This window comes from Colius striatus, chromosome 4 (genome assembly GCF_028858725.1).
Source record: "Colius striatus isolate bColStr4 chromosome 4, bColStr4.1.hap1, whole genome shotgun sequence".
Taxonomy (NCBI): Eukaryota; Metazoa; Chordata; class Aves; order Coliiformes; family Coliidae; genus Colius; species Colius striatus.
Genome location: NC_084762.1, coordinates 5,965,274 through 6,541,989, shown reverse-complemented (window position 1 = coordinate 6,541,989; position 576,716 = coordinate 5,965,274). Strand labels below are relative to the sequence as shown.

The following is a 576,716-nucleotide window of genomic DNA, read 5'->3' as shown; positions in this document are numbered from 1 at the left end:
GCACTCTCTGTCTGCTGCAAGGGAAAGAGAAGAGGCACTCTGAGCTCAGAAAAACAAACTTGGACATGAGTTAAGCCTGGGAAGGCATTTCTACTCCATCCCAAGTGATACCACAAAGAAGAAAGAGGACTCTTGGTAACATGGCCAGCCTAAAAAGCACTATTATTTCTAAAACAATCATTTTGCCTGGTTGCTGAAAATCTAAATGGGAGCCAGTCAGCAATGTCTCAATCCAACCCTTTCTATTGTTTTAAACATTGCTGTTTATTTCACCCTTTCCCATTCATTATGCAAAGAAACACTGCGAGGTTGCCCAGGGAGGGTGTGGAGGCTCCTTCTCTGGATGTTTCCAAACCCACCTGGACGCATTCCTATGTGACCTAAGTGGGACCTGCTTGAGCAGGGTGGTGGGACTAGATGATCTTTAGAGGTCCCTTCCAAGCCCTAGCATTCTGTGATTCCGTGATAAACAAGAAGCATGAATAAGTTGTGTGGAGCCTGCCAGAATTCCCAAAATATTTAATATGTCGGCCCCTGGGAGGAATTCAGCCTCCAGACCACCTAACTAGAGAACGAGATGGATGTTGTAAATGCGTTCAGCCAAGATTACAAAAACTTTTGAGTTAAATCCTGTTGCACTGCTCTGCTAAGAACATTTCCTCAGTATCCTCCTGGTTTTTTTAGATCACCCCTTGCCAGGGTGGTCTTGTGCTTGCCCATGGAAATACTGCTTCAGTGATGGCGTTTGCAGCATCTGACAGACACAGAGCCTTTAGAGACACTCTCAAGATAATAGATCCTCACCCTGGCAAAGGTTTTGGAGATAGCCAGGCTCAGCAAGGAGTTTAACTAACACTGCTTACAAGACTTGCTGCAATCAAACTGCCTTTCTTCAAGCTCCATCATTTAGAACATGCAATTGTTAATAGAGATGTGGCACAGAGACCTGATGCATGCAACGGAGACCAGGCAAATCAGCTGTTCACCGGGACATGTAGTTTAGCCACGTAAAGTATGGGATTCTTTCCCTGAGCACCACATCCATAATCCACCAGCTTTACCAGTGTGGCATCAGATGCACTGGCCTGCTTTTTTTTCCTCCTTTTTTTTTTCTCCTTGTCCTTTTTTGTATCCTTGTCTCCTCCACCTTTAACACCACTGCCTCCTCAGTGCTCTGTGCAGGTGTAGTTTGACAGGCTACTGCATCCCTTCCCTGGTGTCAAATTAATTCTTGCTTTCTGCCCCTGATTTTTCTCTCCTTTCTATGTGTTTTCCAGTTCCAGTTTCCCCAGCTACTCTCTACCAGGATTACTTTACAAGTTTCTTCTGTTTTTTTCTGTGTTCACTGGATCTCTTGCACTGGTAAGAGATACTCTGCATATTCTGATATATAATGTTGCCTTACATTCTCTCCAGATTGCATATTTTTTGTATACCAAAGCTATAGGTTCATCTTTCTTCCATTCAACTGTCTGCCTGGACATGAAACTGCCCAATTCTTCTAAACAATTTAAAGTGATGAGTCGATCAAATGTTGATGGCACATCATCGTGGCAATTGTTTCTACTGTGATTGAAACTGTTGTACATAGTGCCCATGTTTCAGTCAACATTCACAAATGCTCTATTTCTGACACTGTATTGATGTGTGGTTGCTCATCCTTGCTGGCTGAAAAGTGAGAGGAGAAGCTCTGGTTGTGTTCTCATGCTAAGCTGCACAAACACAGTCTTTCCAGAGAACTGAGAGGGAGTTTGTGGCTTCATCCTGGAGACAGAGAGAGTGGAGATGCACGCCTCTCAAACTCACTGTTCTCAGTTCTGATTTTGCAGCAGCTGGCAAAGCAAGGTGAGTCCTGGTAGAAAGGTTCAATGACAGGACAAGGGGCAACGGGTACAAGCTGGAACAGAAGAGGTTCCAAAGAAATACAAGGGAAAACTTGTTCCCTGTTGAGGTGAGGGAGCACTGGAAGGGGCTGCCCAGATGGGCTGTGGAGTCTCCTTCTCTGGAGACATTCAAACCCACTTGGATGAGTTCCTGTGTGACCTACTCTAGGTGCTCTTGCTCTGGCAGGGGAGTTGGACTGGATGAGCTTTTGAGGTCCCTTCCAACCCTTAACACTCTGTGATTCTGTATGATTCTATGAAGTTAAGACATTCCCTTTCAACTGTGAACATACTGAAAGACACCAGTTCCTACTCCTGCAGCAGGCAATGCCTGCTCCTACATTGCAGCAAAGCAGCACCACACTAGGGTGTTCCTCTAAACATTAATTATTGCCTGACATCTCAGTTTTTACAGATAACCAAGAAAAGTTGCATTACAGGAGTTTAATGCCATCACCATCACTATATATACTAGAACTAGAGAGCCCAGGAGGCTTCCACAGAGAAACATCTTCCACGGGTCTACACCAAAGTACTTCTGTGCCAAACCCACCCCTCCACCTTCAGTCTCCCTCCCCTCACATAGTCATACATGAATGCACATGCACAGTTGAGAGTCCTGCCCTGAAAGCTGAAAAGAAAGCAAGTTTCACTTCAGTTTTGCAATGCAATTTGTCTCTAGATTGTTAGATAGCAGCATGCAAAATTATGGCTCTGATTCAGCAGAAGCATTTCACAGTCAGAACATGAAGTGAGCCTTGGAAGGAAAGAAGGAGGGCTTTCAGCTGTGGTGTTTTATGATAGGGCAAGTCTGGCTCCTTACAAAGTTTATATGGAGTCGCCAGGGGAGCAGGAGAGAAGAACGAGGATTGCTAATAACACACTCTCTCTCTGAGGTTCTTTCTCAGCACGTCCTTGTCCCAGACACACATTTATTTATTTATCTGACTTTAAAAATTCATACTTTTTCACAAGCAATTTAGCAGCAGACAAGAACCCTGCTTAATGTTCGCTGAAGTCAGGCAGCTTTACCTTTCTTTCCAGATGACAGGACTGGTCTGTCTAGAGGCCCATGCAAAAGTAATCCAATGTCGTTCTTGTTCCTGGGTTGTCCTAAAGAAAGTTGGAGGAGGTTTATCTTTTACAGCACTCCTTTCTAATGAATTGGCAACACATCTGACTTGGGTCCTTGTATAGGGCCTCCCTTGAGCCCTCTCACTCCTACTTGTTACTGGTTTCCTGCTGATTTACAACAAAACTTTGACATTTGGTCTGCTCCTTAATAAGGGCCCGTGACATTGCACAGGTAGGGAAAAAAAGGGGGATAAAATTATGTGGGTTAAAAATGATATAGCTCTTTGAAGGTGGAGACAGCAGAACGGGGCTTCAAAGTCCAGAGAGGAAAAACGATACCCACAGAAGGCTCTTTGTTCAGACGGCTCGGCTGGCATAAATCTCCCGGCTGTGGCCCTTTATACCGCCTCTAATTATTTGAAACTCATTTATCATTCGAGCACCAAATAATTAGAGCTGGTGTAAAGAACCAGGGAAGAAGAAGAAGAAGGAAGGCAGGAAGAAAGGAACGGAAGGAACTGACATCGTAGGCCATTCACTCGGGTGATTTTTGCACAGGAAGATCTTATTGAATTATCCTGATAAGGTCACTTGAATAATTCCTGAAGTTCAAGGAGAAGCAAACCAGGTTCCTTTCCTGTCTGTATTACAGGAGTTATCAGAAGCCCTTGGGCAGCAAAGGAGAGGTGAGATGCTTGCTGGAGAACACAAACTTAACAAAGAAGATTCAAATGAAACACTGGAGCTTCGTAACTCCCCAAAGGTTTAGGAGCACTGCCTGCAAATCAACACAGCTCTCCCACGTCAGCGAGGCCTCAAAAAGAGTGGACATGTTCTTGCACACGGTAATTGCCAACCTCATTGAGTTCCTGCACTGAAGCACGAGCAATGCAATGATCAAGCACTTTGTTCAAAATTTCCTGAAGGGTTTCAAATCCTGCTCCAACCTACCCTTTGCAAAACCAACAACTTCAAAAGGATTGCATGGGTTAGCAGCTAAAACAGAGTATTTCTCGCTGGGTGGTACTTTATTGGTCTGGCCAGGAGCCAGTGCAAAAGAAACCTGGTGTTGTTATTGTTATTCATATGTTCTGAAGTTCTCCTACAGGATTACACGGAGACATTTGCTCCCCTTAGTCATATTTTCTTTTATGGTTTCTCTGCTTTCTGTGAAATTTTAACACAAAATCAAGTTGGGCATAACTTTTATAAAGAAAATCTGTGCCTCTCTAACATGACCTCCGTATCTAGACAGGTGGCAACAAACTGTGGGTAAAGGCAAGGTTCTCACTCTGTTTTCACTTATGAAAGCTCCCCTAAAAATAAAGAAAAGGGTAAGGATAAAAAGATCAAGATGGAGGAGCAATAAAGAAGAGTGGAGCTGGCTAGAAACAGAAAATACACACGAGGAAAGAATTTCCAGAGTTACGCAACAGGATCTGGCTTATCAGGTACACGGGTCAACACGCAGTAGTTACAGGTGCCAAAGATATCAAGCAAAGATTTCCAACGGCCCCCAGGAGGATGGAGAAGGAGGAGCAGCCATGCATCTGCAAGAGGCAGTTCTCCCTGCTCCCACCCAGATGAGGAGCCAGGAGCCAAGTGTGCATCTCGTCTGGCCTCCTGTCCTTATCTCGCACCCGTTAGTCAACGGGTGGCATTTTGCCTTGTTGAGCAACACAGTTTGGCTCAGTTTCCTGGAAAGCAAGTGCTGCCTGCTATGCCACCACAGACCTGCTGTGCTGATGATATGCTGATGCTCTGGAGCCTGAGTCCCAGAGATGAAGTTCAGAAGTGCTGAGCTCAGTGACCAGTCCCTCCTCTCCCCGTAGCTCTGCCCCCAGCTTGCTTTGCAACCCCCTCCTCCTTACCCTCTTTCTCCACGCAATGACCCCCTTGTGCTAAAAATACCCCTCTGCAGCACTCATACAATAGATAAGCCTGGCAAAGCTCTTGTGGGAGAGCTGTGGCTTCACATCTGCTTGTTAAAAATATCACTCTTTTTTTTTTTTAAAGGAAAAAAAAAAAAGTTTCTTGTGACTAATTTCAACAGCAAACCATATGGTCTTTTTACTTCTCCTGCACTCATAATAATTAAATGGCTAATTTCCCCTCTTAAACTACCTTCGGCCCACAGAAAGAAACAAAGGAAATCACAGCTATTCAGCTACAAAACATCTTGTTAAAGCACAGCAAAGAGTTACGCAATTAACCCCACAAAAGCCGGAATTTCACAGTTATATCTAACACTCCGAGTTAACAAGGACAGGCTTTAAATTGAGCGCTTTTTGGGGGTTGTTTGTTTGCTGGCAAGGCAGTCACAGTGAAGGTCAGGTGTCAGACCAGATTTTAACCATAAATGTCTGTTTCCTTGGGTTTTTTTGTCAGCCAGAGTCAGAGCCTCATTGTGATTTAAATCAGTCGCTGGGTGCTTTGGAGGAGGCTTCCATTAAACTGGGGAAAAACAAAGAATACGATTGCTTTCAGGGCACAAATGCCTTCGTATCTCCCCATGTGTTTGTGTGCTGTGCATGTTACTGATGGGTTTTATAGCTTCATTTTGTGGCTGTTTGGGGGCATCTTGAGCCTAGCCAAGGGCAACCGCCTACCCAGCCTGGCAGTGCTCAGCCATGCTCTTCTGCCATCCACTTCTGCTGTAAACACCCCATTTTGCAATCCCATTTGGAGTCCATCAGGCCAGTAATGCCCAAGAGCAGTGGGATGCTTGGGATTTTTCCCTTTTCTCTTTTGTGAAGCAGCTGGGATGGTCCTAGAGAGATTCTTAACTGGGCTGAGAAGGTGCTTGAAGCAGAGGAGCGATCCTTCATGCTACATACTGAGAGCAAGTCAAAGTCCAGGGAAGGAAACCACACTGTCAACAACTACTTTGAGCTTTGTCTCTTCTTATGGAGTGTGAGACTCAGCAGCTGCCCCCAAAGGTGGCCACTTTGCTGCAAAGGCGAAAGCATTCACATTATCTTTCAGTTATCATCCAGTTTCCTCCAATTCCTGGTTAAACAGCCCCAAAGTGTGCAGTGTAGGATGTGCTGGTGGAGCCTGAGGACTCACGTGAAGGACAATGGGACATGGGGACATGTCCCCAATACTCAGCCAAGTGATGAGCAGGTTGATGGAGGAAGATGCTGGTGGAACAATGAACAGCAACATCTTTGCATCTGATGAGACAGAGCAAGGCTGTGGCACCAAGGGAGATGGTTTAGTGGTGGCTGTGGCAGTGCTGGGTTGGCAGTTGCACTCGGTGAGCTTAAAGGTCTTTTCCAACTGACAGGAGTTTATGACTCTATGATTCTGCACGTGATGGCTCAGTGAAGGTGCCCACTCACCTGCTGCATTGCTCAGATTGGCACTTAGGAGATTAAAAGGGGTATTGGGTGCCTAAATGTCTGCCTGGAAATTGAAATTTAGAACTGGGGGCCTTCATTTAGACAATCAGGTTTGAAAATTAGAGTGAGAGATTGCATGCCTGAGTATCATTCAGAGCACAGACTCATTATGGATATTTTTACTGTTTAAGAAAATCCTTCCTGACTGGAAACGAAGCAGTGACCAGGACTGTGAAGACTGAAGAAAACTGTGATGGTGCTGGGCAATTTTCTTGATAAGATGAGCCACTAGATGACACTTTGCATAATAATATGATGGACTGAACATTTCTATGCTACATTTTAATTTTCTAGCTTGCCAGGCAGCCCACAGACCATAAAGCTGACTATTAGGGCCTTCCTAAAGTACCTGCCTTCCTCACAAGGTAGGTGGCCTTCAGCTGCATCTCACAGTGGCAGAAGGAAAGTAAAGAGCAGAGGGAAGAAATAAGCAGAGAAAAAATGCCCATAGAGCCACAGACAGAGAGGGAGGCAACTGGGAACTGGCCAGGGAAAGATGTGGGGAAGAGAAAGCATGGGAAAAGGACTACAAGGTGGGATACTATGAGATAAGGAAGGGTGAACAAAGTGGCAGTGGGGACTAAAGAGATAAAAACTGGTGACAAAAATAGAAGTGGGAATGGAGAGGAAAAGGGTAACAGAGTTGGGGAAGGCGGAGCAGAGTAGAAAGCAGAAGAACAGGAGAATGCCACTTGGGAGGAATTAGAAGCTAATTATCCACTCATAAATTCATAGCAGTATAAAATACCATTATTTCAGTCAGAAAGAATGCTCCACGTGTTTTCCTAAGCAGCAGCCTTCAAAGTCAAGAGAGAAGAAAGAGCAGAGAAGAGCAGACAACACGGCTGTGTTTCAAGTTAGTTTCTTCTATTTCAGACAGTTTATTTATGTATCTAGCATTCAATATAAGAACATGGAAGAACATCTTTTGATTGTGCTGTGAGGTACAATTGCCACTGGTTAAAGAATTGAAGGAGATAGAAGGAGATGTAGCTCTCTGTGCAAACAGAAAATAGCTGATTTAGATTTCTTACACTACACTAGCTATCCCCATTTAAGAAAACAAATGCACACATCCAGTAGCATTTTCTTGACCATTTATCAGCATTTTTCTCAGTGATCTGGACCTAAATACTGCATTTTTTCCCCCTCTGTGCTTCCTTTCTTTATGCTCCAGCTGGGAAATGACCAAAAATATAAGGTTTATCACAAAGTACTGCAAAGTACTTGCACCAGCATGTTTTGGTTTGGAGGGTTTTTTTTGGATTTGAGGCTTTTGGTGTTTGTTTTTCTTTTTAAAATTCATTTTGTGGATGACTTGTAAGTTTTTAGTGAAAACAAATAATTCCAGTTAAGCTGAACATTTTGCATGAGAGTGCATGCCAGCCATGCCCAGTGGAACTGGGTGCATCAATGGAAGCTTCAGTTCATCCTGCCAGCTAGCAGCCTATCTGCAAGCACTGGTATTTCAGCAGAGCAGACTGGCTGATGTTACATCTCTGTTGTAGCAGTCATGCAGCACAAGACACTAAAAACACCTCCAGATCTCTTTGGTGTTCTCACTCCCCGTATATTTGGTCCTAAACATAACCTGGAAAAATGCATATCTGCATAGATAGTATTAGCCCTTCTTTTGTGACAGCAAATAAATGGGGCAGATACACTGGGAAATAAAGAAAACCTTCCTCCTGCTCTTCACCCCCTACAGATTTGGCAATCTCCAAGCCATTAGCATCATCAACCAATAGTTGCAAGAGAGTTCAACAGATTTTCAGGAGCAGGCCTATGTGAGACATTTGAAATAGGAAAGGAGCAGATCAAATACTTAAGAACCTCTTTCTTCCTTTGCTTTCTGCCTTTTGTTGCTACCTTTTGCCAGTTTAATATTACAACACAAGGCACTGGGTACAGAAGGGCTGTGTAAGGTGATGCTTACAGATGACTTCTGACCAGCAAAGAAAGTCAGTCACTCTGCTGCTGAGGTGTCCCACGTTTCTGCTGTGGCTCTTGGGAATATCCTGCTTAGAAACTGTAATGATGTCACAAACAACTGACTTGAGCAGTGTGGAGACTCAAGGAATTAGTAAAGGTGGGAATCCACGGGATGGTGGGAATGCAGCACCTTGCTGTCATTTATAGATGAGTACAGAAGAGTGCTGGGTGCAAATGGATCTCTAATTATAGCCCACTCCTCCTCTGTGGCTAACATATTGCCAGCATTACCTTCACACAACATTTCCACTTCCCCTTAGGGATACCTAAGAAATCATACTTGCTTGGAATCTAGAACACAGCAAAGACATAGAACAAATCTCATCTAATTTAACAATGACCTTGGTCATTCTTTAAAAGGTGAAAATCAACTTACAATTTCCATCTGTCCCCATGGAAGTGAAAATAGGTTTTGACTTCCACATCTGTGCCTGACAATCATAATCCATAATACAAATGGTAATAAAATTTCCCTGCTCTATGACAGAAAGGTACCCAGAAACACAGGCAAGCATTTATCAGCCCCTTCTCGCACCTCCTCAAATGTGAATGTCTAAAGTCAAATACTCTGGCCTAAACCTGCCACAGACAAGCCCTGCAGCACCTAAATGCATTTGCTCTTTAAAATGTGATTTTAGTCTCTGAGCTGTAGGTTCTCAACTTGGACAACTGGGAATACATTATTGTCATCAGCCATGGCTGATTCTTCAAGGGTCAGCATCTGATTTTTGTGTAGGAAGAAGGGCGAGTAGCTTCTCAGCCTTTCCCTGCAGCCACTCTCTAAAGTGCTACTTGTTTTAGAGCAATGTCAAGTCTTTGCTGAAAACGTGTTGGCAACTGGAAGTCTTTGATGAAAAGGTATGTAAAGCCATTCCTAGGGAATGGGGAGTCAAGACAGTGCTACTTTACTGGAAAAAAGCAGGTCCAGAGCATCTTCCTAACAAGCACTACTAATCCTTTTGCTTGTGTCAGCACTTAGATGCACGCACAAACAGCAAGACCCGAGTGGCAAGGTGAAAGGTGTAACTCAGCCATACTCCACTCAACTCCAGGGTGTAAAGTGCCAGCAGAAAACCTTAACATTCCTAAGTTGAATTTCTCTTACTGAATCAAGGCTAACAATTTTATTTTTCTATTGATTGCCTCTCCCATTCTGAGGTCCTTGAATAAAGGGCATATTATAAATGTAAATTTGATGGACTGGTCCATTTATATTCATGAGAATGTCGCTGGAACTAAGCAGGTTACTGTTAGTTTACACTCCAAATTCGTCAATAATAATCAGGAAAAGGAGGGATTAATGGCTCACCCTTATAATCTAATCATATCAATGCTACCCACTAAGCTGAGCAAGGCAAGAACATATCTGTTATGTCAGGTTTGCATGAGTGATGATTTTCCAGATCCACAGGCAACATTTAGAGGGTGTTACACACAGAAATGTTGCTGCAGCAAATGGGAGATGGAAATGGGAGCCAAAACCTGTTCATGTATGGCAACATGCGAACAATTTGGGGTTTGTATCACAGAGGGGATAGACTATGAATGCAAACAAAAGGTGGATACGTTTACACAACTGAACCACAGGTGGACAGCAAGTATTCATGCCATAGGCAAATGTAACATGAGAAAAGGAGCTGTAAATGCAGCTGGGTTCTAGACCATTTCCCTAGGCAAGGCTCACAGCAAAGTGCCACTTGGTAAGCACAGTAACAGCCCCCACTAGCAAAATCCATGCTAAAAGCCTTCCATGTTGCATAGCTCCACTGACAACACTTGCTGTAGGAACACTGACATACACCACATGTTGCTGTTTTATCACCCTGGCTGGAGGAGAAGCACAACCAGTGATAACATGAGCAGCTGCTAGCATCCTGTATGCATTACTGGCCAACACTGGCACAATGGCCCTACCTCTGATGGCCCCAGTGTTGCTGGCAGCAGGACAATATGATGAGGTTTCTGGCACAGTATTATCCCACTGCTCAACTTCCAGACTGTCCATTTTCCTCATTGCAAGTCTTTACAATGTTGGGAGGGGGGGTTAAAATTGAACTAGCATCTAACCCAGCTTCTGCTGAAGTTGTTGGGTAAGGTTGGCAAGTTGTTGATAGATCTTTTGGCTCTAGATTGAGACTTGAGCCCCTTGTTACAAGAAAGACAACTGAATTTCTGGAGCATGTCCAGAGATGGGAAATGGACCTGGGAAAGGGTCTAGGCTACAAGTCTGATGAGGAGTGGATGAGGGAACTGGAGGTGTTTAGTCTGGAGTAGACTGAAGGAAGACATGATCACTCTCTGCAACTCCCTGAAAGGAGGCTGTAGCGAGGTAACAAGTGACAGGACAAGGGGAAATGGGCTCAAGTTGCACCAGGGGAGGTTTACACTGTAGATTAGGAAGAACTTTTTTCCCTGAGAGGGTTGTCAGACACTGTCCCAGGCTGCCCAGAGAGGGATGTGGAGTCCCCATCCCTGGAGATATTGCAAAGCTGTGGAGCTGAGCTGCTGAGGGACGTGGTTCAGCGGTGGGCTTGGCAGGGTGAGGGGAGGGGTTGGACTCCATGAGCTTAAAGGTCTTTTCCAACCGAAATGATTCTATGATTCTATGAATCTATGCCCACTGTGGAGAGGAAGTGTGTGTCAAGCCTAACATCTGTCAGAGCCTGTTGCCCTCCGGTTGTCTGCCAGGAAATGCAGTCCCATTTCTATGCTCCTGTGGTCTAACTGACAAGCTGATTTCTCAAGCCCCTTCTTAACTCCCGATGCTAACAGCCTTCTTTCTCAGGGACCTCTCTTACAAATCAGCTCTGAGGCTGGTGCTGCAAAGGTGACAGTGGTTCTTGTTGGCTGTGTTTGGCCCTGTTTTTCACAGAGGCAGCAGGGACACGGGCCACAGCACCCATTGCTGCTGCTGCTCCTTTCACCAGCAGGTAGACCAGAAAGTGGCTGGAGTTAGATGATGCTGCAGTAAAAATGTGAGCACCATGACAGCCTCAGGCCTCCGAGAGCCACTGCCATCCCCACAGCTAGCCAAGAGTTAATGAAATAGTGGGAAATGAGTGTCTGCATGTACCTCATCTTGTACTCTATCACATTAGTGCAAAAATGGTCTGAGTGACCTCGTGAAGCGCTTGTGGGATGAGAACACCCTTGTGAAGCTACAGCTGTTTTGAACTATTAAACGTTCATAAGCCAGACATGATTTCCCTGCATCGCTTCTGCTAAATAAGCGGCTATGTACCACATTAGCACTCCCAGATGCCCTCCCTCAGCTCAAGCAGCCTGGGGGTAAAAAGGCAGGAAGGCTCAGGGATGCACTTCTGCTCCTGAGAACTGCAGCGCAAATCACCCTAATTGTTTGTTAGATGAACAGTGATCACTAATTAACATCGTTAAAAGTGTCATCAATGATCACTAATTAACATTGTTTAAAAAAAATTGTTAACAAAGGAAATTTAACAATATCTTAATTAGGAAGGATTTCTAATTTGTGATATAGGGCACGTTAGACAAACAAGGCACAACTCTCCCTTTGTTTTTCAACTCTGCAGCAGGAGAGATTACACGATATGACACAACACATTCTGCCTTTGCCGTTTATCATTCTACGTCCTCGGCACGTTTCTGCTGTATAATTACAGCCAGGGCTAATTTTACCTGTGTTCTTGTTTGCCCTGTAATTTAGAGAGAATAGGGCCATGTTGATGCTACGTGATTTGAGTCTGGGGCAGTCAGCTGGCTTCCTGCCACAGGCCTCCTGCTCACACATTACTGGGATGACGTGCAGGCGCTGAAGAACAAAAAAGAACCTTTTCAGTGTTTTAATTTACTTAATGATACGGTGTGAGGATAGCAGCTTTCTTCAGGTTTTCTTTTTCTCAATAGGATTTATCCACAGCCACCAAGCTTTCAGGGCTCTGCTCTACTTCAAAGCTGCTGCACTTGTTGGGGAAAGTCCCCTCCTATTATCTATTAGTTAATTATTAAAAAGAGTCTACTCTGTTTTCATAAATTATCTATGTATCAGGGATGTCAGATTATGACGAGAGACACACATGGATATGGGCAGGCAGGCTTGGGGAGGTTATGGAGTTAATTATTCCTGATGGAAAATCAGTAATAAATAAAACCCCCTGAAGAGATTTCATCCAGTCCTGGAGCGAGACACTGAAAAGGTTTCAAGAACTTCTGAGGCAGGTTATGTTTAAAAGTAACACAGATAAACTGGCACACTTGCCTCAGTTACACTCTGCCTGGCAGAATACTCCAAATACCTCTCACTGTTCCCAAAGGAAGCATATTTCTCACATAATGCCAAAGTCTGCCTCCAGTGAGCTCCTGTTACTAGAGCAGGGTGAACTTGATGTGCCTATTTGTTTTGGTGGAACTGTGGTACAGACCCTGACATGAGGAAATGCAGATGAATGGTCAATGCTCTGCTCGGTTTTATACATCAGATTTCCTGCTTCAATGCAGTCCTGCCCTTCTGGTCTAGGCTCTAATTCCATATGTTGTGTGGTAACCATATACATGGGGTGATGGTTCACACTTTCTCTCCTCCCTTTACGAGGTGCTTCTGCGTGTTTTCATCCTCTCCAGTCCTCCTTCCAAAGAATTGGGAAAACTGGGATTCACTTTTGCATGGAAATACAATAGTCTTCAGGGCTCCTGTCTTCTCCCCAAACATGCTCACCACCACCTCAACAGCAACCTGCTGAGGCATGAGAGATGTTGATCCTCCTTATAAAACACTGCTTGCATTCAGATTGCCCAGGAAGACTGGAAACAAACTGATTCCTTAGAGACCTCCTCCCAGCATCACTCAGGGGTGTTCAGCCCCAGTGATCAACCTCTGGTCCTAGGGAAGGCAAACTTCTGATGTTCCCCTTTGCTTTCATGACAACTGACCATCAAAAGCTGTGCCTGGGGTTTCACTGAAAGTTTCCAGTCCCATGTTTTGTTTTCTGCTTTTAGTTTAGCAAAAAGGAAAAAAAAAAACCCAAAACCTTAAATTCTTGTTCAATGTTATTTTTCTGTTTAATTCCCTACTTGCTTGGGGAATAAAACCATCAAATGTAATTATTCTCAAGGTCTTGTCTTGCTTTCTTAAAGCCTGATTGGAAATTCAATAACACCTGTTTACTTAGGACTTACAGTATTGGCTCCAGTTACATAGGGACACTTAGTTTGTCCCTTCTCTCCCTGCTTCTCACACCCTCATGAAATGCATTGCCTTAATCCATAAAGCCATTCTGGTATTTGTTCTCAGGTTTTCTCAATAAGACCCTGCCTTTGTCAGGCCACTGTGAAAGTGACAATCTGATGTACTTTTCTGGAAGGTTTCTCTTTCTTCAGGCTTAGTTGACCACACACTGAAAACAACACATATTGTTGCTTTAAGTTGTCCTCTGAGGAAGCTTTTTCCTCCTTTCTTTTTGTGTTTAAAAATACTATCCATTTAAACTGTTCTTAACTTGTTTCTGGCTGATCCTTTTCTGCTTTAGATGCTACAATGTCATTCTGAGATCACTATGAAAATATATTCCAAAGGTTTAAGCTTGCTGTAATGAAAAGGGTCCTTTACATATGACATGATGTGCACATCAGGTTTATTCCTATCAGGATTGCCACCCCCTCACATGTATCTCAAAATGCCCTACACAATTTCCAAAGCTCTCCTCTGACTCTCTGTCTGTTGTTATGTGACCTCTTGTTTACTTGTGCCTCTTTTACATGCCCCTCATTGTCTTCTGCACCACGTGAGACTGTCACCTCTTTGGCAGTACATGTGATGGAGATACCCACCTTTCCAGCTAGATGAGCTGCCTCTATTTAAACAGCCTCTAAGATCCCCTTTTTATCCCCCTCCTTTTGCTTTTTTTTACTACAGTCTAGTATTTTTCCCAAATGGTAGGTGTGATGGGTCTTAAGCATTCAAGAGAACATCCTTCCTTATTCTCCAGCCATAACCCAGTTTCACTGCTCTGTTCATACCTATCCTACCCTGGCTATAGATGCAAAAGCCCACAGTGAAAAGCTGTTTTGGGAAAATCTTCCCATTCCTCCTCCCCGCCCTGATCTGTGCCTTGGGCTTGATGCAGAAATTAAGGGAAATTTTAGGACAAAAGGGTAAAAAATGATGTGAAATACATTCTCACAGTATAGTCATTGAAGGGATATCTAGAAAATGGTTTGAAACCAAATGTTTCCTGCTGTATATTGAATTATTATTGTTATAAAGTTAGCACATCAAATTGAGTTAATTTTTTTGTGTGGAGCATTTTATATTGCCATTCCAACTCCTGTTATGTCACAGATGAAATTTAGTGCTGATCCTTCATATGATGCTACGTTAACTACATTATCAACAACACCACAAAGTACACAGAGGCATCGATGAACGTCATGCTGACCTTCCACAGATCCTCTGTAGTAACCTCAGGGTTTACAGCAGCTGCATGCTTAGCTCTCTGTAACACAGACATGCTTTTTGTTTATATATAAACCCTATGATGCTTTCTGTTTGCAGGATTTTGCTTTCCCTCGTATTTTAGTGACCAAAAATACTCCTGGAGTACATATTAGTGCATGAAACAATGGTTTCTGAGAGTAGGTATTTTAGCAAACTGTGCAGGTGTGAAAGAAGCAACATGTAGACTTTTGGAAGGGCTTTCACCAGAGCTGTGAGTGAGGTGTTGGGTTTGCTGAGCACACTGAGTTAAGGTGTGCTGCTGAATGTGCAAGATGATTGAATGGACAAAGAACAAAGGGCACAAGAGGGACAGATATTGTCTCATTTCCCAGGACCACTGGAAAAGCTCAGGTTGAGAGCTGTTAGCAAGCTGTCTGGCTGCCCTTCCAGGATGGTATTGCTGGCCTGGTGCTGCACAGCAGGATGAGCTTCCACTGAGGTCATAGTCCTGTGAAATTAAATCCCAAAGGGAGCCAGCTCCTAAGTCTTCTCCCAAAACCAAGCAGCAAACCCAATAGCAAGCCTGTGTGAAGGTGTCACCTCCTAAACTTCATTTACGTCCTTTCAAATAAACTAAACTTTATTTCCAGGTGAAAGATAGAAGTGAACCTTGGAAGATGAATGTTGCTGTTACTAGAAGAAATACTTGAATTCTTAGAAACCTCCCCAAACTCTTCCAAAATAACCATTTTCTGATGATGCAGCAGCCTATCCCCTGGGAATAATTTATAGGTGTTGTTCTGAGACAAAAAAAGCCATGTAAAGGCAGAGAAGAAATATTACTTAGGAAAATAACAAATGTCTCCTGTATTTTACATGTTGAAAAGGTAAATTCTACTTCTGTCATTAATCCCAAAGCCACTTTAAAGGCAACCCACAGACCCAACAGGGAGATGGTAAACACTAAATCATAATTACCTCATAAAAGTGGAGCCTGTTTCACTGAATGCCTGAGACCTGCTTTGGCTTTGCAATAAAATATCATAAATCTATTGTGTTCTACCCAGGTTTATTTGAGGCCAATTAGTGCTTGTATTAAATAGAATAAGAAAGCAAACGAGATACAACACTCCCCAAACTTTGCTGTCACTCATAGGGATGTGAAACCCTGCTTCTCTGCTCTCATTAAGGAGCTGTTCATTAGATGACAGCGCGTTCCACAGGAGCCGAGGTCTTACATTAAGAGCAAACTATGGAAAATCTCTCCCATTTGGCAGTCCACATTAACATTTCTTCTGCAAAGGGATTTCTTTTTAATGCCATCTACTGTTGGATGTGTCACTGTACAGAAACAAAAAAAACCCCAGCATTTTTCAACACAGTCTTAACTTGGCTTTAATATACCACAGGGTGACATCTGACACTGTACTGAGAGAGTAACACCTCTCTGGGTAATCTTTCCAACAGAGCCTGAAAATGAGCAGTCTGTGCCATTAATATGGCCAATGTAATTAGCACATCAGCAGATTGATTTTTTTTTTCTCAACACTTTTTTAATCAACATTTCCTAAAGCTGTTCCTCCAACCAAAGTTACCCTAGTCAGCAAAGCCAAGGAAAGCTAAACGTGAGCATGTCCAAGTAGGTTGCAGTTCTGAAGTACAGGCAGGCAGATCAAAGGTAACATAGCTGCCTGCTTTGGACATGATTTCTGAATATAGCTAACTGTCCAGAATGTTTCTAGGTGAAATTAGGTGACATTTCAAGGCAAGGGAGCCTTTTTTTTTTTTCATAAGAAAAAATGAAAGGTGTTTGAGTTGTGGTTCTTTGTCAGCAAACAAGACAAAACTCTGGGAGAAGGGTGCCCAGGCTGTATGTTCAGATACATTGGGTCTCTTGACTAGTTTGGATATAATCACATGATTATTGCACCTCTATTTATTCATGTGGGAAGGGCTTTTCTCTTTGCAAGTGAGCATGCAGTCAGAGAGATAAGAGCAACAGATATACCATGTCACACCATAGAAGTCATCAGAGATGCCTTTGGGAAGAGCTGAGATCTACCAGTGGTGTTTGCCTGGACAGAGCTGGCCTTCCCAGACAGGGCTGTGCTGGGAAAAGGAATTGGTGAGGATGATGATGGTGGCTGTTGCCTGCTCTCACCTTCTGGGAGGATAAAGGATTGGCAGCGGCACATTCACACTAGTTCTTTGCTAACCAAACAGTCCCATTTCATAGAATCACAGAATGGTAGGGGTTGGAAGGGACCTTTAGAGATCATCCAGTCCAACCCCCCTGCAGAAGCAGAGTCACCTAGATCAGGTCACATAGGAACGTGTCCAGGTGGGTCTTGAAGACCTCCAAGGAAGGAGCCTCCACAACCCCTCTGGGCAGCCTGTGCCAGGGCTCCCTCACCTCACAGTAAAATAGTTTTTTCTTATATTTAAGTGGAGTTTTTTGTGTTCCAGACTGATTACTGGGGCGAGGGGGTCCTGCCTATTCAAAAAATATCCAAGCCTCTGGGGATTATGTGCAGTGTAGTTGATTCAAGACTCTCAGATCTGTATTCAGAAGCATGAAGCCACAGATGTCAGTTTGAAACACAGCTAGTGAAAGATAATGAACCCACCTAGATGAATGCAAAAGTCTTGACTCAAAAGTACATTATCACAGCAAAAGACAGAGGTGTTGAGAAAAGTCTGGTAAACAGCCCATACATTACTGATAATTACTATCTCTTTTTGCTGGGAGAAGTGATCATAAATACATCCTACCATGCAAATATCTAGTGCATAGAGGCTAAAAGATCAGCATCATTAGGACAGTACTGATCATTACATGTTAGCATTGTTCTGCAGGAACAGTTCAAGAGACCTGTATTGAACAGCCTTATGAAAAGGAAAAAAGCTAAGAAAAGGAAAACATTAGTGGCTGAAAATGGTTGCATACAAGATTGATTTGAAAAGGTAGGCTGGACTCAGCACTGGCACAATATTAGGGAATGTCCAGCGTGCCATCAAGAGCAAACAGCAGTGAACAACCAAGTCCTTGGGCCTTTGGAGTTAAGGGCTGCAGTGTCCTTAAGAAGAGCAGCAGCAAAGTCTGGTGGATCAGCAGGAATGAGGTCCTGAAGTCTGACAGGCTAATCCCAGATGCAAAGTCTAGGGAGATGTTTCCACTGAATTCACACCAATGGGTTGATTTGGCTCTACTTTTGACATGGGAGGAGAATCCGTTGAACCGCTCTGCGTGAAAAATTAGTGTCTTTCCTGTCACGTGAAACCTTTAGACAAGCTTTGATGGGCATCCTCATCTGTGAGCAAAGTTTTAGTCTCATGAAGACAGGCTGCACAGCCTTTAATCTCTGATCTGCTGTTATGCAAGCTGTGGTTTCTGGTGAGTTCTGGATGAGGAGTACAGAAGGAAAACTGTCTGTCTCCTTTGATCCTTGATTCTGGCAATTCTTGGTCCTGAATACTTTCCCAGAAATTAAAAGTACTACAATGAGGCTGAAATTAACTTCTGCCTCTCTCAAAAATGATTTAAAGTTTGTGCAAAGTTTCATTATCTTAATTCAGCAACGGCACAAATAAAGCAAGTTACATTTAAGCCACACTAAATGCTGTATTCCTATTTTTTTTTCTCTTTATCACTTCTTAAAAGGGTGCACCCAAGAGGGAACTCTTATCATTTTCCTCAGGAACAATATAAATCTTTATCTGTTAATGTTTTAATGTTTATCAGTTAATTATAGATCTTTATCTGCATAATATTAATCAATTAAGTATTCCAAGTGCAAAAAGCATTAGCACATATTCAAATTATCACTCCATTAATATGTAACATCTCCCTAAAAAGATTTCTTGTTTAATTTGGGCTTTTTTTAAAAGAAAAAGCATATTAGCCAATACCATCAATATGGTATTTGCTCACATGATGGCATCATGCTGTGATTAAAAGTCCTTGATTTGCAACAGCCAACAAACTGCCAGCAGCCTTAGAACTGTCATCCTGGCACTGGCGGCTTGTAGAGGGGAGGGAAGGTGAGGAGGAGGAAGGGTGAAGAGTGGAGGAAGTATCCATCTAAGAAAGAAAATAGTATCATCACATTAAACAAGGAAAGCTTGGCAAATAGGTACTTGGCTGCTTTGCTGTATTCAGTCACTGTTGGAAGTGTGACTGAACGGTGAGTAATGACTTTATGAGCTTAAGGGAAAAGTGCCAAACCACAAAGAAATAACATTCCTGAGAAATATTCACAATTAATGTTGACCTGCCCTGGTCACTAAGATAGAGATGGGAAGAAACCAAGATTGCCTGTATCCATATGCATATCATTTCCTTCAGTATGCCCTGCACAGGGGAAAACGCCATGAACATGTTAGCTCCTAGGCTGATAGAGCACAGTGTTTTTAACATAAAACACAACCCTAGATAAAGGCCACAGGATCATCACTCAGGGTGATGGAGCCCAGGGGGTCCTTAGTCTAATCACTTGCTCATGCACGGCCAGCAATGAGATCAGACCAGGTTGCTCATGGCTTTGTCCAGTCTGGTCTTGAAAAACCTCCGAAGATGCAGCCTGCACAGCCTTTGGGAGTAAACTCTTCCAATGATTGGCTGACCTTGGGGAAATAGATGCTCCATAATGGGATGCTCCTAAGGATGTAAGGTCTTCAGGCTGCTGGTGTTAATTTTAAGTGACTAGCATAAGAGTGTCCATGTGTACACCCAGGATTTACTGCAACCATCGTAAACCAAGGCAAAATATCAGTGATGGTGGCAGAAATGTACACTGATAACATTACTATGCTGTGGAGCTGAGCTCTCATCCTCTCAGCAGGAGTAGGAAAAAAGTGGCCTAGTCTTTTTTAGCTGGAAGTTTTCAGGGTGAGGATGGGGGCTTGGAGTCCCAAGCATCTCTCCTGCTGTTCCTCTTTTGCCACATGCAGCAAGTTCTCTGCACACACCCTGTCCTTGCTTACTCATCCACTGCATCTGTGTCCCTCACACTGCATCTGTGTCCCTCACACTGTATCTGTGTCCTTCACACTGCATCCTTGTCCCTCACACTGCATCCTTGTTCTTCTACCTGCTTTTCGAGGACAATCTGGAGGGAAATATGCATCTACCATCTGCCATGCATCCTGATACAGGCTTAAGGAGCTGGAAGTAGCAGCTCAGTTGGAGGTCTCATGTTGTGTGGATACTGACGCTTAATAATAACAGCAACTAATTATTTCGCTGCTGATCACAGCGTAAGCCTCCTGTAAGCATTATCCATTGAAACAGAGCACCAAGGAGTAGAGGAAGATGCTAGCCCCAGTGGGATATCATAGAATCACAGAATGGTGGGGTTGGAAGGAACCTCTAGAGCTCATCCAGCCCAACCCCCTGCTAAAGCAGGTTCCCCTAGATCAGGGGGCACAGGAATGTATCCAGGTGGGTTTGGAAACCTCTAAAGAAGGAGCCTCCACACCCTCCCTGGACAGCCTGGGACAGGGCTCCCTCACCTCAACACCAAAGAAGCTTCTCCTCAAGGTTAAGTGAAACTTCTTTGTGTTCAGTTTATGTCCATTACCCTTTGTCCTGTAACTGGACACTACAGAAAAAGTGTTGCCCCATCCTCCTCACAACCCCCTGTAGGCATTTGCAAGTGTTGATGAGGTATGCCTGCTATCCCTGATACATTTTCCAGACTTGTGCTTACTTCAAGTTCAAATTACTTCAAGCAAATAAGTTCCATGAATTGTCTTTACTGGTAAGTTCTTTCAGAATGAAATTGATTTTTCTATCACATCAGTTCCTGGGGGTCATAATGAGGACAGATAACTGTTCCCTTAGGCAGCACACAACTGCCACGAGTTACCCTCTCTGGAGATCTGCACGATTCACACCTTTATTTAGTTTAACTAACACAAGTAGCCATGCTAGAGGCCATGCAAAAAGGGCCAGGTACTGAGCAGGTTTGTCTTGCTCACTTGCAAAGCCAGCACCACACTTTCCTGGATCCAGCAGCATGACTAACACAGGGAATGTCTTCATTTACCATGGGAGCACCCATCTGTACTAATGGGGTTGAAGAATTACAATGCACCAATGTAATTAGTTCACTTGTAGTTGGCCCTTGATTCAGCTAATCACTGCTGGTTATAACCATTGGCCCCAAGCAGTTCCTCCAGAAGGAAGCAGCCACCCAGGCAGGTCCCCTCCTGCCCCTGCACATCCCACTCCTCTGCAGAGCCAGCAGAGCAAGAGTCCTGGTCCCTCAGCCCCCACATCCTCTCCCAGACGAGCTGGTCCCACAGGCATCTTTCCCCCACTCCTTCCCCATCCCCTGCCAGAACAGGCGCTCTGCCAGCATCTGAGACGCAATTACGGTCACACATGCTGGAAGCTGAGAGAAAACGTGTGGGATTTGTTTTACTGGGGGAGGAGAAGAGAGATGGGAGAAGGATTGGAAGGCTTTTAAGCAGTCAAGGCCTCTGACAAAACAAGCTTGAAAGCTATGCACCGTATTTCACACAATTCAAGGCTGGACCGCATGCATGTGTTATTAGCTCTCAAAACCATTGTGTACAGCAATTTCTCCATCCCCAGTGAGCTTTTCTGGCTGGGAGGCCAAAGGAATAGTTGGTACTAAGCCAAAGCAGTTTAGGAATTTTTCCTGAAGGAGAGAGGGAGAAATGTGAAGCAGAAAGAGACAAAGGCTCTCCTTTGAGGGCACAACAGCCCCTGATGATGTTTCCTAAAGTTTCTGGTGTCTTCTCCTCCAAACTCTTTCTTTTTATAAGGAATTTCTCCTTTCCCCTCTCAGCAGATCAGGGACAAATTAACCTTAAGATCAAGTGGTCTGTCTGCTGGCAATGCTTGACTCTGTCCCAGGGCAGCTATCGCCCGGCGATGAGACCGCGGCAGCCGGGGATGCTCTGACAGATTCCTCACAAATCAGGAGAAATCCGTTACCACAGCTTTGACAGATGTCTTACACTCATCTCTGGAGCTTAGGAAGGAGGTGAGGGAGGAGGAGAAAGAAGGAGGAGGAGAGCTGAAAGCTTTTCAAAGACTATTCAAACACAGGCTTTTTTTTTTACCAAAAAAAAAAACCCCAAAACCCCAAAAACAAGGTGAGAAATTAAGGTGGGGAAAATACATTAAACCAAAATGTTTCTAAATGTAAAGCTTTGCTTTAACCACAGCTTTATTTCTCTGTCTGTCTCACACCATGTTCCCATTATTGTCAGGAGAATGAACCGCATGCATATGCCAAATCAGGTCATTCACAAATATAGAACAAACGTCTGTCATTACAGATTTACCACTCCAACTACGGCACATCCCTTCTGCCTGCAGAAATCCTCATCCATTAGCACAGCAAGCTCTCTGCCTGCCAGTCCTTTAACACTCCGGGCACCTCATCAAACTGGAGGTCTGGTCTTCCCTCAGCAGGCCAGCCCATGCCTTTCCAAATGATGGCATGATACGTGGGTGACGTCCACCAACTCTACAACAGAGACAAATGTCTTCATGGGAAAGTTGACAGCATGCAGGATCCTGGGTGAGCTCTACACATTTAGGGTAAAGCCCAAACCCACAGCCACCATCACCTTCTCGCTTTCTTTGGATGTAAAGATGCTGACACACAGAAGGAAATAATATGAGACTGACCCAGAGTCATCTCGGTTCCACTGCAGAGTGAAGGTCTCCAGACTGTCAAGTCTCTGCTTTAGCCTTGCCTGCCTTGAGTGATATGAGTCAGCCTAATGTTTAGGTGCTTCCCCATACCTATTCAGCTTCAAGATGGACCTGTGCTGTCTAAATATGCTCTCAGAAGCTGCTCCAGAATGACCCTAAGCCGACAACATTTGGGGAGTGCAAAGCCTGATTTTCACCATGAGATGCTGACAGTCAGGAATTGAGTTCATGCTGGACAAAGCAAGATTTTCCTATGGGGAACTCAGGCAAGGAGAGACTGATCTCCAGATTTCCTAGGAGCTAAACCTAAGTCTTTCCGAAATGCCCAGAGACACTAGATGAATAAGGCATTTTAATCTATGCATCCAGGTAGTCTGAAGTGAAGCACATCTTCCAAGATAAAGATTAATGTCCTGATCAATAAACTGGCCTCTCCTCTCTGGTCACACCAGCTTCTCATAGCCATGCCCCAACTCTTCACAGTGTAAAATGTCTGCTTTCCATTTTGGAACACATAAGTTCTCCAATTAGAGAAAGCAAATAAATAACTATTAACAAAAAAGACTGCTTGTCTGGCAAATGGATGTGCCTACAAATCTGTGTTGTGGAGACAGTGCTGTGCATCGTACAACACAACCAGTATGAAATCCAAGCCTCCACTTGAAAATCTCCATGGATTTATCTGCCATCATGGAGAGCAATTAGGCTTTCTGCAGTGGACAAAGCATTGCTGTTAGATTGTCACAAACGCTGGCAGCCACAGTTCAAACAGCACAGTGGATAAAGCACCTGTTTAAGGCACCACAGTCAAACCATTGTGGATTTGTAGTTTTATTGTAGAGCTTCAAGGGATTTCTCATTTTTAAAAGGAAAAGAAGAAAGCGAGAGGCCTGGGTTTTACTGTCATTTACTGATGACAATGAAGCTGACTATGTACAAGACTCCAGCTAAAGCTAAGCCTCTCTACAAATCACTTATAATCTAAAAGGTAGACATGTAGAATACAGAAGGGGAAGAGAGTGGGCAGAGGACTCCAGAATTTACTCAAGTTTGTTCCATTTCCTGAGGAAATCACAGTAGAAGTGACTCTTTAATGGGGATTAAAAGGGAAGGAACAGTAGCATGGCAACCAAGGAGGGAGGCAAACATTGCCCATGGAGCGAGCATTACGGAGAAAGGCAGGGGGAAGGCAAATAGCCGTGGTGTTGCCTGGGTAGCGAGACCATGTACGGCCATGTGTGACACAGCCTGAAGAAAGCCTTTGGGTTTTTCCTCCCCTTTCCTCTCTGCGTGCCAGGAATTGATAAATGTGGTTGCTCACGTGGTTGTCCAGCGGCTTCTCTCCCAGCAGCTGACTCATACTGGGTGACAGGTTCCGTGACAGACTGTATTCCGTAGGTGCCCACACATGGATGTGGCAACCTCCACGGATGCAGGCCAAGAAACAAGCTTGGCTCTAGACTTAATGCTCGGTGCCAGGGAGAGAAAGGGAGGGCAGTGGGCCCAGTGGGATGCACTGGCTTTAATACCCTGACGCTTGTAAGAGGAGAAGGGAACCTGAAACACTAATGTTTTGTAGAAATCAAATGAATAAACCTCCTTAGATTGAAACAGGTCATATAATAAAGCCACCAGAGCAGAAAACCTCAAAGGCTGGAGGGGAAAAGTACAAAGATGAAGGGAAGACTGAAGGACAGAGCCCTCAGCTGCATCTTAGCAAATCTGAATTCTGTACTTCTGTGTCAATGCCACTCTTACATGAAAGGCTTTGAGAAGCCACTAGTTTTGAGACTGCTTATCAATATTTCTAATTAAAGAACAAAGTACAGTAACCAATCCTATTAAGCTGTTTAAGGCAGCTGTGGTGTTGTTGGATTTATGAACATAAACAGGCCACTAAACCAACCATAGGAGCTCTTCCACCAAGATAAATGGGTGCTGCCTAGAGCTGATAACAGATGGGTTTAGAGCAGGTCAGGTATGTGGTATCTATGTAGTATCTTGTATCATATGGAAAGCAAGTTCTCTTTCACACAGTTTGCTTAAGCTGAAGAAAAAAATCCTTTTTGATTTTAACACCACATCACCTTCTGAGCCCTAAAGGTGACAACAAATTATCATCATTTCCTTCTAAATCACAGTGATAACCTGCCTCAGAAACACAAGGATGGACAGTTAAAGTCTAAAGTCTCTTGCTTTACCAGGCAGAGCTTGGTTAACTTGCAAATACTTCTGCTTACAAACAACCCTCTCAGTCTAGCATCCTCTCACATCCTCAGTAATGTCATGATGAGGCTTTCCCCATGGCCTCACACGACCTGGGCAATCTGCCCTGGCACCACCTCTGAAAGGACAGTTTCTATCTGCAAGTGTCTCTGCAGCACCTTCAGAGGGTGTCTGATAAAGGAAAATTCTGTGTTGGGGAGCATAGGGTATGTGTTTGTTAGATCCCTAACTCATTTCAGATGCTAATTATTAGTCCAGGTCAGCGATGAACTCCTGACCTGGAGGGGAAAGACTCTTGCAGTTCTCAATCCCCTGAGTTGCTCAATCCCGCAATAATGTCATTTCTGAAACGGTGCCAATGGAGCATAAAAGCAGTAGGCAGGGCAGAAGGCATCAAACGCTAATAGCCACTCCTTAACAGAAGAAAGAGTCTAATCCAGGGGCTTTGAAAAGCACTCAGCCCCTGCATGCTTAAAAGAGGTACGCAGGAGAGCTCTACCCCGTGTGTGCCACGGGGCAGCAGATACACGAGTACCTGTGAATATACTTTTGTTTCTTTCTCCCAGAGCATGAGGAAACCTTATGTTCCCACAATTAAACCAGGCCTTTATTTCAAGGGCACTGCCAAATAAGTGGCTTGTTTGAACTCCACTCGATGGAGAATTGAAAACACGGAAAGGAGAAAATAGGAGCAAGCGACCGGATGAGGCTGCGCGAGAGAATTCAAGTCTGACAGATTTATGGGAACCTTGTTTCCATATGGATCGGGTCCTGCTGCCTCCAGAGCTGCAGCAGCAATCAATGGAAACAATGCTAGCTCCGGCGGATGTCTGCCTGCTGAAAAATAACACCCCAACCCACATATATATGTGTGCTTTTGCATAGAGAGGCTGAGGCAACAGAAGTGCCAAAGTGGAGTGGCTTCCTTGTTCGTTTGGCACAGCAGGCATCCCACCCCGGGGAAACACGGGACGCTGCTCGGATGTACAGCTGCGCTGGTGGGAGGGATCAAAAGAGAGAGCTGATTTACTGAGTTATGAAACCCTGACATACTCTGCATGAAAATGAAAGGAAATGGATCCGGGCAGGCAGTGAGAACAAGGCGATGGGGGGGTGTTGGTGTGGGAAAAGGCAACGTCACGAGGCCGACGGTCAAAGAGTTACAAAGTCAAACGGATTTGCACGGCAGGCGAGAACAACTCTTGTCTCACTGCTGTATAAACATCACACTGGCTGTAACCCTGTTACACTTGAGCACCTGGTAGTGACTGGAGTAATGAAACACACTTCTAATCCCTCTCGCTCTCTGTGTGTGTGTGTGTGCACAAACATGTGCATCTGCAAATTATTGATCTCCACCATGAGGCTAAATTTGAGCGTGGAACAAATTCTGATGATGTCAGTGGTGTAATACTGGGAATAAAGTTGCAAAGGGGTCATGGTGCTCCTCTCCATCATCCACGCCTCGGGGGATAAATTGCAGCCAAAAACGGGCACAGCCTGCACTCTTTCTTCATTTGCCCCTTTGTGAATCTAGCATCTGCAAGCTTCAAACAGGAAGGAAATTTCATTTCTACTGGCTGGACTGCTGAGTAAGAGGGAAAATCTGCAACTGAAGCAGAAGATAAAGCAAAAAAAAGAAGGGTAGAACAGCTCAATTTCCAAGCAGCATAAGAAACCAAGTTTTAGGAAAATGCTTCATCTTTGCAGGGAAAAGCGCTTCCTCCTTTATCCAGGTCTTTAATCGTGCCCCCATTCCCCACTCTTGGCACCTGGCCACGTCTTATCCTACATGAAAGGAAGTGCTGCCTCTTCCAAGAACACTTCCTCCTCCTGATTAATTCAGCAGTGCATCCCCAGCTTTCCCTGGAGTTTTTTTCCACAGGGGCAGCTGAGCTAGGCTCAGAGATCACTGGTACATCTCTTGCTCTATACGAATTGGCAGCCGGACATCACAGCTAACTTAGACAAGCAGGCAATTCTGACAGCAAACAAAGCACGGGGAGTGATGCACATAAGAAGCACAGGGAATGATGCACATAAGAAGGCACCCAAGCATACATTTGTTTTGCATAATGCATTCAAGCTGTTACAAAATGCAAACCCAACCAAACGAACCCGAAATCTTTATATCGATAGCTCTGTCCATTGATGGAGATGTTCAGACCTGTGATCCACTCGTTGCTCAGCACTGGCAAGCAAATTTCAGTGGAGACTGAAGGGGAGGTAAAAGATGAGTGGGACACACTGAATGTAGCATCCTCCTTTAAGAAAAGAGCTGGGGTCTAAGGACAAGGTTGATGCTTAGAGATGGAGTTGTGGCAGCCAAGCTGGAATCTGCTGGTTTCTGTTGGTGAAGTGTTTGACAGGAGATTCTACACACCCTAGCACAGAGGGCAACAGAGGTCCAACAGATGACAGAGTTACTTTGGAACTTCAGAGAGCCAGGATGAACTTCTTGAGACATGGGACAATTAGTTCAAGTTCCCCAGAGCCCTCTCTGCCCTGAGAAAACTGGGAACAGTTGTATTTCTCTTCCTGCAAAGTATGTTGTAATGATGATACGGTATAGATTGGGCTACAATTATGGTTTTATGGGGGCCATATGACAGGCAGGCATAAGCGACTGGCAGGCACCCAATATATCTCTCTAGCTTATATAAATGGATCCCTGAGGGCAATGAGCATGAATAACTTATGAACTGTCAATGCATCTGCTCCATGAAGAGAAAATGCTATGAATTTGCCTCACCCTCTCTCCAAAGCTGATATTCATATATACATGGATGGTCCAGTTCATAATGGAAACAAGCTTGTAGGTGCATGTAAGACAGTGAAAAAAGTTAAAGGGGAGAGAAAATAGGAATCCCCACTTGTACTTTGAGAGAAAGAAGCAGCTTTGATTCCTTGTTTTGAACTGCCTTATATAATGCTGCAAGATGCAGCTTTAGGAGTGTTTGTCCTCAAACTAAATCCAGGTACATTTGTGACAGCAACACATGCACATAAACATGGATGCAGACACAGAACTGACAGGAAAGGAGGAAGATAATCCATAGTTTTAAAATGTCCCCCTTCCTCTCCTCCACAGTTATATTTTCATATGGCAGTTTTGCATCCATCTAAGTCAAACATGTGCAAATGGGGTAGGCCCTAAGGCTCTGAGATAACCCAAGTGGAACAAAAACATCCCAATGCACATGCAAATGCTATGGTAAGTAGCATATGTTTCAGATACTGCTGAGATCATATGTTGATTTAAACTAACACAAACCTCTGCTTTTCATCATAGACTGTAGGCCATACACACAGGTAATCTATAGAAAAACATGGCATGGTTGAGATCTATATGAAATGCATGTCATTTGCACATGCCAAATATTCAGAGAGGGGAGAGATTAAAGACAGAACATGCATGGAATCACTACTACAACATAGGTTTCTCCCTTTGCAGCAGCTTTGCTTGCTTTCCCCTTCTCTGGCTACTCCTGTAATCCTCCAGTTGCTTTTTCAAACAGTGTATTTACCTATTAATGACTGGCTATAGAGAGGCCACATTGTACCCTGAAGGCTGGGAATGGAAAAGATTTGGGCAAATCCCAAAGAAAGGAGTTGCAACCCAGTGCTAACTAAGGGAGGGAGGAAATACAGCTTTGTGAAAGCAGCATTTCCTTTCACAAGGCTGAACACTGCCTGCATGCACTGCATGCATGTAGTTTGGTGCTGCCACAGGAACTTAGTCAAGCCTAGTGAGCAGGACTTGGCTGAAAAACTTTTCACAGCATCACAGAATGGTTGGAAAGTACCTCCAGAGGTCATCCAGTCCAACCCCCCCCACCAAAGCAGATCCACCTAGATCAGGAATGCCTTTAGGCAGGTTTTGAAAACCTCCAGGAGACTCCTGGAGCAGGCAATAAAGACTCTTTTTCCTCTCTAAGTGCTGGAGAATATCAGCAGAATAACCTGAGTTTGATAGCAAACAGGTTTCAGATTTCAGATCCAAACAGCTCCAGGCTCTGTTGGGTATCTGAATCTAGCTCCAAACCTTTCACAGTCGTCTCTGCTACAGACAGAGTACTACAATGAAACAGAATTGTTCAAAGATGTCTGTATACTGGCACATGCAGTTCTGTGAAACAAAAACGCTTTGCAAACTCAGTATTTAGAAGTTACAGTTAGGAGGAAACATGAGAAAACACGTGGCAGCTTCCAAGGAAGCTGCTCAGACATCTTTGAGGAAACCATCACCTTCAGCACTCCTCAGTTTTCTTTCTGAAGGCTTTCTTGCTTCTCAGAACAACACTAAATCTCAAAACCCTTCCTGAAACAGCACACGCATCCCCTAGCCACTTCTAAGAGAAGAAGAAATAAAACACTGCAAAGAACATGTTTGTGCTTACTCATAGAACATGCAAAAACTCTGAGAGCTCAGGAAAAGATAAATTACCGTGACACCACTGGAAATGGATGGAAGATCTTCTGCTGCTTTGAAGTTAGTTCCATTTTTTTTAGCTGAGCTTATGTTACACAAAACCATATTAAAACACGACTTCAAATGCTCAGTTTTAGTTTAGGAGAGATGGGCATACCTACTGAAGTACTATTTGGAACAACAGTATTCCCAAATACCATGCTCAAATGATTCCTCCTGCATTTTGCTATCCCCTACTAAACAACCAGGACAGCTTAAAACAGATACATAGTGTATGTGATCACGTTTTGGACCGCTTTCAAAATCCTTTATAAAACACACACACAGCTCTGAGCCTAAGCTGGAATATTTGCTCACCATACCCTGATCACCTCTTCAAAACTAATTTCTTTACTCAATGAACAGGCAGGAACAGATCCTTAACCAGTGTAAAACAGTACTCTTCTTGTGATTTTCAGTCATTTCCATTTTCTTTGGCAGCCCAAAATGGTTCTAGTGAAGTGCCCATGTATTGGCAATTCAAGCCTACTGACAGTAGGGTTTCCTCTTCTTAGTTATTTTTTGCAGACTCTTTCGAAGGCAGCCCACAGAGCCTCGTTCCAGGAGAGCTGCACCAATGTACAGCAGCTTAAACCCCTCAGGTTTTAAGGCTGGCCAATGGCAACCAAATGAAACAGCTCAACAGGAAGCGTTGCAGAAGGATTGCACAGCTGGGGCACAGTGGGCTTTGCCCAGCTCAGGTTTATGTTGGAAGGGTGGAACATGGTTCCACCTCTCTTCTTGCCTGGAGCAATAAAAAGTTCTTGCAAAACTGAAGCTTTAATTTAAAACAAATTGGAGGTGTAGTCATTTCTGGCTCACACTAAAGCCTACCAGCTCCAGTGGAGTTGCAATGAGTGGCCTGATACTAGTCATGGGTTTGAGTTTATTGCACTTTGTGCTGTGAAGACAGGCTTTGAAGGCACCAGCCAAGCATGCCATAGTGCTGAGGCTGCACGAGAGCAACTGAGACGACTCTGACATTCAGAGCAAAGCGGGAAGCCTTCTCACTGCCCCAGAAAAAGCAGTGACTGCAGCGTTTGCTGATGAGTTAACAGTCAGTATGAGATCCTCTCTCCTCTCTTTTTCCATGCTCAGTCTCCCCTGGCTGAGGTCTAGTGCACCACATCACTCTCAGCTTTTTCTCATTACCAGTTTCAGCAGTTCTCCTCTGGTCCTGCCTAAACCTCGTGGCCAGGTCTAGTTTCACAGCATCACTCTCAGTTTCTGCCCTGCCTTTCATAGTGCCAGTAGGGATGGTGAGGCTTACTTCCTAATTCTTTGTCCTAATCCTCTTGCTTCTTCCCTTTTGCCTGGCTCTGGCTCCAGACTGGCATTTGTCCCACCATGGTTTGGGGCTGGAAAACTCACATTTGCTCACACTTGCCTGCTTTTGGAATGTACATGACCAACTTCAAGGAGGACCTGAAGTGTCAGAGAGGAAATATGAATCAAAAAGAAGCTAGTGCAGCAAAAAATGACCAGAAAAGGGGAATGCAAATGAGACAGGTAAAGCATCTCTAGCAGAAGGATATCTGGCTGCAAGAAAGGTATAGAAAAGGGTGTTGCTAGAGGGAATAGAGCAATAGCTGCCACAGTAGCCTCCTGCCCAGAGGAAAGAGGTCTGGTGGGACAGGGAAGGAGACACCCAGATAAAGAGGAAGCAGACAGGCAGGAGGGGTGTCCTGACAAGTGAGAGAGGGATCTATGCATGGAGAGCAGCAATACTAAATAATAGGAAATGATGGTCAGGGAGGAGTGGCACAGGGGTTGGGTTGTGTTCATGCCAGAGTAAATGGCATGTGAGAGGGGGAAAAGGAGAAGGCAGCATCTGCTGAAGCAGGGAACAGAGGCTGAGCTGCCCCAGCGCAGTCGTGCTCCTGGAGGAGACGTGGTCCAGCCTTTTCAGCCCTGTGCACTGAGGAAGGATTTTCTAGTAATAGCACAAATTCAGGAGACAAATACCTCCCCATTATCCCAGCATTTTTCACACCCAAGAGGATCTTTAGCTGTGGATCGGCGGTGGCACCGACTCTCGCTTTTTGATTAATCTTTTATACCATCTGCTCTCCCTCCACCTATCCATCATCTTGCTGCCTGAGTGATGATTACTTCAGAGTGCAAATCACCCAACATCATTCTGGCTGATAAATTATATATGAAGGACAGGACATGGTGAGTAAGACTGAACCCAGCTAGACATTGGTTTAAGTTTGGGGATAAGCACGGCTGTAGAGATACCCTAATGCCCAGCACACTTGAAAAATAGGCAGATTAGATTAGATTAGATGGACAGGCTCCAGTGGAGTTAGTCCAGGTTTACACAGGTGTAAGTGAGATCAGAATTGGCCTACAGTCTGTGGAAAAACTCCACTGGTTTCTGCAAGGAAATATTATGCACCTAGAAAAGAGTCTTTACTTAATTAATCACATGGAAAATACTAAAAATAGGGGCAAACCAGCAACATTGGCAGCTTCTCTCTACACTAGTATCATCTCTGATATGTACAGCTGCCTGGCAATTACTGGTGTTGGTTCATCATCTTTCTATCTGGGGAAAAAATAATCTACTTCATTTTTGGGGGGAGTTTTCCCCTTACCTGCAGAAATGGAACCCAAAGAACTGTAAAAGAACAGCATGAGCTGAACTGCAGGCTGAGTGAAGGGAATTGCTGACAAGAAGCACAGAAGATGGGCTCCTTGCACAGCAATGATGAATGCCAGCCTTCCCCTGCAGAAAGAGCTGGTGAGTGAAGCTGTGGGCTGCAGACACCGGCTGGAAGTGAGTACCTACACCGTGGACTCCAAGGGCATTGTTGGCTTTCATCTAGAAGGTGAAGATGATTAAGAGGAAAGAGTTTTTTCTCTGCTTTGCCATCACCACAATTGCCAAATGCAGAGGTAAAGGATGGAACTGGAGAAAAGATGTTCCTCCACTGGAGGGGGAATCAGAAACAAGGACTGAACAAGTTTGCAACCATTGATAGTGTCTCTGGTTCTGCATGAAGCTGCTGGCAATCTTGACACAACCTGCCAAGATGCTTCTCCCCTTGCTTTGTGAATTCTCCAAAGCTAACTTTTATTTTGTTTTAAATACTTTCTGACCTTTTTTTCTCCTTTGGAAATAACCTGCAGGGAGTAAAACCAATTATGGAGGCTGGAAATTATTATTATCACGTTCCCCAGAGAGGTGGAGTAAAACATGCTCCCCACTGTCACCATCTGCACCTGAGCCCTGAGGATGATGGAAGGGCTCACCAAGACCAGACAACCCATTACACACTTTAAGGAGATGATGGTGCAAGGCCACAACAAGCTTCCACCCTGCTGGGTTCAGCTGTCTGGGCTGCTCCTTCCATCACTGTCTGTGCTAAGCCAGTTGGTAATTTGGAAGGGTTTTGGAGCCTGGGTTGTCTCTGTTGTGTCGAGGCAGCAAGTAGAGAGAAAAACACACTTTTGCCAGGTAACTACAGACTGTGTTGCAGGTGATCACAGACCTCTCAATCTGCTGGAAACCACAGCTTGTGCCTCACGTTACAGCACATTTTCGTACCAACACTGGCTAGAGGAGTGACCAAACCTGCTGGTTGGTCTGGAAAGTCACATGCCATAAAATACCTCATCAAACCTGACATCCCTTTCAGTCCTTTGGCCCAGTGTGAGTGTAACACGCCTTGAGCAGATGAAGAACTACATGTCTCAGTGCTGCCCTGTCTACCCCCCGGAGAGACTGCAGGCAACAGACTTTTAGGAGAGGCCATCTAAGACTGGGGAATAAACTTCATCAGGGACTAAGGAGCAGCATTAGACTTATTCCTTTTCAGTTCCTGGCCTTCTCAAAACTGACTCATTACAAATAAATATTAAAGAAGGGCAAAGAAAGACCTAAAGATAAAACCTTCTTAATCCCTCTTTCCTCTCTAACCCAAAAGCAAACCCCACTTCCACCCATGCAGCTCTCCCACTGGGGAAAGCATAGCACATTATGGCTATGCCCACATCATATAATGCATTAGAGGAAGAAGCTGAGATGAACCAGAACTCTGAGAAGCACCTAGAAATGCAGTCTGGAAGGGAGCAACAGCCACACAGTCACAGTGCATAATTACAAGCCATTTTAGGGGTCGGTAGTGGTGGGAAAGGAAGCTAGAAATTAAGTCAATTATTCAAAACACTATATCCTTCAGCATTTGAGGGAGATATAGAATGAGGGGGAGGAAGGACACACCAGGGCAACAGGGCTTATTTCTGCTTCTTCTGCAACCAAAGATACATCCCTGAATGTCTGCACTCTGGCATTACACTGCCCTGAGAAGGAAAAGTACACGTTCAGGGTTGCTCTCACGACAGTGGGAGTCCATTTTGCACCACTCCAAGAGAACAAGGGAGGCTTTCTATGGCTAATCACATGGGAGAGATCTGTTCCTACATCCTGAAATGCTTCAAATAGTAGTTGCTTCTAATGGGATGCACACTGGGTACAATTAATGTCTCTTTATTGCAACACTTCCTTGAAAACTCCCCTCAAAGCTTGATTTGTGCCATTTAGAAGAGAGCCGTGAATAAGGAATAAAAACAAGTAGATGCTTTCTTCTCACTCTCTTCTTGCTTCCCTCAGTGAAACGTTGAAACTAAAAATATGTGGACAATATCACTATCTGAACATCAGGCTCATGTTTTCTTCAGTAATTGGAACCAGCATATCTGAAAATACTCAGAATAAGCGAAACACATTTCACATTTTGCAGTAGATGAAGCTCAGTCTGCTTTTGGTTTAAATACAGCTCAGATGGTTTTCTTTTTCCCATTAAAGAAAAAAAACCCAAAAATACAGACTTCATCATTTCAGCTTCTGGTATCCAAAACTACCATAAAGAGTCAGCTGCTAAGGACTTGTATTGCCAGTGGTTTGGGACCTTAGCCAAAAGCACAGATTACCAAAAGAAATGCAGCTCTGCACGGGACAGAATTGAATGGTTCAGCTTGAGAAAACATGTTAGTGTTTCGTTGTGTAGAATGTTAATAAAACCCCCATCTCTGAATCACAAACACCCCACGATTACAGTGTGTCCCAAACAGACATTTTGTTTCGTTTGAGGAACTTCAAGCCAGAAAGGCTTGAACACTCTGTTTAGAGGGAAGGGGTGTTAGCAGATTTTGTCACATCAAACGTGGATTGCCAGACCCATTAGGTTCAGCATTCTTTCCTGTACTTCTTTGTAGCTTTACATAGGGCACAGTTTCTCAAAGCCTACACTTTAAAAGGAAAAAGGCCTGTATCATATCAAGTTATGGGGACACATCAGAGAGAGAGGCTAACCATAAGGTTTTCCAGCTTGCTCTTATTTACTGAGAATAACTGATGGTGTGCTAGTGCCTTCCTCAAGAAATGAATGTAAACACATCCATCTTTTTCCAGCCCTCTGGGAAGGATGGAGCTTGCCTGTGGGACACTTTCTTTCTGCATACAGTGCTGCTGTTAGAGTATCTGCTGAAGGAGAGAGTCAGGGATGTGTAGTACATTAAGCACTTGATCTGGCACGGATGGAGTTTCACTTGGCCTGATTTTGCGTCCAGTGGCCACAGCCTGGATCATGGGAGATACTCCTCTTCTCCTTCTTGCTGACAACTTTATTCTTCCAGCAAAGTGAAGCTGTCACAGGAGGCCATCACCAGGGAAGAAGCACTGACCTCTCAGGTGGTTGGGATTACCACCAGGCAAAGTAAGACAGACAAGAGCTGTCTGCTTCCCCCTCACATGGGAGCCAGTCTCCAGAGTACCAGGCACTGAATTAGCAGAGACCTCATCTTTCAGTTCATGTTGTCTAATGCAAGATCAGTGGGGCATAAAGTTTCTATTATCTATGTTTTAATAATGGATGAATCTCCCTTCCTCCTGCTCCAAAAAGCCCTACATACAACCCTGCTCTGGGCAGAGAACGCAGCTGCTCCTTTGTTTCCTCAGCTCCTTCCAGATGGGTATCCGGTGCCACCTGAGCTGAGCGGGAACATTGAGTTACTTGCAGTTGATTTCAGACACTGGAGGCTTCCCCTTCTGAGCTCAGCTTTATTCAAGGGTGTTCATTTTGCATTTGTGGCAGCCCTGAGGATGACCAACTATCACGGATGCCAGGGAGTGTTATTATCATGGGTGACAAAAGTCCATTCTGACAACAGCTCCTCAGATTTTGATCTCTAAGTCTGGCTCGATTCAAACCACCTCCTGCCAGGCTGAAGAAGGATGAGCACTGAAGCTGCTACTGTGAAGGGCTGATCACCCTTTGTGACTGCTTTTATCAGGGCCAGGGCACTCTCTCCTGTGGCACAGCTAATTTGGAGGTTTAGGTTGTCAGCATAGTGCTAACAAAATGCTAGAAATAGGTGAGCGATTCACCGCTATTTCACACAAGTATTGCACTACCAGAGAAAATGATCTGCCCTTTTTTAACTGAAGAAGAAGGAAATCCAACACAAAACGGGCACAGAAGCACAGAGGACTGGAATGGAAGTGTTAAGTCCTGTGCAGAATGAGTGGGAACGGTGAGCTGGGAAAGCACCAGAAGGAGCGACAGAAGGTTTTGCTGGCACCCAGCTCTGCAGGTCACCAAAATCACAGCACATCCATGTGCAGCTTCTGAGGAGACCCAGGTAGGGAAAACAACGGACTGCTTAAAAAGAGGGATGGCAGTTAAGAGATGGTGATGAGGAAGATGAAGAACAAGGCTGGAACTTTAAGACATCCAGACACAGAGATGAAAGACTTTGAGTAAACACTAATAACTCCCAGAGGCAGGAAAGGATGGAGATATGAAAGTTCCTATTCATTCTCAGCTCTTGAAGAGTTCAAAAGGCTTGTGAATATGCAAGTAGGGGAATGTGAGCAAGAAAATCTGCTTGTTTTAAAATAAAACCATCTTCCTCTTCAGTCAAACTTCAAGCTTTTGCACAATTGCAATGCTGTTTGCTACAGAGCAACAGCTAAAACACTTCCTGCTAAGGCAAAACACTAGATAATCTGGTGCACTGGGCACATTTACAAAACCATTTGTGGTTTTGTTTGAGTATCTTTGCAGTGTAACTCTAACCTCCATCACTTACAATGTCTAGGAAAAATTCCTCACCATACATGCACAGAGCATACTTGAATATTGCAGTCCTCCACTGACACAGAAACCTGACTGGGAATACAAGAGGGGTCTCTGTTCCTCGTGTCAACCATTGCTGGTATTGTACCACCCTCCTGGTTAGCATCTGATGGACAGTTTCAAGCAGTGCCAAGAATACCTTCTGCACTCAGATCAAGACGAGGACTTCATCATTTGTTTTTGATTACATTTGATGAGACTGAGCCATAAACTTCAACATTTTGAGGTTCCAAATTTCCTTCTTTATCTTAGGCCATGCATCACTTCAACAAAAACACTTTTGATTGCTGTCCTAACAGCTGTGGATTCCTAGTTCTTTTCCTTGGGGAAAACATCAGAACATTTTCTACTTAACAGTTCATCCCAAAACCACAAATAAAACTCATTTATTTGGTTCAGAAATGTCAGTCAAAAAATGAATTCTAGACCTGTCTTGTTTTCAAATACAATCTGTTTGACAGAGGATTAATCGATAGCTGACCATTCCCAAAGCACGTTGCAGAAATCGTGTCCAATTTTGTGACTCTCAGACAAAAAAAGTAATCGTACACGGTCAATTTTAATAGTGAAATGGCTATACTTATCTCTTCCAAACAAGATTATATTATCAGGAGAACTCAGAAAGACAGAAACTGAACTCCTCTCAAGCAAAGCAGGACGGAAGGGAAATGGCATGTGGCAAGCAGGAGATGTCACAGCCTTATTCCATCTGCACTCAAGAAAGTGACCTCCTTCCCTGGGATGTTGGACGTGTCCCACAGAGACTGTCATCAATAAGGTCTAGACAGAAATTCTCCCTCTTTAATTCCCAGGGCTTCAATTTGCAATGAAGCAAATGTGACAACTATTGGATAACTGGTAAGATGGCTCTAGTATAAAGTGAAAACTCACGTTGTTTCCCCCCCCCACCTTCTGCCAGAAAACCCCACACATCTGCTCAGAGGGAATGAAACATTTCAGCTGCTCGTTACAGCTGAAGGCACAGGGTCTTCTATTTCTGGCATAAGCTAGTACCTACAATCTGCTGGTCAGGCACAGTTTGCATCTCTAGCAGCGGTGCTGCAACTAGAAAGGTGACAGTATGGAGTCATTTTAATGGAACAATAAGAACCTTCTCTCAAAGAGGCCCAACGGTGCATAGGTATAAAGAAACATCCACGGTGGTTCTCAAAGCAAATCAACTGCACATAGATTTAGAACATTTAAAAATCAAGTAGACATTTTATGTTCTCTTACTTAGTAGTGCAATTCACTGGGAATCATATGAACATTTCAGTTGGTTTTCAATTGTGTGCTTCCATGAGATGGGCCCATGCTCTGCAGCTGCATATCGGTGGCGGGGCAAGCTCTTCACCCATTTCCCTATCCACCCACACCGGACAGCTGACCAGGTTTTCACTTGCACCAGTCAAATGACACCAGCCAAAATGTTTTCCAGTGACAAGCCAGAGCAGGGAATCTTTTTTGTTTCATTCATTACTTTTCCTTCAGTAGCAAACGACATGTTATGAAAAGGCTGGGCTTGGATTTCGTTGCCTTTACACTGTAACAGAAGTTGAAGGGGAGGATGTAGTTAAGAGGCTTAGGGAGGAAAATACTTAAGGTTTGTCTCCTGAGTTAGAAGTTTAATGGAGACATTCTCACAAATGAGACAGAAGTTAGTGGTATAGTCAATCATAAACCCAAATTTACCAGTTTTCATGTAAATGAATGAGCAAGTAAGTTTGACCATCTTTTTATTTACTACTACATGATCAAATCAGTTGAATTCGCCTGTCTCTCACAGGAGAGACGTCTTCCTCTAATGTTGCAGAACTAAGTACCTACAAATTTGACTTAGAAAAACCAAATACTTGGAATCCATAAATTCTGAGCCTTTATACAAGTCATTAAGTGCCAAAGACAAGTCACTAGAGTTGGAAATTTTTTTCCCCGGGTGATCACCCAAGCCCCAACTCTTCAGGCTTTACCTACGTGTTCTGGCACACCAATGGGTTCAGATAAAAATAAGTGTAATGACCAGGCTTTGTGTGGTTAAACTTCACTCTGAGGACCTCAATATCACATTACATTTGCTATAGGCTTTGCCTTGGTACTCCAGATGTCTTTCCAGATGCAGGGATGTCGGACAACTACCTAGAATTACTAAAGAGGTGCCTGCCTTGTAAGTTAATGGAAATCCTCTGAATCGGGAACTTTTGTCAGTTCTTTTTCTTTAACACTCCAGGGAAAGGACAACTTCTCAATACTTCCAGCCTCACTCAATACAGTACAACTCTCTAGAAAGTCTATGGGAGTTATGAGTGTCCAATAATTACACAGTTGGGACTTTATAAAGAGAGCAATAACATTAGCAAAACAGCAAGGCTAATTTACTATTCAATGACTATTTTTTTCTGCCTAAGTCATATTTAATTACCATCCTTGCTCCCTTGCCCACCACCCTTCCCCCCTGACCCTTCCTCTTTGAAGAGCTATGGGATTTTGATGCTAAAGGAGAAGCTGATTATGCTGCATGCTGGCATCAAGCTGTCCCGGCTACACACAAAAGATCATGAATAGGCAGGCGTGTACTTGCTCTAAATATAGTTCAGACGCTACTTGGGCATTTAGAATCAATGATCTGCTACTAGCAACAAGTCCTCCAAAAGCGTGCGATTTGGCATGTCTGGAACTGTTAAGTGGATGCAGGGGAAGAAGGAAAAAAAAACCCCAACCTGCTGAAGTTATAGGGAAAGAAAATGAAGGGTGCTAATTGCCATCTGCCAATGCCTCCGAAAAAAAGAGTCTTTGCGATAGACTTTCAGCACGGGAAAATGTAATAGCAGCAACAAAGTGTTTACAGGAGAACATCTCTAACAAAGCAAGAAGCACTCTGACTTCAGAGACACCTGGCAGCAGAGGGAAATGCTTCTGTGCTGAAAATCAAACAGTGATGCTTCTGCTCCCATGTGCATCTGTTACTTTTTGTTCTTGAGTACCCATAGTTATGAGGTCCCATCTCTGAAATAATAATTAGTGAAGTAACAACAAAAGGGTTGCTTCCTACAGCATCTTGTGCTGGCATTTCTTCCTCCACCATTGCATTTTTAGTGGACAATTGGATCTGAACAAGGTGACAAACAGCAAGGTGCTCTATGCCCATCACACACCTTCAGCTCTGACCCATCATATACCTTCATCTCTGACAGCCCTGCAGAGAACTGGGCCGTCTGTCAACTTCTCCCTGCCTCCACCCAGTGAAATCAGAATATTTTAAGCTGTCTGAAGCATACTCCTCATAACAACAACTGGTCTTTAAGTGATATTACCCTTGCCATGCGGGAACTGCTGGGTGCCTCACTTTCCCAGTCACAGATGTGTGTTGTGGGCTGTAGTAAAGAGATTAACTGGGGAATTTTGCCAGACATATCCCCTCTTCAAAGATGAATGTAGTGGCTTATTACATGACAAATTCACCTCAAAAAATAGACTGTCATCTCAACTTTTGCCCTTGACTCCCAGTAACGCTTGTATGACCTTTTTTTCATATCTTACAAGTAATGTAGACCTTCAGCTCCAGAAGCACAAAAGATTTCCCAAGTGGAAACATGCTCAGGCTCTTCATAGCACTCATGCAGTGATTCCCATGACTCTGGGGCTGTCAGATTGGCACATTCATAAGTGTGATCCTTTTCGAGTAACACACTTAGTAGGCATTTGTCAGCAAAGCCATCTCAGAGATGGCCTTCTTTTAGCCAGGCCCTTTTCCAAGTGGAAACTCAGAAGCCTTAATCTTTGTAGGACTGGTCAGTTGAGAAGTCATACCTACAGTGCATTAAAGCATTGCATAGTCATAACCACATGCATACAAAATGCTGAAGTCCTCATGAGCTCCAGTGACATCCAGCAAGAAAGTCAACAGCTACCTGCTACTGACATAGGTCATCCCAGATCCAGCTGAAGCCTTGGAACATCTGGGCCAACCTTCACCCCTGAGGCAAGCAAAACGACCCCAGAATAAGCCCAGATGTGGCCAACCACGAGAGGGAGACAAGCCCACATGTTTGTCCAACACTAGCCCTTGCTGCCAGGGAGCTGTTTCAGGAGGTCCAGTTGGGAACTTAGTTGATGTCAAATTTATGAGGGGGTGGAGAAGAGCATGCCACGGCAGCAGGTCTCACAGCCTGCTGCTGCCTCAGCCAGGGGTCACCAAGTCATGTGAAAACCTTTTCAAAGGAGATGGAGGACACAAAGACTTTGCCTTGTTTTTTTCCCTGGACACGGCTTGGAAAGTATTCTCCTCCATCAAGGTGCAGGACAGGCTGTTTACATTGGAATTATCAGGCAAAGATGGATTTGCTGGTCTTATCTGAAGGCTGGCCCAGGGTTTTCTTTATTAAAGTAGTGAGACTTATGGGGCAAGAAAGGCAACAAAGGCAAGCTGTTGGGATATTCGAGCACCGTGGGGATGAGTGTGGTGCAAAGGCTGAGATACATCAGACATGATAAACAGGCTGGATCACAGAGTGCTGGAGGAAAGAGATCCCAGGATGTGAGGCAGGACTGGCAAAAAAGTCTAGGAAAAAAAGAAGTTCCATCCCAGCTACACTCTATCTGTAGAGAAATGTATTTCACAGAGAAGGGAATTGCCTTGTAAATGTCTTAAATGCATGAAGAATGGACAGGTCACAGCTAAGCCTTTAGACAATGCTTTAGAAGATGAACAAATGCAGACAAACCTGAAGTCTGCCACCCAAACACTTCTCCCTTTCTCGTGACCAAGCCTTTAATGAATCAGGGAACAGATTCAAATACTATGGCTGCTACATGAAACCTATGTTTATGACACCTTAAACTCCAGTTTCCCTACAAGGATACAACCAGCTCCCATTATCAATCACTTGGACCTTGAATTTGAGTAGTATTTTAGACAGGTTCAAATTTTGTGACCTACATCCATGTCTCAGTGTAAGGAAACGTCCATGTTTTCACCACTTGAAACCAGACCAGTCCAACAACTGAATCAACGTGACAAATTCTGCTATTAAATAGAGAAAATTAAGTTTCTTTTTGATAAGAAGGAAGCAAAGAACTGGCACTTCATTTAACTTTACAGTTGCTTTTCTCCTTCCTTTTTTAGAGGCACTGAGGTTTTAGGGACAAAGAAAATCAAGCCTTATTTCCTTCAGCTGAAGTGCCATTGAGTACCATCCGGTGTCTTCTTAAGGAGCAAAGTAAGCTGCATCTGGTTACACCATATCTTCCATGAAGATACACAGACATGAAGATGAAGGTGGTGTGAAGTGGCACCTGCCTACTCTATCATTAAAAGAACTCATGGTTCTTGACGTGCCTCTAGCTCAGTGAGGCTGAGAAGGAAGACTGGTGGGAGGACAGGAATAGCTACACCTTGCATATGAAAATGTGACCTGTACTTGGAGAAAGCAGCTTCTAGGAGACATTGCAGCAATCATGTGTATTTCCTTAAGTGAAGGTCTCATGTGGTTTTTTGAGATTGTGACACAGGGATTTTCCTAAAGCTCATTCAAACACTGAAGCCTCAGCTCTGGGTGAGGTTGTGTTTTTACACCCGGCTTGGCAAGCAGATGTGACCTTGTGTTTTTTATTGGTCTCATAACACTTAATCAATGCCTTTGTCACCTGCAGATTGAGCTAGTGCAAGGCATCGTAAAAGGCTGTTAAAGTCAGTCATCTTTTAGCACCTGATAGTGACAACAGGCCTTGTTTCACACAAGGAGCACGTTGTGTAGTCATCATCTAAGGACTCTCTCGGTTTCTGGTTCCTAGGGTAAAATGGCAGCCCAGCACATTGACATATGAGGTCCTCGGTGATTTGGCACGTGGCTAATGAAGAACCTTTTTTCTCTAAACTTCATTTCTTGTTATAGTTGCTGTCACCTCTGCTGGGACATATGAGCAGGCCAGGGACTTGTGTGGCATGGACTGGCCCCATGGGGCTTCTCTCAAATCTTAAACTCAAGACAGACCATTTACCAAATTAAAAGAACTAATCAAGGCAAGGCTTGTGGTCAGCCTAGATTGTCACACAAAACCCCATCTGTCTTTATAACCTAGGGATAGGAAGACTTGAGTGGTTGTTGTAAAGCAAATCAGCTGTAGCTGGCTACATTACTTCACTGCAGGTACCCCAGGTCAGACTTCTGACTGTGTACGTGCCCAGGGCTCAACTTTCTGCTTTAAAGAGATGCAAAGGAGTATTGATGTGCACTGCAAAGGTGTAATGGCACAAAACTGCATTCACTGTTGCTATGGTATGAGAAAGTACCAAACGAAACACAGGCCCTAATGAGTCAGAAATGGCACAGATTCCTCCACCACCACAGCCTCACACTTACACCGCTGCTGTTGCAAGCTGAGGGACAACCCACTCTCCTGCCTAGCAAGAAAAGGCCTCCTGTCAGCACAGGTTTGTCATTCCTCCCCTCTCTGATGCTATCACTTCCTTGTAACATCCTTCAGGTCAGCAACACTGCCCTCACATAGGGAACTGCAAAGCACAAACAGGCACTACTCCTCCACTGCACCTCAGTGCTCCCAGAGCTCTTTCCACCAGGCTCCTTAGGCTGACCTTATTCATGCTGCATTGCTTTGAATCACACAAACATATTTGATCCCTCTCTCCCTCCCACAGTGCATGCTGCACACAAACTCCTTAAAGACGTTTGGTAAGGCAAGTGGCATTTTTAGAACTGCAATGCATGGGTGGCATGTGCTCCTCCAGCACACGAGCTGCTTATCAATCATTTAATTGGGATGTCTTGGTCTTCACCCAGATGGTCCCTTTCAGCAGATAGCATTGTGTTTTAAAACTTTGGATAATTATAGCCCTGTAAATGGAGAGTGCAAGATTTGTTGGCTGCAGCCAGCTCATCTTTCTTCTGTAACAGCCTCATTGTCTAGTCATTGCCTTATTCACAATGGGGAGAGATCCATGCAAATGGAGACACCCATTTAAAGACCCTCCTCAGCTGGGTAAACAGTAGCAGGAGCCTAGCTGATAGTCCAGGAAGGATGAAAATCCATCAGTAAGTTTGACTCTGCTGTTTTTCTTTCCCTGGGCACACAAAGTAGAAGGCAATGAACCTAGTGTACTTTGCTACCCTGTTAGCTGATTTAAACCATGTTTAAATCCTGTCTACAGTAGCCAACAATACCCTGTCAGCACTTTGCTTTTCCATTTTTTCGTTTTAAACAAAAGCAATTAACCAGAGTCCTGAGGGAAATGGGCCCAACGCATCTCTGTCGTTTCCCTCCACAATGCAGTGGTGAAAACGCAGCTTCAAGCAGGACTCGGGCATTTTTACCCCTTGCTCAAGGGAGCTGTGGTGGCTCTGCTGTGCCTGGGCAATGCCACTCTCCTCCCCTGGACCTTGGGCATCAGTTTCTTGAAGGTACCACTGCTTGGTGTCAGCCCACGTCCCCTGCATTACTTCACAGCGCACAGGGGCTGCCTGGCTCTGAAGCTTAAAAATGATCTTTGTCAAAAGGGAAGAGTAATCTCTAAACAAATTGATGGCAGGCAACAGCAGAGTGCTGACTCGGTATCTGTCTTTCAAAGACAGACTTAATGCATACAAGTCAAACCAGTTGCTCTTCAGATCCTGTGCCCTCCAGCCAGGGAGGTCTGGCAGCCTGGGCATAGCCTGGACACAGGGTGCCTGGTTTAAGGACGCTTCTGTGAAAGGGAAACTTGTAACTCGAATAAAACATTAACATCTCAAAAACAAAACACCATGCTTGCTGCATTAAGGAAAATCTGAATTCAGAGGTTTCACAGGCAGGGGGAGGAAAAAAAAAAGAAAGAAAAAGGATGTGCTGCTTTTTTATTGCTTTGCAAACCAGATTTTCTGATTTCCCCTAAGATTCAATGCACGGCTGGAGAACAGGCTGTACCGTAAGAGTCAGAGGGAAAGCAATTTTTTCATCAGCCTCCATCTTTTTATGATTTCTCTTGCTTAGGAAAACACCTATCTGCAAAAATTCCCACAGAAAAAAGATTTGACAGTCCACTTGATTCTGAGACAAGAAAGCCTGCAGGCTCACCTCTGAAACCTTAGTGCAAAACCACAGGCTGTCAGAATGGACACGGGTATTCTTAAAGTTGAAATAAAACACAGCAACACTTTGATAAAAGCCCCTTTCTCCATGGGTTTGTCTTGGAGCACATGCAAAGTTTAATGCTTACCACTCATGCAGAAGGTTTCAAAAGCACCCTTTGTTTCCCTTCCATTCAAGACACTGTGAGAAGAGGTTACTTAATTTAGAAATCAACTTATTGAAGAACTTGCCGATAAAGCTAGGAGTGAACTTCGGTGTTCAAGTGGCAAAGAATACTCAGAAATGATGTATTAGGGCTGGGTATGAGAATGTTAACAGCACTTTCTATTAACATTTCTTTCAGCAAAACCTTCTCAGAAAAGCTACAGGCACAAATTAACAATAGGTGGCTTTTAAGGCAAGAGTTTGGAAGTTCACCAGAAAGGTACCAACTTCACAGGGACTGAAGCGTTATGAGTAACTCCAGTGAGTCAGTGTCTTGTCACACAATGCACCATGCTAAATTTAGGCAGGAACTGGGTTACAGGCTTCAGATTTTCAACAGTTTCAGAGAGATCTGTTTCTACTCCTACTGTGACAAGTGACTGCACTGACTACACCTCTCAAGCCTCATACAAAACACTGAGTGCACAACTTAAGAGGTTGCTCAAATCCTTAGGTTCCTGCATGGCATTTATCTGAGCGGCATCTTGTTGCCTCCCACCAACATGACTAATATCAGTCACGTATCTACCCCCATCATCTGTTCCCTGAGGTAGAAACGCTGGCAGGAGAGTGTTTTGGGTTGGACACACTCACACCTTTGCCTTACGTTAGAGACACTCTGACGTTAGAGACAGAAACCCAACCAACTTGAGGGGGTGTGTGTGGGGGGGAGCAGACTGTAGTGACCGTTGTGATTTCTCAACTCTGCCAAGGACTTCACAGAAGGTTTTGCACAGAGGAAGCCTGCCTTAAGTCTTTGTGATACTGCAACCTGGCTTCTGAACTTTGTGGCTCGTGCCACGTTTCTCAGAGTGAAAATAAACCCCGTGTTATCGTTTGCAAGGTATTGTTTCGCAGCTGCGGTATCTTTATTGCATATGGTTTTTATTTCCACTGATAGAGGAAAAAGGAAAGTTAAGATTCCCCTACTATTGTTCCTGATTAAACTTTTTGTTTACATAGTGTTGGAAAACTGTAACAAAATAACTTGAAAAAACAAGCTGCTCCCAATGAAAATACAGCCGCTTTCTCCTTAATCTCAGGAATTACATCTGATTTACCTGGTTTATACAGACATGGTTTACTAGGAGTAACACACTCAGTTTTGTTCATGGCACATGGGAAAGAAAATGAGCTCCCTTTAGGAGAGAAAAAACCACGTTCATGTAAAACCAAAGGGTTTCATTATTGTTGCTCAGGCAGTTCGAACAGCAACGAGTTTCAATGAATGTAGTACTGACGTCGTTTGCTACTTCTAAAACCTTGAAGTTTGTCCTAATAGCCAATTAATAAAACAAAATCATTCTCTCTGCCTAATCACTCAGTGCATTCCCAAACATTTTCTCAGTGCTTGGGTTACTCCAAAGCTGATAGAAATAGTTTACTACATTTTGAAGAGAAACATGCTTGAATAACAACGTCAGTAATCGAGAGCAGCAACCGAGGATATTGGATGGCAGCATGCAAGTAAACATTGCAATGTATCAGAATTTTATCAATAGGAGCATATATTCCATTGACTCATACCCTGATTGGTTTGTATTTCACCTTCAACATGCAGAACAAGGGGTTTGGTTACTATTGCTTTACAGCACTTTTGCAGACTGCATATGCACAGCCATTCCCTAAATCGCACAGCTCACTTCTCACCCCTATTCTGGCTGGGGTTTTATTCATTCTAAACTGATATAGCTCTCATGCTCTGTATCTGACAGCAAGCAGAGAGATTTCGAGACACCAGCACTGGAAACACACTGGAATAAGAAGGAAACTGAAAGAATTTAGCAAACACTTGCCATTCTCCAGCACTAATGAAGCAGAATCTCCTCAAGATTAATAAGTAACGAGTGACTGTTGGGAAGAGGCTAGAGAAAGGTGGGGGCAGAGGCTGCTTTTTGTAGCCAGGCTGAGTGGAAGAGGCCAACCACTACTTTACAGAGGTGTGAAAAACTAGCAGCTTTCACCTTCACCCCTTTGAGGCTGCAGGAGAACGCTGCTCTGAAATTCCAGCTCTGCTCATCCGCTCATTTGATCAGGCACTTCCCCCTGCCCCCCCTCCATCAGCTTGACCTTCAAGTTTCATAAATCAAAAATACCTGATGAACTTAATAAGCTTATTAAAGCCTTTTGCAACTGAGACATCTGCTAGATACAGTCAGGCTGACCATTAACTTGGGCAGAAAGAACTTGGGTACCGCTCTCACGTGCAAAGCTCATCAGAGCTTCCCTGCTCTGCTCTCTCCTCGCACCTCTGGCCTCAGCTGCCCTCCCCTGGCTCACCCTCGCAGGAGGCCCTTGTAAACAGAGATAAGCAAACTTCAAAAAAATCCACATTCTGTTTGGGTAAGTGCCTGAGAGTTCAGAAATTGGCTTGGAAACACGGGGAGAATAGGCTGTCTTGGGAAGTGGCCAAACATTCTCCAGCGAGGCTGGGCTATAAACACTTCAAGAATAGCCTCTCTCTCATAGTATTTTGGTGGTATTTGTTTCTCATCCTGTCTGGCTGGGAAAATAAAGTATCACAAAAACAAAAGGACTGGGGAAGAAATCTGCAGGCCTGTGTCTTGTGCCTGAGCCCTGGGTAATGGGGGAGCAGCACTTTCAGGCAGCCTTGCCTATGTTGCATACAGCATGCAGAGGGCAGACAGCGGCAAATGAGATGTGAGTTCAGTGCTTAGGGAGAGGATGTTAGGGCTAGGCCAATCAAAGGCTGCCAACCACCCAGGACAAGCCTCCTTCCCTTTCATCTCACTCCTGATACTGGAGCTAAACTGACAGAAAACTGCTTCTGATTAAAATGAAGAGGAAGGGGGTAAATTTTTGCCTAGTCAAACTCCCCGTCAGACATGGAGCAGGGGAAGGGCAGGACTTTCCATGGCTTGGGACGGGAGAGAGGGAGGAGGACCAACCTCACTCAGCAGCAGCCAACTATAAACGTGAAACCACAGCCAGAGACCTTGAACAACAAGTTAAAGCCTCTTCTTGTTGTATGGAAACAAATGCTTCTCTGCTTTTAGGAACTGAGCCACCGTTTTCAATCAGCCTGCAGTCAAAACCAGTTTTCTCTGAAGTTCACTCCTAGTTTGATCTAGGGCATCATCAGCTCAGAGCATTTACTCCAGCGTGGGCAGTGTATGTAACGGCATGTGAATGCAGTGCAGTGAATGTAACTGCATCACTCCACTTTGCAAGTCACACATTTACCATCAGCAGTGGCACGCTGGGCAGGACACAGCTATCGCTGTGAACGAGGCCAAAGCAGGATGGCAGAGCAAACAGAGCAGATGGAGAAAACAGCTCTGGTCAACAAAGCAAACACTTCACTTGAACATGAGGAAAAATTTCTTTGGTGCTGAGGTGAGGGAGCCCTGACCCAGGCTGCCCAGGGAGGGTGTGGAGGCTCCTTCTTGGGAGGTTTCCAAACCCACCTGGACACATTCCTGTGCCCTCTGATTGAAGGGAATCTGATTTAGCAGGGGCTTGGGCTGGATGATCTCTAGAGATCCCTTCCAACCCCAACCACTCTGGGATTCTGTGAATGTATGAAACCTGTCTGGTGTGTCTCACGCTTGGTTGGCAGCAGAGGTTGAGCAAGCTGCCTGTAAAGCACGTGCCTGAGACGGCTGTGTGGCTTCTCAGTGAGCTAGGGGCTCTGCAATCATCTAGTGAGATGGAGCACACACAGGGAAGGTGTCACTCTTGTACTGTTCCACCCCAAAACAGAGGCCTGCCTCCCTCCTTCCCACTTCTCCCTGTGCACCAGACCTAAGGCTCATCTGAGCCCATCCAACTTGGCAGTGTGGAAGAAAACAGAGCCAAAAAAGCCCAAGAAGTGGGGCATTGCTGCTGCCTGCCCTCATTCTCTGCTCTCAGCTCCAGCATCACCCCCAAGCGATGTGCAAGCGGTTTTGGGTGGCCAGCCCTGCACCCTCTGCCAGGAAGCCAGGCGGAGGCTCAGGCCCACAAACCACAAGCATCCCAGGGCCAGCAGCCACCCCTCACCTCTGCCAGGAGACTCTCCCCTTCAAAACAAGATCCTAATCTCGTCTGCCTCTTCCGAAGCAAGCTCCAGAGCTCACAGACGAGAGGAGCTTGTGGTGAGGTTATTTATAGCTGCTGCAGCTTCTGCGACAGCAAATAGTAACAGTGCAACGTGAAACCGAGCCAAGCAAAAGTATTTTTCATTGAAAAATACGATGACAGCTTGTTTATACTATTGCAGGGGAAAAGGCTCCGAAATGGAGCGGCGGCGGCAGGTTTTCAAAGGGCAGTGTCTGGGGTCAGGCCATTGGCCTTTGTTTGGGGCGGCTGCCGGTGCTCCACCATGGCGGGACTCCAAACTGCTGCCAGTCTGCAAGCAACGAGCCCTGTGGTACGTGTGGCATGGCGATTTGGGTCTCTGAGCGTGACCCTGCTGCCCCAAAGAGCACCCTGATGAGGCTGCAGTGTGCCCAGAGGGGCTCAGCCCTGCCTCGCTGCCCTTTCCTGCAGCCCCTAAGGCTATCCGTGCAAAGAAACATCCCTCTTTCCCCTCAGACATGTTCCCCAGCTGCATTAGCAGGCAGGAGGTTGCTGCCAGACTTTGGCCAGCTGTGCCTGCACCTCTGCTATCTCCAGGTAACATCCACTGTTGCCTGCACAAGCACATCTGCCCCTCTGTTAAGCGAGGCTAATTGCATCAGTCCCTCTGCAGCGTTGCACGGGGAAGCAGCAAGAGTTATTTCATTACTTATTCATTCCTTGATGTGGCAACTTTCTCTCCATTTGAATTTGCAGTCCTCCAAGACAGCTAACAGAGGCCATCTGATGAGGAATGTATCAGTCAGCAAGACGTTCTCATCTCAGCACTGCTCCCCCCTCCTTCCCTCCCTCCCTCACACGCGTGGAGGCCCCGTGAGAGGAAGCGGGGTTGCTCATGCAGGTGTTGGGCTGAATCAAGCAGGGACTGCCCCCACACTAGAGAAGAGGCTTTTGCATCTAGAGAGAGGGAGGCTGAGCACTTCTCCATAAGAGGAAAAACTGTATGCAGATGTAACAAATCTCCTGTGACTGTCATCTGATGACAAGGGAGGGGTGTCTATTTTTCTGGTTCCTGGTAGGAGGACCGACCCACCTTTCTGCAACGTAGGAGGACCCAGAGGTCCACCAAGAGATTATCTATTTAACCCATGTCCCCTCCCAGCAAGGGGAATGCAGATCCCCTCTCTGCCTTGGAGAAGCAGCCCCCACTGAGGCAATGCTGGCCCTGGGGAGAGGTGAAGGCTGGGGCCAGGGTCAGGGCTCAGGCTACAAGGGAAACACACCTACATCACTGGAGAGGACGGGGTTCCTCACCCTCCTATTTGAGAGCTCCATGAGAAGCTATGGCTCCTTTTTAGTAGCTGTTAAGGGAGTTTAGAGAAAGGGATACTATGAACTGATAGAGGAAGCCTTTTTTTTCCCCTCTCCGTCCTGTGATAGTCATCCTTGTTGCATGAAGCACGTGATGACGTGTTTCATGTCATACTGCTCTGTAAAGTGAGAAACCATTTATTATCCTCACTTAACAGTCAGGACCAGAAAGAAGCAAAAGATCAGGTTGTGCTCTCTCGTTTGCTTTTTAAGTGACTACTTATTTTGGGCATCTCCATTTCTGAAGGCATGGCTTCAGCCAGCTATCCTATTATGGTTTTCCCCCGAGGAAAGTAGAAAGGGAAAAAGAAAGGATCACATCCTGAGCAGCCAGGAGCATTGACACATCTACCTGAGGCCCCTCATGGTCACCCACTGTCTGGTCTGGACGAGGGTACTGGACATAGTCAACAACTCTCCATCACCCCTGAGAGCCCTGGGGCTCAGGTGAGACTGAGATGTAAGAATCTGCTCGGGGAGATTTGATTTCAGCTGGTATAAGGGAAGGGCAGCATGGCTGTGGGTCTCACAAGGCACCACAGCAGATACCAAAGTCAGTGGGGAAGATACACAGCACAGTCTAAGGATGCTGTAGGACAAGGTCCCAAACTGCAGCTTATGGCCTGATAGAGGTCTTCCTCAGGGACCTTGCTGGATGCTTTAGAGGGCCTGAAGGATTGCACAAATAAGGATATTCCCCCATAATCCCACATCCAAACTCTCATGAGAGTGGCTGGGAATGCTGTTCTCAAAATCTCTTCTCATGTTCCCATAGCAAGTAACAGCTGTGACAGTGAGTAGGGAGCTGTGTTAAAGATCAAGAGTCCTCCTAAGCCAGCAAGCCTCTCAGACCAGCAGGATTTATGACATGCTCAGACCACGTCCCTGACAGTCTCCATTACTCCCTGTCCAAACAACCAGACACCTACAAGCAGCCACGTCATCTCCAGGGCTTCAGCTGAAGTCCAAGGCATGACTTGAACCTCCAGCTTAGACCCTCTGGGTCTTACTTGAAATGCTCTGCCACTGCACTTCATTTATGGGAGAGGTGGGAAGGTGATACATGCTGCCTGCAACAAAAAGGGTGAAGGACTATGAGTCATTCAAAGCCAGTGCACGCTGCAAAAGATGTTTAAAAACCTCCTGACCCCCAGCATTTATTATCCATTACAGTCTCTCATTCATTCCCACTGGGAAAAGCTCCTCTGACATAAAACACTCCTGTATTTTGGGTAGAAGCAAACAAAACAACAGCTTACCTTGCCCTGAAATTGCTCTCTTCTCTTTTTTTTATCCCTGCAATCTTACAAGCCTTTATTTCTGAAGCCAGATTTGCCCTCAAAGTGATTGTATTTTCAGAGCAGGTGAGATGCTGGTTTGAATTATCGACTCACACCTTTATGAAGCACAGAGGATCAGGAGAGCTGCTGGAAATTCGTGAACTGAGCTCTCTTTGCAGCTCTGCCAGAAAAATGCAGCTCAAGTTTTGTTATATGTGTTCACAGCCTGATGAGTCATTACGGGCCAGGGATAACATAAAATAAAGCCACAGAGTGATAAACAGTGGAGTAATGTAAGTCTGAAGCAGAAGAAATGCTATATATCAAGAGTAAAGCCAGCCTAATGAAAGGTCCTCAATAAGGGAAATTACCTGTGGGCTGGCCTATGGGCTCTGCACATCTGTGCTCTTCAGAAGTGCAGGAGGGGCCCAGGATCAGCTCCAGTTTCTCAATTCCCAGCTTAATCCACATCATCTGCATGGACAAAGCATAGAGGGAAACGTGCCAGGAAACTCTGCAGCGATCCTTCTGGCTGATAGATGAGCTGCAGGAGTAGCCATTGAGCAGAGCTGAGTGACAATCAGTTGTTGGTCCCATTGGAACTGCTGTCATATGTAATATTTAGCTCACCTTATAGAAAGATGATAAAACCAATCCAACAGGAGAAAATTTGAGGATGGGGAAAAGCAAAAAGTCAGAGCTGCTCCATCAAAATGCTTGGGAGATTTCCAAGTGTTTCCCTACAAGTTTTACAACTGGACACATTTGTTTTACTCTAAATTAATTTGGAATGTGAAGTGAAAAGGCATTTCCAAATTGGAGAAGTAATTTTCTACTTAGTTTTAAAATGAGGCATGCAAGGATTAAAAAAACTCCAAACCCACAATATTTTCTTTCTCTGGTGTTTTTTTCCTACGATAAGGGGAACTCAGGTGTGTGTTGGGGATAAACTTGGCCTCTTCCAATGATTTGGATAAGTCAGGCCATTTTCCCAATGAATTTCCCAAGGTCAAATCTCTTTCAAGAGGTCTCAAAGCCATTGAGGTCTCTTCATTTGCAGCACCTTGTCCTTTTCTCTCTGGCAACATAGGCCATTCTATAAACGTGCAAGCAGAGCCCTTGGCATTGCAGATTGATATCCAGTCCCCACAGGCTGGTCAGTGTGTAGCTGCTGCTCCAACCTGAGAAGTGGCTGATTTTGAAGAGGCTGCTGTAGGAAGCAGCTTTGTGCACCCAGACAAGGGAAAAGCTGCCCTTTGCAGAAAAGGAGATGGACTGTCCTGAGCCCAGGGTAGGTCCCAATGACTGCTAACAACTGAAAAAGTCTTAGGCACAGTTTAGAAGTGCCAGTCTTGTTCAACATCTTCATTTACAACCTGGATGAGGAAAGGCTGTGAGACCTAGGGCTGTTTAGCATGGAGAAGGAAAGAGTAAAAGGGGACCTTATCAATACTTATAAATACCTAAAGGGTGGGTGTCAAGAGGATGGGAACAGTCTTTTTTTTCTGTAGTCCTCAGTGACAGAACAAGGGGTAATGGGCACAAGATGAAACACAAAAGGCTCCACAAGGAGTTGGTGTTGAGGTGAGGGAGCCCTGGCCCAGGCTGCCCAGGGAGGGTGTGGAGGCTCCTTCTCTGGGGGCTTCCAAACCTGCCTGGACACGTTCCTGTGCCCCCCGATTGAAGGGAACCTGCTTTAGCAGGGACTTGGGCTAGATGATCTCTAGAAGTCCCTTCCAACCCCATCATTTTGTGATTATAAAACCCGAGTGAAATATGCACAACAGTGTTCATGTCAAGGTAAAATAAATCAAAACCAGCCTCATTTTCCCCCTGCCTGGCTCACGCTAGCAGCAACAAACTACCAAGTACTAACCTCAGAGCTGCAAACATTTTGTTAGCACCACTGGTGATTTACAAGGAATTAAGCAAAAGGTTGCTTGTGCTGGGCAGCCTCCATGCAGAACCAGGAGATAAAACACACCAGTGTTTATCCACTGCTGCAGGAAGGGGTTCGGTGGGAGAGGAGATATTTTTGCACTGCGGTCATGTGAAAGGCAAATTTCACATGGATTTTTCATGCAGACCCATAAATCAGCCCATGTTCCCTCTAAAAGTTCATGGTCCTTAGCAAACCTCTCAGTGAACCAAGGCTGAGCTTAGAGATCGTAAAGGAGCCAGAAACCAAGCAAGTTGCAACTAAGTTCATATTTTGCTGTGAACATTGTGCTCAGGTCTGACGAGTTTGTTTAGGAGCTGAGGCAAGTACTACCGTGTCCTTTGGGAGAAAACAATAAATGCTCTGAGAAACCAAACACACCACACAAAAAGTAATTACAGAAAATCTGTACCTAAATCTAAATTGTTCCCTGCTCTGTGTTCATTGTGTTTCTTGCAGAGGTTTCAGTTAAGGTAAGGATTCAGCTTTCATTTTGACACCTGATTTTTATTTGCTCGTGCTTTCTCCCCCTGAGGAAACTCAAGGTGCTGGCCTCAGTTGCAGCACTGCTTGCTTGCTTTTGTTCAAGGGGGCAGAATGGTTTCAGACACACGTTGGCCAAGCAGAGGAAAACCTTCACTCTCCTCATTGCAAATAAAAAGAAGCTTTAAAAAATCACCTAGTAAGAACAATTAAAACGTGTTTGTTGTTGGAAACGTATCCCTGTGATTTCCCTGTTGTGCCCACCTCACCTTTCTTGTCTTGTAATTACAGTGGGAGCACTTTGAAGTTGTTTTAAAGGTTTCACTGCGTGGTGTTAAGACACAAAACCACAGTGTGTGCCCATGGCCATGCACACATCTGAGGTGCCAGGGTGGACTGGCGTCAGGCTGCAGTCCCGGGGCTGGCACACAATGCCGCTGCTGATAGCCAGGGCGCACGGGAGATGTGCACAGGCATGCTGCTGTCTGTCTCCCCAGACAGCTGCAGTTGCCCTTGGGGAGGTCTGAGATAAACCTCAAGGCCAAAAATGAATGAAGGGCAGGGAGCCACAGCGTGTTCACCGCTCTGGTGTGCCCCATGCTGCGGTCAGTGCAGCAGGATATGCAGCTCCAGCTGTCTGCCTCATCCCTGGCCACCTCCTAAGCCCCAGCACCGAGGAAGCTTGTAATAAAAAGCTGCAAAACATTTTCCTCCTTTAGCAAAGCACACACCTTCCCACCAACAGTCCAAACACTCAGGCCTGGCCCCCTCCAAGATGCATGTCAACTTCCAGCTCTGCAGGATGCTAAGCAGAGAGGATTGGGATGCAGATACAAGGGCAATGGGTGATGCATATGCACACCCTGTGCTCCCTCATCAGCTGGAACTCACCATCCCAGGCTCAGGGAGGCTTTCCTCCCACCCATCCTCCCTCTACCACATCGTTTTTGGTCTCCAAGTGAGAATGGGGACAGTGCTTTTGCAGAGTTACAAAAGTTGTTTTTGCAAAGGCTGCTTTTCTTAGCCTGGCATTTAAAAGCAGAAGTTATCAGGGCATAAATCATCCCGTGACTTGGTGCAAAGCCTGTGAGAAGAGATAAAGGCAAGACAGTTTGACAAACCGTTGGGAGGAGGAGGGAGAGAGCAAGGGGGGAGCACAGATAGAGACACCAACCTCCTTGGATTATGTCATAGGTCAGCCAAAAGGATGCAAATAAGGTTGAGAAGCTGTTTCCAAACTTTCTGAGGCTGGCTACGACTACACGTACCCACTACAGAGCTGAGTGTAATAAATATTGCACTCAAAGAGAGCATTACATCATGTAAAGGGAAAAGCCAGCAGATGAACTCACACCATAAAACCCTGACTTGGTATCTAGCCAAGCCCGAGCAAACAACCCTGTTATTACTGAGTTGACAGAGCTCTGCACGATGCTGCAGCTTCACTCTTCCACTTCCCTGGCATCTCCTCCAGTACAGACAGCCCTTCCCCGTGGGCTCCCCTCCATGCTCCTGCAGCCCTGCCAGCAGCTGTCCCAGGCACCCAGAGCCAGCCCTGTGGTGCAAAACAGCAAACCAGACATCTGGCAATTTTTAAAAGCATGCTCCTTTCTTTCCAGCATACTTTCCTCACAGCAGCTCCAGTTTGCTTTTCTAATTTTCCTAGTGAATTTATTGACCATTATTGGCTCTGACCAAAATTTATAGGCACAGTGGGTCTGATTCTCATTTACATTAAGGTTCTCTTAAATCTGTTGGGAAGTGCTGAAGAGTCCTAACGTGGATCTAAGTTTCACTTAGCACACAAAATGCTTTGTACAGCAATAAGAGAGTTAAGTTCACATCCAGTGTCTCTCCAGTTTCCTCACAGTCAGTACAGGAGATGCTGGAGGATACTGTGAGAGGGAAAACTGGAGCACTACTCAGATCTCAGCACCTTTTCCTTTGTAAGGATGAGAGGTACAACAGCCCTTCCTGCTACCCAACCCACCCTACCAGGAAGGTTACAGGCAGCGAGCCTCAACCCCACTGCCCAGCTGCAGGCACTGAAGCCCTCAGCCTGACTCAGCCTCCACATCTTACAGTGCTGTGACATGGCTTTCTCCAGGATTCTTCTAAAAGAGGATGAAATATTGGGATCAAGACGAGCCAAACTGGCCCACCAGGGCCTTTTCTCTCCAATATCTTCATTCCGTCAACATTATACTTGATCGTGTTTCGTTATTGTTGTTTCTGACTTTCACCTCTGCCTCTGCAATTCCATCTGGTAGGTCATATTCCTCTCTCTGATTGCTTTTTGAATAAAAACATGTTCACTGGAGCCTGCTTGGATTAGTTTTTCTTTTTATTGCCACAAGATGCTCATCTCAACCCCATAGTTTCCCTGACTTAACCCAGACGGGGTAGCCCCACCTTTGCCTTCGTGGCACACACATTCAAGTGCTGATTCCCACATGCTACAATAACCTCATTACATTCCCAACAGTCTCCAAGGGGGGGGTCATTTAGAGGGACTTTAGCTGAATTGTGCAAGTTTTGTATCATCCTCTTGCATGGGCACTTGTGCAGATATTAGATCAACAACAATAGGAGGGAAAAAAAGAACTCTCTTGGCTATGTCCCCAGGATGTTCTTTGAAGACTGATGGTGTTCACCTGCCTTAACTGTCTGGGTCTGAAATAATTAAAGACAACTCTTTTTTCCCTCATTAATTTCATTAAGTAGCTGGAAACTACTGTTTCACTTGTGGCTGAAATGCTACTGGCTACTGCAGATGCCATTCACAGCCATTGGCAGCCTGTTACGTCACCACACGGTGGAACAAAATGATTTTCCATCTTTAAAAGATTCCAAAACAGCCCCTTTGCAGGGTTACATTGTTGGTTTGCTCTGTGTATGGTCACAATACTCAAAGGTCTTTCCAGAGTGTGTACAGGCAGGGCTGCAATGCAAACCAAAGATGACAGATTCTCTTGAGGAAAGGACAACTTGGGTCACCGACCAGTTAACCAACCCAGCAACCTGAACTACAGCTGTTAGTCCCAGCAGACTTCTTAGAGCTCTTAAGAAGACTAATGAAGAAGAAAAAAACAAAGCAGGAAGTGTTAAGGATGCTTTTAGCTCTCTAGCTGGTGCATGGCAATCACATATCATGGCAGCAGACCCCAGGGAGCCAAAGTTGTCACCCATATAGAAGAGGGACCAACAGGTAGTGGAACCTGGGAAGCTCTGCACCTCTCTGTCTGCAAGCTGAGGCCAAGCAATGTGTTGCTGAAGTGTCTGAGCAGTAGGCTCAGGCTCCAGATGAGGAGAAAACCTATTCTTGTGGAGACCTTCAAAAGACCCTGGTGGGAAGCTTGACAAAAGAGCAGACTCTCTCTGATCTCTTCTGCTTCTCATCTTGATTTTCCTTCCCCCTTCCTTAGTTTTCTCCTCCATGGATATTTCTATAGACATCACAGGGGAAAAGCACTATTTCTGACCAGAGTTCCAAAGGCTGGGAAGGAAGGCAGGCTGACCCTCAAATAAAGACACTGGCTTGAAGAAACAGCAATACATCCCTTCAAATATTTAAAGCCTTTTATTCTAACTGAAAAATATTACCTTTTCCCCAGACAGGATGACAGGTAAATGCAGATTTTTTTTTTCCAAGCAATAAACTGAAAAATAGCAATCCCCAACCCATTTTTTATTTTGCCCAACTTCTGGTTCCTTGCTTGTACATGTCAATATTTACAAGCCCTACCACTTCTTGGATTATTTATTCTCCCTGGTCTATTTCACTCAGTGAAAAAATCTCTCCAGCTCAGGATTTGACAGTTTGTTGCTGATATCCATCTTTATTAACTTCACTGCTGCAAAAAAACAAACCAACAAAACACCCAAAGAAACTCAGGGTGATGCTAAAATCTGGAGAGAGGGGGGAATCTCCAAAAATAGCCAGCAGTTTTCAGTGGCATACCTTTTTGTATGGATGTCACTGAAAAGCACTTCTCCCTTCGCTTCATTAGCAGTCAGTAAGTTCACTGACAATCAGCAAGAGAGCTGCTGTCACCACAGGGGATGGATGGTGAGGAGAGTTGCTCTTCTCACCTTCCTATGCTGCCCTTCTTTCTGCTTAGGGGCAGGAGCCAAAGGGCTCAGAGCTGCCAGGCTCCGTCTCCTCATCCCCAGTGAGCTCTAAAACAACAGAGCCTGACAAACAGCAATAATCTTCCCAGATCATTTTTCAATTTGGCCTTTGAAGGACAACAAACCATGCACTCTTAAAATGTTCAACAGAAGATGAGAAAGGTTTCTCCATCTTTGTTAGACAGAGCAGGGCTCAGGCACACCTCCCTTTCGTAGCTCACCACCAACCACCACCAACAAAGGGCTCTTCAAGATAATCTGAACTTCTCCTGAGGAGTTTTTAGTACTTCTCAGATAGAAATCATTGTCCTCTCAGCTGCCAGAACAACAGGCTGTGCTCGTGGGTCTCATGCTCTTCAGTGCAACTGCCTTGCAGCCTCTGCACCAAAATTAATCAGAGCCCACCCCCATATTACATCTGCAGCTCGAAATGTGAGGGCAGACACTTCTTTAATCAATCTGACTAGACTGAACCCATCCCTTCACATTTTTGCTGTCCCATGTATTCAGTCACAGCAGCAGCAAGACAGTCTGGCATGCACAGACCCCTTTAGGTTGGCTCTTTTTATCACTCTGTCCAGACTCTGCAGAGTAATCTAAAAATAAACAAAGCCTGTAGCCCTGATAGTGGCAAAGATAACCTTCCTGCTGTGAACCACCTCCCAGCCACGCAACAGAGAGAGGATAGAGGAGGTAGCAGGGAGCAAGTTTCAGTCTATGGATGTCCTCTCTCACAACTTGCTCAAGACCTGGTGGGTCACAACACACTGGCAAACCCACAGTGTCATCAAACACTGCAAACTGTGAAAGAGCAGCGCCCAACCCTTCAGCAGCCCTGTCGTAAACACGGCGCAAAGACTTGTCTAATCCCACTACGAGAGACCACCGGATCAACAGCACATCAGGATGCTGTCAAACACTCGCAGTAAGGTCATGGTAATTCCCTCCTGAGATTTCCTAGCACAGGTCAGCCTTAGTATTGCCAATGAAAGTGTGGGTACACCTGAGAAAGGGTTTGATTGAACCAGCTGGCATCACAATAAGTCTCAGTCTGTTCTTTCATATTTTCCCTCTTGCCCCCTTACACCTATGCTTATTTAAAAGCAGCCACGTGCCTGACAAAAACCCAACTGTGGGCTCCTGTGTTATCCCTTCTTAGCAGCACTGTCTGCACTGTGAGGGACAGAAAGCCAAAGGGCCTGGCTTGCGCCCCAGCAGCGTGGACTTACACAGGCTGACAGGTCATAACACAGTGTGTATGTTTCCAGTTTGGCACACACTCACTCCACAGGGGTTTCCAAATTTCCTCTCTAGCCTCCTGTAGCAGCCTTGGATTAATTTTGTCTGGAATAGAAGATGTATTGCCTTTGAGTCACTGTGGTTCACTTATCTCCTCTACGTCTTGAATTCAAAGTTCAGGTGGCATTTAGCTATCGCCCTTCTTACCAATTCACTGTGGGAATACCCTGGTGAGACTACATTTCTTCCTGCTGACTGCCCACTGCTGCTTATCTTCCTGACTTTCTCTTTCAGCTGCAGCAATCCTACCCAGGGAGCCCTCTCAAAAGGATGACTGTGGCTGCCTTGGCTGTAGGAGGTTAACAGCATGGGTGGTGAGGTTCACAGCATTCCTAATGCTTCCTCTGAGCATTTCAGGCCTGCTAAAGCCAAAATATCCCAGCAAGAACTTCCAAGTTTTCGAATGAGATCAGCTCAACACCCAAGGGCCTGACTGACCCAGTGGCTTTAGCTCTGGTTTAAAACCAAAGGTTAGGGAAATCTCTTTTGCAGTTCCTCTTGGGATGCAGCTGAAATCCCACGGACACAGTCCATCCTGGGAGAGGGCTGTGTCTCTGCCCTGGGAGCTGGCACTGCCCCAGATGCCAGTAGTGCTGTGAGAAAGGCTGCTCTGGGCAGAAGTGAGCTCACAGGATTTGGCATCTTCAGACCCAAGCCTGGGCAATTCAGCTCAGACTGAAATCTGTTGCCTAAACCCAGTTTGGATCTAATTGTAAATGGCTTCGGACAGCCCTGGAGAGCGTGGGAGTGTTTAACCCTTCTGCCTGAGAAAAGCTACTTATCAGGTAGCCCGTATGCTTGCTTATTTGCCTGCTCACCTCCTCAGTCCCTTTTTCTGCCAAATTCCTCAATGGATAGTTAGGTCTGACTCCAGTGATAGGTGCTTCCCATGGTTTTGGGAACACCTGCAAGCTGCTCAGCTGGGATACGTGCTTGCAGGAGGGGGAGGACAGCAACAACCTGAAGCTCTTCCTTTGAGTCTGTCAAAGACACGGTGGAGCTGCTGAGGACTTTTTCTGCTGAGCTGGAAAGTGGTCCCCATGCTCAGGTGCCGAGTCATCTGAGCTGCATGCAGCAGGCAGGGGAAGGAGTGGCCGTGAGTCAGAGCAGCCGCTGCGGGAGCCCTGCCTGAGGTCCGGCACACGGCTGGTGAAGGTGTGGCCAGCACCGTGGCCCAGGAGGCAACGGGTTGTGGTAATTCATCACTTTCAATGAAAGGGTTTACTTTCAGGAGCTCAATGTTTTATTTCCCATCTTTTATGACTCATTAAGTCAGGTGAGCCACCTCTACTATTTATTTATACTTTCCTATTTCAAGGGCAGGTCTTAAATTGATGTTTGTATCAGCTGAGCACCGTTTGAGGCCACGCTCCCTCATTTATCTGCCTGCTTAGCCAGGGATTTATCTCACATGCATACCCGTGCTATTCCAGTGCCTCTTCAACAGGCAGTCAGAACAGCAGCTTTTTGACTATTTGCTTCACAACCAACACCTAAAGCTCCTGTGTTCTGCGCTTGTCAGTAATTATTGGTGTATTAACAGAAAAGAGAATAACTGCCACACATCTCGGTTGGCATTTAGGTTTGAGAGACAACTGGAGGAGAGCAAAAAATCACGAAGAAACTTGTGAAATATTGCCACATGGCACAGGGAGACATTGCCTGTGCACAGAGGAGCTGAGAGAACAGAGAAAACTCAACAGAGAAAACTAGTGAGAAACATTCTTTTGTAAATTATAGGACTGTGACAGAATGATGACCCAAAAAAGATCCCATTTCAACTTTCACATTTCCTTTCCATAAATTAATTTGAGAGGAAAAAAATGGAGGTTTCAGAGATGATATCCCCACCCCCCAGCACTTAATCAGAGATTTACAAACCAGTAAATCAAAGGAGACTGTGAAATTCCAGCCAGCCAAGCGAAAACAGCCAGATTAAGTGGATTAGTCTACTGTATAGGAATCCAAGGAATGCAGCCCGCATGTGCGTTTGTTGTGGATTACTCAGCAGCAACATTATGCTTTTACATCTCCCAGAAACATATGGGCATGTGCACTTGTGCAAACCGACAAGAAACTGCAGTCCCTAACACGCTGCCTGGCTGAACCCGCTGTGCTGATTTCAGCAGATCCAGCGCTTTCCAGGGAGAGGAGAGCAGCACCGGAACATTTTGCCGTATCAGTTGAAAATGAAGCTGCAAACAAGTTATTCACACCAGAAACAGGCAGATGCATCTCTCCAGTTCGGCCAAAGGTGTTTCCCTTTAAGCATTAACCACCCACCTGTTCATGACGCTATGAAATCCCTCCGTTCAGACACTGCAAAACTTTTAAGTCGGGTCCTGATGGAAACTTTGGTTTTGGGGTTGTTTGGATCAGGTGCAAAATTAGACATGGATTCATGACTGGCAAAAGGAGGTGGGTGGAAACACGGGAAGGAAGCAGTAAGCGATGGCTAAATGAGCAAGCTGTTACTAGCCAGAGTTAACAGTTTGTGTTAGCAGTCAGTAATAAATAATTAATATAGCCCTAAGAGATATAAAGCCACTGACACGGTATCTTGTGTTTGGCTCTAAATGGAACTCGAGATAACCTACTTTGAACAGTAATGTGTTCACAGTATGTGGGAATTAACTGCTCAGTGTAATAAGTACTATTGAATTTCTCATCTCTGTACAGATAAAGGGCAACTGCCACCAAAAAATACAGTAATAACAGTAACCGAATGATAAAAAAAAGCAAACAAACCTGCTTTTCATTACATCCTTAAAATGTTATAGGTTAAAATAATCTTAAAAGGGCTTAAAAAACAGCAATTAAATCTTTCCATTTCTGTTTTCCAAGTCTGCAGCTGAGAAAACGAAAGAGGCCTAAGTGCCATACCGTGCAAGCCTTGCTAATAACTCTCTGTGAAAAATCTCATTAATTCAGTCTGGCTCTTCAGATCAGCCGCTAAGACCTTGTATTGTCAGTCATCCTCTGGCCTTTTCAGGATTTCCACAGCCTAACTAGCAGAGTCTCCATGGAAACCATGCAGTCATGCTTTGCACATCCCCAGAACTTTTTGTTCCTGACAAAGCTTGAAAAATCACATGCAGCATGGAGAGTTTAACACAGTGAACTAAACCCTGACCCACACTTATAAATGATAAACCCCAGCATACCAGCTTTATTAGAAATGATTTCCTTACAAGATACTTAGCCAAGCTGGCAAAATGCTGAAACAGATAACATAGGAGGAACACCGCTCCAGAGAGAGGTAACAAACAAACTGAAGCGAGACGGAGTTTCAGACGAGTTCTGCCTCTTCTGAGAGCACTGGAAGAAGCGTTAAGTATGGAAACAAGTGGAGCTCAGGAGGAGCGCTTTGAAGCTGCCTTTCCCTAAAAATGGCATCCCCGCAGCCTTCCGAAGAGGAGTCAGCTCTCCCGTGACTGTGCGTCACGACGGTGCTGATTCACTTGTCTGGCTGTGCAGCCCGGCCAGCCAAGGCTGCGTGGAGCCCCTGAGACCCTGCCTGCCCGCCCCTGGGACAGCCCTGGCCAAACATCTTCCCCTAGCCTGAAAGCAGGTGCTCAGAGCAAAGCTGGGACCAAAGGCAGCGGCAGCACTGCCCTCAAAAGGGAGTTCTCTGGGAACTGGCAGGTTCCACGTGCACGTGTCCAATGGAGAGGAAGAGGTCAGTGACCCGCTCAGTAGCCTGGCTGTCTTCACCCCAACCTGGATGCTCCCCACCAGGGTGGCCAGGGGCAGTGGTCACTGAGGAGTAATGAGAAGAAGCTGGAACACAGAAAGTTCCATTTAAACGTAAGAAAAAACTACTTCACTGTTGAGGTGAGGGAGCCCTGGCCCAGGCTGCCCAGAGAGGGTGTGGAGGCTCCTTCTCTGGAGGTTTCCAAAGCTGCCTGAACACGTTCCTGTGCGACCTGATCTAGGTGACCCTGCTTCTGCAAGGGTTTTGGACTGGATAATCTCTAAAGGTCCCTTCCAAATCCCACCATTCTATGACTTTATGATTATGCTCACCCTCCCTCATCCTTGCTAATGTGTGGGAAGATTACTCAGAGCTGCATCACTGCCCAAGATAAAGTATTGATTACAACCAGTAGCCAGGTACTACCCCCAGAAATGAGTCCATGGAAAGCCCCACCGCACATCCAGCACCTGGCTCTCACTTGTTCCTTGGCACTACCCCATGGCATTTTTCCTTCTCTCCTCCAAAGCAGTGCTGCCAGTCCATGCTCAGGGAAGTAGTTGCACAGAGATGTTCTGTGTGGGAGGAGCAGTGAAAGTCAGAAAGGTCACATGTGGAGAAGGAGTCAGCACACACCAAACTCTCTTTGCCACAGTAAATTCTCAGCGCTGGTGCAGATGAGCAATGACCCTCTCAGCGCAGCGTCTGGGCTTGTGAGAAAAGAAGTGACTCATAGCTGAGGGTCATGCTGTAATCTGGGAGGACTGCCAGGCGAGGGAGAGCCACGCTCAGCCTGAGCCGTGATGAGCTCACTCCTTACGTGGGGTGGAGGATGCAATGCACCACGAGAGGATCAGAGAGGTCCGAGTGGGCTGAACCCGTCATTGGGGAGCTGGCAACCACGCACTTCCACCCCAGGGCTGTGAATAATGAGGTTCGGATTAGGAAGTCAGCCTCACGTGGGACAGCTCAGGAGGTGTTTCACACACGCAGTCCCTCCCTGGTGGGCTGCAGGAGGTCACAGCAGGCTTTTGTTTCCATGAGGTTACCCTGGTGCATCACCAAAACGGATGGAAAACATTCCCCCACCTTCTCCTCTCTCAGTGAGGAGTGAGGCGTGACCAGCAGCAAGCCTTGTATCTCTGGGGCCTTTCAGAGGATAGCTGCAGGCATTGGAGCTGGCATGCTGTGGGACATGCAGCTCTGAGAGATGTTGCCCAAGACCCCTGTACAAGCCAGCAGAGTTACCTCGCCACTGCTGTTCTGCAGCCAGTGGCATATGCCAATGGTCTCTCTTGAAGCCATTGACCACACCACCAATGCCAGCCACCTGCTTCGCTCACCACTCAAGTAGCTGCCGCTTGGCTGCAGAGCACGCGAGTGGCTTGGCTACCTGAACAGTGAAAACTCTAAGTTCTCACCCTGAGGTGGACATTCAGGTCCCCTTTCCCTGGTAAAGTCTTTGCTGTGCCCTGCAGGCTGTTTGCAAAGCCAAAGGAAGCAGATGGTGTTGGGCTGGAGCAGGAGCCTGAGTGGAATCACAGCCACTGCTTGTGACAGCTTCAGTTTAGTCATTTACCCATGAGGACTGAGAGGACCAGACCTCAAGAGACATCCCTGGGAGAGGATGTTATGCAAAAGCTTTGATTCCTGCTTGCTGTGCTGTGAAATCGTACATGTGTTGGAATTAAAAGCAATAAAACATCTTTGCATCTTTTGCTCTGATCTCTTTTCTTCAGCTTTGCCTCTCTCACAGCTGGGGCCAAGAGCCTCTGGCAGCCCAGTGCCTGAAGCACTCCCTTGAAGGCCCCAGAGATTATAATGGCTGCTTACCTGCTGAATACAGTGTGAAATGTAGTCACCCTCAAAAGGACAGAACTATTAAAATACAAGAAGATGACCATGTGCCACTTCAAAGCTCAGGAAGCTGTGGAGATGGGTGCAGAGCAGGATTTGTTACCATAATCATCAAGGGGAAGCAGTTCCTGCTGAAGGAGAGTTGGTCTCTTCCCAGTCAAGCTTGGCCCCTGTCCCTCCTCCTACTGCACCAAGGTGTTGGTGCATGTCCAGAGATGAGCAATGAAGATAGTGAAGGGTCTAGAAAACGAGTATGATGAGAAGCAGCTGAGGGAACTGAAGTGTCCAGTCTGGAGGAGGACGAAGAGAGACGTTATCACTCTGTACAACCACTTGACAAGGGTTTGTAGGTGGGGGGTTGGTCTCTTCTCCCAAGTAATGAATGACAGGATGTTTCCTAAAACTGCAGCCATATGGTTCTGGCTAAAATGTAGTTCTCAGCCTGAGACATGGCTACAGAGCAGTATCCCTTTGCCTTTGTGAGAGCAAACAAAGCTGAGCACTGCAAGGAGACTTGGTCCCCAAGTAGGGCTAAGGTGGGATGCTTGATGGTCAGCAATGCTAGATTTGTTTTTTGACAAAGTAGTCAGAGCTTGACAGCATACCACAAAAAAGATTAAAAACCCTAGGAAGGAGGTAGAAAAAACACAGAATGTATCCAAGAGTTTGTTGCTCGTCTAGTCTCAGCTTGCCCCTGCTTTCATCCCTTCAGGGGACACCTCCCACATAAAGCCCTCGCCGTTATCCCCAGACCACTCATCTGTGCTGGAAGTGGCAAAACATGTTCAAGCAAAAGGGATATTTGGGTGCAGGATCTCCTTCCAGAAGGCACCTGCCTGCTGTCCTGGAGCTGTTCAGAGAGAAGAGCAGTCCCAGACTCATCACCACTGCCCTCTGCTTCCTTGACAGACCCCACTCAAGCTTTGAACAGATACAGATCCCACTGGTGTCTGGGTCGAGGCATTTGCGCAGAAATGATGTGATCAATCACTTCAGGCACTGGCAATCCAAACCTGCTGCATGAAAACCTTTTTCTATAAAGCCTTTCATTTTCACAGGGTCCCAGCTTGGATTGTGATAGACAAGGCAAGAGGAAATCAGTCAGTTCTAACATGAGGTCAGAGCTTCCTCAACTCTACCACCACCAGGTTGTTAAAATTCCTAGTTATACAAGGCAAAATCCAGCCAATACAGCCTGACACTCCCTGTAGATATGGGCAGGCTATTTGCCATTTCTCTGACTTCACTTTCTCCATCTTGACAACCTTAATAGCAGATACTTTATCAAGCCTTTCATAAAAACTATTTATCAGTGAAGCACTTGAAGAGCAGCACACAATGGCCAACTCTCCTCTGCTTCCCCCTGGAAGCAACAGGAGTTACGATTTTCAAGCTAAAATTTCCTCAGTGGTTACGTTGTATGAGAGTTAAATATTATCCTAAATGGAACTGGCAGCTAAGCAAACAGATGATAAGCTTTCAGTATAGGCATAGTATAGCAAAAACCCGACCCATATACTTTGTCTACAGGTGTGCAATGTTTATTCTCTTCCATAAAGCTGTAACTGAACTTGGCAGTTGGCTCCACAGTGCTTCAGTTTTCATAAGATTCTGTCAGGGGTGCAATTTGGCTCCTTTCTGGCTGGGCAAAAGGCAAATAGGTCTACTGAAAACCCATCTTAAGCTGTCCTACTTTTGTGCTAGTTCTGTTAGCGGTCAAAATCCAAATCAGGCTTAAATTTGCAAAGTCCAGTGACAGTCATGCCTGGCCCACCTTTATTAAGAACAAAGCCTGAATAACTTTCACCAAAAAAATCCTTTTCCTTGTATGCCTTAGCTACTTCACACACATTTTCATGAGAGAGGAATGAAGAGAGAAGCTCTTCACACCAGCTTCAAGGAGAGCCTCTGGCTCTTGCATAATGCTTTGAGGCTGAAGCTCATTTCCCAACACCTGAATGAGTTGAAAAATCCATCACAAACTGATAGCACTACAATGGATCTCTATCCATCCATCTCAGATGCTGCCCTCCACTTGCACTCAGCCTCACTAATGTGCATGTATGAAGGAGGTCTCACCTGCTATTCACACCCCAGAGACACAGACAGCGGTGGGATGCTGCTTAGGTTACCTCCAATTCATATTTCCACACTGAAAAGGGAGTTGTGTGTTTCTAAATAGAAGGAAAAGCATAACAGCTCAAGCACTATGGTGTCATAATTCAGAAGCCGAGAATCAGCTTAAAACCCTCTAAAAATGCCATTAAAAGTCATCTCTTCTGAGTCCAGGAAATCTCTTTGTCTTTTCTCTGAGGAAAGGCTGTAGGCTAGACATAAAGACCTTTCTGGCAAGTTCCTCTGTAACCATAAAATCTACATAACTCCTTGCAATTGCGTGTTACCTTCTCAGCATCAAGCTGGATATTCATTTGGAAGACACTGGTAGGCTGGTAAGCCAAGGAGAAGCACGGATCCAAGCTGGAGTGTAACACTGAGCATGCTCTGAGGAGGTTGCACAGTTTACATTCTGTAGCTGTCATGTTGGGCTGCTGGCTGAAAATGGGGCCTCACCGTTCAGGCTTTCACTCCTAAGCAAATGTAACACTAAGAAACTTTGAAGACAGGTCTGGTCTTCAGCCAGAAAAGTTGGTCATCATAAAAAGATGGGAGAAGCAGGGAAAAACAGACAGAAGAAAAGAGAAGGAATGTTGAAGAGTCACATATTCTTTTTGCATTTCACACAGAGCAGGTTTCTTGCGGGTTTCAACACCCAGCTGCTTCCAGGAACAGAACAGACATGCACGTGCCTGCAAAGCAAAACACAGCTGGAGAGCTAATTTTAGGCCTATCAGTCTTGGCAATGTCCCTTTAACAAATGAAGCATGTAGGATTTTCATGCATAGGTACAAACATCAAATTCTTCTAGTTAATTTAGATGGTTGTTCCATGCAGTTTGGCCCAAGTACCACCAGGAGCGCCTGTCACCCTAAAGTATGTTACTTTGACTTGGATGTTAAGATTACCTCCTTCTCTTCACAATGTAGTTCTTGTGTCTGCAAAATCCAGTAAAGAATCTTCCAAACAACAGCTACCCCTCAGCAGAATGGAAAAGCTGGGTTTCAAAAGTATTTTGAAATGCTGGAACTACACTAGCATTCATCCTTCATAAGGCTGCTAAGTGATTCCATTTTTAATTAAAGGGAAAACAATCCTTCTCTTTCCTTAAGAAGCAAATGCTAACATTTAAGAAAAGAAAGAACTGTCAATATGCTTGTTTTGAAGCATGGACTTCAGGAAGAATAAGAGCATGTTGCAGATAACATTTATAAGGGAAGGTTTTATCTTTGTTATAGCAAGAATTTCCCATTCGGGTTCTGTTTGTACTACAGATGGAAAGACCTGTTTGGTCTTGGGTTCAAACTTAAGAGTGGATCTGGATTTTAAACCTCTTACCCAAACCAGCCACCACTGGAGTTGCTCCAGAAGATTTACCTTTTGCTTATCGTCAGCAAATTAACTTCCACTTGGGTTTGGCCAAACATTCCAGTACCTGGAAGCATTAGTACCACAAACTTAGAAAATGACACCTTCAACTTGTTGGTACTTCCTGTCAATGCTTCCTTTTATGTCCCAAGAGAGGCATTCATTTTGATTTTCATGGTAATCTACTGGTGGAGAACTGGTGGCAAAGGGATGTGGCCTCTGATACTGAAGGGCTGGTTCAGAACACTTCAGCTACAACTTCCCTACACTAGTCTCTACTGCACAATGACATTAAAGCATTTTGTAAGTCTTGCATGTGCAAAGCATCCTTCTCACATCACTGACATCCTCTCAAAGAGAGATATTCCCAGTCCCCCACCTGAGTATGCCACCAAAACAGAAGCACAGGCTTTATTTCCTCTATCATTGCTTGTCATCTAACATGGGAAACATTCCCTGCTCACAATGGTATGAACAAAGGCAGTAGATTCATCAACCTGTAGATGAAACAGAACAAAACCAATGACACACCACCAACCTGTGATCGAGGACACTAAAAGGAAAGATAATACAGCGCCTTTTGTCTGCTCAAAACAAACTGAACTAAAAAAAGGTGACTGGGAAATGATGAATTTCAATCCTAAGCAATACATCTGCATTTTGAGGAAAGGGGTAAAATCAAAAGCTAAACGTGCAGCTCCGCTGTCTGCCTCGCTAGTTCCAGTTCAGGCTTGTTCCAAACATATTTATCAGACATGTCTACAAACTCTTCTCAGACTGCTAGGTAATAACTTGCATGACACTAAAGGTAATCTCAAATATATCTTTCCTTTCCTTTTTATCTTCCTTAACACCAGAGGCATCCATTCTATCATTTGTGTCTGAAACAGACCGGATAATTTATGGAAACAAAAATAGTCTACTGAATTGAAGTAAAATGCTTCAATGTGTGGCAATAATAATGAATGACAAAAATTCTGTCATCACACAGACACTGAGTTTTACCCAAAAAAAGGGCCCACACCCAGAGCAAATGAAACTATTAATTCTATGTAAAACCACCTCCCCAACAAATGAGATAAGAAAAGCAGAGGCTTTTGACAGTCCATGTGTTACCAGATTTCAGGATTAAGCAATGCCTTCATCCTTGTAAAATGCTATTACTTAATTCATTTCTAATAGACAGGAACATTTCACACAACAGCATGTCTTCATCAGGTAAAGCAATGCTTGACATAATCTGAAGCATGCCTTCTAATTAAAGGTGCATTTCAGTTCTGTTTGAAGCAGAACTAAAACCAAAACAAGAGTGAAATTCTTTAATGCTGCTTTTTTTTGCAGTTATAGTCATTAATCACAGAATCTTAAGGGTTGGAAGGGACCTGGAGAGATCATCTAGTGCAACCCCCCTGTCAGAGCAGGCCACCTAGAGTAGCAATTTGCCAGATACAGCAAGTATTGAAAAGTTTCTCTTCTTATTACCAACTCCCCTGAGGTGCAATCATCCAAACTTGATCCGGCTTGCAATAGACACATTTCTTTTGAAAGGGAGTGCTAACACAGGTATGTATGCAAAACTTTGCTGCTAAACCCAGCTGTGTCTGTTGTACCAGCTAGTCCCAGACTGTTTGTCAAATCGAGCAGATCTTAAAATTCCACTCAAAAATCTGACCAGCAAACAGAGGGGTTTTTATATCCAACTTGAAGCCATCTCAAGGTGCTGTGGCATCCCTGAGTCGGTGTGAACCATCTACAGCAGAATGAAAACACTGTGCCAAAATTACCTGCACCAGTTTGAAAGAGAAGCCTGGTCCAAAATTCAGATCAAAAATTTAAATATGCCAGCTGCCTGGGTGGTTCTTCTTAATACTTTGATCTAGATTATTGGAAGATCATTTCTAAAACTAGCTGTGGTACGTATTAGGATCTGGTATTTATTTTGCCCAGTGGGATGCAGAGAAAGGTACTGACAAAGAACAGACTTTTAAACTCGGTGAGGATGCTGAAAAGACAATGAAGACATAGCTAAGCCTGAACTTTTTTTTATCAACACAAAGTTCTGTTGGTTTGACTGCAATCATTTTGCTCAAGCCTAAACAAAATCTGTTACATTTTTTCGTCTTGCCTTTTTTTTTCAGTGCTTATTTTACAACACAAATGCTGACTTCAAAACCAAAAAGCAAACCCTCGTGTTTCTCTATGCATCAGTAGGAATTATTTCATTTTGTTAGTGTTGAAATGAAAATTTCTGAGTTGTTGTTAGGTATCAAAGGACTTTCCTTCCCTTCCCTAGCAGCGATGCAGCTTGTCAGTTCCTTCTGACAGACAGACCTGCAGTCAGATGGAGACAGACAACAGCACTGCTCTTATTTCAAACAGATTTCCTCCAAATAATCACTGTTAGAGGCATCTCAGGGTACAACTTGGGGCCAAATGACACAATCCTCATTAACTGTGTCCTTACTCAAAATCAATAACTTAAGCCAAGTCATTTTTCACAAGTCTGAACGAAACATGCACAGCAGGATTCTGAGCAAATAACTTCCAGATTTTGCTAATGCTAACGTTCTGATGCCCAGGCTTCATAATTTCAACCCATGCCCTGATGATAACTGATAAAGGACTGGCATGAGATGACTGAAAAACACAAAAAGGCAGCAAGTGTCTGGTTTAGGCTCTGCAAGAGCAAGGGATTGGTGGAACTGAGCTCTCCCAAAGCTGGACCCAAGCGCTTCTTAAGGGATAGGTATTCTCCTCAGGCTCTCATGTATGTCCTACCAAGTTTTTAGCAGAGAATTTGCTTTGGAACCCAACCAAGGAGCTGAACCACACTTTCTCTCCTCAGGTTTTATTAGATGAAATTAAAAGACTCCATATATTCAAGGGAGGCCTCCAAATGTAAACCTGCACCATGACTGGAATCATAGTGCCAGAGGTAAGCATCACCCATGTATTGGCACAGATGGGTTATTAACTTGAAGAATCTAATTATGTCAATTTAAATGTCAACATTGTTAATGATGTCATTGTCTGTTATTTTAGCAGAAGCATCCAGCTTCTGGGACTTGGGAATTTGAGGTTGCATGTCTCTCATTTTGTCTTTGGTCCTAGAAGACAGACGAGACATCTTCAGCTGCCAAAATTTCTAACTTCCACTTCTGACTCTGGCATCTTTCCACGACGCATTTTAATTTATATCTATTTACCAGCCTGTTGGAAATCATCAGTTTAGAGGCAGCATAAAATTAATGTCAAATCAGACACAGCAGAGAAGTTTATACCATTTGGTTTGCTCCCTTCTCTGATCGTTCAAGAAAAGGAGCCACGCGGCTTATTATCCACCGTAGCTGAGGAGATCCAATCCCTGGACCTCGCTGCAGAAGGCACTTGGTCACCAGAGAAAAAGAACATATCTGGTTTTTAGCTTCCAGAAATTCCTCCTGAATTCTGGTCATGTCAGTAGGGATTTCTTTCCCAAATCTCTATTTTTTTAACGTGCATAATTTTCCCTTTTCCTGTGTTATGGCTCTACCCTTCTGTTTTTATAACCTGCAGGGAGCATATTTCAAAAATATTTATTAGCTTATTAAATCAAATTACCCTTGCTCCTGCTGGACCAAGTTTTATAGAGTGCCCACAAAAAAAAAAATCAAAGAGTCTGTGCTGCAGTGACAATTTGTAGCAAAGGCAGAGAAACCTACTCCCTAATCTTTTTAATTGGCAGCTGCAAATGTTCTAATTTACTAAATCAGAGGCTATTGGCAAGAATTGATCTGCCTGTTCAAGTGCTGTGGCTCGAGGTTGGAAAGGTAAACAGACTCAGGGCAAGAGTGGCCAAAATGAATAAGTGTAACTGTTGGAAGGTCCTAGTAAAACGACCAGCAATGAAACAGTTAACAACACTGACCTGTAAATACCTGGAAGTATGTTCTAAATTTAAAAAGCCATTCAGGTAAGTGAGAGAATTTCCCATTTTTCTCTCACTGCTGTTTTTTGTCTGCCTGTGGACTCAGTGGGTTTGTATAAGGAGAAACGTACCTCTTGAGATGCCTACCACAACACATAACAACCACAGAGGGCAGCTTGTTGTAGGGTCAGCTGCCTCCAACCCCAACTATCCTCACAAGGTAGCTAAGCTATCAAACTGAGCTTTTATTTCCCCCCTACTGAATTGCTTTTTTCATATCAGCTAACTCAAAATTTAAGCATCTTTTTTTTTTGTAGTTCAGATGAATTCAAAATCCAATTGAGTATACACTGGCACTGCATTTCATTTTGAAGTTAACGTTTCTATGCTGGAGAAGGCAGAAAAATACATGGTAAGTCTGGGAAGGGCCTCAAATCCTCAAGGTGCTGTTTGATTTTTTGATAGATACTGTTTGTGTCTATATATGTATATACATATGCACATATGAGCACGAAATCAAAGGAATTCCAGGAGTCCAACACACCAGTAACAAGCATGGTAAATTTACTAACACTGTAAATTTTGCACTCAAATTCAGAATTCCCAGAGTGTCTGGGAGAACAGTCCCTGACTGCTGGATTTCTGTTGAGCTGATCACAAGAAGGCTCACCAGTTGCAGAATTAGAATTGATTTTGTAAATGCTCGTTGCATTTGGAATTTGGAAGGAATGAAATGCAGAGATATGAGTTGCATTTATCTCCAGCATTCAACCAAGGAAGATTTGGAGGGTTCCTTCTGCTTTTTTGCATTCTCCCACTATTATGAATTGAGGTGCTGTGTGGTTTTTTTCCTGCAGGCATTCCTTGATGCTCAGTAAACAAAGTTAGTTAAATGGACGAAAACTGTAAATTGGAGGCTTCAAAGAAAGATTTCCTTCCTTCTTTTCATTTTCCTTGCCCTTTCTGTAAATGCTTTCAGTATTTAGATGCTTCCTAACCCACTCGAAGATCACATCCCTGACTTGAAAATCCAGCAGCTTAATAAAGAGCAGAAACAAAGCCTCTCTTCAGTCCTTACATAAGAAATAAGGAAAGTAAGGCATTTCATCCCCACCTTTACTCGACGTTGTAGCTGTGGAGGAAGTCAACATAGTCCTTGTTACATCCGAGTTACCGTAATCTAACATAAAACTTGTGAGTGTGTGAGGGAAGAATTAGACCCCGAAGGCAGCACAGCCAAAAAGCCCCTCTTTGTGCTGAGAGCATCCTGCCCTGCTCTGCTCTCCCACCTGCTGGCTGCAAATCTGGTTAAAGCTGAAACCTGCTTGTCCCACCAAAACCAAAAAGCTGTAATTACTGCTATAAAATCTTATTCTGATTAAAACATCAGAAGAGTGAGGGCTAAATCCTCAGGCAGCTGATGCCCAGGCAACACAGTGTACAGGTGCCTGGGGAAGCCTTAGCATGCTGGAGCAACAGGGGGCAAGATGGCAAAAACATCTATTGACACCCTTGAGGTAAAGGCCAGAGGTGGGGAAACAGGCACGGAGAGCAGGGGGAGGTCTCCCCTGACTCCAAGGGCTGGAAGTTGGGCACGGTCTTCTTTGAAGGAAGCAAAATTAGAGCTGACACCAGGCAGTCTGGTGTTACAGCCATCTGCATTCCTATTGATCTGAAGGCTTAGTCTGCATTCTGGCTTTATCAGCCAGTGGCATCACAACTGCCATCTCTTCTCTCTCATCCTCCTAACCTGGAAAACACTTCTGAGGGTGCTGAGAGACAGTTATCAAAGATCCACTGCCTAAGAAAAGAACAACATGCCTCAGAAGAAACAGCTGCCTGGCACCTTTGAAGAAAGTTTCCTGACACTTTTTCTATTTAATTAAAAAAAAAAGCAGCCAACCTCAATATATACATGATGTTTCCTCTTGCAGATCATTTCAGAACTGCTTCTGACAGTGGTGGATTATAATGAACCTCTTATCAAGACATTGCCAGCTCGAGACAGACAATGTGTGTACGTATACGTGCAGATCCCAGCCTTGTTAACATCAGAGAGTGAAAGGGACAGTGTACAGGAAGATTTATTGCAGGGAATTATCCACATACACAAAACCAAAGCAAAACAAGGCTGAATCTTTGGCACAGAGTTTTTCGCTCCTAATCGGCTCGTAAGGTGAGAGCGCTGACCCGAGGAGCAGGGGTGATGAAAGGGTGATCTGCCTGGGGTTTGCTCCATTTGATTGAATTATGATTCTATGATTCTATTCCTCTCATATAGCTGGCGCACACAAAATGAGCTACTTCGGGGAAGGAAACAGAAATCATCCCATCAGTGCAAGAACAATGGAATAAAAACCAGATGACAATGTCGAAGTGGGCCAAGAAAGCGCTTTCACTTTCCCACGGTGCTACTGTAGTTTTAAGGCAGTATGAACACATCTTCGTATGGGGAGCGGGGGTTTAAACAGCAAGATCAGACTGTAAACTGTCCCTTACACCTTGATATGGTTCATTGAACCTGTTGAGGCTACCAAAACGAAGGTAAAATAGAGGTAACACAGCAGCAGGATCTTCAAGTTTGTGCTCTCATCCACAGCTTCTTAACCCAGGCTCAAAAAAAGAGCTGTATTTAAGCCCAAAATACTACAGCTGCTCTGAACTTCAATACTTAGCATTTAAATTCTGGGCCTCAGAGCTAGACTGGGTTGCTACAGAGGCTGGCATTTTTGGGTAGAAGACATGTCTTGTTGTTATTACTCCTGATGTTTATTCTTATTAAGGAGAATTGCTTATTAAAAAAAAGGTGAAACACAAATTTTCTGTGACTCTCACAGCTGGCAGGTGGGTTCAGGTAACACAGAAAAAACAAACTCTATGGAGCAGTGAGGTTTTACCTAGCCACATGTAAGCTCCTTAGCTCAATTCTGATATTTATGATAGGCTTAATTTAGTAAACAGATAAATTGGTATAAGGGCAAAAAGACCACACAACTGCATGTAGGCAATGAAGACCACACATGCTTAGGGCATTAAGAAAATAAAGATGTGTCCAAAAAAATTCAGGCTGTTGGTCTGAACAAATAAATAGTGGTCATTAGAGTTGAATAATGGACCACGAATCCAAACAAATAGTCAAACTTACCAGGAAAGACCTTCCACAGTTTATTTTAGCATTGCTTTAACACCACTTTCGTACTAATACAATGGGTGAAATCGTAATTCCTGTCTAATCTAGGCTAGGTTTTGTCATTGGTTTCTTTGAGGCAAGAATTTGACCCTGTGATTTATAGCCTACGAGATCTACAGCAGTTCTTCACATACTTATGTGCATTTACTCCAAAAGTCGAATAAATACAACCCAAGCAGCAAAACACAAGAAGCAAAAGACAAGCCCATATTAAACATATAAACTCCAAGGGAAAAGAAAAGTCTGCCTTTAGTGTAATTTGAATCATTGTGGGAGACTCCTGGAAGCATTGGGAAACCTGCATTCCTCTTTCTAAACCTTTCTGTTAGAAATATAGGGATAAATCATGCTAATATGAAAGGTGCTCCCTGGCTTTAACAGTAGAAGTTTAAGCTTTGGAAATCAAGGCAAAGTGTTCTTCTGAATTCCGTGTTGGAGTAAAATGTGGTGCGTGAACTCTGTGGGGGGTGAGAGATAATTAAGAAAAGCAAATCAATTACCAGAGAGGTTAAAATCTCCCGTTCAGACGTCTGTGCCTATACAGGGACCTTCTCCAAAGACGAGTAAATGAGATGGAAAAAATAAGCTGCGAAGCAGAAGTAGCTTCAACAGGAACAAACACTGATGCTCTTATGGCTGATTACTCAGGCAGCCATGTTAGATAATTCCACTAGTGATTTCTGGCCTCATCATTTACATGTAGCACAGGCAGTGATATACTAGGACATCAAATCCTACTGTTATTGCACTATTCTGTGTCTCTAATTAAATCTTATCTGCCTAAAGTGCTCCCACATTACTGAATATACGGAAGCGAGCAACTTGATATTTGCATAGAGCTTTGTACATTCAAAAAGCTTTGCAAACAATAACGAAGTAAGCCTCACAGATACCATGTCCAGGAGGCAGAGATTTCAGCAATCCCACTTTTACAGGTAAGTGAAGCACTCAGATGCTCGTGGCCATGCAGATATTCATAAGAAAAGATCAAAGCTGCAAATCCGTAACGCAGCACAACTTGCACCCACTGCCCGTCTCCCTTAGGAGAAAGCTGTCACACCATAGCACAACACTATGTATTTCAGATGTGCAAAGGGGAAGAGGTATGCTAAACTCCTATGTGATTTAGGTGACCACATACAACAGCAGTAATCACTTTCCAAGTGTAGCATCAGCCCCACTTGTATGATACCAAATTAAGGTCTGTATTTTTTAATTAACTAGCCACTTCTGATACTTTCCCTTTAGGTTCAGCTAAGCCAGCACTGGTACCAACATATTTTCAGGGCTGGAGATTAGCTCTGTCTCACCATGAACTCACATCCCTTAAATTCTTAGGGAGGTTATCCAAAACCAGATGCACAGGAACCTTAGTAGGCTTAAAACATAACCTCCCCATTTAAAAAAAAGCCAAAGCCCCTGTGAAAACTATCCTTAAGTTAGCTGTTAATAATCTGAGAAACTGGGAAATGAAAAGGAGAAAATATACTTTCTTAATGAAATAATATTAGTTCTCCCTAGCCAAGTATAAATAATTTGCTGATGGATAAAACCTTCCACAGCATTGTCAGCTCTCATTATGTACTGCAAGATAATTGGGTGTTTGCTTGGCTTCTTTATGGATTCTTCTTTTTTTCCCCCCTTTCCTCCTATTGCATTCAATTGCCATTCTCATTCTCCAGAATGGTTGCCACCATCTGAAAGAGCCAGAAGCCATGATCTGGCCTCTCTGTACAGGCTGCTTTGCCCTCCCAAATGTTGTGACAGCAAGCCACACTGTCCTTTGGAAAGAGAATTTGTTATTCATGCTGCAGTAGTGCCTGGAGGGGCCCTTGGCAGATATGGCTCAGGTTGTAGCTGGTGGTCTACATCCCTGTAAAGAAGACTTAGATCTCTGCTTAGCACACAAGCATATGGCTAAATGGAACAGAGGAGTAAAACAGGTGGTAACAACACAATCTTTTGGTTCCTCAGGATGCTCACTGGTACCAGCGTATCAGGCACCTAAGCCCAGTTATTTTGTGGGGTGTCTGGTGTGCTGGGAAGGAGAGAAGAGGGCTTCAGGGTGAAAGACTGATATAAGGAAGGTCTGTCAGACTCTGCAGGCTCTTATCTGGAGTGAGGTATTTGCTAAAAGGCCTTCATTAAAGAGGAAAGTTAATAATATAAGTGATATGAACAGGCATCCTAGGCCAAGTGGATTACTCTCAGGCTGTAATTGGAACAGGAAAATAACCCTAGAAGCATGCAGGGAGGTTTGGCCTCTCTCATTGAAAGACAGATGAGGTCAAAGAGCAGAGAAACAGCAGCTCCTCAAGCGCTGCAGAATAGGAGAGGCAATGCAGGCTTGCTGAGAAAATGCAGGTTGCTCTGTGTGTGCCCATGCACATCTGAGAGCACTTATCATGAATTATTGGCACCCTACACAGAAAAACAGATCCCAAAAGTAACATTGAACACCATGGGTTCAGTCCACTGATACCTCAAAGTAACTGCCTCACATAAGTAACCACCTTTGGTTAAGCAACTCGGTACCAGAATAAGATGAAAGAGGCCATTTATCCTATCTGCCCACTACAGAACAACCACTCTGGAGCCTCTCCCCAGGACAGCTGGGAAATCTTTGCTGAATTTCATATGTCTACAGTTAACATCCATTTATCCTCAAAACCAGCACTGCCCTTCAGCTCTTCTTCCTCTTGCTGAGCCCTGTATCTCTATAGACAAAAAGTAGCCTTAAATTTAATGTTTCTAGATTGAACAAGCCCAGCTCTTCTAATGTCCTCCTGGGAGATAAACTCCCTATTTTGCCATTTGCCCAAGCAGTCTGTCTCTGCTCCAGTCTGAGTTCACCTTTTGCCAGTGGAGGTGACCAGAATTGGACAAAGCCTCCTAAACAGTGGACTAATAATCCTCCCCTTCTCCTCTTCTTTGCTGAAAATCATCCATCAGACCTATCTTTGCACTCTTTTTTTTCTTTTTCCCCTGGCCATATCACTTCAGAGGTTCACTGACATTCTGTGATTGACTAATAGGCCAGTCTTGTCTTTCTCCTTCTCTGTCATTTACAATTGATGGATTCCCATTTTAACATAAATTCTTATTAGCCCCTAAGTGATTGCCCATGCCATTACATTCTATCACTGTGCTCTTCAAGATCTCATCTCATGTTGATGAAGGATATTCCATTAATCCCTGGCATTATGGATGCATCCCAAATTTATCATCAATAAAGGAAGAGTACTTTTTAAAGTTATGAGGTGGTTAAACACACAGGCAGGTGCCTTGAAAAAAAACCACACAAAAGCAAAGGGCACGTCACAAGGAAGGTGAAACAGGTCATTTGACTATTCATTTTAAGCCTTGGAGTGTAAGGCTACCCGTGCCTGCTCTTATTTGTTAGAGAGTTTAGTGAGAGTATTTCTCTCTCAAGAATCTAAATCCCTTTGCCACACTCAGCAAATGGTTCTCACGTCAGTTCTGCAAGATCATCTTTCCCATCTCCCTCCGAAGTGGAGGAAAGAGAGGCAGAAACGTGTTAAACGTTATGGCTGAGGTTTCCTGAATAGATCGAGGCAAAGGCTGCAAAGGCTAAAGATTCTCCTTTCTCTGGAGAGACCCTTATTCCAAATCTGGCCCACTGAGAGCTGACCCACTCCCCCCTGTCTCTTGACCCAACCTCTATTCAGTTTTGTCTCTCAATTAATCATGAGAGATACCTGGGCTTGAAAGAGCGGCAAGAAACAAATCGCCAAGTGTCCTTCAGTGTTGTGGGGGAGGAGGATGTGAATATTGTGGCTGATTCAAAGGAACAGCTTGAAAGCAGCTGGAGAGCTTTGCAAAAGGAAAAAAAAAGCCCCAACCCAACAAACCCCACACACCACACACACACAGAGCAGCTGCATAGAGGGTGCCATGCGCAATATTCATGATAGGCACATTATGGAAGCCAATATTCAACATTTCCAGTGCAAAGCACTGAGGATAGGAGCAGCCAGTGACACTCTTTCACCCTCCCCTATGCACCTCTGCCAGGCCTTGATTTAACATTATAAAGTTCCAAGTCTGTCAAGCTGTGACAATTTATATGAGTGAGATTTTTGGATGTCTCGCTGAAATACGTGTTGCAAAAGAATAACCCCGAACCCCTTACTCGTAAGCCATGGAGATTTCAAAAGCTGCCTTGAAAGATGAATAACAAAAGTAAGGGAGTGTCCCTAAAACAAATCAAACTTGGCAGGGCTAAGTTTCCTTGTGAAATTAATTTTTAGCATCTTCTCTCCAGTGGCCTGCCTCAGCTGTCTCCCTCTGTGCACAGTTAATGATCTTGTTGAGCAGATAACCAATCTCTGCTTGATTTACAAGGTCTTTTATTGTCTGAACTGTCTATACTTTTTTTTTAATAGAGCTTCAGCTGATATTGCAGTAAAACAAGGTTCATTTTACATATTTAATGAAAAAGTGAAAACAAGCCAATAAAGACACCAAAGGACCAAATTGCTAAACTGTTCCACGCAGGCTGAAATCTCTCACTGCCAAGTATCTGCAAAGCAAACACGCAGACTCTCGGGCAAAAAAGAAAGCCTAATAGCACATTTAACATCTCTTCCCTGTCACGAATTGTGGGTGTGTTTTCCCTCTCACTATCCCAAACTGCATGAGAAGGATTTGTTCCATCTCTGCTTCTAAGCAAACAGCAATAAACGCGTCTCTTGGCACGGCGCCGTGAAGATTTTAATTGTGCTCTGCTCCGGGAGCCCTACCTGATGGGAACACAAAGTGTTGCTGTTTGAACTAATCCTCCTGAACTGATGTAACTCAACACAACGTACACCACACCAGGGAAGCGAGCACTGGGAGTTAGATGTTTTCAAGTGATTGATTATGCACTGTGCAAGGACAAATGAAGCCAGTGCATAGGGAGCGAACGTATTCTCAGTCACGGGCTAAGTCAGCTTTACTGCTAGTAGAACATAAAACCACACAGGAGTCTGGGACAATCCTCAGTTATTTGTTACAAACCCCACCACAATGCATCTGAAAAAAGAGAAGAAAATCAAAGGTATGCTGGCTCCTGGTCCTCCATCTCCCTCCCCCTGAACGGCAGCAGCCTCACTGGCCCCCAGCCCGCACGCCTGGAGCTGGCTCTTGGCTCACACTGCCCTGATCCCACCCAGGCTCTCCAGCACATCTTTAATATGGGGAACACACTAAATACCAAACACATCCCTAATCCTGCACAAGCATCTAGGACAAGTTTCTGATCGTAAGAGCAGAGTAAGGGTTGAAAGATGGTAAGGCTTTCTAGACAGGGTACTTGCAGCCAGCTTTTTCTCCCTCTCCCCCCTGTATTTTTTAAGTCACTGCACACTGCTGTTGCCTTATGGTGATTATTTTCACTGCCACTGGAGTCTTTTGCATGTTAGCAGGCATTAATCCCATTGCATCAGCCAGCTTAATTGGAGTAGGCTGTTCTGCTGCCCAACCTCTGTCCTCCGCTCCTTCCCCCCTCTCCCACCCCATGATGTTTAAGGGACATACCAAATCTATAGTGTTTCTACATCTGAATGGAGCATATAAAAGCTACTTGGTCAGATCTGGTTAATTGGGGGACTTGTGGTTTAGTGGTTAGGAACAAGCCTAATCAGGGATAGAGGAGGTAGGAGGGGAGGCAGGGAGGGGGAGAGGGATCTTTTTTTATGAAAATGTGGACCTCCCTACAGTAATTCCCCTTCAGCTGCTGCCTCACAGATGGACCTTTTAATTGAATTTTCTTACAGGCCTGAGGGAGGGAGTTCATTTCAGGTCAGGTGAGGCAATTGAAGTGAATCTAATAGCTCTAGTTTCTTTTCATTGGGAGCAGGGGGGAAGTGTGGTGTTTTGTTTTTTCCTCTCCCCCCACCACCTTTCAGCTCGGCTAAAAAGTTTCAATTAAAAATTGAAACACACACACGGTGATTTCCAAGGATTTGTTGTCTTCATTTTGCCACAAGTGGCAGCAAGGTCAGCAAGAGAAGAAACCTGAAGCAGTTTGCATCCTGTTCTGGTTTTGTTCCCCACACAAGGAAGAATGCAGCGTGTGCAACAATCATAAAAACAGTGAGAAAGAATCCTCTTATCTTGTGCTGGCAAACAAATGTCTTCCAGGTCTAGAAAACTGTTGTAAATGAGTTACCAAATTACTCATCTCTGTGGCTTTTGTTTTTTAGTACTATCAGACTTTTCAGGCACAGGAGTCCCTGCCTCAATGGGTTGGTATTTAAAGTAGTGAGAAACCTGAGGGAGTCATCTCAAATGAAGCACTCTCAAGCACAACTTGCTACATCCACATCAGATAAGAAAGGCTGGGCTTACAACTCAAATGGTGTGAACGCAGCTTGTACTAACCAAGAAGTCCTTCCTGTGTTGATTTCCCATCTTGCAAAGATGTCCAGATCCAAATAAGCCATGTCAGCAAAAGGACATTTATTTCTGGCATAATGTTTCCATTAGGGTTTTTCCATGGAGCAATGCTGCAGAATTCTCTGCTGTGGGTCATACCTTTAGCACATATATCACACCATCAAGGGTATGGTCTCTTCTAACCCAGGGTAGGTATAACTCTGAGTGGAGACAAAGGAGGCCCATCAGGTACATGGTACAAGGTGACCTCATCCTCTGGGAACAGCAGGGTAGCCAGCATGGTTCCCCAGGAGCTTTGCCCTCTCAAGAGGCCATTTGGTCTCAGAGATAAGGATGCCACTGCAGGTCATGCACAGGGAAGGAGTGGGGACCTGCAGGGAGAAGGGAACTGAGATCTCTTGCAGCTCTCAGGACAGAGCCTGAGAGGTCCTGACTAGTTTGCAGAGAGGGGAAAATGGGCATATTGTGGTCAGAGAGATACAGTCAAGGAGCAATGCTTTCACTTGGCTGAAGGCCTTTTTTGGCACATCACTAGTCTCAGCATCATATATGTTTCTTTAGTAAAGGTACAAGGCTTTCAGATCTTTCTCCCTTCTTAGTTCCAGTGGCTGGGACTAGAAGGGCTGCTGGCCTTTCAAGGTAAAAAGCAGCTTCCCACTGCTGCTCAGACAAATGCAACTTGAGCCAAGTGCATGGGACTAAATGGCTGTCCTGGACCTGGCACCAGCCCAAAAAATAAGCACAGTTGCTCCTAAGAGGAGACCACACTGCCTGCATCTGTGTTGCTGTTAAGACCATTTCTCCCCCTCCTTCAGTTCAACTTCCAACCTCTAGGAAGTGACAAGCCACCTGCAAAGCTTTAGGGATCCACACGGAGCCTCTGAACAATCCCCTTGCCCCCAGCCTTACAACAGTTTGCACCTTCACTGAAAAACTGGGGAGTGCAGCACACTTGGAAAGTTTGAGAACCACCTCCCTAAGGATTGTCCTGATGAAAAGAAAACATCCCTGTCCTGTTTTATTGCTTTCAACCTAGTATAAACAAGGAAATCCAGAAATGCTGATGGTTTGTCACGTGTGAGAGTGAACACAGGCAAGCGTCAGCAAACCAGATGATGCCATGCAGGAGGGGACCCATTACCTTACACACAGGAGGTGGCTAACACAGCTTCTGCAAAACACCTCATCTAAAGGCTTAGGAAATGACAGCACACTTGGGAGAGCCATGAGGAAAGAGAGACGCTGCACAGTGGATAGCTAAAAGCTAGTGCAAATGGCTGGAAGTTCCTGCAAATGCAGACTGTGTTGCTGATACAGGCTTTTCAGGTCATCAGCTTCTGGGAAAAAGCAGATTGCTCCCAAAAGAACATGTGCCAAGGGCTTATTCAGCCAATTTCAGGCAAGGCCACAACCAAATAAACTGAAAGACTGACTGGGTCACTTTGTGGCTTTGTCTCATTTCTGGGGTACTGCTTTGAAGAAGTAGAAATAAATCACATCTCGTGTCAACATATTAATGTTTCAATAGTTCATATTGTAATGATAACGGCTTTTCTAAATGCAGCTTCTTTAACTTTACATTTTCAAATGCCAAAGCTGGAATAAACTGATTTTGAAATGCTTTTCAGGAGGAAGAGGAAAGGGAAGACCTTACTTGGCATAGCTCTGTTTGCAAGATTAAATAGTATCTGTGTAAACCTAAGGTAAACCACAGGCTAAAGACACTCCCTTTGCAGTTTAGGTCCTTTGTCCTAAACCATTCTGGGTGTTGTGAGACAAGTGCACCTAGTGTTTGGCTTCCCTGATGGCATTCCCAGCATCATCTCATTAACACTCTTCTTTCTATTGATATTTTTTCAAGACACAGCAATGTACATAACAGCGGGGCCTGGGCACAGATTAAATTTGGGGAGAGGGTCCAACAGAAGTCTTGGGACTTTCTTATTACTATTCCCTTTACACAAGCCCATTTAGAGGCCCTGAGTGGAAACAAAGGTAGCAAGCATTCGCATCCCTGCTGCCAGGAAAAAGGAGGGGTGGTTTAATCAACCATCCGTGTAGCACTGTAACAGAAGGGGCAAAAAAAAGCACACATTTAGGACCAGATGCTTCTCCTTTAGATGAAAGGATGATTAAAGCACTTGTGCTGAAAACTGCAGCATTCTCTGTGTTACAAATAGAGCAGTGCCTGTCTGACCCTGCCCTTTCAAAAGCACAGAGCAGGTTCTGTGGTTGTGGCAAGGGTATATGGAGGTGAGAAGGGAAACAAAAAAGCAGTGGGCAACATTCAACTAGAAAGCTCGACCCACGTTGGAAAATGTAAACACTGCATTTGCTTCACACCAAGGAAACTTGCTTTAGTTTCAGAGCATACCACAGGTGCCCTAAAACTTCTCTAACCAGAAAGAAAAGGGCACTGACTAAATCTCTGCGTGGGATTGACTATGGGCAACGTATTTGTATTCATCTTGAGACGCCCACGTTTCCATGTGTAACCAGAAAGGTTGCTTTCAGACACAAGGAAGGATTCAGAATAAAACCACTGCCTGTCACAACCAGCTGAATGTTACAGGACAGCTGCCTCTGCAGTGTCAAACATGGGCAAGACAGTGTTGGGGAGCTACAGCTCTTGTACAAGAGCTGGGTGTTTCTGTAGCACTCCTTCAGCACCTACAGCAGCCTGCAGAAGGCTGTAACGTCCTACATTAGAAATGCCTGCTGGACAAACATCACATGTATCTGTTCTCTAATAAAACATTACTTTGAGATATTATGGTTCTTACTTTATATAGAAGAAAAAGGTTCTTACTGCCCGGGCAGCTTTGAAAAGAAGGAAAAAAAGAGGACAGTTTGACAACTAAGATGACACTTTAGTCTTAAAAGGAAACCAAATACAAAGTCAATTTCCCTTATTGTTGTGCTTCTTGTGAAGCATCCATGCCCATAAAACTGCCTGGTACTGATAAAAAGGGTTTCATCTTTACCAATGAGATGTTTCACATCTTGCCAGGTCCTGAAACAACCAAGAGATAGAAATTGTTTAAAGCACAGGACTCTTGCAGCGGTTTCTCAAAACCAGAAAGAGTTTGTAGAAGCAAAGCAGAAGGCAAAACTGTTTCTGGGCACAGTGATCCAGTCATAAACGAAAGCAGACGATGTGACACGCGCTATTCAGAGACTGATATAGCGGTCTGCTCAGGTCAGATACTCTAAATGCTCCTGTCAAGTGAATATCCCATATAATCATCTTCTAGAGATGCAAAGAACTAAATCTAGGAAGCATCTAATAACGGAAAATATAAGCTTTAAAACTGTTGATAAAATGCAAGGAGCTAGGAGATGGAACCTTTTGTATTGAGCACTTCTTTCCTTTTGAAATGTCAGCGTGCAGGGATGAGAAAAATGGATACAGTTTCCCTTTACATGACAGGAACAATAATTGAGTAGGATTATACGTCATCCATGAAAACACTATATTTATGCCGCGTTGTAATCCATTCATTGGCTTATAGATCCAAAGTCCCACGGGCAGTGTCACAAATCCACATCATGTCCCCGAGTAGTGGCTCTCACATTTGGCTCTGTGACGGAGCTGGCGGCCAGGACCAAGGGCATACAGGCAGCCAGCTCCCAGGAGGGCACCACGGCCAGCACTGCCAAGCACAACCTTTGCCTCCCCACTCTGACAGCTTGCGAGACCTGCTCTGACCTACACACCGTTTGCTCCCTGCTCACCAGAGATTTTACACATCTACCACTTCCAGGTGTCAATGGAGGCTATGTTATATCTCACAGAAGCACAGAACCATTTTGGTTGGAAAAGACCTTGAAGCTCATCGGGTTCAATTGCTCAGCTCACACTGCCAAACCCACCACTGCCAAACCCACCACTGAGCCATGTCCCTCGGCACCTCATCTGCATGTCTTTTAAATATCTCCAGGGATGAGGACTCCCCCCACCTCTCTGGGCAGCCTGGGACAGTGTCTGACCACCCTCTTGGTGAAAAAGTTCTCCCTAATCTCCAGTCTAAACCTCCCCTGGTGCAACTTGAGGCTGTTTCCTCTTGTCCGGTCATTCATTACTGGAGAAAAGAGACTGACCCTCACCTCACCACAACTCCCTTTCAGGTAGTTGCAGAGAGTCATCATGTCTCAGCCTCCTCTTCTGCAGGCTGAACACCCCCAGCTCCCTCAGCTGCTCCCCATCAGACTTGTGCCTCAGCCCTTCCTCAGCTCTGATGCCCATCTCTGAACACGCTCCCGCCCCTCAGTGTGTTTCTTGTAGTGAGGGGTCCGAAATCAAATATAGTATATGAGGTGCAGCCTCACCACTGCCTCGTACAGGGTACTCATATATTGTATGGAAGCGTTTCTTCTTTTGCCTAAAGATGGCAGAAGCCCAAGACTAGTTTTATTTTTTGGACTACCTAGAGATATGAACTGCAACCAAAATCTTAGAAGTCCGAGACCCATCATTTTTTTTTCCTTCATAAATTAGGAGCAATCTTGAAGTAGCATAGTAACTTGTGATAACCCTCCTGGTAGATTTCCTGTATGGTTTTGTACAAGATCTATACTTCAACTTCCCCCTGGAAATTGAGGGGGTTTGTTTTTTCCTGGCAATGCTTTCCTGACATAGCCTTTTAGGTTGTACGTTTCCTGAGGCACAGACTATTTTTTATTTCATGCCTTCACCAGAGTCAGCTAGGCTTCGGTCTCAAAGCAGCTGACAAGACTTTATAGCCACTGCTTATATAGATTGCACGTGTCTGCTAGGAGAGGGAGGTGCACTTTGGTAAAAAGCTTTCCTCATAAATCATTAATTAGGTATTTACACGGATCTCAGCCGCCAAACCCTTGAAGCTTCTCAGTCGTTAATGAAGACAAGAGGAGCAGTTAAAGAAGTTGTCATGTTTCCTTAGCCAGGCATCTCAAACAACGAGATCTGGTGTGGGACCATTATTGAAAGTTACAGTGAAGTAATAAAATTCTCCATCCAGTGTGCCAGCTTGATTGTCAATATCAACACACTCCTGTGGTGCACTTCCAGCTATGAGTAGCCAGCAACTATAACATGAAATCCAGCAAAAACTGTTGTGTCACAACTAAACTGACTCACACACAAAGCAACAGACTGGTATCACTACGAAGTGTTTATACCCAAAGAATATCTTCACATTGAAAATCTCTCCCAGTAACAGTTATATGGCAGTACTCTTACCATAGACAGGAGTATTTCTGCAAACCACCAGTACTGAGGCAGGATCTACCAAGGACCAGCACCAAGCACCCACCAGCATCAAGGATTTACCTACAGTTATCACTACAGTCAAACTAGCAAGATGCAGCTGCATGATTTGCAAGATGAAGCACTTTAAGGTTTGACTTTAAGCTTAAAAACCAAACAGGTCATTTCATACCAGAAGTCCAGAATGTAATGTGACCTCAAAGCACATCAAAACTTGAGCAACAATTATTCCAGCTACTTGGATACCACTAACTAGAAGGCCACAGAAACCAATCCAAAGTGTGGACTCAACCAGTTTCAGTGGTAAAGCAGGTAACCCTCTCCAGATTGCCTTAATCCTTTCATATATAATCATTGCACACCATATTTGATACCTGAGGTCTTCAATTTTTGTTACTGGCAGGAGAACCTGCAGCAGAAAGCAGACAGAGCGCTCTCCTGAAAGAAGAGTCCACACTGGAAACGAGCCTCAACTAATGAGTGGAAAGACTGATAAGCAACAAAAAACAAACCAGAAGTTGAATGGTGTCTCATCCTTCAAATTCCCAGCTTATTTCTTTACCTTTTCTTAAAACAGGATATTTTAAAAGATTTCACTAGACAAGTGGATTAACAATCCTGGCACTTCTATTCATAGTATACATATGGCTCTTATGACACCCTTTCATTTCACTTGCTCCATCCAATGATTAACAGATTATCTAATTCAACCACTACAAAACTTGAAGAATAGAACCTTTTGAAGGAGTTTTTTAACCTCAGCAAGAGCTGGCATTTATGCAACAATATATTTGAAGCAAGGATGCAGTACTTACAAAGATGATCTCCTCACTGCAAGGTGTCCACCTGTGTCTGCTGTGCCTTGCACACAAAGCATCTTCTTAGAGGACCATAAATGATGCACAGCAAGCCCATCAGAGGAGGGAGACCTTTTGGGAAGAAACAAAAATTCATGATTAGAGTTGCATTGGGTGGGGGTGTTTTTCCTAGTTATATCAGTGCTATACCTTTTAAGAAGGTTAATAAAGGACAGCAATCTCTCAGGTACTAACCCACCTTTCATTATGATTAAATTTACCTAGGAAAGCAAGTGGAAGAGATGATGGAAATCTTACTCAAGCAAAATATGTATCAACTGGAATGGGAAATTTTCTGTGTTGTCTTGACCTTGCTGTCTTTAAAAAAAAGTCAATGACATTTCATAAAGTTTGTATTACAAGCTGTAAGCATGAGCACTGTGCACCACACAGACTGGAAAAAAAAGTTGCTCATTCTGGTCTTTCAGGATCTTGAGAAGGTGTTTAGTCTTATGTATGATAATATTTGTCTTAACTGATTTCTACAGAGCTATCCTGACGACTAGGAAGAAAGGTGTGTATGGCTCAAGTGTGGGTCTAAGAAAGACACATCCTCATCCTGAGTTTTCTCCCAGGTCCCATCACACCTTCACCATCTCCATCCCAGGGACCAAACCTTGCATATCCCTCCCCACCACAGCCTGGGGGCTTCATCTCATGCTTGAGTAGGTGCACTTGGTAAGGAGACGGCACTGTAAGGGTTAAAAAGTGGACCTGAAAGGCTGAACTGACTCCTTTGAAGCCCTCAGTCTATTGTGTAAATCCCTCCTAGTTTTGAGGATTACAGAATAAACACATTGTACCAGCTCTGTAGGAACCTGGCCCATGGGGTCACCCTGACTTTAGCTCGTGCATTATGTCCCAAGTGACAAAAATCGAAGGACATTAAACGCTTCATGAATGTGAAACGTCCACAGTTTTAATCTCAGGAGCTTTGCAGTTCCACAGTTTGTCTCGAATGCACCAAAATGCACACTGCAGGCTGATTAGAGAGGAGCTGGCTTCAGCTGACACAGTTGTACTGGGCAAATTCACCTAAGTTTCAGATTTAGAGTACTATTTGCTCAGTGTGTGTTGGCATGGGGTTTATCCATCTTTATGCCTTGTAGTAGAGCACAACCAATAAAGACATATGTAATATAGGCAGAAATCATTCTCTTCTGTTAGAAGAAAATAGTTTGGTCTAATAAGACACTTACAGACCCTCTGTAGATGAATGACACCAAATAACTACACAATTTCACTGCATTGGCCTCCAGGTGAGAAAGATATTAATGGGATTCATGAGCAAGGAGAATAAATGAAAAACTTAGAGTCCCTTCAAGAGTCACCTGACAAATCATCTTAAAGCAACTCTGCCCTCTTGTTTACATCACTCTCCACCCATTAATTTAGGTAGTAAAGGTGGGATTCCTGCAGCCTCCTCCCTCACCCTCAGATCTGCCTCACTCTTTCTTTTTTTGTGAGCTAGCAGAGCTTTTGACTTGAAACTGTCTGACTTTGATAAGGTAAATTCTAGCTGATTTTATCAACCACACAGCATATTCTGAATTAGTTGCACTTTCCACTCCACGTTTTGGTCTAGTTTTGGGATTGTTTATTAATTTAATCGAGATAATTTCCCTTCCTGGCAGAGACAGGGACATCAGTAGCACTTACTGAAGGATGAAGGAGAAAAGGAACATAACACGATTGAAATGCTGCCATTTAATATCTGAAAGAGTTAAGAGCAGCTGGAAAATACTGACACTTTCCCAGACACACAAACATATGCTACAATATTTGTTTGGCTGTTTGCTTTGGGAGCTCTGTTGCATTTGTTAGTCATTTCAATAGAAGCATTCATAAAACGATGGGGGTTTTTTAAAATCATTTTCTTTTTGTTTTGTTACTTCTCCTCTAGGGAATAATATGCTGCACTCTCTTTCATAAATACAAACCTCTGACATTTCAGATGCAATGAGCATATATTCTGTTAAGTTACATTTGAAGAAATGCACTTGACAAAGTTAAATTTCACTTTTTGATGTGATATCAGAGCTCTTCTTTCCTCCTGCTGAACACACTTTTACCTTAGTTTATAATCTTAAAGGAACTTCCTGAATTCATTCTTTATGGATTTACTGAAGAAAAACAAGTACTGCTTCCAAAGCTTTGCAAAATTGCACAGCAGTGGATGTTTTCATCCAGTCTGGCATCTTGCTACAATAACATCCTAACATAACCTTATCCCAGTGGGGATGGGAATGCACTGACGTCTTTCTCATCACCAGGATTCCCCCCTCCTGCCCTGATAATGAGTTTCGGTCCATCTAATCCCTCTCTCTCTCAAAGAGTCTATGGAATAGCAACCTTGCTTAGGAAAAAAAGAGGAAATGATGTCTTTATATCTCCATTTCTTGCTCGCCCAGTGGCACCGGCACGATGCCCGTGGCGCTGGGGCTGCACAGACAGGGAACAGCTTTTTGGGTTGTAGCTGGGTCTCAGGGCATATCTCCCCTGTGACATGATGGAGAAAAGCTCAGGCAAGTAGCCAGAAGGAGATGCAGTGCAGTCACAATGGTGAATAGACTACCTGAGCGCTTAGGCCTGACTTTGTGGCTTTCCAGACCTCTGCTACCATCTTCACGTGGCATCGCTCTGTGCTGGGAGGATTTTCAGACTATCCAAGCCCTGTAGACTGTTTGCTATGGCTGCTGCACAACACAGCTATGTTTCACATTACCTTGAGCAGCTGGCTATTTCTAAAACAAGGGTAAGGACCTTGCTGGGTTCCAAAGGTGCTGTGAGCACAGATAAATGCTGAGGACTGTTCTCTGTGCTGAACAACGTGTACCCACCACACAGCTCACTGACCTCCTTCAGCTGTAGGACTAAGGAGTCAAGCAAGGAGCGAGATCACACGCCTCATGCTGCAGTGATTTCATCTCAATCCACTGTTCCATTTCTCCTCTCTCTGCTACACACAAGTCCATGTTTATTAAGAGACTCCATTAGTCTTCCCCCCCGCCTTCCACCTCACTGCAAAGTGTTTTTTCCTCCAGGGCTGCAGCAGCAGCTGGCACACTATTTCCTTCTGAGGTGTAGCCAAATAATGGCCTTTTGGAGGGAGATCTGTTTCATCTCTTTCCTCCATATGTTCCTTTCAATTGAGGGGTTTAAGACACTCATTTTCACAGCAGCTATCTAAGTGTTCTTCCTTTTCTGTGTCTATTACTGAAATGAATAAATGTACACGAGGCAATGAGGCACAGGTCAATTTACCAGAGTTTTCTTTCGGGAGTGTTTTTCCAGAGAACCTAGAGACAGGAGGGTTAGCCTTGGCCACAAGTTTATCCCAATGTCTGGGGCATGGGGAGGTTAGTCATGGTTAGGCAAGACAAGAGAACAGTCTTCCTCCAGTAATATATTAATGCTTTTTTTTTCAACTGGAGGCATCATCCCTGGCCCAGAGCATAGCATTTGCTGTAGTAAAACTGCTTCATTTGGGGCTATGATTTTTGCCCAAGATAGTCATACAGCAAAGCAAATGTTGGCAAACTTAGCAAGCACTTTACATGCAAATAGATAGCTTAGATAATGCTGGAAATACTGGGGCAGGAGCAAGCAAGAAAGAGTAAGTGAAGCCCATGAAAGTGCACAGCTGTGCTGTCAAAGCCCTCCTGCTGTGGCCTGGCCTAGGAGACTTATTAGAACTGAAAGTGTTTCAGTATAACGAGATCCACACTAAGGGACTTCATCTGTTAAAACTATACATCAAATTGCTATGTGCCTGTATGTAGTGCAGAAACACAGAGGAGCGAGCCAGGGAAGGGAGAAACCCTAAAGAAGGAGTGGAGAAGCTGGTAGGTGAAAGCCAAATGTACACTGCATCCTCCCCTCACCTGTCACAAAGGTCTTGTTTGAACGGTAACAGTGAACAGTTTGAAGGAACATAGAACAAATCAACTTAGGAAGGCCATCTTCTGCTGGGAAATGTGATGGAAGGGCTCAGCAATTAATTTGGGAAGGCAAGATGCAGGTGGCAAGGCAGTGTCAGACCTCTGAAAGAGAACTCCTCTAGTGTCCAACTGATTCTCCTTCCTTGCGTAACATCAGTACACCACAGACTCTCCTTCCCTTAGCTGCCTAGTTACACACCACCTGTAGAAGCACCAGGTCTTGGAGATGCCCAGTGTTCTGTCAAGTTTGGCTGAAATCATTAAGTGAGTTCAAAGTTCAGATTGATGTATAGTGGCAACATTATTTCCTAAGAAATACAGACAGATCCGTGCAAGGAATTGGGCAAGGGCAGTGAAAGGAAGAACAAGTAGCAAGGACACTTGAATTTGATGTGATGAAGAACCTAAACTGGAGAGATTTCAGGAGGAGGTTGACATGGGAAGAGCAGCAGATTTCAGGAGATAAATCTTTGCAGTGGTGTTTTGCACAGAGAGAATGTGGAAGCTGAGGAGGCCAAAGACAAGAATAAAGGCATCTATAGGGAAAGGCTGCAAGACCCACACTGTCACTATCCACAAGGATGTGATGAAAATTAACAGTTAGGTCTTACTTCAGGGTAGAAGGAAGGAAGTGTTAATTAATCTGCCCAAAACTGCTGCAGCCTCTTCTGGCGAGATACTCACTGCCAAATGCCAGGTGCCCTGATTTTCCTCTGCAGAGCTAGGAATCACAGATCTTTATTTATGGGCAGCACAAACAGCTCATTCAAAATAGCCCAGACAGGGGAAAAAAGCCCCAGTTTGTGCCCCAGAGAATACGTAGCCTCAAGAAGGTACACATGAATGCACTTTAAAATATCTGAGGCACGCCAAGATGCATTTCTTACACCATTCAGAACTGACCTCACTGCTCAATTTGCACTCCCTGCAGCATGGCTGGTGAAGAGAAAACAAATGGCATACCAGACCACACAGAGAAGCAATATGGTTACCAGCAAAACAGTTATTAGCTTAGGAAAAGAAACACAAAGGTTTCTTTTCAGAATTTCACTCTCTCCTTGCTATCCTCTCCTCACATACATCATTCTCCTTGTCTGGGTTGGTATTTTACAGCTATTTGCTGCACAAAGTTGCAGTTTATTTAAAGCAGTGATTTTATAGTGAAATCCCACTCTCGTTATTTAAAAGTAACTATTCCAATTCTGCCAAGCAAGAGAAGAAATGCACCTCCAAGAACAGGCTCTAACAATACCATGGATCTTGAATTTATCCTCATTGGCTGAGGTCACCTCATCACTCAGCAGAACTGTGTCCAAGTGAAGACAAGGGGATGGGAAATGCAGCCACCCACGCTGGGTGACAACGAATTCCATTTCCTCTGCAGTGCTATTACGTATTTCCCTCTCATAGCTCATACTTTTCATTCACATTCCCTTAGCTCCCAATGGCTGAGCTTTTAATGTTTCTCACCCCACAGGTTCTCCAGGCTCAATTTTTGCTTTCTGCCCAAGCCTACCCATTCCCCCTGTACTTGATGTGCTCTCATTTCAGCCTGTCTCCCTCCCCATCCCTCTCTGCAGCTGCAGCAGTTGTTCCTGCTCCCCTAGCACAGCATCCCAGGGCAGAAGCCGAATAATAAACACACTAAACCACTACTCAATCAGCACACACGCTGCCGGTACCCTACACTGACTACCCATCTATTTCCAGAGGTCCCAAAAGAGCTGAGGAGGTTTATGCTGTTAATATACTGTGGAACAACTGAAAACTCCCAGCAGAGGAGGGCCTTAAACAACTCGGGAGTGCTGCAACCGCCACCAGCCCCTTCCAGCCTCCGCAGCACTCGGAGGGTTTGCGCAATTTTCGGGCTTGCCTGGGTTTTACAGCCAAGCAAAAGGGCTCCGCTCCTGCTCTCTTTGCATGAATCAAGCAGCCTGGAAGGAGCTTTCACAAACAGTAAGTGTAATGCCAAGGAGAGAGAAGAATAACCAAGGAGACAACTCACTGTATTGGCTCCTCTGTCTGTCTGGCAGGACTCCCTGGCTTCGCTCAGAATATGACTGACTTTGTTGCTTTCAACATTTTCTTCCATTTCGAAATATTTTACTCATTAGCAATCCTCCTTATGCTCAAAACAGGAGACAGCAATCAAGTTCTCCTCTTCCTGACTGCTAAATGCTGTGATGCCGACGCTTGCGATGCTGCCCTTTCCGCAATGCTTATCTTTCCAGGATTTCTGCTGTTCGCTCCCCCCTTCCTGGTGAATCTCACCTGCCCTCAGATTGGGTGCTGTTTTCTAGGCTGATGAATCATCCACACAGCCTTTTGCCACTAAGATAGTCCCCCATCCTCAGCCTTGCCTCCACATCACACGTCTTCCCATTAGCTTTCACTTAACAGTTTCTTTGAGCCTTTCCTGCTCCAGACTCACTCTCTTTTCCTCCACAAAGTCTGCCCATATGCTTCTCCAGTCTCAGCATCACCCAAAAGCCATCCTTAGGGTTTCATCCTCACCAATATGTCTCTTGTTTAGGCCTTCATTTATTCTACATTGCTTCTGCAACATCTTTGCAGCTCTTGCACGTGTACCATCACGTTTCAGTCTCCACTAGAAACAACTGTCAGAACTGTTCACTTTCATCTCCCAGCCTTCACCAAACCTCACTGCTCACTCCACAGCTGTAGTTTCTGCAAACAAACACCCAATTGCTAAGTTCAAAGCTTTCTAGTTCAGTTTCTCTTCCTTCTCCCCACCTAGTCATGCCTCTTGGCATCTTTTCTCCACCAGCTACTGGACAGGCAACTAGTGCAGTGCACTGTGGTTTGTAAGGTCTCAAAGTGAGAGGTCTCCATGCTTAAGTTTTTCCTGAGGGCTTCAATATGTCAGTTGATGTGGTCCATGTAAGCTGTCCTTACTAGGCCTCTCCTTAGCTCCCTGCTGATGTCTCCATTGTCTTAGTTCTAGTTGGTGCATCCAGTCACTTAAACATCTGACCCCATAAACACATGACTATCACAGACACTTCAGGGAAGACACTGCAGTGCTAACGCACTGCCCACCAAACAAAGCCTACAGAAGGCAAGGACTCCTTCCCAAGCCTACCACAAGCCAGACAAAAAAGCAATCGCTTACCACAGTTAAAACTGAGCCTCCAAGAAAAACTACTGCTCTATGGACATCACTAAAGACAGAGGAATCATTTTGGATGAGGACTAGTTGCCAGCCCAAGGGAGACGGTCACCATGCAGCAAGAACATCACACTATGTCAGTAGTAATGCTAAAGAGCCAACCTTCTTTTCCTTCTTCCAAGCAGCTTGCTAGAAGATACAGGAAAGCTGTGGAAGAGGTCAACGTTGAGGGATGTGTGATGATGGCTGGGTGTAACTGTGGCAACCAAACCGCATGGCAGTCCAAGGGCAAGCGGCAAAAAGTGAGTCAAGATCTGCCAATCATTTATTGACTTTTCAGGCCAAAAAAGGCAAAGAAGGCCCCCCACACCCCTATCTCATGTGAGTGCTCTTGCAAAACAAACCACACAGACAAACAGGATTTGTAGGATCAGGCTGGATTGTTTCCAAAACACATAGTCAGTGCAAAAAACTGCAAGAAAAAGAATAGGTAGGGAGAGGAACGGGATACTGCGCTGACAAATCAACAAAGGCACTATTTGAGAGGGGAAAAAACCCCTCATTGACCTACTTAGGATTATTTCTTAATATCATTTTTACATGGATAATAAATAGATAAACCTATCCTATTGAAACTTCAATAAAACCAGAAGCTATCTGTGAAAAAACAATGCATCACAGTGTAACTCACATACTGACACCTCATTTTAAATACCAGGAAAAGTCTGCATTGTTGACTAATCACTTCTGAAATGCAGTTTCAAAACAGCATTTTCTGCTCTAGTAGAATACAAAATAAATCTGCTTAAACTGGTATTTTTTTAGGTAGTTTTATAAATAGGTAACAAAAGGGGCCTTCATTTTTATTAAACACTTTGCTTTTAGCCAAAGAGTTTGCTTTTTAGCAGCCAAGTTTCAATGAAGCATTAGTTTTTATAGACAATAGCAAAGCCTCTGTAAACACAATGCCTTCAAAGGAAGCAATAATAGATGTTGTGTTACAGTTATCTGAACACTATCATTTTGAGGGTGGCACTAAAGCTCCCTGAGACCCAGACAAAGACCTGAAAGGCATTTTAATCAGTGGATTGTTGTTAGATAAGCCCCCTCTTTTTTTACTGGCACAATAACCAACATGTTGCCCTTCTCCCTTCTGGGTTTGACTCTTCACATGGGAGTGGGGTGACGTCTGAGCCCTTACCACCAGCGGCACTGCCTCTCAAGGACTTACCTCCCCACTGGCTCAGTGAGCAGGGTAAATCCTCTCTTTACCCACTTCCATGGTCCATTTTTTTCCCCCATGCCCCACAGAGTCACCCTGTTCCCCATTGCTGCTCCGATGGCTCTCAGGCACTGGGGCGAGTTGATTATTTCAATACCCACCCTATCTCCGATAAGCAGGGCAATTAGATTAGTTTACTGCAGGCAAAATCAATAGCAAGCATCTGGGGGGCAGATTAGCCATTGCTAATTAGAGCTTTTAGACATTATTCAAATAAAATGTATGAGGTTAATCAACCAAGGTGGAAAAAAATCCATAACATTCTAAGTCTGCCCTTGGTTTGTCAACCCAGCTCACTTTGGAATTAGAAATGGAACAAAAGTCCTGAAGTAAAGGCAAGCTTTTCTAGACAGGGATAGGTACAGAGGAGGGCAGTGGTATTTATTTGGGGGAGACAGGTGTTTCTTTCTCAGATCAGGCATTATTAGTTTCTAGATATTTAAGCCAATTTGCAAAGTACTTGGGCATTTATCTGAATAAACCCAGCAAAAAGCACAGCCATCTATTTTGAGCTCCTCAGGAATCATTTTAGTTACAGATACTTATTTTTAAAAGACACATTTAAAAAAAGGTAGAATCCCATTTGTAACAAACCAGCTATAATTCCACAGCAACATTTCACCATATTAGCCCTTTATTTAGATTCATTTAAATATTTAACTGCTGCTGTATTTGGCATGTAAATGTCTGTTTCCACACACATACGTCACACATTAATTTTCAGGCCATATAATGGATTGCTTTAATATCCTCAGATTAGATTGCAATTAGATAAACTGTTCAAATAGGAACAATGCCTTTTCAGGGTAGCCTCCCCTTTGAGTGCTCATCTCTAGAATGTTTTGCTTAATGGGAATTTCCTCTCTTGACTGTTGGAATTCTCATTTCTGGAAAGGATTCTTTCTCCATATAGTGCAATGTCTTTTTCTCAAAATCATATTCTTAAGGAGTGATTTCAAATACAGCAGGAAGATGAGGATGTCAGCTTCGGTGTAAGAGATGTCATCTGTAGCACACGTGAAAAATGCCTTCCTGATTCTTAACAATAATCCCAAAGTTATGATGACAACACAAGTTGGTTTATTTTAGATGTCTAAAAAGAAATGTTATTATCTCTTACAAGTAGAATTCTAAAAAGTGCAGGTGTGCACATACATGATTGAAAGAGGCTTTCTACTTCAGAGGTACAGCAATGATTTATTTCTTTATTGCTCAGGGAAAATAATCAGTTAAGCAAATAAACCCTGTAGTAGGACCCAGCTATTTAGTTCTGAGATTGTGCAGTTTGGCCTAATCAGCATAAATCTAAACAACTCTAATTCATTTTTCCCTAAACTCTCTAGATTCAAGCACATCCTTACAGTACTTGAACTAAAGCATAGTTCATTTTAAGCACATTTCTGAATGCTTCAGTGAACCAGGGCTTTAGTGAGGAATGGGCAGAGGGAAAGGAGAGGATGGAGGCCCACTTGTGCCTAGTGGATTTAGATCCAAGTCTAGGAGCTTTCTGCTCTGTTTGGATTCAGGTTCAACAGCAATATATTTCCGAACATGCCTTAAACCTTGGTGTAAAACAGTGGAGACTAAACCCTGTCTGCACACCTTTGTCAATATGGGAAAAGAAAAGCATTCCAGTGATAGGAAAGAGCCTTAAATGACCCCAAGCTAACAACATTATGTACAGCTTAAGCCAAAGAAAGTATTCAGGCAGGCAACAAATTCCCTAAATCCCTCCAATTCTTTGCAGTTTGGGGCAGGCAGAAGTGGATGCTTGCCAGTGTGTGGGATGCCTGTCACTGGTAGCCTGAAAAATACACTGAAAACAGGTTTTGGTTAAAAGTGAAGATCAGCCTCTGAGATTATCCTGAAGTGTGAAGCAGCCCTCTCTCTTTCTCTCTCGCAGCTCTCCTCTGCACGGTTACAACACTGTGCTTGCCAGCACTTAGGTACTAACACCACAAGCCATGCAGGTACCTTTCCCAGTCAAGGGATGGACTTGCAGTCTCAGAGGTGGCTGGAGGGTCAGATCAGAAACACAGTGCCCCTGTCACGTGCCACTACTGATCTACTGGGCCACCCTGGGGGTCTAGGTACACTGCTTTTTTTTCACTAGGATTTAATTCTTACACTATTTTCCCAGCACCTCTACTTTTCACATAATCTTTTTAGGGTTTGGGGTTTTGTTAATTATACTACAGCACATTCTTCAGCTATTTGCAACTGCACTTCTTAAATCTTTTCTCCTTTACAAAGCAGCAATTACTTTCAAACCCACAATTGCAAATACAAATGTCAAAGAGGGTTGAGCCCCTTTTTGTCATGTCATATGGATTTAGTACAGACCGGAGGAAATCTCACGCCAGAGCAGAGTAAGGCCATTGGAATTACACCAAGAGAAATGGCATCAGAAACATAGTTTTATTTTAAAAAGCTTTTTGTGAGGAAGCAATATCTCCACTAACAGACTTTCTGCATAAGGCATTTTTGTTTCACATTAGCTCCCTGCAAGGGTATAGTAGGACAGTGTGATTATATTTATGTCCTTTTCTTTGACTGCATTATATATTGCAGCACAATTCTTGGAGAATTTTATTTCCAAAGACTGAAGTACATGACATACCCCCAGCCTCTTAGAGCTAAGCAGGAGGGGTATCTTTTTGCAGCCAGGTTCCCCAGATGGGGTGCAGAGTCTCCTTCTCTGGAGACATTCCAAACTCACCTGGACGAGGTCCTGTGTGACCTACTCTAGCAGGGGGGTTGGACTGGATGAGCTTTCCTTCCAGCCCTTGAGATCCTGTGATTAACAAAACCAGTGCCTTGTTTAAAAGCTGACCAGGGATCCTGTGTCATTGGGATCCCAACTTGGATAGAGCTCATGATCTGGGGACATGGAAAACCAGTGCTTCTGGCACAGAATTCTTTCCATCTGTTTGCAGAGATCCCCGTGGCTGCCAGTAAGGAAAAGGGTAGAGAGAACTGAATGTTAGGAGCAGAAAACATACTAAGTCTGTAATAGGCACATAGGGTTTATGCCCTACTGCAGCATATTTGGCATTTACCACTACATGAATAATAAAAATTACCTTATCAGAGGAACTTCCTTGTCTTTTGACAGCTGGACACACACAGTTAAGAGCAAAGGTTCTGGATCTGACAACTGAGAAAAATCTTCCACCTTCTAACTAAACTGATTTTCTGTCTTGGGGGAGTTTGTGAATGAGTCTCAGTGATCTCTCAAAATATTGGGACAGCAACACACAGATAAACCAACTCATCCTGTAACCACTGGGAATACATAAGATAAATCTGACATATAACTGCATACAGTTTCTCTGATTCAGTACAGGTACTGAACACCTTCATTTGACAACAGTAGGAGATACTCAATTATGGAAATGAGTGCTCTGAGAAATTCCAGATAGCTGTTTTTTTTAAAGTCATAGCAAGTGATTAAAAAGACAGTAAGTAACCCCAAACCACTCAGGGTTTCATTTTGGTAGAAAACATCAGGAAACAGTTCTCACATCCTGTGAGATTTTTCACACTGTCGAAACATTTTCCGTTCCAAATTAGGATACTAAAAACCTTGATAGGCTATTCTGAATTCTATTTGGGTCAGGCAAAAAAGTAAGTTTATCTAATTGTGAAGAGCTGCATTGGTACTTGTTACACAGCTCGTAGCCAAGTGCAAAACCACATTCACCACAGTTTAACAATTATAACTACGCTTTTTCTGCCTTAAAAAAAACCCAATCACCTCTCTATTGCCTCTTTCACCCAAAAAGTTCCAGTGGACAAACAAGCCCTTTCTGATGGAAATCATGATGTTAGTTTGTTTCAGTCATGTTCTCCATAGATTTAATACCCATCTTTACTGAGGGTTTACACTTACGTAGAGACAGCACAATAAAAATAAGGCTACCGAAAAATCCAACCCAGATACATTTACCATCCCTTCTTGTCTTTTCCTCCTCTCTGGTGACTTTAACTTATTTTAGGTATATGCATCCCATGAAAACCTCGTGTAAGATGGGTTGGGGAAGTAGTCTAAAGGGGATTCCCTTCAAATGACCTGCATTTGGCTGCAGTGGGTGAAAGCTCCTGGGAAACACTGTGCACTAGATGAGGTGCAACACTTTAAAACAAGGACCCTGCAAAGGGACTTATGTGTCTAATAACTATTGAAAAATACAGACTCAATAGAAATACTGAGTTTTATGAGATTATGACTTTTTCTCCTCTTACTAACCTGTGTGAACTACACTTCTTCCCTCCAGTTTTCCCATAGGAGACAGCCACCTTATCACCGTGCTCTTCACTGACATCCCCTCTGGTCCACAGGCCCCAGCCTCATTCTCTCACACAGTTTAGCTGATCACTTCCAGTTAATCTCAGTGATTTTTCTCCACTTTGGTGTCTGCTGCTTCTGTGCTTTAGACTTGGTTAAGGACTTGCATGTGCCAGAGAGCTGATACATCCTCCTGAGAGGACTGAGCTGCTGCGCCTCTCTGACAACCTTGGGCCCATGTTGAATGTCCATCACCAATTCAACAAGCAGCTCAGGTGCAAAGGGTTAATATCCCCTAAAACCCACCATGTGAAACAGACTTGCAAAATCTAAAGTAGCATAGAAGCTTTACTGTAACTTAATTCCAGGCAGCACAATGGCCAGCCACACAGTGCTAAAGTGAGCTGAGAGAGCGCGCTTCTCCCCCTGACACGGACCGTGTAGTTCAGTCAGTTCCCATCAGCCCTTTGTCCCTCATATGTCTGACATGTGGATGAAACCTTCCCCTATTGTGCCTTCTCTTTTCTGGGAGAACAAAGGGGAGCTGACAATGAAGTGGCTGCCAGCCCATTGCTACAGTCCATATATCCACACAGCTGTCATTACGTAGTGAAAGCGGCCACGCTAGCAGGAGGCAAGAAGCGGCCCATGTAAGAGACAAGCGGGCTCAGCTAAAAAAGCTACACTATCATCTACGTTACACACCATGCTATTAATATGCTGATAAAGGGAGGGGAAAAAGTCCCCACATGCAACCCTGTGACCTTGGGGAACTTTAGTAGCAAAGTGCACTTAAAGAACAAGCTTGGAGGGATTCTAATGTGTTTTCTGCCTTCAGCTATCCCGAGCACCCAGCCTTTGCCCTAAAAAGAAGACAATTGTATCATTCTGCAGGTATGCCTAACACCCAGGTTTTCCATTGGGGAAAGCATCAGTTTGCAGAGGTAGTGAGGACTCCTCCTGTTAAGTGCTGACATGTCACATCAGTGGGTTTCTTGTTTACAGAAGTGGCAGATTGTTAACGTGCAGGCAATTTCCTGCATTACAACAAAATCCCATGATATATTTCAGTTGTTGAAAGCCTGGAATGAAGCAACAGCTCTGTGATATGGAAATGCCACCAAGAGCTATGTGGTAACTAGAATTAAAGTTTATGAAGTAACTAAGCAAAAAAAAGATGAGGAAAAACCCTAAGAGCTCCCCATTTGAAATAAGGTTCCCTCTTGAACTACTCCCCACCCCCATGCAGTTGGCCAAGAGTATATAAACCATGGGCTTGTAGTTCCTGGTGAAAGAAGAATGGAAATTCACAGGACAGCTGTTCATGGTTTACCAGGATAGGGTAAAAGCTCAGAGAAAGCTCTTGTTAAATTGCTCATATGACCTCTCAATGCATATAGGTTGTACATCAACATTCAAAGAGCAGGGGGCAAATGGAGATTCTAAGCGGCACTGAGTTCACCTGGGGCTTCTGATGCTGCCATACATCCACCTCCCAACCTTGGGAGTCATCTCAGCATTAAGTCTCAGTTTCCATTTATAAGATGAAAACAGTGATATTTCTTTTTAGATTGCTGTAATATTTACAGACAGGCTCAAAGACCTTGGAACCCCAGCGATCTGCCTGCAGTCTGGCCAGGGCCAAGCCCATCACTCTCCAGGGCCAAGCCCATCACTCTCCCGCCCCGCAGACTGAGGGCCACAGGATGGCAGGGAGTGTGTGTGCTGTTTACCCAGTCAATGCTGCTCTCAGACCCACATAGCCACCTGGAAGCCCTGGCTGGTTAGAGCAAGCTTGGCAGCACTGGACTCCCTTCCCTTCAGGTGCTTCTCTTGGAGATTTTGGGTTGCTTCATCTTCACTGCTTGTATCTTGAAAGTAAAGTTTACTTCACTCCCCTAACCAGGGTGAATGAATGTCCTCCTTACATCTCTCCTAAGTTTCAGGCAGCTCTTCTGCAATGCAGCTGCCTTACCTCTCTGCTTCTGCCATGGGAAAAAAAGAACCAGAAGCGTTTTCCTCCTGGCTTCTAGAGCACATCTTGCTGTGATTTTTTTTTCCCCGTTTTGGTTTTTCTCATTATTCTTTACTGACAATATTTATACTTTGACCAATAATTCTAAGCCAAAGTACATCATGGGGAAGGATACCAAACTTGTGATAATCAAGCTACTTCCTTGACAATGGAAAGTCCCCTTTTCCCTGCTTTTAAGAAAGGGTTTTTCCAAGTTCTCACAGCAGGCATAAAGTTGCCCCCACATCCCCAAAAGAAGGATTCAGATTTGTCCTGGGGGGATTAGTGACTCAGCTCATGTTTCAAGTCTACTTATCAGGTTAAGACCATCTTTGGTTGTGAGCTTCATTTTTCACACTAAACCCTTTTCTTCCCCATTCCTCACACAGGCCCCTGCCACCCCATTATTTGTCCAGGATGCTCCTCAGTTCTATGACAGCTTTATAGTTTCAGTAAACCCAAGAGAAGGCTTTCTTTTCTTATTCCAAGCTACTTAAGATACGCTGAAATAGAAATTGGTTTGTGTGAGAATGTCACGCTGCCCTCCTCCAACCTCAGCAAAACACACGAGCAATGAGGTGATTTTCTCACCAGCTCTCATCTCTTCCTACAGAGATTTACTTGCAAAGCAAAGGCTGCTTCAGCAGCCTGGAATGGGAACTTCATAGGTTTTGTTTGAAGCATGGAAAACTGAAGTGTGGGGTTGTTTTTCCTGAGAGTTGTTCAAGAATGTGAATTGAGGGTACAAGTACTCGAGGGTGAAGGAGACCAAGAGCAAGTCATCTAGCAGCTTGGATTTCCATGGGGGTTGATACCATCAAGACAAAGTCTTGAAACACAGGCCAGTTTTGCAAGAGTATTTCATAGTCTGTGTTCCCAGAGAGGTCCCACTCCTCCCTCCCTCACTCCTCACATCAGCTCTAGCTGATGTGAGGAGTGACATCAAACAGATATCACGGTGAGGAGGTTCAGCTCACCAGTCCCACTGGACCATCTCTTTCTGGTGGCCCAGCAAACTGAATCAGTTCACAGTGGTGCGAGGTCAGAGGTGGAGGCAGGACATTAGGAGATGGAAGTTGTGGGGTGCTGGGAATTACCTATCCACACCACCCTGCCTCTTCACGCAGAGCATCACATTTGAGGGCTTTGCTCTCTCTGTTGCCTTGGAGGAGAAGCAAATTTTCAGCCACACACTGTGGCAGATGGGATTTGACATTACCTGTAGTTTTTCCCCAGAGGTGAAGGGAGAAGAGGGGGGATGCATTAATGAAAAGGCAAATCTTTAATAGCCTCTTACTATCTCTGGCATCAGGCTTCGCCACTGTCTACGTTTATTGGTTTTGAATTCGGGGTCACTGCTGTCATGTTTGGTTGTTATTTGTTAGAGCAACACTTTAAAAGCCCAGAGTTGTACAGATTCAGCAGAGGTCAAACAAATTGTTTGCATTTTTGCTATAAAAGGGGTGTGAGGGAGAGGGAGACAGATGGCAAATTGGCTGCTAGGAAGCAGAGCTTGAACTTTTTCAATCGTGTCTCCTTCTTAACTCACAGCTGGCGAAACTCTCAGTTCTGCAGCAGGTCTTTCACTGGGCAGATCAAATCCAGCAGCACAGAAAACAAAACTCACCAGGAGCCACACAGGGTGAGAAATTATTTCCTAATAAAAGTACAAAGCCCAGAACAATAACTGGGCAACACTGACATGTATTGTTGGCCTTTATCACAATCTCTTTATAAGCCTGGTTAAAGAACAGAGATGCAGTTGTCCTTTGATGTCTTCCTTCAAAGGACTTTACACCCGGTTCCACCAGTGATAAGCCAGGGAAGGGGGAGAGTAGAGGCTGAAATACAACAGAAAAGGCTTGGCAAGTAAATACCTCATTATACTTCTGTATTTCTGGAGACACTATCGTAAAAGATACAGCCAAAGAAACCACAAGTCAAGTGCAGCTCCAGCAGAGCAGCTTATGCCTGCAGCAGTCGCTTCAGAATCAAGAGCTTCTTGGAAACTCCCCGGTAGTTCACTCAGGGAAGAAGTAAACTCAGCCTTACTTGTGGGCATGGGGATTAGCCCTGCTTTAGAGGCTCCCTGGCATTGACTTTTTACTTGTGCCACACCAGCACACAACTAGGGCTTCCCAAATCCCCTCTGGTGGTTCCTTGGCTCCTGAGTGAGCTGTGGGAGAGCTCGCCTGTCCACAGACACAGCACCATCACTCTCACACTGCTAAACACTCGCCAGACACGGAGCAGAAGCAGCTTAGGGACAACACCTGAGTAAGTCTGTCTCTTTTTTTTTGCCACAGTGACAACAAACTGCTAGAGGATGTGTGAACAAAAAGAACATGGCACTGTCCTCACCAGGTTCACAGGGGGACACTTCCTCACTGTGCTTTTTTCGTGCTCTGTGCCTCTCCTATGACACAGTAGTTTTTGGCAGAGGTACCAGAGGAGATAATATCTGAAACAGTTAAATCTACCAGAGATCCCCTTTCAGAGCCCTAAATCCCATATTCAGAAGCACTATAAACACTCAGCAACCAAGGACCAGATGCTCTTGAAAATTCTGGTCCACATTATGCACTCAAAAACGTAGCAATTGCAATATGACACACTAAAAATAAACCCCAGCTTGGACTTTGCTGCTGCTGCAGAAGCAAGAGAAATTCCAGCTTGGCTCCTGCTCCTGTTCACACAACGCTAGATCTATACAATAGGACATTGAGCTATGTTGACATCATTTTTAGTTAGTGATCAAATTAGCTGCCACAATCTGAAGAGTCCAACGATGAGTCTGATCCCAGGTATTACCGTGGCCATTTAATCTCAGACACAAAGTGAGCATACAACTTAGCAAGGGTCAGATGAAAAGTGTGGTGTGCCAGACCTAAAAATTGAGCCCATATGTCCCAAGTCCTAACCTTTCAGATTGAGCCCACCCCTCTCCTCAGAGAGGATGTTGACCATGAAGATGTGGTCACAGAGTGTGAAGAGGCTTCACGTTTATTATCACGTCATGCTCAAAACTTGGTTTTGAAAACTGTTTGTAAATAAGGTCAAGTTTCCCAACAACACAGGTCAACCAAACAGATGTCACGGTTGCTTAAGTGTTTTCAGCATGTCTAGACACTGGTGTGGTGATTCACACCAGTGGACTGTGCTTCTGTAAGTGCTAGGAAGAGCAAAGCCCAAGATGGGGTAGATGCACACTGGAACGATCTTAGAAGAAACACATAAGTCAGAGAGAGAATCAAGTGCTTTCTCACATCCTGTTTTAAAAGTTGTTTAACTGTCTGAGCCTCAGCAGCACCCAATTAAGAGAATAATTAAGATTGACACAGACACCAACCACAACACTTTTGTCAGAAACACTGTAAGGTGCTGCCAAACCATTAGCCTCCCTTGATTTCAAACACAGCCTGGCAAAAGGCAGAAGGACAATTCCCAAGAGTAGCTGCAGCAAGCACTACAGCTTCTGCACACTTTGGGGCAGAAGAGTTTAGAAACTGTGTTAAAACTGAGAACAAGGATTGAGAGCTGAAGGAGTAAAACATTATACTTCCTAGATCACGGGCAGGCAGGGGAAGCAGCGGATCCTGGAGGAGCTGGCAAAAGCAAACAACATGCTATTTAGTGCTTCTGCCCTGCTGGGACCCTGCCAGGAACAGCGTGGTTCCCCCTGCCCCCCAAGAGCCGGGTGCTCCGTGCCAGCGCTGACAGATACGGCATCGGCTCTGCTTATCCCACACTTTCCTGCTCAAAGCAGCATCCTGGTCTTGAAAGCCAGTCTCCCTCTTCAGTCAGCTGCGAGTCTCACATGGTCAGACACGCACTGCAGATAGCGCTGCCGTTATGATTAGAGCTGTCTGCTGCCAGACACATTTTAAAATTCATGACCTTTCTCATCAGGGTTCAAAACTGGACTGTCCTGAAGATGAAAGATGGGCTTAGACTCCTGCTGTAAGCCACTTCCCTTCCTTCCTCACCCCAGTATTTCTCCTTCAGCATTTACTTCCAATTATTTTACAGGCTGCCCTCCATTAACTGTGGTTTTAAACATTGCTAATGAATTGAGGTAAATTAAAGTTCATCGGTATCTGAACCAAGCACGTGTTTCAACTTCACAGTCGTGCCTGACTATCAAAGGTATCTTCTTTTGTCAGGTAGAAGATGCTCTAGGAAGGCTGCAGCTGGCCAAAAGAGATAGAGCTGAGTTTTGAAGGCTGAAAAACAAGAGGGAAAGCACTTACATTGGCTGTGAAAGAGGTGTTTGCAGAGGGATTGGTCATAATACCAGTAAGATGAAGGAGAGGGTGGAGGAGGGGGAGAGGGAGGAAATGCAAAAGCAGCCACAGCACACACATTGGCACATGCACAGTCCTGGAGACCTTGCCAATGGGAATTAAAGAGAAATGTGTCTGCTCCTCACCACAATCAGAGGCAACAGAATTTAAAGGAAAAAAAAATCCTTTTCTCAGTGGGATTGTTGTCATGAATGGTATTTTACCACTCTGCAACACGCTCCCACCGCTGAAAGGAAAATCCATGAGAATACAAATGCATTTTCCTAGTTTACACTCTGCAGACCAGGACACTTCTGCCAGTTCCCAGCAACAGCATGAGCCACGTTTCCTAGTCAGGCTGGCCAGAAAACAACAATTCATTTTGCGAGGCACTTTGGGACTGAAAACAAGACCTTCTGAATGCAAAAAGGGGATTCTCTCTAAATCTAAACCATGTGGGACCACTCATCGCCAAGCGCCTGGCAGGGAGGCAGTCAGCCTTGGCAGAGCTGGCCAGGGCACATGCTTGGGCAGCAAGGATGCCCGAGTTGTGAGGGAGCTGCACATGGCACTGCTCACGTGATGCTCCTCTCCTCTGCTGTAACCCCAGCCCTGGGAAAAGCCCCCAGCCGCTGCTGGGATGGTGCTTCTCAGCTATCAGCACATGCCTTTCCTCCTGTCCTTTCCCCACACGTCACATGTAGGCTGTGTTGACAACAGCCTGGACTCACCCCAGGCACTGCGTCTCCAGCAGTGACACCTTCTTAGCCAAAATGTGTGTCTGGGCCTGTCACTGTGTCCTGAGGCCACAGCCACAGCAGCAGGGCAGGGGGAACTCAGGGAAGGAGGAGGACAGTCACAGACAGAGGTGCCCTCAGGGCCCTTAAAATAATCATCACTGAGATGATGCAGTGTAGAGCCCCCGCTACCTGCAAATGAAGGATGAAGCAGTGGTAAGCACCACTTCCATGGGACCTACTCATTGCATGAAAACCATGACACATGCACCTATGATTCCCTTCACCCTGTTACGTGCTGGCGATGAAGCACATCTTCAGAGACAACCTCCATTACCCTTCTTCAAGCCAGCAATGGTCAAACACCCATGGAGATCTCTAGATGGCCTAGCAAGATGTACAGTCAACCCAAGCTCTCCAGCAGTGTTGCATGGGAGAGATCAGTGAAATGCCTCCATGCTGGCAGTGGATCCAGGAAATTAGCAAAGCCATTGTGCTGCTAAGTAACATGGAGCGAAACCACAGATAGTCACTCCCATGAGAACCCAGGCAGCCAAGAAGTGTCTGGTGGCTGACCCTTGCTACTCAGTTGTTTTGAATGCAACAAAGCCTCACATATGCATCTCTTGGCCTTGGTCACTGGTATTTGCAGATCCTGACAGCTTTGGCAGAGCAACCAATGTTTTTTTTCAGCTCTGGGACTAATTGTCACATCTTTTAAAACCCAGCCTTCCCGATTTCCACTGCCCTCCAGAGATGCTAATAGGATGTGCCTGAAGGATGAGAAGTACAGGGCTTTCACACAACAGTGAGCAGAGCAAACCTTTAAGCTTTGCTCAGTTATTTCAAGTGAACTGCCATAAAAGACTACCAACAATATCATAAACTCAGAGGAAGGACAGAAGCAACTCAGGTCTCCAGGAGCAATTAGTCTTTCATGACTGTTTTTCTTTCCCTGTCTCAAGATGCAGCCCTCAGTAGTTTCTCAGTGGGTGCACACAAGAGAATTGGAAGTGGAGTGGCCCATTCCATGGAGTGCATGAGGAGAGACTGTGCAGCTAAGCTCTTCATCTCCAGGAGTTCCTGCCTCTTCCTCCCCTGAAACAGCATACTTGTTCATATGACCACACAGGTTACATGATGACTCCAGTCTTGCTCTTCACTGAGTGCTCACTTGGCATCATCTTCACTCAGCTCCACTTCCCCCAGTGAGTGCTGGGATCCCTTCCTGCTACAGTATTGGAGAACACCTCTTTTTCAGACACAAAAGTGGTGAATTATCTACCTCAGAGGAGACAGAAATCCTTCCCCTCACAGAGAAAGCACCCACAATCCTTCCCAGTAAGGATAAGTTCTTCCAGTTGTTGCCAGGGTAGCACTAGTAACCCATAACCTCAAATAAGGTACAACTGAAAGAGGCAGAGTTTGCAAAGACTCTATCCAGTTTGTCACGACAAGCAAGGGCTGGCAGCATTGCACAACACTGTGCAAACACTGCACAAGGAGAAATTGATTCTTGTCAGACCAGGTCAAGTGAAAGCACTTCTTTACCTCAGCTGAACAAGAGTCTCCTTGCCATTACTCTGCATAATGCAGGTTGAACCTATGGACAGAGGCAGTGACTGATGCCACAACATCCAAGAAGCCTGCTCTCCTAAGAAACAGCAGGTAAGGGGTGTGCACTCACTTTGCTGAGGGGAAGTTCAAATTCATCACCCTTGATGTCTTGCCAGAGGTTCAGTGTTGAACTGATGAGCATCTCCCAGTGATGGGTAGGGGATGAAGATGGTCTCCCCCTGCATACATTTCTCCTTGCTTTTTTTTTCTATTTAATAAACAACTATTGGAGTTAATAACAGTGACCATTTGTGCCATCTTGAGCTTTCCACAGCAAATAAGAGGCAGTATGGAGAGAAAGATCCAAGCTTCCCATGACAAAGAGGGCCAGGATGAAGCACAGAGCTGCATGTCAAGAGAAGGAAAGTGGGACCTGCGATATAAGACACTGCCAACCCATTTCATCAGATTCACACATCTGAAAAAAACAGGGCAAGCTGGGGATGTGGCAAATGACAAAGAGAAAGAGGCACACAATGCCTAGTTGGCCAGAGCTCCTGAGAACTGGCAATCAAGCCTCACAACCCCTAAATGAGATGCAACTGAAATAGGCACGGATAGCTTGTATTGACATGTGACCCTGAGCCTTCAACTTGTGAAAGGTAGCAAAAAACCACCCGTGAACCAGGCTTTTTCTGTTCCCAAGGCTTCTTTTCAAGTGCCTGTTGCTTAAAAAGAGCTTGGCTCCTGGGAACAGTGGGAATTCTCCTCTGTTCCTCAGAGCTTCTAACAGTCCTTGAAGGTTAAAAAAAAATCCCTTCATCTGAGGACTGATACATCTAATTTCTGTCCTGTAAAATAGCTATTCTATAACAGCACACTATTCACATTTTGAGACATATCCAGTTTCTGGAACTGCTGAGGCCCAGAATTGTCCATTATTATTTTTGGCATTCTTATAGATCCACCACAGGGTACGTGCTTTGACTACAGACACCAGGTTGGTCAGTACTGTGTTGCCTGGAAGAGGACAACCTGCTTGATTTTCCAGCTATTGCTGCTTTCAAAGTGCTCTTCATCAAAGGCAAGAGTAAGCTCAGGACATATGCAACTGATGCTGCTGTGAATCATAGCTAGAAAACCCTGTTTTCCTGTTTTTCCCTGAGAATGGCTTTTTATTGAAACTTTATGATGTCTCTAGTTTGGCCTGGGACAATTGAGTTGTTTTGCATCGAGGAAGCCTGCATCAAAAAGGGAAGTCCCTGATAACGTGACCCAACAGGGAGGGGATTTTCCTTCAAGATGGTAACTATAGGCAGAGACCAGCCCAAACTCATGGCAGCAAGACTATGAAAGTCCAAGTCCAGCAGAAATCCAAGAGAAAGGCAAATGCTGTCACCCCACATCTACTGATGTTTACCATGGAAACATCCAACATCCATGAAACTGAGCATGAACCTCAGAAAAGGAACAAGAAAGGATCAGAGGTACAAGAGCCAACTCAAACAAGAAGCAAGTAGATGTGCCACTGGCTGATGCAGAATATGATACCAAATCTCCATCAGGACCTGCAGTGATATTCACTTACCCTCAGAACATTCTCTTAAATCTGACCTGACATCACTGAGGTATCTGTGTCACGTTGCTGAGGTGTTTCTGATCTGATCCTAGTTATCTTACCCAGGGGGTTTTATCCTAGCTGTAAATGTACATGTTACTCTACTGGTTAGGGCTCTGGCTTTTGATATTGGAAACCCAGGTTTGCAATCCTATCCTGAATTGAGCAGAGGTTGCCTGATGCCATACTTTGACTCAGTAGTGATGTGGGATATCAGAAATAAACTATTAAATAAAAATTAAAAGCTTCAATACAAAGACAGTTCAAACACAGGCAAAATGACTGACTTGTATAAGTGGGACACACAGAGATTCCACTGAACTCACAGTTTACACCCACATTTACCTGAGCTGAGCACAGCTCTAAGAATAAAGCTATTTGCAGGGCAAGTAAAACGGCTACATGATACCATACCTCCTTAACCTACTTGCTTTCATGCTGCTATACTAGTAGATAATTCTCTTTTAAAAGAAGAAAAACCCCAACACTAAACTGAGAACAAGGGTATGACTGTACAGAAGTCTGAAAATAACCTAAAGAAATTCTGAACTCTACAAAAGAACTGTATTCTCCAATAGTTTGGAAGTTCAACAAAGTTCATATTCCCTCTCTTATAGGATTTAGAGTGATTTTCTTTTCTATTTAATTACCCTCCATCCCCCACTGGTTTCTTCCTCATTATCTTCCTCAAATATTTTTCAAATGGGATATTAGCATTTCATTGCCCTTCCATAAAATGGCAAATTGATTGCAAATTACATCTGTTTCCCCCATTATGGATGTTTGCTATTTGATTATGGATATTTGATTTACTAGCACTCACACTATCACTGGAGAAACTGTTGAATTTGGTCCCAAGGCTGCCAAATGAAGCACAAAATATTGAAGTTCTCAAAAGAAAACGATTTTTACACGTCTGTGTATGCCAAGGCATACATACTGACCTGACAGCCACAGGGCAAATTCCTTCCTCTCCTGTGCAGATGGACCAGATGCTTTGTGTATGCCTTGTTCCCTATCATAGGAAACAACTACTGCAGGAGCAGCCGCAGCCAAAGCTTACCAACGGTGTTTGGCTGGAACCTCTGATCTACACTCAAAAGGCCACTCCTAAAATCCAGAGACTGTCCCACTATTCCCAGCTGCTCAGCAGGTGCTGTCTCTGCTCTGAAGTCAACTGGAATACCAATGAACACTAACTAGGGGTTGGTGTAGATACATCCATTATGAAGCAAGTTTCTCTTTCCAGAGACAATATCATTGGTGGCTTTTCCTGTCATCTAAGAGATTTCTCCCAGCTTGTGCACTGAACACCCAAACAGGCTTGGTTTTAGTTCCTCTGTAACCAGCAGCCAGGTACACTCTGTGCTGAGTAAGAAAAAAATGAGCAGCAGAGAAGAGATTATCCTGAGTATTACTGGCTTTGCTTACCATCACTGATCTTGCTAGGCTTTTATCCACTCTGCCCTTGTCTCCTCTTCCAACTTTGAGTCTATTAACGCCTCTAAGAGGAAAAGTCCAACTGTTCTCTCTTAAATTAGAACACACTTGATGAATGCCCTGTACATGCAATATTAGGTCATCTCCATGACCCTCTCAGAAACAAAACGTGTTACATTTTGCTTCTTTTAAAGATTCTGTCCTCTCCTATTGTATTAGCTGCATCTTAGCTGCCAAAGGACTTGAAGAAGACCAGGGTGTCAGGGTTCCAGACAGTGGCAAATAGCAATGTGGCACAGCAGCACTTGGCCTTAAAAAGTGTATGAGCTCTGTCCCTGTTTACAGTCTAGTGTAGAGCTTTACAGTTACAAGGAAATGAAAATGCAGAGTATGTTAGCAAAAAGGTGCTCCAGCTGCATCCAGTTTTCTGCTCAGGATAAACTACCTTAGCTAGAGGAGCTCCTCAGCCCTACAGTCTTTTCCATTTTAGACTCTTTTACAACATGAGGCAGGGAAGCTACTCTCTGCTCTGCGTTGCTACTCAGTAAGTGGCTGGGAGCATATGATGGGAATGGAGCAAGTCCAAGGCAGGTAGAGGGAACTGGGATGGAGAGGGAGGTGGGAGGGGTGTCCAGCATCATGAAGCTAGTTTGCTAAAGCCAGAGAGAGCAGAGCCTAGGTCTGTGCATCAGTTCAGAGGCATAGCTGGGAAACACGTGCTGCAGCAAAAAGAAATGACTGGAAAAAACAAGAAAGAGGAAATCTCATCCAGAAGTACAGCTGCTGCAGGGCTCTGTGCCCCTCAGTGCTGGGATAGGTGAGGTGCTTCTCACCCAGCTGAGCCCGTGAGGCTGTCTGCACACAGCAGCAGCCTGGCATAAGCGCTGCCCAGATCGGCACCCTGCACCGCCCTGCTACGAGCAACTGCTCTGCCCAAGCTGCCTGTTTCTGCTCCATTTCCTAAGTTTTAGCTTATGTCTGGCAGATAAAGCAGTATCCATCAATCAAGCTCAGCAAGGTTGTTATCTGCAAAAGCAATAAGTCTCTCTCCATACTCCTTCCTCCAGCTGCCTCCTCAGCCAAACTAAGCAAGCCAAATCATCCTGGAGCTCTCAGGACAGGCCCATATGCCCAGCATCTGGAGAAGGCACACAGAGAGCACAGCCTGTGCCTTGCCAGGGCCATGGTAACTGTTGGAGGTTTTCTTTTCCAGCACAGATCCACAGATCCTCACGCAACCCATCAAACCAGGCAGACGGCAGCCACCTCCAGGCCCTGCAGGAGCTCCCAGAAACCCCAGGACAATGTGACAAATGCTGTCTGGAGGAGCATCTCTTCTCACCCTTTCCACAGAAAAGATTCCAAAGTAACGCACATCCTGACAGATAAAAATGACTGCTGCAAACTCTCCTGAATGTTACACGCTACTGGGATCTTTCTAATATCATCCATAGTGTCTTGTATAATATACCTCACTGCATCCAAGAAAAAGAGGAACACTTAGTGGATGGTGCTACTAAATCGTGTCAGAAAAATCATTAAGAGCAGTAAATTGTGATGAGGAGAGAGAATTTTACAAAGGGCTGAAAATGTCTGCAATTTCATGTTATGTTTGAAAAAGTAACAGAAAATGGAAAACTAAATGCTCATAAACCTAAGCCATAGAAACAAAAGGCTACATGGAGATTCAGTGATCACAGCACATAGAGGAAAAGTTGTAGGAGTCACACCTCCTCTGACTCTCATAATTATCTACAAGTATCTAAATGGTGGATGTCAGGAGGTTGGGGCATCACTTTTTTCCTGTTGTAACTGGTGACAGGACAAGGGGTAATGAGGTGAAGCTGGAACACAAAAAGTCCCATTTAAACATAAGGAAAAACTATTTCACTGTAAGGGTGAGGGAGCCCTGGCACAGGCTGCCCAGGGAGGGTGTGGAGGCTCCTTCCTTGGAGGTCTTCAAGACCCGCCTGGGCACGTTCCTGTGTGACCTGATCTAGGTGACCCTGCTTCTGTAGGGGGGCTGGACTAGATGATCTCTAAAGGTCCCTTCCAACCCCTACCATTCTGTGATTCTATGACCATTCTATGAACAGGGCTAGCAAGCAGGCCACTGCCTAGGGTAATTGCAAGCCTACAAAATGACTAGTAGTGTTACCCATCTTTCTTTGTCTGTGCCAGCACACCAGAGCCAGGGAGGCAGATAATGGGCTGGGGGTGAAGGGACAACAGTCTTCCAGCTCCTGTGGCTGCTCCACAGCTGCCAATCCAACGGGCTCTATTCTGTCCCAGCCGTGCTCACCTTTCTCCTGCCTCCTCCAGGAGCTCCTGTCCCTCACCCTTTACATGGAAACATTTAATATTGCCTGTGCAGCTGAGGAGTCTGAGCAATTAAACCATCGCTGTTTCAGAAATAACATTTGTGGTGTCAGGAGGCCAAAATAAACCAGCCCTTCCAAACTGATTTACTGTCTCTCATTTTTTTCTGGAGGAAAAAGGCAAAGGTGTGCCAATACTCCATTACTCAGCACTAAAACTACTAGTCTGATCTAATCATGAGACTTGTGCTCTTCCTGTGGATTTGTTACCCTTTAGCTTCGACCTGGGCAGACTGTTAAAATCTCTACAATTTAAGGAACTCCCCTTTAAAACAGAAATTGAGCTATTCACACAAAGGCCTTTGCCTTCTGGACATAAGGCATCAATTAAGTTAGTAACTGCATAAAATCAATTTTTCTCCTCAGAATGGAGAAGGCACCAAACCACACACCCTTACACAATTGACTATGAATAAATACACATGCTTAATAGTCACTGCAAGGGACAGTCCAAGACTTGAGTCGGAGACAAAGCAATAGCAAGAATATCAGCATAAAATGGATCAGGAGAGATCTGAAATAGAGTGATTGGCGTGCACAAGGTGGGTAGACTTTCCAGATGCAGAAAGTAGCATGAGAAAGACTTCCAGCACCAAAGGAAACAAGAGAAATGACCTATCAAGCAAAGTAAAGTAAGAACAGGAGCTATGTCTCTAGCAAGATAAGATGTCCCATAAAATATGTACCAGTCTTCTGCAATATCTGTTCTCAGAATGTCACGTTTCAGCAAGAATGGGCATTGCCCACACGTGTAAGAGCCTAACGTGTCCCTATTTGTGTTTTGCACGGGCTCGTTGTGTTGGTACAACTAGAAGCTGATGTTTGAAAATTTGGCCTGGATAGCCTCAGTGGGAGCAGAATGCAGACAGACTTTCCTGAAATCTCAATGTATTTTATTTTGTATAGCACTATCTTTGCTGAATCCAGCAGAAACGCTGTTGCCATGATAAGCTCTGTTATGTACCTAACCAACTCACATAAAAAACAGGGAGACTTCATTTCACACTGGAACTGTGGAACTTAAGTGTTAAGTGTAGATCCCACAGTACCTATAGAGTTGAGTATCAATATTGCAACCAAACATAGCAGCAGGACTGCCACTGCTTCAATGTGCCATCACATCAAATGCACTTTCTAGTGAGAAGGCTGGAACAAGAAAACAGATGAGGAAAAGGATCAGGTAAACAACATGTTTGCACAAAGAACTCGTGAATGATAGATATAGAGAAGCCTGAACAGCATCAGGAAAAAAATGGATTGAACTGGGACTTTGTTGGGCAGAGTCTGAGGTCCATAATTGCCTGAATATCTACCACGCTGTCTCCACATGGTTTCTGCCTCAGCTGGTGTGGAGGCACTGAGCATGAGCTAAGACAGAGGAGCCAAGGCGACTGTTTCTTGTAATGCTCTTGCATGTTGCAAAGAGGAGGGACTGAGTCTGGAGGCTACAGTAGGAGAAAGAAGAGCAGACAAATGCTGACCTGGGGAGCTATATTTTCCTGTGGTGGTGGGTCTTTTAGACCAAGCAGCTTTTTCAGACCTCGCCAATGCAAAGCTCAGAGTGCTTCCTCAGAACTTGGCAGAGGCAAGCCAATGAGCAATGGCAGCCAAAATGGAAGTCAGTAGGTTGTATAAAATGCACACATAGAAGAAAAGTGATAAATGTAACATAGTCTGGAGAGAAAAAAAATAATAGGTGTCTAAAGCTTGCTTTCACTTTGACCTTGATCTTGCACTCTGCTGCTGCTCGCACCTACGAGGTGAAAGTGATGCTCTTCCATCTCATGGTTCTAGGATGAAAACAAACCCTTTAACATTCTCAAAGCATTCAGGATACTATCATGTTGAATGACAGCAAAAACCCTCTGAGTAAATTAATAACTCTGTCTTCAGTGCAGCATCTGAATAGGATGTTGCCATTAGGGGATCGGCTCCTCCCTCCTCCGTTAGAAAATGATGAACAAAGACTCCTGAAGAGCTGCTTAGTGAATGAAGACTGTCAATCCCATGGACTGGGTGAGGCTCTGTCCCATGAAGCTCATTTGTAACTGCATCCTTAAGACCTGTGTCATAATGTTCTCCTGCAAGGCAGCCAAGTTAAAGCCACACTTGGCAGCTCAGCTCTGGTTTCAGCAGGGGCTGGCGGGGAGGGAAGTGAAGGTCCACGGGCATAGAACTGGATGACCAACTTACAAAAACACACTCCTGGCCCCAACACAGCAGGATATCATTCTCTAGGTTGACTTCCACTAAAAAGTGTATCATCCTTACACATCTACAGTCCATGCAAGGCACAACACCCACCACACAAAACACAAGGAAGTCTGGAAGGGATGAGATAAGGTAACAGAGTTGGAAGGGGTTGAAAGGCAACAGGCAGCACACCTAGCTGGACAGGGACCCACAGGAAGCAAAGTGAGAGGAACAACCCTGAGCTACAGGCAAGGAAGCTCAGTGGGGCACAGGGAAGAGGAGCTAAAGCAAAGATGAGAGCAGGATGTGAGGACCAGTGCCAGGAGATGGCAGGAGGAGTGGCCAACAGTGGCCATAGGAAAGTGCACTCCATGGGAAACAAGGTACACAGTTAAATCATGCCTAAAAAAACTTCTCTTAAAAGCCTAAAAGTTATGCTGGGGAGAGAGATTCCTCTTGTACAGCATCTTAAAAGTATTTCTAGTAGTGGCTCAGCCATGAAAATCTACCAGATGATGTTAAAACACTGTACAGGAAGGCTACAAGCGGAACTTGTCCAGGCAAGTACAGAAACCCAGGTGAGAAGTAGCTAGGAATCTGGCAGAGGATATCACAAAGCCAAATCCTTCCCTGGCATTCCTGGGATCCTTGAGCTCCTCTCCAAGGCAATCCAGCTTTCCCTGGCCCCGTCCTGCAGGCATTAGTGCAGGGAGCCCTACCCCTCGGGCTTGGGGCAGGACGCCCTGCCGATGCTCAGAAATTAGCACCCGCTGTAAATAAACCACCACAAGCTGATCCGAAAGAAGCCGTGACCCCGAGCCCAAAAGCAGAAAGCCATTGTTGTTTCAAGGGCTGGGTTCATCCCCTATTGTGAGCATGGTAAATTTTTATATACAGATCTCCTTTTCAAAAATGCCAGCCCTTTCCTAGCCCTGCACTTTGAGGTGATTGTTGCTATTTGTGAATGACTTGGGAATTAATTAATGTAAAGCCAACTGGCTTATAAATGGTTGGCATTGTGAACAGCCCCAGAATCATGGGGAGAGCAGTTTATGTGGTCAGAGCCACATTCAGTGCTGTATGTCAAGGGAGAAGATTTATTCTCACAGTAGGTCCATTTTCCAGAAGTTTGCAAGGGCTGTTTCATAATGAAGGAGCACCGTTCATAGCTCAGTCAGCACCTAGTTTTTTACTGGGGTGCATTATAAATCCCAACTAGAAAAAAAAGTGTAGGGGGGAGTTATTTAGCACTTAGGGAATGAAATTTCAGCATAGACACAGTATAAATAAAGTATTTAGTAGGGAAAGAAAGAAGAGAGGAAAGAAAAATAGAAACAAGCGTTTTCTCTTTTTTTACTGTAAAAGAACACAAAGTAGTAAACTTATTTCTGTCCTTACAAGAGGAGTCAAACACCCACATTACAGCTAATTAAATTAAATGAGCCTACCAAGCTGGAATATAACCTATAAATATTTTGGTTGCTTGCCTCCCTCAGAAACCATCTTTGATTTCGAAATATCACAGAATAAAAACAAATATCTCATAATATGGTTTAGGCACTTAATAATTAGGAGAGGGAGGAAGGAAAGGCATGTGTACTTTCATGTAAAAATAGTCACCTGGGTATTTTTAACTAAAAAACAACCCTGAATAGATCAATGGACAGTGGCAGTGGCCACCAAAAATCTCCCCACTCATCTCCAAGCAAACACTGTGCTTCAAGGACACGTCCTTGGTGGTGGGTGAGGGACTGGGAAGAGGCCAGGTAGTCTGTGGCTGGGCACAAGGTCAAACCCTGTGTTTGCTCTGGTGGTGGGGGACATCAGAAGGGTAAGATGTGATGCTTCCTATGCCCATATCTGCCACTGATGTTTACATGGCCCTAGGCATGTTCCCCAGCCTTTGTGCCAAGGAGCAGCATCCCTCCTTCATCTTTTCTGCATCTGTCATCTTCTCCAGCTGTCATCAGCCTTACCACCTCTGTTTTCCCCTAGATGAGGCTGGTGGAGAGGGAGATGAAGTTGTTGGGCTTGGCTGAAGCCAACTGACAAGAGCTCTCCTGTATGCAAAACATCCACTGAAGCAAACTTAACTGGTACCCATGTTATCCCATTACCCAGTTAGCACAATCCCTTCTCCCACCAGTCTCATATCCTCCCTGCAACTGGGATGCTCCAAGGCTCCTGGATGTTTGTTATGGGGTTTTACCCTGAGATTGCAATCTTGTAGTGACACACAGATCAAAATGAACACACAAAGTTATTCAGAAGTAGTACCCTGTGATCTGCCTGACAAATATTAGCCCAAGAAATATATCTATATTGAATTCTCCCAGCTTAACTGCAAGTGTGCTATGATCCTCCCCAGAAAGCCTGGCTACTGTTGTGCTTTCTTGAAAAGAGAATAAGAAACTGATGATAGCAATAAAAATTATAATGCTGCATGTTCTCTTGCCTCTTGCAGCAACATTTCTAAAGCCATTTAATAACCATCTTGTCTTTCTGCATAGCAGGGAAGAAAATTAAAGGTAAAGTGAAAGAAGCCAAAAAAGTCCCATGAGGAAAACCCGAAAATTCATGCTTTTACCAAACCACAAGTGAGGAACCAGATACTGTAATGTATATAAATGAGAGCAGCAGCTCTATTTCATGCTAGTTAGACCATCAGATGCAGAGACCATCATTGCCAAGAACTCCCATGTAGTTGGTTTAAAAAGAAATCTCATATGTGATGAAGTAATTTTCTGGAAAAAAAGGAAGGGTTTTTGAATCTCTTGTCTAGTGGTTTTGCATAGAAGCCATTCTGTTCTCAGAGCAGTCTGAGTGGTGGTAAGTTCCTGTCACAATTCACAAGAGCAAGGGAAGTCAGAAATTAAAGATGCTGCTCGCTCCCCGGGTCTCACCGTGTGCTTAGACTTGCTCACATTCAAATAGAATCTCTTGCTTTACAGGAGAACTCTGACAAAGGCTTTCCACCTCTCTCTGACAATGCTAAGAAAATAAAGGGGGAAAGGAATAAACACTGCAGAACTGAACAGTGTGAAGGGCTTATCTCCTTCTTCAGACACTGACAATTTTCTGAGGTTTCCCTCACGTTTGTAAGGGGATTAAATGCAGCACTTAAAAAAATCCAAACAAGAGAGTCCTTGCCATATTGTACTTCTTTCCTTTGAGCTTTGTGACCAACGAGAAAGTCACATATACCATGTCAATTATTTTTTTACCAACAAAAACACAGCCTTCCTGCATCGAGAGCCTGAGCCACAAAGAGATTTCCTCAGCTCCTTGCTGCTCTCCTCCATCACCCCTGCAGCCAGCCACCCAGCCACTGCCAGAGCTGGGTTTCTCCTCCCTACCCCTTGTACTCTTGTGGTGGCAGGACCAGCATCTGGGAAACGTAAAGCTGCACAAACTGGCTCCTGTCAGGAACCCAAATCCTTGTCACAGCAGTGTGTGAGAGCTTCCCTGTCTCTCCTGGAGACCTGTGTTAGCATTTTGCAGCACAGCTTCAAGGGTGCAGCAGAAGCTATGGTGTCACAGGGAATTTAAAGCAGACCTTTGAAGCCCAAGTGGCATCCTAGTCCTTGGGTTACACCTCCCTATCAGGGCAGAAGAGGAGGAAAGGGGGAGTGCAGTGACAGCCTTCAAAAAATACCCACTCCTCTGCTGCAAATTCACCTTGTGCTACAGAGAAGAATAGCTTCAGTCTGCTGCTATGGGGAAAGTCCAACCAGTTGCTCTCTTTTATTTAAAAGAACAAAAAGGGAAAAAAATACAAAGAAGAAAGGCAAGAAAGATGTTTAACTGGAGTATTATCAAAGATTTGGGAGTATTAAGTGTCTGCTCAGCTGTGCCCTTGCTAACAGGTGTCCCCAGCAGTGAAATGCAATTAACACAGAGAGGATTTCTGGGAACATGGGGATGGATCAGGCAGCCAAATAATCCCACATTAAAACTAGTGGGTTGTTTATACCTAGTAACACAAGACAATCCTTATTAAAAAAAACATACAAGAAAAGTTTTGCAACAAAATTAAGCTTTTCACACAATAGTGGCACTGATGCTTCTGTAAAAGCTCGGCAAGGCATCAGCAAAGCCCAAAACACCCTGCACCACCGCATTACATGCTCAGAGCCACTCTTCTGCTTTATCCCTGTTCTCTGTTGCCTTCCTGAGTGTTCTGGTCTTTACCCTCTCTCATTTTCTTTGATCTAGTTCTCAAGAGAAGAACATCTGATCCCAGTAATCTCAAAAGAGCAACGACAGTGGGAGGCCCATTAAATCTCATTTTCAGCTTGTCCTGAGAAATTGAGAGGTGGGAGAGGACAAACAAGAGAATCCCAAGCGTGGCGGTTGCTGTAAATAAGGGAAAACAGAGAGCACATCAAAAAAAGAGGAAGAGGTTACTGAAGGATCAGTGGTCCCAAGCTAGAGATTATTAAAGGGGAAAAAGAGACACAGCCCAGCTGAGTGTCCACAAGAAGCAGGTATTTACAGTGAAGGAAGCATGAAATAAAATATTGGGAAAAGCCTGCGCTAATATGACATCAAGATTACAAGTGTAAATGCAAAGAGGCCTTGGAGGGCCATCACTACACATCCTGTGTGTTAACACTGAGGTTGGACTAAAGCAGGAATTGGAAAGCTGAATGCTCTCAATCACATTTGGCTCTGGAGGCTCAGAGACACACCTCCACACCCCAGCCTTGGGTGCCCTTAATTAGAGACATCCCACAGAAGCTGTAGAGAAAGTGTGTTTCCACTCTGTATTCAAATGTGGGCAGATCCAGTGGAGTCCTTTTGGGCAAATTACTTTTATGTTACAAAAGGTTTTCTGGGAAATAACCTTACTGGGCTAACTAGGAGTATGGGAGATAAAACACGGGATTTCCAGGGCTGGAGGAGAAGCTGAAGTAAATTAAACCCTATATAATGCAGCATTCAATTCACCTCTTCATTGGATGAATTCACTATGAATTCAGTGAACTCTGCTCTTAAAGCAATGATTCAGAGCAAGGGGTTTGTAGATTAAAATAGATCACACAGGTTACTTCTGTTTTTTCCAAGCAAGTTTGGAGCTCAGATGATCTGTGCATTTGTGGATGAGCAATCCCGGGGGGAACCTGACCGTGTGCTGTCTTGGCACCTGTCAGCAAAGCCGTGTGGGCTGGGACCCCATCAGTGCTTCCTCTCCTCCAGGGGCTGTGGGGACAACTGATGAGGCTCAACTACTTCTAGTAACTAAAGAAACAGATGGAACAACATCAGACTCCCACCTAGGAGCTTCACACACTTCTTATTCCCCTGTCTTCACATGCAGATGCTCTCCTTTTATTCCACTCCCTTTATCCTCTTCTACCCTCATCCCCAATCCTGCATCCACAATGAAAAATTAATTTCCCTTTGCTGGAGTTCACAGGCAGGAGGGGAAGTTAAAAACAAACAGCTTACACCCATTCATTTGTACTGGGGGGGGGAAAAAAAAATCCACTAATTTTAGGCCCTGGCATATCTAAAATTATGTCATTGTCTCCACTAGTGAGATGGAAACATTTAGGCTGGCAAACAAAGGTGCAGAGCAGACATACCCCTGGAAGCCTGAAATGGCAAGTGGCAGACACCTAAATAAAATAACCATAGTGAAATGTGGGAGATCAGAAGGAAAAAGGACACAAACCAGCTATGATTTGACCTTGGTTTCAGCTTACTCCAGTTGAAACAACTGAGATACTTATAGCTCTAAGCCTCATCATTTAATCAAGGATTGCCTGGGATGAAAGCAGTTAGAGGGAAACATTTTACACACATTTGTCTGCTCTAATTTTCCTCCAGCTGCTGCCTTTCCAAATTTTATCTCCAGACAAACGGCATCGAGACAGGTGATTTAATAGCCCAAGCTAAATTGAAATGACTCTGGCAGCCAGCACACAGAAATGATATCCAGCTACCTTGGGTGAGGAGACTGCTCCGTGCTGGAGAACGGGGAAGGGAGATGAGCTGTGACTCAGGAGCCACCTTGGCTGCTCTATGTCAGAGACATCACAAGGACAACACACAGTCAGGGCTGCCCAGCCTTGCCCTGCCTGCTGCTCCATGACCCTTCCACCTCCCAGATCTGCAGCCTCTGGGAAGGGCTGCATTGCTTAAAAGCACCTTGGGATGCAGTGTCACAATCTCTATGTGTCCAACTTGGATGGAGCTGCTGGAGATCAAGGCAGTCTCACCTCTCCTCCTCATCCTTTCCTGGTCTGCTTCTCTCTCCCACCACCTTCTCAAGACTCCTTAGCACCAGGGTTTGTATGACCCTACAGAGGCCATGTCAAAGAACTCAGAGCACAGAAAACCAACCCGACAAGGAGAGGAAAGAGTATCTCAGCCAACACATCCCCCTGAACAAAGAATGCAGCAGGAGGGCTGCACAACAGTGGGTCCAGCCCTCCTGAGAGCAGCCCACTGTTGGATGAAGGCATCTGCACCCTAAATTGTGACTCTGTGGCTTTCCACTGCAGACGTCCTCTGCTCACTGTGCAACCATGGCACTGCTAGTGCCAGGGAGAAACATGAATGCTGTCCTTTCATCTGCACATGGCTTCATCTTCATCTTTTTTGCATAAAGAGGCACCAAAACTGAGCAAGAAAACAGGCAAATCCCTGACCTGATAGCTCAATATTGCCCTCCCCATTCCTCCCAGCACTTCATAGCACCCCCTACTCTCCAGAAAAATCATCTCCACACAGAATCACAAGGGCTGAAAGGGACCTTGAAAGATCATCTAGTCCACCCTCTCCCTGCCACAGCAGGACCACCTAGAGTAGGTCACCTGAAAGACTTTGGTATAACCAAAGCCCTGCTTGTTGGCAAGCAAACAGTTCCTCAGGAGACACCCTCAGCCCCAGCAACAGCACATTTCTGTTTTGCTGAAAGATACAAGCCATGCTGTTTACCCCACACTCATGTGGGACCATGTTTGCATTCTTAAGAGCAGTGGTACAAGTCACTTTCCTTGGTTATTATCATAAAAAGCTAGGTTTCCCCCAATTGCTTTTCTGTGCTTCACAAGATTGCCACTTTGGGTTTTGTGCTGGGGCAGCAGGGGTGAGATTAGCTTCCCAAAGAGAATTAAATCCATAAAAGAGGTAGAGGAGGGCCCTGCTGGTGCTATTCAGGAGCAGTGGGAAGATACACTCTTCTGCAGATGGAGCTTCACAGCATAGCCCCCCTAACCTTTATTATTCTTCCTTCACTGCCAGGGAATTTAATTGATCAAAGCAACCCAATTCTTGGCACAAGTGCTTGAAGCTGCAAATCTGTTCAGACCTTGAGCCTACAGCCAGAAACCCCCTAAAGTTGCTAGCAGGTTTTGCACTCAGCTTCTACAGGGAGCATGTCACAGCACCACAGCAGAGGCAGAAAACCCTGAGAAAGAAGGAGGAAAAAAGGCTGATTAAACAAGTTCATAAGGATTTGATCTCAAGTGGGCTGCTTGGCTCAGAAGCTTTGAACAATTGGGATCATCTCAGCCCTACAAAGCAGGAAGCCACAGATGGAACACCGCTGCTTCCTCGAGGCTCTGGAAGGTCAGCAGCATCCCTGGCCCAGCAGCATCGTTTTGTCCCATTTGTACCAACCTGTGATGGGACAAGTCCCCACTGAGACTCCAAGGGCAAAGCCACAAAGGCAGCTCCTTACCTATTTTGAAGATGCTGTAAGCAACCATCCCAAAAACAGAGGAAGAGGCACAAACCAAACAAACAGAGAGGGGAAACAATGCCACTCCAGGGAAGTGGGAGCACCAAGGACATGGTCTGTATGGCAGCACTGCCAGGCAGGCAGGGTTTGAGCACTGGTCACTGGGGCAGGCAGCGGGTGGCAGCAGCAGCAGCCACCCAGGGCTTAGGACACTGGCACCAGCCCTTGTCTGTTTCTAGTGGGCACACAGCCCTGCCAGGGCATCCTGACTGGACTACTTTGATTACCACTTGATTGTTGCTGGTATCTATAACCACCACCCAAATTACAGCTCCCCTTAAAGCCCCAAGCTAGTTACCTAAAACAGCCCAAGATCAAGAGCGTGGACCTGGCACAGACCTAGAAGCAATTGGCAGGGGGAGGCTTTTAAAATTTTCTACCTAAACATGGATTTCTGAGAGAGAAACCAGAAGTCAAAAGAGTGTAAACTGTTGTCATAAATATTTGAGTGAGATACAGACTGGGACAAGAGTCTTTTGGTCTGTTGGCTGTAAAGATGCCTTTTACACTTCCAAAACACCCTCTGTCACTCTCTTTCCCTGCCTGTTCTTTGCTCCTATGGCTTTTCCCAGCCTGACTTTATATAGAGAGAGGCATCTGAAAGGAAAGCTGCCTGTGTTTTATGCCCTTCCTAATTTGCAAGAAAAACAAATGTAAATCACACATCACATTTGCAGCAAAAGAAAGTGTTAGATTTAAGGTTCTTACATGTAGAAGCAGAAGCAAAAAGTATAATCGGAGTGATTGGATACCAGACAAATGATTTGGGGTTTTTTTTAAGGTCTGCTTGAGGGGAAAGGGAAAGGAAAAACAAGGCTTGAATATGAAATACCATTTCCCCTTGACTTACTTAGTAATGTTTTGCATTAAAAAGAAAAAGCTGCATTGTACAAAGCGTGCAGCAAGCTGTGTGAGGGGAGTGGGTACGTTAAAGCCATGTACTGAGCATCATGGCTTATTTATTAGCATTCTGATATGAGGTGAAACTCAATTTAGTTGATGTCAGCAAGCTTCCTAATGAGTCCTCTGGTTTTTTTAAGGGTTTTTTTTTCATATTATAAAAGGGCAGTTTTGTGCCTCCTCTAATCAACTTAACAAAGGACATATAAAAATGCAAAGAGACATAAATATTACTGTAATTACCAATGAGAAACACCACGGGCAAATGCAGGAAGTAGCTGCAGATCTGTCTACAGATGCAATGGCTGAATAGTGCCATGTTACTTGTTCTGCTCTGGAGAGGAAAGGCATTTCAGAAATTGGAAAGCACTTTGAACAAAACCTAAAACCAGACCCCAAATTTGCAGCTTTTCCCCTAGACTCAGACATATTCAGAAAGTACCTCTGATCTGTTTGCTGGTTCTGCAAATACTGATCTGTCCCAGTTTATGAGCTTTCTGTGAGTCCCACACAGGAGCTTTCTCCTGATCTAGCAGATGGGTAAAAACACCCTTCAGTCCTAAGTCCGGAGCACTGATTGCTAAGTGTACAAAGAGCCTTAGAGGTGGCAGCAGCAACATCAAAGGTAGGTGTGAGGGAAGGTATCCTACTAGCCCAGGAGTTGCTATGCAAATTAAATGATGCAATGTAAGAGTATGTTAATGCCTGCATTAAGCCTCTGAACATGCCCAGTGTGAACCGTTTCCAGAAGCCTAAGCAGATTCATTCTCAGCTGGAGCCTTGTATAATTAATAAAGGCACCGTGCCTTCTCTCCTGACCCAAGTGGCTAGGTACCAAACCATTTATAGCTTTATAGGTTAACACCAACATCCAAAAACCTATTGGCAGCTTGTGCAGACCCTGGCATGTTAGTGTGATGTGTTCCCAGTGTGAAACGCTACTTAATAAGCGGGTCAGTGCTTTCTGCATTAGCTTCAGTTTCTGAGTGGGCTTAGCGCACAGCCCCATGGAGAGTGTATTATGGCAACGCCATCTCAAAGGGACAAAGGCATGGATAACTGAAGCAAAGTCCATTTGAAAAGGAAAAAGTAACCCTCTTCTTACTGAAGATGGAGGAATTTTTAAAAGGGCACTGCCACTGTTCAGGCATCCAGGAGCATCCTTCAATCTAACACGCTAAAGCGTGCATCAAGAGGGAAAGGTGGTTGCTTCTTCAATGTAATAGAGCCCACAAAGACCCAACCCACTCCTCCTGCAGCCTCACCAATGGTCACCATTTCACCCACATGAACAAACAGCCCAGCTCATTCTCAGTACAATCCCTAAACTCAGCTAGCTCATGGGACACTGCTTCCTCATTGGAAGAGAGGGTTTCTAAGAAGTGATTTAAGAAGCTACTGTCCTTTCTTCCAAGTGGAAGTCGCTGCTTGATAAGCAAGACATTGTCTTGCATTGGTTGAGTGCAGAGTCAGCTTTTGGTGAAGATGATGCAGTAGGAACCAGGCTGAGTTTGCACCCTGATGCATAAGAAAGCTGAAAGAATTACTCAAGTAATTCCATGCAGAAACCAGAGTGAGATGTGTGCAATGCTAAATGCTCCCATTGTGCTGCAGCACATCAGAAAAGAGAAGTGGTACCTACGAGCACAGACCAGTGTGCTCAAGTTCCCTGGGCCAGATAAAGTCATAAAGTAAAGGAATGATCTATTGTCTATGTAGTGCATTAGAGCTCTTCATTAACAGAGAGACTAATCAATTTATGGAACTCATGAATCAGTAAAGCTATTACTTATAATGATTATTGGCAAATTAACATATCGCGGTGTCCTGACCCCGATTCATCTCCAGCGTACACTTACCTAGCACTACTCCCTGCACTTCCCCTCCTCAGCTACACTGGGTCCACTTATCAGAGGTAAAAAAAACCCAACACTGCACAGTCAGCCTCCAAGGTAATCATAAACGTGTACAGACTGCAAAGAAGACAGTAGAACAAAACAAATCTCACAGCCCAAAATGTTAAATGTAAAGAAGATCACAAGCCTTGGCCTCTGGGCATGAATCCACCCAAGGGATGCATGAAAAAGAGTTCCCTTGCCAAATTCTAACACTGATCCACAGTTGGCCACTTAATGCTTGCTCCCATTTTCAAAGTAACATAATCCAGCACATTAATTTGGACCTTGCTTTAGCCTGAGAAGGATCCCATTGAAGAACAAGATCTGTTTACATGCTAAAACCCCAGGGACAGGATGGCTGCACCCCAATAGTGCAGCAGTCCAACAGGCTCCATCAGGCAGAGTGGGCCACATGCAATCACCTCTGTGCAACACTTTAGAAAAAAAAGAAAGAAAAAACCATGGTATTATTCAAACTACACTCAGCCACAGAGCACAGTAGGCCACATGTATAAAATGATTCTTTATTAGCAATCCTGTGGCTTTAAACCAGTGGAGACGTGGGCTTTGAAATCCTACAGACGATCATCCCATATTTAATTCTACTCGGCTTTTTCACAGAGCCTTTTTACAGTCTAAACTGACAGTCTTCTCTCTACTCATTACCACATTCCTGGCCTAAAAACTGTATGACAAGGGGAGGGAAGTGGAAAATTAGGTTACAACGCAAACAAACATACTGAAAACATTGCACATTTGAAAAGAAATGAAGTTTAACTTTACCTTGCAAAGGTTAACTTCATAGGTTTTATTATCAGAAAATATCAAAATGCTGTTCATTTACTGCAGAAACAAAGCCTGCTGCTTTGTTTCTGGGTCATGCAAGTGTCACAAAGGGTCAGCTGCACATTACTTACAAGCCACGCTTGCTTAGCAAAGTAATCCACAATCTTTCCAGCATTCATGTGCTGTTAAGTACTCTGGCATAGGGCATCATCCATGTTAACGAGGCACTTGTAGGTTTACCAAGGCACTCGTAGGTTCACCGACACAAGGAAGCTCCTACCAGCTGAATCCTTGGCCCTCTGAACAGGAGACTCCTTGGCAGATCAGCATTTCCCTACTGAAATCAGAGGACATATGCTGCTTTCAGATCAGCAGAAAGCTCATCCTTGACAGCGGTCACGTTGTTTGGGGAATTAAGACTTAATCAGAGGTTACCATTGGCTTTGCTCATTCTTTACAGCTTATTTTGTCCTCAGAACAACAGCCTCACCAACACAAAGTGGGGGCAAAGTGGCAGGATATTAGTGCAGAGCCATGTACACTGATCTGCAAGGCTGGAATTTGTGGATGTTGGCTATACCCAGACGTGCCCTCCTGCTCTGCACCGGTGCCACAGCACCACTCAGTCCAAACCCATCTCTCCCTTCCTCTGCTCAAGCTTTCATGTGAAGGGAATACAAGTGCCAAAGGCCCTTGCATGTTCCAGCCAGGTCCCCATTGAGGAAGGTCAGGAGATGACAACCACCACAACCCACTGCTGGCATTCCTCCACGGCTCAGTTTAGAAATCCTTGTGTCCTACATGTTAAATTTGGGTACGTGTATTTGAGTTTCTGCATGCCAAAGAACAAGATCTTAGTGCGATGAGGGGGGAAAAAAAACCCCACATTAAGTTAGCAGTCTAGGCTGAGGCAATGCATCATAACTGGGAGAAAAGCTCAGTGTTTAGAGCTACACAGGGTCTTAATGGGTTTAATCTTTGTGTGCAAGTTAATTGCCAGTCCCCTGTCCTGCTGCCATCAGTCCACAGCTCCCTCTTGTTAAAGGCTGCCCGGTCTCTTGACTAGCACTACAAACACAAGTCTTAATCATCACCATCTTAAATGGACTCTGCAGAGTAAACCACAGAAGCCTAGCTGCAATATTTACTTTTCTACAATGAAATTCCCCCAGGGAAAAAAAAAGAGGTGGCGACAGGGAAGGGACCCTTTCTTTCTTTCTTCTGAGCACTCAGTGTAATTACATTCCTAAGGGTGAATTTATGATACCTTATCTTGTGCACAATGAATAATACTCTATGTGGGTCACCAGATTTGATAGGACACTAAAAAGAAAGAGTGGCTCACAGTTAAGCAAAGCTGGAGAACTGGATGGCTAAGTTTTTGTTCTCATCAGGCACCAACATTTCATCACCTTGAGGGCATTATTAAACTTGCCAACCCTTTTGCTCCTCTTATTAGTAAGACATTTCCTGGAGAACAGGAAAGGAGGAGGGGAAGAGGCACTAAAAACATACTCTCTAAAGACTTGAAGACATTTGTCCATTTTATGACTCATTTGTTCTTGCTCTTCTCTGTTCTTCCCATTGTGCTTGTCTCCCATTTGGATCGTGTTGACATCACTCCTTTGTTATCTTCCTAAATTAGCTGTAATGAAGTCCTTTGAGCTACATGTGCATGCCTTATTTTCTCAGTTTCTGCTTCTCTGAACAGTACCCTATTCACTTTCTCTCACACTAAACCCTCCCTTCCCCCAAACGTGCTTTCTAATCTGCTTTTCATTTGCTTCCTTTCACCTTTGGTTACCCACTGGCAAACAGCTGGTGTACTTTACAAAATAAATTACATTATAACTGACTCTCATTGAGAAGTGATAGGCAGTCCACAAAGATAAAGCTGAGCAGCTAGAGCAGGAACCATCTGAAACATCAGCACCCCAAAATACAAGCACAAAGGGGGAGAAATCAAGAAGAGAGAGCATGACAAACACCTGAAAGGGCACTTGTAATTTCTGGCACGTGCAAAGGAGTCTAAGGGACGTTCATAGCCATAAAACCACTGGACTGCAGATCATGGAGCTGTGCTATGGCAGCCTGTCTGGCCATCTGACTGCCACTTGACTAGATTGGAAGCTGGGTTTATGTAGCATTTTTCACAATCGTGGTATTTCACAGCACTTCACAGAATAATGAGTTAGCATACTGCAGCTATTATGCACTTAGCAATAGCTCACAGACAACCTTGCACATCCAGAATCAATTTTATTGAGAAGCTGATGGGCAGGGCAGATGGGTTACTCTTTGCCTGTTTGTTTTGAAAAGTGTCATGGATCTTTAGCTTGCCTCTTGCAAGGCAATATAAAACCTGGGCTGCATCTTCAAAGGAAGGGGGGTGAGGGGGAAAGGTGTGTTTACTGAGTAATAGCTTAACGTGGGTAGACAAGGACTCTGTATTCCATGAACTGCCTCCTGTTCCCTGTTAGGATGATGGCAATATTTTGATGAGTAGCTACTACGTCAAAGAACATTATTTTCATCATACTGGATCTACTTGAGAGTTTGCCTCAGAATACACAGAGTGGAGTGGTTCAAACAGAAGATGGAGAGGGCACCATCTCTGAACAGAAGGTCATAGTCTATGATTTGTCCCACTCTGTTAATCACCTTGATGCATATTGATATATTATTCTCTTATGCATGCAGGTATTAACATATGTGTTACCTACAGGTAATGTTAACACTGTGTGGCATACCCTATGAGCTTATAACCCTGTGCCCATCCATCCTTCTCCACTGTATGCTTCCCATAAGAGCAAAGCACACCACTCCCCAGGGCAGAAGCGATGCTGGCAGGAAACATTCCTCTGACTGCTTTCTTCTCTGCAAAGCATCTGACACAATGGTTTTGGCTTGAGCCCAAGTTCTTCTAGAACTGGTTTCAGCCTCACAGATCTCTCCACTGAGCAATGAGATGGGCCACCAGCAACACTTTCCTGGCCAACACCAAAGCCATACAAGGCCTGGATCAGCTGAAACCTTTGTTTTGGCTGAAACTTAACTGACAACTGTTAACTCAAAACAGAGCACACAGTAGGATCCAGAACCTTATTTTTTACCTAAGTTCCTCAATGTCTTCTTTCTTGCTTAAATAAAAGGCAGTCTCAGTACTTGTAGCATGCTAATTCTGAGTTTCATTACTTAATTTTTCTGGATGCAAGCTGTATTCACATTTTTTCTTATCACTGCATTCCACAGTGGCTTTGTAATTCTCCTCAGTGTTTCCCAGGAGGGCCACAAATATCCTGCAAGACCCCAGCAACATTTTTAACAGCAATTACTGGGAGGAGACCACAACTGCTAACATTAGATATCCTTTAATTTAGAAACAATAGACACAAGAAAGGCAAACACAACCCAGAAAAACAGAGTTTGAGGGACTTGTTCCCTGTGTCTGCTCCCATTCCCTCTTGCACTTTGTCTAGCTTATCCTTTTAAATTTTAAGTTCATCAGAGCAAGAGGTGTCCTCCCTCCCCATAGAGGACCTAGCACATGGGGGCTCTACTACAGAACACCAGGAGCCTTTGGAGTGATACAGTTATGGAACCATACAATGGTGTGACAGTTTCCCAGGCACACTGATAGTTCACTTTAAAATGATACATAATTCTTCCTATTCACCCTGGATTTCATGTAAGAAAGGTAATTCCCCAACCTCTCTGGTTACAGTGGAACTCTCAAAACAAATACAATGCAGAAAGATGTTGTGACAACTTACCTGCAAGATAATAGCTCTCAGAGGTCAAACTGTTCCATTTACCAGAAAGAAGCGTTAACTCTTATATCTGATAAGAATATCAATGTCACTATTCAATATGTGACACATTCTCTTTGCAGAAATACAAAGACAATCCGTTTATCCATTAGTGCAGGGTGTCACATCAATTACTGGGATAGATGCATCAGGGAAACTCAATTGCTCTCATAGATTTTTTTTTTCTCCCCCAAACTTAAAGTTGCATTTGCTCCAACTCTAAAGGAAGAGAATCTCTTCCCCATTATTTAAAATCCCTAAGCTGCTGTACAAGTAAGAAACCCCAGACAACTTTCATGACTTGACAGGTACAAAATCCCTCTGCAACGTCCCATCAGGATCTCTGTTCCCCTGCAACTACAAGGCAAACAGTTGCCTTTAGTTCACAGAACTATGGTGCAATTGAAAAATGAAGATTAGAACATGAGCCATCAGTGATACTTGTGTCCTCCCCATGATGCATCAGACAATAGCATCATCCTTTTGGACACAGGAAAGCTGTTCCAACTATTGATGCCTTTATGCAGTAGAAGAGCAGAGCTGGTTATCTATCAGATGAGATTTGTGATCAGGGTGTGGAATATCGTATGGAAAGAGAAGACAGACATCAAAGCACACACTTATGTGACACTGTCACCTTCCCTTCAGCCCCCCAAGCCTTGATTTACATGCAGTAAAGTATGTTGTGCATTTCTTCTGATGGACAACTGGGTAGGCAGTGTTGAGTTTCAAAATCAGTAGTGCCAAGGATGTCCTTAGGGCAGCTGCAACCCTTGAAGCCTAGTTTCACAACTGCAGGTGTGAATTATTTCCTCCACCCATCCTGGACAGATATTTTCATCCAGGTGACAAAACAGCTCCCTCAGAAGCTATGCTGTCCAACAGGTCTGCAGTCATTGCAGAAGCTGATCCCTGGACAAGTGAGGTAGCTTCCCAGCTCTCTCAAAGTACTGACCCCAGTGAAATGGCTTTCAGGGGCACTGGAGTTGCATTAGATGTTTCTAATCTTGTTAGCCTAGCTTTACGGTTTGAGAGTCATACTGAAATCCTCAAGTGCTGAGGCCTTTGATCAAATCTGTAGTCCTTTACACCTCTTATGCAGTATCCTGGATCCATTTAAACCCCTTATTTAACAGCTTCTGGAATCAAACTTGACAGAATATCACAAGCAAGGCTAAAATTGGCTTCCCCTGGATTGGCAGATGTCAGAAACACTCAAAATCTGGTGTGAAACTTCCATCTCATGAGATTTCTTCAAACTGGGGAGCTCTACATACCTCACGCTGCCTCAAAGTGCAGCTTAGCTTTCAGGTCCTGACCTTAACTGGAAAAAAGGTACCACAAAGGCAAACATGAGATGCAGTGTTTGAGAAGCAGCCAAAAGTTTTTCAGACTACAGAAATACCTCGTTCACTCTGGGTTTGCAGCCCAGGCCTGTGTTTTATTCTATTTAAAGCAGTTCACTAAATAAGGGGGTTCATATTCCACAGAAATGCTTAGAAAGGGCAAGAGGCAAGCTAGATTTGTTCATCTTTTCCATCCTATAATCAGTCTCCCAGGAGGCAGGACATCCAGCTTCAGTTTCCTCTACCTCAGAGCCTGAACCCACACCCCTACCTTAGATGATCCCCATCCCAAATTACCCAATAAGATGGTGGGTATCCAAGGATACAAAATTGGCATGAACCACTCAAAAGAGTCAGAGGGCAGCTGAAGAGCGACCAACCAAAGCTTTGCAGAGCCTTGTTACTTGTATCTCACCTTGTCAAACATCTTTTCTTAACTCTAAGCTTAATTTTACCACCCATTTATTAATTATTGACTTCCTAATCAAGCAGTAGCAAACAAGGCATTAAAATTGAGCAGCAGGACCAAGGCATTTGATAAACTAGAAATAACACATCAAAGGCTACAGTCTCATGGTAATACAAGTTCTAGTTAAAGGCTTCCCTGTGCACATTTGCCTTGATCTGTTAAGGTTATTAAAATGGTAAGCACAGCTGTATTTTTAATAAAATAATTAGCTGCTTCAGTCTGTTTTGAGTGATGTTCCTCATTTTAGATTCAATTTAAGCTTCATCCCATCCAAAGCAGCGTATGATTGCAAATTATCTGTATCACAAATGAAAGTTACAGTGGTATTTAAAAGCTAATTAACAACTCAACATTGTAATGGCTTGAGCCTGTAAGGTGCAGAGGCACTGAAAGGCGTTGGAATTCACGGGCATTGAGGTGTCTTACAGCCTCCTACAGGAAAGCTGGGAGCTACAACCCTGCATCACGTTGCAGAAGTGTCCCCAGAAAGCACGTTTTTGAAAGCAGTCAGTGCTTCCTATAGCCAGCAGGCAGCCTCCACATAGCACAAATTGGTGAACTTCTCTACAGCAGGGTTAGTTCAAGTAATAATAATATTTATATTCTAAAGAACACTGTTTAAATACACTTCCCACACAATGAGACTTCCTATTTTTAGAAGGAAGATGCCTGCACATCAGAAGTGACTAGCAAAGATCAGAGCACAGAGTTTCAAGCCAAAAACTCCATTCTTATGATTTTATTTGGGCTAAAGAAGGGGATTTTTACTTTTTTTTTAGTCACCTCCAGTTGCTAAACATCTTTACACAGAAATCTGCAGAAATGTTGAAATCCCTAGTGAACTTCACGAGGCCTGCCATACACACTCAGTGCTGCTGATTATGGACTGAATACCCTAAATATGCACACTGAAAGCCCATTTGTAATATGCATATAACTTTCACAGAATTGATGGAGGTTGGAAGGGACCATCCAGTCCAAGCCCCTGCTAAAGCATGTTCCCCTCGAGCAGGGGGCACAGAAACATGTCCAGGTGGGTTTGGAAATCTCCCAAGAAGGAGCCTCCACACTCTCCCTGGGCAGCCTGGGCCAGGGCTCCCTCACCTCAGTACCAAAGGAGTTTCTCCTTGTATTTAAGTGGAACTTCTGTGTTCCAGCTTGTGCCCATTACCCTTTGTTCTGTCACTGGGCACCACAGAAAAAACACTGGCCTCATCCTCCCGACACCCACCCTTTAGGTATTTATACATGCTAATAAGGTCTTTTCCTGACAGAAAGGGATCAAGTTCAGGTTCTTCCCTGTCAGGGACCACTTGATGAGCAGTGCTGCATGCTGCTCTGTCAGTGTGTGTGTGCTGTTACCCTGGGCTCATCACCTAGGCCCAATTCAGTGCTAGCAGTTCCTGGGGCATCATCACTTGCAGGTTCCATCCCTCTGGGCTTCTCTGACCACTTTCCCACCTTCAGTGGAGGCATATCCCATTCCCTTCAGTAAGTACTGAAGCAGTAGTCTTGTGTAGTAGTGGGAGATAGTGGTGCCTAAGGGAAGAGCACAGCTGGGAGCTTTTCATGCTATACTGTCCTGCAGCAGCACTGTCCAGAGGCACATTCCCTGCTTGGGTATCCTCACCGTGCCAGCCCCCACCTTCCCTGTAATGGGAAATGCTGTTTCTCACTGGTAGCACTGTGCCTTGCTTCAGGGCTGCCTCCCAGCTTACAGGGACTGGGCTTCCTACTGGGAGGAAGAGAAAGAGCACTTCAGAAATCCCACTAAACCCACTTTCTGAAACTGGGACATGTCATTAATTATTTTACAATAATAACGCCTCAGAGTCAGAAATGACCAAGCAGGCAGCTGAAATTTGAGGGCTTTATCACAGCACTTAAATGGAGAGGTATTTTAGGATGTAATTGCAGTTTGATGTTCTTTGCTGCTGTTCCCCTTGGTGGAGTTTCTTTTTGGCTTATAGGGCACCGACCTTCCTTTACTCCTTGAAAGGATTTGTGGCCATCACTCTCATGTCTGTAATAAAACCCTGCACCTAGGGCCTTAAACAAAAATAAACTTCTCACCTTGAGCAGAGCAAGCAATTGGTGCTGTTTGAGCACTTTTCACAATTGGCAATTTTTGCACTTGTCAATTTTACCCTCTGAGTCCAGAAGCAAGTCATAGATCACCCCAGATAATCTATTGAGAAAGGTGAGGCCATCACAGAAATTGCTTAAACAGAAAAAGTGGCAAGTAATGGCATCAACATGGAGGCACAAATTCCCTGCAGCCAGGACACAACTAAAGAAAGGGAAATGGACTTTGCAATGGATGTAGGCAAGGAAAGAAATAAAAGGCACAAGAGAAGTTAATGCTCTCTGACAAAATCAGAACTAGACTTCCAAAATGTACTGAGATACTGTTTATATACACACACACTCCTCTAAATTCACCTCAGAAGTGCTCTATACTGTAAGCAGCCTGCCAAGAATTAATAAAAAGCATATATCTGTCTATTTCTCTATATTTACTCTTTTCTGCCAGTATTTCACATAAACAGACTAGAGGAGGGGGTGGGTAGAAACACACTCAGAGAAATAAAATGGTTGAACACTGTGTGATCCTTCAAGGTTTTTGGCTCCAACATTTTTTGTAGCTGCCAAAAAAAAGGCAAAATGTTTTCACTCAAGCAACCAAGCAGCACTCACATCCTATTTAAACTTCAGGGATGGACTGCCAGTAATGGTCTGTGCTAACACCAAAGGATAGAAGATACACATAGACTTAAACACCCGCTGGTTGGCATCTTTCTTTTCTCTGCTTATTTCTCACAGGATCCTATGCATCAACAGAGGTTGTATTGATAGTTGTATTAACCTTTTACAGCTTCCTGCACCCATGAAAACATGCAGCAGGGTTTAACCCCTTCCCTGATGGTTATCCCGAGGGAGCCTGCACTGGAACCGATTGATTCCAGCCCTGCTTATCCCATTTCCCTTCAGACAGGCTGCACTCAGCCATGCTGAGAGCTCCCTTTTTTCTTTGCACAACAGGTCACCAAAGTAGCTTCTCAGTTTGTCAACAGGCTCTGCACAATGGGCTGGACCTGATACCTAAGGGAAAATACTGAAAAGATTCATTTTTGTACTCTAATATGGCCCTGTCATATAAAACTACTGCATTGATTATCCCAGAGGCTTGGGATCATGACACATGGATTTCTCCCCCATGTTCTACCACTTGCATCTTCTTCTGGATATTCTTTCCACATCTCAACTAATGTAAATCCTCAGGAATGCAAAACCACTTTGGGGTGCATCTCTCCAGAGTTTGAGTGTTTCAAAAATAAGACAACCCTGGTGCACAGCCTCAAAAAAAAACCAAGCAGTCTTTCTGAAGGTTTCTGCAGAGAAGATGATAGCAGGAGTATGTTGAGGTAGGCAGGAAACATCGCTTCTGTGATGGGAGACTTCAAAAACAGAGAAATATATTCTATTTTCTCGAGTCCTGCTTCCCCCACCCCCTGCAAAGCTGCTGTAGTTCAGAGCTGTCAGCTTTGTTTCATTCATAGGTCCTGGCCCAGCTCCAGAGGACAGGGCTCTCTGATAATGCTGGATACTTTTTTAGGAGACGTTTAAGAGCTCCGTCAGGAACACAGTGGTCTGAAAGTTTGCCAAAAATCTGCCTGACTTTATAAGCTCTATTAGCGGTCAGCCTCACTAGCAGAGTTTAAGCATTGCCAAACTGCTCTGGCTGCAGCTAGACATGCTGTTCTGGCTGCAATTGATGCAGGCTGAGAGGTGTTCCCCCCTCCAGCTCTCCCTGCCAAAACTTACTACCCCCCTTGCATGTGACAGTACAGCTTCACATGCAAACACTCTCTCAGACAGCTGTGTTCATACAAGCTGGGCTGAAAAACACGGGGATTAGAAATGCTTCAGCTACCCAAGGTCATGCAGCTAGGCGTGGGGCAGGCAGGCTGGGGGACCAGGCGAGGCTGTGGGCAGCGAGGAGCTCAGTGGCCTGTCCCATTTCAGGAAAACCTGCAAGGAGGGCTCTCCTCTTGGAGGGGTCCATCCAGCAGAGCAAGTCTTCCACCTATACTGAAGGTGGAAAAAAATCTCTTGGCCATTTCTAGCACAGTGGCCAAAACCATGCAGCCAAAAAAGCTTCACACACAGAGTCAAACCCTCTTGTTATCTCCAGGCAATTTCGGTCACCAGGAAGCTTACTTGTGTTTCTATTAATAGCAGAAAGGGATTATCTAAAAGGAATGAAAGGCAGCTAATACTAAACTTGGTGCACGGGTTAGTCTGTAGACAAAACATGTTGCCTGCTTTGTTGTAACTGTTCTAGCATAAACAGGAGATATTTAACAAAGGTGCATTTGGGTGGGGTTTTCCTCCCTCTTCTCCTCCAAACACTTAAAGCATCTGCATACAATTCAATCCTGCTGTTTCCCCAATGTATTTAAGGAGGCAGGAGGAGCAGGAGAGAGAAAAGGACAGGGCTGTATACCACCCCATCAGTATAGCCCTAGGCAGCATACATGTCCTGAGGCACACAGTGCCGTCCCCAGACCTGTATTTCAACTATAGGATACCCAGAGGTCTCCAAGGATGTATATCTATCACTCACTCATCCTTTCCATTCCCCTCTTCCTGTCTCTGTCTTTATTGTGACCCTATTTTAATTGAAACACACCAAGTAGACAGATGATTCATAAGGAAACCTCCCCAACAATAACAAGTGTCTGACAGGCATTGCTTGGACTGGTCATCCTTCTCAACTACTATATCCTTTTAAAAAAAACACAAAAAGCCTCTCTAGAGAACAGAAATGTAAGCAGCCTTCAAAATAACCTTTATAATTTGTCTCCTACCACAAGACTACAGTGGGCTTGCTATACTTAAACCAATGCTTGGACTCCTCTTTTTCTACACCTCATGGAAGTTTTCCCCAGGGCACCTCCCACTGCTTTCCTCATCACTGAAAAACTGAAACAGAATAAAAACCCAGCAATCCCTTGCCACCACGGCTGCTGAGGTAACTCAGACAGACTTGGGCTCGTGAGAGGAGACTCTTGCTCTTTGGAAGAGAGAACAATGCCTGTCATCTTGGGAAAAAGCCAAGGACATGATATAGCAAATGAAGGTGACTGCTGCAAAGAAAAGCTCTTCCTTTACGACATCCCCTTGAGATCTGACCTTGCAGTGAGGTGCAACCTGTTTCCATAGGACTTCATCTGACAGTGGAGCAGCAACAGGAGGTGCCCAGTGACCCATAAGGGTACAGGACCTTACCGGCCAACTCACTCCCCTCTTCCACTTTTAGGATGAGCATTCTGGCCCAACAGCTTTCCCTCCTTCAGGACAGCTCAGCTTTTGGAGGACCACCTCTCCCCTCAGAAGGCATGTCAGCCAGGCATTAGTCTTTCCTCTTCTTCACCATAAGAACAAGGACAATATCTTCCTGGTATACAGGAGAAAGGAGAAAGACATGCAATTTAAGGAAGTGAAACCACAGCAATGCTGAGCACTGTGGGTACCAGAAGTCCCACAAACTTGTGGTTCTAGTGGTAGTGATGGTGCCCAGTGTTGGTATGGCACACCAGCACATCCAGCTGTGCTGCAGATGCAATCAGAAACCAAATCTCAGTGAGCTAGGAACTGCTGCCCTCACCAAGATGACTCACTCAGATACCAAAGCTTTAAATGTCACTGTTGTTAACTCACAACTCAGCAAAACACACCAGAAAGACTGGGAAGGGATGGATTAGGAAAGTCTGCACAATTAGGGTGAGTCACAGCTCATTTTGGCACCACCAGTGAACAAGCCATGCACCCATCACTTCTTCCATGCCTTCAAGAAGCTGAACCCCAAGGCAGGCCATCTGAGCACAGCTACAAAAGGCCTTGGCTTCAAAGTGAAGCCAAACCAGAGGAACCAAGCAGAGCACATGAGTGTATTCCAAGCCCACAGAAGGAGAGCTCAAGGGGTCTGAAAACATTTGCAGAAGATTGTTTACCATAAGAGAAACATATGATTTTCCAGCTGTAGCCATCTTCATGGAGGCTTAATAAACTCTTCACAAAGCCTACACTACTAAAGGCTGAGTTTCTGTTCCCCTCCAAGCCAGATACTTGTTACAGCCCTGTCTTTGCTGAGCAGACCTCTAACTGGAGTCTTGCCAGTGCAGTTACCAAAGTGTATGCCCAACCCCAGTCTTCCTTGATGCAGTTTTGCATCTTACACAAGGAAAGAAGGTACAGGCTCAACAGTCACAGTGATGGATGGAGGCTGAGTTTGCCAAGTTGTAAGTGTGCCAAGTGTGCACAGTTTTGTTCAGGAGCAATCAGCACAGCTCCTGTTGCTTTATGTTGAGTGAGGGTGAAAAAGCAGACTGGAATCTATCAAATACAATGGAAATAGAGATTTTGTGGTAACAAACAAGAAAGTCATCACTGCAGGCCAAGGAGCAAAAAATTATACCAGCCAGTGGATGTAGGGCAGAGCAAAGGGCATGGTTTGGAGAATGTGGACAGAGGAAAATAATTTATGCAGGATGGGCCATAGAGAGGGGAGTGCATGGGCAGGAAAATGCCTTTGTTCTTTTTCAATTCCAAGACTTCTGTGGCCACAATACAATTTCGTTTCACACCACAGCCATATCGCCAAGGGGACTGAGGACTTGGGAAGCTTAGAAACAGCACCAGTGCCATTGTTGCATTTTGAAAGTCTTGCCATGATTATAGGGAGACTGTCTGTAAATAAATTAGATATGGTATCAGTAGGCATGGCAAAGGTGTAAGAAAATGCGACAGGAAACAAACAAATGTGTTTACTTGCAAAACCACAGTACCACTCTGGTTTTTAGGTCTAGGTTATCAACGCTTCCAAGCTGAAAAGAGAGGAACCTTACAACACCTTCACCAACTCTCCATTAGGTAAATGCCAGAGCACTGTTGCTGGAAGTGCTGTGCTAACAAAGGCATTGTCTTTAAAGATCATATTTTTGCAAGTCCAGAGGCAAATCAGTCTCACATAAATCCTGATGCTTCGGTATGATTTGATTCAGTTGCCTTTTAATCCAACTCCATCTTACAGCTAGAAGCAGCTAGTGTGCTGCTTCTGCCCTGCAACTGTGTAGCTCTCCAGGAATGTCCTACAGAAGGGTGAGACTGAGCCTGCAGGTCCATGAAAACCTGAATCAGTCTAAGCTAGGCTTCTGACATGCCAGCCCTTCTCTTGCTTCTGATGTTCTCCCGTCCTCCTTCACCAGTGCTGGGGGTTATCATCCGGTTATGTGGCAAGCTGGCTTGCCATCAGCAGCAGCAAACTCTGCTCCCTGAAGCACTTTACACTGCAATCACAGGAGCAATAGTTTGGGTATGAAATCACAAGTTATCTGGCCAATACTTCAGTTGTGAAGGTTCCAGAAGGAGGCACTGAGGTGAAGTCAACAGGTCTCTGAGGTCACCCTACAGCCTCCTTTCACTGACCACTGTATAAAAAACACAAGGAGATGGCTTCTTTGCTTGATTTTTTAACCCCAAAAGCATTCCACATTCAGGAGCACATTCACAGTGTATTCCTTACACTTCACTCCTCTCTCTCACTCACAAAACACAAACACACATCCATCCTGCTAGGCTCGAGACCCCTGGACTTCTGCCCGTCTACTACTACCCTGTGCATAGGGTAGTGGCATCTGTCAGACCAAGTTGACTTAGATTAACTACTACTTACCTTTCTCTTCAGTGAGGACAGCTGACCACTCCTTCCAAGCAGATTCCACCCAGTCCCCACTGTTGGGGTATTAGAGTTACTGGGCAGACATATTCTTTTTGAAGCATTTAAACCAAACCTTCTGATCCAGTATCAAGATGCTGCTGATGCTCAATATGGCTTTATTTGGTTGGGTTTTCTGTGTATAACACTCTAAAAACATACTTCCAAATAATAAAACAACCTTATTTAATAAGTAAACAACTGCAAATATCCACTCAGACTCCCACAAAGCTTTTCCCTGTCACTGAAGCGTGATGATCAATATTGTCCTGTGCTTTCTGATGTACTGGGAAGGAAGAAAATGGACCAAGAACATTTCAGACTTGAACAAAGTCATGTAAGCATTGTTGATATCTACTGCAGATGTGCAAGTTATGTTTGGATACAAGCTCCAGTGCCTCTCAGCTTTCAGCCATGCACAGATTGACAAAGCCAGAATCAAAATAGCTCTCTTCAGTTTCCCACAGGACCAATGTCATTCACCCTAGCACAGATGATCAGCATTTCCCCCATTCCCAAGCATCAAAGAGCCTCTTACAGAGCTGAACAATCCTTGTGACAAGACAGCTTTGGGAGAGAGGATTTTCCAAAACCCAACATGAATTTTGGGGGCTGCTCAGTCTCTGCATATATCTGTCAATTTATTTTTCTCTCTAGGATAGCATAAACCAATGTGCCAGAAAGTTGCTGTTATCACTCTCTGCAAAGGACTGGCTTGTTTTCTGCTCTGCAGAGGATCAACATGAGAGCTCTTGAGCAGGTGCAGACCAACATCTCTTATAAAGAAGTTTCCACCACCACCCCCCAGCTTCTCTAAAATAAATGCACACAATAAGGAGCTGCTATGTGTTGGCAGGGGGTGGAGAAAGGCAAGAGGACATTTATTTCATGTTGTTAAGTCCTGTAAAGGTATTGGTTAGGTTTATCAGCAATGGATGGATTTGTCATTAGGATCATCAGGATAGGAGGATTTAAAGCGTCTCTTATTTCCAGGGGCCTTCCCCATTTTATGATGCCTTTTTTTTTCCACAAGTAAATGAAAATGGTTGCTGCAGTATTGCTGACCTCTTTCACACAGGGCATCAAATCTCCAAAGAGTCCCTTAAAGCCCAGTCCTTTCCCAGTGCTGTATCCTATTAGTGCACTGACCCTTTGTGCATCCAGCAGAGCTGCTAACCAAAAAATGCCTTTGGAATCTGAAAGCTGCAGCACAAAGGCAGCCCTTGGGTTTGAATAGGGCAGAGCAGAGGTTTTATTCCTCCTTGGAAGGAGCTCTTCTCTGTGGCACAGGGGTTACAGCAGAGCAAGCAAGGAGATAGTTTAGGCCTTCAGTAGATAAAATGCTATTAAAAAGGAAACAAACTGGAGTCTATAACAAGGATTTACCAAAACAGAGCTTTCACCAGCTGACTTGGATGACAAGGGCCTCAAGCCAACTGCTTTCCAGTATATCACAGTAGAAGACTGATAAGCCAGCAGCACCGAGCCACATGGTGTACTCCTGCATCCCAAATGCATTTCTCTCCCTTCACCCACCCCCACCAACAAATTCTTCATGCAAGATATTTTCTCAGAAAGAAATTTGGGGGGGGGGAAGTGAAAGACAGATGAATTTCTGAAAGTTATTCTCCTATTGCAAGCAAGAGACCGCATGAGCACAGCTGTGTTTGGCACTGCACTTGACATGAAACTTGTGTCTACAGTTTCATCCGCAGTTATGTTTCCCGTTCTATGCATGCCAACCACACTCTGTTCACATGGTATTTAAGACTTGTCATTTCTCTTCAATTCAGGCAGCTTAAGGCTACTGGAGGATATTTACACCTATTACCTTCCATGATCTGCCTTTCACATTGTCATTACCACTTTCCTAAGAGGTAATGGTCCTGCCAAGTCTCCAGAAAAGCTAACAGGAGGCTTGCAATAATACCTTTGTCACTCTACTAAGAGAGTCAAAGCAGAAAGTCTGTTTTTCTTCCTTTTTCCACCTCAACACTTATTATTTATGTATTTCACTAACCTACCTAGTTGACTGCCTGTGCCTTCCTGCAGAAAGGATTTCTGTGTCTGGTCCTTCCTGTGATGCAACCCAGAGGAACCCTGGCTCACCCAGATCCCTGAATCACCTTCAGCTGCAGGAGAGACATGCAAGAAACCCCAGAGAGCTAACACTGAAAACACAGCACTCAAAAGCACTTGAGGTACAGAGGCTTTGAATTTTCTGCAAAATACTTCTTCAACACATGATCCTGTAACACTTAGTCAACTTTGGTAACAGTACCTCATCTTCACAAGTAAAATGAACTGTGAATGTTTTGTGGATATTTACAGCCATGGCTGCACAGTAAACAAAACAAAGACACATATTGTAGCCTAAAAAATACACTTCTTATTGGGAGGTTATGTCCTTTCAGTGGTGTCAGCAAAGATACACATAAAATAAGAATAAGAGTAATACGGTGAAAATCATTTACCCTTCCTCCCCTTCTAAGTGTTTCTATTATCACTAAAGAGGGTAAACTTAGGAACAGAGGGAGAGCTAGATATGCCACTACTACCACAAGCTAAACAATTGCACAGATCAACACACAAAAGTCTTTCCATACTGATTACTCATTTTCCCTAGCAGCAGAGCTTGTCTTTACAGCAAAGGCCTGTCTTTTTCACAGCTCATGTGAACCTTCTCTTACAAAGGGCTCTCCTCCCTCAACTATTCTGAGATGCTTCAGTCCTCACAGAAGGGGTTTGGAAAGTGAGAGGATGCAGCAGATGTTTCAGATTCCCTTTCTTTGTGATAGTTACTGTCTACATTGGTCAGCTGTGCCCATGCAGCATATAATTAATAAAACAGTCTGCTAACATGCTTGGAGGCAGGAAAATAAACCCAAAGTGTTAATTTCAGGCTTCAGCTGGAACATGCACCCAACATGGACTGCACAAAACAAAAGATTACAGCCAATGCCTTCAGTAGCATCCACACACCAGTGTCTCTAGCAGAGGATTCCACCTGGTTGCATTTGTTACCACAAGACATCAGGCATTTCCACTACACTGGGTTCACAACACTACTTGAATGAAATGGTACCATTTCCACAGCTGACTTGGCTTACAGGCCACCAATGCTGGTCCACCCCCTCCCCTTCCAGCCTCCCCTACTGCAATCACAGCTTCGGCAAACACCACAAGCTCACAGCCAGAGAGAGACATAAAAAGCTGTGAACAAATCCAACTTGGAGCATAAAGTTCAGACTATAGCTAACAAAATCAAGATGTTTCACCCAGGACTGATAGGAGTAGACTATAGCTCTTTAAAGTAAATTTTTCTCCCATCTGTCTTCTTACTAGGCACTTAACTAATTGATTACCTGAGCAAAGTAGAGAGCAAACTCGCCTCCAATTCACCTACTCCTGCACCCTCTACCTAGCAATTCTCCTGTTATATTCACCCTGTGTGTAGTTAGGCATTTCCTTCATTGCTGGAAAACAGGTGTACAAATGTTTGTTATCTCAGGGTAAATAACACTCATGTGTTTCCCTGATATGAACACACAAATGCAGAAAAGTAAACCAAGGCCTTCACCAACATCCACATCATTGACTCTAGCAGAGGGCTTCCATCTGATTGCATCTGTTACCCCAGGAACACAGGACTCATGTTGCATTGTTTTGAGTGCAGCCAGTTCATGGAAGTCAGCTGCAGACAGGCAGCACTGACCCCACTGTAAAACTAGAAAGCTCTGTTGTCCCTGTGTAACAGGACAGGTCTTTTCACCTGGGAGGTTAAAAAGAATACATTCTCTGTGTTTTGGTTAAGTGTAAAGAACCTGCGTGGTTAAGAGCAAAGAGCTCGCCTCAAAGGAGCTTCTCCTTTCTAGGCTATGGCAAAAGGGAGGAAGGAGACAAGCCCAGGCAGAAATCCAAGTAAGACAGAAGAGCACCTCAGCGACCAATGCAACTAAAAAGGCTGAGGCAGCTGCCATCACTGTATTGCAGAGCTGGCTCTGCAATCACAAGCGTGCCACGCGGTCCGTCACTCTGCAAGTGGCCTCATCTCCAACCCTCTTCTTGGTAATTATCCCCTCATGCAGCTCACAACAAGTGAGACTTATCAGGAGTTCCAGCTGCACTCAGTCACCATCTTGGTGTACACATCTTACAATTCCTTCTGAGGATAAGCAGGCAGAAGCCAAAAATAACCTCCTCATCTTATTTACACAACAATCATGAAGACTGTAATAAACAATTAAGCTCTGATGAAGCTGCTTTATGAAATTACTTCAGATTTAAATATTTTATCTTCCACCAAGCAGGATAAGCAGAAGTGCTAGCACTATCTTTAAAGCAACAACCAAAAAGGAAACCATAACTGCTCAATTGTTTATTTCTAATGTGTGTGAATATCAAGGATAATCAGAAGCATGGAAAAAGAATTATTTTTCAGCTTAAGTAAGAATTGAAGGGGAAAAAAAAGTCCCAATCAAATGTTTAATTCCTTTCTCCAGTTGGCTCAAACTATGCTTAAGTTCGGTTGACTTTAACAAAACTTAGGCAAGGACTTGGTCAATCTTTTAATTCAAATGTTCCCCCAAATCGGAGTGCATAACCAGAGACAAAATTAAAGGGCAAAGAAGGAAAACTGCAACAGAATTGCGTTGCAGAGAGTGAAGGAGTCCACACTTGAGAGATTTGCTCTACTTTGTCCAGGCAGTCAGATCAATAAGTTCAAGGTCTAGAAGGGAGATAGCCTTTATGCTCCCATTGTATGCTGGAAAGCTTCCATTCAGTTTGTTTCATGTAATTTTTATTGAGCTTCCATTACAAGCGATTGGTGTGTTTTAAGGCCAGGATTTTAGAAGTGAGAGAGGGAAGCTGAGTCACCCACCTGTTGTCACAGGTACTTTGCATCCAGATAACTGAGCATGCATGGCAAAGGTGACAGGTCTTACCTTCTCTTGTGATGTTCATCTGTTTGGTACCAGGACCGCAGTGAGCAAGCAGTTGTAAAAGACAGGGACATTCCTGGAGCTGGAGAAACCCCACGCTGTACAGACCCAGTGGAAACACCACAATTCCTTTGGAAGGAGTATCAACACTTCAATGTTTCTCAAAAGGTGAGCACTCATTAAAGCCATATGACCCCTGAAAACTTGTGGGAAGATCTTCATTCTAATCTTAGGTGGCACTATGAATGTTCTGATAAACCCTGACTTTAAACAAATAAAACACTTTGTTTCACCTGCATGACAGACTTCACAAAGGAAGCAGACCAACGGGAGTTTGCTCCCTGTCATAAGGCTCAAAGCTGCCATAAATGCAGTCTCTACCATCATGGAGGACTCTTTTTGGTGCAGCTTGCATGGATATGTGCTGTAAGGATCACACTCTAAACAGAGGACTCAGAACCCCAAATCTCAGAATCATTCAATTCCACTTTGAGTACGCCCTAAAATGTGAAAGACTCAGAAACTGAGCATTGCATTTGCACATTTCTGTGCCAGCACAACACAACATATGCTTGACACATCTAGAAACATTATGGAGCCGCTTCCATTTCCTGCCAACCACTACAATTCTTTCTTTTCCTTCTTGATTTCAGGTTTTGTGGATTGTTTCAGTGCTGGAAGACGAGGAATAGAAGAACACTTCAGTACCTGGGAAAAGAAAGTGTTCTGAGGAAAGAGGCAAGGCATGTGTTCTCAGGATCAGTTGGCAGAGGAGGCAGAAAATACCACAGAACGTGACACAAACTGAGAAAAGATTTTCTACTTGCTTTTCATTTGTTCCCACAACAGATGCATGCTGGCCTGACTCAAACACTCCATGAAGTAGCAGCCATTGCATATGCTTCCAGATCTGTGTCAGCCTAGCTGAAGGCAAACCCGCTGCTAGCCAAACACAAGTGGAAGAATCAGCAGAGTGGCTACAACTGGGATGGCTACATATCCTCAAAGCCCCATCACAGCCTGAAGAGCAAAACTGCCTTCAAGGCTGAAACTGCTTTCAGTTATCTCTGTTACAAGCAACACTGAGTTCAAGGTACACAGCAGCATTTGTAAACTTGGTATTTGATTTTCAGAAGACCACAAACAGAGGAATCACCCTTCAGACAGGTTCAGATTTGGGAGAGAGTCAAGCATCTGAAAGATTTGATCCTTATCTAAATGATTAGAACCATCTGAGCACCACACAAGTCTGCACAAACGGACTCAACTCCCTAGAGAAAAGCCCTTTCTCACAAAATGTTGAGTATTTCCAACCCTGGCTTGGCAAGAAGCAACATGAGAGCAGACTCCCCTGTGGTATTTTGGTATTTCTGATTCCAAACACAGACCAAAAAAAAATGAAGAAGATGGATTTCAATACATTATCTGAATTTATTAGACATGTGAATTATTTTCACTTTTTTTCTGATGAAAAAATCCTCTAATATCTTTGGGCACAGAAGCCATGATCTCAATCTATGTGATGGCTCAAGTTCACTATATGCTTGAAAGCCTAACTCCTAGACATTGAGTTTTGCTTGTTTCAAAAACAAATGCACACAGCAAAACTATCTCTTCCTTCCAAAAAGTTAGCCCAGTCCCATGGCAGAGCACAGCTCAACAGAAAGGTAACAGGAAGACTCTGGTGACATTTCTACAACAAGAAGTCCTCTACCTGTTATGCTCTCAGCAAGTTAGCTCCAGCAAGGGTTGGTGGCCACCTGTGTACTCTCAAAAGGGAAAAGAGGGACTGGCATCTATTCAATCACAGGGCCAGTTTAAATATAATGAAGGGCACAGTCTCACCTACCAAGAAAATATGATATTTCAAAAAAAAATCCTAACAAAGGTACAACCAAAACCAGATTAACAGACACTTCTTGACCGGCTGTAATGGGAAAGCCACACTTTGGAAAAAAATGAGAGAAGGTGCATACTTATATCCAGCAGCTACAGGAACAACAAAAAAAAGGTATTTTACTCAGAGTCTGATTCCTGAAGAGGCCCACAGTGGCAAAAATAGGATAATTGTAATATAATAGCTCATGGTGTTCTCACACTTTTATTTTTTCTGTGCTGCTAAAAGCAATTCACTCCATCAGCAGTTGGCCATCACCAAAATCTCCTCCTTCATCTCTGTGTTCCACTCAGGGAGTAGCAAATATAGGGCAAACAGCTCATAACTTTGGGTTTTTTCAAGCAAGAAAATTCTTATAAAAATGAAATAAGCCTCTGGTTTAATGGCCATCAACTGAGCACAATAGCTATGCTGGGAACAAGAGATCTTGAAAAACATTCCCTCCCTAACTGTAGGGCCCATTCCCTCATATTAAGTGATCGTGGCACCATTCCAGATGCAGAAAAGCCAACTCCTTCAAGGATGGTTTGTACTTGGTTTTAGCTAACCCTCCCAGACTAGAGACTACTCTGTAATAAACCAATCGATGAGGGGGTTCCCAGGGTGCAACACCCCACTTCTCAGAACTTGGATGTGCACCCAATCATACAAACAAGCCCCGTCCAACCCAAAGGCACACGGCTGCGCACCCACCGCTCGTTTCCAACGTGCCTTTACCACAGCCACTCTGAGAAAGCCCTTGGCTTCCATCTGCAGTTTCTTTTTTCAGCTGGTCTTCATAATCAGTTGGCTTCCCTGGGCTCTTGTTGATCACAGTCAATATTTCTATAGCAGGATCTCTAAGACTGCTTTAACCTGGCATGAGCCTGGATGTTTTCTACGTGTTTTTTCCACAGCCTCTTTGACAAAAGGTCATTCATCCAGGAATACACCAGGGCCATCCAGTCTGAAAGTAATTCAGGACCCAACCACCTCATTAAAAACAAGTAAGACTAGTTAAAAATAGAAAGAAAAAAATAATTATATCTTGCATTTATTTTGCTTTAAACACATCCAGCAGACAGATCTGCTAAACTGAGGCTGAAGAGGTTCAGTTTTCGTTTAGATAGCAGAAAAACTTCCCGCAATTAAAGAGACCAGGTCCTGTATAGCAGCCATCTCTCTCTTCAGGCACCCAGTCAGTAAGGCAGTTTCTCCTTTCTGGAACATTATTCTGGCTCACTGAAATCATTATAATTCTACTATGCCCCCTTGCAGTTACTATGAAGCAGCTATTCCTCTCCTCCTGTCAAACCATTCTGTGATATCACACACAATCAGTGTGTTGTGCTCCATCTCAAAAGCAGGTGAGGTCTTTGAGGATTAAGAGAAGGTACAAAGTAAATGCTAGATATGTTGTTATTAGGTGTTATCTACCAGCAGCTCCTCACTGAAAACATGAATTTAAAACTGGGTTCTACCAACTTATTGCTCTGAGCCGCCCATCACCAGCCAGAGACATCAGGAAACTGAAGCCCGAGGAAATGAGAGATAAGGGAGATAATATTTAGACTACTCATCAAACATTAATTGCAGAGAAAAAAAAAAGCTCACTTCAGAACCAGCATCCTGATTTTGAACATCCCAAGCATTTCATCTCTCAATCCACTGCTTCATTCTTCAGATGTCCCAACATCTGAAGCGTGTCTAGAGCAATGGATGGACAGAGTCAAGCCATTCTTCCACCAACAGTTCCAAATATTGTCAGTACAATATGCCAGAACCATCAGCATTTTGCCTTTCCTTCCCCATACCCTTTGTGACAGCTCACCAAAATAAGAAGTATTTCTGGAAAGCCACTGTAAGAAACCATGTCAAAGTAGCCAAAGCCCTAAACTAAAGCATCAGCCAGCAGTCCCAGAATTACCAACCTGACCACCATGATGTGAATCTCACTTGAGCTAGCTAAATTCACCCATAATTTTCAAACATTCTCAATTCATAAATCAGTAACAATTCAGGAGTGATTATTGCTGCATTACATCATTTTCTAATCACAGCATCCCAATTCAGCTGCTTGCTACACATATGTATTCTACAGATACTATCCATGAGGCAAGGCAGAAGTATTTTCTGCCAGGATCTACCAGTTATTAACATGTTGAGAGAGTAAGAGTAAGCTGAAGTGAGGACTGGTTTACTCTTCGCCCCTTATAAGTTAGGCTTTTATTTGCTTAAAGCTCCAAGTGAAAGGAGCCTTGCACACTCTTAGAAATAGTTAATTTGAGTTTTCATCCCCAAATCCATCCTTTTCCATTTGGCAAGATCAGAAGAGTCTCTGTAGAGGTGCAATACGAGTTGCTGCAAATCAGGACTTGGGTGCTTGGCAGGTATCTGCATCCAAAGTTCAGATAACACCTGGCTGTATTGCCCTGCCTGTAGCTAGAATAATGATTCTCTATCTACAATAAGTTCAAGTGAAGCAAAAAGGCAGACGTCTAGATAACAAGCACACAGCAGATGTACAGAAGCCACTGAGTCTTGAAACATTCTAGGAAGGACTGAAGCAATTGAGCCTCACAGTGTGGTGAGGGGGTGACCAGATAACTTTGCTTGGACTATCTCCCTTCTCTCACTATAATATAATAACAGATAATCTGTTTTTCCTGCCATCTATTTTAATAGTCTTTGCTGAATAAAGCACACCAGGATTTTGCTCTAAACCATGATTGATTTGTGTGTCTTTTCAAGGTTTAGCTATGTAATCCCCCTTGGCAATTTTTCTATCAAGCTTCTAATGCTTCTGGAGACAATATCAAAATTATGCATAGATCTATGATTACGTACAAAGCTGGCATAATTCAACTGCAAATCTGTAGCCAAGAGAAGAATGGAAACTCCCTAAACTAAGGATGATTTTTTTAAAGTATTTCCTTTTGATTACACAAGGCCTGGTGCATCTTAGATTGTCCTTTTTGCACCTCGTCTTTCTGCTTTATGTCCATTCCCTTGCGGACTGACACACTGCTCATCGTTCCTCGTACCCCACTTAAGAGACTAGCTGGAAGAGATACACTCCAAGGAAAGCAGAGCCAGAACATCCCCCTTCTCCACAGCCAAGTGTGCTGTGCTGCCAGCACATCTGCTCCCCACCAAGTCAGCAAGTCTCGAGATTATTTTGGGACCTGTATCTACACTAAATGCCAGCACAAAGCACAGTAAGGACCATACAGCTGAAACCTACAATTCAGGGACCAGCTAGCACAAGGGCAACTAACCCCCTCAAAAAGAGAAGGCAGAACTGTTTTCAAAGACTTGAGCTCCTGAGAGATACTAGCTCCTGTTGCACTGAAGTAGAGCAAGCAGGCACAAAAGATCCTCATAAAGAGAGATTTGAGGGTGACACTCTGAGACCCTCCCTGAGTGGAGTGAAACACAGCTTCAGGTGGGGAGGGAAATGCAGGGGAGCATGTCAGAAAGCCATTGCTGATGAACAAAGTGTAATCACATCTCCAAACAAAAATGAGAAGTGATAGCTAAAGCTGCAGGAGGCTTTGCCCCCTCCTCCCAGAGATGAGCTTCAGCATTGTCTTAAGTTCACTGTGTCTCTCCTGTGCCTAGAGAGGTACCCACAGGCTCCAGAGCATGTCTGGTGATTTGCACAGCTACATGGTCTGCTCCAGCAAGAACATACCCCTCTCCACACAAACTGGACTCATTTATGGCCTTACATCCATCCCAGCAGCACCATCATTACTGCTGGAATTAGTTACTCAATTAACAAATCAGTAAAGACTGCACTTAGGGAAACAAAGTAATGAAGACCCTGGAACTTGAGTACCTTAAACTCTAGGAAAGTTCAAGACTTCTGCACACCTTCCTCAACACATCAAGACACAACAGCACCAAGAAAACCAAATAAATAGAGAAGACACCTATGGAATGAAACCACTTATTTCAGATCTATCAACAACAGCCTTTCTTCCACATCCCTCAAATTTCCCTGAGGGTTACATCCCGCAGCCAAGATCCTCTCTGCCAGCGTGTAATCCTCTCTGCAGCCCTCAGATGAGGCTCAAGGTATGCAGGGCTCCAGCCACAGCTGTCCCCACAGCTCTGCTCCCCCAGGGAAAGCCCTGATTGTTCAGGCAGATGCTATTTGACAGCACATGGAAACTGTATGCAGAAAAGCAAGTGTTTTACACTTATGCAGGTACTGGAAACAGAGGGTTTCCCCCACTCATAACAAATATTTCAACAACAAAATTGCTATAACACTCCTGTGAAACCAACAAGACATGAGTATTCTCCACAAAGCCATGAACTGGGTTGGAAACTGCATAAAACTTCCATTTACAGGAGTGTGCTCTTGGAACCATTCTGTACGTCAAGATCTGATCAGACCACAGTAGCTGTCTGTTGATTAGTCTGTCATTTACGTGTCATTGTTCATGGGCACATCAAAATAAATGTTAAGGCTTCACTCAAACAAGCTCTGGCTTCCAGATAAAATTTAGATGTCATCCTAAATAAAATACTAACCTAGTGTGAATTTCTATCAGTCTAATGTCTGAATGGCCTTTCTGTTCATCACCTCAACAGAAAAATGCCTTTTGTTTGTTTTGAGGTATATTCCAAAGGCATACAGGTCACAGTTCTTCCATTTCATCTTGGACCATAAAAGTAGACAAATTAAAATAGTTTCCATCTGTTTTCACCAGAGGAAGTATCCATTTTTCTTTTTTGCCAGTCTTCACACTCACACAGCCAATGGCTTATAAAAGCAATGCAGCTGCTGATTGCCTCAGAATTATGCATAGCAGCTAGTTTCCTAAACTGTCCTGTGTTTTTGACACTTCTCATTTCCACTCACTTTACTGGCACAGGCTTCCTTTTGGGAAAAGGAACACCTTTTAATAGCCATACAGAACCAAGAGAAACAGAGGTTCAAGGTGGGTGGATTCACTGACTTCTACAGCAATACAAACATCTAACAGCATCAGCTTCTACCATTTTTTGCTTATAAAAAGTAGGTATGTCAGCCAGGGTTCTCATCCAGGAAACTCCTCCCAGATTTTCACTTATCAAATACCCAGTTATTTTACCCAAGAAGCAACTGAAAGAGAAACTCTGAGGAATGGTGTTATGTAATTTTTACAGAACAAGCAGCCTGTAAGAGAAATCCAGTTAAACACAGACAGATCTCCTAGTAAGGGCTAGGAGTACAGCAAAAGCCACTGCACTTGACACAACAGGAAAACAAGCAGACAAGGTTACTAAGACATGTCCTGCATCCAGCTCAAATGAACTGTCACAGGGGAGGTCGGGTCATCCTGTAGCCAACAGTGTGTCAATGATTTCTATTAGATTCCGGTGGAAGAACTCAACATCCAGGGGAAAATAAGTTTCCTTTAGCTATTGTTTCCTCACCAAAGATCACATCTTCAGCTAAAAGGATGGGGAAGAAGAAAGAAAGGGACTGAGTGAATAATGCTCCGTGACTAATAGCCATGGTCTGACCACTCTGAGACAGCTTCAAGTACTCACGACCTTTCCAAGAGCCACAATTTAGACACTAACAAAAACGCATAACGCAAACTCTCACACCCCCTTCCTTTTATCAAATGAGTGTTGGGATGAATAAGCAGACAAAAACAACATGGAAGTTATCTGCTGAGTAATTCCTCTGATATTCCACCGTGGGTTGGCTCAGAGTTCGAGGCACACAGCTACGAAAGCACCACGCTGACTGCGTTTCAGATGACAAATTCTCATTAATCACACGCAAATGCTACCGTGGTGTTCCACAGCTTACACAAATGTTCTCTTGAAGCAGCACTCAAGTCATTAACAAGTCAGAGCCCTTGCGTGTCTCTCCAGGGGGATGTGAAAGCTCTCACCTGACTATTCCATGCAGCCCACTCCCTGTTATTATCCTATGGGACTTCACTCAGCACACACGTTTCCCACGCCATTTAAAGGCATTTGGTATCAGTTTTGCTTTCAGGGGTGGCACAGCAGTTCACTCTCTAGCAATGGACACAAATCCACCCCAGGCTGCAGCATCATTAGATCAAGAGTTATAACACCATCCAACTCTATTATAGAGTACTTTAGTATTTATCAGCAGATCTTAAAGAAGGTCAATAGTACCGTACACAGAAGGGTTTGACATTCTTCTGTGGCTCTTCCCTTCAGACCTTCACCTGCATGGAAAGTCCTTAGGATCATTCATATTGCTGGATTGGGGAGACAAATTCCACTTTAGTAGAATCAGCTTTAGTAACACACAAGTCCTGTGTAAATGGAGATGTAGTGATTCCTGGGAGTATCGTGTCTAAGTCATCAATAGATTACAATCCATCATATAATTAATTATTGTTGGAAGGGAGGGAATAACTCACAGGACACAGCTTGAGTCTTTTTCAACACAGAATATGTAACAGTCATAGTTAGTATCCCCAGATTTAGTTTAGCATTTGAAGTTTCATATGTTTTTATTCCAAAATCACTGTTCACACACTGGAGCTTGACCTATTAATACCCAGATTAAGTGTCAGAATGACATGACATGCTGTTTTATTTCTTGACTAAACATGTACACAATTCTGGTTCAAATACTGAAATTCACTGAAACATTTTTTGAAGCAAATGTCAGAAAGCAATGAGATCCATTCTGTAAAGAATACTATTCTGGTTACTTTTTGAACACATGCTGCCAAACTCTCAAATGATTGTATCATCAGGAAAAAAAAATGCACACCATTAACTGTAACTAGTTTGCAATGATAACTCTGTAAAGCTTAATGTGCAGTGCTCAAAGCTCCCAACTAAATAATCTGCTAGTTGTAAAAATCAAGTCACATTTACTTAGGAATGCTCAAGTATTATTTAGCCAGCACTCAAGTTGAGAGCATTATTCTACCTTTGGAGAAAAGCAAGTTGGGCTAAAGCAAGAACAGCTATATGCTTGCCACCAAAACCTTGCACCTGGTAGTGCATCCAAAGTCCATGCTTATGTAAGGCAAAATCCTAAAATATGGACGTAATAAAGGAAACACAAGGGAAATTCAAGTTTCAGACCATCCCTATTTAGAGTGAGCAAAACTCAGGATCCTAAAACTGTGAAAAGCAACTACATGAACTTCATGCAGCTACAGAACTGATTTTAGAGTGACAACACATAACTTTGAGGTACAGCCTAAGCAGTGGATACCAGAAATCAAGACCACTCCTGTGCTGGGGAAGATTAGGCAACAAGCATACCAAAAAAGACCTGGGCAGCAGCACAAACTGCAGGGACCCTCTCAATTGCAGACTTGTGAAGAGAAACAAGAAGCCATGGATGGGAACAAAAGATAGATGGGGAAATTAATGTCTTGCAGAGGCTCTGACAATTCTGAAGATGAGAGGTGACAGGAAAGATTTTGAAGAGAAAAGTAACCAGAGTGAAAGTCACAAACAGGATTGCTGACAGACAGAAACTGTTTGGATTTTAAATGAGCTCAGTGGACAGAGAAGGGGAAAGATCATTGAACTGTTACACATGAATGACAAGAATGGAAGCGGAGCACTGTGAGAAAGAAGACATCCAGCATATTTGGCAGCAATAGCTTTAGGAAGGTCTTCAACAGGGACACAGTGGCAACTGAACCTAACATGTACTAAAGAAGAGGAGGGTAAGTGGGAAAGCAGCCAACCTAGGAGGAGAGCTGAAGAGGCACCAGAAAATTCAGCAAAGGCAAGAGAAGATAAACCCTTGGATACGTGCAGAATTGCTGATGAAGCGTTTACTGAGGAGCAGTGAAAGAATCTCATCATGTCTGCTCAGCAAGCTGGGAAAAGCACCTCAAGACTGAAAAGAGGCAGAAATAGTCCCTAGAACAAAGGCAACAAAAATGCAAAGGGAGCTCAATACATTCTTAAGAGAGTATTTTTATTACAGTGTAGGCAAGTCAAGGAGGAACGTTTCAGCAGAGCCCACGAGGGACATGGAACCAATTCCTTTTTTCCTGATCTGCAAAAGATATGTTTCTTCTGCCACCCACCACAAAGAACAAGTTACCTTTTAAGTTTTAAATTAAGCCTTTACATATTAGAAGAGGACATCTGGGATCTAAGGGATAAGAGAATCTAGGAGAAGTTCTGAGCTGTGTCTAAAAGCTTTCCTAACTCCATAGGAGAGGTCTCAGCAAATAGCATCTAATGAGAGACCAGTGATGGCTAGCAATGGCCAGAAGCATATGTAGTGCTCCAGTTGACCCACCATGTAGCGTTTGCTGAAGTAACTCACATTTCTCTGATAACATTTGATAATAGGTTTCTTTATTCAAACCATTGTTTGACCCCTCAGAGTAATCTCAAAGCGACCCTCAGAAGATGGATCTCAAATAGGAGCACTGAGACCACCAGTCTCAGTTTTCACCACAGTTAGTGTAACATGCTTTGCAGAGGAAAAGCCAGAGCAGCTCTTCAGCTGCCATCAGGTCGTTGCCTCCAGTGGGCATGTATAAGCACAACCATACTAAAATTCCCAGGCTGATGCATCTCAACATGCCACATAAGCTGCACTGAGCTACTGCAGTTAATAAAAGCTGCTTCTCTCACAGTGAGTCTGCTGACCTCTCATGGCATCCCATGCTCACCATTGGGCAGATGCCATCTCCATCCTAATTCAGCAGACCCTGCTCCTGAGCAGCCCTGGAGGGCTTCCAAGGCAGCATAATATAAGGTGCTCTGTCCCCCTCCCCACCACAGAGGAGTCACACTAGACTGAGCTAGGGAGAGCAGACACCTTTTACCTGTATAATGGAGCCTCTCAGCCTTACACAGATTAAGCACTCTGTAAGAGGAGCACTGGAAAATGCAAGGTGGTATTGTATTATATTAATGTCACTTAATGGTAACTGTCAATAATTGTGATGGAATAAATATGGAAAAGGGAATTACTGTAATTGATTGACAGTCTGGAAGCTTCCACATACGATCTAATGAGAGAGACCTGTGAGAAGCTGCTGTGGTAGAAGCTATTAATGCAAATTACATGCACCATGCCTGCACTCTGAATTATGCAATGCCATGTGAATGTCTAATTCGTTTCACCAGCCTTGTCTCTATCCAGAAAGAATATTCCACTGACACACTGATTAGTATATTGAGGAAAGTTTTAAAAGTTCAGTGCCAGAGCAAGTGCCATCTCAGTGTTATTAATTTAGTTCAGAACAAAACAAACAGGCCTGCACAGCCATCAGAATCATCACATAAGTCTCGCAGGTAGGTTTGTCACCACTGATGGTAATTTGCAGGAATGCCTTGAAATATGTGGTAGGAGTTAAATGGATAAGGAAGGTCTCACTCTTCTAGGAAACTTTGCTAGCACTCTGGAATTTAAGACAAGGGAAAATGTTTGATATAGCCCCATGATATTTTGCATGGGTTTCCAGAAAGAACACAGTGACAACAGAAACAGATGGGAAATTTAGAGGAGGTAGTTGGCATATTTATATTGCAGCAGTGCCACAGACACACCAGGCAGCATACAAACCTGTTCAAAGATGGTGCCCAGCCCAAGCTTTCTGGGCTGATGCCATTGTAATTTTGCCTCCAAAAATACACACAGATTGAATATCATTTAGATCAAGGATGGAAATTATTTTGATGAAGTAATGATAGACTTTGAGGGCCACTTACCCTTCATGCAAAGCCCCAAACCAATCAGCCCCACAGCGTTTGTTAAAGGGAAGCACAGATATGGGCTACAGGAGACCTCACACAGTTTCAGAGTGAGCTTGGACATATGAAGAAAGCTGCCTGTGCCAGCTGCCTCTCCCTCATTTCCAAAGCAAAAAAAGAAAGAAAAAAAGTCACTCAACTTGAACAAGAAATTGAGAGAGAGCAGTGCAATATATACAGGATTCCTCACTGCTTGCTAAAATATTGTACAAGTCTCAAACCTAGATAATAAAGCTGAAAATTACCCCCTTGTCATTTACTCTAGCTAAAATGAACACTTAGAGCAACCATTTTGCCTCAGTATCACTTGCACCAAGGGATCTCAGGCTAGCCATGTGTAAAAAGAGGCAGAGAGCTCACAAGCCCAGTCATAAAAAGTGAAAAACATCTGAAGAACAGTTTATTTTCAAGGTAAATGTTGCTTTCCTCTTATTATGCCAAAAAGTCTCAGCCCTGTGAGATACTTTGAAATTGTATACCTGCCCAGCACCTGGAAGAAGCCAGGCAGGGCAACTGCATCTACACAGGGGTCTCAGGCAAAGCCAAGCTTCCCATGTGTGAACTAGTGTTGAAGGCACTTGGAAAGAAAAGCATGTTTCCCATCCCTCCTGGTCCCAAGAGGCCCTGAAGCACCTACACAGCTCTTACATGGAAAACTGGACAGACACTACACAATAGATCCTCAGGATCCTCTCCAGTGATCCATAACGTATCACCATTTTTCACCAGTTTGTCTGCAACGTGCAATAACAATAAACCTTCATTTTTGTGCAAGTGCTATGATTGCACAGAGTTATTACTTGCACAGAGATGATACAAAACAGCATCATTATAGTATAGGCTTTGTGGCACCTGGATATGCCTACAGACATCATATACAGCAGAGCCAAAGAGATCCTGAAAATAGATACAATGAAGGAGGCAGAGTTGCATATTTGGCAAGTCAGCACCAGGGAAGCAGAGATTCCCTGTATCATTGTAACATTACATACCCTTGTAAGGAAAAGAGGCTGAAAGCCCCCCTGGACTCAGGCAGGCATTGTTACTTTATTAGTCTTATTTGCAGTGCCACATCCCAGCAGAGCCTCAGCTGTGTAAACACAGCACAAGACAGCCTTTGCCCCAAGACTTGCAAATGCACCAGCAGTCACTCAGTAGAGGACCCTAGTTTTGTGAGTTGGGTGCAACAATCAGCTCTGAGGAATCACACTTGGGTGTTACTTCTGCAGGTGGATGAAAGGCTGCCTTCATCCACACAGGGAGCCCATAGACCAGGGGTCAGCTCTGAGCTGGACACTGAGCAGGGTCCTGGGTTGCAGGGATATCTGCTCAGTACCTAGGTCTCAGCAGAATGATGGGTGGCTTCACATCCAGCCCTCAATGAACCACAAAGAAAGCTTTGCAGGGAAATCTCAGACATCTTCTTTTAGGGATAAATGTGTTTTTAGAAGCCAGTAGCTTAAAACAAGTAATCATGTCAGGGGGATTTGAGAGAAGAGATTAAATGCATGTTTGAAGCCCTCAAGAAATCATTGCAACCTCCTGACAACCATGTAACTGCTGAGGAAGCTGCAGGTATCCTGGGATCCACAGACCTTCTGCTGGGGACAGGAGCACCTAGACTGACACACAATTGTTCTGGGGTTTTTTCCCCTCTCCTTTTCCACACTGTCCCACCTCAGAAGTTGCTTCAGGAAGGCAAGTGTTAGGGATATGGATGCCAAAAGGATGGGGCAACACTTTTTTCTGTAGTGCCATGACAGAAGTGGGGATAACAAACATAAGCTGACACACAAAAAGCTCTGGAACATGAAGAGAAGCTTCTTTGGTGTTCAGGTAAAAACACAGGCTGCCCAGGGAGGGCATGGAGGCTCCTTCTTGGGAGGTTTCCAAACCCACCTGGACACATTCCTGTGTCCCCCTGAGTGAGGGGAACCTGCTTTAGCAGGGGGTTGGGCTGGATGAGCTCTGCAGCTCTCTTCCAACCCTCACCATTCCAGGACGCTGTGTTATGTTAGCAAGGCAATTCTGATCAAAAAGAATAAACTCCCCATGATGTTCTGAATTCGCACCACTGAAATTTATTAATGTTTCTGGGGGGTGGGGGAGATTTTTCTCTGGTAGAGATGCACAGAGCAGGGGCAGAGATGGCAAGGAGTTTTGCAGTGAACAGAAGGCTTCTCTTATGTTGGAGGAGTTCTTTGCTACCTAGACGCCCAACAACTTCAGATTTTTGCAGAAAATGATGTTTCCAACATGTAGAAACACTAGGGGAAAAATACTTTGTGTGTGTGTGTGTGTGTGAACAGACCAATTCTCTCTGTGCTCATCAAAGAGGAAATTTGCTTTTGGGCAGGATAGGCCAGAAAGGCAAAAATCTAGGTCCAGATTTCAATCACTTCCAAGAGTGCAGGCACACAAGAACTTCAGGCTGCTGTGCAGCTGTAGCCAGCTGTGAATTAACACTCCTCTGCCACTGGGTCAGGCTAAGCTTCTACAGGAAAACTGATCCTATACCTTAAACCACACGGCATGCCACTCCACAGAACCTGGTAATGAAGGAGGATGGTATTAACATTCCAATCAAAACATCCAGGAGGAGGAAAAGGGGAACTGGTACTTCCAATGTCAACTCCAATTAGGAGGAAATAGAAGCCACAGATGAGAAATAGGAAGCATCTGTATGTGAAAGCATGTTTAGCTTTGAAGCTGGTGTGGGAATATTGGCTTAGTCCTTACTTTCCCCAAGTGTTATGTCATCTCGTGTGTAATGTTGACACTTACAAGGATTACTTATTAAATAATTCCTTTACAAACAACAGGGAATAATTCTGCCCTTTGATACAGACATATTATGATCTCAGATGCTACTATAAAGAACTTATATTCAACTTACCAGGCTAAGCACATTAAGAATCAGGGAAGAAAATACACGAATGCTAAATATGGAAAGTAAACTACAGAACAGGAAAATCAGAAAAGCCATGCTGAGCTACAGGTTTTAGTGCCTGAGAAAGGGAAATTAAGAGCTTTAATCAGTCCACAGCAGCCTTTCACTAAGTAAAAGACGTGTTCTATGCCAATGTGGGCAAAAAGCCTTTTAAAAATCTAAACAAACACCACAGTTCGCTATTTTGGGGTTGTGAATTAAAAAATAAAAAGATTTCAGCCTGCAAATGTCTCATTAACCTCACACTGCCCTCTGGCCAGGCACAGGCAGCTCCCAATTATCTGCAGGTGCTTTATCCAGCTTGGGGATGCAGCCTGGCATGATGCAGAGATCCCCAGGCCAGCTCTGTATGGGTGCAATGCTGCACGTACACTACTAACCTGCTCCTCCTAGTCCTGGAGCAGTTTAGCATGTTTCAAATAGCACAGAGCCCAAGTTAAACTTTGCCAAGCCTGAACCAGCTCTCTAAGGAGCTGACCTGGATCCTGCTGCTCTGCTGCAGAGCCAGGAGAGCACAGCACATGGGCACTCATCACCAGCTCAGGCTCCTAAAAGCTGTGAGCTGATGGAGGCACAGGAGCAGCAGCTTCACTGTTTGTCCTAGGAGGGATCCTTATTCAGGCACAGAAAGATGTGGAGCTAGTGTTGCAGCCTAGGCAGGCTCTGCCCTGTGGAGGGACACCAAGATCCCAGTAACATTTTACAGCAGGCTTTGAGATGTTTCTGCCCAAAGTCCTGAATGATTCCTCCCAAGGAAAGGGTCAAATGGTCCCCTCTGTTACAGCACATCTTGGCTTCAGGGAAATTGTACTCAGGATGCCTTTGGCATCAACCTTTTCTTTTTTAATTAATTTTTATAAGTCTGTTGTTTCTCAAGGACTTTTTTTCAGTCTGTCCTCACCTGAGCATCTGTTGGAACATGGACATGGGGGAATGACTCCTTTAGAAACAAGCTGAACCAAAAACAAAAAGAAGAAACAGGGCTAATTTAATTTCTTTTCTCAAATTGCAAATTCTCTATGGGTTAGAAGCAAATGAGGCATTAAAGCTGAGAAAATGCATTGAGGCTCTTCAGCAACACTTCCTTCGGAGGAATGAGAATGGACCCTTTTCATACTGTCCCATTGTGGCAGCCAGGAGCTAGGTGTTTGGCCCTGGAGCTCCAACTAGCAGCACAGTATGGGGTTAGCCAGGGCAATGAGTGACAATTTAAAACTTTTCCATAAATCTGAAAAACAAAGAGGCTTTTTTATCTCTGCACTGAAAAGAGTAAACCAGCACAGCTTCCATCCCCAGAGCCTGTTGCACCAGTGGGATCAGAGCAATCATGCTGATGGTCTGACAGCAAACCTGCAGCAGGCAGCCTGTTACCCTGGTCTTATAGCAAAGGGAAATGCCTCAAGAAATTCTTCCCATTTGCCTGTTACAAAAGGGGAGGCCCTTCCCCTCAAACCCCAGTATGTTTCTTGCTTGTTAAAGTAAGCTGACAATCCTCCTAGTCACACCACCAAGAGGCACAGCTCCCTCAAACCCTAAGAGTCATAGCAACATGATAAAGGCAGAATAGGGCCCTCTCTTAGCCTCTTCCTGAGTTTTAAGCAGTTCATGCTATTTCATAAATCAAGCCAGAAACTTTAAAGCAGTGAGTGCAAAAGCAAAGTGAGAAGAACTTTTTTTCCAGTCTACAGAGTTGCACAGAGGATCTGAGAATAAAGTCCAGAAAGACTGAAAGCCTGCAGAACACTTATAAAACAGTTATTTTTCCCCCTCAACAATGGTACTCTGTCCCTGACATGAATCAAAAATGTCACAAGGCAGTTTGGTGAGGCTGAATGTGAATGCTGGGTATTGAGCTGCAGCAGCTGCAAGCAGACTTTGTGGTTAACCCTGTGAGACTTTCACTACTACAACCAGCTTCCATTCTGTCGCCCCATCCGAGTGGCTGCTCCTTCCCACTGCTAAATAGAATCACAGCCTTACCACTGGCTGCATTTCAGTCCACCACAAGCATCACATGGCCAGTTCAATGGTAAAGTTGGCAAATGAAGGGACATCTCTAGATATGACACAAAACCTTAACTGAAAGAAGGCTCCTACATTTATGCTTTGTATTCTTGAAAAATCTACTCTCTTCAAGGTGACCTGAACTCAGACTTGTGCTTATTCAGGAAGTATCAGTTCACTTTACATCTTTCCCTACATCACTTTGAAGTCTCTCCAACACCAGTAGTAGGAGTTGTTGCCATTTCTTTACAATCTAAAGCATCAAGATTAGCTACTCACCTGTCTTTTGATCTCCATGGTATCCAGCTCTGCAACAGGACACTTCTCCTAAAGCTTTCACACTCTCTGCTTCCGCAATGCCAGCAGCAGAGAGTTCACCAAGGTAGTAAAGTTACAAATTGGTGCAAAGCAAATATTTTATCTCAAATGTCAAGAAGATTTCTGTGGTTCAAGCTGCTATTTGAAGTCTACATTATTTTCAGCTTGCCTCATAAATTTCTCTTCCTTGCAGCATGTCTTTCCCACAGAAGAAAGGCAAGGAAAACAGAGCTGGAGACGTACATCACAGTTCCTAAGAAATAAAAGCCTGGCTTTGCATGAAAAGTTTCAGTTTTTAAGCAATCTTTGAAAGGTACATTTTTTTATCAGTCTGTAACCAGTTTCAACCACCATGTTTTTCCCAAGACAGCATTTTTGAGCAGAGGCCTTGAGTAGTATCTTTAAATAGATTCCAAACTTCTCTAGTGACACTGAAATAAACCCCTCATGGAAAAAAAAATATGGGAACAGTTTTAAAGTCTAATCAAACCAGTTGAGCTTAGTGCAGTAAGTTGCATGCATTGCTATGCACCAGTCAGTCCTTGCATACTGATTAGTTTCATTACAGAGGTATGGACTGTTGCAAAGGTAATGTATTGGACCAGAGTGCTCCTGGACTAGATTCCTGTGCAAAAAACAATGGAAACCTGAAAATCTCAGATTTAAATCAATGGATTTGTGTACACACAGGGGTTTACTTCTTGGGTGAAGCGTTATGCATTTGCATCAGCATAAACCCACAGGCAGGTTAATTAAGTAGAAGATCTGTTCACTACTACAGAAATGATGCAAAACCAACGCCCTGTCATCTTCCACCTGTGGTATTTGCAACAGATTCTGGTGGGGTCCTACTTCCTTTTTAATTTGTATTATTTTTTTCTTTACAGGGCAGGCTCAGCCTGTAGAAGGAAGGCTACAGCCCTAATAAATACTCTGTAGCATTTTTGCCACTGCATGCAGTCACCATCCTCTCTGTGCTATTGCCCTGCAGACAGCTTCCCCACAACCAAACCCCCTAAAGTGCATCCACTTGCCTGCAATCCAGCCAATACCTTTTCAGCACAATTAGGCAATGGATATTTAAGAGTAAGAAGCAAGAAGAAACACAACTTAAAATGGAAGATCCTTTGGATGTGGCCTCTCAAAAAAAAACACCAAAGGAGGTGAAAATGCATTAGCAACAGCAGCCACTCTCATTTTGTTCCCAGAGCTTTTAACAGGAGAGGCAAATTCCAACACAACCAAATAGCTTTCGAGCACACACTGTGTGTGCAGCACGGCAGAGCAAGCAGGAAAGCTCCTGTGTTTCTCTACCATCCCAGCTCTCTGCTACGTCTGCCAGTGTTTTAGCCTGGAGCATACCTAAGGGCTACAGCACAAACTGCCCACGAGGAGAACAGCAACATGAAAAGCTTCATTGCATCATTAGGCCCCAATTTGTGCTAATCCCTCAAATTCTGTGGGAGAAAGGAAGCACCTAGGAAATAGCCTCCTTTTGAAGAGGAGAACTCAGGGCTGGATTTAGACCACCTGTCATCCCTTACCTTTAACTTAATCCTTATCCCATCTCTCAGCACCATTTTCTTTACATTAGGAAATAAAATTAAAAGTCTTCCCTCCCTAACTCTAATGCAAGTTTCCTGATAATGACCAGCATTATTTACACAAGTCTCAGAAAATCTTCTCCACTGTTAATCACACAATTAGAGAAATTAACTATATAGAGCCAGAGAGAAAGAACAAAAGAATAGAGACTCTGGGTTGCATACGGGTGATCAAAAGTGGAACACAGTGACTATGTGGGGATCTACTCACAGAAAAACCAGATTGTGGTGCCCACCACGAGGCTCCAGCCTAGGGTCTGAAAATAAAAATCAAGGCATGGATGGGAGGAAAAGAAAACATTACAGTGACAGAATGGAACTCAAGCAGGAGATCCCCAGCAGGCACCCTGCATCCTCCAAACCCTCCTCCCGAAAACCTCCCAGGGCATCAGGCTACGTAGAGCTTGCCACTTTTGTTCCAAGCACCACCAGAGGATTTGTCGTGGATGTAGGTGGTCTCCTCTTCCCATTCCTGATTTTGTGTTGGTGAACAATGCTTTGTTGTCCAGGAGTGGGGTTTTGTGCTTCAGGGGCTCCTGCCTTTCACACAGGAGGCAGAGGCGAGTGTCTGACTTTCTCTGGAAACCTCCCACAGCATGTGCTGAAGAGGAGGGGTGTTTACTCTTTTACACCAGCCAAAATCTGCTTTGATTAATTGTAGCCAACAGCCTAAGCCCTCCTGCCTGCCCTGCTCAACTGCAGGCAAGCCTCTCTTCCCTGTCTTTACCAGTAGATGCCACTCACCACTCTGCCTGGCCCAGAGGTGGTCAGCACCAGCAATCCCCCCCAGCACTTCAGGTGCCACAAAAAAACCCCACCTGTAATTGCCCAAGAGCTTTGTGGCTGCTCCTGAAATTATCAGTGCACCTGAAAGTTATCAGAGAAGCAAGTATACCAGGAATGAAAAGCAAATGAGTGACAGCTAAACAATACTCTCCAGGTATCAACATTAACCCATACTGCATCCCAGGGCAGAGCCTGTCTTAATAGTTGCTGAGGGGAAAAAAGCCATTTTGAGATCATGCCTCTTCAGAAGCCTATGTCTGTTGCAAAATCCTCAAGGGACAGGAGGCTGCTTGGCTCTACACCATAAGTCTCTGGCCTTCTCCATAATACAGTGAAGCTGAGAATCACAGAATGGTAGTGTTTGGAAGGGACTTCTAAAGATCATCTAAGTCCAACCCTCCTACTCAAGCAGGTCCAACTGGATCAGGTGAGTGTCTTTTTAGTCCTAAAAAGGGTTTATGTCACTTGAGTAGCCCAACAGCTTTGTATTAGTGATATTCTTTAAGCCTACTCACATTGCTGTTATGTCAGCACAACTTACACCTGGGCTTACACAATGCAAGTAAAACATTCAGATCAACACCCAAAAGCTGTTGAAATAAATTATCAGCATTCCCCTTGGTCTCTTCTTTCCTTAGGCTCTGGCTCAGAGACTTTTGCCTGTGTATAATTTCTCAACATTTATTTGCCCTAAGAAACCGATGAGACAACTCACACAAGTCAAGGCAAAGCAGAAACATCAGCTGTGCAGCATGAACACAGAACAACCACTATCATTGCAAAAGTGTGCTTTGGGTTCACACCCTCCACAAGGAGGGGGGATGCATTTTGCACCAGGACCAAGTCACCTTTGTAGATGCACAGACACTTTTATTTCATACAAGAGTCTAAAGTCTGTTCTCAACCACAGGTGAATATTACACACATTTTACTATTAAATAGATGCATGTTTGGACAATTAGCAGATTGCACAGACAGGCACCTGGGTCTGATTTTTAAAATCCATTTTCTGCTGTAACATAACACTTTAAAAAAAGCCCAAGCCTCATCACACAAGCTTCTTTAAAAACAAACAACCCTATCTTGGTCAACTGTGCAGTGCTCATAATGAAAGCTACATTTCTCTGTAGCTTTACCTACAGAGCAGTGAAGTGAGGCTCAGCAGGTGACAGAGCTGCAGCAAAGCTCTGAAGATCTCTGTATTTTAGGTTTTGCTCTTTCAAAATAACTTTTAAAAACCAAGATATTAGTCACCACATGATTTTCAACTGTGTTTGGCATTGTAGCTGAGGAACAATCCAGCTGAGACTTCCCATATTTTGCATGCTCTGCACAAAACCAAATTATAGGACTGGAACAGTCTAGACAAATTATGTTGCAAAGGTTTCCTGCTACAAGTTTCAGGGATAATATATTGGCTAATCACATGCAAGGGCAATACCTGAGAAGTAAGACATTCATCAACAGTCATAAAAGGGAAAGATGAAAAAGCTGTTTGAGCTCACAGTGCTGCAAAGGTTTGCTTAAGCCTCCCTATGGTTAATCACTCAAATCCAGAGACACTGGTATCAGTAAAGATGCACCCTTGCATCTATTCATCATTTTGGTTGTGGTTAACTGGTCACTGAGCAAAGCCAGGGTGAGATCTCAAATCTGCTGGTAAATTCTTCCTACCTCCTAGCCATCACTGAGGGGTTTTGTTTCTCTTTAGGATAAGCACATCCTGCTGTCTATTCTGCAACCTGCATTGCTCTTCATAGGGTCAATTTCAAAGGAGAGATGAGCAATGGCCAGGACTGAAATATGATTGCTGCTCAGCTCCAGGCTGCTCGGCCACAGCCTCTTTGCACTTTCCCCAATGACCACCGCGTTTATGGTGGGGGGCTGATCCCCAGTGTCCCCCTGCAACAGTCCAGCCACCACACATTTCTTCTCTGCTCATTGTCCCACTGCCATTGTCTCGGTTCTCCTTCTGCAGAAGGGCCACAACAGCACTTTTCATCCCTGAAATGCACCAGGCATGGGGAGCACAAGTCAAACAAAAGCTACAGCCCTTCTGTTTACTAGGGAGAAAGATCAATGGGCTTTAATGAAAGGACAGGAAGCTCATGGTCTCACTGTAACTTGTGGGTAAAGCAGTGAATAGTGCTATCAAGGCTGACAAAGGCTCTTTTTTCCCCTCCTCTTACTTTTTTTTTAAATGAAGAATCCAACGGAGAGTGTTATCCTGTAGTTATCAACAGGCCATGAAATGGGGAACATCAGCAAGTTTATTCAGCTCTTTTGTTTGCTCTTTTAGAGAGTTAAACAGAAGGCCTCAAAGTGCACACAAAAAACCCACCAGACAAGCCACCAGGAACAATCACACAAGTGAAAAAGAAACCCAGGAAAAAGAGTCAAGCAGGAGCATGCATCTGGGGGGTTTATAACCATGTTTGTTCAGCAACTTCCCTGTGTTCAGGGTGCATAGATCATCCCAATGGATTGGCAAGGAAGAGAGAGCATGGTCAACCTATGGAAACAGCTAACCTGCCCTTACCCCCCTGCAATGCCCCTGCTGTGACAAAACAGCCCTTAGGGACCTATTAGAAGCCCTAGACTTGGTGTTTATATGATTAGGCCCCTTCTTCAGGTACACCTAGAACACTCTAGGATGCTCTAGTCTAGTTATCGCATACAGCTTGGCATTTACCAGGCACCATGAAAAGGGAGCTGTGCTCTGGTGGAAATACAAGTAGGTTTGAACCTAGTGGTGAGTAAGGAGTGTGTTGTCCTTGCACAGACATGGCCCCTCTTCTCTTACCAAGGTACTTTCCACATAATGAAACAACATTTTGCAGCTCTTCATGGAAGTGTGCTCAAACCTCTGGATGTTTTATAAATACAGTGATATAACTAACATGAGAAGGGGCACTGCTGGTAGAAGGGTAAGTGTGTATAAACAGCTTATTCCCCCTCATCTTCCAACTATGCCAGTCTGCCATACAGCTTACGTGCATTGGGCTCGTGCACTCAAAACACTACACCTGAACGTTTAGGTACATCCCATACAGTGTGCATATGATACACAGCATTTGCATGCTTAGATCTGCAATGCTGGTAAAGAATTCAAATGCTACAATACAATTAACACCAAACACGAGAAACTAAAGCCTTCTTGCTCTCCCAGGACTCCTTTGCAGTGTCCTACATAGGACATTTCAGACTCCATATTCAGAGTGAAGCAAAATTGTGATTTTCCTTGAAGGCTCAAAGGAAAATTCAGGATTACATGAAAGACATGAGGTTAGTTGTTAGCAATGCTGTTCTTCAAAGGACTATAGAAACTGAGGGGACCAATGTCATGGGGAAGCAAAGTAATTGGTGAAAATGGTTTTTAAGGGTTAACTCTTTCTTTTACTCCTGAAGAGCTATAAAGAGATTTGATGAGATTACACTCCTGCTTGCTCTGTGATAGAAGTAAGATTTACTTGCAGGATTAATCACTCACAGTGAACCTGCTCTCCTACTTAGAGTTTTGCAGCCTCCTTTTACACACGGATAGAAAGCTGGTACCTGCAGCAGTCTATCCAGCAGCCTGAACACACCAACAGATCAGCAAGAGCTGCCCTTGCCACCGAGCACACAAAGGCACTGAGAGCCTTCCAGCTCACACTATGCTGCAAGGGTCCCTAATAGACAGACATGCACAGGGCTATGGTCACTCTTGTTCATGGCACGTGAGCACTATTTGCTCAAGCTACTGTCATGAAACTGAATTAAACCAGAAGCATGTGGTTTTTAGACTCTTTGGGTCTAACATGAGCACACTTGAAAAGCAGATGGGAGGTATACCAGCCTTGCAATTGCCCTCCCACCTGACTACCCTCTGACATTGCTCGCAGCCCAGTTGTCTGGCACCAGATGCACAGGCAGGTTTGAAGCAATCTCACTCACATTCAGCTTTGCCCACCTCTGCCCTGTGTCAGACTCCAATAGAGACAAAACAAAGGTACAAGTATGCTACTCCCCCAGGATCTGTGGCATATGTCCGTGCACACAGGCAGTCAGAACTTGGTCCTCTTTCTATTCCTTCTTTTAATGAGAATTGAGAGCCTCTATTAGGGTGGCTTGTATGAGGAATAGAGAACATGTAACAGTGACTCACTCCAAACAGAACACACACAATACTTTTACTCAATAAAAGTGTTGCTTCCACTAGACAATTTCAAGTTGTATCAATTCTGTGGTGTGATCCTGGTTACACATCACTTCAGGCTTTTCACTAAGTATTCATACAAATCAAAATTATCTTCCAAGTATAGTTGAAATGCATTTTACATCTATATACAGACAGTGTCCAAAATATCTACTCCTTACCCATGCTGAATGGGAGCTACTCCTTCCAGAATAGTTTACTTGACAAGACATTCAGCAACAGTTACTACACCTCCAGTCTAGATCCTGCTCTAATCCAGTAGAACTATGGGATTTCTTTTGGAGGCATAACAGTTGAATTGATCTTTTCTACAAGGGGACAAATTTCCTTTTCCAGCTCCAATTTGGAAGAGAATGCCTGTTCAAGACAACTCTTAAGCCTCACAGAGTCAGAGAAACCTAAACACATGTTTACAATTAACCATGTGCTTAAGTAGTGGTCCAAACTGGGTGAATAAATGTGAAGTCAGTAGGTCTGCTTGCATAAGAAAGAATTACAGTATTTGGCTATAAGAGACTAGAGGATTAGTAACAAATGTGTCATTCCTGTAAGTAATTTACTTAAACCAAAGCCATAGCAGAGCTGTTTAGAGTATGCACTCAAATTAATCTGAAGGGCAGACTTAGAACGTAATTATCAACCAAGGACAACTGTAAATTTGTAATAACACATCAGACTCACCAACTGAGTTTCAAATGAGATCTACAGAACCAAACAGTCTACTCAGATTTAATGAGTTCCAGCCTATTTCAGAGCTAGGTTGTGATTTCACACAGAAAACAGTGCAGGCCAGAGAAGCAATTGTGGCTCCTAAAAAAAACCCCAAACCAAAGAGCATATGCAAGAGGCTCCAAACCCTCCAAAACCATTTTTGTGGTTGCAGTTCAGGAGTAAAATATGAGAAGCCATCAACAGAGCTTAAGGGGTTTAAGCTCCCAACTCTCATTGACTGATAAGAGTCCTGTAGACTGTCAGACAGTTCTAAGATAACATAAGAGTGAGACTAAATCCCCATATTGGGCAGATTTAAAGAAACATATTACAATTTCCAGGTGAGTTTATCACACACATCACTTACCCTCCTTCTTCCCGGGCTTGCTGAGTATTACTGACGTTCACACCCGGTGGGGTTTGCACACTCCTGTGTTACACAGGAGAACAGGAACCATCTCCAGATATCACAGCAGCTCTGTAAGACCAATGAGAAGTTTAACAATTAATATGGCTTAGACCAAGAGACCCTTACTTTTTTAAACTCGGTGCTCCTACTGCACTTTCAGTGCATTAGTTGTAGCTGGCTATGGAAAGTGACTCTCTGAACTGGAATGTCACCCATTTTTTTCAGTGCCAGAAGCTGAAAACCAATAATAAGAAATTGAAGAGCATACAAGTGACTGCAGCCCTCAGAGGCAATACAGGGCTTCAGCAGCTTCAGTTCAGGTCACCTCAGGGCAGCTACCTCCCACTGCCCCATGTTAGAGCTGCTGCTGCATTTAGAGATAGCCACATGCCTCTCCCTTCCCAGGATAAACTCCAACACAGTTTCCTTCCTGGGACCCTCTCAAACTCACCCCAGAGGCAGGTTCTCTGCCTGCAGACCCTTTCACAGAAAGGGGAATGCCCAGCCCAGCTGCCCTAAGCTCCCAAAGAAAGTGCCAACCCCCCAGTTGCTTAAACAGATTTCTCCCCAGAATTTAGACCTTACATACACAGAGAATGAGTGCTGGTCTCAGAAACACAGGAAAAAATGAAGCAAATAATACCTCTAGCAGATCAAGAAACACACCTGTCTAACAGCAAGCAAATACCAATACTTACTTACCTGCTACCATTCCTTCAAGACCCCAAGGCACTTCAGAGGCTAACATCAGTCTGCTTGAGCATTAAAGAGCTTTTTTTCTTCTACCCCACAAGTCCAATCCTCCTGCTAACTTTCCCAACACAACTTCTCCAGCCACTACGCTCCTGCTTAAGGAGACTCTTTTAAAGCATCACAACTTCACTTCAGCTGACCCACCTGATCGGCATTAATTGATGATTGAAGTCCTAGGCACAACACCTGTTGCTTAATTACTGCCAGCTTAGAGTGGGACAAAAGGTTAGGAAGCCATCCCTTTGCCCAAGCATGCTGTCCTTGTGTATGATCATCCAAATTTTGTAACCATCCCTTTGAGCTCCAGGCCAGAGGCAGGACTTGGCTGTTTGCTGTGGGGTTTGGATTACCCCAGAGGCAAAAAGCAAGGCAAGAAGGCAAAGAAAGCCTATGCTTAACCCAGGAGTTGTAATCTGATATGTTCCACCCAGTTCAATCAGCCTCTCGGGAACAATCCCTCAGTTTGACACACTGCTCAGAGCAGACTAATCTGCTACAGAGGGTCTAGATCTATCCTCCCATTTTATAGTGGCACACAGAGAGCAGCGTAAACCCCTCAGCCTCAGTGCTGATCCCCACATCAGTGTGAGGGGCCGGCAGTTTGCTCCCTGGGGAGCAGTGGATGTGGGATGTGAATGGTAGAGGGGATCTCTGCAACGCCAGCCTGACCCGTGTGCCATGACCAATGCCAGGCAGCCATTGCAGCGGAGCTTCTGCCTGGCTTTGGATGCTGCAGCTGCAGCTGGTCAGCGGGCTGATTGGCACTATCCGGAGCAAAACCACAGCGCTGTGCTGGGAATGCAGGAGTTGTCAGCACCGCAGTGGGACAGTGAGAGATAGGACTGAAGGGCGGGCGCCCAGCTGGTTATGTCACTGCCTGCAAGCAGCCCTGCCACAGCACAGGCTGGCAGGACAAGGGGCCGGGCAGCTTGGCCCAGGACACACAGCAGCTGCCACAGATGGGTACCTGAAGAAGGGTTCAGGATTAACATGATGGAAGGGATCTGAGTCTCCTGTTTCAAGTCCCCTCTCCTTGCCCCTATGCAAACCAGTCCCTGTGGCTTCAGCTTGCTTTCTCTCTTGGTAGAGAGAGGCCTCTGGCTTCCAAAATGCAATCTCTCTGCTCAGCAAGTCCCAAGCCCCGGGTTGCGTGCTGCCTTGCAAAGCCCTTCGATGCCAGCACACTGCACTCAGCACATCCCGCTGCCCTCAGTGCTGTCTGTCACCCAGCACAAGGGCAAACAGACCCTTTCTTTCGTTGGGGTGTGATTGTGGTGCTGGCTGTAGTTGCTGGGAAGCAGCAAAAGGCACACCAACATCAGAGGGGCACTCATCAGGCCAGACTGGCATCTTGCAACCATTACTTTGTTATTTTTTCCTTTTTTGAGGGGGAAGCAGATTCAGAACACATTGCATTAAGTATTTTGCTCAGCTCACCCACCTTCCAGCCAACAAACTGAAGGTGTACTGCTTCACAGAATCATAGAGTGATTCGGGTGGGAGAGACCCTGAAGATCATTTCATTCCAGGGCACAAGAAGGTGTCAGGGCCCTCGGGATGGCCACGCAGGCAGAGGGTGAGCATGGCCTGTGGGCTGGCAGCAGAAGGAAGCAAGGCAGTCACCAGCTTCCCTCCAGCACCTGCTTCAGGAGCAGGGTGGTTGTAGAAGGGAGAAGGTCTGGGAAGAGTAGCCGAGTGGCTGTGCATGCTGAGGACATGTTAGACCTGCAGAAGCACAAGGAGGGTATTTTTACTGCCACTTAAAGTCAGCAGTTTACTCTGTTCTGAATACAGGTAACCAAGCCAGCCACCCAAAGGAGGTGCTGCAGACACTGTCAGAGGGCTGCCACTGCAGCAGGCCAGGCAGCAGCAAAGTCACTCCTGACACAACCTGGCACCTCCCAGAGTTCCCCTGGCTGAGCTGCCTTCACATCTTCCAAACAGAAATGCATCCCACGGAGCAACTCACTTTCTGTTATTTCACTGTTATGCACAAGAGCCTGATTTCAGTTCCATTATGGAACTCTTCTGTACCTAGAATCTACCTGTGGGTACTCCTGTAGGTGCATGGTAGTGAGTGGTTGTGTTTGGCATCAGCTGAGCAGGGCGAGCCTCAGGAGGGAGGTTGCTTTCACCTCTCTGGCATCATTTTGGAGGCCTGGGTCTTTAATCCATTAATGTCAGAGCAGGGGAACTCCTTGTCACGAGACACTGTGGGCACCAGGGTTTGATATGGGTTCAAAAGGCAACCAGGGAAATTGATAGCAAAGACATATATGGAGGGCTAAAAGCTATGATGATGTCAATCCTTGGTCAGACAGTCCTTGAGTCACAAATCCCTGGGAACTGGACGAAAGCCATGTATAAGTGACATGATCTGCTCACCAAGTCCTCCCACTGCATCCATGCTGCCTGTGCAGAAACCAGACACTGAACTTAGTAGACTAACGCTCTGGCTGAGGAAGGAGGGAGTGGGGCCAGCATTTTCCCAGCCTCTTCTTGTTCCAGACCTGGAGGCCCTGGGAAGCAGGAGAGCTTTGTAGTCCTGCCAGGGGATAGCCCTGCCATCATGAGGTGGAGAAGAGTGTGCCCCTGCAGCTGTGTTCCTGCTGTACCATGCTACTGGTTCCCCTGGGGTGGGCAGGGATGTGGCTCCCGACCCTGCTGCCTGCTGACAGCAGGATAACGTGGGTGCGTAATCGGCCAGGGCAATTTATTGGAGCTCTCTGTGGCAGTTCATGCCCTGAGAAGACAAAAGAGAGACTCAAGACATTAGATCACCAAATTTAGGGGCCTGACCCAAACTTTGAAATAAAGCTTCACTTGTGAGAGAAAAGCAAAGGAATGACAAAACTCTGTGTGTGCCTGCATGTGATCCAGGTGACCTCCCTTCACTTCAAAGCACTGAATCCAAGATTCAATAGATCCAAGACTCAAGATTCAAGCACTGAATCCAGCCAAGTCTAAGAGGCAGCGTGAGGTTGCTGGCATGGTCCCTCCCCTGCTGACATGGGGGCTGCTAGATAGGCTGAGCAGAGAGGCCAGGGATGGAAAGGACCATAGAGAATGGACCTGCTAGGTAGCTTTCTCTCGAGTCACTGCTGAGCATGTTTAACACTGCAGCATTTGGAAAGGGCTCATGTAGCACATACAGGCAGAGATGTATAGAGCAGTTTTCTGACCTGGCAGCAGGCACGGTGCCAGTGCTTTTCTTTTCATTATCTATTTATTTCTTTATTAACTTGGGCTATTTATTTACTTGTCTCTCCCACTTCTGACCAGGATCTTCCAGCTAGTCATCTGCAATAACCCTGAGAGGCAGGAAACAGCATATTCCCACACCAGAGACTGGTCATGACATCATATTGACAACAACATCGGAAACACTCCCTGCAGCTGCCCCAGCAGCTCCCTGCCACCAGCACACACAGACCAGCCCACCCAAAGCTGAGCAGACAACAGGGAGCCTTATGGTCACATGCTGACCGAAGCCCAGACCAAAAGGACCTGGCAGAGTTTCCTACAGATGTGCATTTCCGACGCTGCAGACAAAGGCGAATCGCAGGCTGGATGGCCCGGAAGCATCAGCAGTGTGAGCAGAGCAAAGGCTTCTGCTTCCCCTCCTGTCCCCGAGGGAAAAGGCACAGAGGTAGTGAACATCATTTGTCAGCCAACTTGTGCTTGAAGGCCCTATATCCTCCCCAGCAGAGGAGCAGAGGCAGCATGAGGCAAGTCTCAGAAGAGATCCAGGGGGGTGATAGAAATAGCCTGGAGAGCCTTTCAATTGTGAGGTTATTGTTCTTAATCTGCCCGAGTCGACAGACCTTATCAAGCATTATCACTACACAGCACCTATTTCATGGCCAAGAGTTCATCTTTAGGCTTTTTGGGTAGCAGCTGTTCACATCATTAAACATCCCTGGCCATCTTAGCAGAGACACTGAGGATTTCTTTGCAAAGGACACCATAAATATTCCCCTTTTGTCAGTCTAGATGATCCGCCTCAGCCAAGCCTAAGGCACACTGATGGAAAAGCTGCTGCCACCCTCCTCTGCATCTCCTCAGTTTAGTCAGCAGAGTGGTAAAAGCGCTGCATCTGTGACTGGTCTCAGGGAAATACTGGTTTAAATGGGAAAGAATCCCCCCAAAACCATTTGCTAATATCATCTGACCTGTTGGCAGCTTGATTTCTCTCATTATTTAGAAAACCTTATATTAAGGAAAAGAAATAGAACAGGTATGTGAAACTATTGGAACTGAGGAGAACAGCCAGTGCTTTTTTTATAATCATGCAGGCTATTTTCTCTGCAGCCCCTTCCCTAGCAATACTGGAAGGCTACTCCTCAAAGGAGCCTTGCTGTGGTAGCAGTAGGAATTAACATGCTTTTTCACTAGAGATGCAAGCAAAGTAAGCTTCAGGTTCACATCACCCTCTCTTCTGTGCTGTCTCCCACCCAGATTTCTGCCTCATGTTTCAGCTCTGGGGCAAATAAACCGAAAATAATGACTTAGGGAGAGAGGCTAGTTACAGAAGCAATTTCTAGGGTTTTCTTCTCCCATTCTACCTCCATCTACCAGAAAGAAACTATGACATTAATCCCCAAACGATAAATCACCTCTGAGTCCCAGGAAAGTGTCTGTAGCAAAGAAGTAGCTAGGATTTTACTTCAGAGAATGAACCTATAGAAATTTGCATACTTTGTAGCCATAAGAAATAAGCCTGGGCATAATAAGCACTCAGTGCTTGCTGCTGTTTGAGCTCAGCAGTCGGAATCTGGCCATAAATAGCACAGCTCTACCAGAAATTTTGCTCTACCAGAAGCTGTTCATCTTTACCAAAAGTTTTAGCAAAACAGTGGGTCTGTCCTACTTAGCCACCCTCTCATTACTTTTTCCCATATAAATATATTCCAATCATAGATCTGTTATACTGAAGGATGTGTAGCTAGTCTGTCTAATATCATGTATACATTTAGTATTTATATTCACATCCTAAACATAAATGTTAGTTTGTTTTGAGATGTAGCATATAAATGTACTACATGGTTCTGCTGCTTCAGTCACAACTGAGTACACTGAACTGCAGCTGTAAAAATAAGAGGAATAAAAGTCCATTCTGTGATGTGTCATCACTTATTTTTTTTCCTGTTTATCCAGTAACTCACAGTGTCAAAAAAGCTGTAAGGTATCCTCAGCTGTTAGTGTGAATTCACAAAGTCCCTGCTGTATATGTAGGCTTCGGTTAGAAATTTAGTGGTCAGGGATCTAAACAAGAGGGCTGAGAGTTTTCCCTCTACAAAAATCATAATAGCAACAAGGAAGGACACTGACTGAGGCTGGAGCATGCCTTAGGAATCAGTAAAAACTCTGCAGGGCTTAACACCACATCCTCATCTGGGATGTCCAATCTGCTGGCATGGCATCTCCAGCCACCTTGGCCTCCAGCTCTGGCCACCCACCTACTTTACCAGCATTCATTGCCCCATGACACCCTCCTGCTCTCGGCTTGTAATGGGCTGCAAAGCATCTCTCGAGGCACCAAAATGCTTCCTCTGCAAGCCCAAAACTTGGGCAAGGACCAGGCAGCCCTTGCTCCCATCATGTGGCACTGTCCAGGGTCATGCTAGGTGTAACACGCAGACCAGGGCCACGGTGGAAATCTTCCCCCTCAAGGAAGTTTGCATCTGTAGGTTAAGGCACAACCTGCATCCCACATGTTTATGGTTGCTCTGCACATCCACAGTGGAAAAGGGTGTATGTGGATATTGCTTCTGACTTAGACAAATCACTCCAGCTACAGAAGCTGGTTTAGGGCTGCATTAGCCTATGTGTGATGGAAACAAGCTGAGCCTAGGTATATGCTCTGAATGTGTTCCTCTGATATGAGGGCAAGCCCCAAAGTCACCTTTGGAGAGCATCTGTCCCTAACACTGCATTCAGGCTAGTTATTAACTCCTGGGCCTAATCTTCATGGCATGTTCTACTTCAGGACAACTAACAAGCATGACACATCCTCAGGCAAGAAAATGGCAAAGAAAAGGCTCTAGTCTTGTTGTAAACTAAGCCAGGCAAGGCCAACACTGTTCCTGTGAAGCACAGGCACACTTAGGAAAAGAAAAACTTTGTGCCAACTCCTGTTTTTCTGTGTTCTTATGCTTTCTTTCATATCTTACCTTTCTATATGAAGTCATGTCTTACCTTTCTATATGAAGAAGGACTGAGCTGAGCAGAACCCAGCAGTAATTAGCACACAGCATTGAGCTCTGCTTTCGAGAAGAGGGTGAGGAAGCACACCGGCTATTATGCAGAGACCCCAGAGATGAAGCAAGAGTCATGCTAATGAAGACAGGAAGGATGACAAACTTGGACTCAGGAAAGTGAATAAAAGCATCAGGCTGAAATAGGGCAGCAATTTTATTCCAGCAGCTATCTTCTGAAACCAAAACTCAGATTAAAACATGTTTATAATGAATGGCATCCCCCTGCAGCCCAGCAGCATTCATGTAGAGAACAGAACAGATAGCAGGGCAGGAGTAGTCACCACTGAGGTAAGAAGCTGCAGGTGGTGGTGGAGCCCCATAGACCCTCCTCAGGGCAAACCCCCTTTGGAAAGGGCAGAGACATCATGTCCCAGCTGGAGAGCTCTCCCCAAGCCTTATTGTCCACAAAACATAAAAAGAATAAAAACAAGCACAGGCTGCCCAGGGAGGTGGTGGAGTCCCCATCCCTGGAGATATCTAAAAGTTGTGTAGCTGAGGAGCTGAAATGGTTCAGTGGTGGGTTTGGCAGTGAGGGGAGTGGTTGAACTCAATAAGCTTAAAGGACTTTTCCAGCCAAAACAATTGTATGACTTGTGCATGCAGCTATTTGTTCTGGCCAGTGATATCATAGGGCAGTGACCAGTAATCCCAGGTATAAAATATGAGCTGACCCGGAAGGGAACTTTTTTCCTTTCCATTTCTTTCTTGGCAGAGCCACCTACACAGAGAAATCACCTCCTAGCTCCCTCTGCCCCAGCAAGCAACAGAGCTGGCAATCCTTCTGTAGCCATTAAGGTTCTGATCTTGCCCCCAGCAAAGTCAAAGGCAAAATTCCCATTGTATGAGGGATCACAACTAATTTCCTGCAGGCTCGGGGAAGTTGTTCAAGCCAGCTGCCCAAACCAAGCCAATGCATTTTTATAACCACAGCCGGGGGTCTACTGTATTATAATGTGACCCCTGAGAGGGTAAAAATTGCTTTGAGGTGAGTCCTCCTAGCCATTGTTTTAGGCTGCTGACTCAGGAAGACAGGGCTGCCGCGTCTCGCATCGGAAAGCAGTGTGGGGAGGTTATTTTGGGACCACAGAGGCTAGAACCGGCTTTGGGTTGTTAGTTTGCTGGTGGAAGGTGGCAGGGGGGAGGTTTCTTCCATCAATACAAATACTGAGGCAACTGAGGGCTGATGAGAAGCAGCTTTCTGGTGCCCTGTGCCAGCAGGAGACCGGCAGGAGACCAGCAGGACTCTGGCCAGGGCACCCTGCAGTCGCTGATGGTGTAAACCGTGGTGCCGGCGGGCAGGTGCAGCCCACAGAGCATCCCCGGGGCAGCGGTACAGACCTTCTCGACAAGTTGGGAACCAGATCACAGGCGCCGTGCAGGAAAATGCTGGGGACGGCCAAGCCCCAAGAGGAAGTCAGGGCTGTGGTAGGTGGCGTGTGATTCCTGTGAGCCACTCACAAATGCCAAAGAGGAAGGGAGTTGAGCCGGGTCGCTGATTAACAGTCCCCCTGCTCCATGGAGGGTGGAGGAGAGCCTCCAGTGATGCACCCTTGGTCTGCACGGGTCTAGAAAAAACAGCTCCTTGCTGAGGTCAAAGTCACAGCGTGTCACTGGCACAGACTGCTCCACGCTGCCTCCAGGTCTCCCTGACACACAGATCACCTGTCAAAGCTGGGACCAACGGGTCTATCCCTGCAAATGTTGCTAAGGGAGCTGTTGCCCGAGTCTGACTGACTGGTCCTGAATTAGTCTCCTCTTATGCAGCAATAAAACGAGACTGTCACTTCCCTATCAGCAATTTATGGAACATTAGAGTCTGAATTGGCAGAAGTCCCACTTTGCTGAGAGCAAGATCAGGCGCCTGCGCAGCTCCTGGCGTACAACTACTTTGAATTCGTCTCAGTTACGAGTGAACTGGAATACCTGTAAGAAATTCTAAATGGAGCATTTTGTCAGTTTTTTCCCCTCGCACTTGCTCTGCCTTAGACACTTGTCACCAATTCTATTTAATTAGCACCACAATTGTATTAACACCACGGTTTTTTAAATTTAATTATGCTTCTGCAGTACCCCAGTTTGTTGTGTGCAATTAGCGCTCTACTTTCATACAAATTAATCTCCCTGGAGAACTGCATCAAAAATAGAGAGAGAGAGAGAGACCTCATTTAATAGAAATAACAACATCAACTGACTGTATATGTATATGTATATAGCCCTCTCATGTTGCCAAACATGCAGTTTGAAGTTTGTGTCTCCCACATACACAAAATAATCAAGCAGCTTTCTCAGCAATCTTGTTTTGTTGTGGGCTTTCTGTCCTGGATGTAGCACAAACGGTTAACTCTGTCTTCTGCTCTATCAGGCAATTTAATCTAAAGAGGACAGGAGGAAGACTGGTTCCTGTATCTGGTAAACATTTGCTTTATCAGGGAGTGTAAGAGTGCCTCTAACAGCCCTTTCTCACTTTAACAGCAGCCATGGAGCCTCTGAGGCGGATTTAGGGTGTTTAAAGGGACTGACTGCTCAGTCCCTGTGATACTCTTGCTGAGGTTTGTTTAGTGTTTTGACTGCCCTGCGATGAACCTGAACCACTAACTTATTCTCCAGATTGCTTATACTGCAAATAGCAAAAACCAGACAATTTCTGTGACAGAGAGGAAGCTGAGTGGGCTGGCTTTACTTGTTACCCTTCTTTGTGCCATGGTCAGAAGCATGCAGCATGGCTCCAGGCAGGGTGTTCTGCCCACTTATTTGCTTTGAATTTTTTTGTACTTTTATATTAATTTGCCATTGGCTGCACTTAAGTGTGTTTCACCAAACAGAAATGTTTGTGGAAAGTCTGTGTGAGAGCAGAGGACAGGACTGAAGGGCCATGGGGGCTGTCTGCAATGCTGAGGTAATGAAAGGCCAGTGAGCACGATGAGCAGCGTGGTGACCAGCCGGTCAGTGCCCATCCAGCACAACCCAGAAGGTGCTTCAGAGTTTTAGGAAAAGATAATCTGACAAATTGGACCTAGGGTGGCCACTTGAGACCATCACCAAAATCACCAGCAAAAGCAGGACGTTGCTTTTTTTCATGTTTCCACTAGTTGGGTTTCATGGGAGCTGATGCCCTTGCTGCTGCCCTCAGAGACTATTGACCACAGCAGCAAACTTCTCCCGTCATTCCAAATCTGGCAGGGTGGCAGAGTCACGCCATCTTCAGCTATTCTTACAGATACTCGTTCCTGGGGCAACTGTAGCTGCCCCAGATTATTGTACCCTGAACTGAGAGTCTGCAGAGCAACAAGAGCAGGCTTGGCTAAAGCTGTATGCTGAAAAAGAAATACAGCAATTTGTGCCTGAAGCGTGTTGCTCGCGCTCATTTCAGCCCTAAATCCATAGTGCTTTCCTGGCAGCCTTCAGAGGCAGGGGTTTGAGGAATCCTATAGTGGGTAACTGTGAGAAGCATCTCCTGCAAAATGTTGTCTGTGTCACAGAGGAGCAGGAATCAATTGCAAAGAAGTAGAGCTTGGACGGTTCAGATATTTATCCCAAATCCCTTTTGTCCTTTGGAACAGTTCTGGAAAATTTTGCACAACAAACACTCGAGAAATACATTTACTGTTATGGCTTCTCCTGCTTGTTCAAACTGTGATGGAGAACAGATACACTGAGAAGAAAGGCACAGATGGAAAGCGGGTTAAAAAAAAAGTGGGGAAGAGTCAATCAGCCTCACAGAACTGAAAACAGATCAAAGACCGTATCAATGATTAACAGGAGTACATCGGGGGGTTTGGGTTTTTCAAAGCTCACTCCCAGCCAGCTGAAAGTAAAATGTGATGTGCACCTTCCAGTGTATTTTAGAGCAAAAGAAAGTCCTACTTAACATACATCAGTCAGCTGCAACGCTTGGTGTTTCTTTTCACAACTGAATTCTTGAAACTTTACCCTTTGGCCAGTCAAACGGGCCGTTCTGAGCATCTGACAACTTTGCTCTAGCCAAGTGGAATTAGATAGCAAAGAAATAAAAGCCTAGGACTTGCCTGGACATTTTCTGTGTTCTGGGATGGCCAAACATAAAAACAATGCCAGACTGACACTTGGTTTCATGCCATTGCCATCAACCTCTATTTTGTTGGTTTGGCATCTTTCACAAGGAAACTGGGCATCCCCTAGTTTACTTGGTGACAGAGGAGCTTCATAAGGAAGAGACATTCAGATTGTTGTGGAAAAGCAACCAGAAGTTCAGAAAATGGCTTCCCCACTATCCCTTGATAATATCTGGAGGACACAGGAGCTGTGAACAGCTTGGAGAGAGCAAGCTGCAAGTTGTACCAGCACAGTCCTTGCGTAGGAGCTGCTTTGTCCCCATGGCAGGGCCTGTTTGCCACCTTCCTTGGGCAGACACTGAGCATATTTGAGCTGCTGGAGAAGCAGGACACGTCTTCATGTTGGAAAAGCTTTAAAGCCACTTTTGCCTTTGCACTCCTCACAGATTTCGACCTCAAATCAGTCTCCAGCCCTTCTGGCACTGTGATTGACCTAACACAGGCAGCTTATCCCTGTTTTCCAGTCCTCTCCCAGCCTTCAGCAGGGTTGTCACTGGGGTGCGTGTATTAAAAACAGTTGTGCGGGATTTTTTCTGCTCCAGGCCAAGGTCTAGACAGAGGCCACATTTTCTGTAGTCATAGAATCATAGAATGGTAGGGGTTGGAAGAGACCTTTCCTGTGTTTTCTCTCCAACAGTGCTCTCTTTCTAAAGCTGGTTATCTGGTATGTTTGGGTCCAGTGAAGGGAAAAAATGCCTACGTGATACCTCAGGCAAGCCAGAGCCAGCATCCCTAGGACAACCTGGCATCTTCAGAGGTTCCCTGGGCAGTGACTCTCTCTTCTCCTATTTCCACCCTCAGGGCCAGTGCTCACAAGGATGGCTATGGCCAGCATTGCCCTCCCTCAGCGTGCCTGGCAGAGGGGAGGCAACACTTCATCACTCTTCTTCACACACCAAGCTAAGGAGGAGCATGCTCCCCATGCATTTGGGGCAGCTCTGCTTCCCAGGTATTCCCACAGGGACCAAAAGCACAAAAGGCTGTGGCTAAGTGCCTTGGCTTAGCTGTAATTATTCTTAGGACACAATCTGTAAGGGCCTTGTCTGTCCTGGGTATTTGCCTCGGTCACAGAGAGCAATGACCTCACCAGCTGGGGAGGTGGTTCTAGTACAGACAAGATACAGGATGCCAACGTAAGGGAAGACTAAGGGAGGATCTCATTAACACTTAACAGATATTTAATATGTGCATGTCAGGGAAAAACTTCTCTGGTGTTGAGGTGAGGGAGCCCTGGCCCAGGCTGCCCAGGGAGGGTGTGGAGGCTCCTTTTCAGGAGGTTTCCAAACCTGCCTGGACACGTTCCTGTGTCCCCTGATCGAGGGGAACCTGCTTTAGCAGGGGTTGGGCAGGGAGGTCTCTAAAGGTCCCTTCCAACCCCCACCATTCTGTGATTCTATGAAAACACCATGCAGCCAGGGACAAACTGTTAGGTGAAATGTGTCTTTTGCAATCCTGTACCAGGGCTCTGGTGTTACAAAGGTGAAGCTGGTAGCATTGCCAGCAACTGTGCCTATGTATCACAGCCCCTTTTTTTACCCCAGCAGGTGTTTGCTCTTCTGGTAACTCAAATACAAAGCACTGAGGAGGCTTCAGATCAAAACCTTGACAACCACAAAGGCTTCTGCCAGCCTCACAGGACTGGCATTCCAAGGCTTAGGCGTGTCTTGGTGATACCTCCAGCTAAAGGGTTTCTCCTTAGCACATTAAAGCACCACCAGCTAAAACCCCCTTGGTTAGCACTCCCTGCACAGAGCAGTTGATCATTTCAGCAGCAGACCAAGTTACTTTGGAGATTAATGACACAGTCGTTCAGCTTTGTCCTTTCTATTTGTTAACTAGTTTGTTCTGCAAATAATAAATACAGAGGGAGGGGAAAAAAATCCCAACCCTATTCTCCAGAACACCACTGTGAGGAGACAGGATTAGAATGACATCAAGTGGCTTTCAGCGTGACTTTGTGCAGTGTCAGGGTAGACATTCATACTGCAATACAATTATTCAGTCAATCCCACTCCCTGTGAAGTCAATAGATACTGTGCCAGGGACTTCAAAGGAAGAAGGATCATGCCCTCCTGTGCATTTTAGGGCTCTAACAGAGGTTGCTAAAAGCAGTTTTTAAACAACATAATCCCATTTATTTGTCAGAGAAGCATGCAGAAACACTGGACTCGCTAGCTGCTAAGGGAATTCCTTTTCTTTTCCCAGTTAATTGTGTTCTTCAGCAGAACGAGAATGAAAACTAAGATCCTTTTTTTTAATCTTCAGCAACATGAAAATACCAAAAACCACAAAGCTCAGTTTGGATCAATGAAAACCTTGTTTTCCAGTAACATCAAAACATGGGTATTTTTGGTTTGAGTATCTGCTTCATACGAGATTATGCCTGGTCATAGACCATGCAAAATAAGTATTTCAGTGATGCTTTAGGTAAATGAGACACCAGAATGGTCCAGTCTCACAAGGTCTGTCAGGAATGTCTGGACCACATTGCAAACTTTTCACTCTGGTGTTGGGGTGGGGTGTTTTGTGACTGACATCCAGAATGTGTTGATTTTTCATTCTCTGGTAAGAGAAAAAAGGAAATTTCTGAGTAGTTTGAACCGTCATCTACTAATTCACAACTTCCATTAAGGGAACACTTATAAAGAGTTAATAAGTGACCAACAGATATAAAGACATGAATATTAGGTCTTGGAAATGCTTATAAGCAGACAAACATTACAGAAACTGACTTCCTGTCTTCTGCAGTAGCTGATGAAGCATATACTAAACCATCTATTTATCCAGTGCTAACCATGGGTCCAGCTTTGTCTATTAATAAAGCCTACCTCCAACATAAAGCACAGCCATTTATGTGAGAGCTAGGAGCACCCAGGGTGACATTTCAGATGTAGAGGCCAGCCTCCACAAAAGCTTTGCTTCCATCCAGCACAAAGCCCCCCGAGTGAGACACCAAGTGCAGTACCAGGACATGTTTATACCCTTCTTCACATCTGGCTGGGCATGGCACTGGAGGAGACCACAAGATGCAAAGGAGATGGGAACAGAGGAGAGATTTATGCACCACCAGGTCACGAGGCTTGTAGTTCTCACATTGTCCAACTTAATGTACTGTGTAAAGGCTACGGCGGCGAAACCAAAATCATCGTGTTTTAATCATATATAGAGTCCTGAAAAAACTGTTCCACATCAACCCCGAGTCTCCTCCCCCCACATTGGTTCCCATTTTGGGAGAATGGGTGCTCTTCATGCACATCAGGTGGTGAAGTGGTGCTTCCAGGCATCACACAGGGCAGCTGTTGGAAATCCCACCCTACAGTGGCCACTGCTTTAGCTTCATCTGTGAGATGCAGAGCTCTGATGACAACTTGGGATGTAGTAATTTATGTACCTCTAATACAGAAAGCCAGCTCCTCTCAATCCCCCTTTCAGACATTCCTCTCATAAAAATGGAAACAAAAGATGACAGCTAAGCTTGGAAGGCCATCATTTCCTACCCAGTGAGAAAGAGAGCCAGAGAGTGACGGAGACAGAGAGAACCCACAGCACAGTTTATTGCCTCAAAGCAGCCATTGGTGATCACTGGTAAAGAAAACCACTACCTGCTAAAGTGTGAGGGGTATTCTCAGCGTGGCTCCCTTCCCAGCTCAAGGGCCCTTGGCAGTCAGGAACACCAGGCACATCAACTCAACCGTGTGCAGGCCAGAGTGTCTCACAGCAAGAGGGGAGCTTTCTCCTCCGCTACCCTCACGCTGTGCAGCCACGACATTTCCAAATGCATCCCGTTAAAACACAAGTGCAGTTATGGTAACAGCAAGGAAGAACGGTGTGCTGAAATAGTTTTAGCATCTGAGATACTCCAATTAATGTTTGTGGTTTACAGAAATCTTAAGAAGCTTATTACATTAGCTGTGTTTCCTTGGTTAAGCAAAGGCAGCTTTAAATCGCTCTTCACCGAGAGAGGAAAATGGAAAGTACAGGTGGTGTGTAATAAAGGAGCTCAGATTTTACCAAAATCAGTTCAACTTAACACTGAAAATTTCCTCACAGATTTCTTAAGTTGTTTAAAATGGGGCATTTATCAGTTTAAATTGAACTCTCATAGAGGTTTGCTTCAGCTATTACAGACTAAACTAGTTAAATAGACTGCCATCTATTCTAACAAATGCTAACATTATCATTATTTCTAAACTGAACAAGACCTGCCAGGCTCAATGTTCGATCTGCTCCTGAAGATGTGAGATGTCTAAAGTCATCTTTCACATTTAAATACCAAAGGCATAAAAAGTGGGTATCTCGAGGAGGGATTGCAACACATGCAAAGCTTAAAAAAAAAAAAAAGAGTCCAGGAAGAAAGGTCTTTGCTGTGAAGAAACACTCCTACAATTTTCAAAGGCGGTGGATAAATTCAGCATCAACGCTCTCGTGTGCAAGCCTACACATTTCAACAGAGCTGTGACAGCTCACGCAATGTCTGAATCCGGATCTACAAAACGGCCCTGGGGCCATCATGGTTGCTGTATAAAAGTCTCCTTTACATATACCCTACCTTCTGGCACCCAGCGAGAAGCTTCCTTCTGAAACGCCATGTCCCCACGTGTCTTTTTTGGGCCCTAGTGCTATCTCTGACCTACATAAGCAAACCCTGAAGTGCTGGGCGCCTCCAGCTGCAGTATCAGATCTCCAGGCAGCAAGTTCTTCTGGCCAGTTCATGTGTCTCGAAAGCACAAGATAATTCCCACAAACTGATAAAACTATATCACCTCATTAAAGGTCAAGACTGTGTGGATTTGTACTGTACAAATCCAAATACATCTACTGTTCCTGAAATAGCTCTTTTGCTTGCAAGCGTTTGAAAGCAGCATGTGGGTGGGATAATTAACGCCCATCTAGGGCTTTAATGATAAAACTAATCATCCTATATGCTTCCATAGTATAAAAGGCATCACAGTACCATGACCTGTCAGCGTTCTTATTCACATTTCTGTTGTAGTTTAAAGCTCACAGAACAGCTTACTCCCACCCCACCGCCCATGGTGGGATGAGGAAGTGGAAAGACGCCTCATGGAGATCCCTGAGGCCAGGGATCCCCCGAGTTACAGTCCCGGGCAGAACTGACAGGACTGCTCGACTTGGGGAAGAAACCAAAATTTATTTCACCTGCTGTCAACCAAAAGCATAATAAACAGAAAGCAACACCGAATGGGATGACAAAGTGCACGCCCAGCCCTATCAGACTGCCTTCCCCTCACCCTGCCCCTCATACCGTATCTCCACCTCGTGCTCCTCCGCTCAGGGCGGGGAAAATGGCGGCTCTGCCCGGTGCCCACCTGTGGCTCAGCTGCTTGTTTCCCTCAGGGCAGGAGGGCTCCTCGCCATTCCGCTGCTCCAGCGTGGGTTCCTCACACACCAGGCAGCCCTTCACGGAGCTCTGAGCCCGGGGCCCGTCCCGAGGCCACAGCTCCTCACCAGCTCCTCCCTGGCCGATGCCCAGCCTGGCTTCCACCATGGCCGCCTCTCAGGGCACAGCCACTCCTCCGCTGTGGGGCCTTCCCAGAGCTGTGGGCAGGTGTCGTCCTGCCAGTGTCCTCTGTGGGCGAAGGGCACAGCCACCATCTGTGGGCTGCGGAGGGGTCTGCAGTCCAGCACTTCTCCCTTTCTCACTGACAATGGGGCCCACACAGTCACCTCCATCTTGTCCCACTCCTTCCTCTTCCACTGCAGATTTCCCCTCTTGAACAGCAGTCACACAGGCACCAGTTTGGCCTGGAAGGGCCTGAGGTGGGTCTCACTCCAAGGCAGGGGAGGCTTCGAGAACTGCTTATGAGGGGCCACCACTGCAGCCTCCTCCCGGTTACCACCAAAAAACCCAACCAACAACAGAAAAAATCTGCTCTACACAAGCCCAACACAATAATTACCTGTCAGGGTTTCTTCATTTACACTTCACAGGCAGGTTTCACTACTTTTTGCAAAGTTAATGTGTCTCAAGTCAGTAAAAGAGTTCATAGCTTTGCAGGCTTCATTTAACAGCATCACTGGCAGTGAGGGAAAATTCACACAGAACAAAGCAGGAGATAATAGGCAAGGTGGAGCTCCATTTCTAATTCTCAGTAGCCCATACATACGTCTCTATACATCCCTCCACAGCAGGCCTGGTGTCTCTGGCCAATTCTTTCATTCTTATTTTGTTGCAAAATTATTATTATTGGAGGAGAAACTGAGATTTGGAAAGATGAAGAAAGGGAAAAATAGCTTTGCCCAACCTCCAAGATCACACTGCAAAGAATAGATGGCACATTCTAGTCCTAGCAGACACAAGGCTTACAAAAGTTACCCATATTAATGATTTCATATTTTCTAAGACACATATCTCTACACCAGATCAGAGATTCTGGTCCAGTATTTCCCATTCGGCTCATTCTCAAGATACTTCCTGCACAAGTACAGTCATGTGTCTTTCCCCCTAAAAGTACTTTTATCAATCGATTTATCACTTGCCTTTCTTCAAGCAAATATCAGGTGGTTGGGTAATTTGCAGTTACTATTAGAAACAGGTAATCATCCCATCAATAGAGCAGAGGTGGCTCGATAAAAGATTCAGCAAAAGGAATTAATTGGGTTCTGAATGAGTGAATTAATGGTTTACTAGATCTTAATAAATCATCTGCTACTTCCTCATGCATGTCATGGGAAAAGCTTCAAAGATGCCTAGAGGGCCAGATTCCCTCATCAGTAGCAAAGACCACAAAGAAAACTACTTTACAATTGAAGGAGTGGGAAACAGAGGAGGAAATGGTAAGGTTGAGTTACTGCTTATGGTCAGCTGTATTCACGACTCAGGAGTGTTTAGGTGGGCACCTGCTTTGTGGTTGCTCCAGGCTGCTGGGAGCTGAGGAGGAAGGAAGACACCTGTACATTATGACTGAGCTCCATGAAGATCCCTGCACCCTCCTGCATCATTGGGAAATGCTGGAAAGAGGCAAGGAGACAAGTACCAAAGCAAGGGCATGCTGGCTGGAGGCTAATTGCAGCCATCAGAGAGGAGTGGTTACACGGACATGCCCGTTTAAAGTTAATGAGGCAGTAGCTAGGTCCCATAGCTCTTTAGAGAAGAGGTTGTAGAAAGGGTTGAAAGCTCCTTCAAGAAAAAGAGAGATAAATGAAAACATTGTGTTGTCTTCAGACTGAGATCGGGCAGAGCTAGCAGGAATAGATACCTGCCCAGGAATGAGAGTAGACATTCCCTTGAAAAACATCCTTTGTATGATATGAGCTAACTATGACATGAGTGGCAGCAGCTGGTCATCATCGTAACCACACTGATCTCCCACGCAGCCAGAATAACTACAACTTCATGGTGCTACTTATCAAAGGAACGGGACCTCTGCTTCCTCCTCACTAGTAAAGTGACGCCGGCTAGTGCTGAGGCAATGAGTGACCTGGTGGAGGTGAGCCGGGAGGTTTGCTCCGTCTCGCTGTGCTGCACAGGAGGGTGATGCTCACGTGTTTATACAAATGAAAGAGCTGCTGCCTTGGACTGCTGCTGAAAATGAGAAAGATATTTCCATGCAACCTTTTAGACTAGCTTTCTTCTAATGTTTTTTATTCTGTTCACTGACTTAAATCCAGTCTGTGATTTCATGTTCCTGGAGGTACTGTAAAAGTATAAAATAAAAAGACAGGCCCTATCTCGAGGAGCTTACAGTCTAAACACAAGCCAAAAATAGAACAGATGAACAGGCAAAGTAGGGAGCATGGCTGAGATTAACCAGGGATAAGATACAGAGGAGGAAGAGGTGGGGATAAAAGACTCAGCCCGATGAAACCCATACAAAAGTTGGAGAGAGATAAGAAGGTCCTCCAAAGGACTTGCTGAAGGAGATTAAAGAGGTAGGAGGAGAGGCAGGAAATCATAGCACCATAGAAGCCAAAGCAGAAGAAGGTTTCCAGAAGAGCAGCACTGACTGCTTCAGTGGGAGCTGGCCAAGAGAACACTGAAAAAAGTTTGACCATATCCCTGCTGCCCCTTTTAATGTTTTCCCCTGAAAGTCCAGGTCTATCTATTGCTGCAAACCACTGAGGGGAAAGGGGTTGTTGCTTTGGGGGTTTGTTTTTTCCTCTTAACAGGGATAGGTCTTGAGAGATTCCCTAGAGTGTACTCTCTTTATAATCCTTTTGGGATTAGGTAACTCCAGACACATTTCCCCTAGGGCTGGATCCCCTTTCAGTTTGGCAGGCTGGATAGGCAGCTGCAGCCTCTCCCTGCAGAGCTGGAGGATGTTAACTGTCTCCCTGCCACAGGTTGCATGCCATGCCTGATGCCCTTTAGCCCAGGATCAACCTGACTTTTACCCTCTAGACCAGCTACTATATGCAGATCAGCAGAGGGGCGTGTTGCCATCCCTTGAGATGGACAGGGCTGCAGAGGATTTTGGCAGGGGAGTGAATAGCCAACCAGGCCTGGGTGCCAAATGCCAAGTTGGATGCTGCAGTCACGGACACAGAACAGCGTTGAGGAGGGGAGAGTAGTGCTGGCTAAAGCAGCAAGCAGAAACCTTTGTGGAGGTGAACAATTCCTTCTGTGATGCACATATTCATACAATCAGGACATCTGCTGTACCAAACCAGTGTCAAACAAGGCTTCTTTTCTTGGCAGAGTCATAAAATCATCAGATCCCAGAATGGTGGGGGTTGGAAGGGACCTCTAGAGATCATCCAGTCCAACTGCCTGCCAAAGCAGTTTCCCCTCGATTGGGGGCGGGAGGGGGGCCCACAGGAACATGTCCAGACAGGGTTGGAAACCTCCAGAGAAGAAGCTTCCCTGGGCAGCCTGTGCCAGGGCTCCTTCACTCTGACAGTAAAGAAGTTTCTCCTCATGTTTCAGTGGAACTTTTTGTGTTCCAGCTTATGTCCATTACCCCTTGTCCTCTCACTCGACACCACAGAAAAAAATTGTTGTCCCATTCTCCTTGACATCCAGCCTTTAAGTACTTAGAAAGGCATGTGTAAGAGAACAGAGGAATCTCCTCTCCTGCCCCAGTAAGACAAAGCAATCTTGAGAACATAAAGTCGTATCATCTGATCAGGTATAACACTTACCAGTTAACCTCAACATGCAGGTGTCCTGTTTGGGGTTCTGTGCTGCATGGCACCAGTGCAGTCCATTGCCAGGGATTTCACAGCTTTATGTCCCTACTACTTGCCTCAGTGAGGAGAAAGCCAAATAAAAACCTCCTCCATATCATTTTAGTCTTTCTATCAGCAGCTTTGTTTTACCCCTCCTTTTCAAGAATCTCCATGTTACAACGTGCCCACTGACTTGCCTTCAGTATTAAGTCTGTAGCTAACAGTGAACCTGTCCAGTATCTGCCAGGAGAAGGCAAATGTGACAAACCTGCAGTGGTGATACATTTCATTTTGCAAGGATGTGATGGGTAGCAGAGCAAGGAATCTGCTGAGTCAGCAAGGGACAACCGTGAAACGCTCCTTGTGCTCCCTGCAAGTGATACCATGAGAGGGGTAGCATGTGGAATAACTTGCAAGAGTCACTAAACTTCACTAGTAGAAGAAAACATTGTTAGAACCTGACCAGGGGTGCTCAGAGCACTGGGAAACACCAGAGCAGAAGGGACTTGTTTTTGATCCGAACTCGAATGTCCCCACTGCATGGGGACACACATCTTTCCTCTTGCTTAAACTGAGCTCCCATGCAGTGCGTGTGGGAATGGGCACCACAGCCCCTACAGCACTCAGAGGGGACAGATGCCCCCAATTCATGCAGTCTGGTTGGATACTTCAGGATGAGAGTGTTGGAAGATAGCGAGTGCTCGAGGCCACGGGGCTGCTGTGCTGCCTTACTGCAATGGGAGCCGCTTCAGTCCCGCTTTGCGTGGCAGCGTCTCTGCAAACAGCACGATCTTTACATAAACGGCAGGTATATGTGTTTATTCTCTATGGGCACTGAGTAAATCTAATTAAATCAGAAGCCTTCCCAAGTGTCATTAGGGCAAATTGCTGAAACGTATTAAATTACACTCCCGCCGTTTTCCTGCGGTTCCGGCCTCGCTGTCTTGAGGGACAGGAGTTTAGAGCAGATAAACTGATGGAAAGTTCCTCCATTTCCAAGGAAAGATGGGAGAACGAGTGGTCTGTTCACATTTTCTCATAAGTATCACAGTGGCAGTCTGTGAGGGAAAGGGTTATTTTAGGAAGAGCTATTTTGAAAGCTAAAGTGTCACATCCTGGCTGGCTCTTTTTATCGTGTTACTATAATCATCCAGTTATGACAAGCTTAATGCAGAAAAAGCAACTTTTTTTTCCCTGTCTTTCTTTTGTTTAGGCAAAGAAACAATGAAACTGGCATAAATTTGGACAAAGGCTGTCATTTTCTTTTTTGGTATTCTTTTTACTTTTCTCTGTCATCTAACCCTGTTTATAAAGTGTCAGACGTTAGATCTAGGAACTGCCTGTCCCTATTGACGTACAAGTCCATGCTGGCAGCCCTGCACACGTGCAGAGGTTTTCTAAGTCTAGCACAGCAAGTGCTTTTCTGGCTGGCACATGCTCTCCTGAGCTCCCCCTCCCCGCTCTCACACAGCTGTGGCTGGAGGTAGGAAGCCATGGCTAATGAGTACTCACCGTCTCCACTCATTGAGTTTAAAGCCCTTCAGTGTCAAACCAATGCATCCAGAGATCAAAATCATCCTGCAGGTACCTGTTGCCATGTTAGAATCCCTGAATCAGTTTGGTTGCAAAAGACCTTTAAGCTCCAACCACGCCCCTCAGCCTGCCAAGCCCATCACTGAGCCATGTCCCTCAGCACCTCAGCTCCATGGCTTTGCAGTATCTGCAGGGATGGGGACTCATCATCTCCCTGGGCAGCCTGGGACAGGGGCTAACCTCTCTCTCAGGGAAAAAGTTCCTCCTAAAATCTCCAATCTAAACCTCTGCTCGTGCAACTTGAGCCCATTTCCTCATTACTGGGAAGAAGAGACTGACCCCCACCCACCCCACTACAACCTCCTGTTAGGGTGTTGTAGAGAGGGAAAGAGCATGAAGAGCATGTGAAAGAGTTGTAGAGAGTATGAGAGCGTGCCTGCATTCCCCAGGGTTAAGCAACTAGGTGCGCAGGTCTCTGCTGAGTGCAAGCTGGAGGAGTCAAGTCTGAACTTAGCAGGCGTGAGAGAGAGCCGGGGGTGACCAGGCTGGCTGGTCCTGCTGGTACCAAGCACAGCAGCTGTCAGGTCTTACACCTTCCTCCTCTCCTCTGCTCTGCTCCACAGGCTGGATTCCAGCTGAAGGCCAAGGCAACTCGGAGCAGGACTAAAAGACTGGGTGCTTTCATCAAATCAAATCCCTTTTGCAGCTGGAGTTGAAGCACAGTAGCTCATTCTGACTTAAACCGCATCTTCTGTGGACCAGACAGACAAACAAGACAAACATGGGCTGCATCTTCCCTTCCACTGAAGTAGCTCCTGCTTTGAATTCAAAGTGCACGAGTAGGAAATTGATGTACTTTCTAATTTATTGGAGGGAAGATAACTCTCAGAGAAGCGAGGAGACTGCTCTCAGTTTATGGGAAGCGGATGCTTTTAAACAGTGAATGAGCGAATGTTGAAAGAGTCCTGCCTGTAGAGCTACATACATTTAATATTCAGAAGGCTCACAGGAGATGCTAAAGTGCCCTCAGCTCAGAAAATTAATAAAATATTATCTCATGAGTGAACTTCAAAAGCTTTGGCAGTTCCATTCATTCCACTTCAGATAAGCAGCCAAAATACTGCAATATCCTGCTAACCTGATGTGAAACATCCAGCTTTCCTTGGCTAGCAACATTAAGCTGGAAATGTGTGAACAATCTTTATTATTAAATATGTAGCCAATTCATCTGCTCTGGTGTGCCTCCCTATGCCTGGATCCAGTAATTCCTTCTTCTAAAGGTGGATCTAGGCCCAGAGAGTCATCAAGGGCTTTGATGCAACCGCAAGTGTCTGAAGATAGAGGATTTAAAGACTGCTTTTGGCAATACTTGCAGCTCTGTATTTAAAGGGTGACTTGTCCAGAGAGCTCCCTTTCTGGGGCAGGAAGATCCTATTTGGTTGGTGGGTAAAATGACCAAGTCTGCAAAAGACTTGGCAAGAGGACACCGTCTGAGGAGAGGACATTTTAGAGAGATCCTGGAATTTGGTGGCTTTGTGCTCCCCTCACCTCCGAGCAAATCATCCGTTCCCAGCCACCTCAGGAGCAGCTTGGACAGCCTTGAGGTTGTCTCTCAGTTATTTCTCTCTCCCTTCACGGTTCTGTTATTTTCCCTTTTGTTTTCCTTAGACATTTCCTCTTGCCATAACAAATTACCAGTGATACTAGACTGTAAGCTATTGGTACAGGCTGAAGATTTTGAGCCATCAAGTGGCTTTGCCTTGCACTTGAAGACAGGAGAAGGGAGAGATCTCAGAGGATTTGCTCTACAGCACCTAGGCCTGGCACTTGCTGAGGGTGTAGGTGGGGGGCCTAACACTGACATCTCAAGTTAACCCAGTGCCTGTGGGAATCAACATGGACTAAACTTTCCCTGTTAGTTGCTGCAACAGCAACTTACCCTGCCAGAAATGGCTTGGCACGTGTCAACAGCATGCCCGTATCAGGCATCACCAATGAACGATGGTTTAGTGCCCGAATATTTCTCTGGCAGCGTAATCTAGGACTGAGAGATCCTGCTCTCACCTCACCATTGCCTTCCCCTGTGCCACTTGCCCAGGAACCCCCAGCAAACATAAAGGATAGCTACCTCTCTTTACTTTCTACTAGGAGAGAAGATAATCTTGAGCAGTAGTGAATAAATTCCAATCCATGCCCTTGTCCGTGACCAGATGCTGCTGCGAAATAGGACACAGATCCATTTCTCAGCCACTCATCCATCCAACAAGAGGCAATAACAGCTGAGAGCCAGCATCAACTCAGGGCTATCTCGTTATCCACACAGCATCAGTTGTCTCTGTTAGCCCAGATATCCGCTTCAGCCCAGCCCAAACTGCCACTCTCATCGGTGCAGGCTACAGACAGAGCAAAAATCAAATCTCTGTGGCGTCTGATTCTCCTCTCATCCCTGCTGCTGGTCCCTCCACACGAGGAAGGGAGCCCAGGGCAAGCTAGATTAGTCTGTCAATGAACATAAAATGATAGTGCTTGAAGGACTGTCAATCCAGCACAAATAATGAGTTAAAGGTATATATATATTTATATTTAAATGCCAATTCATCAGGAATTCCCGACATATAGATCCCTTGCATTTCAGGGCAACTTGACATCACCAGCATTCAAAGGTCCAAGTGAGCATTGCCAGACTTAATGAGCTGCAGTAACAATGTCTCCACATTACTGGACTAATTACTAGCTTCTGGAAAGAAAAGAAACAAAGAAGAGGGGAGAAAGAAGAAAATCCTCTAAACAGATGAAACTTTAATTAACGGCATTTTGAGACGTTATTTATTACGGAGCAAACGCCACTTCAAAGTGAAAATAGCCTCTAGGTGGATAGTAGAGCTAATGAAAGGTACAGTAGTCAATTTAGTACTGACTTGCTTCATATGTACGGCTTTAAGCCCTCAGAATAACCAGACTTCATGGCAACAGTTATGAAGCAAAGCCTCCATTTCCATCCAAAAGGGTTTGGCATAAGGGCAGGCGAGTCCTGACTATCAAAGCAAACTACAGCACATAATCACTTGTGACACGAAGGCCTGGCAACTTGAGTGGCTTGTGTCAAATTTCCAGTGCAAGGTTTTTTCAGTTCAGATGAGGTTTTTTTGGCATTAAGTGTAGCGGCTACAATCTTGGACTTCCAGGTTGAAAGTACGTGTGTCATTGAAGCCAGCGGAAATGTTGCACATTAAACTTGTGAAACTAATAATAGGATTTAACCTCCAATAAATGAAGCAAATGCAAGGCTAATTTCTTCAAATCAACTCTCATCAGCTTCTGTTTCTCCCTCTCTCTCTCACACATACACACTCATTCATTCACTTATCTAAACAGAGAGAGGAAAAAAAAATGCTGCCTTTCAAACAAGTCAAAATATTTTTCCTATGAACTGAGGAAGAAGAAAAGGAAGAGGTTTGTTGCTACTTCTATTTTCGAATGCTGAGCATTGCTCAGATCTGTTATGATGAGAGGCCACATCAAATTGGCCAGATCAGGTGACAGCAGGCTGCAAAAACCTTTCCTGTGGAGACCTTCATGAATCTATTCATACCTTGCCCACTTTACACAGCAGAGTAACCACCTTTATAGGAGCTGTGGCCCAGAGCACACTGGCACCTCTCTGAGATGGATCTGGGTGATGGGGGAAGTGCAAATGGTGGTGGTTTGCACTGGGGGAGCTTGGCTGACGTGACAGTATCTGTGTGCATTTAGGTGTGTTCCTCAGGCAGACAGACGGGGACCTACGGAGAGAAATTCAGCGCTTGCTGACATTTCGGGCAGAATTCACCCAGACAACTCTGCCCCCCAAGCAGGAGGCAGGGGATGATCAAACTTGGCATCCTCTGGCTGTGCAGAACAGACACGTGCTGCAAATCAAGCTTGACTGTTGCTTGGAGGAAGGGGGAAGACATCAGATTTGTTTCGGCATCTGGACGTATCTCAGTTTTCTCCTTGGTTTTCTTCCTGCTCCGGCCCTGGTAGGTCCATTTTCCACTTCAGAATTATCACCTTTGCCAGGAGAACATAAAAGCAACAGCTAAGGAAATCTGCAATCTCTGTCTTTTTGGAGCATTTTCTGCTCTAATGACAGATCCTTAATTGAAGCCATTTGCTTCAGGAACAAAACAGCAAGTGCTGTGCTGCCAGGGTAGGGAAACACAGGGTGCTCCATGAATCTGTGTTTCCCAGGACACTGCCAAGGCAGAGCCTGGCAGGGTGGGGGACAGCAAGTTCCTCATCCCCAGCCCCAGCAGGACCCTGCTCAGCACAGCTCTCCTGATCACCTTCAGTGTTGCTTTAGGTAGCTCTAGCCATGCATCACAGCTTCTTACTTTGGTTTTTCCCCTTGGGTAGGTCTCTGCCCTTCCAAAGCAGCAGGTATTAACGTCCCAGCAAACCAGAGGAACAAACTTTCTGTGCTTTGGTGAAGACCCAAGACCACACCTACAACCAGGCTAGGCACAATCCAGGAATTTAACAGCTTAATATGGAGGGTTCACTTTATCATCACCTCTCCCACCTCCCCCCTCAAACTAAAACACTTGAAGAAAGAGAGGCAGCAGCTAAGAGGCTGGTGGCTATGTTTAGCTGGAACGTGATTTGAGGTTTTGAGGGAAAACCCCTGGCTGTGAAGCACCTGGCTGATGCAATTTGAGGAAGAAATAGACTTCGCCCTATCAGAAAAGGGATCCTAATGTCAGTGGGTACGTGGTTATTCCTACTGGGGATCCCAGGACCCACAAACCAAGGTGTAGGGGCAGGAGAATGTACTGTGAAGTGTGCCTTTTTGGCGGCTTCCATACTGCTGAGCTGCCTTCCATTCATAAGCACATGGTGGCCCTCAGGGTCACCTCCCTGCATGAGCCTCCAAAATAATTCTTGGACAGGTCCCAGGCCATTTAAGCTATAATTTTCCCCACAATAACAAAAAGATGACAGCCACCACTTAGCTGCATGTAACTTGGCTGCTGCTGCGTTCCCAGGCCCAGCCCACACTGCTCATCTGACACATCCCAGTACAGGTTTGACATGCGACCCCAAGGTTTCCTTACCCATCTGGCTCAGGGGCTTTGTGAGGCTTCATGCCAGTGTCCTTGGACGTATGGGAGTTGGTTCTTCTTCCAGCCATCAACTTTCCTTTTGCCTGTGACTTTTAGGACACTCTGACCACCAGAGCGGATACTTGGAAAGCAGCCTGTGGGCTCCAAGCAGCTGGTAGGTTTCCAGGCTTGTGGTTGCCATCTTTTATTACTGGAAATACCCTAATTAGTTTCTAATGCACTGTATTAACCTGACAGCAACCACCTTATCTCCAGTCTGTTGGCTTCTTCAAGGCTTTTTTTTTTCTAAACACTAATTGCAGGCTGCAAACACTTTTCCCACCACAGTACTCCTTGCTCTGCCCCATAGCTGAAGATAGTCTGTGAAGACACTTCAGAAGCAGGGGCTGGTATCCCTTCCAGCTGTCTGACCAGGCCAAGCAAGTGGCCCTCATCCACACTGGCAATTCCATTTCCCTGAACAAGAGCTGAGGGGAAGCAGGAGGCTTTGGATGGGGAGAGCTGTGAGAGGTTCCAGAGGTCCCTCAAAACACACACTCAGGACCTTCACCTTTGAGGCACTTTCTCTGCAAAGAGAGGTGGTCAAAACTTAACCTGCGAGGAGCATTTAGCCAAGCAGGCACATATGTGTTGTAGCAGGCATAAATGGAAGGACCACTGAATAAACAGGCAGAGTTTAAGCCCCAGGACAATTAATGATCCCATAGGAATATCCTAACTTGTAACTTTCTTGTACTTCATTCTCAGCTGGCTATGCACAGACACAGACTTCTCACAGCACAGAACAACTTGTGACCAGCCTCCTCTCCTTCTCACTTTTGATGCTCAAAACCAAAACAACATACAAATTAGTCTCCCTAACCAAAGGATGAGAGAGATTCCCAATGCAAAGCATTTCTCCCAGCCCTCTGGTATCCACAAGATACAGGCCAGCAACTTGAGTGTGAGTTTTAGCAGCTGTTTGCAGAATATCCCCCCTGGGCCCAGGTTTGTGTTCCAGGCATCTATCAGAGGCTGTGGGTCTGAGATGTGTTTGAGGCTTATCTAGTTATCTCTTACCCTCAATCTGCCACGAAGAAGGGTGGGGGAAAAGACGGATCAAACAGATGATTTTGACAAAGGAGGTGCCTGCACCTTGATTTACTTCAAGTCCTTGAAAGCCTGTTATTGAAGGTAAAAGAGGAATAAAACCCAAAATCAGTAATAAAAAGGAACTAATGTATACAATTTTTATGTCCAAAAATAAAGGCACTGCAAGGCAGGCTTTTTAATGGCTATCATTCCTCCTGTGTTATTTGAAGATCCCCTTGTAAACGGGAATCCTGGGTCTGTTTTGCCATCTGTTCCCTCCACTCCTGCCTAGGAATCCTGAAAGAGTATTTATTGTATATGCAGGTTCAGTGAGGCCTACTTACTATAAACAAATACTGCATGAAATATGGTGGGGCCAGCTTTTTCTACAGTGCCTGTATTTATGAGGAAACAGTATAAAAACAAATATGTAATTTGGAAATAAACCTGTTAAATGAATAAAAAGTCCTACGGAGCAAAACATAATGATTAGCAGAGCCATTCAATAAAAGACCCTGTTAAGGGAACACATCTGCTGTCATTCACTTTGCATCAGTGCTTTTCCCCCCTGAACAAAATCCATCTAAAAGCAGCCATCAGAAAAATCGTGGGGGAAGGGAGGGGGGAGAAAGAGGAGATGATACAACCTAAGAGGCCAACCATGGCACTTTTGCTGGTTCTTGAAATGCCTCTTGAGTCCTGCACCCTGCTGTCCACCAAATATAATCTCTGTTATTTACAGCAGGTACTAGGTACAGATTACAGTCACTCAGATGAAGTGGGGGGAAAAAAGGGAGTAAGAGTAATAAAATATATTAAAAACCAGAAAGAACAGCGTGGTGTGCTGAACAAAGGTTCAGACAAAGAACCTGAAGTGCAACATGTTTGTGCAGACATGCATAGAAAATCACATTTTGCTTTCAACCAATTGCCCAGAGCCTAAACGTGGGTTGTACAGAACAGCACAAGGTAAATACGCTGTGGAAATGCAACTCAGTCACCTCTGATTGCCAGCTTCACTTGTGTGCAGTATCACTATTCAGATGCAGGAGGTGCTACTCTAGCTACCTGCTCCTATTAACTCTGTATTTACAGACCTCAAGTACAAGCACAACCAGCTCCACGACCCCCACGTAGGCAGAGATGGCTGCAGACCAGGGAGTCACTGCACTTGTTGTCACCTTCTGTCTCTGTGATCTACATTTGCTCCAAGATGTTCTGGGTATTTCCTCTCTCAGTTCCACTGTGGGTTGCCTGACCTTCCCCATGGAGCCAGTTATTAATAATACTCCAGTCTCTAACAACAAGGCAAACACAGAGTAGCTGATGCAACTCTGGAAAGTGCTGTAGCAAACACCGATGCGACACCACCCACCACGCCCCGAGAGCTGTGATTACTCCCCTGGAGCATGTGGGACAAGGATGCCCTGCTTGCTTTCAGCTTGACTCCTGCTTTCACCTTTGCCCACAAGCACAAAAAAGGAATGACAAAACTCATGTCTTGCCAGCCTGCCACTTTGATAAGAAGACATTCAGGTGCTGGAGTGTGTCCAGAGGTGAGCAATGCAGCTGGGGAAGGCTCTGGAGCACAAGTCTGATGGGGAGTGGCTGAGATGAGGTTATTCAGCCTGGAGGTGACTGAGGGGAGACATGATCACTCTAAAATTCCCTGAAAGGTTGTAGTGAGGTGGGGGTTGGTCTCCCTGGTAATGACAGGACAAGAGGAAATTGCCTTAAGTTGTACCAGGGGAGGTTTAGATTGGACATTAGGAAGAACTTTTTCACTGAGAGGGTTGTCAGACACTGTCCCAGGCTGCCCAGGGAAGGTGGTGGAGTCCTCATCCCTGGAGATATTGCAAAGCTGTGGAGCTGAGGTGTTGAGGGACATGGTTCAGTGGTGGGCTTGTCAGTGTAGGGGTTGGACTCAATGGGTTTAAAGGTCTTTTCCAGCCAAAGTGATTCTATGATGTTGCCTTTTGGCCAGCTATTCCTGGGTAAAAGCATTATGCAGACAATGTGCTTTTCCTTCACCAGGTGTGTGTGACTTCACAGTCCCACCCAAGTCATTGCCTTGGTCCTGAGTTTAGCATCAGGATGGTTTCTGCTTCATAGAGATCAACCAAAGTGAAACAGTTGAACCTCCACCTTTGTAGCAAAGACGACAACGCCTGAGCGCAGGCTGGAGAACCGAGGGGCAGGTGACAGGCCTGTGACTCCTTTTGCCTACCCCAAGCATGGAGTAAGGCACCATGTACCAGAGCTCGAGTGCTAATTGGTAAAACGGGCATCATCACGTGCTGGAACGTGCCAATGTGCTGCTTGCAGATTATTAACTTGCTGCCTTCAGTGTACGAGACACACGTAAACGCTTAATGGGTTTCTATCACTACAGTTACTACCACTGCTCACTGACACACTTCACTATTTTTATTGCTTTTTCATAGCTGACATGATTCTGATGGCATGTAATTAAATATTTTACCAAGATAGGGTCTGATCTGACAACCTTTATGCACATGGATAATCTCATTATGTTCAACTCATCTACTCAAAGCAGGCAGGACTGGGTTCCTACTGCTACAGAACTCATTTTTTCCCCCACTTCTGAATTCCACTTTTGGGATTTTGATGGTATTAATAAAGAAAAAAAAAGGCCCTTAAAACTCCTTCACATTTATTTTGTGCATTGAAACCTTGATCTAGAATTTAAAGGATTTATAAGAACACTGTTGTGGCTGTTACGTTTGGCCAGGAATGGAAATAAGTAAGAGTTTGTGTTTTGTCAGAGACTTACTGCTTTGTTGCCAGTCTATATCTTAATGTGGTTTCCTGAGGCTGATTAAGGGCTTGGAGGGGGGGATTTCTTTTCAAGAATTCATGACTCACTTTAAAAAGTGATCTATTTCAAACATGAGGGGGATTGCCCAGTTTTTTTTGGGTTAATATTACCTGCACAATATGTCAGGTGCTTCCTTCAAACTGATACACATGCAAAGTGTTCCTGCTGTGCACATCCTGTTCCCCACCCACACAATGCATCTACATCTTCACAGGGATGTCTTGCTCAGCTCCAGCAAGAGGCTGAGCCTGACCCAAAGCTAGATGAGGAGCTGAAAATGTTCATTCCAAAGCAGTGGTTTGGGGTTGACCCACTGTAGAACCAGCTTTTCAAGTTTTGATTCAGACCTGAGCCTATAGGCAGGTTTGGCCCAGGTGCTGCTGCCATACTGGCACCTGGTGAAACGCATTGCTGCTCACCCAGAATATCCCAGAACAGGCAGGCAGCAGGGAAAAGGCACAAGTGCATCTTGAGATCTGCATTTCAGGTTTGGATTCACTTGAGAGGGAGATATTTGAAACATTGCAGCCATAACCAAAGCACAGGCAGAGAGGGCATCTGGGCCACTGTGAATGGAAAAACACTGTGGTGGAAAAACACCAGCCCTAAGTAGAAGCTTGTCCCTTTGCAGTGCCTCTGCAGCTGAATGAAGGCATTTGCTGGTGTTCCCTCTGCAAGGAATGCAGGAAGGTTCTGAACTCAACTAGAAAGGCTTTCTGGTCATTTTATGCATACTCCCTTAGTATATTACTACCTGCTGGACCCCTGAAAAATCCTCTCTTGCATCTTTGGGCAACAAGAGAACTAAATACAAGTTTCTAGAAACTTAAATTAAAGCCTCCTGAGTTATTATCGTGGTTTCTCTGGAGTATTAGCCTTTAGTTGCACCTAATCTGTGCCTGAGAAGCATTAAACCTGCTTACAGCACTGCCCAAACAGGATGAGGACAACCTCCTGTCCGGCTTTTGCAAAGTTCCTCTGGACTAGGAACTTGGAGTGTCCCTAAGCCCTGACAAGAGGTGAAGCTTTTTCAGCATCAGAGTGCAGAAGAGCTGTGGTGCCCAGGCAGGGGTACAAAGCCCTCTCCTAGTCCTGTTTACTCAGCAGAGAACACACGATGGGCTGAACCCATTACCTTGCAGCTGCTGCAGCCTTTGCAGCCATTTACAGTCTCGCCTCAGAGGAGTGCTTTGAAAACCAGTCCGACCTAGATCTAAACTCTGCTCATGAAAACAATCACCAGTTTGTTGACTGGTAACCCAAACTGAAAGGAAAAGAACAAAAAGTCCCTCATAAATTCTTTGATCCTGACCTGTTGGCTGTACACTGGGGGAGCACTACCCTGCAGGGAAGCCCAGAAAGGGGATGCTCCTTTTGAGCATCATCAGTGTTGCACACTAGGCCCTCTTCCTCCATTAGCAACTGTTTCTCCAGGACCTGTTCAGGAAAAGCCAAGTCTAGCAGTCACCTTTTAGCTTGCCTGTCTTTATATTTTGGTCAGGCTGGGGAAATAGGCTGTCAGGCCTGCACCTCCTCTCCTTCTCTCTCCTCTGGATGGAGTGCACACTTGGGCTTCAAGCCTGCTTTCCTTGGCCTGACACTCTGCTGCCAAGTTGCTGTCAGGGATAAATCGAGAGCAGTGGAATGGCAGGAGAAAGCTGATCCCACATGACACATCAGGGAAAGGCAACACGCACCAAGGCCTCTGGAAAACAGACTCTCTCCTGGCTTCCCAGCCACGTGCAAATTTATGAGGTTTGAGTGCAATTCAGCTAAAGTGTTCAGGCCAAGGACTGCTTATCCAAAATGAACTCAATTGCTGGACTTTTGTCCGTGTAAGTGTTACCTAATCATGCTCCACACCATCTAAGTTAAGCCCTGTCAGTGTCTGAAATACCTCACATAACATTAACCCTTCTGTTGGCACTGCAATGCAGGACTAACTTCTTCAAAAACTTGTAAGGACATGATGAAACCACACAGACCAAGACACCACAGTGACCACGGCACGTGGATGTGTTACAGCCCTTCAACAAGTCAAGGGCAGCACTTGAGAGGAATGGAAGAGGGTAGTTGAGCCACAAGGTTTCCTTGCCCATATACACGTAGGAACATACGGATTTCTTTACATCTTGACCTCAGAGAACGGGCATAAAACTTGAAAATTGCCACCTGGTTCCTGCAGTCATTTTTCCACTTAGGGATTAAACATCTAAACCCACGTGTGCGTGTTGTTTCTGTTGCAAACAGGCAGCACAGACAATTGCAAAGCAAGGAGATGGGTGTGAGAAAGAAGATTTCTAGTGACCCAGGGGAAGAAAAATACAGGGATGAGTCTGGGCCTGCCAAACAGCTGGTTAAACTTCAGAGCTCAGTTTAAGGCTGTTCTGAGGTTTGTCTGCCGACAGCAGCAAAAGCACCTTCTCCTCTGCCTGCCTTTCTTTTGGCACTGCTCCCCCAACACCAACACTCTGGAGGGTGCTCCGTGCAGCAAGATCAAGATGTATCTTCTCACCAGAGCTGACAAAGCAGCATGTTTTCAAACAGTTTTCTGAGAGAGGTACAGGGGCCTGGTCAGACAGAGCCCTCCAATGCTTTGAATGTGTTACCACTCCTTCCTTCAGCTGTGCCTGGCTACTCCCATGCCCCTGGGCCCGTCTGCTAACCCACGGCAGAGCAACCTGCGGTGAGGTTGGTGAGCCCATCTCGGCACAACGCCAACACACCACTGCCTTCACCTTGGCTGGGGTCCTGAGAAGAGAATTCAATACCTATTACTCAGAAACCCTGTTGATTAAATCCATCTAGGTTATTTCACTCAGCGACAACCAGGGGTGAAGGCTGCCCCTGCAAACAAGCTCCATCCTGCCGTCCAGCTGCCCGGCTGGGCACACAGTGCCAAGGGAAGAACTGGGTCATCATCTACGTTGAATCTGTGGCTGGTGCTGCTGCGGTTGGGCATTGCCAAGTGGCGTGAGATTTGTCAGGATTACAGGAGAAGCTGAAAACTTCCTCAGGCCCTGAAGGAGCTGGTTAAATGGAACATTTGCAGGGGTGAGTAAGGAAGGATGGAGCCTGTTCCTGTGCTGCAGACTCCCTGCTTCATGCCCTGAAAAAAGGGTAGGCTGGGATCTCCAGCACAAGTCCAGAGCTGTTCAGAAAATGAAAAACAAAGATCCCTCAAACATTTCTTTGTTTCTATTCATAACCACAATTGCATTTGCATTGATGTTTCCTGACCGGTTCTCTCCTCAAAATAATTGATGGGGAAAAGATCAAGAGATGTAATTAAAAGAGAAACAAACAGAAAACAAAGGGAAGAGGGTAAACGGGCATGCGACTTTGGGTCAGGGAAGGAAGAGGAGCAGGTGGTGGAACTGATGAGGGAGATTTAATGAACTGCGATTGACTTCGAATAACAAAGGAGGAGGAACCTAATCCTACCTTTGGATCTGTACACATATGGACTTACCATAACAAATGGTAATCAATCCATCAGCCTTAAATTAAAGATAAGGTGGGCAGGAAGGAACAAACAGAGTTTATTCCCTCCTCTGTCCCCCACCCCCAACTAAATCTGTTTGCGTGTGTCCGTGTCTCTGTTGTCACAATTAGCATCTGCCATCTCTCCCCTCTCAACCGAAGCGGTCACCTTCACGTGCCTCACTACACCGCCTCAGACAGGTCTCTTTCAAGGCTGCCCTAGGAATTTAGGGTGCTGGTGACCCTGATTCTGCAGTGTACTTCACTCGACAGCAGTCGAGGCTCAGCGGCCTCAGAAATACACCCGTAGGCCTCTGCGTGTAAATGCTCGCTGAGCTTTAATCAAATGCACATCAGCAAGAGTCCTGCGTGACAGAAAGCAGGGCCGCCGAGCCGCAGGCCTGCCAAGAATAGCCTCATCTGCCATCCAAGCCTTCTTCCTCCTTTGTATCATTGCAGCCCTCGCTTTCTCATTCTAGGCCAGGCTGCAGAAAATACCCTGAGTTTTATATGCTATCTCCTGGTTTCAAGCTGAAGGCCAGCTCGCTGGGTTTTCTAAATATAGGCCCAGGTTTTATGAGTCCTCGTTAAATTTTCTAGGATAAAGTTTCTATTTTAAGGCCCAGATCTTCCAGAGAGCTGCACAGTTGGACACCTCTTTCCCATACATTCAGTCAACAATGGCTGCCCGTGTGGCTTTCTTGGCGGGATTTGCCCTGACGTTTAGGCCTGGCGGTCTCCAAAAAAATCCCTCTAACCTGGTATCACCAGGGCCAGTAACTAATAACTTCTTTCTCCTTGACCAGCAGGCAGAAAATGCATGAGCAATTCATGACATTGACGTGCATTTAAAGGGTGAAAGCCTGTGACTTACGGGGAGCCACGAAATAGGGTTTTCTGTTTCGGCGACAACCTTCCTGTGTGATTTCCTGGCACGGTGCACATTTCAGTGTATTCCAGTTCTTCCAGAAGAATGCCAACAACCAGGCTGCGAGGCAGCAGGAAAAGGGCACGGGGAGGGCGTCCCATCCAGAGGCATTTCCACCACAGCTACTATTAGAACAAAGCATTGGTCAGTTAAAATAGTTGAACCAGATCTCCTGTGTCGTGAGGAATGGGCAGGGAAGGCACAGATGGACCAGGACATAACGTCAAGCCCTGGCACATCAAACCAGGACAGAGGAAAGAGCAGGAAAAACAAAAATTTGTGAAACAGCCATCAAAGTTTTCATTCCCTATTTATAACTAACTCTGCAAGAGGAGCATGAGGGGCACAAGCCAAGCACCAGCTGAAATGTTAAGTTTCCTGTTTCCCTGCTTGCTCAGATCCTCTTAACCTCTGCATTGATGTCTGGGTTTTCCAGCTTCACAGCAGCTGAGGAGCCCCCACCAGAAACACCATCAGGACTGGCAGAGCAGGTAGGAGTATCCCTTGCCCCAGGCATGAGGCACTCCAGCAAGGGCTCTGCTCTGTCCAGGGAACATTTCAGCCTGAGCAGGCTCCTCATGCTGAGCTATCCATAGAATCATCTAATGGTTTGGGTAGGAGGGAACCTTAAAGATCATCTTGTTCCAGCCCTCCTGCTATGGACAGGGACACCTTTCTCTAGACCACGTTACTTCAAGCTCCCCTCCAGCTAAAGAACTTCTCTTACTGATGTTTCAACAGAGGGCTGAAGCACAGCACAGCAGCAGCGAAGGAGGAAGAAGAAGAAGGTTGAAGCAGAGCTCAGTGGTGTAATAATCTCCCTCTCAGTCTTGCAGTTTTGGGACCTCTCCCATCTTCTTTTCACCTACAAAAACCTGGCTGTTTGCCACAGCATAATACAGCAACGGGGGAAAGAGAGGAAGAAGGCTTAACTTTTATTTATTTTAGTGCGATCATTAGGATTATGTCAGGGGGAAAAAGCATTAATACATAATCTTTTCCCTGTGCTATACAACACGGGCTGCTTTTAATTTAGAATTAAATTGAAACACTCACTCAGAGCAGCTTTGAACAGCAGCCAAGGCCTTCTCTCGCATTGTGTGAGCAGCTGGGCAGCCTTTCCACTCTTTTTTTTTGGACTGTGGTGCCTTTTATTGAGTCCTGTGCTGAGGGTGGATCACCAAAGGTACTCTTCACCCTTCCACAAGCGCTAAGTGTCCCCTTGGCTTGCAGCTGAGGAACGGAGAAGCCCCCAGCAGACCAAACCTCAGCAAGTAAAGCTGCACAGCTACTAGCACTAAAATTAAAGGGACTTATTAAAAAGCACATCAGAAGACACCTCTTTTTGGTTTAAATGCTAAGTAATAATGCTGTATTTTTTCCTCAGTGGCACACATCGTTTTGTACACTTTGTCACACACAGCGAGGCGAGTTCACACAAGGAGAACAGGGTTTGGAGGTACAAACAGGCCAGACAAGTCTGGGTGGGGTAAACCCAAATTTAGTCGAGTGAACTGGTCACCCTGTTTTGTTCATGGGACAAGCCTGCTCCAGAAGTTTCTCACCAAGGCGATGAGAAAGGTGCCCGGTCTCCCTGTTCATTTTAATCTATATAAACACTAGGTTTTGTCAGGCTAAAGAATCCACTTTGGACTCAAGCTTTTTTCCTTAATTATTAGTATTCACTAAAAGAAAGAGTAAGTTTAAAGGGACAAATAAAAAGAGGCTGCCACCCTTTCAGTGCTGCTGTGAAGGGAGCTCTGCTTATCACAACAGGTGCAAAGGCCACTCACAAAACCAGAAGCAGTTCGACACTGAAAGGCTAAGAAATTAGTTATTCTCTTTGTCAGCTGCTCACACAAGCAGGGTAAAGGCTACTTGGAAGGAAAGAGAGAGGGTAAAAAGAAGGGTTAAAGTTTGCCAAAGAAAGACAGACAGGCAAGCGTACACAAACCTGCAGGTTCTCTGGGAGATATATTGACCTTAGAAAAAGAAATTACCAAAAAGAAAGAGAGAAAAAAAACAAAGCAGTAACAAAACTCCATCTCCAGATAGAGCAGGAATGAGCAGCACCAGCAGGCTGGGGACTGGGGGAGATTTTAACAGGCTACCACTCCAGTTGAATGGGGAGGAGAACAATGCTGGCTGAAAGCGCAGCATTCCTGCCCCTGCTCCCCGCAGAAAGGGGCTGTGCAGGTCTTTCTGATGGCTCCCCCTAATTACTCCTTCTTGTGTATGGCAATTCATGGCCAGCTCAGAGAATGTACTCCTTCCCTGCTGGAGGGGTGATGGTTTGTATACCACGCTATGGAGTCAACATATTGGGGGGAAAAAAATGTCCTTGGAAGAAAGAAAACACTTCTGATGAGGAGCCCCCAGTTTTCAGGGCACAGTGTTCCCTTGGGTTCTCAGCTGAGTTTTATTCCCTCCACCCTTCTCCTTTCAAGATAAGGCATCAGAAGTAACCGAGACGAGAATTTCATTTTATAACACCCCTCTGTTAATCCCCAGATCTCTCTCAAGTGCTGCATAAATTTCACCCTCTCTTCACAGAGCTCAAGGTTGTTTTACATCTGGGGCATCTTATTTTCTAAGGATGATGGTTCTGTTTATTTTAACCAGGCCTGGAATGATGTGCAAACCAGCCATGCCTGTTAGATACTGATTGTTCCCAGAACCAGATGGTCCAACCTTCGTCTTTCAAGACAGCTGACTCAAAAGCATGAAAGAAAACATCAAAAATGAAAAGAATCATCAACAGCAACATCAAAAAAAACCACCCTGTGGTGTGTGGGGGGTAATATTTCAATGTTGGCACCATGAGACAGAGAAAAAACTCAAGAGAAAAGAGAGTGTTTGGTTTCCAGACCTTGGGAGTCCGACCTGCAAAGGAGGGGATTTGCTCATCGGGAAGTTTCCACCAGTGGCAAGCTAACAGGAGGAATTCCCTAGCTTAAACATGACATATGTTCATATCTCTGCTACCCAGAAGCAGTAAAGCTCCCGTGTGGTTATTCTGACTGCCCTGCTAAATGAATGGCGAGTTAAGAGCACTGATAAAACGTAGCGACGCGAGGTGCCGCCACCTGCACCTGCCTGGTCTCTGAAGTCCGTGACCGCTGGCTTCACAGTGTGCAGCTCAACCCAAAGAGCTTCAGCTTCATTTTAGCACCATGCAGAGTCTCTTGCCATCCTCGTGGTTCTCCTCCTTCCCAAGCCTTCTCTGTTCACAACTGCTCCTCGTTTAGTTGGGCCGCTTTGCTGTAAGGAAGTGGAAGGCACTCTGTAAGGAGAATTGCTGCATCTTTTACAACCAGCCTTGCTTATGGGCAGGTTTAAGGTAGCACAGAGTCTCTGTTCTTAAAGCTACTGCAGCCTAACTAAACCTGAGAAATCCTCTACTGAAGGTTAAATCAGTCCAACATCAGGTGGCAGGCAATCCTGTATAGGTACAAGTGACTGGTTTGTTCTAGGCTAATAGAGCCAGTTCCTCCCCATCTTGACAAAAAAATACCAACATACATTTTTCGCACCACTTTGACTAAAATGAGAAATAGCTTTAAAAAATCAGAGTCAGGTTTTTGGACAAAAACAATCAAGATACCACAAAGCAGCTTGTGAGTTTTCTACACCAAGGTGTAAATGCAGAGCACATCAGCTGCTCTGCAGGGGTGGCTGGAGCACAGGCTCTCACCCACGTAGATGGAAGGTAGATTTTCCTCCCGCTGTCTTTCACCTCTCCAGGGGAAACCAGACACAAAAGCTGCCTAAGGACTCTGAAAAATCAACTGTTTTCTCTTTAACCATCATAAGAAACAGCCATGCAAAGAGATGCCTGTATGCCTTTCCTCAAGTACTCTTCCACAGCTTTCCCTAATGTCCTGTAAGAAATACGTGCTCCTGACACGAAAAGACTTTGTGAACATTTCAGTCAGAATTTCAAACGTTACAAGGAGAGGAGGTGCTTCAGACTTTGCTTCAGAGTTTCTCATTCAGTTTTCTACAGTTCTTAAAAACAGCCAAGTCCCAGTTAAAGGATATGTGCTTTATGTCTTGGGCTGCTGCAAATTGAAGGGAAACATAGATTTAACAGAAAAGGTCACCTACAAGGCTGTTTAGATTTCAGCTAAAATCAGGTTTTGAACTAACTTAAACTGCAGAGATTAGATGCATAACCAAGGCCTCAGTGCAACTATTTCATGACAACCCTGTGGTTGTAAGAGTCTTTCTGTTCACATCAGTTTTGGATAAGGCTGTTGGGACTCCTGCTCACAGTTAGGGCACTACAGGTAGAAAACCCAAGTTCAGCACCTCCTTTGGCACATGAGCATTCACAGATGGTAACAGCAGACTTAGCTGCATACCCTCATGGAGCATCCCCAAGTGTGTTGTCATTTAAAAACAAGCCCTCCTAATGCATGTCAGGTAGATAATGACAAGACAAAACGTTGAACAGATCATGCTGTTGAAGATATCGTTGTTGTTGTGCGAACAACTGACGACACCGGGTAACATCTGCTCTGGACTGGGGATATTCTCTGTGTTTGTAAAGCCTCCTGGACAACAGGACTCTAAGCTTCTTGCCACCTCTAGACTCTGGCACAACGGAGATGTCAAATAACGAGGACCACATGCCCTGTGCACACAGCACTCACTCCTCAATGTCCTGCTTTCTGTGCTAATTGTCAAGGATGGCTGTTAATCCACCAGAGAATCACCCCCTTACAAACCTCGGCAAAATCCACTTTGCTTCGCTTCACGTGCACTTCAGAAAGTATTTACTCTCTTTGCATTGGGATTGAGGGAGACAGAGAGAGGAGGAGTGAGAGAAAAATACTGAAAGTGGAGTAGGGCTTTACCCAAACTCCAGAAATCCTGTAAGAACATGAAAGAAGCCACAAGCTCTACACTAAGGAGAGCAACTGGTAATTAAAACCTCGGCACAGCAAGTCATTTGAGTTTATTTAAATACCTACTTAAAGATAAACTCAAAGCATTTTCCTCAAACATTTTGAGGAATATGATCCTCAAGCAAGATTAACAAGTCTTTAATAACACTCGTGTTATGAAATGTCATTATAATCAAGCAGTAAATCAATGGCACGGTAGCTCATGCTGCAGATCACACGGGCTGTATTTTGAGAGGAACGAAAGAAAGGGCAACCTCCTCATCTTTTCTGATGTGATACATGTCATCTGTACGTACACCTTTCACACAATGACATTTTTGGTACCTCTAGTCAGCCGTGAGGCCATCTGTCTGCATCGTAAGGGGTATATGGAAAGGGAGAGGGATTTTTTTTCCTTCACTTTACACAACCTGCAAAGTAGGTTAAATGCCACAGGAAATCTGCACAAACATTTGGAGAGAGGAGATGAGGAAGGAAGGAAGAAGGAAAAATGTTCTGTGCTGGTTGTCCTGTCCCTAAAATAAGGAAAAGAAGGTGTCTTTTAAGAGATCAAGTAGGACCCTGGCAGTCTCCGTGGTCTCTTCTGCACTCTACCAAGCCAAGATGTAAACTTGTCCAGACTCAGCAGGGCCTGATGGGGAAACCCTCTGTTTATGGTGATAAGCCAAGAAATAAGGTACTCTCAGGGTAGGCAAATAGGAGTGACCAGACTAGATGAGGTGAATTCAGATCCCTTCTATGTGTGGACCTTTGTGTCCTAGGTGAACACCTGAGGAGGAACTTCTGGGTCAGAAGGCTTGATCCCTCCTTGTGAACACAGTCATCCCTGTGCTTTGTGTGCGCCTGAAGCAGGGAGATGGTGGTAGCTTCCATGGGAGATTTGGGATCCATGGCCTGAGATCATGTTGTGTCTGGCCTGATGGATGTTTAATCACTGCTGAATGGCTGCTTACACTATGTCCTGTCGTGTTTTATTTTACAGCTCCCCCAGCCTCCTCCCCTTGCAGCAGCAGTGGTCAGACCTCCACGAGGCACATGAGCCATTGCAAAAGCCACTGATGCTCCTCCAGTGCAGAACTGGAAGGACCCAGATGTGCCTGTGCCACAGCACCATAGTGGGAGATGCCCTGCAGAAGCAGAGGATGGGGGTAGAGGCAGAAATGTGGGAGCAGAGATGTAGCCTAAAGTGAAGCTGTCAGAACTAGGTCCTGGTGAGTGAGATAACACATGCATTCCCTTGCCTAGTCCGGGCTGAAGTAGCACATCTGGGGCACACATTGACCACCGCTTTGGAACACCTTTGCCATTAGCACTAAAAACACATCCTGGAGGACATCAGGACTTGAGATGAAGGAGGTGAGAGGGGAAATAAGACACCTTGCTTCCCCCCTCACCTTGTTCCTCCCTCCTCCCACATGGCTCCCACTTTGCGACTTAAATGCTGTCAGTCTCCTTACAGGAGGAATATGTTTATAGAAGCCCCATCTCTATGGCTGCAGGTTTTTATGATACCAGATGTCAGAAGACATGAAGTTGATAAAATAAAGCATAGTCCAAGGGAAAGGGTCAAAATTATCTGCTGCCAGCAGTGAGAATTACAGCTTCTCCGACTTCCATGGAGCAGTTTACCCCAGTGAGAACTGGGGCTGCCAAGAGGGCATAGATGTAAATGATTAGTCTGAGCGTGCTGTTCAGACAAGAAGACATTTGCCCTTTGCAGGAGAGGTTTTGCTAGGAAGGGTTAATGCCTTCTCCTTTGAAACACAGCACAGCAGCTGCAGATGACATCAGACTTTCTGCCATACTGTTTTGTATCAACACACAGGAATCATCCAGGGAAGACCGAGCACTGCTTGAGACTGTAACGAGAGCAGCGGTCAGACATATCACAATAAATGACATCATTTAGAGATTTCTCCATCATGTGGTTGTGCTTAACACCAGAGATATCTCCCAAATATCAGGGTGTATGCAGATGGAGCAGAAGCACCAAGGGTTCAAGGTATCTTTCTGGTAATCAACCCACCAGAAAGACAGGGATCTCAGGTCCACAGGTGAAACTCGCCTGCTTTCAAAGTAAAGCCAGCAGCCCAGGAAGATGCCAGGGTGTATAACTGAAGGATCCACATCATTATATTTTGGCACTGTGCAGCAAAGCTGAGGAGGAGCAGGGTAATTAAAATTCATATGTCATTTCCATTTCCTCTGCATGCCTACAAGACTGTTTATTCTCACCATCTGAAAGAGATTCTCACCATCTGAAAGAGATATTAATTGCTGCTTTTGGTTGGTGAGAATAAACACTACAAGAGATCAAGTTCCCTAGTGAAGCCTCCTCAGTTTTGCATTTAAAACCCAATGGAACAGCTTAAAAAGGCTGCTTTTGTCTGCACAGCAACTGGCTTAGGATGTAAGCCCAGAGTCCAAGTCCATTATTACCACTTGTCCACCAAAACTGTGCTGACAAACACTAGATCAGAGTTTGCTGCCCATTTCCATCAGCCACAGCTCAACACAGTAAGAAGATTTCAGCCACAGATTGGGTTTAGGTGCTTTGCTTCAAACATTTCCTTTTCTTCATCATCACTTGTGCAGGTAGGATCCCAAACCAGGACCTTGTACACAACCTGGAGACAGAGTGTGGAAATAAAACATGTTTGCTTATCAGTATTTTAACACTGATGTGGTATTGATGCTGAGTTGAGCTCCAATGGAGAATCTGTGACAGGCTGTGCTGCTGCACTGTTCCTGGCGCATCTTGGAGACTGCTCCTCTCCTGCAAGCATCACACCTTGTTACAGAATGCAGTTTGGTGGGGATTTCTTGCCCTGTACCAGAAGTGCCAGTGATGTCTGCAGAGAGCAGTCAGTCCCAGGCCAGAGCTGCACCCATGACTGGTTTGACTCCAGCACAACTGGAGTGCACAGAGTGCAGTTGGGATGTTGGATAACACACCCACAGATTTCACTGATTCCAGGCAGGGGGCTGCTCCTGTGACAGCCCTGTGACACACCCCAGCAGAAAAATACGTTAGGAAAAATTCATGTTCCTGGCAAATTGAGATGCTGCAGAGTGAAGTACACTTCCAGGAGGCTTTCACCAACCCAGAGATGTCATATTTTTACAAACTAGAACAGAACATAAGAGGTTCCAAAGAAACACAAGGAAGAGTTTCTTCCCTGTTGAGGTGAGGGATCACTGGAAGGGGCTGCCCAGATGGATTGTGGAGTCTCCTTCTCTGGGAACATTCCAAACCCACCTGGACTAGTTCCCTTGGAACGTACTCTAGGTGGTCCTGCTCTGGCAGGGGGGTTGGACAGGATGAACCCTCCCAATACTTAAGATTCAATGATTCTGTGACTCTGTATGTGCTACCAAACCATCCAGCAGACAAGAGGAGAGAAGGTATATACAACAGGCCAAAACAAAAGTTAGGCACCCACTGCATATACTGCTGCCATTTCCCAGCTAAAAACAGCTCATGAGAACCTTTTAAGAAGGATAAGGTTTTCATAAATCACTGAGCTTCACAGAGCTTTGAAAATGAACACTGCTGTTACCAAACATCTTCCAGCAGGTGATGGAAGGGACTGGGGAGCGCTTCAGCAACAGAAGAAAGGTTGAGACAAAGGGAACATTGTTATCCTACTCAAGCAGGAAGCTAAGGAAGCTCCAGGCAGCCTGCATCTCCAACAGCTCCTTCAGCTCCTGGGAGGGTTTTGCCAGGGTTGTAGCTCAGGCACACAGTATTTTCAGAAATGAAATACAGACTGCAGAAATGTTGGAACAAGTGCATTCAAGACAAACAAACAAACAAACAAAATCTGGTTTTAAAATTTGTCTGTCACTTGTCAATGACTATAAAAATTCACAAGTTGGTTGTGCAGAATTTGTTAGCCACTTGAGTTGCACATGGTGTGGGTGAGATGGATTTCAGCTAAGCATAAAGAGAGGGAATTAGCGTGGTGTACTTTCAGACAAGAACTCCAGAAAAGGGACAGAGATTACAAGTAATGAATTTCTAGGAAGAGATAGTCTGAGAATACTTTTCAGTTAACAGTATTTCTTCTGCCTCTCAACCAGTTATTTACCTGAACACTTTGGTTCTCAAGAGATCTGGAGTGATGCAAAAAACCTACCCTCCTTGCAGCATCTGTTTACAAAAGCTGTACCTGCTGCACAGCCATCACAACAGAACAAATTTGGCTTCAGTGCTAATTTGCTCACCATAAGTGTCACTTGAGACAGAAGCTGGAGTAATAGATAACAATCTCCATAAACATATCCAAACCAAACACTACAGCACCATGAAAGCTGTGAAAGCTGAGGAGAAAACATACAGAAGTTAAAGGAGTATCATCTTTTGAGCATTTGTGGGCAAGCCACAGTGTATGCAGGACCTTCTCATCCTTTGGGGACCTGCATTACGTTCCTTTTTAGGTACAGCCCAAATGCTAAACTCATCCTTTACAGCTCCCCTCGATTCTTTTGCACATACCACCCTTCTGCTACTGAAAAAAATATTGTGCTGACTTGATGGAATGGGGAAAGGGTATTTTGTGCCTGCTCTGACCCACAAGAAGTCAACAGGATTTTGTGCCACTGGGTTAAAGGCAGCAGGAACAGGCTCTTAATGAGAAACGAAGGGAGGCTGTATGTTGTGCTTGGACAAGTGTACCTCTGTCACACTCCCATTGTGATTTGCTGCAGTTCTCTTGGGACTATTTCTAACAGAAACACGTAAGACAACTTGATCAAATGCAAATCATGGCAACTATTAAAAAAATAACCACATCCTTAAGCTTTTGAGTAAAGGAGAGAAGCACATCAGTGACTCACTAATCAATGCATGGACCCTCTTGACAGGGCCTCTGTGGAAACACATCATAGATATTTGATTGTGGTTATGAAATAACATGTGGAGAATATGTAAGGTACTTATCCCTACACCTTCACAACAGTGCAGCTGCCATTACTGGCAGTGCAGGAATCGGTGACAACATCCTATCCATCACACTGCAAATGTGATGCAATAGTAGCCCAGCACAGCCTCCCCTAGAGATATTCTAGCTATTGGACAGTTATTTTGAGCCTCCACTTCTGAAACTTCACTTCAGTGGCAAACTTGCCCTTTTTTATAATCATCTGTCGAGCAACACACCTAACCATAATGCTTTTGTCTCCCAGAAAGGATCATGCTCAGAACTATCCCAGTCCACAGAAAAGGTGGTGATCACCTGGAGAGCAAGAGTGGCATTTCCAGAGTCCTTTCCCAATAAAGTTCCTGACTGATGAGCAGAGTTATTTACATGACTGCAAGGCATGCTGCAATAAAACATATTTTCCCCTCTGACCAGTGAAACATCTGGGGTTGCCCCCAGGTGTCTGTAGACACCAGTCCTACACCCATCAGAGCAATATTGCATGCCTGGCAAAACTCCAACAAAGAGCACCAGGAGCAAGGTTAAATATCAGTCAGGGAGGTGCAACACCACATAAAAGGTGAGATCCAAGGGGAGGAGAAAGATTACAGCAGTGCAGGATCCTGGGGTGCTCCTGTTACACACAACTCCTGAGAGCTCCTCTGTGCTTTTGGTTTTCATTAGCATTTGTTAACATATGGAGATATTTACCCAGAAGGAGGGTTGGTGGAGAGGTTACCAGAAACAGCCTCTCTCCCTTTCCCCCCTCCCCTCCCTAGTGGGACAGAGGGGCCAGCCCTCCAGCTGGTATAAATCTGCAGTGCTCCACTGATTTACACCAGCTGAGCACCTGGCTTCAAGACATTTCCGATCATACATATAAAAAGAACAGCATCAGGGTATGCTGCTTATAAACCTCCCTCTGGAGCCAAGGCTGTGCTCTTTGACTGGACCCTGTGCCACGCAATGCCATCTCCCATGGCATCAGCTGGATACAGCCAGGCCCTCTCCTGTTTACTGTCACCTGGGGAAAATAGGTGCAGGATCCTAATTCCCATCTCCTCTTACAAAATGGAGGTGGGAGAGGGGAGGGGAAATCCCTGCCCACTCCCTGGCCTGGCCATGTGGGGAGGATTAGTTAGCCAGTGTTTATAAATTACTCTGAAGGGGTCAAGTGTGGGAGTGATTGATGTCAGCTTCTCAGCATTGTGTTTAACAGCTGAAGGAGGGTGGCTTTTAATTTCTCTTAATACCAGAGCAAATGGCACTCACTGCCCAGCCTTTGGCTTGCCAGGGCAAAGCTGAGGCCCACACTGCTGGCTTCTCTGGTGCAGGAGGCACAGCCTGGCCCCTGCACAGTCCTGTGGAAGAGGCAGTGCAGCCCCAGCCACCTCCTCACAGCTCCCTGCAGACAGTACTCACTTCCCCCCATTGCCCAGGCATTTATTTTAGTGCAAGGGAAGGTCTTTCCTACTGTCAGGGCCTCACTACCTCCCATGGCTTGAATCACGTACCCACCACAGCTGTTTTGGTTCACCTCGCATCCGCAGTCCTTGTTGGCATTTCCCCATGCGCAAGTGGCAGGAAGGTGGCCTGTCCCCTTTGCTTTCCTGCAGACCACAACTGTGCCTTTGCACCAATATTTTTCACAGCCTTTTCCTCATTTTTCTACAGTCTTTGGCTCATTTTTCCAAAGAAAAAATTATTCCCTTTATAGCAGCAAAGAATCTTTCCTGTGATGAGCATAACTCAGCCCTGATAATGCAAGATCACCCACACGGCAGCACCTGCTGCCTCTGGAGGGAGGCACACAAGGAGGAATCACAGAATGTTAAGGGTTGGAAGAGACCTCAAGAGATGATCCAGTCCAACCCCCCCCCGCCAGAGCAGGACCACCTAGAGCAGGTCACATAGGAACTCATCCAGGTGGGTTTGAATGCCCCCAGAGAAGGAGATTCCACAGCCCATTTGGGCAGCCCATTCCTCACCTCCACAGGGAAGTAATTCCTCCTTGTGTTTCTTTGGAACCTCTTGTGTTCCAGCTTGTACCCGTTGCCCTTTGTCCTATCATTGGCCATCACTGAGAACAGCCTGGCTCCATCCTCCTGACACCCACTCTTTATGCATTTGTAAACATTAACAAGGCAATCATCTCAGGTGAGAGCAACAGAAGAACAACCTGCTTGGCTATGGTGGAAATGTCTGGTTTGGCTGGTGCCACAGCCAGCTTTGGGCCCAGGAGATGGCCCATGTTGCAGTGAGAAGCTGGGGAAGGACAAGTCCCTGAACTAGCTGCAACACCAGCTTCCCCAAGGCCAACACAGCCTTGTGCAGGTCTCCCGTGGCCAGAACGCCACAGTATTGCCCTTCCTCCAGATCCCACAACACAGGGGCAGCTCAGCACTGGCAAAGGCGGGTTTGCAGCACTCACCACATCCCTGGAGCCATCCTGTTTCCTCAGAAAGGTAACAGGATATTTGGCTTTAAAGCAGGCAAGGGTGCAGCCTCAGTCCCATGCCTCCTGAGGTCTCTGGTAGTTTTGCCACTGGTTTTACCAGCCAGGCCATCAGGGTCACTGCCTGGTGCTTAAGCAGCCCCTCTGGAATCACAGCCTTAGACTGCAATTAGTGCTGATTTATTCTGGGTGATTACAGTTCAACACAGACCAGTACTGGTCTGGCTGCCACAATTCATCCTTGAGATTTGCCAGTAAAGGCAGCAATTCTTTTGATCTTTCTAATAGAGAAAATTGGAGAGTGTACAATTAGCCTTTTTTTCCCCACTGCCATTTGGATATGACTGCAAGTAGTCTGAGTGGAAGCTCTGCTCGGAGCAGACTGCTGCTCCAGCCCTGCTGGCCACATAACATTGAAGCATTTAAACACTTCCAACTCCACTCCCAAACATGTCAAACGTGTAGGGGGAAAGAGCTTGAAATAAGAGTGAGGGCATTGCCTGGGGCAGAAAGGATGGAGCGATAGAGGAACTCCAGGTACCATTTGACTGCAAAGCATCTTGCTTTACATAGGTCACACAGCTGGGTCTAGCAGGGATCAAGGGGTGACCCAAAACACTGGCTATGTGAGAAAAGAACTCAAATGTGTCATTCCAATTCTTTTGACTAGGAGCTGCTTGTTTGATGCTCCTCTGGAGCGGGCTCAGAGAGGGCAATGGCCGAGCTGTACTACACCAGCTCTGGACAAGTACAGCAGCAAGTGGGCAGCAGGAGACAAGGCAAAAAAGAACATTTCTTTGTCTGCAGGAAATATCCAGGCCATGTATCCTCCTGTACAAAGGATCCACTGAGCCATTGGTCATTTATTCATGCTCTCAGCATTGTCCTTGGCCTCTGTGTGCCATTTGGTGTTTCTTCAGTCTGCAGACAAGATGTGATTACATGGTGATAGCTGCTCCCACAGTCCTCCTTGGCTGAAAGGAGGGAACAATTACAAGCCCCATCTGAAGAGGGACAGATGGAAACAGAAGTCACCAGCCCAAGCAGTGGGTTGGGCAGGGAGGCCTGAACAGAAGCTAAGCCACAGAAGCAGAGTGGGGGCTCCTGCAGCAAGTTCTCAGCAAACTAGTCCTGTCCTCCCACCCCCCAATATGGTCGTGATTATTTATAAGCAGAGGAATACCAACCATTACATCTGTACAAACACACCACAGGAAAACAAACTGTAAAGACATCAGCAATCAAGACCAGACTCTTGGTTGGTTAGTTTGTTCAGATATCATCATCCACTAAAGGCGGCCCCAATGGCGGCTGTAAGTGGCACAGCAGTAAATGTTCCCGAGGCCATGCAGGAGGTGGATGGGGCAAGGTGGGCAGAGAGCAAACCCGGTCTCTCTGGGATCCCTTACTGTTTTGAGAATAAGTTGTGGCCTGTTATGGAGCAGGGCATAACTAAATTGGTGTGGGGAAGAGAAAGGTCACACAAACACGTCCCGGTCAGCATCATTCACTCTGGCACGTCACTTGATGTTCATCCTCAAGTTGAAGCCAGGAAGCTGCCAGAGAAACCATTCAGCTACAAGCTCATCTCTCTTCTGAAAACATCAAGTAACCAGAATATTACTCACAACCAGCCGTGTGCCCACTGCTCCTCACGAGTCTTGCAAAAGTGTAAGTTATACTTTTCCCACCAACTTTGAAAGGTTAGTTGCTTGGTCTGTTTGCTCTCATGATGAAACGTTTCTCCTATAGGGGATTTAATCTTTGGAGGTTAAAGTAATGAAAGAGACCAGAATTTTTTGAACAATTCACCTAATGTGGCTCAAATATTCATCTGTGTTCTTGACTCTTGGGCGCCAGTTAAATACCACTCCATACCCACTCCAAGCCACCCAGTTATTATGCCAGTATTAGCATTTAGCACACATTTACTCAGAAGAAACAAGCCCATGCAAACTATGAATATCTCAACTTCAAAAAATCCAGGAGAGTCTCTTTTAAAAAGCTCCAGGAGGAGACTTTAATGCTCGAGTGCCTTCAAGTCATTCACAAATTAACAAGCACAAAGTATTACTAAACTGAATAGCTTAAGATGTGTGTGTTGCTTTACTCTCATGAGGGTGGGGGGCCACAACTCTGCCTTTCTGCATTAGAAGACCATACCAAAAAAACCTCCAAACCCATAAGGCTGCAGAGAATTCAATAGAATAGCATCACAGCACACTTTCCTCCAGTGGTCCTCCACTGTCCCACACATCCTAAAAATAAGGGGGAGAGTCTCTCTTGCCTTTTGTCACCTGCACAGAAGAGAACCCCTCTCTTCTGCACACTCTATGTCTCTGTAGTGCATCAAGTGTTAGCATGCAGAGGCATGAAACACGGGGAGAAGACTAATAAAAACAAGATGTATTTGTTGCTACAAATGCATTCTTTTACATCAAGACCTCAAGTAAGTTAATCACTTCAGTAAATATTTAAGAACAAGCTGAAGTCAATGGGACTTAGGTGCTTTCCCTCACTTGGGCCCTCAATATGTAAATATGAGCTTCTATTTGATCAGCTCCCAAAACTAAAAAGGTAATAAGTGAATGCAGAACTCAATGGATTTTTTCAGGTCCTGCAACACTATAAAAAGGATGCTCCTTGAAACTGTACCAGGTTTAAAGCAGATAAGGAAAACTGCTTGCTTTTTCACACATCAGGTAATGAATTTCTCTTCCTGCCTCGTATCTTTCTTGTCCCTCATGGGATGGAAGCAATGCTGTTTACTCCTTAATCTGCCCCAAAGCTCAGCTATCATCATGTCCCAAACTAGCAAAACTCACACAGCAGAGGGGACATCTGTGTTCCTTGAGAGAAATGTGAAGAGCTGAGTCACTTTAAGAACTAGAAAAGATGCTCACCAAAAAAAAGTAGAAATAATAATATTTCTCTCTTGTCCTGGAGCCAGGGGGGAGTCACCTAAAAATAACAACAACAACAATCCCTAAAACCAGTTTGCTCTAGTTATGGTAATCCAGGCATAACATTTATATGAGAACATAAAATACAGCACACAGCTGTAAGTAAAACAATATGTGTGTTCCTGAATAATGGGAAAATAGCTTGCCAATGAGGATATATTTTGAGCAAATGAAAGATGACCTGGAATTGACACCAGAGTAACAACTTGATTACTTATAAAAATAGGAGGTAGGGGAAAATAAAAAGGGAGAGGACGCAGTGGTTGGGAAGAGCTTATGTTATGTGGTATTGGATGTATTTACTTTGAAAAGAGTCCTTTTGATGAATAATAAAAACAATGCCGTAACAGCCACCTTCTTGCCAAAAAATAAGGCTGGCTAAGGATTTTACAGTCAGTGTGGCTCTGCTCACCCAGACTCTCCATGTCAGAAGGCCACGTTTCAGCTCAAATGGTGAACCCAAATTGAAAGGGATTGAATAAAGAATGACTGTGAAGGGAGAGAGGAGCATGTGGCACAGCTCCTTGAGAGAGAGCTTGACCGCCTCTCCAGCCTGCAAATTGTTTCCATGCTGGTGTGCAGAGCAACACGCTAGTGTGCCTTGGAAGAGGCCCAACATGCTTACCAGCTAATGCATTTCTTTCTTTTAATATCCAAGGTGAGCTCAGTGTTCATAAAAGTCCAAGATTGCCAGGCTTGTTGGCTGAAGCAATCCACCACCACAGGTGAGAGATTTCCCCCCTGGGCTCTAGATGCTCTATGTATAAGGCAGAGCTGGCAGGTATGAGGCAGGGGCAGAAGGGGGACACACAACCCCACAGCAGGTTATTGCTGGGAAACCTTGTTCTGTACGCTTGTCAAATATTTGGGAGGGGTGTTGTGATGCAAAGGCCTGGAAAAAGCCATGGGTGAGAGGCATATTCCCCTGCATCTACCCAAATGAATAATGTCCCAAGTACCTTTCCCCTTCTCAAGCCCCCCAGCCTTCATTCCTCAGAGATATCAGCGCTAAGGGTGTCTCTACAACTCCTTGCGTTCTCATCTTTCTGTTGGTGCTGCATGCAATGATATTCTCTTGATGAGAACTGCTACAAAGCTACAACAAGGAGAATCAACTCATTTTACACCAGTTGCAAACTTCTCTACAGTTAAAAGAACCCTGTGTGCAGGTTTATTTCAACTTGTAAGTGCATTTTGATTTCATCTCTGTGAAATAAATACCACTCCCAGCCTTGTCCCTCTCCTCCTTTTCTACGTGCATACTGGACCTTTTCCCCTTTGCTGCTTCCCTCAACTTCTGGATCTTTGTCTATTTCTCTCTCTCAGATGTTTCCTTAACTGTCAGCCTAGAAGTCTTTCTCTCTAATTGCACTACCAAGATCGATTGCAAGACATTTCTGCCCACCTCAAAAGCTGAGGGGCTTCCTTGAAACATACCCCAGACAATTGCTTTCATAGCAATGAGGAAGCAAAGTTCAGGCCTTGGCCTGATTTCCAGCTAATCTGAGCTTACATGAAAGCTCCCCATGATACACAAAGAAATATTTACTATGTGAATTTAAGCAACATGTCCTGCTTTGCAAAAACAAAGTTAGTGTTTGAGCTGAGTTCTCTGTCCAGTGGGTTTCTGATATATGGTGCTTGTTATGGCATCCTGACAGGTTTCTTCTTCACTTCACTCGGCCGGACCTGTTCACATGAAATAGGAGGACCGAGATTTATGAACTTAAAGCAACATTGTGTTGCTTTACATGACTAACTCAACAAAGGTCAAGCAGTGAGAAGTAAAGAACGGAGGAGCAGGGATAGAGGCAACACAGAGAAGCGAACCCAGTTAATTTTCTCTCTTGGCAATACCAGAGAGAGGGTTGCTTCCCTTGGAGAACATGATTTTGTAACAGAGATGTTGCCATCATAACAGGGATAACTAAAAACGTGGAGTGCAACTACTTCATCTTTTATATAGCTCTGTGTCCACAGAGGGTAAAGCCTTTCAAAAGCAATAAGCCAGCAGAACGTCACAGTTATTAATCTGAGGTATTTTATCTCTTTTCTCTGGATACATCTATTAGCCGTGCATGTGATTCTTTAAACAAAACCCTTTCCTCTGTCCTCTCCTTACATCCCCCTTCTTTGTTCTTTTATTGGTTTAAGCTGTAACTTACCGGGTCAGGAAAATCATTCCCTTTTTTATTGCAAGTCTCTATAAATAATAAGTCATACATATGTTACGAGTAAGGACTAGAAGTTGTTATTTGCCAAGGTCTGTCTTTCCTAGCAAAGAAAAAGCAGCCATCATTTATGTTGGTTTTTACCTAAGAAAGTGGGTACCATCATGTGCACCGAGAAAGGCCTCATCAGAAAGGAAGCCAATGGGAAGGAACCCGTGAAGCCATATTTCAGAGAGCTCTTCACCAGTCCTTACAGGGGTGGTGGGGAGAAAGGCTCCAAGTCACATTCATTCTCAAATCACTGGTGATCCTTTATAAATGCCCCTTTGCTGCTACCCTAAAAGAACAATGCAACCCAGATTAAAACCTGGATATTCTTTCCCTCTCCCTACACACACCAGTACGTCTCTTGGGGGAAATCTGGGTACCAACCAGCATTCAGATGACTCTCTATGCTGGTATCCCCTTTCACCTTTTTCCCCCCAACAAAGTGGAAGAACTACACAGTTTTATGTGCTGCTTTATGCTCTCAAGCAGCACTCTTCCTTTCCTGAGTCAGCACCAATTTAAACCAGATCCTTTAATGAGGTTTGCCATTTAGGCTGTCAGCCTTTCTTCTGCCTATCAGCCACCTCGTGGGGCTGAGGACCAGTGGTAACTTCAGCCTTAAGTCAAAGTAGATCTTTGTCTTGCCAAGAGTGAGTTTCTTTGCTCTCCCTCCCGCTGCCATGAATCAGGTTGCTGTGTTGCCAGGGGCTGTGCAGGTGAGCGAGTTTCTGTTCAGAAGCACCCAGTGTGTCGCTTCAGCGTTGCTCCCTTGCCTCTGCTGTTGTGATGGTTTCTTTTTTGTTAAAGACACCGTTTTATGACACATACATTGTTGCTACATTGTGACGAGCTTTTAACTAGGAAGGAAGAAGCCTTTACAACCTCGTTTCTGAAAAAGGCTCCAATTTATTTCTCATAAAGATCCTTGGGATGAAAAGCAGATTAACGTTCAGAAGTAAGTGAAATGAAAAATGGAGGCTGCTCAGAGGGAGATGTTAAAAGGCTGACTGGCACAAAAGGGGACTTTCTGGCAAACTTCTCAAAGCACTAAAAGAAAGGGGTCAAGAGTCATCTGCTTAAGTAATGATCTCCAAGGCAAAAATATTGGCTGGCCAATCCCATAACTACAATGGACTATTATATGTATGTTCTATAGGCTGAATGCATCAATTATACTCATCGTGTGGCTTCTTGAACATGCTTAACTTGCTATTTCCTTTCAGTCAATGTGATAGCACATAAATTAATGCAAAGGCATACATGAGAGTATACCATCTCTCTTTTGTTTTAAATCTTGAGGATCAGTGGTTTCACTATGAATAATTCAGAGGGAAAAACTTTCAGGGCCAAGGGAAGTGGTAGGGCACGTCTCCGTCTGCAAGAGAAGTCCTGCCCACTAACCACACTTAGGCAGGATGGGAAACAGTTTTACCAATCAATACTGCATCATAATTTGTCTCCTAACAGGAAATGAGGACTCAGTGCAATACTGCAGTTTTCATTTTCATGCCATTTAAAAGGGAAAAAAGAGTAGCCAGGACAAGATGCTCATCAGAAGACCATTAAATGTTATTACTATAGGCTATTTCCCTTAGGAACTCTCATGGTTAAAAATCAACAGTAAGAAGCAGCCTATACCCTTTTATAGTGAATCTCTTCAGCTGCAGTTCAGTTAAAAGGTCTGACAGGTCACAAGACTCATCACAAGTTTGATTATTTCTCAATAGGCAAGCTGAGATGAGGATAATTGCTATGTTTCTACAGACCTTCTCATTGCAGAGCTCCTCATGTTCCCTTTCCTTCAGCCTGATGAAACGTGGCTCAAACACAGCTTCATGTCTTCTTTGCTTTTTTCTCTATCTTTCCCTCAACACATGTGCTGTTTCATTTCTCACAAAGGACCGAGCACTGGCCCATTCACATATGTATGGCTTCCTGCAGGAAAGCAACAGCAGTCCATAGCTGGTGGGCGGATGAACCTCTGAGCAGGGCTCCTGCACCTCCTCCACTCTCCTCCTTCTCCATCTGACCACAGCAGAAGGAGCTCTCCCTTCCAGCACATACCACTCAGCTCTCTTGGCATAAAGTCAGTGCTGGAAAACTGGTTGTAGCAATGCTCTGAGATCTAATACAGCAAGGTTCTCCTAGAGTTTTATTCACTAGTAGTTCAATATCCTTCTGGGAGAAGGAACCAAGCAGATCATTCAGGCTGCAAAGCTGCTGCAAACTGAAAACAAGGAAAAACTCATCGCTGGTTTCTTGAAGGGTTAAGTCAATGGTTTACCAAAAGTAAGGAAGGGTGGCCAGGACACACAGCACTTGGAGCCTCTGAAGGTTTTTTCTGCTCTGCTGCAGCCTCCTAGGACCCATCACTCAACAGCAGCAGTCTTGGGGATTGACAGTGTTATGTGAAACAGGAACATTGGGACCTTGTCACAGGAATTGTGTGGTGTTCAAAAGACAGTGATCACAGAAAAGCCTTAGAGCAACATTAAAAATTAGGGGCTTTTTTGAGTTCCACATACTCCAAGAAGGGCAATGTGGAGCACTAACACCTCAACTCTGAATGTGAAGAGACCCTTCATTCACACACACAGATCTTCCCAGGCCTCTATAAGGCCTGGGGAACTTCAGCAGCAATCATGCTCCACCTGGTCACATTTCTTTTCCTCTGGCTTCAAATAATCATGAAAGACACAGATCCAAGAGTCAGCAGTAACTTTCCTCCCATAATCCCTGAGAAACGGAAGGGTAGCGTACTGGAGGAAAAGAGAATGTCAAAACCTCTCCAGACTCGACAAAGGAGCCAGGACACTTAACATCTCTCCTAAGCATAAAAGCACAGACAGATGGTCAAAGACTCCCTAAGAAGGAACTGGCCACAGCACAGTACATCCAGATCACGAATTAGGTAGAAAGCAGTGGTTTGTGGTGTCGATGTAGCATCCAACAGTGCTTTCTGTGAGGGGGCTGCTGTTCAAATGGTACCAGCTTCATTTTCACAGCAGTTATCTTTCAGCAGTCAAGTAAGTAACCACAATGCTGCAGTGAGAGTGCTGAGAATCTTCTAGGAAATTAAGCCAAACTGCTACAGCACCACATCACTGAGGAGTAATTGAACACTTTGATATGATAATTGATTATCCTGCATTGGTTAAAGCTGGCAAGAGAGCATACACTCTCCAGATGACTTTCAAATTACAAAGCCACCAACTTCAAAGGTTATTTGGATTCATACAACAGAATACATTTTGTTATTTACCATGTAAAAAAAAAAAGAATCTCCTTGTAAATGAGGCATGAATTTTAAAACAGGGAATAGCAAAATGGCACAACTTGAAATAAGGAACTAATCAATGCTATCAAAATGGCTTCAGTCTGTCCTGAGGACTCTAATCATTTCCAGATGATAACCTGAGACTGATTGGATGTCTCTGTCAGCAATTCTTATCAAGGCTTGATTCTAACAACTACAATAGGAAGAATAAAGAAATTGGTTGGTAGAGGGTGGTTAAGAAGGCCTGGGGAAATATGTAAATAGTTGCTCAGTTCAGTATGAATCTACCTGATTGGGTGGTTACAGGTAAAGGCAGCAACTGCTGTTGGTCATTCCCAGCCATGCTGACATGCTTCTCAAATTCAGCAAAACACACACTGGAGATTAGTTTTACTTTATGGTAAAAGCAGACTGATTTGCAACCACTTGCAGTTTTTACAAGCTAGCAATGCAGCTTGACTTGTTTCCTAGGTTTAAAAGCCTTTTCAAGATCTCCTTAATTGTACTGTTTTGATAATTGCCATGATTCTACCTCTAGAGCTGTAAGGAAACTGTGCACTTGTTACTACTTATTTGTGTCATTACTCCATACAGGAATCAGGACCATGTTTTCCTTGCCATCATGAAAAACTGTAGAGAGATACAATGCTGCTCAAAGGGCTTTATCTAAATCAGCAGGGCCAGGGGCAACAGGTGGCTACAAGAGAGCCACAACAGCAGAAAAAAAAGTGTACAGAGCTCAAAGGAAAGCAGTGGGCTGAGAACAAAGTTAGGTCTTCAGTCCTGTCACTGCTGCAGCACTGCATCTCTGGGCTGAAACCTGATAGTAGGGCGTGCAGCTCACATCATTCAAAAAGCAGAGACTACTGAGCTTTTCTGAAGCTTCTTTAAGGTTAACCAAATTCCCTTAGGCAGGCCTGGCACTGCTCAGTTGTTTCAATGTTGTGCCAGAAAAAGCATTCCCTGCAATATGGCTTTGATGGAACCAGGTAAAATGAGTTGCCTGGAGCAAGGCTGGGCACCATTTATATTGGAAAACTAAAGCTCAAGACAGACAAAGTCATTTGAAGCAAGTAAAAGTGAGAGCTTGGAGTTACACCAGTGCCAAACTGCACTTTTCATTTTTAACAAACTGTTCCTTCCAGAATGAACACAGACAAGACCAGTCACAAACCACACAGCGCTTGCTGCTCAAAGGTGTGAAATAACCAGACTAAGGCATGAGGCAGACACAAGTGAGTGGGTCTGACACAGCGAGCTGTCCTTACAGGAAAGGGAGCACTGCTCTTCCTTCAGGGAGAAAGGGCAGATAATTCACAATCTGTATATGCCAACTGTGTGAGCTTCAATTTCTTCACCATGCAGGATGCTGTTTCTAAGCTAGGGGATAGGTTAAAAGTTTGGTTTGGGACAAGAGGTGAGACAAGAAGAGGAAAAAAGTCTTTTGGAAAGGGAAGGAACATCTCATTCCACTGATAACAAGCACTATGTTGCCCATTAGGAACTTACTGCTGCTGGTCTATAGTGTCCCTAGCTGGTTATATCTTTGGTTTAGAGGTTTGCTCCATGAAGTATCACTCCTCAGAGAAGGACATGGTGACTTGCATAATGTCTGATGAGCCAGAGAAGTTTAGCTGTGCAAGAAAGCTTATTCAAGACTAAACTCCTAAACATGGAAAACAATTAAGTTTTTTACCATTTCTTACCTTGCTGCCTGAAGTTCAACTCACATGTGTGAAAAAAACACCAAAACTTTATCTTCGTTCACATTTCTGGTTTGATGGCTACATACACTGGAACTTGTATAAAATTCCCTTGTGTGAATGTCATTGCAGAGAAGGACTCAGTGTCACTACTGAATGGGGCAGTCTTGATACCTCCAAGAGCATGATATGAAACAGCCACAAGCAGCTGACCATGTCAGGTGGCATCCACCACCAGGACCCACTTACCCACTGGTGTGCACTAATGAGGGTGAACCAGTGCTGCAACAACTCACCCTTTACAGCTAGAGAACAAACAACATTCGCAAGGAGAATCTACTTCGAATTAATCCTTTCTCCCTCTATTCTTGCTTCTTGTGCAACCCAGGCTCAAATATCAAGTCAGTAAAGATCTGCTTATCAACAAAATACCTGAGGCAGTCAGTCCATTCATTCATCACTACCATTCCCCAGTCTGAGGGAAAGCATTGGTCCCTTCTCTGACACAAGCAGAAGGATTTGCTTTTCATGATTATTGGCAGGTTTTCAATCAAATACTTCAGGCTTAATAGAGCAATTCAATACAAACCCTGTATTTCCTCATGGGGAAAGGTTCCTGCTTTGACTTATTGCTCACCAAGACCATAAAAGGTACATTCCAAGGAGGAAATCTGTCCCACATTTGTTACTCAGACTGGTTACAAATACACATGAGTTCCTCTTGTAGTATCACCCAGGCTCACATCTCTATCTTTTTCTTTGTTTAAAGTAGTTGTTAAGAGTCCTACCCAAGATACTAATACCTGCTTCTCAGAAGTCTTGGCAGGAGAGTGATGAAGGCTGGTTGCCTTTCCCACCTGTGCTTTTATAAGCCCATCCCACTGTGGGAGGATCTATGGAGCAATAAATGCATGGCCTGGCTGTTCCCCAGGGTCTACAGAGTTGGTTGTGGTGTTTAGGGGAGTTGCAGGAATGCCTTCCCATTATCTTATGCTGCCAACACAAGGAAAGGTAAGTGACCAAACAAACTTGCTACCTCCTTCTATCTTTGTTCAGTTTAGTATTGTGCTTTGCATGGGGAGATGCTTTATAGGACCTTTGGGATATAGATCCCTAATGTTATCTCATCTTAATGTAAATATCTAATCTTTTCCTTAGTAAGCTTCTTTTAGGCCTCTCAGCTTACTGTATCTTGGGAAAGGGAGGTCCATGAGTCAGTTTCCTGTGCAAAACAAAATTTTCTTTAACAGATCTCAGTGCCCTCTTTTCTACTCTTTAAAAGTTTCTGGTGCTAGTTTCTGTATGAATGAGTTCTTAGAATGCCTTGTTAGCTTGGTCTCCTTTCATACAGTTCAATTGCCTCTTTCTTGCCCATTTCCTTTGTGACCAGCCCCAAGTCTTCCCCAAAATGCACGGTGTGTGGAAAGGGTGCACCTAAGAGCAGGGTGCACACTGGTATTCTCAACCTTCTCAAGAGGCCAATGATTATAGTTGTATGTAGTGGCTGTGTCAGACAAATCTCCAAATGATGACAGTGTTCTTGTCCTCACAGAAACATTTTTCACTCCCATCTCTTGGTCTGTGCTCACTGACAAAACCTCAGCCACAAGGAGGACCCAGTTACTGGACCTTCCTCCATTTTTCACATCCCAACTCGGCTAAAAAGTTCTGTAAGGTTTGCACAGTGTGTCTGCTCTACCTAACAAGGGTCTGTGGAAGATGTTGAGCCTCTGCAGAAGAGAAGCTTGTATGATGGGCATGAACTGATTCGGTAGAGAGGTGGCAAAGGTCAAAGCACCATTCCTGTAAGAATCATCTGAAGCAGACAAGGCAGGTAGTGAAAACAAATCCTTTAAAGTGATGTGTTTTAAGTAGACTACACTTCTCATGAGGTCTCAAGTGGCACATGGTTGGAAAGGGCAGCTCTGCAAAGTTGGAAATGCTGGAAATTAGTGGAAGACAAAAACCACATCAAACATCCAAAACCTTTCCTTCGAGCCGGAATTGAACCAGCGACCTAAGGATTACTTTCAGGCAGCCTACAGTCCTCCGCTCTACCAGCTGAGCTATCGAAGGAAGATGGTAAAGGAGTGCCAAGAATGAGTCAGGACTATATCAACAATAGCCTTAGGCTCTAATGAGTTTCCATATGTATTGCTTTTCACAACAGTAAAACAGCATCCAAAAAATAAACCAAGGCACAAAGCTCACTTTCCTGCAAATTTGGGTTTTGGTTACAAAACTGCGAGTTTGCTGCCAAATAGTTCACAGCTCCTGTAAGGCTGTTGGTGGTGGTGGCATTAAGGTTGGAGTTCCTGCAATGACCCATATGAAATCTGTCTGCTGCTTGACACAGAAATTTACCTCCTCTTCTGTGCCCTTGCCACTTTTCCTAAGCTGAGCTAGGAGAAGAGGAATAATTCCCCTCCAAACAATTCCCCACAACAGTTCTCCAGCCAAATCCAATAAGAAATCAGCAAACAAATCAGATAAGAGGCTGCCTAACAGCTCCCACAGTGAATGCAGAGGAACAGAGGAAAAGGATGGGAAGGAAAAACCATTGAGGTTTGAATTTTAATCTTGCTAAGTCCCACGGTGCAGGTGAGACCTCTCGTACACAGATGAGCCTGCAATGTCTGGCATTGCAACTTGAGGCCTCCCCAGCCCCTGGGCCTGGGAGACTGAGCACTTTGTGAATCATCTCTGCAAGTGCTACAGCCCACAACTGTGGCAACTGAAAGCAAACTACACTTTTTGAATTGCAGTGATTCAGGAGCATCTTGGCTGTCTGAGCAGCAGGGTGGGGTGGAAAGCTGCAAGCAGATGCCCTCTTTGCCAAAACCATGCCCTCCTACTTTGCCATAGGAGTGTGTGTAGCAATGTTACCTCAGTGCCCTAGAGCACATCCATCTTCGACCCCTGCTTACCTCCACCTCCTCTCCATGACTCAACTCGGGTGTCTTGGCAAGCATGTAGCCAGCAGGTTGAGAGAAGTGATTATTCTCCATATTGAGCACTTCTGAGTTTGCAGTGAGAATGCTGTGTCCTGCCTTGGCTCACTGGTACAAGACAGATGGGGACACACTGGAGCTGAGTCCAGTGGAGGGCCACCAGGAAGGCCAGGGGTGTTGGAGCATGTGAGGTAGGAGTGGACACAGAGAGCTGGGCTTGTTCAGTCGTAAGAAGAGATTGGAAAAAGGGGAATCGTCCCATAATCTGCAACTGCCAAATGGAAGATTAGGGGAAAGGCAGGGTCAGGCTCTGCTTGAGAGTGCACCGTGAGATAATGGAAGGCAACAGTCACAAGCTGCCACTAGAGAAATTTTTGAGATATAAGGGGAGAAAAATACCATGAGAATAAAAATGTTGACCACTGCAAAGGTTTCCCACCAGTGGAAACACCGTCTGGAGCAAGAGGTTGGGCCAAATGATCTCCAGAGGCCTTTAGCAAACATGTAAAAAAGTGACCTCCACATCAGGAAGGTGACTTTACAGAGCAGATGAACTCACATCAAAACTATCACCACATACATTTCTGTCTGAAAAAGATAGCTCTTTGTCTCACAATCAAACTCCCGTTTCATTCATTTTCATATTAACAGGCATATTAAGGCTCCTCTACTGCTACAAGCAGCACAGATCTAGATAGAGACTCAATAAGATGTCCCCCTGGTTTTGTTCATGGAAATATAGGAAGGTCAGGATTTGACTTACCTACAAGGAACTGTTGCAGCTTCTCAGAGGCCTAATCCCCAGGCCTGTGATGTGTCATGGCGTTCACTTACCCACCACTATCGTGGCAACTGATGCTGTAACAGAAAATATACAATGGTAAGAAACAACTGCTATATGCCTGTTAGAGCAATAACTACATTCTCTGGGGTCAGGCGGTCTTGGTGGGAAGAGGTCCCCAAGATATCCAGATGGGAGAGTGTGAGGTTAATCTTGCACTGGAGAAAGAACGACACAACAGATAATACAGACCCAAGCTCTTAAATCAGAACAGGCAGCATAACCCCAAGGCTCTAATCTTTGCCAGTATGCAGACACCACAGCATTTTCCAGGGGCACTTCAGGCTCCTTTCAAGCCCACTGTCATGAGTCTGCCTTATCTGAGTTACCTTTCACAGACTCCTTAAAAACAATTTGCTAGTCCCACCCATGGATTCAATGACCCCCAAACCATGCCCTGTCCAGTGTCACCTAATCCAGCAGAGAGGTACCAAACACAGACTTTGGGGGGAAGTACCACCTCTGCTGTCAAAAGTTGTTACTGCTGAAGATAACCCTAAACAACTTGTACTTTCCTGTAAGAAATCAGTAGCAGTTAAGTCAAGATAAAAATTCAAATGGAATCAGATAAAAAGTGGCTGCTGTTACTATCTGTGCTGGAACAAATGGGATGCTGAAACCAGTCGTGTTGCCTTGACAATAAAAAGCATTGGAGTTCTCTTTATGTGGAACTTGCTAGCAGTGATGTATGGGTGCTTTGTGAGAGATACTCTCCTAAACTACAAATGTAGCCCCCAGGGCAGCTTTTCAAAGGAGATATTCCTAGGAAAAAATAATTAATTATTTTTTGCTTGATTATTTTATTGAACTTGGTGAGCTTTGAATGCTTAACAGAAGGAAACTTTGTCGTGGAGTTCATGAAAGATCTCTGATTGTTTTGATTCTTTTTAACTGACGAAATGAAGATTTGAGAGCCATGTGACTGGAGCCCTGAGCTATATAAAGGGAACAGCTCACCTGTTTCATGTGGTGCAGAAGAAGATGAAAGCAAAGGATGTAGTTTGAAAGCAGGATGGAGAACAGCCAGAGGTAAAGCTACTAATGGCTGGACTGTCTAATTACACTTGGTAATGCTATGTGTTTTGTTAAGCTCATATTAACATATGATGGTCTCCAGTGTTTTCTGTACTTACAGGCTCTCTAACGTGGATTTAAAGGGTTGGGTTTTTTTTTTCCAGTGAAAAGATTTTTAAAATATAGTTGATTCTGAGGGACTTGGGGGGATTGTTTTCTTGTCTTTTGAGGTGGAAATACACACGTGTTCTGAATACAAGCATCAGTTTAGACTCATTTGTGAAATCTTTGTGTTCACTAATTCTCCCCCCCCCCCCCCTGTGTGTGTAACACACCACTGTTTGGCTGCTGTGGCTTCTGCACCACCAGCTACTGATGAACTTAGGATATTTGAATTTGGGAGCCTTGTTTGATAACCCCTGCAACAGAGGAAGAAATTTCCCTAGTACTCACAGCAACTTGAATGGAGACTTTGAAGCATCTGTGGAAACAAACATCTCCTTCTGTCTACCTGTTGAAATTCAAGATAGAAATCTCTTAGATTATCTCTGTACTTAAAGGCTGAATAGTCACTGGCACAAAAGCCCCTTCCCCCCAAGTCCTGTCTGATACCTCCAGGCTCTGTTGTGATGTAAATAATATGTAGGACTCCTTGAGCCAGCTTCTGAAACGACTTTAATAACATGTCAATGTGAATGAATGCCAAGGGGCAGGAAGGTGGGAATGCAGAAGGAAAAGAATCGGGAGAGTACATGAAGGTTTCATATAAAGGAAGTTTGATGGCATCACAGTTTGGGCTGCATTTCAGGAAGCACAGAGTTCATAGGCCATTGCTCACAGCTATCAGGTTTTGTCATGCTCAGAGAACCTGCTTAACACTTGTGACGCTGCACTACTATCAGCAATAGACATCCAGAGTAAAGTATCCTTTGGGGTATTCAAAATCTACTGTATATGCTTATCCACAGATATACCTAGCTTAATTTTGCTACATAGCAACCTTATCAGCCTGGAGTGGCTTCTAGTACCAAAATACTTTATCTGCAGCAATATTATTTTCACTCCTTTTCATCCACTATATGATCAGTTCCACAAGCAATTCAAACACAGACACTGAAGACCTATGGCAGTGCTCAGACACCAGATTCAGATTGTGCAACCTTCTTCAAGACAACAGCTTAGCACCAGCAGCCAGCAGTGATTATACAAATGTCTGAGAGTTCACCCCATCGAAAAGATGGGCTGTGGAAAAGAACAGCCTCCACGTAACTGTCAAACTGTCCAATCAGTTGAACGTTTGGCTGTGTTAAATCAAGATGAGAAATGTGGTGAGCAGCCTTCCCATCTTCTCCTATGTCTTCTCTCCCACACAAGGATCCAAGTCTTGCCCTTCTCCTGGTGAAAGTGAAGATGAATAATGTTTGAGCTCTTCTGAGATGATGATCGATCCAGGGAGTTTTGATAATTGGGTGGCAATTAACCACAGTCAGGACGTGACACTATTCAGATACAATGGACTAGTTCCTAGCTGCTGTGCATCATAAGGCATCAGAGAACCTCACCCACTCTCTAGTTTAGCTTAAGTTTCCATTCAACAAGTACCACATTGGACTTTTGTTTAAGTGAAAGTTCAGCCTATCACCCAAAGCCCTGGTCCCATTCTCACAGTAAGGCAAGGAAGGGTATTTCTGTTTGATGCTTTCCAGTTTGCAGCCCTATTTCTTCCTCCTCACACCCCCTGTAAGTAAATATTGCTTTGTGATAGCACTTGTAAGGGCTGTGGTCTGGCTGTAGGCTTCAGTGTCAGCAAATTCCTGCATCATCTAGGGGAGGGCAGTGGCCTGGAGGACAAAAGCAGCACAGCAAGTGTTTGGGACATAAAAGCATAGAATCATTATGGCTGGAAAAGACATGGAAGAGCCCATCCAACTACTTCACTTCGGGAGGCAGCCCTTCCATCCAGCCTCTTCCCTTTCCCTTGCTCATCAGCCCTCTCAAACTTGAAAAGCCTTAAAGAAAACGAAACATGCATGTCAATGTAAGGAGGAAAGGCTCAACTGCTGTCAAAATAACCCCAAAACAACAGTCAAATTGCAGTATCAGTGTGAGGGGGAGAGATATGAGCCCTCATTCCCTAGGAGAGGATTTGGAAGTGGACCATTTTTTTTCCATTCAGAAGAAAAACAGTGCTTTCAAAGCAGAGCAAGTGTTTCTGCCCTAAACATTTGAGACCCTTGGTTTGGCATGAGGACACGTGCATGTACAGCCCTGATGAACATGGGTGGTTCCTAGTGTCGTCTACTGCCCACAGCTAATGCTTAAGAATTTAGCAGTCCAGGGTAAGGATGAGGCCTGCCTGTGCCAGCTCTGGCTGTGGTGGGGGTTACTACTGTCTCACACTGATGGGAACCTAATTTCATTTTTAAAGGTGCTTTAATATATCATAACAATATTACCGCACATCTTGCTCAAACAGAGAATTTTTCCAACCTCTATGGAGTGCCAGATAGAGTGACTATAAAATGACTTACTGTACCTTAAATTTCTGCCTTGGCTACAGTGACAGGAAGCTAATTAGACGAACCAATCATGTCATCTGGACCCAAATCCACATTATTTGGACGCATAAGAATCATCAGCTGTGTAAGAACTCATGCTTCTGGAGGGAATTGAACTCGAAGAATGAAATAACAGGTTAAAGAGTGGGGAACAAAGGCCACTGTGGGGCCAAAGCCAGCAAAGCAGCAGCATTTAAATTCTTTTCCAGCTAAATTTGAACACTTCACAATGTGGCTGAAATAGATTAGAAGCCATGTCTGAGGCATGAACAGTGGGTTCAGACCAAATGTAAAACTAAGCTCTAAACACAGTTGGCTTTTTCCAGGTTATTCTGAACTCCAAAGAACAGCTAAACCACCAGGTAGAGCAGACCATACATTTCATAGCCTACAAAGCTATTGAACTTCTTGATTCTGTCAAGCTCTGCTGGGCAGTAATAAACCTGGACCTACCAGGGCTTGGCAGGCCAGGGAGCAATGGCTTCAAACCTGGGCTTCACTTCAGCTATCAGAATCAAAAGCTTTGGTTAGACACAAGTGTTTTCTGTTGCCTCTTTTGCAAGCACCTGAGTTTCTGGGAAATTATGCTTTAGAACATCATTAGAAATCATCTGTCCTGTTCCTACTTCCTTATCAGGAGTTGGGCTCCAAACTATGCCCAGGTACTATGTGGTCTTCTTTTAGGTACTCCTGCCTCTACATAGTCAGACCCAAACATTTCAGGTATCACTAAGTATTGAACAGGGAGAAGGGCAGGGTTAATATAAAATGTAGTTGCAGATGGAAAGATTCTTTCTGAACGAGATGAGCAAACTCCAAAGAGAAGGAAGGAATGCCCAAATTAAGGGCTGCACTTCTATGAGCTGCACAGTCTTTTCTTTTTCTAAGGTTAGGCTCAGACAAGAAAAAACCAGGGGCACAGCACTCAGAAAGGAACTGGGCCAAGGCTCTTATTTTGTGTGTATTATTTGTATTGCTATAGCACTCCGGGACCTCAAATGGGGATTAGTGTCCCATTGAACTAGGCACTATAAAAACAAACACCACAAAGACAGTTCCCTGCCCCTGAGGGCTAATCTTTGGCCATTTCTCTGCAGTATCTGTCTAAAATAGGGCATAAGGAAGTGTATTATGGTGTACTGCACGGACTGCATTTAATCCCATTTCTATAAACCTTGTCCTTCCCTAACCCAGTGCCTCACTTCTGCTTTTTAACCTAACTCACCACCTCAGTCTAAATTTAGTTTGTGAGCTTCTTGGACAAAAGCCTTTGTGTCTTTTCATTTGTTATGGTTTTTGTGGAAGTGGTGTGATTTTGTACCTCTGTGGAGCCCAGTGTAATCCTGTGGACAGATGAGCAACACAACTGCACCAAGTACTTCTCCAGATGATATGCAGACAAAGGAGATACATCTGCAAAATAATTCCTACTGGTTAAACAAGACAAAACAAGCTGCTGATATGCTGCATTGTGATTGATTAATTAGATTTGCAGGTTCCCATAAAGATGAAGGAATATGATGAAGTCAGGGCAATAGAGTCTCAGGACTTGGAAGGAAATGTGGACTAGATGATCTCTAAAGGTCCCTTCCAACCCCTACCATTCTATGATTCCACGATTTTCCTGTCTCTACAGTCATTCCTTCACAGTCAGCCTCATGTCTGCAGCATCCTCTTCCTTGCCTGCAGCCACAGCAGCTTTAGTTTGTATCAAGGGAGTGTTTCTTGGCAAAGGAGGGTGTTGGGGCATTGGCAATTTCTAACTTTTCCTGAGGAAAAAAGGACTACCTGGACACAAGAGTTAGAGTAGTGCAGTAGGATCCATGAGCTCTGCTTCCATCCATCCCTCTCAAATCCTACATAATCCATTTGTGCTTGTGGAAAGGGGGGAAAAAAGATGTATTTGTTTAAAAGACTGTACTGAAGAACTATAAACAACACGGGATGTTAGTTTACACAGAGCAGTGAGGGTACAGACAGCCTAATAGTGCAATTCACTTCTGTTTCCCCTCTCCAGACCACATGGGTCTGCCCGATTGTCAGCTTTAAACACTGCAACTCTTTCTGCAGGCTTGCAAACTTCAAACTGACTCTGCCCAAGACAGAAGAGTGCATGATGGAGAGCCCAGAGCACCGGGTGCTCAGGGAGGCGCAGGACGGGAGCCCCTTCACAGCTCGGCAGTCAGGGCTGAGAGCTATTTGGATTAGATGAGGAATTTCAAGTGGAAACCATCTGAATGTGTGTGCGTGCCTGTGTGAAGTTGAACTGTGTTTAAAGAAAACAAATGGCTTCTTGTATACCTTCGGCAAGGTCCAGCTCTAAGGGAGGCATAAGGAAGCCTCACAAGGAAGCCTCGTTTTTCCTGCTGTTGCAAACTTAAATGGGATGGTGTAGGGTTGGGTTTTTTTTTTCCTATTATGAAAGCAAATGATGAGGAAAACTCCACGACAGCAACAGGATGAATACATTGGCAAGATATGCTGTAAATAGCTTTGATGCTAACCAAAAATGAAACAAACAAACAAATCGTATTGCAGCCATTTTAAGATTTCAGCTTCCTTCTTCTCACCCCTGCCACTAAGCAGGCTTCCTCAACATGTGACAAGAAGAATCCAGAGGGACGCTTGCCAAGTGTTTTCTGACCCAAATCCTAGAGGTATCTTCCATCTGCAGCAACAGACAGCTCGCTGTGGTCTGTCATTACCTTCTGTTTGGTTTTCAGCACCAGCTACCCCGAGTTAATGAAAGGAAACGCAACCACTGAAGACAATGAGCAGGCAAAATGTTAGCAGCGTTTCTGGGAAGCTTTGAAGAAGACTTCTCTAACCTTGAATAGGCCAGAGTACAGAACAAAAATGACTGAGGCATGCATGTACAAGGATATTGCTTTAGCCACCAAGGCAAGCTCAGCTATTGGTAAAACAGGCTGTACAAAGCCTAGTGGAGAGGATTTAAGGACAAGTGATGAAGGGCAGAGCTAACCGTTCAGTTTCTGTCACAGCACCACACCTACCTACTCAGCCTCTGTCTGCAGGCAATAAATTTCATAGCCTGAAAGAGCCAGACAGCCAGAAATATTTTTCCTATAGAACTGAGAACCAGCTCCACATCCATAATGTCCTTCTATGTAAATGTTTGCATGCAGCCCTTCACATCTAAGGTTTGTAGCGACACATGGTATTTAGCCAAATGCCATTCCCCTAAAGGGCAGCATATTTTTGTTCTTACAGTCTTGCGTGGAAATTGAAATGGACACATTTTAACATGGGAAAAGCAAACATGTTTCCCCTCAGCCAGGCACTGCTGCATCACGGTGCTGGTGATGACGGTGGCCTGAGATTTTTCTCTACCCATTCCCGACCAAGATTCAGCAACCACCAAGAAAGAAAGTTCCCCACAGTCAATTAACCTCTCCAATTTGAGCTAGGCAGTAAGCTGGGGGTTGGATCTACTTAGCCAGACAGTACAGGCAGTGCTGGCCTCATGTCATTTTGTTCTTCATCAATCCTCCCTACTCGATGTAACTAACTCCCATTTACCTACCACGTAAACATGCTGTACTTAGAATGCTTCTCTTTGATAAATCATTCTCTCCTTTGAGGATCCATTAGGCCCAACATGAACTGAGCCTAAAAAGCTACTTAAAGCTTTTGGAGAATTCTTTGGACTTCCAGCTTCACATTTCAGTGACTGCAATGTTTGCATTAAGATGCTTGTCTGAGTTCTACCCTGCAGGATTCGGCACAAGAAAAATGTTCCTTTTGTACTGAACACAACGGGTAGGTATTTAGCTATTTTTTGTGTATTATGACAGTACCATCTGGCATTCATCTGCCAGGTACCTCAGGAGAATGTTCCCTTCCTACTTGCCTGTATGATGCCGGCCAAAATGATATAAAGTACACCAAAAGTTAACTTCCTGTAATACGGTCTCTTGGCTTATCTTGAGTAAGACAATAGTCCCTTTATACTCTTAACTTTGTGTTTCATGTGTTCTCCTGCCTGCTTGGAAAACAGGGTCATAGGAGATTCTTATGGGTCAGACACCTCCTAATGTGAAGCCAGGGACGGTGCTAAGCAAACTTAGTAACCCCAATCTACAAGGCCAGTTGGCCTTGTAGGGAATGCAAAGCAATGGAAATCCGCCCAGTTAGATGCGTTTCGTTCCACTGAAAGGCTTTGTACAGTGGAAGCATAAACAAACCACTGCTCTTAGAAGTCATGGTTCACCTGCTGACACAAAAACTCATGTCTGTCAGCCAGCATGAGAGAGGCCAAGGGGACTATCTGTTTGGGTTTTTCTTTTGGTCTCAGCCTAATTTATCTTGTCAGTCCTAAGATCTCCATTCCTTTCTCCAAGGGACCATAAAGGAAGTTTGGCTTAGCCATACCCTCCAATTATTTGACTATTTTTAAGTAAACAAACAAGAACTTAGTGTGGACGAGTTCACATTGACTAGTAACATCTTAAAGCTATTTTCATCCTCACCCCTTCCTCAAACAGCAGTTCCTTCATCTCTTTCAGGATATATCCTTTAATTCACCCAACCTGCTTCTTGAAAACAGCCTTTTCAAGAGAAACAAGCCAGTCTTGAGTAATTAAGACCTATAGATCTCCCTTCACTTCCTTCAAAGCCATTGTGGAGGTGCAGCTGAAACCCATTAAATTCAATTGAGCCCAAATGGCCCATAAGTCATATGGAAACTTCCTCTGGGCTTTTAACAAAGAGCCTTGCTTTAAATTCCAAATCACAAACAAATTCAGTCTGCTCAGCTTTCACATAAAACATAAAAATTAAAGAAAACATACAGAGGAAAAGTTGCATCAAATCACAGGGAGCAGTATAAGAAAGTACAACCACTTACTCTTGTTCTGAAATGTCATTCTCCAGTTAGCAATGTCGTATTAAAGTCACGGCAATATTTACTTTAGTTTGGACTGGAAGCGTGATCTATTCGGTGCATAACAAGGTAAAACTGGTGTCATTCACCACCCCATTCTCTTCTCTGATTTTTCCCCACAATGGCTAAAAATTATAGAACTTTACATATGTATATGCAATGTGTATATATGTAGAATTATATTATAACCAATTATAGCTACCAGACTAATCTCAGGTTCATGTATCCTAAGTAGATAGTAAACATTTATATGCTCCATATAAAGTATTGCTTTATTGTGGGTCAGGTTTTTAGCAAGTTGACAGATTTATTAATGTGGCTGTATATTGGAACTCTCAATCTGTCTGAGATTAAGGATCAATATTTGTACTGCAAGATCATGTCAGATAAACACCAAAAACACCTAGGCAGATACTGAACTTGAAAATTATACAGTCAAATTGTCCCATAATACATCTTTATGCAGAGCCCCCAAGGGACTGGCATGCTGTTAAAGCCTTAGAAAAGCCTCTACTTGAGGGTTAATTTCACCCTGAGGGCTCTGAGAGTAACTGGAGGCTCAGATCTTTACAACTTCATATCAATTAATGTTTTTTACATTCTTTTAAAATAAGAACTTGATGAAAACTATCCTGCTCTACCTATTCTATTTGGCACTCAAGTAACAAGCCATTAGACGCATCTGACTCGTTTTTAAAAGTGCTGTGGAGTAATATTTCCTAAAGATAATGGGTCTGAGAGGCAGACAGACAAGTATTCCCCGGGCACGTGGAATTGAAACAAAAAGTAGCAGGAGTCCTTCGGGGCCAATCAGGACCACGCTGAGCACCGCTCCAAGGCATGCAGGCTCTGCAAAGGCACATCCAACGCCTCTGCCTCGGTGAGGCAACATCCCTAAGAGGCACAGACAGCAGGGTACCACTGTCGGCTGACAGGTCTGTCAGGGCGCTGAGACACTGGGCAATCAAACCACAGGGAATGAGGCTTTGCCTCCTTCTCATGCCCCTGTGGCTAATGGGGCAGATCCTTTCAGATGGCTTTGTAGAAGTTCACTGGCAGACTCTGGATTACCACACTGGAACTAGCAGCTCTGTTTCTCCCGTTCCTCCTCCTCTCCCTCCCCTAGCCTGTTCTTCCAACTGTGTGCTCTTGCTGCTCCCTCTGGACCCACCCAAAGTTGCTTCAACTCACCAAACAGGCAGAAGAGCAACACAGCAAAAGTAAGCACTTCAGTACATCCATCCAACAAGGAAGTATGACCGTGCAAAGCAGGAAGGACTGTTCGGTCAGGAGCAGAAACAAGAGAAGCAGGACTGAATCATGGCAACAGGGAGCAATCTGTTTCATGGCCCCACACTCTGAAAGATATCAAATTTGTTGAATTGGCTCCAGAAACTCGTTAGGGTTTAGACCTCACTTCTGGGATGGTGATAACAGAAACCACAGAACTTCTGAGACTGTGACTGAGGTCTGGAAATACCTAACAGACAACTAATTTCACAACCAATGAACGAAATAACACCTACTGGGAAAAGGGAGGAGAGGGAGGAACAACCTCACACCTAGAAGGGAAAAAAAACCATGCTGAAATATCTTTGGAAGAAGGATGTTCTCTGGTTTGTTTGTTGGCTTTTTGAATTGTCCTGAATTGCAGCCACCATGAGAACACTATAAATCTGAAGAAATGCACACGGGACGTGTTGAATTTCAAGAGGGAGAAGGAGAGAGGAACTGCTCTCTCTCTGCTGATTCCCCACTGCCAGGCAATAGCAAAATAGCCTGCCTGAGAAACCAAGCATGCAGAAATCACCCCTTCTGCTAGCTAAAAGTTATCTGAGGACAAGTTCATCCTCATAGCTGTAATATAGTTACTCCAAGTTTCACAGCTCTGAAAACAACAAGAATTAAAGCCATAATAAAATCCCCCTGAAAACACAAGCCTGTATTCTAGCCATATGATTCTACGTGGAAGGAAATACTCTGGTTGATGTCTTTTAAGGGGATAGATGGGGAATCTCAGGGTGAGTCTTCAGCACTGAACAAACCAATAGTGTGAAACAGCGTCTGTAGAGGCAGCACATCCAACTCTGACTCAGTTTGTCTTGGGCCAAGCCAAATACAGAAAAACACAGGCACTAGGCATTCTCAGGATACTTTTGTTTACCACCTAACTCACGAGTGCTTTTCAAAACATTATTTTGGTTGGAGCAAAAGCTGTGACTTCTAATTTGAAAGGGGATTTAAAAATGGCTGTGATTTATGGACATTTCCAAAGGAGTTTCAAAAGTCTGGACTTTCTTCCCACAACTCCAAGGAATTGCAGTTAAAAGTCTCCCCCCGAGGTTGTTACTTCAGCATGTTTGGATCAGCAGTGTGGGACAGTCACCCAGCAGCCTCCACTCCAGCACTTGCCAGAAGCAGGGCCCTTACAGATGATGTCCAAGGCTGTGCCCAAAACTGGGGGACTTGTGTGAAAACCATTCCCTAGTGTGGACATGACCAGCTTTAACTTGAACAACAGTCACATGTCATTTCCATTTCTGGATGTTGCTAATTTATAAACGGCATAGGACTGGAGGGCAACGGAACAAACTAGGGGGTGGAGAAGATGATCCCCTAAGGAAATGGAACAAACTGGGGGGTGGAGAGGATGCTCCCCTAAGGAAATGTCATGTCCACAATGGGGAATGGTTTAAGAAACTTCTGAAGCCAAAAGCACACTGTGAGGACACCACTCTATTTAACCTAGGGATCATTTTGTATGAATACTAATTTAGCCGCTGAGATGACTAAAGAGAAGACTTAGGGGCAGCTTCCTTAACACTTGTGAGTACTTAAAGGGGGGGAGTCAGGAGGATCGGGTGACACTTTTTTTCTCTAGTGTCCAGTGACAGAACTAGGGGCAATGGACATAAGCTGCTATAAAAATGTTCCACTTAAACACCAGGAGAAACTTCTTTGGTGCTGAGGTGAAGGAGCCCAGGCTGCCCAGAGAGGGTGTGGAGTCTCCTTCTCTGGAGGTTGCCAAACCCACCTGGACATGTTCCTGTGCCCCTTGATGGAGGGGAACCTGCTTTAGCAGGAGGTTGGGTTGTGGTCTCTAGAAGTCTCTTCCAACTCCAACATTCTGTGGTTCTATGGTTCTATAATTTTATGACTTTCAGCTCCAACTGCTTACAGTAAGTAATGCACTGGAAAACTCACGTGAAGCTCTTTCCCTCTCCTCCCTCACACAGGATTCACTTCCAAGTGCTCTTTAAATGTCAGTCCTTGAGCAATGGGTTTCATACATCAGAGCTGGTTGCCTTGCACAATTTGAAGGGAGATCTTCAGATTTTGTTTTCCAGCTACTTTTACTCTTCTATTCACCCTGAACGTTGCCTTCAGTGACAAAGCCATAAAACCCCACCCTTGCTTGTTACCCTGACAATATTTAATTCTGACAGCACATTCAGTATACTTCATGAAATATGCAACCCTGTGACTAATGTGGTATTTGCACATAAGGGCCATATACAGAAAACTGCAGGGCAATAAAAGTAAAGGAAAACCAGAAATGGATCAGCCAGCTGTTAAAATGATGCAGAGTGTGTCTTATTAAATGTGTTATATCCAGACGCTGACTAGAACTCAGCCCTGGCTCCCTCAGTAAAGCTTCACCTTAAAAAACAACATCCTATAGGTCTCCCTTTCTGTTATTACACATTAGCTCCCTACTGTCCAAACACTGATGAAAAGTTCACCTCTGTACTGCCTCCCTGCTTCCCACTCATCACATAAGGTGAGTGTTATTTTATGTCTCTGATTGCATCTGGCCCAGCGCTAAGCCTCCGATCAGCATATGACCAAATAGCAAAGCTGACATTTTTTGCTATGATTATCCACCAAATGTGTTTCCTACCTCTGATTTACAAGAGCCCTATTCATGAGAAATGATTAATAGCTCACTAGAGCTGCCAAAAAGCACATAAATCTAGATATCCTCTCTGCTCCTGACATGCTGCTCATCTCGTAGATGTGTTCAGATCTCTCTCCCCCTCTCTCTCCTGCTTATCTATGTCTGATCCCCAATGGGCACACACACTCGTGCTGAGGAAGCAGTACAGATGCTGACTGGGGCAATTTTAGGCTTATATTACTGATGGCACCCAATTAGAGGTTGCAGAAAGCAGTGTCCTTCCTGGCATATACTAGACAAGCATGATTAAGTGTTAAATGCCTTCTAAATTAACAGGCAGCATCACCCATGTGTCAGTTACAACTTATCAGGGTAAGAAACCAGCTCCATTGCCAAGTTTTCTCTATTCACAGTGACTCTCCCAGGCTGTAGACTAACAGAGCCGAGAAGAGGCCAAGCTGCATACAAGCATACACCTGACTCAGCTGATGCTTAACTTATTTAACAAGGTTTCATAGACTTGGCACTGAACATGCCTTTAAGTGCCCCACTCAGATGTGATAGATTTAAACAAGCACCCTCTGAACCAGAGCCCATGATATCATTCTCCATCCCCTCACACCATCCCCCACCCTGGCCTAATGAAAGCTATTTCACAGTTCCTTCTCCTGAAGATTCTAGAGTAGATTGCAATTACTAAGGAACAGATCATACCATGCCTACCCATTTTATTCCATAGTTTCAATGGAGCTCCTAGCACAGCAAGACACACACACACACAGAAGTAGTTCATTGTACCTAGTATGTGAAGAGAGTATCAAGGTTGTGGTGCTTTCCCTACATGTCTCTACTATGACAGAAGCTTTTAATTGCACGATCATGTTCTGCTTTACAAATAATATAGGGTTCAACATGCCTTTTCTTAGCTGACTTTGAGGCAGACAGGTTACAGCTTGCAACCATTTTTCATTCCTGTGTTCACGACGTTCACCATCGTTTGAATTCGGTGCATGTTTCATTGAAGATACTATGGTGAGGCCTCAGAATCACACAGAGCTCTCACTGACTCCTCTGGAAAGCTCCAGCTACTGCCCCAGCTGTAAGAAAAAGAAATAGTCTGATTATTAATAAAATAATTATTAAAAGCACTGTTTTCTCTAGGTGTGTCTGGATATTCTTGGCACTCATGTTCTGCTCAGGTTGTTTCACCTTAATTGCCTTATGATTAATTACTGATCCAAAGTTACATGGAGGTACCAACTTTTGAGTGCACCCATCCAGAATTCTGCCAGATCATGGCATTTTCAACAGATCCTGCTTGCAGATGAGCTAATTGGCTTTATGACTGCACAAATTACTTCTCGGGTAAATACCTATAAAGAGTTGCACCAAGATAAGGGATGTCTTTTGCCTAGTTAGTATTTAGAAGTGTAAATGCTGCTCCATTCTCACCACACCTTATCTCCAAGCTGACTTGTACTTTTGCTAATTAAGAGATATGTTTTCTTTATAGCAGTGCTCAACTGTTTCTTTAAAGAGTGAAGCCTATATAATTTTCAGTTCTGTGCCAAGGATAAGGAAGCTGTTAGTGTTGCTTCTCTGGCCATTGCATCCCCAAATTCTTTCAGAAGCAGAATATTTCATTGCTGGTTTTTGCCATGACCTGATCTCCAGATGACATGTGTCCTGTACAGCTGTATGTGCAGCACTAGCCTTGGGCTACATCCCTGAGGGAGAAGAAGCTAATGATACAACAGGTGTTCATTGCAGTTGTATTTTGTGCAATGCTGTTTGCAAAGCATATCATCACACCAAGTAAAAAATCAAACAGCAACAACCACTTTCATTGTTCAGCATGTCCAAGCCTCCCTGGCTGGTGACTCACAAGTCCCAAAGGGCCTTTACTCTGCTTACTCCTAAGCCACACTCACAGCTTATTACCTGACTTGCTTCTTCTGCTGTATTTGGAATCAGCCTCTCGGACTACATGGCCTAATTCTGCTCAGCTTTTGCTTTGCTTGATTACTGCCTTCCTACAAGCAGCTAAAAATGTGTTTAATTATTCCTATCATTCATCCCAAAGGAAAGCTGTTTACCACATCTAATATCTTCACCCAGATCCAAGACTTTCTTACAGATATAAGAACGTTCTGATGGCAGCCTCTAACACCTTCCTGTATAAAAAGTATCTATCTAAAACAACAGCAACATGCAAAGCAAATAGAGAACTCTTCCATAAAACAACATGACTTGCTGGCCCAAGTGCAAATGGAGTTTTTTTTAGAGCAGTAAGTTACAATAAATGTTTTTTCACTCTCATTTCTGTGATGTGTGCAAAACAGAGCACTCAGGACAAAGTGTTAATTTTATCATCTTCCAAATGGCAGAATCAAGGCAAACAGAAACCATGAGGAAACTCCTGTCTACTGGGTATTGACCCACCTCTTGGCTTCCCACAACTTTGTTTTCCTTTATGTCCATGCCAAATAACGTAGCACCGGACAGATCACACACAAGACCCACCACAAAAACCTTTCCATGTGTTTTTACCAGTCCATGTCTTTTCTCAGCCATTTCACTGGGAGTGCAACACAATGATTTTTCTGAGGTAATACCCCTTTAGTGGCACATGTAGGAAACATTATCTGTGGGGTTTGGCTGCACTATCTGACTAGAGATCTTCCAACAGCTCATCTTCATTGAGTTTCATAATTACACCACTCTGAGTGTCAGTAACCCTCACTCAGCTGTTCCATGGGAGCTTTCTCAGTAGACTCATAGATGAGTTTATCGTATTTATTTTACTTTCATTCTGATTTTGCCATCTGCAGTGCTCAGAACAGTTCTTAGATACTCTTTTTTCCACAAGAGTCCTTGGTTTTTGCTTTGGAGACTCATATTGAAAGAAGCACAGAGAAGAATAAATTACATTTGGGGTATTTCATTACAGTTATAACCTCAAAGGTAGGAGGAAAGCAGAGAGAAGTTTAAAATAACTTTCATTCCTCTTGTCCACAAAAACATACCATTGAATTACACATTGCTGTTCTGTTAGTAGATGATATATTTACAAGGGCTCTTCTGCCTGTCTCCTTTTGTATAACAAAATGCTCTTACTCAAGGTTCGGGCTATTTCAAGGACTGTTCAGTGCTGCCTTATTCTATGGCTAACAAATGCATGATTTAACCAAGGAATGCCCAGAAGAAGTAAGTGTAGGAATCAACACTCGACCTTATCCTGCTCTGGCAGGTGCTGTACTTTCACAGTCACAGATATGGCTAGAACAACAAGGGAAGGGAAGGGAAGGGAAGGGAAGGGAAGGGAAGGGAAGGGAAGGGAAGGGAAGGGAAGGGAAGGGAAGGGAAGGGAAGGGAAGGGAAGGGAAGGGAAGGGAAGGGAAGGGAAGGGAAGGGAAGGGAAGGGAAGGGAAGGGAAGGGAAGGGAAGGGAAGGGAAGGAGGAAGGAAGGAAATTATTGTAATGGATCATTTGCTGTAACATTCCAAGCTTATTTATGAAAATAAGTACAAAACAGCATTTTAATTCAAATGACTGACATAAAGAGCCATAATTCGCTGAGGTTTCATATGGTACTGTCCATGTTCTAGGTGTTGTCTTTGTCATTCCTAAATCAAAAGAGCAACATATTTCTCTGAAGTTCATGATGCCATTTTGTCAGTAAAGCAATTAATGAATACCAGACCCAAGTAAGACTTGAAAGGTAGGAAGCAACTTTCTCTACCACTACTCATTTTTCAAGACTATGTGTTTAAACCTCAAACACTTAATGGGAGCAGTGTATCCTCCTGCTTGCTTGGGATGTCCAAATGAAGGCAAATTCAGAGATTTTTATTGTGAACTATTTTGCACACATCATCTTGATCCTTACACAGCTTGATGAAAACAAAAAATCTGAGTATCATTAAAGTTTTTCCCTAAGTTTACATGACCTAAGCTCTATTTTCTTACATAAAATCAACCAACCAAGCAAACTGAAAACTTGAATCTCGAGCTTTCTGAATAAATTTCTCCTAATTAAGTAAGGAAAGTAAAAGTTGGGTGGTTCTAGCATCAACAGAATCAAAGCACATTCCATTATTTAGCTAATATGAGCAATTTTGTTAAACAAGCTATACCTTTGTTCTGTACATTTAGGAAGTTAGGCTTTGGACAGATGTTCCCTGCTGGATACAGACGTGCCAGGGGAAGGTTATAGACCCAGCTGTTGATCATCACTTCTTCACAGAGGTTACTGCTCCCTCACATTTGTTGGCAGAGCCTGCTTACAGAAACACTGCCAAAGCCACTTGAAGTTAAAGTGAGTGACGTTACTATTTAGACAGTTTAAGCTAACTAGCACATCTGCTAAAAGGGTTCATGTCTGTCTCTACCTTTAAACTTCCCCCTGTCCACAGGACTGCAAGTTTTCACAACTTCTTGTCAGGGCAGAAACTCTTCTCACCTTTTTTTGTGTAGCACCAGAGACCAAATCCCAAATGCCACACTTAAATATTTAGCCTTAAATGCCTTGGGATTAAACACTGACAATTGTGTTAAATGTGTTAGTGAACTACAGTCTTGTTTCAACTCTAACTTTCTACTTTGATGAGCCTTCAAATCACTTTTTCACCAAGGTCATGGTCTTAGAAACAGCAATCAAAATCCTTGTTATTCCACTGTGAAAGGGCATCTGTGACACATCTAAGGACACAACATGCACAAAACACAGCTCTGGTGTAATGATGTTGGGATGCACCAGGCTTAGGGCAGAATACAGTACTTTAGACATGCTGTGATGTTCTAGACAACGTCCCCACCTTTCTCTTCTCTTTTTCCACTTACAAAACAGATTTCTTTGAAACTTAAGTGAAAAGTGCTACGTGTTTGTGTATGATAATTGTTATTAAGAATGTAGATCCACTATTCCTTGGCAAGTTAATAAAACAGCAGCATCATGCAAATATTTTATCAACAGATAGTTAGTGTTGCTACATGAATGGTTATGACTTTGGAATAATGCAAGATTTTCTCACCCTAAGTAATATGTGTCTATGAGTAAATACTACTACATCTGCAATTAAGGGATGCACTGCATTTACAACTCTTTTTTTGAGGGATTTTTTTGGTTTTTCTCTTGGCAGATATTGATTGAGCTGCCTAAAATGTCATTCACAGAGGCTACTTATGTGATGACGTTTCAATCCAAGTGAAATTGCTATGTCTAACACTTTTTTCCTCTCCAAGGAAAAGTACTATTTTGCAGACAAAACAGGAAGTCATCCAAGGGTTTAAGAAAAGAATCTGACGATTCTTTCCTTCAGTGTAGAATTGCTTTGTTTTGATGCATTTATCTACCTCCTCTACTGCTATAGTACTGCTACAAATACCAAGTAGCAAATTATATTCCAAAATCATATTAAAAGAACATTAGAGATATAAAGTCAATCACTCGAAACTTACAACCTTCCAAGATTTCCCAGACAACTGTATTTCAGGCCCCTTGGCATACACACTGCATGCAGGACTACGGATGACATGACTGTTTTTTCTTAAAGCCATTTCCTCATTCACTGGACAGAATAGATGACAATTATTACACATGTGAATGGTCATCTCCTTTTGTCAATTCTTACTGCTCTCCATGAGGCACCAGATCGTATTTGCTGACCTGTACACAAGACTTGCTTACAAAGACAGGATTATGAATGTCTGATGACTTTTCTGGTATGCCATCCTTGTACTCAAGTTAGTCCTTGAGTAGTAACTTAAGTGCTTTGCAAGCAAGAACTCATCCGTGCGATTTCGTGAATGGGAGGAGCTTCCCCTCAATTCCACAGGTGAAAAGATCATATCATGAGAACGTGCAAAACAGTAGCTATCAAGTAGCTTCACTTAAATCTTGACAATTAATTCACTTGCCACCATATCCCTTCTGTGTTTGAACAGTTCTTGAGTCCTCTTGCACGTGCACTAGGACATTTGTAAAGCCTTGACTCTGGCAACACTGGGACATGTTGCTTCCACCTCTCAATTACTGCATTGTTTCTCCAAATCATTGGAGCTTCTCAATGAAATGGATAGACATATTTATTTTTAAGACAAGTAAAAAAAGAACACATTTGTCTTAAATTTGTTCTCAGGAGCAAAAAAAACCCCAAAATCATCAAAACTCAGCCATTTTTTTATGATGCTTTAGAAATTCAGTCAGATGCATCTCCCAGTCTGTACATTTTCAGTCCAAATAATACATATTTGACAAACTCATATGCAAATGAAAACAGGGGCTTGTGATGAAAAGTGTCAAGCAAGCTTAACTATAGGTGGCATTCACAGCTTTGCCTGTAATTAGTATCTCCTATGAGGAGTCTGCTGGTAATCTAGATGAGGCAGGCAGCGCAAGGACTCTCTGCCGTGCCTACACAAAAGACCAAGGCTGAGTTAAGGCGTCTCATTCATTCCTCTGATGATCTGAAACAAACAGGCATCAAACGATTTATCCCCGTGTAATCAGTGTTCACAATCTCAGCAGAGGACCTGAATAGAGCACAGAAGCAAAAAAATGAGCATCTAAACCCCCTTCTCCACATTCCTACATAAAGATCTGTAAGGCCGTGAATTATTACTGCATAAGGAGGCCAGAAGCTTGACTTGCAAACAAACCACTTCTAGCTTGCTTGTAATACGTGACTTTGACCCAGCCAGTTTTTACCCTGGTGAGTCACGGCCAGATCTGTCCTAATACAGCCAATAGTAATTACCAGGCACAGCTTCTCATGGTTGACACTACTTCATAAAGGAAGACAAGAAAGGAATAGACCTTGTCCTTGTTTATTAAAACTTGGCTCTATGTCATTGTAAAGAGCACCTTAAAATGTGACTGACACCTGCATTCTCCTTTGTCTCATTCTGCTAATGTTTCTAAAGCCAGCCTTTCTCCAGCTTAGTCCTTATGTGTGTCTATGGACTACGTGAGTAAATCATTTGCTCTATCACAGCTCATTTACTCAACACACTACAATGTATTGAAGTCCTATAAAGGGATAAGAAATCCTTGATGATTTGAAACTCTGTAGTACTGCACTTAGCAGAATCACTAAATAATAGTAAAATAAAATCTGTCCTTAACTGAGTAATTGTTTTATTTTGCCCCGTGGAAGAGGAAGGAAACACATAAACAGTTCATGTCTTGTTATGGAAATGAAGACCAACACTTTCAACTAGCTGGGGGGTGCTTTCCACCTTATTTAAATCAGAAAAAAATATTTTTTAGCACTTACTTATGTTTTCAAGATTGTCTTGACATCTGTTGTTAAAAAAGCACAATGAAAGGCACATTTTTAACTACAAACACTGATAAAATATGGTAACGCTCTGTTATTCCCTGCTGCAGAACTGCCAAGTAATAAGGATTTGCATGACTAAGCTTCTATTATGCCGACATATGCAAAACTGAGGAACAATCATTCTTTCTCCTTTGACAACATTTAGAAGGGAAACACTCCTTTTACTCTTCTCTAGGACATGTTGGGCCTCAGACAAGATGAACGGTATTATTCAATCAAATCAATGTTTAAATGGATGCTTTAATGTTGAGTTCTCTTCAGCAGAGACACTTGGATAGTGACAAGGGATTTAACTAACACTTGCAAACACACAGTCTTTTATTTCACAGAATCTTAAGGGCTGGAAGGGACATGGAAAGATCATCTAGTTCAATTTCCCTGCCAGAGCAGGACCACCTAGAGTAGGTCACACAGGAACTCATCGAAGTGGGTTTGAATGTTTCCAGAGAAGGCAGACTCCACAGCCCATCTGGGCAGCCCCTTCCAGTGCTCCCTCGCCTCAACAGGGAAGAAATCCTTCCGTGTGTTTCTTTTGACACATCTTTACACAGAAACCATGACACCGTTTGGGATCTGCTTCTTTGAACCTAAACAAATGTTTAAATAAGCTTCTCAGAGCACTTTTGCAAACCTCACAAATCTGTGATCAATATACTGGATGAAAATTTTATCCAGCTAAAGGATAAAGCTGTTAATAAATGTTTTCAAGCTCGGGTGCTTGAGGTTACTTTCATACCAGTAACTACCATTGGCCAACCTTCCTCTAGAAGCAGCACCTGTGGATCCAACTGACTTGAAGTGACTGTCAGGTGCTCAGCTGCCTGGAAGAGTATGATTTATTAGCTTAATTCTAGGCACAAAGCTTAAAATGTTGCCCTCTTTCAGAATGAATTTGTCCCCTATTTACTCAGTATCTTCCATTGTACTGCACAGTATATCACAACTTAGATTTCAACATGGATTGTAACAGAAAGCAAATGAAATGTAATTCTGGGCTAAGGTCCTCAGGGGTAATGAGGCACCATTTCATTTCTAGACACCTAATCCATACTACAAGTTACTGCATACATGTACTTGAATGGCTGTAAGCTTAGGTGTGTGCATCTCTGGCCTAGGTAGAGCATCTAGGTACCACATACAAAACCAGACATTTATCATGAGAAGAATAATAATAAATATGATACATTTTTAAAGATAAAACTGTCAGCTGCCAAACACTTGGAAACTGGCTAACAGAGTACCATTATTATGTCATCTCTTATTATAAGCTCGTGTGTAATATCCCAGATAGGGTGAATAGCCTGTGGAAGCCTGTAAGAAAGAAGCATTTCCAGAGAAAGTACATGATGCCCGTGTTTGTAAAGGTGTGGAAAGAGAGCTACTGTTCACATATAAATCTCTTCCTCTTGCAAGGAATTAAATGGACTTTGGGTGGTAAGCCCAGCTGGGCTAGCAATTATGATTGTTGACAAAATGATCCTGAAAGGTACTGGGACTGTAATTAAAGCGTGGGGGCGGGAGGGAGAGGCCACTGCTGCACAGTGCCAGTGCATTGGTGCTGTCACACCTTTGACATCTCATTACTGCATTCTGGATAAACTTTCATTCACGGCAATCTCCAGCTGCCTCTTTCCATCTGATTACCTCCTCCTACTCCTTCCCTCTCTCTCAGCCTCCCTCGCAGAAAACTTTCTGAGCTGTTGGCCGACCCAAATTAGTGATTGCTCTGAGAGGAGAGCAGGCAGAGCTCAGCTGCTGCAGTTGGCAGCAACTAATTGCTCAGCTAGCACTAGGCACGCAGAGTGCTGAGCTAGACAACGCGCACGCCGCTCTGTACAGAACAGCATGCCATGAAGGAAATGGAGAAAGGTCAACGTGGTGTACCGTGAAGGGAAAGGGACAAAGGCCACCAAGCCAACAGAAACCAAGTTTTATTAGCCCCACTGCTCACAGACTGCCTTCTTTCCATGGTGATTCTCCCTTATTTGGTCTGTTTGCAATCGGCGTGTACTTACTGACAGCACTGGGACAAGCACAGCAGCACAGGGTAAAACACACTGATGAAAAGAAAGGTTTGTTTTCCTAGTGACATATCAGTGGTCATTTGGAACAACCAAGAGGTGGAGATGACAGGAGGAATAGAAAACAAATGGAATAATTCCATAATTAAGTCTCAATGCAAATCCTAAGTATGCATAAAAACTTAGGATAGTTTCCTGCTTTGGGTTTGTCAGCTTTTTGGCAAGTCATGAAACATTATCTTAATAGTGAGAATAATAATTTCCTTTAAAATGTATCAGTAGCTAGCAAGCGTCCTGAAGAAGACACACATTTCCTTCCTCTCTCTTTGTTCTCCTCCAGGATCACTCTCCTCAAGCAGAGAGTCCTTTGTACTAGGATTTAGGCTGAGAAACCCACAGTCACCATCATAAGAAAATCAGATAAATAAGGATGGAATTAACCCATGAATTAATTATTTGGTAATACTGTCTTCCAGATTAATGGCTCCTTTGGACTATCTGATGAATGCTGCAGTTAACTAACTTCCTTTTGATCCTCCTACTGGGAAATATAGAAAGGATGAGATGATGGGGGTGGAAAGATAATTATGCTCAAGAAGATGACAGTATCTTATCCATACTAGGGAGGTTAAACTCAAGTAGTTCCTCCTCAAGACACCTACTACCAAGTAGAGATGCTGGTGTGAAGCTGCTTAGCCAGTTTCAAACTGGTACATGTTCTCATGCTCTTGCGACACCTGGCATAGGGTGAATGCATTGAGACTTGTACAAAAACAGTGATTCATTGTTAATCATTCAGAAAAGAGCCAGAGATTCATGGTAACCCTGTATTTCCGGAAAAGTACATCTACACCCCAATTTTTATCTGTTTTATGAGCCAGAAACTGCAGGTGAGGCTGAGAACAGAATCCGGATCCTGATTTGTTCTACAAAATGCTGGGGAGTGTCACTTAAACCCACGGTTAATCTGTGCAGTATTATGTATGGTGAGCTGTGGAGATTCAGTAAGTGATCCCATAGTCAGGAAGATCTTTCAGTGGTGGGCTCAGCCTTACACAAGTAGCTTGATTCCTGGATTGACCTGGGTCTTTTCTCTTTTGCATTGTAATGGCTGAACTCTAATCTCCTGGTTTAACACAATTGCTTTTCACAAAACAATCACATTCCTTGTGCACCTCTTCCAGAAAAGTATTGATTTGCATTTGCAAAAGGAACATTCACAGTAACTTTTTACATTGAAAACTACCCATTTCACTCTCCTACCTGTGATTTTCCATAGTTAAATCTCAGGGTCTGAATTCCATACCTTGGGATCTCCAACAGGTCATTTTATTATTACTTTTGTAAAAATGCATGTTAATTATTTCTCTTGTTTAAAATAACTTCAGTGCTCCCCAAGCTCAGCAGAAGAGATGTTCAGATTTAGCAGTCCCTACCACTTTCTTTCTTCCTGTCTCATCAACTCTACTTAGCACCAGAAGTGAGGAAATCAAGAAGACAAGCCAGCCAAAGCAAGGCTGACTCTGCAAAAGAAGTGGAGCTCTTAAAAGACACGGAGTAGTAGGCACAATAGAGGACAGGTGGATAGAGGAAGGGGATGAACAGGTCTTTGAAGAGTTGAGGGCAGTTATGGGAAGCAGACCTACAAAATGAAAGCACACATGTCATGGGATGCCAAAGTGAAAGGTTAAACCAAAATGTCAATTCTAGAGCACTGAAGCAGAGAACTTGCTCTGTGCTAACCCCTGAGTGCCACAGAGTGGTCCTCCAGGCTTGTGGCTGTTCCTTCTGTCCTCAGAACATTGCATATCTGCACAGTGGGTGCATAGAAGTCTTTTGAGAGAGGATTGAAGTCTGGAAACAGGAGAGGTGCCCTCAGGAGGGAATGCAATAGCACCAGAGACTCCCTTCATTAGGTGATAGCCCTATGCTGGGAAAAAAATAACTCCTAAGAGACTTCATGTCCACATTCAGCAAGTACAAAATGCAGAGCAAAACATTATAAAGTCCAGGATGAATTCTGGGCAGGCTGCAGATTTGAAACCATACTTCACTGGGCCCAGGCTCAGTTCTGCTGTAAATCAGAACTGAGGAAAAATCATCAACATATAAATCAAACATCTCAAATCCTGTTCCTCTTTGCATTGTGGCACATTGCATACAGCACACAAATACACAGAATAAAAATGCACTAGGAAAAAGAAGAAAGAGAATCACCTTTAAAGCTGTGCTTCTCCCAGTTCATCAAGTACATTATTAACACCATCAATATGCCAGACAACAGACCTTTCTCCAAGTGAATGGGACCTAAGCTCATTCTCAACAAATTAAAACATGCCAATAAATTAAGGTATCATATACAATATACAAGCCAGGTGTAAACTTCATCCAGGCCAGCAAAAGTGCTAGGAACCACAACTAAATTCAGTCTCTAGGAGCAAAGCACTGCTTGTGTTTTGTCTTTTTTTTTCTTAACAATGCAAAATATTGATGTTATTGTTTAAACATGCCTTCCAAAGAATATAGGAACAGTTGGAAAATCAAGAGATAGATGATGTGATATGGAAGATGTTTACATTTAGATCAGTTAGTCACACTGCACCCCCTGGTTCTCTGGAAAATGTAAAAAGCAGGCAAGATTGTTACACAGGGCAAGACAGCAAGGAGCACATAAGGCTGGGTTTGTTCAAAAGTGCCTCCACAAAAGAAACAGACATAGAGCTATCCAATCCAAACCTCACATCTGCTTCCAATTTTATAGTCTTCTGTGTCTTTGATGAAAATCCAGTTTTTCCCAAAAGGAATTGCAGCACAGCTAAGTAAAGAAAGGTCTATTGATAAATCTAATGCATCTTTTACAGAGTGTGATGCTCCAGGGGTTTGGTGGGGGCGGGAAGAAGGGGTTTGCTTCATGATGTTGTGCTGCATCTCTAAGGCTCCCTTCACATACCACTCCTTTTTAACCTAAGAGGTGGTCTGTTTAGAAAAAAACTGAACTAGAGGCTCCAAACTGGCCCCTTTTTTTGTCAGAGTCACTAGGCATGTTAGATACTCCCCTCTATCTAAGCAGACACAGTCTGGGAATTTTTTAGTGCGCATTTTTAAGCAATGGGAGGTAGCACATGTCCAAATCCACTTGACACCAGCACATCCTTTTGACACTTCTGCAAACAAAGAATAACACTTCAACAAAAATAGTGCTTTTTCTATTATATTTCTTTCACAGATGCCCAAGAAAAATTCCTTATCCTACAATAAGCACTGCTCCGATGGCTCTTATGGTAATTCTAGCCCTACCTATGGGCTAGTTCTCATTCCAGCTACTTATATTAAACTCTTGGACCTTTGGAAGTGAACAGAATTCAACAGGGACCAGACATGCTGCTCCTGTTTTAAGGCACACAAAAACTTTGGAGCTTTGTCTGTCGTCAGATCACTATATTCTGCTCTGCAGCCTTGCTGTAAGAAACAGTCCCCAGGCTACAGAAGACTCGTAGCTTTCAGGGGGACACGAAAGGTACTAGAAATTGCCATGCAACACAGTTGAGCCAGAAATCTGACTGGTATAAGGATGCAAAACTCTACTGAAGTCAGGGGCCTGTGCTCATTAATGTCAAGGCTTCATTTCACCCATTAAAAAGTGAACTGCCAGCTAAGCTATGCTCTGTGAATTCTTGTGGGCTTTCCTGCCTTCTTAAGTTACGCATTTCCAGTCTGCCTGTGAGCCCAGTCTAAACGCATGAACCTACAATAAAATGCATTTCTGGAGACACGGGATAGAGCATTTACATTACACGCTGCTTCCACTGTACACATACACACACACACTCCATATAATATCTTTAGTGTTAAAGCACACCTATCCTCCTAACAAAGTGGGGTGAAGGAAAGGCAGAGTACTCTTTGATGAGGTAGGAAGGTCAGGTCAACTATAGGACAAAGGCCTTAGTGCTGATCTTGCCTTTTTTGTGATGTAAATCTACAGGGATTCTACAAGTTAACCTGCTGCTAAGAAAGACAAAAAAATTATACCCAAACAGACCAGTAAGTTTTTCCTTTTCTGCAGCCAAGACAAAGCCACAAACTATGCAATACTAGTGCTAATTTACTTAACATAATTTCTTATTTGAGCACCTGTCTGCAGGGTCTGAGGAAGCACTGGGACTGGATAATCTGCTGAATGATCTTTAATCAGACTGTAATATTAGGTGCTAATAGCTCTGATAAAGGGGCTGTTTAAACCAACTGTTAACACAAAGGTGTGTCTGCCACTATTTCAACGATGCATTTGCTAGTCATATTAATTAAAACTAATTCCTTGCAGGCCACAGAAAGCACAGCAAACCCACGAGGAAAATGTCTAGGTTCTACCATGACAAATCACACTGAAGAAAAAAAAATTACAACTATCCTAAGGCAACAAAATCTGTCTTAGAAAAGATACTCTCTTGGAAATTCTCGATTTGTAAATTCACAGCAAAGCTAAAAAGGCTTTTAATAGAGTCTTCTGAATGTGTAACTGTAGATCTGTGCTGCTGTCCTCTTGACTTCATACTAGTCATTGCATACTTCTAATAAGTCAACTACAAAACATTGAGCTTGCTCAGTGTCCTGAGGTGATGCTTATTTACATGTCATTTAGATGACTGACTGTGGTTTAAGTGAAGCAGCACAGTTAAGTCTCCTAGACAGGTTAACAGGCTTTATCTTGTTTCTGTCTCTAGAAAGAGTAACACATTTTATTACTACATTTATCAGAGTATAAAATAGGCAAATTCTTAAACCCCCTACAAACAGATTTCAGGCATAAAACTTAGAACTAGTTCAGCTGGAAAGTCTTGGTTAAGATCTTATAACTAGTTAAGCTGTAAAGCTCTAAGTTAAGGTCATACCCACAAATGATGGCTTACTCTTTAGAAGTGCTTGGTTTTCAGAGAAGTGTTTGCCTCTAAAAGGATCCTAATACACTAAAAGGAATACAGGAAAAAGACTCAATTTAAGCACTTCAGTACTCAAATGAATCCACAAGGATGTTTTGGTTAAGAGATGAAATGCATCCAGGTTAACCACCTACTCATTTCCTTATGGAGTTTGTGAATGGAGAGAGAATCAGCTAGCAAAATGTGGAGTTATTCACAAAGCGAACGTAGGTCTCAGAGGTGATACCATGGACCCTTCTGCCAAGATCTATAAAAACTAGACCTGGGAGAACAAAAGAGTATTGTGAAAAAAGCATACTCCGGAAATCTACCCAACACTCAAACAATCTTCTAGTAAAATGGGAGCAGTGGATATTAACACATCAAGCTTTGAAGCTTAAGTTTTCTTGCCAGAAGGTCAGTGCCAGGGTAAAGAAGATTAAAAACCATCTGGACATAGTCCTGGGCAACCTGGTCTAGGTGACCCTGCTTGAACAGAGGTGACTTCAATCATCCAACCATGAAAAAAAAAATCCCTGATAGTGCAGCTATTAACACCTACTCACCTGCCTCACTGGGAAGTTAAAACAGGAAGGAAGTGTGTAAGTTTTGTTGAAGATGATGCAGCAGCTTTTCTGTAGCTGCACTCACACTTTCACCAAGTGAAACCTGACTCAAATTAGTAAGGTATTTCCTTTATGGGGTTTTTGCAAATCTTTAGCATTATCTCAATGCAGTTTTGTTAAGTGAATTACTTATTAACTTGATACTTTCATTGATCAGTATAGGGAGCTCCTACCAAAGCAGTAAATTGGAGTTCTGAGTGCAAATCAATAGCGATCATTTAAAGGGGTGTTCTTCCTTTGATGCATATAGGAAACTCCCATTAAACAATAACTGGAAGTATAGAAAGAATTACCTTGTTAAAAATCATGCAAAATAAAGACAACTTTTTACTACACCTGTTTTGGTTTGGGTTTAACCTGCTTTACAGTATTGGTATTAAGTCAGCATTGACATTATTATGTTACTGAAATTTAACCTCAACTCTGGTTAAGACTCACAGAAGAGGATCTGTTCTCTGGCTGGCATTACCAACTTCTTCACACCACACAGGTTTCTACAGTTTCTTTGAAAATGCATTTATATTGGAATCACTACCCACTTCATAACAGAGAATAACTGTTATAGGACTTCAACGTAATCTTTATTCTCAAATAAAAGCAGGAGACTCATTTGTAAAGCAGTTTGAACCATAACCAGTGAGTTTGTCCACCTAGGTATGTCCTAAGCTTAGCTGGACAGGATTTTAAACTTTCACCAGCAGAAAGCCAGGCTTTGCTGCTGTACCAAAGGTTACAGGCCAATCGCTTCTTGGTTCTTAGTAAATTTACAATATTCAATGGATTGTAAATTGCAATTTAGAATTACGTTAGCCAAGGCCCCAGATTGAGCTACTTTATTGTTTGGGAGGCAAATTCATTTCATCTTGGAGCTGGTTTGGGATTTTTTTCCCCCAAGGAAAATGCTTTGAAGCCACTGGCACAGAGAATTAACAGAATCCTTGTATTTGCCAATAAGGTCGTGCAAGTGTTGATGCCTTCTGGAAGTAAACTTCTGTTAGAAATGCTGCTGTCACTCATTAAAAAGAAATTGTATCTTAGCAACTTCAAAAGCAGCCCACTTTTCCAGAGTACTTTAATTCAAGAATAGTCATATCACCTTGTACCTTTTCTTCATGCCAATGCAATGCTGGTAAATGGTGACTACAATCGTGTGACCGCAAGCAATTATCATTAATTTGGACAGAAACATCTCAAATAACAAAGAACAGACAACTGCTAATCCCCATGGCAGAAGGTCTTTGACACAGGCCATTTCATTGGCCTAATTATTTGAACTATGGCATTTAAACTGGTGGCCATTTTCTTTGTGGCTTTGTCCTCGGACTTGATCAACATTCCAGATCCTGCCTGCACTCTGTATGGAGCCCAGCAATAGCTAGATGGAAGACATTAAATGAAAATCAACTTAATTTAATGTGACAAGAGTGGCTTTGTGCTTAGGCTTTGCATCCAGTCATTTATTTACTCCCTGTATATAAAACTTTGCCTTCTAAAACAAGAATCTCTTCTTGTCTGCGTGTCTATCTGGTATCTCCTCGTTTTCCAAAACGGTGGTTGTTGTATGTACTGCAATCATCACACAGGCATTGCCATCACTAAATCTCATTACACACAAGCTGTTTCCAGAAATAAATCCATTCCACTACTCCCATCAAAAAAGAGGTGTAACATTGTCCAGGCCAATGAAGATGCAGGGACAAAAAAACCACTTGGCTTAAGAAAGCGTTTGTGTACTCTTGGGATCGCCAACGAACTACCCTTGACTTTAGACTGCCACAACCCCCCCTCCCCTTTTCCTTCCTTTGTGGCACAGAACAGTCTGCTATCTAAGACCATCTGCACAATTTTATTGAACTTTGGCTACTGAAGAAACTTAGTCATGTCCTGACCTTCCCTGTTGCCTTCCTGCGGCACATTATGCTTATGCTATGTACTATTGATCCTCAGCTTTTTAAAGTGTTCTCAGAAATGTCTTTTCCCACTATAAAGGAAGTCTCACAGAGCAGATTTTCTCTGTAACCTTCTGGAACAAACAGCATATTTATGGCCAACAGCTTGCAGAACCTAACCTGAACGACTTTGACTCTTTTTAATCTCACTTACCTCTGTCAGTAAAACATATTTTCCGAGGATATTAACCACATCTCTTTGTTTCAACATCGTGATGGAGATGGAAAAACTCCTCTTTAGCAGTTGGAAGTTAACTTTGTTTAGAAGGGATCAAATTAGCTTTTGTATTACAAAGACAGGCCAGTGTTTCACGGCAGTGAGTCCTCATTTTAACCTAATGGATGTTCTCTTTCAGGGAATATTGACCTGCTGGAAATTTCTAGGTACACTGACAGTAAAGGAAGCAGAGACCACAATGTGGGAAGATGGGAACACACTGGAGAAGTCCTGTAGTTAGTTTACACTGAGTAGCAAAAACATCAGTTAACACTGCTCAGGAAAAAGGAGATGCTTTGTAACATGAGCCCTGAACCACAGCTTTCTGATTACAAATGTAAGAAGCTATGAAGGAAAAAACCACTTCTTTGTAAGTCTGATCAAAAGTGATGGGAATTTCTCTTACATCCATTTAAACATAAGAAAAAGCTATTTTACTGTTGAGGTGAGGGAGCCCTGGCACAGGCTGCCCAGAGAGGGTGTGGAGGCTCCTTCCTTGGAGGTTTTCAAGACCTGCCTGGACACGTTTTTATGTGATCTGATCTAGGTGGGACCTGCTTCTGCAGGGGGGTTGGACTGGATGATCTCTAAAGATCCCTTCCAACCCCTACCATTCTATGAGTCTATCGTATTCTAACATTCTGTAATGCCTGTACATACCATAATACAGAACTACACCCCAGAAATTGATTAGAAGCAGAGAAAAAGGTATACATCTTTTCAGAAGCAGGTATATACATGAAAAGGAGGAGAAGGAAGGTCTCCTGGAATATCCTTGGATGCTCTTTCATTATTAAAAGAAAAAATGGTTAGAACTGTTGGATGACACATCTGCTTTCCATCCAATTCTCAACTTCCAGTCATAAAAAAATAACATAGAGAGAGGTCCAGTGCATTGGTTGTTCTCTTGCAAAGAAGACTCACCTGGTTGGCCTACAGTCTTGTTTCTCTATTCTGTAACCAGAAGCATTGATAGAAATTTTCTAACAGAATGATTTCCTCCCAAAATACTCTAGCCAGAGACTAAGGATGTCAGGCTTCCTCACCTTGCCAGGTAGGCAACTGGAGGCTGTATTTAACTATGAGGCATGCCAGCTGTGGAAATGGTTCCCAATTTAGCAGGTGCAGTGTTACAGAATATACAACAGACAAAGATATTCCAGAATGTGTTCTTCCCCAGCTCAAAATGAAAACCTTTCCCAAAGTCAAGCTTTTTTGTTTTCCACTCACTTGTAGCATACACCAATGCATTGCCTTCATAAAAGAAAAGCTCCACTGACTGCAACAATTAGAAATTACACAACATTTTAAATACCAGCCTACATAAAGCCCCTCTCTCTGTAAAATCTCTTTGATGGCTAACCAGTATTGCTGAACTTCCTCATATACTCAGAGCATACTCCTGAACCTTCTTCCTTCATGTTGTGAAAGGGAATGTTTCCAATCCTGCTAAATTCAATTGTTTTTGTGAATTCCTAGGCTTTTATCCCTCTGGCTAAAAGAGTCCCAAAGGCTCAGCAGGAGACAAAGGCAAGGTGCTCATGGCCAAGTGTGCTGCTGTTGTCTTAACTCTTAAGTTACCCTTTCCTATGCCTTTTTGGGGGGGGGCAGGGCTGGCTGCATGGATGGTTCTTCTTCCAGGAGGCTTCAACCAAGTTAAATCAATATATCCCTAGAATTAACATACAAAATCTAGGGCAACATAAGGTGTTCCTACATTGTTCCCCCATTCTGTACATGACTCTGCTTTCTGGAGTCAAAAAAACCAGACTCCTCCAGTATAAATGATAGAGGTGGTACACTCATGATACAAGCACCTGGGAACTACCAGTGAAATAGCAAAGAAAGAAACCCAGGAAGATCACAGAGGCAAACAAAATGTGATTTACAGTTTACTGCATGCTTTGGCTACGATTTGCATCATTTTGATTCCACCTGCCCACTCTGATTTCCAAGTCATGATTTTCAGATCTCCGTATACAAACCTGTGTGCAAATGTGTGCAAAATGGTCTTACAAACACAGAAGTTGTGCTGAAAGCAGTCACAGTGTTTTTGTAACAGCATATTATGAAAGCCATTGTTTTCTTTTTCACATCCCAGGGGAAAAAAACCCCATATCCATAAATATGTGGGTAAGCATTGTGGAATCTTAGCACGATTCACTTGCTCTCTATCATTCCTTCATTACCTATTTCAGTGAAAGATAAATTAAAAGATCCATGGATGTACCTTGGAAAAAAAACCCCAAATTTAATATATACATTAATTATATCTAAAATGATACAATGTGCTAACTCAGCCTTTCCATTTTGATTCTGAAGTTCTTAGTCATTTCCTACTGGAGGATACTCCTGCCAAAGTGTGTATCCCAACTGTGGCAGTGATTCTGAACCTTTTAGTAATGTGTTAATGAGAGTCTATTTCTAACCTGATTTTGTATCCCTACTCATTGTAGCAGACACATTCTCCAAAACATACCAAGGGAAATGACAACGTGGCCTATTTTATCAGAATGAATATACAAATCAAAAGCGTGGGTAGTTCACACAGAAATGTGGTTCCCCCTGAATCAAGGTGATTTCTGTTTTAGCACTTTTTTCTAGCTGAGACCTTGGGGTTTTGTAGGACTCCACAAGATCAGCGTTTCTGCCCTGCCTCTCCCTTTTCTTTTACTTTGTAGCTGCCTTATACAAAGTGATGTTTGTATGCCAGCAGGTAGTATGTTTATGGAGTAGTCACCCAGACCTGACAAGTAGTGTAGTGTATTTCTTTTGAAAATTGCCCAAGGTGGGGTTATTTCCTCTGCTTTGACAAATTGAATATGCACTATGCACATTATGCTGTCACATCTACCTTAGGTTCATCAGGATCTTATTACTGATGCTGTTGTTTTCAAATCTAAATACAGTATGGGGAAAGCAAACAAGCACACAAAAAAACCCATCTTAGCAATAATTTTCAAAACAAAGCCTGAAACAATGACACTGTGCAATAGCCTTGAGTGATTTTTTTATATAGCAGTGTTCTAATTCTTAAGAGAATAGAGAGGGGAGCTTTGAAAAGGTGCTAATAGACCATGAATTTGCAGCAGCATAGTTCACAAGTCCCACTTCAAGCTCAGGCAGGAAAAAAAAAAGGAGGGCATCACAGAAGCGAATTAAAAATCATGCAAGCAGTCCCAGCAACAACCAGGGCAGTAGCAGCTTATAAGATCAGCTTCATTTGGCAGGGTGCCCATCACACCACGATCTAAGAGGGCCAGGGCAGGGGGGGTATCTTGCTTGCAAAAAGAGGCTGCCAGGGAGAGGGATGGAAGCAAAAGAAACATCTTTTAAGCCTACATTGAATTAACTTGTTTTACAGAACCTTGACAACAAACTTTTAGGTCTTTTAAATGTGTTCAGAGAGTGTGTTCTCTAATTTATTTTAGACTGTAGACAAATAGTCTCTCTGGATCAGCTCCACTACTGGGAGAGATTAGTATTGCAATGCCCCTCCTCCTGCCTGAGGATATTGTCCCCTCAAATCTCCCAGAGATGCTCATGTGCCTTCTCCAAATGAGACTGTGGTTCAATGACAGTCTAATCCGATTTAAGCTGGGGCTGCTGCAGTCCCTCCAGCCCCAGCTGCTGCCCTTTCCTGTGCCAGCTCCTCTGGTCCCACACTGAACTCATTCAGAAAAGACAGAATCTTCACAACCCCACACCAGTTCAGCTTCCAGTAGAGTCAAACAAGCATCAGCACCGGTGCAAGAGATGGGGTGGGGATGTACAAGATGCAAAGGGAGGCTGCAACAGCTCTGGTTTAGATGAATTTAAACCATCCTGGAACCACACTCCAGGCTGGGCTAGCACATATCTGCTATTAAAACTGCTTGTGCTGATCCACCTCTTTCTTGCTGGCTCAAGTTTAGGAGCAGCCCTAAACTGAGCTTCCTCATCAGATGAGAAGGAGTAAGCAGCTTCCTCTTGCTAAAAATAGCCCTTTCCTCAGACACATCTGCATGCAGGGTTTTGTGGAAATGCCCTTGTGTGATCCACAAAGCCTATAAGGAGTTTCTGTGTTCTTGTGGTGAGACAGGCATTGATGAGTGGTCCTCCATGCTGAGCTGGGGGAAGCTCACTCTCAGGGGCAAAGTCAAACTCTCAAGCATCCCACAACAGCCAAATGAACTACCAGGATCCAAGCCCAATGTGACAGATGATTTGAATGTAAAAAGATGCCATGGAAATATGGTAAAGGAAGAGACAGATCAAAGTCTCTCTGGACTGGAAACTGATATAATTTTCCCCCTTTCTGAAGTTTACCAAGTTTTTAATCAGATCCTGCGTAGTCAAGCAATAAGAAGACTGTTTTGGTACATCATTACATCTGATGTGTGCATGCTGACACAGAGATGGGGAGGAACACACAAAATCAAACAGCAACCATGCAATTAAGACACTTTTACTATCTTCAAAGGTCATCTGCTTCTTTCCAGTAGTAGCCATGGAATGGTTTACAGGCAAAATTCAACAGAACAAAATCAAGAATACCCAAATTAGCCACTAGAGAGGGAGAATATCCCACAACATATACCTTGTCTCGTTCCTTAAAATGCAAAAGTATTTAGTTCTGCTCGACCCACACATATCTGTGAAGAGGGTATTATCATAGAATCATAAATGGTAGGTGTTGGAAGGGAACTTTAGAGATCATCTAGTCCAACCCCCCTGCAAAGAATATTATGCAAAGAATCATAATGATAGACACATAAGGAACTAGAGATGGTCAGACAGTGATGAGGACTATAAAGCAGTCAGGGAAAAAAAGTCTTTAAGTTCAAGGAACAAGAGAGGAAAGACTGGAATCACTGGGAAAAGCACTTAAACTTCTGAGGAAACAAAGGGAGAAACCAGTTAAGTTAGAATAAAACCCTGAAGCCACCTTTTAGATGCCAGATTTGGTAAGGCAGGTCTAAACCTACAAGTTCCCAGACTCTGACATTTTACTTACAGCAGCATTTCTGAATGGTTGAACGATGTGGCTTGGGAAAGGAGTGCTAGTAACATTGCTCATATTTCAAATTGTGTGAGGCAGGAAAATATCTTAATAGCCTGAAAGTACTGCAACGTTTGCTGGGTGGAGTAAATCAAAAATACCTATACTGGGAAGGGAAGAAGGGGGAAGAGTGAAAGGTGTAGTCAGAGGTAAAGTCACTGAAGCATCAATATAACATATGCTTGCAGAACTGCTTACTTAAGTGAAGATATTAGAACTAAAATCCCTCTTTTTTAAAAAACATAAGTAAAAAATGTATACCCTATATGTCTTTGGGTTGAGATCAGTGCCTTGTTTCCAGGGGCAATCCAGTAGCCAGCACAGAACTGCCCCTTAGGTGAACTTCATTTGTAACACAATGTAGATTTGCATTCTTTGTCATAAGGGGAAGAATGTTATCTGTTCCCCACCCACCCACCTCCCCCCTCCCCAAAAAAGTGGATGGAGTTCTGCTTTTTCAGTGATTCTCAGGAGAAATACAAAGACCTTCTCTGCCAGTTGCAGATGTGTTCTATTTTTTACCCCCTACATCAGAGCTTCTGAATCACTCTTAATAATTGGCAAAGGCTATTCATACCAAATGGGGAAGTTCTCACACACTATGATGATGATAAAGCATTTCATCCATTTGACAAAAAAATTTAAAAAGGGAAGAAAACTCTGCCCACAGAACTGCAACGTCACATCATCTGTGCTTTGCTGAATGCTCACAGAGCAACACTGGAAGTCAGTGAAGTGTCAGATAGTGATTTCATCATGTGTCAGGCCTCCCACTAATAAATGATTCATCTTTCTCAGTACTGACACCTCAAAGAATTAAGGAGGAGAAGAAAGAAAGTCATAAACTTTAAAGTGAGAAGTACTCTACTGATATTATACTTCCCAAGTAAACAGAAGCTTATGCACACACTAAGAATGTGTTCAGAATTTAACCTTCCATTTATCTGGAGTGTACTTTTAAGTTTTCATAGAATCATAGAATGGTAGGGGTTGGAAGGGATCTTTAGAGATCATCTAGTCCAACCCCCCTGCAGAAGCAGGGTCACCTAGATCAAGTCACACAGGAACATGTCCAGGCGGGTCTTGAAGACCTCCAAGGAAGGAGCCTCCACAACCCCTCTGGGCAGCCTGTGCCAGGGCTCCCTCACTGAAACACTGAAATAGTTTTTCCTTATGTTTAAATGGAACTTCTTGTGTTCCAGCTTCATCCCATCACCCCTTGTCCTGTTGCTAGATACTATAGAAAAAAGATGCCCCAACCTCCTGACACCCACCCTTTAGATATTTGTAAATGTTAATAAGATCTCCCCTCAGTCTCCTCTTCTCCAGACTAAACAGCCCCAGTTCCCGCAGCCTTTCCTCGTATGAAAGATGTTCCAGTCCCCTGATCAACTTGGTAGCCCTGCACTGGACTCTCTCCAGCACTTCCCTGTCCCTCCTGAGCTGAGGAGCCCAGAATTGGACACAGCACTCCAGATGAGGCCTCACCCGGGCAGAGTAGAGAGGGAGAAGAACCTTTTAAGTTTTAAAAGTTTTAAGTGAACCCATTATAGAATAAAAAAGGTATCATGGAATTCAATGTGTATTGTAACACCAGAATACACAAAACTAAACTGTTCCATTTACAAATACAAGATTTCACACACCCCATCCCTCTCCCCTCAGCTTCGTGAACTGAAATTGGAATTTGGGAATAAATCTTTTTTGGTTTACATAGCAGTGATTAACGGTCTGATGGTGACAATAAGCCTGCCCCCACCTCTGAGTACTCATTACACTTGTAAAAGCAAATCTAGCTCCTCTTGAAGGCAGTGAGCAACTTACAATTGACTCTAATGGAAATGGGACTGGAAGGAAGCTTGTCATTTTAATAGGAATTTACATAATCATTCTTTGATGCTTTCTAAAGCCAGAACATCTTCTAGTGATGACAGTAACTCTACTGGATGGACAGAACTACCCAGGAAGCCACATTTACTTCTCCCAGAAGGTATGAACTTGAACACAGAGTCTATAATTTTTGCTTGGTTTGCTAGGGCACTGAAGTTTCTGTAGTCACACACTGAGTTGCCAATTAACTCTCTTGTATTGCAGCACAATGCAGTAGAGATAGAGACCTCGAATTTCCCCATTCTTTGTAAAAAAAATAAATAGCTAGGGTAAGAAAGAGATTCTAAAAGTGTCCTAACTGGAAAAAAGAAAAAAGTTGTAACATGAATTTAAACCTTATGAAACATTAAAGAATCCACACGTGAGAGAGATCTAACAAATGACCCTACTATAGGAAAAGAGAGACAACTGTAATTCACTGTGAATCCACGAGACACTGATCTAAAACCAGGTTTTGCTGGTTCTGCCACTAATGGAGCTCCTTTGGCTGTAGGAAGGTTTGGGTTTTTTTTTTTCCTCATCAAAACAGCATCTATTATAAACAAACCACTTCAATCAGTAGACTCAAAGCTGGAACTGCACATGGATACAGAATTCATCCCACTTGATTCCTCTCCTGGAGCGGGGACAAGAATTAGATGAAGATGATAAAGTTTGGACTTAGAGACTCTGTTCTCAGCAGAAATAATTAGGCTGGTAGGAAGACTGCTGGGGACAGAAATAAAAGCCACAAGGCCCTGAGATTTCATGTCCTAAGCAAGTATTTCTTTGGCTCATTCTCAATAGCTATACCAACATGATGAATGAAGTACCTAAAAGCAGTAATGTACAAAAGTGAGTTATTCTTTGCTGTTCCGTCACCTCTTGTTTTGGTAAAATGAATGTGTGCATCCTGGGTAAAGATCTGTCCAGTTTCTCTCTCAGTTTGATTTAGCACGACCTCTTCACTGCCAGCAGAGGAATGTAAAAGACAGCAATGGATGTTTGTATATAGGAAAATTTACATGGCTGTGGGGCAGGATGCTTGGATGATCAAAAAGAAAAGAAAACACTAAATACTTAGAACACTTTACCATGAAATCGCCTTCTCGCCCTTCCTCCACCCTTCCCCCTCATGTTAAATCAGGTAGAAAAGTGTGATAATATTAAGGCTTAATCCAATTTAAATAAATTATTTTCTTGTAAATGTTAAAACAATCATTACATGCATCATTTACCCCCCTCCTCTGCTCATGGTCTTAAATTACGCTCCATTATATCCAGATGGAAAAAATATGCAGAATTGTTTCTTAAACATCCGAAATTTTGGGTTTGGTTCTATTCAGTGGTAAAAGTCATTAAGGAGTCCTAGCAAAAAAAATAATAAAGAAAAGATCTTCAATGGGATTTTGTGTAGCAAACTTAATTAAGAAATTTCTTTGCTAGGTTACCAGGAATATTTTATTACAAGCTTAAGGTATAATATCGTTATGGCTCTCTGTTGTGCTTGGCAGCAAAGAAAGAACACATAGCAGGGAACAATCTTGTTCTTAACATTAATTACAATTGTACAAATGAATGATATATCAGGCCCTGTCTACGCTGCATGGCCATAACTTATAACCATTTCAGTATACACAGTTATTAAAAAGCATGCTTTGCATCTACAGTAGCTTGATACCACATCAGAGCCATGAGTAGTTATGTTTATTCATGCACAGCTACCACCAGCTAGAATTATATATACGTGTCAGTGCATTTTAGCAAAATGTGCATCAAACAATCAGTAGTGCAGGTCCCTAGCCACCTTTTTTTTTGAAGCTTGTAGACTGGATGCAAGATAAGAGAAGGGAAGCCAAAAACACATGGGTGGCAAAGGGCAGGTGGTGACAGACAGCAGTCTTCAGCCACTGGCCATTCTGGGTCAGCTGATGCGGTAACAATCACCCAACATGGAATTGTGGAATTGCATAGCAACCCATCCTGTTTATCTCACACATCCTTACTGTCTCAAAAGACCTCTGTCACTGAAGGTGTGAGGAATTCTCTCCCTACTGGGAACACAAATGGCTGAGCCGGGAAACACCTAAGGCCTGGGCACTGGGAAGTTCCTGGCTGCTAGTGGCAGGTCTGACGAATGCCAGTGGAAGAGTCCTGCAAGAATGTTTGTGGAGCATAGCAACCTTCAGCACACGAGACAACAAGCAATAGGACACTGATGAATTCTCATAAGTAGAGAAATCCATCCTAAATCCTCCCCTCAGAAATCTCAGTTCGTCCAGCTGGGTTACTGGATCACGGCAAGGTGCCAAGTCTGGGTCTCCAGTGAGGGTGGAATACAGATAGCTACAGAAAAAAGAACAGTTTAGAGGGAGTCAAGACAGAGCCAAGTCACGAGCCAACCAGAAATCTCTGCTATGGCTACAAGGACTCTGACATACACATCCCTGTAGACAGAGACCTAGCTACACATTAGTCAAGGCTTATAACACAGATCTCACAGGCAGGATTTAAAAATCACCACTCTGCTGCTCTCTCCCCAGGCCAGCAATGGACGCTTAGTTTTAACCTCATGCCTTCAGTTCATGCTTTTCCTTAGGAACATTTGTTTCACTGAGCTGTCCAAAGCCAGTCCTAGCCAGGAGACCAAATAACACCAGTCTCACTGAGAGGTATTTCAACAAACCCAAACCACTGCAGCTCTGAGCATGTAACTTGCCAGACAGTTTTACTGGTTATAGAGGGAATTCCAGTCTTTGACTCACTGGTAAGTGTGTTCCCACGCCATTTCCTCATCCACACAATTCCCTTCGCCCTGAACTGTTTGTTAAGAAAGCCCGCTATTATTTGTGTTATGCTTCATGCAGAGAAACTACAACATGCAAACATATAATTATATAGTGATGAGATGCTCCAGTCCCAAAAGCCATAAACAAGGCTATCTTGTTTTAAAAATTCTTTTTCCCTGGTTCACAAGATGAGCCCAGATCATGCAGCTACCACATAGCTAGGGCATAGGCAAGAGGACATATTATGGTTTATGTTATGATTACATAAATTACCAGGCACACACTTACTAGAAAGGACTACTAGTGCTGTTGCCCACACTCTTCATGACAGCTGAAGGCATCATGTTCTCCTGTCAACTGATGGGAGAATTATATAGGAACATAAGATGACAAGCATATTTTTAATTTACAGGGAACACTGGCAGTTTGCAAACTTTTTAATTAATGAACACAACTGACTGGGTATGTGTGTGCTGCAAAGCTGGCTTGGCTGCCTTGGGTACTAGAGGTAGACTTGCATTTCTGTGCAGACTCGAAGTAATCTAAGGGCAAACAGTCGTACTTTTCAGTGGGATAAATAAGCACACTTAGACCACTCCATCAACTAGACTCACAAAGGTACTCAAATTGGCTCATTCAAGGCTGGCTTTGGTGCCTCTACAATCTGCAATAGAGAGATAACGTTTGGGTTTTTTCATAGAATCCAAGAGTGGTGGGGTTTGGAAGGGCCCTGCAGAGCTCATCCAGCCCTAACCCATGCTAAAGCAGGTTCCCCTCGAGCAGGGGGCACAGGAACGTGTCCAGGTGGGTTTTGAAACCTCCCGAGAAGGAGCCTCCACACTCTCCCTGGGCAGCTTGGGCCAGGGCTCCCTTACCTCAACACCAAAGAAGTTTCTCCTTGTGTTTAAGTGGAACTTTTTGTGTTCTAGTTTATGTCCATTACCCTTTGTTCTGTCACTGGACATTACAGAAAAAAAGCGTTGCCACATCCTCCTGACATTTAGATACTTAAAAGTGTTAATGAAGTCTCCCCTCAGTCTTCAATTCTCCAGGCTAAACACACCCAGGTCTTGCAGCTTTTCCTCATAAAAGAGAGATGCTCCAGTCGCCTCATCAACTTGGTAGCCCTCCAGTGGACTCTCTCTAGAAGTTTCCTGTTTCTCTTGAGCTGGGGAGCCCAGAACTGGATGCAGTACTCCAGATGAGGCCTCACCAGGGCAGAAATGACATTTTTTGGAAATGACACAAGCAAAGTGACTCCCATCTCACTGTCCTACCTGTAGAGCTGCGAGGAGCTGTCCCTATAGCAGATCCAGCAGAGCTCAACTGGAAGAGGGAAGAATGCAGAGGCTTGGATGCTGCCCACTGAGCTTGCAGAGCTGCCTGTGTACTTCTAATCCTGGGGAAGTAACAACCTGATCAGTGCTCTACCCTGCTCTCTTGGCAATACACAGGTTTCAACAAACATTCCATTGTGACCAAATACTCGCTTTAATAAACAAACCAGAATAAATCAAACAATTAAAAAATAAGACAGATCCTCTCACATAGCATTTCCCAGAAACCAATTATGGAGAACCAGTCTCGTGGGCCAGCAAACAATCTCTTCCCAGGGCAGGCACTGAGCAGGGATGAAGCCCACTGCAGCTGCTGAGCAGGAAGGGCTGGACCCACGGGCTCTGAAATAAAATCAACAGCTTGTTTGTCAGTTATTTCTTCATGGACTGGTCAGTAGGAGGTATTGTGGAAGCTGGTCGGTGACTTGAGCAAGCCCACTGCCTTCCTAGTGTGTTGTGTCCACATCAGTGAAACTGGCAAATCTTAAGCTGTACCCAAACCCCTTAAAATGACATGACCTTCACTTATCTGGGCCATCCTTTCTTTGTTGTTGCTGATATTTTAAACCTAATTCAGCTTTAGTGAGTCAGTGCCACGACTCACTTGTGCCCAATATCCTTAATCTACAAACACTCAAGGATGGTAATTCAGCTTTTTTGTCTGTGTGCCCTGGGCTTGCATTTCATAAACTATAAGCACACTCAAGAAAGAATGATTCCAAAAATAGCCAGGCATGTACATTTCCTCTCTCTCTTCAGAAAGGCATTTCAAAACCATAGGTCCTACAGGTTCTCGTAGCAATTAAAATTGCTGACCCAAACCTCCTGATGGTAGAAAACGGTCTCTTCAGAAACAGCTGGGGTTTTATCTTAGCCTCTCACACCAAGCTACCACATAGCATCAACTGTGTTTATACAGGCACCACAGTGACAGAAGACATGGCATGAACCAAGCAGAGCATAAATGCTGGTTCATGTCAGCAGAAGACTTTGAAACTGCACATCCAAAGCCAGCATGTATCATGAGTTCAAGAAAAACAATGGAGGCCACCACTGGAGTTAATGTAACTGGCCATCACAAACAAGACATAAACACATCCTAGCTTTTGGGCCACAAAAGCTATTGCTGAGAACGAGCAGATTGTTCTTGTACTTTATTTCCTACGCTCTGCACTTTGCTTAATGATCTCTGGGTCTTGGCTCTTCATGGTGCTGGGGTACCTCAAACATTGGTCAAAAATCAAAAGGAGCTGAGATAATCCAGCACTCTGCAGGATCAGGCCTTATCTATGCCACTGCTAAATGCTGAATTGTCTGATGAGCTTCCTTATTACTACAACGGTAATTTCCTGTTTCTGTCCTTTCAGTAAGAGCCACCACTATGTGTGTGTTACTTATTATTTATAAAGTTGATGTTTTATTAAAACCACAGTCTCCACTGTGCTGAAAATTAATTCCACTTGGCTGTAATACAAACGATCTTTCAAATGTGTGAAATTTATGGTCAGTTACAAGGCAAAATGATGGCTAAACTTTGACTAGTAAATTGGACACCAGTACTGCTGCCCCTGCCAGCAGTGGAGCCACGGTCGAGGCCTGATTCACCACTTTTCCACATTGCTCATCAGCTGGAACCAGCTCTGGGCAGCTCAGCTGGGGTTTTTTATTCCAACAGGAAAACTGAGCGTGTCCTGTGCTTGAGAGGAGCACCATTACTGCCTATGAGATTCAATGTGCTGCATCTCAACCCAGAACCATATGTACTCTCTCTTTGCAAATTAAGCCACCTCAAATAAGATAACTTTATTTCTTTCCTAGAAGGGCCTCAATGTCACCTGCTGCTAAGGCAAAGGGCCCCGAGAGAGTGGCTCTGCCCAGACTGAACTGATGTGCAGACAGGACAGGCAAACATACAAATGGTAGGCTTGTGGGGTGGCACTGGCTGAACTGAAAGCCTCTAGAGCCTCTGGTCCACTCTGGAGCATAAAAACCTGTGCAACCTCTTCCCTTCCTCTCTTCAAATTAACAGGCACTTCCACAGCAAAGCTGTCCCTTTTCTCTTCCTTGCTACCCATTCCTTGCACGTTTCCCTAGTCCTTCTTCCTTCTCACAACTTCTTTGACCCACCCTCCACCTTCTCCTCTCAGTCCTCTCCCCTTTCACATGCCCCCTGCCAACAATGCAATGCCAGCAAGCCAATCATATTTTCCTCCCCTGCTCCAGCATTGCCCCATGCCTCTTTTGACTATGCTGGGTGCCCGTACTTATGAACACGCCACAGCATATCACACTAGTTTGGCCAGGCTTACCATTGCATAAATAAAAGGGCAGAGGTGACCATGAAGAAATCCTCTCCTTGCCCATCTAAGCCAACGTTGTCCTCTGATCACAGCTTAGACTGCATTGGTCCCACAAGCTGGATCTTTCACGTAAGCATTACACTCTTCCTAAGGCTGCAGGGGGAAGCAAGGAGGAAGAAACGTGAACTTTCAAATCAGCAAAGAGAAGGAAGGAGAAAGAAAGTTGAGACGAAGTATGTATCTCAATCCCTTCTTCCACCCACTAAGGCATACTCCTGCTCCTCTCCTTCCGTGTGGATCTCTTATTTAAGTGTAAAAGCATCTTACTTCAATGTAATGAACTGGTTAAAAATTACCACTTCAACTGAAGTCATTCACATTCACGCAAACTAAGTTTGTGCAGCACTGTTGCACTGAAACAAAAAACAGAAGTTAATACCAATTTGATCGTTTTCCTTCAAGTTTGTGTGCTTCCAAGAGTTTCACTCAAGCTTATGTGCCTCAAGAGTTACTGTCCTACAATCCTATTTCTCAAGAGATGCAGGGCAACTAAGCAAACTGCAGTAGACAACGTGGCAAGGACAAGCACCCTTACATTGGCAGCTGTAAAATGCAGTGAAATAAAATGTGAATAAAAACTGATGTAGTGCTAAATGCAGCAAAGGTAGACAGAGAGAATAAAGAGATACTGTTTTTTCTGTGGTGCTTGCTTGCACCAAGAACATCATGACTATCCAGTTTTCATTGGTTCTGTGAGCCAAAGGAATTAGCCCCATTTTGCAGACTGAAAACAGAGGTGGTCAGAAATTCAGATCTGAGGAGTTTCAGAGTACCTAAAACCTGATTCTTGCTACTGCTAAGCATTGCATTATTCTTTTGAGCGTTCAAAGGATACAGCTGCCAGCAGCCTTCGGTGCAGACACACATGTGCAGTCCTAAGAGAATCCGTAAAATGAAGAACACAACGCAAGAGCTACAACAGGAACACTTTAGCAACCACAGACATATTTATTTCCCCATCTCCTCTTCTACGTTTTCAAGTGGAAGAACAAAGTATCCTGCACACCAGGAGATCTGGATCAAAGAGCTGTGATGGTCACAAGTCACAACTCATCACCCACCTGACGACTGTAACTATTTACGTACAAATTAGTAGTGCTGACCTGGCCACTATTAAAAGATTGATGTAAAAGGCTTATCCAGCATCACACTCCTTGGCAGAGAATCAACTTCTCCAAAGCAACATTCAGCTGCCTTAACAATGAGATTATGTCTTCCCTTCGTGTATTCATAGGAACACAGGAGGGTAAGAGTTCAACAGACAACACTCTCCTTCAGCATGCACCCTAATTCATCCCCAGAGCAGACTCGTTTAATAACGCATTGAATAAAACCCCATCGATCTATCGAGGGGGGTAGGGAAGTATGCAATCTATTTTAAGATTCTTGCAAAGCAATATATAGATGTATGGAGGGAATTAAATTGCACCAGCGTTTCCTAATTCTGGCATTTTGTAACTTTTGAGTGCTTAACTTAGCCACTTTAATATCCTTTCACTCTGACCATCTGTGCTGTGTCTGTTTGCACGTGTAGGTACGGCTGCTTCAAGGATCCTGGAGATGCTAGGCACCATGTCTCGCTTGCCCAGAGGCTCTGCATAAATCACATGTATAAATCTCCACTTCATGGATCCATCCTTATTGCACACGTGATACAGAACCTGCTACACACGTAGAGCTGAACTGCATGATGGCAGCTGCCTGTGGGAAAACCCTTGGGCCCAGATGCAGAGACAGCCCCTTGCTTACAATGTTGCACTGTCATTATGTTTGTATTTTATGCCCATAGATGTAAATTTATGCATATATCTAACAAGTAAAAAAAGGCTGGGGAAGTGGCCAAACCAACTGCCAGTAACTGGCTACCCATATCTCTATTTCCCAAGGGAACAAATAAAAGGAAGTTCTACTTCTCTCTTCTGCAAGAGATTCATTCACTGCAGTAGCCATGGCCTTTTTCTTAGAAATATAACACTATATTTAATACCCCAATATTACAGTAATGTGCCAAGGGACTTTTAAGACCAATGCAAAACAGTAAGGCAGAATATGAGTACAGAAAGAACAGGGTGTTTAAAGCATGACAGAGAAGGGGGGAATTCAACTTAGAGGATGTGGAAACCAGAATGTCGGGTCTAGACATCAACTCCAGTCAGTGGCAAGTACTAACGTGGAAAATTCAACACTCCAGCGGCCATCAGCAGAGGCTCCTCTGTAATAGTCTCTACAGCCTTCTGACCTGCTGCAACAAAGTGTACTGCCCATGGGAAAGTTCTGTCTCTTCAAAAATGAAGCAAAATGGGCTACACATAAATGGTGTACTTTCATAGGTTTTTCACCTACTTCATCAAGCTTCTAGGAAGCCATTCAAACCTCTAAAAATGAGAATTCCCACGCATTCCTGTATCTCTACAGCTCACCAGCCTGCTCCTGGGGCTGTGTCCTAGTGTAAAGCTACCATTCTGTTCCCATTCTCATCCTTCTCAAGAAAAATGTTTTGCCTTTACCTATACTTGAGTTTAGATCTCAGAATTCAAAGTTTCATCCTTTTCAGATGCAGAAAAACCCGTTAGATGCCAGAGGACTTAATCTTGCCGTTTCTTAGGCAGGCATAATTCAGGTAAATGTGACACAGTTGTGGAAAAAGTATCCTGAAATTATTTTTATGAACTGGTAAGCAGCCATCTGTCCACAAACAATCACAGCCTGCCCCCAAGATGAGGCTCTTTTATGGCTGTACTTGTCTGCCACCATGTCCTTTGTTTGCTGACTGGTGAATTATGGCTCATGAATTCACCCCATTTTTTCTGCCTTCCCCAGACTGCTTGTGCTTATTGTTTTATCTGTTTTACCAAAAAGAAGGAACAACAAAACCCTGAAATGGTTATGCTTTTCTTTATAGTAGATCCTCACTTTCATTATTAACTAAATATTCTTTTTCATGTATTTGTTTTGACCAGCCACCACACCAGGATCTCACTGGCACATGAGCTTGCTGAAAACCTTGCCCCAGAACTGAGGACACCACAAACCATTCTGCATATGCATCTGCCTTCCAAGTTTGAAAATGTCAAAAAAAGTAGTTCCTGATTGAAAAAAAAACAGAAGTGTAGTCACATATAAGTCTGCTATGATGAATGTTCTTTTCCTATAACCTCAAAGAGATTTTATCTGTGTCAAGATGTGAAGTATGCAAGTATTATGAAAGCTCTAGTAGCTGGAGAGATACCACCAAGGTTCCTTTTCAATGAAGCTTCCCCTGACTCTTCACTGAATCCTGTATTAGATTATCTTATGTGCTAGGAAGTGACCATATTTCACCTCTTGCTGAGAAATAACTGCACCTAGGATGTTTAGTACACACAAGTCCAAATGCACAATATACAAAATGTGTTTGTCTCATGCAAGTAAAAAATTAATAATAAAAAGCTTTTTGAACAGCGTATCACATGTCAGAGCACTGAGCCTGTTCTGGCCTTCGTGAGTTGTTGGAAAGGTTGACTCTAGACAGTGATAAAAACTAATTGTAGAACACATACATCCAGTTTGGGAGCTCCTTCCTTGTGAAAGGATTACCTAAAATGAAGAAATAAATGAGATGCAAACAAGCAAATTCTACCATGCTCAAACATTTTCAAGGCACAATACAGTAGCCAGGATGAAACACACTATCACATTAGAAAGAAAATGTGATCAAATGTATTGACAAACAGAGACATCAGTAGCAGTTTACCTGTAATACTAACTGCTATTGTATTTAATTTATTTTGTAAACCAGTTCAGCCTCAGTATTTAAAAGGTCAGACTCCAAAACGTCCACAAGCTAGAACTGAAAGGCAAGATCCACCACAGATACACGATACTCAGCACCGACATAACACGATGCTCTGTAGAACAGGACACAAATGTAAATAGAGTCAAGGATCTATGGAAAAGGTTTCTGCCAGCCAGCCTCAAGAAGAAAATTCATTAGTTTGCACTGACAGTAAGCTCTTGTTCAACACATGGCACAAAAGCCAGTAGCAAACATAGCCAACACCGCTACTTAAGAACACTCAGGAAGTAATCTCCGAAGCGAGGGGGGGAAAACAGTTGGTGTCACTACCTTCTGTTATTTGAGAAAAGCCAGGTAGCTTTGCTACAAGAACCTTTTGCTCAACTGTTGACTTAGAAATATGTGAATTACTATTTTTGTCTCTCCTGGCTTTCCAAAATGTCTCCTGGAGAGAGAGAGACAGACTTATCATTATTAATTGAAGAAAACCCAAGACAAAAGTGTTTTCTTCCAAGTATGTCCCAGACCTCCAAGCTACAAAAACACCTTAATAAGTGAAAGCAGGAAGTTAAACAGTCCTACAAGAAATGTCCGTATTTCCGATTTAAAGGAACCACAAAAAAAATCTCTCTTCAGAATTACACTGTGAAGTAATGTGTATTTTCCTACAAGAGGCCTAAAGCAAAAGCTTCAAAAGGTTAACTTGACCACAAATAGTATTACCACAAAAGCTTGCTGTTGGATGAGGACAAGCACAGACTGAGTTCCCCCCACCCCGCCTCCAGTTTTTCATTAAACAAGAGCAAGAAAAAAAGGCCTCAAATAATTACTAGTAAGCCTGAAAAAGTGAAGGGGAAACTAAGAAATGATGACCTAACTTCATTTTATTTCCACTTAGTGTCTTAAAACATAATCTGCATCTTATTTCTAAGCTAAAGGGAGAATGCTATGCTCACCTACCTACCTGATGGCCTCATAGTTTAGACAGAAAACTAGAAACCAGTGAGAGGTTCTGGGGAGTCTTGTCTCCTGCTCTCCTGATTTCAAGTACAACCACTCAACAGCCTTACACAAAAGCTTTTGTGCCTATGGAGCAGAGGTAATGCTCTCTAGAAAGGATGTGAACAGATAAACTTCATCTAGATGACAGGGTAAAGTCCCTAAGTGTATCACCTCATAGTCTGTGGTGAGTTGTATGGAAATCTTTCCTTCCTCCCTGTCCTTGGAAGAGGGGGAACATTGAAGAACTGCTGTTTTCTCTGAAGATGCACCTTCCACTTGGCAAACAGTTTCCTGGTCGGCGTGTTGGCTTTTTTTTTTACAGAAAGGAAAAGTAGTATCGAGCATTTGAACTTCAAAGGTTTGCTGATGTCAACTGACATCAGGTTTCCGATTTAAGGGGACAGCCGGCGGGGAGGAGATGCTGCCTCAGCCCCGAACCTCGCTGCCCTCAGCCTCTCGGGAAACTGCTGGGCTCTCCGAGGCGTGCCTTAACTCCAACACGGCCGGAGATTTAAAAGCTCACGTCCACACTACAAAGTAATTCTCCGGCGCGCCAGAGCAGCGGCCCGGCCCCGCGGGACAGCCTCAGCGCGGCGGCGGCGGCTGTGAGGGAGGCGGCGGCCGCGTTTGTGAGGGAGGAACCGCGACCTCAGGATACCTTTGAGACACACGGAGGGAGGGGAGCTGGTGTCCGAGCTGACCCTCCCCTCACTCCCGCTCGGCAGGCAGGCAGGCAGACCGGGTGGCCGCGCGGCCGAGCTCGCCGCCTTCCCCCTCAGCGTCTCAACCCACAGACACCAAGTTTCGTGCCGCCGCCGCTTCCCAGCCCAACCCAGACACATTAATCCCCGCGCTCTCCCGGCAGCCTCCCGCGGCGCCTGCCTGCCTCCCCACTCCCTGTCAGCGGTTCCCCCTCGCGCCCCCTCCGCCCTGCCGTGTCGTGACATCTTCTCCCCCGGCGGCCACCCTGGCACCCCGCAACACCCGGCTGGCCCTCACATAGCCTCTCCCTCCCCAGCCCTGAGAACCCCGGCGGGGTGTGAGACAAGACGACGGGGTGAGGAAAGGACGAACGTCGCGCAGCGTTCCTGAGGCGGCAGCCAATGGGCGGCGGGCAGGGGCGGGCGCGCGGGGCACGCCGGGAGGTGTAGTTCCCCGCCGTCGCCATTTTGTGGTGCGGGAACTACAACTTTCCCGCGAGCAAGGACAATTCCTGGGCCCCGTGCGGAGCCCCGCCGGCGAGGCCAGGTGCTGGTAGCGCGGCGGACCCCGAGGGATGCCCGAGTGAGGGCAGGGAGGCGTGGCGGGCGCAGGGACGGAGCGGAAAGAGAAACCCCTTGGCTGACGGCAGGAGAGAGGCTGGTGCAGGGCGGGGAGGGGAAGGGGGGGCAGGGCAGGGGGAACGAGCGTGCTGCGCAGTGAGGGACCGTCGCGAAACTCCCCGCTCGCGTTGTGGCGCAGGGCCGGCGGCGACCTTGGCTTGCCGGGTGGCCGCTCTTAAATGCCAAAAAAACCCCACACCACCCCAAAACCGCAGAGGTGGGAGGAGAGGTAGGGAAGGGGGGCAAAGACAAGCGCGTGACGCTTGACCCGCACATAATGTTTAGCGAGGCGTGTTGCACGCGTTGAACGCAGCGGGGGCCGGGTCTTACGGCTCCCGTCCCGGTTGGGAGTTCAAAGACGGCCCCTAAGCGTTATATGTATGTATGTGTGTGTGCGTGCGCGTGTGCCCCTGTGTGTATGTGTATATATATACACGCGCGCGCGCACACACACACACCAGCAGACATATATATTAAAAAAAAGAGAGAGAGAGAGAAAAAAAAGCAGGGAGCCAGGTCCATTTAAAGTTGCTGCCGGAGAGCTGCTCTCATTGGTTAGGGGGGGAGCTGGAGGAGCGGAGACACACACGGTGCGTGCAGCCCTCGCTGCCGCCGCCGCTGCTGCCGCCGGAGCCGCCGCCGCCGCCGCCGCTGCTGGAGTTGTCTCTGCCGCTTTCCCTGCTGCAGCGGCACAAACGTGACTTCCAACGTTTTGATTATTTATCTTCTCCTTTCGGCCCCTTTCCTTCTCCAAGATGTAACTACAGCTCTGACGCTAAGGACCTGCAGATCGCTTAGGTGGCTTGAGAAAAAGGGGATATCAAGGGCGTCGTTTTATTTTTTTTTTTTGTGATTAGGGTGAAATTTTCCATTATAATGTTTCACTAAAGTGATTTTTTTTGTTTGTTTGTTTCCTTCGCATTCGTCTTTTTTTGTTTTTTTTTCCTGCGTCCCCCATTTCTCGGATTTATTGCTAGGAGAATCACATTGTGAGGAAAAGAAAGTCGGATTACAAGATACCACTACAAACAACCCCCTCCCCCCAGGATTTTTTTTTTTCGTGTTTTTTTCCTTTTTTTTTTTTTAAACAAATTGTCGCGGCTTTTAATTCATGAAGCAATTGTCCCCTTTTGCAATCAGAATTTGGATACCAGAATGAGCAAAGAAAGACCCAAGAGGAATATAATTCAAAAGAAATACGTAAGTGCTCATAACATATATCATTTGACTCTTCAGTTTTAGGAAATGGCAGTGAATGTCAAGTTTGGAGCTAATCTTGCAGCTATATGTTTTTCGGAACCGATGTGATACTGAATTGAATATTTTTTTTCTGTGGTGTGGTTGGGGGGAGTTTCGGAGGCCCCTTTTAACCGGGGTTGGGGGGGGTGGAGGGAAGGACCTTTTCTCCAGTCTGGTTATAAAACCAGATTTGTGTAGCGATTCCTCCAGTGAATAAATGTATTGACCTCAAATGACACAATCATAATCTAGGTTTAGATGAAAGGCGGGGGGGGGGGGAGGTCGGGGGGCTGCCGCGATAATGTCACGAAACTGCATTTTTCACGCGGTTTTCTTAATCTTACGCTTTTGCATGCGGAAGGAGGTTGTTTTGGTTTTGGGTTATTTTTAAATGATCTGCCTGTGTCTATCCCCGTCTGGTTGCTGAAAGCCCTTTAAGTTGGAACCGAGTGTGTGTCTGGTTATGGCGAGCTGGTTTTCTCGCACTACCACATCCCCATCTCCTCTATGCGATCGGCTGCTGCTCTGCGATAGAAACCGAAGCAGGCGGGGATCGCTTTCCTCGGGATTGACTCGAATAATGGGGAAAATGGCTCGGCACTGTTTAAAAATAATTCATTTATGATGGCTGGAAGATTTGGGCTAATCCAGTGCTAGCCCGGGTTGTATTTCTGCTTCTCTTTATTCAACCGTTTAATCAATCCCTGGTAATTGTCTAAATCCTTTAAACGTATAAATGGGGATGGATAGTTGGATTTTTGTTCGTGCTCCAGTTACGTTTTGATTGGCATTGGGGAGTTTTTCTTTACGTTTGGAAAAACGGAGGGGATTAGCAAAAATATGCAGTTAGAGCGAATAATGATTCCGATCTGCACGTTGTAAAAGAAAAATGTTCAGTTGGGGAGGGGGGGGGAAACATACAATTCGTGGCTTTTTGGGTGGGTTTGATGCGAGGCTTTAAAAGTTGTAGTTTTATACCGCGCCCGTCGTTTGTGCTGATTGGGGCTTCTTTCCCCCCCGCCCCAAGCGCGGGGTGTTTCTTGGCAGGGAGGGTGACCTTCGGGACACTTTCCCTCGCCATTATATAGATTTAGTAAAAACTGCAGTTGACTCCAGCTGACTGCTGCTATCGATTGCCCGCCCCGATGAAACGCAGCCCCCGGGGGGGGGGGGTGGGAAGGAAGGCACCCACGGGACACGACGCTGTTCGCTGTTTCGGAGCTGGGGATGGGGAGGGGGGGGCCTTTCCTTTCCGCCTCCCCTCGAAATTTCCGAATTAAAATACATCCGCATTGCAGAGGAGCGAGGAACCCGGGGCCGGCGACTTTAAAGTATTGCATCGAAACGGGAACGGCGTGTGGAAAGTCTGGCGAAACACGCGAGGCGTCCACGTTTCCCAGGCAGGCAGACAAAAGCGGGGCGGGGGGGAGGAAGCCGCGGTGTTAATAATTAAGGAAGGGGGGGGGTGTGTCTGTGTGGGGGGGGGAGATCGCCCCAAACCTCATCTCCCCCAGCCACCCGAGGGGCCGACAATGCGGCGTTGCTGCCGCCCCGCCGGGCAGGGGGAGAGCGCGGCTGCCGCTGACCCCGTGGCGGGGCGGGGAGGGGGCGAGCGCGGCGGGGCGGACACAGTGCCGTGCACTCCGCGGTTGCAACTTTGCAGCAGCGCCTTGTTTTTAACATCGCCACCACCCCCTACCCTTTTTTCATTCCTCCCTCCCTCCCTCCCTCCCTCCCTCCCGCCCCCGTGTTGTGCTGGCAGGCGGCGGGGCCGGCGGGGCGCGCTGGCGGCAGCAACAGGTTGCCGGGGCTGTGACGGGAGCCCGCGGGCCGCTGGCCACGCCGCCGCCCGGCCAGGTTCGCCCCGCTCCCGTGACGTCACAAAGGGAAGGGCCTGCGCGCCGTGGAATCTTGGGCGCTTCTCGGCCCCCCCCCTCGGCCCTCCCCATCCACGCCGTGACGTCAGGGCCGAGGCGGGGCGGGGGCGGGGGGAGGCCCCGGGGCAGCGCTCGCCGGTGCTGCGGGCGAGGGGGCGGCCCGGCCCGGCCCGGGGACAGGTGAGCAGGTGCGGGGCCGCCCGGCCCGGCCCGGCCCTACCGGTTTCGGGGTGGGAGGTTGGTGAGCCGCCGCCTGGCGCGGAGGGGAGGACCGGTCAGGTCTCCCCGTGGGGACGCGGCATGGAGACACGCGTGGCACACTTCCTCCTGCCCGTGACCTTCCGGCGCTGCGGCAGCCCGATGCAGCGTGCCGGGCTCCGGTTGACGCCTCCTTCTCCTCGCCAGTGCCAGCCAGGCCTTTTGTTGTCCGAATGCGCGGCTTGCAGGTGGGATCGCCCACCCTGTGGGACGGGGCTGCAAGCGTGTCTCGGCCTGCGCAGGGGCCGTTCAGTTCCCCCCCACTCCGTCCTGTCGTGCTCGGCCTCACCGGTGACATCCCGCATGCTTGGGGTAGACCTGGACTCGGGCATCCAGGTATCCCTGCAAATGACCCGGGAGCGGCAGCGTGGAAAGCCACAACGGCTGATGCAGGCCTCACCTCAGTGGCCACCGATCCCACTTCGGCCCCACCGCCAGGCCACGATCCGCCAAGCATCGAGTCCCACAGCCCGGCCGCGGGACCGTTGACGCTCCCTGCCCTGATATGAGGGCAGTGCGGGGATGATGGCCCACTGTGAAGTGTGAGGGTCCATCTGAGTGCTGCCACACCGGTCCCTGCTCCTTATTTTGCTGCGGGTTTATATACCACGAGCAGAGCCTGCTTAGGCTAAATGAATTCTGAAAACAAAAAAGGTGGTGAGAACAATGGAGTAAAGCCTGCGGGTTGTGGGCTGCCGTCGCAGGGCTTGGCTCCCTGTTCCCGAAATGGTCCCAATTAAAAGTTCTCTTAAACTTCCAGAGTGTTGTCCTTTGCGACTGATAACCCAGGAATGAGGAAATGCGTGTGTGCATCTTTTTTTTCCCCCTGCACTTTAAAAATGCTATCACTTAATTTTAAAAGAACTATGGCTGACTCATACAAATCTTTCTTCTCACTTTACCCTCCTCCTTCTCAAACATCTTTACATATCAAATATTGCCTTTTGGCTCTAGCCTCAGAAAACTGACAGCTTTGTAAAGCATCAGCCGAGAAGCCAGACTGCATTCAGTATGCGCTTGGAATTAATAGTTCTTAAATGAAAAGCTTTGAAGTCTTAAGCGTAATTTCACAGGTGCATTTTCCTGCCTGTTTTCGTGTTGCCGAATAGCAAATCTTCTGTTCTTGTTGGCTTGGGTCTTGGAGTATCAGACCTGGATTACTGTCCTAAAATACCTACACAGTTCTGCCATGGTAGCAGATGGCAAAATACAGTTAAGGAGTAATGCCGCTCCTGTTGCCTCGTGTTGCCTTGTCCTTGCAGAAGTAAAAGTGCTGTGGTCTGCCATGAGGTGACACGCGTCACCTACAGACGGCCTGGTAAGCCCCTCAGACAGAGGGCTGGCAAGGCCTGTCAGGGATTAGTGTGCTGCAGACATTTGAGGAGAGCTCCCGTGAGTGCTGCAGCCTTTTGAGACAATACTTGGGTGTGCTTGAAGCAGGCTCATGCGTTTTTAGGGAGGACAGTGATCATGCAGCAATAACTCCTCTGCAGCAAAGGATGTTTGTGTGCCCTGGGCCCTGGCCATGAGCGCTACCCAGGGCTTCAGTTTGACCTGTGTCCTGCCTTTTTTTTTTTTTGTCTGCTGGAGTTTCCTCGTTTCCCTCTCTCAGCCAACTGACAACATGACTTTGACCACTTCTTATAGGAGATAATTTAAATACACTGGTGGCATTAGAAGTAGTATCCACTGTACATTGCATCTTATTTCAAATAACCTGGAGCTTTCTTAAGCTGAGCGTTTTTCAGTCTTGCAGTAACAATCCAACAGCGGAGCACACTCAGGTCGAGGGGGTATGTTTATTTGGGGGGGGGGGGGTGTGCATCTAACTCAAGCTAATGGTTTCTTTAAGGGTGGTAGCTACACTTGAGATCTGAGTTAGGGTTGGCTGTAACCTCGTCCTGAGACTACAAGGCTATGTTGTAAGTGGCTATAGGATGATGTGTAACTAGAAACTAGGAAATAAAATCGTTTTTTAAAAAAAGGAGTGTTTCCTTTGCTGTCAACAAATGCTTTGCCCTGAGGTACTCATGGACTCCTGCATCCTCTGATGGACTGTGAGCCAGGAGTCTGTGTAAGATGCAGTCCAGAGTGAATTATAATGAATCAAGGCCCCAGTGAGGACTTTCTAATGTTCATTAAGCTCTTTCACCTTCTCTGATGAGGCCTACTAAGCCAGTGTTAAGAATATATTACTTCTTCCTTTTCTGTAGATGTAAAAGAACAGCTAATGTTATGCATATGCTGAAGTGTGGTATAAACATCAGCTGATTCTGTAAGGCAGTAGCATTCCCTTCGTTTTATTGTTTGATGGAACAGAAGTCTGAATTACTTGCCTGAAGCTACGTACTGTAAAGGTGGCAGAGATGGAACTAATCTGTGTTTCTGCAGCCTCGTCCAATATCCTATCCTGTAGCTTACAAGCTCTTGCTGTGAGGCATAGCATCTGCTATACAGGGACTGCCTCTCACAGCTCAAACTTTCTTCAAGATTTTCTCCCTCCCCAGTTATGATCTGGGCTGTTAGATCTTCAAGAGGCATTTCAGCATGCATACTTGACTTTTTGAGTGACGATCATACCCTGAAGCTGATGGAGACCTGTTGATACTGTGATGACTCAGCTGCGGGAGTATTACATAAAGTAGGTCGATTTTTAAATCTCAAGAGTCTGAAGCTAAAGAGACTCCAGGTTTAAAATGTATGTTTTGTTTATACACACTGCTGATGTTTCCTGGAACTGAAAGTTCTTCAGGAGGAGGGAAATGTTTTTGAGGGATTGATTTGGGCTTCTTTTTTTTCCCTGCCATTTGTGTTGTATAGTGATTGAATTAAATCAACTTGAACACCAGCTGCTTTCATTTGTAAAGTTTCCCCTTTGCAGCACTTGAGTAAAAGAGAAACTTAAAGGTAATCGTAAAGCAGGGGAAGGAAAAGCAGAGACGCTCTTATTATTTTTTATTACAAGCACCCAGCTTTTGTGTGGTTTAGCAGATGTGGAATTTGCAGAGGAATACATGCACTGCTGTGAAATGCAAATTTGCTTTTAAAACATTCCGGTTTTTTCCCCTCTTAGTCCTTTGCATGGCTTTCTTCCCACCTATAAATGTAAACCAAGTGTAAATGATGCATTGTTTGCTTTAGTGGGCAGACAGTCTGAAAACAATAGTGCTAATGGATTTGACTGCCTCTGTGTTAGATTAAGGGGACATTAACTTGCAGTCTAATAATGCAAATTTCAGTGTTGCCAGACCTGAGCTTCCTTTGAGTGTTTCCTGATGCCGATGGCCCTAAATGTCCCTATGCTACAGGCCAAAACTGCAGTTGACAGGTTTTATGGTTGAGCCCTTCACCTTCAATACAACCCCTTAACCCATTGTTATGACTTTAGAGAAAAGGGTAAAAAAGTGCCTAGGATTTAGTGTGAATGATGGGGTATGGTACATGTATGCTTTTAATACTTACTACCATTTTTATTTAAAGCATTTTTAAGTGGTAGGATCCCACCAGGAAACTTAAAAACTGCAAATCGCTCGTAAATTTCGGGTCTAGTATGTGAGGAGTACTTGGCACTGAAATTCAGATACAGGAAGTAATATGCTTGCCAAAATGTATTTGATATGCTCTTAGATCTTTGATGGGTTGGTTGTTTTGCTGGCTCGTTACTACTGGGAATATTGGATGTGATCCTTCTTGTTTTTTAATGGGTAGGTTTTATTTGGGAGCTCTTGGTTTTCATTTGTAGGGGTGGGTTCATTTCAGTTGGGAGCAGAAAACCCCTGTTTTTCTCAATGAATCGGTAGGTAGAAGGTTTAAAACCGTTTGCTGTTTCACTTGCTCAGGTTTCACACTTTCCCTCGTGTAATGACATCCTGTTCTGATGTTGTTCCTCCAGTAATCCGGCAGAGGCCTGGTATTTCCAGTGGTGGGCTGTGGGAAAGGAATAAACCCTTTAATTATAGCAGTGAGGGCTTGTTTGAAAATATGCTCGCTCTCTTCCCCTCTGTGTGTGCTTGCTTTTTTGTCTGTCGCTTCCTTATGCAGATGAAGGGTGTGAAGCTGTAAAATGCTGCTGTTCAACTTGCCTCGGAAGCGTGGTGGCGGTCAGTGGCAAAGCTGAGCGGTAGCTGAGAGCACTGCCGCACTGAATACCACGTCTGGATGCTCTCAGAGCTTAGAGATCACGGGTGGTGTGAGTGTACTCCCGTCTACTGATGTGCAAAGTTGATGGGTTTCATTGCTGCTGCTGCTGTAGAAAGCCATTCGCAATGAGCAGCTTGGCTGAGCATCGAAGTGACGAGCAGAAACACTCGGGTGGAAGTAGCCATCCCGCCGGTTCAGGGAGGGAAGAGCAGCATCTGAAACTGCTTCAGCACTAATGCACCAAATGCCTCATCTTGGACTGACGCATCATAAACCATACCCTGTACTTTTGTCTGGGGAGGAACACAATCTCTTGTAATCAGACATAAGAATGGGTTGGTGTGGTTAAAAAAAGTGCACTGAAAACAAAATGGGAAACCTGTATTAAGGTCAGGCCTGTGCAGCAAGAGTAGTTTCTGGGCAGGTTTGGTGTGGTGCCTGTAGGATTGCTACTGGTGCAGTCAAACGTTCTGACACTGCTAAAATAGGTTTAGCGAAAATGTGCCAGTGCCCCCAGTAGAGTTTATAATTGCATCACTGGAGGGGCATGACTTGATCCTTTCTAAATGTCTCTCTTCTGTAATGTGTAATCTGCTGGGTCTATCTTGTGGGCTTTTCTGCCAGCTTCTGCCCTAGATTTGCTCTGCAACAAAGGGCAGCCTGGAATCTGAAAGGGCAGCTTGGAATCTGGGGCTGTTACTGTATTACTCTTCCTTCCTAGAAGGAAGAGCTAGAAGAGATGCAAATAAATAAGAATCAAGTTGAGAAACTGTGGCCTGCTGACGTGCTCTGGGAGGGGAGGGCTTGTGTTATTTGTGTCCCTGAGCTTTGCTTTCAGTTCTTCGAGCTTGCCCTGCTGGTCTGACATCCTTGGGTGACGTGATGGTTGCGGATTGGCGTGTTTTGGCACGCGCACGCTACGATGACTGGCGAACGATATTTAGAAAGTTCAAAAATAAACCACGGGAGCTCATTCTGACATAATCTGCTAATCTTAGTTTTGCACTTTGATACCGTGTTGTCTGAGCCAAGTTAGGATAACTATATATTACGAGCAATTCATTTTTAGCTTTGCTTGCAGATTAATTTTGAAGCAGTGCACGCTCTTAAGAACGGTGGGAGTGGATTTGGAGAAACTATTGGCTCTTTCAACTATATGCATATGGAAATAAGCTCTGTGCCTATTTTTAAAACAGATTTATGTGAGTAGGAGTAGAGAGATGTGCTCCCCAATACTTCTGGACAATGTTATGTACTGGCATTTTGATTTGATGTTCTTTCCCTTCACTGCCCACAAGAGTGGGACTGCCTTCTCTGCCCTTTCCCACATTTGTATTTTGGAGGAAGGACTTTTTTTTTTTCTCTTTCAGGGCTGTGCTTTATTTTCTTCTGGGTAAAAATTCTGCTGCTGCTTTGGGTAAACTTTAGCCTCGTGCTAGGCATCCTGCTACTCGTGCTGCTTTTTTGGGGAGGTCCAACCAGGACAGCAAGCTTTTGCGGCTCCTCAGTGAGAGGAATTCAGTTTCCCCTGGGCTTTGACAACTCATTTTAAACAGCTAATAACATTTTTTTCCTGGCTACATTTGGAAATGGCCTGCATTTTTAAGAAAAGCAAAGAGGAATTTGCAAATACAAAGCATGTGAGTTAAGTGAATTGCAATGTATGAATATTTTTTGAGGTTGCTAATAATAAAGTGGATAGAAGCCGTCAGTCTTGGACAAGAGTCAGTGTAGTATCTCACTCTTTCAGGTGCTTAACACTGTTATTAGTTGTTGCATTTAGAGTAGGATTTTCTATGCTATTCTAAAACTGGACCTCTTTATGCCTCAAAAGTACATGCTCTAGAAATTGTGTTTAGAGTTTTAAGTTGTTGCAGGCTACCACCGTGTGTTTATAGTTTTTTTTGGTTTTTATAAGGTTCCTTTTAGGCAGACTAAGGGTGATTTTGAGAAGGGATATGTTTCCTTCTTTCTCACCTTTTTTATTTCATGGATATTACTTTCAGCCACTGTGTCCCACAGAGTTCTTTTTGGTACTTGGAGGTTGTGAGCCAAATCCCTCAGCTGCAGCGTGCATGCTAAAAACCCTGTAATAGAAATTTCCAACCCTGCACGTATGCCAGATCAATTAACTTCTTAACTCAAGCTGACAAAAAAAATAGCAATGCTTTTGTTTTGGTTTCAGCCCTACAAAACTTGCTCCGGACTTTCCTGTTATTGTTTGTAAAGGTTTTCTGTTACTGTTTGTGAAACTGACTGATAACTAAGCTGGTGTTGCATGTGGTTCCTTTTTGGCTGATATTCCACAGGATCGGTCCTAAAGTGAGTGTTTTCCACTGAAAGATGACACAGATGGACACGTGAGATGTGGTTTTCTGATTGATAGTCATGTTTCTCACCCCTCTTGAAGCATAGTGATAATGATGAAAATTCTCATGGCCTAGTGCCATTGTGCAGACAAGCTTTCTGAGACCAGGCAACGTCCCTTTCAGTGCTGGATATAAAGCAGAAGGTAACAGTGTTGGAATAGTATTTCCTCTAATCAAATACTAAAAGCAGGGCTCCACTTCACTAAGATTGTATGAAGAAGGTAGTCTTTCTGTTACTGAGGTCTTTATCTTAAGTTTGAAAAGCTTTGACCAATGATTTTTTGTTGTAGTTATTCAGCATATGAAGTGGACAGGGTAATTACGCTTTGTAAGACAAGGGGCTTCGTGTTACTTAAAAGCTGGAGTTACAGCATGTTATAGGAACTATAACCTTTGAATTATTTATAACTCGGAAGAAATAATGGTTGTCTTAATGGCAAATCATTTTGAAGCTGCTGTTTTCATTTTTTCAAGTCTGTCTGTGACGCCTCGAACCAATAAAAGCTACAAAAATAATAAGTAGCCATTGAGAGAAGCTGTTGTGACCTGTTCTGCTGGAAGTGTCCTGTTCTCCCTATCTGCTGGAAATGTCCTGTGTGTAACTATTGCATTTTGCTTTCGCTAACAGTATTGTGACTGTGGAGACCAGTAAGCTGCCTAATGCCATGTTTTTATGATCACTTTTAAGCCTGGACTGCACTGAAATAAGTGGTTTAGCCTTCCTCTGCCCACCTGTTGCCCCTTTCTTCTGAAGGCCAACATGTCTACCAGGTGGTAACTCCCGCTGCAGACTGGGGACTTTCCAGGTTAAAACTGAACTGACAGAATATGGTTGATTTTTTTTTTATGTGGATTCATTTAATACTGCAGTTTGATATTGCAGTTTGTGATGCAGCTGTAAAAATACTTGGTTTGGGAAAAGTGTTGCAGGGACACAGAATGAAATGGCAAGGGAGGGGCAGGATTGCTTCTGTTAGCTATAACGTGAGCTTAAATGGGCTGTGAAATTATGACTAAATAGAAGTCAAGATATATGTTTTATTTCCTAGCAAACAAAATTATCTGTCCTTGTCTGCTCTAAGGTTTATCCGGGCATGGGTTTTGCTGTAGTGTCCTACTGCTGGAAACAAGGTGGATATTAATAAGTAAGGTTGAAACAAAGTCAGGCCATGCAGGTGAAAATGAAGCTGAAGATGTTTGTGCCTGTGGTCATGGTGGTGCCATCATCACTTCCAAATTGCTAAAATATCTCAGAAGATAATTAAAAATGTGCTACTCTTACTATGTGTTATGCTTGCTTAGATGGGATTTGAACACTTTCAAACTTGAGAAAAAAGGAGAAGAAATAAAAGTGAGTGTTGTGCTTTCCATTGCTAAATGTGGTTGTAGTAGTGGTGTTCTTTTTGGTTGAATAGCCCCATGCATCCACCCTACAGTACAGGAGCTCCACCATGAAAGTGAAGCCAGTATACCATTCCATTTTCTACAAGGACCTGCTTACAGAAAGGAGTCCCTCTGGAAATCTCCTATGGCTTTATTTGTTTTATCTTGTACTACTGAAGAATAAGCTCAGATAGTTTCTCTTGTTAAAGAGACTCATGTCTGTTGAATGTGCAAGAGAACTGGAGTGCTGATGTGTTTTTGCCCCAGGTTCCTAAGTAGTGTGAGAAGGCTAAACCATGTCAAATCAAGAAGCTGCAAAAACAAGATTTCCTTTAATTACATGAACATCAGGATGTGTCATCACATGGTTTTTTTCCTCACCATTGAAGCCAGCAGTGGTGAGACTTCTGGTCTTTCCACATAGTTTAATGCTTTGGTCGTTATCAGTACAACTAAACTGCTACATACAAAACAGGGTTGCTGAAATTACCAGGCTTTAGAAGTATCTATGCCCAAACTCTCTTCTTTCTTCCCCCACCTGCTCATCCTTAAACAGTCTGGTTTCAGCACAAACTTTCAAAGACTGTTTAGTGGCACAGTTAAGGGAACACTGGGGCACAACATTTGGCTTCGCTGAGGATTAAAAAGACGCGTGGAACTGCACCCTCAGTTTGGATCCAGCAGGATGCTGTAGCACGTGCCTGTCTCAAATGGATGAATACTCTTTCTGACGTCAATCGAAGTACTTGGAGCTTGTGAGTTAAGTACATGCCAAAGTGCTTTTGAGGGCTTGAGATTTTGCCATTCCTGTGTAAGAGTGTGTGCAGGTATTTGCAGGCAGGAATGTTAGTTTTCTGAGAGGGTGATAGCCATTTAATGGTTTTAATGGCCTTACTAGATATAGACATGCCTTGGTTTTTGTTCTTTTATTTTGCTCCAGAAACTTTTTGCTTTTCCAGGGACTTAATATTTTATTTAAATGTAGTAACTGCCCTTTTTCTTTCCTTAATCTTCTCTTCATTGTAGTGTGCACATGTGCATAGTACTGGCAGTTTTTACAGTTTACTTCCCTGTTCTCTGCTCTCTTTTCTTCCAGCCCCATGCTTTTGTCTTTCGCTCATTTCTGTGTATTTCTCTGGTTGGGCTTCCCAGTCACACTGTCCCTGTCTCAGGAAATTAGCTCTTACGAAGTTACTGACATCTTTTTGCAAGCAAGTAAAATGAACTATTGTCTCAATATCATTTTGTTTTCCTGAAGGCCAAAGGGGAAGATGAGGAAAAGTTTCTGTAGTTCATTTTGGGGGCAGCTCCATAGGAAATACTTTAGAAGGGGGAGAAGGATTGCACTGTTGCTACTTGTCTCTAAAAGAGCCTGTGTGCAGAAATTGAGTGTTGGTTGTAGAAAATACTGGGTGTGCACTTAGGTTATGCAAGGCTCAGCAAACTGCCCATGCGTAAGTACTGTGAAGGAAAAGTAGAACGTGGCCCCGCTCATCCCTTTTTACAGTCTTTTTATGAACTTTTGGGAAATAGAATCCTGCTGATGTGAGCATTCAGGAAAAGATAATTTCATAGTTCACATACATTAAAGGCTTTCATTTATAAGGCATTAATATTCATGCTCCTTCACTCAAGAGCAGCATTATGTGACACGACTGACCAGTCGTAAAAACCAGTGCATAGCTTCCATTATTGAAAAGATCTCTGCAGTCTCCATTTGAGTATGACCTTCCAAAATAGGTAAAGGTGGTCAGATTTCTTCCAGGCTGGGTGGCAGACCAGGTATAATAATGATTTCTGGGCCCTGTTGCTTTGCAGAGGAGGAATACAATTTTTAGCATAAATATGCAAAGATGATATAAAAATATGATTTCTTAAAGTCTTCTGCATAATACAGTTGCTTTATGTCATACCTAGAATTTCATTATAATGCTACTTCAACTGGCCTCTGTGATAGCTGGTACTGTATCATGAAAGAAATGTGTTTATGATGTAGGTAGTAATGTTTTTTTTTCCTCTCACAGGCATCTTTTCTTATGTTGTCATTGATCCCTCTACCTTTTCTGGTGTCGTTTTATGCCCGTTACACTTGCAGTCAAGGATGCAGTGAAATTAATTCCCTGTGGGCATTTTGGAAATAACTGGTTCACTAATTTGGATGGAAGAGAGTGAATGAATGAACAATTATTTGCTTTTTTTCCCCCCACTAACTTTTTTTCAGATCCTGCCAGGAGTGAATCTCATTGTGTTTTCCCTTACGGACAGCTCATTTTATAAGGCATTATAATCCCATGTCAACTCATGCCTCTTGACTTGTCAGGCCATTCCTGTTAGGCTCTGAAGCCTGGCCCAAATGGGACAAGGGGTGACCTTCCGTACATGCCTGTCTGTACATATCCTTCTTTCCCCTCTGGATTAACACTGAGGTGACCATAGGATTTCCCCATCAAAATGGTCAGAAGCTTTTTTTGAAGGTTTTTTTTTTTTTTTCTGGGTGTACCTTTGCTGCTTTCTTTATGTGCTTTTTGAGGCTTTGCTCACTTTGCATAACCGTGAGTAGGTGTGTGGTTCTGTCTGAGGGACTGTCTGGCTATCAGCTCTGCAGGATCTGTCTCCTCAGAGGTCTTTCAAAGCATTGTCATTTTATTACCTACAGACTACAAGCATGACTGCAGCCATACCTGGGGCTTTGTCAGGGAAGCAGGAGTGTGCTCAGCTCTGGAGAGCTGAACTGCCCTGCAGCACAGATTGTGAAACCAAGTTTAGGATAATGTGAGAAAAATGGCCATGATATGTATCCATGGTTGGAGTCCTTCTCATGAGGAGGATGGCTTGCCTTGAGGTCCTGGTTAGATCCTATCCTATTTGCTGCTTTTACTTTTGTGCTCTCCCGCAGCACCGTGTCACGGTCATACCTTGGGAAGGTCAGCTACAGCATATCTGACAGGCAAAGTAACTTGGAGGGAAGTGCTGCTTCATCTTTTACGATAGAAGAATATACATGAACACACTATACTGTTGTCTTTGGGATAAGGCTTTGAAGATATCTGTTCAGGCATGTTTTTGAAGGTGTTCTTCTCTATAGATAACTTATCACAGTTCTTCTGTTCCCATGGAGCAGAAAAAATACATCTTGGCTAAAAGGTTATAATTTTTCCTTGAAAAGCTTCATACTTTTGCCCTGCTGCTTCCTTTACTCTCTGCTCTCCAGATAACCGGGTAGGTTTTTTTCCTCATGAGAGAAGACCTAGTATTTTAATCAGCAACTCACATGTTAGAAAGCCAAAGGGACATCATCTAGCACTTCTGCTTTGAGAACTCATTCCTCGGTGGCAGAATGCCATTGATAGTTACAGCTGGTTTCCAAATTTCCAGTCCACTGACTTTATGAATTATTAGATCACTTTCTTCAGTACAAGTGAGGATCTGCATTTGATCTGAGGGAGTTAATATATAGTTTAATTTCAACACACATGAATAATGTTAAGCCTGTGCATAAACTAGTTAAGGAGAACAAAATAGTAGATGATCTCTTGAGGCAACCCTTTGAAAGGAGAAGTAATATCTTATAAATTTTTAAGCACGTAAGGAAGAAGATTGAATAGCTGGCATTATTTGAGAGAAAGGACTGTAAGGACAACTCTGAGACTGTGTTACTGACCTGCTGCTGTTCAGCTTAGAAATTAGGACAGCGTCTAGTAAGGGAAGTCTTGGTTATAGCAAAGTGGTTATCAGGGCTTCTAGTCCTGTCATAGATAAGTGAATATAAAACTGTCAAAACCGGGACTTTAAATGTGTGTCTCCCAAGTTGTGGTCATTTGCATGGCTTGTTTTGTTTCGTTTTAATGGTTTGGTTAGTTGGTTGTGCAGGAAGTCCCTAGAGACAAACTAAGGTTATTTCCCCAATGACATGACCTTTAGGTTCTTAAAGGTGCAAGTGTCTGCTCTTAAGGTTACTTGTAGCAAAACTTGAGTTGTCTTCTTACAGTCAGTTATTTCATCCTCGGTTCACGTCGTGGCATAAGAAAGTTCTCTGGAGCAAAGTGCAGTCAGTGCTTTGCAGCCTTACTTCATGGCATTTTCCAGTGTTTGGCTTGTCTAATGCCTTTTTAAGTAAATTTTCTCAGCTCTCGGTGTTGGTGAGGTTGGTGGTTTCAGTGTTCTTTCTGTAGAAGACTCATGTGTCTAGCTCTTCCTGGACTAGGGTGAAGAGCTGCTTCATTGTCATTTCTGAAAAATACCTCTGCCCACGTTTTCTCGGCACAGCCTGTCTCCTTGTTTTTGGCACTTTGACTTTCTGATGTGGAGGACCAATGCAGATATTATTAGGGCTAAATACAAAACCTACCTTTAACCATTACTGTTGTCATAAAAATGATACAAGGTTGATTGCTCTTTGATTTATGCGTTTTGGCCATCTTCCAGGATGAAACTGTAACTTCATTGCGCAAGACTTTCAGAACAGTACAGAGCTGTCCATTTATTTCCTTCAACTGTTATCGAGCTGACAGCTTGCCTTTGGAGGGTCATATATTCAAAAGCTGCCAATTGTATCTCATAGTTTTAACCAAATGTGGCTGGTGCAGAATGAAGTGCATTTTCTCTCTAATAACACCCCCCTCATTTTTTCCTTCCTTAACTTTTTGCCTCCTTTCTCTCTCTCCCTTCCTTCCCCATCCTTTCCCCTCTGTTCCTCCTACTGAAAATAAAAAAGGCCTGGGAACAGAGGCAATGCCACAAATAAAAGGAATTAGGGGTTTTTTTTGTTGTTGCTGCCTGTAATTTTGGTTTCTATTAATAAGACTTTCTCTGGCTAGATCAGTTCTGCGTTGTGGAGAAACACAAGTGTTTCAAAACTGTAAATGGAAGGTATTTTTCATCTTACTATTTCTGCTAACAGTACTCCTACCGCTTAAGTTACCTTCTTATTTCCATATTGCTCCTTGTGATTTTGTTTTCCTCCTACTTCATCAGTGCTCTCCACTGCTCTTTTGGTACCTTTACTTGAGAAGTCACCATTTGGAACCCTGTGTGAAGTCATCGCCGGGAAGTCTATATATCTAGCTGAGTAATCCTCTAGAAGGAGATGGGGAAGACAAACCACGCACAGTATCTGCGTATGTACTGCTTGAAATCAGAAAGTGTATTTTTGTTGTTCCCAGGGAAATGGTTTCCTCATACTGAGAAGTTGTGAGGACAGGCTTGAATTTTTTCCGTGTTGGTGGAGTAGCACCTTGAATTCTTCTAAGTGTTTATGTGACTTTGCTGCTGGGTTGGGGGTTTCTTTTACATGTCTCTGTGCAGACCTGGAAAAATACATGTTTTTGTGGCTCAGTCTTAAAGAAGTGTTCTTAGTAACTAAGAAGGATGAGCTGAATAGTCTTGTTTCATAAAGTAGACAACTTTATTTGGATTTCTCCGACCTCTCTTTTAATAAATACAACGTTAAACGCAGTGGAAGAACAGAGTTTCAGTTCTGAACTGATGTATTCTGTCTGTGAAAACTCTTTCAATTAATTAGTTTCAAATTACTTTTCCCAAGTCATTATTGACTCTTTTTATTCAGTACATATTTATGTACTTGTAAAGTGAAAAAATAATGTAATAAATACATGACTAAACGTTACTATTTAATGTGTTAAGCTGCTTGCTTTAGTCCTAAAGAAGCTCTAACAATTAGATGAAAGCCTGCATATGTCCCTTTCAGAGTCTGTCTCATACTCCTTCTGGTCTCAAGATCGATAGTTTTGATAGTTAATTTTTAGCCGTTCATACATCCATTTTGTTGAAGTTTGTCTTATGTTTTATAACTTGAATGTTTCTTAATTTTTGCCTTGTTTCCTACTTAAGCGATGTTCTGTAATTACCTGATTCACCGTGGTCGTGTGTAAATGAAACTGTGGATCTGTTGTCAGCAATCAATGTGGTATCCATATTTTTAAATGTTATAAATTGCCTATTAAAGCTAATTTTCCAGGGCATCTCTATCTCTGTTCTTAATGTAATGCAGAATATCTTACAATAATGCCTAGGTTAACAATGATAGTCTTGCTGTATTGTGCAAAAAAGGCTTCTGTGCAGACCCAGCTGGGTTTCAGGCTTAATTCATTGCTCTATGGTGGGATCACCACAGCTGCTGTGGGGCCTTTACAAATGCAAAAAAGCTGTCAGTGTTTGTTTCATCAGATGCATAAGTGATGAGGCCAAGTTGAGGAATCCATTCCAGCGCTCGGTGTGCATGCTGGAGGCATTATTGTTTACAGAATTAGTGTCTTAATGCTTTAAAATACATGGTGCGTGTTTTGCCTTAGAGCAAAATATTTTAGGAGTAAGATGGTTTAAGGATCCTCTTCAGTTTAGTCCCCTCTTGTAACAACGTTTGCCCTGACTCATGCAAATGTGTGTCTGAATCACTGTGCTATACCTGCCGTGCTTGCAAGTTCGCTGGTTCTCCTGTCTTGTGCATCTTTTTTTTGTCAGTACTTTGATTTATTGTAAGCAGTCACAATTAAATAATTGCACAGCTTTAATGCAGATTTTATTCTCCCTTTAACTGTCAACCGGAGGAGTTGCGTTAACAGTCTCCTATGGTCACCAGAAGTCAGGGTACTTCTTTCAGCTGTCAAGGCTTGAACGAGGTTCCTTCCAGCCAATTAGAGAATAAAGATGATTGGTTTCAGAGGATGCTGCTTCAGAATGCAAAGCATGCCTCCGTGGTCGGGCTGAGCACGCAGTTTCTCAACCAATTCTCCTTTCCTTTGCTTGAGCCTTCAGGAATGTAATATGGAGTAGGGCTTTTGCTTACATGACACCACACTGGCTTTTAGGGGGTAGGGGGGGGGGGGTGTGGTGTCAGCTTTTAAATTGTTTTTCTGTGGAAGCATTCATGTGATCTTTCAGTCTTTGTTGCAGTCTGGTGGCTGCGTGCATGAGGTTTCATTAGGGCATGCCACCCTTCCCCATATCATGTAACTCCACCGATAATAGGCATTGCAGGAATTTTAACTAATGTGCTGTTTAAGCCATCGTCCTTAGGATTTTATTAAATGTGCTTGCAGCGTGGAATTTCGCTAATGCTGTAGAGTGATGATCTGTTATGCAAATTGAATGTCAGAAAGGGGATTTGTTGTCTGTATGTTGGAGACTTGTCTTTTGTGTTTGGAAATGAAATGAGCTAAATGGTGGCAGCGTCGGCTGAAATGTTTCAGCAGCCTTTGCTTTCCTGGTTAGGGGTGCAATATCGTCACTGGTGTGGTGTTTAGGGAGGCATGTTTGCTGGGCATATATGTGGTGAGTTGAATGATGTCAGTGGAGGATTGCTTTGGCACAGTCATACACAAATGAGATTATGAGATGTGTTCTGGTTGGTTGTCGTGGCCAGGCAAAGCTACGTTCTCACTTAAGCTCTTCTGCCATAACGCAGGCAGATTCCTGTGCTGGACCAAGTGATGTTTAGCTCTTTGTACAACTGGCAGTATCCATGCTTGATGGCTAAACTGTTGGCCTGTGGCTAAAGCAGCACAAGACCAGGTGTGACGTATGATGAGGATACTCTTGAGTCCTGCCAGGTGAAGGGGGAAGGCAGGGAATTTGGCTTCATTTCCAGATTTGCAGCTTCACTGAGGCACGTGAGCTGCTGCAACCCAGCAGACGTGAGAGCAGGAGTTGCCTCTCTCTGTGCTTGTTGCAGCTCTCCTGGCTCAAAAAAGATCGTTAAAAGATGACCAGCCTTCTCTTCTTAGGCTGTTCCAGGCAGCAAGTTGCTTGCAGCACTCCCTCTGCCAGTGCTTTGTAGCTAGAAAAGCTGCGGCAGCTGAAAGAAATTCCCACCTGAAAACTGATGCTCACTCTCCCTTCCCTTTCCTGCACCTCATTTACAATTGCTGTAAGCACTAGCATTTATTTCCCTTGGAGTCTCAGTTGCTATTTTGTTATTTGTTGCTGGTGGGCTGGCAATGATGGGGGAGAGCTGCTTCAAGGGCGCTGAGCGAGGTATAGTAGTGCACAGGACCTAGAAGAGCTGTACCATCAGTGCTAAGTCCATCCCTCCTCTTTATAAATTGGAGGAAGAAGGATAGCTGACTTCAAACTGCAGCTGATGAAACTGCAGCATAGCACTTTCTCTTGGTGGAGAAGGAAATGGGTTGAATGTTTTTGAGGGAGGTGGCTTTTAGAAAAAAACAAAACCTCCTTGGCAAAAGTTCTATCCTTTCTAACATTAGGGTCCTCAAGGTACAGCACTTTGGCTTTGCAGGGGTGACGGTAATGTGTCTGAGGACATAACAGGGCATTTGTATTTTTAGGGTGCAGTGCAGGCAAGAACAGCCTTTAGTGATGCCTGCACAGGCGAGGCTGAGCTGGGAAGCTGCTGTTTTTTAGTGTGCCCACGGTGTGACAGGTAGGCTGCCACACTCATCCCCCAGCATGGTGGAAACATGTTTTTGTTGAGACACACAAAGTCCTCTCGAGAAGAAAAGAGGTGCTGGAGCACCAGGAGGTAAGGTTTGTGTCTGTGGTGTGGCTGTTTCTGGCACAGAGGCTGCTCTCATGCCTCATCTCCACATGGAGCAGCCTGAAGTCAAGCAGGGATGCGGCTTCGTGCTGCAGAGGATGCTAATAAAAGACCAAATTCTGTCCTGAATGCCATGAGGGTTTTCTGAGGCAACGAGAGCCAAGAAAACTGCCTCTCGAGGTCTCCCTCAGCTTTATTTTTCCTCTGGGTCTCTGCTCTCTTGTAGCTTAGGTGGGAGAAACAAAGAAATGTGGAAGGAACACACAGGGAACATGTCTTTTTTCCCCTTCTCCCAGGGCAGATGAATTAGCTGCCTGCTCTGCCTTTCGGCAGGGGCGGCTGCTGGGGCATCCCTACGTGCCACAGCATCTTTGCCTCTGCCAGGAGCCCTGGCTGACCCTCGAGTTTGAGCTTAGAGCTACTCCATGGGAATATTTAAAAAACAAAACCAAATTATCTACAGGTTTGTGTTTTGATTTTGTTTTGTTTTTTTTAAAAAATGCATTGTTGTATAACCAGGCTTTAGAAAAACTCAAATTTAGAGCCAAATCAACTTTGTGGTTTCCTGTTGCCCTTTGGATTGCTGTTACCGTGCCAAATTGTGTTGCTAAAGAAAACACTTTAGTAGTTACGTACAACCCTGGATGCATTTAGCAGTCCTGGAAAATGCACTAGTAATGTTTGAGGTGTAATAAGCATTTTTATTATTCTTAAGATTTCTCCATTCACTCAGTAGTGAGTGTGTTTAGCCACTAATAAGAAAGTAATAGAAATTGGGATTCCCGCTTTATATTGAGACTTGTAAATGCAGTGGCTTTGGAAATAACCTTGCCAATGTTAATGCAGATGTTTGCTGTGCCAGAGTTGGGAATGTATTTCATCATAGCAGGCTGTGTTAAGCAATTGTCCTCTTGCTGGTGGATTGGCTTTTCATGGAGATTTAGGAGAGCTTTTTTTAATTAGGCTTTGTTTGAAAACATAGCTCCGTCTACTGATAGAGGTAGGTGCTACTTCCCTGTGGACTTCTCATGGTGTTTAAAGCAAAATTCCTGGATATATGCTTTTTAAGCTTCCTACTTCTGTCTTCTTTGTGTGAGAAAAAGACAATTATGTGTAAAGGACTTTGTATTTTGTATTGGGGAAAAAAAACCCTTTGAGAAGCACATGGTTAAAAATAGTATTTCAAAACACTTTCTTGGGAAGTTTTTGGATGAGAAGTGTGGTGGTCACATGGCATCACTAATGAAGCACGGAGGCTTTGGAGGCAACAAATTGTTCCAGGGAAGTGGTAGTGAGCACTGAAAACGCTGATGCACGCTCTCTGCTGTGGTGCATGACTTTGTGCTTGATACCCACCATCGCCAGTGTGCTCACCTCTTCCTGTGGCAATTTTAAGGCAGGAGAGAGCTGCTTTCCATGCTTCGGTTGACAGAAGGTGCGTTACCATGTGGCTGCCTGGCCTGCTTTTCTTTTCAATAGCTGGGCTGATGCTCAGCACTGAGTGAGGGAAGTGAAAAACAAACTGGAAAAATCTTTCAGATGCTTTAATTAAAAGTGATGGAAGCAGAGAACAAGAGCAGCTTCTGTGCTAGGACAGCTTACTCCGAGATGCAGCTTAACCGGTTAGACTGCAAGGTGGAAAATGCTAGAGACTGTGTATCTGAATTAAGCAATTTTAATTTGGTCTTTCATCTGTGTCATTACCGAGGGATATCCTGCAGGCTGGTTTAATGAACTCAATCTAGAGGTGTGTAGAGGCACATCTCTTTGCTTGACAGCAGCAAGATGGCATGCTATGACTGGCAGACATATCTTCAGCTTGTGTAATTGTCTGCTCTTGTCAGTGATGACAAATGGAGCGATGATCATATTAAACAACAAAAAAGTTCAAAGTAACAACGAAGGCTCTGAATAAACTCTTGGAATCAAAGAGATTCTCACATGACAGCATGTCAGCATGGGTATTTTTAGCCTGAATTAATGCAGCTATAGGAAACTCCCCTCCCCCAGAGAAGTTGTACTGTGCTAAGTTAGACGTCAGTCAGAATTTTTAGTTTAAATTCTCCACTTGGTACAGGTGTGTGAGCTTGCCTCATCAGCCCTCAGTCTATATTGCACATGCAGGAAAAGAAAAAGCTCTCTCAGGTCAGTAGTTCTAAAAAAATTTAAAAGAAAGGAGAAAAAAAAAGGTTTAGCAACTAAATCTTGTCTGTTGACTGACAGATTTGGGTTTTTTTGAATGAATCTTCCAAACCCAGATGCGGTAAGGATGAGATCATGCAGAAAAAATTCATCAGGAACTGAGCATAGTTTGGAGTTTTGGCAAGTATATTTGATGGGAATAGAAATTGCCTTCCTTTCTGTTTTCTCTATTGATGTGCTAGTGCACTTCTGTGTATTGTGGTATGTGGTTTGAAGTTTTGCAGAAGAAGCTCTTATCTTTTTGAGGAAGTCTGAAGTGAAGTATCATGAGAAATATTTTTCCTTTGGTGAATAAGAGGGTTCTGTAGTAGGGAAGTACCCTTCTGAAAATCCAAGAAAGTTGTTTTAAAACAAAGTGCAGGATTAGAGCATTGGGAAAAAGGATGTGCAAAGCAAAGAGCTAAGGGGAAAGAATCACCTCCACCCACCCTTCTCCACTCCCCTCATGTAGGAGCTGGGACTGAGTATTGTTAACCATGCGGGAAAACAAGAGATACACATTGCTGGCTTTACTCACTTCTTGGTGCTTATAGTTCCACTTTCATCAGGTTAGTATCTCTGTCTCAGTTTCCCTTTCTCTCTTTCTTCCTTCCACATATTGTTTTTAACCCCAATCTTTTTGTCTTCTGATAAGGAAAAGCCCCATTTTCAGCAATTAAAGCCCCCCACATATGACGAGATTAAAACTTTCTCTTCTGCATGCTCTATCCATAAATTGAATGGAAAATTGCTTCTGTGCTGCTGTGCTTGTGTAGTATCCTGGCCCCAACAGCATATTTTAGATGCTGGTCTCCAAAAAGACTGTTTCAGGCAGCTGCCACGGTTTTGTTGCTGTGATTGATGTGGGGAAACAGAGAGTGCCCAGCCTAGGATTCATTAGTACTCATCTCCAAACGGGTCTTAAATGCAGCCTTTTCCTCTTGTTGATTGAGTCAGTAAGTGGCAGGAAAATGCTTTGTCTTTGTGATTTCTGAAGTATCCGTAGTTTACTTTTGGATTTGAAAATGTTCACTGTGGTGGTCCTGTAGTGGTTTAATTGTAAGGAGAATAGTGCTTTGCACATGTATGTCTCGTTAGCTGGTACAGCTGGGACTCTCCATTTCAGCAAAAAAGGGCTTAGTCAAAAGAGTGCCAGTGTAAAAATAGCAATGTACTACTCAACAGTTAAACCTGTGTGAGATGTGTCAGTTCACGAAATCTACGTGTATTGAGTCTCTGAATACATTCACAAAGCTAATTTTTGTTGGCTGTTTCATTCTTAACATTGTGCAACTTCCACGTTCTGCAGAAGTTCCATGTAGCTACTGCTTTGGTAAGGGGGTTAGCTGTATGAAGAATGCATGATGTTGGAAAGCTTCAGTAGAATTCTGTGCCTAGTTTTTGGATACAGTTCCTTGTCTGGTTTAAAAAATGCTCTAATATATCATTTCCCCATACGGATGAGAGGCAAAGGAGCAAGATTCATGTTAGACTGATGCTCATCTAAATGTTGAATGAGCCTGAATCTTTGAGTCGTTGCAGAAAAACTATTTGCAGTTTCAAAGCTACAGAAAAATCTTTTTGCTCTCTCTGTACTAGTATGTTTTGGTATGAAGGGCCATGAAGACCCTATACAAGCTGAACTCCAGCTGCCTAAGCTGCAGGATAAATGTACTGTAGGAAGATCTACTGCTTTAACTGTCTTCTCTGTTGAGTGGAGATTAAAATTTAGTTGTTAATGTAGTTTGAGGAAGGAACAAAGCTAATTAGGCCTTGTTGCTTGTTTTATGGTTTGAAAAATGGATGGTAATCCGAGGTGTGATTCAACATCTGGACGCTTCACACAATGACAGAGAGAGGTTGTAGAGTGCTTTAAAGTGTGAAACAGCAGAGAAAAAGGGAATTGGTCAAGAAGAGCAAAAATGGAAGTGACTGAGCTGACACAGTAGCTACAAAAGTATTCCTATTAAATATTCTGATGGGATTCGTCAAAGTGGAGTGAAACAATATTACTGCAACAGGGAAAGAGAAGAATTAGTCTTTCACAAAGCATTTTGTCTCTGAGAAGTATCTGTGTCTCTGTGACACTTTGCAGGAAGAATTGGCCAGATTCATCCCTGGCGCCTGCAGAAGGGTTTGAAACACTTGCTAGCTGTGTTGTATTGTGAGTGATATAGTCAGTCAGCAAGTTGCAGAATTTTACACAACTGTTCTTCCAGTTGACTGCAGAAAGGTGGGGGCTGTTTCTGTTATGACTCTTCCAACAGTAAGGGGAAAGGATTGTCAACTCTTAAATCATCAGTCTTCTTTTTGACTACAAAAAGAAAATGTTTGGAAATGATGCAGGCAGCATCTTCAGGGACGCTAGAAAATGAAATATTTATTGTGGTAAACACTGAATTTACTGCACATCTCAGCAATCATTTCCATGTTGGTTTTAATCTCAGATTCATTTATATGCGAGCCACTGGCTTACATGTGGTAGATGCAATTGTTGACTGGCTTGCCAGCACGAAGTCAAGTGCTCTTGGTTAACACCACTCATCAGCCACTTGTGTAATTGCCATGTGTTGGTCAAGATGATTGTGTAGCATCTTTCAGCTGAGCAGCACGGATTTGGAGCGAGCTGTGCTGGCAAAGATGCGTCTTCTCTGGTCAGCCCTGCTTTTCCTTATTTCTGTTACTAACACAGTATATGTGTGTGTGTGTGTGTGTATTTATGTATGTGTATCTAATGTGACCCAGGTCAGACAGCGTGAGGTCTCCAGCAGTTTGAGAGCTCAATGGACAAGCTCCTGCAGGTTGATATAGGAAAAACTCTTTTCAAAGGTTTTTCCTGCTGCAAGGTTTTTGCTGACGTTTCTCTTCAGCCACGTTACTTTAGATGGCTTTTATGTGTGTACTTCATATTGTGACTTGGCAGTCTGGGATTATGGAGTCCCAGCTGGATTAAATTTCTGGGCTTTATACTAGTCATCTTATACATAGGACAAGGAGAGGTTGTAACCAGTGGTGTATTTGTCATACATTTTATTTCAAGACTGAATAAACAAACACATTAAGCATTGGATTCTACAAAGTCATACAAGCTGTATCTCTCATTCTGCCTCTCTGCTCTTTTTTTCTCCCTTCCATCTTTTGCCTTCCCCTTTCCGCAAAAATTCTCTTACATATTTTCAGTGTAAAAATGAGTCTCCAGACTTTCAGAAAAGACTTGGGGAATTCTTAGCCCCACAGCTGATGCGTTTTGGTGAGTTACCTCTATTTATTCTACATTGCCAGTGCTCTGCTATACGTTCCAAAGTGATTGCTGTGACGGACATACCCATCCACTATGAAAATGTGTTCACTCCACAGCGTAATTCATGATCCCTTACTGATCCCAGAACCATTGATGTGCCTCAGATTCATGTAAATATTTTGGGGAGAATCCTTTTTGTTCTGTAGGCAGCACTGTTTAATGAAGACCTCAACAGGTGGTATGGAGTGGCAGGATTAGTCCTTTGCCGTAGCCTACCGAGGAGAGGTTGAGTGCCTGGAGGATGTAAGCAGTACAGCCAAAACGCCTCTACTACCTACCTCAGTGTCATTTATAGAATTTTGAACTGTGTGCTAAGGAAGAATAAAGTGAACATAAATGTATTATTGCTCCTATTATAACACTTCAGTGGGATAAAAAGAGAGAGAGAAACTTCAATAGCTCTGATGATAGCCTGCCAGAGTAAATGTTGGCTCAGAAGCAACTGTGGTAATGTAGCTTTTTCTCTAAATCTGTTTGAGTTAAACAAGAGCAGGGCCAAGCTGAGAAATGAGTTTCTGTGTCGTGCTGTCTCTGCTCCTTCCAGGGTGCTCTGGGTTCTGCAGTTCCTCCATCCCCTTTTTGGGTCTTGGCAGAGCTGAGCGAGTCAGGTCGGAGGCTCTATCGAACTCACCATCAGCAATAGGGTTTATATTGCACATGACACTGAAGGGAAGGAGTATCTGAGCAGGCAAGCTTTTGAACTTAAATGTGGAGTTTACTAATAGCATGGCAAAGTAATAATTTTAATTAAAAGATGTGAAGAATGCAGGCTGGCATGGGTGTCTGAATCTTTGCTGTCTGACATCTGGCTTTACTTCTGAGTTTGTGGGCACGAGTTCAACTTTGGTCTGGTCTTACAGCTAAGATACTCTCTTGCTTTTAGGACTATATAAATAGAGGAGCTGTTTATAGGCAGCTTCTGAAATACATGAGGAAATGACCTTTTTTAGAATTTTCATTTAAAACGTGTAGATGTGAGTCACAATCTTATTTATTTAGTCTCTTTTGGGATTGGAGGGAGAAAAATCTCAGCAGTGAAGATGAAGGATTGAAGAGCCTGTGGAAAGGTGTTCTTGCTGCTGATGGCAGTTGCTTTACCTTCACTGAATGAGAGGTTTGCTTCTGCTTTTCAGTTCTCTTAAAGTGATGGCTGAAGGAGATGTTAGGCTAGTCTTAAAAATTTTTAGCACTAGTATTTCTAGGTTATAGGTATTAAGTAGGAGAGGAGGGTGTAGTTGAATGGAGACAGTTTCTTCAAGATGCTGTCAGAAACGAAGGTAAATTGGAAGCAGCTTGATATTGGGTTAAATACTGGGATAGTTATAGTAAATGCTCTCCTTGCTCTTGTTCATTTGTACTGAGAAGCCACAAGACACCTGAAAATCAGCCAGTTACAAAATCAACCTTTTGACAGAAACAAACAGAAATTGTAGTAGCCCTTTTAAGGATAGACCCACTGACTTTGCCATGGGCTTGATCTGCTCTGGGATAGAAACAAAATGTCAACACAAATTCCAAAGATGCCCTTGATCTTGGATATTTGTGTCCATGTTTGAAAGGAGTGGCTGTGGTTTCCTGGTATCTAAGCATAGGAAAGCCTCAGAAACAACAAGTATTCCTGCTTCACTGCAGTTTTGGTGCATCTTTCTATCTTAATCTCACTCAAATTTCAGTTATTTGTAGGAAGAGATGCATTTGGTGGAAGCTGGGAATTGAATTTGAATGGGTCTCTGCTGTAATGGATCCCCTCCTAATGGGATTCTTTACTTTCATCCTCCTGTACCAGCTAGTATACCCAATACTGTGACATAATTTTTTGGGGGGAAGAGTGAGAATTGGAAGGGCAGATGAGATACATATATGCATCCAAAAAATGTCATATTGTGGGATCTCTTAAAGTGAAGATTCCTGAATAAATGTACAGGGTTAGGTAATTTACTTGAGCATCATGAAGTGTTGCTGTTTAAGAATCAGTTTTAGCAAGGAGGTTTTGTTGGGTCTGTGCTGTTGTGGTATTGTTTAATTTAGATACACTCCTTCCTAATAAAACATGTCAGTACCATTGTATGTTAGTTTGGTTTCCTGCCTTTCCCTTACAGTGTTCTAGTTAGAGACAGGATTACAGTCTTGGGAACCTCTGTTTTGCACGTGTCTGTGCACTGTTCACGAAGAAGCAATCGCTGTAAACTCATAAATATGTGCACTCATCCTCCAAAGACATATAAAACATATTTGAGCTATAAGGCTACACAAACATGAAGCAATGCTGATGACGACATGGAAACCACAGGGGGGAAACTTGACTGGCTCGATCTTTTTAGAACCTGGAAATATTTGCATAGCCTTGTTGCTTGGCTGTGTTTCTTCCTTGAGAGATACATAGATGGGTAGGTATCAAAGAATTGTGTCAACACGCTTTTTTTCAGCTTTGTGGTATGTTAAATCCTATCCTGTTGTCCAGCTTTTAAGCTTAGAGGCTGGTTTTCTCCACCTTGCTTCTTACAGCTGCTAAAAGAAATAAGGTAGTGACCCAATGAGCGGTGCACACACAATCTGGTCCTCATTCTGCAGTGGTTCTCCTGTTGAACAGTGTGCACGTAGCCTAAATGAGATGCCTGTGTATTATGTGGTGCAAGTCACATGCAGCTTTATAATCAATGCATTCCTGTGCCACGAACGATTTCAGGGAATGTTGGATTGTGTGTGGAGTGAAGCCGGACATGATTATGGCCAGAAAAGACATTTCTATGGTGTAAGGAAGACACTGAGTGAGATGGATTTCTCTTTTTAACAGCATGAGTTTTACGTGGATTTTCTTCCTTTTATGCTACTTCCCTTTCTCAGGCCAAAGGAGATTGTTTGAATATCTTTTATCATTTTTATTTCCATGTTTTGCGTGTTACAATGATTCTGCAGTACTCCCAGCTGTGAACAGCACTCTCTTTGGTTTTGATGACTGTGGTAAAAACTTGTAGCATCTCTTTCCCTGTCTTCTGACAGTTATGGAAAAATTGTTTTACCAAAGCCATGACTTTGTACAGGTCCAATTCATCAGGAAACTTTGCTTCAAAATGTTTGAGACTGTGTAGCTTGAGACTGAAGAGTATAGTAGGGCTGAGGACTGGCCTGTTCTTTGGACAAAATGGTAGGTTGTTGAGGCAGAATCAAATCAAAATGTCATATACATAGTCGTTAGTATATTATCAATTAATGTATCATTAAACAGAGGATTTGAGCGTGTAGATTCTGTGATTTCCCATGGTAGGGATGCCAAATGGCATGTTGCTTACAGCAGCCAGATGGAGTTAAGGTCTGTGCTGGCTATGTCTAAGGTGCAAGCCTCTGACTTGGAAAAATAGCAACCAGGAGTAGTTCTTAAACATCTAGAGCTGGAAACTGTTGCCTGGCTGTGCAACAGGCAGAGTAGAGGCTTTAAGAAGGATGCCATCACATGCTGAGCAGTGAGGCAGGCTGAGTGTCATGACTTGGCAAAACTTGTTTACTTGGTTTTGCGTCATTTAAGGACAGGAGGATTTTTTACTGTGTATTTGGAGCAGCATTGGATCTGCTTGTCCCTTTCTGAGTCTTGCAGCGTGACTGTACCTTTGATTTCCCCTGGGCACAACAGCCAGAAATAACTTGCGTGACACTCCAGCCCCGAAGCTGCTCCTCTAACCCACTTCCCTGCTCTGCTGGGCTATAGTGAGTGATGTCGTGTCTCAGCTTCCCACAGAGATACAGCAGCAGCGAGACCTGAACCACATGAACTCTACCTGTCTTCTTGGTAGTTACCAAGAAGACTATAAGGCTCTTTGGCTGATGGACCAGAATGGGCTGGGCTGTCAGCTATGGTGGTTTTCTTGTGGTGATATTTTACAAAGTACTTAGGTTGTTCTGTCCCTTCTGTTTGTGAAAAGAGATGCTGCTTGCATGCTTCAGTCGATGGACCTGATAAATGTCTTAAAATTGTTTGTGAATTCCTTTGGAAGAGGTTTTGGTTTTGAACCATGTGTATCATGGGTAGAGGGTAAAGGTGGCTCATTCCTTAGCTTTTGCTGAATATGTTATATGGGACTTTTCATCTGGGGAAGTGCTGAGAGGGAGAGCAGAGACAAAAAAGGAAAGCACCAAAAACTGACAAAACTAGTCAACTGGAGTTGTGGGAAAAGTGATACTGACGTTTGGCGTGTGCATGACTGTTTGGCTTGACTTTCTTCTGGTGAAATTGATAGCTAGTTGGGATGAATCTTTCTGTGAGACCTATACCTTAACAAACTTTTCCTGTTGTCACCTAATGCTACCGAGTGTCTGCTACCTTATTAGCAGGACAGTGGGTACCATCCCTGCATGGCTTGTACTTAGAAGATGTTGGATCCTTGGTGGTTCCTGGATATTGCATTTGTAAAATCAGATTTGTGTAAAAGAAGCTGTGTTAGAATGGGTTCATTTAAAACCTCTGTTTGATTTAATGAATGAATGTTTAAAAGGAAAAAGTGTGTCACTGCAACAGGTGAATTCAAAACAAAATAATTGCAGATTGGGTGTTTACTTTTTGTTTCTTCACGTGCAATAAAACAGAGATTAAGTTTGAGTGCAGGTCTTGGAGGAGAAGTCTTATTAAGTGTCACATTCAGTCTAAATTGTACCTTAAGCAAATAATGGGTAGATTTAAGGGACTAAAAACCTACACACTTTGGAATGGAGGCCTTTTTATCTTAGCATACAAAGAATTAATTCCTCTCTGTCTCTAAAAAGAACCACAACATTTGCTCTTCTTTCCAACTTGGCAGCTAAATGAAGGTGGTGCAGTCGAAAGGAAGTGGCTACAAAAAGATGGAGCATGTTGGTTGTGAATCTGCCAAAGGTGGCCAGCTGTATTGCTATTTTCAGCTAATTCTATGCACTTAGTCAGAGTTTTTTGCTTAAATTAAAGACTGAAGGTATATTTAGTGATCATTAGGTTCTCCTCTATAAAAAGAGAGTTTGTCTTTTGTTCCATGGTTTAATAATGGGGATAGCAGGGAAACAGAAGGTAGCCAGCTAACCATTATTATGTCTTTTCCTATGCTAAAATGTATCGGGTCCCTGTGATCTTTGGAAGTTTTAATTTGTGCCTTTCGATAAACGCCTCTCTCAGTAGAGCCACGTCATTCTGCTTCTTGACTTGTTCTCTTTGATGGGATTAATTCGGGAAGAGTGAGCCATCAGGAGCACTGTACAAACACTTGTGTGAAAACTACCCATACCAAAAGCTTCAGCTAAATACCCTGCAAGCGATCCTTCCAGTTTGGCTATCCCAACTCTGTCTGAGGTCAAAAGGCTCATGCTCTGAGTTTCTCAGATTTTTGGAAATATACTTGGCCTATTTTTTTTGAAAGGATAAAGAAAAAGGGAAACAAACAAAGTTCTTGTCTGGACATGGAAAAGTTTAAAGTTTTCTCTCAGAGACTTAGGAATTAAAAAAAGAAGAAGAAGAAAGGAGAGCAAGAAAGAAGTGGTGGATTTAGGTTTATAGGGCAACAAGGTAAGTGTATGGAGAGCTTTTATATATGAAAAAAGAAATCATTAAAAAAACAATTAGGCAGTAAGTATTCCTGCAGTCATTCCTCTGGATTTATTTTCTCATTCCATGCCTTCACCTTAAATTCTGTGAAAGGATACTTTTCCACTGCCCTTAGTTTGGAAAGCACCTTGTAAGCTTGGAGCTCCACAAGATTTTGGGTGTTCTCAACCAAATGTGTGCCTTAAAATGCTCTGAAAAAAGATCAGCTTTATGTCATGGTCTAGCAAATTTCTTTTACAAGGTGAGCGAGGCAGCAGCCGCAGCATGTTGGCATCGGGGTGAATCACAGAACCCTAATCCTGCAGCATTAAATCACATTTTCGGTGCTGCCCTTCCTTGCATCGTTCCTGCTGCTCTGCATCTGATGGACTGTCCTCAGCTTAGCAATGGGCTGTGCTTTTGACTTCGTTCACCCAAGGGCACGTAAAAAAGGAAACTGCCTCCCCCATGCAGCAGCACAATAAATATCCTGGCAGGTCTCGGTCTGTAAGCTCTGTTAGAATCTTGCAATTTATTGTTATGTTGTTCTTTGTCGAGAAAACCATGAGCAAATCTTTTCTAAAGGAACATGAAATGCTAAACAGGGAAATTAAAAAACCCTGGTGCGTTTCAGTAGGATATTTTTAGGAGGTTTGTATTGATCACCTTGCACCAGAAGTTGAAAGAGGTGATCTGTGATGTGTTTGAAGCGTGACTGAGAGCCTTTGCACTCTGCTGATTTATTCTGCAGAGGCACAGCTTTGTTTAGTGTTGCCTTAATGCTGCTGCAAGCTGCTGTAGCGTGCTGCCTTCTTAATAAGGAATCGGTGGTCCTCAAGGTTGCATCTCAACTCAGTGGGACTGGGGAGATGCCCTGTGTCTTGTGGGGCAGGGCTGTGAGAACTCTTTGACCCATTAAGTGTTCATGCACCAGCGCCCGATGGGACTGGCGTTTGCTGAACGAGCACATCTCTCACACGTGTATTTTTGGTTGTGGACACATCCCTTGAGGATATACAGAATGGTTTTAACAGCCCTACCGGGAAAACGAATGTTGCTGGGATGGTACTGGATAAACCTTTGCAGAATAAACGTGCTGAAATAGTTAAAATCGGCCACTCAAGTGCATGTATTTCATTTTAATTTATCATTTTATTATATTATACTAGAACTGAGTGTTAGACAGTTTGGCATTCTCTAATAGTTGGTTAACAAAGTCTTTTCCTCCCATCAAAAATATCTTTCCAGTTGGATCGCCTTCTGTTTATTTGTTTGCTCGTGTTTTGATCTTGAAAGACAAAATAGCTGTTTGTGCACAACAAAATAGCTGGATATAGTTTCTTGAAACATGCGCTTGGAGAGTAGTATATCTGTCTTCCTGAAGTCTTTCCTGGGTTTAAAGCATACTAGTAATAAAACTACTCTCAACATGGACAAGGCAGATTCGGTGGAGAAGCTCTTGTGGAGCTGAGGTGGCTGGGGGGAAGTACTGTGTTTTCTGCAAGGCAGCACTTGAAGCAAAGAGCTGAATTGAAAACACGGGGTTTCTTCCTTTGCTGCAGCAACTGGAACCGAAATTAATTTTAAACAGCTCCCTTGCCTTTCAGATCTTCGAAGTGTCTCCCTTGACTTCGAAGATCTGAGAGAGCAAGCTTTAGAAAACAAAAAGCATTGTTCCCGGTAACGAACTGTCAATTGGTCCGTCATGGTTTTCGCTTGTTTCCTCGATTAGGCCTTGTGAAAGAGATTAAAATACTTCTCTTTTATTATCAGCACAGTGAACTCCCCTGCTGCTAGTCTCTAACAAAGCAGGCCCAGCCTGGCTCTGCTGAGCCTTGTCCTTCACTTTCAGTTCCCCACGTGCTTATTCCTGTTTGGGCTGGTGCATATGTGGCAAAATCTGTTCAGATTCAATATCTTCATGGTGGGTTTAAATTTTGCTGTCTTCTCAGTTCTTCCAGATACTTTATAATTGTCCGGAAAGCTTAAGAATAATTGCTCCTTCTGTTCTTCTGAATCACTTCTGGAGCATTCTTCATGTTAGCAAAACCACAAAGCATATCAGTGACACCTTGCTCTGAAATGCAGTTCATGGTTGGTTTGGTTTTGGGTTGTTGGGGTTTCATTGTGTTTTCGGTAGTGGTGTTGTTAACGTCTTTCTCCTGCCTACTCTTTGAGAGCAACTCTGTGGTCAGGAATGCTTATTGTTTCATGTTTGAGTCTGGTTTTTTATTGTTTAAACAAGGGGGTCTTTTTGGTGTAGTGGGACGGTAAGTGAACATGTTTTATCAGTGCCTCGCTACACACATTGCCCATCTACCATCTTTTTTTTTGTACATGCAAAGCAATTTGAAGACAAAAGACAGACCTGATATTACTTTTAAGTTATTTTAGTATATTCACTGCCCATGGTGTAAGTTTATTCCCCACCTGCTAAACAGTGTGTGAAGAGAGATTATGATCTATCACAGAATGGTGGGGGTTGGAAGGGCCCTGCAGAGCTCATTTAGCCCTTGCTAAATGCTCATTTAGCCCTTGATCAAGGGGCACAGGAACGTGTCCAGGTTTGGAAACCTCCCGGGAAGGAGCCTCCACACCCTCCCTGGGCAGCCTGGGCCAGGGCTCCCTCAGCTGAAGAACAAAGAAGTTGCTCCTCATGTTCCAGTTGAACTTCCAGCTCGTACCTGTTACCCCTTGTCCTGTCACTGGGCACTACAGAGAAAAAGACTGGCCCCAACCTCTCGACACCCACCCTGTAGGTATTTCTAAGTGTTTATGAGATCCTTCCTCAGTTCTAATATATTGAAACCAAGGACTGTGTACATTTTGCATTGTTGTTTATCGGTTTTTAATTGATCCAGGAATCCTACATTTGAACAACACACTTTGAAGGAAGGGATGGCTGCGCTTGCCTTGCATAGAGCCATAAATTCTCCCAGTTGCTGAGACCCAACATAGAGCTCTCCTTACCTACATGCAGGCAGGAGAGTAATAACAGCATTTAAAACCACAAATAGCCAGGTTCAACCCCTTGTCATTTGAAGTTATGAACAAAATTTACAAGCTGTTCATGGGGAAGAGGAGCCTGAATGTCCCTGCTGAGCCTCAGAGAGGTGACACTGAGGATTTGGGACTCAAACTCTTGTTAGTGAAGGTGCTCCCCCAGCATCATGTCACCACCCAGGAGTCTGGCGGTGCCTCCTGTAATTAACAGCACCAGGTCTGCATTCGCAGCTTGGGACAATTTTGAGGCAAGGTTAATGCTGCCCAGGCCCGTAAACGTATTGCTAATGAACTGTTTGCAGTAATACAACAAGCAGCTTAAGCGCGTGGGCTCAGCGAACGTGGTGCGGTGGAAGGTTTATGTATAATTAGCGTTAATGTTTGGTACAAAACGCCCCATCGACGGTGTCAGCTGACTTGTCTCATTATGAGCTGTAGCTGTTTCATGAATCTAATAAAACATGAATTTTTAAGACAGGGTAGTGAGAGTAAGAGGAAGGCGTGAAATTAGATTAGAGTCTATAAACACAAACTTTGGCTTCCCTGCCCCCCAGTCCAAAGCAGTGTTCAGGCTTCTCTTTCACAGAAAGCATGGGCTTTGTTTTTGAGTGGTAAGAGCCAGAATAATATCATTCTGGGAAAGTCCTTCCATCAGTCCCTTAAAGAAACATGTTTTTTTCAGTTTACTGAAATCTGGGGCTTCTGACTGAACTGTAGCAAAAGATTTGACCGAGTGATTACTTAGTTGGAAGTACTGAGAACCCTGCCGTGAAAGCATGGTGTTGGTCTGATCTCCTTTGCTTCTGTAACATGTTTCTGTGATGTACACCAGTGACTATGCAGCCACCATCTCCCTCTTCTTCCTCTCATTTGGGAAGACAAAAGCTCATCCACGAACAGGAGAGTAGAAACGATGAGCACCGACTAGCACCAGCGGTAAGAGCCAAACCTCCGTTTGCAGAAGGATGAGGAAAATCCAGCAGTCCCGAATGGGGTTGCTCCTGGGGTAACTGTTTGGCAGGGTGAGGGATGGGCTGCAGCGTGAAGCCGAGCTGCACGGTGTCATTCAAGCTGGTGGTGAAAGGGGTGACTGTACTGCACGGCTGGACAGAGCTGGGTTGCTTGGGGAACACTTATTTTTAATTTCCTGCCTCCAGTGCAGTTTAAAATCCTTCTCAAAACAACCCTTTTGGTAAGTTTTTATTTAGAAAGTAAATAAAAGCTCAGGAAGATTAAGGAATGCTGCACATGCGCCTGGAAGACACGGAGTTACTCCTGAAATCCAGACCATGAAATAAAGTCGATGCTAAGACACAGCGTTTTGTAAGCAGGAGGAAGGGCTCAGGCTGATCCCTTGTGCTCCTCAGTGCCTTTAAACAAGGCAAGAATGAACACACTGCAGAGCTCTAGGATGTGTGAGGTTACCTGCCGTGAAAGAACAGATTAGCATGCTGTGGGATTTTGTTTGAGGTTTTGACAAATGATCATATCCAGATAGCAAACCCCTTGTACAGAAACACACTGCCCTTTCTTGGTGAGATTGTTTCCTTCATCCTGCAGTGTTGATAAGAAAATCTAGTATCCTCCTCAATATGGGGTTTCCTGAGAACTGGTGTCATTCATAAACCAGAGACATTTATGATATTAATTTATTTTTAAGGCATCCTCTGATCTGTGAATCTGTTTTCACAACAGGAGGATTGACAGATGACTAACTGGATTTCCCCTTTGCTTTTTACAGCGTTTCATTAATGCTGAGTAATTTCCACAGGATGAGTTGTTTTTAATGCTGCTGAGCAGGTGGAGTGGAAAGATGCTCGGTATCTGTACCATACCCGGGACACACAGTGCCTCATAGTATCTGCAGTTATATTTAATATAGATACTGTAGGCCAGCCTTCCTCTTGTTGGTTTTGGCTGTCTCGTGGGCAGTTCCTTCTGCCATGCAGATACCTGCAAACACTCTTGTAATCACAGCCTCAGATGTGGACTGAGCTGAAGTCAAGAAGCACCACATTTTATCTTGATGCTTACTGCAAGTTGTCTGAGAATGTGCTGTCCCCTTCAAACCCAGGGTGACAGTGGACTTCCTCTTGAGCTGGGATGGTGGGCGTAGCTCGTAGCATCTTACTGTGAAACATTCTCCTCTTCCTTATTGACTTAATAAATAAATCAGTCCAGAGTTTTGCTTAGAAAGCTACATGAATAATCATTTTTCACTTTTACTGAAGTTCTTTTCTGTCCTGTTCTTCATAATGATTCATTGCTTTACTTGTTTGAGATCTATCACCTATGCAGAAATGTCTTGATTACATTTCATAATCCAACTAAATGTTTATGGGAGAGAATTAGTTTTTTGTCACTAGTGTTGTAGATCCCACTAATAGATGCATCATGAGTGTTTGTGATCCTCACCGGCTGGGGCACTGCATCTGGAATATTGTGTCCAGTTCTGGGCCCCTCAGCTCAAGAAGCACAGGGAGCTGCTGGAGAGAGTTCAGTGCAGGGCCACAGGGATGATGGAGGGAGTGGAGCATCTCCCTTGTGAAGAAAGGCTGAGGGAGGTGGGGCTCTTTAGCTTGGAGGAGACTGAGGGGTGACCTCATGAATGGTTACAAATATGTAAAGGGTGGGTGTCAGGAGGATGGAGCTAGGCTGTTCTCGGTGATGGCCAATGATAGGACAAGGGGCAATGGGTACAAGCTGGAACATGAGAAGTTCCAAAGAATCAGAAGGAAAAACTTCCCTGTTGAGGTGAGGGAGCACTAGAGGATGCTGCCCAGATGAGTTGTAGAGTCTCCTCCTCTGCAGACATTCAAACCCACTTGGATGAGTTCCCGTGTGACCTGCTCTAGGTGGTCCTGCTCTGGCAGGGAGATTGGACTGGATGATCTCTCGAGGTCCCTTTCAATCCTTAACATACTGCAGTTCTGTGATTTGTGGTGTTCCAGCAGCAGTGTTGCAGTGGCATGATAGTGCTCTGTGTTACTTATGGAAAACATGCAGAGAAACGTTCATTTTCTCCTCTGCCAGTGCCTGGCTGTGGGGAATAGCAGCCAGAGTTTGCTTGTCACAGTTTGCTGCTGGTAGTTGCTAGATCACTTTTGTAGTCAGTATCTTTCTCCTGTGGGTCTAGCCAGTCTTAGGAGATGCTGTCAGTCAAAAAATGCTCATAGGGAAGGAAGTCTGTATTAACCAAAGGTGGGAAACAAACACAAGATGCAGTTGTAGCTATTTGAGCATCTTATCTGCGGTGTTTTGTGATGGTAAGGGAGGAATTGTATGTGCACATCTATTTGTTTGCTTTTTAGTTCTTGGCTTTTCTAAATCCATTTTTATGAGAAGGTAAAGTATCTTTAAGTTGGTTTTTTGGTTTTCTTTGTTTTGTTTTTTAAAATCAGAAAGCTGATGTTACTGAGTGAAAGTTGAATAAGTTAGTGTGTGTTGGAGTATTTATTAAGCATCATATGTGCTTTAGAGCCTCCAGGCATTTTAGGAATAAGCTACTTTCCAGGACCTCTGATGACATCCAGATAATACATGATATTGGCCAGAGGTAAAGCTGCCTCTTTTTAATAAACTGATTGAAATTTCCACTATTTGCCTTGGAGAAAACCCGTCCTTTGGGAAATGGGAATTTGTTTGGGACTCATTCCAAGGTACAGTTACATTCAAACCTTTTTCTTCAGTCTGGAAAGAAACACAGACGAGAAGAATATAATTTTAATGAGTACAAGATGCCTGCAAAGTCGTGCTCTGAGTTCATCAGTAAGTGAACTGTCCCAACGCTGACAGCAGTATTTGGCACTTTTGGCTCTGTCAAAGGGCTCGCTGTGGGGCCATCGGGACAGAAACCTCCCTGGTTTTGTGCCAGATGGACAGGAGCCAGGAAGGGTGCATGGGTCAGAGGGGAGGGTTTGGCTGCTGTTGTGAAAGATGTGATGATTTGGCATTTTTGCTGCTGTGGAAGTGGTTGGTGTGGGTCAGATAAATCAATTGCTTCGATCCGTGGAGGTGTCTGGTGAGACTAGAGCCAGTGGAGAAGAGGGAGTGGAATGGATGTGGGGAGCGATGCTGGGGCTCAGAGGAAGGAGGAAACAAGGAGAGGAGAAGGATAAGGGCAAGAAGAGGAGCAAACCTCCTCATTGGGCAGCAAGGTGTTACAGCCTTGAGGAGCTCCATGTTAGGAGCTTCATGCCAGGCCTGAAGTCCATGGTATGGCTTGTCAGGTCCATTTGTTTAAAGGGTGCTCATGAGACCTGGTGGCATGTGTCCTTGCATGCCAGCTCTTCCTGAAACCCCTGCTACATGCTGCAGCCTGGGGGGCAGGAGGGGGAAGGATGCCATAGGAGGATTAGCCATTTCCAGTTGTCAGCAAGAAAGGCAAAGCAGACTGAGGACAGAAGGGGAAAGTAGGGCAATTTTTTTCTGTTGCCTGCTCACGTTAATGAGAAGAGTTGGAGGCGCCTGTGTACAAGTTAGGATTGTGCTAAGCCAACTGATCTGTAAAAGCAGAGAGTAAATCCATTTTCCCCCCACTACTTTAGTAATTGGCAGAAGGCAGAAAGTCATTGTTGACTGAGAATAAACAGATTTCAGGCATTCCTAGACTGAGAAACCTGCTTAGCTTTCTAAAATCGGTCTCCCTGGTGCTCTGCTAAAAGCTTAATTGGCTGACATTTTGTATGTGAGAGATTTACTCTGCTGGCCTAAATTGAGTTATTTTCTGTAAATGTTTTTTTGTGGGGTTTATAAAATATTCTCCTCAGAACATACATGTGTGTGTAAACTCTGGACTGTTTCTTTTGAAAGAGTAGTAATAAGGAATACTAGATGTTGTGGCTTTGGCATATAGAGGAGAACTTAATGTGGAATTCGGTTTACACTTTTAGTGAAACTCGTGAAGGATTTTGTTGGTTAATAACTTAAATATCTGTGTGCTTTCCCCCTGCAAAACCAGCTGGTAAGATACAATCTTCCTGTAATTACAAAAAAGGGATGACTGCTGGTAGTGCCAAATATTGGGGAATGGATAGCCAGTCTTAGGGATGCCTTTCTGAACTAGGCAAACACGGGGGCATCGCTGTAACAGGTACAACACAAGGCTCTTGGAGCACTTGGATCCTTTAAAAGTTGCCAGGTCTCATTAGGAAGGAGTTAACGTTGTCACAAGCTGCTCTCGCTGTGCGCTTTGACAGTGGCTGGACCATCTCCTCCTCTCTTCCTTGCAGTGCTCAAAAGTCATCTCACACACTTCCTCGCTCTGTTTTTAGTATTTGTAATTAGTATTTTCATTCAAGCTTTAAAATTCCTTGGAGATTTGCCTAGGAGAGGGCTGTGCACTTTTAACCCAACTGCAGAAACAGGATCTGCATCATATTAACCGTGAAATTTGCAGGTCATCACTGGAATTTCAATATTTGGTGTTTGTAACTCGCTGCCTGGTTTGGGCTCTTTTGTTTCGCATTAATTTCCACCTCTTGTGCTCCCAAATGTGACTGTGTTTCTCTCTCTCATTTTCTCCTCCCCCTTTTGTTGGAGTGCTTACTCTATCCAAATAAATGAACTTTCTTGGTAGGGATCAGCAGAGCCACTGAGTTGCTACTTGGGGCTGTGTTGGTGATTTGGAATGGGTTTTAAGTGTTAAAGCTTTTTTGCTTTCAGATTTGGCAAGGGTTCCCCTTGCACTTGCTTTTTTGGGTGCCACTAGTACAGTAGACAAGGGTCTAGCAGTCCAGGCTGATGCATGTATATATGGTGGCTTTGTCTGTGTCATCCTGCTCTGTATAGGTTTTGATGGAGGATTAGGAGTCCTTCCAGTAACTTAGGATTTCTCTGTTGGACGTAAGCTGGAGAGATCTCAAAGTGGTAGCCCCACGAGCAGAAATGCAGGCAAAACTCAAGAACTGTTTCCATATTGGGATGCATATCAATCCCTCCTGCCTGGCAGCTGGCAGATCTGGCAGGGATGGTGGCAGCCAGAAGAGCTTTGGGAGCAAAGGCCATGCAACCAGGGATGAGCCCTCCTCCTCTTGCCCAGCAACCCCAGCTTTTGGTGCCATTCCTGTACGCTGCTATTAAACTTTGACTGGATTTTATTCAGGTGTGGTAGTCAGTGGGACTGAAAATGTGCAGCATGGTTGCAATGCCAGGCACTTTACGTAAGATTAAGACTATTTTAGGAAAATGCTGATGTCTTGGAAATTGTCTAAGGTGCCAGCTGTGTGAAAGAGGGGTGGTTGAGTCAGAGAGGCTGGGCTGCAGTGCAGCCCCAGGGGAAGGAGAGCGCAGGGAGGAAGGGCTCTAGTCTTGCTCCTGACAGGCTGTTACGCATCTCTGGTGAGGGGAAAGGAAGAGCTTCAGCCAAAGGATGTTTTGTTTGGAGTTGTGGTTGTGAGTGCATGAAGAAGGTGGCTACAGAGGGCATGTTTTATAAACATTTAATGGAGGCAGTTCATGCTCTCTGCGTGTCACTCCATGCCCTAACAGGGCATCCTGATCTCTCATGCCTTCAGCCCCTTCTCAGCCTTGGCGTAGTGCAACTGGACTGGTTGTGCCAGGAAATGCTTTGGCATTGCACCGTGCAGAAGAAAACTAATCCCGAGCACAGTCCTTCCCTGTCTGCCAGGGGAGCAACAGGAAACTCTCTGGGGGATTTTGTGGGGCAGTTTTTTCCCCTACTTTATTATCAAAAGGGTTAGTAGTTGGAACTGCACGTGGAAATGAGGTGAACACAATCCGTGTATGAAGATGTTAACTAGAACACGGAAGGCACTTTTTGAAGTTAAATGGTACGTATGGTCTGAGGCAGATGAGTGGTTTGCATCTGCCTAAAGGAGTGAGTGCTGCTCCCTTCTCCTTCCTCATCAGCTTCTACTTGCTTCTAGGCTTCTGCTCTACCCATGCATCAGCTCAGCCCCTCCTCTGTTTGCACAGTAAACATCGTCAATTCGCTGGTTTGTTAGAAACTCAATCCAAAAAATAGCAAAGAGGGGAGGGGTGTGGATGAAGAGGAGGGAGTGGGGCAAGCACAGTGGGCCTGCTCAATGGCATTGTCTAACCACACCTTTGGACAAACACAGGCTCCCTAACATAAATCATCCCTCAACGTTTGGTTGGAAAGGTGGCAGAGCCTTCCTGAGCAGCAGTGGGCACATCGACTGACTCACAGCAGGGGATGACAAAGCAAAAGCTCGGCTTTCCTGTGATGCCCATGCATGGCTGTGCACGATTTTACCTGATTCTCCTTTCCAGCTCTTTCCATGAGCCATGGCTGCATTGCAGCCTCAGGGGACTGGGCATCCTACCCAGTATCCTGGATGAACTGGAGGAGTGAAGGTGAAACGTAGAGAGTGCGATTTATTATAGAATAGGTAAAGGAGTTACATATTTCTCATCAAAACTAGAGTGGTTTATGTTATTGAAAGAATGCCTGGCCAGTGTCTACAGGGTAATGTAAATTCACCTGTTAAAAATGCCAACATTTCCTTTTGTTTCCCAGAGAATTTTTTGACAAGGGTGTTATGTTCAGTTGACAGCAAATGAGAGTAGATGGGGTCATTCACTGAGCTGATCTGTTATGTGATTGAGACAGCTCTGTTGAGTCCTTGACAGCTTCTCCATGTCCAGAATTGGTTGACCTAAGTGCAGATTAGGGAAGAGGCTGAAGAAAGGCTGCAAGACTGACCTAACTGGTTGCAAATGCGGTGTGACTGTTGTTGTTGTTATTGTAAAGGCTTCCTTTGTATCCAGAAAGTACAGCTTGTGTCCGTAGGTTTTGATAACATGCTACTTAAGAACATGAGTGAACTGGGATTTTGCCAATGTGAGCAGGCTCCTTTTGTTGATAAGCTCCTGAAAGCAGTAACTGTGGGGAAAAAAGGGAGAAAAATGAATACAAAGGAAAATGATTTTACTCCTTTCACGTGATGTGGAAGAACTTCTACAAACTTTTTTCTGTGGTTTTTGTGTTTTCATTACTTTGCAAAGGCTGTGTTGATGTTGAAACTTGGTGTAAACCCCATTGTAAGTGCTTTGGTGCCTTTTTCACACGAGGCAGAAGTGCTGGCTGGGCAGCCCGAGGTCAGTATTCACAGCAAGGACACGGCTCGTTGGGGCAGGTTGGCAACAGCAGATGGATATTGCAGAATAATTCAAGTGAGCCTGAATGTGTGGGTCAGAGTGCCTGTGCTTTGGTGCTGGGGGCCAGGCAGGAGTGGACTTGTATGGAGACAGAAGCTCATTCCAGCAAACAGCTGTCTTGGAGGGCTGTTTTTGGGCTTTTTGGCATATGCTGTGCCATGTTGTGAATGGGCTGGAGGGGTCTGGGAAAGGTGGGTGCTAGGAGCAGGCTTCCACCACCACAGCAAATTGCCTGCTGCCTGCTCCTAGCCCTTTGCAAGAGATACCCTGGGACAAGAGAGCAGCCAAAAAGTGGGAGCTGTGAGTTACCCTGGCAGTGTGACCCTAGCTGGCTGGATCCCAAGGGATCTGTGGAAACTTATTCTGCTAGCTGCGTAGTGTGCTGCAAGCAAGGCTCCCATGGTTTATGTGTTACCTAAGGCTGATGCCTCCAGCACATCCATATGTGTAGGTTTGGTGGGGTGGGTGAACAGGGGGAACTGTGTGGCCTCCCCTGTCACCAGAGAAAAAGGTCTCCTAGCCTGCCAGTGGAAGGATTGGGTGCAGGTAAGGATTAGCTGGGGACTATTTCTTCAGTGTAGCATTTTGGAATGAATGGTTTCTGCCTGCTCTCCTTTCGTAGCATTTAATAGGTGATATTTTTGCAATGTCTACCATGTTGAAGAATTTTGCAGACATTTTATTCCTGCTCCTTCAAATCTTGCCAGGCAGGAGGGAGTATGATTGTGCTTCTGTTAAATAAGCAGTCCAGCATACACAGTGACTTCCTGGGAGTCACATGCAAACAAGACAAGAGTTTTTACCCAGCCCTGTTCCTTGCTGTTGGGTTTTTACTGCAGGACCTTCTCCTCCAGTAACGTCTCTTGGCTGTCCACCTACGCTTTGGTGGAGTTTGAGTCGGGCAAATCTGGGGTGTGTAGCTTTTGAAGTAGAAGGTGTTTTCCTCCCATGGGCAGTTGGCAAGCCAGGTTGCAAATAGCAAAGCTCTTGTGGCAGCCTTGTTATCCCCACCCTCTTCAGGGTACACAAAAAGAGGGCTCTTGGAGGAAACACATTCTGTGTTCTCTCAACGCCTCGTATTAATCATAAGCAGCAATGTCACGATAGCTAACAAATTAGATGCATCCTCCTGCTTCCTCCATAGCTCCTGGAATAGACTCTGAATGGTGTCTTGTCTCAAGCCATGGTAAATCAGCCCCAAACAAAGGCGTTATGAGCAGGACAACCCACAGATGTCATGGGAAGAAACGAAAAATTGCAAAGCCTTTACTTTTGTGCTATTGTCGCAGAACAACTTCTTTTTCTCTTTTCTCTGTCAATGACTCAAAGCCCTAAGGAGGGTAGCATCCTCTTTTTAAAACCTGCTGTCAAAACAGAAAGGAAATGTACAATGCAAACAAAAAAACAAGTTCTGTTTAGGTAACAATGACCTGTCTTAAGTTGTCCACGGTGTGTGGTCCACAGAGCTAAAATAGCTTCTGTTTAATTTATAATATGCACATGCTCTGCAGAGTGCATTGGGAAAAAGGAGGAGGGGAAAAAAAAAGGAGGGGAAAAAAAATCCCTTGTGGAAAAGGGGGGATTAGAAGCAAGCTGACAGACTGTTTATTACGCAGCGTATAACTTACCAAATGGCTTCATTTTTCTTAGTGGTCCAGACTTGTCACTTCCATTTGGCAAACTCCAACGCTGCAAAGTCTGAAAGCAGCTATTATTGGCTTCTGCCTGAACTGTGCTCAGCTCATATAAATTTGGTGTCTGATCTTTTATATTGAGATTAATAAATATTTATTTAAGCAGACCAAAGATTGCCAGGCTTTTCCTGCAGAACGTGAGCTTGTGCTCAGTGCAGGATTTTCAGGTAGGCATGTGATTGCTTAAATACGTATAATTTAGCTTCACACTTTTTTACCCTTTCCCCCTCCCCACTCAGTACCTCTCTGTTCTGCAGTGCTCTGTGTAAAATATGGAGCCAAACATATAGGCAGGGTCCTTGCATGTTGTGCTGTGTTTTGCTTCAAGTTTCCTTCTGCCTTCTAGGAGGTTGCAACTCACTCTCTGTTCTTTGCCATTAACCTCCTAAAGCGACTCCCCCTCATCCCCAGATGTGACTTACCAGTGCCTGTTTAATGAGCAATTGCTGTTGGAGACACTTTTCCTGGATGGACTCTGTGGGTTTTATCCTGTCTCTAGAGCACCTCAGGTTGGAGTTGGGGAGCAGAGGGTGGGAAGGGAGAACATGCACGGTCCTACCTTTCCCAGGCTTCCGTCCAGTTGGTGCTAAACTTTGTCTTGATGGAGGTTATTCATATCTTAGGAGCTGAAATTTTCTGCTACCAGTTTCCAGGTGTCCTTCAGCCTGAGTGATTGATTCCTCTTTCCTGCAGGAAGGCTGGAGACACGTAAATGATTCCTCCTCATCTTACTATCAGAGCTAGCTGAGAGATTCAGAGTGTAGCGAGTGTTAGCAATTTGACATTCTTTTTTTCTAACTCTTAAGACACCCGTGCCATTGCCTCATAAAGGAATTTATCTGTGACACCAGTTCCTCCTGTATTTATAGTTCTCCTCTGTTGCTTGTGAAAGTTCAAAGATTTCCCTATGAAATCCAGGAGAGCTTTTCTTTTAAGAATGCTCTGAAGAGCTCTGAAGGCTGCAGCTTGTGATCCCCACGTATAGGCTATTAAAACTTGTCCTTTGTGCTGTGCTAAGTAGGAAGATTCTATTTTGATCTTCTGTGTGCCATTCTCCCCAATGTCTGAGGTTAGGGTAGTTGTATTTGGCTTTTCCCTTTTGTTTTTCCTAAGGGGGAGTGAAGACAAATGAACAACAACAAAATGTAGCCCCCAAACCATCAAGCCAAACGCATTTGCCATTAGTTTCGCTTCAGAAAATTGTAGGAAGGACTTGATGGGTATTGAAAACTCTCAAACCTTTTATGATAGCAGGAGGGATGTGGAGCCTTCAGCGAAGGCATTCATACTCCTACGTCTTCATCAGTCACCGGTGGAGGAGGGAAAAGCAGCACGCACAGCTAAACAGCGTGAGTAAACTCCTCTCTCCTAGTTCCTCCAGCTTTCACCCCAGCGGATAGGCTGCTGTTCTGCACTCTGTAATCACCAGGAGCCTTTCAGGGAGAACGAGACCTCACATTTTGTGTGTACTTAAACACAAAGCAAAAAAACCAACCGATCCACCCTCAGAATTTTCTTGACAAGGTTTCTTTGTGTATTGTAAAGAAACAAAGGACATAATTTCATTTTTTTTCTATATACAGTGCCAATTTTCTTCCTGTGTACATGCTACCTTTAAGGCAGATCTACAGGGAAGGCATTTTTGGCATCAGTGGGTGTGAGTCAGCGAACCTTTCTATCGGTTTACAAGTTCTGACAAAACCTGCTATTCAAACGCTGTTTTTGATACACATCAAGGCTCTGGTAAAGTAGATTTCTTTCTGCTTGGCCATCTCTGCCATTAGAAGAACCCATCAGGAGGAGGAGATTTTGTTATCTGTTGCTTCAGGACAAAATGCAGAACCGGCTTCTTTAATTTGTCCCTATAGGTGATGTGGTGGTTCATCCTCACCCAAAACACTTCTTCCATTTTTGCTTCTTCAGTTCTGGGAAAGCCTTGTGCCTTTGCAGAGCAAGATTTACATAACCTGGATGTTGGGACAGGTACCAACTTTTTGGAATGTAAATTGAAAGAATGGGAAAACCAACACGTTCTTTCGGAGCTGAAAATATTTATTGCACCTTGGGGTTTCTCCTTTTAAAATGAAATTAGAATATTTAGTCTTTTGGTTAGCAGTGCTCATGGCATCGTTTGAGACAACTTTATCAAATGCTTGTTCAGTCTGGGGTCAGAAAAGACTTTTGTACAGCACAACAGCTGTTACCTGCCGTTTGTTCTCTGAGTATGGGAGATTTATGTGCTTTATTGGGCCAGCACTGCTCTCAGTTGCCGTGTCCTTTAAGCTGCTTTCCATAGGATTTGATTTAAAATATGCATAACTAATAAAAAAAGCTCTTGGAACAAGGTATATATTTAAACCCCTGTAAATAATTTATGTTTCTGGTTGGTATGTGAGGCACCTGGCCTGTTTGTCATGGCTCCTCATAACTGGCTGCTCCCTGTAGCAGTGGGTAAGGTGTGGGAGAGCAGAGAGAACGACTGTGAGAGAGCCAGAATTCTGTCTTCTGAGCCTTGATTCCTTTTTACCATAATGCTGGTGGCAAGGGGAGGCCTCTCATGCCACAGTGTGGTTACAGAGGACTTGCTTATGTACAAGTATTTTTACCAGTTTCTGTGTAGATTGTGAATTTCTGTTAACTAATGTGCTACTAATAGAGAAACCCTCATTTGCCCTTAAGAGAAACTGTATGGTCCATTAAAGAATTACCTGCTTTCCCTCTGGTACAAATAATGGGATTAGGACAGCCTTTATTCCCCCTTCCCCTTCTTTTTTCCACCTTCCTCATTTTTCCTAGTTGTGCCCACCCAAACTGGAACCGTATTCCTTAAAAAAAGCGCTTGTATTGCAACAATTCAGAGACAAAGACTGCTGCTCCTACACTTAGGTGACTTGGGAAGAAGCCTTAAAAGCCAATACTTAGCATTTCCACTGCTTGAACCAGGGGCAGCTGAGCTTGGTACCAGACTCCAGAGCTCTGCAGGAGATGCTTTGACTGGCTAGCTGACCAGCCAGCCCACTCTTACTTCTGCTACCCAAACTGGAACGCACTTAACTTTTGGGGAAGCTACATTTATGGCAATAATAAGGTCTTACATCCCCAGTTTTGCCATGTCCTTGGGCAGTCAGGAGTGCAGGTGTAGTGCCTGGGCTGGCAGGAACTGCCTGGGCAAGGCCTGTACTAATGTTAATTAAACTTGGTAGTTAATACTGACAGGATGGAGACTGGGCAGGGTGTGGAAGTGAGTGGTGGGCAGAGCAAGACTGCCATCAGGCAGCATTGTCTCAGAGAGCTTTGTGTGCCAAGGCCTTGGACCTATTCACACCAGCCCCTTTTCAGTGCTGTGCGAATTAAAGAAATTTAAAAAGCAAAAGAAAAGTAATTGTCATTGTCATTCCAAGACCCTGTCATGGTCTGCTCCAGGCAAAGCTGTGATTTCATTTGCTTTTAGGAAGCTTGGGCTCTCACTGGTGAGGCTGGAGTTGAGGAAGGAGTGTGTGAGTTTTAGAGCTGACTTAACAATCTCAGCCTTAAAACTTCTCTTTTTTTTAAAATCTAGCATACTGACCCTTAATAATTACCCTCCTAAACTCATTCTTGAGCTAAGAGAAAGAACAAATTGTTAAAACAAAGTGAGAAGGTCAGGACCATGCACATTAGCCACACAGTACTTTATTCTCAGCTGACTTTAAAAGCAGTTGCTTTCCCTTCCCATGGTAGAACTGGAACTGTAGTAATTGGCACCAAGTTCCTATTGTATGCTTTTTAATTTTTAAGCAATTTGTTTTCACCACAAGTCTGTTTCTGGAGCAGCTTGTGTGGCAGAGTGGGAGACTTTGTGTGTGTGTGTGTGGAAAGGTATGAGATGTCATTCCTTTCTACGCTCTGTGAGGTATGGAAATATAATTATTGGTGTTTACATAGGAGGAAGTAGAAGCACAGAGCTGTTCTGTGTGAGGCCAGCCAGGAAAGCCAGAGCAGCCACGGATGAGAAACACCAGCAGCCGGTGCCCTTCTCCGGCCCTGGGGAATGGTGTGGTGTGCCAGGCTGGCTGCCTCTGCGGGCAGACGGGGGAAAGCAAAAGTGACTGGGGTAGAGAGCATCTGCTCAACCATTTTTATCATTCAGGATCAGTGGCATCGTTTATTTAATACATTATTTCAGGTGTGTTTGGGTCCCGTTTTCTTTTTGCAAAGGCACTGTGCAGGAAGTTTAAAGATGTGTGAGATTCCCTCGTGGCTGCTCTAAACCTAATTTACCCAAACACAAAGGCGTCTCCTCCTTTTCAGAAATCGGCATACATAGGGTTTTTCACGTTCAAACAGTTGCTGACTTTAATGCTGAGAAACCTCATCCTGAAAGGAAACCTTTTTATAGTCGTCACGTGAGGGAATATAAATAGATCTGTAGATTGAAGGGTTCTTTCATCCCCCGTCTGGAGTGGCTGGGACAGTGTCTGCTTGAGCTGTGGAGCTGGTGGGTTTGCAGATTCCTTGGGAGCTGGGGAAACCAATTAAGGGAAAAGTAGTTAGTGCTTTAAGGTGCAATGCAGTATATACATTTCTTAGATGCTTGTTCCTTTCTTCCCCACACCATTTTTGGTTGGGTTTTTTTGGTATTTAATGAACGAGTCCCACACTTTGAACAAAATCATCACCATTCTTCTTTTTTTGTTTTGCCTTTTGGAAACTGTGACTCATAAAATATTTTAATCCCTGTTATTGAGCATCATTAAAATGAAGATTGTTCCACAGCAGTGTGTTTTTGATTTAAGAACTCTTCATACTGTGAGTGCTCTCTCCATTGAAGAGTAACATATAATAAGTTGATGAAATTAGAAGTTTTGTAAAAGACACTGTAATCATAACTTTTTTCTCATGTAAATTAAAATATTGTGTGGTTCTAGTATCTTTTTGCTTTTACACACACACAGACACGTTTTATTTGACAATATATGATGCACATTAAACTACTGTTTTAGGGAGAAAGGGAGATGAGAAGTAGAAATTATACACCTGAAAAATAGGGTTGTCTTTAAAAAAGTGTTCAGTGCTTTACAACAGACATGGCTTAAAATGAGGAGAATGCGTTTCTGGAGGACCACGGGGAAGTTGCTTATCCCCTCTGCCTGATGTGTTCTGATTAAAAGGGGACAGACAGATGGACATCAGCTTCTTAAGTATGTTCAGTAGCTGTAGTGCAGAGGGATGTGATCTGGGGAGTGGTGGCTTTGGCCCTCTTGGTGCCTATATCCTGGCTGCTGAGATGCAGCTCCTTAACACTTTGCATGCCATATTTTGGGGAATTTCTTCTAGGTTTTCTATTAGGTAGCTCCTTAGGGTGTGCATATCCTCCTTCCTTCCCTTCCAAGTCCCTTACTGGTAGGGCAGTGACCTTAAATTTGTAAATACAGGGTGTATCAAAAGAAAACAAAAACCACAAACAAAAAGAAAGGGTGAGGAGAGGAGAAAGAAGGTGCAAAGAGGGCAGAAGCTTGCAACATCCTGTGCATTTAGCACTCACTTTCATTTAGAAAGTTTGTTTTTTCTTGCTCTAATGCACCTTAGCTTTGTAAGAGTAAGAGCAACTGCTTTAGAAGCTGCACGCTTCCGAGTACCATACACGTTACTGGGAAGTGGAGGCAGACCATAAAATGCATAGCAGCATAAATCCTTCAAGTTAAATACCAAACAACTCCCCTCCTCCTTTCATACACAACCATTTCGTGTGCAACAAGGTTAAGACAGAGAAATTTGTCTTTTATTTCTTTTAATATTATCTGTGTGGCTCTCCTTGACTCACTGTGGCTATAAACACTTACAGGGTGGAGGTTTCATTAGAAACCATCCAGTTGAAAAGAGAACTGGGCAGGAGGTAGGAAACAATGCTGAGTGGGATGTCTAAATTGCTCAGGATGTTGTAAAGAGGGCCACAGCCTTTTGATCTTGGGAAGGGTCCCCGAGATGCCGTTGCTTTGACCAAAGGATGTTGTAGGCGAGCGGCAAGAAATCGCCCACCTTCCATCCTGTTTTCCGCTGCCATTACTTGGCTTAGGGCTGGTGTTATTAAGGAGGTGTAAGGAAGCAGCTCAGACAAGGCTTCCCTTTAGGGTCTTGTCGCTGCTAGAGAATGAGAAAGCGTGTTTGTTTCTGGCCTGTTCAGATGTTTTATGGCAGCTCATGGTTGCTTACCGCCCGCTTAGGCTGGCTCCTGGCTCTCATTAGATGAAACATCAGGCTGTAGCTTAGGAGGGGAAGGAGAGATGAAAGCTCATGCGTAACTGGAGAGCCTGAATGAAAAGTTAATACTGGGAGATTGCTTGTACGTTGTGCTGGGGAAAAAACGACATGCATAAAGACCTCATGCAGCTGAGGCAGGGAACTCTGTGTATACATGTTAATACATAACAAAGTGTAATACATGCATAGTTGGGCTTTTCCCCCATCAATACTTTCAGTCTTTCTCCTTTTTTGGTGGGAGACACACACACACACACACACAGAGATTTGGATGGAAGCGATATTTCAAGGATGTAAATTAGGCTGAAGCCTGAGAGTCATCTCTGGCTTTGCTTCTGGTGAAAAAATGTAGTGGTGAACAAAGAGCAGCCTGTCTCAGTGTGCCACTGCCTGCCATGCTTCAGGGAGGCAGAAGTGGCTGTTTAATGGCACCCTCATCTGTGGTCATACTCTGCCTAGAAACTGCACCTTCCCTGCTCTCTTGGGCAAGTACTTTCTTCTCCAGACTCCTGTCCCACTGAGGAGGAGAAATTTGGTTTACAACATACAGAAATGTAAGGATTTGCAGCTTTCACTGTACCTCACTTTAACCTTAAAGTGGTTAGAACGTACAGCTGAGCAACTGCAGCTTCTCTGTGGTGCAAAGGCAAGTAGGTTTGCTTGAACCAGCTTCAGCTGGGTGCAGGTGGCTTCTGGAAATGCCTTGGTCAAAGATGCTTTTAAATAAATCTTTAAGAGTTTATGTATCTCACCTTATGCACCACGGTCTGAAGACAGCAGTTGGAGAATTAGTTTTGCAAGGATGTTTGGGTATTTTTCCATATACAAAAGATTTTCTGTGTTATTTGGACAACTGGTTTTGGGGTATTAGTTTATGAAAAATAATTGCTTCCTGTTGAGATAATAATCATGTCTTTATAGCAAGTGGAGTAAACCGGTTTCTTAAACATTCCTGGTTATTTACAGAAGCAATCTTTTCAAATATCTGTGAGGTTGTAAGCTAAAAAAACCCCTGATGCTAATCTGTGTTAAATGCCAGTGTAGTTGGGATCAGAAAATAGGGTCAAACGTTTACTGGATGCGAATAGTGTTGTTCTGATAACCATGGTTTTTGCAAGCTACTGTATTTTAACTCGTCTGGGGTCCATTATGTTGTGGTTCATAAACAAGATGAAACTCTGTGGCTAATAACATGAAACGTTTCCTACTTTGATCTAATCAGAAGCCTGTCTTGAGCTGCTGGTTTAGATCTTCATCAGAGGAGAGGAGGATGTCGGAAACAAGTCCTTTAAGTGTTTCTCTCTTGGCAATTAGCCACAGGAGCTCCATTATTACTTTTTTGCCTGGATCAAATGAGGTCAATGGCACGAGCTTCCTGCGTGAGGCCTTTCTCAGAAGTGGCAGCAGACGGTAACTGCGAACATCTCCATCCTGCGGGTCTCTGTCCCAACGGCGGCTGCGGGATGCAGTCTAGAACCTCGGAGGCAGAGGTGGGGAGAGCAGACAAATAACTTTGGGGTCTCTGAGGGAAACAGACTGTATTGCTTTGCATTAAGAGAAATAATCATAGCTTTCAGAAGTTTGTAGTGATGCTCACATAAGTGGAAGGCTTGCCCATTTAAAAATGATGAAAGTACCAACCATCTGAAATACAACTTAATTTTTACTGCATCATTGTGAGAAGAAGAAAATGACTTCAATGTCGATTGAAAAATGCATGAGTTAAAAGCACTGCCTGCACGTATATCCATGTGAAAATAGACTTTTCCCCTCTACCTTGGAATGAATTTCTGCTACCTTAAATCTATGAATCAAAATTATTTAGGACTGTAACCTTAATTGTGAATTTGCCTGTAGAATATTCCCTTGAACCATCCTCAGGAGTTCCCTTAACAGCAGCCCATGTCCTGATGAGGGATCCTGGGCAGATGAATGGGCCAACGTCATCTTTGGCAAATGTGTGTGTTCAGTTTTAATAGTGGCATTATCCATTGACTTTCAGCTCTCTAGAATAAACAGTAGAAATGAGAAAATTGTATATTTGATAATGATCTATTGATGTGGCAGCTTTAACCTTGCCGACCTATCGTGCAGTTTCTGCTATGGAGTATAATTAACTTGCCTCATCAAGTGGGGAAATTGTCCTATCAATAAATAGCTTTTTAAAAATAATACTCAAATATGAAGATACTTTATGTGATAGTAAACAGTGAATATAATGAACATTGCTACAAAGAATTTGGTTTGTCAAGGACTTTTTCCACTAGAAAATCCTGGTTGAACCTGAGCGAGTCCCTCTGTCTTGTCACGTTCTGTGTCATCATGTTCGTGTCCTGCTGCCTCCTCACTGTGTTTGAATGTGTTTAATGACAGAAGTGATTCGAGGTGGTCATTTTCCTTTAAAAGTCAGAAGGTTTCTTTTTAGTAGGACGATTCTTTCTGGAGCTGGGGTGTATTATTCAGAGCTCTGTGCTCACTCCAGCATCTGGCTGGGGAGCTGCTCTCTAAATGCAGGTGGAGACAAGCATTTGGATTTGGGCTCCACCATATCCTGTAAGTTGGTACATTCCCATTGGAGGTCCAGCTAGATTGTGCTGATGGATTTACTTGCCTTTATTCCTTCCCATCCAAAAGAGAGATGTACCCCACTACAGTGGCTCAGGAGAGGATCCAGGAGTTTCCTTCTCATGTAAGAGTTGTGCCCTAGGATGAGGAAAGGGGAGCAAGGAAACAGAAATCTGGCTAGGGCTTGGCTAAGGGAGTTCCTCTGACCTGTCCATCCACATTAATACACCTTAACAGGGTATTTCTGGGCAGAGTTGAGGAAAGAAACCAAATAAGTTCGTGGAAGTCCAGTTTCAACTCTTTGAACCAGGGTATTTGTGGAGGTTTTTAGAAGTCTTTTTTGATCCAGATGCTAGTCACCTGTGAGAGAAAACCAGATTTCATTTTGAAATCAGCATTTCTACCTCTCATGGTTATATATACATATATATATCTCATGGAGAGATGTTTGAACTGTGGGACTGAAACAGAACGTTAAAACCAACAACAAAAGACCCCACGGGTGTAAAGCCCAGAACATTTTCAGTCTTTATGAAATCTGAAATATGGTATTAGTTTGGGAACCTTGCACGTAATTAAGGAATCCTTTGAACAGATGGAACTGGTGTAATAAAATAACACTGAAAAAAGTAAGGCAGAGAAATGCACCAGAAGTGTACAATAAAATCTCGCCAAGGCAATAAAATGGCTTCGGTCTTTCAGTACGCTGATGCTGGTGGCTAAAGATAATCTAACACTTGTTGCTGAGGAGTGTGGTTTTCTGATGAGCTGATTTTAAGAAATGAGGATATGAAATACTTAGAGGATATTGTCTTCTGTCTCTGAAAGGAAAGATACCATCTCTCTCATATAGGCTGGTTGAAATTTTAATTAAACTCGAGCCAAAAAGCATTGCTGACTAGACGAAAGCAAATTCATTTGGAGACTGAAGAGACCAAGGGCGAGGGATTTCTATGTGAGGAAGATAAGGGAACATTATTTAACATGTTTATGCCATGTGCGTAGTTGAAGTATGTGTATGCTGAAACCTTTCAGTAAAAACTGTGTTTCAGTGGAGGTGTACTTGTCAGGGATGTAGGTCAGAAGGCAGGGAAGGAACATGCTCGATACGGGAAGGAAAATACTCGCAAAGGAGAGAATTGCTTCTCCCTTCCTGTCATGCCTTATTTTCCTCCTGCTGCTTCAGTTGACTGGATTGGCAGATGTGTGCAAGCAAATGCTCTTTAATTTTTCTTTTGGTAATTCCTCCTCCCTGTCCGTGGTGTTGTGTCCTGTGTGGCTTCTACCTGCGTGGCTGCTTGCGATGGCTGCTGTCAGGGTGCCAAGGACTGCTCTGCGAGGCACGGCAGCCGACCCTGGCCGGGGACAATGCAGCAAAGGATGGAGTGTGGGAGCTGTGGGAGCCTCCCTGCCTCTGCAGATCAGCCTTACAGGGATAACTGACAGCCTGCCTGCTCCACTACAAAGAACAATGTTTAAGCGTGATTGCGATGATGTGTTGAAATAAGCTCTGTTATGATTATGCTGCTACATTCTTGGCAGGCTTACTGTAAACCACAGTGTGTTTTTTGGTGTGTACGTGGCTTTTTTTTTTTATTCATATGGGTAAGCAGATTAGTTAATGCCTGCCTTTCATGAGCACAGGCTTTCATCCTTAATGCTGGGGTTAAACTGCATTCAAGCTGTCTGTAGCCTGCGAAGGTCACACTACCATTTTGATTTGCTTCCCCTCCGTTACAAGCGGTTCCGGGAGGGCGATGCAGCTCCACAACCTGGCCCTTCTCCCCTGTGCCCTGCTCGAGGGATGCTCTTCTGCTCTAAGTGGCATTTCAGAAGGAGGATTTGTTTTCTCAAAACCACTCCCCAGGCCCTTCATTGTGCTTACGTGTATGTTATTAAATACTCAGCTCTTAAGGCAGCAATTTGGAAGTCGGACATGCGTTTCTCTCCACGCTTAAGATGTTGTGGCTCGACTTTAACAGGCAGCCTGCTCCTGCCTGGCATGCACAAGTGAAACAAGATGCCCTGAAATAGCCTCCTGCTCCAAGGTTTTGTGGTCAGGAGGACTCTGTTACTTTCAGCCTTTCAGGTATTTAAATATGCTGAGCCTGGACTAGGCTACCTTTCTTCTTTTCCCTGTCAGAGCATCACTGCTGTCTCATTCCCTGGCTGCCTGAGCATCCGCCATCTGGTCCCAAAGACAAAATTAGAGCGGTGTGTTGTTTTAATTATTTTCTACTTGTGTGGTCAGGAGGCTGTTTTGTCTGGTGAGCTCTACTTTAGGCCCTTTCTCTCATTAATACCACCTTGAGCACATCCTGCACGAGTACAGGAATGGTTAAGTTATCCACTTGTGTGGCCGGCTCTTGATATGACACAGTGGCCAGTATTTACAATTAGAAGAGGAAGCTGTTATATGTGGATTATCCTGTATTTTTTCTCCAGTGATGGTAATTACCTACATAAATTTCAACTTAATCCTAGGACTGAAGTCTGGCTAAAAATATACACATAAAAATTCCATTATCCAGAAGTAAATTTGGGTCACTTAGGTTTACAAATGGTATTTATTAAAGAGCCTCTTTTCTGGTTTGGAAGAATCCTGCAGAAGTCTTTGGCTACAGAACCCCATGGGCTTAGGGAAAGGTGCAAGACTTCACAGGAGAAGGGAGCAAAAGCTACAAATAAGAAGAATAGTTTTGTCAGCCCGTGGGACGAGGGATCATTTTTCACTTGAACAGACAAAGCAAACACTTGTAGCTGAAACACTGAAGCTGGAAATGCCTCTGCAAGATGTTCTGCATGACTTCTGAGTTTTTTTATGCATCCATCCTGGAGATGGGTGATAAAGGCAACATATCAGTTGCATGCAGGCAAACTCCTGCCTTTCCAAATCTAAACAGATAGGTGACAGCTTCAAAAATATCCTTGTTGTCTAATTATCCATATGTGTGTTGCTGCAGCAGCTTGGTACGGTGCAGAAACATGGGCAGGACACATAGGCCTTCCATAGGCCTTCTTGGTTTCAGAGAAACAAACCTTAATATAGCTGGAGAAGAACAGAATGGTAATGAAGGGCACTGTGTGCTGCATTTGGCTGAGGCTTTTGAAACTGTCTCTGCCTCCAGCCACCGCCGCAGTGGTGACAGCACCTTGTTTGTAGCTTTGGAGCTGCAGCAGAAATGAAACCCTACCAAGAACCTTCTCAGGTGCCTGCATGGGCATACGTGAAAAGATCAAGAAAGGATTTTTACACCTTGAGAGCAAGAATAGTTCCTTGTGTTGGTGCAGGATTAGGCTAACAAGGCCTAAAAGTTACCATGGGGCTTCTGAGTGTTGGTGTTTAGATGGTACATTCAGCCATAGCCCATTTTAAAGGAATAAATTCTCTGGATGTGTCTGCAAGAAGAGACCTTAAACATTTGTATTTATTTCCATTTTTTATGTTTAACAGTACAGTTCCTCTCAAATATCCTGCTTGTCTGCCCCAAATTACTAAGAAACATGGAAACGGAAACAAACAAAAAACAAGTGAAAAGAATGCAAGCTCTTTGCTTAAATAAAAATGAATTCTATGTCATCTGCATCCTGCAGAGCCTTTACACATGTTGTGGTTGGTGGTGAGACGTGAAGGAAATTCAGCATTTGAGCCTGGCAGCCCAGGCTGTGCAGTGCGCTAATATAAAGCTGCTTCAGCATGAAGTGCCCAAAAGGTGTAACACACAGATCTGTGTTACGAGGAAACTCCAGATCATGTTCTCGGTAAATTAACAGGGAGGTTTTAGTGTAGGCTTCAGCAGGCGTTTCAGAAAAAAAATCTCCACTCAACAAAAAGTATTTGTGGTTTCTGAGTTCCCTCACACCGCCTCCTCAGAGCTGTGTGATGAGAACCAGGTTTCAGGGAATTAATCTTTCTGTCCATGTGTGCACCACCTCACTTGTGAACAGGGCAGGGCTGGAGGAGAGAGGGGATGAAGGCTGGACCTCATGGCTTTAGGATTAACCAGTACTTCCCACAGTGAAAATCAAGTGTGGTTTTGGATAAAAGGAGATTATCATGGTATTTCTTGAGTTGGTGTAGGTCATGTTCGTGTGCTCACATTAAGAATCCTCAAGTGTCTTTTCTCGGGGGGCTGTTTTTGTGTTTTAAGTGAGGGTTTGTGGTTGGTTGGTTTTGTTTCTTTAGGGCTTTTGTTTGTTTTAAATACTGGGTCTTAAATGAATGCTTCCATATCTGATTTTTTTTCACTAAATTCAGCAGAATTCAGCCATTTCCCTTCAAATCTGTGTTATAATTGACCATTCCTTCTCCAATTTTCTCTTGCTAGCTTAGATTTTACTTTCCTATGAAATATATAAGTTATTTAGAAGCAGCATAAGCCAGGTTTAAAAGTACCACGATGTCTTGGCTTGATACAGCACTTTTCAAAGGACTATTACAACTTGTTAATGTCTTTGCATGTAGGCTCCAGCTCTCTGACTTCAACAGCTGGTGTAGGTGCATGCTGACTGGAAGGAAAACTACTTGGACGTAACACACCTGAGTATTTCAGAAATGCCCTTATGTGTAGTGCTAGATGAAATGTTAAATGGGAAAATGTTGTGTCTTCAGTAAGGAACTCTTTAAAAATGATGCACCTAACAATATAAATCCTCCATGTAATTTGCTGAGACTGTGACAGATGTTTTTACTTTTAAGGTGTTTTTAAAGGAAATTACGAGAACAGCAAGAATTGTCTCACATTGTGATGCTGGGAGACATTTATTATTTCTTGTAATATTTGTGGTTTCTTTTCACTTGCCTTTCTTGATGGACTAGAAATATCTTTTCACCTTTTCAGCAGTAGTGTAGTATCACAACAGCTGGTCTGCAGGTATAGCCTCCAATGAAAATCCTCCATTTCAAAAGTGCAAACGTTTCACTCTTCTTAAACCTTAATTTTGAGGTCAAATTTGCTCTAAACCAGCCCTGAGAGTCTCTTAACAACTGTAGCTTAAGTAAATCTGTAAAAATGTTGGGCATTTAGACAAAATAATTAAGGATTGTTAATTCTTTTTTTACCTGGGAAAGGTTTATTCTATTTTGGTACCTGGAGGTTGAGTGTGTTGCTGCTAGCTGCAGCGCAGCCTGAAATCTTGAACATCATGCTCAGCATGGAACATAGGCCTGAAAATAGGAGTTTTATAAGGGGAATGTTGGCACAACACAAACTGTATTAATACTTGTGGTCAGTCTGCTGTAATGTTTAAAATCCCTAGTTTCTCTGTTAATTCATAAATAAAACTGTGCTTTGTTTGCTTGAAGATTGACCCTTTGTGACTTTTGGATTTGCACACGCTTCTGCTTTTAGGTGCTTTTCTTTTAAGGAAAACGTGGAGGCGTTGTCTAAGATGTGAGATGGAAACGACTGTATGATTTTATGAGAAACACTGCTTTTGCCTGCGTTGTTTTGGTTGTCTAAAGAGAATTTGATGTATAGTAAGACAGCCCTAAAAGAGGGGGTTTTTTTGGAGCCTCTTCAATAAGTAGAGCGTTTGCAAATCAGTCTTGGCAGGAGACTAGACACCGAAACACCTGACACTTCAGTTCATCTCTGTTGAGAAAACATTACATATTTTGCAAGGTAAAGTTGTTTCATTAAGGTGCTGTGTACTGGTTATTAAGTACCATCTGGGAGGCAGGTTGAGAGATAGTTTGGCTGTGGTGGGCTCTACTCCTGGCAGCTCCTCCATTGCAAGGTGTGGAGGCATTGCTCAGCCAATTTACTCAAGAGGGAGAGTTTTAACAAGGGCTCGTTCCCAGGGCAGTTGAAGTAATGTCTTTTGCTCTTCATTGAATGTGAGGGAATTAAAATGCTTGTATTTCTCTGTGCTAGAAGGACAAAAAGAAGCTGGATTTTTGGTGATGTTCGTCACAGCCAATGGCAAAATGCTGGGAATCTTGTTGCCTTTGCTCTCCCTTGAGTTCGATGCTTTCTCCTCTCCTGGAGGATGCCTTTGGTGTAAGGTCAAGCCCACATCTTATCTCTAAGTCCTCCTTCCCTTCAGGGTATCATCAGGCATTCAACTTACAAATCCTCTAAATCTTCTGAGGTGTTTTCCTAGGAGTGTTTAAAAAAGTTTACGTAATCTCTGTGAGAGAGGCTTCTGCTAAGCTGGCACACCTTGTATTCGATTAAACCCTTGCTTCATGCTTGAAGGACAGCTTGACTCACTTCACAAATCCACTGGGATCCCCTGTTTGAGGTACAATACTCAACTACAGTGATTTCCCCCCTGCCTTTTGTGGTGTGGGGAAAAGGGAATTACAATGTATGTACTGGAGAGGGCAAGTCATGCAAGAAATGTCTCCAGATGATTGCAAAAAGTAATTTTAGCAGAGCATTTGGTAACATCCACTGTTAGACATGTCGTCAGAGTTTCTTATCTTTCACTTTTCTTTAGTTTGCCTTCTCACTTAGCCAAGTAGTTATGCCTAGTAATCCTTGCTGTAGAGACTCAGATGACCTTTGGTAGGGTTTTACACCCTTGAGGCAATCCCTGCATCAGTTCACATGTTGGTTGGTACATACCTATAGGTATATCCCCTCTGACTGCAAAACAATTTGGCTTCTTTCATCTGTCCCTCTCTCCTCCACTGCTGCAGGGGCTGCGTCTGCCAGCCTGGTTTCTCTTGTCATCTTTCTTGTAACTTGGAGTTTTAGCTCTGTCTCCAGTTGTCTTTTGCCAAGGAACCTTAACACAGGTTTGTGTTGCAGGACAGGCAGTTTGTGCCACCCTTTCTTCCCCGTTGAAGGCAGCAGAATATTCCCTTCCCATGCCCTATTACTTGTGCTGGCCACTGTCCTCTCAGCTTGCACCTCTTACCCTGTATCTGCCTGGTTCTGTGCACGTGGATCATCACCCTTGGGCAAATGTCTGAGATCACAGCCTTCTCTTCCTCCAGGTGTCTGCAGAGCTTTTCATCAGTTGGCCATCTTATAGTGTTTGCTATCCTCATTCTGTCATGGCAACTTACTGGTTATATTTATCATTTTGTATACTTCTCATGTATAAAAATGTATCTAGGAAAATGACATTTTTATCAATCCAAACCCTGGGAAATGCTTCCTTCCTTCCCATCTGGTGGTGGTGGTTGTTACTGCGCTCCTTTGATGCTCTGTATACCTGGTTTTACTCTGTCCTGTCCTACTGCGAACAGTCTCTTGCTGCACAGCAGTCTGGTGCAGTCTGTTTGCATCTTGGGGGGCTTTAAAGAAGCGTGTAACGTTGATAGAGACTAAAGATCTGAAAACAACATTTGTTTCATGCTTTCTGTTGGGTTTCCTTAACTAGCAGAGTGTTACCTGGCCAGGCCCAGCTGCGATGAAGTATCTCCTGGGCAGAAAGAGCTTGTGCATCTCATCGTCTGGTGCTGTGAAAGTGCAACCACTGTGTTTGGTTGCTGGACTGTCTGGTGGAGCACTGGCCTGCACGGAATGAAAGACAGGACAGTCATATTTTTGACTGCTGTGTGTTTAGATATAGAGGGAGATAACAGAAATGTTTTAAAACCAAACCCTGTGCATGGACTGAATTAATTTTTGCAGTGTTACCCAATGAATTTCTTCTTAGAAGTGGTTTTTTGCTTTATCCATAAAATTACCTTTTGGAGAGTAAAGTTTGCCACAGTTGGAGGGAAGTTATTCACCACTGAGTCATTCTTCAATGATGAGCTAAAATTTTGATTCTCATGGCAAAGAACCCTCTGGGTTTTTTTGAGTGTCCAAAGCTGAGAGAAGTTTGGGGTTAATATCTATATGACTGGTAGATAATGAATATTGTAATTCCTGTTCTGCTGTTGGTGAAAGTGTTGCTAGCAGGCTGCAGTTGGGTTTTTCCCCCCCCCCCCCATAGTGTGGAAATGTGCCTGTTGATCAGATAACTGGATGTGTATACAAGCATCTGCAGTGAGATGCACACATAGGTGCACATAGTGCTTCTTGATTGGTTTGTTCTCAATGGGTGGTTGTGCAACCTGTATTCAGCCTCCCAAGTGTCTTCCTTTTGACATCCCTTCAGGATGGGTCAGAGGGAGGAAGGCTGATTGCCCTGCATACTGCAGCTCTGGGTTTTCCCATGTGTTACTTTTCCTATGCAGTTGCAAGTTATGAAAGCCAAGGCCTTGAGAAGAACTGTCACCTTTCCAACAGTTTAGTAGTGGGAATTTGACCTAGAAAGCATCTGGCTGCTGCAAGAGATAAAATGAGTAGAGGCAGCGTGGAGGTGCTTTATGAGTTTGGAGTTCCATGCTGGGTAGTGTCCCGAGTGGGGGGACCAAAAGGAAAAGGTGCAAGGATTATGATGGTTTCCTGATGGATGTAAGCCATCCTGGCATCTGTTTCTCTCCTCCTTGCTGGCAGCTTGTCCCTCCTTCCTGTTTTATAATCACCGTTTGGCTACAAGTGAATGTAGGAACATTTCAGCAGAGAGCAGGAGTGCCCTGGCAGCAACAGCCTGGTTTTAGATCAACTTAAGCCAAGCATGAAACCGTACCCCTAAGTTCTATCATCAGTAGAAGCTTTCCTTACAAAGGTGTTTGTGTAAATGAATGAATTAATAGGAAAAAACTCAGCTACAGCAGCAGTTGAAAACAAGTGGAGTTCAGGCATGTTTCTTTCTGCAAGGTTATTAGCTATTTTCTTCATCAGTGGGGAGAGGCTAATCTGAACTGATAAAAGTTAAGGCCATGCTATAGGGGAGCCATCCTGGAGCTCAAATTCCAAGGGCAGAAAGAAGATTGTACTCAGATTTGTCTCCTCAGCCCACCCATTGAGTTGGAAAATGACTTGGAAAGCAGAAGCCTTCCTTTAGAAACAGGCCATCGATGAGGTTTCTTGTGCCAGGCACTGTGCTTGCAAGTGCAGAGCTGGGGATTTTCTCAGGGTCAAGTCCAGTGGATGAGTTAAATGAGGAAGTGGGAAAATCTCCAGGCATGTATTCAGGGCTTGAAGGCGTGAAACCCAGTGCTGGGATTTGAGTTGGAGGGATGAAGTGGAGGCTGGTGTAGTGCAAGAAGTGTGTGGTCCTCATGCCCCCAAAGCACGCTGTTAGCAGACAGTCTCATTTTACATTAAATGAGGTTTCAGAGCTGATTTTTTTTCCTTTAGTCTTCATTACCTGAGCCTGTGTAAAACAGAGAGGCAGACAATGAATGTGCTGCATCCTAATGCCTTTGAAATTTATCCCTGAGCATTTGGGAGTTAGTGAATGGACCTCACTGGGCTACTGTTAAGGGCACCCAAAGAACAAAGCTGGTGTGCTGGGGAAGTGCCTCAAAGATGGTTGTTTGTATTCACATTGCAGCCAGGTTAGTATTTTCTGCTGATAGACTTCAGTAGGGTGAAGTTCACTGTATCTAGAGAGTGCAGGAGCTACAGAGGTTTTTCTTTGTGACCCATGAGGTGGTTACAGATCTCTAGTTTTTCTATCTCATTGATAGCATTGCTGCCAGACAAAGCAAGTTGGGTTGTTTTTTCCCAAGTTGTTTTTTTTGTACTGGTCTTGCAAGTGAGGTTTCATCCAACACTTTAAATAATGGCATTTTGGAGTTGAACTTCATGCCTCATCTTTCGTTCATCCCTCCAATACCGAGCAGATGTTTCTAAGAGTTAATGTCGCTTCTCAGTTATCTCTGACAGAAGCAGAGTCTGCTCAACATCAGAGGGTTTAGACTAATGCACATTGATCTTGGCAGGGAGAACACAGGCCCCTTGAGCTCGCCGGGCAGCACAGGCCTGCAAATTGTTGTATTAACAAACCAATTAATTAATAAGCAGGACATTGATGTAACCCCTGAGGCAGTATTTACTGATTCTATATTCTTAGGTTTTTTAAAAATAGATGTTGCTTTAATATATAACATGAAGGTTAAGGTCTGTCTTGAAGGTCCAAATGAACAAAAGCTTTTTCACCTTTCTTTTCAGACTGAGCTCCTTCTGACGGTTGTCACTGACAAAAATTGCTCTCCCTGTGTGTTCCTCCTCTCTCAGCTTTGCATGTTTTTCCAAGGAAGCAGTGGAAGAGATAAGACCATTTACCTGCTAAGTGGAGTGGCCTAATGGGCCATTTCTCTGCAGTTTAACTACTTGCTGCTTTTTATTAGGCTTTGGTAGGTTTAATTTTGATGCTTGGCAGATGCAGGCAGCTGGTTGCACAGGGTAGGTGGGTTCAGGTCCGTGGGAAGCAAACGCCTTCCTGTGCCATAGCTGGGATGGGGAGAGGGCTTTCTCCTCTGGCTTCAGACATAGCAACATCTGGATGGGAGAGAGAGGAAAATACCTGATTTGGGGTTGTGTTCATTTTTGTTTCTCATCAGTGTCTTTATACACCCCAGGAATTGATCCAATCTGTTTTTCATTCAGTGACTCAGAGCTCTCCTACATAACTCGTTTTGTGCTGGGCACTGTGCATCTGTAAGAAGTAAAACTCCAAGTCATGATACACTTTGAATCAAGAATATTTCTCTGTAAACAGCTGGTATGTCCCTCAGGAAAATGGGACCCTCAGTGTACAAATTTAAGCCTCAGCAGGTACATACAAGTATCAGTGCTCTTGAGAAATAAATCACCAGTTTTTGTAAATTAAATCCTGTTCTACAGTTTTGGAAACTTGGTCTGAAAGAGTTATTCCAAGTTGTGACATTAATCTTTAAACCATAGGGGGGGTTTATAAACCTGTCCAAAGGAAATGAACTCCTGTTTGCAGTTGCCTGACCTTTCCAGTATTTTAATTGATTATCCCAGAATTTTGTCCTCCCAATGTAGTACATTATTTTTCTAAGGAACAACTCGAGTATAATTTTGAGAAAGAGTGAGGTTCAGGTGATTGCTTTCATAGTTTTTCTTACTGAAACTGAACCAAAGCAACAGGAGAGGAGGAGAGGAGCAAGAGCAACCTGCATGCTGTGATGGCAGCTCTGCCATCCGCTGCTGTTTGCAAAATGGAGGTTTAATTGAGTTTTGGGTTTGGGGTTTTTTTTCTTCTCCAGGGAAGTTTAATGTGGAATTCCACACTGTTGGCACATGCAGTTCTCTAGGCTGACTGCCTTCAAAGCACTAAATACGTTTCTTTTCCCTGTCAGGAGGATATCACTTGCTAGGCTTCCTCCCTTTCTCTGTGATGGTGAATCACAAGCAATACATCAAAGGCAAGTTTTGATGCAAGGATGTGCCCAGCAGCTTGTGAGGGGCTTTGGTGTTGCCCTGAGGCTGGGTAGACCGTCAACCCTCCAGCTCCAGCTGTGTCCATCCAGCCCAGGGTCTGCTGCTTCTTGCTTTGCCAGCACAGTTACTTCTTAGGGCTCTGTGTGAAGCAGAGCATTGCACTGGCCTGGGTTAAAAATAAGTGTGCAAAAAAAACCCAAACCTCACAGAGCAAGAAGCAGTCGTGATAGTCACTGACGTGTGAGGAGGAGGTAAAAACCCCTGTGACTGCAGGTGTGCAGAGGGCTCTGCTGCCATGCTGTCGTGGTCTGAAGATGGGCTGGAGGTTCCTCATCTCCCTTTCCAGGTTGTGCCTAGAGCAGTGAGATAGGGAAGAGTCATCCTAAACTAACTGGGATTTTGAGTCCAGAAGTCAGCAAAATGCATTGAACCATAGCAGAAGCACCTTAAGTGTGAGGTGGCTTTAAGAATTCATTTTGGAGCTGACCTGGATGAAAAAGGAGAATTTCTTATTCTGCTGAAATGATGGGGGAGCCACCTTACAGTTAACACCAGTGATAAATGTCAGACTGTTTTGTATTAAAGATGCTTTAATCTGATTTGGCTCCATTAATTTTTTAAACTAGCAGAGGAGGTCATTAAATCACAAGTCCCTTTTTTGTTATAAATGCTTGCACCTCCACGTTCCCTCTGCTTCCCTAGGTTCTGCTTCTAATTAGAGTGGCGATGTGGTTCATGGCTTGTCAAGCAGATTAATGTGCTTTTCAAATCTGGTTGAGGGATTTTTTCCCCCCCTTCTTCCTCGTGTTCAGCTGCCTGCTTGTCTTCTTGGGGTGGGTGGGGGGAGATTTTGGGGATGTTGTTACTGCACCTGTATACAAGTGCATGAGCCTATGAGATGGTTTTGGCACCTACTGTACTGGCTGAAGTGAAGGGTTAAAGATCAGCCATGGGAAGGAGATGAGAAGAGCTTGAAAGAAACATGGTCTTCACAGAAAATGACACAATCATTCATGTTTTCCTTTGCATTTAGTTGATGTATGTGCTTCATCTGGTGACATGGATGTGATATGTTTGAAGATTTTGAAACCTGCAACCCTCCCCTGGTTTTGCTCTGCCCTGGATGGGGCTGTGTCTGTGCTTTCTCCTGGCTAAACTTGATGGTGGCAGGTCTTACACCAGAGGTGTGTGGCTTCTGTGGTACCAGGGGCTGAAATGGCACCTCGCCAGGAGCCCCCAGGGTTGTGTTTCATTTGCATATAAATTTACATAGAGATTTAATTGGAGATAAATGTGCATGGTTTTTATTTGTAGAGCTCTAAAAGTGTACATGGAGATCTACTTCAAAAAACACCCCAAAACACAGCACACCAAACCTGCTGGCTTTAGAGTCAGGGTAAAGGTTAGAAAATGGGGCTTGGACCCCATCAAATCAACAAGCCCTTGACAGCTCACAACCCTTTTGGCCTGGGGCTCTGTGTCTCTGCCAGCAATCTGCCCTCCTCCATCCCTCCTTGCTCTGGAGAGGAGCAGACTCTGCCATAAAGCACTGTTGTTTCAGAGCAGCGACGGAGCTCAGCCCATTTTTGTCTGCAGGCAGCCTTTCTTGCGTCTTTCTCAGTCATTGAGTTACAGGCCGTAGCCCAGAGACCAAATAAGTGTCTTCCTCCCTCTCTTAGGTGATATACAGCCCTGCTAGGCTCTGTGGGCAGCTTGCTGGAAGATAAAATTAATTTTTGAGTAATGCACGTTGGATGGAATAATCTGAACGAGACATGCACGTTGCTGGGTTATAAATTAACTGTAACTACTGAGGAAAGGAGATACGGGCATCAGCCAGCCCAGCTCTCGCAAACCTTGCCATGTTCTGTCACAGTGTGCCTTGCTAGTCAAAACCAGAAATGCAATGAGATGGTGCAGAACGGAGTGAAATGCAATTACGAAACTTCTCCGTCGCCCTCACAGAATGTGGTGCTCTGACGTCAGCTCTGAAACTGTTTGATTTTGCCCGTCTCGGAATTACAGGCGGAATAAAAAGCCGGCCAGAAAGAAATGTTGAAATCAATTGAGCTCTAGAGTACACTGGGGCTAAAAAAAACCAACAGAGTAGGCTGGGGGGGTTTAATGAAGGAATGTGTAAGCCACTTAGGTATGGGTGGAAATTAAATGGCAGAAGCGTGCAGCATAATAAGCCAGACAGAAGGAGTAAATGGAGCACTGCTGTATTTAACCTCGCTGTACAATAGGTCGGCTGGCTTCTCTCACGGCACCGGCACGACTTCTGACGTGATCCTTTAACCAGGGCAGGGACAAACGCAGCTCAAGGAGGCATTGAAGTCAAACGTTCAAAATGGTTAAAGGGAGTTTTATTTTCACGGTGAATAATTGAAGTGGGAACTGATTGCCTTCTGTGCGGGATGGTCCGTGGCTCGTTATAAATCAGCCTTCATCCCCTGCATCCGCCGTTCATTAAAACAGACAAACAAAAGCTCAAAATGCACGTTAAGCTGGGCTGGGGTTTTTCTCTTCATCAGGTTCCCTCTTTGGTTTTTTTATTAAGCCCCGGGTTTGGACTTTGAGCCAGGTAAAAATGGCTGTGGTAACTCTGTGATCTTGTGCTCTGAGCTGTTCATGGGCAGCAGAAGCTCTGACCGAGAAATTTAGTACGGCTGAGAGTGCGCAGAGGGAGGGAGGAAGGCAAGGACGTTAGGAACCTCAAAATGCACCTCTACTTAATGTTTAAAGACATAGATTAGGATCTAAAGAACGGGGAGGTCTGGACAGTGAAATGTGCTTTAGATATATATGTTTTAAACTTCATGCATCTATCAAGTCAATTACCTTACCTTAATGTTCATCAGATCACCGACAAACGCTCGCTCTCCAGCAGCCCAGCCCGTGTGTGCCTGTAATAAGGACATGCAGATCAGCAACAATATCAATCCTTAGGTTTAAACTGAATTTAATTTGCCGCATCAGAGGTAAAAGGGGAGAACAAAGCAGCAACAAGAGAAACGATTGAAGCTGTTGATCTTGCAGCTCCTTTCAGCTTTCTGATGCAGGGCTGATGCATCTGTGTGGGTTAGAGCAACCTGTAATTCAAATTAGCCCAGTATAGGGGAGAAACTGCAGAAATCTAATGAGCGAAAACTGAACAAAGCCTTGTCCTTAGAGGGCTTGTTTTTAAGTATAATAAAAGTTCCAGCAACACCTTTATGAAATATTTCTCTCTATTAGCATGGCCAGTTTGACTCCTGTTTGGCTTACAGATACCACCATCCTTTGAACTGTAAAATTTTTTTACCCCACCATTTTTCTGTGGGCTTTGGGGAGGCAGGAAAATGTGTCCTTTCTAAAGCCACCCCTCTGCATTAGCTGAAGGAGGAGCGCAGGTCTTGGCTCCCTGGCCTGCAGGCTGTGAACTGGTCTTCCTTTCCTGAAGCTGACGAGATAAACCTTTCTGCCCATTCCTCGCTGGATGCCCCAGGATGCCAAAGCTAGTTCTTCAGAGGTGGCACTAGTAAGCCAGTATGCATGTGTGCTAAGTCTAGACCAGGGGCCTTGAATCGGTGATTTGTGAGCTTCTGGCATGGTTTAGGACATGGTGTGGTCGTCATCCTTCCCCAGCCTGCCGTTCAGTTTGTATTAAGGGTCACATCTCTCACTGCTAAATGTAGGTGCTCATTTATCTTATGAGTGCCTGCCTGGTGGGAAGGAAGAAGGTGAGGAGCTGCATTTTTACATTTATAAAAGTGAATCCAGACAGATGGCAGGAGAGATAAACCAGCATGCAGGTAAGACGTTGGTCCCCAGCACCTCTCCAGGTCTGAGCTGCAAATGCACGTAGCGCCTGCATTCATTGAGTGCGTGTCCCATCGTGGCAAAGGTGAGGGATGGCAACACCCTTGGGAAAGAGAATGAGTTACCTGCAGCCTGTCACTTCTTTGTGCTTGAGAGACTCCTTATGTCCCACTCCTTTGGGAGAAAGACAGCCTAACAGATTCTTCTGGCAAGGCTCTGTCTCAATGAATGTCTTCTGTAGGACTCTGCTATCTATGAGATGACTGCCTGCCATTAGGTTGTTTGAATGACAATGGAACTCTGTTTCTTTTATTTTCCTTTTTTTTTTTCCTTTAAAAAAAAAGAAGAAAGCACCTGAACACATCATCCAAGATGCTTTATGTTTTTGATTTTCAAAGGTGTTTCTTTTTTGGCACGCACAGTGCTGCGGTTTGCTGGCACCATGAGATGCCCCTGTGCTGCTGTCAGGGCTGGTTTTGTTCTGTTCCATGCAATATTGTCGTTCCTGGTGCTGACTTTTGCTGGTGTTAGCACGCATAGGGAAAAACAAAAAGCTGATTAAAGGTTTGCCACATGTTGCTCATCTGTGTGAGTTTTCTTTGTTCTGGGACTTGGGGCAATCCTGTGTATCTGGCAGTAGGTCTGGTTTGTGAGAACGGGGTTGTTCTGTCTTTCTTGATTCTCTTGGAAATGTGTGTGTGGTTTCTTTAATGTAGTAATTTTATTGAACAAATTTAAATGCAGTTCATACGTGTATATTATATGTGTATACTTGTTAAAAGGGAAAAGAAAAAAAAGAAGTAGTAATTCTTTCCAGAAGGGGAAAGAAATAGGAAGAAACCCATTCAAACTGAAACACTATTTTCCCAAGGGATTTTCATAGCTGTTGAAGTAATTCTTTCTTTGTGTTTTCCCTCTGTGTAACATGCATTCCTTCTTTCTTTTAACTTCAAAATGTAAATTGCGGCCATTATGCTCTGTATTCCTTAGTATTCTTGAAACATTTGTCTCAAGTTAAATGCTAAGTGCCCCATAGTCTCTGAAGCCTACTAGAAATTGCACTGGCTTCCCAACTTTTACAGGCATTTCTTTTCAGCTGCAGTGGGGTTGGGTTTTTTTTGCCTTTATTTACTCTTCAAGTACATTTCATCAGCGTTAGACCTGTAGTGAATTTTCCATCAAAGAAACGTACTGAGAATGTTTAATTAATTAATTGTTTTTAAAAAACCAAACAACCCAAACCCAATATCTGCAGCTCACTGTATTTTGGTGAATACAGAAGTGGCTTGATAAAAGTTTGCAGTCTTTTTTACCTCCCTAGCCAGAGGTTTTGGTCTTGAAAATTTATAAAACAGAGAAAACTATTCAGTCAATTTTTCATCTAGAACTCTTTATTTTGGAAGAAAGGGTTAAAGGGATGTTCCAGCTTGGTACTGTGAGTCTACTGGAAAAAAAAATAAACCCAACAACCAACCCCCTGCATTAAACAATAAATATTCCTAACCTCTTTCAGAGCTGAGCATCACGTTGCAGCTCTGAGGATTGTACGGCTGGAGCGATAAGAAATGCAGCTGTGGTGAAAGGAGAATTGAATGGAGATGTTTAGCTTCATTATTTGAGGTGGAAAGTGGATTTTTTTTTTGGGACTTCAAAACACAGATCATTGCTTTCAAGTAGAGTGAAAAGTAGTCATCTCTAGAGTTTTAGCTCTTTGGGAATGGGAAAATAATCTCAAGCGTATGTGTCACGGTTAGATACAAGGATGGGAATGTTTAAATAAAGGTTTTGCAGAAAACAAACAAAAAACTATTAGAATTTGAAAGTCTTTGGGATCTTAATGCATTTCTGGTAATATGTTGAAAGTATTTGTCCTTCTTGTTTCATGGGCTGCTAAGTAAAGCTAACACCCTGTCAAAGAGAGTATATACTATGGTGCCCAAAATGAGTAACCTTTCTGGTTGGCTGGATCTGGCTGGGGGCCATAAGCTGTGGATCATTAGATTGAAATTAAAATCTATTTATCACCTTTTCTCTTTCCAACTAATTTAGGCACTGGTGTTGGGTAGATAATTTTGTTCTTTGTAGTGTCAGAACACGTGTTGGTGGCAAATAGCTGCAGGGTTGTTTGTAATGCTCCCAGCATCCAAAGCTTGGTTTCGTGTACAAAAAATATCTTCTTCTGTATTTTCCATTTCACCGGATCAGTGATGAAAGTAGTTGTGAAAATCCAAACAAACAAATCTTTCCAGAGGAAATATGACATTTCAGGGGATTTTCCCCATTATATGTTATGGGCTGGTTTGGGGGACAGTTACACATCAGTTTGCCTTTCAGCCTCCTTGTTGTAACATGTAGCAGTGCCACCACCTCCCAGCCCATCTGTTGGGATCTCTGATGGCCACATCCTACACCATTACTGGCCTCCTCCACTTGCCAACAAAGCCATTTCAAGTGGGACTTCCTGAGGGACCTTCTAGTGGCATGGCACCGTCACTGAAAATGCTTGATGGAAGGTAAAATGTTTAATGATTGATTAGGATTACTTCTAATAAAGCAGCGTCTGGAGGTAATGAAGCCCGAGGGGAAATTCAGAGTATTTCTAGAAGGACCAGACGGATTCCAGATGTCTTTCCTTTTAACCCAGACCTCTAGCTTTCCATGCTTTTCTGGTTAATTCCTCATAATAAGTTACCAATTTGGTATGTCATTGAAGAGAGGCTTCGAAATACCTTTCTATTTCCAGCAAGTAGTTTGATGTAAAGGCCAGGTTTAAAATTAAAGGAAGAAGAGTAAAGTTGTCATAGAAGTAAAGCTGGATTCTGGCACTGGTCGGATTTAGAGATGTGGTTTTGGACAAAGTTTATAGGTTTTGGTTTGCCAAGCATACAAGTAACTCCTGTGAAACAGATGAATGATGAAGGATACCATAAAGGGAAATTAATCCTGTGAAGAAAATGCCAACATTTCTCTATTTTTTTTTCCTTTCCTTGCAAACTGCAGTTCTGGATCAGCTAAAGAAAGGGGGGAAAAAAACATGCAAGGGACTCAAAAAGCAATTTTTAACTTCCATCTCTGGTTTTAATCTTGTGCATCCTTCTGTGTTTCCTTGCCAATACCTAGAGGTCTTACAAGTGCCACAGCACATGGTGTTTCCAGTGGCAGACGTCTTACCTAACGAACTTCACCTGATTAAGTCATACCTGCAAAGACAAAAACGTCTGTGTCTAAGCTAAACTCCCCTCTGCCCCTCTCACTTCCCAAGCAGACCTGAAGGCCGTGGTGCTCAGGTCAATGTGCAGATCCCTTGGTGCTGTCTGGCTGCTTGAGCACCTTTCTCTGAATGCATTGTTTCCTACAGGCTGTTTCCTGCCCATTTTGGGTCCTGGGCCGACACGATGCATTTGATAGCCTCCTAATTCGTTGCTCTTGTTAAATCTTTTTTTAAACTCTGCTCTGTTACTACTGAGTAGCAAGTGTATATTCAGAGAAGTGTAATTTTTTCACTTTGGCTGCTTCCTTTCAGCCTGACTTCCAGCTGAAGTGGAATCATAGAGTCGTTTCAGTGGGAAAAGACTTTTAAGCTCATCAAGTCCGACCACTCACCTCACACTGCCAAGCCCACCACTGAACCATGTCCCTCAGCACCTCATCTGCATGTCTTTGCAGTATCTCCCAGGGATGAGGATTCCACCACCTCCCTGGGCAGAGTTCTTCCTTTTCTCCAATCTGATTTTCCTTGGTACAACTTAAAGCCATTTCCTCTTGTCCTATTGTTCATCACTGGAGAAAAGAGACCCCACTCGCTGCAAACCCCTTCAGGTACTTGTAGAGACAGATAATATCTCCCCTCAACCTTCTTTTCTCCAGACTAAGTATACCCACCATATCCACTCAACTGATGAAAATCTCCCTGAATTCTGCCTTTGACTTCCAAAGCATCATCATTTTACACTGTGCATCTTTTTGGATGCATATGCCTTCTAATTTTAAGAGGCTGAAAAACATTCTACCCCCTGCCCCCCAATTGTTCTGGTGTTTGGGATGTGTGTGGTAATATGTCTGTGAGTCTTTCATTTTTATACCAAGTGGAGTGTAAAGAATTGCAGGTGAATTAAAGTGTAACAAAGGACAAATTGTTGCACGCTACTTAGGGACTTTTGTCTGTTATTCAATCAGTGCCAATGATCAGGTGATGATTTAGCAATGAGGTAGTAGAGGACTGTAAAAACCACACTGCAAAATCCCTGAATTGGTTCTTAACTTCCCAGACTCCTCCTTTGGTTCTAACAGTGTGGTTCCTACAGTAAGAAATCTCTTTGCATTCCTGTTAACGGGGGCAGGAACATCAATCAGGTTTTCAGATGTTTGCCTACCCTTCAGCATTTTCCTAGCTGTTCCTGCAGCTCCAGCTCCTCTTTTGCATATATTGGTCTGTGCCCAGTGGCTCTGTAGCCCCTGTTGTTTTTATCTGCCTTTGAGAGGCAGCCTCCATGCTGCAGCCTTCATGCTGGGGCTGAAGAAACCTCATTCTGCATGGAACCACAGTTCCAGGCAAACCTAAATGAGATCTTAAAGTGTTTTCCTAAATGCCAGGTTGCTTACAGGATCTGATGTACAGTTTTGTTTACATGAGAGGCTGAGCTGTTGTACCTGCGTTTCCTGACTCGATGGCGTTTGTAACGCTGTGTGTCTGTGTTGTAACACAAAGGTGAGAGCTGTAAGTCTGTGAAAGAAAATCAAACGTGTGAGGATGCAGCAGTGTGCATTTCAGCCTGGGTGAGCAACTAGAATATGAGCCTTCTGGGGACACCCCAAATAGGTGGTGGTGGTGGTGCTTTGGTAGGTGAGGCTGAAGCTTCTGTTGTCACGTTGTTATTGCCACCTTCATTTAAATTAGTTAAAAGCCTTTACAAAATCAGGCATAAACATGTGAAGATGCATCTCTAAGGTTCCTTCAGCTAAGAGTGTGAGAAACAAGAAAACATTTCCCACACAGCTTGGTCTGGAGGGAGCTCAGTCTGTGTCTAAAGGAGAAATCGCCTCAGCTCCCAAGCACTTGGTTTTGTGTGGATGCAGGACTTGGGCTTCAGGTGAGACCAGGCTGGTGGGCTGTGTTTTCTTACAAGTCAAGTATGTTTCCAAGTGGAAGGAAACAATGGTTTGCAGTGAACTTTTTTGAGCTCTGTCAGGAGTAGCAGCATGAAATCAGGTTTAGTGCTTTGTTCTTTCTCTTTTTTTCTTAAGGTTGCTGTTGGGAGCAGCTGAAGCAAAGGGTTGGGAATTGGGGACAGAAAGAAAGCCACGAGACCTTCAAATAAGTAATAATTAGTGTCTTCTCTCTGGCCTTGACCATATTGTGTCCCTGGATTTTTGCTTCTCTCTAGTCACATTGACCAGTTAATTCCCAGTCTTGCTATTCAGCTATTAGTGTGGCTTGCTTATTCTGAGACTGTTCATTCCTAAGCTGTGCTATATGTGGAGACTGGAAGGATGTGAGTAGAAACCCAGGGTGCTCTGTTATAGAGGAAGAAACTTGGTGGAGGACCCATTCATAATGCCTGCACTTGGTGTGCAGGATACTCTTGTGCAGGTGCTCACAAGTCTTATCTCCCAAGATATGAGTGACAGGACAAGAGAAAATGGCCTCAAGTTGCGCCAGGGGAGGTTTAGATTGAAGATGAAGAAAAATGTTTTCACTGAGAGGGTTATTAAATATTGGAATGGGCTGCCCAGGGAGATGATGGAGTCACCAACTGTGAAGGTAATGGAAAGATTTGTAGAGGTGATCAGGGACATGGTGTAGTGGTGGGCTTGGCAGTGCTGGGGTAACAGTTGACTCGATGATCTTAAGGGCTTTTTCCAAGTGATTCTATGATTCTAACGTGTCCAGCTGCAATGGATGGATCCCTCTCCCTGAGCATCGCCTGGTTCCAGTTAATTCACGTCTCTGGGATCTTAAAACTGTTTTCTAAATGAAAGTAAGATTGTGGTGCCGTGTGCCTCATAAATGGTGGTGTGTCCTCAGCTGCTTATTCTGAGCCAGCCATGTTTCTGGTTGCAGAGCAAAGGGGTAAAGGTAGGCAAGCATGCATTAACTTCTGCAAAGTCCACATAAAAATGATTAATTTGTGAGTGAAATTGGACATGGCATTCAGCAGTAGCTTACTGAACACAACACCATAATATTAAGTACTTTGACGTCTGTGAATGCTTCATTTGTTAGACTTCGTTCTGCACGCTCAGGCGTACGCCTTGGGTTTCCCAGCACCGTGCTGGCCTTTCAGCCAGCTTTGCTCTCCCACTCATATCACTCAGCAGGTTTCCACTTACAGTGTACCATGGACTGAAGGCTTGTCCAAAGCTAAAAATTGTTCCCAGGGTTGATGTTTTACTTAAACTGAAGGTTCTGGTCGGTCTTCTCTCACTGACACATTTTAAACTCTATTTATCTCCTTTTTTAATTAGAATTTCATGTTTCTTACCTGACTGAGGCAAAAGATGTTCTTTTTACACCAATGACCTTGTTTGTTTGTTTGTTTTTCTTACTGTCCTTCCCCTCTCAAATCCTTCCGGAGGTGAACTTGGAGCTTTTTCTTTTCCCTCTCCAAGTGCTAGCGGATTTCAGGTGAGAAACCCATTCCACAACAGGAATGAGAGGTTTTATTATTACAGGAAGCAGTTGTGGGGTTTTGGTGGGATTTTTTTGGTGGGGAGGGGATCTTCATCCCTGGCAAAAGCTACAGGGCAGAAACAGAGAAAAAAGGAGAGAAGGGAATGACTAGTTTCAAACTTTGTGGGTTTGCACCTTTTTATCCTCCTTTTTTTTTTTTGCCTTGATCCTGGGTGTGTATTTTTGGTCAGAGTTTTGTGTGTATTTTTGGTCAGTTTTAACTCGATGAGATCTGCTGTAGAATGCACTGTGTTGTTTAACTATTAAGTTATCTTATCTTACAGCATTTTGATTTTCCTTCTTTCTCACCTGCGCTTCGGAATGTTTCCCCTGTGCAAATCACTTTCTGCCTCTCACACTTTTTGGTGAGGTAGCTGGAGCAAAAGGCTCTCTAACCTAGGAGGTAAATATTTTACCTGCTCTTTTCACATTTGAATGTTTCAGATTTATTGTTGCCTTCTTTTTCCACCCCCTGCTCTCCAAGAGAGGTTGTAGAAGGTAAACACTGGGGGAGCTAAATGAGATTACAGCATGGCTTTGGTAACCTTTCTTAGTGAATGAGCAGTTATCTGCCCATAATGCAAAGCACTTAATGTATTGAAGCTTCTAAGAAAGCAAGCTACTAGTTCACCACTCAGACTTCAATTCTCAGATAATAACATTTATTTATAGGGAATAAAGAGTTAGTTCTGTGATGGCAAAGTAGATATTGTCACTCAAAGCATGGTCTTTTTATTAACCTCAGATTTATATGGTGAAGTAATTGTTGTATTAGTAGCATTTCTTGAATGCTAAGGAGGAAAAAAAATAAGACAGATGCCTGTGAACACCATGCTGCTTGTTTATTTATCTGTAGTAGGCTGGGGCTAGTAAATGGGCCCACTGTCACAGGGCCATGAGCAATAGCGAGCTTGAGCTCAGCAGCCTGAAGCTTGAGACGCAGCAACTCATGGGCAATACGTGTCATGTATTTCTTTGTGTGTACATCTGTCTGTCCTTTCCTGTAGAAAAAGGGAAAAGACTTGTGCAAAAGTACCACGTACTGAATTTGGGTTTTCTTCAGTAAGCCAGCTGATAGAAGTTGTTGCGTGTTTGCTATTTGACTTTGTGTGGAAGCAGGACGTATTTCTCCAGAAAAGAAATGCAAGTGTATTTAATTGGTGTTGGAGCTTGGTAGTAACACATACAGAATGCTTTGATGTACTTTTGATTTCCTTAGTCGTGGTACTGTTCAGATTTTGAAACAAAGGAAATTTCTGTTATTATTTCAATTCCTGCATTGCTCTTCCAGTTTCCGTAAGATCTTAAATTAGAAATGTCATAAATTTGGTGGGAGGCTAAAAGCTTGTTACAAAACAAGACAAGGGGGATCTTCGTAAAAGGAAAAATATTGAATCTATCTTCTTCATGGCCATTTTCTTAAACCTGAAGTAAACATGGTGAAATTGAGTGAATTTCTATTAAGCAGCCTCCTCTGCTTTCGCGTCACGTACCGAACAGACAATTGATGGCATATTTCCAGCTGGCAGAGCTGTCGAAAGGTAGCATGCGACTTCAACTCCATTTTTCTTTTTTTCTTTTTCCCCCTTGCCTTTTCAACATATGATTGTGCAAATCTAACTAAATTCATCGGAGAGTAAATATTCATTCGGAATGCAAAATAAGGAATAAACCCGCGAGTTGGATTCAGTGAGTAAACAGATTATCGCTCAACAGGGTTTTCTGAAACAAGCAGCGAGTGCTTTAGACACACAGATTTTTCAAAGCTGATGTGATGATCAACTTGCTGTCAACTGTTGGAGTCAATGCAGAGTCCCATTGTGTCTTCTGTTTTTGGGGGGGAGCTTTAGGGTTTCTTGAGGGAAGGAGGGGAGAGGCGGGTAAAGAGGGTTGCACAGTGAGTATTCCTCATGCCCATGTGGAAAACCCTCCCATTTAAATCTGGTTTCTCAGAAAGAGTGAAAGTCTTCACCTTGTTTTGGTGGCTTTGTTTTTCCCACAGAAGATACTTTGTCTGGGACTAATAACGGTGTTTTCCTTTGCTGCTGGTTGTATCTCAATCATGTTTTCCCAAGCATTAGCTGCTTGTCTGAGCATTAGCAGCTTCTCACAGCCTTCCTCTTGGAAAATAGTGGGAGGTGATAATCTGACTGTGTGACAGACTCCTTTAGGGGTGGATGAAATCCTGCCTGCCTTTGCCTTCTGGAAACAGCTCTAGTACCCCTGAGGCTACTGCGCTGCCTAGGGGCATAGTATCAACCTGGGAGCTGCAGCACTGCTGACTAAGGTCTGTGGGCACCACCAGCTTCCCAGATTTTGAGCAGAGGGTTTACTGTAAGACTCACTGTTGGGAGTCTTGTATCTCTCAATGTAGACCATACTGGTTGTGGCATGTTTTAAGAGCAAGGCGCGTTTCTCTGGTGCTTTCCCCATAAGCATTGTCCCCTAGTGAAACCAGTTAACATCCATCCAAAATGAGCCTCGTGACTGCCTGTGGTTTCATTTTAGTCACATACCAGAGATAAAAAAAAAAAATCATTGAATTGCTCTTTCCTGACATGTACTCCTTGAATGGAGTTGGTGTAAATTTAGTCAGTTCACTTTGTTGAGTATCGAGAGCAGTGTGATATGTAAATAAAGCTTTATCAGACAAGATAGATTTAAAATTCCACAGTTGGCGAGGAAGCATTAGCAGTATAATATAATACAAATATTTACACAGTAACTTCTAAGTCTTCAATAAGTGCTTAATATTTGAAATATGTGTTGTGAAAACATAGACTGATTAAGCCGTAGCATCGCTGCTACATCTGTATGCGGCGACTTGCGGTGGCTAAGGATGCAGGAGTCGCAGGGAGGAGGAGGTCACCCAGCAATGCAAAGGCATTTAAACAAGTCTCACTTAAAAAAGATGAAAAATGAATTGGGATTCAGCACAATCTGCTCTCCCAAGGCATACGTAGCTCCATCCCTGTGTCCTGTTGGAGCTGCTGCTCTTTGAGGCTGTTGCGTTTGCGTAATGTGACTGGATGGAAATCACGTGCCCCGTGCATCTGAAATGCTCCGGTAGCAAAACCAAGCCGCCGAGTTTGTGCCTGCCAACAACAGGGAGTGCAATCATCACTAGTCTGTCCTTCCTCCTTGTATCTGTCAGGGGGAATTGATAAGAAATTGCAAGGGACTGTAATGATGGATGATGAGTCTTTTACTTGCCTGCATGTTCTGCTGAGAGCAGAGGCTGGTGGACAAGGAGAACCTTTCTTAGCTGAGTTTATCTGCCTTGCCTAGTCTACTGTTGCACTCAGCTTCTAGTTCGACTATTACTCATGGGTGAGCTCACAAAACTGTAAAATCAATAGACTGCAAATGAAAATAAACAGAAACACAACTCCTAAACTTGCCTGGATGGTTCTTTGCTGCCACCTCATTTGCCAAGAGACTGCAGGAGTTGATCTACGCCTAACAACGTACTGCTGCTCTCCAATCCAGCCTTTGTTGTAGTCATTTTTGTTCCCCCTGTTTTGGTTGATTTGTTGTTAGGTTGGGGTTTTTTTTGGGGGGGAGGGGGGTGTGTGGAGTATGTTGAGGTTGGTGTGTCATGTGTCCTGTCGTCCACTCCCCCTTTTTTGACTACCCTGTTTCACCTTCTGCAAAGCCAAAAACCAGAGTGTTCTGGCGTGGGCTTGAAGTGTGAAGATCAGATTGAGTTTATTGTAGGGGAGGTGGGTATGGTCTGTCCTACACTTCACAAGCTTGATTGCAGTCTGCCTTCAGACCTGTGATTTCACTGTGGCAACGCTTGACATTGTGCTTCATATGACTTAGCTAGTTCCTGGAATGTTTTGGCATAAACCTGTTGTTCATCAACTCTGCTCTGCCTAGACCCCCATGACAACTTCGTTTTGCTAAAATAGTCCTTTCTACAGAGAAGCTAACAGACAGCTTCCATCCAGCCCACAGTCTTTTCCCTAGAGAGGGCTGAAATGATGTGGCTGGTCATGTAGGAAACCCATCCCAAATAACGAAATGCTGCCCGTTTTCCTACTGCAGGCTCATGCAATCAGCCAGCACCTGGTGCTAGTGGTGTGTGGGGAGGAATTCATCAGCCTGTGCTTCTGCCCATTTTGGATAGTTGCTGTTTGACCTTGTTCAGCCTTTGCAAGGTTACGTAGGCTGGATGGGCCCCTAGAGATGCCCCAGAATCCAACCTTGGCCTTTGCTCCTGCTGCAGATGCAGGAAGTTTTCATATCTCTGTCAGTTGTGTTGGTACCACGCAAAGCTGGATTTTACAAGAGGAAAGTGAAGTAGCAGGTGATTTTATCAGGAGCTGACGTTGGGGATGTTGCTCAGCGTGGTTTAGCTGGCAGGTATTGTGCTGTGAAGCTCACTTGCAAAGGTCCACCTCCAAGGTAAGGCTGCAGTGCCTGCCCATCCCGGGGACACAAAGGGGATGACTGCAGTGAATTAGTTTGATGCAAAAGAAGATGGTTTAGGGTTTGGGGTTTGCAGAAAGGTGATGCAATTCTCGTAGCGTTCGTGACGTTTTGCAAGGCTAAGAGCAAATAATCTTGAAATGAGCTGGCAGTTTTATGATTGGGTTTTATGAGCTTTTATGATGTTTATAATCTGACGTTGAACTCGCAGTTTAAGAGGTGAAAGGTTTAAAGGAACACAGTAGCAAAGGCATAGCACTAAATTTCCTGTGTGTGTAATTTTAACGTACATCTTGGATGCTTTCCTGACGTGGTGGGTTTGATAACGTACGGATGGTACAGTTCACAGGGTTGTGCCACTGAGTAAAACTGATCCTATCCTTACCATGTATTCAGCATAGGGAAGAATCAAACAGAAGGGGTGATTTTTGCCTTCCCTAAGGAAAGACATATAGAATGCAGGTAACCACCTTGTGTAGCATAACTGCCTAGGCCCCAAAATCCACTCTTCCCATTCAAATATGCCTCCCCATTCAAATCCCAGTCACAGAACTGTTGTCTGTGGTCCAGGCCTGATGTTTCCTTGCATGTTTTCCTGGTACCAGTAAAAATCTGAAGCTCCCTGCAACCTGTAAACTGGAGTTTTCAAATTACAACCTTTGCCCTGTGGTACTTTTGGAGAAAATGAATAATTGTGTCTGTTCCTTGTCTTGTGATTCTGCATCCACCTCTTCTGGTGGATGTGCGCTTCAGAGGTCCTGCCTGCAGATGTTTGCAGAGGTTACAACAGAGAAGCCTGTTCTTAACTCTCCATTTCTGTTTTCCTGCGTTATCTGGTGTTGCTCTGCGGGTCCCTGCTCTGCGGCAGGTTTGCTGCTGGCTAGCTTTTTGAGGTTTTTGTTATGCACAGTACTGTATTTGTCTCCTGGTTCTTTGATTTGCAATGTTTTGCCTTTGGTTGCTGCAGAAGGCGTAAACAAGCCTCTCAGAAGCCTTGTTTAGCGTGCAGATTCTGTGGGGGTGGCTGGCAGCCTCAGACCCTAAAATAGCTCTAGCAATGAACTGAACGGCTTCAGATCCTGAGAATTTAATTTGATCTTCCTTGTTGCTTTAAATATTGGGACTGAATGAGGATTTCTCTAACAGAACAGAAGGTGAACATGTTGGTATGTGACAGTAATAGAAGAAGGGTCCAGACCTGCTGTCATTGAGATGCTCTTCTGCAATCAGAGGCTGGGCTTGGCTGCTGAGTAAGTGGCTCTTCTGCTGTAAGTCGCTGTACCTGGGGATAGGAGGGCTGTATCCCGATCTTACAGCATCTGTTGGGAAGTGCTTCTCTACATTTTGTTGTGGGATAATTGCTGTAGGAAAACCTAAAGCGGTCACTCTCAGTTATAGTGTCTGTTTCATGATGGCTTTGCAAAGGAGGAAAGAAGGAGCTGCAAAATCACTCAGGGGTTCTTTTTATTATTCCTCTTTTATTCTTCCCCCCCCCTCCTTTCATGTAGCACCATGCAGTTTGTAATATCATAGCTGGAGTTTTCAGTTGTGCTGGTGTGAAGGTAACAATGATTTGGCTTCGACGTGCTGTAACAGCTGCAGAATTCATTGGAGCTTAGAAGCCTGTGAGTTATAGCTGTGATGCCATTTACAGCTTTTATGGAAGAGCTCTTAAATTTGTGAAACGTGTTACTTTTTGAAGTGCATTATATTTGTAATTTGAATTCTCTAAAATCCTATCTGAGAAAAAAAAGCAGCTTTGAAAACCCCCTTCTGCCTGATAAAAACATGGGGAACTCTTACCAGGCGGGGAAGCCAGGCTCTTAATTCGAGTGACAGAACACATAGATGGATTTGTAAGTGCTAAAATGTCAATTAGTGCACTTAAAAGCTTAATGGTTGTCTTTGATGTGCTTCTGATATCTTCAGTAAAGTTTGAATGTTGCCATTGATCAGGGAGTGGAGGAGGGGTGAGAGAATTGAAGGCTAACCCAAACAGTTCTCCTGGAGCTGAGGAGCTGCTTCTCTCTAAGACCCTTGGTTGCAGAAGCTGTGCCAGCTTGGGCACGTAACACCTTGCCTTCACATCACCCCTGCCCTGGTGCTGGGCCAAGAAACTTGCAAAAGTAAAGGAAAAATGTTGTGCTATTATTTTTAAAGTTCCCATGCAGACTGGGTATTTTTTTGTAATTTAAAAAAAATATAGAATGGGAAGGTCTAAACTGGATGTTTTTTCTGTTGCAGTTTAACACACATCTGGTGGTTGTGAAGCACCTGTGTGTTAAAAATAATTCTGAGCAATTAGGAAAACCTGGTCTCACCATGAGAAAGAACTGTTTCTCCCCACCCTAAACCTCCCAGCTGTCTGTTTTCTCCTTCATTTAACCATTCAAGTGACAGGTAGTGTGTCTTTGCAAGTCAGCCCTGATCTTAGTGTTGCTGGTTGTTATCAACTCCTCCTCCTCTCTCAAGTGTAGCAAGAACTGAAGCTCATGTGTGGCAGAGCACACACGTGCTCTGTCTGAAATTCTTCTCTTTGGTACGCTGAGCATTCTGCTGCCACTTCAGTTCCAGGTAATGGCCTTTACCCTCCTCTGGCACTGGTTATTTGGAAAAATGTCTTCTGGGAAGTTGTATGCATTCATCTGGTGTGTCTGAGTGATTGCCTCATAGTGCAAATGCTGGTTTTATTACTTGGTTTCCCGCGCTACTAAAACACCGTCGTTTGTTTTCTGGGTAGTATTTTGGAAGGCAAATACATTTAGCACTGAAGGGCAAGCTTGGTAAAGCTTAAAAGCATAGGTTTTTGCTGATTATGTAGCTGTCTTTGTGCAGAACTTTTGTGGGTGTAACTACACTGAACTGAAAATGCATTTAGAGTAGCTTTAGAGTCTGCTTATTCATCTGTATTGGCTTACAATTGATGAGTACAGGTTCAGTTTACTTCTCCCAGCTTCAACAGCTACTGCCCCTGGCTTTAAAGGATATTCTGCCAGTCAGGAAAGTAAACAAGGACAAAAAAGCGTCTGATAAAAACCTCACTTTTTGGGTAGTACAGCAAGCAAAATCAACTTGTCATGCTCTTAGTGCAGTATCAGCGTGTCCATCCCAGAAGCCTGTGTCAATACAACTGATTTAGTTCCCCATCTGCTTCAGTGAAATTGATTCAAGCCTCAATATCCTGAGATTTGCCAGCAACAGGTTCAGCACGTTTGGCTCTTTCACTACCCCAGCTGAGTTTAAAGATTGACAGGATGTGTGGGTCATTATTTAAAAGAAAGAGAAATCTTCTTTTAAACCTAAATGAGAGGCATCCCAGACACTGAGGTGAAAGAGGAGGAAAACAGGTTAAATATTTCTAGCCAAGAGACTTCTTGCAACACCCAGACCTGCTTTGAGTCAGATTTATGTGAACTTGCAGATTCATCACTGTGCAAGTTACCCCATGGCTATAGTTGGCAATGCCATGCTGCTGCCCATGGTCCTCTTGCAGAGGTTTGGAGCTACTTATGTAAGTGTGCTCTGCTGCAGTGCCATCAAAGTGATTCAGATGAGCCAGGACTTCCAAATTCATCTCTTTAAACCAGCCCAACCCATTTGTACTGGAAAGGTTTAAGTGGGGGTAAACAAGCTGCTCTGTTTGGTGCCAGGTCATCCATCAGGGGTGACTTTCCTGGGTCTGCAAGGGGACCTCCAGCCCCAGCCTCAAGTGTGTGAAGGCGTCACTTTCCTCACAGGCACAGCTGTATTAGATAATGTAGCTAAACTAATAGGCTTTGGGCAAGTGTATTTATTTCACTGAGGGAGCAATGTAAGTTTTAAATTGGCAGGTGTATGTTGTTGCTGGTGCAAACCACCATGCTCCTAGAAAAGGGATAGATGAGCAAATCTTTTTCCAAGGCTTCATCATGAAGGTACCAAAGTCCTACTAAAGAAATGAACTGTTGTGAGGATAACTGCTAAACACATCAGTGATACTCCAGCTTCTCTAAAACATTGATACCACCGACCTTGTGAGATTCAAAAAGATCAGATCTCTCTTTAAACTCATGTAGAAATATTGAATGCAAATTTATAACACACTGGTTGAGTCATTCTCTCTTCCCTGCTACCTTGACACTGTTTAGGCATGCGAAAGTGGTTAGTGTTTTTCAAAGAAAGGATCAGGCTTTCTGTTTGAGGGTAGAAGAAGGTCTTAAGGTAATTAGTAATATGCAGCAGGATTGGATTAGCCATATTCAACTTCACATCTGTAGGTCTTATTAGCAGACGTTTAAACTGCAGAAAATGCTTTTTATTGGACCATATTCCTATGGTTGCATACTGGAGCTTGAACACCTCATAAAAATATGAGCTAAATCAAATGAAATTAATTAGAAAGAATATATTTGAATTTAATTATCTTGAGCTGCCGAATACTCTTTGTGCATACTGGGTTTTATGTGTCTATCTGAAGTGTACTTGGTGGAGAGTTTTAATTAGAACTGGAGACAGTAAGAATATTTGGAAGGTGGAATGTAGAAATGGCAGTGATTTTCGGCCAGGAGCACAGAGGTTTTTTGGAGCTCGCTACCGTTTCGCTCGCTTCTCTTTTTCCTCCTTCTTAATAAGCTACTTTTATGTTCAAATTAATACCAGATCCCAAAAAAAAGAACAATTCTTGCTGTGGCTCTTAGTCTTCTGCAGCGTGATCAGAGTTGTGAGATCCACAGCTGCAGGGGATTTCATTTCTTACCTTTGCATGTTTAATAACTCGTACTACTCTGTTCTTTGACAAGTACCATTTAACTGTAAAAGTGCAGGGCGGTGGATGGCACAGGGACATGTGGCTGCCTTGACTACTGTCTCAGATGTCGGACATGCCAAGACTCAAAGAGCTAATTTGGCAGCTGCCCAGCAGATTTTTATAAAGGCTCAGTTGGTGGCCAGAAACCCAGGCTGTCAGAGTAGTGTTACGCAAGAAATTGTTTTTCAGCAGAAGTTTCTAATCCAATTTCAGCTGTAGTTTTTTCAGTAGTCGGTAATCAAAGATAAGTATACATTATTTCATGATGTTTCAGAGAAGATGAGCAGCATGAGTGTCGCCCATCAGGTGGGTTGGTTTGTTTTTCTTTTAAGAAGGATTTAAACCAGTTCACCTACATGGGAAATGATGCTTAAATGGCTTTGGTCTCTGCCTGGGAGGCATGTGTCTGTGTACAATGTACCCTTTCAAAGATAATTCTACATGTGTTTTATGAAACATTCATCTTTTTTTGAAGAGAGAACCAAATAAGGAACTTGTTTATCAACTCAGAGCTTTTGCTTGGGCATAAATTGGCTACAAGTGATGGTCAAACAGGTACCTTACCATGCTGTCACCTGCCTGAAATGGTGCAAGCCCTGTCCCTCTAACAGATAGACTCGCCTGTATATTTCCCTTTCACGCCCCTGAAGTTAATAATTTGTTGTGGAAAAATATGACATGGTTCATCTGAACACAATATGGTACTTGGTGTTTACAGCTGTTGCATTACAGCTAAGTGATTTTAATTTCCTGAATACTCTCTGTGATGCCCTCCTTTCCTTACAGTAACTGTCATGGTTTGGTGACACGATGGGCTTGCAATCGTACAAAGGTGGGTTGCTGCTAAAAGGGACAATCCTGCCTTTCTGTCCCAGCAGTAGCTCCCATAGGACCAGGTGGCTAGTAATAAGGGAATCAATCTGGCTGAAAATGATCATTTTTCTTGTCTTAAGGGTGAGATTTTGACTCATTTCCCCAATCAAACTGGTCAAACGGTTGCATAAAGGCTGGTGCTGGCATCGGGGTTGGAGCAGGTGCATCTGATATGGTGGCAAGTGATTTTGCTTAAGCTATTCATGAAAACTGCTCCCTCCATCTGAATAATTATCTTGTACCTTCCTACCTCTTTCTCCTTGCACTCTGCCATGCTTGGCTTTTCGTGGCTTGCTTCTCTGTTGCTGGCTCTCATCAGAGCCCAAAACTCTGGTACCTTGGTTGCAAAATGGTTTATTACGTTCCTGGTTGAGCTTAAGAAAGTCATAGCTGTGGAATCACTGCTATCCATGAGGGAAGATTCAAGTTGAAGTCCTGCTGTAAGTTGATAAATTAGTAAACTTTAGACTTGTCTTTACTTTGTATTTGTTTGGGTTTAGCCTTTTTTTTTTTAGTGTTTGTCTTGACAGACCAACATGGGAAACAGTTGATGTCTTGTAAGCTTTCACTAGTTTCGTATTGAGTGGTGTTTTTCTAGAGGTGCAGAAACACTGCTGAGGTAATTAATGTAAAAAACCCAACTAAGACACAAACCCACTATTTAAAAAGACTTCATTAGTAGGTCTAAGATAAAGCTAAGGACTGTATTAATGCCTGAATTGAAGGAGCTTGTGTATAGACACTCATGACTTCTGTTTGGAAATTTAGACCGTAGCTCTTTTGCACTAATGTATTTTTGCAAGAGCAGGTTGAAGCTCACTGGGCTTAAAAGTGCCTGAAGCCTTTAGTGACCCAAAAACCAGAGTATTTCTCTCCGATGCTGCTCTTAGAAGAATTCAGCATGGAAAGAGGAAACTCAGTCCCCAGTGTAGCAGGAGGTGGTGAATGAATGCAAGCCAATGGGAGAGTGCAAGGGATGAAAGCTGTAGGAGAAGTGTGAAGGCAGGAAGAAGAGTGGTTTTTATTTTCCTAACATTTCTTTGCTGCATTAACATAGGTTCTGCTAGTCAGGAGCTGCATTGTAAACTGAGTTCTTTGGGGAAGCTTTCTGAAGTATGACGGGGAAAAAGTCACTGCAATTAGCAGATAGACTTAAATGCTGTAACAGAACCATTAATAAAGAAAATTTCCCCTTTCTTCATGTTAGTGCATTTTTAAAACATGACCTATTTTCCTAAACTAGACAGAACAGATTACATTTTCCAGAAGGCATGAGTCACTGCACTATAAAGTCTCCAAGCCATATCAATCTTCATCAACTTAAGCCATTCATGAGGTTTTCTTTTTCTCACTGAATATGAGCAGTTTATTTTAAATGAGGAACTGCTACATCCTCTCTGGGTAGTTAGGCTTGATTAAAAGGTTAACTGTTAAATAATGTCAGCTTTATTCTGAGTGGAGGGACCTTGATAGTAAGCAAAAGACTGCAAGGATATTACAGTGGGTAAGTGTAATAAGTGTATCCATTTTGCATGATGCTTTTGCTCAGCTCAAGCAGCATGATGACTGCCAGAAGGAGACAAAAATCTTCATTTATATAGCTTCAGCTGACTATGTTAGAGTCTGGTTTCAAATCATTACTCTGGAAGCTTGAACTTTTGCTAGTAGTTTCTGCTGAGAAGAATTCCTTCTGTCTGCTGGTGGAATGGCCCTCTTGCTTCTGCAAGTATATGGAGAGGGAGTTTGCACTGATGGGCTGATGGCAGAGTTTTTCTCTGCAAGCATGACGTGTTTGGGGTGATGGGAAGGTTGGTGGGACTTTGTGATGCAATGGAGACCTCTGCTAGTGCAACAGGGGAAGTATGCTTGGTGATGTGGTAGGAAGGCTTTGCACTTTCTCATGAGGTTCACGCTGTGCCATACTCATAGCGAGAAAGTGGCCTTTGTAAGTGAATAAGCTTGCTAATTGTACTTAGTGGTAACTTGCCCAAGATGGGGTAAGTTTCAGCCCTGGAAGGCTTATCTAGGTTTTCCACCAGTTTCTCTTAGTTCTGGCTTTTAAAGAAAAACAGGTATAACTGTTTTCCATTGATAATATATAGCCAAAAGGCAAAAATCTGTTGCAGGTCTTGAGCATAGTAAACGTTTTCATTTTGGTCCTTCAGCTGAAAAGTAATTTATATGATCCCTGAAAATGTGTCGTCTGTTTTTCATGCAAAAAAACAGAATTTTGTTTTGTTGCTAACTAAGCACAGAAAAAAACCCACCCTTTGAAATAGCTCCCCTTCAAAAATATCCTTGAGGAAAGGAGAGAAGCTTGTGGTTTATTTTCCCCATTGCTTCAAAATGACCTTCTTATATCTGCGGGAAAGGCTCTCTGGGGGCTGCTGAACCATGAAAGCGTATTCATTTAGGGCATTGGGTGCCACAGTGATTTTAACCGAGTGTTGGCTGCAGCACTGGAAAAAGACAAAAAAAGAGGGGGTTTGTGTTTTGTTGTTTTGCTTTCTGCAACCTGGTATGAAGAATGAGGTCAGAAGATGCGTGCTTGGGAAAGACCCAACCGAGAGAGCTGGAAACACGCCAGCCACACTGAGTCATAACACACATGCTTATAAGTATCTTTGTACCTTACAAAGTCCTGACTTTTCAAATAAAACCATCACTGCTGTTAAAGTTATTTACATAAAAGTAGAACAAACAGAGTGGAGTGCCACTTGCATTCTCCCTCCTTCCAACTTTGTTTTACCCCGTGAACTGTGACTTCTGTTTGCTTAAGGCAAGGCCAGGCCAGGCTGAGGAATGCTGTATCTGACTATGAATGAAGGGAGTCATGCGTAAGAGGCTGCTGTTGCTACTTCTGCTTCAGGCGGATGTTTCACCTACCCAGGAGCCAATGTGAAGCCTGGCTCTTGCTTCTGCCTGCTTCACTTTATGGTTTGAGTATAGCTTCAGAAATAAGAAGGCTGTGTGCAGGCCACATGTGTGAGTCAGGCAGCTGAACCGCTGAGAGCAAGCACCTAAGCTGTAGGTGAATGGCCGAAGGTCCAAGTGGTGCACAATTTGATTTCATTGCAAATACAAAAATGTTTATAAATATAAAGCTTTTGCTTATGTACAAATCATGTGTTAATATGTATTTTTTTAGTTTGTACACACAATAATATATATTGTATATATAATGTTATATATATAAATAGTAATTTAATGTGCACATAGCAAACCCATACATACGAATGTGCATGTATGTATTTCTTCACAAAAAAGCAGTATGTGGCAGCAGCCCATTGCACTTTTCTACAAACATCACCTCTACAATGATAGAGCAAGAAGCAAGCTGCCAGCCAGGTAGTGCAAAAGAGTGCTCTGCTATGTGAGGTAGCATCCTGTGCAGGAATGTGCTGCATAGATAAACAGTGGTTGTACTCCTCGTTGGACTAGATGATCTATAGAAGTCCCTTCCAACCCCTACCATTCTGTGATTCCTCACACTGAACTTGCTGAACTTGCAGCTGAAGTTCAGGTGTAAATGGTATGACGTGTGGTTCCCCGAAAAGGCACAACAAAAAAGGTGGCATGATTAATTTTTTTAGCAGTTTAAGGGAAATGATGCAGCTCTGTTTCTTAATTCTGCCCCAGGGCTTCCCTGGCTGTTTGTGTCTGTTGCTTTTTTACTGAGTTTATAAGCTGTTGTCAGATTGGGAGGCAGAAATGATCTTGGCAGACCTGCATGGTGAAGCCTGTGGGCTTGTGGTGATGAACCTACAGTTTAAGATGTTATTCAGCCCTTTTCTGGGTCCAAGTGGGTAATGGACAGTCCATGAGTTCCTCCTAAGTCGTTTCAATGGCTAATTACTTGCACAGTTGCAGAAATTGTTCTTTAATTCTGTTTTACATTTTTCTGTGTTTGAGTTCCAGCTGTTGGATGATATTACACCCCTTTCTGCCAGCCTTGAGAGCCATCTATTATCAAATTTCTATTAGCTGTGGAAATATTTAAAGGCAGCAATCCCTTTGACAGTTTTTTGGGGGTGGTTTTTTTGTTTGTTTTGGGGAAGTTACATAGATAAAATTCCTCAAGGCTGTCACTTGAGGATATTTGTAAGTGGTTCTGGGTGTGTGTATGTTATTTTGTTAAAGTGAGATAACTCTTGCAGTTCTTGGCAGTGTGAGGGCAGAGCGGGGTGCACGGCAGCTTTCCTTCCACTAGCGTGACAAGGCAGGGACGATCTGACCCATGTAATTATGGTTAAATGTGTCGGGAGCTGGAGCTGCGTTGCCGGCGGAGCAGCAGCTCAGCTGGGCTCCGAGTCAGCTGCTCTCCAGCTCGCAGCTGCTTTTGTGCCGCAGGCTTGGGGAATGATGCCATCGACGATTGTGAAACCTTTTTTATTGCTCCTGCATATGGAGCCGCGTGAATGCGGGTGTTGGCAGCGACTTAGCCCCATGTTTTGCTGACCTTGGATAAGATGGTGTTGGGGAACTTGAGGACCTTTTTTCAGGCTGAGTGATGGGTGTGGGGAAAGCCCACAACAGAGCAGTTACAGGCAGGACTGTGAGTGCAGCCTCAATGTAGCTGGGCTGGTGGAAGCTCTGGATGTGGAGAGGCTCCCCTGATTTGTGTGTTTCTGTTAGTGCTGCTGTTATAGGTGGGTTATGGTTCACCTTGAGGTTCCCTGCTCTGAGAATTAAGTGTGGTGTGAAATGTTGCTGTGTTGCTTCAGGGATTGCTGAGGGAGGTCCTGTGTCCTTGGACTCATTTGTGGTGGCACTATGGCCCACATAAGCCCCAGGCAGGTGGGAGCGTCTCTAGCAGCAGGGTTGGAACCTCCAGTGGGCACCAGGAAGACATCTTGGCAGCTTTGTTCCCTCAGAGAGCAGACAGAGTACTGGTTTCCACACCATCCTTCTGCATGTCCAGCATGTTGTCTGGGGAGAAGGAGATGAGCACGGGCTGTTCACAGACACATTTGGAGAGAGTGGCCTAGACCTAGACCTTCAGTGTTTGGTGATCACCTCCTTCCTTCCTGCTGAGGGTTTGTAGCTAGCGTAGGTTATACCTGCCAGTGGTCATTTACCCAGCGTGGGCTGGCTTAAAGATCAATCCCGTCAGCAAGTTTCACCCTGTTGCTGCTGAAACAGTGCATTGCTGACGTGCGCCCTGCAATGAGCTGTGATGACGAAGTGGATTTAAGCTGGGTTCAAGTCCTTTGTTTTTTTAACAATGTTTTGCTGCATTTTTAGCAGGGACAAAAGGGCCAGTGGGATCAGGAACCACTGGGTGTTTTCATGCAGCTTCCAGCTCCTTGGGGTCTGCAGGGTCAGGTAGAGGAAGGGGGTTAGGTTAGTTTATGGCGTCAGGAGGGGCCTGATGTTGCACGGGAGAGAGGCCTCGGCTGACAAGGGCTAAGGAAAATGGCATGTCTCTGAGGACATCTTACATTAACTGGGCTCTGTCGCTACACATCTTGTGTGTGCCTGGCTTAAAGTATATAAAAAAACAGGTTTCTGTTTTGTTGCCTTTTGTCTGGATTTCTTTAACTCATCTAGGCCTTGGGGTCAGGAGCATGTGCCCAGCCAGAGGGCCCTTTGTCCTTTTTCTCATGTTCGCTACCCATTATATTAGCAATTAATACAAATGCCAGTGAAATGAGCAAGTGGTGTCTCCAGGTCTGTGTCTGTGACACTGGAGGGGCTTATGACTGTTTCCTAACTGGGTGTGAATCCTGTGAGGATTTAAAAAGTAGTTTCTGTGAAAACAGACATATGTGATGTCCCTCCCACCCAGGCCCTTGGCAGTGGGAATGTAAATGGGGGCATTTTTGAGGTGAGATTCATTAAAATCGAGCAGGCCGCAGCTCAGTCATATCTAGTATCGCTTCTGCTTAGGGATGAAGTTGCATTGCCAGCAAAATGTTAGGAAGGGATTGTTTCTGTAAACTTCTGTTGACAAAATAGCTGAATGAACTAGTTCTTTGGGTGTGGGGTTGTTTTTTTTGGTTGCTGTGGGTGTGGGCTATAAAGTTGGCTTTCTTGTCCCAGAGCTGCCTGTGATCTAAAGCTCCCTGGGCATAACTCAAACTTCTTCAAAGTGTAGTAGCTTGTCCCTTGTGTAAAATGCACATCCCACTGCAAAAATGCTGACTGCTTACACAGGATTCATTGTATTGCCCCTTCTTGCCCTCCCCCTTCCTTTGTTTTTAATTGCCAAATAATTTGCCATACCTTGTCGGGGTGGGGGGGGGTGGGGATGAGAAATGTATTTGATCACAGTTCAGCAGCTGAATGCCAATATCTCACTAGAGGAGGGGAAAAAAAACCATCAGTGGTCACTTTAAACTGTGGTTATTGTTTTTTTTTAAGTTCATGGTGTTGGTGACTTCTTTGTAACAGGGAATAATATAACCTCTTCTGCCTTGTGGGGTTTGTCGATGGGGCTTTTGGGGTTTCCAGTGCAATGTGCTGTGGTGCACTTACCTAAATAAGGCCCGCTTACAAGTGTTAATGTTTTCATTTGGCAGTGATGTAGTCCTTGAGGAAATGAAGGGCAAGAATGCTCAAATGGTGATTTTTTTCCAAGAACCCACGACGATTATAGGGCTTATGAAGATATGATGACTTACCTGATCTCACATCTTTATATCAATTTACTGGCTTAATTTATTTGCATGCTACAGGCTTCAGGGAAATGCTTTTCTAGGGAATAATCTTTTAACTAAAGCAAGTACTAGATATGACATACACTGGTATTCCTTTTGACAACATAGCATTTGTCTCCTAAAAATAAAGTAGAAAACATATGCCCCGTGGGCCAAATTCTACTTGGCTTTATGTGGAGATAAATTCTGAGTAACTTCGTTGTAACACTGCAATTAATGCAAATCACTGAACCAGAGGAAAAAAATAAATCCTGAGCCAAGAGACAACAAACCAAGGCCAAAATGACAGCAAGAGAAGTTGGTTCACAAAACCGACCTCTTAGATTTCTGCAGCATTCAATTTAGTAAGTTTCACCACCAATACCTTTCACTGTCTGGGGGAGCACTTCCCGGCCCTGATAAATTTCTCTGTAAGGGTTTCATTCTGAGGATTTTAGCTAGTAAGTTTCACCTCCTGTCTAACAAACACCTGGTACAGGGCTACTGCTGTTGGCAGGATAAAGGATTAGAGGGAGCAGTGCTCTGATTTGATGATGATCATGTTTAGGTTGTGTTTGTTATGCAGTATTTTTCTTCATCTTACCTTTTTTAAAGATAATCTGTGTAGCCCTAGGCTTGTGGATTTTGTTTGTTTTGAGGCTTGTTCAGGTGCATTCAACTAATGTCTCCTTTCTTGTTTCTATCTTCTTTAGGACGACAGCGATGGGATTCCCTGGTCAGAGGAGAGGGTGGTGCGGAAGGTCCTTTATTTATCTCTGAAGGAGTTCAAGAATGCACAGAAGCGGCAGCACGGCGATGGCATCAGCGGGAGCCTCAAGGCAGTGAATGGTGAGTTGCCTCTGTGGCACCACTGGAAGGTCTCAGTCTTTTTCAGGGCACAGGACTGGGGCTGTGCCCTTTCGGTCCGCACAGAATAACTTGTTTCTGAAATGCTTAAAATGCCCAGTTTGAACAATCTGTATGTTTCAGTTTCTGGTGAACCCAGATGGGGGAGGGTAAGAGTCAGGTGGGAAGGCAGGGAGAGGCTGCTGTTTGCTAGGAAAAGAAGCTTTGCTTGGTCAGTCTGTTTCCTGTGTGCCAAGTATGCCACTAGAGAGATATTCACTTAGAGGTGGTTGATTTCAGTTACCTTTGGGAAGGACACTCAGGCAGAGTTTGCCTGCTTTGTCATTTGGATGGAAGAAACTAGCTAACCAACATCTGTATATCTGTAGGGCTCTCGGTCCATACTGTCTGTTGTTCATAGGTGAAGTAGCATAGGACCAACATAAAAAGATTTCAAGATCTTGAGAGGACACAAATCTGGGGCCTTGGATTCCCTTAGTTCAGCAGTTCACAGAGCAGTTGTTTAAAGGTTTTAAAAGGAGATACAGACATGCCTAGGTGACAAGGAGCTTGAAAGGAGTTTAATTTTATTTATTTAATCCTTTGGTCAATTATTCTCCGTTGATGCCCCTTCCCTTACAGCTTGCTTTAAAAAGCCATGGTGTCCTGAGAAGTGAATATAAAGCGTGTCTCTTTCAGATTCACTCCCTGACACAGGATCCTTTCTTGAAAAGGCTTTGTCATGCTGGCTTGAGCCTTGAAAGTGATGACTAGCAGGATTCAGATTTCTGGGCAGGCTTATGGTTTTCCCTTTACTCACAAGAGCTTATTTGTTTCTTTATGGAGGTTTATGGCAGTTCCTTTTAGGCATGTGCATAACTATACATGTGCTAATGCATTAAAGCAGCAGCTGGGTGCTTTCTTGGTAGGTTATTCATATTTATATGTAGCTTGTGTTTTTGACGTGGTGAGTCAAATTTCACTGCCGGCAAGGCAAAAACCTAGAGGGACGGCTGGATAACTGCAGGCAGCATGATAAAGTTACTGAATCATGTAAGCAATTGCAAACTCCTTAACGTGGTTAAAGAAGACCTCAGAGTTCAGTAATAATATCAAATACTGATCTGATGGGAAGGGGCATCTAGCTTTAGCAGCAAGCCGTTAATAAGCTTGGAGGTGTACACAAAACAGCGCTGGCTTTTTTCCCTCCGACACCTCTGCATCATTGATCTTCTGTCAAACACAATTTCTCTTGGAAAGTTTCTTATTCCATTGTGGGGATTTTGTTTAGTCAAAGGAAAAAAGTCTAAAGGCACGAAGCGCAGTAATTGTGTGTTAGGAGGCTTTGATGGTGTGCCAGGTTACAGGATGACTGAGGTTTTTATGGTGTCTAGTTTCTCTAAAGGCAGCTTAGATGAAAAGCAAGTTGGCTGGGAATGCTGTGTCGATGCAGGTACCAGATGCAGAGTATGCCACTGGCTTCCTCAGTGGCACAGCTCCTGTCTTCAGAGCTTGCCTCTTGCATTGAGAACTATAGCATTCAGTGCTTTTTGTCCTTCACAGTAGTAGATGATCAGTCCTTTTGGGGCTTATTTTTAATGTTTGTTTTTATTTCACCGGAATGATATTCTGTGTTACTCTTTCTGTTTGCTAAATGAGTCTTTCAATGTCTTGTCTCAGTGCTGCTCTATTTCAACATCACTGTCCAAAAGCTTTTTTTATCTACTGATATTTGGAAGAATGTTTCATTATACAGAGAAAAAAAGATGTGCAAAAAGGAGGAGGATTGATGTTGTTCAGTGATATTAAGAAAGTCTATTTAAACATACAGTTTGCTCATTCCATCTTTTTTAAAAACACAGCCATATATTTTCAAATCCACAGACCTCTGTGAACTGAGTAAAAAAGACAAGTCATCCTAGCAAATTAACAAGCTATTCTGAATTTAGGGATGTGTAGTATTTTAAGGCAAAGGCTTAGATCCATCATTGCATGCTGCTGGAGTATAAAATATTTCCATGCCTATGTCATACAAGCCACAACTAATTCTTCTTGTGTGTTACTCCAGATAGTGGCACATAGTTTTATGTGGGCAATCTGTTTATTAGTATTCAGCACCTGTAGCTCTTGGGGAGGAGGCAGGGAAAATCAAGCTGAAATGACATAAGTTAAATGTGTTCAGTGCCTCTGTAAAGCTGGGGCTCCCCTGGCTTCAATTCTGATTAGAGGTGCTTTTCCTTGCAAACATGAAGGAAAACAAAGGATTTGTGCTGCACAAGGCTGTGACTGTCCCTGCTGAACTCTAAAAGGATATTGCTCCTGCAGCTGTTGGAAATTGAATAGGTCACCTTCAAGTGCCTGGCAAATTCAACCATTTCCAGGAGTGGGAAGAAAGGGTCTGAGCAAGGCTCAAGCTCTTGGAGTTTCCTGCTCAATGTGGAAGTGTGGATTGGTCTCACATACTTCTGAGAGCTCAGGGGACCATGAGCAACTAGGTAGCAGGATTTAATCTTAGTGCCACCATCTGTAGCACAGAGAGACTTTCTTTGTTCTCGTTTTATGACTGTCATCCCTTAAATTTGTTTGTTTATTGACTTGCAACCTGTAATCTGTTTCATTAGAAAGTACTTCAGGTAATAGAGGAAGGTAACATACACACCAGCTCTTTTCAACTGGTGTCTTTAAGAAGTTTTTTATAGCTTTGAAGTGGATGAAATTGCTTTGCCAGCGTTCTCCAGGCTACAGATGAATTTGTGTGAAAACAATTGTCAGTGGTATTTTAGCTGGGGAGTACAGCAGTACCAGTAATGATTTGGTAGCTGGAATAATGGTGCCTCTTTGATAGTGTGAAAAGCAAGTTAATTTTAAAGAACATGAAATGAACACATTAACAGGAGTTTTTTCTGTGCTGAAGTTTCTGCAAGCTCTAAGATGGTGCACAGAGGTAATTAACTTCCATGCCTCTCTGAATAATAAAAGAACAAAAATTAAGGTACATAATCAAAACTTCAAATTACCTTTGGAGATTACATGTATTTTAATACCTTGGCTGTCCCCACCTCAATATTGAAGATCTTTGTTATCCTGAGAACAATCTTGCCATTTTCAATTGGTGCCTGAAACTTTTGTCACTTAGGTGATTCTGGTTGAAGTAGTGGGGTTTTATTTGTGGGGAGTGGGATGAGGTGGTGGTGACTGCAGGTCTTCTTGCCTCCTACCTTTTTTATATGTCCTTTTTGCCTGATAATTTTTGCTTATATGTTTGATTTTGTATTTGTGCTGACAGTTATTTTTCATCCTGGTTTTCTGCTTCCTTTATTCTGAACATAAACACCCCAGCTAGAAGGGTTTTGGAGAAAGGCAAACAGGTGCATTAGGGCTGTTGTATTGGTGGCTATATTGCATGTGTATTTATGGTGACTCTAGATATTACAGGATGCTTTTATTTGCTCCATGTTCCTCTCCAGAATGTGGGGATATAAAACCTGAAGGAGGTGCTTCTGCAGGTTGTCAAGAAACCCTCTGCAGCCCTTTACGGGATACTGGGACTCTGATTATGGAAACAAGGCTGTGTGCTGGAAAACTCAGAGGGACCTCTTTAGTGATTTCGATTACTGCTGCCTGTCATTTGCATTGGGATTTTAAGAATAGGGATTGGTGTTTGGAACAGTGATGCCAATTTTCGGAGATCCTCGTTTAAAAGGAAAAGTAACTCCTGCAGGAAATTGTTTTCTTCTCATGTAGCTTAGAATGTGAGATAAGGCTGTAAAGAAGAAAGGAAAGGCAAGGACAGTTGTAATTCTTGCTTGTGTTCTGTTTATGAGAAGAAATACAGTACCTTCAGGTGACTGTCTCATCAGGCAAATTCTGATTTTGAATTGCTAGTTTTCAGAACTTGGGATGAAGACGACACTTTTGATACAGAAGTGCTGGCGTTCTGTAAATGGAACAACTGCCAAAGGTTACTTGTTTGTTTAGGGTGGTCAGTTAATCTACAGAGATGACAAACCAGATGTTACAATTGTTCAGACAGAGCATGCATCTTTCACCAGCTATACTTTGTCCTAGGAAAGAGTCATAGAATGGTAGGGATTGGAAAGGATCGTTAGAGATCATCTAGTCCAACCCCCATGTCAATGGTGATTTCTCAACATGGGAGCTCGGTTAAGCTTTTGGCAGCCACGATCTAGTTGAGAAATCACATATACACGAGGCAGTATTTTGGTTCAAGGTAGAAGCTGGAAGCCTTGTTCATTTAGATAATCAAGAGATAAGTAAAAAGATGTAATTTTGCCATTCTGAGAGATTTCACCTTACATTTGGTGTTGTCAAACTCATTAATTTCATATGTGCTCTTCAAACTGAGAATGAACAGTGTCAGTACTTTAAAGGCGGTGGTTGGTCCACAGACAGCTGTGGTGCTTCTTCCTCTCTTGGTGGTGGTCTGCTCCTGCCCTCAGCTGTTCCCATACAAAAGATAACATGACTTTTAACATGTCTGTGCACAGGGAGGCAGGAGCCTCTGAGACAGCCCATGACAGGACCATGGAGCCAGACCCAGCGGCAGCAGCCTGCTCTGACGCCTGGGCCTGCCCATCCCTTGGCTGCCACGCTGGCTGGCCAGGCCAGGCAGCAGAGCTATCTGGAAATAACTGGTGTTGTCACTGCTGCCTAAGTTTTTGTGTTTCTTGCTTACTGTATGGGAGATTCTGTTGAAGCTCCCCAGCGGGCCATATCAAAGCAAAGGTCCTATTTGGTAGGGTGGTATGAGGCTGGGTTAATCCAGCTCCAGCTTGGTGAAAGCTCATTCCCCTGGCTGCAGAGATGGTACCCCAGGCGTGGTGTAAAAACTGTGACAGATGTGGTAGAAATGCCTAAACACAGCTAAGTCGGGTGCTTCGGCGCGGTGCCATGCGTTGTCTGCCAAAAGCCAACTGTGTGGGGGTGGCAGCAGCTGCCAGCGGGACAACCACGTCCTCTCTGGGCTGAGGCCATGTCTCTGCTGTTCCCACTCGTGCAGATAAAAGCCCAGCAGCCCTCTGGGAAGTGCTGTTGTCATGGCTGCACCCCTGCGTGCCCAGAGCATCACGTACCTCCTTCCTCCCTGGTGCAGGCATGTAAGCTGGACCACCACCCAGCCTGCAATTTTGTATGAGAAAGTATCCTTCTTCATTCATTGTGATGGTTCAAATACTATTGGTAACTTCATCTCTCTTAGTTCTGAAGGTTGCAATTAAATACGGGAAGGTTTTATGCTAACATTTGTCTAGGGAGCTTTTCACTCCATCAGTGATGTGAAATTGCATTTGTTGACAGTGGGTAATATCTATCTGTCTCCTAAGCTTTAGTAGAAGATTGTAAGTGTGCCAAGGACCCTTGTCTGCATAAGTGGATTTTTAAAAATGCACTTATAGAAACAGAAATACCTATTTCAGCTTTGCAGTATTTCCCTGTTACGTTCAGAGTAAACAACTTTTTGGCTAATTTAAAACTGTGATTAAATATAGATGTGTTCAACTCAAAGGTTCAGAAAACAAGCATTTGAGCAGATTTGCCACAGCACTCGGCATCGCTTTCACTTGGTGATTGCTGTCAAGTGAATTTAAAGATTAACAAATAACAGGATGTTGGGGTTGGGCTCCATTGGATATTTCCAGATCTCTTTTCCTTTCTTATTCTCTTACAACAGAATTCATTTTCAAAACCTTTCACCACTTATAAAAAATTCTGCAGGCCAAATGATGCCCTCAGTGATCTCTACTCAATTCAATTATGTCCCAATTGTGCTCCTGTCTTAATTCAATTTCAGTGTTTGGCAAGATTGCCTGAAATTTTTCTCTTGCAGGGTACCCATCATCATTTTTCCTCTCAAACATAACACAGGCAGACTTTTTTTTTTTTTTTAAATAAACTATTGAAATGGAGGAATTACCTAATTAATTTTCTTAAAACTTCATTTCATGACCATTTAGAAAGAGTTGCTCTTGCTCCTGGGTGCATTTGCAGTCAAAAGTATTGATACAAATAATCTCACCTCCCTGCGTATTGCTAATTGTAGGTGATGAAAAATGGAAACAGCCAGGAAGAACGTGCAGAGATGAGTGCATGATCTATTAGAGAGCAAGTTATTGTAGGTCTCAAATAAATAAGGTGAGGAAAGGTGGGAAAGAATTCAGCAGTGGCTGATGGTTCCCCTCCTATCCTCCGTTTTGTGCCGACTCTCCCATTTGTCTGCCGCACAGTACAGGCGGTTCAGCATACTAATGTGGCAGAAAACTAGCTCAGAAAAAGGATCTTTAAAAACCCCAAATACAATTTTCTTCTAGTTTAATGAACTACACAGGTTCATCAAGAGGTCAGATGAGCACTGAGGGCTCATTTGGTGGAAATGAAGGGCCAGAATACCCTGATTGAAAGGTGGAGAAGGAAGAGGAGGAGATCAGACTCGTCCCTTTTGATAGGAGCAAGCTGCTCGGTTGGCACAGTCATATTGTCCGTCCACAGCCTTAGGACTGGCACAGTCGCCTCCTCAAACCACAGCCTCAGATGCTAAAAGGGACAACGTAGCCAGACGCAGGAGCAGAAAAAGGTACAGTTTAAAAAATTGTTGAGAAGTCATTCACAATTGTAGGTGTTAGATTTATGTAATTCTTAAAAATAGCCCCACAAAACAGCACAAACCCACAGCACTGGTAGAGTGCTGACATTCATTGCATAGACAGTCCATGAAACAGAACTTTGCCTTAACCCCAACAAGGGACCACAATTTTGTTTTCCTTGACTCATGGTCATTCTGTGTAACTGCTGCCTTGGATTCATTGTTTGTGTCAGCAGCCTGGAGAGCAGCCGCAAGTGCACACAAGCAAAGTGCTTCATTCTGTCTTTGGCAGCCAGGCTAAATTTGCACCCTGGCATCTTTTTTGGCTGGCATGTATAGCCAAAAGGATGGTGGTGGTTTTACTTTGTAGGTTTGCCAGGTCTGTCAAGAATTTCACCTTTTGTCACCTCTAGTTTGCTTGTTTTAGAAATGAGAGTAAGATGTTAACTTACGCAAAGCTGCTTTTTTTTGGACTGCAATATTAAATGAGATTCCCTGCTTTGGATTCTAACTCAACCTGGCAGATTAAGAAGTTTAAGTTTGTAAATAATTGTTTGCATTACTAAATTTTTATTGGGATGTTAAAAACCAGAGAGATCTGCTTAGAGTGTTTTCTGTCAGACTGATGGGTTGGGGCAGATGAAGTTTGTGCCAGTGATGTGCTGAGATGAGATGCTGGTGGTTGGTGCTGGCCCTTTCTCCAGCTGTTGAGAGCTGGTAAAGAGAGGTCTTGTAGGTTACACAGAAGTAAAACCTAAATTAAACAGCTCTTAAAGGTGATGGAGTTCCATACCATGATTTCTCTGATGGATCATGCTATAGAAAGGGCTGGAAAACAAAGTGCAGACACAAAGTAGAGATGGAGGCATCAGTATGCTCAGAAAAAAAAGGTGTTAGCACAGTGCTTCTGTGTTTAAGATCAATAGTTCTTGGAAAGCATGGGAGTGGGGAGAAAGGTACTTCAGCTCTTCATATGTATCTGATGCCCAGTGCTTCATCATTATTATTGTCTTAGTCTTTACTGAAATGACTGAAGGTCTGCAGGTTGGAAGATGTAACTGTTTTTGTAAAGAGGGTTTAAATGTCAATATCCTCGTTGCTCCCTTACTGCTCACGATTAGCAGAAGGAAACTGCACGTCAAATAACTGGAGTTTTTAATTTGAAGGGCAGGCAGTAAGGGATATAACCAGAAAAGCAGTGGGGAAAGAAAAAGTCATTGAAATAGCTTTCAATTAAGAAAATAGGAATGCAACAGGAAATAAAATCGATGTCACAAGGAAAGGCAGAGAGAGAAGCTCAGTCATACACAAAGGCTGTGTAATATAGCGTACTCTATTCAGACCTAGGGAACTGTATTTTCTGAAGCTGTGTCTATGCTTAGCTTTGAATAAGGGTCTTGCTAATTATTTTTGTGCTATAGCTTTGAACCATTAGTGCGAGACTACATTTTGTGGAGCACTTTTAGAGTATGTGAGAGAATACATTTTCAGCTTTCAAGGGCCTGTCTTGTGTCTTACCACCTCCACGGCAGTGGCATGGGAGGGCATTTTTTAAATGGCTTGCTGTTTGAAAGAGTTTGAGAACCGTTTCATCCATCAGGATGTTCTTAAGGCCATTAGACTGTGTTTATTTAGAGCAGATGTCATGTGTGCTGTAAATCTTACCATGTAAACCTGGCAGTAAAAGGATTTTAAAAGAAAAGGTGGAGATTAGTGACAGATGACTGTACCTGTTGATGGGCACAGTAGCCACTCCTGCAAGTTGTCTGATGTAGCTGCTAGTACACCTTACTCTTCATCTCAAATACTCTGTTACTTATGTTCCCAGACTTTTTATGAGTTGCCAATCAAAGTGGATTTGGGGATCCTTGTCATAACATGGGGTAAACTGAAAACATCATTAGATTGATATTGCAATATGTTTCTGTGTCATAAGCTCACCTTTGAACGTGGAGTTTCCACTGTGAAAAGCAAAGGAAATCAATCACCATTTTGAGCAAGGAAAACCTTCAGGAATTAGTCACATTCATTTCCCAGCCCGGGAGATTGGTCCGTGCTCTGAGCTCCCGCTTCCACGTCTCAGTTTGGTTTTGGTTGGCCAATTTTGATTCAAAACCTCTGAGAAACTATTCCAGAATAATCATCATCTCTTGATAACTGATGATGATGAGAGGTTCAGATACTTGTTTGACATACAAGTGGTGTTTTTGGTACATCTGAAGTTGTTCCCAGCTCTGAGAGCTAAAGGCAGCTGAATTTCCACCCTTATGCATCCTGTTTTCTCCCCTCACAAGACTGATAGTGAGCATTGCAATTACAGTCAAGACCCTGTGATGTTTCAAATCTGTCCACTAAGAGGCTAACTCATTCCAGATAAGCCCTGAACAGACAATGTTCATTTCTGACTTTGCTCAGAATTTCCTGTGCTTTGTTCTGCATCTGTTTGTGAAAGACTGCGTTATCTTTGAAAGCCTTCATCTTGTTTTCTTTATTCAAGCTATACGCTAAAATGGAAAAAGGGAAGAGCTGGAAGGAGCCCAGCTGGAGCAATCTGCCAAGGATCCCACAGAGGGACAGAGCTGGCAAACTCCTGAAACCCCTTCAGCTGACCTCTGGTGCAATTTGGGAAGCCAGGAGATAAGCTACTTTTCCTGCAAAAGATCAAACCTCAGCCAGCTGTTCCGACTAATACCCAAAGACTGCACCAACATTAGTTGCATTTTTCTCCTTTGCTCATCCCTCATTTAGCTTCAGTGATGGTCAGCCTTCAAAATATTTCAGTTCAGCCTCTTCCTAGTCTGTGTGTATCCGTGTAAGCAGAGGTGTTAGAGGTAAATCGCGTCTTGACACACTCTGTTTCAGCCAGATGTCCTCGAAAGCAGGTTCCTCCTAAAACACCTCCCTCAGACAGTGGTTGTCTCCTCTGGTGCTATGAAAGGTGAAAGCATTTCATGGCCAACTGTTTTTAAAGGTGCTCTGTTTACTGTGGCTGCAAAGCACCCCGGTGTTTTTGTGTCATGCCTGCTGTGTATGTGAAGAGGTTGAAAGCTTAAAAGTGATGAAAATGGCACAGAAGGAATACAGTTTTCCCTTCTCTTCACAACATGGGGGGTTTCTTCCTGCTTCAGGGCAGGAATGCTGTCACAGCATTAGTGAGAGGATGCCAGAGCAATGGTAGAAGCATGTTCTCTCAATACGGGGTATCAAGAAAAGGCATTTGGATTGTACTGAAACATTTCAGCTGCAGGTGTATTGGATGGAGGGCACTGAAGAGGAATTTCATCCCCTTCTATTTTCCCTTGATCGTTGCTTCCTTGCTGTGATGTTGGGATCTTGTTTGAGAGCCTCAAGCGTGCTCTCACTGTCTGGCCCCACACGCCAGAAGGAAGCGGTAGGGTTGTGCAGAGCCTCAAAACTGAGCTCAGTTTCCTTTCTCTCGGGTTGGTTCCTGTGTTGTGTCTGTCCAGGAACATGCTGCTTCTCTTCTGAGGAGAAGAGTCCCAACAGTTCTTGAACATGACAATCTGCTTGTCAGGACAGTAAGCAAAGAGCTTTTATCGTTTTGCCAACATTGTGGAATGTGGTGCTTTCTGCAGTAGTTGTTCTGCCCCTTTATGTCTCAGGAGGTCAGCAGGTAGAAGTCATGAATAAGGGATGGAAGTTACCAGAATGTCACTTGAATTAAAAATGTTCTTGAAACACAGGCATTGCTATTTTTCTTCCCGCTCTCCAAAATCAATTGACGATGGCTTTCTGTGCAGCAATGAGGTCTGTGGTTAGGGACTACATGTCAAGTTTTATTTAGATGGAAACCTGTCCAAGCAGCTTTACCTCATCTCATTGTCCTGCAGGGATGAACTTCAAATGCCAGTTTACATTTGCCTGCAACTGACCTTCTCTAATTGAAATGAACAAAGCTGTCTTATCTAGGCAGACAACCACAGCCCATTTGCAATTGCAGATTTGAATGCGCTCTTTCATAGATTACCTTCTCACAGTATGGTGGAGTCCTTGGATATTTAAACTCTCCTTAGCAAGAGACCAGGATTGAAGAGTGGAAGTTCTTTGTGACTGAGAGGTTTTTTTGCTGCAAGCTGTTGTAGATCTCTCCTAGGCTGGAGGAAGACTGTTCTGCACAAACTCCCCTTTAGACCAGTATGGAAGGAGCTCTGATAAGACTGGCATATGAAGTCTTGAAGGCTGATTAACTATCCAGAACATAACACAGGGTTATATATAAGGGACAGAGAACTTCTGGAGAGAGTCCAGCACAGGGCCACCAAGATGATCAGGGGACTGGAACATCTTTCATAGGAGGAAAGGCTGCAGGAACTGGTGCTGTTTAGTCTGGAAAAGAGGAGACTGAGGGGAGATCTTACTAACATTTACAAATATCTAAAGGGTAGGTGTCAGGAGGTTGGGACATCCCTTTTTTCTATAGTAGCTAGCAACAGGACAAGGGGTGATGGGATCAAACTGGAACACAAAAAGTTCCATTTAAACATAAGAAAAACTATTTCACTCAGCTTTAGGAAGGACCTCACTAAACTCTTGGTTTGTGTTTGCTTTGTCAAAAGATGAATGCTGCTCTGCAGCGCAGAGTAAGACATTATTGAAAGGCAAGCACTCCTCAGCCCCAAGGCTTGGGAGTGGGTGGTATTGCCAAGTTCAGCAAGATTTGAGGAGTTCTTCTAATATGAATAGGGGACTTGTGCCCTCCTATAAGGAGCAGATTTTGTCTCTGTGGTCCATTAGGAGCAGAATAATAGGCAATTATCAGAAGGCAATACTTGCTTTCATAGGGAATGTCCTGCTCTAGCCCAGGTAGACACGTACCACATAAAAATAGTACTTCAGAAAAATTAATCTGCCAGTGTGCAACAGACTTCTACTGATGATGTAAAAAATGTGCCCCTTTTCCCTCTCAAACACACATACTCTCTTGAGGAAGAAACTGGGTATGGCCCTTCTGATTGAGACCCTAAGGCAGAGCTTGTGCTTTGGTCAGTCGACAGTTTCATTGGAGGAACTCACACATCCATTGGAGAACTTAAATCTTCTGGCTCAGCATTTAGTTGGAGAAGCCACGGTGATAAAGGGAAAGCTGGTGGAACCTCCTGGATTGCAGAGCATCCCACTGTGCATGTTTTTCTACTCAAAATTCCCTCAAGTACAATCTATGTTTAAGACTACGCAAGCTACAGTTTTACTTCACATCCTAAGCAGTGATGTGCAGCAGATGTTACTGAACACGTTTCGTGCCATCTCTAGAAACAGAGCATCTCAAACCTGCCTGAAACACTGACGCGTGGCTTCCTTCCGAATTGCACAGCAACTGTTTCTGGCCCAAATCTAGCTGTATCTGCTGCCAGGACCTCTTGTGAGGTATATTCCTATTTATATTGCTTGCTCTCTGTGGAATGTAGGTCAGCATTTTAAACTTGTGATTGCTCATAGGACAATTCTCGGAGACTTCCATGTTAATATGGGAAAATTAGGAGTGCCTCCTCTCCTATTTGCCTACACTCTTAATCCTTTGTCATCATCCTTTTCCTTTCTTTTTAATTGGAAGGAGAAAAAGATGTTTTCCTGTTTCTGCATGTACTTTTCCTCTCCAGCTACTTGTGGGGTTTTTTATTCTTTGTCCACTTATTTTCTGTGCTCCCTTTGAAGTGGGAGGGTCTGTTCCCAGTGCCATGCCGTGCCACCAGGACAACTCCAGGCTGCTTGCTGCAAGCTCAGTATTACAACCATGGACATCATCAATTTCTTTTCTCTTTTTCTCTCCCCTCCTGCTCCACACCTCCCCCCAACTCCTGGGCTATCCAGCCTAATGTGAGAGCAGATTTGCCTTAGTATTTTGAGACAAGATCTATAATAAGCACTGGGGACATGCTGGTAAAAAGCATCAGCATGGTACACCAGCTCAGTTGGAGTATTGACTGTACATTAATTCTCTAACTTATAATTAGCTGTATTAAATTCCAATTTTCTGAGAGGAACCATTATCAAATAACACTCTGTTTGAAATCTCAAAGAAACATAAGGAATGAAAGCTTAGTCCTCTTACGCTTTCATCTTTCAGAAGCAATCCCTATCTCAACATCTTGACCTACATTTTCTTTTTACCCTCTCCAAGAAACATTGTGTGGATTTAAAGTCTCAGAAGGGAGGTGAGGATTTATATTTTTTTAAATGCATGTGTATGTGTTGACATATAAAGTTTAGGGAAAACAATGGAGCCTTCATGTCCCCAGTGACTTATTTTTTTTTATACTTGAAAGTGTTTTCCATAATATCTCTGAGGCAGAAAGAAATTAAATGTAAAAAGTTCACCCCATTGTTTTACAAGTGGTCCACTTTTATCTGTCTGGCTTCTAACCTGCCTTTCCTGATTTTTACATACCATTAGGGAAAAACATTGGACTCTCCTTCCTCCTTATTTCCTGCTCACCAGTTGGGATCCAGCCATATGTATTCTTTCCACCATTAAATGGGATGGGGGTGCGTGGGGTGGTGGTGTGTGTGGTGTTTGAAGTCATGTTTCTGTTCCCATTCATTCTCACCCTTCCTGTGTATCTGTTTGGTGTTCCTAATAGAGTTTTACATGAGAATTAAACAATGACCAGGGTGGCCCTCAGTGAAAGACTGAGCAGCCATGCAGGTGATGGGCTAATCAGAGTCCCAGCTTTGATGCTGACAATGAATACCCACAGCCTGTGGGGACAGGCAGAATCCTCCTCCTGTTTCTTTAAGATGGTTTTGTTTTGTGGTTTTGGGGGGGGGGGGGCTGGGGGAGTGTGTGTTAGCACATGCAAAGTGATAAATTCATGCTAAGCATTGATATTATTTAATTGTGTTTGCAGCTTGAGTTGGACTTGGTAAAGATGCCTTGAAATAGTGTAGCAAGGGAGTGTTCTAACTCCACTAAGACTTTTGTTGTTTGGACTGTTTCAGTTGTTCAGTATGTCTAATTAGCTTTTTATAGGGTCCTGTGAATGTACAGAGGGATCCTAGTTGGCATTTTAGTGTTGGTTTCAGGGTTTTTTTCCCCCTCCAGTACTGCCATGTCATCTTGAAATAGAGTTATGCAGTGGTTTTTTGAATATCAATAATGTACTTTCAGCCATCAATCAGGAGGATTTTTGTGATACAGTTCTTTGGTGATACAGTGATGAACTTCAGCATACACACAGCCTCTTGGGTATATTTTGAAAGCTCACTTATACTGTTTTCATCCCACATTTCTATACTGTTCCATTGCATACACCTCCCACCTCCTCACCCTCATTTCTCTGATGCTGTACTTAAAACATATTGTAAGGGATAGATCTTCAGTTTCATGAATGTAAGTAAGGACAGTTCTGTGCAATGAATTCATCATTTAGAGGGGGCAAAAAAAATCAGTAATCTTTAAAAACTGCAAGTTAGTACCTTATTTCCAGTGCTTATCCTAAAGATAACATCGTTAAATACACATCCCTGTGTAGTCTTGATTGTGTGTAAGTGTGTGTCATTGTTGTTCTGTTGAGTCAGGAAGCAGCTAATGTTGTTTTACTTCCCCTTCTGATGCCCCAAAATGTAAGCAAAAAAGCTGTTTAATGGCAGCAGAATATTTCACAATGGTGGAATTTCTTTACCTCTCCCCAGGGGTGTTGTGTCGGGGAAGTCTCCTTAACATTTGAGAAGCTCTTTCTTCAGCATCAGATTTTCAGGTGGCTGGCCCCCTACGCCAGCTCTCATCTCTTCCCCCTGTGGTTTGCCTGTAGAGCTCACAAAAGGGAGGTGAAAATAAGGTTAAGCTGCTGGTCTCGAGAGCCAGAAATAGAGATGGAAATTGCTTGGCATACGAGGAGCCTTTCCTTAAAGGCTGTTGCAGTGCTGATGTTTCTTATATAATGCTGCCGAGAACCAGTTGTCCCCCCAAGTTCAAATGAGAATGGACTCTGCATAAGCTCTGGCAGGTGCCTGAAGTTTCCATTGTCTGATGGGAAGGGGTGAATGCAATCAGCACTTACAGATTTCATAGAAAGATAAGTGGGGTTTTTGGGTTTGTTTTGGGTGTTTATTAAGCAGCTTGGTTTTGAAAATGTGCTTCAAATATGTTTACTTACTGTATAGGGAAAAAAATCGTGTTATGGTCAAATTGCTGTTTCATACCTTAAAATCATGCCAAGTACTTCTTAATGAAATATATTTTTATAATCAATTTGTCATGCTACATATAAAGCCAGAAACAAGGAGGAAGATGACCCAAAAGTACAAAGGCTGAGTTTTGAGGGCTTTCCTAGGTGTTTGAGGGTTTTTTGTTGACTTATGGTGCCTCGTAGCTGCTTTCTATGAAGAAGAGGAAATAAGTGGTTGATGATTTCAAGGGAGAAAGGATTCACTCCCAAGAACAGTCTGGTTTTGCCCCAGAGAGAACCATCTTCTGAGGCACTGAACATCATGGGTGGAATTTAGGATTACAGGTGAAAACCTGGGAAACAAATGGCTTAAAAGTGAGAATTGCTCAGGCAGCTTTCTGCCCTCCTCTCTTCCTGGAAGGTCAGGAGACCCTATGCTGGCATGGTTGTCAAGCCTACAGTTAAGGATCTCAACAGATATTCAGATGCTCAGGCTGGCAGGGAATTGGATATTTGGCTGCAGACTTGCTGGCATCCCTGATACCTGTGCCCCTCCTGAGGCAAGGAAAGGCTGTCTGGCATGTTGCTGAAGAGGCCAGGGTGTTAAGTTAGAAGTGTCAGTGGCTTGGTCTGTTTTGGTTTTGTTTTTAAAGTCAATGAATGTTTAATTGCTCTAAACTCCAAGATCATAATTCAAGCACTTAGTAAAAGGAGATGGCTTGCCAGGCAAAAAAAAACCAACCTTGTCAGCAAAAGAGGTTGACAGCTTGACTCCTAGAGCTGCCTGATGGATGATCTCAAAGTTAGGGAGGGCATGTTCACTAAAAAGTTATTGAAAATGTGGTGTGAAAGTAATTAAAATGGTTTAATTCAAGTATCTGTCATATGTAACTTGAGTTCTTGTAGAACATTTAGCATTTAGTGCAATTCTTCTTTTTCCTGGGCCAGGAGAAGGACTTTATCCCTTCTTTTCCTTTGACTGAAAGCTCTGAGCATCTCCAGTGAAGAGAGGGCTGAATCTGTACCCACACCTGCTGGCTGTGGGGGAGGATCACTGTCACTGCATCTCCAGGCTGTGTGTTCTTGCAGCAAACAAGACCTTCATAGCTTGTGTCACATCAGGAGAAAAAGTATTTCTTCTGTCTGTCTGGAGGGCTGCCCGTGTTCCCGGCAGAAGTCATGAAAGGCAAATCCTCAATGACACGCATTACAATATCAAATGGGACTATGCAATTAGAAGTATGTCATTCAGCATTTGCCTTTCATGGCTTTTGTCACACAGAGGCAGAATTGGAGACAATTAAGCAGAGTTTAACCTCCCCAAAAGGGCTTTCTGGCACTTCCCTTGTCCTTTCCTCATCCATTTTCCTATGGCATGCTGCTGTGCTAGAACCCTTCTTCTGTTCCAGAGTCTGGTGTTTTGGTGATCTGTCACCACAGATGAGTAGAACCGTGCTTCATTAGAGGAAAAGCGTGTAGCACATGTTCCTCAAGATGCTGTTTTGCTCTTACATCTGGTTTCATGCAGATACTCTGCTTTTGAATTATGCAGCCTGTAAGGCTTTCCTAGAAATTGCAACAAATACAGTCAAGCCTTGCTAAGCCTCTAGGTTTTAGCTGATCACCTCTACTCGAGGATCCTAAGCATTCCTTGTTAGCGTGAGACCTTGCGTGCCTTTTTGTTTCTCTTGTTGTTTTATTTGCACATTCATACCTTTTATTTTCTTGCAACTAGCCCTCTCTTCCTTCTTTTACTGTTTGCCTTCATCTTCCTTCTTCCTCCTTCACTTATACTCTATGGAGAGACAGCTGCTAGTTTTTAATTGCTGTTGTAGAGTGGCTGTTGTATGGAGACATGGTCTTGACAAAACTTTCCTTCTCATGTTACTTAAAATACCAGAACATATTTTTAATGTGTTTTTTTTTTCTTTTCATTTTTACTAATCTGTTTAGTCCCTTGGTGCAGAGGTGTGGATATTTTTGAAGTGTGAGTGTCTTGCTTTGGCCATGTATTTCTAGTGGAAGCTTAACTCTGAAACAGGCTACAGTATGTTACTGACTATAAAAGCAGTGATGCAGAGGTGGGGGGAAATAACTGACTAAAAAATGGGACTGCTAGTGGTGTATTACAGTTAAGATGGATCTCTAAAAGGGCTTCAGAAGGGGGAGGAATTAGACTCACTTGGTGCTCACATATAGATCTAAAAGGCTGTCTAGCTTGCTTTACTTAGTAGTTATTTGCTGGACTAATCCATGCTGTCTCCCTCACATAAGGGGACATTTATGAAGAACAAGCAAAAATAATTAGGAAATGGAGTCAGTAAATTTAAGTAACTATCGAATGGATAAAAAAACAAATAAAAGTGGAAGGAACGAAGCATTTTAAAATTGCTTTCCTTCACAAGCATGCCATGGGTTTTCTTCACTCTCTCCTCTCGTGGGATGTTACCCCACTGGTTCTCCATTCAGCTGTGAAATTCCCCAGAAAAGGCAGGATAAACATGACATGAGAGTTTGGGCATAAATCCCAAAGAACAGTGTATTCATATGTCACTGATAGTTTTGTTACTATCCAAGAACACAGACTTTTCACTCTCTCAGTGGTTGTGCTGTTTTTTCCATCACTGATATCCGTAAACTTCACAGGGATAAATTACACTTGTGGACCTGCTTGTGCCTGTAGCTTCAAATAAAAGGGGAATGTTCAGTTCTGGTTCCAGATTACAGGTGTTATTACCAAACAAGAGAAGATGTCCTGTAGGACAGGTGTCCCTGATGTAGCTGCAAATCAATGGGCACTTGTTGTCCCTGGGGAGAAATAAAGCCACTCTGTCCAGTGCCAGAATCCACACGAGGCACATACCACTAGGGATTTTAGTACCCCTATGTATCATGTCTTGCTTACTACCTGTCCCCCTCTCTGTGCTTCGCCATGGAGGCTGATCCCGCTGCCTTTATTTTACAAGTAGGTGAGCTGAGATGTGTGGAGAGGGAAGTGACCTCTCCAGGGGCACCTGCTTGGCAGTGGCTGCATCTGAACAGAGTCCACATCCCCACATCCTAACCGGGCTCTCTTCCTGGTGATGATGTTCTATTGCTTCTGCAAAGGGCTTCATGCCTTCTCCACCCACATCTCTCTGACCAGCAAAGGTCTATAGTTCACACTGGGAGTCCTCCTGTTCCTCTAAAGCTTTCTGACTGCAATCAAACGAGGCTGGGGGACAGAGCTGGATGCAAGCTGCATACATCAAATACTGTGATTCCTTGGCAACACAGAGGAGGAGTACACTGTGCTTGTTTCTCCAGTGCTAACAAGGAGTGCTTGTGGCACTGTAAAATTCACCATGCTTCTGTTTGTCAAAACCTAGTGACCTTTACATGACCTGGTACCTATTTATTAGAAAAGCTGCTATTCTCTTCTTATCATACAGCTCCAGGGACAATTGGTAGGAGCTTGATAGCACCATGGTACTCCTATAACAGATAGGGAGCAGCTTGAGGTAGAGTGGTGGCCGTCATCGCTCTTTCCTCCTCTCTGTCCTGCTTTGGTCAGGACAGCCCTAGCTTTTGGGTCTTGGGGCAACGGTTCACTGGGTTTCTTTCTTTTCCCCTCTTTAAAAAAAAAAGGGGGGGGGGGAAATTCAAGGTAGCTTGTGTTTTTAAGCTCTGAGTTACTCTCTGCATTTGCAGGAAGGGGATTCAGGATAGTTCTATTTGTTCCCCTAGGGATTGTTTTGAGCCAGCATTACTGCTGCCATCTCCTTCACGTGTGTATGAGTGTCTGCCCTGCTGCTTGGCCTGCCTCCTATTCTTGTTCTCTCCTTCATCCAGTCCCTACCACCATGGAGCCTAGACTCCCTTCTGCCTTATGAAGAATAAGGTGCCAGAAGGGGTTGTGTGATTCTCTGGGGCAACCAAGCCTTCAGAGTTTTCATTGTGTCCTTAAAAGCAGACAATGTCTTCGGTAATTAGAGAGGTATGCCTCTTAAAAACAATAACAGAAATACTTCAGGTGAGGGTTTTCTCTGTGTGTCATGCAGGGATGGTCACTTTGGGGTTGTGTTTAAGGAAAAAAACACAGATGCATGTTTCATAAATGTAAGTAGTTTCCTGGCACAATTAAATTAGGTTCATTTTGGACTGCTATGTTCTTGTTTCTGTGAATTTAATACCACCTTCCCCCCCAAAGTAAACCAAACAAAACCAAATCAGAACAATATCATTTCAATTAACGCTGCCTTGATAACAGGCTCATATGCTGGAAACAAAGTCACAGAAATGTCTGTGGTTGATTAATAGCAATTTTGGATGGAGATGTAACAACAGTAAGGAGCTTCCTTCATCCTGTATCATTTAATCAGTTCTCTTTGGTGATCTTGTCTTTTGACAAGCTGACAAACACATCTTGTGCTATAATGTCATTCATGCTTGGCTTCTATAGTAAAGATATAGATCTAAACAGAAAAGCACTCTTAATTTATGATGACTGCACAAGCTATTTGCTACCAGTTTTTTGGCATAAAAGTACTGCTTTATGCATATGCTCCATTATGTACCACAATCAACCTCACGTCCAGCGGCCTGTCATCTGGAAAGCCCACATACCGTTAGTTCCCATCACGGTGGCACCACGAAGCATCGCATGGTGTGAGCGACGGCTGTTTCACGCTGTGGTATTTTAGTTAGAGACAGAAAACTGTTGTGGTTTTGCATTACCAAATGAGACCAAAATAGCATTTTCTTTGACAGCTATCCTTAAAACAAATGGACAGGGTATTTGGTATCTCTTAGCCCAGAGGGGGGAAAAAAATGGTTTGTTTTGTTTTTAAATTATGTTACTATCTTGAAACCCCAACTTTTTAGTCTCTAAGACAACCGTGGCATGAAAACAGACCTTATTTTTGAGGCGTGTTGTCTGTTTAATATGTAACACGATGCCTTGTCATGCTGTGACAATGTGACAGATGGCATTTGCACTATAAAACTAAATTATCTTTTGTGCATAGCTATACAGCCGCTAAATACAGTAACTCCGTACACTGTGCTGATTAATGCAGGCTGCAGATGTTTTACAGATACGTTTCAACTTGACATTAGATGATTAATGGTTTTATTTAACGTGCCTGCCGAGGTTTTTGGGAGCGTTTCAGCACGTAGTCTTGTATGTAAGGGCATTTTTTTGGTGGAAGATAAACTTACAGATGATGGGATGGGAATTTGTATTGCAGCTGTTTGTCCATTACTTCTGGTAAATGAGTGAAGACTATTCATCAATGATACTGTGTAAGTAAACTCACATAAAGCCATAGCTCATAATAAACTGTTAATTCCCGTAGTTCCTAGGTTGAAGGAAAACAAGAGATGTAGGTGAGCAGTCAGTTTCTTGTCTGTCAGTTTTCATATTGAGTATTTCTTTATGAGGAAAGGCTGCAGGACCTGAGATTCATCAGCCTGGAGAAGACTGAGGGGTGACCTCATCAACACTTACAAGTATTTAAAAGGTGCATGTCAAGAGGATGGGCCAGCACTTTTTTCTGTTGTCTCAAGTGATGGGGTAAGGGGTAATGGACTAAAGCTGGAACACAGAAAGTTCCACTTAAACACAAGGGAAAACCAATTTACTATAAGGCTGATGGAGCCCTGACCCAGGCTGCCCAGGGAGGGTGGGGAGGCTCCTTCTCGGGAGGTTTCCAAACCCACCTGGACACGTTCCTGTGCCCCCTGCTCGAGGGGAACCTGCTTTAGCAGGAGGTTGGGCTGGATGAGCTCTAGAGGCACTTTCTAACCCTCACCATTCCATAATTCTGTGAAACTTAAGGGCCAGAGTAAATACTGAAGAGCTGAAGGTAGTAACTTTTTTCTCCTCTGTGATCGTCATGTTGGTGGTCTTCCACTGTACTATTACACTTCAGGGGGCAGAGACCTTTCAGCCCATGGTGTGGGATGTTTTACCCCCTAGCTTGCTAACGTTGCAGTCAAACCTTTAGCTTTCCAACGTTTTTGTGACAACTCTCCTAAACAAGATGATGCTAAAAGAAGAAAATCAGTAATTTTTGAAAGCAAAGCCTTGCTGGGCAACTCCCAAGACTGTACAGCTGAGGTTTGGACTGGCATGTTGCCTCATAAGCGACCAAAGCTCTGTGTCTCTGTGCCTATGTAGTGACAATCCATGCTATTGCATGCTCTCATAAATCACTGTCCTTCTGACGTGGTGAGAAGGCTGCTTTGAGTAAATCGACTTTGAAAACTTCTTTTAACTTGGGTGTGTTTGTTTTGCCAATTGCCCTGGGAACTGGGCCTTTGTACCAGCTGGATGGGTTCAGCTTTCAGGAATCAGGGAGGAATGCAAGGAGAGAGGAGTGTCAGGGGAGGCAAACCCAGTATCTCTTGGCGGTATGAAGTGAGTGTCTCTTGTGTGGTCAAGAAACACCGGGGAGGAGAGAGTTATACATGTGTGTGTATATATATATGTATATGTCAAAGCTGAGAGCTGCAGTATAGATCCCCTGCCCTGCACCCTCTGGACCTGCTGATGTGAGGTATTCAGCCCATATAGAAAGTTGTGAATTACGGTCATGTTGAAATCCCCCTTATTTAGGTCAGCTGATGCTTTTGATATCTTTGGCTTGTGTTTGTGTGGTGTTTACTGCTGACTTAATGTAATGGGATGGCTTTGTGGGTTGCCTCTGACTGAGAACTGACAGGAAATACAATTAAATGTATTTGTTTCCCTAAGATGCCTTAGGACCTGGGAAATGACAAAGTAAAATCGGTGTTGCTGTCTTGTAAGAACATGGAAATGGTCATGCTCAGATGCCTCATTGGCATTAAAGTGGTGTAGAAATGATGTTTTGGAAACATAGTAGAAATCCCTTCACCCAACCACTGTGTTCAACAAACCTCCTGATACTGAGATTTGTTCAGATACTCCCCTTTGTTTTCCTGATTGTTCAGTAACTTTGAATAAGGAAGAACATACCAGTTATTGTAATCTCATCTATTCTTAAAACCAACTAACCAGCCCCAAACCCTGCTTTGCATTTTTTCCATCTTTTCTTTTATTGCTGCCTTTTGATTCTCTCATTCTCTGTTTTCATTCTGTGGATTTACACTTACACCACGGTTTATTGGATGGTGCATTCCCAAGTACTGTGAGTTTTGCATCACAAGTTCAGATGCTGCCAAGACCTGCTCTGCACATGCCTGGCAGCCATCTCCAGATGACCAGAGATGGGTTAGGTCATGGCTTGAGAGTAGAGTTGTATATAGCTGCTGGAAATGTGTATTTATCACCAAAAATGGTAAGGTTAGTGAATCTGTGCCAATATAAATTAAGCCCTGCCTGCACTGGAATAGTAAGTCTTGCTAAGCTGTTAGGAGAAGGGATCCATTTGAGTCAGTGCAAGCCCTCTGAAGTAAGCTCATTTCCACAGATTTAACTGTGCTTTACACACAGTTCTTGGTGAAAGGGATGTGGCTATTGCTGGAGAAAGCTCAGCAAGACCTTGCCTCACTTAACAGCTACAGTTGAGAAGCAAAGGGAGAATAAGAGGAAGCACGCTGTGCAAAGGCTATGAAGCCATGATATCTGTATTCTGTTTGGATCACCCTAGAGGATACAGTTCAGCTCGCTGCAGAGCCCTTCCTGCATGTGAAAAAACAAACTAACTTGTAGCCACAGACGGATTTGAAAACATTCAGAGTGTGGAAGGCAAATAAAAAGGTGATGGAGGTCTCTTTAATAATGCCTGAGGTGCAGACGACACTAAGGGCTTTTTTGGCTTTCCCCAGCTTGTTAACAGGATGGACAGAACAGTCACATCTGCTGGTTTTTCTCAGTGCTGTTAGAAACCGATAAGTGGATACGTGGAAATATCTTTGTTGCTGTCTTGTAAAGCAGCATGTAACTAAAATTGCAGTTTGTTATCACAGTGTATGTGAAGGTTTGAAGAAGAGTTCAGTAGAACTGTGAAGCTGACATTTATGTGGCTGAGGTACATTTTAGAAAAGGCTTTATGATCTCCATGGTTCAGTTTTTAAGCTACCTTTTTTAATTACTGGGAATTAGTAATTGGCCTTTCTCTTAAAGTATCCAGTCTTGATGTGTTAGAGCCAGGATAGTGTGTTTAAGGAACCATAGATGTCATTTGATATGTGAGTTCCTGTATTTCTGACTTAATAATTAATTACTACTGACTTAGTTAACACAGTGTTTATTCAGTGACCGAGCCCTTCGGTGTTTCAGTTCCTTTCAAACTTTGGCAGCAAATGTGCACTGCTTTGCTCTCTATATAAATCATTATTCCATGTAAATCATTTTAATATGTGAAATTCTAGACTAACTTATAATCCAAGTTGCTGTACTTTCAAATTCAATTTTAATGAGGTTTCATTGAAAAAAAAAATAGTAAGAAATCTAATTTGACTTCTAAGACAAACACTTTGTATGACGGGAATAAAGCTTATTTTTATCAACCCTGATGTATTCTGACTAGTTATTTAGCCTTGGGGTTGGTCATGAGTCCAGCTGCTAGAGAAGCAGGCAGCAAGAGCTGGGGCTGAGATGAGCCAAGTGGGCAAGAGGCAGAAGCCACTGCCAGCTCTCCAGCAGCTGAGTACAGAACTGGTCACAGGCTTTGCTGTGAGCCAGGGCTCGCTGGCATCGTGATTTAGAGGTTGAAGGGCACAGCCATGGAAAACCAGTAGAGGAACTATTTGTCCCTTTGAGTTTTATATGTATCTTAATGGCTTGCTGCTTCCTTGACTGTGGCTGAGTGTTCTGAAGTAGCCAGGATTAAAGAGCAGTTCAGCTCCCCAGACTGTTTTCTTGGTGAATTGCATTTCCCTCTTTAGATACTTATACAGCTGCAGTACTTAGCATTTAAAAACTCGAGAAGAAGAAGCTGAGATACGATCACTCTATACAACTACCTGAAAGGGGATTGCAGTGAGGTGGGGGTCAATCTCTTCTCTCCAGGAATGGATGATAGGACAAGAGAAAATGGTCTCAAGTTACACCAGGGGAGGTTTGGGTTGGACATTAGGAAGAGCTTTTTCACCAAGTGGGTTATTAAGTATTGGAATGGGCTGCCCAGGGAGGCGGTGGAGTCCCCATCCTTGGAGATATTGCAAAGCCATGTAGCTGAGGTGCTGAGGGACTGGGTTTGGTGGTTGGCTTGGCAGTGAGAGGTTAGTGGTTGAACTCGATACGCTTAAAGGTATTTTCCAACTCTAATGATTCTATGATTCCTGTAGCTTGGTTGACTTTGGAGAGTGAAAACCCCCATGCACTGACATGTGCCAGACTCCACTGCAGTGCACCAGCAGACCTGTATGTCCCACCAGCTGCACCAGTGACAACTCATTCATAGTGATGGGAGTGCCCAAATGTCACTTGACACAGCTCTGGCGTCCTCACCCCATCCTGGGGCATCCAGACCCTTTATAGCTCCCAAGTGATACACAGAAGGATATAACAGGGTATACTACAGTTGGAGGTAGGAGGAGTGGGTTTGGAGGGAAAGGTACTTGTGTGAAAACTGAGCACATTTGATATAAAAATGATTGAGTGGCAATAAAATTTGTAACAGCCTGCTTCAGCAAGTGCTTTCTCTCTGGTGCTTGTAAGGAAGCTGTGGACAGTGGTTGACTCTGTTTTTCATCATTTTGGAGTGTATCTTGCAATTTTTTCTAGCCCTGAAAACCTGTAGAGCATGACACCCATTCCCATTATTTGTCAATATCTTTCATGTGTAGTTTTCCGCCTCTGTTTTAGGGCATTTGTTTTAATTGATTTCAGCTGACCATAGCTAACCAGTTATCAGCAATATTGTTGTGGTTTTGGGATGGTGCTGGTTATGATGAATGATAGAAGATGAAGCCATATTCATTCCTTAAGGGACACAAATCATACTGGTCTCAAGCCTATCTCCCAAGTGCACTGATGGTTTGGCAGGGTGAAAGGAGAAATAAAAAATTGCCTTCCAAGTACATGCAAACTGACAGCCCGAAAGGTGATTTTCTTGACTCATATACTTCAGGTTGCTGAGTTTTTACATATGGCAAGTCTCCAGAATAAATACTGCTTTTGGAAAACCTAATCAAGTTGTGCCATAAGAGTGAAGTTACTGCGGATCAGGCCTCAAATGAGAGGTTTGATTTAGACTTCTCTGGAGTTCAAAAGTTGTAAATTTGATCAGCAGCGGTTTCATGGAAAAATGCAAAGCAAAAGTTGACGCTTTTTAAGACTCAACTTGGGTGCTGGGGCTTCTGTTGAGGGTGAGTTCAGCACAGAAAAAGAATGTATTCAGTGTTTTTTAAAAGGTCACCTTAATTTCCTTGGGAATGCTTTGAAGGGATGCTGGCACCCCATGTCATATCGTTGTGTTATGTTACAAACCCTGTTGTAGTATCATGTGTTTGTTGATACTGAAATCTGTATTATTTGTTGGGCCACAGTTTGAGATCTCTTTAGTTGAAAGGAAGTATGGGAAGGAATGTAGTAAAAAGAGGAGTGAAAATATAAGTTGGATTGTTTAACTTCTCCCTGCTAGTCTTAGGCTGGCTGGAAGAGACATTCTAATGCAAGAACTGATGCTTAGCTTCAACATTTGCTTTGTGGGCACAAAGTCAAGAGAGAGAAATTTGATGTAGTTCAGAATGAATAAGAGCAAACTTTGAGTGGAAGAGGAAAAGAGAGATATGATGTGGTGCTGTGATGCAGACTTTGGATAAGGTTGTTTAAAAAATGGGCAATCTGAGCCATTAGATAGGAATTAGAAGTATAGAAGGGTTGGGAGCCTACTGGCAACATATGGCATGCAGTCACTGTGCCCAAGCGAGCAGTGAATAAGCAGCTTTGGGGAAAGGAGCATTGGGCTGTGGCTGTGGTTGAGGCACCAGTGCTCAGAGCAAGCAATGTGCTGGAGGAGGTGCCTTGCTCTTGCTCTGGTTGTGCTTGGGTGTCTCTTTGAAGCTGAGCTTAGTTGAATGCTCAGTTATGCAATAAGCACACGGGTGGTGCTGAACGGTTTTTTTCGTGAGAACAGAGATCTGAAATGCTGCAGCACTGATGCAGCACTGGTGGAAAGTTGTGAACTGATGGTATTCGCAAGCATTTTTGGTTTAGTACTCTTACCAGTCTCCCTGCCTGGCTCATCTTGGAAGAAAGAGGTCAGCCCCCTCCTTATTTACATTTCTAAGGTGCAATTATAGAAAAGGGGACTGAAACAGCTGAGGGAGGGGAAGTCCTATCAGCATTTCTCTGAGGAAATAAAGCTGTGGAACAAAGCTTGCTTATGCCATTTGCAAAGGTATTTTGATGGAGAGATGGGAAAGCATTCTCCTAGATAAAATTATAGCTCCCCTGGTAATAAGCTCTTAAAACACAGAGTAAATACTGAGCAGATAAAATTGTTAGTAATTTTCCTCCCTCTCATCCCAAAGCCTACTGAAGAATATGTTACTATTTTAATTCTTCAAGTATGAGCAGTTTCACTGTCTGTCTGCTGTTGCAAGAGTCATCACATTATAGCTACTTCAATTGAATATACAAACTTTGTTAAACTTGATGCTTGTGCAGGCCCCAATGCTGTGTTCCATCTATGTGACTCTCCTTAGTGTGTTATTCCTCCACAAGAGAAAAGCCAACAAAAGGGAAAAGGCAGCTGTGACAAAACATTTCCCCTGCCCTGTGTCTCTTAGCTGACAATCTGGAGCTTCTGTAGGTGAGCGACACTTGGATTTAAGAATCAGAGTTGAGAAACAGATGTTTACTGTTCACCACTTTGGGATTTAGGATGTTGTTGGTTTGGTGGTTTTATTTTGTTAAAAAAAGATCATAAATTGTAGTAGCTAGAAGAGCAAGATGGCAAATTGCACCAAATGGCAGCTTAATTTTATATTGATCTACAGATAAATGCAAAAGACACTCATCTCTGCCAGTCAGCAGGAATTCTGTAAAATAAGGATGTCTGACTAAGCTGTATCCCTTTTCAAATGAGGGATGTAACAAGATTATAAATACTATTGCAAACACCCATAGGGTGGTTATTTGGGACTAGGGCCTTAGAGTTGAGCAAATCAGAAACACACTATGAGGCTTTTACTGGAGTATTTCTGTGCAAAATCAGTGTTCTCAATATATGTCTTTGCAAGCCGATTGCTTTGGGCGGCAGCTTTCTATTAGTAGTGTCATGCATGCATCTTGATCAAAATCCATTTTGCGCTGTTAATGCAGGTTTTGAACATCCTTGTACCACTTTGTCACGTTTGCAGGACTTCTCAGTAATGGCCAATCTAAAGGATTAGGACCGGGATCAGAACAGCTGGAGAATGAGAAGGACGATGCGTCGCAAGTGTCCTCAACGAGCAACGATGTTAGTTCTTCAGATTTTGAAGAAGGGCCTTCGAGGAAAAGGTCAGTAGTGCATCATGATTGAAGTATAGTCTTTCTGCTTTGTCCCTTTTGTGCTGAAAGGTTGTGATTGTATTATTGCTAGGGTGTGGTTGCATGTACTGCCCTGCCATAAACAGTTTCCAATGTGGAGTCCCTCTAATAATCGTGAGAATATAGTGAATTTTGCTTTGTCTGTTGGTGTAGATGGTTCTTGTTGTTTTGGAAAGCATGGAAAAGCAGCTTTCTTTTGCAGTAGGTGATTGCTAAATGAAATGCTTTAAGACTCTCTCCCCTCCTGCCCTCCCTCCTTCTGCCCCAGCTTTGGCCTCTCAGGGATGTATCAATATGTGTATATGTGTGTGTGTAATTTCAAGGAAAAGTAGTTAGTGTTACTGTTGTTATTTTTAATTTTCTCTGAATAAAACCATGTGAAGCTTAAAAAACCTCTCAAAAAATGGATGCTTCTGAGAAACAGTATTGTAAGGCAGCGTGGTGGGTATCGATTGCAAAGGACTGCTTGAGGTACTGCTGTAGCAAGCTGCCTTCTTTTCCTAGAAGTCGGTTACGTGGTCCTTGTTGAACTCTTATGAGTTCCTATCCTGAATGTGCAAAATGTGGGTTAAAATTGTAGGACTAGAGCCAATCTATTAAACAAAATATGCTGAGAATTCTGGAGGCTGGGAGTTGTCCTCTGTATGAAGTAAGAACCAAAACAGACTGTATGAAAAATACCATTTAAAAGAGAGAAGTGGAAAATACTTTCTCAGCCTTCTCCCTTCACACTCCTCACATCCTAGCCCCAAGCCAAATGAACCATAAAGTTGTTCTTCAAAGAAGTATTCTCACTTTCTGTGCGACCTCATGATTCCCCTGAAAAGCCCTTTGGGGTGAGGATAGTGGTGCATTCATGGACACTTCCCTGTTCCTGGGTCCCCACAACTTTTTCTAGCCACCAAGCAACAAACTCAGTCTGGTTAATATTCCTGCTTAGCTCCTTCTGTGGATCAGAATCAATTTAATTCTATCTTCCACACTGGCAGAAGTTTTGTAAGGCTTATTGCATTCTGCTGCTGAGCAGGGGAAAAGTATTTGTGTGTTTATTTTTGGCTTTAGGAGATACAACAGAGGCTCGGAAGTGATTTCAGCATAGAAATGTAGGCAACATCCACTGTAGGTGTGACCCTGGCAGACAGTGGTCATCATTTCGTGGTGTTGCTGCTCTTGCTTGCGTGTTATCTTAAGGAATTTCTGCTGCCCTCTGCACTTGCTTTGACCCCTTGTTCCTCAGCTGTGCTGACATAACCGCTTGCAGGGTCACACCATGAGTAGATTTAAGGAGCTGGTTAGGATTAAAAAGAATAGCAAGAGGAAGGCAGATTGAGGCTTTTTGGCCAGGGTTTTTTATTTTTAACCTGTTTAAGCTTTCATCTCTTGTTCACAGCGTGGCTGCAGGAGCAGCTGCCAGTGAAACTGCGGAGGCATCCCCTTCCTCTCTTGGGATTAGCAAGAGCAGGAGCACTTGTCTCTTATGCTGTCCAGGCTTCTTGTGCCCTGCACAGTCCAGCTTCAGAAATGAGTGGCATTGCTGTATCACTCATCCCAAAAAACTGCTTTTGAGTGTTATGGGTGACTTTTCTTTCCTAAGGAACATTTTCTGGTTTTTGGCCGTGTGAATTCAAACACCTGACAAGCTGTGGGATGGCTCAGGTCTGATAATATGGAACTCAATGCCTTTGGTACTTCTCAGGTTAAAAACAAAACCCTCTCAGAAACAGAAGCCAAGCTAAAAAGAGTTTTCTGGCTTTTGTGGAAGGCAAAGCATTGCTTCAGTTCTCTGTGCAATGTGAACAGTTGAGATAGTATTACTGCAGTTGCTGTGAAGGAGAACGTTCCTGGTTTATTTCCATTGACACCCAAAACAGACTTTTACCTCCTTTTTTTCTCCCCCAGCTTCCTCTTTGCAGACAGAGGCTACTGTTAAGCTGTACTGAGCACATGAAGTGTTTTGATGATGTCTTGTTTCCTTTTAGGTTTTGTTGGTAATGGATAATGTTTCCTCAATGCAAGTCATCTTGGTTCCCCACAGAGTTGTATCAGGAATATTGGGTGGACAAAAGCTCTGCAGGAGGATGAGGAAAGAGGATGGGACTGAAATAGGTTCTATGGGTTCCTTACCTCAGCTCATCGAGTTTTGAGAAATTGTGCCCTTGTCTTCCCTCTGGGTGTCCTCAAAACCAAAACCTTCCAATTGTCTGTTCAAGTGTGTGTGCAATTAATGACAGTATTGTACTGAAATACACGTTTGTACACTGTAGCTTTAGCATATGCTTCATGCAGATTTTTTCCTCTCCACAAAACAAGTATTTCTCTTCTTGAGATACTACGGGGCACAGCTGTGAAATTATTTTAGGGATTGGTGCACTTAGTGAAATGTACATGTTTGGAAGTTGCTCTGTATAATACAGCGGGTTTTGAGTACCAAGTTGCCTGTGGTGCTTGAACTGTGCGTTCTAAGTTACTATTCAGGTTTTTATGGCTTGTGGGGTTTTGGTGGAGTGGTTTGTTTTGTTTAGGGCAGGAATGTTTCTTTTGGAATGTTTGTTTTCTTGAACCTATCCTCTTCTAGAGGAATAGGTCACTTGTATTTCACACCAGTGATGGAAACACTGTGCAAATAAGCATAGGAGGCTGTTGTAAGGGACTCCAGTTTGTTTTGTAGTTTAAAGCTCTGGTTTGACCTTGCAGTCCTTCAATGCAATGGCAGACTTGTGCTATGGAGACAATCTTGTCCTAGTTTCTTCTTCCTGGCTGTTTTGTCTGGCAGTCTTCTGGCCTTCAGGTCAGTAAATTCAGTGAACTGATCTGGCAGAATTTCCCCCCCTGCTAGAGTAGATCACATGATCTAAATGGACTAGGGAGATGGATTCACGCATGTCTGCAGCACATGTGTGTTTTTAGTGTGTTTTTGTAGTTGATCCAAACTCTTCCAGTTTCAGAGATCATTTGTATGAGAGCCTGGGATGAAAAGCGATTTCCAACTCTCATAGCAAGCTGAGTGAATTTGTTAGCTGGTATCCTTGCCTTGTGGTCTCACCATGCAGGTCATCTTTGGTGTAGATTTCCTTAGGGCTCAAAACTAGGCAGTGGATGCTCCCAGTGCGTTACTGGTCAAAGGACTTAGCTGTAGGTATGTTGGTGTTGACAAGTGTCTGTGGGAGAGGTAAATCGCTACCAGCCTGCCTCTTGACCAGTGAAGAGATTACTGCCAAGTTAATTTCACACATACATGCCAAGCTGTGTACCACAGCAGCAGAACCCCCAGGGAAACACTGCTTCAGGTTTATCACATCTTTTTTCCCCCTTCTTCTCCAGTTTCAGCTCTTTTCCTAGTATCATAGGTTGATTGAAGTGCCATAAAGAGAGCATTGTGATGGGAAGAAAGAGTGTGCTTCTGGTGAAAGTATGCTAGTTTAACACAATGCTGCAGAATTTGTTCAGAAGCTCACTTAGATACTTTGTTTGATGGACCAGGCTTTTGAATGCCTTGGCTTGGCACTGTTAGGCTTCAAATGACTCCAACTAAATCTGTGGGTACTTTGTCAGTAATGTAACACTTTTGCTCTCTGGGGGCTGGAGGCAGCTTCCCTCCCTGCTGGGTTTGCAGCCAATGGGAAAAATCCCATCTCCATTTCTTTTTAAGTGCAGTGGTTTAGATTGCAACAGAAATCATGAAACTGTACTAAAAGTATGCAACCTGCCTTTTGTGATACTGCAGGTTTCATCAGTCATAGCTTGATGGTGGTAAGGAGTAAAAGAAGTACTTTTGTACAGTTTTGCCTCAGCAAAGTCTCCAGATCAGTCCAAAAGCCATAAGCCCTACTTCCAGAACAAATGGGGGTTTGGGGAGGATTGTCAGTGGCAGTGGTAGCTCAAGACTTCAGAATACTTAGATTTCTATGAGTTGCATTCCAAAGGACAGAAGATACTTGCTTTGATCCAAGTTCTGTATATCACTGATGTCCAGTTGTAGGGGAAGCAGGGGATTAATCCTGAGTAGTAAATACTACTTTCAGCCAGGAAAGAGGTATCAGCATTATTCTTTGTCAAAACCTAAGCATTCAAATGTTACACTGAATCTGTTGTGTGAAGGGTTGTTGTCTTGATTACCTTGGAAGTGAGAGCAGTTGCTAGTTTGTTCAGTGGTTTTGGAGGGATGAACAAGTGTTGGTGTACAGGCTTGATAAAACTATCAGATTGCATGGTCTTCACTGAGTAAAGAATTGTGCCTTTTCAAAACTCACGGAAAAGGTGATTGCTGAAGAAGGGTAACTTCAGCATAGCTGCATGTTCTTGTTATGAATCTCCAATTTCCAGCCATGATCCTCACTTGAGGAGGTCAATAAGTAATGAGCCAAAGGTGTTTGGTCACTGTGCTGGATGCTCGTACATTTTTATGGGCAGCTCTTAAGACTAGAACCACTGGCAATCAATAACAGCATGCAGGGACAGCTGTATGTTTTATAGCAACAGTTGCTCACCTTACTCAAGAAGAGACATGAGCAGAACAAACTCAGTGTGACAGTATGTTAATCTTTAGTGACAGGAGGCTATTGCTTCCTTCCTGTTACTAGTCAGGTGGCTACTTATTTACATGATCCTCATCCCAGAAATGCACCCAGGGAACTGCCAAATGCAGAATGCCTTTATCTTTTATCATGAAGTTCTGTTAATAGAAGGCTGTGAGAAGTGGGAGGAAGTTGACTATTTTAATAGTCATTAAATTTTAAATAAAACCCAATTAAAATGTTATGTTTGAATATTTTCTCCATTCAGTGGGACAAAAAGGTTTGTTTAGTTTACAAGAATAGGGTTGAAGACATTCCCCCCACCCCTTGCAGGAGCAGGAGAGCATGTGGATGTACCCCTCTGGACCAAGGGTGTGCTCAGCTCCTAGGAGAGGATGCTTTGTCCAGTTTTGCTGCAAGGAACGTTGCTGGCTGCAGGAGAAAGAGACAACTCACTGGGGAGCAGTAGTGTTCTAAGCTGCCACAGCTACCTTGGCCAGAAATTGCTTATTAGGAATCCTCTGAGGCCTTTAATTAATACAACAGCTTTCTCCTAACAGTCCCATCACGTGGCAATCCAAAGTGTGGTTGTGTGCTACAGCAAGGCCAATCCATGGAATCCTGCCCCTCACCTTGTGCTGGCTCCATTTTTTTGGTCTTTTATTCTAATCATTATTTTTAGAGGCGTTGTGGAGTCTCCTTCCTCGGAGGTCTTCAAGACCTACCTGGACATGTTCCTATGTGACCTGATCGAGGTGAACCTGCTTCTGCAGGGGGGTTGAACTTAGATGATCCCTTCCAACCCTACCATTCTATGATTCTATGATTTAACTGCCTGAACTGGCTCACTGTGGGACAAAATGAACATCAAGGTTTGTCAAATGAAAAGGTGGGAGTATGTGGTGAACGGAGGGGTAAGTGAATACATTGGTCTCCTTTGGCTGGTGGCTGCACAGCTGATAGAGCCATATTGTACCTTCAGCACCAAAAAACAAAGCCAGTCTAGAGTAGGCAAGCTGCTGATTTAAGTGGTTTCTTTTAGTGACTGATCCTTTTCAATTTGGGCTGCAAAAAGCTTTCTTGCAGCAGAGCTGTCAAAAGATAGAGGGGAATTGGGGTTGGTTTCTTCTTTTGATTTTATTGTTTCCCCAGAATTCTTTGTGTAGTTAGTAATGATCAATCTCTAGCACTAGTAAACCAAGGTCAATCCCATTCTCGCATATGTAAGCTTGTGAGGGATTTCTGCTTGGTATTGTAGGTGATGGAGAGAGCAGTGTATTATGACTCAGGCGTGAAAGTGAAAGACTGCTTGTAACAGCAAAGTGTTTGTCCAGGAGCTTCCTAGCAAATATGCTTCTCACTAATTCAAACACTATAGAATGTGTTTGTCTTCAGCTGTTCCCTGATATGATATAATCCCCCTTATCAACCAGGTGCTTCTAGTGGTTTGTTCTAATTTCAGTAGACTATGCAAATCTACACTAGTTGGTTGTTTGTGAAGAACTACATTAATCCCTAATAAAACCAAAATAGCAGGAAAAATTATGTATAATAATTCTGATATGAGTGGAAAATATTTTTACTGCAGCACATCTATACTTAAATACCAAGCTTTATAAACAAAACAGTGTAATAGTGCATTGGAGTGGATTTGCAGGGGAATAGTAAAAAGATTACCTGCTTTATAATGCAAATCAAGGAGATCAGTCAGTGTAGTTTGAAAAGGAAAAAAACATCAGGTAATTAATGTCTTTTCAGTATTTTCATAAGTAACTAACAGGAGTTGTTGACATAGATTCTTCTCTCTGGGAACACTTCAATTTTGGGAGTAGACAGCTATGTAAATACCTTGTCTGGGTAATGACTGAATAACTATGAAGATATGATTCGTAGCAGCTGTAGAAGTGTTGAGCAATGTCCAGTTCAAACTCACTTATCCTTACCTGCCATCTTCTCTTCAGAAGAGTTGCAGGAGGAGGTCTTCCTAAGCTTGAGCTTGTCCCCTGAGGTATCAGGGAAGTTTCCAAAGCCAGAGCAGATGGGTGCAGCTGTTGCTGTGGTTCTGTGTATGGCAGATGCTCTTTCAGCTGCTTGATAACCCATCCCTACTGTCATTCACTTCATTTATGTTTCACCCGTGTGTATGATAGGCCAGATGCTGAGTATTTAAATATCAAGAAGAGGGTGCTCTGAACTGTTGTAAGAGATAACCAGTTTTATACTGAGAGAACTTTTTTCAAGTCAGTTTGTGAATTGATGTGAAGTTTTTTGGTACATACAAAACATTCTACATAAAACTCTAACCTGATGTTTGGGTTAACATAACTCTTTGCTGCATCTGGGTTTTTTCCTATCGTTTCCCATGTGCCTCAGTGCTGTTGCTTGGCCTTTTCTTTACCTTGATATTACAGTTCAGTACTGACTGGTGGTTCAGCCCAGTGCCCAGGCTGCGATTTGGGGGAGAGGAGCCACATGTATGATTTGATCCTGTTTAGAACCTTCTTGACTTTGTTCCCTGAAAATTATCTTTCTGTTACTCTTCTGCCTGGAGAGTAAGGCATTTATGGACAATTTACTTAGCATTTCAAAAAGACAGTTTGGTGTTAAAACCATTTTCCATCAAGGACTGTGTCTGGACAGCCAGTGAGTGTTTTTCTCTTCCCAAAGCCCCATGCAGCTTCAGACAAAATGTTACACGTCGTGGATCTTCCCAGGGGTTTTGTCATGTCAGCAGAGGTGGGCTTGTTGCTGTGCCCTTGGCTGTTTCTGGCTGTCCAAAGCCAGGCTACATCATCCTAAATAGTGGCAACATAAGGAACTTGAAATATGTCTGTTTTTTGCTTTGGATCGTGTTAGCCTTGCAGGTAAAATGTTGTGTCCTTACCAAACAAACATTGAGGCCCATGAGATTTACAGCTTTGTCTACACCCCATGAATCAATTTCCATGATCCTGCAGCATGAATGGGAGGGGGAAAAACCCCCACAACCCACACATGCACATGTATTACAAGTGTGTGTCTTTCCACTTATTCCTTCATTCATAATTCTACCCAAATGAATTTAAAATCAAAAGAAGGGAAAAAAAGGGATATAATTGTATTCTGAACATGATGACAGTGCCACAGTTTTAAAATTTTGATTCCTAGAAATTATCCATGCTGGGATTTGCAGTGGTTAAGGCTGTAAAGATGATGGAGTGCATCATCTCCCTTCAGATGGAAGAAAGGCTGAGGGAGCTGGGGATTTTTAGCTTAGAGGAGACTTAGAGGTGACCTCACTAATGTTTACAAATATGTAAAAGGTGAGTTTCAGGAGGATGGAGCCAGACTGTTCTCAATGAAGTCCAATGATGGGACAAGGGGCAGTGGGTACAAGCTGGAACATAACAGGTTCCAAAGAAACACAAGGAAAACTTGTTCCCTGTTGGGGTGAGGGAGCACTGGAAGGGGCTGCCCAGATGGGCTGTGGAGTCTCCTTCTCTGGAGACATTCCAAACCCAGCTGGATGAGTTCCTGTGTGACCTGCTCTAGGTGCTCCTGCTCTGGCAGGGGGGTTGCACTGGATGAGCTTTCCAGGTCCCTTCCACCCCTTAGGATTCTGAGATTCTGTAATGAGAGATTACTTAGTGAGAAAACATTCAGCACCATCAAATATGTATGAGATTTCAGAAATAAATGAAACAGATTCCGTTTCGAGCATGAAATTATAATGTAAAGCTTAAGAAGATGTCAACAGATAAAAAGAATTGTAGCAAGAATAAAAGGCCAAGAATGGAAAACCAGAAACCTGTTCCTGAAATAAAGGTGTAAAATATTTTAATACTTGGCAGTGAATAGCTGCGACTCAACTTAGGGACAGTTTTATGAAGGAAGGCTGCTTTTAGTGGTCTTCTGAATGATTAGGAAACAAAAAATAGAAGACAGTCTGAAGATTCTTTGTGTTTTCTACTTTGTAGTAATAGTGGACTCCTGGTGTTTTAATTCAGTCTAATATTCAGAATTTTGGAAGGTGTCTTTGCCCATGGTAGGAGGGTTGGAACTGGATGATCTTTAAGGTCCTTTCCAATCCAAATAATTCAGTAATAATTCTATGTAAGGCTGATTTACCAGAAGAATGCTTTCATTTTGTTCTGGTAGGCTGGACATAATTTAGTAAAAAACATTACTATAACTTCTCCAGTCTCCAGAGAAGATCTCTGAAGATCTTGCTGCTAAGCACTGTAAAGACCTAGTTTATGTTTCAACTAATGTTTAAGCAAACCGGTGCTGGAAGCCTGTAGTTTCTTTTAAATGGGCATTTAGTGGAGATTTACTGGAGGCTGTTTGCACACAACATCATTTCTGCTGTAATTCCCATCATCTGAGCATTCTGCTCTCCAGCTCTGAGTTGGATTGTAATAGTGGTGTCCTATGTGCTTTGCAAACATAATAACATTTAAAAAATCAAACAGAACACCATTCCAGTATTTCAAAGTTGAAGTGTATTTGGAGCTTTTTGGTACTTTTTTTAATAAGTATCTGAAGTTTGTATTTACACTGCATGCTGGTTTGGCATACCCTAAACTGTAGGAAACCTTATTCTGTGTTTATTCCTGTGGCTAATCTGGATGATGTGTGAGTAGCAGAAATATATTCTTGGCATGTTCCTTGTAAATGGCAATGCAAGCTGATTCACCCAAACTGACCACAGTCCCAGTGTTGTTGGCGTGGGGCAGATCAAAGCAGATGTTATCCCAAGTAGGGAGTGACTCTTAAGACTTCTAGATGGATCAGAGGTGTAGGGTGATGTGAGCAGTGGTCAGAAACAGAGCAGTCCTCATCACTGGCATTGAAGCTAGGGAGTGTATGAGTTTTCTAGATTTGAACTGAATTTGAGAAGCATGGGTCATTTTTACTGCAAATATCTTCTCTGGAATCTTCTCAGGTCTCTTGTTTGTGCTGATCAAAAAAAACTCAGGCTGCCCTGGGTCTGGCTGGGATGGGGTTGTTGGTGTTCAGAAGCAGGCAGGAGGTCCATGGCTTGGCTGTTGGCTCCCTGCCATGGCTCTGCCCTCGAGCAGTTACCCTGGGCAGCATTCGCTTTCTGTATTCCTTCACTGTTGTTATGGCTGTTTCTTCTATTACTTAACTCACAAGGTTTTACTTTTTTCCTCCTGATTCTCCTTCCAATCCTGCCAAGGTGGGAAGCAGTGAGCAAGCAGCTTTGTGTTTTGATTGTTGCCAGCTGGGTTTAAACCACAACGTGTATTCTGTGTATGTGGCCTAACTTAGGCTGGCATAATGCTTTTAATTTTTTCCATTGCTGCATCCAGTGATGCAGGATTTTGTGGGGGAAGCTAATTATTTTTTCTTCCTTCTTAACCTTCCTAACATTTGTAGTTTTACTTTTTTAATGCTATGTTTGTTGTGAAATAATTGCTACAGTAATGGCCATGTCATTATCATGTTTTCATTTCATGCTTTTCCTTCTTTGCTTTTCCTCTTGGTATTCATTCTTGACTCTGACTAAATAAACTCAACCTTAAGGGATCATTGACCGTGTGGCAAATTATCTGCAAGTTTTTTATTTCTCCAGTTGTATTACAGTCTGTTTCCACTGGTAGCATCCTTCCTTCAGCTTTCAGACAAGTTCTCCCCTGAGTTTCATAGTAGTAGTTACTATGGAGATGATTGTCCACTCTTCCTCTTCTCCTCCCTCGCTCTTCTCTTTTCCTGGAGCTCCTGCAGCTGTTATTTATCTTTTCAATAAAGTAAGCAGAATTTCTACTGATGTCATTTCTAGTGTCTTTTTTTTTATTGCAACATGTCATTTGCCTGTAACACTTTCACTTTCATTAAATCCTGTAGATACTTGCTTATATGAATGAAATTTTGGGGTATGAGTGAGTGAGGAGATCCCTAGTTAAAAGAGTCACTCCTGGAGCTATTATCCAAGTTGATCTTTCTTCACAGTTCACAGGAGTCATGATTCTGCAAAATGAATTAACTGGTAACGTATGTGTATGTACACTGAGTGTCTAGGATAGCTTTTAGAATGTATTTATTTTAAGTGTCAGCTTTTGGAATTCAATATAAACATATTCTGGTGTAAGTTAAAATTTCTCTGATGAACAAGTGAAAACTTGAGGCAACACATCATTAGCCTTTTAAGTCTGAGAAACTTTTCTTTGCACCTCATCATAACTTTGATAGCTCTTTTATACAGCTTTACATATTCCAGCTTTAACAGAGAAACATGGATGTTTGGGTATTCAGCTGTTCTGCAACATATAAGATATTTCCTTTGCACGTGTGCTGTTGTGTTTCTGAGCTCCTTGTCTTGGGGAAGCATTGTTTTACTCGATGGCAGTGGTTTGTTGAATGACTCAGAGATTTGAAATGTGGTCTCCAAACGAAAAGTTCTACCACAACTACCTGGCTGAGGGGATATCACACCCAGAAAGCTGATATAGCTGCACTGCTGGTCAACACTTTCTGCTTACAGTACCTGCATCTTCACTGGGTTTCCTTCTTTCTTGAGGGAGGTCTTGCCGTAGGTGATTGAGTTGTGATGTTGCACTGTTTTCCTTTGGCCCTCTGAACACTTTCATCTGTGGCTTTCCACAATCAGGAGCCTTCTGAGAAGTGCCTCTGTTTTACAACTGTAGAAATACCCTGCTTTGGGCTGTTGGTCAGATAATGCAGATCATTTTGCTTCCTGTTGAGAGCATTGGGTTGAAATTACAGCCTAATGGCCTGCCCTGCAGCCAGGGGATTACATAAGGAGGAGTGTGCTTTCCTTGACCCCTTTTATGCCGTCTCTGGCACAGCTTGCCACCTAGGAAAAGATGGTTTTCTGCTAGGACTGGTCTCAGGGATGAATTCCCTGGGCAGCTCAGTGAATCCAGCAGAGATGGCCGTAGGGAAAAAGATGAAGAGAAGGAGCATCAACCGCATCCGGGTGGTGTCAGGCTGCCCTGGTCAGTTTAGCCCGCCAGGATAACATTGTTCTTGGATTTATTCTAAGCAAGCAAAGGCCTCTTTTCATTGTTCCTCTTTCCTAGTGAGGTGAGGGAGAGACCCTGAAACCCTTTGCTTTTTGTTTTCTATGCTCTTTTATTATGCCTTAGATTATTCCTGGCTCTGTGACAATTTGTTCCGCAAGTTGTCAAGCAAAATGTGTATTTAAAAATAAATCACTCTAAAATTTTAATCAACTCCTTTTTTTAGAAGGGAGTCTCATATTTTTCTTTTGCATACATCTAGTTTGCTGTGAAAGTGAGCAGCTGGGACTTTCTTGATTACTTCTATTTTTAGTGTCGTCTTCTTTACACCTGCACATTGAAAATCATGAAGTTTTCTTAACAGGGATTGAGATCTTTCAGCCATCCTGACTCTTAGTTCAGAAGCTTGAAACCAAGCTGGCCTGCTAATTGCAGTATCTTGGTGTGTTTGGACTTTGAGTGTTTGTCTTATGCTATAAAAATTGACCACTATTGATTTTTCTTGAAATCTAGTTCATCCTACCTGGTTGATTTGTAATAGAAAAAGACAAACCAGGTGTGGCACAATTTCTGAGAACCTTGCTTTTATGTCTGCCTAGGCTTATGAAATCTTCTCATTACATAAAAATTAGATTGGCACTATTGAGTCATACCCAGGCAAATGTTACCATGCAGTCAGGGTTTGGTTTTTATCAGTTCTGTTTCGTTTCTGTTACGTAGGAATCTCGTCGTTAAATTTACTCTTGATACATGTGCTACATGCAATACCAGTTTAAGAGTTTCTAATTGCTTCCAGTTTCCAGATGGAATGCAAAGTAAATTTTAAAGGTGAATCAGATGAGAAATGGAAAATACAGGGGAGACAGCATTTGGGTAAAGGCCACGCTGTTCTTATCAGGAGAATAAAATGGACTCATTCAGAAAAAGAACACATGAAAAAAAAGGGTTTTCTTCCTTAAAGCTTGCAGTTGCAGCACCCTGCTAGAACTTAAATTCAACCATTTGTTCTTCTCCATGCAGTAAACCCACAGTATCTCCTAGCAGCCTAGCACTGTAGGTACAGGGTAGGGGACACACTGGTACAAATTCTCGCTATACTGTGTGGTCTTGCACGTCAGTTGCTTTATGTCTCTTCCTTTTAAAAAAAATGGCAGTTTCAAGGGATAGAAGAAATAGTTATTTATTGTCTGGAAGAGTTAAAAATAAATTCCCTTATTTATATCTGTTTTATCTGTATACATTTGTTATTTTTGGACTTATGTATTTGTTTCCACTTCCTTGTTCTGATATTTAGATACCCATAAATAAACACAAAAGAAATTATCTCCCTGAAGGAGGGTTTTGAGAGTGCTTTATCAGCACAACTGCATTCGAATCCATTTTAAATAACAAGAGTTAACTCCTGGATCCACTGAAAGACAGTTCTTATTTGTTATTGATTTCAGTGGGTCAGATGTCTGCAGGCTGAAAAATGCAGTAAATTAAGTGCTCGTGGTTTTGGCAGCACTTGGAGTAGCCCTGCCTAATATCCTTTTGTTTTTCCAGGTTCTTCACTGAAGAGTCTTGTTTATTTCCCCCCTCAGTTACGTTATTATGCGTATGCTGGAGTTTTACACCACAGAATGATCCCTCCCAAACCGATGCCTTGTATTTCCCTAGGCTCTTACCTGGCTCATGTCGGGTTGCTGCCTCTATTGAAGTTGGTCAGCATGAACTCTGAGAAGTAGTTTACTGAATGTATGGCTGCCAAACTGGGTCTCATACTTGCCTGGGTACTTTATTATTTTAGTGATGGAGAAAGACAATCTCTTCACCCACAGGGTTGTTTGTCAAAGCCTTTGGGGACGAGTATGTATTGGTGTTGAAGGTCTTACATTGCATGGTTTGCTCTGAAGCTGTAACTTAAGTGCAGGGTTACTAATTCAGTGGGAATCCAAAGAGTGTGTGCCATTCATAGTAAAAACAGAATCATCACTCCTTTACATTTTTATTTGGTGTTACTGGACAATTCAATAAAAACAGCTCAGATTACAAAAGTACCCCGTGTTTCCTAAACCATGCTGTGTTCCTCAGACTTCAATTATAGAAACTTCCCAATAAGGAAATTTACTCTAAATTATGCTCAATATTTTCAACTTCTCAATTGTATCTTCTTGAGCACTGGTTCCCTACCCCCTACTCTGGAACTATCCAGTTTCAGGAAGTGTAAGGGCTTTAGCTGTTTGATGTGTATGTTGCGTGTGTGTTTCTCATTCTTTGGTGTTATATACTGTCTTCAGTTCAAGGCTTCAGATTGATTTACTTCTCTATCAGGTTTTTCTGTGCTGTTCAAAGCCTTCTGCCAGCCTGGGGATGCAGCTGTATGCTAATTTCCCGGTTTCTACAAAGCACTGACAGGTCACTGCTGAAATACTCCATCCGCTTGCCACGGAGGAAGGAAGTTCCTGGGCCAGATTGGGTGAGAAAGACAGGGTCTAAGCCTGCTGCAGTTTATTCTTTCTTCTCAGCTCTTGGAGAGAAAGATCCTTTTCTCAAGACAGAGCTCTGATGTTGGAAATGCAGTTCTGTCACATCATTATTTCTAATTTTTAACATGAAAAAGCCCAAGTTAAAAGGGAATGTGTTAGAAGTTGTTGTTATTCCATCTTCTAAGAGGAAGTGCTAATTTAAACCTCGTATACCATATCTTCGTGTAAGGCTTTTAAAGGCTCTTTGGACTGAAGTAGGGTTTGACATGAGGACAGACAATATTTCAGTATCTGGGCAGACTTCCTGATGCTGATGCTGTCTGCTTGTTCTGATCTCTTCTGTCCTCTGAGGGTGTTTTCTACCAACACTCTTCTCCCTGACAGAGACCTGTCTTTTAGAACGTGTCATTCCCAACTGGGAAAGCAAACTGACGAGAACTTCTTTAAGTGGAGGCTGGAGGCCACACACAGACACAGCCAGGAATCCTTTTTTTTTTCTATTACAAAATAAAATACCTTGTTGAATCAGGCTTCCTTTTCTGGGGGAGTGAATTATGAAGAACTTTCTAGCAATGTGCATCCAGAAGAAAACAGACTTTTTCTAACCAGTAAGTAGTAGTGCAAGGGTAGTGCCTATGCAGAGATTTGCTTCCCTGCTTGCCTCTTCAATACTATAGTGTTTACTTTAGATATTAAGAAGGCAGGACATTGAGGGCATGTGTTGAAGGGCAGTGTTACTCATGGTCCCAAATAAAATGTAGGAAGAAGAAAGTTCTCTCTTGCCTTTCTTGATTCTCCTTCCCTGCCCTACCAATAATAATAATTAATAAGGGTAGCAGAGTCTCTCTTGCTTTTTTTCACTCAGGTTCTTGTGTTTGGCATAGTATGAGGAATGTTTTGCTCCTGGGGTATGCTGTAATTTTATATGAAAAGCACCAAACCCTTTAAGTCTTTAAGACAGAAATCCATTTTCTGTGTTCTTCTCTGTACTACTTTGGCGATCATTAGACAGCTCAGAACATGGGAATTAGTTGTTGACTTCTCTGCTTTGTTTTTGTCCTTGTTTGTTCCTTACTCTGCCGTTTCTTTGGACTATCCCAGCCTTTTCTACTGAAGTGGTTTTCTGCTAGGTTTTCAACAGAATCTGCGTAGTTCCCCAATATGAGCCTTAATGAAAACAAATGTTTACGGCATTTCCTGAACATTAGGTAAGCTGCTGTCTTTAATTACGAAGGGCCTGGAGATGGAGGAGGAAACCCACTGCTCTCATTTGCCTCATTGGCAACAAAGGATCCTAGGATTGTTTGTGCTCGCCTCATTCAGCTCTCTCTGCTTTGCAGACAAGTGAGACTTTCTGAGCATTTGAATACAGTTTATTCTATCAATTAAAAAAGAACAAAACAAAACCTGTCTCTTACATTGCTTAAATACCTATTAAGCCCATGAACAGAATACTAATTTAGGTGGCTCTGTATAATGAGCTCTAAATTTCTGAGTCATGTCGGCCATGGAACCTTTTAACGAGGACGTGAAAAACCCCCACAAAAAAAACCTAATGTCAGTCTCAGTTCCTTAATTACTTTAATGACTGTAGAAATTAAAAGCTCCAAAGCATTGTGTCATAGTGGTTATTTTCCAGATTGAATATCAGAGGGAGAAATTATGAAGATTTTCAGGTACATTGCGGGCGTGGATAAAAGACAAAGTATGGCCTGAGCACTGGCAATAATCAATGCCAGCAGCACACCCCATCAGCTGACAAGCCCTTGAGAGTTCTTCAGTGGGATGGGATGGGATGAGATGGCTTTTTGTCTTTTTTTTCTCCCCATGTATCAGTGGCATTTAACTGATGCAAGAAGGAGGGTGTTGCAGTGCAGAGCTGCACTCTACCAGCTCAATAGGTAGGCAAAGGTGCTGAGGTGCACATATGGGACTCATTTACCTATGGATGGGTGTTGCTTTGAGCTTGTGTGGATTTAATTAGGCTATGCAGCGATGCTAGGCACTGTCTACATTTCAAAACATGGATGTTGCTTGAATGTCACTTATTCTTCCTTTAATACACCCACGAGTTACTCAATTCTGCTGCACAGAAGACACTGCCGAGTGCACAGTGACAGCTTGTAGGCTCCCTGTGCATCACAGCAGCTCTCTGCTCAGTCCTCTGGAAAATGTTATTATATAATGCAGCACAGTGCTTGGCTGTGTCTGCTGGGGATCACCCCTCTGCTAGGGGTGCTGCATTAGCAACTCGGGCGTTTTCAGGGTAGAATTGGGCATCACTTAATGATACATGAACCATAATACATTTAGCATCGCTTTAAACGTGCCAGCCTCACACAATGAACACCCCACAGTGGGAGCTTTGCTTTTTCTCCATCAACTATGTTATTTGTATTATTTGTAAATATATTCATTCATACTAGGGAGAGAAAAATTAAGGCAAGCAACCTTCAGAAATGTCAGCTAATAAAAGACAAGACAGTTGTGTTTTCTGGCAAACAATGAACATAGTGAAAATGATGATGCCACAGGCGTCTTGTGTTATTGATGAAAACAAACTGCTTACTGGTATCTGCAGCAACCAGCCTCTGACTAGTGGCATCTCTGAGCCCTCCCATGCCATGTGTTAGGCAGAATTGCTGCAGTTCCTATTGTGAAAGCTGCAGATTTTGAAGGGTTTTAGTGGGGTCTTTTTTTCCCTTTGTTTATCCTTATTTTTCTTGCAGGTTTATATTTCTCATAAGAAATAAGTGAATATCTGCTCTTTTCTTGGAGGTGATATGAAAAGCCATAGCTGTTTCTTTTGTGAATAGCTGATTAGCCATCTAAAGTCCCTGTTGATCACAGTTACAGGCCATCTGCACTGCTCTGGAATAGCATTTCACAGACTGGAAACCCTCAGTGCTTCTCCTGAAGGCTCCCTGCTCTCTACTGCATCCCACCACCTGCCACAGAAATGACTCTTGTTTCCCCAGGTCATGAACGTCCTCTGCTTTATGAGCAGATTCGCTTCAGTATCACAGCTTCTGCACTGAGTTGCTCTCAGCACTGGGAGACTTGGGTTTAACCCACATTTTCCCTGTAGCTGCTGTTACCCTACTGTGTGATGAAGCTGATTAATTTGGTTTTCTTCTTCATACTGCTACTTGCAAAGTATTTATAGACCGATATTCCTCCGGCAACCTCCCCGAGTTGTTTCTGAGACTTTGTAAATGAAGCTGCTGTGGTTCTTTGTGTTTCTTGGCTAGAAGCCTGACAAACTTAGGAAGAGGAGAGTGTAGCACTTTGGTTTACAGTAGCATTCAAACAATTAATTGAAGTAACGATGAACCCTAGCTTTTGACATGTCTCACTTTCTATTGCAGCTGTCTAGATCAGGGACACTGATGTTCAGGGTCAGCTATAGCTGGTGTAAAGACTGTGCCTTGTGTACGATTTTCCTTCACTAAATGGCATGGGAAGTGACAAAATGTTACCAAGAAATACTTTTGGTAAAGTCTCTGCTATCTGCTGAGAGGGGGTGTAGAGTAAGAGCTAGCCTGACTTGTTGCTTGTCCTCTATGACCCAGGGAACCTCATGGCCGCAGTGGTGGGGACTGACACGCAGATGTCCTTCTCTGCTTCTCTTGGTTTATTGAAGAAGGCATAACTCACTGCCTTTGTGTTTTGGGTTTTTTCTTTTTTTTCCCTTACTGGCTTTTGCTTTGAAAACCTCCTTTCTTCAGGGAAATGATTATATATAATCATTGGCTGCTAAATCCTTCTTAAGGAACTGCTTGGTGAAGCTGAGTAGTCTTTAATTTGACACTTGTAATGCTGGGAGATGTGAGCAACAACAGCTGCTTTGCTTTGCATCTGCACTTTGAGGGTGATGGCACTCTGTTGGTTTCATTTAGATTTAGAAAACCTGCTTTTAAAGGGTTAGAACTGGAAACAGGCTTCAACTCTCTGTTTCCTCAGAGGCACGTTTTGCAGGCATCAGTGGTGTCTGGTTCACTGATCTTGGTAGGATGGGTTCCTTACTGGAGGAGTGTTGAGCTTTGGGTTTTGTTTGTATCTAAAGTTTTTATTTCCCCTCAGGGATGGGGAGCAGTGTGTAAAATGCAGTTAGTTATGATGGTTTATTATCTCATTAAATATGAAGTACCTTCTGCAAAGCTTATTATAGTAATCTAAAAATGTGCCTTTCATATTCCCGATCTTTGTCTCCAATCACTGCTTTTTTTGTTGCAGATAACATACATGTGTGCATGTGTTGTGTATCCATGGATGAGACAATGAATAAAGTAAAACTTACCTATGGAGTTTAACTGTAGTCAACTTAGAGCTTTGTCAACTGTATCAGTCGAGTTGGGCTGGCTGAGGTCACACAATGGCTGTGAAGAGGAATATTGTTAGCGACCCAGTTATTTCTAGTGTAGCTTCTGGTCTTGCAGACTTATGTAACAGTGATGCATGGATGAACTGGACACTTTCAAAGCTGCCTGGCTGTGAGGAGTCCTTCATGGATAGGGAGAGTCTTGGTGAATGCACAAAAATACAAATGAGCACATTCAGCAAAAGTCATATCTAGGTTTTGAACCCTGTATGTGACCAGGGATGCCTCCATCTGGGGTGGTCTTAATATTGCCCACATAGGTTAAAAATGTGAAGCTGGAGTCAGTACTTAAGCTGAAGGATAGAATTTGAATATTAACGGATGAAACTGTACCTTAAATTTCTTTGAAAGATAAAATCTGTTTCTGTCTGTGGCAGAAAAGCATCTCAGAAGACAGCAGGTCGTGGTGGAGTAGGTGGGCTGAAATCTAGGACAGCTTTAGCAGTGACTTTTGGATTTACTGATCCAAAATCATTCAAGCCTTAGCGGCGGTTCTTTGCTGAGAATTTTAGATGGATTATGTTAATTTAACTTAAGATGTAGCATTTAAATTAATGAAGCTAAACTGGCACAAGAGGCTGTATGGACAGGCTGTCTTTTTGATTTATCTGTCAACAAGGCACTGGTTTAACCTACTCTTAACCCATAACAGTCCACGTGGATTTGAACTGATTTAACAAAACTTATTTAATTAAATTGGGGCAATCTTGTGTTGCCAGCAAGGCCTCAGGAGAAGCATCTCTATTTCTGCCTTTTGGCATTTTCCTCCCTTGGTAATGGTGTGATAAAAGATGCATTTATTTTATTTGTTGACTTTGTTGACTTAATTCTCACCTTCAAGCTATTAAAGAGTTCCTTTAGCACTAAGGGCACTCGCTTAAAACAACCCTTTGTGGTTGCATTTGTTTGTTATTTTGAACAGTCCCCCTAACTACTGAGCCTATAATTAATATCATTTTAAACAGAGAATATGCTCAGGGGTTTTATGAAATCCTCCATGTATTTGTTTACCTGTGGCTCAGTGGTTGGTGAGTAGGAAAAGGGGTGCATACCTTGGATTTCTGCAGTTTTCTAACGAGTCATGTTGTTGTGAGCCACGTTGCTGTTCTCAGCCTTCTGATTCTTTCAGCGCTTCCATTTTATTTTCAGGGCTCTTTGCTCTCCCTTGCAATGTTTTACTTCTTTTATTTCTCCTGGCCTTATTGCCTGCTTTCTCTTATTGCTCGAGTGCTCCTTCCAGTTTCACTCCTTTCCTCCTTCAGCAGGGTTTCACATGGCATTTTCACCCACCGCCTTTCAGGCTCTAGAGAGCTCAGTGAACTGGTGCTGAGAGTTCAGGAAACATTGCTCACCACTGGTCCCAGCTGAAGTAATTGGCAATTTCTTGCTGCTCCTGTGTGGGAGCTGTATGCCACAACCTATTGCATGGCCATGTGGCAAACCAGCCTCAGGTCCTCAGCTGATCCAAACAGACATGGGTGCACATACTCACTGATTTTCATAGGATTTTAATCCTCCTGCCTTCCCTCCTTTGATCAACATCTAATTTGAGCCTAGGAAAGGGACAGAATAGTGATTTGCCTAAGGACTGGCAGTAAGTCAGTGGCTGAGCGTTGGCTCAGTGCTGCTGTGAAGGAGAGGTGACATCAGGAAGCACCGCAGAGTTTTGGACCTTTTTGGACAGATTTGCAATAGTGAGGTTGGGTTTCTTTGCTGAGAGGCCTCCTGCCTCCTAGAGCTGGAGCCACAGGGACAGTGTGGTTGTGGCAGAGGCAGTTTTGACTCCAGTGGGATTTGAGAGATGAACACATCCAGTGAGTTCCTCTCTTGCAAGGAGACTCTAAGAAATGCTGATGTGTGAAGTTTAAGCTTAAGTATATGGTCTATTACAGAGGATCAGGTTGTAAATAAAACTGTTAAGGTGCAGTGAGGGGCAAAGTGTGTACTGAGGCTATCACATCCTGGCTTGTATTGGCAATAGTGTGACCAGCAGGACCAGGGAAATGGTTGTCTTCCTGTACTTAGCACTGATGAGGCTGAACCTCAAATACTGTTTTCAGTTTTGAGCCCTTCACTACAAGAAAGACACTGAGGTTCTGGAGCTTGTCCAGAGATGGGCACCAGAGCTGGGGAAGGGTCTGGAGATCACAAGTCTGATGGGGAGCAGCTGAGGGAACTGGGGGATGTTCAGCCTGGAGGAGGCTGAGGGGAGACCTTGCTCTCTACAACGACCTGAAAGGGAGTTGTGGCGAGGTGGGGATCTGTCCCTTCTCCCAAGTAACAAGTGTCAGGACAAGGGGAAATGGCCTCAAGTTGCAGCAGGGGGAGATTTAGATTGGGGATTAGGAAGAACTTTTTCCCTGAGAGTGTTGTCAGACACTGTCCCAGGCTGCCCAGGGAGATGGTGGAGTCCCCATCCCTGAGAGTGTTTAAGTTACATAGATGAGGTGCTGAGGGACATGGTCTAGTGTGTGCTTGGCAGTGTGAGCTTAATGGTTGGACTTGATAGTCTTAAAGGTCTTTCCAACCAAAATTATTCAAAATGATTCTACATTTGAGGCGTGTTGTCACAGTTCATGTTTGAGGTGGTGTCAGAGGTGTAGTGTGTGTGTATGTACATGTAACAGCAGGATGTACTTAAGTGCCAGGCTGAGCCTGTAAAGCCATGTGGGAAGAGGAAGGCATCCCTCTACCTCTCACAAAGCAGGATAATTGTAGGTTAAAGTGGCTCACCATGGTCTCGTCTCAAATGAAGTATCAGTGTGTTTAGACTAGTGTGACTTGTCAGCTGTCCTCTCAGGCTGGGCTCTGGCAGGAGATGCTGGTGGGACGCAGCTAGCAGTGGCAGAGCAGGGCAGGCATCCTTCAGAGACACTTCCAGAGGAGCCCACTGCTGAGCAAGGTGCTTCACTCATCCTTCCTATTTGAAACATTTTTAAGCTCAGGCTTTGCTTATGAAGGTAGAGGGAAGAGTAACAGGTGATCTGCTTATGGGGGCAGAAGTACAGGAAAGCAGACCCTTTCATTACTTTTAAGGGAAAAAACAAGAGAAAAGCTTAAGGTTATCAATTTAAAAACCCAAACACCCAAATTTGTCTTCCTTGCTGCAAAGTGTTCATGGAGATTAGGCACCTTGTTGCAGAAGGGCTGACAGTAAAGGGGACTGCACACGCCTTGCTGCCTGGCACATTTTCTGTTAACATTTCACAGCTCAGTAACTCGTGTTTCTCAGCTTAGGGTGATCTTAATGCAAGCTGCTACTGGAAAAGGCAGCCTCGTTCTTCCCTCCCATGAGTTCTCGATGCCTCTTTTGTGCCAACACTAGCACTTGAATCTCATGAAACCCAACCCAACAAAGAGAAAAATGAACCTGTAAGTTAATTTTCAGCTAGACTGACTTTCTTAGCCAGCTAATGATGGGATCTCAGGAGTTCTAGTGCTGGCATAAGCAGGAATGTGTGGCTGGAGATGGAGAGAAGAACATACACCATACTTCTTTTTCTGCAGCAGTCCTCACTGAGGTCAGTTTAAACCAAACTGAGGCCTTTCATTTAGGCTGTGAAGATGCAGGTGAGCCAGTGTAGTGGTTTAATGCTCTAGAAAGTATGGTCCCACTCCCTTTGCTCTACTCTCACCTGGACAGTGCATTCCCATCCCTTCTTGGTCTGAGCCCACAACTGCATGCAGGGCTAGAAGGATCATGGCTTTCTCCTTTAACCATTAGCAAGCTCTTAGTTTGCCTGAGTTGTAGCACCCAATGTGGGGCATGCTGCTGCTCCACGTACCACCACAGTCTAAGAGTAAAAGCAAAGGAGAGTGTTAGGGAAGATGAAGCACTGATTAATCTCACCCTTTTGTGAACAGAGTCATCTCAGAGGGACTGTTTTTTTTCTCGCTTCCTGGACACATCTATGGTATGTACACACAGTTCATGTGTGTTTTCACTATGATTACTTGGTACCAGATGAGGTTGAGATGCACTGAATCTTTTTACTAGAGTCTCCCAGGGCAGAGAGCTCCAACACATGCAGCAGGAAGCAGGAGAGTATTGAATACTTACTATTTCAGGTAAAGAGAGTCTGCAGGGAAGGGTATAGATTGTGGTCACACAGGAACTGTTACCATAGTTTCCATCCATATCATTAGTTCCCAACTACTTTATAAGGCATTGAGGGAAGAGAAAGGCAGCATGCTCTGGCAGGCCATCCAGCCCCCTCTCAAAGGATTTAGCATCCCTCAAAGAAGAGGTGTGAGGTGAACGGCTCCTTTCCTTTTCAGGACAGTCTGACTGGTATCAGGATGTGGCATGGCCTGAAAGAAGGCATGGACAGAGTTATGGGGACAATTGACTGCATCTGCTTGCAAGAGTGGGCTGATTGACTCCTGGAGAGGGTCACAATTTGCTTTCAAGAGAAACTTCATGCAAAAAATTATGATGATGTAGGAAAAGAGACCAAAAAGTAGAGATAGCACCCAGTAAAGTTTGCCTTTGATCTTCAGATTGATATAGGGATAGTATGGGTTCAACACAATAGAATCTACTGATTTAAATTCCCCCCTAATAGCTCATTTGTGTGTTTCTGTTCTGTAATCCCTTTTGGCAAGATGGTGATTGTGATTGATGGGCGTTTAATGCAAAAGTGGTCACTTTGCTGCTTATCGGAAGAAAATCTGTGCTGCAGATACAGGATGTCTTGTGTCTTTTTTACCTCCTCACTATGCATCTAAACATTGTAGTTTTACAAGAGAAATGTTGAGTCCTTGGTAATAGCCAGATGGCAGAGGAGCCTTCGAAAGGCCGGCTCCGTGGGAAGTGTGGATATCTGGTTTCAGGTGTGGTTAAATTGCAGACTGCAACCTCTGCAAGAGGTTAAAATGCTCACCAGCCTACTGACTGTGTGACTTTTATCACTTCCTGCCAGCAGATGGAAAATTTTCTTCAAATGGTAGGGATTAATGGAGGACTTAATTGAACAGGAAGTTTTTCAGCCATTCAGATGATGGCTAAAATGATCCATCCGCTGTTACTTCTGACATTTCTGGCTTTCTGGCTAGTGCAAGTTCCTTTTAGAGCAGAGGTGAGAGATTGTAATAGTTGAGATATGCACATTTTTGTAAAATACCATTCTTGTAAAAAAAGAAAAGCCCACAATTGCAGAGAAAAGGCTGCTCAAAGCGAGAGCTTTCCTTCAGTCGCGTGGCTTTGATCTTGCATCCACTTGAGTTGTAGCAGTTGGTCAGATGACTAGGGAGCGAGCTGCTGCTATGTTTTGTATTATTTGGCATATCTTTCACCATTGTATCTGAGTCTGCAACTGTTTTAAGAAAGAATACAGAATGAACTACAGCACTGAATTTATCAGGAACGGAGGTTTCGGATTGAAATGGGAAGCTCTGAGCTGTGCTGGTTTTGTTTAATGGCTCCTGGTTGGGAACTGGGAAGCAAACAGGTTTTGCATATATCTGTCAGATGCCTGAGGACGCTGGAAATCATATTGGAAGAATATTGATGCTGCACAGTGTGTTGTGCTAAAAGTAACTTTGACTTGTGAGTAATTAAATAGGGGAGAAATGCTCACGTTTTATGAAAATGGGCAGGTTTTAACATTCTGTTGGTTTTCTTCCATAGGGTGGGAAATACTTTTTTAGGGCCTACAAGGCTTTTGAGAAAAAAAGTCTGTGGTAGGTAACAAGGTCCCTGTTATGTGTAGTCCAATGCAGAGAGAAGGATGGTGTTGCAGAGAGAGTGAAGTGAAAGAGGAGACTATTATTTTGACCCCCAGCCTTCCCCATGATGGCTTTACTGGGTATCAGAAAAGCAGGAGAGTTGCTTTGCTCTTCCACCTGCAGGGAGTCCAGGCAACAGGACCTCCCTGTCCTTTGCCAGTAGTTGGAGGCCATGCAGGTGAACTGGAAATTACATCCTCCTTCCAGCACAGAAGGTGGTAGTATGGAGTTCTCCTTGGTAGGTACTAATGTGCAGTTCACCTTGTTTACTTCTAGCACACGGGGCAGGGTTTAGTTAAATTAACCCTGGGGAAAGGGTTAACAGTTGGGGGGTAAAAAAACTTACATTTAAGTTTGGGCAGTGTTGATGTAGAAAATGGAATTCTGGGGTATGTTCTTATTGAACTGATTATATGTATGTTCTTATATGAACTGATTCAAACAGCAACTTTCATGAGGATCACGTCTTGGGCTTGTTCTCAGGAGTGAAAGGGTGAAATGGAACTTGGCCATGCTACCTGCAGGCAGGTGTGATAGTGATAAGGATTTCCCAGCTGTCCTGTGAAGAATGATACCTCCAGCATCTAGTTTTGCATGCTCACCTTGGGCTTGCCTAGAAGTGCCTGTCACGTGGTTGATTTTGTTTGAGCTGGAAATTACACGCTTGATAATGATCTGATGTGCAGCAGATGCCTGGCTATTAAAGTCTACATGGCTTTTTATGGTACTTTTTTTTCAAATGAGAGCGGAACATAGCTACAGCTTATCACTTTCAGATACATCTACATGAGTAAATGAAGCTACACACAGATATCTTTGCATACAGGCATGTCGTATAGGGCAATTAAACCAAATGTGTAAATTGTGTATTGGCTCTGATGAGAACGAAAGATGGTTGCTCTTCAAACCTGATCTACACAATTGAAACTCAGAAACCACTATTTCACTAAGCTAGTGAAGTGTCACAGAAAGGTACACACAGCAGAAGGGAAACAGTAATGATACTGGCACAGAACAGTCAGATTCAGGGTGCTAGTGGCTGATGGACAGCTTTAGTGTTGTGTAGCTGTATGGAGGGTCAGATTAGACAGCAGTACAGGAAAAGCCCCACAACAGTCAATTGAGCTGTATCCATGCAAGGACAAACTCCAGAAAGGTATAAAGCCATAAATATACCATGCACTGAATTTCTACTGCCCACTATGAGAGATGTAATACTGAAAGAGATCCAGAAACCACAAAGCCTAATTGAGCAGTAACAAGAAACCCAAACTCTCCCCATTTAAAGATGTGTTTCGATATAGAGGATGGTTCCTCAACAGACTTAGGTCAGGCAGTGAGTCTGTATTCCTCATTATCTACGCAGAGTTTAGTGAAAGCTAGCACCAGCTCATCACTGCTTGCTAGTAGGAGTGATTTTAATGGGATTAAAAGTGAATATCTACAAATACTTACATTGTGGTTTCTCAGGAGGAGAAGCAACAAAAGCAAGGGAGCCAAATACCAACTCTGCATTTAGACAGAGGTTTGCCTTAGCTTGCCAGCTGCTCACCAGTAGCTCAGAAAGTGCCAAACACACTGCACTGAAAAGGGAAATGGGAATTAGTCGTGAAACTTGGGACAGTCAAGCAGCTGCTTAAGTTATGGTCCTTATAGAGTTTGGGAATCTAACTCTAGTGGTGCCGTTCTAACGAAAAAGGAGGTAAACATCAGGCTACAGGATAGCAGGAAACGGCAGAGGCAAAAGTGAAGTTCAAAGAGTAAGTGAAAGGTTGTGAGATTAAACAGCAAATATTGTAGTACCTAAGAATCAGAAAGTTTTGTGAAAACCTGCAGATTGTGGAGATTACAGAACGTTTGATAGTTTGTTTTTCTGTTGAGACGCCTGGGTCTGAGGACAGCCTCTCAACCCTGGAATGTACTATAAATAGATTAGTGTGACTGCAGCTCAATCAGTATTATCAACTCAATCGTGCATGTTATTCTTTGTGTATCTTTTATGGTACACGTGCTTTTCTCTTTTCTTCTGCTGCTTAGGAGTTAGAGCAATAAACTGAAAGTAAACTTTTGTACCAACGTACAACTAAATCTCACGTACTGATAACTTAATATTTGATTTGTAGCTAACACAGCATGCACTGTTATCTAGAGTATTAACATTTACTAAATATAACACAGACTGAAATTACTAGCCTGAGCTTTGCTTTGCAAAGAGAATACTGCCTTTATAGTAGATATTTTCTTCCTAAACATGTCCTTTTCTACAAGCTAAAGGAATGGTGCTGGGATATTCTATTTTCAAAGAAGTTTCTGAAGTATTTTTAGCTAACACAGACTGTAGTGTTTTGGTATAAAGAATGCAATTTGCTTAAAATCTTCAACTAAAAATAAATTCCAGTCTAGAAAAACGTCAGAAAATGTATTTTGTGTTGCAGCCTAGTCTGAGTTTGTACACTTGGGATGTTTTTGTTGTGGAGTTCCAGTCTCTGGCTGCAATTTGCTGTCTCCAAACTAAGTAGTCGGTTCAGTAGAAGAGAAACATACCAAAGGTTTCCTCAGGCTGAGGCTCTTTTGAACTTGGTGTCATAGATAGGTGTTTAAAGTCTCTTAAAAGCAGTAGAAGGAAAATAATACTCTGTTGAGAGAAGGAGAATTACTATTTATTTTTAAATAGTCTGGATATTTCTGGCTCTGTGGTGTTTTCGTGATGTTTAGATGTGGTATTGAATTCTTCCCTCATCCCTTTTCTTCTTGCAGAGTTTTTTTCTGTTTGTGTGTCTGCAAGTCTTAGGTCATGTAGATCCTTTTGATGGAGACAGAGAGCGATTTATTTGGAAGAGGCAAACAAGATTTTTGTTGGTTCTTTTTGCCACTCATGCCAATCTGCCTCCTGTGTCCAAATACACACTAAATAGGTCACTCCAGCAGAAATTGTTGTGTTAACAAACAAAGAGCAAAGCCACATTGGTGGTGTTACATGTTTGTCACACACAAAATGTCTTTCTAAGCACTTTTATCACTTCCTTACCTATTCTGCCTTGCTCTGAAGTGAGCACATAAGCATGAGTACAGCGACTGCTACACTTGATCTGATGTAACCTCCTCTTTTGGCAGCAGCTTCACATTTATATTGGATTAAGCATAATGTGAAACCGTACCTGACATAATTGGTTTTATGCTTCTAGAGGTTTTCACAGGGACATATGAGGTTATTAAGATGCATACATGGCTTCACAAGGAAGCAGTTGTAAATTGTTGCCCATGTTTGAAATCCACATCTTTTTTTCCTTGGCTGACCCACCTTTGAAACTGGTCATCCTTACACAATCTGGAGCAAATGCTGCTTGAAAGCTTGGCTTTTGTTTCCTAACCCCAGCGCCTCATCCTTATGCTGTTGTAGCTTCAGAATAGCTTGTTTCTTGCTCAGGGCTCACTCTGTAAACCCTCAGGCATTGGAAGTAGAAGCTCCTGGAGTGCATGCCTATCAACACACAGAACAGTAGTTGTTGCAGGAAGCTAGTGCTCCAGTCACAAAAGAGTGCCTTGGTTTACTAATGTTCATACATTGAATTGGTTGATGCTTGTGTTTTGTAACTGCATTAACATTAAAAATGGGTATTTCATAAGGATCAGGCCTGTTTGTGACACACTGGTGAGCTCAAGCCAAGCAGGAGGAAGTACAGGGAACATCAGTGGAGGTGTGAGAGGAGAAACATGTTGAACACACCTGACCATAGAGCAACAAGTCTCCATGGCCTCTCCAGGACTTGGCAAAAGTTCCAGGTCATAGCCTGATGCTGGGTGGCAGGAAGGTCTGGCTTTTTCGCTGTCCTCACTGAAATGAAGGACCTGTGCAGAGCATAGTGGAGAGTGAAGAGCCCAGTGGTGATGCTACCAGGCCAGGCTTGGGAAGGGCAGCTAACAGAGAGCATGTTTTCAAAGACAGACCAAATCAGAAATACTTTCAATTCACTAATTCAGTTCATGTCTATGCTGAACTTCCAAATCATTCCCTAATCCTCTTTCAATGCTCTAGGGACTGATAATAGGGATGCTGCAAACAGCCCTGGTTGATCCTTGCCACAAAGGGTTAATTTTGAACCATGAAACAGGCTTAACCTTTTCTTCTGGTTGGGGAGTGGTGGTTGTGCAGTCCTTACTGCTTATCTGTCATCAGATGAGCTTTGAGCAAGTAGTTTCAGAGATGCAGTGCTTGGATAGTGTATATTTTCCACAGCCGAGCTGAGGAGGCACGTTTGTGGTGCAAAATAGCTGCATGGGTGAGAACGGCAGGCAAGGATTACTTCCTAACCTTTAGTCTGTTTTTTTATGAGAGCATATGTTTGGTGCAGAACAGGAGCATTTTTCTCTGGCCATGTGTGTGGTTTTGGTGATAGAAATGTAATTGATTGAAATTATAATCCCATTCATCCTGTGCTGGAGTTGTAGAATCACAGAATGGTAGGGATTGGAAGGGACCTTTAGAGATCATCTAGTCCACCCCCCCTGCAGAAGCAAAGGAACAGAGCTTTGCAAGGCAATCTGAGTATCTTTTTCGGATATACAGGTATGTCTGTCTAAGACCTTCATTATGGAGAGACAATTGTTCATAAATACAAGGAAATAGATGTGTTCAGTCATCTTGTAGTTCCACTTCAGAAACTATAAGCACCTTGATTGGAAAAAATTATAAACACCATGCTAATATCTGCCATTAAGGAACTGAAAACAAGCAGGTGATTTTTTGCTGCTTGAGGGCTTGGGTGTTGAATAGTGAGGACAAGGACAAATGAATGCAAAGTCTAGGGAGAAAGTTGCTGCTGTTACTTTTATTCTCAGTGTTTGGTAGGGGATGTGTGTGCGTGGATGCATACAAACACTATTGGGATTTTCACTGTTTATTTTAGCTACAAAATTGTAGAAGCTTAAAATACAGCAACAAACCTGTTCCTATCCATCTATTTAATAACCATGACAAAGGAGAGATTTGCCAATTATGTGTTTCATCCACACTGAACGATAGCTGCGCTTTCCTTAAGTCGTAACGGTCAAGCCTGCTGTGGAATGACGAGACCTGGCTTTCTCCTTCAGTGCTATGTGATATGTGTTTCAGTTTGACATTATGTAAATACTCTGCTCTTAGGGAAGAAAATGACATAAAATTGCATCCTTTCTCAATGAGGTTTGAAGTTCTTTCGGTAGCTTCTCTCCTTTTTGAAGCTGTAATAAAGATCATAATTAGAATCCCAGTTGCTTAAGTGAGAAATTAGCATGTTCTTAAATGCTGAGCTGAGCCAGGTTCCCAGTGAGACCCCCTCCGGGTATCTGTCCTGCCCCAAGGCACTTTCCCTAATACCAATTTGCGTTCTAGACATATTAAAGAAAATCATATTCATTGCCACCTAGCAGTTAATCAGAGCCTTGAGATAGGCTTGAAATAATTTACAGCCTGCCTGCCGAAACCACCTGCATCCATTCATTTCCTACAGCCAGACCCAGGGATGCTGTAAAACTTAACAGAGAATGTCAGTCTGTCACCCAGTACCAGGACTGAGGCAAATTCACTCCATGCATGTCTGCCATTCTTACAAATTTATCACCAATGCTACTTGAGCCTACCTAGACTTCCTTGCTTGCTGTCTTCTAGGCTGTGGCTAAAGGAGCAAACATACAATGGCTTTTACATGATTATTTTCCCTTTCAAGAATACCTTTCCCTAAAATGTTTTGATTTTGGTTTCTTTGATAGAACTGGGCACCAACATAGATACCTTTTCTGTTAATATCTATTTCACCATGTGCAGAAGGTTCTAGCAGATTGGAATAAATTAAAACCTTAATGGGGCTAAAAGAAACCTCATTTGTAAATGAATTAAAAACAAAAAGCAAAGAACGCTAACACTGTAAAAAAACACAAACCCACAACCCCAAAAGCCAGACATTTTCATGGTGCAAAATACAGACTTAATTTCCAAATAAGTGAATGGTAAACTGTAATTGTATGATGTGCAAGAAAATACTCAGAACATATGAAATAGTAGTCACAGATTTTGTAGTCAAGATGTTCCCATTCTGGTTTTCCAAATTGTCGCAGAAGATACCAAAGGGTAAAGCAAATAAAATGCTGTCTGATACTGGTGGGAAACGGATTCAGATCTGGGTGTTTTGAGGGGTTTTTGTGGTTTTGTTTTGGTTTTGTTTTTTAATGATGAATTTCTATATTCTGACACCTCCTGTAAATTCTGCCTAACGTGCTTCTGATGTGCTCTTGTTTCTACAGGCCAAGGCTGCAAGCACAAAGGAAATTCGCTCAATCTCAGCCAAACAGTCCCAGCACAACTCCAATAAAGATAGTGGAACCATTGTTACCCCCTCCAGCCACTCAGATTTCTGACCTCTCCAAAAGGAAGCCCAAGACAGAAGATTTTCTCACTTTCCTCTGTCTTCGAGGTAAGAGTCTCGCAACAGCCTCGGGGGACGGTCTCAGTCAAAGAATGAGCTGTAGCACTGCACACCAAATAGCAGCTAGACAAATGTACCGCTGCTACACTTGAATATATCGTGTGCATTTCAAGTCTCAGCAATTTGACTGTGTCTACAGCTGGAGTATTTGAGTTCATGGTTGTAAAGACCATAAAATGAGGCCAGTAATAACGCAAAAGGATATTTCTTTTATGCTTGGCACTCTGTTATCCTGAATAGGGTTTTGTTTAGCTCTCAAGTCCTCCCCATCCTCTTTTGTTTGTCTGACTATAAACTGAAGAAGTGCTTAACTTGCCTGAGTACTTGTTACTGCAAGAAGAGAAATCTAGTTGGAAATTCCCCTTTTCTACCTACTCACTGTCTTTTATTGTGCAGTCTTGAGTGAGGCTTTTTTCATCTGACAGTGCATGGAGGGGTTGGCCTTGTTCTTAGCTGTCCCAGGAGCCAGGTTGTTCCCATGGTGATAATTAAAAAAGGTGAGCTCCTCCACTCTGCAAGCCAAATGCAGACGAGGCATCTGAAGTTGTACAAAGAGATACCAGAGTTAATCTCCCAGGAAGAGGTGCCCGAGCCTGGCTGGAGCTGTATGGTGTGTGTCTGGGATCACTGGTGTGGATCTGTGAGCCTGCATGTGAGCGTGAGCTGCAGCTGACTGTCCAGACTGAGCTAAAGAAGTAGACCTTACCTGAGGGGTTTTTTTTTCTTGGGACTTTCCATGGCCCTGTGGCCCAAGTCATGTACTGAAGATGATGACATCTTTCAGTTTAATCTCCCAGTTGTTGTGTTAGCTCTCGTGGCGTGTTTCTCTTTTGGCAGGTGCTGCCCTAGTCCCTTAGCTAGTCACTGCTCCATCCTTCATGTGCTGGAATGATGCCTTTTGCTGTTGTTCAGCCCCATGACCTGCTGAAAGGGTGTGCATTGGTTACAGATAGGGCTTGTCTAAGAAATTCTTACCTAGTGGATTGAATTCTTCAAAGCTGTGTTTGAGTTCCCCTTTCCAGTTCTGAGGTCTCCCTTGCACTGTTGCATCTGAGAGCAGCACTGGTCAACACCACCCGTGGCTTCCTGCTCAGGCTTTCTCACCTTAGTGCAGCATGGCTTGATTTCTTTTTTCTTCTCTTCTGTGAGATTTTAGGCTAGGGATAGCTTTAAATTGGTTACTAATTTGCCTGTCTTGACTCTGGGCCAATATGAAGCCTCCATCCTGTTGGGAGCTCTTAGTAAAGTGGGTGGGTGGAGAGGATGGAGAGGGGTGGTTTGCTAGCTTTTGTGTTTGTTTAAAAGATTGTAAGGAGAAGAATCTAATGGAGTTTAGAGTGGCATCACAGTCCTCTGAAATTTAATCTGTGGAAATGTATTTCTAATTTAGTCTGCTGCGAGCTTGATCAGTCTGTTGGCAGCATGTCACTGCTGTGATCTGGGCCAACTGCCACAGTTGTTGGTGGGAAAATTCAGATGGTGGGGGGGTGTGTGTGTGTATGTGTGTGAGCACACATGGCTGCATTCACACACTCGATTCCACTGCTTGCTAACTAAGCATGTGTTATTTATAGCTTTGAAGGCACTTGCACTTAAAGAAAGGCAACCTGTGTGGGGCTGTGACTTAGCTCCAGTTTTATTTTCTGCTGTCTCTTAGCATTCAGTTTTAACAATGAAAATGGAAAGCATGGGTATTTTTGTGCTATTCCAGTGCTTCATTCAGAAGGTTTGGTGGGTTGGTTGTTGGGAGGTTTTTTTTTTTTCATTTTAATCAGTGGCTGTTTAGCTCTTGCACCTGTAATTTTCTTCTTTGTTATTCATCTGTGGAATAATTGATGTTTTGTACTGTCAATTAAGAACTTGCAATTCATTCCTAATTTCTTCAGTATGCAGGAGTAGTCATATATTTCAGACAACACATGTATTCAGACTGCAAGATCACAATTACTATTATATTAAAAACCACAAAGGAAAATGTGCTCGGAGTGCCACATATGGTCTGTCCTTGGTCTGCTTAAACATGCTGAGGAAAAACAGAAAGGGGAAGCTGTCAGTGCTCTGTTTCAGCACCTCCACAAGTTTATTGCTCCATCACCCTTTTATAAACCCTGAAAAGAACGGGTAAAAACAGGCAGCAAAATCTTCTTGGGCATGTGCTACCTGGATGCATTTCTGTGGAGAAGCAGGAGAGCGACTATGGCTTGGAAAGAGAAGTGGAGCTGTTGAAATGATTATTAGCACTGTTCTGGCTTCAATGTCTGAACTGCTGTGTCCTTCAGGAGGTCCTGGCTGTCTGAGATTTGTGTCTTTTTGATCCCTTGGGAGATTTACCTTCAGGTGGTCATCTCTCTTGATGTGCCTGCTGGAAAAAAGGAGGTGGAAGCTGGTTCTTAATGTGCTTGCAGAATGTCCATGTAGCAGTCTACTGATATGTCCAGCTCCAGAAAGGTCCTGCAAATGGCCTTCCAGAGCTCTGGGAGGCTTAGTTTAGTGGTGCTTTTCTGCTGGGTACCCAGTGAGCTTGGAGAGGGAAAAGCCAGCAGCTTACTTAAACCCTGCATAGGGAAGACTCTTTTGCAGTGTTTTTGAAATGGGTTTGTTTCAGTTTTGAAAATCTGTGTTGTTAAAGTGTTGAGAGATGGAAAAGTCTTTGCTTGGGACATGAGGTTGTTCTGACTTATGTCCAGATATGTCTGTCCAGCCCTGGTTGTTAGTACTTTCATGATGAAACACAGGTCACAGTTACATGGAATTAAGAACACACGTTGACAATTGTTGAGTAGTAGGTGCAGTGGTGATAAGATCCAGGTCAGTCAATTGCCATGTTTGGGGAATTTTTAAATGTTTCACTTTGTTTTTTTTAAAGCTAGGACTCTTATAGTTACAGAATCACAGAGTGATAGGGTTGGAAGGGACCTTTAGTGATCATCTAGTGCAATACCCATGCCAAAACAGGTTCACTTAGATCAGGTCACACAGGAACGTATCCAGGCAGCTATTGAAAACCTCCAGAGAAGGAGCTTCCACACCCTCCATGGCAGCCTGTGCCAGGGCTCCCTCACCCTCACAGTGAAATAGTTTTTCCTTATGTTTAAATGGAACTTTTGTGTTCAAGTTTTTTTCCCATTACCCCTTAGGGGTTACTCTTTTAGTTCCTAGTCCTTCAAAACACTCTGATGCTATAGTCTCAGCATCAAAGCTTTTCTTTGTCAAGATAGTCTTCTCCATGACTGGTGGGAAAACAGCTCTGTGGTCACGTCTCAGTCCTTGTCCCACCACACCCAGGAGCAGTGTCAGAAGCACAGTGGAAATTTGTCACATGGTGCCAGCATGTACTTTCAATTTCTATTTTTAAACAGAGAAATTTAAAAGTCCCTTCACCACTACAAGTTCCCCTTTCAGTGCTCAGGGGGGCTTATTTTAAGCAGCAGCAGCTGAATTATGTGAATGATGGAGCAGTACTATCATGTGACACGTGGAAGAAAGGCCCTTGATGTGTGTCAGGTCCCATACTTAGCAAAAGTCATCCCATTTACCTGGCCTTCTGCTATGTGTCAGAAAATCTAATGATTTAAATCACTTTTATTAACTTATTTTTTCTAAACATGCTGCCATTTCAAAGGGAGATAATTTAACCAAGACGACGGGCTTGGTTTCATTAGCCACAATAATAAGGGCTTTGGACGTATTTTTAATTTGATTTAGGAACTCCTGATTTGATAATGCAATGTACTAATTACTTCTTCAAAGGTAGGCAGAGCTGAATGAAAAAGCTGTAACAGTTGATGAATATCTGAGCACCCTGGAATGCGTCTCGCTGACCACACTTGGCTTTTTAGCATTTTAAGATCCTTAAAGATCCACGTTTTTATTACTATGAAATTCTGACCTAGAATTTCCAGTGCAACAAGGAAGGGAATAGTGCAGCTATCTCTGAAGTGTTTGTCTGCAGCATTCTTATCTTTAAATAGCTTCTTTGAAGGAGCCTGTATGCCCCTTGCCAGAGGCGTAATTAGTATCTTGCAGCATCTTGCATCAGCGCACGCCGAGCTACAGTGTGTCATCTCCAAATGCTTGTACAACAGCTTTCACTTTTACTCTTTCCCTCTGATGAGATTTTTCTTAATAGCCTCTGTTACAGTGCATTTAAGTTACCATTACTCTCCGTAGTTATTTACAGGTTAACAATATTGTGAGTGGAATGATACAGGGCTGAAGGGGGAAGGAGGCACAATTCCCTGCGAGCAATAGATCTATGGCAAAAGGTGATAACAGGAAGGCTATGATTAGGAGCCTACATTTTAAGAAGTTTTCCCATGATCAATTTTCTAATTAAGTTGAACCTTTGGGAGTTACATGCTAGAGAATTTCATGGATTCCTAAATAAAGATGGTTTAATTGAGATCTCACAAATTGAGTTTTCAGGCTTTTCTAACAACTCTTCTGCAAAACGAGTGATTGTCGTTCTTCTATCACTACTGCAATGGCTCAACCATCTGATGAGTCACTACAATTGGACAAAGCCAACAGAGAAAATCTCACTGTAGCATGTTTGTTCAAAGTGTAGTAACTTCTAAATCTCAATCCTCTTGCAATTTGCTCTTAAATAGGCTTTTAATTTTTTAAACACCTCAGTTGGGTGGTAGGCTTGGGCAGCCTTTGATCCCAGTCATCCTCCTCTCAGGTCTTAATAGGAAGGATTGTCTATGCCAGTAGATACATGCAGAGGTTTTCCATTAATTCTTAATTTAACTAGTTCTTAATTTTGGGCATGTTAGAAAACCATCGTTAATTTGCCCAGCTTTTAATGAGGCAGAATATGTGCTTGACTGGTCATTCAGTATCAATAGGTAGTCTAGACTTGGAAAACTGCTGACTGCATCAGTCGTATTCTTGAAGCATCAGCCTTCCAAGGATGTTGCTGCTGTGGAGATGTGCCTGCCAGATCAGAGTAAGCACATCAAATAGCACAGCAACTTGATTAGGCTGGAAGCAAAGCAATGAAATGCTGACACTGTCCAAAAATGTAAGCTGCTTTGCAGTCTGGGTTAGTTTTTATAATTCCAAAAGGATATTAAAACATGTAGATCTACAACAATTTGTTTAAAATACTGGGGGAAGACTTTCCATTGATTTTGTTGTTAAATCATTTGGTATTGGAGACAAATTTAGGATGGATTGAAAACACAGGAATAAACTTGGGAGTGTTGAGTCTTAAATGCAAACTTTAGTAAATGGTTTATGCAATTAGGAACTGTAATCTCAACAGTTTTGAAGTTCTTTAAATTAGGAGGGACACTGATGTGTAAAATGAGCTACTTTTCATACGTGAAACCATTTAGTCCACCTGTGGCATATGATGTTGTGGGCTGGTAATTAACTCTTGTGATGGTTTAGGACAAGAGGAATTTAATCAGTGTTGTCAAGAAGTGACTATTTGGGCTCACAATATGAAGCAGGCAGAGAGAGCCTGGTGACCAACACCATGGCATTATTCCTTCCCTGGGGATGGAAGTGTGTGGGAGATTTAAGGTGTGTGAACAGCTGCTGAATGCAAACAGAACAGCCCATGTGTAGTACTACAGCTGAATCAAAGTTTTTGGGGCCCTTTTGTGATATTAATGATTACAAAATCAACTCCTGCAAAAGAAAACTAAACCCACCCACAGGATGAAATTAACTCATTGTAACAGGAGACTAACCTTGCAGTTCAGCTCTTTTATTTGCCAGAGTCCCTTGGTGAGCTACTTAGGGATAAATGTTGAACTCTGTATATAGGTATTGCCATAGCTGGACGTTGATTATGGATGAGCTACTGGTGTAAAATCTTAGTGCAGCACTTCAGAACCTTGCTGCTCAGTTTTGGGTGCCCAAATGGGCAAGGTAGAATATTCTGGCAAAGGCAATCCCTGCTCATCCTCCCAGCCAGAAGCCTGAGAATCTGCTTCTGCAACCTGTGAACCCACCATAAGTTCAGTGCTCCCCGAAAGACTTTGTGCTAGGAATGTGATATGGAACCTCTTGGGTATGAAACACAGTCTGGTAGCCTTGTTGGGAATGGCAGCTTGGGAGTTTGAGACTTGTAGATTTGCCTTGTTCATGGTGGAGGGGAACATAAAGTTGGGGCTTGGTTTTGAGGTTCACTGCCATCATCTGGCCAGGTTAATGGAGGTAAATTTGGGATTGTCATGAGTTATGAGAAGCACTCTCCTTGTTTTTTTCTAATATTCACTAGTCTGTTACTCTGGTATGCATTTTGTTAACATTGAAAAGTGACCCTCTTGTTTTTTCCTGGCAGATTCATGCATTTCCCCACCCTTACACACTTTGATATTGTTTAGTTGTAGTTCTGCTTTGAAGAGTGGGCCAAGAAGAAAAGAGTTTTATGTTGTTAGAGTAACTGATAAGACAGTCATAATACTAAGTATCTTGTGATTTGTACAATGGCAGAGGAAGGGAGAGGTTGAGCTCTGTTTTATTTCTGTACTTGGGATGGCCTTTTCCTCCCCCTTGCTCAGGCACCCGGGAGCTCCCTCCGGGACTGTTCCTGCAGGTGGAGTCAGATAAGTGACTTGCTCTTTCCTATAGAGTTTATGCAGTTTGTTCTCTCTTAGCCTTGCTTTATGAAACGACCCATCAAGTGTGGGCATAAATTACATTTATTTGCACTTCAGGGACTTGGTGTTGTCCTGCCAAAATGTAATAAGTAGGACATATAATAAACGAGAAGCAGGCCCTAAATTACACGCATTGAGATGCCAGTACATTGGGAGCATTTGGGAGGCAAGGTTTTTCCACCTGCATACAGCCCCAAAACGGGGCCATGTGTCAGAGGAGAAGCCAAACCTCTGGATGTGGCTCACTGTAGGGCTTGGCATGCTGCACGTTTATTGGGGCAGGCTTAAGTCCCACATACCTTGACCTGCCTTGTACCTAAATCATTCTGATGTCTTAGATTGTTTTAAGATTTTTTCCAAAGCACATCTGGGTTATGTTTAATTGTTAGGAGGGAAAAAAAAAAAGAGAGGAGCTGGAGGGGGAGTTGGTGTAAATAATTCATGGAGAAGAATCCTCCAATTTTGCAGAAACCACAGCCCAAATTACAGAGAAGGCTCTTGGATGGAGATGATTTTTGTTGTGGTTGTAACATACCAGGGTTTGAATCCAGTCCAGATGAAAACATTTGGTTTGTACTTCAGTAAATATTGCAGAAACACTGCCAGCTAATTCTGAAGAGTAATGAAATAGGGCTTTTGGCAAAGCCCGTGCACTTTCCATACTTCTGATTCCACTCTTCAGCTCCAAATTCGGAGGTTTTTTTGAATACGTTCAGCTAGTCCAAGACAAAAGTTAATGTAATCTAATGAGAAACAAAACATGCCATCGTTTAGGAGGAGGGAAAATTACACATTTGTCAAATAATAATAATAATAAAAAAGTAATAACCTCATTAGTCAAATGAAATGGCTGAGAAGAGAGTACAGTTTATTCTGTTAACTGGGCACTTGCTGCTGACATCAGTGCATCAGGGGGAGTCAAAATGGATTATCTTTCGAGGTCCCTTCCAACCCTTAAGATTCTGTGATGCTGTGTAAGCATCAATTCTGCCTCCTGACAGCAGCAAGGCTGAATTTTGCACACACACACACACACACACACAGAGTAGCGTCTGAGAACTCCTAAAAGCACCACCGTGACTTTAAAAAACGTACTTTACTTTGTACTTATTGTTGTATAAGCACCAAATTATTATAACAGAGGACATAAAATACATTTGTCATCCCTTCATATGCATTAGGCAGCCCTGTATGTGTAGTTGGGGTAATTGTTTTTCCTGTATAGTTAGGTTTCCTTTTGTGTCGCTCTCACAATAGGAGGGAAGACAAAAATACTCAGGAGAGAATTTCAGTAATGAAACTGCAGATACTGATGGAAGCAGTTGCCAAACATACTCCAAACCTCATTTTTTAAGGAGCTGCATATCCTCCCTCTCTGTAATAACTCATAGCTCATTGTAACCATGGTGAGTGGAAAAAAGACAACTCGCCATTCACAGTTGTCTCCAGATTTACACAGGGGTATCTGATCACAGGTGCAGTAACTTCCACTCTGATCCTGGTGAGGAGTGGGTACTGGGGTTCTGTTAGCTGTTTGACCTTTACATGTGGCTTCCAGTCCTGTAGTTAACCACAGCAATTTCTTAGGCTTTCAAAATTGCATGATGCAGGCTAGCTTTGGTGATGTGGTCTTCCTTCCCACAGTGATTTGGAGGAGAGGGAGAGAGCTGGCAAGTTCCCTTCAGGTTGCTGCCTGGCCCTGGGCCCTAACTTTTATGCTCTCTTTTAACAGTGACTTGTTAAGTGGGAAAACGTGAGTGGCGCGTGTCCAAATCAGAGCAGCAGTTTGATGGTGCCATTAGACAGATATTGGTGTTAAAACTACTCAATACAAGGTGTTCTTCCTGCTTTAGTATATTAGTTACTATTTAATGTCAGTAATTCTTTCAGTATGTTCTTTCTCCCATTGCTGCTGTGGACTGTATCTGTCCAGCCCTGGCTTATCTGATGCTTCCCTTCCTCTTTGCTGCTACATGCTCCTTCTTTCAGCTTACTTCTTCTGCCCTGGCTTCTCCTTCCTTCCCAACATGTTGCCATTGCCTCATCCAGTTCTCTGGTGATGGCATGTGCTTTTATGCAAATATTGATGCAAAACAAATCATCTGTCTTGAAAGGGAGGGGAAAAAAAAAAGCATTTAGGAGTTGCGTGCCTAGGCATCGTCAGGACCGAATGTAAAACGTGCAGCTCCTGCACCAGGCTGGAAACATGACTGCATTTCATGTTTTGTTTAATAACATAAAGTGATATATGAAGCTACGTGTTCAATAAGAAAACGTGTGCATAGAAATTTTCCAAGTCTTTCCTTGCAAGCCTGTAACATCACATTACAGTTACAGCTTTATTAATGGGCTTTAATTTCCTTAGTCTGGGATTTTAATCTGAAGCCGTTCCCTGATCCGATTCACCATATGGCCCCACAAAGAAGTTATACTGCCACAATCGAGGTGGTGGCACAGCAATAAGAACCAAAAGCCAGATGGAGGTAGATGATCTGTAGACCGTTTTTGATGCCAAGAAAAATGTCCACGCAGCCACAGACAGTCTAGGTGGTTCTTTGTATGAAATGTCTTCTAAATAAGCGGTGGGAAGTCAAGTTTTGTTTTCTAGATGACCATCAGATTTGCTGAGCGAGTGGATTTTTCAGATACCTGCTTATGGGGTGTGTGGCAGGGTGGGTTTCTCAAAGTGGAGGGGCTGCTCCTCTGCTCTCTGTCTTAATCTTCTACAGTGCCCATGGTAGCAGCTGCCTGCACAATTCAGAGGCTCCTGGCACAGAAGGAGACTTGTAAAATTCAATACAGCCACTGGCTCTAGAAACTCTCTGGCGGATTTTTCTGACATTTTCTTGGGAATGGAAGCAAGAAACGGGGGAATTACATACCTAGAGTGCTGAGACCTGGCGTGCAGCATCTCCCAGGCACAGATGTTGCCCTCTGTCCAGTGCATTACAGCTTCTCTCTTTTGCTGATTACCATTAATTCAATTCAAGTGTTGCTCTTTAGGTTGCCCTGGGCAGTCTTTGAGATTCATGCCTTGGTGCTGGGGAGGGCAAAAGGAAGAGGAGAGATGATTGCTTACCTTTGATCTTGCTGGCTGCCTGGTAAAATACATGCAAGAATGAGCTGGCATAAATGCCCTGTTGGTTCCTGCTGCTGAGTGCATGCAGGCAAAGACAAAAATGTGCAGAATAGTGTGTTGTAAATTCAAAAGTCAAGCAGTTGCTTATAACTGTATGTGCTGTGAACGTGTGTATAAGTGTCTGGTGAACCTGCAGTTTTCCTCATGGCATTTTGGAGGGGTTTTATCATCTTGTTGTCATGTGTGATTTTCATGATAAATGTCTATTACATGTGGAGAGACCTGAGAGCAACAACTCTCAGCAAAGTCTGGCTGTAAGGTAAACCACCACATTCTTAACTTGAGATGAAGATAGGGCGGATTTATGGGGAAGGATAATATATTTTGTTAGACAAACTGGAGATTCCCTATAGAAGTTGGCTATGGTGTCGTGTACATATCCTTGTCTGGCCTCAGAGACAACAAGGGATAGTTAGGACAGGAATCTTTATTATAATAGAGAAGGTGAATGATCATCCACTATTAACAGTGCAGCTTCACTTGTTTGAGCTTCATTAGTTGTTCAGTCCTGAGAAGTCTGAGCTGTGTTTCCATAAGGAATTTTGTTCTCATAACTCTTTGCTTGCTTCAAACCACCAGTGCCATCAGCCACTCACACTTGCAGGTGTTGCCTAATCCATGTAATTGTCATTCTTTTAGCTTGAGTGAAATCACAGTGTACTTAACAGGCTTGTGTGTCATTCACTTTGCTCATAAAGGGAACTTGCAGTATCTTAAGCAGCCTGTTTCAGTTTTAAACTAGTGTTTTCTCAGCCTTTTGGACGTGTTTACCCACAGAGACCTCAAGTGAGTGTGGTTTTAAACAGCTCAACCTGTAGCTGTGAACAAATTTTCAGTATTTGAAGCTATGACTGAATTTTTTGTTGCAAAAGATGATGACAGAAATAGTTCTAATATAAAAAGTGGCAATGCTTAAATAGAACAAAAAAAAAGCGTGAGTCCAGCCTTTTTTAAAATTTCCTTTTCTGTTTTGCAAGCCAACTTTTAATAAATACATAGGAAAAGCTGGAGGAGGAGGAGAGGAGGAGGTGACCCAGACTGAAGGCCAGCTTTTCTCTGAGGTCTCATATTGCAGAGCACTTAGATCAGTGACGTGAGGACTAGCAGGACTCTCTGTGTTATTGGACGTTGTTAGTCTAATTTCTCTAGTCATGTACAACCCCAACAGTCCCAGCTGTCCCGGGAATGCAGCTTAACCATTGTTGTTCATAGTTCTCAGTTGGAAAGAATTAAAAGATGTCATTCTGACCAAAGAGTTATGCACTGAGATGACAATGACCGAATACCAGGAGTTAGGTGCAGTTTGTATCTACTCTCACACTTGGGTTAGACCCTCCCTCTTGTCTAAGCAGAAGGACACAGTGCTGTATTTGATTCTGCTTTAAAAAGAAAAAAGATTGGTACTGTAATAACAACATTTGTGTTGCAGATGCTAATTTCTTGGATGGCTGCTGTTGAAAGCTGCTGACAAAAGCTCAGGGATGAGGAACTCTAGGGAAGATGAGGCTTAGAGAATAGACGCTATATTTGGTCTCCTATTTTAGTGTCTCAGAAGGATAAAATTTCTGACTGTTTCTCTAATTATAATAGAGAGATTTCAATCTGTATTTTAATGTAATTGTGAGAGTTCCTACCAGTAGGTTTCTTTTACTGCCATTATTTGTCAAGACATTAATGCACTGATGGTGCCAGACTTAAGATCCTGATTAGAACTGCACGGTACATGCAGAGCTAATAACTCCTGAATCCATACACAGAGCTGGGAACCTAGATGGCAGAAAAAAGACAATTTTTCAGGCAGCACTGTCCCAGAATAACTGTTTTGGAGTCTTCTAGTTAGTTGGTGTTGTGACTTGAAACTCCCCTCCAGCAGGAGAATTAATGTGCCTCTCAGCACCTCTTACCTACTATGGTTGATTGCTTGGAGTGTGCCAAAAAGTTCTGGGCTTGCATAAAAAATGGGAAGGTTTTTGTTTCTGTAGGTTGCTGCAGCTCCCATGCCTTGAAATATGTCAGCAGTCTTAATTTGATCATTAATCTATATCAGAGTTAAAGTCATGGCATGCCAAAGACTTTCCTCCTGTGTCCATGTGAACCATATGTGTCCATACATTTATACCTAGCTTGGGTGGATTAGTACATGTGTTGTCTCAGGGGGAGAAGAATCATCCTGCCTTAGGTGCTGCTGCAGTGTTTCCTATAGCAGTCGCTGGGCTACCACCAGTGCACGGATTCAGATGAGCAGGAAATGTATGAGCCAAACATAAGCTTTAGCTAGTTGTTGGGAGTGGCAGCACTAACAGCTCAAAACCAAGGGAAATGCAGAGATGGTGCTCTGAAGAGCTTGAAGACAGGAATCTTTCCTAAGGAAGCGTTGGCCAAATAGCCACTGCCTTGTGTTGATGGTCTATAGCTCAGCTCTCTTTGTCTTTAGTTTTATGTGGCTACAGGGAAATAATTGAAGCAATGAGTCCCTGTTTTCCACTTCTGTTGACTTTTCGCCTCTCTTTATCTCCACAAAAAAAACCCTTTTGTAAAGAAGGGGAAGGCTTCTACAGCATCTGTCTCTCCAGGGAATCGACAGAAGACTCATTTCAAAGTAGAGACTAGTGTCAGGTATAAAGGAAAATGTCCATTAGCTGTCAGCACTATTAGTATCTTGAAAAATAGTTATTAGGTGGCTACAGTCACGTTGTGTGTCCTGATGCAGTGCAGGGAAACCTGTACCCTGTTGCATGCCGTGTAAAAGACATGTTTAAATGACACTCCCAAGTTGTTGTTCAGCTGAAACGTCCTCGCTTATCTCTCACTGAATTGTGTGTTGTAGCCTACCCTTGCACAGACGAGGCAGGTGGGAAGTAAGCAAGAGGTGAGAAGCAACATTCATTCTCAAGAGAACTGCATGAGGAACTGGGAGACCTTTGCTCTTTTTTTCTCTGTTGCCAGGGACCTCCCAGGCAAATTTAAATATCTCTATGTCTCAGGTTTTCTTTGCTTAGAGTGGAATCTGAATACCACAAAGCATTTTGTAGAGCTCTGCAAAGCATTGTGAAGTTTAAATACTAATATTTGATTGTAATAATAACCTAAAAATATTACTGGGGTGCAGACTGATTTGTAAATGCCTTTTCTCCTGTTTGGGAAAGCTGTAAGCTTATAGTTTGTGTGTTAAGACTTCAGGAAGGCACTTAAGCACGCATTTGAAATTAAGCACATGCATTAGTCCTTTTCTGAATATATAAAGCTATTAATTAGGGCTTGTAGCAAGACTGTTTGATTGTCTAAAGTATGAATAGAATGTGCTGGGACATATGTATCCTGTTGGTAAAACATGGTAAATAAAACCCTTTTGGTTAGTCATGCACCAGTTCTCCTCTTCCCTTGCTATGCATAACACAAAAAATAGGTGATGATCAATATGCTTAGTGCAGTACGTGAACGTAACAATGCTAATGAGCCATTTCTTTATGATGCCCAGGTTCTCCAGCCCTGCCCAGCAACATGGTATATTTTGGAAGCTCTCAGGATGACGAGGACGAAGAGGAGGAGGAGGAGGAGACAGAGGATGCAAAAACAGCCACAAACAATGCTTCATCATCATGCCAGTCAACCCCCAGGAAAGGAAAAACGCATAAACATGTACCAAACGGGCAAGGTAAGTTCTACACAGTACCTACATAGTGCTGTTCTGCACTGCCTGGTAAAGAAATGAGCTGAATGTGCTTAATCCTGTCCATCCTTCTGGATCTGAGTGGAAAAGGATACAGACCATAATGGGAATAGAGAGTGAAATGTAGTCTTAGCATCTTCTGCTTTAACCTGTTTCTCCTGACAATGTGAACTTCATCTGTGGTAGAAATATAACTGCAGGGCTGGAATCTTGTATATACTGGAGTTATGCACACAGACATGTGTATATACACACACGGCCACTCTGTCTCTGGCCTTTGAGACTGGTGTTTAATCTAGAATGGTTTTATTTTATCAAAGTTAAATGCAGGCATTCATAAGCATTATCACAATGTGTGACAGGGGCAACACTTAATTTCTCACATGCAATATTGATACCCCAACTGCAGGAGGTTAAGGTAGACTGCATTTGTGTTCTTGATTGGAAGATTTTGTGGAAGAAGCTTTTTCACGTTGGTTATTTCTTTGCAAATCAACAATGTCTGCATTCACCACACAGTGTTTTTGTCATGGTGTCCTCATGCTATATCTTGATAAATGGATCTGTATATGCTGCAACCTAGTGTAAAACAGAAGACCTAAAAGATAAGAGTGAAAATTTTCTGAGCCTGATATAATACTTTACTGCCAAAATCCTGTGTGATGGGGTTCTCTTTTCCATCAAGAGCTCTTCTACAACAGCTCTGTGCCCTCTCTGCCTGACACAATTTAAAGATGGAGCCTGTTCTCTTCATTCCATTCCTCAATATTAGTTTACCACAAAGATCTTTCCTTCTAGTCACTGTCCATTTAGCCTTAATGCTGTAAAAAGCCATTGATCAAGACTTGGCACTTCAGATTGATTTCTAAATAACACCCCCTCCCCCCCAAAACAGGCACAAAACTCTACATATGGAAAATGAGATTGTATGTAACAGAACTGCTGCCTTGGAGTTTTAAATGTGATGTAGCATTACAAAAGGAGCCGATCGTGTTCCTTGAGAATGTCCCAGATGGCAGCCACTTTGAGATAGCTCAAAATCAGAGACACCTGAAACCTTAATTGAGGGTAAGTAAAGGCAAACTTAATGAGCCATCTAATGGCTTCATAATCTTTATCAATATAGATCAGAGTGAGCATAAATGACGCCGCTGCTTTAATAGAGCTGCACAAGACCTTTCTAAAATACATAGGAGACGTTGTGAGATGTTTTGACAAAGGTGATGAAAAAGTAATTCCCAGAGAAGGCAACTTCTTCTTCTTCATCATCATTGTCATTTCCTTTTTTTCCCCCTTTTTTTTTAAATTAAAATTCCCTTACCCAGGGGTATTCCCATTTTTCAGTGTCTGTTATTTTGGTTGACAGCCAATAGTATATTTTGTTTCTGGTTCATGTGTGTCTGTTTTAAATGAGACCACACACAAAGGCAGACCAGGGACGGGTGCAGCAAATGAACTTAATCTAGCGTGAGAGTCTAATTTTAATGAATTAAAGTCTTTTGGTTTTAATATACAATGTGTAGTCAAGCACTTTGGACCTGAAAATGCTAAGTATTTGCTATGACATACAACAATAAAGGTTCAGAGCTTGATTAATGTCATTAGACGGCGTCAAATGATTGCTTTCTAGTAAAAGGGGGCCTGAACAACTTTCCTGGGCGAAGTCATTCATCAGTATCCACTTCTGATGCCAATATGGGTTTTTTCTATGGTTACACAGCAAACTATTTGTTATAACCTAGGCCCTTCAGCCACCTTTTGGACCGCTAACTCAATCAAAAATGCCTAGAGTATGAATAAGAAGCATGCACAGCATATGGCATAGATTGCTGCATGAATTGAAGTAATTAGCTCAACTGACTTGTCACCAACCTTATGCTTACACAGCTATATTTAAAACATCAGATTATTACCTATGCCTTTTTATCCTGCTTTCTTAGTACTTTCGATGCGTTGCTCCCATACCCAACTGTTAAACCTCAAAGCAAAATGTTTGTCAGGGGCACATTTATCCTCCACATTCGTGGGAGTGTGGAAAAGGGATATGTAGCAATGTGAAGTCTTTCCTTTGTGCAATATCTTAGTGCAGGCAGTGATAGTTAAACTGGTTTCTGAGATATTGCTGTGGTTGCCACAAGGGAAAACGGTTGAGATGTGCTCTTAAAAATTGGTTTCATGTCATTGCCAGACTTCAGCTGATTAGGTTGGATCTGACATATGTTAAAACAGGTTAGCAGCAGATAAAGGTTTGGATGTCATTGGTGGTGCTTTGTGCCTTGGTTAGAAACTAGTATTAGTTCTGGGTAGGTATTTCTCATGTCTTGTGGGATGTTCTTTACATAACCCTTCCTATTGCTGTCATTTTCAACTTAAACATTTCTTACTGAGAGAAGATGCTGTCTAAAGACTTCAGGTTTTGTTTGCAAGAGTGCTGTTCTCATGTAGAGTAAAATGTTAGTGGTTTTTACTTGCTTATGGATTAAGTATGATCTCACAGTACCTGTCATAGATGAATTCAGGTTAGAAGAGACCCCAGGAGGTCATCTAGTCTTACCTCTTCTACAGAATAGCATCGGTAACTTCTCTGACAAATTCAGCAATAAAATTGGCAGAGGTTTGTGCTTTTAATTATGTATATCTTTTGAGAAGGGGGAGATTTTAGAAGCTTTCTAGGACTTGATGTGGAATTTTGGTCCTAATCAGAATGATTTTCATTGAGTTAGTATTTATAGTGGGGTTAAAATAGTGGAAGGCCAGAAACTAATCAACTGAATCACTTGTTCTCCATATAGCTATTGACTTGGAAAGACTGGGTTCTTTTCCCCAGCTAAGAAACCATATTAACATTTAGTTGGGACAGAGAAATCCCTCTTGCCGTTTCAGTTGCCAATTTGGTCTCTTTAAAGCATGTAGTTCCCTTTGAATTTCAGACCTTCTAAGTAAGTCTGTGTTGAATTTCAGAATTAACAAATGGGAAATTAGGGATGATACAGTGCTGTGTATCGCAGCAGATAAAGCAGAGGTTTGGATGACTGTGTGGTAGTTGCAGCCCCGTTACTGACCCTTTTGAGTGTGGGTGTAGGAACCCCATAATTCTTGGTGTTCAGATCCAGAACTCCCAGCCACAGGATGTCTGTGTGCTGCTCAGATGGATATGCTTATTTTCCAGCTTGCATTTTGTACGCATCTCAAATGACCATCAGTCTGTCTGAGACTATTACACGGCTTTGAACACAAGGAATTCGGTGGAAGAGGCAGGCGGGAGCATTGGGTTAAACAATGTGGGGTTTTTTTCTTCGGTGTAGCTGCCAGGTGTGGGGAGAAACTTCTCAACCACAGCCTTGATGACAGGGCATCTTGCCAGTAACAGAGGAGGAGATGGAGAGACGTTGATCTATTTGAGAATTGACCTTATGCAAAGGGAGGAGGGCGTCAGTCATCAGCTGCTGCGGGCTGACGTGCAGGGAAAGCAGGTTCTCTGCAAGCAGAGCTGTACTCCAGTTCCCTGGGGGATGGGGAGGTACCGACTCTAAATTACATCTCCTCACTGCTTGGAGGAAATTCCAAGTTGTAGGTAAGAGGGTAGGCTTAGGTCTCTGTTCCTTTAAAAGTAATTCTTTGTCTTCCACACGACTAAATCAGTCCTGCTTTGATTTCATTCTGTGACACAGTGGAAGGTTTTCTCCGCAGGCTCCTGAAGGAAAATGTTTGGGAGTGCCAAATGTTTTGTTAGGCAGGCTGGGATCGGGAGCTGGAAGGTGCAGTTGGGGAGTTGGGGTTATCAGTCCTATCACAGGAGCAAACGGGGATAGGCGTTGCTCTGCTTGAGAGGGCTTGTGGGCTGGAAAAGGGCCTCAGGAGGAGCAGAGTACACAGATACGGTTGCGTAGTCAACTTGGAAATCCTGTCATCATGGCTGGCTAATTTCCTCACCAAGGATGATTGCAGGATTAGGTATTTCTCACACCAGCACAGCTGTTCAAAGGTGGAGAGAAGTGCACATCTGGGCCAGCATACCTGGGAAGGTCGTGTTTGTCTTCCGACGCCTGAGACAGACAATTAAGTTCTGATTTACATTTAGGAAGACAGAGTTAACCATCATTATTGGTAACCAGACTTGTTAATGAAGGACAATCCTGTTTCCTAAGCTGGAGCAAAGCAGCTCCAGCATGTCAGAAAACCTGCTGGGTCAGAAACGGTTACTGGTCTGTGCTGCATTTGGTTAACATGGTCAGAGAAAAACTGCTCTGTGTGCTTTTTGCCTGAAAGGAGCAGGGGAAAGAATTGTATAGAAGCCTTTCTTCTTGGGGCTCAAATTTCAAAACAGATCTGGCAGTAGTGTGTAGTAAGCAGGCATCACTTGAAATACTATACTCACAGGCTTTAGTGCCGTCATCCTCGCTAACCAGAAACACAGAGGAATGTTTTGCTTCTCAATTGGCAATGGATAATTTAGCAGAGTCATTTCCGTACAGGGAGAGTAACAAAAATGATGCAGGAAAAGTTGTTTTGTTGTTGGTTTGTTGTTTTCCTTATTCCAGGTTACAATCCAGTGCAGTGTTTCTGTATCTTGGGCTTCAACGGCTTATCTTTGGCATACCTTACTGTTCGTGTGGTGAGAAAATCCTAAGTTGTGGTTGCAATTCTTTGCTTAGTTTTGCCTTTAACATTTGGTATTTATGTGTGAGTACGTATGACAGAGTCTTAGGCTCATGCATCTTTCTTTTTTAGTGAAGTTAATGCTGAAGAGGTAAACATTTAGAAGAAAAATATATATATATTTTTTGCATCCAGCTAAACTGCAGAATGAGAACATTTCAAGCAGGGTGCTACAATAGTTAATGGGTAGGCAATTATTTTGGTGATTTACAGCCTTTTGTTGAAATACCATGGAACCAGTAATTGTTGCAATAAACATTTTTGCACATTTAATTTTTTCTGCAAAAATATGTAACATGAAAATTACCCGTTTTGCAGTAATTTGCATATTTAAATATGCAAATCAGGCACAACACATTTGGGGATTTGCTGATTTTCCCACTAGCTAGATGTATGACCTGTGGAGAAGAATAGGGGAGCTGGAAGTGGCTCAAAAAGATTTGGAATTGTTATCCTGGTGAGAGACTGGTGATAACAGACAAGACGCTTCTTGTATGGACTTGCTGCTTAGCGAGTGACCCTTTGGATGCTGTTGGTGTCGTACTGCTTAGGTGAGAGTAATGAATTTGTGCTACGACGAGACACTTGGTATTGGATTTTTGCAAACGGTGGCGTGGTGGCTCATACCAATGCCGCTCCTCTCTGCGGCCTCACGTGTTGCTGCGTGCGTGTAGGGGCTTTTGAGCTGTGTTATTGGGAAGCTCAGAGCGAAACTTGCTGTTCTCTGCCACGGTTCTCCTGTGTGACTGCTGTTAGCATGGAGCTGTGGCAATTCTGCTGCACAGGTGCCCCCTGACAAATTGCCTGGCGTCGGGTTAGGGCTGCAGAAGGGGAAGAAGCAATACTATACATTGGCATACGATGCTGTGGTGTTTTTTCTCCTCAAATACGCCTTTGCCACTGACCCTGTGTAGGTGGGTCGTGTTGGGGGGCTGCAGAAGACGGCTTCTATCATGAGAAATGGTTTGTAGAAGTTTGAACATACCCAAAGCTCAAGGAAAACAATTGACTGTATTAAAATACTCTGGTTTATGGAAGCAGATCATTGTTTTGGTTCCTCCAGGAGGGGAAAACAATTATTGCTTGGGTCCTTTAAGGCAGTTTGAGAGCCACATAAATGTTTTCACAGTGACTTAAAACTGAATTAAAGCCAGAGCAAGAATGTTTTTGTACAGTAATGGATCCTTAATGCCAGAAAGTTGATTAATATTACATCTTTTCCCAAACATGATCTGTGTAACAACATGAGGTTTGCATTGGAATAGCTGGCTTGGGTTCGCAACATTGGCAAGGCTCCCTTTTCTCCTTCTAAACCCAGAACATCTCCCTTTCACTCTTATCTTCACTCTTTGTTTTGGATAGTTTTATGAATGTGCAATCACTTGTTTTTTGTGGCACGAGCTCTGCAACACGCAGCGTATGTGTTCACATATGATTCATGCCTTCATCGCTGACATCAAGCAGAAAGGTTCGTACGTCAGTACTCTGCTGTCCCTGCAGTGAGCTCCCCTGTTATCTTAAGTATAAAACATATCTGGTGCAAGGAATAATCTCCAGAGGAGGGATTGGGAGAGAGCACTTTGCCCATGGAGTTAGCATTTGGCTGAACCCAGCCTGGTAGTTCTGCTGCTTACACAGCAAAAGGCTGATTATTGTACATACTATAAATTGGCTTCTGAGCCAGTGGCTGGATGTATCTTACAAAATATTTGCATGCAAATTCATTTGCAGGAATACTTCAGAAAATTGCTGAAAACATAAGAAATGTTTATCACTCACTGTGGTGTCAGTTCCTGTAGTAAGTGCTTAGTTACTTGCTCTGTAGTAATTGAGCACATCTGTGGCTTGACTTGATAAAAAAGTGTTTGTAGCCGTTCTTACAGCTGCCTTTGGTACATGCACAGTTTGCATAGGGATTCTTTAGCAGAGCTTCCAGTGAGATACCCCAAAGCCCCTGTATGGGATCCTGGGTGAATACTGGTGCCCCGAGTCTGATTCCCCTGATGCAGAGAGCACTGCTATGCATCTGTGGGGATCATGCCTGCCATAAGGTTTTGCTCTGCTGCCATAAATTACATCAGTGGTTTAAAACCCCCCAGTGCTTGTGAGTTTTGAATGTTAGTGGCTCCGTTTCTTTGCATTTGATTTTCACTGCTGACCAAAAGACCCACGAGTATTTCACTCTGGAACTCTTATTGTTTCAGCCTCATAATAATTGGAGGACACGGCATTTTGAGAAAGAGCATTCACGCAGATATGGATAAAAGTATATCCACTTATTCTATTTGAAGTGTCTGAGCACTAATGATTTACTTGCACTTTGAACTGTTTGTCAGTTGTGCTCTTACCTTAACAACTAAAAGCTGTTCTGAAAATACACAGCTGGTTAAGGTAGCATAAAATAATCATAACTCAAGACTACAAAAGATTCCTACTTCAATAATGTGAGTTTCACCATTGGTGTGGTTTGGGCTTTTTTTCCCCCCATCTTTCTGATTTTTAATGAAATCATTGCTTCAAGGATGAAACCTTTATTGACTACTCTTTCACGAGGGGCAAAAAAACCCCAACCCTGAGAGCAGAACATTGTACACGTCAGAGTTCTCTCTAGCGTGGGAGGTTGTAGCTGGGGCATACCTATACCTGGGCTTAGTAAAAGTATAAGGTACAGCTTTTCGGAATGCCTCAGCAGTATTGAAGAGCTGGCAGACATGAAGAAGAACGCAGTTTGCTGCCTTAAGAAGACACAAAATAATTAGTAATACTTTAATGATTAAATCAGATTCGGTCTCAGTAATAATGCAGAGTTTGGGGTTTGTTTTGTTTGTTTTCTTTCCTTTGAGAAGTGGGTGTTTCTGACTTACAAACAGTTCCACGAGGAGATTTCTTGAAGGGATTTTTGGTCTTTCCTGATGATTTCATCTTTTCAATAGAGTGTCTTACTAGCTATTAGGGCCATAGTTTAATCTTGTACTGAATAACTTATTTCTTATCTCAGTAACTTCTACATTTTTGCTCGGATGGGAGCAAAATCATAGTCCAGGGGATTCTTAACTATTGCAGAAAGGTTTTTATACTTGTCTATCTGGCTGGATTGTTGTTTTGTATGTGTTGGAAGAAACAAACACTGATTTTTTTAATAGAAACTGATACCATCTACTGTTTAACTAGAGACAGCTTGCCTAGGACTGTTTTGCATCTATGTCTCTCCCTGTTTTATTGTATTTTCAAGCTTTAAGCTTTTTCACTTTTCCCTGTGAGACTGAACATTTTTTCTCTCCCATTTCTCTCTTCCCCTCTTTCAAGAATCTTACAAATTAAGACAAAAGATAATTACTCAGAGGGTAAAACTGGCAGGGTTCCCACGACACTTAAAATTAATGAGCTGTTGAATATAAAATATACCTTGTCTCGTGTTCACTGAGGGTTGAGTTCTTGGGGTGGGTTTTTTTCTGGGTGAACCATAAAAATGCAGAGTTTGGCTTTTCGGCTGCGTTTTCTGTTGTAGTAATTTTTGGTTTATAAAGTGGCAGCTGATTACAAAGAACTAATCTCTCCGACTTAACGTTTCCATACGGGCAGATGAGTGTATACAGTTTGTTCCCTCCAAAGGAAAATATCACTGAGGGTGATGAAATACATATAAACGAAGCTGCCAGGGGTTGTTTGTGCTGTGTCTTATTAAAATAAATAGCCGTGCTTCCTGCGTCTGTAGCTGCTTCCATCTGATGTGAGAACTCCTTACAAAGGAGGATAAATGTATTGTCGTGAACTCCCAGAGAGGGGTTGCCAATTATTATCAGTTCCATCACTGGAAATGAGACACGGAGGTTAGACGACTTTTACTTGAAATCGCTAAGAAATGCTGGGCTGGCTGGGGCTGATGGCTTTTCCCTCGGTTTATGCAAGAAAGGAGAAAGAGAGGAAAAAGAGCAATTGCAGTTTTTTGGTTTGTACATAATCTGCTTCAGTACTCGGGACCAACTGCATGTAAGTGACCTGAATAACAAATTAGTCCCTCGCTTACTGGAGCTTTGGCTTTTGGAGATGTGGTCAGAAGGTAAATGGTTGGTTGGGTAAGTTTGGACGTAGGTGTCTACTCCAGAGCAGTTTAGATGCCCCTCCTCCGTCTAGCAGGATTGTTGACTGTTTCTTATTGCTACTATTACTGCTGCTACTACTGCAGTACTACAGGATATCTGTAGAGTCAGCTAAGCTTCACAGTTTAGATTAAAAGGTATGTACTGCAGGTATATCATGCTCATTGACAAAGCTTTAGTTGCACAAAAGCCCAATAACTTAATTGAGTGTGTGTTAATTTAGATAATGTGTTGTGTGTAATAAATACACTTTTTTAGATACTTGTGCTATTAAGAATGTGTGAATTTTCCCATTTCCATCCTTCCCTAAACCGTAGCAAAAAAGGCAGGAGTAAAAACCAAGAGTAGATGGGAAGGCAGGAGGGCACTTGCCATTGTGGGTGCTTCGCTGAAGGGAGGGCAGTGCTGACATAAATTCAGCACGTTTTTGATTAGCAAACAAACAGAGCAAGGTGACTTTTTTTGTTAACCTGAGCTTTTCATGTTCTCTGACAACAAAAGAGCAGTGGCTATTGTTAAATAAATTCAGCAGAGGGACAGGAGCAAAACTTGCTGAGATAGACTTGTATGCTTTTGCATAGTATTTATTGTACAAAGCCTCTGCTTTCAGTTCTGTGCTTTCTTATCCCTTCACTTCAGCACAGAGCCCAGCTTTTACTTTCTATCTCCTTTCTTTGCAGAAGTACCTTTTTTTTCTATTAGCAATTTGCCTGCTCTAGGCAAAGTGCTGTCAGTTTGGCTCAGCAGTTTGGATCGTGATGAAAACAAACCATGCTTATTTTCCATGGAATACTTCCTTTATTTTATGTTATGGAAAAATAAATGCTGTTTTCCCCTGTTTAGTTTATGTTTGCAAGGCCCTCACTGCAACAGCAAAAACTGAATTAAAATCGTCACAAGTAAAAGTCAAACTGGTAAGTCCAAATTGAGGTTGCTCAAAACAACACTGTGCCTTGTATGTTTTAATTTGGATGTCAAAGATAATGTGTGTTAACAGGCAAAGGAAATGCTTCAATAAATCTGTTCATTTAAAGAATTGTACAAAATAATGCTTCTATTTCTCTATTGATTTTACGTTAGATATAAGAAGATGCTCACTGAGTATCCAATACTGGCAGCAGACAAAGTTGGGTTGTTTTGAATGAAAACTTTAGTCCTGCATAAGGTGCCCCCCCCCCCCTTTTTTTTTTCCTTTCCCCTTAATAGTCTGATTTTTCTCTCTCTCAGTTTTCAATGGGTCCAGCAAATCATCGAAGGAGAAAGAACCTGCTCAGAAACACAAAAGCAAAGAGGCCACACCGGGGAAGGAAAGGAACAGCGAACATAAGGCTGAGGGCCGAAAAGACCAGGCTGCTGCTAATCACCATCCTGCTACAAACACTGGCTCCTCCACGAAAGGGCTCACTGCTAACAACCACCACACTCTTCATAGATCGGCTCAGGACTTAAGGAAACAGGTAATGAGTTGTACACTACTGTGGATGTGTGGGCAACACAGACTCTTAAGGTTCTAGCTCCATTTTGCACTGCCTGGCACAAAACAAACACAGCAGTGCTCAGCAGAGAGTTATTTCTCAGTGAGGGAAAGGAGGACAAAAGAACAGTGATACATACATGGGGAGTCACTTTGATAAAGATTGCTTTACAACCCTGTCTTTATCCAATGTATACATGTGAAAGAGCATAGTTCACGTCATTATTTATTAAACCTGACTGGCACTCTTGTTGCCCTCTCTGCTGACAGTACCAAGGCTGGCTGACCATGGAAAAATGAACTACTTTTGTGTACAGCTGGTCTGCTCAGGTTATCTTGGAGGCTCAGTGGTGGTGTAGAGAAGCTGACATTATATTCAGCTGTCGTGTTTTAGTCCTTGTAGGCAACACAGACCTTGGAGCCCAGGAAAAATGTTTTACCTGATGCATAAATAAGGTGCTGCAGGATATTGCCTCCTTCACAGTGGATGTACCAAGTGGAGAGAGAGTCAAAGCTTCACATTATCAAGTTGAAAACTAGCAAAAGATTTTTGTCTCAGCCTGACTGGTATTTCGTTGGGGAAGTTTAGCAGACCAATCTTTCAGTGCTTGTGACTGGCATTTGGGTAGGATGCATCTCCATCTATTTTTGATGGTGGGATCAAAGGGCTCTTAAAATAGCAACCATCAAATAAGTTTTTCTAAAAGGCTTTCAAAAGGCACAGCCAGTGTCTTTATTGAGTCTGGGGCTGGGTTGGCAGGGTACCTGTGTTAGGGCAATGCACTACAGAAAGCTTTGCTGCACTTACACCTTTGTTAGATTGGGGTTTTCTTCAGTGGTTAATTCTCAACAGACTAATAACAGACAGTCTTTTATTTACTGTCATCTAAAGGCTTTTCTTGTAAGTAGGCTGGCCTGGCATCTTCTAAGGACCATCAAGGCCTTAAATGGAATTTCTTACTCATATGTTTGGAAGTTGAAAATGGCAAAAAGAAAAACAGTAGAGCTCTTGCTGATCTTTTGTGCCCTGTGCTTCAGTGGTGTTTAATGTCTCCTGAGACATTTCCACTGGATTTGTATTACCTTCTAAATCAGATTTGAGATCCTGAAAGCTGTCTACAGTATATTTCTCTTTACCTCTGTAAGACTTCCATTCTCTGTTCCTTCATGGCGATACTTGCTTGTCTAGTCATCAGCTCCAGTACTTCACTTGCATCTTTTCAGCTATCTTTTTGTGACTACCAGCATCCTTTGGGCCTTGCTATGACATGCTCTGCCATGAGCTGTTCATGTTCAACCCACTTCCCCAAATGTAAGGATGCACTTCGTGATTTTAAGTCACTGCAACCCTCATGCGAAATGCTTTCAAGTTGTATCATCGGAGTACGAATGGTTAAAATTCTTGTGACAGTCAACTCCTGCCTCTTGTGAAGGTAGTTCTGAGAAGGGGTAGGAAGAATTTTGTTCATAATCCAAGTGGGCTTTGTTTTATAGAGTATGGAAAGAGGTTCTGAAAAAGGTGCAGTACAAGCAACAGTCACGGCACACAGACGCCTCACAGAGTGTGGTCCGTGAGCTTCAGAAAATACGAGGGCTGTAAACTGAGGTGATGCTTTGCTTTCTTGGTTTTGTTTTAAAAGGTTAGGCACTTAAATTTTCTCCTACAGCTCACACTTACATAAATACTTTTCTATCAAATTTTAATGAAAATGTGGATATAACTAATGAAAGGTAGATTCTGCATTTTGCCCGATGAAGACGTGGCTTTACACAAAAACCATTTATGTGACATTGCTGAATCTCCTGCTCTGTCCTGAGTCTTTCTTCCCTTTGTAAATGTATTCCAAAAGGAGAATTGTTTTCCCAGAGTTCCAGCCACATGCTTTTCCTCCTTCCTGTATCTTTTTGCTCCTTGTTCCCGTGCATTTATATAGTTTATTTATATGTGCTGTTTTGTGTTGATCAGTCTTAAAGAAGATAAAGGCAGGATACTAGAAATTGCTGGATATTTTCTTCTATCTTCTCTTTCTTTCTTGCCTTCTTTTCTTTTCTGGTGTGCCCTTGTACTTGTCACACGTTCCTGCTCTCTTTCTCTCTCCTTAGCGGTCTTCCCAAGCCCTCTACTTCAGAGGAGTTGTGGGCAAAGGAAATGTAGTTCAATGGGGCCCTCTCTTGGCCTAATAAGGGAATTTAGTTCTGCAAAACTCATATCAACACACAACTAATTTTATGAATGAATTCGAGATCAGTTCCATAACTGGAATTTATTTGGGAGCAGAATTGTTATTGGTATTGCTAATGCTGCTGTTATTGCTGTGTTTGTTATCTAACCAGTTGTTTGTTGACTTTATTTTGAATATGTGTATGTGTCTGGAGGCTGGATCCTAGGTGCTCTTCAGAAGTATGTATGTAAACCAATTCAGATCCAACAAGCAAATTGCTGCAAGACTATCTGCTGGTCCCATTTGCTTTTTAAAAGATAACATAATTTAAAAGCTATTGTACTGTTCTTTGTTTCAAGGCCAGTGTTCACTAGAGTGCAGAAAAGAGTGGTCTGAAGCCAAATATGCATCAGCAAAACTGAAAAGGTGGCTGAAAAGCAGAGAAAAGATTGTTTGTGTCCCTAGGTTCACCTTCAGCTCAAGACTTTGAGTCATGGAAGGCAAATGTCAATCACTTTATTACTAAAGGTGATCTGTTTAGTGGATGAGGAGAAAGCTGGGGATGTTGTCCACCTGGAGTTTAGTAAAGCCACAGCATCCTCCTGGAGAAACTGGCTGCACGTGGCTTGGATGGATGTACTCATGGCTGGGTAAAAACCTGACTGGATGGCCAGGACCAGAGAGTGGTGGGGAATGGAGTTAAATTCTGTTGTTGGCTGGTCACCAGTGATGTTCCTCAGGGCTCAGTGCTGGGACTTGTTCTGTTTGACATCTTTAGCAATGATCTAGTTGAGAGGATCGAGTGCATTCTCAGTCAGTTTGCAGGTGACACCAAGTAGGGTGGGAGTATTGACATGCGTGATCCTGCCTGGGTTTTTTAGGCTCTGTGTGTGTGGCTGGGGGCAGACATGTCAACAGTAGGAAAATAAGAAAATGCCTGCCATAGTTTCTGGTTTATTTGGTTTGAATTGTTGGATGGGTCTTCAGAGACAAGTACAGACCAGGAAGGTGACTGACCAGCCAGAATTTCACAGTGAAAGTGACATTTTGAATCCACCTGTTGCTTGATGGTGAGCTATGGCCACGTTGTTTGTTTCACTTGTTTCTAGCTGGAATATATTTGTCCCAGACTTTTCCCACTTGAAGCATGATCTTTTCTGGTCTATATAGTACTTCAGTTTCTCAAACATTATGCTATTCTCTCTGAAAACATTCAAGATGAAAGAAGGAGATGCATTTGACAACCATCATGTCTGCTTTAGAAAGATGATGATCCTGAGGACATTTGCAGTAGTGTTTCTTGTGGGATCTCCTTAGTTAGTGACCAGAAACAAATAGGTGAATTCCATGTGGTAGTCTTAAAGCCAAGTGTCTTGTACTTCAGGAGTTGTTCATCACTGCAATAACTTCACTCAATTTGATAAAAACTCAAAACAGTGTGATTATAACCTAGGATTGAAGGTTAGACAGACAAAGCTTATGTACCTGTTCAGTTCAAGATTGGAGTGTGAGAGATGTAAGCTTTTGCTGTGTGGAGGTATTCTAGCACCTCTGAACAGTTGTGATAAGTTGCTGTTTTCTTAATGAGTTCAGTTTTCCAGAGTTTTGTATCTTGGCAGCTTTAATTCTAGCCTAAAGCTGATGGTGCTGATGGCGTATTGTCCTTCAAAGGGGAAGAGTCTTTCTCCGTGATCGCTTTCTCTGTGACTCTTGTTCTCAGGCCATGTGTCACTACCCCTTGCTGAAGGAGTGCCCCAGGTGACCTTCAGACTTCTGGTCACAAACCCTTCAGAAAATATCACAGGAAAGCTGGAGTGACAAGCTACCTCCATACAGCCTGACTGCTCCCTCCCGGGTGGTGTCTTGACCATAACTGACAGCACAATAATGTAGCTACAGCCTCCTTGAATACTCAGGAAAATCTCTTGTAGAGGAGGCTCCACAGCATCCATTGACAGCACCTTGTGGTGTTCTCCTTTTCTACTAATGAACAAGTTTTCTGAGTTGTGCCTCAGGTGGTTGCTGTAGGCAATGAGAAGATTTTTCTTCTCCTGCTTTTCCTAGTGAATATGGAAAGAGCATTTGCTGTCTCTTCAGAATTGCTCCTTATACATCAGAGGACCATTACAGAGCTTTCCCAAATAAGCCCAGCTCCTTTGACTTTTCAGTAAAGATCATCTTTTCCAAATGCATGAGCACTTGGTATCCTCTCAGACTTGCTCACCTGTCTGTATTTTTCTCAGGGCATGCTGGGTCCAGCCCTGCTTAGGAAAGCCCGTGCTCCTGCCCCTTGCTTTCTACATTGATAGTAACAGGTCTCAAAGTGCTTTGTGTGCTTTGCATGCTTCGCACTGCCGTTGTGTTTTGCAGCTCAATGTGATTTCCAAATGTTATTCCTCCCTTAGCATGTATTTGATTTGTCCTTCCTAAAAACAGCACTTCCTGTTACTGTAGAAATGTTCTGAAATCAGTTCTTCAAGATTGCATTTGATTTTTAACCTTGTCTCCAGGATGCTTACAGCCCCTTCCAGGTGTGTGTCATTGGCAGATTCTTACGATGAAGCACTTTCTGATGGACGTACTTGGTAGAAGGGAGACCAAGACAGGTCCCTGCAGAACATCACCTGGAGTGCCTTCCAGGATGGCAGTGGACTATGGCAGTTCTTGAGGGTGACTGTTTAATCCCTTGTGAAGCCACTTTAGAGTGATTTTGTCTAGGATGTGTCTCAGGAGCTTGTTTGATGGAACAGAGGCTGGAGCCTCACTGAAGCAGAGGTGTTTTTTTACCTGCCCAGCCAGATGTCTGTCAGAAGATGACTAAATTAGCTCAATCTGCTATTTTGGCAAAACTATAGATGGAGGAGTTTAGTTTCTTTCTCTTTCTTTGTTTTTAACATTATCTTCTCATTGTTTGTGTTTTTTCAAAGTAACTGTTTGATGATTTGTTCCAGAATGATTTTAGGGTTTGAAGTTAGGTAGACTCTGCCCTCAATTTCTTTCCAGGAGCCATGCCCTAAGCTATCTAGTCGCAATTTAGCTTACTGAGATTGCCTTCCTAGCTCTTTTGCCAAAATTAGCCTGTTCTGTGTCTGGTAAGTATTCAGTCAGTGGTACTTTTGGTGAGGGCTAATGCAAAAGAAGCACAAACACTTTAGCCACAGCATGTTTACCTTCCTTATATGGTGGCTGATCTCTGCTGTTCTTTGTTGGTTTTGTGTTTCTAAGGTATCTAGACTTTTCTGTTTCTTGTCTTTTGCTAGCCAAAGTTTCTTTAGCTCCTTGGCCTTTCTGATTTTATCCATGCATGTATTTACTGTTTCTATATAGTTGCCCTTAGTCACATAATTATGTTTCAACTTTTTACTGTGATTCTTTTCTAATCTTCCAGTCATTAGAGAACACTGTGAACAGGCACCGTGGGCTGTGCTTTGAGCCCTTGCTCTGAGTAGTAATTGCTTTGGTTTGGGTATTTTGCAGGTGGGATTTTGTTTGGGGTTTTTCTGTGTGTGTGTGTTTTCCTTTGCTTTGTTGTCCTTTCTCTAATGTTTGTCGCATCTTCGAATTGAAAACTTATTTCATAATCACCTTCCCCATCCTGATCTCAATCAATTCTTCTCTGTTAGTCTAGATGAAATCTGTAATTGATGTTCCTGGCTATTTATAAGGCCAGAGATGTTCACTGCTTGTTCTGACTGCTGCAGGCAAGAGGCAAAGGCTCAGAAGCTCTCTACTCATGTCTGCTCTGGCAACATGAAAAAGTGCTGTATGAGTCAAACCCAGGCCTCCAGTTCAAATGCAGAGTGCTGCCTAAATTTCAAGAGAAATGGGTAAATGCATTTCTGCTAGCAAATGTTTGCTTTCCAGATGGTATCTCATATGTCTTTGGATAGCTCAAGGTAAAAACTCATGTCAGCAGTTAACTGGATTTTTCCTAAGTGTTTCTACCTTGGAAGCAGAGAAAGAACAAGAATATGGATTTGTTTTAAAAGGATATTACTCCTGCTCCAGCTTCTGAAGCATAGAGAAGAAAATGGCCACAGTAAATGTGTGTATCCACACACACACAGAGCATAACCAGTTCTGGTTTCTCTCCTGCAGAGTCACTTACAGCAAGACCATAGTGTGATCTTTTCATTCTCTAGTTGATCCCTATTTTATAACACTTTATCCTTACTTTATAAGTGACTACAAGAAGCTGCCTTGCATACTAATTTGGCAGGGATTCTGAGATCCCACAGGGAAGCGTTACAACTTTGCAGGAGTGGTGTTATTCCCCTGAGTGTTGCTGAGGGGTGATTGCACTGCATGCTTTCACTTTGAGCACTTTTATCAATGTTCCTGATTTTTGGATGTTTTTTCCTGCACCCATAGTTTAAGGAAGTGAGAAGACAATGTTTAAACTTGTTTAAATGCTGAAGTTTGTTCGAGGTTTAAACCTGAACTTCGTTTTCTTGCTAGTGAGGCTTAGCTTTGGCAGAGCTGAGCCATCGCAATTCCCTTCGAAGCTGAGGGTTGCTTTTGGAGCTTAACACGTCTCATGGTTAAATTATAAATGTTAGTTTCATAGTTGGGGTTAAATGTCTAACACAACAGTGGAGTCCAGCAGTTTTAAGTTGCAATAACACATCAGTGAGTGGAATATGATGTGAAAAAACATGTGTCAGCAAAACCACCCAGAGATCAGGCTTTAAAAGAATTGCATTGCACTACTGCATGCTTTTAACTGCAGGTTAATAACTTCAGGAACAAGATGCCTCCCAAAAATTAATATGGATAGCAAACTGAGTTCTTCGTGGCCCTCCTGATCTGTTGGGTGCATCATGTGTTCAATATCTGTTTGTGTATGTAGATACGTATAGACAGGAGGTTGATTTGAATCTCAGTGTGTGGTTTTCTTGCAAAACGTGCCCATCCCAGTTAGGAGCAGATAGTATCGCTGTGTAGTTTGTCTGCTGAGAAGCAGTCAGCTGTGTCTGCATTTAAGGGAAGTTGGGTGTGAGAGAGATAGTGTCTGAAGGCCAGGAAAGGGGATAATGAACGTAGTAGTTTGTAAATTAGACTACGTGTGGTTTGTGGTACTGTAACGGGATTTCTGTTAGATGAGGAAGCGGGGGGTAGTGCCAGCAAGAGACCTCACTCTTAATGCCAAAGGCTTTGTGCCCTCCAAGAAGCAAGATTGGCTTTGTGGGGACTTTGTGGTTTGTTTTTAAAACAATTTTTCTGTTTTATTTGTTTATTATAAGTGGTCAGCCCCTCCTCTTGCCTGGGTGAAAACTGTTACGTGAAGATTGCACGAAGGGGCCAGGAGTCAGGACTTGCAGACTGTGGGTGTCCAGCAACTGGGATGCCCAGGCTGAGTGATAACGTTATTAATTTACTTCTCTGTTTTCTGTTTCCTTCCTTGTGCTCCCCCTGCAACACTCCTGGCACTGCAGGTTTCTAAAGTCAACGGGATCACTCGAATGTCATCTCCGAGTGCAAATGCAGCCAGTGCCAAAAAGATGAGAGAAGTCAGACCTTCACCGTCCAAAACTGTGAAGTACACTGCAACAGTGACAAAGGGAACTGTCACATACACCAAAGCCAAGAAAGAACTGGTCAAGGAAACCAAACTAAATCACCACAAACCCAGTTCACCTGTCAACCACACAATCTCAGGGAAAACAGAAAGTAGCAATGCAAAAACCCGCAAACAGGTGCTATCCCTTGGAGCATCCAAGTCAAACAATACCGCTGTTAATGGTGTAAAAGTCAATGGCAAGTTGAACCAAAAGACATGCACTAAGGAGGTGGGGAGACAGTTAAGGGAGGGGCTGCGCAATTCGAAGAGGAGGCTGGAAGAGACGAATAATCACATAGACAAAACACAGTCGCCCACCAAGAGAATGAAAGGGGCCGTCAACTTGGCAGAGGCTGCCAGCAAAAAGGCAGCTGTGGAGAAGCCTTTGCTGAATGGACACCTTAAAAAGGAAGTGCCAGAGAAGAATTTGGAAAGAAATAGGCCGAAAAGAGCCACTGCTGGAAAGAGTACGCCAGGGAAACAAGCACATGGCAAAACTGAAAATGCCTCCTGTGAAAATCGTTCTACCTCTCAAGCGGAGTCCTTGCACAAGCCACAAGACTCAATGGGAAAGCACGAAAAGGGCAGTAGTAAGACTGGGTGGGGGATGCTGGGGGAGATTCCCATCCTTAGGCCCTCCACTAAGGAATTTCATGACCCACTGATATACATTGAGTCGGTCCGAGCTCAGGTAGAGAAGTATGGGATGTGCAGGGTGATTCCTCCTCCAGACTGGAGACCTGAGTGCAAGCTAAATGATGAAATGCGGTTTGTGACCCAGATTCAGCACATACACAAGCTAGGCAGGCGCTGGGGACCCAACGTGCAGCGGCTGGCCTGTATCAAGAAGCACCTCAAATCTCAGGGCATTACCATGGATGAACTCCCACTCATAGGTAAGGGCTGTGGTTTCCTTGTCAGTGTCCACCTTACAGCTTTGTGCTCTGTTTGCCTTTCTGCTTAACCCAACCCCCGTTCAGTTCATGCCATGGAGCTCTGTCCTTCGCTCAGCCATGATGCAGGTAGGTTGTTGGGAGACTCGCTGTTGCCACTCTCCTCCTGCCACCTCTTTATTCCACCCAGTGAGGGGGGAAAAAGAGGCTCTGTGGAGTCTCTGTCTCCAGATGTCAGGCCCTTCTCTCTTTCCCTGCTGTTTGTTTTTCTGTAGGTAGTCCAAGTACAGATATTGATAGCTTCAGATAATATTTTTCAGCCCTTTCCAACGACATTTTCCAAACAGCTTGTGATGCTGCCAGGCTTTAACATAAATGGGTTGGGGTTTTTTTTCACCCCCTTCCTCTAGAAGCATTTAACCAAGGGAGAAAGAAAATATCTCGGAACTGACTTCTGTTTGGGTACTCAGACACTTAAAATCACAAATTTGCAGTGACCTGCTGACATTTAACAACCATTAAGTGTCAAGAATAGGCAGTAAAATGTGGTTGATTGCAAAATGGAGGTTTCATTATTTCTCCCAGCAGGTGTCTGCCAGGGCTAATGCCTGAGTGAGAATCACTTATTTAACAGAATTCTTGGTTTATGGTCTGCTGTCAAATATGACACGTGACAAAAATGTGACAATAGTTTGTAAAAACATGACAACAGCAGCATACAAATGAGCTGTTGAATGAGCCACCTCCATCTCTGCTGCCTCTGCAGCTGCGACATAGGAACCAACTGGTGGGTTTGATATTTTTTTTTGTTAGCCTTTCCCTTTGTTTTTGAAGTGTTTTTGAGCTCCAGTGTTGCTGCTTAAGGCTGGAGTTTTGCCTTTGAGGTGTTCTCCAGAGGCAGCTATGGGGTGCTAGCTGGATTAAAGGACACCTTTTTCTCTTTCAACTCTACACTTTCCCCTTTGCCCCCCCCACCCCGATCTCAAACTTTATTTTGTGTCATCTCTGGCGAGTGAGTGAAAAGAGATTGCAGAGTTTGCAGGGCACAAGAGGGAGATGCCAGTTGAAGGAGGGTTAGTACTCTGTGCAGAAACACATTTGAGGAAATCTGAAAATTAAAATCACTCAGGCAGCAATAAGTGAACATTTTGTATGCCTAATGTATGCAATAGTTGTATGCTAATAGAGGAGAATAATGAATTAAATTTACATTGGCAAGAGAGAGAAGGGAACGTGCAAGGCTGCTCGATTAATGCTGCTGAACAATGTTAACTTTTTAATGAAATACCTTAACTCGGCATTAAGATGGCATTACTGTTAATTATTTGTATTATTTAAGCACCTAAGAGCCTAATTAATAGGCGAGGATTCTATTCTGCTGGGTGCCATGTAACCAGAGCAAACACAGTGGTCTCTTACAAAGTGCATCCTGTGTATCCTTTCTGCAGTTAATTTCCTACCTAGCTCGTGTTTAAAATGAAAAACAAAATGGAGAAAAGGAGCTGGAGATCATCACTGTAAAAAAAAAAACCTGAGGAATCTGTTGCTTCCAGCAGGAAAGATGTAAAATGGTCCACAGTGATAAATGCACACTTATTTAAGTAGCTGTGTGTAGGTATCCCTGAGTTCAGAGCCAAATCACTTCATTGCCATTGAAGTAAGAGGGAGCCGTGCCAGGGACTTGCACAGTGCCAACAGTATTAAATGCATACCTAAAGATTGAAGATTGTAAGTCTTTTAAAACAGGAGCCTGCTCACTAGGCAATTTAAAAAATATTCCCCAATTAGGACAATTAACAAAAGAAAAGGCAGACACTGGTTCTGCATAACGTGCCAAGTCTGCTGTTTAAGCCGTTTAGCTGTAGGTGCTGATAAATGGGGTTAAAACTCCTTTTTGCTTACATCCTCAAGCCTTTCAAGGAAAGTTTAAGCAACATGCTTAGGTCAATCCTGGAAAACATCAGCCTGAGGTATAAATGCTTCCAAAAGTTAGGGCTGTGTGAAATGGAATGATAATTGAGACCATTTTGTAAAGCTTAGCTGTAGCTGGCCCCGTGGAGGATCTGCCAGATAAGAGGAGGCTCCGGTTGAATGATGTGCTCCTCGAGCTCCAGTACTGCAGAGTGATTATGAGCCATCATTCTGTGGTGTGGGAGAAGAATCACATTTCTTAAACAGCTCATAAACAGCGTTGAAAGTAGAACCTTGGGCTGGGCGTGGGCTGTTTGTCCTGCTGGAGAGCACGTGGAAGGCGAAACCTGGGCCACGCTCCGCACGAAATCAGGAGGATGTTCCTCTGCTTTATGTAGGTCGCTGAATCTACTGGGATGGAAAGCCAAGCCTGAGTTGTGCCTTCAGCTTGTTTGTGAGCTGTGCATGTAAAACATTAGACCAAAAAAGGAGCAGCTTGGAATAGAGGCCAGCTTGCAAGTTGGTTTATGGGGGAGATTAAAGAGGAAAGAAGGAAAACCCCTCAGTCTTGAGGGTTTTGGGTTTAAATTTCCGATGGTGTTTACCATTTTTCCAGCTTCTACACTCAGCCATTTTGACCCACTTCCAAAACTACTACTAAATTGACTAATTCAGCTGCCCCATGGCTCTGCCTCTGTCCTTTTCACGTGCTCCTCAAAGCCCTACCCTTTGTTTTGGCTGCAGCCAAAATCCTTTCCCCTGTGTCGCACACCTTGAGCCAGCACTGTGCCGGCAGCCTGGGATGCTCCTCTGCCTCTGTCCCTCACAGCTCTTGTCATCCCACAATGCTGCACACAGGGTTCTGCTGCTGAGCCTCCCTCCTCTTGGCACGAGTGGTGGAAGAGAGGAAAGCAGAGGGGAGAGGGGAAATTGGGGTCAGCACAGATTGGTTTGAAGAAAGCGATACTGCGTGTGCTGGCAAGCAAGGTGGTACAATTGGCCCTTGAGGTGCTGCAGGAGGTGTGCATCTGACAGGAAATATTTACCATAACACTACTTCTTGGTTGTATAATAGCATTTCTAAGTGCTGTGCAACACTTGTGGCATCCTGATTTTTTTGCCCTTCTCAAAGCAGAAGGGGAAGGAGAGACAACGTGGCGGCGGCAGCGACGTTAACACGAGTCTTGCTCTAATTCTCTTGTTTGCCTTCAACAGAGCCCCGTTGAACTGTAGGTGGTCTTCGGTCCCTTTCTTCCCTCTCCCTACTGATGATTTACTTCTGTGCTTTTGAGAGTATTTATGATGTTTCTTTTATTGTTCCTCGTCCATTTGGCTGCATTTTGTGCTGCAGTTTGTGTAATCCTCCATTTCTTACCCCCTTGAGTGTGAAATGTACCAGTCATCTTAATACATACAAAACCACAGTGGAGTCTAAAATATGGATAACCTCAAACTGGAAGAACAGTGTGCCTGGAACTTCTTAATGCTATTGCAGGCATTAACCCCAAATAATCCCCCACTTCCCTTTGTTGTTTAGTTTTGGGTTTTTTAAGGCTTTTTCTACCTGTAATGAAATTAATGATGTTACTGTCTTCCTTTCAAATACTATGTTCAGAGTGTTGTGCAGACATTAGGTAATCGATGTTTCACCTTCAGAAAGGACGAGTATTTGTCATTTTGATTGCCAGTACCCATCTTGACACTCAGTTTGCTTCTTGTTGTTATAAACCAAACTGGGACTGGTGGTGGGTGAGGGGAGCGTGGGAGTGTGGGGGCTTTCAAAGAACCAGCCAACTTGTGTCTCCCTGGCAGCTGGGTAATGACCAGGGTAGAGACTCATGTTAGGAGATAGCTGGAGGTGCTCCAGGAAATGAAAGCAAATGTAACCATAGGGAAAGATATAGTCAGTGGTAAAATGTGATCTGCTGAAGGGATTAAGCTAAGGAAACAGCGGTGTGTGCTGCCTAGCAGGGGGCACACGAGACAGGGATGGTCCTGCTCCAGTACCTGGATGACTGGAGCTGTCCAGGTGACATGACCCACGTGTGCCCAGCCTGGCAGCACATTTGACATGATCTGCCTGCAGCTTTCCTAACCCTGCTCCTGTGTTTCCCTTTTCCCACCTCCTCTGCTGCCTGGCACACGTGGACCTCAGGAGGCTGCGAGCTCGACCTGGCCTGCTTCGTCCAGCTGATCAACGAGATGGGGGGGATGCAGCAAGTGACTGACCCCAAGAAATGGAACAAGCTGGCAGACATGCTACGCATCCCCAAAACTGCACAGGACAGGCTGGCCAAGCTGCAAGAAGCCTATTGCCAGTACTTGCTCTCCTACGATTCCCTCTCCCCCGAGGAGCACAAGAAACTGGAGAAGGAGGTCTTGCTGGAAAAGGAGATCTTGGAGAAGAGGAAAGGACCTTTGGAGGGACATTTGGAGAATGCCTACAAGTTCCATTCCTTGCCCCGGTTCGAGCCCAAGAACGGGCTCATCAACGGCGTGGTTCACAAAAACGGCTTCCGCAACAAGTTAAAAGAGGTCGACGTGCCCCTGAAGACGGGCAGGCGGCGGCTCTTCGCTCAGGAAAAGGAGACCACGAGGGAGGACGAGGAGGAGGAGGAGGGAGTCCTCAGCGACTTACACAAGTGTGTATACAAGGTAATGCGGCGGGCTCTGCCCGCGGTGCTGTGCAGAACTGAGTGCTGCAGGCGGCCGGCTGGCACCTGGGTGCAAACCAGATGCGTTCTGCCACCCGCTCCCAAGGCAGCCTTGCTGGCTTTATGGTGACCTGCCCTGCTGGCCTGAGACCTCTGGAAAGGCTGCAAGGCAATTTGTTTGGTCTTAAGGAGATGCTCTGGGCTCAGCTCCCCCCATCTCCTCACGTGAGGTTCCCTAAATGGCTCTGCCCAGCTCTCCTTGCAGACACGGAGTTTTCGTTTTCCTTTTCCAGTGACATTTCATGTTCTGCTTTCTCATTCCTGCTCCTTCCAAGTCTCTCGCTGAGCGCAGCAGTGCTCCGGCTCAAAACTCACATCACTACAAAATACTACTACATTTAGAAAGGGCAAATTGAAATGCAAACACTGTTTTCATCCACGGTGCCAGATTGTGCTCAGCACTCACAGTCACGTGGGCTCTTAGTCCTCCACGTATCAAGCACATCCATTTAGGAAGGAATGCTGACTCTTTTCACTGTGTTTTATTTGGCAGTCTGTGACTCTGGAGCAGGACTTGGCACCACAACTCACAGTGCAGTTTGGAGTTGTATTGAGTTGTGTAGCCGTGCTCTGAGAGAAATATAGTGTTGAGTGTCTGTGCCCAGGGAAGGAATAGGCTGTTCTTCCCCTTCCAATCTCCCTTCCATCACCAGGAAATGAAGCCAGATAGCCCAAAGTGGCTTATTGTTAAGCTGTTTAGGGACTTTGTGAGCTCATGACTTGAGCTTTAAAAGCTTGCTTCAGGTTTCTTTTGCAGCCTGTTATGATTTGTCAGCCCAAAAATTCTCTTACTCGGGGACTCTGGCCTCAATCCCACCTTTGAAAAGCAATCTCTTTGCCATGCTGCTGCTGGAGAGAAGCTTATCTAATGACAGCAGGGTTTGTGAATGGTGAAGTGTCACTTCTGGGCTCGATATCCTGTGCTTAATGATGTTAAATGAAAAAAATGGATGCAACTTAGCGCTGACAGCTGTAAGAACAACCTCACCCTCAGTGGGGAAATGCCACCTTCTTTTCCAGTGCAAGCCCTGAGAGCAAGTTTAGAAGACGGGAAAATAACACAAAAAGCAAGATTGAGATCTGTGAGAGGTATCCTAATCAGAGAATAATATAAAAGGCAAGCTAGCAGAGCACAGCCAGTAGAACCAGCCTGAGTCTGCTGAGCCCCAGGCCCTTACCCCAAAAGGCTGAGAGCTCCCAGCTTGCTGCCGCTGCCCAAACCCCACGGGCAGTGCTGACAGCATCGGGCCCTGTATGAGTCCAGCAACACCCATTAGAAATACTGTTGTTCTGAGCATAGAGGCTGTTAGTTTGCCTGTTTGATCCCAAGGGGAAGAAAATGGGAGGAAGCAGATCTGTGGTGGCTTTCTGGAAAGATCCCTGACCTGGTCAGTGTGAGTGCAGAGAGAGGCACGTAGCCTCATGTTCACAGCCCTGGGGGAAAGCAAGGACTGATGCCTGAGAACTGGTGGAGTGAGCCTCAAGGTGTAGAAATCAGGAATGATGCCACAGTGCACCAGAGTAACCCCCAAGGCTTGTAAAATAGCTGTGGTTCATCAGTAGGACGTGAAGCTGACAGATTGAAGCAGAGGGTACTTCATAGCATTTTGTGAAACAAGCCTTTTCATCCTTTTTCTGGACTGATAACACCCTCCTGGGCACGTGCCTGTGGAGGAGGGGAGGGTTCTTTACCTACCAACGTGTTTCTGAGACGATCTGAAATGCGCTTCACGGAAGGTGTCCTCGTGCTCCAGTTTCCATAGGTGATGGGACTGTAGTTGTTCCTTTCCAATTGAAAATAAAAAGCCCCACACACAAACCAAACAGAAACAACAAGCCCCCACCCCTTTGATAAAACACCCAGGTCAATAGATGGAGGACTGGAGGAGAACATCACAACCATATGATTGTTTGGACAAGATGATCTCTAAAGGTCCCTTCCAACCCCTGTCATTCTGTGTTATGGCTCTAGTCCAGTGTAGGCCATAAAAATCTGTGCTTCAGACCATAGAGAGGCCATGCATTTAGGATTTCACGTGGCAGTGTCTGCAGTCAGCATGTGCTTGAGCTGCTTTTAGAAAGAGACATCCAGTCTTCAAGGAGCTTTTACCACCGTAGTGCACCTCAGGTTAGAGTAAATCTCCTTTGTGTTTGGCTGACTTCCTTCCAGGGCTCCCAAGTAACTTTCAGTGCTGCTCCTTTCCAGGCTGTAGAGCCTGCCCTGCTTTCACATGTGCTGCAGGCTGCTGCTCTTGCTTGCTTTACTCCTAAATGGATGGCTTTTCTCTCCAGCTGCTGAAATGCAGTCATTTGTAAGTCCTTGAAGTAAACCACTGTTATCAGAGAAGGATCTGCTGCAAGATTCCCCCCCCCCCAGCTTTAGCTCTGGGAGTATCTTAATAGTCTGTAGTGGAGCTGCCTGAAAACAGCATTTGTTCCCATGCAGAACAAACTAAAGGGCTTAACAGACCCAGGAGAGGGGCACACAGAGGAAATCAACACAAGTGTTGCCAACCCTCACATGCAGCTGCCCCAGAAATCCCACGCTGAGCTCTCTTCAGCTGGGAACGTGGTGCTTTTGGACTCTGCTTAACAGGAGTCCCTCCTTCACACCTCTGACTCTTGTGAAATCTCAGTTTTTCTGCTCATGTGTATGGTTGCTTTAAACTTTTTTTAACATTAGTGGTCTTGCAGTGACCTTCTCTGTGCCTCTGCCCCAGGCTTTGGTGGTGGTGATGCTCTGGCTTGGCTCTCATGACCGACACAGGTGCTGTGGAGAAGAATCACGAGGGGAAAGAAAATGTTGTTCCTTAAACCTCCCTCTGTTGTATTGTCACAGCAGTGGGGGCTCTGCTCAGTTACCCAAAGCTTCCAGGATAGTTGTTGAACTGCTGAGGTATTTTTAAGGGCATTGTAAAGAGTATTTGACTCTTCAGCAATTCGTTTGCTGTTCTGGGGAAGATGCTCCCATTACAGTGTTTGAAGTTGTTGGCTTTAGAAAACTTTACAGGATCCTTCAGATTAAAAAAAATCAACCAAACAACAAAAACCACCAACAAAATGCCCTTAACCATTTAATTTCTGTTACAACTTTCAGGAGACCAAAAAGGCAACACGTTCTTGATAGAGAAGAAATGGGTATTTGTAGTTTTAAATGGGTGAGGTGATCAGGTTTTTCCAGTGTCTTTCCTTGCTTGCTGCATCTCTGAAAAAGCTGGAAGGAAACCACCATTAATCTTGGAAACTGAGTCCTCCTTGAAAAAGATGAGAGGAAGCTGCTGCAGAGTGTGTGTTGGTGCAGTCTGTGCTGAAGGGTGAGGGCTCAGGGTGTTACAAGAGGATTTGTTGTAAAAGGCTCCCTCAAGAAATGATTCCTGAGGGCCTTAGAAGATGAAGGAAGTAACTTATTATGTCACAGAGCATCCAATTCTGAAGCTTATTGGAATCTAGCAAACTTTTTGTTTGTTACAGCTAATTATGCTGCATTTGATTAAAAAAAGTGACAATGTTACAACTGTAGGAGCAGGGCAAAGTGACAGACTTGGCCTCTGGGGGAAAAGCTGCTCCTGTAGTTGCTTGTAGGTTACTCTTGGGTATAGTTCTTAAACTGAACACCAGGAAAGACTGAGGTGGTTTGGTTTTAATGTTTCATCATTGAAAAAGTGAAGAGGTAATTGTCCAAGTAGTAAAACATTTGTTTATGTGATTAAGTCTGTGGTTGCTCAGATGGGCAACCAGGAGACATGATGGGAGTTAGAGGAGACAGGATAGATCAGGTGTGCAGTGATGCTTGTCTCTGCCAGCAGTGGAACGGCCAGAGCAGTTCGTGTGGTGCCTGACAGCTCTCAGGGCTCTCAGCTTGCAGGATGTTTCACAGAATCCCAGAATGGTGGGGGTTGGAAGGGACCTGCAGAGCTCATCCAGCCCAAGCCCTGCTAAAGCAGGTTCCCCTTGAGCAGGGGGCACAGGAACGTGTCCAGGTGGGTTTGGAAACCTCCCGAGAAGGAGCCTCCACACCCTTTCTCGACAGCCTTGGCCAAGGCTCCCTCACCTCAGCACCAAAGGAGTTTCTCCTCATGTTCAGTGTATGTGTGAGAGCAGAGCTCCAGAAACATGGGTATAGCTCAAGCAGGAAACCAAGTCAGATCCTCCTCTTGTACAGCTCCTGCAGCAGTGCCAAGAAAGAGTCACTCATTTGGCAACTGTACTGTGTTTTTATTTGTCTCAGCCTTGTCATCAAGTCCTGGTTCCTTGCATCTGAACTGCTTCTACTGAATTGAGCATAACTAGTTCCTGTAAGCTGGTGATTCCACTAATCTTGGGAAACTACTTTTTGTGACCCCCCTTCCATCACATACAATACTAGTTGGATGCTGAACATGCCTTTGAATTTCCCAAGTCTCCTTCAGCTGTTCCTCTGTATGTAAAGAGTGTAGCCACGTGGCCCTTGGATCCCCTGTCACATCTGATGGTAAAACACAGGTAGGGTTGCCCTCAGGGTCCTTTGCAACCTGTCATAGAAAGCTGGGCCGTGTCCATCTTGCTGTCTTTATCAAACATCGAGCAGTGTGCTGAGCAAAGTGGTGTATGGCCTTCAGGGAACACTCAGTTGGCCTTTGAGATGGTTTGGTGATTCAGTGTGGTTAAATCTCTGTATCTTACAAGGTATTCTCCCTCAGATAAGAAATGAGCTTTAGACCCACCCACATGCATTCTGGAGACATTGTTCTCTTTCCCCCTGTTGTGATCTGGGGTTGCACATGTGAGGAAAAGAGTGAGGCTGAGGGGAATGGAGGCACTTTTTGTTAAACATGCACTTTTCATGTTGTTTTCTTTTTCCACAGGGTAGGTCTGTTTCTTTAACAACCTTCTACCGAACGGCAAGAAACATCATGAACATGTGCTTCACCAAGGAGCCTACGGTAGCTGAAGTAGAGGTGAGGCCAGCACCAGGGGTGGAAAACGTTTCTGTTTGAGGGCTGAGGATGGGGGTTCAGAATAGTTGATGTTCAGGCATTGCCATAAGCAGTTTAAGGCTGTCTAGAGCATAAAAGGTAAAATAGACATGGTATTGATTCCTCCTTTAAATTGCTATGCGACCTGATCTAGGTGAACCTGCTTCTGCAGGGGGGTTGGACTGGATCATCTCTAAAGGTCCCTTCCAACCCCTACCATTCTATGAATCATAGAAATGTTGATGAACTGAGGGACAAAAAGAAAACCTGAATGTGCTGAAGCACATTATTGTTACTCTAAAGTAACAATTTACTGTTATTACTCGAAAGTAACCTAATTTATAGTTACTGTAAAGTATTTGCTGGTGGAAAAGGACCATGGCGGGAGGGAGTTGGTTGGCAGCAGCTGAACGTGAGCCAGCAGCATGCCCAGGTGGCCAAGGCCAAGGGCATCCTGGCTTGTATCAGAAGCAGTGTGGCCAGCAGGACCAGGGCAGGGATTGTCCCCCTGTGCTGGGCCCTGGTGAGGCTGCAGCTCAAGTGCTGAGTTCAGTGTCCTTCTGCCAGAAGCACACTGAGGGGTGGAGCGTGGCTAGAGCTGGGCACCAGAGCTGGAGAAGGATCTAGGGCACAAGTCTGTTAGGCAGCAGCTGAGGGAACTGGGGGTATTCAGCCTGGAGGAGGCTGCAGGGAGACACAATCACTCTCTGCAACTACCTGACAGGAGTTTGTAGTGAGGTGTAGGGATTGGCATCTGCTCCCCAGTAATGAATGACACGACAAGACGAAATGGCCTCAAGTTGCCCCAGGGGAGATTTAGATTGGAGCTGAAGAAGAACTTTTTCCATGAGAGGGTTGTCAGACACTGTCCCAGGCTGCCCAGGGAGGTGGTGGAGTCCCCATCCCTACAGATGCTGAGAAGCCATGGAGCTGAGGTGCTGAGGGACATGGCTCAGTGGTGGCTGTGGCAGCGTGAGGTGAGTGGTTGGACTCGATGATCTTAAAGGTCTTTTCCAACCAAACAAATCCATGACTCTATGATACTCTTATTTTTAAGCAGTGCTTTAATGTTGCATTACACAGAGGTCATGCAAGCCCTGCAGATCTCTGGAGTTTGCATTTTGAGTTAGAAATGCATTACTGCTTTCTCTCCCCACAGCAAGAATACTGGCGGATAGTGGAACAGAAAGACTGCCACGTAGCAGTGCATTGTGGAAAAGTAGATACCAACACCCACGGGAGTGGCTTTCCTGTGGGAAAGTCAGAACCATTCTCAAGGTAAGATCACCACATCCCCTCGTTTTGTTGCCTCCTGGCAGAGGCCCGTGGTGCTGAGCAGAGGTGGGGGGTGAGGCCGGCGGGGCAGGTGGGCAGCGGGAGCACTGACACGTGTCTGCCTCTCTGTCACTCCCCCAACAGGCATGGGTGGAACCTCACAGTCCTTCCTAATAATACAGGATCCATCCTGCGACACCTTGGTGCTGTGCCTGGTAAGGAAGTCTCTGTGAATGTCCTCTGAACGTGGTGGGGTAGTCACCAAAGTCTTCACCCTTCTTTCTGGCCCCTGTTTGCCGGCTGACAGCAGACAGGCGGTTGTGTGTAGCAGGTGGTATCTAAAGGAACCAGGGCAGGCATGCAGATAGTTAATGACTAGTTGAGACGTGGGAGGAACCAACTGTACCTGCTGTATCCCTTTCTGTTGTTGCCAGTACATGGGTGTTCTCCTTTGGTGCCAGAGTGGTGAAGGACGGAGCTGTGCCTCTTCCTCCCTTGCACACCTTGTTCTGTAGCTTAAAACTTAAGGGTCAGCTTGTGGGTAGAACATGATTTTCAGCTGCAGTGCCCTCTCAAACTGTGTTTTAATTAGAAACTGCAGTAACTCAAAACTCATTTGCAATCTCTCTTTGTTTCAGGAGTGACAATTCCTTGGCTAAATATTGGCATGGTCTTTTCTACCTCATGCTGGTCTCGAGACCAAAATCACCTTCCATACATTGACTACTTACACACTGGTGCTGATTGCATTTGGTAGGTATTCCTCTTTTGTTTTCCTCACATTCCCTGCCATGGCTGCCTGGAGGCTGGTGTTGCCAGCAGCTTGTGTACTACCTTTTGCATGAATGAATTTCAGCTAGAAGGTCCAGCATATGTGGTTAGAGGTTGAATGGGGAAATGTAACAGCCTCACCAGGAGGAAAAGTTTCATTTGATCTATCTTTTCACATCAATCTTCCCTTTAATCTCTTCTGAGACATCTGGCAATTTTGCTTGACATAGGGTTTAACCTGTGGAAAGTTTTCATGATGTGGAAGCCAAGTGACAGTCAAGGTAGGCTTTCCTCAGGCTGGCACAGAGATGCTTGGCAAGCTGGTTCTGTAGTGCCACCTGTGCAGTGATTGAATCCAGGCTGTCACTAAGTAGGCACTGCTTCCTTTGTGGTGGCCAGTGACAGGACAAGGGGTAACAGGCACAAGCTGGGACACAAAAAGTTCCACTTAAACACAAGGAGAAACTCCTTTGGTGCTGAGGCGAGGGAGCCCTGGCCCAGGCTGCCCAGGGAGAGTGTGGAGGCTCCTTTCTCTGGAGGTTTCCAAACCCACCTGGACATGTTCCTGTGCCCCCTGCTCGAGAGGAACCTGCTTTAGCAGGGCTTGGGCTGGATGAGCTTTGGAGGGCCCTTCCAACCCCCACCATTCTGGGGTCCTGTGACGCTAACTTTCAATATGATGCCACACATCATTCAGGTGCCCCAGTGTGGACATCACCAGTTAGTTGCCATCTCCATTTCATATTTTTTAGACACATCATGCAAATAGACTTAACACTTGGCTTATAAATGATTTTGAACATGGTGAATCCTTCCTGGATTCACTGCATAGATGTTGCTGTGGATAATGATGAGTTAGATGGCAGTGGAAGTACAACAGCTGAGGGAGGGATTAGGTGAAGCATGTGCTTCTGATATTGGCATTAGTACCCAATCTCACTCTCATCAGTGAGAACAATGGATAAGCAATATGACTGTGTTTCTCCACCAGGGAAAATGCAATAAATGGAGAGGAAAAGTTGTTTCAGTGGTGCCCCCCTGCAAAGGGGAGAAGCTGGTTCCCTTTCAGCAGTTCCTCTCTTCAACTCTGAACTTCAGAGCCTTTGGCTCTTTGGTGTGACAGGAGAAGGGCCAGCAGGGTCCCCTTTGCATCCAGAAGTCCCCATGGTGGCAGTGACAGTGTCAGCTGATCCTCACTCAGTTGCAAAGCGTGTACTTCGGCCATTGCCTTTAACTCCTAGTTTCTGAGCTGCTGCTGCTGCCAGAGGTGCTAACCCAACTGTCACTGGGAAAGCACGTGGGCCCAGAAAAAAGGATTTGAAATCTTGCAGGAAACCATTAAAGCAGGAGCTCCTCCCTCTGAATATACAGAAATGTTCTGTATGTGACCATACCAAGGAGTAAAAGTAAATGCTGGATGATGTGACAGACCTGGGAGTTTGTCACTCTCTGTCCTGGACGTGTCTTGGCTCCTCAGTCTCATCTGTGAATTGGGAATCTTTTGTAATAATATGCTACCAGGACAAATTGTTCAGCAAGCTACATTGTCCTCAGCCTTAGGAGAGTCTGTTTCTCTCTGCAACGTTCATCTGGTCTTGAATGACAGCAAATTCCAAGCAGAAGGTTTTCTAGAACCTCCTAATTAAGTTTTGAGAGTGCTCTTCATACTGAACGTGTCAAAACAGGTGCCTTTGGGACTGAACAGGCTTGCATACAGCCAGAGTTTCAGGAAAGGATACTCTGTGTGTTTTTCCAAGCCAAGAAGAGTACAATGAAAGAAGTCATTTGCTTTTTCTTGATGGGCTGGCTTACACATGAAAGCGTGTGGCTTCAGGAGTGTTTGTGATGATTGCCACGCTGAAACATTGACAGTAAGCAGGAGCAAAACTCCTTTGTCTGTAAAAGCTACTCTTCAGCGGGCTGAAATGTCAGGCTGGTATTCATTATTAATTCATTTCAACTTTTAATATTGCAATAAAATACTCAACTTTATTGAGAAGAGGAATTTAATAACCGCAGGTCTGGCGCAGGATCTGGAGTAGCCCTGATGGCATTGCCTCCAGTGGCTGCCTCAGGGATACCAAACCTCTCCTCTGGCTTGCAAAGTCTACCCAGCATCCAGAAATCATCTTTTCCAAGGAGGGGAATCCCTGCGCTACTGAAATCAGTGGTGCTCAGGTCACTGTCTCATCTCTCAGGTTTTACCTCCTGAAGAGCAAAGGAGGGAGAACTCCATTGTCATGCAGGGCAGAGGTCAGTGACCTAACCTTTTTATTCTGGAGGGATCCTCAGTGCCCATTAAAAGAGAAGAAAATCATGTTCTGCCCAAGACACTCAGAAGTCTCTGTTGGCTCCTTGCTTCCCATTTTTATGGGTACATCAGGAATTGCAAATGAGTGCAGCTGCAGCATGTGCTGCAGAGGATCTCCATTCCCCTCAGTCCTGCCAGTGCTCAGATGGTCCCACGCTCTTCTGTGCTGCCTCTCCTCACAGCATCCTTCCTGGGGCCTGTCCTGGGAGAGGGTGCGTGCTCGAATCTTCTGTCTGTCCAGCTCTGTTTTCTGACTCTGAAGAGTGGGGTCAGCCATGTTCTGGGTTTGAATTTAAAGTATTTTCATCAGCATTTAACATTTGCCATTACAGTGTAACTAGAGTAATAAGCTATGCAGGTGGAGCTGTTCTCTGGTAGCACAGGTACTGCTCAGCATTTGATACACAGCCTGCGTTTAAAATTGCTGTTGGGACCTGATCCCTGTCAAGATGAAGTTCTTCCACTTCTCTGTAAGCCCAGGATTTCTTAGCAAGGTCCTGATCATTGCCAGTGTATGTAGGGAGGCAGCTGATGGGCAACCAGCTCATTAGAGCCTTTCTGGTGGCTACAGTTAGCAGTGTGAGTGGGTGTTGTCATCTCTTCTGCAGCTCAGCCTGCAGAGCAACAAAGGCAAATGAAAGTCACCATCAGGACAGTGAACAGTAACGAGATGTTCAGCCTCCTATGGGCTCATCAGGCAGGAGATAACAACCTGAGTCCACATTAGTGCAAATCTCCTCCCAAGGTCTGTAAGGGCAGCAGCACACTTCAGGAAATCAGTGGTGAATGACTGGAAAACAGCACCTTTCCCCCAAAGCCTTTCCAGATTATTCTCCTCTTTTGTTGCCAAGCTTGCCAAAGTGGCTCTGTGTGTGTGTGTGTCTGGTGCAAATGGGCTCCAGGCTGAGATCTCATTGCTTAAAGTGAACTGGTAAGTGATGGTACATTTGGAGACGCTTTCTACTTGCTTAAACGTAACAAATGCAAAGAAAGTAATGTCACAGATAAAGCAAAGCCTGGCAGCAACTCCAGGCAGGTTTGGGAATCCCAGGGCTTGCACCTGACACCTTGACAGTAAAGGGGATTTCTGGTTTCGTGGTTTGTTTACAAGCAGAAAACGCTGCTAAAGGAGAAGGTCCTTTGGTTGATGCACAGGTAATAAACATTTATGGTAAAGGCAACAGAAGATACATTGGTGCTCACAAGATGCAGGCTTCTGCCCATAATTAGCTCTTTTGGGGCTATTAAAATGAACATCATTCTACTGCAGATCTCCTCTGATTGTACAGCTTTCACATTTCACGTTTGGGGACTCGGTGTCCTTTGGCATTTAGTGAACACCATCTGACTGAGGCTACAGCTTCCCATGAATCCTCAGTGTTCTACCGAGAAGAACACAGTGGGAAGGCCTGTGTTCAAGTTCTTCCTTTTAATCAACATCCTGCTCTGTGTTGTTGCATAGCTCTGGACCGTTATTTACTCCCCAGTAAACCTTTCTCTTTTCCCCTGACAAAACAACAGGTATTGCATTCCTGCTGCGGAGGAGAACAAACTTGATGATGTGGTACATACCCTGCTGCAAGCCAACGGCACGCCAGGGCTGGAAATGCTTGAAAGTAATGTGATGGTAGGTGAACACCAGGAGAAAAGGTGTTGTCATTGGAGAAGCAGAAGGCCGGTTCGTTGGGGATTCACGTTGGTTTTGTCTCTTTGGAAGCTGTTGTTAGAATTTGGCTACTTTCTGCTTGCAGCATTTACCCACGTGGTGCCTTTCTAGTAAGGCTCACATGTGAAAAACATTGGAAGCACAAAGAAGTGTGAGAGTGCAATAGATGCCCGTTGTTACCACTGCCCATAAGGCGTTTAACCTCACACAGGGAGTGTTTTGTAATCAACTGATCTGCCAGGGTTGACATCGTGGGTTTGAGAAGCCTTGCGCTTCAAGGGATCGCAGAGTGTTTGGCTCCCTTGTTTGTTTCATGGGTGAGAATTCCTGGTTTGTGCCTTTTAAGTATAAATCTGGGAGTCCACAACAAAAACCCTCCAAACCCTCCTTCCTCAGAGATGTTAACATGGGTGAAATAGATGTTAATGATCTAGATGTTAAATGCAGGGAGATCTAGATGGAAAAGGGAAGGGCTGAAAACAGAAGGGGCCTGCCTTACTTGCTGCAGTAGCTGATAATGTCATTTTGAGGCTTTCTGTTTGGTTATTTCTGAGATTGTTTGGCAAGGGAAGGTTTAAATCGTTGGTTTCAATTCTGTAATTCCCCCTCCAAACACTGAGCTTCGTTCAGCACATGCAGAAGGGAAGAGAAAAAGCAAACAGAGCTGAGCTGTCTGCAGAGCAAAGCTTCTCCCCACAAGTAGCATGTGGCAGCACCCAGCAAGGAAGGGGGAAACTGACTGGAAAAGAAAGTTCTGATTCCTTTTCCTTTTTGCTTTTATGTCTTTCTAGATCTCCCCAGAAGTCTTGTGTAAGGAGGGGATCAGGGTGCACCGTACTGTACAGCAGAGCGGGCAGTTTGTGGTGTGTTTTCCGGGATCCTTTGTGTCTAAAGTGTGTTGTGGCTACAGTGTTTCCGAAACCGTGCACTTTGCTACCACCCAGTGGACAAGCATGGGCTTTAAAACAGCCAAGGTAAGTTGAGAGAAGGAGTTAAAATGGATGGATGATGGATGGATGGATGGATTCACGGCCCTGCCTACCTAAAATGCCAGCAAGCCAGCCATTCCAGGATTGATAGCACGCAAGACTAGTGGCAGCCACGTCTGCTTTTGTGGACTATCAAATACTAAAAACAAAGGGAAAAGTTGTGCAAGGCATGAGATGATGCAGTGTGTTCAGAAAAGCAACTGAGTCAATAATTGACAGCTAAAACCTTGTGTATGCTTGAGACGTTGAGAAGACTGTTACGCCTGCAGACCGGTTTGTGAGGAAGGTTGTCAGAAGTCCTTTCAGAGCTAATGATAATAGATTGCATTCTGCTTACTTCTGTGGGTTTAAGTGATGTTTTCTAGAACCATTAGAATCTCAGGTGCAGATCTCTGGATAACTGTGCTGCTTAGCTTCTATGATAGGCAGAGTCAGTTAATACTCACAGCTCCATTGCTTGTCTGTCTCTCATTCAGGAAAAGCTGTTGACCAGGGCAATTTCAAGTTAAATCAACTGGTTCACTGACCAGCCCGTCTGATACTAAGATGTAAATAAAAAACCCCTTCTCCTCCTTCCCTTTTCACACAACTAACCGAGGCAGGTTGCCTGCAGAAACAAGCAGGTGACTTGTCATCATGGCTACATGGCTGTGTCCTTGGATAAAGAATATATGTCCCTAACTGTGCTTTCAGCCTCCTCGGTACACTACAGGTTGCAGATGCTATTTTGGGAGGGTTTTATACCTAAGCCACTAGTTAAATTATCATTTACAGCTTCATACCAAGTGGTTGGTAGGTAATTAAATGTAGGATGTCCACAGTTAGGCGTTGGTTCCTTGGGGTTAATGGAACTCTTCCAGCCTGGTTATACTATAACTGTATGTCAGCTTAGTTTGAAATAAAAGGTTCTTTTATTACAGATTTCTTTTGGGGGAAGGTAGGAATTGTAAATGTGTGTAGGTAAGGAATGAGAATCCTGAGCTAACCTTTTTTATCTGAAGGTACATATTGGTGTGAACTCCTTGTGCTGTATTTATTGCTCTACGAACACTTGTTTAATATTATGGGAATGCCACTCCTGTAAGAGACAGAAATCACTATGCAGCAATTAAAAAGCTCTTCTTGGTGCCTCAAATTCCAAAGAACAGTTTCTTTGTGCTAATTTTTAAGAGCTTTTGCCCTGGGTAAATGTAAGCTGACTGAAAATCCTGGCAAACTCCAATGTGTAATCACCTACCTTGGGTTCCTTCACTTGTCCAGGGCACTTTGCCATTATCAAAGGCTGACCAGGATTGGGCTTTTCAGAGGTGATGTTTGTGTAATGAGCAAGATTCCCCTTTTGAACTTGGTGAACTCTCTGACAGACAACTGTACCTTCCTGCCTGTTACCTGTCTCTGTCTTCCTGCCTGTCTCTCCCTTCTCCGCAGCAATATTGACAGGTTTTCACTTGTTTGATACATTCACTTTGTTTTCACTCTGTGATATTGTGACCTGATATTTTTTTATAGCGACTCTGTTTGTAAGGCTAAACAATGTTGTTTCATTTCTGTATGGAATTGACTGCTCAATCTCCTTTAATATATGGACCAATGAAATTCTGCATCTGAAATGGCATTGGTTTGAGTTGGTTAGGAGCTGGGATAACTGTAGGAACACAAGAGCGTGTGTAAAGCCCGTGTAAAAGGACAGACAGGTCTCATCTAAACCCTACCAGGTTACTGGCTTTTAAACAACACCCTTAAGAGCTCTTAAACATTGAAACTAAGGATGAGGAGAAGGTTTACAGGTGTAGTGGAAGAGTCTGTGTTCAGAATGGCAAGAGGGTAACTCCATGTCCTTGAATAAGCAAAGTCAGTAAAACTCACTTAGGAGACGTGAAGACAGTGTGTTGGAGGAAATGAATGCACTGGTGTCGAGGTTTGGAAAGGAGCAGGAATGTCTGGTTTTGAAGGAGGGCTTTAGGGGGGTATAGGGCCTACCAGAAACTTGGTGGAAAGAAGAGACTCAGCTGGTACTGTAACATAAGAAGAAGTAGTACATAGGAAAGGTGGAGTTTAGTCATGCAGCTGAGCAGCACTGCTGCACACAGAAGGCAGCTCGTGGTCAGATAAGCCAGGTTTCACTCTGCTACCAGCCACAGAATCTCTGTGCACTGATCTTCCCATCCCAGACAGGACAAGCACAGTTTTAGCCCTGTGCTCCAGCCTGCAGCCAACACGCTGGACTTTACGCCGAGTTTTAGTTTGGGTGAGGAATGTGCCCTTAAAACACCGCACAATCACCACTCCTTAGCTCCTGTCAGAGCTGCCTTGGCCTGAGCAGACAAGGCTGCTTTCAGAAGAAACCAGACGGGAAGAGGCACTGCAGAAGTGCCCTTGATGTGCTCCTAGTCCTGCCCACAGTACCAGGGCGAAGGTCTCTGAGGGGAAGGCATCAGCCTTACCCACACACGGCCCGTGTGTGTTCAGGGCCTCAGCACCTGCCACAGCCTGGGTCACACCGAGGGAGGGGAGAGAATGTTCCAAGGATGGGGCTTAGGATGATGACAGGAAATGCTGGTGGCCTCCCCACAACTAGGGCCTTGCTTGTGTTGGGGTGTCGTGCCAGAAGCGAAATGGCTCGTCAGAAAATCCGCCCGAGGAGAAGAAACCGCCCTCTCCTTTCCCAGCAACGGTGGAGCCCAGGTCAAAACAACATGACGAAGGAGCTGTGTTGTGATGATGAGAAGAGATGAAGAACCTCGAGAGAACTGTAAAAAGCAAGCAAAATCCCCATTACTGTGGTGTTTCATTTCAAAAGCCAGCCTTGCCAAAAAGCAAGGAAGCTTGTTAAATTGAGGCTGCAGAAGGAAGGGGTTTGAGTGTTTGCAGCAGAGGAATTGTTTAAAGATGCTGTATTAGAGCCTCAGGACATGTGCACGTTGCCTAGCAAAAAGAAACTAAATCAGAAGGCAAACCTCCAGTTAACCTGGCACGGCAAAACACCAGGAGAAAGGCGTCTGTCTGAAATGGGACCAAAAATGCCTTTTGGGTCCAGAAGATGAAAACGCAAATGGAACGATCCCTGTAGAAAGACATGTGTAAATACACACAAATGCAGACCAAGAAGGGATTTCAAAGAGCAACTTCCTAAAGGCCAGAAGGAAAAAGAAATGTGGAAAAGAACCAGAGCAGGGAAATCAACGTGGCTTTGGCAGCAAGGTGATGGCCCCCTTGAAACTTTTGAAAGGGTGTTTGGGCAAAGGAGATCAGGTGGATAGAGTTTGTGAGTGTTCCTGGAAGGCACCTGGCAAGGCTCTTAAATTAACCTGCCATGGGTTGAGAGGGAAAGTTCATGCACATGAACTGATTCAAAGAGAAGTGGAGGATGGGAACACCCCTCTGTATCATGGAGGGAGGTCTCTGTGCTCCTCAGGAGTTCGCAGAGACCCATACAGTTCAACGTATCCATAAATGACCTGGGAAAGGAACAGCAAAACTAGTCCTCTGCACTGAGGATATTAATGGCAATGACAGGAACAGTTAAAGCTATGAAGTGTTACATGATTCTGAGGGAGAAGATGGTAGATGAAGTTCAGTAAATGTTAACTTGAAAAGAATAGTCCCAGTTTGACCGACATAGCAAGATGATGATTAAAGATGACTCTCTGGCTTTGTTTGTGCTGAGCAGGTGTTTGGTGGGGTCATCTCTAGCCAAACTGACACCTTCACATTGTGCTTCAGTGTTAAGTCAGTCAGTAGGAAACAAAACAGACCTCTTCAGACACTGGGAAAACTCCAGACTTTTCCCAACTGCAGAGTGGGTCTACATAGGAATTACCAAATGGGTTCGAGCCACCACAGCCCCTCAGTTGGTGTTGCGTTTGGTTTTGGTGTTTGAGTTCTGTTCTGTGGTGGTGTTCACCTAAAGCACATGCAGAAAGTCTTCTTTCTTGGCCCTTTCAGTGGGAAGACCCAGTTCAGCAAAGCATTTGGGCACATGGTTCCCCACTGAGAGGACTGATGTATAATCAGCATTTCTTTTGGTGTGAAGGCAGTGATCGAGACAAACGGGGAACAGAAACACTTTGATTTGGACTATAGGAAGCTTTTCCTTTTGGTTGTTTTAATGGGCTGCCCTTTGCTACATTGAGCTGGTTCTTGCTGACTTGTTCCCCACTTTGCTCAAGGCCTGTGGTGTGTGTGTTGTGTCGCAGGAAATGAAGAGGCGCCGCATAGCCAAGCCCTTTTCCATGGAGAAGTTGCTTTATCAGATTGCAACGGCAGAAGCAAAAAAGGAGAATGGGCCGACTCTGAGTACGATATCATCACTTCTTGGGGAGCTCAGGTAATGACTTGGGGGCCTGGTGGACCCCTTTTGTTTTCATTGGCAGACTCGGCAGCAGAGGGGGATGCCGTAAGTAACCGTTTCAGACGCATGTCTTTCACCTCCTGAACCAAGCAAAAGCCCAGCCGAGGTAGCTGAAGACAGGCAGCTGTGGAAGGAGCAGTTCCCTTGGCTGGATCCGATGGCAGAGTGCCCATGGTTGGGGATGCCTTACTCTAACCATTCCCTACTTTGGGCACCATCAAATAGAACTAAACTATGGTTTCCCTCGGGTTGTTATGTTGTTGATTCTTGGTGCTGAGAGTCAGGATTTCCTGGTGCCACGCGGTTAAATGCCTTTCTCCAGCTTATCAACCTCCTGGCATCGGTAGGCACTGTCAATCCGTGCCTGTGGTGGGGTTTTGTACCAGGAACCCTCATCTCCAGCATCAAGATGGTGGTTCTGCAGTTGTAGGAGGTCCTTGGTCTACAGAAAGTTGTCTTGATTTACACCACAGAGTAAGTGAGCAGAGGTGCTAAAGCATCTTGCCTTAAATTGTGACTGTCTGAAAGAAATGAAGCCCTCACACTCCTTTTTCACTCCAGTAGTGAGGAAGCATGTTCAGGGATTCTCTTAAGATAGGTAAAAGAAAAGAAAATATGATGTTGCCTGGCTTCCTGTGTAATGATCTTCTCTTTTGTTCCCTACCATGTAGTTGCTACCTATCTTTCAAGTTTGTGACAACTGATACTCGAGATGTCAAGAAAGTTTTGATGAATGGAATCTACAAACTGTATTTAACTAACTAGCATGTTCATTTGGAAAGTTCCCAGTGACATGTTGAAGGGGCAAACAGCCTTTGTGTTGTTTTTAGTGTTGAGAAAGAAATGCAAAGAGGTGTGCCGACTGCTTTACCTGCAGCTGGTTCTCTTGTGGGAGCCATCACTTCCAAGTGCCTTTGGTTTTTGTTTTGGGTTTGTTTTTTCCCTTGAAGAGGAAAAGCCTGCGAAAGGTGAAACAGGAATGTTGGTGCTTGCTGTTAGACCATCACCTCGACCTCTCTCAGAGTGGTTCTCAAACTTGTTCTCGTGCTTAGGTTGGAATTGTCTGGAGGATATCAGTCCTTCTCGTGGCTGCTTGATGTAAAACAAAATCCCAAACAACAAAACCTGAAAAGGCCAAGCAGAGTGGAACACTGTACCATGTCTTTCTGGTCCTTTGTTTTGTTTTGCTTGTTTGTTCCATGTCTTCTGCTGCCTCCTCTCCTGGTCTGCCTTGGTTGCTCAGTTTGCCCGTGCCGTTTGCTTAGCTTGGCTCCCCACCCCTCCTCAGCTGTGCCTGGTGGTGAGCTCTTATGTTCTCCCCTTCCATCTGCTCAGCCCACTCCACACTTGCTGCCTGCCGCTCGGCTCCAACCCGACGCACCCTCCTGCTGCTGAGTGGTTCGGCACAGCGCCGGCGCGGGCAGGGCGGCTGCAGGGCTCAGTCTTTAGCCTGAAATGACATCTCCTTCTTTTTGCCCCCGAGCGTACAGCAAGATCCTCGTCTTTTGGCACAATCACTTGCCCTGCTCCCCCTTTCCTGCCTGAAGCACCCTGTGGCGGCAGGTCCTTGGCTCATCACTGCCTCCTGAGGAAGGTGGCTTTGTTACTCCCGACAGCAACTGCTCCTTCTCCTCAAGGTGGCTTTGGGCAACTTCAGGAATGACAGTCATGTTAGCCACACCTCCCGACTCTCCGCATGGTCCCGAGCACCCATCGACCCGCGGGAAGCCCTCGGCAGTCCTCAGTTCCCTTGGAGCAGTTTGAGAACCACTGCCTTGATACCGTGCTCGCGGTTCAAAGCCGAGCCAGCCCTCGCGGTCGGGCAGCGCTCGGGTGGCGCTCCGGGCAGCGGCACTCGGGGCTTGGCCGCGCAGCTCAGGTGGCAGCGAGGATGGCGGTAGAAGGGTGATTGCTGGTGGCGTTGCGGTGGGCGACGCGGGTGTCTGACTGCGGCCCGTGTTTTGGCAGGGACACGGAGCTGAGGCAGCGGCGGCAGCTGTACGAGGCGGGGCTGCACTCCTCGGCGCGCTACGGCAGCCACGACAGCAGCAGCGCCGGCGCCGACGGCAAGAAGAAGCCTCGGAAGTGGTTGCAGCTGGAGACGTCGGAGAGGAGGTGTCAGATCTGTCAGCACCTCTGCTACCTTTCCATGGTGAGTAAAAAGCCCTGGCTGCCCTCAGGGCACCGTCCTCTGCTGTAAGAGACTGTGAGCACAGAATCCCAGTGGTGGGTTGGAAGGGACCTCCAGAGCTAAAGCAGGTTCCCCTCGATCAGGTCACACAGGAACGTGTCCAGGTGGGTTTGGAAACCTCCCGAGAAGGAGCCTCCACACCCTCCCTGGGCAGCCTGGGCCAGGGCTCCCTCACCTCAGCACCAATGCTGTTTTACCTTATGTTGAAGTGGAACTTTTGATGTTCCAGCTTATGTCCATTACCCCTTGTCCTGTCGCTTGAGACAACACAAAAATGTGCCACTCAGTCCTCTTGGCATGCACCTTTTAAATGCACAGGACTAGAGACTCATCTCATGCACCCCAGGCAAGACACAGAGGCACCAACTGTGTCAGGACATGTATCTCCTCAGGCAGCAATCAGCCAACTTCCCTTCCCCTGTAAGGAAGGGATAAATGACTCAGCTGAGTGCATGTGCATTGCCCTGTGAGGGGTAGCAGAGATACTTGCAGGTTGCCAGCAGCAGTAAGTCACAGAGGGCAGTTCAGAGGTGGCAGCTCAGGGGCACACCGCGAGCCTCAGGCGTGCAGCCACAGCCCCTGCTGCGACACCTTCCCTGCAGGGTGCCCTGTCAGCTCACATGCTGTTTGCCAGCCTCTCTGCTGAAGATTAGAAGTCACACCCACAGCCTTCTCTTTTTGGAAGCTGCTGCCTACTGGCCTTTGAAGGAGTGCTAACCACCACTGTGGTGACACTTTCAGGCTTTTAGCTGTGGGCAGAACACCCAGAAATACAGCATTTCCATTAAAAACAGCAAAAGCTCCCTCCCGCAGCCTTATGTACCACTTAGTTCCCAGATCAGATACTTAAATAGGCATAGCACAGTACATGGGAGTCCATATTCAGCCCTCCTTTCTGTCATCCCTCGGGGGTTTGTTACAGATGTTAGGTTCTTGATGGAAACACAACTGTTACATGATCAGATGGAGCTGTTTCTCTCCCTAGGATGGAATCCTGAGTTTAGAGATGTCCTCAGAGCACTGTTTAAGCAACACTTGTTTTGAAGTAACTTTAACATGAGTTTATTTTAAAGACCAACCAACTGAAATGTCTTAATTCTGGTTGGTTTGCTCTGGAGCAAGTGTAATCAAGGGAAGGAATTCTCTGTTACTCTTAGCAGTGGGAAGGGACAGAAGGTCAACGTGGTTGTCGGATTCCAAGTGGAATGCATTGGGCTGGTGGGTTGCCAGCTGAGCAAATGTGACCTCTGCTGAATGCTGAGGCAGTGGCTGAGGGGTCCTGGGGCTAAGCTGCTGATTTTATTATCCCAGCAAAGTAACAGGAACTGGCAGCTTTCAGGAGATACCCATTAGGATTTATGCCTCTGGCCTTCATTACTGTTGGGGTATGGTGTTTGCTTGGCTTGTTTAAAATGAGATGTATTTGCCAACAGTAGCACTCTAAACATGGGCTTGTTTACTTTCTTCTTCTCGTTGTTGCACAATCACCTCGTGCCTCTCATCTCTGCCTCCTTCTACACTTCTGCTAACTTGTAATTCAGACAATAGTTCCATACAGTGTGCGTAAAGGGCTACAGTTTGGAGCTCACTGCCCTTTCCCTCTGTGTTTTTACCTAGGTTGTACAGGAGAATGAAAACGTTGTCTTCTGCTTGGAGTGTGCCCTGCGGCATGTGGAGAAGCAGAAGTCGTGTCGGGGACTGAAGATGATGTACCGCTACGATGAGGTGAGTGACGCAGCTCAGGGGGGGCTGCTGGGCTTTGGGAGTGAGAGCCTGGGGAGATGGCACTTCATTAGAAAAAGAAATCGAGGGCAAGAGGATTGTAAAGATGAAACTTGAAGCATAAACTGTGTGAATATGCGTTGGAGAACAGAGGAGCCACTTGATGCTTTGACTGGTTAATTTAGGGTGGCTTCCCTGCTTTGGGATAACTTCTGAAAGTTCATGCTGGCTTTCTCCAGTCCTGCCTCAACCTTCTTTAAGGCAAACTTGGAGAGCAGGTGTAGAAGAGGCGTGCAGTGCTGGCTGATGGATTGTCACAGGACTCCAGTTGGGGCTCCAGGACTGTGCCGGGGTCAGGGCTGATGGCACACGGCGGCACGGTCGCCTCATGCCTCCTGACCTGTCCAGTCAGCTCCGTTCCTCCTCCCTGCATGAGGATGGGGAACAGAGAGTTGGGGTGGGGGCAATCATTGCCCTGTGAGGCCCAACTGTGGGTAGCAAAGCAGTGGGAGAAATTCCAAGCCCAATTCTTGGAGAGCAGCACCAGCAGCTTTTTGAGATGGGCCTCAGCGCTGGCTCTGATGTAGGCACAGACAGAGGCAGTAGAGAGGAAGCCCAAAGGTCGCAGTGAAGCCTGAGGAACATCACACCCTCACAGCTCTGTTCATTGGTAATTGTAGACTCTGTTCTGGTGGCAGGTACTGGGAGGTATAAACAAGTACAGCCTACAAAGCCCAGACAGTAAAATTGCCTTTGTTATGTGATAAGTGCCAAAGAGTCAGGAATGGATATATTTGATATATGACCTTTACGGTCCCTTCTGACCCAAACCATTCTATGACTCTAAGTTAGAAGCACTGTTACTGTGGATTTAAATTGGTGTTATTTCTAATGACCTGTGTTCAGCAGTGGGATTTCAGCTGTGTCTGAAGACATTTTCTTACCTCGTGCAGCAGCGTTGCAGCCCAGCTGCATTGTTCTTGCTTGGTGGCCAGAGCTCAGACACTTGTAGTTGTGCTGGTTACTGTTTTTAAGGTTGGAGGGAGGGAAGCTTCGGCAAGGGCAGTATTTGGACCACCACAGTGTCCTTTTTACAGAACTGGTGGTTGTGAATGAGCAGTATATGAGCCAAGCTTCTGCACAGTTTGCACAGATGCAGCTTTCCTCCTTCCACCTCCAGTTAGGCGACTTCAGTCAAAACCACAGCACCTACGTCTATGTCAGAAGCGAGTGGAGAAAGAGCAGATGCTAACTTGTGTCTTGTTTTTCCCCTACTCCTTTGCACAGGAACAAATAATCAGTCTAGTCAATCAAATCTGTGGAAAAGTATCTGGTAAAAATGGCAGCATTGAGAACTGTATCAGCAAGCCTACACCAAAAAGAGGACCTCGTAAGAGAGCGACAGTGGACGTGCCATCATCTAGGCTTTCATCCTCCAGTTCATCCAAAAGTGCTTCAAGTTAATCCTGAAGATGCCAACACTCTCATTTTGTCAATTTATATATATTTTTTGTAATTATTATACCATAGTTTGGAGTACTTGCTGTAGAATACAAGCTGTCTTTGCACTAGCTCTAAAGAAGATTTTCTTCTGGTTTTAGAGAACTAATTTTGTTTTAGCATTAAACTGTTGAATTATTATTATTATTATTATTATTTTTTGGGTTTTGTACTTTAGGATAGATAGATACAGCAGTCTGATTTTTTTAAACTGCCGTATGGTCACTGTTTTAAAAGGGGCTGATGATCGATTTGTACCGTCCCCTCTGGCTGAAAGGAAAACAGAAATAACCCCACACCCACCAACCGACAAACAAACAAAGAGCCTTTTTGGGTAACTGTGAAGAAAACAAACCAACCAAAAGGCTTTGAACCCAACTTTAGTTTTTTTGGAAGAGGTTAAAGTTGGATGTGTTTTCTAATTTGTTCTCCAGTCACGGGAGCAGATTTTTTTCTATAGAGAGGAAAAAAAAAATAAGGGATAGGAGACAACAACGAAACTTGAAAGAAATCGCTTTACTTTGGGGCTGTCTTTTATTCTGACACCGAGGCAAAGATGAGTTTTGTAATTTTTTTAAATTGGAGACTACACACGCTTTCTTTGGGGAGGTTGTGGCAGCTGAAGATGGACTCGCGTTTCCTAACTGTAGGCAAAAAGGAGGAGATTTGGAGTATGTTCTCTTTTTACCAGCACATCACTATGCATCTGTTTTGAAGGGGGGAGGGGGGGAAAATGATAAATACAAAAAAAAAGTCAAAAAAAGACAAAAAAAAAAAAGGAGGAGAAAAAAAAAGAGACTTGCCTGCCTTGAGGAGTCACCTGAGGGAAAACTGTGCCTGATTTCATTAGGAAATCCATTCTGTTATTTTTTGGTGCTGTTGGCTACTTTATCAAGAACCCTTCAATAGCATCCTTGAAAGAAAAAAAACCAACAAAAAAAAGAAGAAGAAAAAAAAACAACAAAAAAAAAGAGAGAAGTGATTGAAGCCATAAGTGCTTCTTTTGTCATAGACGTGCAATCTTTCCTAACATTCCATTCCCATTCCACTGCTGTTCTTCCCACCTTTACACAGTCGAGCATTAATGAGTTGTTGTGTTTGAGTTTTTTGTTCCATTCTCTCTCTCCATCACCTTTTTTAGAGCCACTAGCAGGTCTGCCTTCTTTTCTTTTGAATGTGAAGAAAATGCATTTGCTTTCACCTTGTCTATTGTGGTTTTTTTTTTTCTCTTCACCTTGTAACAAAACAAAACAAAAAAGAAACAAAAAAAAAAATCACACCTTTTGTACATATGCCTGTAAATTTTTTTAAATACTTGAGCCTTTTCTTGGGGTGGGGGGAGGGATGGCAAAGAGACAAGATGAAGAAAAGCCTTACGTTTCACTTTCTTCATCGGTTGGAGTGGATGCTTACAGGGTTTTTCTTGTAACATTTATAAGTGCTGCTTACATCACTGAACAACAACAAAAAATAATAATGGAGTAGCTGTTGCCCTTTTCTGGTTGTGTGTACAGTATGTGTGGAATAAAAAAGGGAAAATGTTTTCACAAACTGTTTTGTTTCGTAATTGAATTCAACGATAACCGTAGCTACCCATATTGCACTGAGCTTGCCAGTGGTGACTGTCAGGAAGAGTCCTATAATACAATTTGTTGGTTGTTGTTGCAGAAGACTGAACTGTTTTGGAATATTTAACAATAACATAAACAGAGTCAAGTGTTTTCAAATGTGGTTGTCTGGTTTTTATGGCCTTGCTGTGTACTTTTTCCCTCTGACAGTAAACTTCTGACTGTGGCTTACAGTTTGACATTTAATTTATTAGCGCTGCTCTGCTCTCTTTCCTTGTAAGGAAAGACTCCATGTTGTTTATTGCCAGTTTTTTGTTTACTTTCCAGGTTTGTACTACGAGGTTTAATAAAAAAACAAAACTTTTTTGGACATTTTTGTCTGTCTTCTGGAAAGTGAGTGAGTACCAAAGCAAGCTCCTTCAAGAAGAAGTGCTTTCAGCACGTGCCTCATTAAGTATTTCCTATTTAATTGCAGGTAGCAAGCTTCCAGCTTTCATTTCCCAGAGAAGGATCAGGAAAAAACACTTGCTCAGGCAAGGAAATCCTTAAGGAAGCCAAAGCAGGAGCTGCCTCGTTCCCAACCCTTAGCTGCTCTGTCAGGGATCTACGTCACAGCTCGTCCTTTTACTTACGCTGTTCCTGAGGACATTCCTTCCCTCCACGCATGAAGAGCAGGAGCCCAGGAGCCTCCTCAAAGGCGAGCAGATCCCTGCGAACAGAGGGTGAGACTTGACAAGAAACAGGAGTTAGACAGGTACAGACCTCAATTTTAGAGAGAAAAAATACTGCAGAAGAAAAGTGGCAGCAAGGTGACTGCAGATTTGAAGGTCTATAAAATGTACTCGACTGCTAATTCTTTCAGGTTGATTTCCTTTAAATTGCTGGCTTGCAGCAGTGCAGCCAAACAGATGGTACCAGGAAAAAGTCAATGACACTGGTGCTTGGTATAAATAACCATTTTTTGCCTGATTGCTGAATTAGTCTCCTCTGTTCGCTGCCACGAGTAGAACACTCGGGTAATCAAGTAAAAGACAGGGTTGGGATAGAAAGACTTTTATTTTCTCTTGAAAGAGGAGTATGTTTGTACAGTGCCAAGAGATCTGCTCCCCGAGGAGTGTAACATTTCAATATGCACCTCTCCTCCTTTCAGGTTGTTTTTTTTTTCCTTACACACCTACGATATCTAACTTGGTCCTGAATAAGAAGTGTGAGAGAGTAGTAGACACTGCTGCATTAGTAGACAAAGGCAGTAGGCAGTAAAGAGTAGAAAATAACTTTTCATTTTGCTTTGGATCCTAAACCTTCAGTTGCAGCAGCTGAAACATGCAAGGAACAATTTGGGTTCAGTATTAACACATCAAGCCTTAAGTATTTCCCAATCAGCCATTTCAAGGTTAGTGGTCAAAGTTACTCGGCTCTTTCTTTCCCCTTAATAATTCTCTTATACATAGTATATACAACAGTTTCACTGCTCCCCTGAGCCCCAAGACTGCTGTTTAAAGTGTGTGTGCTTTAGGCATTTTGCTTGTTTGCTTGTTTTAAAAACCAACCTCCACATGACTGGCAACTCTGTAAAAAGGCAGTAGGACTAAGTAAAAAGATCTGGCTGTTAACGCTTGGTTAGCGAACGGTTACACAGGCAAGCTCTTCATTCACGTGTTCATTCATTCACAAGTCATTCTTTTAAAGGATATGGGTTCTAAGATTCAAAGAGTTTGAGAGTCACTTTCATCACTAACATCCGAAGCGCCCTTTCTTTCAGTGACAGCAGCCAGAGCAGTGTCCACTTGCACTTCCTCCTCGTCGGACTGAACCACCGGAGACTCCCCTTCGCTGGCGTCCTGGCTGGCGGAATCCGTGCAGGTGGAGGACAGGGAGGACAGCTTCTGCCTCAGCTCCGCCTGGCTCGGCACCTGGAGGCTGATCTCGCTCACGTACGGGTTGGAGTCGGGCCCTGGGAGGTGGAAAAAGGACATGAAATGACACTCAAGCTGTGGCTCAGCCAGGTGAGGTCTGGGTGTTGGTTAACGAGGTGCCTTCAGGCTGGTTTGCTGCTGCTGTTAAACAAACACCCTGGTTCTGATCTGCTTCCGAGGGAGTGTATGTCTCAGTCCTTCCAGTACTGCCAACGCTGGAGTCCAGGTAAGGGAAGATCACAGGAGTATTGGGGCCTGACTCTGCTTTAGCAAGGGGTTGGCCTGGATGATCTCTAGAGGTCCCTTCCAACCCCCACCATTGTGGGATTCTGCGATGTCCAGTTTGCCTCTTAGCCCAGACCACTTCATCCTCTCCTAACTCTGCCTCAGGCAAAGCCCATCCAGGCTTCAGCATGTGCTGAAAATGCTCTAGCCAAACTCTGTCCAACAGAATGACACAACTGGACCCGAGTGAAGGTTTAGAAGAGCTCCAAAACCTAGAAAACGGGCAATAATAGCAATCTCTAGCTTCAGCTAAAATTCAACATGCAGAAGCAAAATGAATTCTTGCCCACAGCATGAAAGAATTCAACAAGAAAACAGTCCTAACAGCATCTGGAGGCAGCAGAAACCTGTTGTGCTCAACAGCGTTGCTCGGGCTCATCTCTTGCCCTAACTAGCTGCAACCTTAAATTCCAGACCTACACGTGGCCAGCAAGTAGCCCCATCCCTGACATTGTTCCAGCTACTCTGGGACCCAGAGATGCCAGGGAGAAATGTGCCCTCAGCAGAGCTCCAGTTCAAACATAAGTTGCTAAATATCTGGTACAACATTCACAACTGTACAACAACCACCTGGTTTTAAAGCCAGTAGTCCTGATGTACACACCAGCATGCATTAGATTGACTTCCACAACACCCACAGAGGGGTTTTCATTTCAGGTCAACTTCCTGACTCTCCTGAAAGGTGGAGCTGGCAATGTTTGTATCAAGACAGGTTTGAAAATGTTTCAGTGCCCTGAGCTAATATTTCATTTTTACCAGGTACTAAAATAACTTACCTGTGTTCCAGGGCGTTCAGTGAGCTGTCAGACAAACCTTGCCCTGACCAACCCATCTCTTTAATCCATCTCATTTTTCCTCAGAATGAAGACTATTGCATATTTGGCTTGATACCAGGGTGCCAGGTCCTTAGAGCAAGCACAAAAATCCCTTCTACTTCCGAGGGAAATGAATCATCTGGAACCACAGCAGCAAGATTCACAAGACTGTTACAGGAGTAACTGTAGAGAGTCTTGCTGCCAGCTGATTCAACCTCCTACAGTGCAGCAACATTACAGCACTGGGACATTGTATTACAGTGTGTGTGCACATCTGTAATAAACACACATATATAGGATCATAGAATGGTAGGGGTTGGAAGGGACCTTTAGAGATCATCTAGCCCAACTCCCCATACTGTAACACAGCACAAAAGAAATTATAATCTTTTTTCAAAGGCTGGTAAGTTTTACTTTGTTTTAGGCAAAGAACAACCTCGTGATTTCAAAACTTCTTTAGATAATCCAGTTACACTGTTGTTAAGACACAAAGTTTCTCAGTCCAACACCTGCCAAAGACCCAGCAAGGGGAAAATAGCCCCGGATTCTGTAATTATTTACATGCTTAAATGATATCAGCTTTAATAAGGGATGAATTGGATGTCTATCCCAAACCAGCCCTCTGAATTTAGTGTTTGCAGCGAAACACAAAAGCCTTTAGTAGCTTTTCATGTTCCCAGAAAGTACAAATCACCTTTACATAGGGAGGAAAACATTAACATTTTCTTGTACATGTCCCAAAATACAGGATAGCATTTAGAAGTACATTTGCTTCTTCCCTGTACGTACTTTTATGACAATATTTCAACCTGTATTTTCAGAAGAAATCTAAGTACCTCTAAAAGAGCTTCATCATCCCCTTCCCCCAGGAAAACCTACTTTGGGTTTTCTGGGAAAAGGCATTTTGGTACTAAAAGAAGGTTTTAATTAAGAAAGCACACTTACCTAATGGATAAAGTATCCAGTGTTACTAATTCCCCCTTTAAACAGATCCCTCATCACGCTGCAACTTGCTAAACTTTTAATCCAGTTTGTTCATCAGAGCATGGAAACAAAATTTTGGGTTAAGATTCATTTAATCCAATTTCAGTAACACTGCTAGGGAGTAGGAGGACTACATGAAAGAGCTGCACTATCAGAACAGCTATTTAGAAGCCTCCAGAACATTGTCATGTTTCATATTTATGGACTACTGTGTTAAACCGTGTCTCTGAATATATCTGGAAATCTTACTCGACACAACTTGTCTGAATTTACTTCAAAATGCCCAAATTCTGGACAAATTCTAAGACAGCAGTCTTGAAAATAAAAACCTAACTATGGCAACAATCTGTTTGTTAAAGTGTCCCTGATTAACCTTACATAGAGAATAATGCAGCTTAAGAGTTGTATGTAGCACATCACCTGTCCATACAAATGCCATATGGAGCTGGAGTTACTAGATGAGAGAAAAACAGACAGTCCACAAATACCAAGAAGTTCTCAGCAAGCTCTCCTGTACTGCAACTTAAGGTTTTGAAAACCACTAATGAAAAATAAAGTGCAATGCCTTATAACATCATCCATTAGAAATTAGAGCAATTCCAGTGCCATTACTAGTATCATACCCAGCATTGGAGAAAGCATGTTATTGTCTTCGCCTCCTGAGTTTAAAAAGACATCAAGTGCTTCTTGGTCAGACATGTCCATTAGGTCCATCTGTTCCAGCATGTCCACGTTCACCTCCATGGAAGACATACTTCCAATCGGCTCTGTAGTAACAACAGTGCAATGAGCAAACAGACACTCAGCTACGATGTTATTCCCTGCACAGGCTTCAGTAGCTGCTATAATTGTGTGCATTAGTAAGAAATTAAACTAGATATGGAAGGAAGCCCACAGGAGCTGCTCAGCAGCAATCTCAGCCCAAACCCAGGAGTGCTCTCTGCAAGCTTTTGTTCTGAAACTAATGCCCATTACTGTTTTTGTAAACCCAAACTCTATAATCAACACCAGATATAGCAGCAGCACTGTAAGAGATTTGCTAGGATGGGGCTCAGGGGCAAAGACTGAAACTTTCCATTCTGCAATGCTCCTTTCCAATTCTCTCAACTAAGAGACTCTGTAGAGAAAGCCAAGCACATCTGAGCACACTATCAATACATGGCAATATCTAAGGGACACAGACATTCAAATGTAAGGGATTAATGTTACAGAGAGCACACATTCTCCTTCCTCATTCAGTTAGTCTAATAAATGACAGCAGTATGTGAAACCTGGGCTGATGCCCAAGATGTTCTCTCAGTTCTTAATAATATTAAGTTAATTAAGTTCTCTTAATTAATGATTAATTATGATTACCAATATCATACTGACAATCTACAAGGGAATTAAAAACTTGGATGAGCACCTTCTTCCTTGACCAGCAAAATACACAAACACAGACCAAGAACGTTCAAGGATGCTCTGACTCAAGTCCAGTTGCTGCATGGGTAAGATCAAGTGTTACAATCAACGGTTTAGCAGCTTATCAAAATGTACCAGTTCAGCTACTCAGAGCCTCCATATGTGAACTAAGATGAAATCCTGCAATTTGGTTGGGTTTTTTTGTAACTGTAAGGCAGCTCTGTAGTTTTACATGTAATGGAGGAGCACATCTTTCATTAAAACAGCTTCTTTGATACACTGCAAAGCTGAAGGTCAGAGCCACACATGCCCAGCACTGGCCTGTGATGATGATCACATTTAAACTAAGTGGACTGCACACACACAGGAAGCAGGAGGTCTAACCTCGATTCCCTCCTAGACCAAAGGAATTTAGATATCCCTCTTCTCAGCAGATTGTTCTAGCAACCCCTCTAGAGCATCTTCCAGATGAGCTTTTCTAGCACTCATGCAGAGACACGGAGATCTTGGATCACATTCCCTGCTCCAACATCACAAACAACAGCAGAACTAGTCTTGGAGCAGGGACAGTATCTCTGTCTTTTTTCCTGCCACGTCACTGACGTCAATCACCCTCCCCTTTGCTTGCTTTCTGGTCCTACAGTCCCTGTGTTTTGGCCCAACAGATGGATACCTCCCACGCGGAGTGTCTGTGGTGTTCTTGCGCTTTAACTAGTCAGGAGATGCCAGACTTGAGTCATCTCATAACAAGGAGAGAACTTAAATCTCATCTCCCATGTCCTAACCACGTACTCTGCACATTACACAGACAATGGAAACAGCTCCCATCTGGGAACTGGTTTGAAACAGAACACTGAGCTTTGGGCTGCAGTTTCAAAATTTTTCTGAGGCAGCTGCTGCCAGGCTTTGGAACTCCAGAGGGCACAAGGGGCCACATCCACCCCTATCTTTATAGATACGGATGTACTTTTCAGCTGCAAAGTGCCATTCCAGATACACTTCAGTGTTGTGCATCTCCTCAGACAACAAGCAGATTTTCTAAGGTGTCTAGTTCCCCTGGAACCCAAAATTTGTTCCAAGAGCTTATCTGAAGTTTCAGTTCCACTAAGGAAGAATTGAGACACTGCAGTGCTTCACCTGTAAGTATTAAAAGCGCTGCTGACTGACCCCTCAGCAATGTTCTCCAAGCAGTGAGTTTGTGGGTTACACAGAATGTGAAACCTTACCTCGCCTCTCTGCTATCTGCAAGTATCCTGTAGAAAGGTACTGCTCCATGTCCTGCTGGAAGGCCTCTTCAAAGAACTTCTGACGCTCCTTCAGCTTCATCTGCTGGGTGTGCTCCATATCCAAAACCTTCTGTGCGTGTTCAGCATCTAGCTCAGCTGAGCAGAAAACAAACACACACGTAAAATGTTGTGTACTGAACCAGTGCAATACTGACAGACTGTTAACACAGGCTGTTACAAAAGGCTTCTGTGCTCTGCAACTGCATTTTAAAAGTGAGAGGATAAGAACACTATATTAGGCAGCATAACCTTTACATTGAAGTGATATCTCGAGGCAAGGTGGATAAATGGAAACACCAGAAAGCAGTGTCCATGAATAACCTGGATTTCAGAATTCCACCAAAATAAGCTGTCAGGTAACAGTGCTCCTGCTATCCCAACAGATCTAATACACACAAAAGGAATACCTTCATTCTGAATGTTGCAGCACATTTGTCCTGCAATCCAAGTGGAAAGATATCTCTGTATGTATGCTTGTACGTAGGTCCATAAAAATACATATACATACATAGTGTGTGAGATTCTGGTTTAGTGAGCCTTCAGACAGACTGGAAAAGTCCTTGGAAGAATATCCTACATGTACTTGAGGTAGGTATACACAGAAGCTGTGAAGGCAGCCCGAGTTGATAATGATACCACCACACAGTCCTTACCATCAACATGCAGAGTCTTCTCTCCGTGCAGCAGCAAAGAACGTGCCAGAAGATGATGATTCTGACACCAAAAAACAGCAGAGCCAGCTGCCAGGAGTTACTAATACAACACCAAGCAGAAAGGGCCAGCTTGTGTAGCTTGTACAGACACAGAGTGACAACTGAATTTGCCTGTATGTATCTGTGCTGGGTCTCTAGCAGTTCCTGTTTCCTCCTCCAGTGAAAGAAGTTCTAGACTGAGTATGACAAGAAGAACTTCCCCCCGGTTTTACTCTGCCACAGGACATACAAAGAAAATAACTGTGCTGTTTGTTGAAGAGTAACATCTAGAATAAAAAGATGTGGCAGCTATTGAAGTACTGACTCTAGCTTGACCACTATCAGAATATGCTTTAGAGAAACATGTGTTTTAGGAGGAATATATAAACCATAACCCTTCGTTTCATTTGTTCTAAACTGGTCTCACGAGTTCTCTGCTTCCAATAAAAAACCCAGCTAGAGCTGATGAGGGAAAGGATGGGGGTGGTGAGAAGAACTGATGGTCTGGGCTGTTCAACCCATTAGAGTAAGCTCCAACAAATAACTGCTAAGTAAAAAATACCCAAGCGTTCACACACCAAGACAGACACAGCTAGGATGTGGCAAGCAGATAGATACATGCTGAAAAAGTGTAAGGCCTTCTAGGACAAGCATCATGTCAGTCTTCCAGGGAAAATGTTATGTTAATGATATTTTACAGTAAGGAAATTCAAGCATTTACCCTTTTGGACATTATTATCCAAATGCAGAGCGTGTTTTATGAAACCAGGCAGAAAGATGAGGCGCAGTAATTCACTCTGTTGCCCACATCAAGGTCATAGATCATATACAGAAGCAACTGAACTGTGATAGTTGCCAAGAGGAGCCATAAAACTGGACTGACACACCAAACAGCCATTAAAACATCCGTAAATAAGCTGAAATCTTTATCTTAGAGCAGATCTCAGAAGTAAAACATCAGTACATAATAAGGAAAGCATTTTTCTTCAAGTCAGCACATTTTCATTATCAGTTACACTGTAGCATATGATAATTTTGTGTTCCTTGGAGCAACTCCTTCTCTACAGTAATAACACTGTGTATGATGCAGAAATGCTACTCCGTTGTAATGATAAAAGCCAGCGGCTCTCGCTGACAACGGAAATTTCCTGCCTTCCTCGTGATATCTTCTGACAGCTTGTACTCCATATTGGTACTTCAGGATATTCTTAACCCCAGAACAGAGATAGTATCCAAACAACATATGAGACTGATGCAACTTTTTTCTTAGCACTGCACCCTATGCTTTTTTCCCCTTTTCATTTTGCCTAAAGTGTGCTGTTACCTATTGAAATTGTCACTGGACAAAAATGGCAACAGCAGTGCCCACATACTGTAAAGAAACTCAAACTGCTCCAAGCTGAGGAGTTGTCACAGGTGTTTTCCCCAAAGTCAGGTACAGAGAGCTAACACCAGGAGCCTTGCTGCATGATTTCATACTCTGCCAGGTATAATAAAAAGTTGCAAAACCGAACTGCTATGTGTGGGCTTTGTGTTTGTTGTCAGAAATGCTAAGGATGGCTAGAGGAAGCTAAGGGTCAAACCTACAACAGCAGAAAAATGGGTAATTGTTTCTTTCACAAAAGTGAAAGAACTACTTTTCCATAATCCAAGTGCAGTTTTATCTGTTTATAAAACATTGGTCAGAACCAGCACCAAAGGAATTCTAAGGGTGACAGAAGTATCATCCCTATTCCCTCATATGCTGTTCAGGTCCCCATATAAATCCTCACAAACATCACTGAGACCTGACACACTTGAAATGCGTTTTTCCTTTCACCAAGAACTGTACCTTTGAATTAGCAACTGCATCTATTTCTTAATCACACCATGGTGCACAGGAGAAAATCCAGACCACAGAGAAAATGCTAAATTCACAGAATCACACAGAACTGTTTGCCTTGGAAAAGACCTTTAAGATCATCGAGCCCAGTTGTTAACCCAGCACTGCCACAGCCACCACTGAACCATGTCCCTCAGCACCTCAGCTACGTGGCTTTTAATTATCACCAGGGATGGGGACTCCATCACTTCCCTAGGCAACCTGGGACAGTGTCTAACTACACTTTTGGTAAGTAAGATTTTGTCATCTCCAGTCTAAATGTCTCCTGGTGCAACCTGAGGCCATTTCCTCTTGTCCTGTCGCTTGCAGCTTGAGAGACCAACCCCTACTTGGCCAAAACCTCCTATCACAATGCTGCAGAGAGTTGCTCATGTCTCTCCTCAGCCTCCTTTTCTCCAGACTAAACACCCCCAGGCCCCTCAGCTGCTTGTCTTCAGATTTGTGCTCCAGATCCTTCCCACACTCCACACAGCCCTACTGACATGCTACACTGCCCTTGCCTCCTCTTGCCAGGTAAAGTTCTCAGGGAACAACTCTACTACTCCAGACACCTTAGCAAGGGAAAAAAACTGAAGTCATCATCTGCTTTTACCCCTGTGGATGCTGCCTGTGTCAGCTAAGAGGACCTGGAAAGCTGTACTAGCTAATTCCCATCATTGAGAAGATTGCCCTTTGCTCTTAAAGGGCAATGGAAAAATTAAATAATAAAATAGCAACAAAGATCAGTTCCTGGATTGCATCACTCCTTAATGCACTGATTCTCCTCAACAGCATTTCCCCCTTGTCCTATCCCCCAGTTTGGTGTCATCAAGCAAATTCAGTGAGAGTGCCCTCCATCACCTCCTCCAGAACAACCAGTCTGCTGCTTGTTCCCAGCCTCCAGGTAGAGTACAACCACTTAACCGCTGCCCTCTAAGCCAGCCAGTTATTTATCCACCTTGTTGCACATCCATCCTGCCTGTAACATCACAATTTGGTGACAAGAATATTCTGTGAGACTGTCAGAACCTATTAGTAGGCTGGCTATTCACTGAACAATTAGAAGCCTTCAAAAATCAGAATGATAAAAGAATGATAAAAGCCAGGCAACAAAAGGCAGCGAGCCAGCCAAGTAACTTTTCAAGTGCATTATAACTTGGTAACTTGCAACTGCCTCATTATATACCCTTTTAAGTAAAAATATCAAAGCAAGACAAGATGCCAGGGAGTGCTTCAAAGAATGCAGTTTTTATCAAAAAATGTTTAAATTAGCCTTGGCAGGGTTTAGAATATACTTTGATAATATGAGGGAGGAAGTTCAGAGCACTCTTGCCCAATACTCTGCTGAGATACAGGGAGAGACGTTGGTAAAACTTGAAAAGTATTCCTAAGTTATAGGAACTAGGTACATACAGACTTTCTTCCAAAGAGGAGTGCAAAGAAAACAGGTGAAAACCACAAGATTTAACTGCTTTTAAACCTGAACAGTCTCTTTAGCAAGTAAAAAAACAACAAACCCCAAAACCTTGCTAAATGTTACAAACAAAAACGCTGAGTTCTGATTCACTAGAATGAGGATTCCTCTGAACTTTGGTGACAGATCAGCTCTGTTGGAAAAACAATGTTCCAAATGAGACTTTAAAGCCTGCATTTTCATGAGGAGATGTACTCCTCATTAATTTCTAACCAGTGTTACTGTAGACTGAAAATTCTAATTAGCCCAGAAATAATCAAGCCAAAGCAAAGGTTTAACCAGGCCAGAGAAAGTACGTTTCTAGAAGCAGCTTCAACAAGTTGGCTTACCTTGGAAATTCTCTCCAAACAAACAAATTGCTTACTTGACATCCTTGAAAAATATCGAATAAGCCTAAATAAATACCAGACTAAGACCAGAGAAAATAACCACCCACGTATGCCAAGATTCCAGTCACTAAAGCAGCACCTGGAGGAAGAAGCAGCTTCCGACCAATGCGGCAGGAAACACAGCTTGGGAAAAGGTTTCCACCTAACTCAACTTTATCCTGCTACCAGGAAATCATCATAATTAAAGAGATACTAAAAATATGCTCCACCAAATGCGTGAATCAGCTTCTAAAGATGTAAACACATCTAGGATTAGAAGAACCACACAAATAATCATGTGCCTCGCAAGGGGTGAGAAGAGTTATTATAGCTTGATGGAATTAGGAACTTTGGCTGACCTAAAACAAAAAGTTACTGCATTTACATTTATTTTGCTTATGGTTTTCTTCAGCTCCCTCCTGCTTTTTAAAGCCCTGTAAAGTATGACGAGACCTTTCTAAGGCAGACCAGTGGCTTGGTACTGGAGATGAGAATACAGCCAAGCTATGGTCAGACTGCACCCACGTTGGGTTTGTTTGAGTTTTTAAACAGTTAATATGGCCCTCACTGTAATTAATGTAGGGGTTCAGACAAGCCTTGAGCATCTGAAGTTATATATAAAAGCTTAAATCCTGCCTTGCCCAACTGTACTTTTTCTGCAACACAACAAACAGCAGGTGCTACGTGGCAGCTATATGACACACTAGATTCTTTAGGTTGCTCTCCCTGTTCTCTGCAAGCACTCCATCTTCAGATGTGCAAATAAGCATGTCTTGCAAAAGTATGGTAATGTTACAGCAAAAGCTTGAGGGGGAAAAATTTTCTCCTTCAGGTCCATACTTGACTGCTACTGTGTTAACAGACCTACAGTCTGCTGTTTTCCAGTTTCCTGCTTCAGTTGCATTTATGGGCCTAAGAACACTAAGTGACAGTATCTGACAGGATTTGGCCAACGTGACTTCAGTAGGATGCAAGGAGCACACATCCTCCCCAACTTGCACCAGGGCAGGCTCTGTTCGGAAACTTTCTAACTTCCCCCCTCCCTCCTTTAGTCAGATTTATATTTAAGTCACGTTTTCTATTCAACTGAAAGAGAAGGAAAGATGACAAGGGAATGGTAACACTGAGCTGAACCTCTCTAGCACAGAAAGTAACTCCGAAATAATCAAACTGGAAAGCCTCTGATCTCACATGCTTGTTTCCTGCCTCCCTATAAATCCACCATTTAGGCTACTGTATGAACAATAATTCTGCTTGTAAGCTGCAAAGCACTTCCACTATAAATAAACCTGACATCACATGTACCTTCAGTACACACAGATTTATTTGTGAAGACAATCTCACTTTAAAATCTAACCACACAGTACAGAAAAATCCCACCATTACAGAAATTATACTTGCAAACAGTTTGAATCACTCAGCACTAGTTCCCTGTCATGAAAAGCTGTATTTAATGCCTGCGCTTTCCAATTACTGTTTTTTCTGTCTCACCTCAAAATACTCATTTTCAAAAGGAAAAAACTAATCAGGAGCAAATCTAAACCCAAAGTACTTTCAAATAGAAAACACAGCATTTCAGCATTCTGATTCAGGTTTGCCAAAAATCCATGGAATTGCTCTGAATAAGACTAATAACATCCCATCATCCAAGTACAAATTCATCTAGTGAACAATTTAATGGCTATTTTCCATTCCAGAAAGATAACCACCGTTGCTTTGGAACAGGAAAGCTCTCAAAGACAAGCAAATGGCTTCTGCCACTACAAGGACAGTGCTAATCCCAACCTTTGCACAACTCTTGAGATATTTGCCTTCCAGATCAAATTATGTGCATGCATAGATACATAAATAAATTAGGAGATACTGTTTTGCTGTCACAACACATTGTGCACATGCTGAAAATATAGGTTCCACAACATGGCAAATCAGTCAGCTGAGATCAACTTTTACTGGTCCTTAAGAATAACACCAAGCCCTGACCTCCTGCTTTGGTGAAACTCTTCTTCATCAGACTATAACTGCTTTCAAACCTACAGGCTAGCAGAACCATTCAGTGCTTACCTAAATCTTGCCTCAAGATACTGAAGGTCAGCAAATTATTGTCCTCTTCAACTAAAATGAGGGCTTTACTCCATATATTGCTTTCAGAACAACCAGTTTCCTCATCTGAACATGCAATTTATACCTTCCTCTCCCAAGGGTAGGCTAGAGCCTGGCAACAAGTCCTACAGACTTCCGAGCCAAAAGAAATGAGCTGTGGATTCACAGCCTCAGTATGGTTCAGTCTGATCTGTCTTACTCTTCAAGTCTAAAATAGTCCCTGTCAATGCAGAGGGCTTTCTCATTTCAGACATACTTGAATACAAGTCTTAAGTTGACATAAGCAATGATTGCACAAGCAGAAACAGAAAAGAAACACAAACTTGCAATGAGGCAACCAGTTGAAAGAGAACTTGATTTTTTCACACCTCTTCCACACGCGAAGCCATTCAGCACACGTTACGTAAACTACCTTTGATAGCAGATGTGCTCTACAACTGTCTGGCAAATCACACTGTACAAATGAAGGAACTGCTATGTCCATTTTTATTCAATAATGGAGATCATTTTCCAAATTGAGATTCTATTTTTTAGATGCTGGAAACTGTTCTAATTCATCAGCCCTCTCTCAGCTGAGCAGCCATCACACAAAACTTCTGAAAGCACCAAGCCTGTAAGAATCACTGCTACCAACTGCAAGATCTATTTCTCAGTTACCAGCAGTGGTTTTCTGTTAGGCTTTGGAATATTAGAGCCTCATTACTAAAACATTTTCACACAAGCAAATCTGATCTCAACAAAAACAGATTCTGTGTTCAAAGATGCACCAGACACTTAGGCTGAAAACACACGTCTACCTGTTTGAAGTGGGCTCAATCAATATGAAAGGGCCAGGGTTTAACTACAAAAGGAACAGACTGGAGAAAGCATTAAGGTTGGGTTTTTTTTCCCCCCCACCTCAATTTTTTCCTGTTTTAAGCTGAATAACAGAAGAAAAAGTCTACAAACTAAACCTAAATGTTCAAGGAACTGCAGGACCACCAGTCAAATCACTCTCTTCCTTGTGTAGAAGCACAGTTTGTTTGCAGTGTCAAAATTTCACATGCAGTAATATTTTAAAAAGACCATAAGCCAACCATTGTATCAGTAACACACAGAGAATACTTAATGCTTTTCTTGACAATTTAGTCTATTCCCCCCTCAATTTCTGTCAAAACAACTTCTCCAATACAAGTAAAATAAATAGCTATTCATTCATGCTATCACTGCTGGGTTTATTTCTTCATTCTGAGTTAAGAAGGAAAAGGACCATCAGATTAGTTCAACACTGTGCAGGTAATGTCCCAAAAAAGAACCACACTACAGGCTATCTTTAGAAATCCTAGTGGTGACTGAAACACTTTGGCTTGATATGATTAGCAAAACGAGACCTGAAGCACCATTCACTCTAACAAGCCATCATCCAGGAGCATCCAAACCATTTGTACACAATAATATGATGAGGGCTTCATTTGCTAACAGACAGCAGTTAGGGACATGTTACCAGCTGAGGCTTTTAAATGCATGTACTGGTTACACACAGACTGTCAGGTGAGACAGAACAGCTCATTTTAAAAATGCCTGTTTATCCTCAAATGCAAACCAAAGATGCCACCGTACTTTTTAGATGCTGGAATGTGTAACAGTGCTATTTATTAGTAAAGCTAATTTGCAACCTTAGCAATGGCATGTCTTTCCAAGACTTTTTATAATACCTTAAGACACATCTCTTTAAACTACATTATAACGTTTTCTTACAAAGTGATTTCAGTTAATGGGTTGCTTTTACATTCAGCCAATGGACAGTAACAACTACACAGGCATAATCACAAGAAGACAGCCAAACCAAAACTGCTACTACATTTCAAAGAGAACAACGTGGCTGAACATAAGGCAATACTTTCAGAATAGATGGCTCTGTTTTCACAGTTAAAATTCCTCATTTTCTATTATGGAAAGGCATCAGATATGAAGAAACAAGGCATCTTATGACAAGTGCAGAAGTACACTTCAGTGCATTTTTCCCACTGAACGTTTTCATTTCTATAAATAAAATGGCTCAAGTGAAAAACAGTCTAGTCAGGACATGGACTGTGATTCAGAGGTTAGGCAATTTTCAGCATGTCAGTTCTGAAGAAAGGATATTGAGTTTTAAATTTTTAATTACACATTCTATGCTTTCTTCTCTGCATCCAGTTTCCATATACTCAAAACCATTCCACTTGCTTCTTCATTTTAATTTGTACAGAATAATAGATGGTCTATAGCTCAGAAATATATTTGGAGCATCTTTCTTATGAAGAAAGGCTGCAGGATCTGAGGCCGTTCAGCTTGGAAGAGACAGGAAGGATCTCATTAATACTTACAAGGTGCATGTCAGGAGGATGGGGCAACACTTTTTCCTGTGGTGTCCAGTGATAGGACTAGAGGTAATGGAAAGAAGCTGGAATACAAAAAGTTCCACTTAAGGAAAAACTGATTTTCTGTAAGGGTGAGGGAGCCCTGGCCCAGGCTGCCCAGGGAGGGTGTGGAGGCTCCTTCTCAGGAGGTTTCCAAACCCGCCTGGACACGTTCCTGTGCCCTCTGATGGAGGGGAACCTGCTTTAGCAGGGAGCTGGACGGGATGACCTTTAGAAGTCCCTTCCAACCCCCACCATTCTGTGATTCTGTGAATAACAGATCTTCACAAAAAAAAAAAAAAGCAGCTCAGACAAAACTTCCAACTTGCAAAACACCAGCTGTCTTTAAATAGCTCAGATGTAACAACAGAATTAAGTTGATGACCTTGACAAATATTTAAGATAAATCTTTCTGGAGAAAAAAAAAAGGTCCTGAAAGACAATCTGTTCCACCTGGCTTCCTGACCTACGTGCGTGCCACCTTCCAGCAGAATTGTTCTAAACTGTTCAAACTTGCAGCTTTAAATATGGAAGGTGGAATAAAGGTCATCCTTATATACAGCGTCAAAGCATTCTCATGATTTTACTGCTAATTCAGAACAGTTTCTGCAACTTTAACATGCTGGGCTTTTTTTTTTTGAAAGCATTTAAGGACAAACCTTGGCATGAGCAGATGGGAAGAAAATCCAAACCCTACCTCCCATACAGTCTGTAAACTACGACAGAAGAGTGTGGCTGGATTTACCTTTTTGTTTTGTTGAACCCTAAGGAACACCTCATGCTTCACATTTCTCAGGATTTCACTATGCTATACAGTAGCCAGTATTTGCTATTAATAGGAAGGGAAGCTACCACATCACATCCCTAGCTTTTGTATCTTTACTCTGACATTCAAGTTTTTACCATGCTGCTTCTTTAACGACAGCCAGACTAAACGAGTCTATGTTGGAAAAGTCAAGGTAGACCATCACTCACCCACACAATAAACCTCCATATCATCAGCTCCAGATAAAGCTATAATGGCAACCATATCCACTCACAACTAATTTTACAGTTTAACCATTAATTTCAACCCGTGCTCATATTGGTTTAGCTTTGAGTAACAGAGAAACTCATTTCTGAAGTTTGCTACTCAAACCAAACTGATTCAAATGACTGCAACAGTATCTTTTCAACTACTGTATTCGACTGATTTAACAGGCACTGTGCAAAAACCAGCAGATCTTTTCTCATGTGTGCAAGAGCTCTGATCTTAACACCTTTAGATTAATAACTAATTGAGATTAATAGATTCTTTTATTGGGATTATATACAGCTAGACAAGTTTCACTGGTTAACATAACCAGGTCATCCGTGTCCTCATAAAAAGAGTGTAATTAACAGCCAAGAATCTTTTCATTACTTGAGGTTCACAGTTTTATACCTTCTTCTCATTAGGAGAAACCATTATCACTAAAGCAGTATAAAGCCTACCAAGTCTAGCAGTTGCTTAGCCCACCTCAATGCACATATAAAAGATACCCAGGCAGCAAACTAGGGAGAGGGTGGAGCAGATGTAAGATGTTACTAATGCATCAGTGGAGCACTAAACAAGAGAGAAACATGAAAGGAAAGGAGATAGAAAGTAGTAGAAATGAAGAAGGGGTAGGGGTGGAAGGGAAACTGGCAACTGACTGCAGAACAGAGTTAGTAAGTATGATATGACCCTTTATTCTGGATTTCGCTAGTCTGGTAGAGATTCCAGAAGTTGCAAGGTGAAAAACAATACTGACCAGGAGAAAGAAATTTAATACCAAAGGCAGAGAGGGGTTTGCTATATTGAAACCAAACACCCAAGAACAAAAAGCCACTGCGGTAAAATCAGCCATTACCAAAGAAACACACACTGCTGAATGTACTCTGCCAGACAAAAGTACCAAGAGACTGGAGGAACAATTATCAGGGAGAAAGCACATACCGTGTGACCATCAATGACTAAAGCCTATGCCTACAGGAAAAACGAACTGACAGATATCTGACACCCAGGACACAGTATCTTATTCAAGCAAACAAAGAAAACCTACCTAAAGGATGCACAGACATCAAAGTGACAGTGAAGAGTGAATAAAAAGCAGAAATTCAGGAAGCTGATAAAAGCACTTACAAAGGGAGAGGCAAAAAGGAAGGAGACTGAAGAGGGAAGTCAATATAATTGGGACTGTGAAACCTGTGAGATATGCTTCCTATGAGATCATTCCTTTCAACATACACAGCTGTATGAAATCTTTCTCCCACTCTCTCCCCCCACTTTATTTTTCAACACATAGGTGCCACACAAGTTTTTTAGCACATCTCCTGCCACATCCTGGGACAGCAAGCACTTACTGGTGCCTGTGTTGCGATACAATATAAAATGAGGAACTAATTCCTTTGACAACTGCACCAATCAACTGCTGCCATTTGTATGCCCTATAAAAACATTCACCTCTAGGCCAAGTCAAAAGATGGAATACTTCATTTATAATCTTTTCCTTATCTCCTGAATATGTATAAGGCTCTACTGATTTAACTTTTAATTTTATCCTTGAGAATATTTTAGCAGTAATTAGTCACAAGTAGTTTAAACCTCACAAACTGCATGCACACCTCCTGCACAGTGCAAACGTGCAGTCAGTTTCTGGAAAAGTTAAGTTTTTTAACTATTACTCTATTTCCCTAAACAGCATCTCTTTGCATTAGTTGTCATTTTCTACAGGAAGGAAAATCCCAAGCTATACCTTTGAAACAGGTATAGCCACTTGTACCTGTAACATTCAAACAACATCTCTTTGCATTAGTTGTCATTTTCTACAGGAATTAAAATCCCATGCTATACCTTTACAACAGGTATAACCACCTGTACCTGTAACATTTCAAAGAGCCCCTACAGAACTGAGAGTACAACTGCTGATTTTCAAAGCCTTAAGAAAAACCCTAAGCAGAGGTGTATTGATCATGCTCAGCAGCCAATTCTTCCTTACTTTTATACCTAAGCTTGCATAACGTGACTCCAAAAAGCTCAACACCCACTAATTTCAGAGGAGGATATCAGTAAAACACAATATGGCCTTTATTAAATATGTATTGTTTGTTCACAACACATTTGGCATGACAGTGGGAAAACATTGCCTTCAGGCCACCATTATATCTGCCCTGTTTCCTTCTCTCTCTTCCCGTCATCATACATCTGCTTTGTCAGCCCCAAGAGCATCCAGTTTCCATGGGCAAAGAGACTTGTGGCCTCCTTTTTAGAGCAACCAATAGTATTTTTATTTGATATTAACACGGAAATAAAATTAAGACATAAGCTTTCAACAGAGATGGAGGCAGAATATTTCTCATCTCTTAGTTGCTGCATTAGACTCCAAGAAACGACACTGAATTCCAACCCTAACACATTCTATGATTCTATGACACTGCATTTAATTTCCCCAGCTTCATACAGGGAAAATTTTGTTCAGTTATGAAGACCAGAAATGATTTACTTATTTAAAACAAGATTCAATTTGGTGGAAGTGGGTTACAAACAATATTATAGGTTCTTACACATTTCAGGCTCAGACTTTGAGATATCTTTTAAAACATATATGAGACACAAGATGGGATAGTGAAGAGCAGTTAAAAGAACTCCTTGCAAGATTAACACTGAAATAATCTGATCTATCCCAAGGCTTGGCTAACAGACCTTGGGAACATGAAGAACATCATGACCAGGAGGTCTTCCAAGACCAACACACCAGGGACAGCATCTGGTATATGCATCACTCTCAGTATCAGTTCCTGAATGTATTAGAAATTATGAACATGGCTTGAGGTGGGGGAGGGAAACAACCAACCAAGGAATACTGTGGGGGCAATTCCTGTTTGGTTGGTACAAGTATTTTCTCTCCAGGACTGAATGAATGATATACCAAGAAGATGTTGAACTTCAACCTCTTGTGATTTTCTCACAAGCTATCAAATCTATTTATAATAGTGACTATCCAAGGCTAATGAGAACTGAAGCACACATAAGGAATCAAATCATTATTACCATTTCATGCTCTATAAAACCGTAGACATTTGGTACAAAGCCTCCTATTTAGAAACACGCTTGCTGATATTATCCCTCAAACTACTTCTCATGCATGCCTTATTTATTAAACAAGTTCCCTTGACAATACATGTGTTTATATATGCAGCAAATACAGGATCAACATCAAACAACGGCTGCATCTCTGAGATGAATCTAACCAGAAAGCATTGAAATTTTGCTCCAGAAGAAAGGAGAAAAGCACCAAGACTTGATAACACATCAAAACTGTATTTTCAAAACAAAACTGGTAAATTTGGTCCATTATTCAAGCAAGCAGTCAAGTTCTTTACAAGTGACCAGAAGAGATTATAGATTTTCATGAAGCATTAATTAATTTATCTTACTCAAAAACCCAAACTACCAGGTTCTCTGCAAAATGCTGGCTTGTCTACACACATTCAGAACGAGAGATTTCTCACTACTTTAATTTGGTTTAAATAAGATATGTATGCATACATATATTTTCAAGATATTATTTCTGATTAATTAATTTTATACACTAATAATCTCCATACAGGTGCAAAACCCCTAAGTCAGTTTTAATAAAGACAGATGTGTAAGTGCACACTTCAGTACAAATTGAGTACTCCATGGATTACAAATCATTTCACTTATGAATGCCATCAAGTATTAGAGGGCTAGAATGATTTGCATTTTGCTGAAGAAGTTTGCAAGGTAGCAGTTTCCATTCCAAATTAGGTCAGAAATTATATACTTGCATTCTGCTATTACAATCCATTCTTTAAAGTGAAAACTGCACTCATATCAGCAGCTACTAAAGACTGACAGACTGCTTTTTCTAACACTAGTTTAATGCTTTCTAAACAGGAAATGGAATGATGATAACTCAGCCTAGGGGGGGAAAAAAAGCCTGAGAGACATTGCAGTTTATAAGCATGTTCATATCGTAATGTACTTAGAATTTAAACCAAGGAATGCTATTCTTAAACCCAGGTAAAAAGGAGAACATATATTAACAGCGAACCAGCCTGCAATAATATAGGTCACATCTGATGATTCTCTGCTTGGAAATACCCTTCACCATCAGGGAGATTGTGAGTTTGCTCACATTTAAAGTGAGACTTAAACATAGGGCATGTCACATTTAATTTTGTTTTACATATTATTCAAAATTCCTAAGTAGTTGAACAGGTTTCACCCATCACCTTTATTTGCCTACAGGAAACGATTTGACAGATTTGAAAGACAGTTAGTCAACTAGTCAAATCAGCACTACTGGATGCATAATGTATATCCACTGAGCCACCAAGTTACATAAACTGATAGAGCAAATTAAGACCATTCTTCTGCATCCCAAAATACAAGCTACTCAACTACTCAGCCATTACAAGTGATATCTTTGCTTCAAAGCTGGAAAAATAACCCTCAAACCCCAGAAACTGAGCTACCTTCTCATTCAAGAAGGGATCTGGAGGTCAGAGCTGAGGCTTAGCAAGTAAGACAGCACACAGACATGTCATTTGCACTTTCACTGCCTCTGCTGCACCAATCCTGAAGATGAATGCAAAACTCATTTTTCAGATCACTCCAAGATTTTTATAAAAATACTAAACATCCCTGCAGTAAATCACTTCTCAGGTGTTAACTGTGCTGACTGGATCATGCCTAGCCAAGAGGTAATAGCACAAAAGAACAATGTGAAATAGCTGAACTATAAAATAAATCTATCTTTAAAAGCAGTCAAGAAAAACAGTTCTCCAGGTACACTCACTTTTTGAGTTGCAGAATTGAACACGTCAATGTGAACTTGAAGCCTCCTCAAGTGCAAGATTCCTAAGAGAAACAAACTACTTGTCCAATATAGTCTTTTAAAAAGGCCACAGTGCAAAGAATGCCTAAAATAGAAGCTTGCAAAGCGCATTATATTGTCAGAGCAAATCTGTCTCCGTCCTGCTAGAGACGTTGGCTCGGTGATCCGCATGTAACTCCACCTATCTTTTAAGGCAAAAACTGTCCTAGTACCACTGCTTGTGGGCTTTAATGCAAAGTTCTGGCAACTGCCCAAGACTCTGGAATGGGGAGAGCATGCAGCTCTTTAAATTTTCTTTTTAGGTCATGACATAAGAGATCACACTGATGCCCACTAACGCTCCAGTTACAAAGGCAGAGGGAAGTCAGCAACTTAAAGCAAAAAGGAAGGCACTTCTAAAAGAAATGCTACATTGTACAGAAACTTAATTTTACTCAAGTTATCTAACATTTTCCACAGAGCTTAGTAAAACATAAAAACAAGAAAAACAAATTCATTTACTACACAGAATTGAAAAGAAAAGGGGAAAACAGAGTATATTTGTCCATGACAAATATGCACTCCTAGCTAACAGAGCTGCTTTTAGATTGAAGTTTTAAGGGAAATGGAAAAATCTAATCTATTTTTATTACCTTTTATCATGTCCTCCACATGTAGAATATGAAAGGGGATGTTTGGCATAGAAATGACCAGACTAAGCTAGAGGTCGGTGCATTTTAAAGTTAGTCAGTGATATTTGGAGCTTTTGTCATTTGTGAAGGAATGTAAATTGGGTTTGGGACTTGAGATGTGGTTAAGGCAATAATAAAATCAGAAAGCTTTACCATATTTTTGTCAGATTTGTCTATGGTTAGATATAATCTTGGAGATTTACATAGAACTCTTTAGAGTAGCCTTTGCCAGCAGTCAGCAGCCACATTGCCTTCTATAGCAAAATAGAAAGTAAGAATGCTGAGTAAGAACATCACTGGAACAGGGATCCAATTAATGGAATATGGCAAAATTGACATTTACATAACAAAGTATCAGGTTAGTCATCAATGACTAAATTTATACCATAGAGCTATTAATTCTCACCATCTGTAGATAGAAAAGCAGCAGTTTCCAAGAAACCAACAGCTTATGGAAGAAACTTTTCTGCCCAACAGATTTCAGCAGAAGTTACTCCAATATTGCTATGTTCTTCCTCCCCAGGAATTTGATGACTAAGATAAGTCAGAAAATAACCAATGCTAGACAAAAAAAAAAGAGTGGACAGTATCACAACATAGGCAGACGGTATTTTCAGTGCTTAAAGGATTTAAGAAAGCCTCTTTGCTGAATTAATACTAGAGCATTTTAACACAATTAACTGGAGGCACACTAATTACCACAAAACAATAACCACAAGCCATCCCACCCCAACACACACTGGCCTTTCATGAAGTTTTCTTTTTCTGTATGTTAATTCCTTCAACATGGTTACATGCAGAAGTCTCCTCGTCACCTCCTTCATCAAGCAAGCCAAGCTCTTTTAGGATCTTGTGAAATAAGGTTTCTTCTCCCAACTCAATCATTTCCCTAACACCTCCTCTCATTTGCAGCTGTCCTCTGGAAATCTCATGATTGATCCATAGCTGGATGTAATTTACCCTGTTCACAGTTGAATTAATCTCAACAGTTCATTTCTCAAGTGTGACTTGATGACAGAGATTGTTTCCCTCCTAAATCATTTTCAGTCAATAACCTGTCACTTGCAGAACTTTTTGGCTTGTTATTAACTACCAGAGGACAGAAATTTACAGTATTATTCCTTTCTGTATGTTTTACTGCTATTAGTCCCCTGTTCTCAACATTTAACCTTCATACTTGTGCTGCTGTCTGAACAAAATACAGAATGTCCAAGTTAAAACTGGATTAGACCTAGGAAGTATTTCTCAAAGGCTAATATTACAGAGTTGTACATATAACATGTATCTTAAGCATAGGAATCATACTTACAGAATGCTTTGCTTACAGAAGTATACTGGACTATTTCTTTCATTCAAAAAGCAGTAGAATACACATTAAAATTGCCACGGTACTCACAATGTCATTTCAAAAGGCATTTCTTTTTAAAGCATCTTAAAATTAAAGTGTCTTCTTATGATTATCTCCTCAGCCAAGATCTTAAGCTTCCAAGGACTGCAAAGAGGACTATACAGTAAGAATATTGTCTTTTCTGAAATTCATTCATGACTCTTCTAACAATGCATTAAAAATACTTTAGATAGTGTTTTGCATTTCACAACTCTCTTTCTAAAATAATTGGATTTCTTTTGTCTCAGAAATCCTCAAAGTTTCCAAATTTTTATGAGATATGACTTAAATGGTATTCTTTCTTTAGTCTGTGATAGATAAAACCTTTTCTGTTTTCCCTTTTGTTGCAGAGTTAGTCTACAGTTCCTCCACACACCAAATTCATTTTCACTTCATGAATTTTAAGACAATTAGACTGAACCATCGCTAATGTGCAAAAGGAACCTTCAGTGGAACAACAGTACCCTGAACTCTATGTAGGGATGCAACAGGAGAGGGAGAGAGAAATGCCTCTGCCAGACCTCTTCCTATCCTGTAACTAGCACAAGTTTTCATATCAGTTATTGTTCCCCAGATGCGTTGAAAATCAAGGACTTGGCTTACATTCAGGTGTCATCAGAGCCAGAGACTAAGTGACTGGCAGCACAACCTTCTAAAATATGTACCAACACACAAGAAGGGAAAAATACATGTCACCCAAAACCCTAACATGGACAGACTTTCTCCAGCCACATAGGTTTGTGGAGGCAGAAGCTATCCTGAACGTGAGACCTATTACACAGACAGCTAACTAGTGCTCTTTAAAAGAAAGGCAAAAAGCCCACCCTTCTAATTCCATTGTATGGTTAAACAGACGTTAAAAAATAGAAGTCATTACATTACACCTGTGATTAAAGCTTAGGGCAGTTGAGTCTGCAAAACTGCAATTCCCATATCAGTGGCGAGTCACAAATCCTGAGCTTATAGAGTACTACCAGCTCCTTTTCCTACCCATGTGAATGCACAAGATAACTGAAAACACATTGGGTGGTTTTCACTGTATCTTCTCTGTGAAGCATGGATTTTTCACTTTAACGTTCGATAACCAGAGAAGAGATAAGATATCTATAAGGATTTAAGACTATGGTCCAAATTAAAACCCTCCTGAGCCAATGGGAATGTTGGTGTGCAAGGTCTGGACTGATTACATAATAATCTAATTAAGCCAGAAACTTATTTCTATAAATGGCCTCATTTCTGAGTGATTTAAAATGAGACACACAGACAGCTACATTTTGATCAAGTCTCATTTATGAAACGTCAAAATAGCATCAGCTAGCTTCTACATAAAAGGAAAAAAAAAGGGCTGAGTGACATCTCCACCAGATTTTCATTTCGCCTTAATGCACAGAATAATCCAAGTGATTAAAAATGAAAGTGTTCAGTTATTCAAAACTGCCTCTTAACCTCTTTCAGCCTTAACTCACTCTATTGGAAATGTGCAGTGTAGGACTATTACATACATACAAAAATGTTTTATGAATTTTTAAAACAGCTCACTTAAGTATTCCATCATTTTTATTATTCCATGCTGTTTTCACAAATAATGTTATTTCACCTGCTCCATAAAAATAAATAAATCCCAAGAAGGATACCACACTAGCTACAATGCTGAAGAATTCTGTTTCAGCTCTAATGCCTTGATCCAATTGAACACAGCATGTATAACATAAATAAAGCAGACAGAACTGTTTGCCAGAATAGCCAAGTTTTTGTTCCATTTACTGACCAGGAGCAGAGAAACATTCAGAATTCTTCCATGCACACCTCAGCTATCCCACCTTTCCATTCGGCTCATTAAAACCTGAGCAGAACAAGCAGTTTAATAACACACTGCTGTGAAAGGTGGGACTGAGATTTATGTAAGTACATGCTATAAAGAAGGAATAAATTATATCTACTGCAGGTTTTAAAACAATTCTACTATTTCTAACCATTGTAAGGACCAGAAGTGTATCATATTTATAGTACTGCTATGGAAAGAAATAGTGTCATGTGGAGAAATACAAAAAGCATATAATCTATTACTATGCATTTACTTAGCTACAAATCAAACTGATTAAATGTCTGCATTTACATTTCTAACATACAATAAAATAGAAGCAGCGTGTCAAAAGAAAGAATACTGTCATTATAAAACTGTTGAGGAATTCATTTGCACCAAGATGCAGCCACAGGCCGCAAGAGCCTACAGCATTTGGTCTTTCAGTACCCCAAAAAGTATTTCATCTGTTCCTGTTAGAGAGAAGCAATCTATTTAAAAGCACGCAGATGAGTATTTCTTAGTTTCTCATTAACTCAGCCTACATAGATGGTGAGCAAATAGTTTGCCAGAAGATATAACAAGCCATTTTAGTTTAGCATTACTTTCTCCTCCTAAGCTATAGAAGAAAATGTGATTTGAAAAAACCCATTAGAATAATCCTGGTAGCCACAGAGGTGCTAACCTTTCCAATGTTACTGTTGGTACCAAAGCTCCTACTTACTGCTTCCTGTTCCCAGCAGTAGTTGGAGGACTGCTCCGACTCCCTTTTCAGAAATATTCTCCAACTGCATACTTTAATCCTTATAGAACTAGAATGTCAAGGTTTGCCCCTTCCCTCTGCCACAAAATAGCTATTCTACTGTCCAGGGTATGATTGCAAATAAGGACAAAAAAAAGATTCACAGCTGCACCCTCAAGTCACCATGTTTCATTTCCATGCTTCAGGAAACAAGAAGAAAAAAAAAGAAAAGTTCTGTCAATATGCACAAAGTAGTTAAGGATAGAAAATAGATTACACCAGGAGTATGTATATTGCTTGCAAAACTGACAATTTTGAGTGCAAAGTGGAGACATCACATTGAGCAGAACAGTGGGCAAGTTTTGCCACCTTTAAGTAGGTGGTCAACTGCTCTGTCTAGGTTTCTGGAAAACAATTATTTTTGATAAATGAAGTATTTCTAATCAATGTAAGTGTAAAGAGTTTTCCCATATCAGGTGAACCGTTAAAATATTCAACTTCATCTTGTTATTTAACATGAATATCAAATTTAGTGGTCAGAATTGCAACTTGTAGGTAGAGCCTTGATAAAGGTATGCTCCAACAGGTTATTAGCATAACAGTTCAATTATCTTTTGGTCCTGGATACCAACTGAAAAACGTCCACAGGAATGGTAACAAAAAGACATCTCTTCCAGGGGTTATATAAAAGAACATAAAAAGAATCAGAGTAGAAATCCACACCTTATTTCTATTTCAATTAATGCACATCATTAGCATAAAAATGTTACTAATTGCATTAGTAAGAACATTGTTTGTAGGATACAGAGTGCTCATGCTGATGAAAATGAAAAATTGCCTCATTTAAAAATATACATTTCTGCAATCCATTATTTTCTTTACCTGGAGAAAATGAAGCATTAGTGTGACTGCACCTATACTAATGAATTCATTGCTCTAATTTTCTATATCCTACTTTATCTTCAGATAATAATTCTCTGTCTCCCCTCATCCTCCAGTATCACCTCACCCTTAGAAAACTCTGCTTCAATTTTAGCTCACAAGGTATCTGGGTATCTGTATTCTTTTACTATTTCTGATTAATATTACCTTGACAATAATGCAAAGCGACAGACAAAAGCAAAGCAATAAACAAAAGCCCTGACAAGACAGACGTTAAGTCATTATTTCTTTCAAATTTGCGAAATCTAGTGGATAATTAACCTCTCATTTATAGCAACACCCTTTACAAATCAAGCAATGGTGGTAACTGAGGAAATTCATTAAGCTAACTTCAATTTCATTTTGCATTTTACATTAGCTTGGCAAACGGAGCTGCCAAATCATAAAGATGATAATAAAGTTCCACCTACGTGAATTCTGAGTATCCTCAGTGGCTCCCGGAGATGACATGGCAGTAAGAAATAAGCAAGTAAAAAGACAGACAGTACTGGTCAAGTGAAATCTCCAGTTACCAAGCGGCTCCACTGATGTGCATCTTCATTGATGTAGAACAAAGACCGATGCTAGAAGGCTGCTTTTTCAAAGCAGTAATACCGCAACTGCCAGTTTTCAATGGGTCACTCGCACACAGATGCATACACATGGATACTTCAACTCAGCAGCCTTTCCTGAACCTGAACACAAGCTGCCAGCAGCTGGGCTATGCCAGAAATGCACGCATGTATTTGGGAAGGTACCACATGCTGTTCAATAAAGGGGTGCCAGAAAGAGAGAAACCTTCCCGGCTGCTTATCAGACGGTAACATGCAGTTGCAGCGTGTGTTTATTTGGCAGAGAGCTGGAAGCGTTTGAATATGATTTAGAAGCAAGGAAAAATAGTAGGGAAAGGTTCCAAATCCTATTTTTCATGATGCACCACTCATAAGGCTCTCCCCTCAAAGTCTTTTTCGTTCACATGGTTTAGCTCAGATACCCCACAAACCAGATTACATACTATTCTTACTTCACGCATCAAATCTTGAATGCGATTCTTAAACAAATTAGGAGCAGACTTCTCCTGTGAAAAGGGAAGTTTTTGTATGACATATCCAGACTACATTTTCATCAAAAATTTAAAATATGGCAATGCAGTTAAAAAAAAAAAGATAAATATTACAGACCCGGCCTATGACTGAGAATCTTTGGTTGTGGTGACGCTGCAGTTACACAACGGCGCACTCGCGTTTCAAAACCTGCAAGGCGTTGCTCGGAATTGGAAACGCTGCCACGCGTCGCCTCTTCACTTTGAGGAGGGTGTGCAGTGATGCTACAAACTGGGATAGTCACAACAATTTCTTTCACTTAAAAAGCTGGCGTTTTGAAAAGTTTCCTGATAACAAATATCAAAATTAAGGGTAGGGACACAAAAGGCAATTATGTAACAAATGACTTGTCATGGTTAAAGAGTAACAAGAAACTCAGTTTTATTTCACTGGTGAAAATAACACCCAAAATATCTAATGGGAAAGATTAAAAGAATAATCATAATTGTGAGAGAATCCCACCTTCAGCCTGGACTTCAGTAATTAAAGGATGAATTTAAGTTAGAGCTGCAGACAATATAAGCTTCTATTTTTTCCACATCAGTCATTTAAGCATAGTAGACGAAATCATAGAATAATAGAATCATAGAGTGGTAGGGGTTGGAAGGGACCTTTAGAGATCATCTGGTCCAACCCCCCTGCAGAAGCAGGTTCACCTAGATCAGGTCACATAGGAACATGTCCAGGCGGGTCTTGAAGACCTCCAAGGAAGGAGCCTCCACAGCCCCTCCCTGGGCAGCCTGTGCCAGGGCTCCCTCACTCTCACGGTGAATAGTTTTTTCTTATGTTTAAGTGGAACTTTTTGTGTTCCAGCTTCATCCCATCACCCCTTGTCCTGTTACTATCTACTGTAGAAAAGAGGGATGTCCCAACCTCCTGACACCCACCCTTTAGATATTTATAAATGTTAATAAGATCTCCCCTCATTCTCCTCCAGACTAAACAGCCCCAGTTCCCGCAGCCTTTCCTCATATGAAAGATGTTCCGGTCCCCTGATCATCTCGGTGGCCCTGAGCTGGACTCCCTCCAGCACTTCCCCGTCCCTCTTGAGCTGAGGAGCCCAGAACTGGACACAGGACTCCAGATGAGGCCTCACCAGGGCAGAGTAGAGGGGGACAAGAACCTCCCTTGACCTGCTGGCCACATTCTTCTTGATGCACCTCAGGCTGCCATTGGCCTTCGAGGGCACATTGCTGGCTCATGGTTAGTTTATTAATCAGTCAGGTCTCTCTCTGCAGAGCTGCTCTCCAGCAGTTCAACCCCCAGCCTGTACTGGTGCATGAGGTTGTTCCTTCCCAGATGCAGGACTCTGCACTTGTCCTTGTTGAAATATTACACCTTTAAATGTTTTGCTTTCTATATAAACTGAGTATGATAGGACTTAAGCTCACATGCAGTTTTTTTCCTATCATCTACACAGTTAGCTATTCCCCCTGGCAATAGCCACAAAAGAATCCTATTGTTACCCTGGCCTCCTCCACACCTTGAGAAACCAGCCTCTACATGGCTGACTCTAGCACTGCACCAACTTCATCTGCAGCCAACAGGATCTGCACCTGCCCATCAAAGAGCCATCTTCATTTTAGCTGCAGTGATGTCAAAATTGTTCTGATATAGCTTACGTCTGAAAGGTCACTAGGATGCAGGAAGAGTAGGGCTCAAGGAAACAGAGGAAGCCACATAAATACATCAACATTAAAGCTTCTTGGGAGAGTAAAGTAGCTCCCTCAAATTATGAAGCAACACCAGACAGGATGAAAAAAATGATACAAAGTTACATTACAGGCAAAACACACGACAAACAAAAAGCAAAGAAAGCATTTAAAGCACTAAACTACAAGTGGTTTGGAGTGGAAGAAGTGACAGAAACAAAAGCTGAGTTGCAAGGGCACAACATGATATTTGTTCCAGGGAAATACGATTATCTAGTTTGTCCATGAATAATTTGGTATCTCTCTAGTATACCTTTCCAAACATTAGATTTCCTTTGGAAACTCTACTCCATATTTACAGCTGTGAAAATTCAGACTCATTTTCAAGACATACAATCACCTTAGAAATGGATGCCATTTTATGATTTACCAAGATCCACCAGAGCCTGTGTTGTCACCATCAAGGAAGCCCTGTTTTCCCCTCCCCAATTAAAAACTAATAAAAAAGAGTCAGAGGGAAAATAATTTCCCCATCATATCAGATTACTGAACCAATTGACAGTGCAGCCCACTTTTTATCAAAGTGCAATTGGAAATAGCATTCTGATGCAGCAATTCAAGATCAACTAGTGGTTAACTTTGTTTCTACAGTTTAAACACACTAGAATTCCCCTCTTTTTTTTCCCCTCTTCCATTGAAATGTAAATGATATCACTTGTACTGAAAATACTGCCTGTCCCAAAGACACCTGTAGGCATTAACCTATTAGGCAACAAGTTTATTTCCAGACATCTGCAAAATGAATGCATACACATTACCCCTTTCAGCTTGCTTCACCTCAGACATAAGGCTTTAATCCAGCAAATGTTTTGCTATCTTGTCAAAGGCAGCTGATAAATTTTCAACCATACCCAATGTTCAATAATGTTGCCAATAGGAAAAAACCCAGTCACATTTAGGGGGTCAGCAAGAGGCAAGCAGTCACTGTTCAATGCTATCACATGCAGCCTTGGTCAAGACAGAAAACTGAAAACTTCCACTGTTGTTAGGTGTGTGTTCATACACAGAACAATATCTGAAAGTATGTCATTAAGTCTGATAACTCAGGCAATCCAATCTGTGGCATTCAGCACCATCCACCTGTGGGCTACAGAAATGTACATTTGAAAGCTTTTACATCTCAGTGCTGGTGATTTCTGCCCTGATGTATAAAGATTCAATTATTTACTGGGAAGGACTGAAATCAAAGACCAAGAATGAACCTTCCTTAAACCTCTCTATATAAAAGAATTTCTTAGAAATCTTCCTATTTCAGTGTTTTTTAAAAGGCCAGACTTGAAGTCTATACCTATTTCAGAGAAGGCAAAAAAGAGGACAAAAGTTACAAGTAGCTGGATTTAGATCCTTTAAAATTTAGATACTTTAAAAGTGTCTTCTGAGAGTTAAACAGATGTGAGAGACTGCAAACCTGAATACACAAGAAGATAGCAGCTGTAAGGACACTTGATCATTTGGGTTCCTCTCCATTTGATTTATTCTATTACGCTTTAACGGAAGATTTAAGTCGCTAAACTTATTTGCCTTTCACTCAAGGTTTGTCTAGAAGATCTCAAATCTTTCCAATTCTCAAGAGATCTGAGGGAGTTACTGGTCAATTCTTGCCACAGACAACACAGGACATCTAAAATTGCAAGACTCTCCTCCCATAGCCTGGACAGGGACAAAGTTGGTAACACATTAACTAGAAATCTATCAGAACGTTTTCAGTTCATAGCTATAAGGAAAAACCATGAAACTTGAATATCTTTGAAATTTTAACTCCATCTTTGCTTTATTACAATAGAATTAAGCAATTGTTTCTCAGTTATATCAAAATAAGAGTTGTCTGCCTTTATATCTGGGCAACAAGATTTAAATATTGAATGTTTTGACCATGGTCACCTGAATAAAATCTAAAACAATCAGGAAACACTCATAGCAAAAGCACTGCCTATCTCCCACAGTATGTTTTGGAAAAGGCACCCAAACAAAGACACCCTCCCTCTCCTATTCAAATGAGTCATTGAAATGTAAAATCACAACATACAACATTATTAATTAACTCATTATTAATGAATTCATTATTAATCAACTTGGCTATGGACACAATTTGTCAACAAAAATTTCTTCCCAGTAATGAAACACCTGCAATGTTCCTAATGTGGCAGGCTCTGGGGTAGTTTGACAATGTTGAAGTAAACCAACTCCATGTGGCTGGTATGATTTTCTACCACTATATCATCTACTCCTGCTCAGAAGAAACATGCAGGGTTGTGTGCTCTAAACTGTACTACAACTTATAGAACAGCTACATGACTGAAGGTGTGAGCTTTGTCAACCATGAGCTGTAAAGATCTCCACTGCATATTACCCATGCATCTGGAAGACAATACAAAGAGACTAGGAAAAGGTGGTTTATTTTGACAGCCCCAGGAGTGCAGCTTGATACAAAGGATCCCTGGACTGGAAGAAAAAGAAATCAGTTTGACACACTATCCGTTGAGGAGAGTAGATTTCAAAAAAGAAGGCAAACAAAGGGATGGAGTCAATAGACTGCTCCAAATACCGAGTGACCTTGAAAAAGGGAACAGTGAAAGTCAAGAAAATGAAGTTCATATAACAAAGATATTCAAGCTATCGATAAAAGGCCTGGAAAAGTGAAACTTTGGCAGAAGCCTCTTAGATGCATGAAGAGGGATGACAAAAGATCTGCCTATCAAATGGGACACAATGACTTAACTTACAAGGAAAAAAGTCTCTTTACTTCCCCAGCTTCCTTCTCAGTAAAAGAGTATTTCGAGAAAGCTCTTAAAACTTACCAGGATTTGTTTGGGAGAGATCTCTGATGCCAAGGGCTGAAAACATATTTTGTTGTACTGTAAATAAAAGTGTTGAAAATTGTCATATGACCCGTTTCCCTGAGCTTGAATGAAACTAATCCTGTTAAAGCTTAGAAATATGCACGACTCAGTAGCCAAAGTCATGTGTGTATGTGCCCCTCCAAAGTTTCTGCCACCTTTCACTGCCCAAAAGCACTGCATTGCTGATTTCTACATGGTCTCTATTGCTTTATTTTTCTTTCCAGAAACAAAACATTTCATTATAAACTTTTTTTAGTTTGTTTTTAAAGAAAAAGAGACTTTTAGAAGCAACTTTAAAATCTATCATGTATACAGTTCCCACTTGGATGAAGTCTGAACTGAACTCAGCCACATGTTAGTACCATTCTGCAATTCTACTACTTCTGTAAGGTTTTTTTTTCCATTATCTACCTCACTGCTCTGCTTCACTCTTTCATCTTTTAAAGATATTAAGAGTATTCTGTAAATATTTACTAAACAGTCCTGAGGTGCAACAGAACAGAAGCAATGGTAAAATAAGGGTAAAAACAGAAGCTTTAAAGAAACATTTCAAAATGGTACCATGTGCCAGGAAGGATGGTGGAATGATTTCAAATTCCAGTGTAGTCATGATCACATTAGGTTTCAAGTAGCCAGAGAAGATAATCATATATTTGCTATCTAATTTATAGTTTCTCAGCTTTAAAAATGAAAACAATACATGCTCTTTCTAAACCATGGAAGAGTACAGTCCATCAAAGACTAAAAACAAATACACATGCAAATATCAGCTAAAATACATTCTACTATTGTGAGAAATTGCCAAGCTTTTCTGTGTTCATAGAAATGTATCATATAATGGTTTGGGTTGGAAGGAACCTTAAAGATCACCTTGCCCAACTCCCCTGAAATGGGCATGGACATCTTCCACCACACTAGGTTGCTCCAAGTCCCATCCAACCTGTCCTTGAACACTTTCAGGGATGGGGGCAGCCACAGCCTCTCTGGGCAACCCGTGCCAGTGCCTCACCACCCTCACAAGGGTAGAATCTCTTCCTAATATCCAATCTAAATCTCCCCTTCACTAGTTCAAAGCCATTACCCCTTGTCCTTCCACTACAGCCCCTTGTAAAAATTCCTTCTCCAGCTCTCTTTTCAGCCCCTTTAAGGACTGGAAAGCGGCTATACAGTATCCCCGGAGTCTGTTCTTCTCCAAGCTGAAAAGCTCCAACTCTCTTGGCCTGAAATCTCATCACTGAATTCAAGTTTGCAGTGCTGTTCTATTTTGACCCTCAGACTATTCTTTTTGGTTTCTTAACTCCAGTAAAATTTACTCTCTATCCTGAGGAAGGTATGAGAACTCAGCACTCGTGAATGCAAGTTAGCGTTGGACAGTGAAAAAAGGTGCATATAACCCTCTTTTTTATCCCTTCTAGCAAATTTAAGCTGTGGTTTTGGGGTACTTCAGTTCCTGCAGATTCAGATAAGTTCACCCTATGAAATAGATTCTATGCAAAACTATTTATGAAATATATTTTTATGCAAGACATTTGCCATCCTTAATCTGGAAGCCAATACGTTGCAGCATATGGTATTCAAATTCACAAATAACAAGTTACTATTATGAAAACTGGTATTTCTGCTCTTTTCCCTTAAAACACAATTTAATGTACAATGGTTTCAACTGCACATGCAATGAAAGAAGCGTATGTCAAGGCATTTTAAACGGTTCTTGTTTCCTAGCCCCTATGCTGGGTAGTTTATGAACTGAATATTTATGAACACATTTCACTCTGGATAGTTCTGCAAGGATCCATTAGTCGAGGATGTAGTCTATATTTGCTATATAAAAATGGAAAGAACCATCTGCCCAACTATTTAATGTATTTCAGTTGGAATCAACCTCTCTTAAATACAGTAAACCAGAGTTATAAGCAAGATAAGACCTTATAAAAGCTGTATATAATGGTACTAATACTTCCTCACCACAGCCTTAAAATCCATTAAGTACCATGTTACCAGGAGCATTCACTTTGAAGATGCAAATGCTGCCTACCCTAGTTGCTGCCTACCCTAGTTGCTGCCTTTTCCTTCCTCTGTGCCATGATTTCTATGGCCATCTAACTACTGAGTTATTTCAGCACACTTCATCAACCAAAACTAAACCAAACCAATAGACAGATCATTTCCCACACAAATTTTGTGAGCCTTGGGAGTAGCTTAGGACAGAAAAATGCATGAAGGAGCCACTGGTTAGATTGGGGTGAAGCTGCTGTAGAACCAAAACATCTGTCACTACGTAATCACAAATCCTTCATGACCAGGAAGTTCTTACTCTCTTTGTATCTAATCAGATGATGAAATATATGCTGGATGCTCAGAAACTGGATGAAGGTCCAAAAGACTGGAAAAAGACTGACTGAAGCCAATCTAACAAACACCTCTAAGTTCACAATCCACGTTAATAAGAAAAAATTGAGTAGTATCAGATCAGAAACCATAAAAACATTTCCTCCATTTCCAGTTGGCCAGGCACCTGCTTTTTAGTAGCTTAGCCTCAATTTTCTGGGAAAATATCAGACAGGGCTATACAAGTTGTTGCCAAAGTCAAAATTTGGTATCTATTGTTTATTTTAAAGCATGTTATTGTCATCTTATAGAAAGAATTTAGACTTGCTTAGACTTGCTTGATGTGACTGTTCTTGAAACTTTGTTAGCTATTACACCTCTCTCTTTCCTCAGGTACAAGCTTGTCCATCAGTCCATTGTAAGAAAAAACACCGATATCAGTTGGGCTATCACTCTGTGCTTTTCCAGCCTTCCACGGTTTCTGCCGATTCTTTTAAGTATTGTAGAATAAATTTGATCTGTTGGTTCAAAAACATCCAACAGCCTTAGAGTATCCTCTAACCTCGTCTTTCCTTGTGAGGAGTGTGAGATCCTACTCCTTTCTCATTTATATTGGCTGCATTCACCAAAGACTACAGTTGAACTTTTCAGTGAAGAAACTTGCAAAGACTTTGGGTTTATTCTTGGCATCTGTTTGCTGTTTTCCCTCTTTGTAGTAAACAAAAAACCCTCCTGACTATCAAGACAAGACTTGTCTACCCAAGACAAGACTTTCGTAACTACTATTTTGAAATTTATATGCCTCTGTATCCACTACAAAACTAGTTACTTACAGTTTATACCAATATTAGTTTGGTATAAACTTCAAGGTCAACACACAGCTTACACCCTTCTCTTCTATGATAATAATTGTCTTTGCACAAAACTGTCAAATGAAGTTACAGTCTCTACTGGAAAAATAAGCCAAGACAAAAATAACTTTGGAAATCATCCTCCTGGCTTCCAAAAATTGGCTTAAAACACTCAAATCAATACAGAAAAACCCAGCAACTCAGGATTCATTATCTCACAAGCATCAGGTATTACAGAGTACCTGCCTTGCTTTGGAACAGAATGAGCATAGAATATCTTTGCTTTTATATTGAGCTAGTCTGTGTTGAAAGCTGTCAAATCAATCAAAAAGGGGTTGTTAGGGTAAGCTACAGATAAAGTGACATTTTACATAATCTGTGTTGCTTGTCTCTTAATGTTAGCTTTATTCTCATCCTTTTTTAGCATTATGTAAAGATGAGATAGTAATAAACTGAGAAGGCAAAGAGGAATGCAGTTGATAGAAATTTCCATCCCTTCTTTCAATTTCAAGAGACAGTTAATTGACATAAGTCTATGTACTTGACTTCCTTCTCATAAATAAAGACTAGTCACAAAGCCACAGTCAAACCTTATTCAAAGCAAAAGATAATAGCAATTGTCAAGCTGATCAAACATTACCATTGGTAGCTAGAGTAAGCCTGAGTTTAAGATGTATTGAAATATGCACCACAGTCAAAGCAATGCTATGTGACGGAGTTTCTAGCCATTGCATATTATTTAGGACACATATTTGTATATATCATTATGTATATCCAACAAGATGAGCTACAAGAATTACGTTTCTCTGACATAACATGAGACTGTGAAAATTTCCTAGAAACAGCTAGACAAAAGTCTAACAAGTAACAGCCTGTGACACATGTCAAAAACACATTCATGATAGAAAAGACATCAACTAGTTGAAGACAAAGTCTTTAACTTCCAAAACTGAACACAGATTAGATACAGAATCTCTGAAACCTAGCTAAGACAACAGAACCATCTGTGTTCTTCCCACACTTATGCCTCTTCCAAAGAAACCAGTAGCAAGAACAGGTAAACTGAAAAGTAAACAGATTGCTGGGCCAACATAAAATTAGCATTATTAAAAGTAGAACTGAAACAATTCCTTACTAGTTTCACATAATACAAGAATTATTGTTACTCTTGCAAACATCCAAGCAGAAAAATAAAAAGAGAATTTACCTTTGAATGTCTCAAGTTCCTTCCTGTTGGGAAAAAAAGCAAAAATGTAAGACAAATACATTAGAAATAATCCATGTAGAAATACAGGAGATATTTTAGACTCATTAAAAGATGAAAGAAAAGGATTTTATCATTGTCATATATAAGGGTAATATTACTACTTGTGCTAATCTAAAGCAAGCACTATCACCCTGTTCAGAAATTAGGGTACCACTTATTTATAAACATGTACATACATATTGCATATTTATATTGAGCCATGTAATTTCCAGATACATTGCTGCGCAAATAACCAAGACTTCCCAAGTCTTTAGGTATTAAAACATCCATTGCTTAGCAGAGCTTTAACAATTTATAGCACTTTGAATAACAAAGAGTGTCCCATTCTCATCATCATTATTCAAAATCCATTTGGCAACATTAAAGAAGAAAAAATACTGTTCACTCATTCACAACACACTTTAAAGCCAGAGGAAGCATATAGTGAAATTCACTAGAGGAAAACACTTTAAAGTACAGAGAGTGATAGATAACCCACAACACTCACATACCAGAAAGCTAGAAATGAAGTCAGCAGCAATATTATCTTTTCTTCCTTCACACCAGGCCACGTTTCACTTTTAGCAGTGATGTAATTGTGAATGTAATAGTTATAAAACTAAGCAAAATATGTCCTCTGTTTTCAAGAAATTGCAAAATACTACAGTCACTGCCAAGTGATGTATTATGAATTTAGAGATAAGCTGGCCTTCTCCTTACAAAATGCTCCTTTGTAACAATCATGTTTTCAGTCTGACTTGCACACTGCCTAGTCACAGCCTCAATCTTGAAAGCAAAAGTGATTATAAGAGAAAAAAAAGAGTAAAAAATAACCAACTAACAGTTGTCCAGAGAAATAATCATACACACTATCCACAGACTAAAGCACTTCAGTAAAGTGACTACTGAAGCACCTATCATATACACTGTTTCACAATACATTTGCTATCCCATAATAATGCCTTCTCCTCCCTAACAGATGCTGCATTTATTCTTGCATCAAGAGGAGACAGAAGTGTTTTAAGCCTCAAACAATTTCTTTTCTAAGCAGGAAAAAGAATTCTAAAAGAAGTAAGAGAATACATTTACCTCCACGTTTTCAGTGAACATCCCACTTTTCAAAAATAGAGGTTTTTGAGAGAATGGTGCTTTACCAGGAAATAAGGAATAGTGGGATTTACAGTAGAGAAGCCTATTAGTTGTAACTTCCTGTGAGTATCTATTTCCCTTCCTGCTTCTCCTACATCCCTTTCCCAAGCTAGTTTCTCCCTACTTTTTTTTCCCAGACAAAAAAGCTACTTCACAACACGTTCATACCCTATTACGTTTTTCCTAGTCTGTGTAAATTGAATTTAAAAATTCTTAAAACACTTGCACAAGTTGCACTCATTTTTTAATAAAGACAGGCTGAGAAAACAACAATCACAGGAAATGCTTGTTTTCCACAGACTGAAACGAAACCATACAGAGGAAACATCTTGTGAAAGTAAGAAGAAAAAAAAAACCCCTACATTCCTTGCACCTAAAATCAGGAGGTCTTATGCCACCTGTCTCCAAAAAAGGAAGACAGAACAATTACTGTCATAGTGTTCATCCAGATTAGCAAACAAGATGGTAATATAGTAACCAATCAATAGCAATACTCTTCAAAATCCATCAATATCTTTAGGGTTGATGGGTTAAGATGCTCTCTCTATATCCACATATTATACATATAAAATTGTCGTTCATTAAGGAAGCTGGAAATTATTATTGTACAAAATTTGCATTCAGATCATATACCACTGGAAAAAGAAATTACAATATCTACAAGTAACATACAGTAAAAATACAGATTTGGAATCTAGGGATGTGCATTTCTTAGTATCCTCATACCAATTCAGATCCAAAGAATGATAATACTTCACATTTCAGACATGAACAAACCGATTACATCTTGTGGTTTCTCAACAATACTCTCAACAAAACCTACATTTATAGAAATATACTAAAAACAGCTGTAAATATGCTCTGCAAGACCAACATGGAGGATCTTTTTCAAAATTTAATCAAGTTATTAATCAACACTTGAAGTTTTTAAAGTTTAATCCTAAATAATCCTAAATCTCGCTCATCAGCAGCTTTTTTAAGAACCAGACACTAACTTGCAGTAGAAATGAGACTATGACTTGTAAAGACACTGGAAAAAACAGATGGCTTAAGATTAAATCAGTAAATCAGACAGCTGTGCTGGGAAAAAAAAAAGTATTACAAAATATTCTATTTCTTCTCTCCTTTGTATATAAACAAGTGGTTTTGTATTTATTGATAAAACTGCCAGGAAAAAAATAACTCCTACATCATCTCTATGAATCTAGAGACAAAAAAATCATCTGCAGAAATAAATACATTGAACTTAGATTGGGAAGGAAACTCATGGACACTTTATAAATGAAAAAGCAACTAGCTCGAGTAATTAAAATGAGAAAGCTTAAACTGAAAACAGTTTTGGAAAACAGTCATCTTCAAAATGGGGCTCAAAGGCAAACAGGAGGAAAAACCTGCACTGGAAACAGGCTTGGACGAGCAGCAAGGACTGCTGCCTCATTATCTCACCATATCAAATGACCAGCTTTGACGCTATATATTGCATCTTTGTATTTGTTTTTCTTTTACTTTAAGTTGTTAATTCTTTTGAGATCATTTTTTCATATCAAGTTCCCACAAAATCTCTGCAGCAGAGCTCAGCTGTTGATGGATGGCTTACTAACAACTTCACACTTAGAAGACAAAACTGCAACACAATGAATCATCTCAGCAGAGAAGCTCTGTCAACTGTTTCATCTCAAAAGTGTATTACCCCACACACGTTTTCTGCAGGAAAAGGCTAAGCCTTCCCCTCTACCCTATTTGTCTAAGTAGTGTAAGCAACTGAAAGCTTTCCATCCAGAGTACCCGGCTCCCAGTGAGTACAACAGGGTCACAGCATGTGGCAGCTTCAAGATCAGACATTAGATCTTCCTGAAGCAATGTATAGTGGAGACAGAGAAGGACAAAGAGGCCCTAGGACAGGGTTTCCACCAGCTCTGCAGCAACTGGACAAGTTTATCAATACTAATTTGTAGGTACTTATAGAGATCATAAAAATAAAGTCAGGCAATTCATGAAAGTGTCCTGCACAGATATACACTGTAATAAAGAACTGAAAGCTGAGGACAGAAGCAGTCCCATCCTTTCTATGCTTTTCAATGAAACATACATATAGCCTCAACAAAATATTTTTACTTCATGCAAAACACATCTGGCATTAAAAGGGGGCCTCTTACCTAAAGCCAAATCCAAAGTATACTTAGAATCATAAAATCATTTAGCTTAGAAAAAATCTTTAAGATAAACTCCAACCATAAACTTGAATCCAGTATTTAATCTTAGACTGACCATACATGTATGATTTTCTATGTTCCAGCACTTTTTACCTAAAAATACACTATGAATTGACGAGACACAGCTGCCAGTCAATGACAATTTGATTTGTAATTAGTTAAGGTTGATACTCCTGCTAAAGCACGTGTTACAGAACCACCAGCATTGTCTTCTCTTGTCACTTTGAGATTTAAAGAATCAAAGCAGCTGATGAAAACAGGTTAATTCATAATCACTTTTAAAATCAAAGATATTCCTCTTACTTTACAATTCTGCATCCTCCTTTGCAGTCCCACAGGCCAATGCTTTTTACTGAACAAAACCAAACCTTCTGAAACACTTGGAAGAAAATTGTGTAGCAAAGCCTTGATTTAACTTAACCAGAATTTAAATCAAGTAAAATATTAATAAAGTTGTTTTATTAAAATAAAATTAAACAGAATGGAAAAACAGAGGCAGCAACTTCTGCTCAAGAGCTCTTTGATCATATAGTAGTGAGGGAGCACTGGCACAGGCTGCCCAGAGGGGTTGTGGAGACTCCTTCCTTGGAGGTCTTCAAGACCCTCCTGGACATGTTCCTATGTGACCTGATCTAGGTGAACCTGCTTCTGCAGAGGGGTTGGACTGGATGATCTTTAAAGGTCCCTTCCAACCCCTACCATTCTATGATTCTATGACCATCATCATGTTTTCACTAGCCAGTTGAGGAACAGACAGTAACTGCAAAACCACCCATTCTGCTGTACATATGCACAGCAGCTACACATTGTTTTAAGCAGGTATCCATAAGGGAATTTATCTTAAAGTAGTGTATTAAACGCAGACAGCTCAAAGCTGTGCAAGCCCTTCTGTAAGCTGATCATCCTCCTATCTTTCACCTGGAAATGGTGAAGAATTATCAGTGATTTCTTGGCAGTTTATTAAAAATTATTATTTGCATTTCTCTATACAAGGGTTTTCAAAGGAGTTTAACTATTCTTTCTCACCTCAAGATAATAAATGTCATCGGTAATTTCAAAATATTGCCCATATGACCTTGACCCACTGACTCACTCATAAATACCTAAGTAAGAATATAGATTAAAAAGCCATAAAAATAATCCAGTGCAGACAATAACATTCTGCTTTGAGTGAATGAAGTCAATGGGAATTTAGTTTGTTCAACAAACTAAAGGTAAGACCAGGTTCTCATGTTCTACTGTGTTTTGCAAAGGGCCGTAACACTAAGATCAGCTCTCCAAACATAATAAAGCACTAGGGAATTCAGTTACACACCAAGGCCACAAACCCACCAAGCTCTTTACAATGCTGCCAGCAGGCAGAATTGACAGTTCAGTATTTTATCTTCAGGGAAAGGGTAGGCAGATAAGAAAGTAATAAAGTCATAAGTGAATGTCAGGAATGATTTTCTAACACTAGCCCTGAAAGTTAACACCTAATAAATTCAAACTACTAGAGTCAAGCGTAAACAAAAGACAGTCTCAAGATAGCATATGGATGGTAAGAAATATGTATTAAATTTAAAAGGTCTTACAATTAAATGTGTTCATAAATGTTTAGTCATAAATACTATTTACAAAAAACAAATACTACATTTAAAGAAGGTAGAGTTGCTGATGTATAATTTCATTGACAAATATTTCTGGCACCCAACAAGATCCAAAGCAAAACCTGAAGGATGCTACGTTTCACCTAAAACGTTTGACACTTAAGTTTCAACATGATGTAAATTATATATAAATCCATAGCCTGATTCAAGCTTTAGTCAGCTAAAAGGCCATGAGAAGGACTTTCTTCTGGTTGTCATCAGAAGTAAAAGCAAAAATCCTGACAACTCAAGACTTATGTCACTTGCAATAGTGTACAGAAATAATTTAAGCACGTTTTTGTGTACTTAAGATTACCACTTGTGACAATGACATGAAAATGTTTTCCCTTCTCTAGATTGCTTGAGGATCCTTTTCAGATCACTTAGATCAACTACTGCTTTGAAATACTTTTGAGACTGAAGCATGAAAAGCCTTTAAGAAATGAAAAGTCAATAAAAACTAAGCCTGCCACTATCATCAGAATTAAGCATTAGGCAAAGTTTTCTAGTTATCTGAAGAAACACTGAAGACAAGTCAGGATTCTTCATCATCAACAACTAAATTTTATCCAGTAAATGAGAAGAATAAAGAACTAAGGAATTTAAATGATGTTGCAATGGAGACTTTTTTTCCTTCCATACCCAAACGGAGCTAGGAAAGTAGCTCAAAACTTTCCATTCCTTCCAGCAAAACTTCTAAGACTTCATTCAGAAAGACCCCAAAGAAAACATTTGTAACAGAAACTGCAAATGTTTACGAGTAAGCAAGGTAACAAACACAACTAAAACCAAATACTACAATTGCAAACATTTACCAGTAATCAACCTAACAAACACAACTAAAACCAAATACTACAATTGCAAACATTTACCAATAATCAACCTAACAAACACAACTAAAACCAAATACTACACTAACATCCTCAGCAGTTTCAGGGTAGAGTGAAAGCATTTCTCTTTGGATGCTTCAAAAAAAAGAAACAATTATCTATCATGATGAAGAATATTGGGGATCACCTTTCAGGTGCTAATTATTCAAAATAACAGTAAAACCATAGGGAGATGGCATTAAAACCAGAAGAAAATGGTACAAGTGAGATCACTAAAAGCAACCAAGTGTTTTGTCCTCTGATGGAAACATTGCAAACTGGAATTTGAAATGTGGAATAAATTCTTTGCTCCTTCATAAAGCTTATGCCTTCAGATGCCAAATATTCAATGTCATTGGATCACTAAAAGATACAGGTATCAACAGTTACTTTATTTTCATCATACAACCAAAAGTTTAAGAATCCAAATCTACAGTTGAAATTCGAGAGAAGAAATTTTTAATTAGCTGCAAGCTACAAAGAAATTTAAGAGAAGGTACAAAACTCCAATATCTTCAGTCTTTCCTAGAAACAGAAAGGATTTCCACACAACAAAATTCAGACCTTCCTTTAACTCAACCATCAATTTCCCCCATAAGCACTTAAAAAAAAGCACAGTATTCAAAAACAGGCCAAACTTGATTCATTAAGTGACATATAATACACCACAAGTCCACAACAACAAAGTAATTTAAAAAGCCTGTAACTTCACATGCACTCTTTACCATTCATGCTGTGCTTCCACACAGAAAAATGCAATTGGGGTAGTTAGAAGTTACAACTTACATCATTTTGGGCATATTCAACATCCCCCTTTGACACAAGAATATAACATTCTCCTTCAAAGAAGTGTTGTCAACAAATGTATTTAACACATTTCTTTTGGAATAATTTTTAAACAAATTGGTTTTGGACACAAGTGAAAAGGAATTACTAAACATGTCAGGAAAATAATCTCTAGTGAAGAAAGGTAGAACCTAAGAGGAGGTACAGTACCTTGCTCAAAAGCAGATAATGGGTTTTAATAAACACCTAAGCCCTGCACTTCTGCCACTAGCCACAAGGAATTAATTACTCTGCTGCAGTTTTGAGGTGAAAGAGAGTAAAAAATTAATATTAAAGCAGTCCTAAATGACATGTTTCTATTAGTGGTCTAATAGGTCCAGGCAAGAATACTAACATTGACTAGATTTGCACACTATGCCCAGCAATCAGCACTACATAAAGGTAAAGAAAAGTTATGCAGGGTTGACATAATGTTTAAAATTTTCTAGAAAACATTAGTAAAGAATGCTCTAAGATGCAGATGATCCAACATATTCAGCCTTTAATCACAGGTCACAAAAGTCAAGAAAGAAAAAAATCATTTAATCAAATAACACACAATAAAATACAGCCACTCATTTTGAGTGACAAGGAGGCTTTCCCATCTCCAATGTGTTCCTATCAAACGTTGCAGTTGGGCAGCTTCTTTTAAATGATAAATAACCAGTTTGTTTATAGAAATCAAGAGTTTCTATTTTTCAAAAACCAGGGATTTGTCTGAAATAGATAGAAATGGTATGATGAGCTTCATAGGAAATACAGCTTCAGGACAGAAACATTTTACTTTATGACCTAAGATTGCAATTTGATGCACACAAAAATTGCCACAAAAGTGAGCTCTGACAGTGCTTCCTAAAGGACACAATGCACTGCCTTGGGGATGCAAGAACTGCCAGAGGAGATGGGGGGGATATAAGGAGTTTTCTGCAATCAGAAACAATACATCTTCAATGGGAAGATGAAGGGAAGAGTTGTGCTTGATTGAGAAAATGACAGGAAACAAACCACCATGGTTTAATGCTAACATACCTGCAAATACTTGCAATAAGACTAACTAGAGAAAATGAGAGTGGAATCTAGACTTCATATAATACTGGTACGCTGATCACTGGATTTAAAACCAAAAAAGAGATATACTAAGAATCTAGGGATAAGCAAACAGAAGATTAGTCCTTCACCAAATATCAGTCTTTAAAATATATTGTGTAAAACACTTTGGATTGATTAGTTAACTTTGAAATGAGCACTCAACAAAAGAAGAAAAAATTGGTCTGTCCTAACTGAAATAAAGTTACTCTAGTTAATAGGGAGTCCTATTTCTGAAAATCAGTTCCCATAAGCTGAATTTCAAAGGGTAGATGTTGACCTAAATCACTTTCTTCTAAGTCTTTCACATAGGAAGATTTTTCAAATAGTTGAAATATGTGATCTCATAGCCTAAGCTCTACAGTGACTTAAAATTACATTCCATTACACATTTCAAATAACCACGGTTTCTAGAGCTTGTGTTCATCCCAGTTTTCATCCCTACATTGTCAAAACATAGGAAAACTTCTCTTTTTTTTTAAGCACAAGACCAATCCTTGAAAATAATCCTTGTGTTAAAGGCACAGCATAGACTCCTGAACCCCTGCTTGACTCTTTTGATAGCTGGTATACCAGTAAAAACCCCAAACACTAAAGAGAGGAAGGCAGCACATTAGTTCTAAATATACGTAACAAATCACACTCACATTAACTGGCTGTTCATTCTTCAGGTATCTACATTGGCAAGTGTCCTTCTAGTAATGAATTAGCAGTTAATTTCTTACCTAAATAAATACAGTGGTAATGATCAACCAGAAGTTACCTGCATTTTTCCTGTTTTGTCTAGATCTGACCAAATGTAATCAGCTTATAATTATGTTAAGTAGTTTGCCTAGCATGCTATTTATAAAACCGATTAGATGCTGCTAAGTAGAGCAGGCAACAGTTTAACACTTTATCTTGATGTTGAAAGCAGAGGCTAGAGGAAGGGGAGAGGGAGCTAGGACTGCAGAGAGAACAAACACAACTCAGAAAACTTCAGAAAGATTACTACATTTTAAGGACACAAATCTATTGTGTTATGCACATTTGAAATATGTGTGTTAGTTGGTTAAACAGCACATATTTAATTTTTGAAGTTATTACTAGTAAATATTTGATTACTTAAGTAATTCCAAACAAGGGAATAGTCAGCCACAGTGACTACTGTTAACTCTTCCTGGAGAAAGAAAAATGGCATTGCCCTGGTTTGGGAAAGAGAAAATCCAGGTTGGAGGAAAAAGAAAAAAAAAAAAAATCACAGAATCTTAAGGGCTGGAAGGGACCTCAAAAGCTCATCCAGTGCAACCCCCCTGCCAGAGCAGGACCACCTAGAATAGGTCACACAAGAACTCATCCTGGTGAGTTTGGAGTGTCTCAGAGAAGGAGACTCCACAACCCATCTGGGCAGCCCCTTCCAGCGCTCCCTCACCTCAACAGGGAAGAAGTTTTACCTTGTGTTTCTTTGGAACCTCTTATGTTCTAGCTTATCCACTGCTGAGGCCCTGGCCTGAGGTTAAGCTAACCGAACACGATGTGAAAAACTAAGGGATATGACATAAGAAATTACTAGATGTAACAGGTAACATGGTAACCAAAGCTACAGATAGCACTGTGAGGGATGGTTGGATTTCACAGACAGTTAGAAGGGAGTTAAGTGAGAAACAGTCAAACTTCACAGTAAATTGAAAGGGGACCTTTAAGGTATTTGGGGTCTTCAGGGACGTAGAATTTGCAACACCAACAGTACTTCACTAACTATAGCTGTTACATCATAGAAGGCCAAGATTCCCTATAAAATGGTATATCAGAAACATCAAATTTCAGTCACTAAACAGGACCAATAGGGGAAAAAGTAAACCGGGATGGATTATTTATTTCAGAGGACACTGGGATTGAAAAAACAAAACAACAAAACAATCAAAAAACCAAGAGCTACAAGGATGGCAAAAGGAGGGTCAGGAAAGAGGAAAATGGATAAGCTATGCAAAACATGACCAGTGCTGTCTGGTGCAGTCCTGCCTTAATCACCACACCTTAATTAGGACCATCAACCAAATCACTTGCTCTGATCATATTACATGAGTCAAACTTGCTTGTGCAATCAAGAAAAGGGAGGAAAGTGCCAGGGTGCTTCCCCTGGCTGACAGGAAGACACTTGGTTGGACAGATCCAATAAACTGGTTATCCCCATATCAGTGTTGGTTTCAGGTCTGTCTGCACCTGCCCCCTATTCCATAACACAGGCTGCCACAGACTGTCTTTGACAAACTGCTTAGGTTTAACTCATTTCCTCATTTATATAACAGACTTAATACTGCTTTTCTTCTTCAGGAACTTTTTTGCAGTGTTAGTAACAAACCAAGAAAATCAACAGTTTAACTTATTTAAGCTCTTAATATTTATCTCTTGCTACTTTATCTTTTAGCTGAACAGGAAGCTCAAGAATTGAAGGTTCTGACTTTTCACATGTACTGCTACAAGTTGAAATTTGATTCTGAGAAGTAATGCCTTGTTTTTTTCAAGTAAATGAATGGCAGGAAATTGATACCTTTCATACAGAGCAACAGGTAAGGAAAGGATAGGACAAGACTGAAAGGAAGAGAGAGGGAAAAACAGCTTCTAACTTTCCAGTTACAGGAAATGAATAATCAAAAAACCAGAGCAAGGGACTGAAAGAAACAACAATTTAATAGTACTTACTAACAACTTACTCCAATTGTTTGTAGAGAATAATAAGCACAATTTTATTTGAACCAATTCTCCAAACACACACACACTCTTTGTTCATCACCAACAGTTACACTGACAGTCAATAAATCTAGTACAAATTTGCAACTTCCTGTCAAAGATTAATGTTTCTTTAAAAGATAAAAATAAAGGGATTAGATTATATATGGGGGGAAAATAATTTAAAAAAGTTTATCCTTTATGCTAATTTATATTTATAGCAATTGGTTTTATTTACCTTTTTGTTTTCTTGTAGTTTTCCAGCTGTAACGTCTGCATACATTTGTATCTTTCCAATTCACATTGTTCACATAGGTCCTCAAGACACAACAGATGATTCTCCATTTCCTCAAAGTTTGCCTCTAGCTGGGCTATAAGAAATACTTATATGAATATCAAATTGTATCAATGGATGGACAAGTCACCTGAACAGAAATAGGAATTCATAAAGGTACATAATTAACACGGCAATAATGACACAAAATGGCTCACAAAGATAAACAAATTTTGTTCCATATCATGTAATAAAGAGAGACACCAAAGTCACATTAAAGGAAATCTATCAGAGGTTCCCTTTGTAGTAACATGCTGAATTACTATACTTGACACGGCATCTTGGTCTCACAGGCTTGTGGTTTATAATCCAGGAAAAAAGAAGCATCCAAGAATCATGATTTCATTTTCCTTCTTGGACACGCTGTCTCTTTAGTCCTTCCTGCCCAGTTCTAATCTAAGGAACAAAGCTGTGCTGATTGAAACTTGAACTTAAATTATTTAGCTGAAGCAAAAGTAAAGCATGGTGGGAGAATTTTAACTTTCACATGACCTCATGATAACAGAAGCACCAACTTTGAAAGTTTCCTCTGAAGGCAGACCCTTTACTAACAGGCAAATCTAGAGATTTAGCTATTTTACATGCCCGTGCACTTCAAAATATGTAAAACTTCCTTATCCTTTAATCATAATTGCTCAGAGTCTCAACTTAGAATATATCATACCTATGAAAAGCTCTGAGAAACCTTATGGTATTGTTTACCCTGATTTGAGTAGAAATTTGGACTAGAGAACTCCTGAGGTCCCTCATGTCCTGAATTATCCCATGTGAATCTTGTGCCAAAGGATCACTCTCTCTGAGGGTTTTCGATGCATATTCATATGTTCAGCTCAAATTACTTAAGATTTTTTAGTCCCTAACAAGTCAGATACTGTTCCACAACAGTCAGAAAAGGAAACATGAATCACATAATCGGCAAAGATTTCCTTAAATTATCTATCTGTATACAGATCACTTGTAAGGGAAAAAAGAAAAGGGAGCTGGTCATTGATGTAGAAACAAGTCTGAGGGGAAAAACATTTTCAGATTTACAGACTGGTGTGGAACATGCATTGTTTGTTTACCACATAGTCAACCTTCTCCACAAAATCCAGATGTATTCAAAGAGCAATATCATGACTACAATTATGACTGGTGGTCCCTTTTTGCTTAAGAAATGGACTTTTAGAGTGCATTAAAATCCAAATGTCTGCATTATGCTAACTTGCTTTTCAGAATGATTGCTCACTCACTAATTTGCAAAATTCACAAACACAGTAGGGCTCAAGATAATTTAGTAAAAGTAGCTATCAACCACTGTTTTTTCCACTTAAAGACCCCACCACCTGCTTTGCTGTACTTGCTATTGAAATAACATTAAAAGACAACAACAAAGAACAGGAAAATAAAGATGAAGAAATTCTAGAGGGCAACCGGTTCCTAAGCACTAGCACTTGAGCAGCCTCTAGTGGCAACTGCAGAAAACACTGTGCTTGCGAAGCAGTGGAATCCCACTTCATTGGAACACAAATTTTTCAGGTTTCATAATCTTTTTTTTGTTCCTGAAGTGAAAGAAAACTTAGTTGTATTTCATAAAAAATAAGTGGAAGACTAGCACCCCAGCAATAGCACCAGCATTGGTTGTGAATTAAGACATGAGATTATATGCACTATGCATCAAAAGGAAGTTCCAAACAAAGTTAGGTATTTAATCCTTTTGAAACTTACGACTTAATGCTTTGAACAGCTCTTACCTACAATCACAGATAAATAAGATCATGCCTTAAGAAAGTATGAAAAAAAACCCCATGACATCTGGAAATTAATTTCCAGTTTACGATTCACAGTGAGAACTAGAAGGAATCCGTCCCAGAAAGTCAGATAACATTCTAAAGAATACCTGCAAGACAGTCACAGAATCACAGAATCTAAGGGTTGGAAGGGACCTCGAAAGATCATCCAGTCCAACCCCCTTGCCAGAGCAGGACCACCTAGAGAAGGTCACATAATATTCTAAATACCTGCAAGATAATATTCTAAAGAATATCTGCAGGAATACCTGCAGCTTTTCAAGAAATGCCAGAAACAAGAGGCCAGGCAACAATCATCTCGCTCTGAAACAGCATTGCTATGAAGAGAAAAGCATCTCCTCCTTTTCCTGTTTTAAGGAGGATATAAAAAAAGAAGTATCTTTAGATAAAGAATTTTCCTGTATGGTAACATGCCCCACTTGGTACAAACAGAAATTTGTATTAAATAAATGAAAAAATAACTTGTTCTGCTCTAGATGGTCCTGCTCTGGCAAGGGGGTTGGACTAGATGATCTTTCAAAGTCCCTTCCAAGCCTTAAGGTTCTGTGATTCCTCGGGTGACATCATTCCAATTATATTGCTTTGGTCTTTATTTCTTAAACTATCACAACAACACTATTACAAGTTTCACTTCTCAGTTTTATTTATGTTATGTTAATGTTTGATCAGATGACATTATGTTGGATTATCTTCCATCAGTGGTTAGCAGCTACTCGGGTATTTTAAAGTATTTACCTACAATTCAAGAATCATAAAAAACAATTTTGATCCTGAAAACACTTTCTTACTATTTATTTCTTTTTATGTATTTAGAGCTCTAGTACCACTCAATTTTTATTTGTTTTCAAAGAAAATACCGTAAATCCAGCTAATATCATAGCATTTGGATGAAGTTACAGTAGCTTCCCTGCTGAAACCACAGAGCAGGTACAAGAGGATATTTTTCCTCCTATATCCTGAGAAACAGACTCCAGTAGTCAGAAAAAGACTCTAGAGCCCAGGCTCTAGTAATGCTGTTTAGGTTGGACTTACCATCAATCAACAGCTTCCTTGTGTGAACCTGACTGCTCTGTACCCTTGAAGAGGAACTAGAGACTGATAAAGAGGGGACCTCCTTCCTTAGAAGTCCCAAAGGCTGAGTGGTTGTTAAATTAGCATGAAGTCAGTAAAAATATGCAGTAACTGGGGGAAAGGTACAGGTGGCAAGGGGAAATGGAGACTCATAGCCTACCTACATAATTTACAGCCCAGACCCAAAAGAAGAGGGCAGACAAAGTGAACTGAGCGTGCATATTCATTTAGATGCTGGGCAAAGAACTGATAACCAAACACTACACAGATTAACAAACCATATGGATTAGAATACAGAACATGCTAAAGTTTTGTGTATACAGGACAGGAGGTACTGTTGGGACGTGTGGCTCTGTGGATTACTTTCTTGCATCCATATCTGTACAAATATGTAATAAAATATTTCTGCTCTGTGTATGTTAGTGTCTCTCACACCAGGTAAATGACCCCCATTTTGGGACACCATATGCCTTTTATAGATACATACCTATATCTTATACAACAACCCTATTTGTTGAAGCATTCTGCCCTAGAGCATACAAAAGAGAAAATCTCTCTGTTGAATGTGGGTATCATGTTTTTCAAACTCCTTGATTTCACATACATCCCCTCAATATTTCCCCTGATTCTCTCAGTAAAAAACAAATTATATTTCAGCTCAAAGAATGAAATTCATAAAAGCAAAAAGTATGTAGTTCTTAAACCATCAGCCACTTAGAAAAACTTCCTTAGTAATAAAATATTACTTTCTTCAGACATTTTCCCAACTGCAAATCATTACTCATTTACAGTAAAAGCTTTTACAGCTCTCCTAACTTGAAAAACAATTTCACAATCAAAAGGAAACCAATAAAAACTGCAGTCTTCTAATAGAATGTGTGCTTTTCATTTCTACACCTCAAAATATTTATCCATCTCTCCTTCAATGGTAGACATTAATGAAAAAGAAACTGTTATTTAAATAATCAAACACAGTTCAGAAATCAAAGTTCAAATACCAGCTCTGTGAAAAATCTTGATTAACATACTGTCTGGTCTTAATTTCCTTTTTACTTGAATAATACCTACTGGTATCCAAATCTCAACACAAGCCACAAGTAATAAATAGATAATAGAAAAGTAATGCCTTATGTTCCCCAAAGACACTGTCTTGACCAAAGAGACAAGTTGCTGCTCTTTTTCCTCCTAAAAGTACTGCATTAGAGGCTATCTACAAACTTATGAACTGAACAAAATTTAAGTACTGTAATCTTCGAACACAAGATATTGATGGAGCTATATACTGCATTATTAAACCCAGAAAAATATTGGACATATTTATAAAGAAACTTAAAACTAAATATACTTCATTAAAACTTTTTCCCCTGCCAAACAAATACCCCAAATATGGGGTATTAAGTTCTTAAATTAGTTAAAATGTTACCAAAATGAATGTCTTGTAGTTACTGAAAAAGGTATGATAATCACTGTGATCTTATATTTCACAAGTTTTATTACATTTCCTTAATGTCTGAATAAGCCATTAAAAGACTTTAAACTCACTTCTGAAACCAAGGCCTATTTAAAATTTTATACAAGAGGTGATGGGATGAAGCTGGGACACAAAAAGTTCCACTTAAATATAAGGAAAAACTATTTCAGTGTGAGGTGAGGGAGCCCTGGCACAGGCTGCCCAGAGGGGTTGTGGAAGCTCCTTCCTGGACACGTTCCTATGCGACCTGATCTAGGTGAACCTGCTTCTGCAGGGGGGTTGGACTGGATGATCTTTAAAGGTCCCTTCCAACCCCTACCATTGTGGGATTCTATGCAGAATACTTAATGCTTCTCTGAACAAACTGCATTGAATTTTGCAAAGCTAGAAAATGGCAACTTACATACTTGAAATACAATCTGAAAATAATGCATGTCCATCTCATATAAACAAGGATACCTGTCCTAAGCAGTCCATAAAGTTTCTGTTTCCCAAATGGATTTACACACTCACCTTACCCATTATTGGGAAATAATATTTATTAAAGGTTAGGAAGCAATGGCTTTTATCTCTGTTAATATATACCCAGCCTTATTTTCTTTCCAGTCTCATCATTTTAATATTTTCACCCTACATTGGATCTGTCACTTATGTTAATGATCAGCCTTTCTGAAATCAATATCAACTTGATGCATAACATTAGATTTAAAAAAAAAAAAACACAACAGAAACTTGGATTTGGATCAAGCATTGATTTTCTGAAATCAAAACAGATATTTGGGAGAAATGTCTCTGCTCAAAGATGAAGCATATTTCACTGGCAAGCTGATATTTTCTAGAACATCTCAAGTCAAAATTTGCTTCTGTGATGATTAATATGATTAATATGCTGGACTTTGAAAGGGCAGTAACTGTCCTTTTCACTCTTACATAAGAGTAAATTTTTCTTCAAGGTTTTTAACAGCAGCTACAAAACATTGTGTAACACAATAAATTTATCAAATGAAGCTGCAGACTTTTTACTTCAAGTAATGGATGACATAAGTGCCTAAGCTAAAGAGGACTGTGTCTTGTAATACACAACAAAAGCTGAAAAATCTGTATATGACTCATAACAATTTTAAAGTCAGTCACTAAAAAGACTCATTTCTATTATCTGAAACTTCTTTTCTCAAAAGCAGACAGGTTTCAAAATAAAAGGATTAATATATTTATTAGAAGTGTATCATGTCACAACACAGAACTATTACTTTCCTGGAATGATGAGGATTAGCCAAATTATATCTTGGATGTACAACCCAGGACACAGCAGTTTATATTTCTGCATTTACTTTTTCTACCCCCCTCCTCCTGAATGTATATTTAAAATTCACAGCCACAGTATTAATCATCTCTTGGAAAAGTGAATACAGTTTACATTTATAAAAAACAGATAATTCAGATGACTAAAATCTAACAACAGTGAGCAGAGTATCACAGTAAATTTCTGCTAAATCACTTCCAGAAGTGTAGGTGTTTACTTTGGTAAGATTATACCTTCCTCTTCAAATAGACTCTCTCAAACAAAACTCAAAACAACAGAAAAATTCAAAAAACTTACCGTGCCTAAGAGGAACTAATAAAAATCTTCAGGTGAATTACTTAAAATTTGACAAGGTAACACTAGATTTGGTCCAAATCCCACAACCTTAGCAGCTTTCAAAAGTCATCAACTTTCCCAAGCAGACTGGTGAATGCTTCCTTAAATCTTACTCACATAGTATCAAAGATATTCCAGAGATTGTGAGCCTCCAAGTAATTCTACAGTCAGGGTAAGATTAATTCTTGTTCATTAAACTACAACATTGGGAATGAGAAGGTAACCTCAATTCATCAAGACTTACAGCATTTGCAGTTATGAATTATAAAGAGAACTCCATTAGTTTATATTACATTGTTTATTTTTGGTCTACCAATGGACTGCATCATTTTGTTCACAATGATCTTGAACTCTGTATTAAAATAAATCATTATTTGAATTATTTCCTTAGAAAATAGCTGAGCTTTTCAAACAGCCATCACTAAATGGATACCACACGTGACAGAGCCTTGCTAAATAAGAAAATTGGAATAAAAAGTGAATTATATCCCCTGGTTCAGAAAAAAAATAGACAAGTTATTACCAGCCTACCCAGGAAAAAAAGTCGATTTGTGCATATCCTCCACCAGCATAAATTAGCCTTTAAACACAGAAAAGAACCTTCCTTTTTCTTCACATCAGATGCCATCACACAAATCCAGCCCATCCCACAAGGGCTGGAATTATATTAAGAATTTCTGCATACTTCCCAGCTACTGTAGGAATAGTGCAGGCAGAGTCCACGGGGAACTTAGCAGCTACTACCTACGTACAGATAGCTTTTCAAAACTTTGATGTGATGCAACTTGAACAGATTTTCATGGAGGCCTACTGATGACAGAACACAGTACTTTTTGAACGCTGCATCTTTGCTTCAAGGCTCAGTACCACCAGAGCTTTGCAGAGACTGGGAGGCCAGAACTTTATATCCTAAGTTCATTTTCAGCAGTGGATCAAACGTTTTGTGTGAGAGATTTCCATAAGTAATGCACTAAAAGATTCAACTTTTAAATTAAATGAACAGGTTAATATTTGCTAAGTTTGATGAACTGGAACCCATGTAACCAGGATGAGGTATTTGGTAACCTTAATGTGCAACATTGCTAGTTTCACTCAGCTGTAAATCACTTCAGAGTGGCTTAACCTTGTAAACTAACTTAAACTATGGATGCTAGCCTTGAAACCAACAATTGCTCTTCACAAAAAGTTTATACCTCAAAAGTATCTCAAGCCAGGTAAATTTCTTGCTTCCCCTCACACACCCAAATGATTACTTAAATTCTTGTATAAAATCACAGAGACTCAATAAGAGAGAAATAATTACATACTTGAGTATTCACACTCTTTACAAATCCTTAAGAATTTAAAAAGACTTTGAGAATAATTTCAACTGTTCACACGGATTTATGCAGCTGCTATACTTTTTTTTTCCTCCCAAATAAAGACACATACAATATTTTAATTGCAAATTAAGAGCAACCACTACCAGATTTGCTCTTTTACAAAACCAGTTTGTTTAAGAACAACTGTTTTATAACAGAAAAGATGTGTTTGGGAAGCAAAATTACATATTATAATTGCAAAGTGCACAACAGCTGAACTTCAGTCTAATCATCTGTAACTGACTGGTGCTTTTATTATATCTATAAAACCTTACCTAGGCTTGCTGTGAGACATTCCAGATCTGACAAAAACGCAGGTATCTGTTGGAGCTGATCCTGTAGTTCCGCCAGACTGTTCCTTTTCTTCTCCCAATGTGCAGAAAGCATCACAACTTCACTATCCACCAGCTGAAACAAACATTCTTTACTTGCAGATTTATGAACCTACTTACAGCATTCTGAGTTTTTTAGAATTCTCACATATGCAAGCATAAGGTCAGCACAGCAATCTTACAGCAGAACCACATCTGCACTCCTCAAGTAAATATACAATGTATTCATAAAAGCCCCTATAGTAAGAAACATTTAGATCAAAATGCATTGATCAAATCAAGATAAAAAGTTATGTCAGTATACTAACCAATGTAGGAAATATTTTATGGATGCATTGTTTAAAAGTATTATTTGTATAGGTCAAATTCTATGAAAACCAGCAAGATCAAGATCCTGGGTAATAAATGTTTCCTTTCTATATGATACTTGAGATGATTCAATTACAGTTCCTCTGCTCTTCATTCCTCGTCTTGCACATAACTGCAGCCCATGGCTGTATCTGCATTCTGGATTCCTCAGTTGTTCTGTAGAATTTAGTGACAGAAATGGAAAAAGTCTAAATCCGAAGCAGCAGTATGGAGTATTACTTCTTCGTGACTTTCAATGTTCTGGATCCAGCTGGGATGGAGTTAATTTTCCTTGTAGCAGCCTATATGGTATTGTGTCTTGGATTTCTGACAAAAGCAGTGTTGGTAACATCATTTTGGCTATGGCTGAATAACATTTGTATAGTCAACTCTTTCTCTCTCTTGTTCACTTATCCCTACTAACCCTACAGCAAGCAGGCTGGGTGCAGGAAAGAAGCTGTAAGAGGATACAGATGGAACAGTTGACCATTGCCCAGACAGGTATTTCATACTAAGCTCAATAATAAAACCTAAATAAAAACTTGTTCTTCCAAGGTAACCATTGCTCTGAGACTGGCTGCACATCAGTCTGTTTGTGGAAGCTGTGACTGACTGCTTTTACATCACTTGTTTGTCTTTCAATTATTAAGCTGCTTTTACCTTGAATTGTAAGTTCTCATTTTTGTTCCTCTTCTGTACCCTGTGCCACTGGTGGGTGAGTGAACGAGTCTGTGTGAGAGCTTACCTAGTGGCCAGGGTCAACACAGTACACTGGCCCTAAAAATTTTATCTTACAATTATTTTCACATTTTAAAACATTTTGAAAGTGTGTTATTGTTATTTTTTCTCACCTCTCCAGCTTTTGCACAATCTTTGGCTCCTTTGTGAAGGGCAGCCCAAGCATCTTCATATCTGAAAAAAAGATAAATGACTATTTTTATTGTATTATCCTTACAAAGGAAGAAGATTTCACAGATATCACTGTACTTATATTTACAGGGACCACCAGAAATGACAGTGTAATAACTGTACAGTCATCTTTCAAATGTTGCTTTTCCTCCAGAACTTCTGTTTCATTAACATGATGATACTTAAGGATTGGGGAAGCTTTAAATAGTTTTATCATTTGGTAACTAACCCCACTCTACTCACTGCAGAGCATCCAAAAAACCTATTGTAACAACTTCGTTTTCTTATAACTAATCTAAAAGTTATTTCTGATATTACAAGAACCACACACTAACAAAGAAATGGGTCATACCTGCTCAGTAACTCCAGTCCAGGAGAAAACTCTGGCAAACACTGAACAGTTCTATAAAACACAATGTAAATATACAAATATTGTCAATGAATAGAAGGTTGTTATAAAAAAATGTGTGCACCCAGATTTTCTTTAACAAGAGCATCCTAAATCAATGCTATATATTGATATATAAGTACCTCTGCCTGCTTTTTTTTGCTTCTCTCGATTTGTCACCCAAAGTCTTCAACCTGTAAATCAAAATACAAAAGAGTAAGATGCATCCAAAACCAGAGAACTTGTTTGAATGTGTTGTTAATTCCAGTCTATTATAGTTAATTTTGTTTCAGATTATTTCACAAATAAATCAAATTTCACTTAGTTTGTGAAGACTGTTGTATGAAACTATTTCCATCTACACTGCTTCTAAATTTTTAGATTTTTCTTTATCAAGCAACAGGCTATTAAAAGTTTAATAGGGTTTATATATCCATGGCATCCAGTTCTTGATACTGTTTATTTAGCAGACATGTTTGAAAGATCTGCATAGAAATAATCAATCTAACTCTGAAGAACGCCTTTTACAAGAAGGCCTAAGTGCCAAGAAAAAGAATGACAGTCCAATGGAAATACATTTGTACCCACTTACCATAACCCTGGCAAAACAAAACTAGTACAAGCACAACTTTTTCTTCTGCCAGCTATCAGAATCTCCAGCAGCATCATCACAGTGTGCTGCTACTGAACAAATCTGAGGTTTGTTTCACCTATGGTCAATTTCAAACTGACATTTGAAAAACATTTGAAACTTACTCTTTTTCAGTCTACTTGTGTTTGCTAGCCAAGTTGACACAGCAGAGCAAGAACCAGACCCTCCTGCTAGTCTCTGACAACCAAGATGATTGATGTCTTCAGCCTTTATGCTCTTTGGACTTCCAGCTGTCCAGGACAGCAAGAGTTAGAAAGAAAGAACACACAGCCACGAGCAAGATGGAAAAGAGCTATGAGCTCCAAAAGTATCCTCCTGACATGACAGAAAGATATATAATCCTGAGTGATCCAGTGACTGAGAAACACTCCTAACAAAGACCTTCAGGCTGTGTCTAGGTTGATCCCAATCACTCCTCAAGTCCTGATGATCACTAATTGTCAGGAATTCAAAGAAATCTCAAAGCTCTACAGCAAAATAGGTGACTGACAATTTGAGAAAACAGAAGCTAATGCAGGTCTCTGCTCCTTAATAGAGCGCTCTTCATAAAAGTCAAGCCAAGTAGCAACAACCACAGCACACTGAGGAACAAAAACCCTGTTGCAACAAGGTCTGCAATTTGCCCTCTGTCATGTTCCCCAGTATTCACCCCAGCCTGAAACATCAGAACTCCTCTGCGCACAGGGACTGAAGGAAATGCTGGATCACAACTACCACTTTTCTTTCCACAATATCTGCCAAGCAGTCAGAAGCAAAGTTTAAAGGATTTATCACTAGACTACCCAATATTGGCTTACTTTCAACAGTGTTCTCTGTACAAAGTTAAAGGAGTGCAAGCCACATCACTCTAGGAAGCAGAAGCACGCAAATTATTGCCTGAGCACAAACACAGTTCACTTTTCTGGGGTCTTTTTCCTCCTCCTGAAAATGATTGCTTGCAGGTAGATGGGTCAAATCTAGATACCTCACTCATTGGAAAGATGCACTGAATTAGTCATGAGATACAGCTGAGCAGGGGAAAGAAAAGGTCATTGTACACAGAAAGGCCAATAACTCTAAATTGCTTTCTTCAGAGCACACAACCCCAGATTGAATCTCTTTCAGATGTACACAAACATTCCCCTATTTCTTTGGAAGTTATATTCTTTCCTTAGAATGCTTGGAAAAACTGTTTCAAGAAAGCCAACTGTTCCACTATGAAAGCATTCATGTGTGTTTAACAAGTTGTCCATAACTGGCCCAACATTCTTGACACCAGAAATACTTTCTTTGGGATCTGACTATTCTGAACTAAAGTCTTAACAGGACAAAAGGACTTCTATTACCACCTCGGTGGGGCAGGGAATGGAGTAATCCATAGTATTCTGGCAATTGTGGTTGCACAGTCTAAGAAAGGAAAAGGCACAAACCAGAACACGGCACAAACCAGAACACGGCACAAACCAGAACAAGTTGTGTTCTGATCTAAACAATGCTCTTGACAGGCTCTGCAATACAGTACCTAACAGCAGCAAAGACTACATTGCAGATGAAAACAACACTTAAAGACAAGAATCTCCAAGAAGGGCACACTAACAGAGCTACTAAAACACAAAGATGGAAATGATGAAACCAGAAGCCTTTCTCAAGATGGAACAAAACACTGCAATACAACGGAAAAGGCAAGTTACAAACTACATAGAAACATGTTGACTCCACTGCAGCAATATATGGAGATACAGAGCTAAATGGCCACTGAATCCAGCACATTATGACCTTTCTGGTGTCCTCTTATATGACATGAAAAACACCGTTATCAAAAGAACATTACACTGTACTAAGTAGAGAAGTTTTAAAAGTAACAACAAAACAGAAAGGCAGACAGCAATAAAGCAATGCATTTGTATTTTTTAAGACAATATTCAAGTACTGTTTGCTAAGGTAAGACAGATAACAAGCAATTTATCTGGTTGATTGATAGCTTACTCTATCAATTTCTTTGGACCATCACACACTGGTGCAAATAGGTCATTATAAATTATTTAAAGTTTCTAGGGTACACAGATATCCATCCCTACACATAAATATTTACCATAGGGGTATTATAAGGCAGCCTCCACATTGCCAAGGACCATGAAGTCTTTAAAGGTAATTGATTACAACATGATCTCTCCTGTGGCTCATCATGAGCCAACAGCTCTGCAGCACAGGCATGACCTTGTTCTCCCACCATCCTTTGACTCCTTCCTGTTAATGCTCATTTGGATCACCTGCTTGTACCAAAAAGAGCACTGACATAAGGTCTATCTACCAAACCTCGCGAGGCAACATTGAAAGTGTTTATTCTACTTTTTAACGTAAACAAGGCGCTGTTATTTCCACTTATCCTGCACTTCCTATCCTCAAGTGACAGTAACTCATCTTGCAAGGAAAGAAACACTTCTCATGTGCCAAGCAGAGTACAGCAATGCTCCTTAAGCAATTACGTTAATCTATAAAGCCGTGAAGGTCAGTTACTTCATAAAAAATTCAAGCGCGTTAATTGATCCAATTCTCATCTTCCTCCCTCTCTCAAACAGCAGTCTCTCATTCCCGTGACCGCAGCTGCTTCCAAACAGCAAGGCACCTCCTCCCTTCAACTCCCGACTGCAGCTGCAAGCTACCATCATCACGCAGCTGCCAGGGCTCGCTAGCCCACCACGAGCTGCTTATCCGAAGCGACAAGGGGGTGGGCTACACCCAGGGCCCGCGTTTCCAGACTCCCCCAACACCGATAAGACCACCGCCGCCGCCGCAACTACCCGCGGCCTGAGGGAAGGGCCTCGGCCACGGGCTCCGCCTCCGCCGTGTCCTCCTCTTCCTTCCCTCCTGCCGGGACAGTCCCTGGTCACCTGCTTTCCCCTGCCCGCCCGGCTACAGCTCCTTTCTCCCGCTCCACCCACCGCCGCCAGGCCCGGAGCGTTATACTTACCCGGCGGCGAGGTCCTGCTGGACGCTCAGCAACCGTTCCCGCAGTGTCTCCAGCATCGTCCCGGCCTTCTCGGGCTGCGGAGGCCCCACAGCACCGGGACGGCGGGGCGGGCGCGGGGCGGGCGAGGGGCGGGCGATGGGCGGGCGATGGGCGGGCGATGGGCGGGCGATGGGCGGGCGAGGGGCGGGCGAGGGGCGGGCGAGGGGCGGTGCTCAGCCTTCACCCCCCCCTTCGGGGCGGTGCTCAGCCTTCACCCCCCCCCTTCGGGGCGGTGCTCAGCCTTCACCTCCCCCCTTCGGGGCGGTGCTCAGCCTTCACCTCCCCTTCGGGGCGGCACCAGGCGCGGCGGGAGGCTGTGGGGGGCATCCCTCGCGCCCGGCGGAAGGCCCGCCCGCCATTTTCCGGCGGGGTTTTGGCGGGGTGGGGCTCGGCGCGCGCCGCCTCAGGGGGCTGAGCGCGCGGTGGGCCTCCTGAGGGGAGATGGAGGACGCTTTCGTTTTGCTTTCCCAGGTCTTCGATTAGAGCCGGCTAGGCCGCTTCAAGGATAGACTTTGAGAAGCTATGCGGAACCCTGAAGTTGCAGCTAGAAGCTTTTTAATAGACGGCAGTAAGCTCCTCGGCAGATGGGGACTCTGACCTTATTAATGATTTAGACATCAGCAACGTAGGAGCAACCTCGTGCTTTGCAACAGAATCTTAACAAGTATGGAAAGCAAAACCCCTAAGTCTCTCAGGGATTGCTGTGATAATGTTTCAAAGCCCTAGAAAAAGCGGGAGTTGAACTTGAGGTTTGTCTATGTGGCCTACCACTGTTTTCTTTCGTACGAGGAAAGGCTGTGAGAACTGGGGCTGTTTAGTCTAGAAAAGAGGAGACTGAGGGGAGAGCTTATTAACATTTATAAATATCTAAAGGGTGGGTGTCAGGAGGTTGGGACATCCCTTTTTTCTGTTGTAGTAGCAACAGGACAAGGGGTAATGGGACGAAGCTGGAACACAAAAAGTTCCCCTTAAATATAAGGAAAAAACTACTGTGAGGGTGAGGGAGCACTGGCACAGGCTGCCCAGAGGGGTTGTGGAGTCTCCTTCCTTGGAGGTCTTCAAGATCTGCCTGGACATGTTCCTATGTGACCTGATCTAGGTGACCCTGCTTCTGCAGGGGGATTGCACTGGATGATCTCTAAAGGTGGCTTCCAACCCCTACCATTCTATGATTCTTTGGAGATTGCCAGGCTTATAGAGATATTAGTCATTCTTTAAAAGAATAACGAAAAACTAGGGAGAGGGGGACTATTAGTTATTACAAATAATAAATAACACACTGAAAAGTTTTAACTTCCAGATACTATCTTTTTGAATAATAATTATTATTAGTTCAGACATTCTTGGGGTGGTTTAAGTGGAATAAGATATTTTTATAACGATTAGCCAGTCAATGGTTATATTTACAATCACAGTAAAAGGAAGAGAGCCTCCTGCCCTGTGTGTTTTCAGTTAATATTTGAGGAACATGGACTCAGGAATTAGATAAATAGAGGAAATCTTAAATTTACATTTAATTGAGACTAATATTGTTACATAAAGCAGCAGAGATGTCAAAGCCAAAACTCTTTATTTGTTAACCTATTCAGTTACAGTTAAAGCTTCCAAAAAAAGCTGTGAAATACTTTGTAGGAGAATGTGTACAGAGAGGGACTGAGGGGTGGGTCAGGCAATACAGCAGAAGTACGTTCGGAGTGGTTTGAGGTACATTCAGTCATCTGGAAAATTGACACTAATCCCATTCACTCTTTGTGTGCTTTTGGAAGAATGTGGGATCTTATAGGTTGTTTCTGATGTGCCTTTTTGAAAATGAGTATTGCTCTGTGGCCTTAATGCAAGTTAAAAATTAAATGCCTGTGAAAAGAAAAATTGGAATGACCATTCCAAGCATTGAAATTGATGTATCTCCCCTCATCTTAAGGTAAGAAAGACTGTTTTCCCTGCAGGCTGCACATGAAGTTCTGTGAAAGAGCATATGACGTTCAGACAGTATTTTTCTCTTGCTTGGCTTAGCAATACTTGAAAGTAGGGACTTCCCATTTCCCTGGATAATTGGCTCTCTGGACTAAGGAAGGAAGGACTCGAATCAACATCATTCTGAGGTATTCACACACATGCATTACAAATACTGACAAAATCTGTACAACGTGGCCTTAAGTAATATATATAGTAAAGGAATTAAAGTTTTCAGAAGACAAGGTGGTGGTTTTAACCTTTGATTTTCACCTTTATTTTGTGAAGACATACGAATTTCATCTGTGTTGCACATTTTCAGTTTTAAGCGGCGACTGTACTCTGTTAGTACACACTTTTAGGCTTCATTGCTTCTTTTACAGTTTAAAAGAAACTATTCAGAGACTTCTGCCTTGTACAATTTTGTTGCTTCCTCTATGTAGAATTTGGCAGAAGAAATGTGTTGAGATAGTGTTAAGTCACAGTAATCCCAGAAATACAGGACTGGAAGAGACTTCTAAAAAGCACATGCTGTGCTTGAGGTATGTGGTGAATTATAAATATGCTGTGTAGAGTTTTAACTGGTTCTTAGAAACGTGGAGGAGTTTCTGCAAGCTCCTGAAGTTATCAGCTCACATGTTTAGCTTGATCTTTTTTGTTTCTCAACTGAGTTGCTAAGTTCCCTTTTTTTTTCATTGTAGTCACTTTCCAACCTTCTTATTGGTCTGATACGGACATTCCCAGTTTGTCCAGGAAGTGCAGAACTATAGCATTTTCCATCACTGAAGCTGGATTACATGGCTTTATTCTGAGCCCTGCACAAGTTTCTAACTTATTGTCATATACAATAGCAATTAATTTAGCAAACAGCATTTATGTAGCGTGACAACTGTTAATCTTGACCAGGTGTAGATTTATTTTTTCAGGCAGCAAATTAAGCTTCCTTCAGGTGTTTAATTGAGCACAGTGCCACCTGAAATTGTTAGTTTTCTAGAAATCAAATTAATGACAAATAACTTTTTAATATCAATGACCTGTTCTGCTCATTTAATAATTAAGTAGTTCACAGCTGGTTATTTGATACTAATTATGACCTGAATTTGAGCCAGGACTTCCTCTTTTTTATTCTGCTTCTCTAATACCGGCACAGGTAAAATCTTGTTCAAGCAATCTGTAAGTGGCTGTAAGCTTTCCATGCTTTGTACATCTGTAAAGAACAGTGATCTGGTAGCAAACAATATTTTAAAGCAAAAAGCATACAAATGCATGCCACTGGATAATACTAATGACAAAGATCAGCAACCCCTTGAGGCACATTATGCTACCTTTCTGTAACAACTTAAGCAGACCAAAGTCTTTTTAATTAACAAAGGCTAAATAAAAGTGTAAATTAAGGTGTCCAGCATTTTGTGCAGGAATTCCGCTGCATGCTGAGAAGAAAGGTTGGTATGTATTGAAGATTTCTGTGCCCAAAGCTTCAGTGGAGTCACATGACGTAAGTGGAAACTAAATTTGAGCGTTACATCATAAGAACTGTCTGTCATAGTCTCACTTATCCTGAGGCCTCATTACCATTTCCAGTAGCTTCTAAGAGCTCCCTTTTTCCAAATTAATCTTTATAGCTTCCTAATAAGAGTTAATTTGGCTCATGCCTGCACTAACTCTTAGGGCTTTAGTGATGTAATAATGATAGAATCATTTCAGTTGGAAAAGACCTTTAGGATCATCAAGTTGCTACCATTAAACTTCCACTGCCAAGCCCACCACTGAACCATGTCCCTCAGCACTTCATTTACACGGTTTTTAAGTCTTTTGAGGGATGGGGACTCCACCACCTCCCAGGGAAGCCTGTGCCAGGGATTAATAACCTTTTCGGTGAAGAAGTTTTTCCTAATCTTTGTTCCATTCACTCCTGGTGTAACGTGAGACCATTTCCTCTTGTCCTGTCACTCCTTACTACTCCTGCCTCTTTTCAGGGAGATGTAGAGAGCGAGAAGATTGGGACTGAAACTGTATTTTTCTATTCTTACTGAAGTTTTCTATCCTTATGTGCTTTTGCGAAGAAAGTATCATTGAAACAGGTCAGCAATGGCTCCAGACTACTTTGACCCATTTTGTCTCTTCCCAAGTGAGTTGAATTAACCTTATTGCTGACATTATCTAAAAGACCAGAAACCAGGATTTTTTCTATCAAGATAGCAACTAGTAGGAAGGATAGTTCAAAAACTAGAATTTGATTTCTTTCACTCTCTTGAAACTTGTGCATACTTAAATTTGTCAAAGTTAATACAAGAGCTTCCTAAAAGAAAGTGAGGTTCATAACTCCAGCAACTGAATGGTGTGCTGATCTTGAGAAAAAGACAAAATATGTGGTGAATGAGCCAGTTCCACTAGAGGGCATGGCTGTGTGTAGAAAAACAAAATAGAGAAAGGCTTGTGTTCATTTCTCTGGAAGTGATCTTAAGCAACACATTCCTGGTAATATATTAAGTACTATTCACAGCTTATTTCATTTCAGAAAGGTGAACATCTTTAGAACCGCTTCTGGTTTGAATGGCATCAGGCTCAATGTGTAGTGTCTACCTGGTATTTGTTATAGTCACAGCAGTACTCCTGTCCCCTGGTTAAGCAAGGTGGTAAGGTCCATGTTACATCATTTTGCTTGTATTTTTATGGACAATGCAGATCACCTTCAGAGAAAAAAGCAGAGACAAGAGCCCCATGTCTCTGCCTTCAAGCAGAGTGCTAGGTTACCCTGTTTCAGATAATGCTTACATTGTCATTACTGTTGAAGTAACTGAGGGGACAATTGATTTCAAAAGAAGCCATGCTGGAGGAAAGAGAATCCCATGGTCTTACAGACAGCAGGTGCCTGTATCAGGCAGGTTTAGCCTGTTAATTAGAAGATACAATTGTGTAAACTGCAGAGCTTGTGTAACCAATCTTGACCTTGCTGTCAAGGAAGCTAAAAAAAAAGTATTAGGTATGAATGACTGCTGTACAATAATATTTGCAGTGTCTAGTAGTTACGTTGTGCCTGCATTTGTTGTTGTGTGTAATTTTACTTGAGTAGGCATTGTATCATAGGATTAGATGTGCCCCTAGGCTAGAAAGCGTAATTGGTTTGTTTGAGGAAAAAGTCCCGTGTTTCCCTCGTTAGTGCAGTGCCAGAAAATAGTGGTGTGACTGTAGCTACACTTACACAGGAGTAGGGGAGAGAACTTTAGAAAAGCTTATGTCTTTTGGAGGTGTTGGGGAGGGACTCCCCTCCTACTGCTGTGTGCTGGGTCAGTGCTAGGAGGCTCTCTACTGGGGTCTCTGTGGTGGTGGAAGTGAAGCAACAGGAATGCTGTCAGCAGAGAAGGGATTGCAAAAATATTAGGAAACTGCTGCAAGTGGATGGGATGTGTCATGAAGCACAAGGGGGTTTTAGTCGAATAAAATACACATTTCCCCAGCGCTTACTGCTCTATTTAAGTTCTGTATTACTTTCAATTTTCTATTAATGTGACCAATTTCTGCTCCCCTGGATGTCAGAAGTATGGTTTGAGGGAAGTGGAATGAGGCCCAGAGTGAGATACTTGAAGGACAAGCATACTATGTGTCAGTTTTATTGATCAGCGGGAATTAGCTCAGCCAAACCCAATTAGGACACAGTTTTAGTTTTATACACACAGACATTATTCGCTCATTATCCAAGTGAACTCTAAAGGGAATTATATTAGACTAACAGAAGAAAATGGCTGTCCCTTTGCTGTTAAGGGAGGAATTTTCTAGATTTGTATTTAGTACTAAACCACTCATTTTACTGACTTCCTCTTACATTAAATTAGCTTTTAGTTTTTTGGGGTTTTTTAGCATTAGCAATATCTTAATCATCAAGTCATTCTGACCTTTCTGGTGACAAATACCATCCCATGAGTTAATTCTAATTGCCTTTTCTTCTCTTTTTTTGACTGTTAACTCCTCCCCTTGTTTGCTTCTCTTGCTTAAGGCAATTTTTGTTGAAGCCTGCTGGCTGACTGCCTAGCATTTGGCTAATAATTCTGTGCAACTTCATACTGTTTCAGTGTTTGAAATGGAATTTTCTTTCTTCAGTTTATTTGGCTTTGCTCTTCACTAGTCCATTATGCATAGAATCTAATCCACTTATGCTGTAAGTAGCTTGGAGATAGAGCTTTCCTTTATTCATCATGTTATGTTTTATTTATTGAGCTTAATTCAGTTTGAATGAAATGAAATAGTCATAATGGTTCTTGCAGTGTTGCAGAACTTTCTTATCACAGTGCATTTTGTCAGTTTGATTTATTTTATCTGTCTAGTTACAGTTGTTGCAACAACACAAAGTTGGTTTACTGTCTACAGTAAAAGTACCTTATCCTTCTCAAAAATGCTCCATATTTCAAATTTCATAGCTTCAGGATGGACCTGAGAGTTGCATAAGTGGGTTTTGATTTAAAATGTTCTCTGCTCTCTCTCATATATATATAAGTAATTTTTTAAGGTATATTTATAATTTGCAAAGCAACTGTTATTGCTAGATATCAAAATGCATTGCATAGACAAATATTGTTTATAGGAAAAACACTGAGACAGAAAGGCCAAATGTGCTTATATAGTTATGAAACTGGCTTTTGAGGTCATTAAAAGTGGGATGTGTCCATTCTGCCCCATTTGAAAGTAAGAGCTCTTCAGTACCAAATTTAAGGCACTATGCTCATTCTGATCTGTATATGTCAGTACACAAAATGGAAAAAATAGATTGGACATGTTTGTTGATAGTATACTGCTGTGAGATATAGTACTAGCTTCTGTAGGGAGACTCCATAGCATGGACTTTGCAGGAATGAGAGGAAAGTTAATGTTTTTCAGACCAAAGCTCTTGACATGCATGGGAGGCGCTTAGAGCCTTCAGCAAAATGTCTGTATTAAATTGAAAAAGAGAAAATACATTGCCTTTAGAGATGCATCTGAAACCTTGCCTTTTCTCAGCAGCAGAGATAAACAACATTTATGGTAGAGTAAGGGAACTTGGTAAGGCTTGAAAATATTACTTCTGTTCTCAGAAGAGTTATGTCTTTCATAACCAGAAACCTTTCCTGGTACATATGCTTTTTTAAGATAGTCCCAGGCTTTCAAATGCTTTAAGAACATCCTTTCTACTGGGAAAAGAGAAAAAAATAAACCTAGACAGAGTGTTTCCATCATTCCTTTACAGCAAGGAATTTTACTTCTTTCAGAAATTAAAGTTCTTTCAGCACAATGTATCAAGCATGGCTTCAGTAACTCATGTATTCAATTTTTAACCGCCCAATCTTATGTCTATATTTACATAGCACTAATAGCCGTGTCTAGTAGCCAAATATGCATTTGTTCTTAGAGGGCAGTTCCATGCCATTTTTGCAGCATGCCTTCAACAGTTGTGTGATTAAACTAAGAGTTTCAACCTGGTTTTATTATTTAGATACATTCTAGACTCCAACAGTATGATAGGGAGCTGCTGGGACTATGAACTGCTCTCAGGTTTTAAACTAGAAACTTGTTTCAGTCTAAAGATTTGTATTCAAGGTCTGTCTTGAACAGTCGAGCTTAGGGTACTTTACTCTTCCATCTCTGAATCTCTGTTAGCATCATAAAATATCAAGTTTTTATTTATTTGTTTGCTTACATATATTCAGCAACCAGCAGCTTCAAACTGCTTCAAATATTCAGATCGGTTTTACCGAGTAAGCAATAAACAGACTTAAACACTGCTTTTTGCATTAGCACTGTCTGTACATGGCAGTAATATTAAAGACTTTACTCACATCTGTCTTGGTGTTGCAAAGTCACCCTGTATGTTTCAATGATATGTTGTACAGGAAGAGTATCTCTTTTATTAATATCATTTACATAATGGGTCCTGTGGACACCAAGTTGACTGTGAGTCAGCAATGTGCCCTTGTAGCGATGGAGGCTGATGATGTCCTGTGCTGCAATAGGATGAGTGTGACCAGCAGGTCAAGGGGAGGTGAGGTCACACCTGGAGTACTGGGCCCACTCCTCAACTCCCCAGTACAAAGAGACATGGACATGCTGGAGGGAGTCCAGTGAAGGACCACAAAGATGGTCAAGGGACTGGAAAATCTCTTCTGTTGAGGAAAGGCTGAGAGCGCTGGGGCTGTTCAGCCTGGAGAAGTGAAGATTGATGAGAAGTCTTATCAATGTATATAAATACTTGAAGGAAGGGTATAAAGAAGACAAACCTCTTTTCAGTGGTGACAGGACCAGAGGCAACAGGCACAAACCGAATAAGGTATGTATACAGAGGAGGTTCCTTCTGAACATCAGGAAACACTTTTTCACTGCTGGCACAGATTGCCCAGAGAGGTGATGGAATCTCCATCCTTGGAGACACTCAAAAGACACACAGACGCGATCCAGGGCAACCCACTCTCAGTGGACCTGCTCGAACAGAGGGTTAGACCACATGACCTCCAGAGCATCCTGCCACCCTCAACCCTTCTGTGATGTCTATGTAATCTTATTTCCTTGGAACACTCCCTTAAGTTTTCAGGTTATGGCCATTTATGTCTTTATTTGTACTTCCTTTTCACTCATATTACAATGTTTGGAAATACCCTGTACATTGAAGACACAAGTCTTTGAAAGCAGAGGTTTTATTTGGAAGACTCAGCTAAAATGAGGATTCTTTTATTCTTACTGTAATACTTAATCTTGCTTTAATCAGACAGTGATACGGTTTTTTGTTCTTTGTCAGTCTCTAAGAGTAACTTAGTAATTTCAAATTGACTCATTTCATACTGAATGTTCTGAAAATGCCTTCTGAATATCAGTAAACAAAGATTCAAATACATAGAAACATACATGATTTTAATATTCAGCATTTACTAATGAAATTTTGGTATAACTAGAAATTAGGTCATGTCAAGGTTATCAGCCTTAAATATTCATGTTAGTACAAAGATTTATTTCAGTGTGAGATTCCATACATTTTTCTTATAAAGAGCCTAAATATGACTTAAGAAAAAAGGGATACTTGAATGTACAACATTTTGTATGTGTGCATGTACAAATTAATGTAATGATTATGTAATGCAGTAGCAGAGGAAACTCTTAGCTATCTGATTTATACCAGCCAATTTTAGTTTTCACAAAAGTGATTTGATTTTAAATAGGCCATTCAATGTCTTCAAGTTGTCATATAGGCTGAAGAACAGACACGGGGAGATCAAAAGTCATCTGTCTTTATGTACTAGAATGTAGTGATCCTATTGCGTTCTTATGAATTGAGTTTACATACACATACTGATGATGACATTAGTCCACTCTGTCATTACCAGAATAAAAATCCAGCACCTACTTTTTGTTCATTCTGCTGTCTGAAAGTCCTCTTTAGCATCTCTCACTTTACATTTCCTTGGTACTAGAAAGCAGAACAACTTACTTTTCATTCACAAATGAAACATAGGCTTTTTTTTCTCTCCAGCAAAATGCATCTTATAATGAATCAACTATCATTTAAAGAAATATAGACTAAAAGGCAGGAATCATTTGTATTAAAGTACATACATGTCTTCTGTATAAGAGATGCATACATTCCTTTATCCAAGGCAAAATCTACAGTTTTAAGACACCAAAGTAAGTTCTTGTCATAGTTTAACTTCAAACTGCAGTGCAACTCCACACACTGCTCACTCCCACCCCCTGGAGTATGATGGGGGAGAAAATAAGAGGGATAAAAGTGAGAAAAGTTGTGTGTTGAGATAAAGAGTTTAACAGGTAAAGCTAATGCTACGCACACAAGCAAAGCAAAACAAGGAGTTCCTTCAGTACTTCCCCTGGGCAGGCAAGTGTTCAGCCCTCCCTAGGAGGGCAGGGATCCATTACACATAACAGTGACTTGGAAAGATAAACACCATCACTCCAAACATCCAGTTTCTTATTCCACCACCTTTATATGCTGAGCATGATGGCATTAGTGTTGGGAATATCCCTTGGATCAGCTGGGATCAGCTGTCCCCTATCAACTTCTTGTGCACCTTCAGCCCACTCTCTTGCAAGGCAGTGTGAGCAGAAAAGGCCTTGATGCTGTGTAAGCACTTGCTCAGCAGTAGCAAAACCATCCCCATGTTATCAACACTGTTTCCAACACAAATCCAAACCACAGACCATACTAGCTACTGTGATGGAAATTATCCCAGCCAAAACCAGCACAGTTGTTCTGTGAACAGTGGAACTAGTGAAGTTTTTGAAATCAATTTTTTCTCCCACATTCCTTAGTCCTTCCCACCCTCAGTGCTCAACTACTTCTTCCAGCTCCTTCCCATGTCTTTTGCCAGTTTGACTGAGAATGTGGCAACATATGCTGTTGCCGAAATAATTGTGTGCTGATTGCCTGTTCATTATATCCATGGTGGCTGGCCAACTGGCTGAACTACAACTGGCTTTTTCTTGGTGGTAGCACTAATTTTGGTCCATGTCTAGCTATCAATTTTCATTAAATGTATAGGCATCCACTGTCTTTGAGAACCATTTATCTCTGAAGTCTGAAACACTCGGTAGACTCTCAAGTTTAGGAAGAGCAGACCTCGCAGTACAGTTGCCTAAATCTCACTTCCTTGGGAAATCAAAAGTTCAAAGTTACTGTCATATTGCATCTCAAAAAGTAAATCTGAAAGTTCCATCAAAGTTAATACAATTGTCAGAACTATTAGTTCTAACTGAAATTACTCAGGGCAACAGAATGACTTTTAGTTTTGTAGTGTCATTAGAGGGAGAACCCTTTGCAAATGTTTGATGTCAGTTAGTGAGGTTATGTAAGTAGAAATTAATGGCATAAAGTTTTAAAATAATATTACAATGTCATCCAGAGCAAGTGAAAGATGAATCCTAATGCAGTGAAGCAAAATACTCAAATTATAAAACACCTGTATCTCTCCAAGGATTTTTGAAATTGCATGAGGTTAAAAACACAGGTGCTGTATGGTGAGACCCAGTGATACACGGGACCCATTTAGACCCAAAATGTCAAAGCAGCACACATTTCTGTCTGAGGCAAGCTTGCATCTAGAATACCTTTGAGTTTATAAGGTGGTGTTGTTATTCTCCTTGCACAGCATCTGTGTTAAGTGATTTCAAGGTGCTGCATTCCAGACATAGCAGAAGGAATTCTCTGTACTCTGACCTGCAAGTCTGAAGCTTGAAAAGCTTCAAATTCTGACCTGCAAGTCAGAAGCTTGAAAGCTTAGGACAGGGAAGTCCTCGTCTTCCCTGGAGCAGGGGAGCCATCTAGCAGAAATTCAACAGCCTGCAGAGTCTAGTGAACAAGATTCCTACTGAGCAAGTTCAGTGAATAGATGCATTCTTCCATCAGTTACATGCTGTCAGTTTGGCATTTATCGTTTGAAACTTGTTTTTCAATAAATTTTCGAGCCAGCTCTTGTTTGCTAAACACAAAAAAGAGTTGAGTTGAATATTAATATTCCTTAATTTGCTTTTTTCTTGTGGCACCTTCTTTTAAGAAATGAATGTTTCATTTCTTCATTTCATACAGCACAGAGCTTGGTTGATTTCACTCCATTTATCAGCTCTTCCAGTTATTTGATATAAGAAACAGTATTCACAAATCAACACTTGAACAGAAATATCATCTGTGAACTGTAGCAGTTATCTGTGATATACTGAAGCAGGACCCCTTGTTGATAGCAGGAAAATTGTGCTATGCCTTACCTAAAGGAGACAGCTTTCATCAAAGCAATCTTGAATACAATAACTATTGTGAAAACTTTTCAGACGCGCATGCAGAAGTGATTGAAGCTGAAGTTACAGATCCCTGTTGATTTCTGGAATTAATGAGGTTTAATTGTGTTTCTTTGGTAGGTTAACTGTAGCTAAGGACCAAACCCCTATCCAGCCACTCACTCACTGCTCCTCCTTCTCAGCAGGAGGGGAAGAAAATAGGAAGAACAACAAGCACAAAAAACCTCATGGGTCAAGATAAAGGTGGGAGGATTGCTTACAACTTACTGTTGTGGGCAAAACAGACTCGACTTGGTGAAAATTAAATTATTGCCAATTAAAATAGATTTGGGTAGTGAGACACGAAGACAGATGAATATTGCAGCACCTTTTCTCCCCCTTTTCCCATGCTCAGCTTCACTCTTTTACACCCAACTCCTCTGGACTGTCCTGAATGACACAGAGGAGGATGAGGAGAGAGCAAGTTTCAGTCAGTACACAGTGATTTTCTCTTTGACATTCCTTCCTTCTCCTCTTTTACCTCCTATCTGGCATGAATTCTCCACAGGCTGCAGTTCCTGTCAGTAAAAATCTTCTCTGACATGGGCTGTTACACAGGCTGCCAGGAATAGATATGCTCCAGCTCTATGGAGTACCTTTTCCTTCTACTTCTCTGACCATGATGTCCCCTCTGCTGTTTTGCACTCTTTTTGTTCCCTCTTCCTGTGTCTCTCCAGCAATTTGTTTTTGCTTGCCTGCTGAGATATATTTTCACTGAGGCACTCCAAACAACTTTGCTGGTGGATGCAGCTTTGACCTGCTATGAATCTGTTGCTGAGACAGCTGGAAAAGGCTGCATCCAGCACAGGGCAGCCCCTCAGCCCTTCCCACAGAGACCACCTCTGCAACTCTCCCCACTACCAAAGCTTTGCATTTACAGCAAATATAGTTTCTTATTCTTTTCCTTCTTTTAATACTAAAATACAAGTAATCATAACTGTAGTCATGATGTATCAGAATAATCTCAATATTATACATGTCATGGCCATGTAACAATAGGTTGTCACTCAGAACTGGCAATAAGAGGCTTCCCAGTTCCTTCCCAGTTCCTTTCTCTGTGGATGAAGACTTTGGGACTCTGTGCATGAGTCCTAAAATTGGGACCCAACTACAAGTTATAGTCAATTCCCAAGTCTAGCAGTTCATTTCCTTAGCAGGTTTAAAACAACTGGTTTTCCTCTCCATCCCATAGACTCTTGTACATGCCCTAGGAACTTACGTACTTCTGAACTTCCCAGCTTACTACAGATCACAGGCAAATGCTGTGGCCTTCCTGGCCACAGACGGGCTGTTTGATGTCCTGTTGCAGTGGTGGCACTTTACAGGCCACATCTTCTAGCCACTGATGCATCCTCGTGTCATAATTAACATCCTGCTTGTCCTGTTTAACAGAAATGGAACAGTTTAAAAGGAATTGAGGCTATGTAGGTGGTGATTGACTAAATCTGAAGTCTAACTACTCTACACTTTCAATAAAGAGTCTGGAAATTGTGACTATTTTCCCTCAGTTTCTTTAATGCACTTTAAAAAAGGTCAAAATCAGAACTTCCTACAAGTTAGAAGCTACAAACACTACAGGGAAACTGAATAAAGGAACCACAGTAGCTTTAGCTTTCAATATAAATGAAAATTGTTTGAAGTAGGTGAACTACTAGATAATGAATACTAAAAGCTGCAGCCTGCTATCAGTAGCCATTTTCAGAAAGAAAAACTTTATGAAAAAGACTCCAATTTATCCAAAAGTTGTGGCTATTTGATTGTACCTGACACTCAAGCAATATGAACCTCTACAGCTCTACTGAAGTCAGCATTCTGTAGAAAAGATTCTTTTTTATCTGACTGATTATTTCTAGCTAGCTTATGTTTTTCTACTTTGGAAATTCTCAGAAATGGTCTGCACTAGTGCCATTCTCATTAAATCATCTATTTTAGTGATGTTAGCAATAACGGAGGTGTTGGCAATTGGGGTACATGAAGAAGCATTCTTGCTGGCATCCAAAAGCGAATTATTCCCTCTTCTTTTGAAAACTGTGCAATTTGTAATGCTTATTTTTTTAATCAAATTAATCTCTGTTAATAAGGTCTATAATTATGAAGCAGGAAGGCATAACAAGATTGGCTGATTATAATGCAGGGAGCTTAGATGAGTACTTCTAATTCCCCAGAGGATGCAGCTCTCTGGTGATGGCACCAGCACACTTAGACTTACTAGACTGATATTTCATAGCATCTTTATTTTTAAGGTATTGTGTTTAAGGAAGATTAAAGTATTAGTTTGGAATGCTCAGCAACTTTTATCACAGCTTCTGTAAGTTTTCATTTTGGTATTAATTTCTGTCTCTAGCAGAAGCATCACAATCTAGTAACAGAGACTCTTTGTGGAATATCTGTGGAACAACTCTGCCTCTGTGGCTGTGATCTGTGGCCTCAGTCCTGCAAGTGTTTAACAATGGAACTATTTAGGTTTGTTTCAACATGATGGTTTATTTGGATAAGGAAGGCATTGCTATATCTCTTGATCTGATGGGTGACCAGAAGCAAATTTTTCAGTTATATGTTCTCTATGTAAAATCGAGATGACGTTACAGATCTTCAGTCTCTCTTACTTAGGATTCTCGGAATATATCCCAGATGCTTTGAGTTAAGTATTGGGAGAAACAACAACATCTTGTATTTTGGATGTTGTCCTCTATTCTGAACCAAAGTCTAGCTGATGGGAAGCTGGCAACCTGCTTCTCTCACCCTGCTCCTTAAGGTAGATACCCCTTCGAAATTCTCCTCCTGCCCATCTCCTTGGCAACATGCTAACATTCCAGTGACAATGTAGTATCTATAGCTTATCCGAGGGTTGCTGTCTTTCCTATTCTAAGCAATGCCTAATTTATTCTCTCTACCTCCTTATTGCTATGTGGGGGTCTTTGCATTTTAATGTTAAAAAAAGTTGTCTCTGGTGTTTTGAAGGGCTAACTGGTAGCATGACGAACTAAAACAGATGGCTGTACTTAGTGGAAGATGCTAAGTACACAGCATGTGAAACTCCACAGTTGGTGGACTTCTAAATAAGCACAATTTTGAAAGGTTGGCGAGAGATTAGTGCTACCAAACCCCACTAAGTAAGGTTGTGTCTCAAGGTAACATCAAAGAGAACAGGAATATCATGTACTTCCATGTTCATCTGTCACTGCCTACTGAAGTTAAAGGGAACTGCTCAGGTAGCTTTGAGAAAGCAGACTCAAAGTGAGCAGGTTGAGGAACTGGTGGAGAAGAGAATGCCTAGGACACCACCTCTCTCTGTTCTAAAGACATGAGGTAAAGCACTTTCCTCTAACAAGTGTGTTATTGATAGGACTATTGATTCCAGTGGACTTAGATGATAGATATCAAAGGATCAATTAGTGTGGTTCTTGTGGGATAGTTCAGAGTTGGGCCACACTGTACCACTATTGTTCAAAGGTGGTATAGTAAACTTTTTAGCTAACAATCTCACTCTCTAAAGAGAAAATGAAAATAAAAGATGCAAAGGAAGTAGTAAAATTTATTACAAACCAAGGTGTGGCTGTAGACACATGACATTTTTACAATACAGAAGGGTTTTTAAATTGTCTTTCAGGTTAAATTATCCTAGGAGGACGTAAGAAAGAAGATGAGTGTAATGAGAGAGAAGATCAGGAGTTGGGGAGAAAACAGATAAAGTGCAAATTAAGGGTATTACAAAGAAAGGGTTTTGTTCCAACCATTAAGCAATATACAGGAATAACAACATTCAGAGTAGAAACTCTAGTGAAGAACATGACTTTTGGAATTCCCTACTTCAACATCTTCTGAGAATGTTTCCTATTTGTAGCTGCCAATGAGCAGGAGTTTGTACAGCTAGGTTTGAGAGAGGATAAGATCAGAAAAGAGAACATATTCATCATCCAGAAGTATAGATACATTTATGAAACCAAACAAAGGAAAGTCTCAGTGCCATAAACAATTAGAGGAATGAGAAGGGAAATATTTAAAAATGCACCTGCTGATTTGGAGAAGATTAACAGAGGCATAAGGAGTGAACAAGGTTATAATGGTGGTTTTCTCTTAGTGTCGTGTGGAGGCAAAGGCTGTGGTATGATTGAATCTCTGATTACACACTTGAAAATCCACAGACATAGAGTAAAATCTTGTTACAGACAAAATAAACACAGTTGAATGAGGAGAAGATCTGAAAAATAACGTCATGTAGGGACTGGAAGAGCATCTAAATAGAGGCTTACTTTTCCTTTGTTAATGGATGAATAAGCATGAGTTAACGGCATGTATAGCAGCATTTCGAAATCTTGACCAATATATTTAGACAGTAACTTTCATAGAGAGTTTGCCAACTTGAAATTTAGGCATTGCAAGAACATGAGCTGGTTTGGCTACTACACTTTTCTTCATCTCACCCTGTAAATAGTGACCTTTAGACTCATACGTTCCATATCATATTTTTCTGTCCCTGCTTTGTTGGGATTGCAGGAAGAGAGCAAAGAGACTACCAAGGGAAAACAAAAACAACAACCTTACCCTTCACACTCCACATTTCATAAAATAGAACGTCCTAGAAGCTCTGAATACATTGAAGGCTGAGTAACTTTGTCCATGTGAATAGTCTCTTCTAAAGTTCAGAGGATCTGTTTTGGCAAGAATAGACAAGGGAACCATGCATATTTTTTTTCATTGCTCTCCCTTTAGTATGAAGTTTATTCTAACTAAATTTTTAAGTCAATTTTCCCATTGACCTGAGGTATTTCAGGTGTTTATGGAGACATGAATACCATCCACTTGTTTAATCTAGGCTGCTAGTGCAACCCTAGAGCAGTTGTAAACCAAAAAGAGTTTTAAAAGCCTATAGTAAACCAGACACTACTTTTAATATCAATAGAAAAAATACTAAAATATCTGAAATGAATGTGATTTTAATTACATCTGGTTGTATTTTAACCTGCCAAGGTGAGATTCAAGCCTCTTTCTCTTGTAAGATTTCATCACTTCTTACAGATTTGTTTTGAGAAAAAAACACAGAGTCAAATTCATGGAAATGCTTCAGTGCTTGTGGTGTTTCACTGGTTATATGAGCTGCAATGCAAAATTCCAAGCTGTGTAGGTTTACAGGACAATGAGAGAACTGAGCTGAGCTGAAAATAATTCCTTGGATCTTTCAGCCGTGTGAAGGATATGATGTCCTGCTGAGCTGTGTTACAAAGAGATTAGAAATACGATGTCCTGCTGAATTCAGTTACAAAGTGGCTGTGACAGTAACAGTCAGGATGAAGAGCTTTAAACAAAATGCTAAAATAGTGAAAGGCTTGTCCTGCGCAGCACAGCATGAAGTGGAGGTACCTTGCTTTTCTCTAAGTGGCTGCTGTGTTGCCTCAGAGTACAGGCAGAAAACAGCAATACAGGAATATTCCTAATGTGCATTGGCCTGAGTGGAGCTGGACCTTTAGAAAGCTGTCCCTTGGCTACTTTCACCTCTAAATTGGTTATCACTCTCTGCCATACATTATGTTGTATGTACACAAATCCTAAGAAGAGTAGTTTTTCTCTACTGTAATTTCTTATGAGGCAAGTGGTAAGAACATGTGCAATCAGGTTGATTTTACTTAGGAGTGTTTGCAAAGCCAGTGTTTGTGTTTCAGTTAAACTGTTAAGAGGTGTTAAGAAAAGCCAAACAGTGAGAATAAATCTTGGTCTGGGGGAAAAAAAATAAACCTCTCATACTAGTAGAAACATTTACACTGAAGTTTCTAAATGGGCGTAGTGAAAGATACAAAGTTATTCTCCCCTTTGCAAAGTTCAGAAGTGGATTGCTTTGTATACTTAACATTGTTTTGAGTTAGGTCAGATTTTTGCTTTTCTGTGGATTGTGTGCCGAAGAAATGACCTTTGAGTGGCTTCACACTTCACAGTGGGCTATTTGTGCCACTAAGTATTTCATTGAAACCTCAAAAGAGATGGGTTTACTACTGCCAATATATGAGGCATTCCTTCTTTCTGTTTTAACTACCTCTTTCTTCCTGCCCTCAGTCTATAATTTAGTTTCTCTTCAATTAGTGCGACCTGATTTTAATTCAGATCTTTCTAGAGGGTGCATTGTTTTATCCAGGGTTCAGCACTAGAGGCTGTTGTTAAACATGATGTTGAAGCCTTTAACACAACAAGATTCTGTGTATCTTCAAAACTGCAAGATGTTTGACATATAAGGATGAGAGGAATCATAGCACATCTTTTAGAAAAGGGTAGATATGAAGAAGTCTACCCATGGTAGAACCATTTGGAGAAGTGATGTTGAACTATTTTGGTACTTCTAAGTCTCTAATCTCTATTTCACCAGCCATTCTAGCAACTAATAGAACTGGGGTAAGTATGGGAAATGTTTTTGGAACAAAAGCAGCCTCACAGGAAGAAATGACTCACATCTCTTAAGAGGATCCTTCAGACAAGAGAATTTTTGTTGGTGAGAGCTTGTGAATGTGCACAGGAATATGCTGCTGAATAGCAGTTACATTAATTGAGCTAAATCACATTTTGTTAATATCCATATTACTAAGGATAGAGTACTACATCCAAAGATTGAATATGTTTACCGAGAAGTGATTATTCTTCTTTTTTACAAGAAAAATACTTTTCTTTTATAAACAGATACAAATCCTGATTTCCATGGCTTTATTCTGTCTTTTATTTAATTACATTTTACAAAATTGTCCAGATTTTCTTATAGATTACGATTCCATGCATCATTCCCTGCATAATCTGATTCTACTCAGCTGTTTTTGACTCAAATTTTCCTGACAAAATATTACATGTCAAAGAGCTTTCAAAAGTCAGGAGACTAAGATGTTTTGTAATCTCTTCATGTGTGGAAAATGTATTTGATGAAATCAAATAGAGCTACTTTGTGAAACATAAATTCTTTTTAGCCCAAGTAAAAGTTTCACCATCTGTTACAGCTTCATAAAATTCTCATAAAATATCCATGATGACAAATGATTTCATATACATAATGGACTTGTGATTTCTCTCTCTGAACTTGTCTTTTTGCAGCTCCTAAATGGATTACTAAGCTTGCTACAAAGTAAAGGGTTAGTACAATGTCAATTCAAAACCCCTCAGTTCAGTGCTATTAGTCCTTAAAATGCAATACATCTAGCACTACAATTTTTTAAATGACTTCCCCTCTGTAGGGGCTTATTAACTAATTAGATATTAATATTAGCAGGATGATCAAGTTTTATGTAGCTTTCTAGCTTCCTGAAGATCTATTTGATTGACATAATTAGGCTTTTAGTTACAGAACAGCATCTGATTCCCATCTCAACTATATCAGTGTAAATCCAGAGAAATGTGTGTTTTTCAGTTTACACTCTGGCCTATGAAAATGGTCCGTAATCAGAGGCCCTGTAATGTTTGATTTTAGTCCAGAACATGTAAGAGTTTTTACTATTATTACTACGTGAAAGGCACTTCTGAAACAAAGACACTGGCTTCTTAGAGATTTAGAATACAAGGTATTATACAAGAGAAATATGGGAAGGAAGGTATGGAGAAAAACACAACTATATGTTTATATTTCTAGTTGATTTATCAGTAATTATTATTATCAGTTGATTTAGCTACACTGAAGCAACGTTTTAATGTAATTCTACCTTCCTTTGCCCTCATTGAAATGCATCATTTTTAGAATGAGAATGGCAAGAATGCATATTTAACATTAAGCAAAAAATGGAGATAGACTAAAATGCAATAACACCATCAGCAAGTTTGTTCTGGTGGCTTACTTCCTGCATCAGTCCTTAGAGAATACCTTGACAAAAATTAGTCAGGATGCTGTTGCATTTTAATTCCATTTAACATGCCAATTCAAATGCCCTTTAACAGCACCTTAACAAGTACTGTACTTATAATACAGCTGCATCTCCCTTTGAGGCTTTCCCTGCATATTCTAATTTGATGCATTGGCTGAAAGCTTCATTTATTTCAGAAGCTAAAAAATGGCTGCAGTCCTCAATTTATTTTTGGAAAAGTACTTGTTTGATGATTTGAGAAAAGACATTTCTCCTGTCTTCCTGCCAGAGGCGAGCAAAGGCTATGCAAATGACAATGTGAATGCCAACTGCGAGTTAATAACAGGGAGGTGGTCTCAACATAGAGCAAAATGACTGGAGGGCATTAGTAATGTAACAATCTACATAAAAAGAAAATGCCCCTTATTACTACATTCTTGCCTGAAGAACTGAAGTGCCATTAATATTTTCTAGATAAAACTATTCTTTATTCTGCCTATCATAATTGGGAAGTGCAAACAAATCTCAACAATCTTAAAATTATGTATTTAAATCAATAGGCTGAGTTTTGCTTCAGGTTCTAGAAAATTCTTCCCACTTGGTGTATAATCATCTTTAGACACTGTATGTCAGTCTGTCTCATGCAGTCCATCCAAGTCACCAAAAAATTAAGTGAAAGCAAAGTGTCAAATTAGGACAGGTTTTTCTAAGTTTGGCTTTTTGCTGTCTGTGGAAGATGTTATCTCCTCACAATTGTGGAATTGTATTAATGACCCAAATCTGAAGTTCTCGTTAGGTGTCAATGACTGAAGTAGACTTTTGCCTAAAGACTGAACAAGATCTCTGTGACTTAGTCAAATGTTAGATGTTAAAATGCAAAATGCAGTTCAGTTAGCTGAACTGCCAGAATAACCAGAAATAACTTACTGATTCTGAAAAACTGATTTTAAAGTCTTCCTAATGTTTTTTTCTCTCTCATTAAAATCAGCACAAAGTAAAGTTTCTGCAAATACCCACTGTCTTTAACAACATAACCAAGACAAGAATTAATTAAGGATAATGAGGCCAACATGAGGCATAGTACAGATACATGTTCACCAATTAGAAAATGAACTTTAAGCCTGGTATCAGATAACTGTTTGCTGACAAGAATAGAGATCTCATAAATGCGTAACTAATAATCTTTGTAGCATTACAGAGTATCACCATGTTACTGTGATCAAGCCTCACATGGCTGCATATCTTCTTGAGAGGTATTAAGTATATATTTTTCTAAACTCAATAACATGGGACAATACACTTCTCATTCCAGAGAGGATAATGGCATTACAGTGGACTGCTTTATTGAAATGTTATTAGGCAATAGTTGTTTATGTTTGTTTCTGTAAAGGAAAAAGGTTGGGAATATTCTGGGAGCAAAGGTGTGTCACTGCATAGAAAACCGCTTTGTTATTTCTCAGTGCCAGTGTGCACGCTCCTGATCATTTTCTGGCCTGATCAGCAAAGGAGTAGAAATACACAACATTTCCACATTGACTATGATTAATGGAGAGGATGCCCAAATTCTATCTCTACTTTCTGAGTCAAATTTGAGATTGTACATAAAAGTTGCAAGTTATTTGTACATGAATAGGGAGCTATTCTGCAGAGGCGTAGGTTGTGTGGTAGTAGAGCAGCACAGATTTCTCTTTCAACGTTAGTAACCACGATTATGTGCTGGCGTCACAAGTTCTCAGGATGCCTACAGATCTTACACTTTTAGGTGTTGAATGGCGTAGATCCTGCTAGCTGATTGATCTCATAGTCATGGGATAATCTATTTATTAGATTTTTAATGGAAAGGAACTTAGTGGAACTAAGTTGAACAACCCCAGCTTTTTCTGAAGAGCCTACATAATCAGGCAAATATAAAGTCATATTAAAATTACTGAAGACTATGCCCAGAGCCAAGCATTGTCATCATGGCTACAAAACAGCTGCCCAAAAGCATCAAAAGAATCCATTTCTGAGTCATACTTCCTTGAGGTTTCCAAATTAAAAGTGAAATGTTCTTATCTAATGTCAAAAATAGTTCCATCAAACTACTTACAATAATGCAGGAAAATAATTCCCCACAGTTATAGTAAAGTCAAGCAGAACTGGAGACAGCTTTGCTTTGAAGCCTAAGTCTTCTGAGTCCCAAACTTTTCTTAATCTTACCTTTCCACTTCCTTGCTCTCCCATTCACTTTGGTGATTCTCAAGAGAAGAAGCTGTCTTCCTCCCAACACTCCAAGTCAGAGATTTCCCTTGGAGTCTGCAAGAATTATCAGAGAATGAAAGACACTTTCATGTTTACTTCTTGTATATCCAAGCAAGGGCCTGAGTATCTGGCACCTGAGCTTGTTAATTCAGAAATAACTTGAGTATCCATGGCAGCAAATTGCACTTTATAAAGATACCCTGAGTGTTAGGAAAAACAGCATCTTTATAGGGAACTCAGGAATTCAGTTATGTTACTCTAGAAGTAAATGGTTCAGTAAGGAAGCCTAAGAATGCACTCTAGGAATGCCCTTGATGCTAAAGGGCACACAGGAACTTGCCCAGTTCAGCTGCTGTTTTTTCTGAATTATAACATGGATTATTTTGTCCAGATGCACATTGTTCTATTATTTCCTGTGACCAAGCAGTTCATTGAACCCATTTGTTATTGTTACAGATTTTGTTGTGAAGTTCTTTTAGGGTAACACCACAATAATCTTGCAATATGAGCTCTCTCTAATGCTGCTCTTGCTTGTATCCTAAATGTCCAGGCGTAATAGTCTATTACTGCTGGCTGTAGTAATAACAAGAGCCCTGTTATGAGATATTGCACTTGTTTTTCCCACCATCAGCTTTACTCCCTTCCTCTTCTAAACACACTGCATAAAATATTGTGGGTTTGGGGGTTTTATTCAGTATGTGTCAGAAGAATTCTCTCTTTTTTTTTCCCCAAAGACTGAGCTCCCAAAGACTGCAGCAAATAAAATTCTAGGACCTTGTGGGCCTTTTTTTCAATGTAGTTTGTTTGCCATGTAACCTACATAATGTTCCTGATGTGCTTTCAGAAATTTGAACATGCATTTTTATGTTTGCTTTAGGGGAGCCAAGAGCACAGCTCCAAGGTTTCAAGAAAATTTGGATCCGAGCTTTATGTAACCAATTTTTCTTTCAACTGAGGTACTCCTGACTTCACAGAGCAGAGAATCAGGTCTTGAAGCTAGAGTCTGCTTCTAAATACAGTGGCTTTATGTTGCATTAAATATAAAAGACATATAATAAATACTACACCAAGGTGCTAAAGTCTCAGGATAGAACTGCAGTGCAGAGTAAGCGTGACGAATAATAACTTCATGTGGATTTTATTTTATCTTTGCTTTTTGTTTGTGATAGAATAATTGGTGCATTTTCAGTTAATATCAAGGAGTCATCAATGTTAGAAAAGACCTTTAAGATCATCAAGTCCATCCATTACCCCAGCACTGCCACAGCCACCACTAAACCATGTCTTTCAGTACCACAGCTACACAACTTTTAAACATGATCTGGAAAATCTCTTTCTTGACCAGAATGTGTATTTCTCTTCTTAACTACATAGACAATATCTGACAGCATATGTCCTTTGCAAGAGTAAATTAGATAGTAATGTGCTTAGCTTTCATTTATATAGATGCTAACTTACACTACCCTGACAGTGTTAAGGGTCTTAGTACAATTTAAGCACATATATAAATGTTAGAGTAGGCAAATTCTGGTCTGTGCAGGTGTAGCAACTATTATACACATTAATTAGCTGCAAGAGTACACTTTGTTGACATCATCACCACTGCCAATTAAAATAAAGCCTTATATATCTTCTGATAAAGAATTTGGATTGTTTTGTTCTTAAAAGAAAGGAACATTAGAGAAATATCTGCACCTAATTTTCACTGGTGTTTAACTTTTATGTAACTGCTGCTTTGCTTCTTTGTTTCTTTGAACCAACATCTTTGTAAGTCTGAGTTGAAGTTCGATCTCATGTAATGAGTGATGTCAGGTATCTTCCTATCCTCAACACAAGTATATGTGTGTATATGTTGTGGCAGAAACATGCTTCTTCAGTGACTTCCAGGTATTAGATATCACACATGTTGTTATTCAGCACTCAGCACCTATATGTTAAAAGATATAATGGACAGTTAGAAGCAGCCTGTTACTGTCAGCCATAATCTACTGTTAAACAGCGAAAAGATTGTTAGAAAAGCGTCTTCCAGGAGTTTGTGTACTGAGCCAAACCGGTCACATCTGTGACTGTTCATCGGCATGCTAGGTGTCTCCCTAAAGAAACAGAATTTAAGGTGAAATACAGTAACCTAATGAAACTCCAGCAGTGTTTGTTTTTCAACATATTCTTGCACATCAGGATTAGAAGCAATACATGTTTCAATATGTAAGGTCCTGAAGGTACACTTCCAATTTGCTGATAAAGCCAATGATTCAAATGAGTTCTTCTGCACTGACAGTGAACAAGGAAACTGAAATAATTTAGGAGTTGGAAGTCTTGTATGTGACACTACCATAATAAAGATAATAGTCTTCTGGTGTGGGTGGAAATAAACCTGTGGAAACAAAGGTAGTATCAGCCTTTCTTGGCAAGCAATAAATACAGAATCATAGACACAAAGAATCACAGAAGAGTTGAGATTGTCAAGGATGTTTGGATGTCATTCGGTCCAACGCTGCTCAAGCAGAGCCACCCAGACCCAGTTGCCCCGGACCATGTCCATGTGACTTCTGAATATCTCCAAGGAAGGAGACTCCACCACCTCACTGGCACCCTAAGCCAGTGCTCAGCCACCCTCACAGTGGAAAAAGTGTTTCCTGATGTTCAGAGGGAACCTCGTGTCAGTTTGTGTCAGTTACCTCTTGTCACTGAGCACCACTGGAAAGATCCTGCCTCTGTCCTCTTTGGCCTTTCCCTTTAGGTATTTATAGACAATTATGCAATGCCCCTGAGCCTTCTCCAGCCTGAACAGCCCCATGTCTCTCAGCCTTTCCTCACAGGAGACATGCTCCAGTCCTTTAATCATCTTTGTGGTCATTCATGTCTCTCCAGTATATCCATATCTCACGTGTACTGGGGAGACCGGAACTAGACCAGCACTCCAGGTGTAAGTTGACCAATGCTTATTTACCACAGCCTATGTTTTGGTACTGATCAGACAGTGTATCCAGCACACATATATACATGGGCTTCTGGCCTCTGTTTCATTGTGGAATAACTCATACCAGCTTATTTCTGTGTCTTCATTTTCTACTCTTTGTGGATCGTTTATATAGTGCTGTGGTGTTTGACATGTATAGCAGCTTGCTTTCTCCTGTTAAATTGGGGTTATCGGTACTACCATTTATGCAGTAAATTATAGTCCCTTCTGTAGCATTTTCATGTATCAAGACCAGATGGGAGCTTGCTTTCAAAAGCCTTACAAATTGTTTGTTTACATTATACTGCCATCTCTT

The 576,716-nt window shown here is 43.1% G+C and overlaps 2 protein-coding genes and 1 non-coding gene across 7 annotated transcripts; 1 reads left to right on the top strand and 2 right to left on the bottom strand.

Annotated features, from left to right (window-relative positions):
• Positions 1-230,504: 230,504 nt before the first annotated feature.
• On the bottom strand, positions 230,505-230,591 carry TRNAY-GUA (transfer RNA tyrosine (anticodon GUA)). Its single transcript is given in 2 exon segments — positions 230,505-230,540; positions 230,555-230,591. It is a non-coding gene; the product is annotated as a tRNA-Tyr (tRNA).
• A 50,499-nt stretch (positions 230,592-281,090) lies between these two features.
• On the top strand, positions 281,091-491,011 carry JARID2 (jumonji and AT-rich interaction domain containing 2). Of its 3 annotated transcripts, XM_061994455.1 has the most exons (19): positions 281,091-281,176; positions 282,228-282,450; positions 372,816-372,951; positions 399,949-400,090; positions 430,473-430,642; positions 443,889-444,065; positions 454,067-454,296; positions 461,911-462,931; positions 466,995-467,494; positions 472,398-472,490; positions 473,668-473,786; positions 473,928-473,998; positions 474,422-474,536; positions 478,387-478,492; positions 479,323-479,505; positions 483,717-483,847; positions 485,840-486,023; positions 487,680-487,787; positions 489,072-491,011. In XM_061994455.1, exons 2-19 carry the CDS (start codon positions 282,406-282,408, stop codon positions 489,246-489,248), a joined length of 3,708 nt encoding a protein of 1,235 aa, XP_061850439.1. In that variant the 5' UTR covers positions 281,091-281,176; positions 282,228-282,405; the 3' UTR covers positions 489,249-491,011. The 3 variants fall into 3 exon arrangements, with proteins under 3 accessions (XP_061850439.1, XP_061850440.1, XP_061850441.1); XM_061994456.1 differs by lacking the exons at positions 282,228-282,450; positions 372,816-372,951; positions 399,949-400,090 and having other exon boundaries at positions 281,110-281,176; XM_061994457.1 differs by lacking the exons at positions 281,091-281,176; positions 282,228-282,450; positions 399,949-400,090 and having other exon boundaries at positions 372,893-372,951.
• Positions 490,660-551,723, bottom strand: DTNBP1 (dystrobrevin binding protein 1). 3 transcript variants are annotated; one of them, XR_009818579.1, is made up of 12 exons: positions 551,603-551,723; positions 548,144-548,194; positions 547,965-548,015; positions 547,555-547,615; positions 546,299-546,431; positions 538,596-538,728; positions 527,840-527,862; positions 523,412-523,468; positions 497,480-497,635; positions 495,476-495,619; positions 491,485-492,806; positions 490,660-490,737 (listed from the first exon to the last, which is right to left on the bottom strand). XR_009818579.1 is itself a non-coding variant. In XM_061994458.1 (11 exons), the coding sequence occupies exons 1-11, from the start codon at positions 551,656-551,658 to the stop codon at positions 492,559-492,561; spliced, it is 1,113 nt and encodes a 370-aa protein (XP_061850442.1). In that variant the 5' UTR covers positions 551,659-551,723; the 3' UTR covers positions 491,483-492,558. The 3 variants fall into 3 exon arrangements, 2 of the variants coding, with proteins under 2 accessions (XP_061850442.1, XP_061850443.1); XM_061994458.1 differs by lacking the exon at positions 490,660-490,737 and having other exon boundaries at positions 491,483-492,806; XM_061994459.1 differs by lacking the exons at positions 490,660-490,737; positions 523,412-523,468 and having other exon boundaries at positions 491,890-492,806.
• Positions 551,724-576,716: the final 24,993 nt, after the last annotated feature.

Bases quoted from the DNA above. Each gene is read 5' to 3' on its own strand.
- JARID2 (XM_061994455.1), top strand. From the start codon at position 282,406: ATGAGCAAAGAAAGACCCAAGAGGAATATAATTCAAAAGAAATAC. The intron at 479,506-483,716 runs GTAAGTTGAGAG...GTTGTGTCGCAG, and splicing joins TGGGCTTTAAAACAGCCAAG to GAAATGAAGAGGCGCCGCAT. The intron at 487,788-489,071 runs GTGAGTGACGCA...TCCTTTGCACAG, and splicing joins TGATGTACCGCTACGATGAG to GAACAAATAATCAGTCTAGT.
- DTNBP1 (XM_061994458.1), bottom strand. From the start codon at position 551,658: ATGCTGGAGACACTGCGGGAACGGTTGCTGAGCGTCCAGCAGGACCTC. The intron at 548,016-548,143 runs GTACTTATATAT...TGTGTTTTATAG, and splicing joins GCAAAAAAAAGCAGGCAGAG to AACTGTTCAGTGTTTGCCAG. The intron at 497,636-523,411 runs GTAAGTTTTAAG...TTTTCTGCTCAG, and splicing joins TCTCTCCCAAACAAATCCTG to CTGAGCTAGATGCTGAACAC.